The 566213-nt window shown below is 54.5% G+C and overlaps 8 protein-coding genes across 19 annotated transcripts; 4 read left to right on the top strand and 4 right to left on the bottom strand.

The window, feature by feature from the left end:
- Positions 1 to 154151: 154151 nt before the first annotated feature.
- On the bottom strand, positions 154152 to 154735 carry LOC133045609 (small proline-rich protein 2B-like). The gene is made up of 2 exons (XM_061127792.1): positions 154537 to 154735; positions 154152 to 154357 (listed from the first exon to the last, which is right to left on the bottom strand). Exons 1-2 carry the CDS (start codon positions 154733 to 154735, stop codon positions 154152 to 154154), a joined length of 405 nt encoding a protein of 134 aa, XP_060983775.1.
- A 1957-nt stretch (positions 154736 to 156692) lies between these two features.
- Positions 156693 to 179358, bottom strand: LOC133045608 (collagen alpha-1(I) chain-like). The gene is made up of 13 exons (XM_061127790.1): positions 179039 to 179358; positions 178892 to 178947; positions 178202 to 178396; positions 177674 to 177725; positions 177063 to 177186; positions 175369 to 175566; positions 175278 to 175282; positions 168635 to 169164; positions 168239 to 168345; positions 161258 to 161403; positions 160268 to 160500; positions 159456 to 159645; positions 156693 to 157173 (listed from the first exon to the last, which is right to left on the bottom strand). Exons 1-13 carry the CDS (start codon positions 179356 to 179358, stop codon positions 156693 to 156695), a joined length of 2637 nt encoding a protein of 878 aa, XP_060983773.1.
- A 9807-nt stretch (positions 179359 to 189165) lies between these two features.
- Positions 189166 to 199374, bottom strand: TPRA1 (transmembrane protein adipocyte associated 1). Of its 5 annotated transcripts, XM_061129041.1 has the most exons (12): positions 198727 to 198960; positions 195451 to 195984; positions 194458 to 194581; positions 193610 to 193742; positions 192693 to 192779; positions 192532 to 192604; positions 192332 to 192411; positions 191823 to 191933; positions 191673 to 191733; positions 191336 to 191438; positions 191162 to 191242; positions 189167 to 189811 (listed from the first exon to the last, which is right to left on the bottom strand). In XM_061129041.1, the coding sequence occupies exons 2-12, from the start codon at positions 195674 to 195676 to the stop codon at positions 189571 to 189573; spliced, it is 1320 nt and encodes a 439-aa protein (XP_060985024.1). In that variant the 5' UTR covers positions 195677 to 195984; positions 198727 to 198960; the 3' UTR covers positions 189167 to 189570. The 5 variants fall into 5 exon arrangements, with proteins under 5 accessions (XP_060985028.1, XP_060985024.1, XP_060985025.1 ...); XM_061129045.1 differs by lacking the exon at positions 195451 to 195984 and having other exon boundaries at positions 189166 to 189811; positions 198727 to 198985; XM_061129042.1 differs by lacking the exon at positions 198727 to 198960 and having other exon boundaries at positions 195451 to 196042.
- A 7747-nt stretch (positions 199375 to 207121) lies between these two features.
- MCM2 (minichromosome maintenance complex component 2) lies at positions 207122 to 222263 on the top strand. Its single transcript, XM_061129039.1, has 16 exons — positions 207122 to 207277; positions 207714 to 207946; positions 211529 to 211704; positions 211785 to 212045; positions 212184 to 212403; positions 212491 to 212698; positions 214106 to 214240; positions 214433 to 214624; positions 217402 to 217495; positions 218014 to 218264; positions 218375 to 218501; positions 218877 to 218989; positions 219731 to 219976; positions 220724 to 220906; positions 221098 to 221253; positions 221535 to 222263. The coding sequence occupies exons 1-16, from the start codon at positions 207272 to 207274 to the stop codon at positions 221643 to 221645; spliced, it is 2712 nt and encodes a 903-aa protein (XP_060985022.1). The 5' UTR covers positions 207122 to 207271; the 3' UTR covers positions 221646 to 222263.
- A 9459-nt stretch (positions 222264 to 231722) lies between these two features.
- On the top strand, positions 231723 to 294077 carry PODXL2 (podocalyxin like 2). Its single transcript, XM_061129030.1, has 8 exons — positions 231723 to 231847; positions 236709 to 236987; positions 283292 to 284010; positions 284530 to 284604; positions 290922 to 291078; positions 291287 to 291348; positions 293145 to 293324; positions 293746 to 294077. The coding sequence occupies exons 1-8, from the start codon at positions 231775 to 231777 to the stop codon at positions 293956 to 293958; spliced, it is 1758 nt and encodes a 585-aa protein (XP_060985013.1). The 5' UTR covers positions 231723 to 231774; the 3' UTR covers positions 293959 to 294077.
- On the bottom strand, positions 292068 to 533024 carry MGLL (monoglyceride lipase). Of its 6 annotated transcripts, none has more exons than XM_061129033.1 (8): positions 390840 to 391336; positions 390228 to 390372; positions 358829 to 358935; positions 324830 to 324966; positions 323696 to 323806; positions 316485 to 316574; positions 308034 to 308249; positions 292068 to 292511 (listed from the first exon to the last, which is right to left on the bottom strand). In XM_061129033.1, the coding sequence occupies exons 1-8, from the start codon at positions 390847 to 390849 to the stop codon at positions 292404 to 292406; spliced, it is 924 nt and encodes a 307-aa protein (XP_060985016.1). In that variant the 5' UTR covers positions 390850 to 391336; the 3' UTR covers positions 292068 to 292403. The 6 variants fall into 6 exon arrangements, with proteins under 6 accessions (XP_060985016.1, XP_060985018.1, XP_060985019.1 ...); XM_061129035.1 differs by lacking the exons at positions 292068 to 292511; positions 390840 to 391336 and adding exons at positions 304269 to 306333; positions 532888 to 533024; XM_061129036.1 differs by lacking the exons at positions 292068 to 292511; positions 390840 to 391336 and adding exons at positions 304269 to 306333; positions 399852 to 399953.
- On the top strand, positions 294315 to 298952 carry ABTB1 (ankyrin repeat and BTB domain containing 1). Of its 3 annotated transcripts, none has more exons than XM_061129028.1 (12): positions 294315 to 294422; positions 295367 to 295429; positions 295514 to 295569; positions 296202 to 296346; positions 296475 to 296583; positions 296651 to 296696; positions 296983 to 297078; positions 297168 to 297286; positions 297481 to 297576; positions 297652 to 297819; positions 298196 to 298396; positions 298462 to 298952. In XM_061129028.1, the coding sequence occupies exons 1-12, from the start codon at positions 294367 to 294369 to the stop codon at positions 298666 to 298668; spliced, it is 1362 nt and encodes a 453-aa protein (XP_060985011.1). In that variant the 5' UTR covers positions 294315 to 294366; the 3' UTR covers positions 298669 to 298952. The 3 variants fall into 3 exon arrangements, with proteins under 3 accessions (XP_060985011.1, XP_060985010.1, XP_060985012.1); XM_061129027.1 differs by having other exon boundaries at positions 296424 to 296583; XM_061129029.1 differs by lacking the exon at positions 294315 to 294422 and adding an exon at positions 294750 to 294864 and having other exon boundaries at positions 296424 to 296583.
- On the top strand, positions 494793 to 548734 carry KBTBD12 (kelch repeat and BTB domain containing 12). Its single transcript, XM_061129038.1, has 6 exons — positions 494793 to 494863; positions 504176 to 505357; positions 511304 to 511574; positions 514621 to 514771; positions 535329 to 535526; positions 546478 to 548734. Exons 2-6 carry the CDS (start codon positions 504288 to 504290, stop codon positions 546657 to 546659), a joined length of 1872 nt encoding a protein of 623 aa, XP_060985021.1. The 5' UTR covers positions 494793 to 494863; positions 504176 to 504287; the 3' UTR covers positions 546660 to 548734.
- Positions 548735 to 566213: the final 17479 nt, after the last annotated feature.

The following is a 566213-nucleotide window of genomic DNA, read 5'->3' as shown; positions in this document are numbered from 1 at the left end:
CCCGGGCTGAGAACCGCATGGCGGTGGGCTCCCTCGTGGACCCCAGACCCACTCTGAGAGAGGCCCGCCCCCAGAGATGCAGACGGGGTGGGCAAACCACCCAGGAAGCTGTAAGAAAAGCCGCCATCTCCGGGCAGAGGCCCCGGAGGGGGCAGCCCAGGAAAACAGACTGGAGCCCACACGTCCCATCCGGTCAGCAGAGGCCTGTGGCGGGGGCGGGGGCGGTTATCGCTTCCCCACGGGGGGCGGCCTCCGCTGCCCCTCCGTCAGCCCCAGTCCCGCTGAGAGGGGAGCCCAGACAGCCACCCCGACCGGCAGCAAGGAGGCCCCAGCCTCAGGCATCCGGAAGCCGTGTGCAAAGTCCCGACTCGCGCCACCCTGGCCTCGCTGCTCCGTCTCTGCAACTTCCTGGGAGTCTGTAATTTCAAAAGTTTTTTTAAATTATCCACCAATAAAACCAATTATCACTTCAATCCGTATCTCTCAGGGCTCCGTACCCTTGTGTACGCAGGCGAGGACATACGTCATCACGTCGTCGACACCTGGGTGACGTCCCAGGACGCGTGACGTCAGGAGACGTCACACAGTCGTGGAGAAGTTAGGATTGCAGAGCGAGGTTGGAGCCCTTTCCTTTAGAAATACAGGAAGTGGAGGCCGGAGGGCACACCCGCTGTGTCCAGCGCACTTTCAGCCGTGCAAACACACCCTGTGTTTCTGTGCAGGAAGAAGCAGCTCGCTTCCGGGCTCCGGTAACTGTCAGAGCCAGTTTCTACCTCCGTGAGCCCTCGTGGGCTCCTGAGGCCGGCGCACTGGGGCAGCTTCCTGTCAGGGGTCGTGGGGAGCCCAGGGTGCCAGCCCCTTAGCTACAGCAGGCCCCACCCCCGGCAGAAGCCAACTGTCCTCTCCCCACGCCATGCCCATCAGAAAAGCCTCCGGACCTCTCAGACGTTCCCCAGGGATGCACGTCAGTTCCATGAAACACAGCCTCCAGAGAGGACCCTCTCCCCCGCCTCCCAGAGACAGGGCTGCCCGCGGTCCTCGCCAGTGGTGGCTGATTTCCCTCCCGGGTCCCCTGGACTCCCTGCCTGCACCGCTACTTCCCTGGACGTTCCACTAGACCAACCCTTGCTACTCCCTCTGGCCTGGTCCTCTCCCCAGTTTCTCGCGACTCTGCAGCTGGGCCGGCCACGTCTTCACCATCCCTCCTGCCTTGTTCCTCCTGGCCGCCACGTCCACCTGGACGGGCCTCCCAGCAGCCCGTCCGTGCCTTTAGCTTGTCCCTGCAGCCACCGTGTTCCCTGACCCGCCCCCGCGGCCGATCCCAGACCTGTAGCTGCTCCTGCATCAGGTGGTGCCTGGACCTGCTGCCTCCCTGCCCACTGGCTCCGCCAGGTCGTGGCCACACTGACCTGCAGAGCAGTGTGGAGCCGAGAACCAAATGCACGCAGCTGGGTGGGAAGATCGTACACGGCGTGGTAGCAGACAGAGAGCAGAGTTATTAGAGCACGTGGTTTATAGAATCTAAAAACACGGGTGTGCAGGGCAGTGAGGAGGGCTGGAGAGGGGCCGCAGTGTGGGCAACGGGGTTGAAGGGCAGAGGGCAAAGAGGAAAGTGAGGACACATGACGCGTGGGGGCCCAACGTGGGTCCTTGGGAACAGGCTGGGCCCTAAGCTATAGTGAGCAACTGACATCTGAGGCCCTTTTAAAAAGTAAAAACCGAAACCTAAGTGTCTGGCCAACCACAGTTCCCTGGGCAGCACGAGGGTGTCGCCTGGTTGGGGAGGGTGGCCAGGGATTGATCAGAGCTGGAAGTGGCTGTGGTGGGCCCGGAAGGGGCCGCGGGGGCAGTGGGGGCCATGGGGTTTGGGCTGAGGGTCCCCACTGGGGGAATGGGGCAGAGAGCAGAGTTCTGGGCTGGAGCGTGGTTTGGGGGCCCAGATGGAACGCTCTGAGGCAGCTGGAGGGGGGTGCCCCATCTAGAGAAGGTGGATGAAGGGTGCCCAGGTGGAACCCCAAGTTGGGGAGAACTCCAGCCAGGGGGCAACGATGCAGGGGGCCCCCACATGCCAGCCGGCGGGGTCAGTTAGAGGGAGTTCCCGGCATGGGTATGGACACTGCAGGCTGGCCCCGCGTCTGCCCCAGAGGCAGCTGGAGGCATGAGGATTTCCTCTAGGGGCTGTTGGGGGTCTTGAGGGTCTGCATAGCTCCTTCTGGGGAGGCGGCCACCCCCCTTCTGGATGTGGCCCGCCCGCTGGCCCAGCTCCTACCTATGGAGGAGACGGAGGCTGCAGGAGAAGGAAGGGTCAGGCAGGGGGTGAGGAGCAAACCTGGGGCATCACATGAGCTGCAGCTTGGGGGCGGGGGTGTGTAGTGTGGCTTCAAGGCAAAGTCTCAGTCAGCCTGAGCCATTCCTTTCTGTTCTTGGAGCCCCCGGCCCCCTCGTTGGTTTGCAGAATGGAATCCGAGCGGATTGACGCCTGGCTCTGTAGGGACCCAGAGGCCTAAGGGATCAAAAATGAAGCAACCCCCCCAAAAAGGGATTCCTCTGCCAGAGTCAGAAAGAGTGGAGACAGGTGGAAAGAGGGGTTTCCTAGGGGTGAAGAAGGGACCCCTCCACCTTCGAGCACACCCCAGGCAGGGTGGCCCCCATTTCCCTGAGAGGCAGCTGAGGGCACCAGGCTCAGGGCCATGTGTCAGCAACACACGTCCACCCACCAAGGGAAGAGCTTGGACCAGGAGGGCTTGTCCCCAGAGGAAGGCGGAGCTGGGGTGGGGGGCTCCGGTGAGAGTAGGGGGCCACCCATCGCTCCAGGGGCAGGTGCTGAAGGGACAGCCTGCAGACGAGGACCCCCAGAGCACCGTGGGCACCAAATGGGCAGGAAGTCCCGTGGCAGCCAGCCACGCGGAGTCGTCCCTTCAGCACCCCCAGCAGGTGGATGGCGCTGAAGGCCTTAGCCCTTCCCTCCCGCGGCCACATCCCAGGTCACGGGAGCCCCTGCATCCAGGCTTGAGCACGTCGGCAGGGTGAGACACGCAGGGGCTCGTTCAGTCTGGCCGGAGCCTCCTGCGGCTGCCTCGAGAGCCTGCCGAGCCTGGGAAACCATGCAGACCATGGGCACTGCAGACGGGCGCCAGCCCAGGAGAGGCAGGCACAGGCCCCCCACCTTGGGGTGCAGCCCAGGCGCTGGGCACTGGGCACTGAGGAGCACTGGCCTGGTGGCCACCGCTGCCTCCCAGACCCCAGCTGGGACCAGAACTGGGAGCGGAGCCTGGCCTGGGTCAGAAGAGCAGAACCTAGCAGGGCTATGAGCTGAGCCAGGTTCACTGTATGCAACTGGGGGTCTTTTTGTTACACAGCATTGTTTTGTAATAGGTGACTGATACACATTCCCACATGCCTGCCTTCCTAAGAGTAGACAGATTTCAAGGGCTATGCAAGAAAAACTCAGAGAGAAAAATGCGACTTGGCCATGTTTCCTTCCAGGACGCTTCCGAGGGAGAGGGGACCTGTGCTCCTTCCTGCCCCAGTAGCATGGCAGCTCCATGAGAACAGCCTTGGTGGGACGGGGGGCGGGGCAGGGGGACTGGCAGAGGGGCTGGGAGAGCGAGCAGTCCGCTGCCCTTCGAGGTGGAGGTGACCAGGGAGTGAATGCAGTGTGGCTGGGCCCACACACCTTCAGAGACAAGGTCAGGGTGCGGAGGAGAGTTTGGATCGTGAACCAGACCCTGGTGGGGATACAGGGGTGTGAGGCTTCCATGGACACCAGAGACCATAGAGGCTGGGCACGCAAGAGCAGAGTCAGGGGGAGCACAGCTGGTGCCCCAGACGGACCCATGTGATGCTTTGCACACGAGACCCACCTGGACCTGGACACGGCTTCTGTGCCCAGAGCAAGGGGGACAACCTGCTGCACAGAGGGTGGGGGACACTGAGCACCTCGAATTACCAGAGAGAATGGTCCCCAACTAACAAGACGGGGCAGACAGAAACTGTGCCGTCTTGGGAGAAGTTCTTACTCAGTTCAGTCGCTCAGTCAAGTCCAACTCTGCCACCTCATGGAGTGCAGCACGCCAGGCCTCCCTGCCCATCACCAACTCCTGGAGTTTACCCAAACTCATGTCCATTGAGTCAGTGATGCCATCCAACCATCTCATCCTCTGACGTCCCCTTTTACTCCAGCCTTCAATCTTACTCAGCATCAGGGTCTTTTCCGATGAGTCAGTTCTTCGCATCAGGTGGCCAAAGTATTTCAGCTTCAACATCAGTCCTTCCAATGAATATTCAGGACTGATTTCCTTTAGGGTGGACTGGTTGGGTCTCCTTGCAGTCCAAGGGACTCTCAAGTCTTCCCCAACAACACAGTTCAAAAGCATCAATTCTTCAGCACTCAGCTTTCTTTATAGTCCAACTCTCACATCCGTACACGACTACTAGAAAAACCATAGCTTTGACTAGACGGACCTTTGTTGGTAAAGTAATGGCTCTGCTTTTTAATATGCTGTCTAGGTTTGTCATAACTTTTCTTCCAAGGAGCAAGCGTCTTATTAACAGTATTGAAATAATGAGAAACAACTCCATGGAGAAATGGGAAAAGAACCTTAAAAAAGTCACAGAAAGTGGGGGTAGAGACAGGATGCCAATAAATGCCCCCCAAAGATGTTCAGACCAGTAAATAGAGATTGAGTGCACAGAGTCTCAGGCTTTTCCTGCCATACCCATTCACAGACGAGTAAGTGAAAAAGTGAAAGTGAAGTCTCTCACTCGTGTCCGACTCTGTGACCCACGGACTGTAGCCTGACAGGCTCCTCTGTCCATGGGATTCTCCAGGCAAGGATACTGGAGTGGGTTGCCATGCTCTCCTCCAGGGGATCTTCCCGACTCAGGGATTGAACCGAGGTCTCCGGCATTACAGGCAGATTCTTTACCCGCTGAGCCACCAGGGAAGCCCCGAGGGGGCTTTATTTATAAAGGCAGGCAACAGGAATAGCAATCACATCAGAGGAAACGGCAGGATTTGGGGGCAGCAGGGCCACACAGCCCTGACCTGGTGGAGTAGGGAGCAGGAGTGGCCCCAGCCCACAGCAGGCAGAGCCGAGTGTTGGTCAGCTGTGGGGTTGGCGGGGTGAGGCAGGGGTGGAGTTGGCTGAAGACAGGAGGTGGGCTAAGCTTTCAAGGACTGACTAGCAGCCGATCCAGAAGGAGACAGCTCCTTACCCTGGCAGAGGGGGCTAGACATCCCTTCTCTGCCTGGAAGTGGAGGCAGGGCTTGGGGGGGAGGTGTCTGCCTTCTGCTGAGACCCCAGCCCCCCTGGGCACGCAGCATGGGCCCCGGTCCCCTTAGGGGAGTGGACATGCCTCGTACTCCCTTGGCTCAGAGGCGGGGGTTCTGGCGACTCCCCTGGATGAGGTCAGCATGTCTGAGCTGTGCTCACAGCTCTTCAGCGCCCACTCCTAGTGAGGAGACCATGACCAAGCTTGCTGGGCTTCCGGAAAAGTCCGTGGCTACACAACAGAGACTGAACCTCCAGGGTTCAGTCTGGAACTGGTTCACTCTGCTCTTGCGTGCCCAGCCTCTGTGGTCTCTGGCGTCCATGGAAGCCTCACACCCCTGTATGACCATACACAGAGACACCATTCTGGCAGCTGCTGCAAAGACAGAGAACAAAACACAAGTGAAGAGACGAAGCTTGTAGGACAAAGATGATGTAGAGAGAGACAAAGTCAGAAAAGCCATTAAAACTGTCCTCAGAGAGATAGACTTTGCCCTTGAAACATAAACAAGATCTGGCCTTTCACGGCATTTAGAGCAAAGACCTTGCAAGTTAAAGGGCTGAGATGAGAAACACAAGTGTCGGAACGTAAGGTTGCAGAAAGTCCCCCAGAGGATAGAAAAATGAGAGAGAAACTGAGAAAAGCGCTGTTAGGCATCGGTAAGAATTCAGGACTTCCCTGATGGTCCCCTGGTTGAAACTCCATGCTGTCAACCAGGGGTTGCCGGTTCCAGCCCAGGTTGGGCAAGTAAAATCCCACATGCCTCACAACCGAAGGGCAAAGCCACAAAACAGAAGCCTGTTGTAACAGACCCAATAAAGACTTCAAAAATGGCCCACGTTAAAAAAAAAAAAAAAAAGGAATTCTAGAATATAGACTAGACAGTGGGGAAGAGTTAAGCAAAGATATGATTCAGGAAAATCTCCCAGAATCTGCAGTATGTTTGTGGAGTGAACAGACCGCAGGACCAGGGACAGGGGAAATCCTACCTCCCCAGATAAAACAAAGCTGGTTTCAGAACTGCAGCAGCTTCAGACGTCACCTCCGTCTGGGAGAAGAAAAGCAACACCTCCAACATTTTAGAGGAAAGTGATTTTCCAGCTTAGAAGTCTGAGCCCAGGCAGAATATAAATTAGGAGTGAGGACACAGAAAACGTACTGTAAGATTTGCAAGATGCTGAGTTCATCTCCTGTGTGTCTTTCCTCAGAAAACTGCAAGCATATCTGCTTCGTTGAGCTTCGGATGCCTGCCTGAGAGGAGGCGGCCGGGACCCAGGTAGGTGGTTCATGGAGCTTCACTTGACTGTGCTTCCGAGATCTGCATTTTTTTTGCAAATTGAAGGCTTATGGTGCCTCTGCGTCGAGCAACTTTTCTGGTGCTGTTTTTCCAACAACCTTTGCTCCCTCTGTGTCTCTGCGCCACGTTTGGGTATTTGTTGTGGTGTTTCAAGCTTTCGTATTATCATCATGTTTGTTACAGCGGTCGGCAATCAGTGAACCTTAATGAACTTTCTAAAGGCTTAGATGATGGCTGCGTATTCTAGCAGTCAAGGATTTTTATGTTAAGCTGTGTACTTTTTTAGACATAATGCAATTTCACACTTAATAGGCTGCATAATAGCGCAAACACAAGCTTTATAAGCACTGGGAAACCAAAGAATTCATGTGACTCCGTCTATTATAGTATTTGCTTTGCTGCGGGGTTCGCGTTTCTGGGGCCGGGCAGGGAGGGCCTGATGATGCCGTGAGCCAGGATGCCCAGGAGCCGGCATGCTGGACGTTGCTGGGGTGGACGCACTTGGGAGGACCCGGAGGTGTCTGAACATGGGAGGGGTGTGGGCAGAGGCGGGGCGAAGGAGCTGAAAATGGAGGACAGCATCTGGATTTGTGAAGGGGGCTCCAGAGGGGTTGGCCAGGGTGATGCCTGCTGCTAATATCTGCCGGGAGGGGAGCGGCTCCTCTTCCCACTGCTCTGTGACGCTGGTCACTCCTGAGATCAGTTAAGACCTGAGGCTCTAGCTGGCACCATCACAGAGGCCCAGGGTCAAAAGACTGGCAGCACTGGCGGCGGGAGGAGGCACAGGGCGACTTCTGGAGAGAGTGAGAGGGACTCAGCGCCTCTGGAGGACCGCCTGGCAGCCATGGTGGCCATTAAAGGTTCCCCTGGCGTCTGCCTGCAGTGCAGGAGACCCGGGTTCAGTCCCTGGGTCGGGAAGATCCCCTGGAGAAGGGAATGGCAACCCGCTCCAGTGTTCCTGCCTGGAGAATCCCATGGACAGAGGAGCCTGGCGGGCTACCGTCCAGGGGGTCACAAAGAGTCGGGCACGACTGGGTGATTATTCATTCATTTGTTTGCCTCTGTTCACCTATGCTCCCAGAAGCGCGGAGTTTTCGGTGAAGTAGGAAAGAGTAGCTGCGTTGCTTTGCCAGGCAGAGGGGTCCGCCGTGGGCTAACGCCCTCAGGACTGTGTGTCCCCCCGACCCTGGAGGGGACAGGAAGGAGTCAGACTGCCCAGGGAGCAGGGCGTGGTCAGCTCGTCTTCTGATTGGCTGGTGGTGAGGTCATCGGGAGTCAGCATCATCAGCCTTCTGGTACCAGCCGGTCTGGGGTCTATGTGCTTGTGGGCAACGTACAGTTAACGTCTCCCACCTGGTGTGGGTTTCGGTGTCGGCAAAACAGTTCAAAGGACACGGCTCAGAATAGTATCTATGGTCCTTGAGGAGGAAATAAAGGTCCCTGACTTTGTTTAATGGCTCAACTATTATTATTTTGTCTTGCTTGATAGTTTTCCTTTCCTTATGCGTTTTCTCACTTCTCTGATTGAATTTATTTTTTGACTAAAGTTTTTCTGCAGACAAAAGGCAGGATGTGAGTGGGGTCTATTCTGGGAAGACCTCACTGGGCCCTGCCAGGCTGGGAGAAGGGGTCCGGGAGCCGGGGCCTTGTGGGCAAAGGTGAGCAGGGCCCCAGCGTGGACCACAGCCCTCCAGGCGCCCACCAAGCCAGTGGCAGAGCCCAAAGTCAGAGGGCTGAAGGGCCGGTCAGGTGCCAGGGGGCCAGAGTGAGGGAGCCCCGGCGGAGCTGGTCTGGAAGGGGGAGGTGGGGATGAGTTTGAGTGACCGAGCCATGCGCCGTGCGCGGGCCAATGGACCGGGCAGACGTGGGGACTGCAGCCAGGAGGCTGGGCAGTGTCTGCTGAAAGAAGGTGGAGGTGAGAGTGGAGGACAAAGGCATGGGGCCGGGAGGGCGACCGGCTGAGAAGCTGGCTTTGCAGGGACCGTTGAGTCATCCATGACATTCAGTTCTCTTAGCTTCCTCCATTTTCCTGAACTTGATTTGCAGCTTTCCGAGAAGCGGGTGTTAAAAAACCGTCCTTTATGACTCGGGATTTGCCAGTTTCTCCCATATTCTCGTGGCTGTCTAAAACACTTGAAATTATTTATATAGCATTTATCAGGTGCCAGACGTTGTCCTAAATACCTTCCAAATATGAACTCATCTAATCAATTCCAACAATAGGAGATTAGCTCAGAAAATTATACAGGGAGGGCTTGGAGAAAACTAATAAAAGTTTATTGATTAGCAAGGAAAATCTTCCATGATATATTACGAAATAAAAAAGGCAGGTTACAATGCAGCTTATACAAGCTGATTGCTTTTTTGGTGAGTAAAAGAAACGTATCTGTGTGTGTGAGAACGGTCTTGGAATGTGGTTCCAAACGGCGACAGATGGCCTGTGGGAGACAGAATTACAGCTCACCATGCTTTCCCCATTTCTGCTCTTACACATTTTCTGTTTTTGATAATGAGGATCTATTAATTCAGTAATTTTAAATGAAATGAGTCACTTGATAAGGGTCCTGTTACTCCCGGTATGAACTGGAGGAACTAAATGCGTGGATGGAGAAGCTCCGTTGGTTAGTGGCGGCGCCCGGCCTGAGGAGCGCAGAGAGGCTCGCACCGCCGTGTGAGTCCTGACCAAGAAGCACAGCGTAGTTTTAAAAAAAAACCTGGTAGTTTATCATCTTTCCCACATTTTTTTGTGATGAGCTTCACAGGACATGAAATTCATCATCTTAATCGTTTGAAATGTCCAGTTCAGTGACATGAGTGAGGTCGCTCAGTCGTGTCCGACTCTCCGTGATTCCGTGGACTATACAGCCCATGGAATTCTCCAGGCCAGAATGCTGGAGTGGGCAGCCTCTCCCTTCAGTGACATTAAGTACATTCAAAATGTGTAACTGCCATCATCACCATCATCTCCAGAATGCATCCGTCTGGCAAAACTGAAGCCCCGCCCCCATTAAGCGCTACCCCTCCCCCACCCCCGCCACATCACTACTTCCCGTCCCCATGGACATGTGCCCTCTGGGACCTCTTATGCGTGGACCATGCAGTCCTCGGCCCTGTGTGACTGGCTTCCTTCCCTGCGCAGCGTCCTCCAGGTTCATCTGTGCTGCCGCAGGTCAGGACGCCCCTCCTTTCAAAGGCGGAATCAGATCGCACTGCATGTGTGGGCCACACTTGGTCTACCGTCCACCCATCGAGGGATGCAAGGCGCGTCCACGTTTTACCTGGTGTGACTGCTGCTGCTGTGAGGTGGTGTGCAGATGTCTCTGTGAGACCGTCTTTCGGTTCTCTTGGGTGAATACATCGCTGGATCGTGTGGTTCTGTTTGTTGAGAAACCACCGTCCTGTCCTCCATGGAGGCTGCACCACTGCATTGACACGCCGCCAGCAGTGCGCGTGGGCTCCAATTTCACTGCCTCATCGACACTTGTTATTTTCTGTGTTTTCTTTTGTTTTATGCAGCCATCCTCATGGGTGTGAAGTCATACTTCTTTGTGGTTTTCATCTGCGTTTTCCTCATGATCAGGGATGTTGAGCATCTTTTTGTTTGCTCCATCTGCGTGTCTTTTTTGGAGAAATGCCTATTCCTGTCCTTTGCCCATTTGAAAGTATTTTTCCTTGCTGTTGAGTTTTAGGAGTCCTTTGTATGTTCTGGATGTTAACCCCCGTCAGGTATGTTTTTTGAGTATTTTTCCCCATTCCTGAGGTTACCTGTTCACTCTCTTGATTGTGTCCTTGGATGCCCAGAAGGTTTTAATTTTGACAAAGTCCAATTTATCTTTTTATTTTTGTCACCTGTGCTTTTGATGTCATGGCAAGAAATCAGTGCCAAATCCATTGGTATGACGTTTTCCTCCACATTTTCTTCTCTAAGATTTTATAGTGTTAGGTCTTACCTTCAGGTCTTTGATCCATTTAGAGTTCCTTTTCTTTTGTGGTATTAAGATCAGGGTCCAGCTTCATTCTTTTTCGCATGGACATCAGTTTCCCAGCACTGTTTGTTGGAGAGATACCCTCAGGAAGGAAGGAGACAATTCCAGAACGTGGGACAGTCTAATGAACCAGCACTCGGGTTCTGCTGCATATCACCTAGAGAGAAGGTGGCAGAGACGTCCTCAGTCCAGACACAGAACCTCCACCTGTAATGCTGGACACCGGTGCAGATCCAAACACCCAGTTATATAAGACGGTTCTGAAGTTACAGGGGAGATTTCGTTCTGGGTTAGATTCTCCCAGGGAACGATCTAACTTTTGTCAGCCAGGTAACAGCCTCATGAGCACGCCGGGAGGCTCTTAATTGGAGTGGGAGATGGATGGGTCTGGGCTGAGTTGGTGACGGTGTGATGTTTAGATGTTCTCAGGAGCAGGCGATGCCCTCATCGCAAACCAGAGCTTCTAGGGTCCAGACAGTGAAGGAAGGTATGAAGCAGGCGGGGGGTGGGGGGGAGAGATAGTGCAGACTTGAGATGGTCCCTCCTGCAAGGCCCAAACCACGGGCCTGCGATGAAAGAGAAAAACAGGTCAGAGGTTTGCAGAAGCTTCACGACAGTCTGAAAGCCAACAAGACCATGAACAGGGAACTGTGGAAACGCACACTGACCTCAAGTGAGACGCCCCCACACACCAACCATGTGGCTGAGGCTAGCATCTGACAGCTCCCGGAGCGGGCGAGGATGCCGGGGCGCTGACGTGTGGATAGGAGTGTGGCAGGAACGGGCCCCCCGGAAGGTTGCTTGGTGAGGACAGAGGACAGAGATCCCAGTGATCTGGCAGTTCCGCTCTCAGTCACACGCCTTCCGGGTCTCTGCTTCAAGCCCCAGGACTGTGGGGCCAGAGGGTAAGCAGGAAAGCAGATAATCCAGTCCTGTTAGTTTCCCGAGGCAGTGGGCAGCTAGCCTGGTTATTTTTACAGGAGTGGGATATCATTTTTCACTGATCAGTTGTCAAACACTAAACCTACGGATAATCCGCTGTGTTGGGCAGGAGTGGCCCTCCTACGTTAGCGCCTTGTGAATCTGGACGTCCACGGTGGGGGCAGCGGACCCTGGGAGCAGGGTCTGCTGGGGTCTGCACATGCCATACGTGCACCTATCCGACTCGGGCTGGCCCCCTGGAGGGGAAGCAGACCACTCATGCCGGTGCCCTGGGCTTCTGCTCGGTTCTCAGCCTGTCCTGGGCATCCGTGGGTGTCCACTCTCCCACGGGCATCTCAGAAGGATCCGCTGAGCCCCAGGGAAGGACTCCTGATGGTGAGTGTCCCCCATCCCCCACACCCCACCGCCAGGGCCGCTGTCCAGGCACTGTCTTCACGGAGCTCGGGCGTCCGATGCCTGAGCCACGTCTTTCTCAGGGTGAATCTAGGTGTTCAGGGCGTTAGTTGTGCTTATGAAGGGAATTTTTAAGTGTTCTGCATTTCTGATTGGTTATTACTGGCCTGTAGAACTGTCACTGGTTTTTATATGTTGATCTGGTACTGATGGCCGTGTGGAGGCACCAGCCTAAGGTCCTTACATAAACGAAATTAATTAACAGTGTTAAGAAGTCCGCGGAGTGCATGCTTCTAGGAGCTCTATTTCATGGCCGTGAAAAAGAGGCCACAGAAAGGTACTTTTTTGTAGACTCTCTTAGATTTTTTCATAGTGACTTTGCCTATAAATAATGATGACTTTCTCCCTCTTTCCAAACTATGCTTCTGTTCCCCTGTGTACTTGCACTGGCTGTAAAGAGGATTGCATTCCTCCAGGGAAGATGTTTGCCGCAGGTTTTGGATAAAAGTGTTGTTCATTTAGGGAAGACCAGATCTACACCTGGTTCACTAAGAATGTTTACTCTGAATTAGCTTTGGATTTCATCAAATGCTTTTTTAGCATCTACTGAGGCGAACATACAGCTTCTCTGCTCTAGTCTGTAAATGAAGTGAACAACATTAATGGCTTTTGTGATGCTAAATTATCCTTAGGTTCCTGGACTAAGCCCTACTTGGTGTTTTATTTTAATGCACTGTTGGCTTCGACTTGCTAATATTTTATTTGAGATTATTTCCATCTGTTTATGTATGAGATTGGCTGTGAGTTTTTCAGTGTCTCTGACTGTGTTTCACATCAGGTTGGTGCTTATTTTAGAGATAACTCAGCCATAAGTAATAAATAAGACCTCTCCACGGTGTCGATGACAAGAACCGTAGAGGTAGGTGCTTCTGTGTCCCCTTGGCTGTCTGTCCCTGGGCGCAGGTGGCCACCGCGGCCCCAGGCACCAGGTCCCTGGGGGAGGAGGAGGCCGTCCCCTTGAGTCGAGAAAGCGTCTGCCCTGTGGCTCCCAGAAGGCGTCTGCTGCGTCTCAGTGGCATGAGCTTGGCAGCCCCCAGCGGCAGGGACGCTGGTCACGTGAGAGTTCATCTTCCTGCCTCTCCCGGGGGTCAGGCAGGAACACAGGAGCTCGGGACATGTGTCCTTGCTCTGCCAGCAAGCTTGGGGAGGCGCCCTGCTTCCACGTCCCAGAATCAGGTGTGTGAGGGGCGCCCACAAACCCACTGCCTCCTGGTTGGTGCTCCACACGTGGGTCTTGGGTCACACGTACTAAGTTTTTCAAATCATCTTTCTCTTGGGCTGATTTTGAATATTTACATTTTCCTAGAAAGCTGTCTATTTCATTGGTCATCTAAAACGTGTGGCAGTAGTTGTACCAGATGAATTCCTATGTTCTTGGGAAATCTCCTCTGTGCCTGAAGCTCTGCTGTTTCCTGAATTTGCACCCCTCCACATCCCCTCTCACGAAGACTGGGTGACGGCCAGCTTTCTGAGTCTCTTTCAAGCTTTGGTTTTCCCAATGAAAACACCAGTGAAATTTAAAAACACAAAAATAATTTTCCCTCATATTAATTTTTTTCTCCTCTTTTAGGCTATCGCCGTTTCTTTTCTAGAGTTCATGATATAGTTCATCTATTTTTATTATGAAATCTCTCAAAACACTGAAAAGTGAAGAGGACAAGGTAACGAGTATCCATGTACTTACCACTCTAATTTGGCAAATGTAACAGACTTAGTATCATGCCACGGTTTCTTTGAAAATTTAAACATATCACACTTAAACTCTCTTTGTTCCTCTGGAATCTGTTTTCTCTCCCTCCTTTGCTGTTCTGCCATTCCATTTTCCTGTCTTTTCCTTACTGTGCTGAAGCAAAGTACACGTAACATGAAATTTGCCATCTTAACCATCTCCCAGTGTGCAGCTCTCCAGAACCCTCTGTCCTTGTGAAACTGAGGCTCTGGCCCCATTAACCCTGAGCCCCGCCCCCGCCCCCAGCCCGGCCCCTCCACCGACTTCCTGTCTTTGTGGACATGACTCCTCCAGGGACCTCACGGAAGTGGAACCACACGGTATTTGTCTTTCTCTGTGGACTTACCTCACTTACCTCCAGGTCCGTGGATAAACCACCTTTTGCTTACCCATCATCCCCCCATGGACACTTGGGTTGGTTCCGCGTTTTATCCACTGTAAGCAGCGCTGCTGTGACCCTGGGTTGCACACATATCTCGTGACCCTGCTTTCAGTTCTGTGGGTGCATCCCCAGACGTGGCATTTCTGAGCCACAGGGTTTGTTGAGTACTGTTCTCCCAGGGGCTGCCCCCTGTTACCTTCCCACCAACAGCGCACGGGGTTCCAGTTCCGTCACATCCTTGCCAACACTTGCTATTTTCTGTTGTTCCGAGAGGATCCATCCTAATGGGTGAGAGAGAAAGATACCTCGTCATGGTTTCCACGTGCATTTCCCTAAAGGTTAGTGACACTGAGCCTGTTTCCGTGTGGTTTTAACCACCCATGTGTTCTTTGGAGAAATGGCCAGTCAAGCCCATTGCGAATCTTTTCTCTCATTCTTGGGCCATCCATTTTACACTTTCACTGCACACGGACGTGTCCACGAACAGCGTGTGGAACTTTATGTCATCAGCCTGTACGTCTCGTCCTGTCGCCCGTCTGCAGTACATGGACGCTGGTACATTCCACCTGTCGTCTCTGCTGCGTGAAACTGCACAGCTGTGACGAGTGCGTTCACTTCCCTGTTGATGAGCGCCTGGGCGGCTTCCACTTCCTTCTTGGTAATTTTGGTGGTTACAGAAAGCGACCACCATTGTCCATTTGTCCTTCTGCACATGCACGAGTGGTTCTCTAGGTTGATACCCAGCAGTGGGACACCTGGGTCGTGGGGTGTGTGCACACCCTTGGCCTTGCCTGTTCATATTCTTTGCTCATGTTCTGTTCAGATCTTTGTCCTTTTCTTACTGATTCCTGCAAGGTCCTTTTATAGCTAGATATGGATTCTCCATTAGTTCTGTGCTTTGCACACATCTTCTATTTGCTTTGCTGATGGTGTCTTTTTCCATCTAAAAACTTGCATTTATTTCAATAAAATTAAGCTTATCCTTTGTGCCTTCGTCAAGAAGCTCATTCCTACACCCACACCACTAAAGGCATTTTCTTACTCTTTCCCTGATGGTAAGCACACTTCTTTTCAGATCTAGGCATGGAGTCCCTTTGGAGTTTACTCTTGTGCGTGGCAGGACACAGGGGGCTCACTGAGAGCTTTCAGTGAATAACCAGTTTAATTTCAGTGAATAACCATGTATGTCCTGGTCTGTCATTTCACCAGCAGTATGTTATGGCTTCTATGGTGTAACAGCTTTCCCATGGGGGTCAGGGCCGTTTATGCACTGTCTATTACTGTATTTTGTGGTTTTTTGAAAAACTCCTACTCTGATAACTGTCTTTAATTACTGTAGTTTCCTAATAAGCCCACGTGTTTGGTGGAGAGAAAGGCCTGGCTCACTTCTGTGGACTCTGGTGTGGACCTGGGGGCTCGTTTCAGCCACCTGCTCTCTGGCGTTTGTTGTTTCTATGGTTGGAGGCCCGTCCTTGATGTTTCCTCTTATTGCGGCTCACAAGGAGATCCAACCAGTCCATCCTAAAGGAAACCAACCCTGAATATTCATTGTAAGGACTGATGCTGAAGCTCCAGAACTTTGGTCACCTGATGTGAAGAGCTGACTCCTTGGGAAAGACCCTGGTGCTGGGGAACACTGAGGGCAGGAGAAGGGGACGACAGAGGACCAGACGGCTGGATGGCGTCACCAACTCGCTGGGCGGGAGTTTGAGCAAGCTTGGGAAATAAATGCAAGACAGAGGAGCCTGGTCGGCTACAGTTCACGGGGTCACAAAGAGACCCGACTGAGTGCCTGAGCAACAACAACACATAAAAGAAGCACCACAATACGAACCCTAATAATTGAGTGAGGTTGGTGGGTACAAGATTCACTTATGAAAATCATTAGCATTGCTCCACACCAGTTAGAAAATGTAATAAATAGACTGAATTAGGTATTATTGCACAATAGCAACAAAAAGTATATTTTCGAGGGATTGCCTTAATGGAGCACATAAGAACTCTATGGAGAAGAAACACCAAAGGCTAATGAACATGTGAGGAAAATGCCCTATTTATTAGAAAAATGCAAAATAAACTGCAGTGGATCTCTTCAGCCCGCCAGCTTGGCAAAAATTAAACAGCTGGGTATTGCCAGCACTGGTGGGCCCTCTTGGGGGAACGAGGGAGCCGTTGTTGACCAAGCAGGGACACTCCCACCTGAAGGCCCACGACCCCGGACGAGCTCTGGAGCTGAACAGTCCTTGGGCCCCCCCCGGAATAACTGGACCCCATGACCCTGGACAAGCTCCAGGGCTGTGTGAGGAGCTGAACAGTCCTTGGAAAAGGACGTGTGGAAAAGTGTGTTCGGCAGTGAGATGCCTCGTGGAAGCAGGGGGTGAAGACAGAGACAGCGGAGCCTGGGCGGCCGTGCAGGCTTCAGAAAGGATGCTACCGGAGCCTCAAGAAATTCCTGATCTTACCCCCTCCCAGACCTGCCAAATCAGAATCTGCCTCTTATTGACAATAAGACCCAGGGTTAAGGGAAAACCTTAGGGTCCCTTTCTGACTAGATTTCACCGCCTGTTGGAAGCCCCTGGGGTTGGAGCACCCTGGGGTCAGCACAGGGTGAATGCCTCAGTGGCTGGGCTGGGAGGACCCTTGGGGATCCGTATTTGCTATCGAGACACCAGGAAACTGGTTAACTACCCAGAACCCAGCCCAGAAGCGAGACTCCTGCTGCAGCTTAAGGTCTGCCGGTGGACTCCAAGCCCCCAGATATCTGCGTCTGTCCCAGGTTATAGGGCTGGAGTGCAGAGAAACCAACAGCTGAGTCCCCTGCGTCTGGACAGGGCGGGGAGGGACTGAGGTGGGGCGGCGTTTTCCTCCCCTTCTCGGGGCCTCTCTCCTGTGCTGGCGGGAGTGGACGCACTCCTGGCTATGGGCAGTTCCCCCCCGTGGGGGACATAGGTGTCCTCCCCCAAGGGCCAGTGCCCACAGGGTCCCCCACTTGAGAGATTGCCCGTCTCAGCCTCCCCCGCCGCCAGGCAGTCCTTATCAGGTTCCAGGGAGCATCCTTTCCATGTGGATCTCACTGTTCTGTGGGTGTTTTGTAAATGTTACAACCATTTCATTCAGATCCCACAACGCACAGCGCTGAGCCTGCAGGTGGAAAGGCGTGCAGTGCAGCCATCGTTTGGGGGACCCCGTGCCCTGGGCAGGCGGATCCTCCCCTCCTCCATCCCGCACCCTCTCACTGCTGCCCACAGCCCCACCCCCTCCCAGGTCAGATGTGGTGCCCCTGTCCCCTGCCCCCCACCCAGACAGGTGGGTGACCCATCCCCATCCCTCTGACCAGCCCTGGACTCTCTCCTGGCACCTCTCCTTGGCCCGGGGGGTGTTCCTGAAACAGCACTGCCCAGCCCTCAGGTGGAGGACCGTCCCTCCTCCCTCGGCTCTCAGGAGCGGGTCTGGGCAGCTCCAGCCTCCACTTACCCCCCTAATCCCACAGCCGCCCACCCATCCAGCCCCAGCCCAGCTCAGGCTCTTTCCAGGCCAGCCTGGCAGTAACCAGAGTGGTGGGAATGAGTGCCAGCAGTCACCATGTGTGCCACTGGGCCAGGCCTGATTTTGCTTTTGTCTCAAAAACAGAAATCTTCATTTGGGACTTTAGTTGTGAGACTGGTCCATGCTTTCTGGCAAACACACAGAAGCACATGAAGTAAAAAATGCGAACGCCTCGTCCTTCACAGCCTGTCTCCAGGCGAGCAGGCCAGCCTGGGAGCAAAGGCTTCCATCAGCTCTTCTGAACTGGGATAGAAGACCTGCTCACCACCCCAGGTCTTCCCAGCCAGTCCCCCACTGCTGGCCCAGCGCCCACCAGCCAAGTCCCTGGTGAGCACTGTCGGCTCAGGGCCGCAGTGGTCCCTCAGGCAGGCATGGAATTCGGGTAGCCCTGAGGGCTGGTTTGCAGCCCACCCCTGTTCTGTTCCCCTAATAGGTCTCCGTGGACCCATTTCCACCACAAATATACTCCCCCCGGGAGCCCAAATTGCCCCTCAGTTAGCAGTCGTCCTGGGTGTGGAAGCAGAGCCGCAGGGCTGAGGGAACAGACCCAAATTTGAGAGCAATTTCTAAGTCACTCTCCCGAAGGTTACGGCGATCAGGTTCCAGCCATGCACCGAGCGCAGCTTTCTTCACAGCCTCCAACCCCACCTGCCAGCTCTTTAATATGCCAGCCCGCACGGATGAAAAATAACATCACGTCCTAACATTTCTTAAAGTTCCTGTAATTACTCTTGAAGGATTCTCATGTGTTTATTGGCCTTTGAAAAGCTTTCCCTGTGACTTGCTTATCCGTGGCTTTTCTGTCTCTGTTGCTTTGTTTGCTCTGGGGTTTTGGAGCTGTTTTGCACACAGACGTTTTGAAGTTTCTTTGTCATCACATCTGTTAACCTTCAGTGGTTTCTTCCCTTCGGTGACATTGCCAGGAAAGCCTTTTCTTTTCCAAATTGTTCGTTTCTCAGTAGTTGTCCAAAGTGATCCAGCCACTCGGTTCTGCAGCGGACCCACTTTTCATAGGCACTCGGACATGAAAGGGTCCTTCTGTCTGGTGGGTCTGAGTTGGACTCCCGCCCTCCAGCCCAGGGCTGGCTGCAGCTGGCCTTCTGAAGAGCTTGGCCATGATGGTGTTTGCCCCGCCCACCACGTGTGGGGGCGTGGTCACGTTGGGGTTTGCCCCGACCATCACGAGTGGAGGGCATGACCACATCAGAGTTTACCCCGCCCACCACTTGTGGGGGCGTGGTCACGTTAGGGTTTACCCCACCCATCTTGAGTAGAGGGCATGACCATATCAGAGTTTACCCCGCCCACCATGTGTGGGGGCGTGGTCACGTTAGGGTTTGCCCCGCCCATCATGAGTGGAGGGCATGACCACATCAGAGTTTACCCCGCCCACCATGTGTGGGGGCGTGGTCACGTTAGGGTTTGCCCCGCCCATCATGAGTGGAGGGTATGATCATGTCAGCGTTTGCCCAGCCCACCACATGTGGGGGCGTGGTCACGTCAGGTTTGCCCCGCCCACCACTCGTGGGCACCCTTCCTCCCGATCCTGGTCCTTCCTCCTTGTCCTCCCTCCGGCAGGGTCCTGCCCTCCAGCACCTGCCCTCCCCGTGGCCAGGCCCCCGAGCTTGTCTCAGCCCCTCTGGTCCCGCTCCAAGCACCTGGTTCCACCGTCCTTCAGCTTGAAAGCCTCTAGCAGGGCCGCCTGCAAGGCCCATCTCCTCTCAGCCTGCTCCAGCCTGTCCCTCCAGAGGGGACCCCCCCTGACACCCCGGGCTGGAGCTGGGATAGGGGGTGGTCCTGCACACTCGCCCCACACGCTGCCAGGCTCCTAGGAAGGGTGTGTAGGTCCAGAGAGGGTGTGCAAGTCGGTGTGGACAGGGCGGGCTTCCCAGAGGCTTGCCCCGGTGGGCATCCAGTGGGCCAGTGTGCTTCTCAGCTCCAGACTGGGGCCTCTGCGAACCTAGTGGTGACAATGCTAGACCCACCGTCTTTCCATTTGACCTGAAAGGTCTGCGAGGTGGAACCTGGCGTAGTCTGGCTGTGGTGGTTCTCTGTGTCATTCGGGGCTCGCAAGTTGACAGAGCTACTCTGTGTTCAGTGGACTACTTCTTCTCTTAACACCTGTGGGCCCTGGTGACCCTCACAGGACTCTGCTGGCCTAAAGTCCACTTTGATTGATGCCAACATGACTATCGTGGGTCAGATGCTTGGGGTCAGATTTGGACCTCGAAGCTCCCAAGACTCCAGGGTCTCCTGTGTGTGGTGTGAGGTCCTGGGGTGGCGCGGGCCCCCATGTGCAGTCTTTGAGGAGCAAGGATCCTCTTCGTCCCTTCTCCCTTCCCACACGATTCCCAGCTGCCCCACCCCCGCCCCCCCACTGCAGACACCCTCCCACAACCTCTTCCTCCTTGTGGGCGCGGCGGGGGGCAGTTGTGGAACTGGGCTCCCCCCCTTCTTGGAAGGATCATGCCCCACCCTGGTGACCTCTTGTGACCTTGATTGCCCCTCCCAAGTGCAGCCACACTGGGGTCAGGGATTCCCATAAATCCAGGACGCGGACATTCAGCCCACAGTGGGGTGTGCGCTCCCTGTGTTTGGGACAGAAAGGCCCGTCGGGCACCTCTCGGCACACCAGGATCTCATGTGGCAGGTGGCCAGGTCCTCCCAGGCGCTGGGGAGAGTCTTGGCTCCTGTGTGGGGGTGTTTCGGCGCCTGTGGTGCTTGCTGGGTGCAGCCAGTGTTCAGGAGCTGGCCTGGAAGGGCAGGTGGGATGTGGCCACCTGCTGTGCTGTTGGACTTGGGTGCTCTGGTGGCCCACCTGCCTAGACTTCCACCTGGGTGGTCCTGTTCCCCCCCTCCACCCTGTAGGCCAGTGACAGCCTGCCCAGATGCAGTCACCTCAACGCCCTCACCTTCTCTGGCTCGACAGGTGCCAGGCCCTGCGTCGCCAGCCAGGACACCCAGCCCTGAGACCCGGGCCCACCCAGACGGTGGCAGGCCCAGCCCTGCTCCCACGGCAGGCTCCCAGACACAGCTATGCCTCGTGTCTGCAGGCACTTCGCCTCTCTGAGCCCCGATCTCCCTGCCACGAAAGTGGGGGGCGATTACCTTGGCCCCAGGGCTGTTTTCAACCTCTGAGTGGCCCCTGCAGAAGGCTCGGGGCTGTACTGCTCACGAGTCATTTCCAGGTGGGCTCTGATCTCTAGGGTCACCTCTCCTTGGGAAGAGGGGTCCCCAGGGGCTGGCGAGCTTCTCATTGCTGCTGAGGAAGCTGACTGACTCTGCATGGAAAACTAATGACTCCAGTTCAATTCAGTCACTCAGTTGTGCCCAACTCTGTGACCTCATGGACTGCAGCACGCCAGACTTCCATCACTAGCTCCCAGAGCCTACTTAAACTCATGTCCATATGACTCCAGCCAGGCCACTATTTTTAACCATTCCAACTCCCCAGCAGACTATGAGGCCTGGGCAGGGATCCTGCAGCCTCTGGAGAGGGGGCCTGTCGGGGTTGCCAGGCCTGGGCAACGCCTGGTTGGGGGGACCCACTCTTGATCCTCCTGGCATTTCGGGGTGGAGAGGAACCCGCAGAGCAGGGTGGTCGTGAGAGAAGAGCTGAGCTACAACCCAGCCGTGGGGCTGGACCCTCCCCCTGGATCCACCCTGGGCCTGACGCTTGCTGTTGCCTCTTACGAAGGGTCTCTCAAATTAGGGGGCTGGCAGACACACAGGCCCGCTGAGCCCTCTCTGGGGTGCGATCAGAAGCTTCCCTCCTTCAGAGGAGTTGCTGCCGCTCAGCGCCAGGGTCTTGAACCTTCTGACCCCTCCTGTGTCCCCCCATCCCCCCCACCTGTGGCCTGAATGCCACAGAGATGAGACTGGGCGGTGTGTGCGCTGGAGGGCCCAGGTGAGCACCCCGCCGGGGATGTGGCAGGGCTTGAAGGGGTCAGGGGCGCCTCTGAGGGACGAACAGGATTTCCCAGTTGGGGGCCAGGAACCTCCTGCAGCAGGGACCCCCGGGAAGGGGTAGGAAAGCGACAACCACCTGGCGGCTGGGTGGGGGTCTTTGGCCGGTGGAGGCTGCCTTTGGGTCCACAGGAAATGCAGGCACATCCACAAGGGGCCACTGATGGAGCCAAGCAGGTAGGACTGGTCATGGTGGCCACTGTAGAGGGGGTGCAAGGGGCCAGGGGCTGGAGCTGCCTTACAGACCCCTTTTCTTCCTCTGGTGACGCTCCTGCCCAGCCCAGCAGCACACCTTTCATGGCCTACCCTTGTAGGCCAGGTGGCCCTGGGGCCTCACACTGGCTGACCTGGGGCCTCATTCACACCAGCTGACCTGGGGCCTCACACCAGCTGGCCTGGGGCCTCACACCAGCTGACCTGGGGCCTCACTCACACCAGCTGACCTGGGGCCTCACACCAGCTGGCCTGGGGCCTCACTCACACCAGCTGGCCTGGGGCCTCACACCAGCTGACCTGGGGCCTCACTCACACCAGCTGGCCTGGGGCCTCATACCAGCTGACCTGGGGCCTCACTCACACCAGCTGGCCTGGGGCCTCATACCAGCTGACCTGGGGCCTCACTCACACCTGGTCACAGGGAAGGGCAGAAGAGGGTGTGGTCCTCTCTGGGGTCAGCTTCATGACAGTGGCTGGCCATGACCCCTGACCTCAGCCCCACACTGACTCTTGGCCAGCCACGTGGTCACTCAGGAACCCAGACTTATTCTGACCCCTGACCCCAGCTGCACCCTGACTTTGACCCCTGCCATATGCTGGCTTCTAGCAGACATGCTCTGACCCTTGACCCCACTTTATGTGGACCCTTTAGCCAACTACTGGGCAGGCCCTGATGGCCTGTGCTGGCCCTGACAGAACCACACCCTGGTCACTGCCTGAAATGGTGCCTCGGGTGGACCACCTCGCAAGCTCAGCGGCCTGGAGCCCTGAAGACATGGGTGTATGGAGGTGGCAGGGAGAGCAGGGCTGGGGGAGCCATCTTGGAGAAAGGAGGGATGCCCGGCTCCAGAGGCAGGTGTCCGCGGGCAGCCTCATGCGCCGCCGGGTTGCTAGGTGACCTTGGCCTGGCAGCCTCCGTCTCTGGAGCTCAATTTGCTCAAGTGTAACAACCGAAAGCTCGTGAATTCTAAAGACTCTTGGAAGAAACAAGTGCTGAGGGAGCTGCCATGCGGTCGATTGAGATAATGCGTCAGCTCGGAGCCAAGCGCATCATAAGCATTTGATAGATGTCGTTACTGACGTCGCTGTTAACAGCCCACCTGCCTGCCCACCCAGCCACCGGACGGGGGACCAGGCGAGCTGTGGGTGTAGGAGGGCGGGCCGCATAGGGACTGGACATGGCGCTCTTCTCCAGGTGCCGGGCAAGGTCCACCGGGTGGGGATGCCATCACACTTCCGGTCCCCAGTACTGGCTTCCGCCAGCCGACACCCTGGCCCTCGGCACAGACAACGCCGCCAGGAGTCGCTGGGCTCTGGACTGGCTCAGTGCACGTGGCCAGGCCACACTGGTGCCTGGGCCTGCGGTACCTTCAGTGCTGCGCCCCCTGCCTCCCAGTGCTGGCAATTAGAGGGGTAGGCGGGAGGGGCAGGGAACAAGTGCTCCCTTCCTGGCGGCCTGGCCTGGTTGTGTGGGTGAGGGGCTGGAGGTGGCCCCTGGACCCTCTCTAGGCCCCTTGGTGGGCAGGGAGGCTCATGCCATTCCTGCCTTCCCACCCCGATGTCCCGCCTGCCCCAGGGGCACCCACCCCATCCCCGCACCTCCAAGTTAGCCGGGCACCCTGCCAGCCTCAGTGGGGTCGTAAGGACCCGTCCTGGGCCAGACACCGAGTCCTGCACCTGCTGTTGTACCCGCATCTTCTGCTGGCTTCCCAAAGGGGGCAGAGCTCCTGTCCATGACATGTGAGATGATGTTACCTGTGCGCATGTCAGAGGTTGTTAGGGACCAGAACTGTGAGGTCTTGGAGAACATGTCTGAACCACAGTGCCTGGGGGGGGGGGGGGGGGGGGGCGGGATGGGCAGCGACAGGTAGGGGTGAGGGGCCTGCGAGGCCAGAGGACTGCCAGTCCCCTTGCAGTCACCCCGGGAACAGCAGGGAGAGACCATCAAAGGTAGTGGATTGATGTTTTAGAAAGATTCCTTCACCTAAAAGATTGGAAGAGGGCACAGCCCAGATAAGGAGAAGCAAGGGGCTCTGCTTGCAGTTGGATGGCATCTGAGTCAGGAGTCAGGGGGCACTTGGTGCTGAGTGAGGGGGCACTTGGTGAGTGAGCAGGGGAAGGGAGAGAAGAGGACAGAACCGAGATTACTGTTGGAGGTGGAACGTGTTGGGTGTTGGTGACTAGAGAGAGGCAGGGGGGATGTCAAGGCTCCTGGGGGGCCGCGGATGCCCTGGTGGACAGAGAATGCTGCAGGGGACGCAGCTTCCTGTCTGAGCTCAGTGAGCAGAGAGCTTCTGTGTGGCATCCCCAGGGCATCTTGACAGGTGGTGATACGGGCTCTGGGCCAGGGGAAGGCTGGGCTGAAAGGAGATGAGGAGCTTTTACTCTTGCTGAAGTTATGCACATGAGTGAGGTCCCCAGGGAAAATGCACGGATGGTGAAGAGAAGTCTATTTCTGCATTCACCTTAAAATCATACAGAAGAGCTAAAGACCTCATACAGTGAAGTAAGACAAGAAAAAAGAAATTGAAGACATGCATTGGCAAGGGAAAAGTTAAAGCAGATTTTTATTTATTTTTTGCAGATGATGTGATTTTCTATTTAGAAAAAGAAGGAATCTGGAGACAATTACTAGCAATGATAAGAGTTTAGCCACATAGCTGAATATAAGCTCCATATACACCTTGCTGGTGCCAGTGTCAACTGTTATTTCTGTACATCATCAAGAAACTAAAATGTGGCTGCCATTTTGTTGTTTTTTTAGTTACTCAGTCGTGTCCAACTCTTTGCGATGCCAAGACTGTAGCCCGCCAGGCTCCTCTGTTCATAGAATTCTCCAGGCAAGAATACTGGAGTGGGTTGCCATTTCCTTCTCCAGGGGATCTTCCCGACCCAGGGATCAGACCTGAGTCTCCTGTGTTGGCAGGTGGATGCTCTACCCCTGAACCACCTGGGAAGCCCCGTTGCTACCATTTATGTAGCAACAAAACTACAAACAGAACAAGGTAAATCTCACCATAATTGTAAAGACCTATATGCTGAAATTTGTGTAATATTCCTGCAGGATATGAAAGAAAACCTAAACAACTAAGAGAAATCCCATGTTTATAATTTGCAAAATTTAGTATCATATATAATCTCTTCACCAGTTTATCTAATGATTAGGACACCAGTCAAAACTCAGTAAGATCCTTTGTGGAACTTGTCCATTTGTTTCTGAAGAGGGAGGTATGCTTGCTCTGTGAGGCACCAAAACGTTATAAAGCTTAGTAAGGATGCTGTGTGGTGTTAGTTCAGGGGTAGGAATATGGACTAATGGAACAGATAGAATGTTCCTGAGCATATCTGTGCACATATGGAGCTCCGTGAACAACACAGGTCACATGGCACATCAGCTGGGAGGCAGGGAGTTTTCACCGTGTACCTGGACTAATTGTTTCTCCATATGGAAGAAGTTAAAATTCTCTCCAGCCAGATGGATTTAGAACTTGTGTCAAAGCAAATGTCTGAAGCAAAATTTTAAAAATCTTCAGAAGAAAATATAGGTGAAAATTTCTGATTTCGAGGTAGGATTTCTTAAGGTACAGAAACTGCTAACATAAGAGAAAAAGACTGATGTATTTTAATTGATTATTAAGATTAGAAGTTTCTATAAATCAAAAGGCAATTTAAATCAGGTTTTAAAAAAAGTCACAGTATGAGACTCTATTTGCAAAACATGACTGACAAAAAATTTGTATCAAGATTAAATAAAGAACAGCTCAAATCAGCTAGAAGGAAGAAAAAACCCGACGTGCAGAAGATAAAACAGCTGTGGCACAGAAGAGAAAGCTCCTGCAGAGGGATAAATGGCACCAGGACATGCGCACAAGCTGTTCAGTTCAGTTCAGTTCAGTCACTCAGTCGTGTCCAACTTTTTGCGACCCCATGGACTGCAGCACCCCAGGCCTCCCTGTCCATCACCAACTCCCGGAGTTCACGCAAACTCACGTCCATTGAGTTGGTGATGCCGTCCAGCCATCTCATCCTCTGTCGTCCTCTTCTCCTCCCGCCTTCAATCTTTCCCAACACAAGCCATTGCAAACTGCAAGATTGGGTTATTGGACAAATGTAAGAAGTCTGACAATACTGAGTATTAGTACACAGACTGAAGGGCGTGTAGTTTAGAACAATCACCCTGGTGTAATCTTATAAACGTGATCATTTGCATGATCTCCGACCCAACAATTCCTCTCCTTACTGTGTACCAAGACAGAAAGCTGGGCATGTCTACCAGAGACATGCACAAAAGCGTTCATACTGGAAGAGAAATTCAAGATGACCCCAAAGCCCACCTACAGGAGTCTGGGTGAATAAATGAAGCATATTCCCTTCATTTTGGTGGATGCCAGTATCGAGGGTGGTCTGTCCCACCACCCTGGGAACAGACTCAGCTTTTGGTCCCCATACCAGAGGGGATGTCCCACCGTACCAGGAATCAACTCAGCTTTTGGTCCTCATACCAGAGGGGATGTCCCACCACCCCAGGAATAGACTCAGCTTTTGGTCCTCATACCAAGGAGGATGTCACATGACAATGAAAATCAGTGATCTGCAATTGAGCTGGAAGTTGGTCAGTCATGGGCCCCCCAACTGATGCCACATGGGTCGGGGTGACCTACCCAGCAGACTTTCCTGAATCCCTGACTGGCCACATTCTGAGCAAAATAAAAGAAACAGAGATTCTAAGACTCTTAAGTTTTGGGTGTTTTGTTACACAGCACTAGAAAACCAAACTTTGCATCTTTTACTCTTCTGTACCTATGCAAGGACATCTGCTTATTTTTGCCTACTTTTGTATGCCATCCCTTCCACCAAGGTGATTTAGTACTCCTACCTCCCCAAAATTGGGAAAGGAGTACGTCAAGGCTGTATATTGTCACCCTGCTTGTGTAACTTATATGCAGAGTACATCATGCAAAGTGCCCGGCTGGATGAAGCACAAGCTGGAATCAAGATTGCCGGGAGGAATATCAATAACCTCAGATATGCAGATGACACCACCCTTATGGCAGAAAGTGAAGCAGAACTAAAGAGCCTCTTGATGAAAGTGAAAGAGGAGAGTGAAAAAGCTGGCTTAAAAGTCAACATTAAAAAAACTAAGATCATGACATCTGGTCCCATCACTTCCTGGCAAATAGATGGGGAAAACAGTGGAAACAGTGACACACTTTATTTTCTTGGGCCCCAAAATCACTGCAGATGATGACTGCAGCCGGGAAGGCTGAGAGCTTTGCGGTTAAGGGACTCATCTGTGGTGGAGCCTCGGCTGGGACCCACGCAGTCTGGCCTAGAGGTGGTGCCTCCAGCTTCTCCTCTGTGCTCGCACAGACAAGCCAGGAAGGAAGATGCCAGATGTGAGAGCAAGGCAGAAAGGAGGGGGGAACCTCGGGCTCATGGACCTCCAGCTCCAGCCAGTTCAGAGGCTCCTGTCTTGTGCCCAGCCCGGAGGGAAGGACTGAAGCTGGGGTGACTCCTGCAACCCCAGTGGGGAAAATGAATGAACTGCCCACTCCTGCTCAGAGGAAGGAAGCTTGAGCTGCCATGATTAGGGGAGAGGTGGGTATAACCCTCAAGGAAAATCCAGAGTCCTGGGCTGGCCCTGCCTTGGACCTGGAATCTGGCTTTAACATCACCTCCGGGTATGGGAACTGGAAGCTGAGAGTCTGTTCCTGGGGTGGTGGGACACCCACCCCACCCCACCCTCGATACCTGTATCAGCCAAAATAAGCCACATGAAAAGTCGCCTGAACAGTGCAGGCACCTTGTGCTCCCACAGTAAGTATAGCCCTTGCTTGAGGTCAGCTAAACACGCACGCGGACAGGTACACGGACGACGCCATCATGACCAAAACAGAGGAAACCAGGAAGGCTGGTTCCCTGGGAACTCCAGTTAACTGAAAAATCTGAAAGAAACTGTACAACAGTGTTCAACATGGGTGCCAAAGGAGATGAGAGGAAATCAAAGTGACCAGAGCTGAGAGTCTTCTGCCAGAAACTCCTCTGTCCATGAGAGTCTCCAGGCAGGAATACTGGAGTGGGTTGTCATGCCCTCCCCCAGGGCATCTTCCACTTCTTCTTCAGTGTGTTCTCAGATAGAAGACGCTCAGTGAATCTAGAAAAAGGCTTTAAAAACACATACATGTGGATGTTTCCTACGGAAAGTTCAGAACATCAGAGACAGAAAGGACGTCATCAAAGGGCCCAGAGAAGGACGGAAGTTTACTCCTGAGAACAGTTTGGGCCACAGAAGTTTCAGAACGGCAACAGCAGCCTGAAACATCAGGAAAATGTCTTCAAGGCCCTGAAAAAGGCAGTTGTCAACCAGAGATTTTACATCAGGCTTAAGTGTCAGTCAGGAGTAGAGTAACATTCCTGAGCAGAGACGGTTCAGACAAGCTGAGAGAGCCTACCACTAGCTGGTCTTTTCTGAAAATCTCCAAAGAAGCTACTTAAGGGAGAAGGAAGTTGAGCTCCAGAGGAAGGAGCAATGCGTGAAGACAGCAAACTGATTAGTGACCGTGGAGACAGACTGAAGTGAGCGTCAATGATCAACGCGAATCGTGTTACTGATGATTATTCCAGTGATGACAAAATGGCACTGGAGTACAAGGCAATAATAATATGTAAAACGGAACTGGTAGTGACCAGGGAAACTGTATCCAAAGGTCCAAATAGGGTGGAGAAAGGTAGAGATGGACTAGCGTTAGACTTTATCAGGTGTGTGTGTTATAGAGTTCATTGTATGCGTCAAACCACATGACATTGCTGATGTTTGACCAACGTGACGGCAATGTCATGTGGTTTAACCCAATACTGTAAAACTTCCGAAGGAGGGTGGGTGAAGTGGAGAAAACTTACCGCCCCAGCGGAGAGTGGGGGGACAGTGGGGTCCCTGCCTGGTGAGGACACAGGGGCGTCCAGAGGTCCCCTGTGCAGACATGAACCGGGAGGCAGCGGGAGGTCCGTGACCAGTGATGCGAGCCCCCAGCCGGGGCCCCGGGTAGCGGCTGATGCCCGTCTTCCTGCAGGTGTACTTCCGGGTCCTGGTGTGCTTCCGGGTCCTGGTGTGCTTCCGGGTCCTGGTGTGCTTCCGGGTCCTGGTGTGCTTCCGGGTCCTGGTACACCCATGACGCTCAGGTGATCGAGGCTCTTTGATGACGTGTTTGAGGGCAGGAAGGTGTAAACACGCAGGTCCTAAGTGAGGGGGCGGGGCACCTAGATTGTAGAGTCTTGATGTAGATTTATGATTGAAGTGATGTCTCCTTCCGACATAGAAACTAGAGGCCAGGGGTCTTCAAGTCTGAGGATGCACACCTCCTGCAGAAAGGCTGAATGTGGGTCTCAGAGTCCTTCACTCACTAAAAATATGTGTCCTGTTAAACTAAAGAAACTAAAAGTGCCTAAATACAGGAGAAAGGAAAAGCCTCCAGATGCCTGGATTGTGGCAAGTCTCCCAGAAGTGTAGGTGGAAGCCTCCAAAGAAGGGGGAGTGGGTGAACGCTGCGCCTTTCCGGGAAACCTCAAATTGGCACGCTTAACCTCGACAATGTCTAACCCACGAAATGGCTGAGGAAACACTTCCGAGCCTGTGGCTGGATGGCGCTCTGGCCCATGTGGGCTGTAGCCCTGGGGAGGGAGCAGGGCCTGGGGCAGGGCCCAGGGATGGCTGGACTCGGGGCCAGGAGACGCTGTTATGACAGCGAGTGAGGGCAGGATGTCGGGATGGGAAACCCTCACAGGCAGGAAAGCATCACTTGACAATACCCAAGAAGTTCCCACAGACTGATCAGAGATTGAAAACCCAGTGGAGAACTGTGCAAAAGATATATGTGGGTTGTTAACAGAGATAGAAATAAAAAAGGCCTATAAATTCGTGCGAAGATACTAAACCTTATTAGCAGTCAAGACAAATCAAATCTGAACCATAATGACATATTTTTACTCAAGAGATGAGCAAAAAGTACTCCATCCGACATTTATTGCTGGGAAGGCTGTGGGGATCGGCCCCGTCGTATCCAGCTGGTGGGAATCGATGCGGACACAACCTAATTGAGTGCAATTCCTTAATATCTATTAAGATAAAATACAGCCTTACTGCCTGACGCGGGAATCTCACTTTGAGGATTTATTGTGTAAAATTTAAAGAGCCAGTCCTGAAGACTCTAGTGCAAGTGTTCACTGCGGCGTGCTGGTGCTGGGAACGCCCTGGGAGCGGCCCATCAGAGAAGGGCGTCCCTCCCTCGCGGAGGACGGCCGGCCCCAGGGAGGGGACAGCTGGGCACGTGGTTGAAAACGGGGCTGTGCTTTCTGTAGACAAGCTTTGTGGGCTGCACAGCACACCTGGGGAAATGGGCTCAGGGAGGCCCCCGCCTAGCACATCTGCCACACCTGCCCACACCCTGTAATCACCCTGGGGGACCCGGGGAGGAAAGCATGCCCCGTTTCTGTAAAAATCAAACCCCAGATATGCCTTTAGGTACCTATATGTTCCCAGAGGCCCATGTGATGGGGGTGGGGGAAGACACTTGTTCTTTGTCTTTTTGGGTGTCTTTTTCTGGTTACGGTAAACTCGTCTGATGTTGGCAAGGTGAAAATGGAGATTTTAATAAAAGGTGTACTCCAGTAAAAGCCAGGAGAAAGGTTTATTCAAGCAGGTCATTGAATACACAAGAAAACATTTTTCACAGGAAGTATTCTCTTTGTTTTCCGTGGATGTTTTCTCTTACAAATGAATCAGGCAGTCAAAGCCTGCTTAATAAAATAGGAAATCCAATTCATCATAAACCTCTTCTCAAAGTGAGGAGATGGGAGTGATCTCAAGTTGATCAAGCAGGGCTGGGAGAAAACCCCGGGAAACCCCTGCCTAGTGGTGAAGTGTGTGAGGCACTCCCAGTGAAGCTGGGATCAGAGGCCACCACCACCTTCTCCTTCCTTGGCATTTTCAACGCATCCTGCTTTCTCTGTGTTTCTGTCACTCCCATGTCTTTTGTTTGATTCATCGGAGTCATGGGTCCATGTGTTCCTCAGTCTGTTTGGAATTTTTCATCCCAGCTCGTTCAGAGGCTGCCAACCAGCACCCCTGCTTACAGATGTCCGGGGCTCTGCTTCTTCAGCTCCACACCCCCCAGGACCCCAGGGACCAGAAAGAATCTGTCACTTTTAGCTCCTTTGAACGCTTCCATCCCCCGGGTTTCTATGTTCTGGATTATTCTGTTTTCTTTCAGGATTGTCTTTAGTGAAAGTGTTAGTCACTCAGTCGTGTCCGACTCCTTGGCACCCCATGGGCTTTAGCCCCTCTGTCTCTGAGGTTCTCCAGGCAGGAATACTGTGGTGGGTTACCGTTTCCTACTCCAGGGGATTTTCCCCACCCAGGGCTCGAACTCGCGTCTCCCACATTGAAGGCAGATTCCTTAACGGTCTGAGCCACCAGGGAAGCCCAGGTTGTCTTTATTCAGACATTATAATAATGCAGTTTACTCATCTCCCTGCTTCCCACTTCTTGCTCTCTCCCTCCCGCCCCCCCCCCCCCTTCTGTTTCTCTCCTGGCTGGAGAACGTTCTCAGCGCTTTCCCAGGAAGGGCTTTACTACTGGCCTGTGTGCTTCTGTGCTCAGGAGGCGCGGGCTTCCTTCAGGCCTGTTTCCGTCCCTCGATGCTCCCCAGCCCCTCCTGTCTGCGAGCCCCCGGGGCCAGCTTACAGTCTGGGTTCTGGGACCGGAGACTCCCAGACTCCTAGACTGTCTCCTTGGGGTTCTCCGGAGTCGCGATGCTGCTGAAGGAGCGCTGTGGTTTGGCGGTCCTGCCCTTCCTGCAGGCCTGCCCAGGCAGCAACTCCTGGAGTTTCTCAGGATGGAGCCTCGCCCCCTGTGTCACTCCCACCCCGGCTTACCATCCACCTCTGTCCTCCGAGGGGAAGCCACTGGTCACCTTCTGCAGGCCGCCAGGGCCCCAGCCATCCTGACTCTGCCCCCGCTGGCTGGGGAGCACCGCCCACAGCTTCTCCCCCTGGCGGGGGGGGGAGGGCGCAGCATCCTGGGCCTCTCTGCCGGCTCCCTCAGTCCTGCTGGTCTTTGGGAAGCAGACGTGGGCTGGCCGCCCGGCACGAAAGCATTCAGGTTCAGGGTTCAGCCCGGACACCGCAGGTGGGCACAGGGCTGGGACTGCAGTTGGCGCGGCTCAGGGGGTCTTTAGTGAGAGGGAGGCTGGTGGGAGTGGGCCTGGGCCCCAGGCATGGAGTAGAGGTAGACGCCGGCCTGCGTCTGCACCATGATCGCCGCGGAACCCGCGGGCACGAAGCCCACATAGGCGCAGTGGGCAGGCCGGACCTCTCTGAGGTCCCAGTGTCCGTAGGCGTTCAGCAGCTCCTGGTGGGTCAGCCCGCGCGCGGCCACCACCTCGGCCGCTCTGCTGGACGCGAGGGCCTGCGTCTGCCCAGCCTCCGGCTCCGGGGGCTGGCGGGGCCCTGGCTCCACACGCGGGTCCGGCCCAAGCAGGCGCACCAGCTCCCCCGGAGCGCGGGGCTCCCTTCCGGCCTGGTGGCCGCTCCCTCGGTGGCGGGTTCGGCCTCTCTGCGCGGCGCCTCCCACGAAGCCGGGGGCCTTGCATCTCAGGGGCTTCACGTAGGCCAAGGGTCTCGAGGGCTGCTCGGGGCCGCCGGGCCCCCCAGGGTCTCCGCCTCTTCCCTCAGGGTAATGCGCTGCGTGGGGCCAAGCAACTGGAGCAGAGACAGAGCAGTGAGTGGGGAAGGGAGGGGGAGGAGCGGGGTGGAATGGAGGGACTGGGGGGACAGGCGGGGGATGGGGACGGGGGGGGGGATGGGGACGGGGCGCGGGGACAAGGACGGAGATGGGGGAGGGGAGGACGGTAAGCAGGGAAGGGAGAACGAGGAGGGGACTTGGAGAGGGGCGGGGGAGCAGTCGGCTGCTGGCCGCCTGCGGGCCTCTCCAGGCTGGGCCTCCCACCCTCCTTCGGCCCTCCCGGCCCCCTGGCAGCCGGGTATTCTAACCCCCGCTGTACTGACGGGTACCTGCAGTCTAGGTTCACTAGAGAGACTCAGTCTGAATACAAATGACCTCCCCGACGGAACAAACAATTGCCTAGGGCACCGAGGCGGGCGGGGCCACCAAGGCCTCCTGGACCTGAGCCAGGCTGCCGCCTGCCCTGTGGTCCTGGGAGAACCGGAGCAGGGGAGCAGTGTCCTCACGGCAGGACTGGGGGCGCAGGGGTTGCGGCGTTGGAGAGGTGGCACTGCGTGGCTGGCTGCCTGGATGACCATCCCTCCCCCAGCAGGCCGGGTGAGGCCCGAGGCCGCGCCCCACAGGGGAGTCCAGGAGACAGGACGAGCCTGACTGTACTGAGGCACTTGTTTCATCCAGAGGGCAGCCTGGGCTGGAGCGGGATTCGGGGTCACCACCAGAGGGGTGAATTTTCCCCCGCTTCCTGGCCAGGAACACTGGGAGCTGAGGGTTGAGAGCCCGGTGCTCCACAGATTCAGCCAAGACAGACAAGGACGCCGGGGAAAGAAACTGGGGACGGGATTCCAGAGGGGGACGCGGTCCCCAGCTGATGTGGGGGCCGGTGGGGGTCCTGCGGGAACAGCTTGGAAGGGGGTGACTGATGTCATAGAGCCCTTGATTGTGTTTGAATTTAAATAATTAGGGAAGAGTTTGCTGAGTTTGCAAATAACAGCCCAAGTAGTAAATCCTGAAGAATTCAGAACAGAGGGGTTGACCCTGGTCCCCTGGATAGCTATGCTCTAAGTAACAGGTCTGGGGGTGAAGAGGCTTGCGTGTGGAAAGTGAAGGGGGAAGACAGGACACTTGGGGCCCTGGAGGGAAGTCCGGGGGGTCTAATGGGGAAGTTGGCAATGGAGGACAGGAAGAACCTGGGAACCGGCTGGACCAAGGAAGCTGAGAAGGGCTGCCCTTCTCCCTAAAAGGCATTCTGTGCTGCAAGCAAATGCCAGACATGACGCTGGGCAGGATTATAGTGGGTGTTGGGTGCCTGACATACCTTGATCGGGGGCCATCGAGTGGAAGCGTTTGGCGGGTCTCTGCTCCTCCATAGCAGTCTGCCAGAGAGGAATGGATCAACTGGAGGCTCCAAAATGCCAGGCTCCCTGCCCACCCTGCCGGGCACTGCCGCCCCCCTGCCTCGCACAGGACCTGGGGGACACAGTGTCAGGAGGCAGGGGTTTGGAGAGCCGGTTAAACTGTTTTCAAAGAGCAGCAAGTCGGTTGTCTGGACAGGGTGGGAATAGATGAGATTACCCTGGGCGGACTGAAGGAAGCTTCCTTCCCCAGAACCAAGCGGTGAGGAAGGAGGAGAGCAGAGGTGGGGGTGGGGGCTGTCTGGGGCGGGGGGAGCCTCCCAGGGCACCAGAGACCCCCCTGCCCCAGTCAGACAAGACGTGCCCTCTTCCTGGCAATGGCATCTACCTGGGCTCCCAGCTGTGACTTCAAGGCTGGCTCTGGAGTCTGGAGACACAGAACGACTTCCAAGAGACCCTCCAGTAGAGGGGCCGGGGCTGAGGTTCCAGGGGTCCACAGTTATGATGCTGGTCCAGGGCGTCGTACCTCCCAGGGCAGGCTGGTCCTCGCAGGAGCAGAGCAGGAAACCCTCTGCTCCTGCACCACGCTCTGGCACCTCTTATAGGGCTGCCAGGAGGGCTGATTGGATAGAGGGGTGGGCTGAGCGAGGCAGGCAGGGGCTTACCAGGAGCTGTTGATTGGGCTACAGTTTCCTGCCGGCCCAGGGTCACAGACCTGAGCTGCATTGGTGGGTTGATCTAATCATTACAGAAAAAGAAGAAGGGGAGTTGAGATTGGGTTAAGTGTGAGGCTGGAGAGTGATTGATAGGAGGGAGAGATTAGATTGGGTGGGCAGGGCAGGCGGTGGTCAAAGGAGGCACCTAGGGTGGGTGTTTGGCTGCAGTTGGGAGGATTAATGGACTGGAGCCAGGCTGGCAGGGAAGTGGGGAGACTGTGCACCTAGGCTAGAGGGACACAGAACCCCCAAACTATCCAGGGGTGTCCGGTCATGGAGAGCAGAGGGGCTTAGATGAGGGGTGATGGAGCCCACCCGGGTTCCGGTCTTGTTCCAAGCACAGTGGAGATGCCATGATGGGGCCGGCCTGTAGTGGACGAGCACCCTAGGCGTGAAGGGGGTGAACAGAAGGCGCCCAGCTTAAGTTGGGCAGCTGGGGGTTGCACAACCCTCTGGGGTGGATGTGGTGTCTTAGCAGATGGGTTGAGGCGGCAGGTGAGGAAGACCTCTGTGGTTAGAGAGGTTTACAGGTGAGAAGCAGAGTGGGTGGTCTGCACGTGCCCTGGGGAGGAAGCACTGGATGTGTTAAGACAGAAGCCATACCAGGACTCTGCTGTGAGCGGGGAGAGGACGAACATTGTTCCTACATGTTGGGTTGAAAGAGATTTGAGCCACCAAGTGTGAGGAACTAAGGTGGAACTCCAACTTTGGGATTGGAGATCCTAGGAGAGGCTGGTGCTGGAGACCTGTGCATGAAGCTCTCACCACGGGCGCTAGCACTCGGGGTGTGAGCTCAAGGTCAGGAGGAGACCCTGGCCAGAGGAATGGAGACTGTGTGAATGAAGACTGTAACACTTCTTCCAAAGCCACTTACAAATAATGCAGTTCCACCGAGTCCCAATGTTACGTTTGTTTCTTTTTTCTTTTTAAAATGATCAGCTTAAATTGATCAGTAAAGTTCAATTTACACTTGATAAAATGCATCCTATTTAAGCACACAGTTCAGTGGATTTTGGTAACCACATACCCTTGGGGAACCATCACCACAGCTGAGCCGTGGACCGTTTTCATCACCTTGGAAAGTGCCCTTGGGCCCTTTTGCTGTCCACCCCCTACCCCCAACCCCAGGCTGCCCGGTGAATTTCCCATCCTGGTGGTCATCTTGCCTGACCTGGGGTTCTGCAATCAGCACTCCGGCCCGGCAGCCTAGGCCCTGCTCTGACGGCCTTGGCTCCGCCCCGGCGGCCTTGGCTCCGCCCAGCAGGACCGTCAGAGCATCCTCTTGACCCCGCCTCCTGTTCTGTTGCATGACCGTCTGCTCACTGCCTGGTGGACATTTCCAGTGTTTCCTATCTGGGGATATTATGAAAAAGCTGCTGTGAACGTTCATATATGAGTCTTTATGTGGACATGTGTTTTCATTTCACCTGGGTAAATGCCTAGAAGTGGGATTTCTGGGTAAAATACCACACGTTGGCTTACCTTTGTAAGAACTGCCCTACTGGTTTCCAGAGTGGTGGTTGTCCCGTTTCAGAGTCCCTCCCCCAGCATGCGAGGGGTCGAGTGTTCCAGGTCCCTGCCGACACTTGACGTTGGCATCCTGCTGACTGTAGCTATTCTATGGTATGTCTTTTGCTTGTCTTTGTATGAATATCCAGTTGGTTTCTCTACCGTTTGTGAGATCGGAGCTGCGTTTTTTCTTTCATGAAACTGTATGAAAAGCTTTAAACTTTGTGGGGAGAATTAAGTATTATATAATTAGCTAATATAAAAAAGAACTGTAGTGCGTTGGCTCTTTCCTGCCCGTCAAGACAGTGCGGTCTTGGCAAAGGGGCAGCAGTCAGCGCTGGAAAGGCATGAGAAAGACGCATCGCGGGCGTGCACCACGCCCGGCCCCCAGGATGGCCGTGCTCAGGCGTCCGGTGCTCCCAGCAGAGCCACTCGCCGCTCCGGCGCTCTTGCTGCTCCCGTTTGACAAGCGGAGAAATGGAGACAGAACAGTGAGGCAGCTCAGCTGCCACGGGCGGGCTGGGATTTGAGCGCGACTCTACTGTTTGACCCCTTCATGGATCACAGCCTTATCGGGGCAAAGGGGCTTGTGTAAACTCAGTGAAGCTGTGACTCATGCCGTGTAGGGCCACCCAAGACGGACAGGGCACAGTGAAGAGTTCTGATGAAACATGGTCCCCTGGAGGAGGAAACGACAAACCACTGCAGTATTCTTGCCTCGAGAAGCCTGTGAATAGTATGAAAAGGCAAAAAGATATGACACCAGAAAATGAGCCCCCCAGGTTGGAAGGTGTCCAATATGCTACTGGGGAGGAGCAGAAAGTGAAAAGTGCAATTGCTCAGTCATGTCCGACTCTTTGTGACCCCACGGACTGTAGCCCACCAGGCTCCTGCATCCATGAAATTTTCCAGGCAAGAGTACTGGAGTGGGTTGCCATTTCCTTCTCCAGGGGATCTCCCTGACCCAGGGAACAAACCCTGGTCTCCTGCATTGCAGGAGAGCCACCAGCGACGCCCCTGGGAGGAGCAGAAGGCAATTATTAATAGCTTCAGAAAGAATAGAGTGGCCTGGCCAAAGCGGAAACAGTGCTGAGTTGTGGACCTGTCTGGTGGTGAAAGTAAAGTCCACTGCTGTAAACAATAGTGTTGCACACAAACCTGGAACGTTAGGTCCATGAATCAAGGTAAATTGGACATGGCCAAGCAGGAGATGGCAAGAGTGAGCACCGACATATTCGGAGTCAGTTGACTGAAATGGACTGGAATGGGCGAGTTTAACTCAGATGACCATTATATCTACTACTGTGGGCAGGAATCCCTTAGAAGAGATGGAGTAGCCCTCACAATCAGCAGAAGAATCTGAAATGCAGTACTTGGGTGCAATCTCAAAAACAACAGAGTGATCTCAGTTCATTTCCAAGGTAAACCATTCAATATCACAGTAATCCAAGTCTGTACCCCCAACCACTGATGCTGAAGAAGCTCTGTGAAGACGTACAACACCTTCTAGAACTAACAGCAAAGTACATCATTTTCATCATAGGGAATTGGAATGCAAAAGTAGGAAGTCAAGAGACACCTGGATTAACAGGCAAGTTTGGCCTTGGAGTACAAACTGAAGCAGGTCAAAGACTGAGTTTTGTCAAGAGAACATACTGATCATAGCAAACACCCTTTTCCAACAACACAAGAGATGACTCTATACATGGGCATCACCAGATGGTCAATGCTGAAATCAAACTGATTATATTCTTTGCAGCCAAATATGGAGAAGCTGTATACAGAGAGCAGAAACAAAACTGGGAGCTGACTGTGGCTCACATCATCAGCTCTTTATTGCAAAATTCAGGTTTCAATTGCAGAAAGTAGAGAAAACCACTAGGCCATTCAGGCATGACCTAAGTTAAATCCCTTATGATTGTACAGTGGAGGTAATGAATTAGAGGGATTAGATCTGGTAGACAGAGTGCCTGGGGAACTATGGGCAGAGGTTCACAACATTGTATAAGAGGCAGTGACCAAAACCACCCCCAAGAAAAAGAAACACAAGAAAGCAAAATGACTGTCTGAGGAGGCTTCACAAGTAGCCGAGGAAAGAAGAAAAGTGAAAAGCAAAGAAAAGGAAAGGTACACTGAACTGAATGCAGAGGTCCAGAGAATAGCAAGGAGGGATAAGAAGACCTTCTTAAATGAACAATGCAAAGTAGAGGAAAACAATAGAATGAGAAAGACTAGAAATCTCTTCAAGAAGATTGAAGATATCAACAGAACATTTCATGCAAGGATGGGCATGATAAAGGAAGAAATGGTATGGACCTAAGAGAAGCAGAAGAGATTAAGAAGCGGTGGCAAGAATATGCAGAAGAACTGTACACACACACAAAAATGTCTTAATGACCTGAATAACCACAAAGGTGTGGTCTCTCACCTAGAGCCAGACATCCTGGAGTCTGAAGTAAAGTGGGCCTTGGGAAGCATCACTACAAACAAAGCTAGTGGAGGTGATGGAATTCCAGCTGAGCTATTTCAAATCCTAAAAGATGATGCTGTTGAAGTGCCACACTCAATATGTCAGCAAATTTGGAAGAAGTGGAAACAGTGGCATATTTTCTTTTCTTGGGCTCCACAATCACTGCAGATGGTGACTGCCACCATGAAATTAAGAGACGCTTGCTCCTTGAAAGAAAGACTATGACAAACGTAGACAAGTGTATTAAAAAGCAGAGATACGACTTTGCAGACAAAGGTCTATGAAGTCAACGTTATGGTTTTTACAGTAGTCACATATGGATGTGAGGGTTGGACCATAAAGAAAGTCCGAAGAATGGAAGAATTGATGCTTTTGAACTGTGGTACTGGAGAAGACTCTTGAGAGTCCCTTAGACTGCAAGGAGATTGAACCAGTCAATCCTAAAGGAAATCAGTCCTGAATATTCATTAGAAGGACTGAAGCTGAATCTGAAACTCCAAAGTTTTCACCACATGATATAAAGAGCCGACTCATGGGCAAAGACCCTGATTCTGGAAAAGATGGAGGGCAGGAGTTGGGGGAGAGGACAGAGGATGAGCTGGTTGGATGGCATGGTCGAATCAATGGACATGAGTTTGAGCAAACTCCGGGAGATGGTGGAGGCCAGGAAGCCTGGCGTGCTGCAGCGCGTGGGGTCCCAGAGGCTTGGACGCGACTCAGCGACTGCAGAGCAACAGCTGCTTGAGAGCCCGAGGCCTCAGCCGCTTCCTTGTCCCTGCCTTCTCTAGAGGAGGTTCGTGGCCAGCTGCGAGCCTGTTTCTGTTCAGCTGGAGACTGTGTGTGCCGGTCTCTGGCTGCTGCTGTAACACAGGGCTGCACACTTGTGACTTAAACTAACCCAGATGCATTGTCTCTGTGCTGCTGTGAAGCTGTGCTTTGTAAGCTCACCAGCACTCTAAGATCTGCCGTCTGCCGTGCAGCGCTCTGGGTCTCTGCCTGCCTGCACTTCAGTCGGTGGAGTCACTGCCAGTTCTCAGCATCTTTGGACTCTGATGCGGTGTTGCTTCACTCCAGCGTTCCAGAATGTTCTCTAGCTCGTCGGTTGTGCGTAATGGGATAACTTTTCCTGTGATGCTCACTGTGTTGTGAACACCTCGACAGTGTGATTGATGCTCTGTAAATAAATGATGACTTAGAGGCTGGAGGAAAAAAAAGTACTGAACACAGGAGCCACTGAGCTGATGTCGAAGTGTCGCCGCCTTATGTGTCTTCTGGAGGCTCTGGGGAGAGTCGTCCCTCTGCTCTGCTGGCTCCGAGAGTCTCCTCCCCAGTCCTCAGAGCTGCAGTGATCGAAAGTACCCCCCTTCCCTGTGACTGGCAGGGCAAGGCGAGGTGAAGAGCTCCTGGAGGTCTGTGTCTTTCACAGGTCGTGGTAAACACATATTCATCTCCAGTTTTCAAAACCTACTTTCATGGAAAGGTTTTTTTTGGTCTTCTATGAATTTTCTGTACCATTTAAGGAAAATTGTGCGTTATGAAAAATCTCAAATACGTCTACTAAATGTAAATGCAGAGTGTGGTGACTCCCCAGAAAGCCGACCCCCAGATTCAGAGGTTACAGACTCAAGGCCACTCTTGCTTCGTCTCTGCCTGCTGCTCCCCTGACACTGGGCCGTTTTGAAGTAAGTCCCAGGCACCTTGCCACTCAAACCATAAATATTTCATTATGTATCTCCAAAAAGTAAGGGCTCTTTTTATAAACATAACCATGATGAGGATGTTTAAATAAAATGAAAGAAATGGAGAGGATCCAGCTAAGAGAAGGGGATTGAATATATACAGGAGAGGGATGAAATAACCAGAATCTGAGATCTGGTGAGTGTGTGTATTTGTCACTGGAGTCATCACCCGGTGGTTCCTATCTTCTCTGTAAAGCAGAAAGCGTGGCTGGAACTGAGGCAGGTGGTAGAAACTGGTATGGACTGTCTCGACGAAAACCCCTTCCTCAAACCCCAGGGGTTTAACCAGCCCATGTTTATTACCAAGTGAAGAGGCCTTCCCACCTGTCACTGGTCTGTCCACGTCTCTCCCACTCCCGTCTCGTGGGCCAGCTCCAGTCAAGCGGCTCACACCACGTGCTGGTGGTGAGGGGAGGGCCTGGGTCCTGGCTGTGGACGTGCGCGTGCGTGCAGACGCGCCTGCTCCGTAGCTTCAGTCGTGTGTGACTCTTTGAGACCCTGTGGACTGCAGTCCTCCAGACTCCTCTGTCCATGGGATTCTCCAGGCAAGAAAACAAGTGCATTGCAGTTCCCTTCTCCAGGGGATCTTCCTGACTTAGGGATCAACCCCACATCTCTTACGTCTCCTTCACTTGCAGACCGTTTCTTTACCACTAGTGCCCCCTGGAAAGCACATGCACTTTTCCACGGGAAGTTTGTCCTGGAACTTTGACCACTCACTGACACACACACACGCAGTAATGCAAAGCAAGTGCATCAGCCGTGTGAGGAGGGCGGTGGGGCGGGGTCAGCGTGAGACCCCGGCTTGGGCTCCCAGACCCCGCGTCTCCCTGCTCTGAGGCTCCAGCTCTCCATGTGCAAGCCGGGATGAGTGACAGCGTCCTTGGTACAGGATGTGTTCTGAGGATAATTTGAAACAATGAAAATAATGGATAAGATTGCTTGTAGGCAAACAAACATTAACTGTTGTTCTTATTAGCATATTCAAGCAATGTATTGTCTTTCTAAGTAACTCAAGAGTAAGACGTTAAGTGAACACCTTAGTGACACATTTAAATGCACGAAGCAGCTGTGTATGTTGGACTGTAAAGAAAGCTGAGCCCCGAGGAATTGATGCTTTTGAACTGCGGTTTTGGAGAAGACTCTTGAGAGTCCTTTGGACAGCAAGGAGATCCAACCAGTCCATCCTAAAGGAAATCAGTCCTGATTATTCATTGGAAGGACTGATGCTGAAGCTGGAACTCCTATCCTTTGGCCACGTGATTCGAAGAACTGACTCATCGGAAAAGACCCTGATGCTGGGAAAGATTGAAGACGGGAGGAGAAGGGGACTACAGAGGATGAGATGGTTGGATGGCATCCCTGACTTGATGGACTTGAGTTTGAGTAGACTCTGGGAGTTGGTGATGGTCAGGGAAGCCTGGCGTGCTGCAGTCCATGGGGTCGCAAAGAGTCAGACACGACTGAGTGAACCTAACTGAGATGAATGTGCTCCCTACATGCCATTAGCAACCTGCGACACAGCAGCTGGGGCCATGTGGGCACTGACCCCCGCCCCCCACGTACAAGGAGCACATGTGTCGGAAACGTGAGAAGCTTGAAGAGACAGCAGGGGATTCCTGTGTGTCGTTAGTGAGGAGGAGATGTCATCGATGTTGCCTGAGAAGTAAACTTCAGAGGATTCAGGGAGGGGGTCTGTGCTCCCTCTAGAATGGAGACTGGCCCTTGCACCCCTGCCTCTGGGAGCCAGACGTCAGACTTCGGTGAAAGCCCGGGATCCTGGAAGAAACTCCTTCCATAACAGGATGGGGGGGTGGCCTACAGTCAGCCTGCCCAGCAGCTGGAGAAGCAGCAATCAGCTCAGGTCTTCCAGGCTTTGGAAATCCTAGGCTTCTCACCACAGTGTGAGGTCCCAGTGATACCGAGAACAAGTTGCAGAAGTCCTGAAGACAAGTCAGCAATCTCAGAAGACCTTACCATGAATGTCATGAGGCCAGCTAGTGGGAAAAACCGAAGAGGTGCTCTAGGTCGCATTTCCGCATGAGAATTCCCCAAAGGAGAAAACTGTCCTTGGTGAAGATGAGCTCATACGTGAAAACTACAAACCAGGAGGCGGGGCTCACTCTGTCTGTACTTGGGCTCACTTCCTCCACACTCCTAGGCCACATGCCATTTCAGTCATGGGTATTTCAGTATAGACCTCTCAAAGGCACAGCCTCTCCTATCACAGAGATAACGAACTGAGTCGTAGAGTCAGTTGAGATAAAGTAGGAAGGACTAGCTTACCAGGAAATTCAAATAAAAATCAATCCGGAGTATAAAGTAAGTATGCTAAGAATTGTTGACGTCAACAAGGACTAGAAAACATAAGCAAAAACAGGGAAATAGCTTCAAGCAAACCAAGCACGTAGGTTGAAAAATGAAGCAAGCACAACTTCTAGAAATAAGCATAATTATTTGAAATGTGGAAGTGATTATGACATAGTTTAAAAGGAAAGATTTCAAGCACACTGCAGAGAGAGAGGGAAAGGGCGGACCCCGTGAGAAGTTGAGGGCCTGGAGAAGGCGCGTGAAGGACACACGTTCGTGCACCCGACGCAGCGGGGAGAGGTGTTGTCAGGAAGAATAGCTGGAGCGGTCTGGGCTGGAGGGGACACGCGGTGCTCAGGGCGGAGAATCGAAGGCGGGAAGCAGGAAGGGAATTAATTTACACCCAAATGCTATGTGAGTGAAACTGCCAAAACCAAAAGGCAAAGAGAAAAAGCATAAAGGCAACCAGACCCGAAGGAGGAAACATTATCTGAAAATGACTAATGGACCGACAAAGGCTTCTTGTCGACGCACATCAGAGACAAGGAGTCAGGTAAGGAAGTTACACCTCCAGGGCCCTGAGTGAGGACGTCAGCTTCCCACCAGCCAACCTCCAGCTGGAAGCTGAAATAAAGACGTTCTATGAAAAAAGTGTGCAGAACACTTATAGCTGAATCCAGACTCTTGCTAAAAGAAGTTCTCAAGGATGCTTCATGAAAAAAAAAAAAGCAAACTAGGAACTCCAAAGGAGGGCATGAAATGCAAGAAGGATGAATAAGTAACTGGGAAACACATGCAAAAACCTGAGTTAACCTTTAGCTCAAAAAAATAACTAAGATTATTGGGGGATGGGGTGCTTTCAAATCTGATAGGGTTAAACTAACGGGCATCCGGAGGCAGAGGGCACCGGGCTGACATTTGTGACAGCTGATGGTCCTTACGGCAGGTCCTTAAATGTGGGGCATGTTTGAGTCACCCAAGAGACACTCACACATCCTGAGCCCCAGGCTGTGATCCGCACCAACTTAATCAGAACCTCGCTCTGCAAGCAGGACCCGGGAATCTTCCGTCATCTCTCGGGTGGTGTGGAGTGCAGCCGGGTGGGAAGCCCGTGGTCTGAGTTGATGCTGGTCCTCGACCTTGGCTGTCCTTGATGTCATCTGAAGCGTTCTGAACGGCCCGGTTGGCCAGTCCCCTCCCCAGGAGTCAGGGGAGGCAGAGCGGTGGAAACGCTCATGAGAAAGACACAGGCTCCACTTCAGGGTGGGGGGTTAACCCCACCCTGGGTTAACCCCAGCACGCAGAGTCGGGGTTATGCCGTAACCGTTCCTGTCTAAGCCTGTCGCCGCCACGGGCCGTGGTGCACAGCACGCGTGCCACTGCTGTGAACTGGTTCTGTTTAACATAGCAGGCGTCACCCAAGGGCTGCTGACTAGTAATTTGGTCTGCCACCAACCAAGAAAATGACAAGGACTTGGAGAAAACCAGAAGAGCAGCTTTCAGCTGCTGGATGTGGCAAACGCAATAATTATATGTTTTCCCTTAAAAACACTTTAATATACGTTCAATACACACACACAAAGAGCACTTAAACGTTTTTCTCCCCAATTTTTCCCTGTAAACTTGGCATGTGGCGCACTATCTTCTGGCTCCAGAAAAGATGTCAAATTAGCCCGGGGCCACTGCCCCCCCAAATAGCGTCGGAGATGCCACCGACAGCGGAGGGAGGTCAGTGCATCTGTTACACAAACACCGAAGGCAGGGAGGACTGCCTGGAGCCACTGACTGAGGTCCACCCTGAGCGGGTGCTCGAGGCTGGGCACTGGGGCCCGCAGCAAACGGTGGGGGGTCTCAGAGGTAACTCCCGTCTCCCATGTCGTCTGGAATTAGACCTGGGCTGCCGGACCCCAGGCAGAGCCGGCACTCAGCCAAGCCCTGGTCTGGAACAGACTGGGTTTGGCGGATCACTGAGAAGGTGGGAAAGTCGATGGAACATGCAGCCAAAACTGGAGGGGGCGCCGGCTGCCCACTGCAGAGGGGACACAGGAGAAGCCAGAGTGGTGCTCCGCCCTAAGGTGTTAAAACACCGCATCAGTGCTGAGCGCCCACATGCCCATCAGACCACAGGAAAGAGAGAGCTAGACAGTGCAGGCATGGCAGAGCGTTGCTGGGGGAGCCTCACACACTGCCCACAGAGACGGAGCTGGCCGTCCACTCTGCGGAGCAGGCGGGGGGTCCTTTGTGGAATCGAGTGCTTGGAGCCCTGTGACTCAGTGACTGCCCTCCCGAGGCTCAGTCCTGGCAACCGTCGTGCGGGTTCCCTCATCCCAGCGTCGCCAATGGGCCTGGAATGCCGGGGACATGGGTGGGTGCGCGTGGCGGGTGTGTGCTGGGGCAGATGGCTCAGGGTGTTGGTGCAGAGTGTGGATGGACCCTGATCCACGCTGTCGGTGGAGCAGGGAAGAAGCCCAGGTCCACGTGGTGGGCATTCCCGTTCATGTAAGCTGAAAACACACACGGAAAGCAACACTGCCTCTTCTTCGGAAGTACCTGACTTTCTCAGCCCATCCACAAACACGGAGGGAAGGAGCGGGGAGTGTAGTCCAGGCTGAAGGGAGAGCCCTGGGTGGTGGGGGGAGCCCTGTGGCCTAAGGAAGGGGGCGACTCGCCCTTCCGAGGTCACGTCAGACACTAGATCAAGTGGTGCGTCTGTGTACCTGGGCGCCTGGCGCAAACACACAGATGCAGTAAGGGTTTCTCTTCCCGTCCGTCAGGGGCCACCTTCGTTGAGATTACCTATGTGTAAGCTTTCCTGGTGGCTCAGACAGTAGAGAATCTGCCTGGAATGCAGGAGACCTGGCTTCGATCCCTGGGTCAGGAGGATCCCCTGGAAAAGGGAATGGCTGCCCACCCCAGTCTTCTTGCCTGGAGAATCCCATGGACAGAGGAGCCTGGCGGGGTGCAGTCCATGGGGTCCCAAGGAGTCAGACATGACTGAGCAGCTGACACTTGTTTTTATTTATAAGCTCTCAAGTCTGTTTCTGGATCAAGCATTCCGTTTCATCAATCTGTTTTTGAATCAGAACCACGTTCTTTTAAGATTCTAGTTTCAAGTGTTTTCGTACCAGTTACAGAAATTCATCCCCTTCTTATCTTCTCCATCACGTACTTGGACAGCTTCCTCTTTCATCCATGTACCTTTGGGATCAATTTTTCATTTTGGAAAAAAAAATTCTACTGAAGATTTTTAATTGTATTAAAATTAGTCAATTGGGTAAGGAAGAGTCCATTTGTATTCTTAAATAAACTTTTAACGTTAGAACAGTTTTAGGTTTACAGAAGAATTATAAACCTTGCAGAGAACATCTCCCTGCCCTCACCCTTCACCAGTGTGTACTAACACCTTACCCTAGTTCCAGTTAATGGACTTCCGTTACCATGAATGCAGCGACACTGTCACCTCATTATTAGCTGAGTCCTGAGCTGGTTTGGATTTCCCTGGTTTTCCATGATGACCTTTCTGTGTCCCAGGATGCAGGGTTCCGTCTCATCACACATCCTCAGAGTCCTCTTGGCTGGGTCACCTCTCAGACCACCTTGTTGTTGATGACCTTGATGGCTTGGAGGAGGAGAAACCAGGGATTGTATAGAATGCCCCTCAGCTGGTTCTCTCAGGACTAGCTTGGGATTGCGTGTTTCTGTGAGGAAGACCACACAGGCAGAGTGCCGTTTTCAGCACACCCTTCAAGGGTGCCTTCCAACAACTTCACCACTGATGCTGACCTTGATCCCCTGGCCGAGGCCGTGCGTGTCCACTTCTTCCAAGGTCCAGCCAGCTTGCCCCACTCCCTCACTGACCTCTTTGTTTTTTTTTCAACTGAATATGTAACTTTGTTTTAAACTTTTCATTTTGTATCGGGGTACAGCCGATTAACAAATAAGGTTGTGCTAGTTTCAGGGGAAGGCGAAGGGACTCAGCCAGGCATGCACATGCACCCATTCTCCCCCAAACCCCCCTCGCATCCAGGCTGGCCCGTGGCACTGAGCAGAGGCCCCGTGCTGGGCGTGGGACGCTGTGGGTTGTCCGTCTCACACACAGCAGGCTCACCGCCCTCTTTGGAGAGTCGCTCAGCACAGCCACACCCAGGGCTGGGGGGTTTGCTCCACCCACCTGCGGGCTGTCCACATACGTCATCTGGAGTTCTGTGCGGGCAGCTGTCTCTGTGTGTTTACGTGGTCAGTCACAGTCAATCACTTGCTTGCATCAGGATGGATGCCTGGATGTTTACTATGTATTTGAGTCATTTTCCAATGGTGTAGGATTAATTTAGTTTTTCCAACATTTCATCTTTGGCCACTGGGCACTCTTCCTATTGGTTCCTGTGTTCTTTCACAAGTCCACCATCATGGTTCATCAGAGGCTCTGGGTTTTGAGCACCCCTTTGTCTAGGCTCAGTTCAGTCACTCAGCCCTGTCCAACTCTTTGCAACCCCATGGACTGCAGCACGCCAGGCCTCCCTGTCTATCGCCAACTCCTGGAGCTTGCTCAAACTCATGTCCTTCGAGTCGGTGATGCCATCCAACTGTCTCATCCTCTGTCATCCCCTTCTCCTCCTCCAGCTTTTGCATTTCCTGCTCAGTCCTGGAGTCAGCCGTTTCCCCAAGGAGCCCTGATTGCTTTTATTGGAGATGGTGTTAGACACCAAGATCTGGGCTTTGGGTGTGCTCGTTGCTCCTGGGGATTCATTGTTTCAGCTGATATTGGTGACAGCCCATTCAGCTGACAGAGCTAGGAAATAGGTGTGTGTGTGTGTACACACACCTGTCTGTCTGTCATCTGTCTATCAACTGTCCTCCTGTATTCCTGTCTAACCATCTATAACTGTGTCAAGCTAAACGTGAGTTTGTCCTGCCGTCTCCAGTTCTACCATGGGGGTCACCCTGTCTGCATGGCTTCTCTGCACGCTCCCGCCACCCATGTGCAAGTACTGCCTACCCGTGTGCCCTAGTGCACGGGCAGCCTCAGAACTGCCACCCTGCCATCACAGGACGCAGCTTGCCCGACTGGGGTCTGTGCTCGTGTGACGCCTCTGTGGCCGCCAGTTGTCCAGACTCTGTTCATGCCCCAAGTTACTCAGGCGGCGCTTTTTCTCCATCCCGTTCGATGAGGCTGCTCCTCACACGTGTGTGTGCTCAGCGGCTCAGTCGTGTTTCTTGCATGTGTGCACGCTTCGTTGCCCAGTCGTGTCCAACTCTTGACACATCCCATGACTGTAGCCCACCAGGCTCCTCTGACCATGAGATTTTTTCAGGCAAGAACACTGGAGTGGGTTACCGTTTCCTCCTCCAGGGGATCTTCCTGACCCAGGAATCAAACCTGTGTCTCTCGCATTGCAGGCGGATTCTTTACCCGCTGAGCCTTCAGGATACAGTTAAATTGCTTTGTTACGTTCTGCATTCCATGTTGGGATCCCTCTACCTCCTAAATGACTTTGAGATTTAAATGCATTAAGGGGGATTTCCCTTGGTGGTCCAGTGGCTAAGACTCCACGTTCCCAATGCAGGGGGCCTGGGTTCAGCCCCTTGTCAAGGAACTAGATTCCACATGCTGGAACTAAAGATTCCACACACAGGAACTAAGGTCTGGTACAGCCAAATAAATAAGAAGAAATGCAACAATAATTATAACTGTACTAAGGACACTCTCTATGCTGTAGGGTCTCACGCGGGAGTGTTTTGTGAGTTTTAACAGCGCTGTGATGTCCTGTAGCCACCATTATTCTACCATATGGAATTGTTTCACCACGCTGAAGAAGTCTGTTTCACCTTTTCAGTCAACCCCTAACTCCTGACATTCTGTCTGTACACTTGCTTTTTCCAGAACGTCATATAATGGAAATCGTGTGGTGTGTAGGTTTTTCAGATTGGCTTCTTTCATTTAGCAATGGGCGTTTAAGGTTCTTCCATGTCCCTTTGTGCCTCGATAACTCATTTTTTTTGTCTCTTAATTAATAGACTTTATTTGTAGAGTAGTTTTAGGTTTAAAGAAAAATTGAGCAGAAGCACAGGGTTCCCAAACACCCCTCCCATGCCCCCAGTCCCCGTTGTTAACATCTTGCGGGAGCTTTGTCATAACCGATGAGTGCATAGTGATGCGTTGCAATTAACTAAAGTGCAGGGTTCGCATGAGAGTTCACCCTCTTCCGCACGTTCTGTGGGTTTTAGCAAACATGTAATGTCACGCATCCAGCACCGCGGCGTCTTCCAGCCGGCCCTGCGGCCCTGAGCACCCTCTGCGCTCCACCCGCCCGTCCTGCGCCCCCAGCCCCTGGCCGCCACGTGTCTTCTGCCATCGCCATGGTTCTTCCCAGAATGTCATGTCGCTAGGATTGTTCAGCATGCAACCTTTTCAGCTGGGCTTCTTTCACGTGGAAATGTGCATTTAAGACATGCATCCATGTATTTTCATGACTTGCTAGCTGACTTCTTTTTATTGCTGAATGATATCCCGTTTTATGGAGGCACCTCAGTTCATTTACCCGTTCACATACTAAAGGACATCTTGGTGGCTTCCAAGATTGGTCAGTTGTGAATAAAGCAGCTACAAACATTCATGAGCAAGTTTATGTGAAGACACAAGTTCTTACCTACTTTGGAGGGATACTCGGGGATGGAATTGCTGGATCGTATAGTGACGACTGTGTCTAGTGAGTGAAAGTCGATCAGTCGTGTCCAACTCTTTGTGACCAGGCCAGAATACTGGAGTGGGTAGCCTTTCCCTTCTCCAGGGGATCTTCCCAACCCAGGGATTGAACCCAGGTCTCCTGCATTGCAAGTGAATTCTTTACCAGCTGAACCACAAGGGAAGCCCAAGAATACTGAAGTGGGTAGCCCATCCCTTTTCCAGACCCAGGAATTGAACCGGGGCCTCCCTCATTGCAGGCAGATTCTTTACCAGCTGAGCCACAAGGGAAGAGCAGAGGGCTGAACTGTCCTCTGAAGTGGCCGTTGCGTTTTGTGCTCGGCGCTAAGCGGGGGCTCCTGTTGCCCTGCGTCCGGGCCAGTTGTTGGTGTTGTCAGCTCTTCAGTGGGCGTGGAGTGTCCACTCCAGCTCGTTGTTGTTTAAACTTACAGTTCCGCAGTGACAAATGAGGGTGAGCATCTTTTCATACGCCTAATTGTCACAACATTTTAGAAACATGTTAGGTGTTTTCCTTAGAAACAAAGTTCTCCATTGTTTTTTTTTTCCTGCAAATTATAGTCAATTTTTAATAGCACTCTTCAAATTTTTGGTAAATGTTATTTTCAAAATTTTTAAAATATTTTCCTTTTCTCTTATGAATCTTTTGATGGTGCTCTAGTAAGTTGCTTATGTTACACAAAAAATACATTCACTTGCATAGTTATCTTATGTTTATACTGAAGCCTCTTAATTAACTCCAGTTATTTTGTGAACTCTTGGGAAATATAAGTATATAAACGTATCATTGGCAAATAATTCTGTTTCTTCACGTATAAGAATCATACCTCTTATTTATGGTTCATGTGTAATTGAAGTAACTAGGAACTGCAGGAAAATGTTCAATAAAAATGACGGAGACCCGTATCCACTTGTTATGCCTAATTTCTGTAAGACTTTGGTGTGATGGCTGCTGATAGAGTTTCTAAGGCTGGATAAAAAAAGAATTCTCCCAAATTACCCAGTTTGTCCTAGGGAATTACAGAAATCACTCAGTCAGGCATTGACGGTGAAGCTGTCAACATGTTTGTATGGAAAATGTTTACATAATGCTGTCGAGTCAAATGCAGATCCCAGGACTACACAGGGTCCACGCTGCCCTGTGATGTGCCCGCCCGGATGTCCTGAGTCCACCAGCCATGCAAGAGCAGCCCCGTCCCTCCCCCAGCCCCTGGTCACCGCCAGCCACGTTCGGGGTGAGGAGTCTCATTTTCCAGTGTGAAAGCATCCAGCCGGTCAAAACCTAAAGCTAACCCCACACCTGGCGTCAGGGTGCTCCCTTCCCACCCCTGAGCATGAGGCTTGGCCCTTGGGTTCCCCAGGGGCGCCGAGAAGGCCCCGGGTCTGCTCTCACCCCTTGCTTGCCGCCCACTCTGTGGTTCTGGGCCCTTGAGGAGGGAGGGGACCCAGACCTTGTCCGTTGCTGGTGGTGCGGTCCTGACGCTCACAGGCAGCTCTGTGGACCTTCAAGGACGCCCCACAGGCCCCCTGCTGCTCCGTCCCCTCTTGCCCTCAGCCTGTCCCCAGGGTACAACCGCGCTCCCTTTGGTGGGACACGTCTGCCCAGCAGGCAGCCTCCTGGGCGGCGTCCCTCTGAGGAGGTGCGTGACCAGCCGTGGGGACATCCGACGTCGCCCCCCTGAAGAGCCGTGCCTGTGGGCGGCGCTCTCGCGACCCTGCCCTGCCATCCCAGGAGCGTGCTGGCTGGCCTCCTGGTGCACCGGCGCCCAAGAACCACCCTCTGCTCAGCCAGGAGCTGCTGACTGTCCACGGCTGGGCAGGCGTCCGCCACGGAGGAAGACCCGGCCCCCTGCTGCACACATGCCCAGAGTTTGAGGAGACGCCTGGGGTCCCGTCTGCCCCGGCCCTCCGTGTCTGAGCATTTCCTGCACATCTTGGTTTATGCTGTTGAACCACCACCCGGCACGCCTGTGGGTGATGGGTGTGCCCAGCTTGACTGTTGTTAAACCCTGCGTGGGCGTGACATGCGCCGTCCTTGGATGAGGGAGCAGGCCTGGGAGGCAGCGGAAGCGTGGGCACCATCCCGGGGTCCAGGAGGAGACAGCGCGTGGAAGAGTGGCGGCCGGGACAGCAGTCTTGTCTGAGCCCGCGGCTCCCCCACCGGGCACCCCGCCGCAAGCCCAGCTCTTTCCCCTCCCTTGGCTTGAGGTGGAGCAGTGAGGGCAGGACCCACAGAGGCGGACGCGGCTGGACGGCCGCTCGCCCGCGCCCCGGCTCATCTGAGGTTCCCTCACTCACAGAGCCGCTGGGACCCGCTTCATCCTCCCAGCCCGCCACTGCGGTCTGCCTGCTCCGTGGACTGGGGGGCGGGGGGGGTGGTCGGGGGTGTGTGTGAGTGTCCCTCCCCTCCCTGCCCGCCCCGCCTGCGGCCCCACCTGGCACATGGACAGGGCAGATTCTCAGCCCTCCAGGCCCCCACGGCCTCCTCCAGGGACTGTGGCCTGAACACAGCAGGGAGACGTTTCCTCTCACCCAGACGAAGGCCAGGGCAGGAGTTCGGGCCAGCCCAGGGCCTTCCTTGGTGACCCACCTTCTCACCCAAGCCAAATCACATCTATCGAGATGCTGTTTTTATCTTCATTGTTGACACCAGTGAGTACATCTCCCCATAACTTTTTATACACCAAGGCTCCTGGGTCTCTGCAGACACCCTCGGTCACAGGAAGTCCTCGAGGACCCCACGGCCGAGCCCAGTCCGCCTCCAGTTTCCTCCCGCCTCCTTGCAAGGAAAGCATCGTCTCCAGGGACTTTCTCTGCTGCCCTCTTTTTTATTTCTTAAAAAAAAAAAATCAAACTTTATCTTGATTTCTAGACCCATATCTTTTATTTCCTCCAAGCGAAAACCTTCTCGAAGCTATTTCCTTGAGTGTGCGAATTGAACAAAGGTTCTTTTAAAATGTTTCCAGCGCTTTCGCGGCCTCGTTTTTCCCGTGTGTGTGGAGAACACTGAGGGTGAGATCCACCCCCCTGAAAGTTCAAGCCCGCAGTGCGGCATTGTCCCCACCTGCCCGGAGAATCCCGGCAGCCAGGGCTTTTATGTGTCCCCATACTTTCTCATGATGGTAACGCGCTCCTCGCGGATCTGCACATTTTTAAAAGAAACTGGTTTATACGAATCCCATTATGAGACGTGTCTGCTCTAAGCCGGGGTCAGGGGACTCCCCCTCCAAGCCCGCTCCTTCAGGAATGAGACCCCATGTGGAGCCGTGGGCAGCCCCTCACCCTCCAGGGACAGAAACCAAGGGAGGAGTCAGCCCAGAGGAGATGGATCCAAACCAGGCCCGGGAAGAAGCGGTTCCTGGAGCCAGCGCAGTGAGAAACTTCAGCGGAGGTTTGCGCAGCCAAGAATCTGCTCACTCTCCAAGTTTGGGGAGAGAGTGTAAAACCCAACCTGTCAAAACTTGGGAGCTACCATCGGAGGTCGTGTTTCCTTGTGCACACGTTTATCATCTTTTCTCATGGCTTCTGGTGGATCCCATCTTTCAGCCTTCGCTTGAATCTGTTTTGATTGGTCATGTCTTTTCACAGAACTCTTGCAGTTTTCCGGGGTTTCGAGTCTGTCGCCCTTCTAGCCCACCACGGCGTTTCCCACCAGGACGCCCCCCACCCCGGCAGGGCCTCCTTCGCGAGCTTTTACTGGGTCCCCGTGAGGGAGGCGGGGTTGGATCGGTCACCGGCCGCAGGCCTGACTCTCTCAGCCCTCCCCTGCTGCCCGGGGCTGGGCGGCTCAGAGCTCCAGGCTTTTGGTCCCAGCCTGGACCTTCGCGTGACGGACCCTGGACCGTGGCGTGTGCTAGGGGTCCAGCAGGAGTCACCTCGTTAGCACAACAAAGGTGCTCTGGTCACTCATGGGCTTAGACGCTTTGCTGGGAACTGGGTAAAGACCAGATGTATTATTTATTATTTTACCACAGTTTCTCATCCTGAGCAGCTCATTTATTTATCATGAACAGGCATTAATGGAGCACCCACTGAATACCAGGTGTTGTTCTAGGCATTGGGAACACACCAGTGAGCAACACCACGGGAATCCTTGCTTCCGTGGAGGTTTATGTCCTAACAGGAGATACTGAAATTTTATAGTGTTTTTTAGAAAGATCTTGAGATGGTGAAATAGGTTGGAGAGAAGCAATGCGACTGCTTTGGGTAAAGGCCTTTTAGTTAAAATACAATTTAAAATGTTCTAATTTAAAAATTATGACAGTGCGTGATAAAATGGGACAACAGTGAGTGAGAGATTCTGTCCTGTGATGAGATGGTGGGGGCGAGAGGAACGATAGGACTGCTGAGCCAAAGCCGCTGAAGAAACACCCTGACCAGTGATGTCTAGGTGTGCGAGCTGCACACTCACGCTTATTTTATTGTATTTTTTTTTCTTGGCATATAGTTGATTTGCAGTGTTGGGTAGTTTCAGGCGAACAGCACAGTGAATCAGTTACACACATACCACCCTCTCTTAGACTCTTCTCCCGTACGGGCCATTACAGAGTACTGAGTGGCGTTCCCTGCCTCCAGCAGGTCTTTATTAGTTATCTGTTTTAGGTATAGTTAGTTATTATTATTTAGGTATAGTTAGTTAGGTATAGTTAGTTATTAGTTATCTGTTTTAGGTATAGTGGTGTGTATGTGCTCATACTTATTTTGAAATGCCCTAGTTACTAAAATTACTGCAGGGAAGATAATTTTGTCATCCGTCTTTCAGTCTCTAGACTCTGTCTCCTTATCTCCTATTGGGAGGGTGAAGCTCTTCCTAAAACCAAGTTTTCCCAAATTGCATAAACAGACTGTTTGGCTAATCTTTTGTTTTTGTTTTGTTTTGCTTTGCTTTGGTCAGAGGTTTGCATTATTTTTCTGGTACACTTGAATAACTAGCTCTTGCCCAACTAAGTGTTGTCTATGCGAAGTTGACATTAAATATGAAGATGTAGAGAAGATCAATGCAGAAAGCTCCCATAAAATACTGATCATTACCTGGAGTGGGCAGATTAATGGCTGACAGCAGAGACTTCAGAATAGAGGACAGGAATATTATTAATAGAACAAGAGGCATTCTGCACAAAAAGGAGTCAGTTCTCCAGGAAGACAGGAACCATCGTACACGCACACACACCAACGGCAGAGCTTCAGAACCTGAGAACGGGATGGTGGGACTTGAAGGAGAAGCACAGACGTCTGCTCTCAGAGCTGCAGGATGAGTAAGTGGGGCCTGGAATCACTCATCGCGCCTCCTGGCTTCCTCCTGTTGTTCTGATCTCACAGCGTGTTAGTCACCGCGGCTCGGCAATGTGACTCGGTAACACACACATATCACAGTGAGAGGTGCTGGTTGCTCAGTCACATCCAGCTCTCTGTGACCCCGTGGACTGCAGCCCACCAGGCTCCTCTGTCCACGGAGTTCTCCAGGCAGGAATACTGAGTGGGCTGCCATTCCCTTCTCCGGGGGATCTTCCCGACCCAGGGATGGAACCCGGGTCTCTTACATTTCCTGCACTGGCAGGTGGGTTCTTCACCATCTGAGCTACCGAGGGAGCCCCTTGCGTGTATCCCTTTTTATATTCTTTTCCATTATGGTTTATCACAGGACATCGAGCCTGGTTCCCCATGGTGGACGATAGGCCCTTGCCTCTCCAGTCTGCGTGTATAACAGCCTAAGTCTGCTCACCCCGCCCCCACTCCACCCCCCAACCCCTTCCCCTCTGGCAGCCTCCAGCCTGTTCTCCGTGTCCGTGATTCTGTTCTGCTTCATAGAGAAGTTCACTTACATCACGCTTTAGCTGCTACATCCAAGTGATCTCGTACGGCGTTTGTCCTTCTCTCTCTGGCTTCACTTAGTGTGATAGTCTCTGGTTGCAGCCATGTTGCTATAACTGGCGTGATTTTGTTCCTTTTCATGCCTGAGTAGTATTCCACTGCGCACATCTTCTCTACCCACTGTATACCACGTCCTCTCTACCCACTCATCTGTCAGTGCGCATTTAGGCTGTGTCCGTGTCTGGCTGCTGTGAACACTGGGGTGCGTGCGTCTTGTTGAGTCACAGTTTTGTCTGGCTGTGTGTTGAGGACTGGGACTGCTGGATCATACACTAATTCTATTTTTTGCTTGTTGAGAACCCCCCACACTGTTCTCCACAGTGGCTGCACCAGTCCACATCCCCACCAACAGCACAGGAGGGTCCTTCCACCCACACCCTCTCCAGCGTCTGTCTCAGGATGATGAGCATCTTTTCATGTGCCTTTTGGCCACCTGGGTGTCTTCTTTGGAGAAACAGCTGTTTCCATCTTCTGCCTATTTGTCCACTGTGTTGTTTGTTTTTTTCTTGCTGAGTGGTGTGAGCTGTTTCTCTATTTTGGAGATTAAGCCCTCACTGGTCCCATCATTTGCAGATATTTTCTCTGTAGGTTGTCTTTTCATTTTTTTTTTTTTTTTTTAATGATTTCCTTTGCTGTGAAAAAGCTTATATTTGATTAGGCCCCATTTGCTTATATTTGCTTTTATTTCTATTGTTGTGGGAGACTGACCTAAGAAAACTGGTACAATTTGGTTTTCTTTTTTAAATTCTTCTTCTGGTGCTATTATTTCCTTCCTGCTATCTCTTAAATGCTTTCGTTTCCATTCTTCTTGTCTACTATTGCATTCTGAGTTTCAGTTCTCCTTATTTATACTGAAAGAGTCACGGCTGCAACTGTTCCTCTGAGAGCAGCTGTAGTTGTCTCTGTTTAGCTGCGCAGGGCTTCCAGATTGTTACTTTTTAAACAAGCTTTAGTTAGAAGGATACATTTTTCTTTGGTCAGGGATGTTTCTTAGAAGACTGCAGGTACTAGTCAAAGGTGATGACAGACGTTAAAGAAGGCGTTAAAGAACCTGTGAAGAAACAGCCAGGACCCCGCGTGGCAGGCTCACCGGGTCAAATGCGCAGCCTCATCTTAAATCCCTGTAAGATGTACTTCAGACGGGACAGAGTGAAGACACACACAGAGGGCTGAGAGGGTGAGCCGCGCTCCTGACGGCATGCGCGGTACAGAGGGCGCCAGGCACCAGGGCCGCTGAGCACAGGAGTGGGACGGGGGTGCCCCACACGGGCCCTGGCAGAGCTTTAATTGTATTTATGGGACAGGTGACAGGCAGTCGGGGCGCGAGGAAAGAGAAAGCTACCGGAGAAAAAGACTGGGTTTTCAGTTAACGCTGCTGGTGATGATCTGATTAGTCGCTAAGTCGTGTCTGACTCTTGTGACCCCGTGGACTGTGGCCCGCCAGGCTCCCCCATCCGTGGGATTCTCCAGGCAAGGATACCGGAGTGGGTTGCCATTTCCTTCTCCAAATGCTACTGGAGCGCTGGTGAAATCACTCTGAAAAAAAAACACAGACAGATCCTCAACTCGCACCAAAGTAAGTTACAGACGGACGGGAGGATTTCAGTGTCGGGGAAAACTAAAAAAGAAAGAGAAGTAAATAGAAATGATAATTTACCCTATGCCAGCACGGAAATAGACTTCTAAAAAGACTGTTGTTTTTATTAAAGTAACGCACATTCTATGCAAAGGCTGTAGCAGACGCCGTTAAAATAAGAATCACCCCGGGTTCCGTGAGCCGGAGATCTCCGCTCATGTTCAGTGTAAGTCTTTCCGGGGAGGACTCACGAGCACCCATGTGACGCTGCTGGGTATCCCTTTTCTTCGCCCCACGAGCAGCACCAGGGGGTCACTGGCTGCACGTCTGTCCCCTCCCAGCGTGGCCGGGCTGGGCGCTGTGTGGAACCGGGCCTGGGTCTCCACCATGCCTCACGCATGCAGTGTCTCTCATCCCAATCCGCAGGCTCTGGGGACGCTGAGCCCGCAGTGGCCGCAGCCTTGGGGCCAGGACTTCAGCTCTGCGGCCTGAGGCGGGTTAGGGTTCCGCTCTTGGGAAACAGAATCGCCCTGGAAAAGGCTGGATCAAAGTCACTGCCGTCCGAGGAGTGGGCTCGGGGTGGCATAAAGCAGAGAAACAGATAAATGAGCGTGCTCCCCTTGTGAGCCCACCTGAACACAAGACCCACAGCCCCACGTCAGCGAGAACGGCGTCCCCGGAGCGGTCAACACGGCCGCACCCCGACGGGGAATGTGGAGACGCCCGAGTGTGCTTTCAGAGATGTGCTGAAGTGTTGGGGAAAGATTAAGTAAAAGCATACATTAAACACCTGACAGATGATGTAATTCCAAGTTGTTTATAACACGTGTGTGCATGTTCACAGAAAGAAACCTGCAAGAAAAATACTCCAGAATATTGACGATGGTGAGGGCTTTGTGAATGATTTAATTTTGTTCTTTCCATGTTTCTACATGTTCAGGGATTTTTTTCCTTTTCTTTTTTTTTCACCATGAACATATATTAATTTTGGAATCAGGAGGTAAGAAGCACTGAGGCAAAAAACAAGTCCCGGACTTGAAGGAAGCCCCAGGGGGGCTGGGCCTGGCTCTGGGCTGGCATCGCACTGGCCTCCGACCTTGGGGAGCCCGTCCTAGCGAGGCGGGTGGGCAGGAGGAGCGGACGGTCCAGGAGAGACCACGGCCACCGTGATCTTACTGGTGGTCCTGAGTCGGGAAAGGCGCTCACACCCAGGTCTCGCGTGGTCAGCGTTCGTGCCAGGCCTGGACTTCCCGCTCAAGGAGCGGAGCCGGGCAGACCTCCTCACTTGGGGGCATCTCTGTGTCCGTGAGGCCCCGTCCAGCCCATCACTGCGTCTGTTCCCAGCGTGGGGGCCGGGTCTCTCCCGTGCAGCCCCAGAGGGGCGCGTGCAGGCCTCCGCCCTATGTGGCTGGGGCTGTGGGCGTGTGGGTGGGCCTGGGGACCAGCATCCCTGCCGCGGCGGGTCCCGCCTCTCCCCTGAGGCAGGCATCGCTTCCTCCGTGTCTGGGAGTCGGGGGTCTTGGGTAGTAGCTGAGGTTGCCGGTCGGGGCTCCTGCTCCTGGTGGGGGGCTGCTGCTGGACGAAGCTGTTGGCTGCATTGGCACCCTCTTGGGGCCAAGTGCGACGCAGTGTCTGATTGTCCTGTGCCCAGATGAGGGGGCCCCCTCGTTAATCCGTATTTCATAGCTGAGTAGACAACAGCAGGGGTCCAGTCGCCTGCCCAAGGCCACTTGGCTCCAAGTGCCAAGCGGATTTGTCTAACTTTAGATCCCGCCCTGGAGATGGTCCAGGCAGTTGGGCTCCTCTCCTGCCCTCAGGGGGCTCATGGAGACCTGCAGGGTGGGTTGGACAGACTCCCCTCCGCCTGCCTCACTGTCCAGGTCTGGGAAGCCTCTGGCACCACGGGAGGCCTTGTGAGAGGCTGGCTGAATGGTTCTCAACAGGTTGCCTTCCCCCGCCCCCACCGTAAGTGATGAGCCTCTTGAATTTCAGACATTGTGATCCCCCAGGAGGCCTACAGTCCTGTGGCCTTGGGGTTGGAATAATGAGCTCTCTAGCTAGCCAACAAGAGTGTATTCAGGAATCGCAGACGAACCGCAATTCCAGAGAAGCAAACTGTGGCAGACAGCAGGAGAGTCTAAGGAGACCTGGGGAAGGTGAGTGTGATGGAGGCTGCACGGGGCCGTCACCGCAGCGCGGGGCTCCCTGGCTGCAGCGCAGTCTCTCTAGTTGTGGGGGAGACTTGGGGGGGGGGCTGGCGCCAAGGCGGTTTTTCTTTACCTGCCTTGGTGGCAACTGTTGCCAGTCCGAAGGCCAGGTCCTTTCGTTCTTCCTGCTGAGCCTGTGAGCTGCGGTGGGGTGCAGCCTGGGAGGCCCCCCTTCGTGGCGCCCCAGCCCCAGTTTGACTTCAGTGGAAAGAGAGAGTGTTCCTTGCTCAGGCGTGTCCGGCTCTTTGTGACCCCATGGACTGTAGCCCGCCAGGCTCCTCTGTCCTTGGGCTTCTCCAGGCCAGAACACTGGAGTGGGTTGCCATGCCCTCCTCCAGGGGATCTTCCCGACCCAGGGATTGAACCCGGGTCTCCCTCATTGCAGATGGATTCTTTACCCTCAGAGTCACCAGGGAAGCCCTTGATGTAGGTTACATTGATTCATTTTCACATTTTCCCCTTTCGATCAAGATCTTTCTTTGAAAGCATCACTAACTAATCAAGAGTCAGGTCATCCAATTTTAGTGGGATTAGGTTTTGTCACTCGGGGCCAACAAGGACGTTTCCTCGGTGTCACGTCCCACGTTAGAGCGGAAAGTGCCTAGTGATCGTAAAGCTTGTGAGGCCACATTTGAGTAACAAGGAAGGCGGAAGGGGGAAACCTCAGGCATTTTCACTCTTAGGATCCTGTCTCGTGAAGGTTATCAACCCAGCAATCGTCTCCAAGTGTTGAGCCAACATCCTTCTATTCAAGACATCATTTCTGACGGGCTTGACAGGCAACAAGTTCCAAGTGTTTACATATTTACGCAAAGCAGGATTAAAAGTGATATGACAAGTTCGGTGTGTATGACGGTCCTAAGCCGTGACCCTAGATGGGAAGGAGGGCTGCTGACCAAACAAGTGACCCGTGTGCTCACCCCTCGATCGAGTGAGGCTAGTGCTCACTTCTGCGGGCGCGTCTCCCCGGGGCCGCGGTCGGCCTCTGCCTCCTTGCTCGGGGATGCGGGATCCTGGAGCTGCTTAGGAAATGAGTCAGTGATCACTGTGGGGCTGCTGCCTCGTGGTTATGGCATCGGCCGGCTCTCCTGGTATTTGGGGAGATTTCTGATCAAACGCTCATCGGCACTGACTCCGACTCAAGGTGGAAAGGCAAAATCAGGGTCGTGTGTTTAAGACACTTGTGAAGGTCCAGTGAGGAAGACCAGCGGGAAGCTTCAGGTTTATTGTGGACACCGACAGGGACAGTTGAATATCCCAGTAAACACCGGCCTCCCCTTGCCCGCTGTTCAAACACTCACGGGCCCACTGGGTTCCAGTCTCCACAGACAAACATAAATCTGCAGGTGCATGGGAGACTCTCGCTGTGGTCTGGTCCTTCACAGGGCCATTCACTGGGATTTCTGGACTTGCCCTTTGGAGCCGAGGGTCAGTGGCATTTGGGGAATATTAGGTCCCTCCTGTTCTGTGGACTTTGTCCCCAAAGGCTGCACCAGAGGGGTTCTTTGTCACAGCAAGCATACTTGAGGTATCACTAGATGGTCCCCATTATCACGGGCAGATCAGGGGTTCTGGTGACAAACCCAGTCCTCAGAAAGCTTTCCCCCTTTGGCAGCAGGCTGGGAAATACAGATAAGAGCATTGTCTTCCTAAGAAAAAAGGGAGGAAAGAAGGTGAAGGTTAGTGCTGGGGAGACGGGGAGAGTTAGGTCGTGGTCCCACTGTCCTGTGAGAGCCGCCTCCTTCAGCCTTCACTGCCTCGGTTCCTGGAAGGCTTGCTCTTGGTCCTGAGAAGCTCCGCTTGGTGAGAAAACCCTGTCAGGGCTGCGCTTTAGACGTGCCTGCTGTGCTCTGATGACGCTGTTGGGGCAGGCGGCTCATGCGGAAGCCCGACGGTGATGGGCACAGTGACAATGGCTGTGGAGTGCATGGAACGGCTCAGACGTGTAGCTCCTGACGGGTAGAGTGGGCCTCCGATGACTGTGAAGGTCAGGGGGTGCTCCCTGGGGAGGACAACCTTCCCCGGAGGACCCTAGCTACAGAGGGTGCAGGGGCCTGTCTGCATGGAAGGCTTTAGTACAGTAGGCCCGTGAGATGGGGCGGCTCTGTGAAGCCCACTTGCCAAGCTCAAGTGGTCCGTCAGGCGAGGAGCACCTGGGCGGGAGCGGTGTGGACAGTCCCTCTGGACTGTATTTTGGGAACATGACCCCAGCCCCGGGTCCGGTTTGTCTGATGTGGTCCGCTGAGAATTCATGACTGGGCAAAGAAGCATGGAAACCAGGACGCTTGTGTGACAGTCATGACTTGTAGAGGTTTAAAGAGCATGCCAGCCTGCCGCTCACCCTGTCCCCATGACGCGGTCACTCCTGCTGGGGGCACGAGTGTGTGGGCACGGTGTCTTTCTCTGTGACTTGCTGAGGTCTTGGAGACCCCGGTCCTGGAATCGCTGGAGTTCTCCAAGGCAGGCGCTGCCCCACGGCAGCGAGTTGAGCTGATTGCAGCTCCGGTGTCTCTAAAGAGGAGTAGAAATTCCCCCCCAGTGGGAGGACTTTGGAAGGATGAGTTGAGTGACGGAAGACCCCGGGGGCAACTTGGTTTCTCAAAACCAATGTCCTGGTCTCTTACAATGTGACTGGGAGAGCTTTGCCCAGGGGACCCCAACTGTTGAAGTTGGATATGAAGGATTTTAATGGACTTTTTCTTAGGAGAGTCATCAGGATGCAGGCTACTTGGTTTGCTGATGACTAAGTCTGGAGTGGACCTAGTTTCCCAGTCTGTTCTGGTTCCCTTAGCTGAGAGAGAAAGGGCTCAGCTCTTCAGTGGGCCCAGAGCTGAGGTCTGCCTGCCTACCCAAGAGGATCCAACATCCCTGGGAGAAAAAACTTCTAAAGACCACCTGCAGTCTGCTGCAATGGTTGGACACAGGCCCCCTGGATTTCTGAGTGCCCCCCCGTCTCGTGTCGGTCAGTTTTGGAGAAGCCCGAGGGTCACGGTGTGAGGTCATCTGGGGTTGCGGGCCTGGTCCCATAACAAGGCAGCGGTGGGTCCCATCTGCAGCTGCTCTGCTCAGCCAGCGTCCGGCATGGCCCTTGTCACCGAGCCTGAGAACTCACCAGTCTCGGTCTGAGCCCCTGGCTGGTCGGCCTGGATGCTCGTGTTAAGTCTGAGCCCCCTCTAGTCAGCCTGGATGATTGTGTTAAGTCTGAGCCCCCAGCTGGTCAGCCTGGATGACTGTTAAGTCTGAGCACCTCTGGTCAGCCTGGATGACTGTGTTAAGCTCCCCGGCAAGTCTGTGAGGACCTTCAGGGGCTCGAGGAGAATCTGTGACCGCGGCCCCCATGTCAGGGATGTGGGACCTAAGGGGCTTTGTGCTGGCCCCTCACAGGGTCTGATTCAAAGGGGCAGGTTCTGACGGCTCTGGGGGAGCGGTGGAGGGGAGAGTTTCAGGGAACAGGACATTCGGGAGAGGGTGGGGCAGGCAGGACTGCACAGAGGACGTGCCGTGGGGGAGGCCAGCCTTGGGGAGGGACGGGGTGGACAGCCTCCGTGCCTTCCTGTCCTGTTCCATTGGCTGATTGGCCTCGGTCAGTACAGAAATGGCCTTTTGTAAAGACGCCCCAAATATACCCAGAAGCCTTAAGATGCCAGTTGAAGCGGCATCGTGTTCAGCGTGTTTTAGAGCTGAGGTCTTCAGGGTGAGCTCCAAGATAACACACCTGGGGAGATCGGGGTCCCGTAGAGGCCCTGTGGGTGGGGCGGTGCAGCTCATCACTGCGTCAGAGGGAGGTGCCCTTTCTTGTTCCTGCTGGTCTGTGGGCCGTGGTGTCAGGGGGCGGGGTGTGCAAGAGACTCTCCCTTCAATGGACCCCCAGCTCGTGTGGCTGAGGGCTCCTTGCTTCATTTTCACAGCACAAACTTACCTGCTCCTTCAGTTTTTACTTTTTAAAATGCATTCATTCATTCATCCACTGGTTCACCAGGTGGTCAGACAACCCGTGAGTCTTGCTTCACGCTGGGCCTCGCGGAGGCTTGCAGTCTGGACTGGTACCCATGTTAACCAGCGTGAGTTAGCAATGGGACTTCAGGTCCAAGTCAAAAGGCAGGAGCCCGCATGCACCCCAGATGTTTTCAGAGCCTAGCTCAGCTCTCAAGCAAAACCTGAAACTTTCAGGTGGTTAATGCAGAGACAACTCAGTACACGTGTGTGAAATTGAAACTGCGCCGTCCCTGTGGGCCAGAGCTCCAGGGACAGAGCTCAGGCCTGAGATGGCAAAAGAGTCTGCAGGCTCCGTGTGGGTCTAGATCAGCTGTGTGATTCCTGGGCCCAGGGCCAGGCACCCCTGGCCCCTGTGAACAAAGATTATGAGTTGAGTTTAAAGGTCAGAACGTTCGAGTCATTTAGCTGAATTGCAAATACATTTTATGGGGAAATGTGCATTTTGCTGAGTTCCTAATAGTAAGGAAGTCAGCATTCTCTTATACGTGCACCTGATTTGGCTGTGGTTTTCTGGAGTAGTGAGGGAAGTAGGGGGTTAATTTCATCAAGGTAAATGGGTAACTTTGCATGAATGCTTTCCTTGTACAAACATTTTAACAAATGTTGCTTTTTTTCCCTAATAAACATTTTTAATCTCAGTGCTACAAGTCAACACTTTTTGAAACTATTATGACAATATTTCAATATTACAGGAAAATGGATCTTCTTAGCAAACAGATGTAGACAGGAGCCCAACTTTCTGAAGGCAAGACATAAAATAAGTATAGATTGAACTTGAATTTTATGGTAATTGGTATGCAAATATTCCCAGCGCTCTCCTAATCCATCTAACAAGATGTAACGGCCAGCTTATTGCATGTCTTCTCAAAGCATCTGTGTCAACAGATTCCCATTTTTTTTTAAGGTTCTTCATTAACTGCAAGCAAAGCCCACAGCTTCTGCTTCAGTTTCATTCCAGCCAAGGCTGAATTAGAGAACATGGGTTTAGTCACATCCTCTCGGCCAACTGGGGCCGGGACCTCACGCCCACTGGCCACACCAGCTTCTGGGGGGGGTGTGGAGCTATCCATGGTGCTGGTCACGGCTGGTCTGGGGGCCCAAGGACCCTCCCTCTGCCTTGGTCTTACCTTGGGCCCCCTTTACGCCTCAGACAACCCCGGCCCTGGCCTGAACTCCTCTCTGAAGTCCGCTAGAGTCCTTGTGCCACCGGGGGCCCCTTTGCTCGGTCCCTCCAGCCCTGCCCACTCCGCAGCCCCTCCTAAAGTTCACAGAGGCATCAGGGCTCCTCACAGCAGGTCCCCCTGCAAGGGCCATGCCCTGCCTTTTCCAGGTCCCACAGGAAGGTGTGACCGTCTTCGTATCCTGGACCAGGGCCGAGCCCGAGTCCACCTTGTCCTGCATGGCTTCTGGGTCTTGGGATTAAGTCTCACTGAGGTCTTCGAAGGCAGGACTCTCAGCCCCCACCTCCGTGTGTCCTCCTGCTCTGCTGGGCACATGGGGGCTGCAGCTGAGCCGACCATTGCACGGCCAGTGACTGGAGCTGAGGGCCGACTCTGACCGGGCATGTGGGCTGAGCGGGTGCCCACCCCGCTCCGCCTCCCTCCACGCTGCCGGAGGCTCCATCTGCAGGGCACGGATCCTGTGCTGCCCGGGTGCGTAAATTAGGGAATAATGGAACTGCAGAAGCATAAGCCCCCAATGATGAGGAATGCGTTTGTCTGCTGAGAAGCAATTTCAGCGAAAATTAACTCCATTTCAACGGAAAGAGTGAGGTTTGGCATAAGCTGGCCAATCCCATAGGACAATAAAATTACTTCGTCAAAGCTCTGCTCGCTCAAATTAACCAAGCGAGCACTCCAGGATCCTGGCTAGATACAGCGAGTAACTAGGTTTTAATGAACAAAAATAGCTTCTTGGATAAACAAGAAAAATAAACTGCAGCCTACCTCCACACATGGGGCTGGTCTCAAGGACAGCCCTCCGCCAAGGGTACAAAGGCCCTGGGTGTCCTGCGTGGCTATGGGTGCTGTCGGGGATAAGCCCCTGGACTTGTTCTGGCCGGTGATGAGCTGGCCGCACTGGCCTTGCCCTCAGGGTCTGTCCTCTTGGCCATGGCGTCTTGGACAGTGACTCTCCTCTGGGTTTGTCCTCCTGCCCATGGACTGGCCGCCTGGGAAGCAAGCAACACTGACCACTTCACTTCCTCGAGACCATCTCCTTGACCAGCCGTGTTCAAGACAAGGCCCCATCTTCCTCTTCTCTTCTGCATGGTGTCCTTGCTCGTCCGCGGCTGGTTGCCTGTGTTCTGGATGACCATTGCACTGACCGTGCCATCCAGACCGAGAACCCTGGCCAACTGTGGTCAAGCCCCCGATGTCTGGGTACCCAGGCGGTTGTGCCCAGACACATCTTGGCGCAAAATGTGCTTCTTCTCCCCTCTCCCAGTTAAATATCTCCTGCCTATATGTCTGTATTAGTCAGGACTTCAGTGGAGAATTAGAACTGGTTGTAGACAGACACAAAGATGAGAAGGGCATGGCAACCCACTCCAGTATTCTTGCCAGGAGAATCCCGTGGACAGAGGAGCCTGGCGGGCTACATCCATGGGGTCACAGAGAATCAGACATGAATGAAGCGATTTAACACGCACTCAAGCACAGATCTGAATAGAGAGAAAAGCCTTACTGCAGGAGGCTGTGGGGCGGCCATGCAAACCTGAAGCCTGTAGGGCCGGCGACGGCAAGGCAGTCGGAAACCATCTCACTCCTCAGGGAAGGCTCGGGTCCACGTGAGCGGCTTTCCCCTGAGTAGACAGGCCCGCGGGGCCGGGCCGGGCAGTCTGGGTCAGCAGATGGACGATGTTAACCACCCCCATCTCCACGGCAGCGCCCAGACGAGTGCTCGGCCAAACAGCTGGACGGCTGCTGCTCCTCCAGGGACGGAGGAGGGTCCCCCCTCGCTGTGCGGCTGGACCCAGTCAGACTCTTCTCAGGTTTTGTCTGCAGCGGCGTGAGGCGGGGCCTGGGAGCGTGGTCAGCCCGCCTCCCGCCCCCCACGTCCGCAGCACATGGCTTGACGGGCTCGGTGTGGCTGTCGGCCCTTGTCTGGGTCTCCACGTCCAGTGGACGGAGCTTTGCATCCCGACGCTCCATGGGGCTGCTGACGGGACAGCCTCTCAGCTCCTGAGCCCCAGCCCGGGAGGCCTGATGCCGTGGGGCCTGGCTGCTCGAGCCAGGTGGGAAACGGCGAGGGCAGGGGACGGGTTGGCAGAGAGGCTGCGGGGCTGGACCAGGCGGCTCCTTCGTGCCCCGAGACCCAGCTGTGCCCAGGAGAGGGCCCAGGTTCCCAGTCCCGCCCCCGGAGGAAGGCTGAAGCAGCACCCTGCCCTCCACGGAGGAGTCTGTCGCAAGCGCCCAGCACTCAAACACGTCTCCATAACAGGAAGAGATGAGCAGCACCTAGGAGACGGCCGGAGGACGAGAGCTCCGGAGAGGAAGTAGTGGGAAGACGCTGACCCTGACGCCAGTTGGCAGGAAGATGCACACAGACCAACGCGATCCTGTCTCGCTGACCCGCGGCTCGTGAAGCTGGAGGATAAAATCGGGTGCCGCTGAAGCTGAGGGTGATGGGCTGCCCTGGTCCTCCTGGACTACATGCGCCTTGGGACGTGGCATCTGCACATCCGGGGCGGTGGGGCGTAAGTGGGCCGGTCCCAGGTGCGGGGAACAGCTGCAAGCCCTAGGGACTGCTAAGGTGGTCGGTGAATGGGTCTGGGAGGCTGCCCAGCGAGCGGGCGTCTGTGCTGCCTCGGCCTTTCTGGGGACAAGCTCCTGCAGCCGCTCGGGATGAAGGCCTGACCCCCACCCAGCCCCGACCTGGGGTCAATCTCAAAGGGGCCACAGGGGCCCTCTGGTCCGGCCGGAAAGGACACCTGGGTCTGGAAACCCCGCCTGCCCCATCTCAGCCCCTGTCCACCAGGAGTCAGGGGCCACAGCCATACGTGAGACCAATGGGGCCTTGCAGCCTCCACCTGGGCACCCATCCTGGGTGGAGGAGGCCTGAGACAGCACTTGGTCCTGCGACTTAGCTGTCTGACCTGTAGCAGCTGTCTCTCCTTCTCTGGACCTCCTGCTAGGCCTGTGGGAAGCGCCTGGGGAACGTCTGCTTCCTCTATAAACACAGCTATAAAGTTTCCATTTGCCATGAGACTTTTTAAAGTAAGCGTCCATGACTTCCAGGAATCCCTGGTGTAACCCCGTAGTTCCTTTTTATAGATTCTTGCCCCTGCTTACTGTTGAAAACCTAAATTACAGAAAGGAAAGGTGAGGAAAACAGCCCAGAGGACCAAAAACCTGCAGCATCAGCGCGAACTGGAGGGTGACAGCTTTGAGGCAGCCCGAGGCCGCTAACTGCATCCTCTGCCCCCGGGCACACGCGGTCCTCCTCCGCCTGGATCCGCATGAGGGACGCGAGCGGATTCAGGGAGGCAGGCTGGGATCAGGCCATCAGGGGGCAGGGTGTCCAGCGGCTCCTGGGGGCTCATCACCAGCCTCAGCTAATTGCTGCAGCCCGTGTGGGTTCTGTCTCCGCTGTCCTGCCCCCCCTCCTTCTTTCCTGGGCCCCCCGTCTCACTCAGGAAAGCATGTGCGTCCACGCAGGGGGAGCCTGGGGCTCCTGGAGAAGCCTGGCTCACGAGGAGTGACCGAAGGTCCCTGGTGGCGGATGGCGGGGGCCTCGTTCATGGAAGACCAATGGTGCACCGTGAATGTTCAGTGGGGGCGGGGGTGGGGACGGGGCAGAGAGCAGATGCTCCCCGAGTCCCCGACGGTGGCCCATCACGGCGTGAGGAGCACCAGGGGGACGGTGGGGGGTGAGGGGATGCTCAGAGCGGTGTCCTGCAGGCCTGCCACGGGCTCACCAGTGGTCATAGTTAGGCTCCTGCAGTGGGTCCAGCCCTGGGCTGGAGAGACAGGCATGGACCCTCCTCTCCAGCCCAGGCAGGAGCAGAGCCCCCTTCCTTGAGGGTAGAAATGCCTGGGCTGGGTATCAGCACTGTGGCAGGGGCTGCAGAGAAAGGGACGTCCACACAGCGTCGTCCAGGGTGGAGGGCAGGGGGTGAGGGTCGTGCTTCCCAGGGGAGGTTAGGGGGACAGGGAGCCCTGAGTTGGGCAGGGGACAGGGAGACCCCCGGTGGGGCTGAGGGACAGGGAGCCCCAGGTGGGGCGGGGGGCCCTGGGCTCGAACTCGCTGAGCTGGAGGTGAAGAGGGTCTGCAGTTCCCAGCTCAGAGCTCAGGCCCGGGACTTGGGGCTGGCAGGCGTCTTGTTAAATTCCTTTAGTTCAAGTCCGAGAAGAGTGCAGTGGGATCAAGTGATGATTATTGACGAGCAGGGGAATTAATGGGTCATGCCCCCACGTGTGCCCGATCTCACTCTAAACAGTGACAGCCATTCCTGACTCCGACCAAAGAGAAGCCACCCATGTCGGGCACCCACCTGTGGGTCTCTTTTGATCCCCGTGACGACAGTGGGCGCACGGTGGCTGTTACAGGCTCTCTGACAGAGCGGCGCTGAGCCTGGCCCATGTTCCGTCCTTGTTAAAGAAGACGCTGCTGAGCAAATTCCAACACTGTGAGTGAAATGGAGTAAGACACCAGCCCAGAACTCAAGCCCCGGCGGGTCTGGCTAAAAACCTTGATCTGGCCCGATCCAGGGCTCTGAACCGCTTTTCCGTGAATAGGCTTCGCTTCTGTTACGGTCAGAGCGCATGCTGAGCTGTGCACACAGAGTCGTCCTTTGCTTCACAACAAGTGAGACACAGGAGATGCCCCGTCGCGGAGCCCGGGAGCGAGGCAGGTGGCCTCCCGTCTACTCATCACCTTCACCCCCCCGCGGGTGGCGGTGGGGGTGGGCAGCCTGCCGCCCTGTGCGGCCACGCCAGCCAGCGCCCCCGGGGTTGTGACGGGGGCCACCAGGCTGGAACTGGGGTGACAGTGCCAACAAGAAGCGAGGTCTCAGAATCTCCCATCCCAAAGCCTAGTGACACAAACGTGAAAACTAGTAAAACAAGGGGGGAGGAGAGGGCTTGTTAAATGGAGTTAGGTGATCGGGTCAGACTTACCAAGGCCCACCGGCCCGGATAGGGGCCCGGCAACAAAGGAAGGCAGGGCTCACTCCACCTGGTTAGACCAGCCGTCCCACCCTTGGTCCACGCAACCAGAAGCGTCCTGATGGACCAGGCGTGAGGGAGGGTGAGCCCCCCGCGAATGCAGGCCCCTGGACGGGCTCCACGCTTATCAATACAACACTATCAAGATTTCCCTGTGGCTCAGATGGTAAAGCGTCTGTCTGCGAAGTGGAAGAGCTGGGTTTGATCCCTGGGTCTGAAAGACCCCCTAGAGAAGCAAGTGCCAACCCACTCCAGTATTCTGGCCTGGAGAATCCCATGGACGGAGGAGCTTGGTGGGCTAGAGTCCGTGGGGTCGCAGAGTCAGACACGACTGAGCATCTCCATTTTATCAAGATTTAACTGGGGAGTGGGCTCGGGGAACTGGGCGGTGTGCCAGGACCACAGCCCACCCTCGGGACTCAGAGAGAATGGACGCTTCCTGAGAGGTGGCCATCGGCCCGTCCACCCCCTGGACATGGCCCCGACTCCCAACCGCAGGGGCAGCTCAGAGGCCCCAGAAAGCTGTCAGCCGCCAGACCCCCACCCTCTGGGCAGGCGTGTCCTCACAGGAGCCGGGGGGCTGGGGGGCGACTAGGGTGGTCCTGCGACACCGCCCGCCCTCCTGCTCCTTAAGGACGTGGTCACTGCCCACGATCACCTCGTCCTCTAGATTTTGCCTCCCATCCTGGGCCAGGTCTCCCTTCACCCCTTCCTTCCCTTCTCATTTCAGACTTTCTCAAATGTTGGTTCCTTTCAATTCATACCTAAATCTTTTATTTTTCTATTTCCTTCGTTTATATTTAGTGTGTACCTAACAGGAAACTTTATACCACTTCATCAGTGGAAGCAAGCCATTTTCCATGAGTACCAGAAAACACTGAAGTCAAAATAATGTCACTAAGCGCGAATTCGATTGCGCCGTCTGGCAAGCGCGCGCCCCAGCATGCTCCGCGTCTAAAAGAAGGGAGGTTAGCTTGTGTGACCAAGGGGGTCGAGGCTTCTGCTTGAAGCCATTGGAAGACTTGAGACATCGCTTGTACGGCAGTGACTTCTCCCTGCAGAATCTGGTGGTGCTGTGAGCGTGGCTCCCTTCCACGCGTCTCACGCGCCACCATGCTGGGGGACCCTCGGCGTGTCAGAGCCTCCCACACTGAGGACGGGGCGGGCCCCGTGGCCGGTTTCCTTCTCTGTCTGCGTGTGGGGGTGCAGGGCAGCCAGGCCAGCCCCCCGCGCACCCCACGGGCGGGGGCAGTGGAGGAGGCCCCAGCAAGGACGCCCAGGCTCGCCCTGCAGGTGGAGAGCAGGAGGCCCAGGGGGTCCCCCAGCACCAGGCAGGAGGACCAGCCCGAGGGGGCCAGGGACAGTCCCCCGCTGTGCGTGCTTCCCCATGCCTGTCCCGGGCACAGAGCGGACCTTTCCCCGGTTTCCTCCGGGGAATCGGGGCACGCGCACGCACCCCCAAGCACAGCCGTGTCCGGAGGCTCGCTGTCAGCGCTGCTTCCGGGCGTCATAAACAAGTGGGAGAACTCGGCTCCAGAGCGCTGTCACAGCCGCACCCGCACGTGGACAGTGATCTGCGATCCGGCGCGCGCCTGACGCTCGCCGGCCCAGATCCGGGCCGGGCCCACCTTCCTCACCCACCCGCCCAGCCCCAGCGCCTGGACAGGGAGGCCCCGCGCGCTCCATCTCTGGATGCGCCCGTCCTGGTCAACGCCCGGTCCGCGCGCATGCCCTGGGGACGGAACGCTTACGTCCTGGGCGACGTCCGGTCCACGCGCACGCCCTCGGGTCAGAACGCTGACATCTTGGTCGACGTCCGGTCCGCGCACACGCCCTGGGGACGGAACGCTTACGTCCTGATCATGTCCAGTCCCAGCGGGCACGCCCCCGGGTGAGAACACTTCCGTCCTGTTCGACGTCCGGTCCCAGCTGGGCCCGCCCGAGACATGGTCCCCGAAGCGGAAGGCGGCCCCCCTAACGTCCCCTGAACCCGAGCTCGGCTCCCACGCCCTCCCTTCCCCCGGGGCCTCCGCCGCCAGCCTGAACGCAATGAGAAACTCCATCTGGGCCCAGGAGACTCGGGGCCAGAAGACCCTCCACCTTCTCCTGGCCACTGTCCTGCCGGAGGCCTGTGTTTGGCAAGGCCCTCCGTCCTGCCATCTCCAGTGCCAGAAGGCCGGCGGCTGGGCCCCCCCAAAGCCCTCTCGGCCTGTGGGATCCCTGAAGGCCAAGTGGACTGAGCACCCCACTGGCAAACGGCCTCTGGCCGACCAGAGGTGCCTGGGGCTCCGGTCTGCCGGTCACAAGGTGACGTGGGCAGGTCTGACCTGGCCCCGGGTCCTCACCCCCTGCCTCCACGCCCCATGTGACGTGGCTTTGCGCCTCTGCCCATCAGGATGTGGGGTCCACCTCCACGCTGTCCTGGGCTGACTGGTGACGTGTTGTGGCCACAGACCGGGCAGAAACGGCACCATGCAGCTCTGAACTGGGGCCTCACCTCCGCGCCATCTTGTGGAGCCTGGACGGCTCTGTGAACAAGCTGGGGCCGCCCGTGATAGGAGCCAGGAGAGAGGTCCCAGCCTCCCAGGATGGCCTGCACCCAGCCAACCCTCTGACACACGAGCCCCTGCCCAGACCAGTGGAGCTGCCCTCAGACCGCCATGGCCCCAGAGGTGTGAGTGAGCCCCCCAAACCACATCCCCCCCACACACACCAAGATCAGCAGAGCTGCCCAGCCAGCCCCTGGCATCAGGGGATATATTGGCTGTTTCCGGCCCTGGGTTGTGGTGTGACTTGTTGCCCAGCGAGAGCTGACTGATACGCAAGGGTGAGCCTCCCTCCCCAGGGGACCCGGGAAGAAGCAACAGCCTCGGTTCAGGTGTTCTGATGACGCGCCAACCCTAGACTGACAGATAGACAGCCTGGGAACCTGGGCGAGGGTGGGCTCTGGCCCCCCGGTCCTGCAGCCTGGGTGACAGCAATGGGGGGGGGCGCTCATCAGGCCCCCAGCCCCACTCAGCCCTCCCCCTCCACCCCCCGCTCCCGGCTCAGTCCTCCCCGGCCCAGGTGCCCGGTGTCCCCCCGTCCCCCCTCCACCCCCGCTCCCGGCTCAGTCCTCCCCGGCCCAGGTGCCGGGTCTCCCCCCGTCCCCCCCACCCCCGCTCCCGGCTCAGTCCTCCCCGGCCCAGGTGCCCGGTGTCCCCCCGTCCCCCCCACCCCCACTCCCGGCTCAGTCCTCCCCGGCCCAGGTGCCCGGTGTCCCCCCGTCCCCCCCACCCCCACTCCAGGCTCAGTCCTCCCCGGCCCAGGTGCCCGGTGTCCCCCCGTCCCCCCCACCCCCACTCCCGGCTCAGTCCTCCCCGGCCCAGGTGCCCGCTCTCCCCCCGTCCCCCCACCCCCACTCCCGGCTCAGTCCTCCCCGGCCCAGGTGCCCGGTGTCCCCCCGTCCCCCCCACCCCCGCTCCCGGCTCAGTCCTCCCCGGCCCAGGTGCCCGGTGTCCCCCCGTCCCCCCCACCCCCGCTCCCGGCTCAGTCCTCCCCGGCCCAGGTGCCCGGTGTCCCCCCGTCCCCCCCACCCCCGCTCCCGGCTCAGTCCTCCCCGGCCCAGGTGCCCGCTCTCCCCCCGTCCCCCCCACCCCTACTCCCGGCTCAGTCCTCCCCGCCCCCCCAACCCCCACTCCCGGCTCAGTCCTCCCCGGCCCAGGTGCCCGGTGTCCCCCCGTCCCCCCCACCCCCACTCCCGGCTCAGTCCTCCCCGGCCCAGGTGCCCGGTGTCCCCCCGTCCCCCCCACCCCGACTCCCGGCTCAGTCCTCCCCGGCCCAGGTGCCCGGTGTCCCCCCGTCCCCCCCACCCCCGCTCCCGGCTCAGTCCTCCCCGGCCCAGGTGCCCGCTCTCCCCCCGTCCCCCCACCCCCACTCCCGGCTCAGTCCTCCCCGGCCCAGGTGCCCGGTGTCCCCCCGTCCCCCCCACCCCCGCTCCCGGCTCAGTCCTCCCCGCCCCCCCAACCCCCACTCCCGGCTCAGTCCTCCCCGGCCCAGGAGCCCGGTGTCCCCCCGTCCCCGCACAGCCCGCTGGACGAGTCTCTGCCGGCCTCTTGGCTGGTTGTCCCAAGCAGCTCACTGACCATCTCCCAGCCGCCAGGTTCCAGCAGGATGCAGCAGGTGGCTTCTACACAGAGGCCGCCAAGGGAGACCTGGTGACCTGGGGCTCCCAGGGGCGTCCCCACAGGTGCTGCCAGCAGTGATCTTGGGGGTACGTGGACAAGCATTTCACTTCTTAAAATTACATCTGCATTTTACTTTATTTTCCCTTTCCTTTGAAGATAAGTGATTTATTAGAACAGGACGCTTGTGAGGCTTACAGTTGGGTGTGTGAGGGGGTGCCTTGCCCTGAGAACTTACTGGGCTACAAACAGTTCTACAGTCAAATATTTCCCTTTTTGCCTTTTGACTCCCTTCCCCCATGTCTTCTGCCCCCACCTCCTGCCTTTGTCAACCACCAGTCTGTTCTCTGTATCTGTCAGCTTGTGGGGTGGGGGTAGTTTCATTTTTGTTTTTCTATTCCACATTAAGTGACATCATATGGCATTTCTCTCTTTGTTTGTCTGACTTAGCTCACTTGACATGTGCCTGCAAGGTCCACCCATGCTGTTTCAAGTGACAGGATTCCATTCTTTTTTATATTTGAATAATATTCCCTTGTATCTATAACCCTAGAGAAGGAAATGGCAACCCACTCTAGTACTCTTGCCTGGAGAATTCCATGGATGGAGGAGCCTGGTGGGCTACAGTCCATGGGGTCACAAACAGTCGGACACGACTGAGCGACTTCACTTCACCTCTATAAGCCACAGTTTCCTTATCCTTTCATTTGTCAGCAGACGCTTAGCTTGTTTCCGTGTCTTGGCTATTGTGAATAACGCTGCAAAGAAGATGGGGGTGTAGATATATTTTTGAGTTAGTGTTTTCATTTTCTTTGGATAAACACCCAGAAGTGGAATTGCTGGGTCAGGTAGTGGTTCTGTTGTTTAATTATTTGAGGAACCCCCATACTGTTTTCTATCCTGGCTGTTTGAGTAACATTCCCCCAACAGTGTAGGAAGACCCCCTTTTCTCCACACCCACTCCAGTATTTGTTGTTTGTGGACTTTTTAATGATGGTCATTCCAGCTGGTGTGAGGTGGTAGCTCATTATGGTTTTGGTTTTCATTTCCCTGATGATTGATGATGTGGATCATCTTTTTATGTACCTGTTGGCCATGGGTATGTCTTCTTGGAATAGAACATCTATCCAGATGCGCTGCCCATTTTTAATCCGGTTTATGGTTTTGTGCTGTTGAGTTGTAAGAGCTCTTTACAGTTTTTGATGTTAGTTCCTTATCAGATATCTGATTCGCAAACGTTTTCTCCCGTTCGGCAGGTGGTCTTTTCATTTTGTCGATGGTTTCCTTTGCTGTAAGGTGGTCTGGTATTCCCATCTCTTGAAGAATTTTCCACAGTTTGTTGTGATTCACACAGTCAAAGACTTTGGCATAGTCAATAAAGCAGAAGTAGATGTATTTCTGGAAGTCTCTTGCTTTTTCAATGATCCAACGGATGTTGGAAATTTGATCGCTGGTTCCTCTGCCTTTTCTAAATCCAGCTTGAACATCTGGAAGTTCACGGTTCATGTACTGTTGAAGCCTGGCTTGGAGAATTTTGAGCATTACTTTGCTATCGTGTGAGATGAGTGCAATTGTGCGATAGTTTGAGCATTCTTTGGCACTGCTTTTCTTTGGGACTGGAATGAAAACTCACCATTTCCAGTCCTGTGGCCACTGCTGAGTTTTCCATATTTGCTGGCATATTGAGTGCAGCACTTTCCCAGCATCATCTTTTAGGACCTGAAATATCTGAACTGGAATCCCATGATCTCCACTAGCTTTGTTCATAGTGATACTTCCTAAGGCCCACTTGGCTTCACATTCAAGGTTGTCTGGCTCTAGGTGAGTGACCACACCATCATGATTATCTGGGTCATTAAGATGTTTTCCATACAGTTCTTCTGTGTATTCTTGCCACCTCTTCTTAATATCTTCTTCTGTTAGGTTCATACCATTTTTGTCCTTTATTGTGCCCATCTTTGCATGAAATGTTCCCTTGGTGTCTCTTAATTTTCTTGAAGAGATCGCTAATCTTTCCCATTCTATTGTTTTCCTCTATTTCTTTCCTCTATTGATCCCTGAGGAAGGGTTTCTTATCTCTCCTTACTATTCTTTGGAACTCTGCATTCAAATGGGAATATCTCTCCTTTTCTCCTTTGCTTTTCGCTTCCATTCTTTTCACAGCGATTTGTAAGGCCTCCTCAGACAGCCATTTTTCCTTTTCGCATTTCTTTTCCATGGGGATGGTCTTGATTACTGCCTCCTGTACAATGTCACGAACCTCCTTCCATAGTTCATCAGGCAGTCTGTCTATCAGATCTAATCCCTTGAATCTATTTGTCACTTCCATTGTATAATCGTAAGGGATTTCATTTAGGTCATATCTGAATGGTCTAGTGGTTTTCCCTACTTTCTTCAATTTAAGTCTGAATTTGGCAATAAGGAGTTGCCAAAATGATCTGAGCCACAGTCAGCTCCCGGTCTTGTTTTTGCTGACTGTATAGAGCTTCTCCATCTTTGGCTGCAAAGAATATAATCAGTCTGATTTCGGTGTTGGCCATCTAGTGATGTCCATATGTAGAATCTTCTCTTGTGTTGTTGGATGAGGGTGTTTGCTATGAGCAGTGTGGAAAATTCTTAAAGAGATGGGAATACCAGACCACTTCACCTGCCTCCTGAGAAATCTGTATGCAGGTCAAGAAGCAACAGTTAGAACCAGACATGGAACAACAGACTGGTTCCAAATTGGGAAAGGAGTACATCAAGGCTGTATATTCTCACTCTGCTTATTTAACTTATATGCAGAGTACATCATGAGAAATGCTGGGCTGGATGAAGCACAAGCTGGAATCAGGGTTGCTGGGAGAAATATCAGTAACCTCAGATATGCAGATGACACCACCCTCATGGCAGAAAGCGAAGAAGAACTAAAGAGCCTTTTGATGAAAGTGAAAGAGGAGAGTGAAAAAGTTGGCTCAACATTCAAAAAACTAAGATCATGGCATCCAGTCCCATCACTTCCTGGCAAATAGATGGGGAAACAATGGAAACAGTGAGAGACTTTATTTTCTTGGACTCCAAAATCACTGCAGATGGTGATTTCAGCCATGAAATTAAAAGACGCTTACTCCTTGCAAGAAAAGATATGCCCAAACTAGACAGCATATTAAAAAGCAGAGACATTACTTTGCCAACAAAGGTCCATCTAGTTTAGACTATGGTTTTTCCAGTAGTCATGTATGGATGTGAGAGTTGGACCATAAAGAAAGCTGAGAGCTAAAGAATTGATGCTTTTGAACTGTGGTGTTGGAGAAGACTCTTGAGAGACCCTTGGACTGCAAGGAGATCCAATCAGTCCATCCTAAAGGGGGTCAGTCCTGAATATTCATTGAAAGTACTGATGCTGAAGCTGAAACTCCAGTACTTTGGCCACCTGATGCGAAGAGCTGACTCACTGGAAAAGACCTTGATGGGGGAAGATTGAAGGCAGGAGGAGAAGAGGATGACAGAGGATGAGATGGTCGGATGACCTCACCGACTCAATGGACGTGAGTTTGAGCAAGCTCCAGGAGTTGATGATGGACAGGAAGGCCTGGCGTGCTGTGGTCCATGGGGTCATGAAGAGTCGGACATGACCGAGTGACTGAACCGAACTTCCTTTGCTGTATCGGAGCTTTTTAGTTTGATGTTGTCCCACTTGTTTATTTCTGCTTTTGTTGCCTTCACTGTTTTGGGTGTCAGATTAAAAAAATCATCAGCCAGAGGCTTCCCCAGCAGTCTCGTGGGTAAGACTCTGCACTTTCACCGCAAGGGGCACAGGTTCAATCCCTGGTCTGGGAAATAATCTCCCACATGCGGTGCAGTGCAGATGAGAAGAGCATCACCGGGCCCAGCGTCCAGGAGCTCCCTGCCCCCATAGGAGTCCCACGGTCAGGTCTTACCTTCAGGTTTTTACCCGTTGCAGTGAGTGTGTGTGGTGTAGGAGGGGGGTCGGTCTCATTCTTTGTACGTGACTCCAGTTTTCCCAGCCCCACTTATAGAAGAGACTGACCTTTCACTTTTGGACAGGCATTTTAAATTTTAATCGTTTCATCTCCTGTTGTAAAATTGTAGTGTATTTATTTTTAGATATATGTGGCTAAACCTTATCTAGCTCAAGCAATCGATGATGTAATGTTTCCATTTAAAATAAGTGTCAGTGCAGCTGGCTGGCAAACTAGGACTTCTTAGAGGCATCCAGACCCACAGGTGCTGCTCCTTGGAGGTGATTCACGGACAGGGTGTCCCGAAAGTAGAGTCGGGGTCCAGTTTGCAGGAAGAGCGTGGAGGAGGATGGTTTCCTGGAGACGGTGTGGGGAGGGCAGCTCGTGTGCTGGGCTGGGGGCGATCGGGGGTGACGGGGGAGGTGTGTGTCCTTCTCTAGCTCAGTGAGGGGGCTCCGGGGAGCACCAGAGCATCTGAATTGGGGGAGCGTGTCTGAGAAGGGTGAAGCCAGGCGAGTTGGGTGCACGCTCGGGGCAGCGTTGAGAGCAGGAGGTCTGGGTCCTGTGGGCTGTGCCCATGCCCCGGGGAAACCCTCGGTCGGGGAGGGGGTCACGTCCCTGGGGGTGCCTCGCTGGGACTGTGAAGGGACATCCACTCGCCCAGGCTGGCAGCCACGCAGACATGGGGAGGGAGAGAGTCTGGGGAGTGTTTCCTGTGGACCAGACATGGGACGCGGGGCCACATGAGCGAAGCCCTTCATGGGGGACAGAGCCACCTTTCCCCACTGGACACCAGGCGTCAGAGCGCCCATCCACAGGCAGGGTTGGGGAGACGTCACCCACGGCAGACCTTGCGCCCCCCCACTCTGCCCCATCCGGTGGGGCGGGGGGTGTCTTCCATGGCTCCCAGCCTGGACACTGGCTGGACCGTGATCCGCCTCCGCCCCTGGGGCTGTCAGCGCAGGCCCCTTGCCCTGCACCCTGGAAGCATCCCAATGGTACAAGTGAGTCCGTCTTTATAAAACACTACGTGGCATAGTATTCAGCCCCGAGAAAGAAGGGAACCCTGCCACTTGTGACAACTTGGGTGGACCTTAAGGGCATTGTACACGCCAAGTGAAATAGGCCAGAGAAAGACAGGCCCCGTGTGACGTCACGTGTAGGAGGGCGGGCGCAGCGGGCTGGGGCAGCTGTGTGGACGCGGGTATAACTGGATGCGGGGAAATGAAGGGGATGCAGCAGGGAGCACGGCGGTGCCCCGGGGCTGGGGTGGGGGCTGGGGCTGTAGGTCTGAGGGCGCCAGCCTCCGGCGGAAGCCACACGGGTGCCAGGAGCTGCTGTCCAGGCAGCCAGTGTAGCTGACCGCCCTGCAGTGCACCCTCGGGAGGATGAGTGGCTGGGAGGGTAGACCTCGTTCCCGCAGGAAGAGTGCCGTGGTGCGGCGGGCGGGGGCCCTCCCCTCCGGTGTAGACGGCCTTCTCCCCGTGAGCTCACATGGACCACCCCGTGCCCTGACCTCCTCTTGCATTCGTCACGCTGAACCGGGCCAGCCTGAAGACCTTATTTTAACTCTCAAGAGGCCCCATCTGCAGACCATCCCCTCTGAAGTGCTTGCTGGGCTTCATCATGAACTTGGGGGGGGGGGCAGCACAGTTCAGCCCATGACACCTACCAAATAGATAAAAGCTCCTCAGACTCCAGGACGGGAGGCTAGACTAGAACCCAGATCCAGAAATTCACCACCGAAGTGCCCAGAGCGTGGTGCACACTCAAATCCCCACGCTGTCCCCCAGAGAGGCTCTCAGGGTGCTTCAGCTGAGGGTCTCTGCCCCCAGGGCTTGTCGGGGGTGCCTGTGACTCTGAGGCTGCTGTCGGGGAGATGTTCCTCCTGACTTCCCTTCCCTCCCTCATGAAAGCTGAGTGTTTCCTCTGGAGTGGGGATGGGGACTGTTGCGCTGGGCTGACTTCCCACCTTGTGGAGACAACCTGTGTCTCTTACGTCATGTCTAATTTTTATTTATTTAAACAGTTAAAGGTGAATTTTAGGAAATTCCTCAGTGGTCAACCAAATCCTGGCTCTCAGCATGAAAGCAGCAGGAAGATCATCCCAGACAAGCAGTCAGCCTTTCTGAAAATTCGGTGGGCAATACATCCAACCCAATTCAGAGTCAGGGTGGGACAGTTAAGTTAGGAAGGAGAGAAATTCTAAGGGTGAATGAGCATTCCTGAAATAGAAGATGCATCGCGGTAAAATAAATGAACAAAATGAAAATTGAATGCAAAACCCTAGATTATGCCTATAAAACCTAGGAGGAGGAAAAAAGCAGGATAGGCTAATTTCTTTCTACACAGAGAGCATTGGTGGTTATACATTTTTCCTTGAATGTCCACTTAAGAACACATGTCCATTTTAAAATAAAGGGAAACGAGCAAAATTAAATATAAGGCATATGCCTTCCCAGTCACCAGAGGGAAAGTCAAAGAGAGTAACTTAAAATGGCAAAAAGAGAGAGAGCGAAGAAACGCAGCCAGGACCCAGGAAACGACACCAGAAGCAACATTAGAGGCCACGACTATTTGACGTGAAAAGGGTACCTCTCGTTAAAAGATAATCGTCGAAAATCACATCCAAGGGTAATGCTACTTTTCAGCAAAAGCATCTAAAACAAAGTGACAGAAAGTTTAAAAATAAATGGGTGATCATGCAGTCTCTTTAGATCCAAGAAAGAAGCTGGAATCAAAGCAGGAGTCACCTCCGGCTGATTCATGTTGAGGTGAAACCAACAGGGTATTGTAAAGCAATTATCCTCCAATTAAAAAAAGATAAACAAAATGTAAAAACAATAAACTCTGGATAGACAGGTTAGAAAGTAAACGAGTCAAGTGGCTGTGGGGAGGTGGTGCGGACGCCAGGGTCAGGAGTCGGCGGCTCTCGGGGCCGAGGAGGGTCGTGTTGGAGGGGCGCCCGCAAGCTTCCCCGACGCTGGGTCTCCTGCCCCCTGGCTTCCTGCCAACCCCCAGGGGCTCACGTCCGTCCAGGTGCGTGTGAAGGGCTGCAGCAGGCACCGATCGCCTTGTGTGAGGGTCCCCACAAGGCCGGGGAAGGACCCCCTCTGCCTGGCATTCTGCCGTAAGAGGGAGCTGGTCCGTGTGCCCTGCAGCCCCGGCCGCCTGAGGTGCTCTGCCAGTGACGGTCCACCGGCGGCATCGCTCCAGCCTCTGCAGACGCTCCCAGGGCGGACACGGGCCCTGGCGTCCCTGAAGCCGGCTGCGCCCCCCAGGCCCTCCCGGTCCCTGCTTGTCCACAGAGCCCCGCGCGGCCCTGTGCCCTCCTCTGGAGGACCACCCGACCCCTGATGTTAGGCTGCGGCCCCCACAGCCTCACGCCCGCTTCCGCAGGCCAGGCTCACTCACTGCCTTGTCTGAGGATTAAATCCCTGCCCGCATCACCTGGCCCCACCCCACCTCTGGAGCCCCAGCCCTTGCTCAGCACCTGAGAGCTCACGTGTGTGAGGTCACAGGGCATCTGTGTGAGGTCACAGGGCGTCTGTGTGATGTCATAGGGTGTCTGTCTGTGTGAGGTCACAGGGTGTCTGTATGATGTCATAGGGTGTCTGTCTGTGTGAGGTCACAGGGCGTCTGTGTGAGGTCACAGGGCATCTGTGTGAGGTCACAGGGCATCTGTCTGTGTGAGGTCACAGGGCGTCTTATCTGAGGTCATAGGACATCTGTGTATGTGAGGTCACAGGGCGTGTATCTGAGGTCACAGGGCATCTGTGTGAGGTCACAGGGCATCTATCTGAGGTCACAGGGCATCTCTGTGAGGTCATAGGGCATCTGTGTGAGGTCACAGGGTGTCTGTCCTCTGACATCTTGTGTAGCGTGATGCCCTCCAGCCCCACCCACGTTGCCACAAATGTCGAGAGTTCCTTCTCTTACGGCTGAAGAATATTCGTCTGTGTACATATACCGTATTATCTTTATTGTGTTTATTTATTTATTTAATTGGCCGTGCCGGGTCTCGGTCGCGGCACGTGGGATCTTGTCCCCCGACCGGGGACGGGACCGGCCCGGCATTGGGAGTGCGGAGTCCTCATGCCTGGGGGCCCCAGGGAAGCCCCCGAGGGTGACCCCACCTCTCCGCTGCAGTGCTGGGCGCCACAGTGAACACGGGGTGAGGTGCCTTTCTTTCCCCCAGATGAAAGCCAGGCGTGGCGGCCGGGTCGCCGGCAGACCCTCTGATACTTCGAGGACGCGCCACTCACAGCTCCCTGCGGCCTCTCCAGTCCTGACATCTCTGTTGTCCCCCAGACTTTCTGAACCACACCCCGCCCTGTGTTTCCTCCTCTGCCTCCACGTCAGGGCCCCACCCGCGGGTGTGAGCAACAGGACACGGAGCACGGGGTCCAGGGAGCCAGCCACGTCCCCCCAGGACCCCCGCCCAGGACACACTCCCCCAGGACACACCCCCCAGGACACACACCCCAGGAGATACTCCCCCAGGAGACACCCCCAGGAGATACTCCCCCAGGACACACCCCCCCAGGAGATACTCCCCCAGGAGACACCCCCCAGGCCACGTCCCCCCAGGACGCCTCCCCAGGATCCCCGCCCAGGACACACTCCCCTAGGACAGACCCCCCCAGGCCACACACCCCCAGGCCATGTCCCCCCAGGATGTCCCCCCCAGGAGACCCAAGATACAGGCATTGACGGCCTCTGAAGGAAGCCACAGAGCAGGGGTGCTAGCCTCGGCAAAGCTTAGAGCCTTGTGGATAAACTGAAGTCAAACGTGGTTTCACTGTCACTCCAAATAGTCCTGGCCAAAGCTGAGGGATTTTCTCGTTGAAACCACGAGAAGGACCGAGAAAACCTGTGAGTCCTAAGAGCCGAGCATCAGCGGGATGAAGAGATCAGGGATCGGACAGATCTGCCTGGGCTCCCGGAGGGCACGGACTGGCGACAGGGGCCCCTTCCAGCCGGTGGCTCAGAGCTGCATCACTTTCCGTCCCCTTTCGCAGCCTCGGGCCCATGGGGGAGGGCAGGTGGCCCTGCTGCGGGCAGCGTCAGGGCTCCACGCGGACACGTGGGATGGAAGCGCTGCTGTGGCCCCTTCCTCCTGGGGGAGGCGAGCGTGGTGGGGGGGTGGTCCCAGAGAACACAAGCTAGCCACAGCTCACGTGCACTCTCCGGCTCAGTGGCTGAGGGCGAGGGTGGTGCTGGGGCCACAGGTGTGCCTCTAGGAGCCCTCCCTGCCCACCCAGATGCACAGTGTGGACATTTGGAGGGAGGGCTGTGTGGCTGGGGTGTAGACGGGATCGCAGCCGTGCCCCCAGAACTTCCTGCCACGATGGAAACACCTCACGTCCGCCTGTGCGTCCAGTGCAGGGGCCACGAGCCACAAGCCCCAGGACGAGCTCTCAGCTCTGCCCCACTGCAGTCAGCTGTAATTCACCGAGACCTGGACTTAGACGGTGACCTTGAGCTTCCGTGTCAGACCCAGAGCGGTGAACCTGAGCCACAGCTGAAAGGAGAGAGCAAAAAAGGGCTGGGATAGCCCCCAGGAAGTCTGTTCCCCCGCCCCGCTGAGAAGGCGCCTGGCCAGCCCCCCATCACCCCCACCCCGGCCGGGGCAGCCACCAGGGGCCTGGAGCAGACAGCCACTTACTCCTTTGTTCTGAAGAGTCCCTGCAGTTAGTAATCGAGCTGAGATGCATGCAGACTGGAAAAGGGGGGAAAACTTCATCAGTGAAAATGGTGCTATCATCGACCGGAGATGCAGAAACATTGGAAACAGGAAGTGAACTCGGGCCAAGGTGGTTAGTTCTGAAATTAGCATGTCAAGATCAATACCTTTTTTATGTAACACGTAAACAGCTAAAACTGTAATGAAGGAAAAGAACTCAGCCTCAGTGGCAACTGAAAATATGGAATGCCTAAAAAAACTGAAGGAAAGTGAAGGGCTTCCATGAAGAGAATGGTGAAGCTCGACTAAAAGACGTAAAATAAGATAGGATAATTGGAGAGTCCTACCTTTTTATTAACTAGGAAGACAAAGTTGTAAAGATGTCAGTCCTCTCTGCATCAAAATTCTAATTGAATTTTTTGACAAAAAAGCTCAATTGAATTTGACAAAAGTATTCAAAATATGAACAGATACATCAATGGAAGAGAAAAGAGAAATCCAGAAATAGAGCCATGAATATATGAGTGTTTAGCAGCTAATAAAAATGGCATGAAAAATTGAGGAAATGATGGATTGTTTAATAAATGGTACTGGTATAAATGTGTAACCATTTGGAACAAATAAAGCTGAATCTCTACTTCATTTTTTATACTAAAAAAAAAAACCTCCAAAAGCATCAAAATTCAAATGTCAGAAATGAATCCTAAAACGTAATGGAAGAAGGCGTGGGTGATGTTTGCTGGCGAGGAAAGCCTTTCTGAGAGCCAGGGTGGAGGGGCTGAGATATTCGAAATACCTTCTGAGGAAATCAGAGGTGACTGGGAACAATTCCTTGCCATCCAGAAGCAGAGGTCACTTGTCTCCAGTATGTAAAACACTCACACAGATCATTGAGGAAAAGTTACAGCACCATGGAAGAGTAGGCAAAGTGGATGAGCAGGCAGACGACCAAAGAGAAATATAAACGTTTCTCCTCCCCCTAAAGAAGACAATGCAAAGCAGGCTGATTTCACTGCACAGGAGAGAGATCAAATTAAATCAAGACTATGACACTCTATTCGCCTCCCCTTGGGAAAGTGGGGAAGACTGACATCCCACCGCTGGTGAGGGGTCGGTGGTGGCGTGCATGCGTGCCCGAGACTGCCCGGGAAGGACGCGTGGTGACAGCTGGTGGACTGGATCCTCTGGGCTGCTCACCTGGGGGGAGATTCCGGGGATGCGTCTACACACACTCACGCAGAGATGCGTGTGCAGGTGCGTCCACCACTGCCTTGTCTGGGACGGTGGGATGTGCGCGCACACACCTCCAGCGTCCAGCGTGGGGAGGGGCGGGTATCCCCCTGGCCAGGTGAGCAGCCTCTGACGTGGGACCACACGCAGCCAGGAGGGGCTGGAGATGAGCACGCTGCCCGCGGAAGCGCAGACTGACCTTGTTCCTGTGTTTGGGCTTCGGGCACACTGTGCTCCCTGCACCGTCTGCCTCACAGGCCCCTGGCTCCCGGACGCCCCGTCCCCGTCACCACCCCCAGAGTCTGACTGCACACGCAGCTGAGTGCCCCACACCTGGCCTGCTCCCCTCTGTGAGGGGCGCCCTCCTCTGGCCCTTCTCAAGTGGACTTTCCTTTGAAGCCTCCCCCTCCAGGAGCCCTTCCCTGACCCCAGCAGGCGTCCTGCCCCTCGTCCTCTCCCCAGACGCCTGTCACTCTCCTGACAACATCGCCACAAGTGTAAGGATTGTCCAGGTGATGACTGAGGACCAGGCAGAGCTCAGCCTCTGTGTGGGTCGAGCTCCCTCCCTGCCCTTCCCTGCGTTCCTACCCTTCCAGGGCGTCCCACCCACAGCAGGTGACGGGGCATGAGGGGACCTTCAGCACCTGCCTAGGGTCTGGCACGCTCTTCCCTGGTTTTAGAGATGAGACCAGTGGGCACTGTGACACGCTGCCCAGACCCCTGGCTGGGATCACTGCTGAAACAGAAAGTCCTCACCATCGGCCTTCTCAGGGTAGGGTCCCCTGCTGCAGATGCCCCTGTCCCAGTAGGAGCACCCACACAGGTGACTCAGGGCCTGGCCACCTCCCCAGTTCCGGATGCCTCTGGAGGCCCCTCCAGCGCCAGGCCTCCTAGTCTCACCAAGGCTGCCATGGCACCTGCACTCATCCTGGCATCCCCATCTGCCTGCTTCCCAGGACCCTCCTCAGCGCACGTCCTGCTCACTGAGCTCTGACATTGGATCTGATGTTGGGGGGGGCGGGTGGTCAGTGCCCAGCCCAGGTCACACATAGGGTGCAGGAATCCAGGGCTCTCAGCTCTAAGCTGGTAGGGGGGCAGGGTCCGCCCACCAGACGTTCACCCCAACGCAGATGGGCCAGTGTCGCCTGATTTGGTGCCAGGAAGCCCCTGGCCACAGCAGACAGGGCCCTCGGAGCTGGCAGGCGTGCAGGGCAGCTCCCCCCTCAACCACCACCCAGAAGGTGCGAGCAGACTTCTCACCGTCTGCCGCTGCTCATTGTCAGAGGAAACACCACATCCCAACATTTGTTTGGAGGGAATTAGCTCATCACCTCCCCGCTAATGAAGCCAGGCTGTGCAAACAGAGGGGGAGACGGCAGGTTGTCTGTCTCTCAGGCGCCGCCCAGGAGCCGGCGCCCCAGGTGTCTTGGGTGCATTTTGAGAGCCGCCTTCACCAACGAGGCTGGAAGCCTGTTGCGTGGGGGAGTCTGTCCTGGTGGCCGGGGACCCCGCCCCACCCCCCAAACTCTGGTGGTGCTGCAGGTGCGGGACAGTTACTGTTTTAATGGCAGTAGAAACACAAACACACAGTTCACTGCTTGGAAACAGGCCCCTCAGTGTTACTCCACGCGTTCACGTTGGGCAACCTCTGTGCTTCGTGCTCAGTCGTGTCCGACTCTGCGACACCCTGGACTGCAGCCCGCCAGGCTCCTCTGTCCGTGGGATTCTCCAGGCAAGAACACTGCAGTGGGTTGCCATGCCCTCCTCCAGGGGATCTTCCCGACCCAGGGGCCGAACCTCAGTCTCATGTCTCCTGCATTGGCCAGGCAGGTTCTTTACCACTAGCGCCAGCATCTAACTGCAGAATCTTTCATCACCCCAGGAGAAACCCCATGTCTGCGAGCCATCAGCCCCGATTCCCTACCCCTCCATCGCCTCATCACTTCTACTATCCATCCATCTCTGTAGCTTTGCCTGTTCCAGGCTTTTCGTATAAATGGGATCACACAGTGTGTGGTCTTTTGTGCCCGGCTCCTGTCACTCGGGCAGTGCTGTCCGGACTCACCCATATCCTGCGTGAACCTGTTCTTCGTTCCTTCTTGTGGTCAAGTAACACCCCATATGGATAGCACACACCTCGTTTATGCACCACCAGCTGACGGACACCTGTGTTGTTTCTGCTTTGGGTCTACTATGGATAACCAAGTGTGTGTGAATATGTTTTCCATTTGCTCGGGTTTATACTCAGGAATGGAACTGGTGGGCCAAATGCTAATTCTGTGTTTAACTTTTTGAGGAACCACCAAGCTGTTTTCCATAGTGGCTGCAACATCTTACAATCCAGGAGTGGATTGTAACAACATTTGCTATTTCCTTTTTTTTTTTTCTTATTATAGTTATCCTGATGGGTGTGAAGTCATGTCTCCTTGTGGTTTGGATTTCTGTTTCCTTAATAGCTAAAGATATTGAGAATCTTTCCAGGTGCTTTTTGCCCAGTTCATATCTTCTTTGGAGAAAAGTCTGTTCAAATCCTTTGGCCATTTTTAAATGAGTTATTCATCTGTCTACTGTTGGGTTCAAAGTGTTCTTTATATATCCTGCATCCTAGCCCATCTTCAAATACATGATTTGAAAGTATTTTCTCTATTTTGTGGGGTTTTTTTCCACTTTCTTGATAGTGTCCTTTGATGCACAGAAGTCCACTTCTTATGAAGTCAAATTTATCTGTTCTCCCTTGATTGTCTGTGGTTTTGTTGTGATAGCTAAGAAACCACTGCTAATCCAAGTTACTCAGAACTTCCCCTATGTTTTTTTCTAAAACTTTTATAGTTTTAGCTCTTAGATTTGGTCCTTGGTCCAACTGGAATTCAGCTTTGTATATGGTGTGAGGAAGGGGTCCAAGTTCATCCTTTCCTACCTGGAGATTCAGTTGCCCTGGCTCCACTAGCAGAAGAGACATTTCTTCTGCACTGCATAGGCTTGGCACCTGTTGAAAACCGCTGGACCAAAGCCACTTCTGGGCTCTCAGGCTAGTCCCTCCGTCTATCCACCACAGGGCCACGCAGTCTTCCTCACTGTAGCTTTGTGGTAAGCTTTGAAACCGAGATGTGGAGTCCTCCGACTTTGTTCTTTTGCAGGACTGTTCTGGCTCTTCTGTGTCCTTGGTAATTCCATACGTCCTAGGCATTTAGTCAAGTTCACACACTCAAATGCATTTGAAGTACGACAGGACTGGTAGGTTAGCAAAGCTGCCCGATTTCAAAATGGCATCTCAGCTCCTTCTTTAAATGCACAGGGCTTGCTTGCATCCTAAGCACGTGATGTTCTTCACCTCCACGTGGAAGAGGCTTTCTGTCCCTCACAGCTTCCTCCGCCATCAGGAATGGCTATGAGAGGGGCCTGGCTTCCCTCTGTGAGTCATAAGCCAGCATCTCTGCCAGGGGAGCTTCTGGGACAGAGAACAGATCATCTAATAGGAGGGCAGAGTTTCCAGCTCAGGTCTTCAGGGGGCACAGCTCTCCGGGCACACAGAGGCACCTGAGCATCCGAGAGCCAACGCCTCCCAGCACGTGGGTACTTCCCCTGCTCTGCCTTCTTGGCAGCCCTACTCTCTCTGCCCCTCACTCGTCTCCCTGCTCTGAACTGTGGGCATGATGTCTGGAGCCAGGCAGCTTGCTGGTGATGTGAGACAGGAAGACTAGGGGCAAAAGGTGACCAGGCTTCAGAAGCAGGAGTGCCTGGGATCCTGGACGGCTGCCTTCTCAAGGTTCCTGGTTCTGTGGGTTAGCCACAGGTTTATTAGGATAATTCCTGAAGTCCAAGAAAATTAAGTTTGCTGTTACTTTCAGCAAACTTATTTCTAACTCATTTCTAATACATCAAGTGATGGCAAGTAACAGGGACGTTCCACTTAAAGCTGTAAAAAGACATTTTTAAGTTTTAAAAATGCGTTGAGGACTTCATCAAAATTAAATGGTCTTGCTTCTCAAAAGACACTCTTAGGAGATTTAAAAAGCAGCCAAGGACTGGGGGAAAAAAATATTTGCCAAACACAGATCTGACAAAAGACTGATGTCCAGAATGTAAAATGAACTCTTCCACTCAGTAATAATAAGACAAACAACCCACCTAACATGGGCAGAAGATTTAAACAGATACTTCATCAAAGAAAGGATACAGATGGCAAATAAGCATGTGGAATGACACTCACTGTCATCAGACAGTGAAAGTGAAAATGCTAGTCACTTAGTCGTGTCCGGCTCTCTTGCAGCTGTAGCCCACCAGGCTCCTCTGTCCATGGGATTGTCCAGGCAAGAATACTAGAATGGGTGGCCATTTCCTTCTCCAGGAGATCATCCCAACCCAGGGATCTAACCGAGGTCTCCCGCATTGCAGGCAGTTTCTTTACCATCTGGGCCACAAGGAGAGCACTGTCATTAGTCATTAGGGAAATGCAAGTTAAAATCACAATGAACAAGTACTTCAGATCCACCGCATGGGCTACAATCCAAAGGCTCACATTAGCAAGTGTGGATGAGGACAGGACAATGGGGATGCCCACGCGTTGCCCGGGGGACACAGAACAGCACGTCCTCCCTGGGAAAGAGTCTGGCGGTTTCTTATAAATTTCCTACTCAGCAGCTTCATGCCTCGGTGACAGAAGTGAGCCCGTGTGGCCAAAGGTGTGTGCCCATATTTGCAGCAGGTTACCTATGCCCAGGTTACACTGGAAGCATGCCAGTGTCCCTCGACAGGCAAGAACCAGAGGGACCTGTGCACCAGAGTGGGACTCAGTGGGTGTTAACATGGACCACACTGAGGGTGGGTCTCAAAAGCACACTCAGTGAAAGATGCCAGACTCATAAAGCTGCCTCGTCCGAGTCCATTTCCATGAGATCCTGGGAAAGGCAGGGGCAGGGTGGGGGAAGTGAGCGGCTAGGGTGGGGCACTGAGGAGTATGGGGCGACTGCACCATTCCGTGTCTCGTGATGCTGGTTAGGCAAATATCAGTGCTTGTCAAAACTCCTGGGACCACACACTCAAAAGGGTGAATCTGACTGCATGACAATTTGACCTCAGTAAACCCGCTTTCCAACAAACACTGGAAAATAGACTGCAGCCGATGATTTTTTGATGATTCGCATTGGAACACAATACGTAAAGCCCAGACAATGGACAGTGCAGGGAACACGCTGCAGGTCTGGGTGGAGCTTGTTTAGGACGATGGTGACATCGGGCTGGGAGGAAGGGGCCAGATACAGCGCCCAGGGAGTGCGGCCTGTTCAGGCGAGCTTCTGGGAAAGGAGCACCCTGCAGAGGGCTGGGCCTGGAACACCGGGTCAGCAGCCGTGGGGCCGGGGGACCCAGACGGGGTGGGGGATGGAGGGGCCTGGGATGCTCTGGGGTGAAGGCCGCGTCGAGTACCTCGGCCGTGGAGGTTGTTGGAACTCAGGACATGTGTCACTGTGTGTAAAGGATGTCTCAGTTATGTGAAGTGTACACACCTGAGTTTTTCAGTGAGCTGAGTGAAAGAAAATTATTAGATAAATAATTGCACAGGTGGTTCCCCAATACAGCAAGAATTGTGGAGGTGGGAGCAGAATGAATACGTTTGGAGAAACACTTAGTCCTGATTATACGTGTCGCTAAAGAGGAAATACTGGCTGGGGAAGGTGCACTGGGGGGTGTTTTTCCCAGCTGATCCAGAGCCGTCAGCGTTTCTGTGCTTTGTCCTCCCAGGAGGAGAGAAAGAGGCTGACCTCCGGCCACCCGGCCCTGGGCCCGCCGGCAGAACAGAGATGCTCCGAGGAGTGTTCATCGGGACCACTGACAGGGCGTGGGCAGGTCACCCCGAGGGACGGTGGGGGCGCCCTCAGGCCAGGCCTGGGGGCAGGAGAAAGCTGATTCCAGAATCCAACAGAAGGGGCGTGTTGGGGGCGCCAGCGGGGCTGGGGCTCCCACAGGGGAAACGTGGGCGCCACCCACCTGGCATCCCACCCTGTGTTCTCCCGCGGGTGCCCCGCCCGCAGGCTGGGACGCAGGGCACAGGGTCCCCAGCGCATGTGGGGAGCCCAAGCAGGCCTTCTGGACTGGGCTCTAAAGGCAGGCTCCGATTTATCCAGGACTGCGGAGGCCGGCAGGTGAGGGGTCACGATCCTGTTACTCAGAGACCCCTAGAAATCGTGGGGAAGAGACCACGGTGCAGGCCCTGGGAGGCACCCGGGAGCCCAGGAGGTGTTGGGCACAGGCGGGAGCCGTGCTGTCCTTTCCTCAGAAAGAAGCCGCGTGTCGGGTGAGAGGGTGAGCCGGAACAGCAGGACTAGCTGTCTGGGGTGTCGTCTGGTGCTGGCCCCAGGCATCAGCGAAGGGGGCGGCATGGGTGAGGAGGGCGAGGGTGGCCCAGCATCTCCGGTGTGCAGAGTAAGTGCATGGTGGGCAGGGGGGGGGCCCCTTTATGTCTCCAAGATCCGCTCGTCCCCGGAGGGCGGTCCCCGCGAGTCAGCAAGACCAGGAGGGCAAACCAGTGAGTACAGAAGTAGGGGACCACAGTTCTGACCGGGAGTTGGGGGGACCAGCTCTTGTGGGCAGGGGTGTGGTCCTGTGGGCGGGGGCATGGTCGTGTGGGAGGGGCGTGATCCTGCGGACGGGGGCGTGGTCTATGAATGGAGGCGTGGTCCTGTGGGCGGGGCATGGCGTGACTAGGGCGTGATCTGTGGGCGGGGTCCTGGTCTTGTGGATGGGGCGTGATCGTGTGGACGGAGGCGTGGTCGGGGGCGTGGTCTGTGGATGGGGGCATGGTGGTGTGGGGGCGTGGTCCGAACGGGGCGTGATCCTGTAGGTGGGGCGGGGTCTGTGGATGGGGCAGTGATCCTGCGGATGGAGGCGTAGTCGTGTGTGGGGCAGTCTGTGACTGGGGTGATCCTGTGGATGGGGCGTGGTTGTGTAGACAGGGGTGTGGTCTGTGGGTGGGGGCGTGGTCTTGTGGATGGGGCGTGATCCTGTGGATGGGGGCGTGGTCGGGGGCGTGGTCTGTGGGTGGGGGCGTGGTCCTGTGGCCGGGACTTAACAGTGGTTGTCACCGGACTCCCCAGACCCCACAGCTCAGGCTCCCGCCCAGGACCCTGGAGCCCAGGCCCAGGTGCCAAAGGGCATCAGGAAGCGGTCAAGCTCCTCCGGTCCCCTTCCAAGGCCCCACCTCCAGGCCACACTCGGCCACACCACCCCCTCCCCGTCCCAGCGGCAGCTCCACAGAGGGCTCTGCCCCCGTCCCACGTCCCTCTGTCGTTTCCAGGCCTGACTCCCGCTCGCCCCACACAGGGGCTCCAGGGGCCCACGGGATAGTGACCCCGCTCCCACTGGTTCAGCCTGTGCCCAGTGGGAAGCAGGTCTGAGATCCCCGGCTGCAATCCGAGCTGCTGGGGGTCAGGGCGTGATGGCAGGGGAGACGCTTCCACCTGGGGGAGGAGCGACCAGATGGAGCGAGAGGAAGACCCCAGGCCCACTCCTCACTCCCACTGGCACCCTGGTGGCCACAGGCCCAGCTTGGGCAAGACGACAGGAAAAGACATATGACGGGAAAGACATGAAGACGTGCCAAGGACAGGCCTCGGGTGGCAGAGAGGAGGAGGGAGGCTGGGACGTTGCCGGGAGAAGCCACTCGTAAACACCTACTTGGGCTCTGCGTTGTGCTGGCTTCCTGCAGCCTTTGTGCAAGCAGATGGCTGGGCCGCAGCCAGAAAGCTCCCCGTGGGGAGCCCTCCGACGGTGGGGGTGGTGATGGGAGGGGTCCACGCTCCAGGGCCGCCTTGCTTGAACCGCTCCCAGCTCCCCAGCCTCGTGGCCTCCATGCCAGACGCCAGCCTGCAGCCTGGCAGCCTCGCCTCCCTGCCACTCGTTCCCCATCCACCCCGGCTCAGAGGTCAGCCGGGGAGCCTCCCCACCCCTGCCCCAACCTCAGCGCCTTGGAGTGGGGCTCAGTCTCTGGGCCGGCTTCCTGAGGTTCCCCCTTCACTGCACTGTCACTCTCTGTTGTAGCCACTGAATTCCCCAGTGTCTGCATCTGTACAGTGGGACTGATAACGGTCCCCTTCCAGAGGTCTAGAGAGAGCTGGGATGAGTGCCTGACTAGGGGAGGGGGGTTGTGGTGTGAGGTCCCTGCTGGCGGGTGGTTGGCACTGCTCTGGAAGCTGACATGTTGCCTGCCACTCACCCGTGTCCGCGGCAGCCCGAGTCTGGCTTGTGGGCAGAGTGAATGTCTGCACCACGACGACAACCCCAGAAGCAGATGGTCCAGCGCAGCCCAGGCTCTCAGGCCTCGGCCTGGCTGCCGGACAGCAGGGCTGCTGCGCTCTGGGCGCAGTGTGGCTCTGTTGGTCCCCATGGCAACCAGGTCTGGGGCGGGCAGGGGGTGCAGGGGGCGCTCCTGCAGTGACCCTGGGGCTGTCCGTCAGGTCCGAACAGCCGGAGCGTGGCCCTTTGTCCACCTCTCGCCCTGGCCCCCGCATGTGGCCGCAAAGCCTCCCCCGAGCTGCCTGTGATGCTGGAGGCTGAGCTGCCACGGGCGATGCCAGCCCAGCGCTGGCGGAGGCTCCGGGCCCTAATCACCCACCCAGAACCTGGCCATTGGCTCCCTCCAGGCACACGGTGGCCGCACCCCCTCCCCCCACCTGCCTCTTAGACCGGCACAATTAGGACCCATTATTTCTGTTGTGTGGATTGCTGAAAAATCATTTTAAACTGTCGCCCCCCCCCTTTTTTTTTCTTCATGCTTTGGAAAGGGAAAGCGCCAGAGAAGATGAAAACAGAAAAATGTACCCGCACCCCCTGCCTAGCTCCTTTTCCCCCCATCCCCCCATTTCTCCTGACCTGTTCCCTTGGCAACCATCAACTCACTCCTGCAGTATTCAAAGGGAATCTCAGAGCCGCACGTCAGGTGGGACACGGGAGTGTTTTCAGCTGCCTGAGACCCACTGAAGGACGGACAGACATACACGCAGGGAGATGGAGCCAGACAGACAGAAACAGAGAGACCAGGAAAGAGACAAAGACACTGCAGAGGCACAAGGCTCAGAGATGCCAGAGCTTCAAGCAAAGTGATGGAGGCAGACAGACACTCAGGGAGACGATGGAGACAGACAGACACACAGCGAGGGGGAAGGAGACAGGAGGGATGGAGGTGCAGGACCAGGCTTGTGGGGGGGGGGGGGGGGGCGGGGCTGGAAGGAGAGAGAAAACAGGGCGCAGACATGGGAGTTGGGGTGATGGGCTGGCGGAGGAGCAGAGGGAGGCAGCAGGAGCCCTGGGCCTACATCAGGGGCACCCCAGGGCCCTTCCAGCTCCAGCCGGGACGTCTTCTCGCCTCCGTCCCCTCCCCCTCCTCCCCCTGCTCCCTGCCCCTCCTCTCCCTCCCCTTCGTCCCCTCCCCCTCCTTCCCCCTTCCTTTCTTTCCCCCTCCTCCCTCCCCCTCCTCCCCTCCCCCTCCTCCCCTCCCCCTCCTCCTTCCGTTCCTGCTTCTCCCCAGCAGCCTCCTTGCCTCCAGGAGGCAGCTCCCTGGTTCCCGCACTGGCTACCCTTCTGGCCTTTGTTAGAGCTTTGTCGAAACCTGGCCTGGGGCATGTCCCTCACCACACTCAGCTGTCCCTCTCTGGCCCCAGTGCCGTGCTAAAACTGCGTGTGGTTTTGCTGCAGATGCCGAGAATGGAGGTCTAGGCCCCGCAGCAGACACAGGGAAGAGTGGACCAGGAGCACCCTCGAGGGGTTGGTGGACCCGTCTCTGCAGAGGCTCTGGGGAGGGTCCCGGAACCCTTGGAGCTGGGGCTGGGGTCAGATCAGGGCTAAGTCACAGCCACATGGGAGGGGCTGGGGACCTCGAGCAGCTGCCTGCCCATGCCCTTCGGCCACATAAGACCCCTCACCTCACTCAAGCCTAAGAACCCCGGTCTCTCAATAGCTGCATGAGCCTGACCACAGGAATAGAGAAGTAAAGATGCTGAGGCCAGAGGTCAGGGGGGAGAGGGCAAGGTCACCAGAGTGACCAGAGTCACGCTCAAAGGGAGCAAGACAGGCAACCTCGATCCAAACACCAGCTCTGCCGCTGTGGCACAGCTGGTAAAGAATCTGCCTGCAGCGCAGGAGACGCAGGGGATGCAGGAGGTGCAGGAGATGCAGGGGATGCAGGAGATGCAGGAGATGCAGGAGATGCAGGGGATGCGGGAGACACAGGGGATGCAGGGGGTGCAGGGGATGCAGGAGATGCGGGAGATGCAGGGGATGCAGGAGATGCGAGAGACGCAGGAGGTGCGGGGGATGCGGGGGATGCGGGAGACCTGGGTCCAACCCCTGGGTCGGGAAGATCCCCTGGAGAAGGAAATGGCACCCCACTCCAGTATTCTTGCTTGGACAATCCCATGGACCAAGGAGCCTGGCAGCCACAGCCCATGGGGTTGCAAAGAGCTGGACACGACTGCAGAGACTGATCACAGCACCTATGCTGCTGAGGTGGTCAGGCAGCTGGACCTCAGCTGTAAAATAGGTGAATCGCCGGGGTAGTTGCCTGAGACACGTCTGATTGAAAGCAGTGACACATGACAAAGATCAGGGTCACAGCTCCTCGGCAGAGTCTCAGCTGGATGCCGGGCTCTGGGTGGTTCACAAGCTCAGAGGCTGGCAGGACCAGCGGCAGGGAACATGAAGAGCAGGAGGAGCTGGGGACCCCCCCACCCTGTGGGCCCAGCACGGGGGCTCCACCAAGATTTCAGAGCAAGACAGAAATATGGGTGTCTTTATACCGATCTTTGAGTTTTACACCTTGGGAACCACCTCCATCTGTTACTGGACCAATCCAGCCTTGCTGCTCGCCGCTGGAGTGATAGATCTGAAAGATGTGCTTGGGCCAGAGCTGAGTAGGGCATCGGGGCGGGGGGCTCTGGTTTAAAAGTCAGTTACAATATAGCTTTGCTAAAGCGACAGAGAAGGGGCTTCCTGCTGAGGGTGGTTCCTGTCCAGAGCTGCTCACCCGGAGCACCCAGAGCAGAGCCTGCCTGGCCATCTGCACGCTGGGCCCCAGTGAGCTGCTGGGGAAGTGCCCGGTCCACCAATAGGGGCACCCGTGGGGGCGGCCGGCAGCCCCGAGGCTGAGCGGGGCGGCTGATCCTGCAGGTCCTGCCTTAGGGATCCTGAGGCAGCCCCACCCAATTCCCCAGGCCCCCAGCCCAGGCACAGGGCCTGGACCCAGCCTCCATGGCCCCCACCAGAGCCCGGGCCCCCCCACTGCTGGCCAGAGGACCCCTCCCCACCCCCACGCTGCGGGTGACTCTGACCCCCACACGTCTCCACACGCCCCTCCCTCTGCACAGCTCGTGCCCACGGCCGGACCCCCAGAAGCATCGTGTCTCCCCTGAGGGCAGCAGCCTGGGGCCACCCTTGAGATCAGGGTAGATGTGTCCCAGGTGCTTCTGCGTGGAAGGTGCCAGGTGCAAGCAGAGCCCACGCCCCAAGCCCCCATCCCACAGGGGCTGGGACACACCCCGGGGACAGCGATCAGGGAGGGGGAGCCGCAGGGCAGTGCCCCCACAGCTCAGGGTCCTCCCATGAGCTCAATGCTGCTGCAGGAGGAGCCCCGGGACCTCACAATCAGCCCCCCTTCTGCCTGAGCTAGTTGGCTCCCTGTCACTTGCAACCAAATATATCACCCAGAACCTCCTGACTCAGAAGTTTTGTATTTTTAACAAGTTCCCAGGTGACTCACGGGCCGAACTGTGCCCGAGAACCACTGACGTGCTTGCTGCCAATTAGGCTGCCGCGTTCAGGGCTTGGGCCTCTGCGCGCGAACCTGTCAGCTCCAATTCCAGGGCCTGCCCTTGCCAGCAGTGCACATCAGGCCCTTCACAATCCTGCAGGCCGGAGGGGGGTGGGGGTGGGGCCTGGCCTCTGCCTTCACTCCCAGAGCAGCCCAGGCAGGCAGCCCCCAGCCCAGGGAGCCCCCAGGGCCTTCTCTGGAGGTCAGAGGAGACGAGGCATGGGGGAGGGGCTGGAAGAGCAGAAGCAAGCAAGCATCCAAGACGAGCTTCCCCCCTCCTCACTCTCCAGCCTTCCCCACCCACCGACTGTCTGCCGGCCTCTGCTGGGCTTGGGGTCCACAGTGCACACAGGGATCCCCTCTCTCCACTTGGGGAGGGCTGCGTCCGTCAGGTCGCCACTAAGTGAGCAGTGACCACAGGCCTCTGAGTGGCACAGGGTCTCGGCACCACTGTCCTGGACGCGTCCTTCTCAGCTGGGCGCACGGCCACGTGGATGTGGCTGCCTCCTCTGCAGCCACAGTGGCTGCAAGACAAAGGTCCTTCCAAGTCAGGTGTGGGCAGAAGTTCGAGGCTTCCATAGAATTGTCCTGTGGTTGGAGAGGTGAGCATTTCCTTGCTCTTCTTCCCTCCTTCTCGTTGGAATGAAGGTGTGATTGCTGGAGCTAGAGCAGCCTCCTTGGTCCGGGACGGGTTTGTTGCATGTTGAGAACTATGGAGCAGGACAAGAGAAGCCTAACATGGTGGCCAACCTTTGATCTCTCTCTAGCACTAAACCCAGAGCCTGCAAACACACTGGAGATTCCCCCAGAAAAGTCCCACTGCTCCTCTTCACTGTCATCTGAACCGAGAGAATGTGAGGTTTAAGATGGGTCCCGAGTTCCATGCTGGACTCTGCCACTTGTCCCCAAAATGGCTACAAAAACCCCTGTTTTGTTCGTCTTTGTACCTCCAGATTCAAACCAGAGTCTGGCACAAAAACACCAGATTCCCTGAGACTCAGTGCCCTTCCCTGCAAAAGGTCACCAAGGAAAAGCACATTTAAAGAAAAAAATCTGTATGTATTTATTTGTGCTAAAGTGTAGATGGCTGATAGGTTTGCATTTTAAAGAGGGGTATACCTAGACTCAGGGGCTGCCCACGTGGCGCTACTGGTAAAGAACCCACCTGTTAATGCAGGAGACTTAAGAGAGGGACTTCAATTCCTGGGTCAGGAAGATGCCCTGAAGGAGGAAATGGCAATCCACTCCAGTATTCTTACCTGGAGAATCCCATGGACAGAGGAGCCCAGCGGGCTACAGTCCATGGGGTCACAAAGAGTCAAACATGACTGAAGTGACTTAGCACACACGCGCCTGGACGCAAAGGACCCTAGTGATAAGCCTGTCGTCTCAGGGCAGCAATGAGGACTAAATGAGGTCGTTTATTCCCTGAGGTAGCACATATGTAGTGAGTACCCACTGTGTGCCAGACACTCTTCTAGGCCCTGAGGATAAAGCCGCAAACATCAAAAGAAGTCCCTGTTGGTGTCACTATTTAGCGTGGAGAATAGACAATAAGCTAACAAACAAGTAAATAATAAGTCAATAAATCAACACATACATCGAGTGATGGACTCACATCCAGGACAGAAGGAATTGCTGCAAACCAATAAGAGACACACGACTCAATAGAAAACTGGGCCAGACCGGGACAGACCTTCAAACACAGGAAGTGTCATTGGCCAGGAAACCCCTGAGAAGGTGCTCAGCTTCATTAATCATCAGAGAAATGCAGATTAAAGTCCCAGTGAGCTACCGCTGCCCACCTTTTGGGACGGTCATGATGGAGAGGACGGCATGATGCCAGGTGTTGAGAATCCCAGCACCCACTGTCCTGGGGGAAGGTAGACAGGTGCGACCACCTTGGAAAATGGATTTGGGGTTTCTGTTTAAGCTGAGCCCCCACGCTGCCACTGACCAAGCGGTTCCTTTCCTCAATTTATATCCAGCTGGAAGGCATCCTTATGGCCCCAGAGCAGGAAACCATAAGACAGTTCAGGGCAGCGCTGTTTGTGAGGGTCAGTGGGGACCGCCAATGCTCATGGGGGTTAGGGCAGAGCCCCCTGCCGCCTCCCAGGCCCTGCCTTTGCTGTGGGGTGAACAGGCGGGAGATGGAGAAGCTGACCAGCCCACTGTGCAGTCCAAGCCAAGTGACTGTGGGCCCGTCTGCTTCCCGGGTTAGGAGGCACAACCCCAAAGTAGGGAGGAGATGAGTGGTTTTTTCTTGTGCCCTTTTTTTCATGGAAAAAAGAGTGTGTTTAAGAATAAGGATCCAGAGTCAGTGGCCCCCGTTCAGCAGAGCACACGCTGGGTCTCTGAATCTGCAAAGGTGGATCGGGTCTGAAAAGAGGGGAGCTGAGCCTGCCTGTCTGATGAGCTGGGTGGAGGGGGCGGGGCTGAGAGACAGGGTTGGGGAAGAGGGCTGTGGGCAGCAGGATGTGGGCAGAGGGTCTGCAGGGCGCGGATGTCTCTGGCTGGGTTATTTGCAGTGGGTACTGTGACCTCCCCCTTCCATCTTCTTAAACCTTCAGCCAGTTTTATAACACGCCCATCTGCCTGGTGTCGGGAGAAGAAATGTGTCGCACATCAGAGGCAGAGCAGAGGCAGCCCATATGGGGGAGAGAGACAGTCCAAAAGCAGATCTGCTCAGAGCAGAGTGAAGCAGGAGTGTGGGAGAGGGCACGCAGGGAGTCTGGGCAGGAACCGCTTCAGAGCACGGGGATCCAGGGACCAGAGCAGCCCCTTTCCATGACACAAGACACGCACCGGAAACTAATGTTTACTGAGAAAAAGAAGACAAAAACCCTGAATAAAGTGTTCACGGAACAGATCCGTTAGGCCAGGAAGAGAAGAAAGTGTGGACGCTAGAGGAGAGCAGAGGAATGCAAGGCTAGTTCAGTAGCACTGCTCTTGGAGCTACTCACGACATCGGTAGTCCAGCAGAGAAGCTTTGCTTACATCCTCAGGACTGAAAAGGAGTTTCACGGTATTCAACATCTGTGCCTGGTTTTTCCCAAAACAGCTTTCAGAAGACAACAAACAAAAGGAAACTCTCTCTCCTTTGACGGAGTGTCTATCAGAACCCAAAGAGCAGAGATCAGCTCTTGTGATGAGAGGCGCGGTGTTGCCTCCAGGGAGCACTCTCCCAGTCTCAGGGGTAGAGCTGTGTCCAGTCTCTTTGATACATGCTTCCACTTCCCGCTTCTGTCTCCTCATGACTTTCTGATGGACTCTGTCCACTGGTCACATCTGTGGTTCCTGGGCCCAGGAGGATTTCCATCCCAGAGCAAATGTTGAGTAAATACCGAATGAATGGACAGCAGAAACCAATCAAAGATGCCCACTATCAAATTATTATTCAGCTTTATCCTGGGATTGTAGATACAGGAACAAGACAGAAAATATACATTACCTATAAATATTGGAGAGGAAAAGATCAAACTACAAATCTTTGTGTCATAGAAATACTGCCCTAAACTTTTTAAGAAGAAAATCCAGAAAACTATTCAAGATATGATGTGAGGCAAAACTGAAACGCGATTTTCAAAGATCCTACGTAAGTTAGGATGGTACCAGCCATAGGGTCGCCTACTCAGAATGGTTTTCCTCATCCACCAGACCTTTTGAGAAGGTTCCATCTTCAGCACAGTGGCTCCAGGGCCTCCCCTGCGACCCGGACATCTTTTCATCTCCCTGCCCACTCCTGTCTCCGCCGGGGCCCGTGTGGCTGTGCTCTCCAGACAGGAAGTTCATGAGTATGGCCGCCCCACGGCCCCGTCACCCCGTGGGCACACACTCTCCCCAGAGGGAAGTGCTGGGGCCGCTTGGTACCCCAGCAGCGGGGTCACTAACGCACCAAGTCACAGGCGGTCATTTGTTTTCCAGCCAAGGGCTCAGACTGTCCCATCGACTGTGTGTGTGTGCACACATGTGCATGCCGGTGGAGAGGGCGTTCACACTTCCTGGCAGGCTCACCAGGACCATGTGGAGTGGGCAGGGGAGAATTCCCATGGCCAGAGGTGCTGTGTTCACTGAGGAGGGGGGTACGGACACCCTGAGGGGATGGCACAGCTGTGGACGCTCCGGGCACCTCCCCTGGCTGCTTGGAACACATGCTCTTGCATAAAGTCACATATGTGCATAAAGTCACAAGTGGCCAGGCAAATCCAAGTCCACTGCTGTCCCTGGAGAGAGACGTCCATCTGGGTCCTTCCTGCAGCCCCATCTTCCTGCTCCCAGTGTCCTCTCCAACCCCACCCACTGGCCACCCAGCCTGTTACAGAATTCTGCCCCCACGACTACGTCCCGGCTCTCCAGTCGGCCCCTCTGCGCGCAGGGCCCCACCCTCCCCTCTGACTGGTCAGCGCGGTCTCCTAAGCTCCTCCCTCACCTGCTCCCTGCGCCCTGTGGTGTCTGGACTCCAGGGTGCTTGCCGAGCCCCCGGGGGATGTGAGGTTTCCCTGGCAGCTTCGCTGGTCTCAATGGAAACCTGTCTCTGGACCCGACCTACCAGCTTGTAGATGCGGCTTCTGTCCACTGCATCATCCAGGGTCCCCCTTGTGGCCTGCCCTTTGACCCTACCTGCCGTCATCTGAGGGCCCTCCCCTGGCCATCAGTCACCTCCCTTCCCGATGTGTGTGTGTGTGCATTGTGGGGTGGGGTGGGAACAGGCTCCAGCCAAACACTCAGACCCAGCTCTGCAGCGGGGCACATCCCTGGTGTCCTCGGGCCCCACTCCCAGGTCCACACCTTGAGCTGAGGGGGCCCGGGACCCCTTCACCTTGGCCAGCACACACTGGGTCCTTCCTCTATCCAGCCTCCCTGCATTCTGACTCTCAGGCACTCCTGAGGTCTCTGCCTGGCCCATGACACCGTCACAGTTTCCTAGAGCTGTCCTAGGTTCAGGAGACAGAGGACCGAGAGCAAGACGGAGGAGAGACAGAGGGGGCTCCTGCCGTCACTTCCGAGGAGGTGAAGCAGGAGGCAGTGGGCGTGTAACTCGGTCTGCCATCTGCAGCGCTTTCTTTTTTATCCCTGTGTTAATAAAGGGTGTGTGCAGAAGGAGATTCAAAGGGAGACAGACCATCCGGACTGACAGAGAAGGGCTGATGCTTCCGCCCTGAGGGGACCGAGGGGCAGTCCTGGTGGCCGGCGTGGAGGGCGCGGGGCCGGATCTCAGGGGTCAGAGTGGGGGCTTGGCCACCCGTGTGCCCAGCGCCAGCCCAGCCCCAGCCCACGCTGCTCCCCGCAGAACATTTGGTGGATGAAACGCTGTTCCCTGGGTCCTTGTCCAGCAGCACAGTGGGCTGACTGGAGCGGAGGCGTGCAGTCTCGCTACGGTCCGCATCCTCTGTCTTCCTCCTCACACGCAGCCCAGGATGGACAGCGCCTCTGATGCTGTCATGGGACACATGGCGATGTTTGCACCTGACCGCTGCTCAGGTGGCCTTTGGTGAACCCCAAGAGTCTCAGGTTCAGATGAACCCTGGGGCGGGCAGTTCTCACCCCGCTGCCCTGGGCCCAGCCTGGCCTGGGAGGCGGGGAGGGGCTGGGGATGGGAGCAGACCATGCCCACCCTGGCTCCAGGGAGGAGCAGCTTCTCCTCTGACTTTCCAGGCCCACCTGCCCAACTCCTCAGAAACAGCCTGGACTTTGGAGCCAAGCCTGTGTCCGCTGCTCCCTGGGTCCCCGGCTAGACCCTTGATCTGGGCAAGTCTGAGCCAACCTGGCTGAAGGAAGGCCCTTCTGCCTCTCCACTGAGCAGGGGCCTATGCGTCTGGGGCCTGGGGCCTGGCTCTAACCCTCGATGACCTGTCACGACTCACCTTGGTGTTGATGACGCTGATGGGCACACGTCTGCTCACCCCCGGGGGGCACCAGCTCCCAGGCCCCTCTGTCCATGTGAGGGCAGTGACCAGTCCCCGTTCCCCTCCCCTCACATGCCCCTCAGCCTCCCTGAGCAGGAGGAGGGTGGACGGGGGAAGCAGGTTCCCAGCGGGGGGACCCCTGTGAGATCTGCTTTATGAGCTGAAGGCTGTTTATTAGCCTGCAGTTAACTTTCCCTTTGAGGATTAAGCAGGAGTTTCTTCCCTTGGGTTGAGGGAGAGGCAGGGGTGTTAGTCAGCCATCCTGCTTCAAGCGCAAGGTCCATTTGTAACCCGTGCGCTGAGCCGGCCCTAGGGTCTGTTGGAGGCCATCCTGGGCTGTGTCTCTGCCCTGCCTCTTGCCAGCCTGGGCCTGCCTGTCTCCGTGTCCCCATCTGTAAATTGGCCTCACTGTACCTGTGCCTCAGGTGTGTGGGGGGTGCAAACAGCGGCCTCCCTGGAAGCCTCAGCCTGAGGGCTGCAGTGGCCCCTCCCGGGGTGCTCCTGGCCTCTCCCTCCTTGCTGGGGGGGTCCCTGCTGAACTCTCAGGCCAGGAGCTGGAGCAGGTGGAGGAGGCTGGTTGGGGGCTGTCCACCGCCATCCTGTAGTGATAACGTCTCACTAAACTGTGCATCCACCTGAGAGCCTTGTGGGACAAGGCAAAGAAAAGCCAGACCACGTGGAGAGCTGACAGATGGAAGGATGTCTGACGCTGTTATATGGAGAGTCATGCGTGGGTGTGGGTGTACCTGTAGACAGAGGGTAAGTACACGTGTGGGTGTACCTGTACACAGAGGGTATGTACACATTGTGGGTGTTTATAGACAGAGGGTAAGTACATGTGTGGCTGTATCTGTAGACAGAGGGTGTGTACACGTTGTGAGTGTGGGTGTATCTGCAGACAGAGGGTATGTACATGTTGTGGGTGTATCTATAGACAGAGGGTATGTACACATTGTGGGTGTTGGTGTATGTGTAGACAGAGGGTATGTAGACACTGTGGGTGAATCTGCAGACAGAGGGTATGACACATTATGGGTGTGGGTGTATCTGCAGACAGAGGGTATGTACACGTTGTGGGTGTGGGTGTATCTGCAGACAGAGGGTATGACACGTTGTGGGTGTGGGTGTATCTACAGACAGAGGGTATGACACGTTGTGGGTGTGGGTGTATCTGTAGACAGAGGGTAAGTACATGTTGTGGGTGTGGGTGTATCTCTAGACAGAGGGTATGTACACATTGTGGGTGTGGGTGAATCTGTAGACAGAGGGTATGTACATGTTGTGAGTGTGGTTGAATCTGTAGACAGAGGATATAACACATTGTGGGTGTGGGTGTATCTGCAGACAGAGGATATGTAGATGTTGTGGGTGTATCTGTAGACAGAGGGTATGACACATTATGGGTGTGGGTGTATCTCTAGACAGAGGGTATATGCACGTTGTGAGTGCGGGTGTATCTGTAGACAGAGGGTATGTGCACGTTGTGGGTGTGGGTGTATCTGCAGACAGAGGGTATGACAAGTTGTGGGTGTGGGTGTATCTACAGACAGAGGGTATGACACGTTGTGGGTGTGGGTGTATCTGTAGACAGAGGGTTAAGTACATGTTGTGGGTGTGGGTGTATCTGCAGACAGAGGGTATGTACACATTGTGGGTGTGGGTGTATCTGTAGACAGAGGGTGTGTACACATTGTGGGTGTGGGTGTATCTGCAGACAGAGGGTATGTACACGTTGTGGGTGTGGGTGTATCTGCAGACAGAGGATATGTAGATGTTGTGGGTGTATCTGTAGACAGAGGGTATGACACATTATGGGTGTGGGTGTATCTGTAGACAGAGGGTATGACACATTTGGGTGCGGGTGTATTTGTAGACAGAGGGTATGTACACGTTGTACATGCATCAGGTGTGAAGCGTTAGGGAGACTTCCCAGCAGAGCTGAGTTACAGAGCTCCTGAGCGGAAACAGTGGAAGTGGCCCCCGGCCCCATCACTGATGAGCGGGCGGCCACAGCATGGCAGATCCACACAGTGGACTGGTGTTCAGCCGTGGGAGGAGAGGGAGCACCGACAGGCCCATGGGGCAGGGGCCCCGAGAGCAGTGTGTCGTCATGGGGCGGGCTCTCCTCTCGCAGGACACGTCCACAGGAGAGCCCGAGGCAGGGAGCAGGCTGGTGGTTTGGGGGTGGGGGCAGGGACAGGAGTGATTGCTGACAGCAGGCTTCTTTCCTGCGGTGGCAGAATGTTCTGGGATTAGTTATTGGCGATGGTTGCAGAAAGCAGGGAATTGTATGCTTTAAGGGGGGTTTATGGGCTTCCCTGGAGGCTCAGATGATGAGGAATCTGCCTGCAGTGCAGGAAACCGGGGTTCGATCCCTGAGTCAGGAAGATCCCCTGGAGGAGGAAAGGGCAACCCACTCCAGTATTCTGGAGTTGTGGGTGTATCTGCAGACAGAGGGTATGACATGTTGTGGGTGTGGGTGTATCTATAGGTAGAGGGTATGTACACGCTGTGGATGTGGCTGTATGTATAGACAGAGGGTATGTGTACGTGGGTGTGGGTGTATCTGCATGGACAGAGGAGCCTGGCGGACTACAGTCCATAAAACGGGGGTTGTCATCTGCGACCTGTGCATGCCTAGACAGGGCAGCCTGGCGGGCTACAGTCCATAAAACGGGGGTTGTCATCTGCGACCTGTGCGTGCCTAGACAGGGCAGCCTGGCGGGCTACAGTCCATGAAACGGGGGTTGTCATCTGTGACCCGTGCGTGCCTGGACAGGGCAGCCTGGCGGGCTACAGTCCATGAAACGGGGGTTGTCGTCTGTGACCCGTGCGTGCCTGGACAGGGCAGCCTGGTGGGCTACGGACCATAAAACGGGGGTTGTCATCTGTGACCCGTGCAGGCCTGGACAGGGCAGCCTGGTGGGCTACGGACCATAAAACGGAGGTTGTCATCTGTGACCCGTGCGTGCCTGGACAGGGCAGCCTGGCGGGCTACAGTCCATGAAACGGGGGTTGTCGTCTGTGACTCGTGTGTGCCTGGACAGGGCAGCCTGGCGGGCTACAGTCCATGAAACGGGGGTTGTCCTCTGTGACCCGTGCGTGCCTGGACAGGGCAGCCTGGTGGGCTACGGACCATGAAACGGGGGTTGTCGTCTGTGACCCATGCGGGCCTGGAAGCAGGGCGTCGGGGTTCCTCAGCCGTTTCCTCATCCAGCTGTGAATCTCTAGATGTGTCACTGCATTTCTCAGTGGAAGACAAGACTCCCGGACCAGCCCCCACAGGCCGCCCGGAGCCCCGCCCGTGAGGTCCAGCCACGCAGCCTGCTCCTGCCCATCTCTCCGAGACCCCGTTCCGAGGCGCCGGGGCCTGGAAAGTGTCGATGCCCGGTTGCCAGCCACAGGGCCGCCAGCCGGGCTGTCTCCAACCTCAGTCCAGGGGGCCCCACACCACCACCCCCGTCCCCGAACCCTCTTCTGTGCCACCCCGGGATCCTGCCGCCTTCCCTGGAGTGCTGTGAGATGGCCACATCTCCCCCAGTCCAGCTGAGCCCCGGAGACAGTGCCCAGGCCAAGCGCACCTCTCCCCTGGGGTCACCCCACAACCTGAGCTCCTGCCCATCCTCGGCCCGGCCCCTGGGCGTGGGCAGGCCTGTGACCTGCGTTGGCCAAGAGGACACCAGCGGGCACGGCTTCAGAAGAGGCTGGAGGGCACTTGCCCCTCCGGCTGCCCCGGGCTGGCCGTGGAGGGAAGTGGGCATCTCTTTGAGGAAGGGGGCGCAGCCCCCCTCCCTAGCCTCTCAGCAGAGGGCCAGATGTGGGAGTGAGGCTCCTGCAGATTGTCCAATTCCACCAGAGAGCAGGAGAACCATCCCGGCAACCCACAGAACGGCGAGAAATGGTGCATTTGCTGAGTTAACCCACTGAGTGTCCTTGGGGTTGGGCAGACACGCATGCTCAGTCTCAGCTGAGTCTGACTCTCTGGGACCCCCTGGACTGTAGCCCGCCAGGCACCTCTCTGTCCATGGATTCTCCAGACAAGAATCCTGGAGTGGGTTGCCCTTTCTTCCTCCAGGGGACCTTCCTGACCCTGGGATTGAACCCGCGTCTCTTGCGTTTCCTGCGTTGGCAGGAGGGTTCTTTCCCACTGCCCCGCCCGGGAATCCTGCGTGTTGGGGATGGCTTGTTATGTGGCAAAAGCTCACTGATGCACCTCCGCCCGGGGGACTGTCCCCTGGGGCAGAGCCGCTGTCAGCCCATCCGTCACCGGCTCCCAGACCCTCGGGGCTTTGAGTAATTGGCGTCGCAGCGCGCGCCAATTAAAGCCTTGACTGGCTCCTGGAGTGAGGAGCCAAGAATCCGGCTTGGTGCGCCCGCTGTGGCTTCCCTCCTCTTGGAGGCAGCTGCCTCCCGGTCCCGTGGACACAGGGGAGGAGCTCCCGGACAAAGAGGGTTAGGATGAACCAGAGACTGATTTGAACATGTCAGGAAGGCCGGGGGCACAGAGCAGGGGCCGCAGGGGACGGGAACCCTGGTCTGGGCCGGGCCCGGAAAGAGACACAGTGGATGGGCAAAGACATGGGGTACAGGGTGGGCAAGGGGGGGCACAGCCAGCGTGAAGGCCCAGGGGCGGCCAGGAGGACCAGGAGGAGGTCATCGTGTCGGGGGACAGAAGGTGGGGGGCCTGGGGGAGGCCCGAGCTGAGTGACCTCCTCAGGCCCGAGGAGGCTCCGAAGGGCTCTGGATGGGCCTGGTCCACGGGTCCACGTCCCCCCACCTGGTCCCGCCTGGCTCAGGTACTGAAGGCTTTCTCTCAGCAGCCCTGCCCTGTGGTCCCCTCGCCTCTGCTCATAGCCCGCAGGGTCATTCTAAAGAGGCGTCTGGACTCCACCCCTCCACAGCGGCTGTGCCCCTGGGACAGGGTCGCAGGGACCCCCACTCGGCTGGCTGGCTGGCATCCAGCAGCGGTCACAGCACTGCCCACAGAGATCGATGCTGGCATGCAGCCCCTGTGTGTGTCTGCGTGAGGCCGTCTCTGATGGTCGTCTTCGTGTAGCCTGGGGCTCACAGGGAGAGACCTGAGGGTCTCTGGGGATCTAGATACTCCATGAGGAGGCGGATATGGAAAGCAGGCAGCGACCCCCACAGGCCCAGAGAGGCGGTGCCCCAAGGTTCCCCAGGCTGAGTGCTAGCCGGGGGCAGAGGAAGGAATCCCAGCCCCGCCCGGGTTCATGGGTGCCCGGCCAGGGGTCCCGCCCAGACCCCGGGCCAGGATCTGGATCCAGCCCAGCGTGGGAGTGGGCGGTGGGGGAGGGGGGGAGCGGCAGGGCGGGGACAGCGGGCCTGGGTCCCTCGTCCTTGGCCAGGCCGTGAGGGCATGCCCCCAGCACGGGGTCGGTCATTTCCTGCGGGGGAGGGGGCACTCGGGGACCCAGAGCGGCAGACGGGGTTCAGGATCCTCGGGTCCTGGGTCGTCCCCTCTGATCTGCCCTTGCTGCCCGGGGCCTCAGTGTCAGCCTGCGCTCCGGGTTAGCTTCCCGTCAAGACCCCGTCACTGCCCTGCTAGGGGCAGCAGGGGGGCCGAGCAGCCCAGCCCCCTCTGCCCGGCCCCCCAGGCCTGGCCAGGTCTCCCTGGGGCCTGACCGGCCACACCTCCACGGCTGAGGATTAGTGGGTGAGGCCAACGAGACAGCAAGCGACTGACCGCTCCTGCGGGCTGGGGGCAGGGCCAGGGCAAGACGTAAGGGCCCCCAGCCCCGCACGGAGGTGCTCAGGAGGAAAGAGTGGACTCGAGACCCAGAGGCTGTGGGGCGGTGGCCGCTGTGACAGCCAGGAGCCGGCAGGGACCAGGGTCAGGGAGGGCCAGGCCCCCGGTGGGCAGAGCTGAAGGGTGGGGGAGGCAGGCCTCTGTCCTTGGGAACAGGCCGCCAGGGTGCAGGGGCAACGCCTGGAGGGTGTCCTGGGGGAGGGGCACCTGGAGGTTACCTAGAGGGGGTACATGAGGGGGTACCTGGAGGATACCCGGGGGGGGGAGCTCTCTGGCTGCCCAACCGCCTTCCTCCCCTCCCTCGCAGAGGTCTCTGGTCAGCACCAGAGACCACGTCCGGGGCCGTCACCCCTCCCCCACCACGGTCTGGGGGCGGCACCCCTCCCCCGCGATGGTCTGGGGGCGGCACCCCTCCCCCACCACGGTCTGGGGCCGTCACCCCGCCCCCGCCGTGGTCTGGGGAGGCCCCCTCTGGCTGCGCGGATCGTGCTGGGGGCGCAGAGGCTGATCCCCAGGGCCGCCGCGGACGCAGCTGCTCCAAAACCACCGGCTCAGCGGTTTCTGCGCAGACACCTCGCCTCGAGGATTTGCATCCGAGGCCCCGTTTAATCCGCGGGCACTGGAGGCGCCCGGTCCATTCATTCCGGGTCGGGGGAGCAGCCGGCTCTGGAAACCCCGCGCGGGGCCGCGCGCTGGGGCGGGGCGGGGGGAGCGTCCCCAGTCGCGCCTTCTCGAAGCCCAGCACTTTCTCTTCTGTTGTGTGCATCGATCCTGGCCCTTTGCCCAGAGGAGGGGATTATTGCGTCCATTTCATGAGGTTAAGTCCCGGGTCAGGGTCTGCGCTAGGAAGCCCCGGGGCTGAGTCCTCTGCGCCCTCACCGCCCCCCACAAGCAGCTCGGGCGGAACAGCCGGGTCGGCCAGCCACGCGCACCAGGGCTGCAGAGAGCCAGCCCTCGAGGGTGCCCGGAGGTGCTGAGACCTCCCAAGGTGGGAAATACCCTCCCCCCCCTGGGGGCGGGGGGCGGGTCTGTGATTTCTTCAAGATCAGACCCTCTGAGCGCCCCTGGGCCTGACTCCGCTGAATGCTGCTGGGGTCCTCGCACCCCTCGCACCCCTACCCCCAAGAGGTCTCCTGCCTCGCCCCCACCCCTCCCCGCCCCGGGGCTAGTCCTGAGAGGGCCCCTGGGGCGGGGGGTTGGGGGGGGTGTGGGGGGGTGTGGGGGGGTGTTACCAGCAAAGACGCTGCAGCCTCGGCCCAGCCCTGACCCACAGGCGGCTCTCCATCCCCAAGGCCTCTGCAGAGAGGATGCCCACCAGCACACGAAAGAGACACCCCCACCCCCACCCCCACACCTGCTTCTGCACCGCGAGAAGGCAGCCTCAGCTGCCGGCCACTCGCACCCCATGAAGGATGGTAAAATGATGGCTGTTATCCTCGGACATGAACTGGGGGCGAGGGGCAGGCGTGTGGTCATACAGAGCACCACCATGGACAGACAGACCTGAGGACAACATGATGTGGAGTCGACGGGCACGCCCGAGGCTGTGGGGGTGTCGTGGGCAGGACCTGGGTCCCCCCAGCCTGATGGTGTCGGGAGGCAGGCTGCTGGGACCATCCATCAGGGGCCAGAGTGTTGCCCTGGCCAGCGGGCGATGCCCGGGGAGAGGAGACCCTGGCTCGCGCCCCCACCCCTGTGAGGATGGGTGCTCCCAGCCTCCAGGCCCGTCAGAAGCACACACCCGCCCTGCAAGCCTCCCAGCCTGCGGCATTTCTGTGACATCAGGGGTGGCTCAGGGCTCAGAAGCATAGGAAAGACAGCTGGGGGTGCCTGGATCCAGCCATGCCTGACGTTTGCTCTGCACTTCTCAGCTTTATGAACCAGTCAGTTCTTTTTCCTCGCTAAAGCCAGTCTGTGTGAGCTTCTACTAAGTGCAAACAAAAAAAAAAAAAAAAAAAAGGGAAAGAGCAATTACACCTGTAATGAGATGGAAAATCTTTTCATCCCAGAATTCCTCTTGGGGACAGCGCTGTGTCTGTTTGGAAGAAATATTTTTAAAAGCCTTGATGCCTGAAGGGAAGAGTCCAGGGGACCTGGGTGTGGGAAGACAGGGGGAGAGAGGCTGGTGAGCACCCTCCGGGGTGGTCTAACCCCACCTTCCCCACCGGGGCGCGACCCCGTGAGAGGCTCACGGGAGGTGGCACCTGGTGGGGGGCGCCCTCCGCCAGACGCCCCCAGCCCAGGCCTGGGTGTGACTGGGTGATGGGGCCTCCCCTGGGTCTCCCACGTCTGGCCTGGTGCTTGTGGCCCGGCTCAGCAGGTGTGGACAGGCCGGCTGCTGGGGGTGGGGGGTCCGGGGAGCCACCCTCCAGCGCTGGCGCTGACCCCTCCATCCCTGCGATGGCGGGAGGACCAGGCGGGTGTGCACGCAGGCCTGCCCTGAGCACGCGATCATTCCCAGACGGCCCTGCCCGGCAGGTCCGCCATCACTCGATCCCTGTAGGAAATCCCTGGTGGCTCAGAGGTTAAAGTGTCTGCCCGCAATGCGGGAGACCTGGGTTAGATCCCTGAGTCAGGAAGATCCCCATGGCAACCCACTCCAGTATTCTTGCCTGGAGAATCCCATGGACGGAGGAGGCTGGTGGGCTACAGTCCACAGGGTCGTAAAGAGGTGGACACAACTGAGCGACTTCACTTTCACTTTAGACAGTGAAAGGGGTCAGAACCCCGACAGGTGAGGGTGTGGATTAGGGCTAGGGGTTGGGGTTGGGGTTGGGGGTTAGGGGTTAGGGTTAGGCCAACTCTAGTGACTTTCCAGGCAGAGCCAGGAGGCGTTGGCCTGAGTCCGGCGCCTCTGAAAGGTCTGGGCTTGCCCCCTCATGAGCACCTGTCCCCTGGACACCCCCACCAGGTCCACCCTCGCTGCCTGGGTGGCAGAAGGGCCTGGATGGCCGCGCCCTGGTCTGCAGGGCCCGGCTGGGCACCCCCACCAGTGGGCAAGGCTGCAGGAGCTCCGATGGGACCCCTCCCCTGCCTGGGGCCGGCAGGAGCCCACCTCTAGGGCCATCCCTCTGCCCACGTGCTGCTGCCCCCACCCCCAGAGCCCGCGCAGTCCAGGGTCAGGAGGAAGAAGGCGGCAGGGCGCTGGCCAGCCCCCCATCCGCACATTGGTGGCTGAGTTGCCGTGGAAGGGGGGAGCCCGTCTCTGGAAGTGAGGGGCTCAGAGGGTCCAGGGGGAGCCCCAGAGTCCCCTCGATGTCGGCGGTGGTTTGCCACAAGTGAGGGCCTGCGTGACAGGCTCGGGCTGGCCTCGCGCACGCCCGTCATTCGTTGAATGCTGTCGACCCCCCATGAGGTGCGACTTTATCCCGTTTACAGATGAGGAAACGAGGCACGAGGGAGAGAAATCACTTCCCAGGTCACACGGGTCGGGGTCATGATTCTTCCCCAGTTATCTGACGGACATCACTGCTTGACAGGTGCACACACGGCGGTTTGATTTGGACGCAGGGATGTGGTCCCCGAGCAGGTTCAGTTAGCATCCACCATCTCGTGAACAATAAAGAGAAGGCAAGCAGACTCCACACGGTGAGAACTCAGCACCGGCTCTCAACACCCTTCCTGGAGGTCCCAGTGTGGGGCCTGTCTGCGGTCAGCGTGCGGCCCATCGCCTCCCGGGCCCCTGTATCTCGTGACTGGGAGTCTGTACCTCTGACCACCTTCCTCCAGTGCCCCCCACCCAGGGCTGACCGTGCTGAGCTCCCGGCTTGTTCGTGGCTGAGGGATGGCCCTTTGTGTGTGTGTGTGTGTGTGTGTGTGTGTGTGTGTGTGTGTGTGTGTGTGCGCACACGTGTCCGTGTGAGTGTGTCTACACAGCCCCTATCTGCTCGACCCCCGCTGGACACTCAGGCTGTTTCCACGTCTGGGGGCCAGGACTGCAGCCCGTGTGGGAGGGATTGTGGAGCCAGAGACCCAGCCCTGGGGCAGGGGCGCGGGCAGGTGCAGACAGACGCAGGGGGAGCGGGCTGGGCTGTGCGGGGAGCGGAGACTGAGGTGTGAGCCAAGCGTATGACCAGGTGGCTGGGGCTGGGGGTCCAGAGGCGTGGGGGTGCAGAGAGCGGGCCGCCGACCTCTGACCACGGCGCCCCCGTGGGGCAAGGCCAACAGGCTGGGGCCAACAGGATGAGTGAAATCTGCTGACTTGGACCCCAAAATGCAATGGTGTAGGCAAAGGGTGGGGAAGCCCCAGCCTGGACAAACTCCTATGAGAAAGCTCAGGGGCTTTAACCAGCCACAAGCAGACCATGGACCCAGGCTTGAGACAGAGGTGCCTGGTGTCTTAAGTCGTATACGGGAATCAGAGGGAACAGAGAGGAAGCAGTAGATACAGGCCTGGGGTCGCACCACAAGAAGCGCGGGGACCGGAAAGGGGGAGGTGACAGAGACGGGCGGGCTGCGTCTGGACTTCAGGTGACAACTTTTGGCCCCAGGACCTTGGGTCAGCGCCCCCCTCCCCTGCTCTGGCCGTGTGTCCAGGGGGTCTGGTAGGGGCCTTCCTTGCCCCTTCCCCTTGGGCACGGGGACGTCGGAGGGTAGGGAGGGGCTGAGAGGAGAGCTGGCCCGGAGCCAGGAAACTTGTTCCCGCAGCATCAGCCGTGTAATTGGGCTAATTCTGCCGTGTTTGTGTTCTGGGCCTCTGTTTCCCTTTGTCTGTATAACTCCTGATTGGAACGCTTGCTGTTGCCTTTGTCTGGTCCTAAACCAATCCTCCGTGATGACGAACATGAATGTGTTTCTGATGGATGTTTTCCAGGGCCCTTTGTTGCCTCAATTAAGGGATAATGAACAAGAATTGTTTCTATTTGTAAAACAGCCCAGCCATTTCCCGCTTCCCAATTGGTGGGACAATGTGTCTTAATTAAGCTCAAAGACTTGTCACTTCATCTACCGTCAAGATCCCCAGGGAAGCACGGAGGAGGCTGAGGGCAGGGAAGTCCAGTGAACAGCTCCCGCGAGGCCGGGGCCGCAGGACGAGCAGGGGCGTCAGCTCGCCACTCCCAGTGCCCAGAGGAGCAGGGAGGGCGGCCGTCTGGGACTGGAACCTGGCCTTGCGCGGCGGGGCAGGACACTCCCCTTCGCTGTCCCTGGGGACAGCTGTCTGGGTCCCGGCACCCCGCTCCCCTGCCCTGTTTCGTATCCAAGCAGAGGAGCAGGGCTCCCCAGACCCGCAGGTCCCCAGACCGCCAGGCTCCAGGAAGACAGGCACGTGCAGCTGTCCAGGGCTCCTGGCTCTTCAAGACCCCGCCAGGGGCAGTGCATGAGGCCGTAGCAGGTCTTTTGGCTTTTGGTGGGTCCCCTCCACCGCGGGGTTGCCCTGGCTGCAGGGGGGGGGCTGGCACTAGTCAGGTGTGTAGTGATGGCTGGCGACCTGTCTCCATGGCTAACACAGATCCCGAGAGGCTCCTTTCCGAGATAGTTCACACTGTAATCCCAACGTTGAGCTGGTCTTTGGTGGGGGTCTTCCCTTGTGGCCCAGCTGGTAAGGAATCCGCCTGCAAAGTGGGAGACCTGGGTTCGATCCCTGGGTTGGGAAGATCCCCTGGAGAAGGGAAAGTCTACCCACTCCAGTATTCTGGCCTGGAGAATTCCATGGACTATACAGTCGCAAAGAGTCGGACACGACTGAGCGACTTTCAGTTTTTCACTTTCTCCTCGAATCCTCCCAGAGCCCCGGGAGGTGGTTGTTACGGTAACACTCTCATTCCCACTTTTAAAAGCATCTCCTTTCGTTCATCGTGTGACTGCGCCGGGTCTCCGTCACCGCGGGCGGGGTCCTGAGCTGCTCCGAGCAGACTCTTGGTTGTGGCCCGTGGGCTCTAGTTCCCTGACCAGGGGTGGAACTCAGGCCCGTGCGTTGGGAGCGTGGCGTCCTACCCACTGGACTCCAGGGAAGCTACTTGTTCCCACTCTAAAGATGCATCGCTACAGTTCAGGGGAGCCTGCCAGGGTCGTCCAGAGGTGGTGAAGGTGGGATCCTAACCCGGAGGCGCGGTCTCCAACGCAGCCCCAGCGGGTGGACCTGCCCCCTCCGTACCATTCTCATGGTTAGGCTCCCAGGGTCGTTTTTTTTTTTTTTCTTAATTTGGTTGACTAAAAAGATGCACAATGTGAGAGTTGTGAGTTAAGTTTTACATGGGACAAAATGAGGACTGCAGCCCGGGAGATAGCACCTCAGTTAGCTCTGAAAGACCACTCCGAAGAGGCAGAGGGGAAGGGTCAACTTAAAAGACTTCTGTGAGGGGGGAGTTCAGTGCAATCAGATGCGTACTTTACGGGAGGTTTTCTGCAAGTCACGAGGAGCTGATGTCAGCAGGAAGGGGTCCAGCACTGTTCTAGATATTTTGTTGTTCAGTCGCTCAGTCGTGTCCGACTCTTTGCGACCCCATGAACCGCAGCACGCCAGGCCTCCCTGTCCATCACCATCTCCCGGAGTTTACCCAAAAACTCATGTCCATCGAGTCGGTGATGCCATCCAACCGTCTCATCCTCTGTCGTCCCCTTCTCCTCCTGCCTTCAGTCTTTCCCAGCATCAGGGTCTTTTCCAATGAGTCAGCTCTTCGCATCAGGTGGGCAAAGTATTGGAGTTTCAGCTTCAGCATCAGTCCTTCCAGTGAATATTCAGAGTTGATTTCCTTTAGGATGGACTGGTTGGATCTCCTTGCAGTCCAAGGGACTCTCAAGAGTCTTCTCCAGCACTGCAGAGATGCGAAGATTGGGATCATAAAATCTGCTCCTGAAAATATCTAACTATCTGAAGACCTATTCCACCAGTTTCCCTGGAGCCCAGAGTACGTCACTGTCCACTCTGAACCCCCTCGGGGCAAGTCCAAGGTCAGCAGTAGGACAGGGCTCAGTCTCCACGGAGGCAGGTGGAAATGCCCTCGGCAAGCCCCAGTTTGTCGCTGGCAGTTGGAACGTGGTTCATTTTCCATGTTCTGTTAGTTCCAGGTGTGGAGCAAAGCGAGTCAGGTATACGTGTGCTCATGTCCGCTGTGTGGATTCTTCTCCCGTGTAGGCCGTTGCAGAGCGCTGAGTAGAGTCCCCTGTTCTTTATCTTTTTTGCACTTAGGAGCCTGTATCTGTTCATCCCAAACGCCCAGTGTATCCCTGTCTCTGGCTTTCGCCCTTGGTAAGGCAAGTTTGTTTTCTATGTCTGTGAGTGTTTCCATTTTGTAAATAAGTTCATTTGTGTCATATTTCCGTTTCCACATGTAAGTGATATCATACGTCTTCCTGACTTACTTCGCTTAGTCTGATCGTCTCTAGTTGCTTCCATATCGCTGCACGTGGCGCTATTCCACTGTTACTATGACGAGTAGAGTTGCACTGTGTATGTGTAACGCCTTCTTTACCCATTCATCTGGACACTCAGGCTGCTTCCGTGTCTTGGCTGTTGTGAATCGTGCTGCAACGGACCCCGGGTACATGTGTCTTTTTGTTAGAGTTCTCCAGATACACGCCCAGGAGTGGAGTTGCTGAGTCACATGGCAGCTCTGTTTTTTATTTTTTTGAGAGACCTCCATGCTGTTCTCCGTGTGGCTGCCCCAATTTACGTTCCAACAGCAGGGTAGGAGAGTTCCCCTTTCTCCATATCCTCCCCAGCATTTGTTTTTGTGGACGTTTTGATGGTGGCTATTCTGACCAGCGTGAGGTGGTTCCTCTTGCAGCTTTGATCTGCATTTCTGCACTAACTGATCATGATGCTTATTTACTTGGCTGCCTGGGTCTTTGTGGTGGCACACGGATTCTCTAGTTGCCACAGGTGGAGTCTGGTTCCCCGACCAGGGATCGAGCCCGGCCCCGCGTGCTGGGAGCGTGATGTCTCAGCCACTGCACCACCAGGGAAGTGCCCCCCGTCTCTGACAGTTAGCGTGTGGCGGGCCTGCTCACGTGCCTGCTGATGGACAGGGGCCCCCGGCTTGTCTCCTAGCCTCCTCTGTCCGGGCCCCACTGCCCCTGGAGGCAAGGGATCCCGGCCTTGGTCTCACGTGTCTGTCTTCCCAAAGATGCAGGTGGTTCACGGGGTCCCTGCCCCAGCCCCACACCCACGACGTCTGGGACCAAACCAGCGTCACCTGCAGCCCTTGCAGAGCAAAACCCAGCCAGGGAGGGCCCAGCGGGTGGCAGGCGCCACTCAGCACCCTGGAGAGGGCAGGGCTGGCCTGCCTGCCGTGGACAGAGGCGCATGGGGCCCCCTGAGGGAGGTGCCCCCCCCAAAGGGGAATCAGAAACTGTTACAGAATAGGAAAAAAGCACAGGCCTGGCCTGAACCCAGGAGGAAGTCGTCGGGGAAGCAGGCTGCCTGGGCCCTCCCCTCACTGCACCCCCACGGCGCCCACGAGAACCTCTCTGGTGCCTTCACACGGCCGAAGTGTGCGCGCTTCTTCAGAAAGACCCCAGCGACCAGTCTGGTTTGAAGGCAGCTCGGCACCGGCGGGAAGCCCGAGGCCTGAGCCTCAGTGTTCGCCTCCGTAAATGGACAGAGAGTGCCCTTTGCCCTCCCTTCCAGAGAGCTCCGAGTGGGCGAGACGAGAAGGAAGAGCTCCGTAAAGGCTAATCCGGGATGACGGCAGCAGGCAGTCTCGGGGACTGTCAGTGACGCAGCCTCGGAGGCACAGGCGGAGAAGGGCGTCCACCTCTGCTCATTCGCCCCAAGTCGGGGCTGATTTTACAATGCACCGACCGCCTCTCAAGGCTGCCAGAGCGTCAAGGCCACGGAGAGGCTGAGAGACGGTCCAGCCCAGGGGCCCGGGGAGCCATGAGGGGTGGGGTCCAGGGTTCACGTGCTCCTGTCGGGGCAGGGACGGGGCCTGCCCCCCACCAGGCAGCTCTATGGCGCGTGGGGGGTGTTCTGACCCCACGGCCACCTCCCGGGGCCAGGCGTGTTAGGAAGATGGGCAGGGAGGGTGACCGAGGCGTCAGGCCACCACCTCAGCCTCGACTGTCTCCAGTGGGGACTGCAGCCTCCCTCGGGAGCTCCGCAGGCTCTCTGTCCTGCTCGGGGTCTGTACGGCTTGTCTTTGGGAACAGGGCTCACGACTAAAGAACCATCTCCCAGGTGCTGCTTGAGAATGGGAAAACGTCTCTGCTACAGCCGACACCGGCTTTGGACCTGGGAAGGGGGTGTGAGCGTGGATCCCCTGTCCAGGGATGTCACCTTCCCCCAGTTTTCCACGTCCACCTGTGGAGACTGAGGCTTGGCTTTGAACCCAGTCCGTCCTTCCTGAGTCCTGAGGTCTCTCCTCCAAAGCGCAGGGCCGTCACCCTCAGGACACCGCACCCGGAAGTGTCCTCTGCACTCTCCCTGGGACTTCCCCTCCGCACTGAAGCAAAGCAACCCTCAGATCAGGAAAGCCCAGGCCCAGACTGACTCATGCAGCAGACTTTTAACTGGCGTCTGCTGTGTTTCAGACACCGTTTCAGGCACGGGGCCTGTGGCACTGAGAAGAAAAACTGCCTGCAAGTGGTAGCTCTTGGCTGCAAGGAACAGAATCCCAGCTCGTGAAGGCGTAAACAATAAGGGTACTTACTTTCCTAGTTTCCTGCATAACAGGAGTTCTGGTGGTAGGGAGGGTCCAGGACTTGTTAATTCAGTGAACCAGTGATAGAAAGGACCCTGGTTCTTTCCATCTCTCCACTCTTCCGTCATCAGTAGGGTAGGTACATGTGCTCCTCAGACAAGCTCTCCTCGTGGTCACAAAATGACTGCCAGAGTTCCAGACATCACAGCCAGTTACTGAAATGTTCAGAAGAAAACAGGAGTGTCCTCCTGCTGAGTCCTTTTAAGAACAGTAACACACCCATGCACGACTAAAATCTTCCTCAACCTGAAAAAGGGAATCTGTGAAAAACCTCCAGCCAACATCATAGAGAATGGTAAACGACCGAATGCTTTCATCCTGGATCAACAACAGAGCAAGGGTGTCCACTCTCACTGGTTTTATTCAGCATTCTCTTGGAGCTCCTAGCCAGTGCAGTAAAGCAAGAAACAGAAATAAACGGCATACAGGTTGGAAAAAAATGCAGTTGACAGAATTGTCACTGTGGAAAACCCTAAAGAATCTAAAAGGTGCTGCTAGAACTGATGACAGAGCTTCACAACTTTGTAGACACAAAACCAGTATACAAATATCATACTTTTATATGCTAGAAATGAACAATTCAAAATTGACAGCAAAAGTACCGTTTACAGTAGCTTCAAAAGTTATAAAATGCTTAATTACATATAAATCTTACCATCTGATGCAAAGAGCTGACTCACTGGAGAAGACCCTGACGCTGGGAAAGATTGAGGGCAAAAGGAGAAGGGGGCAACAGAGGACGAGATGGTTGGATGGCATCACTGACTCAATGGACATGAATGTGAACAAGCTCCGGGGGGTGGGGAAGGACAGGGAAGCCTGGTGTGCTGCACTCCATGGGGTCGCAGAGAGTCAGACACGACTGAGCAACTCAACAACAACAACAAATCTTACAAAATATGTTCAAAATCTGCATGCAAAAAACTAAAACTGTTGAAAGAAGTCAAAGCCTGAAACAATGGAAAGGCATGTACTCCTGGGTGGAAAGATTCAGTGTTGTTAAAATGTCCGTTCTGCCTTAACTGAGGTATACACAAAAGGCAGCTCCAGCCACAGTCCCGGCGGGGTTTCTGTTCAGCCCCACATCTGGTTCTAGAATTGATATGGGAAGGCAAAGAAACTACAATAGTTAAAACAATTTTTAACAAGAATGGAGTTGGAAGACTCATGCTACTTGACTTCAAGACTTGTTATAAGAAAAGGAGGGGGGTTGCTTTAGGGGAAAAAAAGACTTATTATAAGGTTACCATCATCTTGAAGTCTGGTGCTGGAGAAAGGACAGACACACAGATCAATGGATCAGAAGAGAGAGTCTGGAAATAGGCCCACACGTTTATAGTCAATTGATTTTTAACAAAGGCGCAAAGACAATTCTACGGAGAAAGGACAGTCCTCTCTGCAAATGGGGCTGGCACAGTTACACATCACACGCAAAAACAAGGCAAGGAAGCGCTGAAAACAGCTTCAATCCGTATCCTGAACCATATGAACAAAAGAACTCAAAACGGAACACAGGGCTAAGTGCAAACCTAAAACAATGACATTTCTGAAAGAAAGCCTCGAAATCTCCACGACCTTCAGTTAGGCAGAGCCTCTTTAGGTTCAATGCCAAAAATCAGTTTGTGTCATAAAAGAATGGATTTGATCAGCATTAAGAACGTCCACTCTTCAGACTCACAGGCTTAGAAAACAAACTTACGGCTGTGGGGGAAAGGATGGTTAGGGAGTTTGGGATGGACATGTACGCCCGGCTATATTCCCAGTGGATCAACATCAAGGGCCCACCGTACAACACAGGGAACTCTGCCCATGTCACGTGGCAGCCTGGATGGGAGGGGCGTTTGGGGGAGAACAGATACGTGTATGCGTATGGCTGAGTCCCTTCGCTGTTCATCTGAAACTACCACACTGTTCTTAATTGGCTATACCCTGATACAAAATAAAAAGCTTAAAATTTGAGAGGGTGCAAACACTGAAGTAAATCCTGTCTCCAATAAGAGCCTGTGTCCAGAATATGTAAAGAACTCTTGAAACTCAATAACAAGAAAAATAACAATCCGCTTTTAAAAAATGGCCACAGGACTCGAACAGACACTCCATCAAGAAAGATGGCAAGCAACCCCTGAAAAGAGGCTCAGGATCCTTTGTCTTTAAGGAAACGCAAGTTAAAGCCTCAGTGAGATAACGTGCCATGGCCCTTAGAGAGGCGGGAGCTTAACAGAACAAAACACGTAGCATCTAGGATTGTGAGGGCTGGGGCCCTCGGGAAAAGAGTTCGCGGCTTCTCAGGAGTTAGACGCACGGCTCTGTACGTGACCCCACACCCCCTGCTAGATGGTGCAAGGAGACCCACAGGAATATCATGGAAGTTTCATACCTACCCACCAAGCCCTGACACAGCCCAGACACCCTGCAACCGCAAAGTGAATGGGCAGCGTCCAAGGCGCTGTCCAGGGGCGCTCTGCCTGGCAGCCCAAGGCGCTCCTGACAGGTGGGTGCCAGGGCCAGGCTGAACCTCAGACTCCAGGGAGCAGGCTGCACGTGGAGTGGCCAGGAGGAGTGGCGGGGTGGGGTGGGTGGGCAGGGGGCCCCCTGGCGAGGGCACAGGAGGCCACGATTGTACGGCTGATGGTAGTGGTGGATCCATGGCTGATGCCCTCATCAAAACTCAGCAACTGTCCCCCAGAAAGGGTGATTTTTCTCTGTGGAAGTTACACCTCAATAAAAGACAGGGAGGAGCCACGAACGATGCCTTCTCCCTCCCTGGAAGCAGCCTCGCGTCTCCCTGATTGGGGCTAGTCTCCTGCAGCTTCTGAAGCATCCACAGCAAGAGCCGTCGGGTCGTGGGGACTGGTTTAGACCCCTCGGCGCCCCCAGGACTGATTGAGGTGGAGGGCAGACGCTCGGCTGAGCCAGCCTTGTTCGGAGGGAAGGAGGGAAGAGAGGGTTGGTCACGCTTGCTGCCTGTGGGCAGGAGAGAAGCCTTCAGGAAGGAGACAGAAAGGTGTGGCCAGGAGGGCAGAGCCCGGCTCTGAGCGCCGGGGTGGGGGGCGGGGGCAGCACTGGGAGAGCTGGGGGCGAGGGCGGCACACAGCAGGGCGCAGGGCCCGGGGCGGCTCCCCGGACGCAGCCAGAGGGGCAGGAGAGCAGAGCGGCTTCGCACCCAGGGCCTCTGCGTGCACAGATGACATGACCCTGGTCGTATTTGCAGAGGATGACAGCTGTGTGCAAAAGGGGCTGGAGGGGGACAAAATGAAACTTGTGGTGACCTGAGTCTCCTGGGTGGAAGACAACATGGAAAGAAAGATGCTGGGGACCGCAGGCTGGTCACGGTCTGGGGGGGCTGACTGGGCGTGGGCGAGGCCTGGAGGAAAGGAGGCGTCCAGACCGCGATCCTGGGGTGGAGGGCTGTCCACATAGTGATCTCTGATGGGCGAGACCAGGGCTGCACGCCAGGAGCTCTGCTGGGTGGGCGGGGGTGGTGGGGACGCTGAGATGCCACGGCCGTGTCCATCTATAAGATCGGAACCCACACTAGCTGCGGGCAGACGGTCAAAGTCCTCTCTCCACAGCGCGTCTGTGTGAACCAGCAGCCTCAGTTGTTGGTCCGGTCTCCAACGCGCCTGCCTCAGGCCAGCGGCTTTGAGACCCTCACGTGAGGGACCCTGGCAGCCTCCCGTAAGGCCCTCAGCTTCCTTCCATGGATGCAGAAACAGGTTCAGAGCGGTTCATCGTCCGCCCAAAGCCCCCCAGCAGGTGGAGTGACACCTGCCTCAGAAGGGAGCCCGGGGCTCTGAACGTGAAGTCTCAGCCCTTCCTTGCCCCTCGTTTCCCAGGTGAAAGGGCGATGTTTTCAGTCTGTAAAGGAGGCCATGTGGGTGACACAGCCCCCAGCCCCTCTCCAGATATCCAGAGGAGTGGGGGGGTGCTGCATCCTGCCAGGAGGGAGGCAGCCACCAGCCTCACCTCTGCAGCCAGTCCAGGGTCTGCAGGCGGCACATTAGCCAGGCGGTTCCCCAGGGGAACTTAGCCGGCCCCTCTGCTGCATTGAGCATAGATGAATATTTTTGAGAGAGGAGGGAAGAGAAAGCATTTTGCAACAAAGCCGGAGCGCAGCCCTGCGCCCCCGCCCTGCAGATGTGGATGGAATGAGTCTGCACCTGGAATAATTGGAGGGCCACGGTCCTCCGGGGCTGGGAGCGGGCCCAGCCATGCGGATAAATGCCCTGCACTCCGGAGGAGCTGACAGTTGTCAAGAGGCTGATCCCTACCGGGGTGAGGGCGGGGAGCGCCCAGGCCTGGGTTTGAAGGATGGGTAGAGAATAAAGACTCCCCCGGTCCGAGGGGGCCGCCTGCGCAGGCCGCCCTGCAGTCTAGACAGAGGAAACACCCCGTGCAAATGGGCCACAGGCCAGCTTGCCGCCAGGGCGGTCTGATGCCCACACCCGACTCCCAGCTCCGTGGAAACCGTGACACTCTGGGACTCCTCGGTGAACGGCCCAGGAGCCCAGGTTGACGATCAGGTCGCCCTGCAAACCTGTGCCCACCCCCTTGACCCGCGGGGAGCCGCCCTCCACCGAACCGCCTGCCCCACGCCGCCCGACACTTCCAGGCCTCACCGCCTGTCACACGGAAGACCTCTCACAGCCCACAGCGTCGCCCCAGGGTGGCCCATGGTGGGGCGCGGGGGACAGACCTGGCCTCCAGCAGTGTGGTTGTCGATAGGGCTGAGATGCTTCATGGCTGGCAGGCAGACGGGCGCTGCCCTGAGCCCTGAAGCCAGGGCCCCGGCCGCTCCTGGAGGCCTGTGCCCAGAGGCCCTTCCTGTCGGCCAATCCTGCTTCGAGTCACACAAAGAGTCAGACTTCTCCCTGGAACAGGGGTCAGACCCCCGCACGGTCTCCACCAGCCCTCAACCCCCAACAGTGGACTGGCCAGTCAGGGTGGGAGGGACTGTGGACCCTGTGCCCCCAAAACCCCTTTCTCCCACCGCCCAGCCAGGCCGCCCCCCGGCTCCCGCCTGCACTGGTCTCCCGCCCCGACTCAGACGGACGGGAACTGCCCCAAACCCGCCGTCCGCTGCCCTCCTTGTTCTCACTTCAGTTCAGTGCGGTCGCTCAGTCGTGTCCGAGTCTGCGGCCCCATGGACCGCAGCACGCCAGGCCTCCCTGTCCATCACCAACCCCCGGAGCTTGCTCAGACTCATGTCCACTGAGTCAGTGATGCCATCCAGCCATCTCGTCCTCCGTCGGCTCCTTCTCCTCCCGCCTTCCATCTTTCCCAGCATCAGGGAGGCCCCTCCTCGTCTGATCCCCTGAGACTAGCTGGGGGCGTGCAGGGCAGCCTGAGCCCTGGGTCCTGCCCAGGACGGTGGTGGGGGGGCGTTGAGAAGGGGAAGGGGAACGGCAGACCTAGAGCCTGAAGAGAGAGGGGCAGGACCAGAGCAGACAGGAGTGCTGGGCGTCAGGCCGGCCCGAAAGGCCGCTGAGGGCACGTCCCAGTCCCGCTGCCAAGGCCTGCGGCTGCCCGGACTCGGAGCCCCGCCCCCGGTGCCGGCCCTGCACTTTGAGCCCCGCCCCCGAGGCCGGCCCTGCACTTTGAGCCCCGCCCCCGGTGCCGGCCCTGCACTTTGAGCCCCGCCCCCGAGGCCGGCCCTGCACTTTGAGCCCCGCCCCCGAGGCCGGCCCTGCACTTTGAGCCCCGCCCCCGAGGCCGGCCCTGCACTTTGAGCCCCGCCCCCGGTGCCGGACCCGGACTCGGAGCCCCGCCCCCGGTGCCGGCCCTGCACTTTGAGCCCCGCCCCCGAGGCCGGCCCTGCACTTTGAGACCCGCCCCCGAGGCCGGCCCTGCACTTTGAGCCCCGCCCCCGGTGCCGGACCCGGACTCGGAGCCCCGCCCCCGGTGCCGGCCCTGCACTTTGAGCCCCGCCCCCGAGGCCGGACCCGGACTCGGAGCCCAGCTGGCTGACGGCTGTGCACCAACGGCTTCTCCCAGCAGGCCTGCCCGCCCCTCCGGTCTCCAGAGCCTGAAGCTCCCGCAGGGCTGAGGGTTCAGTCCACGTTTGCATCACAAGTCGTGGCCCTGGAGGCTGCTTCTCTAAGGCCAGCGGCTCTCAGCAGTGGGGGAAGAGCGTCAGAAATCCCCGAGGTGCTGTTCCCAAGTGCACCCTCCAGGCCGCATCCTCGGGGTCCCAGGAAGTACTGCGGTGGGGTGCGTTGGGGGAGAGTGTCAGAGTCCCCGACGAGAAGTCCCCGGGGAGCGGGAAGGGACGGCTGGCAGAAGAGCTGTGAAATCTTGAGCCCCCTGAGCAGGGCCTGCCCAGGGAGGGGTCGTCAGCGCTCCATCCTGAGTCCCACCATCCATGGGGTCTGGGCCTCAATGGCCCGACTCTGGGCTCCCCCGGCAGCTCCGCGTGCCCGGATGCAGTGCTGGCCCAGAAGGCCCAGGAGGGGTCTGCGGGGGCCCGCAGGGAGAACCCGACTTGGACGTCCAGCCCGCCCCGAGCACTGTTACCTACATGTGGGTTTGGTTTTAGAGACACGTCCGCAGGCCAGGCCTGGTCCGGAGGCTTCACACGCAAGGCACAGAGCTGTGTGGTCGTGCACAAGCTACGTGCAGCTCTGTGCCTCAGTTTCCCCATCTGTTCAGTGCGGAAACAACTTCCTACTTCAGAAGACAGACACATGTAAGCATCCGAACGAGGCCTGGCCTGCAGACGTGTCTCTAAAACCAAACCAACGTGTAGGTAACGGTGCTCAGGGTGGGCCGGATGCCCCGGGCCGGGCTCTCCCCTCTGCCCTCCCGGGCTTTCTGGGCCAGCCCCGCGTCCGGGCACAGCTGTTCGGGGCAGAGCGATGCCCTGGCTGTGTGAGCCCTGCTGGGGGTGTGGGGATGGGCGGTGGGTGGGGGAGCGTGGTGCGGGACTGCGGGACACCTGACCCTCCATCCCCCGCAGTTTCTGTGCCCCGCGGTTTCCCTCTGCTTCTTGCTCATCAACTGACGTTGAGGAAGCCTCCGTGTCTCAGCCAAGACGTAGCTCGTTAATACACATCTATACCAGTCATGATGGCTTCTTTGCACAGAGACTGCAGGTAGGTCCCTTCTCCGCACAGCTGGTCACCAGAAACAGCACGCCGTGTGAGGCAGTCACTTCGGTGACTCAGCCGACCCCCAGGTTCATTTTTCTCCTGGAGCTGCCTCTGGGTGGTCTCTCCCGGGACTGGCGCCCGAGATGCAGGTCACGAGGGCCCCTTGAGGACCAACCCTGGAACTGTGGGCCCTCATCCTGGAACAAGCACCTCAATGGCAGCTGTCAGCTCCCAGGGTCCCTGAGCCTCGGTTTCCCCATCTGCACAATGGCTTCCTCAGGCACAGTGTCCCACAATCCCTGGTCATGGGAACGTCAGACGCGGTGACCGGGCACGCTGGGAGCAGTGCCTGCGTTAGTGTTCCCTGGAGCGGACAGAGAACAGATGGAAGGAGGACAGATAGAGGACAGAGAGGGAATCCCCACCACTGACCCAGAGCCAGGTTTCCCTGACCTCCCCGGGGTGTCCGGATTGGGGCGGGGGAAGGTACCCTGAGCGGAGAGAGGCCGCGAGTCCTCACCGGGGCCCGTCTGGAGCAAAGGTTGATGGTGGTCTGAGGGGCTCTGGGGACAGGGTCCAGCCAGGCAGGGTCCGCTGGAGCCGGGGGCTGGCCTGGCTGTGCCCATGTGGACTCAGGACTGAGGATCCGGCAGAACCCACAAGCATTCAGGAATCACTGCACCCCAGGGCCCCCACTGCAGCCAGAGGGAGGCCTGGGGCTGGAACCTCAGCGACAGGGCCCCTGCAGGGGGTGGGGACCCCCCTGTACCCAGAAAGAGTCCCCAAGGGGCCCGTGCAGTGAACACCCCTCCTCCCTCGGCTGGGTTTCCTAGGAAACGGGCCAAGTGCCTCCTGCCATGACCATCCCCTCCCCCACCTCCATCTGCAGCGAGCCCTGCTTTCTCGGGGGTGGGCCACAGCTCAGCCCGAGACCCCCGCTGCCCCACTGCAGGCTAGCGCTCGGGGGCCTGGGATGCGGGGGGCCGAGGACATGAGGAATGTGGCTCCTGGGATCTCAGAATGTCCACAGCGGAGCTGTTTGAATGTGGTCACAGAGGGTTCCAGCATGGGGAGGGGGGTTGTGTGGCTCCCGCAGCCCCTCTGAGCCAGGCCCCCTGCTCTCGGCCCAGCCCGCCCTGCACCCATTTCACAGACAGGATGGGCTCCAGGCGACACCCCAGGGCTGGCAGGGAGCCTGGGGCGGCCGAGTCTGCAGGCAGGGCACACGGGGCCCCCAGCGCGGTCCTCCGTCTCCCCAGTCTCCATCCGCCCTCACCCTGCGTCTGCTTCAGAGGAGTCCCCGGGGTCCCCTAATGAGGAGGTTATGTTTCTTATAATTTCACGTGTTTGTCTTTGACTGCGCGGGGTCCTTGTGGCTGCCCAGGCCTTCCTCTAGCTGCGGATGGCGGGGCTTCTCCTTGTGGACCACGGGCGTCCCACCAGGTGAAGGATCTTCCTGACCAGGGGTCACAGCCGTGTCTCCTGAGCTGGCGGGCAGGTTCGTTCCCACTGAGCCACCAGGGAAGCCCGAGGAGGCCATTCTGTAATGGGAGCCGGAGGTGGGAAGCCAGCTTTCTCCCCCGAGGAGCCCGGTCAGCTCCCGGCCCTCGCCCCTAGTCCACACCACGAGTCCAGTTTGGAAAAGACACTTTCGGAGTATTTCAGCGAAACTGTGACTCTGAGTGTGCCCTCTGAACGTAGATTCCGGGCCCAGCGACCTGACCCTCGAGAGGGGACGGGCACCGTGAGAACCGGAGCTGGCTTCCTGTCTTCTGGCCGCTGCCCTTGGAACAAAATCCTTCCAGACACCACCCTACACACACCCGCAAGGCAACCCTGCGGAGACAGGCCTCCCGGGAGTGATGCTGGGAGTGGAGGGGGGCAGTCAGGGGGAGACAGGACTCCTGGGACAGTGATGCTGGGGGAGGGGGGACAGGCCCCTCCGGACAGTGATGCTGGGGGAGGGGGGACAGGCCCCTCCGGACAGTGATGCTGGGGGAGGGGAGACAGGACCCCAGGACAGTGATGCTGGGGGAGCGGGGACAGGACCCTGGGACAGTGATGCTGGGGGAGGGGAAATAGGACCCCGGGACAGTGATGCTGGGGGAGGGGGGACAGGCCCCTCCGGACAGTGATGCTGGGGGAGGGGGGACAGGCCTCCAGGACAGTGATGCTGGGGGAGCGGGGACAGGACCCTGGGACAGTGATGCTGGGGGAGGGGAAATAGGACCCCGGGACAGTGATGCTGGGGGAGGGGGGACAGACCCCCCTGGACAGTGATGCTGGGGGAGGGGGGACAGGCCTCCAGGACAGTGATGCTGGGGGAGGGGAGACAGGACCCCAGGACAGTGATGCTGGGGGAGCGGGGACAGGACCCTGGGACAGTGATGCTGGGGGAGGGGAAATAGGACCCCGGGACAGTGATGCTGGGGGAGGGGGGACAGGCCCCTCCGGACAGTGATGCTGGGGGAGGGGGGACAGGCCTCCAGGACAGTGATGCTGGGGGAGCGGGGACAGGACCCTGGGACAGTGATGCTGGGGGAGGGGAAATAGGACCCCGGGACAGTGATGCTGGGGGAGGGGGGACAGACCCCCCTGGACAGTGATGCTGGGGGAGGGGGGACAGGCCTCCAGGACAGTGATGCTGGGGGAGGGGAGACAGGACCCCAGGACAGTGATGCTGGGGGAGCGGGGACAGGACCCTGGACAGTGATGCTGAGGGAGGGGAAATAGGACCCCGGGACAGTGATGCTGGGGGAGGGGGGACAGACCCCCCTGGACAGTGATGCTGGGGGAGGGGGGACAGGACCCTCCAGGAGTGATGCTGTGGGAGGGGGGACAGGACCCCCCGGACAGTGATGCTGGGGGAGGGGGGACAGGACGCCCCGGACAGTGATGCTGGGGGAGGGGGGACAGGACCCCCCCGGACAGTGATGATGGGGGAGGGGGGACAGGACTCCAAGACAGTGATGCTGGGGGAGGGGAGACAGGACCCCCTGGGAGTGATGATGGGGGACAGGGAGACAGGACCCTGGGACAGTGATAATGGGGGAGGGGAGACAAGCCTCCCGGGAGTGATGCTGGGGGTGGAGGGGGACAGTCAGGGGGAGACAGGACCCTGGGACAGTGATGCTGGGGTCCTCACACTCTACCGTCAACCCTGACCACCTGTTTCCTTGGCCTGGCTGCAGGGTGTGAAGCCCTGTCTGCCCGGCTACACCCACTTTGAGCCCCGGGAACCGGGCCCCCAGCACCCCCACCGGGAGGGGTGGCCAGTGTCCCCACGTCACAGATGAGCAGTGAGACTCAGGGCCCTGGGAGTGCAGGGTCTGTCCAGGGCTGCCCACGGGGCAAGCCCGGCAGGAAGGGCGGGGGCAGACCCCACAGGAGGCCCTGGGGGTGGGGGAGGTGCTCGCTGGGGCCACAGCTTAGGGCGGGGGCTTCGGCATCTCACCTGCAGAGGCCTCGCCAGCTTGGAGGCAGGGGCTGGAAGGTGGGGCGTGGGGCAGGCAGGCCAGCCACGGCCACTCCTGAGTGCCGGCTGCCTTGGTCCTGCGGGCCCCGCGCTGGGGTGTGATGCCAGGCTGGCCGCTCTGCTGGGAGCCTGTCCCCCGAGGCCGAGCGGTGCCCTAGGCCACCTCTGTCATCACAGCGGTATAATGACACCGCTGTCGCCAGCAGGGGAGGGGAGCCGGGGGGAGCAATAACCAACAGACCCGAGTTCCCCAAATCAGCCTGTTGCCAAAAAGGGAGTAAAATTCAGGGGCCAGAGCTGACCTTCTGTTCTCATTTTCCTTGGAAACGGGAAGAAGTGCAGCTGCCCCCGCCCCCACCCCAGGTGCATCTGCAAATGACACTGGGATCTGGAATCGAGCTGAGGGGTTACGACCATGTCGGCCCGAGACCACGAATCTGCAGGCCGGCCGGCGCGGGGGCACACAGCCGGGGTGCCCAGTTAAAGCAGAGAGACCGAGAGGGGAGGCACATTGTGTTTCAAGAGCGGCAGACTTGCACTTCCGAGCATGGGAATTTAAAAACAAAACAAAAGATGTGAAGGAAAAGGAGAAAAAAAGAAATGCAGGTGAAAGGTGAGGAGCACCAGGAACCCGGCCCGCCGGTCACTCCCTCCGCACACGCTGTCCCCTCCTGGCCCGGTCTCCGTGCCAGGACACCTCCCCAAACACACAGGCCTCTTCTCAGCCTGGGAAGCCTGGCCCCCAGGACTCCGGCCAGTGAGCGTGTCCAGCACCACCCTGGACTCCGCTGGCCCTCCACGCACACGGGGCGCTCATCCTCAAGGGCTGTCAGCCCTCCCTTTAGATGTCCGGAAGCCCCCCACCCACCACAGCCCGCCCCCGCCTCGGGGCCTTGCATGGGCCTCCTCCCGGCCAGGAGCGCACCCCCAGCCCTCTGGGCCGGGGGGCCTGTGTGGCTCAGGCCTGGACAGTGCTGGCACGGGAGGTAGGGGTCTCTGGGGGTGGATGAGGGGCCCTGATGTCTCATCTTTACCGTGAGCGTCTGAACCACACCAGATGCGCCGACTGGAGACCCCTGGAGCCAACTGCAGTCCAGACGCCTGTTTGCTGGGCTTATGCTCGCTGACCTGCAGCCTGACTTCACTAGCACGGTCAGAAGCTGTTTGGGGGGTGCAGGGTGAGCCCACAGGGGAGGACCCCCAGCAGAGGTCTCCCCGCGCTTTCCTGTTTCCAGAGGACTTCCCGTAAAACCGCCGGGACCCAGGGTCTCCTGTTTTTCTTTTCTTTCTCCTTCCCTCGTCTCTGGATCAACCTTCCTTAGCTCGAGTTCCTGGTCACAGATTAAGGCAGAAGCTGCATTTCACAGGGCCTGGAGGGCTTCTGGAGCCCCTGTCCCACACGCCCCCACCCCTGCCCTAGGGCAGCTTGGGCCCTTGTCACGAGAGCTGGTCTCCGGCAGGAACCGTGCCCGCGCCCCTGGCTTCCAGCCCCAGAGTCCCGCCTGGGTCCGGGCACGCGCCCTCCCTGGGCTCCGGGATGTGTGGACGTGCAGGGTCCAGCTTCACCTGCGGAGTCCAGAGATAGGCTGGCCGAGGGGACAGGGCGGCGGCGTGGCTGGGGGACCAGCTGGCAGCATCTGGCACTTGGTGTGTCTGTGGTTATCCCCTAAAGTCGTTCACTTTACACCAGATTGTCAAATGTATCAGCCGGCGGTTTGCACCTCCCTGTGATCTGACACACCTGTATGACTGTAACACCTTTTCGGTGTTTTTTTTATGATTACAGGTGCACTTTTCTCATCAGTCTTGCTGGATTTGTCTAGTTTATCAGTTTTTTCCCAAGAATCGTTTTTCATTTTCACAGCCCAAATCTACTGGTGTTTTATTCTGTTTCATTAATTTCTGCTCCTTTACTTCATCAGTTTCTTCTGTCTGCATTCTTTATTCTGATGTTCATTTCCAGCTCATTGAGGTAAATGCTCATTTTCCTTATCTTTTCAATTTTCCTCTTTTCTAATGACCACACTGAACACCATTCATTTTCCTCTAAGTACACAGTCTTGGGTGGTATCCTGTGGGTTTTTATATGCAGTGTCTTTATTACTGTTTCGTTCTAAATAGTTGGTACTTGTTTTGATTTATTGTTTAATTCGCATTATTTAGATTTGTTTGTGAATTTCCAAGCAGATGGATTTGAGGAGGTTATCCTCCTGTTAATTTCCAGCTTTATTTGCCTTGTGTTTGGAAAATGTGTTTGGTGTGATCTTTTTAACTTTTAAAAACCTGGTTTTAAAAAGCAAAGTCGATAGAGATTTATATTCTTCCTACAAGAGAGTCAATTCATTCAGAAGTTTTTTGAATCAAACAACAAGAAAGGTGTCCCTTTGTAATTACCGTCTTTCTCCCCAACTTCATTTTCCTACTGAGAACTAATCTCTGTTAGTAGTCTGGGGCCTATTTTCCAGGCCTGTTTTTAAATTTTACATATATATTTATATATTCATCCCTAGAATTTAAGAAAAAAATTACTGTTAATTTAAAGCAGGCTTGGAAAACTCTCAGCTAACTTTTAGTTACTTTAAGTCACTTTGGCTTCCAAGTAAACGCTATTTTGTTTTAAAATAAATAGGTGCTTTTATTCCCAACAGGATATAAATTTTGATATATTATACTCCCATTATTCATTTTTGTATTGGTTTTCATTCATTTATACGACCATACTGGGTCTTATTTGTGGCCCTCGGGATTTTCACTCTTTGCTGAGGCATGCAGAATCTTCATGTGGGCCCTGTGGGATCTCAGGGCTTCCCAGGTGGAGCTAGTGGTAAAGAACCCAGCTGCCAATGCAGGAAACATCAGAGATGTGGGTTCGACCCCTGGCTCGGGAAGACCCCCTGGAGGAGGGCATGACAACGCACTCCAGTGCTCTTGCCTGGGGAGTGCCCTGGACAGAGGAGCCTGGCGGGCTGCAGTCCGTGGGGTCGCGCAGAGTCGGACACGACCAAGTGTCTGAGCGCACACACACCTTTCGTTGGGGCAGGTGGGATCTTTAATTTGCGGCTCGTGGGACCCGGCTCCCTGACCAGGGGTGGAATCTGCGCCCCTGCCGGGAGAGCTCGGGGTCCTAGCCACCGGACGACCAGGGAATCCGTCCTTGCTCATTCTCAAGAAATATTTCATCTTCATTCTGGTTTACATTTTAACTGAAAAGTTGTTTATAAAAGAAAGTCTTAAAAAGTTTCCAGTTTATAAAGAGCATGGAGGTAGATGGAAAACTTTCTTCTACTTTCTAAGAGAACCAGGCAAGGATGTAAAGACAATGTAAATTTGTAAATCCATAACACACGTTAAAAAAAAATCTCCAAAGACCGAAGTAAACTATGAGAGATTGTCGCCCAGATATTCAGAGGGAGGGAACTGACCCCACCCCAGCGCTCCCAGGAGCTGCGGTCAGGTTCTCAGGTTCGGTGGAGAAGGACTTGCTGGTGGCCACCTCTCTGCCTGTGCTGGTCCTCGGGCTCCCTCGGGGGGCCTTGTCCGCCCACCCCCACGCCAAGTTCATTTCCTCCATTTCCTGCTGCTCTGACCCAGGACGGGCTGCACTGGGTAGAAACACTCCCAAGCAGAAGTCTGCGTGTTGGGGGAGCTGTGAAACAGAACTCCCAACCTGCAAAGCAGCAGCACGCCACACGGGCTACCTGTTGAGATAAAGCAAAAAAAATATAAAATAAAATAAAATTTAAATAAAGGAGATATGATAAACAGAAAACAAAAAATAATTGGGAGCAATAGATCCTAACGTAACTGGGATTACACATAGTATAAGTTGGGTAGTGGCTCCAAACAGAAGACAGAGAGTCTTAGAGGGATTAAAAAAAAAAATCCAGTAAGATGGATTCTAGCAGCACGCGTGCATGTGTGCTGAGTCGTGTCTGACTCTTCACAACCCCATGGACTGTAGCCCGCCAGGCTTCTCTGTCCATGGGATTTTTCAGGCAAGAACACTGGAGAGGGTTGCCATTTGATCGAAAATGCATCTCCTGTGTCTCCTTTGCAGGCAGGTTCTTCACACGCTGAGCCATCAGGGAAGCCTGGATTCTACCAGAAACACACTTAAAGAGACAGAAATAAAGGGATGAAAAAAGAAACAGGCAAACGGAAAGCGAGAAAGTCAGCCTAGATTTTCAGCCTCAGAAGAGAGAAACCAGGGACCCAAGGCAAACGCCTTCTAAGGCATAAAAGAGGACATTTTATTTTGTTAAAAAAACAATAAAGGGACTTCTTGGCAGTCCAGTGGTTAAGACTCCACCTTCTAATGTGGGAGGCACAGAGTCGAGCCCTTGTCAGGGACCTAAGATCCTGCATGCTGCATGCAGTGCTGCCAAAAATTTAAAAATAAAGAACAATGAATTGAGGATATATAATACTACTAATAAGCGTATGTTCACCTGAAGGAAATTAGCCCTGAATACTCACTGGAAGGACTGATGCTGATGCTGAAGCTCCAGTACTTTGGCCACCTGATGCGAAGAGCTGACTCATTGGAAAGACCCCGATGCTGGGAGGGATTGGGGGCAGACAGAGGAGAGGGCGGCAGAGGCTGAGCTGGTTGACCAGCATCCCTGGCTCAATGGACATGAATTTGAGCAAACTCCAGGAGACAGTGAAGGACAGGGAAGCCTGGTGTGCTGCAATCCATGGGGTCTCAAAGAATCGGACATGATTATTGACTAAACAACAAAAATACACAACAACGGAAAGAGCTATGGAGAAATATGGATAACTCCAAGACTTCGTTTGAAGATTTAACACATCTCTCTCAAACATGAACAGGTCAGCCAGGCAAGCAGCACGAGCTGATAGATGTAGGAAACGTTCCACCCAACAAAGGGAAAATGTGTGACTTTTGAGCACATGTGGAACATTCACAAAATCAACCATGTATTAAAACACCAACAAAGTCTCTCTAAATTAAAAAAAAACAGTATCATATGAGCCAGCCTCTAACCAAACTGCAATAAAATAAAATCAGGAACAAAAGGCCAACTTCTAAAAATTCCCATATCTCTGAAAAGAGGAGAAAAATTGCAAATAAATAAAATATAGACCAAGAAGAGACAATAAGTACAGACATGAAAAATATTTCCAAGTAAATGGATATTGTGAACAGCTATATGTCTAACAAATTCAAAAAGTTGGACAAAACGGATAAATTCCTGGCAAAGCATAAAATGTCAGCGTCAAAGCAAGAAGAAATAGAAGACGTAATTAGATTAATAACCAATAAAGAAGTTCAGTTCAGTCGCTCAGTCGTGTCCGACTCTTTGAGACCCCATGAATCGCAGCATGCCAGGCCTCCCTGTCCATCACCAACTCCCAGAGTCCACTCAATCTCATGTCCATCGAGTCGGTGATGCCATCCAGCCGTCTCATCCTCTGTCGTCCCCTTCTCCTCCTGCCCCCAATCCCTTCCAGCATCAGGGTCTTTTCCAATGAGTCAACTCTTCACATGAGGTGGCCAAAGTATTGGAGTTTCAGCTTCAGCATCAGTCCTTCCAATGAACACCCAGGACTGATCTCCTTTAAGATGGACTGGTTAGATCTGATTAAAGAACTTAAAATATACCAAATACACACTTTCCCAAAACATCAGGCCAAATGCATTTTACAAGTGAGCTCCACCAGACTTTTCCATCAGTGGAAAAGACCCTGATGCTGGGAAAGATTGAGGGCAGGAGAAGGAAGGGGCAATAGAGAATGAGATGGGTGTTTGGCATTACTAACTCAATGGACATGAGTTTGAGCAAACTCTGGAAGATAGTGAGAGACAGGGAATCCTGACCTGCTGCAGTCCATGGGGTCGCAAAGAGTCGGACACGACCAAAGCAACTGAGCAATCACATGCGCAATGACAAGCAAAATCCCAGCAGAATTTTTCTGAAGAACTTGACAAGCATCCCTCATCCTCATGTACAAGGTACAAGAACAGCCCCCAAATTAAAAATAATGGTACTGGCAACAGCAGCAGGAATGAAACAGCACAGACATTTCTGAGACAGTTTGGTGAAGAGACGGGCATCTTGAACACAGTAAAATTGGCAATCCACTTGACAGCATGCACTGTGATAAATTTCAGGGAGATCAAAATTCTGAACCTAAAGAATCTATAAAAGCACAAGGAAAAATACGGCACAAACTTTTGAACTTGGAGGTTGGGGAGTGTCTTTCTAGGTAAAACCAAAGCCCAGGGCGCCATAAAGGAGCCCTTCTGAGCATGTATAGCAGAAAGGTCTATACGGGAAATGACACCATCAACAGATTTCAAACACGATTGTCAGCCCAGGAGACGATATTCAGAGCATTTACTGCAGGAGGAGCACTACTGTCCACAAAGATAAAGCGCCCCTAACACAATCAGCGAAACACAAACAACCCAGCGGAAACAGTGGCGAAGAAAGTAAGCAAGAAATTCACAGAGAGACGAACGCCCATAAACCAGTGAAAGAAGCTCAGCCTCACTAGTCAAGAGACACAGATTAAACAAAAAGCATAACCAGATTTTATCCATTAGATTCGTAAATATTTTAAGAGTTAATGGCCTCTGTAATTGGAAAGGCTCCTGTTCACCCTGGGGAGTATTGATCGTGTTTTGTTCAAAATTGATAATAATTATTTTTGCTATTGTTCACATGTATTACATTTAAAATTTATGATGTGGACCATTTTTTACAGTCCTTACTGATTATGTTGCGATACTACTTCTGTTTTATGCTTTGGTTTGTTGACAGAGACGCGTGGGGCATCTTTCCTCCCTGACCAGGGACTGGACCCCCACCTTCTGCATTGGAAGGTGAAGCCTGAACCCCGGGGCCGTCAGGGAGGTCGTATAATTGATTGGTTTTTGGCCATGCTGTGTCTTTGTGGCTGTGTGCGGGCTTCTTCTAGGTGTGGTGAGCAGGGGCTTCTCCTGTCTCAGGGCGCGGGCCCGGGGGCTCACACGCTCCCGTGGCTGTGACGCGGAGGCTCACTTGCTCCGTGACACGTGGTGTCTTCCTGGACCAGGGGCAGAACCCCCGTCCCCTGCTTTCCAGGTGGACACTAAGCCCCCAACAATTAACTGTTAAACAGTAACACGACGACTACTTACTTTTGCAAGTAGTAAGTATTTTATCATTTTATATAGAAAACTCAGGTCATTCAGGAGGATGTCCTGCCAGCAAGGGACACCCCCAGAGCAATCTGTCCCTGCCGGTTTTCTGAGCGTGACGTCCTGGACCCGTTCCCACAGCTCTGCACAGACGCGGCTGCACGGGGCTCTGAGTGTGTGCGTGTGTTCTCTCACCCGCCGTGGGGCTAAGCTTGACCTCGGCGGCCTTGACCCGCCGTGGCTTGAAGCAGTCTCGGTTCCCAGCCAGAGCCCGAGGTCCACGGCAGCAGGGCGCTGAATCGCAGCCAGCAGACCGTCAGGCCAGTGACCAGGACAAGGCCCTGGCCCATCAGCTGCGCAGACGTGAGTTTCCACACAGAGACAGAAAGTGGTGGAGCAAGCACAGCGTTTATCAGGAGGAAGGGTCCGTGTGGACAGACGGACGGGGCCACTCAGAGTCAGGCCCTCATGATGGCCTGAGCTGTGGGTATGGGCTTGTCTTCTGGGCCTCCTCAGCCAGGCATCTGCTCTGCCTGGCTCTGAGTCCGTGTCTGGTTCATCTCAGGGTCCTCCCGCACGTGTGGGCATCTCTCCATCAGCTGGGTCCCAGCAGAGAGGCTGTGGGTGGTGGGCAGCAGATCTTGTCTCACTGGTGAGGTCTCTGGACGGCCGGAGCCTCCCCCAGCCATGGGTCTGGGCTCAGTCCCAAGTGCACCACCGTCCCCCGCCCCGGTGTGGGGCCAGGACACAGGCGAAGGGCCCCGCAGGTGGTCAGTTTCCCCTCGTCACGGCCGGCCCGTTTCCCCAGTGTCAGAGCAGGAGGCAGAGGAGAAGGGAGGGCTGCTGTTCCCATCAGTCTCATCTCGGGAAGAGGAACTCTGTGATCAAGGGACATGCTCGGAAAATGGAAATATTTGGCCAAGCTTTCAGAGATTTAATTAAAATTAATATTATGCCTTATGGAAGCAGAAAGCTCAGCACTGCACATGTGGAAGAATCCATTTAACCAATTAGCTGAGTCAAACAAGACGGTCCAGCCTTCAACAAGGCCCCTACACTCCCTCTTGGGCCAGGGCCGAGGCTGATGCCATGGGCGTCAGACACGTGGCCCAGCCGGATGGGTGATGGGTGACATGGCGAGCTGGAGTGTCAGGAGAGACTCGGGAGTGGAGGATGGGCTTGCCACGCCTGCCCGGGTCCACCTCAGCGTGACTGCCCGGGAGTGTGGTTGGAAGATCATGGACGAAACTGCTGGCTGGCATTTTGAGGGGGCTCTGACGAGCTCCGTTCCCCTACGTCTCACTGCGGAAAGAACTCATGGAGAGGCAGTCATAGATAAGAAGTGATGTATTAGAAAGGATGCGTGTGAGCTTCTCAAGTGGGCGGACAAGAGGGTGACGCACCCCAAGAAATTAGTGGGCTACCGTTGTATAATCACAGGAAAAGTGGGGAGGGGGAAGACCACCTTCCTCCTCATTCTTGAGTAGAAGCCATGCTTCCATCACCAGCCCCTCCTCCAGGTTGGGTGGGGGGTTTTTGTCCTGACGTGGTCAAGCCAGGACGTAACAAATCATTCCAGTCTCTGTACGGTGAACACCCTTCTGTCCTAGGGGTCGTTAACTTACGGAGCTTACTGGACAGGCTGTGGGTCTCTTGCCACTAATGCTCCGTTGTTTTGGGGGCGCGTCTCCGGCTTCTGCTGCATGGTTTTGCTTCTCAGCAGGCCTGCTTGGTTTTTGTAGTCAAACCTGCTTTCCTGAGTCATCATTAACTTACAAGGATCTCCCATACTTTTTCTGCTTACAGTCTCCTTGTGGGATTAATTATTTAATCACCTGCTGTGTCCCTTTACTCTGTTCCTACCAGACTTGCTTCCACATTCGCCAGCGGTGTGACTTTGGGCAGGTTACTTAACCTCTCTGGGCTAGAAGTGTCACTTCACACAGTTGTAGAGAACGCTGGCGCTAACAGGTGTAGAGTGGCCACAGCAAACTGGTCTGCCAGAAGCTGAATCCAGCGGTTTCCTTATTTGCATTTTCCACCTGAATCTGTTCACAGTGTTTTGAAAGTTTTCTGTTCCCATTTCCCACCAGACAAAATGGCAAGAATCCCACAGTTCGGTGATTCTGTCTGTGGGCAAAGCTGTGGGGGAACAAGCATGCTGACACCTCGCTGGTGGGGTGTAGACTGACACCACCCTAATGAAAGGAAGCTGGCAGAATCCAGCAAACTTACAAATTCCATCAGGGACCAGTAATCTACTTTGAGGAGCTCGCCCTGTGGGCGTCCTTGAGACACGAGACGTCGACTTCCGCTGTTTGTGCCGTTTGTAATGGGAAGGGTGGGGAAACCCACCTCCCCACCAATGCGGGGCGGTCAGGGCTGCCAGACAGATACAGGCGTCCCACTTAAATCTGAATTTCAGATCGTGTAAGTCCACATTCGGGCAGTGTGTGTTGTGATCTCATTTGCTGCCTGTGACACCCCTCGGCAGGTTAAATCAGCATCTGTCAACCAGGGCACTGTGCGCCCTGGACAGGATAATGCCTCGGAGGGTCTTTCAGGAGCCCAGACTGATCCTAGCGGTTCTCTGCCTATGACGGTCTGAGTTCCCCAGGAAGGCACTTAGGACCCTGTGACCTGGTGGCTGGCATCTGCTCAGCCCAGTGCCGTCACTCCTGTGGAGGCTCTTGTGATTCAGAAGGCATGATCCTAGCTCGCACCGGCCTAAATAAAGGGAAAGAGAGCTATTGGCTCCTGTACCAGAAGAGCCTTGGGCTTCAGGAGCAGCTGGATCCAGGAACACTGCCAGGAACCCGTCTCTTGCTACTTCAGAGCTACGCCTGTCTCTGTGCTGGCCTGATTCCCCAGCGGGCAGCTTCAGGCTCGCCCTCCCGCGGCCTCAGCACCGCCAGCCCCGCGGGACCCTCCGGCCTGGCACACCGTGACTGAGTGGCTCTGCTGCAGCCGCGTGCCCACCTCCCAGCCGATCAGTTCAGCTGGGAGACGCTGACCTCTGACTGGGCTTCCCTGGTGGCTCAGATGGTACTGAATCTGCCCGCAATGCAGGAGATTGGGTTCGATCCCTGGATCGGGACGATCCCCTGGAGAAGGGAATGGCAACCCCCTCCAGTATTCTTGCCTGTCAGGCTACAGTCCATGGGGTGGCCAAGAGTCAGACTCGACTGAGTGACTAAGCACATTGGCTAGGACTGAGTCGTGTGCCCATACCTAGGATCGGCGTGGGCAGAGTCAGCCCCTGGGGAACCGCACAGACCGAGGAGGGAGGAGAGGTTTCTGAGAGGGGAGCTGGAGGGGGAGCAGGTGCTGAGGGAACGCCCTCCCTCCTCCCGGCCAGGCTCGGCCCAGCGCCTGCCTCCTCCAGGAAGCCCCGCTGATCACCTCCCTGCCTCCCGCCCCAGCGGCAACTGTGAGAGTTACTGACACTGAGGACGCCCCTGGCCAGGCTGCACCCCGAGTGCTTTCATGGTTTCCTCTCATTTAATCAATCAGCACCCCGGGAAGTAGACACTGTAATCCCTCATTCAGGGCTGAGAGCCAGGCCTTGACTAGACGTGCGAGGACAGCCGGGCTGCCAGGCTGCATTCCAGTGCTCCGGGCCTGGGTGCTGCAGTCCTCTCTGTAGATCGTTGGGTGGGTGGGGGTGGCGGGGAAGTGGTGCAGAAAGGGAGCTGCCTCCCGTGCTTCCTGGGGTGAGCTCCAAATGCCTCCTCCTGTCGTGGAATGCCTAAGACCACGGTCCCGGGGTCAAGCAGATGCGGGCCCCATTTCAGGGCTGTTACCCTCTGGGCCACTGAGCCAGGCTTACAAGACTCCCTCGTCTCTGAAGTGGGATAACCTAGTAGGACCAAAGCAAAGATGGAAGGAAGCAGTGCTTCAGCACTGAGCGCAAAGCCTGGCACAGAGCATAGCTTTAGAAATGTGAGCCGTGGTGATGCTGAGGATGGGGTGCAAACAGTCTGCTCCCCTGCTACCTCAGAAAAAAAGAGGGCTCCTCTCACCCCACAGAACTCACAGCCAGAGGAGGGGCTGGTCAAGGGGCCCGTGCCCCTTCCATTCTAGTTAACCCCCTGCCACCTTCTCGGGAGTCGAGGCTTCGATGTACCTGTCTCCTCACAGAACACGGTGCCCCAAGAGCGAGAGAAGCTGGTCCAGCACTGTGGTTGCCATGGAAACCATTGAATGTAAATTTCATTTTCTGCCTTGCCCAGCTAAGCTATCGATTCAGCAAGAGGGAAAGAAATTGGGAGCAGTTTCCTTCCCCAAGTAAAGCAGAAGGAAGTGTGGTCAGGTGTAGCGAAACCTCTCAGAGGAGAGGATGGAGCGAGGTCAGCTGTGCTCGCCTCCCAAGGGGCAAAGGGAGGGCTCCCTGGAGGGTCTCTGCTCCCGTGAACCTGCTGGCACAGGTAAGCCACACTCCGGTGGTCAGATCCCAGCTCTAGACCACCAGCTGTGTGAGCTGGAGCAAGGGGCTGAGCCTCTCTGATTCTTCATGTGTTAAAAAAAAGTCGAGAAAAGCTGCAACCTGGTAAGGCTAGTCCTGGGAACATGATCACCCTTTCCTGCACAACCTCCTCCAGCGCGCTCTTCTCCTTTCCAGCCTGAAGTCCCCTCCATTGTTGTCACCCATGACATTCAGCACCCACAAGAAGAATGCTGTCCCCAGAAGCTGCCGTGTGAAGTCTGAGGTCCCATGAAAGGAACTAAGCCGGAGACTTTGAGGAGAAGGGACACCGGACAGGTAAGCTTTCACGGGGCAATCCGGAGTGGAAATCTGGTCCTTGAATGTGGGCAAATGGTCCGTAGCGTGTCTAGCGCGGACACAAACAGCATGTGAGCCCGCTGCGGGGCTCGAGGCTGGCTGTGCCCTGTGCCCCCGCCCCCTCCCCCAGCACTGGCACCTGCACCCCCGCACATCTCTTAGAGGCCGACCCCTCCCCTGCCGGCTGCAGGGCAGGGAGGAGGGGGCAGCCTCCTCAAGTCCTGGGGCTGCGGACACTGCCCCCGGGTGATGGGGCTGCCTTGGCCGCGCGACTTGCCGAGATGCCCTGTCACGCGCAGTGCGGGCATCGTGGACACACTAATTGGAAAGGGAGACGAGCAGAGAGCTTTAACGAGCTACCTTGTCGTAGCTCTAACAGGCTGACGTTATTTACAGAGATTCTGCTAATGAGGTGCCTGTCAGAGGGGAGCCCGTGAGGGGGAGGGGGACGCCGGCCAGCCAGCGGCAGAGGGATGAGGACGAAGCCCGTCCGTGCCCAGCTCTCTGGGCCAAGGGATCCGGCTCCTCATCCAGGAATTGCGGGGTGCCAGTGAGGTCATGCCAGGAGCCCAGGCCAGGCCGGGCGCTTGCCTGGCCAGCCCCTCAGGGACGGCAGGTCCACCCAGCCCCACCCGATGTGGCCAGAGGCGCCTGTGTCCATGAGGAGAAGCATCAGAGCGGAGGCTGCTCCCTGCCCACTGCGCCGTGTGCCCCTGGACACTCAAGAGCCCTTAGGAGGGGCGTCCCCCAGCCCAGTTCACACACCCATTCTCTGGGTTGGGCCTGGATGGGCCGGGTCCCCCAGCCACCCCTCAGGGCCTCCTCCCTGCGGTCCACGGCCAGTGGCTGGGAGGTCTCAGCTCTGCCGCCGGCAGAGGGGGGCTCGCTCTGGGTCACCTGCACCCCCGCAGGCCACCCACCTCTGGCCGGGGACTACACTGCCAACTGTGTCACTGGGCTCAGCCTGTCAGAGGGATGATCGTCTGCAGCAGAGGATCAGCTTGTAGCCAAGATAAGGGCTCTGAGCCTCGGTCTTGGTTTTCCCACCTGCGAAATGGGATGAGTGAAACGGGCCTTTCTGGAAGACGGCGGGATCCTGAGAGAGGTCATGGCAGTGCCTTGTCAACTGGCTGTGAGGCTGACACCAGGCTCCCGGTGCCAGGGCACCTCGCTGGCTGTGCTCCCATCACCCTGGGCCTGGGCCTCCCCCTCCCCACTCTCACCACCAAGACTGGCATCTTTAATTATAACGTCTGTGAGTCTCTTGAGGAGCCGTGTGGCTCCTCCTGACAGCCACCTATTCGAAATGAAAGGCACTCGGAACTTTGTGAAGACTCAAGTCTTGGTTGGGGGGGAGAGATGCATTAATTGCTGAGTGTTGCTATTCACTCTGATGTGGTCGCAAAGAGAATCTTGACGTGTACATTCAAGAGACCAGCGTGAGGCTGGCATCAGAGCCAGGAGCTCGTCTCGGAGCAGCCAGGCCCCTCCTCTCTCCACAGAGGCAGCCCGGGATGGGGGGTGTCCCGAGAGGTTAAGTGACTTGCTGCAGGGTGCCACACCCAGGCGGCAGATCAAGGCGGCTGCCCGCGGGCCCGCGCGGCCTCCATGTGGCAGCTGGTTGACCCAGAGAGCACAGCCCTGCATTCCTTCCACGCATCCGCTCTCGGGCCATCTGGGGTGCTGTCTGCCCTGCGGGACCACAGCTCTGGCAAGTGCCACCTGCCAGGGGGCCTTGTCCTGGACAAGGGGCCTGCGGAGACCCTCCTCTGAGGCTGGAGATCCACCCCTCTGTTATCAGGACGTGGGCACAGCCCCACTGAGCCACCATCTGCAGCAGCCGGGCTGAGACGCAGGTGCCAAGTGCCGACCACAAAGACTGTGTCCAGAGCCAGAGCCCAGCGGGCAGACGGGGCGGCCCTCGGGGGCCTGGCCCTGGGTGGCCGGACGTGCCCCCAGCCTCTTGGGAGGAAAGCCACTGCAAGTGGACGGAGCGCCATACCTGAGCTCAGCTGTCAGCTCAAAGCCCGGTGAGACCCTGCCCTTGCCCGACACCCCAGTGACCTACTGACCCTCTTCGTGTCTGACCCTGTGTCTGCCAACATGAGCACCAGGCTGGGCTGTGGGCTGCGGCCCAGCGAGTGGACGTGAGTTGCAGCCCAGGGCTGCCCGCTGCGCAGAAAGGCAGCTGAACCTTGGCCGGCAAGGCTCCAGGCCGGCGCCTCCATGGACAGCCTGTGGGAAGGGCTCCTGGGCAGGGAGACCCTCTGGGAGCCAAGCTCCAGGCCAGGGCGCTTCCGACAGCCTGTCTCCTCCCCTCTCTTTGCAGAAGGCTCAGACCTGCGCCCTTCCCCCTTCTCTCTCACGGGCGGTCCTGGTAATAAGCCCCTTGCAATTCTAGCTCCCTCATCTTAGCATCGGGTCCCCCGGGGCCCCAGCAGACAGAGTGTCAACCTTTCCCCAGCTGCAGGCAGGCCTCTGGGGTGTGGCACCCTGCAGGGCCAGTGGGGAGCGGCTCCCAGTGCGTCTCAGGCCCCTCCCGCCGCCCCGCGTCACGCAGAGGACCCAGGCTGGGTCCCACTGGCGTGCCCGACCTGGCTCCTTTGGGTCCCGGGCCTCCCTCTCGCTCACTCACGGAGCAGGCAAGCTGACACCCACCGAGCAGCGGAGATGGCCCCCGCTTTCAAAAGACAGGACCCAGGAGAGTGGGATTTGAGGTCCGTTTCACTGGACTCTAGATGGTCGGAGGTGAAAAAGCCTCACACTTGGACAGTTCAGGTGGAGGGCTGTCAAAAGGCCCTTAGGCAGGGGTGTGGAGGCCGCAGCAGAGGCCGTCTTACAACCAAGCAGAGGGCGCCCGGCGTGCCCCCACCCCCAGCCCCTCACCCTGTCCCAGGCAATTCCAGGACCCGGTGGGAGGAGAGGGAGACCCAGGAAGGCCCGAAGACCGCCCAGGTAGCCAGACGGCGACTCGGGGGCTGTGATGCCCGTGATGGGGGTGGTGGGGGTTGACGCCCTCCTGCCCCACCCCACCCCTACCCCCACCACTGCTAAAGAGCCCTCAGGGACCCCTCTCTGGGGAGAGTGCAACTGGAGACACACAGGGCGTACCCCCAGAGACCCCTAGCGCCAGCCCTATTTGAGTCAGAGACCCCGACAGGACGACAGACAGGAAGCCGGCAGAGCAGGACGGAGCGGGGAGGGGAGGGCAGACGAGTTGGGGAGGCAGGGGTGCGGAGAACCGAGGACCCACCGGAGAGGCGCAGGGAGCCCAGGGGGAACAATGGGCAGCCGGGCCGGCGGGCTGGGCGAGCGTGCGCCCCCTGGGCCCCGCTCACCTGGTCACACTCACCTGGGCCCCGCTCACCTGGCTGAGCTCACCTGGCTGCGCCCACCTGGGCCGGCTCACGGGGCCGCGGTCACCGCGCCTGGCTGCTGTCCCGCGGCGGAGCGCGTTCCGGCGGGGCAGGGGCGCCCCCTGCCGCCCCCGGAGGGTCGCGCTGCAGAGCGCGCTCAGCCCCGCCCGAGGGCGGCCCGCCTCAGCCTAGACCGTCCGCTGCCAACCGGACAGTGAGGACTAGAGAGTTCAGCGGGGCGGCCGCGCCAGGACCCAGGCCAAGCCCCCCGCTCGTGGTGAAGACGCCGGGGGCCGCCCGAGGCCGCTCCGCCTCCGTGGGGCCGAGCGCAGACGCCCGGAAGGCGACCAGCGCCCGGAGGAGCCAGTCGGACAGCCGGACAGCCTGACAGCTGGAAGGACCAGAGGCCCCCAGCTCCCGGCCCGCAGCCCCTCCCGGAGGAGCCCATCCCAAGCCAAGTGTTCAGATTTTCCTAAAGAAGCCAGAAAATTAGATTTCTATGGGAACGCCCCACAGTTCAGTAGCGTTTCTAAACAGCGTGGGGGAGAGGGTTTGGCCCAGCTTGGAGTGAACTAAAATGCCCTCCTCGTATTTCAGCCATCGCCCTCTGGCCCCTCCGAGGGTATTGCCCTTAAGATTTTTCATGGCTTAAAACGTTTGTTGAGAAGGGACCTCTGTGCCCCTGTTATCATCAGAAACCTCATGCCCTGGACCGTGAGAGCCAGGCCATGGTAGAGTTCACACCGGGCCAGACACGGAAAGACTGTCCTTGCTCCGCGTCGCAGCCGCCCCCCAGAACTGCTGACCCGGGGTGGGGGCGCTGGAGTGGCTCTCTCCAGGGCCCGAGGAGTGGCCTCCGGGGGTCTGGGGACCCCACCCTGTCCATGCTGCCCACTCTCAGCTCCACCAGGGTGGGGGACCAGTGGGCGGGGCCTCCCTGAGATGCAAGTGCAGAGGCTTCAGGGCCTGGCAGACAGGAAGCGGGGGACAGTGGGGACCGTGCCTGGATGTGGCCTCCGGCAGGGACTCTGTCCTCTTATGGTGTCCTTAGGGGTCCGCTGTGCGGCATGGGAGCGGGGGGCCCCTCCTGATGGCCATGGAGGAGAAACAGGGGGTCCGTGGGGGACACAGAGGCAGGGGACGGAAGAGGGCGCCAGGAGGGAGGAGGGTCTGGGGTCCTGTGCCCCACAGACCCCGCCCACTCGGATCAAGATGGATCTCCGCCTGCCCGGTGGCCCCACGCCCACTGTGCACGCCCGCCCCCCGCCCAGCCTGCTGACCATCTCCCCTGCGGATCAGCCTGTGAGGAGAGAGCAGGTGGCCAGGGTGCTGGTGTGAAATGGGGCATCCTGCTCGGGGAGCCCAGGCAGAAACCGGGGAGGCGACCTGACTGGGTGAGGGGAGGCGGGCCCTGGAGTAGCCACTCAGAGGAATATGAGGCCACCTATAAAAAATTTAATTAACTCTCCACCAATAAGCTTAGAGAGATTGCTATACGGCATTGTCGAGTAAGAAAAGCAATTTGAAGATAAGTAGGTATAATACGATCCATTTTCATAAAACAATGACCAAACCGCACTGAGTGCATACGTATAGCTGCGTCTGTCTGAGCGGGACTTTGTTAACACAAAGGGAAGCTCGGAAGGACACGTGCTGGGCTGTTAACCTGGGTGTTCTTCCCAGGAGTCTATTGTGAGGGAAGAGGGACTAGGAAAAAAAGGACGTGGAAAATAGACCGTCTTTTGAAAGATGTATGACCACAGCCATGCGCGTCCCAGCATCACCCGTCACCGTGGCTGGCTTGGGGGAGTGGGTTTAGGCAGTTCCTGCCTGTCGTCCCGCATGGCTGCTCCTGTCTGGATGACCCTCTCTAACTGCCGATCACACACACACACACACACACACACACCCAGCCTACTCTCCACAGCCCCCCTCTGACACCTACGATTGTCCTGAGAGAGAAGGACACCCCCAGTGTGGCTCCCTGCCACCCCCGAAGCCTTGGCCCTGCCCACAGCAGTGGCCTGTGTCCCCAGCCTCTGAGTCCCCTCAACCCTGAGCCTTGCACAAGTCAGACGTTTGCTGTGTTCCAGTCATAGGTCTAAGCACTTGGCATTTATGAAAAGCATGTAATCCTCACAACAACCCTATAAAAGTGTATAATATTAATAAATTCAGTTATATTTTGTAGGTGGGAAAATAGACACGAAGAAACGGACTGTAATTTGCCTTTTAAAGTTGCACCACTAGCTGGAGGCGCGAATGGTCCCCGAGCCAGCACTCTCGAACCTCTCTGCACTGACCCCCACTCTGGGCAGTCTTAGTCTTCCCTTGGCTAAATCCTGATGACCGCTAGATCTCGGGTGAGATCTCACCTCCTCCAGGAAGCCCTCTCTGACCCCCAGGTCTGGGTAGGCCAGTCATTCCTCCACTGTAGCAGGTCTCGTCCTGCTCTGGGGCCGCAGAAGGTCCCCTGTGGCCCGTGACTCCCAACAGGCAGGGGCCTTTGTTGACTTCTGAAGACGGGTCCTGAGTGCTCGGCACAGGGAAGGCTGCATGAGGGGCTGAGTCGGTATCTAGTGGATGGAGGGATGGACGTTAGCACCTGAGCCAGGCCGGGTGTTGGTGGCCCACGTGTGCGGTGGGAGGGGAGGCCCGGCGAGGCCATTCAGCACCGTGGACAGCTCCTCGGCCCGGCCGCGCTGGGCTGGGGTCTCTGCCTCCGGGTCTCTGATCTCAGGGAGACCCTGAGATCCAGCCTGGGCAGGACTGTCCAGGCACAGAGGGTCAGCTGGCTTGCCTGAGCACACAGATCAAGGCCAGGGCACGGGGGACTCTAAGGCTGGAATAAGCCCCCCCCCCCCCAGGCAGAGCAGCGCCCCCACCCCAGGGCCCCAGCCTCAGTCACACCTCATCTCACACTCACTTCCTAACCACGCGAAGTTTTATAAAAGTAGTTGGAGAGCCTGTTGGAAACAGCACCAAATCTGTGTGTTTTCTCGAATTATTGAACTAGAAAGAAATGAAAACATCAAAATACTCTTTGTATCAGGCTTGAATGGAGCGGCTGCCTCCCTCAGCCCAGGCCTCTCCTGACGGGAATGATGAAGTGGTGGGGAGACAGCGGATTGAAAGGAAGGCGGCTCAGCGGGGAGGCTCAGATTGCCTTCCAGGACCACAGGCGAGCTGGGAACCAGGAGAGGAAACGGCGAGATTGACAGGTGAGGGGAGGGGATGGGGAGGGGAGGGGCCCCCTGGAGGCACAGAGCAGCGCTGTCCTCTGCCCGCAGTGGGGGATCCCGCCCCCACACCAGCGGAGGGGGCAGGCCAGCCAGAGCCCTCGGCCCGCGGTGGGGTGAGGACGCCAGGAGCCACGGCCCCAGGACGGGGCAGGGGTGTGAGGGAGGAGGTGCCCGGGCTCAGAGTACAACACCAGAGGGAACCCTCAGCCCTTGAGGGTCCCTGACAGCAGGGCTGGCCAGGGTCCCAGCCTTGGGACAGACTCGGCCTCAGACGGGCCGACAGGTTCGGTCACCCCTGGGTCAGGAGCGCCCCTCGGGGATGGAACCCCACGGCTGGAGTGCTCCACTCCCCAGCAGGTGCCACGGGCTGAGCACCCACCCCGGCATAGTCACCCCACACCCTCCTCTCGCCTCACCGGTCGCCTCTCTGGATACACCCCCCCCAAACCCCCGCCCCGTCCCCAGCCCTGGCCTGAACCTGCCTCCAGCTGAGCCCTAGAGGGACCCGGGGTCTGACCCCCATACCCTGGGACTCATTCTCTGCCAGGTGTTGTAGACGCCCCTCCGGGTTCTAGTGCGTTTCGTCCTGAGAGCCGCCCCGTGTCACAGGTGGGGAACGGAGGCAGGGGGCGGGCACAGAGCCTGCAAGTGGCCAGAGCCCCCTGCTCTCAACACCCTCCTGCCCCTGGTGATGTGTGAGCGTGTGACCCTGAGTGGCCAGGGGGCCCATCCCCCTGGAGGGAGGGGTTGGGAAGGGCGTCCCCTCTCCTGCAGGGAGCCCTCTAGGGCCGCGGAAAGGAGGGCACTGGGGGTCCCCAAACTCTGACAGCACCACCAGAACGCGCGGCAGCCTCGCACGAGAGCGGATTCCTCAGTCGTAATGATTGGAGGAGCTGCTGGCTCCTGACTGGAGCGTAATTACCGGGAGACCTCCGTGGAGTAATCCACCAGATAATTACACGGTGGCGGTGGGGGCGCATCGTGCTCTAGAGGAAGAGAGGCAGCGTTTAATTTCGATGGGCACACCTAATCCTGTAATTACTCAGTGCAGTCCCGGGCTCGCGCCCACCTGCCTCCCCGGGGCCGGCTTGACCTGCAGAACCACAGCCAGTAAGATCTCTTCCCAGTGTGGAATCAGAGGTGCGGGGGGCCCTCGGGGTGATGCCAGGGTGATGCTGGGGCCTCCCCGAGCAGCCGCAGGGGGTTACCCTTGGAGCCATGAGTACAACAAGAAGCAGGCCAGGTGGGAAGGAGCGCCTTCCTCCGTGTGCAAGAGGGAGGCCTCCGGGGCCCTGGAGTCCGGAGTTCCCAGCGTGCTCACACAGCGGGGGCGTCTGGGCCCCTGAGACCCGCTTTCCTTGTTCCCTGGGGGGCGGGCGCTGAGCCACATGCGTACACGTCTTATCACAAGTGGAGCTCCTAACAGACACCCCCAAGCAAAGGCCTGGAGAGCAAACCCCACAGCTCATTTCGCCCGGACAGGTGGCTGCTCCGCTCGAGCTGGGACTCGCCCCCAGGGCAGGTGACGCTGCCGGGCCCGGCCACGCATGTCTCGTCCCCCGCGGGCCAGCCTGGCCTGTCCCCGGGGCAGCTGGGCCGGGCAGGAGCCGCGGTGGATGGTATAGGCCCCCTGCGACCTGGACGGGGAGCCAGAGCTCCATCACCTGTGTGATGTCCGCTGGCCCCAGGGCGGGTCCAGCGGCCTGGGGCTGCCCCACATGCCGCGAGCAGGGTGCTGGGGGGTGAGCCGCGGGTCCTTGTCTGTAGCCCTTCCGGTGTGGCCTGCCTCCCGGAGTTACTGCGGGATTCATGGACCAGGCTTGTAGGGTTCTCTGCACGTGCACATGCTCAGGAAAGCGGAGGCTCCTTCCTGCTGCCCGACCCCCAGGCCGGCGGGCCTTCTCTCTGCGGAGGCAGACGCGGAGGAGGCGGGGCAGCCTGGATCTGGGGTGGAGTTAGGGGCAAGGCTAGCGTCTGCGCCCCTACCCAGCCTGCCTCAAGCTACCGCCGTGTGACCCGAGCAGGTCCCCCCCCAAGGCCCAGGTGTCTGCCCTGAAAAGTCAGGGTGACTGACGCCCTCCCCCGGGCAGCGCGTGGATGCCTGGAGAAACGCCCCGGCCCTGGCCACTGTCTGCTTCTTTTTCCTAGTTTATTAGTTTGTTTTTGGCTGCACTGGTTTTCTCTGGTTGCGGAGAGCGGGGGCTGCTCCCTGCTTGCCGCGCTTGGGTCTCTCATGGCGGTGGCTCCGCTTGTTGCAGCGCTCGGGCTCTGGACTGGAACACAGGCTCCGCAATTGCTCTGAGGCAGGTGTGATCTTCCTGGACGGGGATCAAACCCGTGTCCCCTGCACTGGCAGGCAGAGTCTTGACCTCTGGACCACCAGGGGAGTCCTGTTGCGGTCTTCTTAAATCCCAGCCCCAGCTGCCTGGAGAATTTGTTTAGTTCTACTTTCCTTTTTACAGGATACAAGAAAAATACTTTCATTTCCCAAATATGGCATTATTCTGTAATATGGAAATGCTTTGTTAAGCCAGGTATTTCCTCATGGAGATTCTGGTACATTCTGTGCTCCACATCCCACCTTCCCTCACCCCCTCCCCCAGCCTCCATCTCCCCCTGACCCCTCCCCCTCCCCCAGCCTCCATCTCCCCCTCCCCCATCCCCAGCCTCCATCTCCCCCTCCCCCAGCCTCCATCTCCCCCTGACCCCTCCCCCTCCCCAGCCTCCATCTCCCCCTCCCCCATCCCCAGCCTCCATCTCCCCCTCCCCCATCCCCAGCCTCCATCTCCCCCTCCCCCAGCCTCCATCTCCCCCTGGTCCCTCCCCCTCCCTCAGCCCCCATCTCCCCCCTGACCCCTCCCCCTCCCCCAGCCTCCATCTCCCCCTCCCCCATCCCCAGCCTCCATCTCCCCCTCCCCCAGCCTCCATCTCCCCCTGGTCCCCATCCCCCTCCCCTCTAGGCCCATTCCTCCTCCTCCCCTCCCAGGTCCATCTCCCCCAGACATCTTACCCTGCTCCCCCACGCCCCCCCAACCACCCATCCAGGCCCGTCTCCCCTGTGAGGGGCCATGTCTCCCGTCTCCCTGACCTGCTGTCTGTCTGCAGCCCACTGCCTGAGCCAGGTCTCTGGCATTGGGCCCCGAGGCCTGGGGTCCCTGACCCAGAGGGATGAGGGACCTGGCTGTGCTGTGCCCTCCCCCTCCTCGGGGGCCCTGCGGGGCTCAGACCCCCCAGCCTGCTCTGGCTTCCAGCCTGGGCCCCCCGCCCGCCCGCTGCAGGCAGGCCTGGCCGCTTCCCTCGGGCCACAGCCTCACATCAAACCCATGCTCATTAAGAGGCTCTGTGTGTGCCAGGGTGACATCTTTATTCGTGCGCCCGGAGACTTCAAAGCCTCCAGGAGATCTCCTCAGTGGATTAGACATGAAAAATGTCGGAGATGAGACAAGCGAGGAAGCAGACGGCCGCTCCGGGCGTTAATTAGGCAGGGGGTGGGGGCTCCAGCCGAGGTGAGGGGCGCGGGGCGGCCTTCTCAGGGCCGAGGAGTCCAGCCTGCCGCCGGCTCGCCGCGGCCGCGGTCCCGCGACACCCGGAAATCAGAATCTGCCCACCGCCGGCCAGGCCCTTGCCGGTGGGCAAGGCTGGGCCCTCCAGGAAGGCCACTCTACAGCCAGGGTCCCCCGCTGCCTGCAAATGAGGACTGATTCCCGAACACGTGGGTCTGTGAGCCCGTGGTGGGGAGGAGGAAGGGGGCTCAGGCCGCCCCAGGAGCTCCAGGTGGCCGAGGGGGCGCGAGGCTTGGGGCCTGGGGGGAGGCAGGCCGTCCTCTGCTGATGGGTCCCTGCAGGGTCCCCCCGGAGATGAAGCAGGACAGGGGGAGTGGGGGTTCTTCAGCAGGGCAATGGGGTGACTCTTAAGGCTTCCAGGATGTGTGGTGACCCCGGGGAGGAGCCAGGAGCAGTCAGGAGCCAGGGGCTGCTGTCCTGGTGGGAGACACAGACGTGAAGTGGGGGAGCCCAGAGGAGGTGGGGGAGGGGCACTTCGGGGGCGGGGCCAGCTGGGCCCCCTAGGGGAGGGCGCAGAGGAGGAGCTGGTGTGGAGCATGCTGAGCTCAGTTGGGGGAGCCCAGGAGCCTCCCGGATCTCTAGGTGAGAGGCTGAGATGGGATCCCAGAGCCCATGGGGAGCGTCCACCTGAGATGTAGGGTCAGGGCTGGGCCAGGCTCTCACCAGCGTCCTGTCCCCAGGGAGACTGTCTCAGGCCTTGGGGTCCTGGGCCTCCACTGGGGCTGGAAAGAGAGACATAAGGAGCCATGCCCGAGGGGTGGGGGTCCAGGTCTGACCCTGAGAAGCAGCGGAGCGAGGACCCGGGGAAGGACTGCCTTGGGAGCTTGACGGCCACGGGGGACCCGGGTCTGGCCCTGGAGGACCGAATTGCTCCACAGGCCGAGGTGCTCACAGACTGTCCTCCTGGCTCTGCGTGGTCCCCACCCGCAGCCTGGGGACAGTGGACACCAGGCCAGGGGGCAGGCCTCTGGCGGTCCCCACCAGTGTTCCCCAGAACGTTTCCAAGGGGAGACGTCAGGGCAGAGGGCAGCTGAGAAGGGATGTCCCTGGGCCCTTGGGCCTGCAAGACAAGAAAAGAGAAAGCCGTCTAAACACGCCTCTCCCCACCAGGTGGGGTGGGCCAGTGGAACTATTGATCGGCCCGTTTGGGGTGTCAGCTTTGATTACGTGTGTGTCGCCTGGGCGACCAGTCTTATCAAGGGGCAGCTTCAGGGTCTCCTGGCAGGGGGTGCTGTCCAAGGCCCCTGCTTGGGGGGAGGCGTGTGAGCTGTGTTGCATCTGAAAGTATCAAAGGAGAAAGAGGAGGAAGTCTGCGAGAATTACAGATGCCCCAGCTGGAAGGGCCCTGTAGCCACACGCTCCCCACCCCACCCCGCAGATGGGTGCCTAGACCCCAGATGGGGCCCTTGGGCTCCAAGCAGAGCAGGCGGGGGGCAGGGGTGGGAAAGCTCTGCAGAGACCTCTCCGACTCAAACTGAGCTGCTTCCCTTTGTTCAGGCCCGGTGCCGTCTGTAATTAGAAAATAAATTACTTTGCCTCAAAGAAGCACGCCTGGTCCCAGCAGCAGGATAAGGGGATCAGAGGCGAGGAGCCATCCACACAGCCTGACAGGTGCAGAGCCAGCGCCTATCAGCCCGTCCAGGCGGCCGAGGCCTTGACAGGGTGGAAGGGGGGGAGTCCGGGGGGGTCTGGGGAACGGCGGCTGGGCTCCCGCTGACCCTCAGAGCCTGCAGAATCCGGGAATCCTGGAGATTCTGAGCCTCCTCATCCTCTCCGCCTGTGGTTATCACCCCCAACCTGTTTGCCTTCACCCACCTGCTCCCGCCACTCACCCCCACCCCAGTTCTTTCCCCTGCCTTCCCGTCTTTGTGGAGACGTCCCTACCCCAGGGCCTCCGCCCTGGAGGTCTCTGCTCTTGGGGTCCCTGGCTGAACACCCCTTCCTCCTGCTTCCTCCAAAGCCTACGTCTTTGTCACCCGAAGACGGATGCTCAGACTTCTTCCTGTGCTGTCTCTCCTGTCCCCCCAGATATGCTCAGCCCGGGGCTCCCAACTGCAGACCTGGGGTCTCTGGGGATGGCCCCAGCCTGCCTGGAGTTTACTTCCCTGGGTCTCACCCGCTTTCAGGGCATCCCCAGCACCAGGAGGATGAAGCCGGCACAGAGGGGCTCCTTGGAGGCACCTGGGGCTGGGCAGACCTTCCCTGGGGCGAGGGGGCTCAGGGGACGATCCGGCGGGAAGATGGTCCGTGGGGAGCCCCTCCAGGCCTGCGGCAGAGACCCAAGCGCCCAGAGAGGGAGAGGCCATGGACACGCTGGTGTCCCATGTGCCCGCACACCCTCGCCCAGATGGGAAGGTCCTGGGCTTGGGGACCTGTGGATCCCCTGGCAGTTATAGCCGCCCCCCAACCCCGGGAGGGTCTGCCCTGCCCAGCGAGCTTCAGTCCCACAGGCCTGTGTAGCATCTGGGGGTTCAGACCCGGCACATGGCAGGGCTCACACGTTTCTCACCGTGGCCTTCGAGTTGCCTGCAATTGTCTTTCTGAGGGTGGGTGAGGGATCGGCCCCGACGTGACCCCCAGGTCTGGAATGTTAGAGATGCCCCCCACCTGCTGTTTGAGGGCTGAGATCACCGTGCAAAGCGGCCTACGGAAGAGGCACCTCCGAGGTCATTCGCCCCAGAGGTGACCATGTCCTGACGTCCAACAATGCAGAGGCTTTGTTCTGGCTTTGAACCTTGAGTCCTCTAGCGCGGGGATACCCAGCCTCTGGGGCCTGATGCTTGCCGATCTGAGGTGGAGCTGAGGTCACGACGGTAGAAATAAAGTGCACAGTAGATGCAACATGCTCGAGTCATCCCCAAACCTCCCTCCCCCAGTCCCGCGGAAAACCTTCCCCAAAACCTGCTCCCTGACGCCTGAGAGCCTGGGCACGGCTGCCCCAGCATGCGCCTTTCTCTCCATCAGGGCCAACGTCGTGAGCTTGGATCCGCGCCCTCAGTGGCCAGTACTCAGGCGTGGCCCGTCCAGGCTCCTGGGCATCTAAGGCATTTCTGCTGTGCATGGCCCCAGGTGTGGACCTGCCGGCTCATGGGGCAAAGGGGAGTCCACGTGGTGGGCAGCAGCTGTCAGCCACTCGGGGTGGGGTACGGGCCCATCGCTCCCACTCCCACAGCACCTGCAAGGGCGGGGGGCGCCCCATGCCCCCCTGCGGATGGCCTGCAGAGGTGCGTGGCCACTCAGCAGACCCCACCTGTTTCTCTCTGTACCTCCACGCTGACAGCACAGGGTGGTCATTTACAAGTATTTGTCGTGAAAGGCAAGAAGGGGGTAGGGAGGGAGGAGGGACACGGAGGGGCCGCCCCACAAGCTGGTCCAGGTAGCGGAGGAGCCCCGGAGGCCAGCAGATCCAGCAGGCACCAGCCAACCTCCAACGACCCTGCAGGCAATGAGCAGAACAACCTGGGCGCTCTGACGGCTCCTGCTGAGATGGACGAGCCCCTGGAGGCTTGGCAGGAGGTGGACACCTCCGAACCAGCCTCGCAGGAAGGAGAGTGTGGAGGACAGAGACACATCCAGGGACAGCCCATCTCAGGCCAGGGGACCGGCTGGGAGCTGCCTGGGGAGGTCACTTGAAGGCCCGGAAGATGCAGGGCAGGGGGCTGGCTGGCCCCTGCCCCCACTGTCTTTGGGGGCACACAAACAAGCTCTGGGGGGTGGACAGAAGGACGTGGCCGGGCCTCCAGTGCCGGGGACAGAAGATCAGAGGGGCCAGGGAGCCGGGAGGCGCCGTGGGGCCAAGGCTGGTGGGCGCGTGTCTGGGGTCTGTCGGACGAGGAGGCCGATGGTCGAGAGGACAGAGCCCTTCATCCCAACACACACCGCACAGTCGCTCGGTCATCAGCATCTGCTTGCCTCTCTCCACCTGCTGCTTCAGGCCCTCTGCACGGCGGCTCTGTGCACGGAGGTCTTAGACCCACTTCAGAGACGGGTAGACTGAAGCACAGAGAAGTCACAGGGAGCGCAGGGTGGGAGCACCCAGCAGTCCCGCCTGGACTCCCCGCTCCCGGACCCGCAAAAAAGTTCAGTGAATCCTGGTGTTTCTCCTTTTGCTAACATTTTTTTAGATTTATTAATTTTATCCCTGGCCATGCTGCATGTTTGTTGCTGCATATTTTTCTCTCATTGTGGAGATCAAGGACAGGGCTATTCATTTGTGGACACCGGCTTCTCACGGCAGTAGCTTCTCTCATTGTGGCCCGTGGACTCTGGGCACACGGGCCCTGGGTACACGGGCTCGGGCACATGGGCTCTGGCACACAGGCCCTGGCACACGGGCTCAGGCACACGGGCTCGGGAACATGGGCTCTGGGCACATGGGCCCTGGGTACACGTGCTCAGGCACACGGGCCCTGGCACACGGGCTCAGGCACACGGGCTCGGGAACATGGGCTCTGGGCACACGGGCCCTGGCACATGGGCTCTGGGCACACGGGCCCTGGCACACAGGCTCTGGGCACACGGGCTCAGGCACACAGGCTCTGGGCACACGGGCCCTGGCACATGGGCTCAAGCACACGGGCCCTGGCACACGGGCTCTGGGCACACGGGCCCTGGCACACGGGCTCTGGGCACACAGGCCCTGGGCACACGGGCTCGGGCACACAGGCTCTGGGCACACGGGCTCGGGCACACGGGACCTGGCACATGGGCCCTGGGCACACGGGCTCGGGCACACAGGCTCTGGGCACACGGGCTTGGGCACACGGGCCTGGGCACACGGGCCCCATGGTTGTGGATCCATAGTTGTGTCCCACAGGCTCAGTCGCTCTGTGGCACGTGGAATCTTCCCTAGGGATCAGACCCGTGTACCCTGCATTGACAGGTGGGTTCTTAACCACTGGGCCAACAGGAAAGTCTTCTAACATTTTTAATGTTAAAAATTAAGGGGGAAAAATCTAGTTTGGGTAGACATTTTAATTCACTGATTCTCCTTTATGAAATATGCAACGAAAAAAAATAAGCACAGAGGATGTGAACGGTGTGGTTAGAGGAGAGAATTAATGCATAAACATCCATCATTACAGCCAACAGACAGAGAACGTGCTGCTAGGCTGAGGGTCACGGAGGGTCCATAAAGCATCTTTAGAAGCTGACCTGGTAGTCAGGGTGCAAATGTCAAAAATGTCTGAACAGATCTCTTAGAGACAGAAGTCCCGACCACAGTATAATAAAACTAGAAATAAATGCTTCCTAAAAATAGAAAATTGGAGATTTAAGACTACTGTCATCGATAACATCTAGGTCAAGGAGGAAATCAAGCACACAGCAGATGCCGTAGAAAACCATGGCATCTCAGGCCTGTGAATCAGAGCCTCTGGGACCGCCCTCCCCCCAGGCTCCCCCACGACCCTCAGTGCTTCTGCTGTCAGAGACCCGCTGGGACACAGAACGCAGCAGACGCGCTTTCCACCTCGGGTCCTTAAGGAGAGAACAAGCCCCAGGGAAACAGGAGAAAGGAAATAATGAAGATAAAAGCAAATAAATAAATTACAGAACATAAAATCAGTGGCAGTAAATAAATACCAGACCTGGTTCTTTGAAAATAAACTAGTAAAAAAGAAAAACCTCTTACAAACCCAATCAAGGAAAATTCTGTTAAGTGCGGAGCCTTCCCACTTCAAATTCAGCGCTTGTTAATTCTTTAAAGGCGGTCAGATTATTAGACCAGGGAAAACACAGACTCCGCTAAGGCCACGGGGCGGGGAGGTTCCAACTGACATATGCGGGACAGATGTCTGTCTGGGATGCCGCCCGTGGTACAGGGGACATGAAGGTCCCAGCCTCCCACCAGGGACACCCAATCCCTGGGAGGCATCCTCAAAGGAGTCTAGGGGCTGTTGTCCAAGGTTCTGAGTGCTGGAGTGGGTGGGTCCCTGCGGCCCTGAGCCCATTTCACAGGTGTGAAGGGTGAGGTCATTGAGCCAAGTGATGTGGAAGCCCCCAGCACTGGCCCCTCTGTGCCCCGGGGAATGGCCTCCTAACCCACCCTCCCTGTCTCTGTTCTAAATTTCCCTAGTTCACTTTTCTGATGAATGTCTTTCCCACATTCCTTTCTTGTTTCTAAGCAAGGAAGCCAAGGTCTCAGCAGGTCCAAGTGGAGCACGCGTAGCCCCAGTTGCTGAGTGAGGGCCCCGCGCCCACGTGCCTTTCTCAGGAAGCCAGTGGGATGCTCGATTTTATCAGCACTTTGTGGACAAGGTGAGTTCACAGCGCACGTGACAAGGATCACGCAAGGTAGCCAAGTGGAGAGGGTCTTTTCTCGGCCAGATCTGTTGTAGGCTGTGTCCAGGCGTGATCCTCTGTGGATTAATCCTTCCTGGACTTGGGTGACCGTCTCCTTCAGACGTGAGGGAGGTTTCCATCTATTATCTCTTGCCATATGTTCCTGGGCCCTTTCTCTCCCTTCCTCCTCCTGACACCCCTAACGCGAGCATCAGTGCCCTTGACGTTGTCGCGAGACCATCCTCACTTCTTGTCTCCTTCCCCGCTTTCTCTGTCCCACGGCAGTGACGCCCACCTCACTGATTGTCCCTCTGGGTCCCGCGGTCTCCTGTTGGTTCCCCCAGGACTTTCTCATTTATCATGTCCTTTGTGACTTCTCGCCCTGCGCGTCTTTCTGCCCCCAGTTCCGGGTCACCCCGCAGTCACCGCTCTGAACTCCTGCGGGGGGCGGCCCGGCTTGCGTCACTCAGGTCTGCTCCTGGGGTCTGTCCTGCTCCTCATCTGGGGCGTGCTCCTCCGCCGGCTCCTCCTGTCCGTGTTGCCATTCATTTTCAGTTTCTTGACCTGGGCAAGGGGGGAGTGTCCTGGGCGTCCCCTCTCCCCGGGTGCTGACGGGGGCTCTGGCGGGCAGGTGGGGGACCCGGCCTTGCCGTGTGGATGCTGCTGGCGAGCGGGGTCTGGTCGCGCGGTGGCCGCTTCCAGAACCCTAGGGCCCCCAGCTGGTGCCGGCTCACTGGGGTCAGAGTCGGGCCCAGGGGACTCTGGGCCTCGCCCACCCACTGGCGGGGAAGCCAGGCCTGGGGTGGTGGTGCTCCCTACAGGCAGGCGGAGCTGGTCCTGGAGTGGGGGCCCACTGGTGGGGGGGTGGCTCCTGACGGTCAGGTGGGGGCCTGGGGGATCCCGAAGCTCGTGCTGGTTGCTAGCGTGCAGGGCTGGGGCCCAGCTGGTCCCAGGGAGTGGGCGTGGTGTTGGGTCTGGTCTGCTCTGGGTGGGCCGGGTCTGGGGGGTGCAGGACTGTGGTTTCCTTTGTCTCCCTCTGGTGGGCGAGGCTGGCCTAGTGGTCCCACAGCTGGACGGCGCTGCATCCTGGCCGTCTTGTGGGCAGGGCCGTGTCCACCAGGGGGGATCAGGGGGACTCAAGGCGGCCTATCTGCTGATGGCTGGGGCTGTGTGACTGAGTCTGCCAGCTCTGGGCCTGACGGGCCCGGATCTCAGCCCAGAGGCCGTGTTCACGGGGCCAGTGTGTGTCCAGGCTGGCCCCAGCCGCCCCGTCTCTGCAGGAGATGCTCTGGGGGCAGCAGGTAGGTAGGTCCGGCCCGGGCTCCTGCCCGGCTCGGCGTGCCTGAGGTTTTGTGCGGCCGTGTCAGCGGGAGCCTGTGGGTCTCTGCCTCACCGCCTTCGCAGCCAGATGCTCTGGGGGCCCCCGGGGTCACACCCCGCACAGGGAGCAGTGTGGGCTCTGAGCGCTCACTCCTGGGGGACGCTCTGCAGCGTCACCTCCCCCCAGGCTGTGGGTTGCCCGCCAGGGCGCAGAGCTGGACTGTACCATGGGTGCTCTTCCTGCGGTCTCGTCACGGGCCCTCGTGCTGGAGGAGAAGGGGCGGGAGGGGACGGCAGGCCCCAGGTCTCCGGCGCGTCCCTGGCCTGGCCGCCCGGTGAGGGTCCCTGGCTTCAGGCAGGAAGGAACTGAGGCACCGCGTGAAGGGGAAGCGCGCTCCCTGAGTGTGGGGCCCCGCAGGGCGCGGTGCTCGGGGCGTGTGAGCCATGTGACTGCATGGCCTGATGTGGTGGGCAGCGAGCCCAGCTACTCAGGGGAGGGGCTGGCATTTCCAGGACCTGGGCCACCGGCCTCTGTCCTGGCCGACGTGGGGAGACGTGTCACTGTGGGCGGGAACGAGGTTCGAGGTTGGCTCTTTGCCTTCTTGGGTCTGGTTGTCGGTTCTAGCCCGAGTCAGCCGCGTCCTGTCCATCTTGGTGGCTGGGTCATTCTCTCCCGAGTGTGTCCTGCCCCCTCCCTCTTGTCTTACTCCTTCCTGTCTTCAGCGTGGACGGTCTTTCCTGCTCGGTTCCGGTCTTCTCCGACGACAGCTCTTCTGTAGAAGGCTGTGATTTTGGTGGGCTCCCAAGAGGGGCCGAGCCAGGCTCCCCCGCCACCCTGGCCGCTCCCCTCAGTGCAAACCCAGATTCCAGGTCACACGTCATTGTGAACCGACGGTCTCGTGTATTTAACTTCTTTACGTAGCTGAGCACGTTTTAGGAGGGAATGAGATGCTGGTGTCATGTCACTTACAACTTTCAGGGGACGGGAACCCAAATCAAGTTTGTTTAGGCAAAATATGGGGCTTCCCTGGTGGCACAGATGGTAAAGAGTCTGCCTGCAGTGTGGCAGACCCGGGTTCAATCCCTGAGTCAGGAAGATCCCCTGGAGAAGGAAATGGCAAACCCACTCCAGTATTCTTGCCTGGAGAATCCCACAGACAGAGGAGCCTGGCAGGCTACAGTCCATGAGGCCACAAGGAGTCTGACACAACTGAGCAGCTTCACTTTCACTTAGGCAAAATAAATTAAGGGACTTCCTGGTGATCTAATGGCTAAGACTCTGTGCTCCTAATGCAGGGGGCCCAGGTTCGATCCCAGGTCAGGAAACCAGACCCCACATCCCACAACTAAGAGTCTGCATGCTTCAATTAAAGGTCTCATGGGCTGTGGCTGAGACCTGGTTCAGCCAAACAAAGAAATAAATACATATTAAAAAAACAAACAGACAAGCGGGCGTCTCTTGGCTGGGCCCCGGGGGTCCCAGGGCTACAGCACATCCATGACGGCCTGGCCAGCGCCCTTGGGTCTGCTTCCTGGAGAAGTGGCCAGGTCCGGGGACCGCGGGGTCCCCTCTGCCCACTCAGGGGCCAGTGCTGCTGGTGAACACACGCCATCTCCTGAGCCTGTTCTCAGGATGCAGCCGGAAGGCCTCGGGTGTTGTGCGTGAGAGAGGGAGCCCCAATGTTTGAGTCCAGGTGCCACCTGTTCAGACTTCTCTGTCCTTCCATCTTTCTCCGCTTCACACGTTCTCATCAGAAGCAAATGACAGGAGAGTGGCCAGCTACGTCTGGTTTTAAATAAGGGAATGATACAGATTTTGCTGGAAAGGCTGGGGTTTGTCTGCTTGAACCTGAGGCCCCTCCTGCTGCCTGGTGGGAGGGCGTCCCACTCGAGGGCTTCCTGCACCACTGTGCCGTCCCCGGGGTCTCAGGCGACAGGACAGGCCGTGTAGCCAGACCCTGGGGTCCCCAGCTCTTTGCACACGGCTGGTCTCTGGACGAGGGAGGGGGCACCGCAGCGGCCTGTCCCCGAGAGCCGCCGGTCGAGTGCGCGGGAGCAAGAGGAGGCTTGGCGGCGTTGACCCAGAGGCTGGGGCCTGCGCACAAACCTGCACCCCTCGTCCTGCAAACGGGTCTTGCTGTATCGCTCAGAGGTTGCCGAGGGGGCTCCCTGTGATAAACCTCATGGCCAGGGCCGCACAGGGGATGTTTAGTGAAACGTTTGCTGACCGAGCGACGGGGCGGGGGCAGGGGTCAGCGGGGCTCCGGGCTCCAGAGTTTGCAGCCTCGGTCAGAGGGCAGCAGCTGAGGTCAGAGCACAAGTGTGGGCTCCGGCCCCAAGCCAGCTGGACAGGGCTGCCTCTGTGCGATGGCCTGAATTCTTTCCTTGCAAACGGCAGAGTCTCACTCAAACTGGTTGGAGTCTTAACCACGGTGGGTCGTCTCAAACACTGGGAAACCCACTTGAGTCAAGGTGGGGGTACCCAGGACTCTCCCTGCCGTCTCTCTCCCTGGGAGCCCCCGCCCCGCCCCCTGAAGCCTCTCGTCCTCCACTGGCATGGCTGCATGCCGTCTGCTGGTCCATGATGTGAACTGCAGGGTCTGGTCTTGGGAGTCAAACGTTTTCTAGTGAATCAGGGGCATTGGCCCTTTGTTTTCGGTGAGATTTCCCGCTTTTCATGTTTCATGGTGTCTTCATAGGCATCTGCTGGTCATTACCTCTGATTCCTCCTCTCTGCACGAGGCTGCGTGTTGTGGACGAGCTGTCTCCCGCAGGGGCCATGGAGGAGAGCCAGGCTCTCGGCCAGCACAGGCTGAGTGAGCACCCGTCCACGCCCGGCGGGGTGACTGTCCCCTGGAGGTCTGGTCCCCGCGTGGCCAGGGGCTGGTTGCAGGTGTGCGGTCGTCTGTTGGGGCTGCCGCTGAGGCCGGCTCGCTGCGCTCTGCCGAGACTGAGTGCACAGGAGACAAAGGCTCCGTTCCTCGTCTGCGGAAGGGTCGGTCTTACAGCCGCAGCTGTGGCTCTCCCTCAAACACGAGTACTTTGGCAGCTGCTTCTCGCTCCTCCGGCCGTGGGCAGGCTCTCTCTTCCCTCCCGCACTCCTGCTCAGACCGTATTGCTTTTTTCTGCTTCACCTATTTTTGTGATATGATGTTTCAGCTAAATCCTCATTCTGATCAATCTGGAGTCTGATTTTCTTGCTATTTCGGAGAGCTTTCAGGGAGATGGGTCTGTTTTCAGAAGTCGCCTTTGTATTTTTACATTTTGCAACAATTTTGCTTTCAATCAATGTCATCCAATGCACGCATCATATCTGGGTATGGTGAGAAGACAGGTTCTCACCTGGGTCTTGCAGAAAACACAGATTTCAAGGGGACGTGGAGGTTATTTGTGGAGCCTGGGCAATGCCGCTTTCCCCTGGAAGCCGGCGTGGTTTCAGTGCCTGCCTGCTTCTATTTTGATGCTCTGGCAATCTGGCTTCCTAGTTGGAAAGCTCAAAGCCCAACTTTAGTTGATTTATTCAGAAGCAGAGCTTGTTGAAAGGATCCTGGGGCATCTCAGAGAATATTATAGGAAGATCTGCAGGGCTGTTTTCAGGGCTCCCCCTCCGGACACCGCTTCAGAAGCCTGCTGCAGAGCGGGGTCTGTGCCCCCAGCACCCCCAGCCCGGGCTCTGGGAGTCTGGGGTCTGGGCTGTGTGCCGTCACAGCTCTGAGCCAGGCTGGAAGGCGGGTGCTGGGGTCCCCGCTGCTTTCACGGGGCCGGCTGGCGGGCTCTGCCTCCTGGCCCGGGGGTGCCCGTTGGCTGGGACGGTGCTGGCTTCTTCCTCCTTGACCGTCACGGCTGCAGACCCCTGCACAGGGCAGGCCCCGTGCTGGGGTAGACCCGCTGTCTGGGGCGTCCCCTGCCCCCAGCCCTCAGGCCCCCCGTTTTGGCTTGGACCCCTCGGTCCCTCCCGTTCCCCCCCAGTGACCCTCCAGGGAGGAAGAGGCCAGCGCCGCCCCAACAGCCACCTCCTGCCCAGACACCAACCCCCGGGTAACCCCTCTGCCTCTTCTGCCCTTTGACGGGCGTGGAGGCCCCGCAGCACCTGGCTGGCAGCGTTCTCCCACAAAGGAAATCACATCTTCCCAGTGGGACTGCAAGAGGAGCGAGCTGACAGGCAGCAGGGAGATGGGTCAGCTGAGCACGTGCTGGCCAGAGGCTTCAGGGGTGTGGCGGAACCTCAGGGTGACTGGAGCAAGTGCTATGTCCCCTCGGGTGCTCATTCCCTGATGCTGTGTCCCCTCGGGTGCTCATCCCCTGATGCTCTGTCCCCTCGGGTGCTCATTCCCTGATGCTGTGTCCCCTCGGGTGCTCATCCCCTGATGCTCTGTCCCCTCGGGTGCTCATCCCCTGATGCTGTGTCCCCTCGGGTGCTCATCCCCTGATGCTCTGTCCCCTCGGGTGCTCATCCCCTGATGCTGTGTCCCCTCGGGTGCTCATCCCCTGATGCTGTGTCCCCTCGGGTGCTCATCCCCTGATGCTGTGTCCCCTCGGGTACTCATCCCCTGATGCTCTGTCCCCTCGGGTGCTCATCCCCTGATGCTGTGTCCCCTCGGGTGCTCATCCCCTGATGCTCTGTCCCCTCGGGTGCTCATCCCCTGATGCTGTGTCCCCTCGGGTGCTCATCCCCTGATGCTCTGTCCCCTCGGGTGCTCATCCCCTGATGCTGTGTCCCCTCGGGTGCTCATCCCCTGATGCTCTGTCCCCTCGGGTGCTCATCCGCTGATGCTGTGTCCCCTCGGGTGCTCATCCCCTGATGCTGTGTCCCCTCGGGTGCTCATCCCCTGATGCTGTGTCCCCTCGGGTGCTCATCCCCTGATGCTGTGTCCCCTCGGGTGCTCATCCCCTGATGCTCTGTCCCCTCGGGTGCTCATCCCCTGATGCTGTGTCCCCTCGGGTGCTCATCCCCTGATGCTGTGTCCCCTCGGGTGCTCATCCCCTGATGCTCTGTCCCCTCGGGTGCTCATCCCCTGATGCTGTGTCCCCTCGGGTGCTCATCCCCTGATGTGTCCCCTCGGGTGCTCATCCCCTGATGCTCTGTCCCCTCGGGTGCTCATCCCCTGATGCTGTGTCCCCTCGGGTGCTGTCTACTGATGCTGTGTCCCCTCGGGTGCTCATCCCCTGATGCTGTGTCCCCTCGGGTGCTCATCCCCTGATGCTCTGTCCCCTCGGGTGCTCATTCCCTGATGCTGTGTCCCCTCGGGTGCTCATCCCCTGATGCTGTGTCCCCTCGGGTGCTGTCTACTGATGCTGTGTCCCCTCGGGTGCTCATCCCCTGATGCTGTGTCCCCTCGGGTGCTCATCCCCTGATGCTGTGTCCCCTCGGGTGCTCATCCCCTGATGCTCTGTCCCCTCGGGTGCTCATCCCCTGATGCTGTGTCCCCTCGGGTGCTCATCCCCTGATGCTGTGTCCCCTCGGGTGCTCATCCCCTGATGCTCTGTCCCCTCGGGTGCTCATCCCCTGATGCTGTGTCCCCTCGGGTGCTCATCCCCTGATGTGTCCCCTCGGGTGCTCATCCCCTGATGCTCTGTCCCCTCGGGTGCTCATCCCCTGATGCTGTGTCCCCTCGGGTGCTGTCTACTGATGCTGTGTCCCCTCGGGTGCTCATCCCCTGATGCTGTGTCCCCTCGGGTGCTCATCCCCTGATGCTCTGTCCCCTCGGGTGCTCATTCCCTGATGCTGTGTCCCCTCGGGTGCTCATCCCCTGATGCTCTGTCCCCTCGGGTGCTCATCCCCTGATGCTCTGTCCCCTCGGGTGCTCATCCCCTGATGCTCTGTCCCCTCGGGTGCTCATCCCCTGATGCTGTGTCCCCTCGGGTGCTCATCCCCTGATGCTCTGTCCCCTCGGGTGCTCATCCGCTGATGCTGTGTCCCCTCGGGTGCTCATCCCCTGATGCTGTGTCCCCTCGGGTGCTCATCCCCTGATGCTGTGTCCCCTCGGGTGCTCATCCCCTGATGCTGTGTCCCCTCGGGTGCTCATCCCCTGATGCTCTGTCCCCTCGGGTGCTCATCCCCTGATGCTGTGTCCCCTCGGGTGCTCATCCCCTGATGCTGTGTCCCCTCGGGTGCTCATCCCCTGATGCTCTGTCCCCTCGGGTGCTCATCCCCTGATGCTGTGTCCCCTCGGGTGCTCATCCCCTGATGTGTCCCCTCGGGTGCTCATCCCCTGATGCTCTGTCCCCTCGGGTGCTCATCCCCTGATGCTGTGTCCCCTCGGGTGCTGTCTACTGATGCTGTGTCCCCTCGGGTGCTCATCCCCTGATGCTGTGTCCCCTCGGGTGCTCATCCCCTGATGCTCTGTCCCCTCGGGTGCTCATTCCCTGATGCTGTGTCCCCTCGGGTGCTCATCCCCTGATGCTGTGTCCCCTCGGGTGCTGTCTACTGATGCTGTGTCCCCTCGGGTGCTCATCCCCTGATGCTGTGTCCCCTCGGGTGCTCATCCCCTGATGCTGTGTCCCCTCGGGTGCTCATCCCCTGATGCTCTGTCCCCTCGGGTGCTCATCCCCTGATGCTGTGTCCCCTCGGGTGCTCATCCCCTGATGCTGTGTCCCCTCGGGTGCTCATCCCCTGATGCTCTGTCCCCTCGGGTGCTCATCCCCTGATGCTGTGTCCCCTCGGGTGCTCATCCCCTGATGTGTCCCCTCGGGTGCTCATCCCCTGATGCTCTGTCCCCTCGGGTGCTCATCCCCTGATGCTGTGTCCCCTCGGGTGCTGTCTACTGATGCTGTGTCCCCTCGGGTGCTCATCCGCTGATGCTGTGTCCCCTCGGGTGCTCATCCCCTGATGCTGTGTCCCCTCGGGTGCTCATCCCCTGATGCTGTGTCCCCTCGGGTGCTCATCCCCTGATGCTGTGTCCCCTCGGGTGCTCATCCCCTGATGCTGTGTCCCCTCGGGTGCTCATCCCCTGATGCTGTGTCCCCTCGGGTGCTCATCCCCTGATGCTGTGTCCCCTCGGGTGCTCATCCCCTGATGCTGTGTCCCCTCGGGTGCTCATCCCCTGATGCTCTGTCCCCTCGGGTGCTCATCCCCTGATGCTGTGTCCCCTCGGGTGCTCATCCGCTGATGCTGTGTCCCCTCGGGTGCTCATCCCCTGATGCTGTGTCCCCTCGGGTGCTCATCCGCTGATGCTGTGTCCCCTCGGGTGCTCATCCCCTGATGCTGTGTCCCCTCGGGTGCTCATCCCCTGATGCTGTGTCCCCTCGGGTGCTCATCCCCTGATGCTGTGTCCCCTCGGGTGCTCATCCCCTGATGCTGTGTCCCCTCGGGTGCTCATCCCCTGATGCTGTGTCCCCTCGGGTGCTCATCCCCTGATGCTGTGTCCCCTCGGGTGCTCATCCCCTGATGCTGTGTCCCCTCGGGTGCTCATCCCCTGATGCTGTGTCCCCTCGGGTGCTCATCCGCTGATGCTGTGTCCCCTCGGGTGCTCATCCCCTGATGCTGTGTCCCCTCGGGTGCTCATCCCCTGATGCTGTGTCCCCTCGGGTGCTCATCCCCTGATGCTGTGTCCCCTCGGGTGCTCATCCCCTGATGCTCTGTCCCCTCGGGTGCTCATCCCCTGATGCTGTGTCCCCTCGGGTGCTCATCCCCTGATGCTGTGTCCCCTCGGGTGCTCATCCCCTGATGCTCTGTCCCCTCGGGTGCTCATCCCCTGATGCTGTGTCCCCTCGGGTGCTGTCTACTGATGCTGTGTCCCCTCGGGTGCTCATCCCCTGATGCTGTGTCCCCTCGGGTGCTCATCCCCTGATGCTCTGTCCCCTCGGGTGCTCATTCCCTGATGCTGTGTCCCCTCGGGTGCTCATCCCCTGATGCTGTGTCCCCTCGGGTGCTGTCTACTGATGCTGTGTCCCCTCGGGTGCTCATCCCCTGATGCTGTGTCCCCTCGGGTGCTCATCCCCTGATGCTGTGTCCCCTCGGGTGCTCATCCCCTGATGCTCTGTCCCCTCGGGTGCTCATCCCCTGATGCTGTGTCCCCTCGGGTGCTCATCCCCTGATGCTGTGTCCCCTCGGGTGCTCATCCCCTGATGCTCTGTCCCCTCGGGTGCTCATCCCCTGATGCTGTGTCCCCTCGGGTGCTCATCCCCTGATGTGTCCCCTCGGGTGCTCATCCCCTGATGCTCTGTCCCCTCGGGTGCTCATCCCCTGATGCTGTGTCCCCTCGGGTGCTGTCTACTGATGCTGTGTCCCCTCGGGTGCTCATCCCCTGATGCTGTGTCCCCTCGGGTGCTCATCCCCTGATGCTCTGTCCCCTCGGGTGCTCATTCCCTGATGCTGTGTCCCCTCGGGTGCTCATCCCCTGATGCTCTGTCCCCTCGGGTGCTCATCCCCTGATGCTGTGTCCCCTCGGGTGCTCATCCCCTGATGCTCTGTCCCCTCGGGTGCTCATCCCCTGATGCTGTGTCCCCTCGGGTGCTCATCCCCTGATGCTGTGTCCCCTCGGGTGCTCATCCCCTGATGCTGTGTCCCCTCGGGTGCTCATCTCCTGATACTGTGTGCCCTCAGGTGCTGTCTCCTGATGTCTGTCCCCTGGTCCCTCTGGGGCAGAGCCCTGACGCCATGCTGGGGAGGTGGTGACAGCACCAATCCCCCGGGGAGAGGGGCACCCGGCCCCCAGCACCCATACGTGGGCCCCCACCTGCACCAACACCCCACTTTGCCCCCCACCCTGCCCCACCCTGCATGCTTGGGAACCCACTCTGCTTTTCTGGATAGATTCCAACTGGATGTTCAACATGAAATAAAAATCAAAGTAAGAAGAAACCTAAGATGATTCCAGTTTGGTAAGAAAATCCATCTGTCCCTGCCTAGGGAAAGCTATTGGGAGGGAATATGCATGTTCACAGTGGTTATCTCTGGCAGGAGGTGCAGGCGACTTCAGTTTCTCTTTGTTTTTGCCAGTTTCCTAGATTTTCTACAGTTTTGTAGAACATGTACTACTTTTACAATAAGGGAAAAAAACAGTAAAACAATAAATTTTTAAAAAACAAAAAGTTTAAAAGTATCAACATCTGAAAGTGGAGGCTTGCATCGCCAGTAAATTAAGGGACACTTGGTTCCTTGATGAAAGAACATTTCAGGTTTCAAAGGGGCTCACAGTTCTGTGAATAAAACAGGCATGCGATAAATATTTGCTGAGACAATTAATAAATGAGTTCTCTCCGGGGTTTCCTGAAGCACAGACTCCCCAGTGCATCTTAAATGAAACCAATTTACAGAACGTGATTGTCCCTCCCCACCACATGCGCTGCTAGAAGGAGAAGATGGGATGTGGCTGGATGCTGGGTTCCTGCTCTGCCCCAGGGGTCAGTCGTGGACCCCCCAACACCCCCCAGCTCCCGTTTCCTTATCAGAAGAGGGGGAATCACAGCCACCTGCCAGCCGGGTGCTTTCCTGCTTGTGAAAGGCCTTCAGGAAGTGTCTGCCATGGCTCAGAGTGTCACAGTTATGAGTCTTCAGAGACCCAGGGAGTAAAAATAGTTTCTTCTTTGTGAGCCGTGAACACACAGAAGATTGCACCAGCCAGAAATGCACGTCGGGGGGGTCATCACAGGCAGACCCCAGGAGCACCGCCCGGGGCAGAAAACCCGACCCCGCCTCTCCCCTCCTGCCCTGAATGCGCTCTCCTGACTTTCACGCTGACCACATCCCCTCTTTCCTGCATAGTTTTATCCTGTTACGCTGCGTCACCAGACACGGTTGTTTACTTTGCTTGTTTCTGTTTGTGTTTTTATCATTTTTATTGGAGTATAGCTGTCTACAATGTTGTCTTAGTTTCAGGTGCACAGAAAGTGGTCTGGTCACACACATACACACATTCATCCTTTTTCAGGTTTTTTTTCCCCATATAGGCTATTATAGAGTATTGAGTGGAGTTCCCTGTGCTATTCAGCAGGTCCTTATTATAACAGATGTCTATTTTCAGTGTTGCCTGTTTTTACTTTTTTAATATTATTTCCTGACGCACCAGGTCTGGGATGCGTCATGGTGGCAGGATCTTTAGTTTCGGCCTGTTCAGTCCTACTGTGGGGTCCAGTTCCCTGACCAGGGGTGGAACCCAGGCCCCTGTATTGGGAGTGCTTAGTCTTAGCCACTGGAGTAAGGGAAGACCCCATTTTTGCCTGTTTGTTCTTTTTAAAAATAGAATGGAATAATAGTTTGTCTCCTTTTTTATTTGGCATTTTTGCTCAGCATCTTTTGTGAGGTTCATCCGCACTGTTATGCACTGCTGGTTTGTTCACTGTGCTGTGGTATTTGGCTGGGTCAGTACCCCTCACTCACATCTGTTGCCCTGTTGATGGACAGGTGGGCGTTTCCAGTTGGGGCTTTGCTGGGGGGGCCGGGGACCCACTGAGGTGCAGCTCTGCCTTCACACACTTCTCTTGAGCATGAGTCTTACCCCCCACCGCCCTTCCAGCCTGGAGTTGTTGTTGTGGTTCTGTTTGGTTTTGAATTTTTATTGTAAAGTATGCATAACACCTCCCTGCCAGGCCTGGTCTCCAAGCGCTGGAGCCTCGTGGCCGGGGCAGGACGGCTGAAACCGGGGGTGCCCACCGGGACATCAGGCCATGGGGTTCGAGCTGCAGGCCACTTCCCACGTTGGTGCTGCCCTTCCAGGGGGACAAACGCTGCCTTTCCACGCACTTACCGTGCGCAGGTGCAGGTCCGCCTGCGTTGCTGGCGTTGGCTCAGTAACGCCGAGAATGGCTCTCTGACGTGCGCACCCGTGTGACCCCCGTTTCACAGGAGACGAGCCTGAGCACAGAGAAGCGGAGACACTTGCCCAAAGTCACACAGCTGGTGAGGAAGGGAGCCCGATGGGAGTCCGTCCTTGGTCGTGGTCCCTCCGTCCTGGCCGCCCAGGCCCCCTCCTGCTGGGTGTGGCTGGCAGGGGCGCGGGTGGGCGGGGCTCTGGGTGGGCGGGGCTCTGGGTGTCCCCTCCTGTCATTGGCCCTTTGCCAGCGGCCACGCCTCCCCTGCGCAGCCTAACTCCCCGTCTCATGGGGTCTCTTTGGGGCACGCGTCCAGTCGTCTGATCTCCCACAGCCAGCCCTTCCTTCCAGTCCCTTCTGGGTGAGGCAGGTTTTGTGCTCGGGGGTGGCCGGGCACGGGGGAGACTGGCTTGGCGTAGGGACTGGGGCGACATTTGAGAAGCGGCCTGAGGCCCCCAGGTGCAGGCGGCGGCAGGGGGTGGGGGTGCTGGTGATGGGAGAGCGGCCAGGTAGGAGATGCAAAGCCCCGGGGCGGGCTGTTCTTGGGTGATCGAGGCAGAACGTGGCCACCAGCGAGGGGCGAGGGCGAGGGGAGGGTGGCAGGCTGGGGCCGCGGGGTTTCAGACCCTGCAGGGCCCCGTCGGCCACTGGATGTGCTTTGGGGTTCATGCATGAGATAGAGGCGGGACCTCGAGCAGACTGCTGCCTGCGTGCCTGTCTTGGGCTCCCACCGGCTACTGTCTCCAGAGCAAGAGTGGACATGGAGGCAGCCAGGGGCTGGGCAAGGGCCCCAGAGTCGATGGTGGCGGGCACCGGGGTGGCATCAGCGGGGCCGGAGGACTCAGGCCGGATTCTGCACAGACTTTGAAGACGGGGCCGACAAGATTTGTGATTGCGGCAACAGAGCTCAAAATGCAGAAGGGAGCCTGTTTACTGACCCAAGGACGGGAGGAGGAACTGGTTTTGGGAAGAGGGTCGGGAGGGGCGTGTCCCCCAGCTTGCTTGAGCCTCGCCCCGGGTCACCGAGTGGAGATGCCAAGGTGAGTCAGGAGTCCTGGAGAGTTCAGCTGGAGGCGGGCCAGTCAGTGCAGAAGTGATATTTAAACCAGCAAACAGGGACTTCCCTGGTGGTCCTGTAGCTAAGACTCTGAGCTCCCCATGGAGGGGGCCCGAGTCCCATCCTTGGTCAGGGAACTAAGACCCAGCACAGCCAAATAAATAAATATTTTTAAAAACTAAACAGCAAATAATACGGGTAGTTGTGGAGATGCCCAGGCAGGTTAGGGCTTTCCTGGTGGCTCAGCTGGTAAAGAATCTGCCTGCAGTGCAGGAGACCTGGGTTTGATCCCTGGGTTGGGAAGATCCCCTGGAGGAGGGCATGGCAACCCACTCCAGTGTTCTTGCCTGGAGACTCCCACCGACAGAGGAGCCTGGCCAGCCACAGTCCATGTGGTTGCAAAGAGTCGGACACAACTGAGTGACTTTCACTTCACTTCACTTCCAGGCAGGCTGACTGCACGCTCATCTGTAGCAGGAGGGGGCTCCAGGCTGGTCAGGAAACAGGGAAAGGCCGTCTAAGAGGCTTGGCCCTTGACCTTCCCATGTGGGTTCTTCCCACCCGGAGTTTGGCCTGTGTCCCACATCCCCACAGTTGCCCTCAGGCGTCTCACTGCCCATGTGCCTTGCTGGGCATCCCAGGCCACCATGCTTCGGCTCCAGGGACTGGACGATTGTTGCTCGGCTTCGTGCTGAGGACCCCTACCCCTCAGTGTGACCGGGAGGGTCAATGGGGGAAACCCTGGGATGCTCTCGGAAACATCCGGAAGGAGGAGTCGCTGCCGGCGTAAAACAAGAGCACATAGGAGATAAAGAGCACAACAAAGACCGGGCTGGGCAGTGCAGAATCCCCTGGCAATGCAGGAGACTCCAGTTCAGTTCCTGGGTCGAGAAGATTCCCCTGGAGGAGGAAGTGGCAACCCACTCATTTTCTTGTTTGGAGAATCCCATGGACAGAGGAGCCTGGCGGGCTACAGTCCATGTGGTTGCAAAGAGTCGGACACGACTGAGTGACTAAACCCTCACAGGGCCCTCCACTGAAGCTCATTTTTCTCCTGCAAGCAACGTTTCTAAACCTGCACAGTTGCCTTGAAAAAAAATTTCCTTGCCCTTTCATGACTGACCCCTGGACCCACTGGGGCTGGTTTGCAGTCAGACGACCTGGGATGTGGTGGCCGGTGTCACAGTGACTTCTCCCTCCACGTGATGACATGATCTCGAGGGATGGCCATCCCCGAAGCCCACGGCCAGTGGTGGCGCCAGGACCCACCGGGGCCGCCCAATTCCCGCAGCCCTGCCCCGCGCCGGCCGTGATGCACACCCAGACTTCCACAGGTCCTCTCCCCGGCTGTGGTGGGATGCTGGGGACTCGGGGTGTTGGGGGGCTCCCTGAGCACCCTTCCCCTCAAACTCTCAGGCACCATACATGCTTCATAATTTGTTCTCTACCACTTAACATGTTACTGTGTGCGGCGTTCTGTGCCATTAAACGGTCTGCAGTGTTCCTAATGGTTACCTGGCATCTATTGTATGAATGCCGAACTGATGATTTAGTCACGTTTTTCCTCCAGATTGTGCTTGTTTCTAACTTTTTGCTTTTATAATTGCCCCTATAGGGAACACACTTGTCACTAAATCTTTATTCAGTTAATTATTACCTTGGAAGAAATTACTGGAACTCAAATTGTTGGTTCAAAAGGTATGCGCATTTTAAAGGCTTCTGATGCATTTTGCCAAATTGCCCTCCCAGAAATGTTCCGCAAACGTGCGCTCAGACCAGCAGGTTTGCAAGCCCTGTCCCCCTGCACATCCCGACTCTGAGCCTCTGTTCTTTGTTTTCTTCATCTCTTGCCAACCGCACGGCTTTTTTTGAAAAAAGCATCTTATTGTTGTTTGCATTTGCATCTCTGTGATCGCTGGCGGTGCCAGCACTTGTCACGTATTTATTAGCCACTTGTGGTTCCTCTTTGTCCGTGTCCTTTGTCCGTCTCTCGCCGAAGCGCCCATCTTCCCCTTAATGATTTATAAAAGCGCTAAGTGTACCTGCTCTCCTGATGGGGGCCCAGCTGGGCGGCCCCCTCCCTGGTTGCTATGCAGATGCGCCCGTGGCGGGACCAGTCTCCATGGCCACAGATGCCCGGGTCTCAGCGAGGAGCGGAGTGGGGGGAGCGTTGCCATGGTGATGCTACCCAAGCAGGCCTGGCACCCCTCCCGCTCGCTGCGCGGCTTTCCTGGCCGGCCCAGGCAGAGGCTTTGCGGCCGTGGGGGCAGGGGGAGGTGGGGGAGCCCCAGAGAAGTTTCCTGTGTGCACCACAAGGCAGGGCTGGTTGCAGGGGCCAAGCCGCCCAGCCTCCGGGAGTCCACTGTTTAGATTCCTTACCTCTGAACAGAGAGATGCGTGACAGAGAGGAAGCTTCCTGTAGCAAAACTCGACAAGCATGCATGCCCCACGGCCAGACAGATGGTCTGCGCTGCAACGGGTGGATGCTGTGTTAATAATACCGGGATTGCCTTGTTATCGGCACAGTTGTGGCGCACTTTTGTGTGAAGTGCCTTCTTGTTAGTAACTTGTTAACCGTGTAAAACGCAGACTACTGTTTTAAACCCTTGTGGCGTGTTTTCATGCCTTGTTGAAGCTGAGGGCTGGGGGCTGAGTCCCTGGGCATTGTCTGTGGGTATCGGTGGCAGCTGCATTGTCCAAGGTCGTGTCGTTTTCCCCCGGTCTGACCTTTACATGCTGTTTGGACTTTGACGTGTACGTCGGTCCTGTGGGCCCACGGCAGGCCTCACTTGGAGTGAGCGCTCAGGGTGCCTGGGCGAGGCGGGTATGCCGCAGGGACAAGGGCTGCACTCATCGTATTTATTAACAGATGAAGCAGAAGCTGTTCGTTGTCCCCAGTATCCATTCCCAACCCCTCTTTCATGGAAACAGAACTCTATAGACTTTCAGCTGGTACAGGGTCTCCAGAACAAAGGCTGTATTTCCCAGCATTCCTGGCAGCCAGGGGTGGCCGTGTGCATAAATGCCGCCCAGTGAAGTGTAAGCGGAAGTGACCTGCAACTCTGAATATGTGTTCTTAAAAAGGGTCATGCTTTCCCCTTCCCACTGGCTGGAATGCAGATGTGATGGAACTAGAGCAGCCGCCTTGGACTGAAAGAGTGAGCCACTGCAGGGTCATCACCTGTACCTGGAGCTGGATGCTCGCTGGCCGTGCCACGGCAAACCTCTTGCGTCCTGGCACCACCCCGCTTGTGTGTGTGGAAGGAGAATGGAATCCTAAGTGAGCCCATGTCAAACACAGTGGTGTTTTGTCTGACAGTTCTATTGTGGAGGGGGAAAAATCCCTTAAAACTGCAGAGCATGGACCTTTAGAAGTTCTCAATTCTAAATTGGTTTCCCAGGAGGCCCAGTGGTAAAGAACCCACCTGCCAATGCAGGAGACATAAGTTTGATCTCTGGGTCGGGAAAATCCCCTGGAGAAGGAAATGGTCACCCACCCCAGTATTCTTGCGGGGGAAATCCCATGGACAGAGGAGACCTACAGTCCAGGGAGCCGCAGAGTCAGACGACTTAGTGACAGCAACTCTAAGTTAACTGGTTACAAACTCGTTGTGTTCTACTCGCTTTGGGGCACAGTCTCCCTTCCCCCGTGGTGGTCAAGTCCCCCTCCCTGGGGCATCAGAGGCCACGTGGGCATGGAGGCTTTCACCAGCACCGCCCACCAAGCACGAGCACCTGCCCTGCTCTCCGGAGGAGGCCACAGGGGGCAGTGATGAGGCACCCCTCCCCGCAGGGACCACATCACTGAAGACCTGGTTGGGGGCCAGAAAGCTCACGCATCCCAGCAGTAATGAGAATGCTCCACCTGCAGCATCGGAGGAGGGCTACTGGGCAACCTGTACCCCAGCCCCCACCAGAACAGCGTCAGAGGATGCCAGCTGAGACGGAGGTTTAAATGAGGCCCAGAATCTCATACCCCGAGTCCCCCAAAGTCCAGGCTTCAGTTGCAAATCACTCTTCATACCAAGATCCAGGAAGACCTCAAGCTGAGTGAGAAACCGTGATCAAGAGAAGCCAACCACAGTGGACATCACCCTGCTCAGGCAGCTGTTATGAAACTCCTTCGGCAATGAAGACGACTGAGACAAATGGAAACGTGGAAAGTCTCTGAAAAGAAAGAGAAGCTTAAAGAAGGACCAAATGGAGATTTTGGAACTGGAAAATATAGTAACCGAAATGTAAAACTCAACAAATGGGCTCAGTGCCAAAGCGGAGGGGACAGAGGGATGATTCAGTGAACTTAAAGATGAAACAGTAAAAATTACTCAATCTGAACAAGAAAGAAAAAAATAGACTTAAAAAAAATGAGCAGGCCCTCTTTGTGACCCCATGGACTGTAGCCTACCAGGCTCCTCTGTGCATGGGATTCTCCAGGAAAGAATACTGGAATGGGTTGCCATTTCCTTCTCCAGGGGGTCTTCCCGACCCAGAGATCGAACTCATGTCTCCCGCACTGCAGGCAGATTCTTTACCTTCTGAGCCACCCTAAAGGACCTAAGAAACTTCTTTATGTTTTAAAGGAAGAGGATCTAACATTTGAGTGATCAGAATCCCAGGAAGGAAAAAAAAAAAAAAAGATGAGAGTGGGACTGGAAAAGTTTTCAGAGAAAAGCTTCTCAAATTTGGCAAAAGACCAGAATCTACAGATTTAGGAAGCTGAGAAATACCCTAAAAGGATTAACCAAAAGAAATCTATGCTGAGATATACAGCATATTAAAACTTCTGAAAGTTAAAGTCTTAAAAGCAGTAAGAGAAATGGCATCTTAGGTATAAGAGAAACAATTTGATTGACAGCAGATTTCTCATCAGAAGCCATGGAGACCAGCAGGAAATGGCACACATTTTTCAAGCACTGAAAGAAATGTCAGCCCGGAATCTTATATCCGGTGACAATATCCTTCAGGAATGAAAAAGAAATCAAGACATTCTCAGAAGAAAGAAAACTGAGAGAATTTGTCACCATCGTCATCAGACCTACCCTAAAGGAATTATTTCATAAAGTTCCCTAAACAAAAAGAAAATGTCAAAAGCAGGAATCTTGGAACTTTGAGAAAGAACACAAAGTGAACAAAAATACAGGTAAACAGAACAGACTTCACCTCCTCTTAAATCTCCCAAATTTTGTTTGACAATTGAGGCAAAAACTGTACCACTATCTGATGTGATTCCCAGTGTATGTAGAGGAAATGTTTAAGACAATTACATGATGAATGGGGCGTGGACACAGAGGGACTCATGTTGCCATACTTCACTCCAACTGATAAAAGTCAAATTGGCAAACTGTGATGCTATGTAATTATAACGTACACCTAGAACACCACTGAAATATGGAGAGATGCAATCAAAGACACTATATATAAATCAAAGTAATTTTAAGATAATTTTTATTCTGTTCGTTACTTTTGGCCGTGCTGGGTCTTTGTTGCGGCCTGGGCTTTTCCCTGGTTGTGGCAGGTGGGGACCTCTCTCTTGCTGTGGAGCGCGGGGTCTCAGGCTTCAGCAGCTGCGACTCGTGGGCTCAGTAGCTGTGGCTCCCTGGCTTAGCTGCCCCACGGCATGTGGGACCTCTCGGACCAGGGATCACACCCGTGTCTCCTGCGCTGGCAGGCGGATTCTTTACCACTGAGCCACCAAGGAAGCCCACATCTCTTAAAGGATCACGTGGCACACAAGGAGACAGGAAAAAGAAAACAGAAATTAAGAACAGAGGGAACAAAAAGACAAGAAAATTAAACAGCAGGCTTAAACCTAACATGTCAATAATTAGATTAAATCTAAACAGTCTAGTACATCGATTAAAAGAGACGGACCGCGTGGGAAAAATAGCCCGGGTATGTGCCGTCTACTAGAAACTCACACGCTCTAAGGACACAGGTGCTGAGAGTCCGAGAACGGAGGAGGCGGCCACACTGGTGCTGGCGAGCACGCGGAAGCACAGGAAGGCTCACTTGCTGCGGCAAACAGGCAGTTTCTTGCACCAGACGTTCATCGTGCACCCGGCGCTCGTGCTCCTGGGCACTCACGCCGGAGAAACGGTATCTCCCGTACACACCAAGCCCTGCAGGCGGCTGTTTGTAGCCGGTGTTTATAACAGTCAAAAACTGCGAACGACCCTGCCATCTGGTCCAGGCGACGGTCTCAGCAGCCTGTGTCCCAGCACCAGCTCGAGCGGGTCTCAAGGGCATTGCGCTGATCGAGGTCACCCACTATGGATCCCACTTACAAGAAACCCCCCGTCTTTAGGGCTGCAGCTTGTGGGGTGTTCCCCCCACCCCAGGGATGGAACCCGAACCCCCTGCAGTGGAAGCTCGGAGTCCTAACCACGGGACTGCCAGGGAATTCTTGTAGGAAAGCCTCGAAGTGAGGAAGCTGTGAGGTGACTCCTGAGTCAGCGGTGGCTGGGGCTGGGAGTGGCGGGGGAGGGAGCGGTCTCTGCGATGGGGACGGTTCTGTATCTTGACCACGTGCTGGTGACACGCATCGTCACCTGACAAGGGAGGGCAGACTGCGGGCCCGCGTCGCGGCGTGTCAGCACACAGCCTCGGTGGTCACAGGAGGTGCTGCCACGGGGGAGGCTGGGAAGGAACGCGGAGGTGGGCGGGGCCCGCTTTACATTCCTGGGGCCACTTCCTCTAAACCCACCTTTGTTCCTGCTGCTGCTGAGTCACTAAGTCCAGCCTGGCTCCTCTCGACCCCATGCACGCCAGGCTTCCCGGTCCCTCCACATCTCCCAGACTTCGCCCAGGTTCGCGTCCGTTGTCGGCAATGCCATCCAACCATGCATCCCTCTTCTCCTTTTGCCTTCCGTCTTTCCCAGCATCAGGGTCTTTCCCAATGTGTTTATTTCAGATTAAATTGCAAAACGGTTTTGTTCACTTTCCGTCCGAGTGTGTTCTCAGGGGAGCGATCAGGAGAGCCCAGAGGTTTGTGCTTGGGTTAGGGACGGTGAACAGTTCGCTCTTTCTCCGTCGTCAGCCTGTCCCGCTTCTGGGAAGGGAGCCACACCCCGGAGGCTCAGATCTGAGGGTCCTACCCCCAAACCCCCCAGCTCCTGCCCAGAGCCCCCCGCCCAGCCCGGGAGGAGCTCCCTCTCACCAACGGTGCTTGGGGCAGCACGGAGCCCCAGCATTCACCCGTATTCACCCCCCAACATGCACCCGTCATGTCCTCACGCCTCCCCCCAGCACTGAGCCTCCTGCATGGGTGGAAGCCGGGATGGGAGCAGGGTGGGCGTCCACGAATCCAGCCCTTGCCTGCCCCGGAGGAAGGGGGTGGGGTCTCTGTCCAGTGGAGACCACGCCCCCTCCCCGTCCACTCCCCTCACCCCCGCACATCTCTAGCACGCCCCGTCTCACCCACCAAGCTGATGAGACCCTCCGCTGCTGCGTGATAGGAACTGGGGGGGGGAGCAGTGGGGAGCAGGCCAGGGCCACTGGGCCCTGTGGCAGGGACCCCCTGACCATGCAGACACAAGCAGAGCCCACGAACCACCCTCACACAGCCCCGCAGGCCCTGGGGACACCCCCACACCCCAGATCCTCGCAGACAGCCCTCCAGAATCACACCCATACCTATCAAACCAAAACAATCACGTTCTCGCACACACACTCCCCGCATACAGTGCAGATGGTCACGGGGCTACCGCCACCGGCAGGTCGGCTTCGCACAGACACACCTGGGGCAGACCAGGCGCCTGGAGCCACTCACACACATGCACCTGGGGGTGGGGGTGGGAGAAGGGGGCTTCCACGCTGCCTGGCCCGGGGCTGAGGCAGAAGGCACACCCAGAGAGGTGGCCACCAGCCCTGTCCAGTCCACCCCGATCTCACATCATGTCCACCCGCAGGGCCACCCTCTGCCCGAGCGCAGGGCCTGCCCCCTGCGAACTCTCAGGAGTGGAGACCCTGGCCCAGCATCACCGCCCTCCGCCCCGCTTACAGGAGCACCGACTGGGTGCCTGGGCCCCCGCAGTGAGGAAGGCGGCCCGTGTGTCCTGCCCAGGTGAATGCTCAGTGGAGAGTGGGCATGTGCGTGTGGCAGAGGTCCCGGGACAGGGCTGGCCGGGCGCCGGGGGACCTGGGAACAGGCCAGGCCTCAGCGACCCAGGGGTGTACCTCTGTTCTAACTGCCGCGCAGCCCCGGCAGGCCTCCAGCCAGGAGCTGGTGCAAGACCCGAGGTGGCCCCTCATCTCCGGGTCAGGGTGCCTGGGCCCCGGCGTGCTGACCTGGAGCGCTGGCGGAGGTTGGGCCCACCTGGACCAGGCCATGGCTGGGTCTCCACGGCGGAAGGAGTCCCAGGACCGTGCTGGAGGGGCCAGAAGAGTGGTCAGTGAGGACCCTGACTGTGGGCAGGGACCTTCTCTCAAAGACAAAGGGGCGTCTGCAGAGGGCAGCAGTCAGCGGGATCCCCCGGGAGACCAGAGCCGAGCGTCCAGGCGATGGGCCAGGGCAGGAGAGGACAGGACAGAGGAGGACGGACAGACAGTCGGGCCTGCGTGAGCAGCGGAAAGTCAGGGGTCGGGGTGTGCCCCGCGGGACGAGCACTGCCCGACCAGCCACACGTGCTCCCCAGTTGCTCCCCAACTTGGGCTCCCAGGTGCCCCGGCCTTGGGACCCCTGGGGAGGACGGACCTCAGGGCTTCAGGGTGGTGGGCATGCCCACCCTGGGCGTGGTCAGTGGGTGGACCCTGTGGAGCCCAAGTCTTTCCCCAGACCCTACAGGCCTTTCCCCGGTCTAGCCTCAGGGGTGAACACCCCCACCTGCACCCCCCACACCCCCACCTCTGCCCAGAGCCTGGAGAGACAGTGACGTCTGTCCCGGTGCCATTTGCTGGGGGGACGGGGTGGAGGGATGTCCCCCTTCCTCAGCTGCGGGTGGAGGGTGGCCTTTGGGGGGTCCGTGGGTCTCTGCCGTCCAGCGAGAGGGTGGTGGGCCCAGGCGAGGCTGCGGGGCCGGCAGGGCAGCTCCGTGCATGTCTGGGGCAAGGTGGGGAGGCCCCGTGGCCCAGGGGGCGCTGGACACCTGGGGCCCAGGAGGGCGGGCTGGGGGCTGGGCAAACACTTGCAGAGGGAGCGGACGGGCTGCCTCTCCTTGTCCAGGCCCAGCCGTGGGGCACTGTGGGCTCCAGGCTACCGTCAAGGCCCCCCTTCCCAGCCCCAGGGGGGCAGGAGGCACACGCCTCATGGAGGCCGGAGCACAGGAGTGCGATCTGACTCCTGGAGCTCACGCGAGCCGCGGAGATAAGGCACAAAATAATTAGTGAGCAGAGTGTATAATTAAGTGCTAAATTGTGTGTTTCAGACTCGCTGAGCTGCGGGAGTGTGAGGAGGGGAAGTCGCCCCAGGCTGGCGACAGGTTCCGGGTGGGGGTGGGGCAGAGCGGGGTGGGGGGTTGTCAAGCGAGGAGGCCCCCACCCCCAGGGGCAGCAGGCAGGACTGGCTGGCCAGCTGGGTGGGCAGGGCTGGCCTCACCCGGGAAGCGGGTTTCCCGAGCGCCCGAGTCTGTGTCCAGAGACCAGCCACAGGGTCTGCCCAGACAGACGGACACACAGGCAGACGGACAAGAAAGAGAGGTTGAGATGAGCAAACCGCCGGCTTCGAGCCTCCCGGCTCCCAGACCTGGGGGAGCCCCGTTCAGAGGGGCCCTCCCCACGCGTGTCCTGCTCCAGGGGCCAGGAAGTGTACAGCCACCCCGGGGTGGGGGGGCTGGCTGGCATCCCCGAGAGGCCTTCGGAAGCAGAGTGTTCTGGGCTGGCTTCAGGCCGCGGGGGTCCAGACTCCAGCAGATGGTGCCGGAGCAGGGGTGGGCGGGCAGGGAGGACGTGGAGGCAGGGCTGCAAGGTCGCTCTCCGCACCCCGGGGTCAGCCAGGCAGATGCTGGAACCCAGGGGCGTGCCCCTGGCCCCGTGAGAGCCGGCGGTCCCCCTTGGGAGCACCATGTTTGCAGCCCGGCTTAGCCGCAGCCCGTGAGACACGCATCGTGACAGGCCCGTCCTGCACCAGGGACAGCGCTGTCCCCAAAAGCGCCGTCACAGCCGGGCATCGCGGCACAGCCTCTCCTTCCCACGCCTGGGCAAAGCGCTCCGACAGCTTGGCTGCCGTCAGGGGAGCCTGGGGGCGGGCCCCCGCTCTGCAGCAGCTCCCCACGCCCACAGGAGGGACTCAGAACGTATTCACCCCCGACGGTATCTGCTGAGCACCAGCTGCATCCCGGGCACCATCCTGTGTGGCAAAAACATAAAGCCGCGAGGTGAAGGCGGAGCGTGGCGGACGTGGTCAGGGTTGGAGTCACTGAGACTCGGGGGCAGAGACCCAGAGGAAGCAAGAGGGGGCGGATGGGGACCCCAGGGACGGGCCAGCGTCCAAGCAAGGGAGCGGCAGGTGCACGCCCCGGGCGAGGCAGGCTTGGCTCGTCCTGGGGCTGTGAGGGGCCTGGGTGTGGCCCAGTAAGCGTGAGCAGCAGCTGCCCGTCCCGAGCTGACCTGGGTCCCCTCCCCCAGGGCTCAGGCCCATGTCCGTCACAGCCAGCGTCCCAGACCCTGGCGTGGAGGCCAGCTTCCAGAGAAGACCCAGCTCCAGGCCCTCAGCTGGGGTTCCCCTGCCTGCGCGGCAGAGTCCAGACTGAGGTTGCCTTCACTCCTGGGTTCCGGAGCCCTTGCCGTGGTCAGCTATGGAGAGTGGGCAGGCGAGACAGGCTGGGTGGGGGTGCAGGGCCGCCCCCACAGTCTCCTAGGGGTGTGCACCTGGGTGGGCGGGAAACACGCGGCTCGGAATGGGGGCTACTCCAGATCTGGCGAGGGGAGCGTCCTGGGGAGGTGGGGGGGCTGTCCTGCGCGTGGGGCCGGGAGGTGCTGCACGCGCGGGGGCCTTGGGGCTGGGGGAACGCCGGCCAACCTGTATCCCAGCCCGGCCCCCCACCGGCCATCCCAGGGCCGGAGGAGGTGATGCCAGCGGCCAGGGCCTCTGCAGGTCGGCCAGCGGAGGGGGCTGGGTTCTATTTTCAGGTGACAGGAACGCCCCCTCCCCCGGGGAGGGATCCCAAGGGCGCTCGGATGGCGGGCTGTCCATTTTCCTGCTAGGCCGGCGGACCGCCCGCTCCCAACCCTGGGTCTGACTCCACGCCCACAGCCCCAGGCACTGAAGCCGGTGGGGGGGCCTGGGGGCGGGGCCACGAGGGGGGCGGGGCGGGGCCAGGCTGGGGGCCCTGGCATGGGGGGGTGTGGGCTGGGATGCGGGGGGGGGGGGGGCGGTGTGCTGGGCTGGGCTGGGATCGCGGGTGTGGGGGGCGAGCTGGGATGGCCGGTCGACGTGCCGGGCTGGGATGGCCGGTGGGGGCGGTTGGGATACAGGTGGGGAGATCTGGCTGGGATTGCGGGTGGGGGACCGCGCCGGGATACAGGTGAGGGCCGGGCTGGGATGGCCCGTGCGGGCGGCTGGGATACAGATGGGGTGCGGGGTGCCGACACAGCTGGAGCGCCGGGACCGGGGGTCGCAGCCGCTGAGGAGCGAGCGCCCAGCCGGTGCGACGCCGCCCCTGCCGGCCGCGCTGGGCATCGCGGCGCCTGCGCTGCTGGGGCCGCGGGACGGGGGACTGGGGTGGGCGCGGGCCGATGGGCTCCGGCGCGGTTTGCAAGGCGGGGCGCGAAGCGGTGGCTCTCCCTGTCACTCCGGACAGCCCCTCCGCCCCTGGGTCTCGTTCGTTCACTGCGGGACTAGCCAGGGTCGCGCAGTGGGGGTGGCGGGGCTGTCCCCGCAGGCCTGCGGGCTGCATGGCACCTGAGCAACAGTTTACTCAGGTGTCGGGGTCACGGTACCCCCTAACCCCTAACCTGCCTTAGAGTTGTCAGCTCTCAGACAGGTAAACGCCCAGAAGGTGGAGTGCAAGTGCTAAATTCTCCAGCAGTTTCTAGACGGTGTTCGTCCAAATCTGCCTTTTTTCATTCATTTCCTCTTAGCTCTGGAGCAGAACACACAGTGACCTTGAACTGCAGAGTCTGGTGGGTAAGATTCTGGATTTTGAGAAGCAAGGACCCTCCAAAGTCAAGCAGCTTTGAGCACTATTAAAACACGTCTGGACAACTAAAAATTTAAAAAGCACTTAAAAGGGGAAAAAAAAAAAGTCAAAAGATGAATGATAAACTGGGGGAAGCGTTCGCAATTCACACGACAGACCTCTAGTCCCAGGGTCAGCAGTCTCACTGTCCACATAGTGCACGCCTCCAGCTCCCAGGCCATAGGCCCCATCAGCTTTCCTGCGGGAACTGCAACAGCCACAGACAGGGAGCCTGGCTGTGCGCCCCGAGGGGATTTTGTTGATTAAAAAAATAGCAAGTCAGCAGGCCTGATTGAGCCTACAGGCCATCAGTCAGTTCAGTTCAGTCGCTCAGTCGTGTCTGACTCTTTGTGACCCCATGGACTGCAGCACGCCAGGCCCCCCTGTCCATCACCAACTCCCGAAGTTTACTCAAACTCATGTCCATCAAGTCGGTGATGTCATCCAACCATCTCATCCTCTATAGTCCCCTTCTCCTCCTGCCTTCAATCTTTCCCAGAATCAGGGTCTTTTAAGATGAGTCAGCTCTTTGCATCAGGTGGCCAAAGTATTGGAGTTTCAGCTTCAGCATCAGTCCTTCCAATGAATATTCAGGACTGATCTCCTTTAGGATGGACTGGTTGGATCTCCTTGCAGTCCAAGGGACTCTCAAGAGTCTTCTCCAACACCACAGTTCAAAGGCATCAATTCTTCGGCGCTCAGCTTTCTTTGAAGTCCAACTCTCACATCCATACATGACCAATGGGAAAACCATAGCCTTGACTAGATAGACCTTTGTTGGTAATGTCTCTGCTTTTTAATATGCTTTCTAGGTTAGTCATAGCATTTCTTCCAAGAAGCAAGCATCTTTTAATTTCATGGCTGCAGTCACCAGTGATTTTGGAGCCCAAAAAAATAAAATCAGCCTCTGTTTCCACTGTTTCCCCATCTATTTGCCATGAAGTGATGGGACCAGATGCCATAATCTTAGTTTTTTGAATGTTGAGTTTTAAGCCAACTTTTTCACTCTCCTCTTTTACTTTCATCAAGAGGTTCTTTAGTTCTTCACTTTCTGCCATAAGGGTGGTGTCATCTGCATGTCTGAGGTTACTGAGATTTCTCCCAGCAATCTTGATTCCAGCTTGTGCTTCGTCCAGCCCAGTGTTTCTCATGATGTACTCTGCATAGAAGTTAAATAAGCAGGGTGACAATATACAGCCTTGACATGCTCCTTCCCTGATTTGGAACCAGTCTGTTGTTCTAACTGTTGCTTCCTGACCTGCATACAGATTTCTCAAGAGGCAGGTCAGGTGGTCTGATATTCCCATCTCTCGAAGAATTTTCCCGTTTGTTGTGACCCACACAGTCAAAGGCTTTGGCGTGGTCAGTGAAGCAGAGGCAGATGTTTTACGTAGGAGATGTAGTAGACTACAGGCCATAGTCTGGTCTCATTTAATCAACATATGACGAGCTCCTAGAAATCGAGAAGAGGCAACCCAGTGAAAGTGGGGAGAAAACATCAACAGACGGTTTTTCAAAAAGGAAACTCAAAGGCCTTGAACCTGCGTGACGGACGCCCGTGCTCTCACGTGACCCGGGGAGCCGAGACGAAGGACCCAGAGCGGCTCTGTGCAGGGACGCACGGGAACCAGGTCCCGGCCGTGGCGTTGCGGGGAGCACCCGGCCGGCGCCCACGGATAGGACGCTGTCTGTCCAGCAGGGTCTGGCCCTGACCCCGCAGCCCACGCCGACACTGGACCTGCAGACACAGCCGGGCCCGCCAATGACGAGGTTGCCCTGGGGGAGCCGGGGTCCGTGTCTGTGACGTGCGAGCAGAACCCACCCAGGAGCCGGCATAGAGTCTCTGCCTCGGACGCCCAGGGGACCGCACAGAACCGCTAAGGCAGCAAGGGACCAGTGCCTGTCTGGAGAGTGGCGGCAGGCACGGGGGGCGGGCTTCAAATCCTGGCAGCTCTGAAGCCCTGTGAGGAGGTGTCTTCTCAGCAACGTCAAGCTTTGAGATCCATGTGTGTGGCTGCGAGGGAACGGGGGAAAGAAGCCGTACCCAGCAGAGTGCGTGTGCACACGTATGCATGCTAAGTCACGTCTGACTCTCCGACCCCGTGGACCGTAGCCCGCCAGGCTCCTCCGTCCATGGGATTCTCCAGGCGAGAATACAGAGTGGGCTGCCATGCCCCTTTCCCGGGGATCTTCCCAAGCAGGGATGGAACCCGAGGGTCCTGTGTCTCCTGCATTGGCAGGTGGGTTGTTTACCACCTGGGCCACCCCCCGAGGACGCCCCCAGACCAGCTGGGAAACCGCCTGTGCAGCACGGGAGTTCCCTCTATCAGACCCTCTCAGCGGGCTGTCCAGCTTTTGAATACCTCCCAGGACAGGAAGCTCACTACCTGGCGAGGAGGGCGTTCCCTGGCCACTTGGTTCTGTTAGAAGCGCTCCCTCACTCACAGGTGTGCCCTCCCCACCAGCTCTGTCAGGGAAGCCGCCCCTTTCAGTCCAGGTGCCTCCCGCGGGGTTTCCCTGAGCTGCAGGGGCCACAGCAGGCCAGCCGGCCTCTTCCAAGACTCCCTGCCTTGGCCGTGTTAACCTCTAATGTGGCCAGGACGGCGTGAGCCTCAGGGCCTTTGCACTTGCCCTCTGTGCTGTCGGGAAGGCTGTGTGTCCGCCTCTTCCCTCCCAGCTTTGCGGAAGGAACGTGAGCTCCTTGGCGAGGCTGACCACCTTCACTGGCCGTGTTCCCCAGTCCTTCCCTTTCCCGACCTCCTGTCTCATCCTAGGGTCATCTCATCCTGGGATCATCTCGTGTATTTCTCAGCTGTGTCCTGCGGCTCCAAAGAACCAGGTGCTTGTGGGTCCCTGTGCCTGGACAGCGGTGTGGGGCCTGCTGGCTCCATGCCCCCGGGGCTGCGGGGCTGAGTGTCATCTCCAAGTCTGTCACCAGCCTTGCTGTCTGTCCCCCACCCTCCCAGGGAAACACCAGGCTCTAAATCCCGTTGGAAACAGGCTAATTACCTAACTGCTCTGCCCTTCGGTGCAGGGTGCTATCAGAGGCGGCTCTGCAGCGGCAGGGCCAGCCTGGCAGAAAATTGAAGCTCAGCCAGAGGGGATCACAGCGGCAGAGAGCCAGGTGCCCAGCCCAGGGCCAGGCCGGGAGGGTGGCAGCTGGCGCGGGAGCACGCGTGTTGGGACGTCCCCGCCGCTGTGTGCCGCCCGGAAACCTGGGGACCCCCTTTTCCTCTGTGTTTTGCAGGAATGATGCTCAGACTCAGGTGCGGACCTGTCGGTGGGCGGCAGGAGTCTCCCTTCCCTACCCTGGTCCCTAACACCCGCCGCTCCCCAGACGAGGGCGCCTGTGTGCTGGGGGTCTAAAGACATTGTTCTGTCTTGTCTGCACTCACCATGCCGCGGGGACCTTCCTCACCGGGGCTTCCCGGGGCCCCACCCTCCTCACCAGCCTCTGCGCCCCCCTGGACACCACGGTTGCCCCGACCACCGGCCTTTAAGGCAACGTCACAACTTTGATCTTCCTTCGCACCTCGTGGTTGCCCAGGGGAGGGTGCGTGTGTGCGCAGAATTCATCATCATTTTCAAAAGCACGTTGTTTTTTGCCACCACGCAGCATCACTTACTTCCCGTGGGACCTCCAAGCCCACAGCCATCCGGACTCAGAACCCAGCCGGGTTACGCCGGACCTGCTTCCTCGCTGGCTGTGACTCGCTTTACCCAGGAGGGCACCGGGCACGCAAGACTGTTCTCAAGCTGTGTCCTTGTTTCCCTCCAGGCCTGCACACAGCAACCCCCCCCCCCCCCACCCGGCCCCATCATGGCCCAAGTGCCGCCAGCGCTGTGATCAGGAGCCATGCAGAGGGATCCCTTGAAGCAGTCTTGGCACTCACCCCGCACGCCGCGCTTCGGGCAGCTTCCCAGCAGCGGGATTTCTGGGTCAGGGGTGTGCTCTGCGTTGTGTGTGCAACCTGTGTGTCTCCGAGCCTGTGCGCGGAGGCTGGAGCAGGTCCCCCGCACACCTGCCGTGGGTGTGCACGTGCGGTGCATGCACTTTCCACCCCGAGTCAGAGCCGCCGCCTCGGCTGGGAGCTGAGAAGAGCCCCCCAGTGTCTCCCGCACCTGCGCTGACCCTCCCTGAACTCAGGGCTTAAAGCTGTGCAGGCCTCACCCGTCCCGACCCTCACCCGGCCCCAGCTGGGTCCTCTCCCCTGCCCTGGATCCTCTCGGTAACCAGGGTCAGAAACCCAGCCCGACAGGCCCAGCAACTTGGGGAGAGACCCGTGTCACTGCAGGTCCAGGACATCAGGCCCACGTGGACGCGGGGGCGGAAAGGGGTTGTCCAGAATCTCCGGCTGTCTCGTGGTTCTGACACTGGAAAGCGTGGGCCTGGAGCCTCACTGCTGGGTCAGCACCAGAGCTCCACCACTTTCCTACAGCGGGAGTTTGGCCGGGTCACCAAAACCTCTGAGCCTCAGCTTTCCCGTCTGTGAAACAGGAACAATGACAGCCCCCGCCGAGTTCAGGGTTGAGAGGATCACGGGGCCACTGGAGGGGCGGTGCCTGGCGGCGCCTGGCACGGGTGGGAGCCACGCACGTGTCTCTTCTGCAGACACCTGAGTGCGTGCAGCCAGAGCCCATCTCCTCTGGGGGCCAGGAAGGCCAGCATCTAGCAGAGGAACTGACCTCAGGGTGAGCGGGCTTGTTCCAAGCAGAGGCTCTGGCCAGCGGTGTCCCGGCCGGGACCTGCCGGCTCTTGCCCGCCACGGCTTACCTGGACAGGCGGAGGGGGTGAGGGGCAGCATCCGCGAGGCACGGAAGAAAGCATGGCGCCAAGTATTTAAAAGAAAGAAAGTGGAAGTCGCTTAGTCGTGTCTGGCTCTTTGTGACCCGATGGACTATAAAACAGTCCAAGGAATTCTCCAGGCCAGGATACTGGAGTACGTTGCCGGTTCCCTTCTCCAGGGGATCTTCCCGACCCAGGAATCAAACCCAGGTCTCCCGCATCCAGGCAGATTCTTTGAGCCAGCAGGGAAGCCCAGGTATTTAAAGACAGCTCTCCGTATTGGATGTTCAGAAAAATTCCAACTAAGACGTTTTCAAGCATGCACATGAGTCTTAATCTGGGTCAACAGACAAAGCTTTTCTCACACCAGTGTATCAGATGTCGAACCTGAGAGGGCTAAACATAGGGCCTGATGGGGATCTCATTTCCTGGACCAGGCCTTTGGGGTCTGGATGTTGTCTGCTGTCAGAGGGTGGGGCAGGGCCCAGAGGAAAGCAGGGAGGCTGCTGCCCAGCGCCCTCTGGTGTCCAGTGGGAAGTTCACAGGCCGGGCAGCCAGGCTGGATCGCTCCACAGGCTCCAATGTTACTCAGTCGCTCAGTCGTGTCTGACTCTTTGCGACCCCGTGGACTGCAGCATGCCAGGCCTCCCTGACCATCACCATCTCCCAGAGCTTGCTTAAGCTCACGTTCACTGAGTCGGTGATGCCATCCAACCTTCTCGCCAGAATAAACGTCCCCACACAATCCCTAACCCATCTGACTAAACGGCTGCAAAAAGAAAAGACTCGGTAAGCATAAACATTCCCAGCCACACTTGGTCTCCCTCCCCACATGGCTGGCAGGTGAGCGGTGGGAAGCTTGGAGTTCCACGGGCCGCAGGCTGGGGTGCCGGCGTGGGGAGGGCAATCTCACAGGCGGGCCTGCCGCCCAGCCTCCTGGGGAGAAGTCCTGCGTTACGCACCCGTTCCAGGGGTCTCGCCTGGAGAACCCCAGGGCCGGAGGAGCCCGGCGGGCTGCTGTCCACGGGATCACACAGGGTCAGACACAACTGAGCAACGGAGCACACAGCCTGAGTCATTGGGATCGTGCCCCCTTTCACAGTCAGGGCACCTGCTTCCCTCTGAATAATAAGTATAAATAACTAGCGCATGAGCGATGGATGAGGAGAAGCATTTCCTCCCAGTGGCAGCCAGCCCTCACGTGTCTGGCCCTGAACTAGATTGTTTGCCATGGGGACAGCCAGCAGAACATCCACGGGGCCTGCAGCTCAGACGGTGCGGTCCCATCCACGTGCTCTCCCGAAGTGAGTGTTTGCGTGGAGGTGGTCAAGTGGGTATCGAGCAGGAGGAAGGTCCATCTGCGGGGAACTCACAGGATGGCATCCGTGGGGCTGGCCCGGTGCCCACCCTGGCTCTCGATGCTCCAGGGACACGAGTCCTCTGTTCCCTGCATCTGCAGCTGAGGCCAGAGGGTACGGGTCCCTCGTGGCAGCGCAGTCTGACCCGCGCCGGGCTCCCTGACTCCCCCCCCCCAGCCTCGGAGACTCCCTGCTCAGGTGCTCGGTGTCCCCTCGAGTGATGGATCAGGCGGGTCCGACCACGACAGGCCCTCCGCGACCCCCCGTGGACGCGGGGCCCGGCTGTGACTGTCCTGAGATGGACTGAGAATTCCAGGAGCAGGGAGCGAGCGTCCTGGATGGGAGTTAGTCTACTAACGTGTATGTATTTGAAATTACATACTCAAAAGTTTAATTTTAATAATGCACACATGCCATCGGCCATCAGAGCTATGACGTTATTGCTGGCCGGGTCTTGAAAATTCCCCGGTGCACTTGTGTTCCCTACTACAAGAATAGCTTTGACCTCAGGGACCCCTCCAGGGGTCTCAGAAGCCTGGAGGGCGAGGAAGGACCCAGTGTGAAAGCTCTGGGTCTGTGCCCTGATTGTCCAACCACTGGGAGAACACCCCAGACCTCTTTCCCCTGGATCTGCCCCGGAGCCCCTCGTGTGCACAGGGGATCAGACAGACGCAGAGCAGGCGTCAGACACTGGTCACTGGAAAACAGAATGCAAAAGTAGACGGTGCTCTGCTTACACAACAGAGAGCCGGACGGGAGTGGGGAGACCTGGGATGAGAGCTGAGTGAGGACAGCAGGCGGGAGAAGAGCTGTGTGAACGCGCTTGTTTGAGGTAAAGCCCGTTGTCTGTGGATGCACACACGTGTGCTCTGGTGACAAACAGGAAATTCACACCAGTGGGCACGTGGTCCCAAGGGCCGGGCCAGGTCAGGAGGGAGGAGACACGGGGGCTCTCGTTGTCTCCCTGATGCTTAATCCCCACAGTTGTTATTAAAACACCGCCCAGGGGCTGTTATTAAAACTGCATCTCTAGCAGCTACTAAGGGCGGAGTCTCGCCCCTGAAGCCCTGGGCCTCACCCACAGCACCCGATGTCCTCCCTGCAGAGGCGAGGTCCCCCCACCTCCCGGTTGCCCATCCTCTTCTGCTCATTGTCGACGTTTCCAGCTTGTTGAGCCTTTTTTTTCCCCCTAGTCTTGGTGCCCAGTAGTGGAATTTTAGCTTCCGGCCTTGGAAACTCTTAAGGCTTTCTTAGTGCTGATTAAAAGGAATCTCAGCAAGATAAGGAAAGTCACATCCCGCGTCCTCCCAGCTGCGAGCACACACCTGCTCCTTGGAAGCCGAAAGCTGGTCCTGATGGGAGGTGGATGGAGACCATTCCCCGGGCGCCTGGAAGTCCTGCCAGTGTGGGGACTGGCGAGAGGCAGAAGTCTGATCCTGCTTCCCCCCAAAACCCATGGTGCCCCCCCCAGTCCTCAAGGGCCGCCCCACATGCAGAGTGAGGACCATCCTGCCCGGGGGCACGGGGGGCTCCCGGCCCCGCCAACCCTCCACGCCACCTTCGCCCTTCTCCTTTTTATTAGAAAACAGATCAGGAAAATAGACACACTTCGGTCCACCCACTGGCGCGGGCTCTGGGGTTGGGGTGGGAGATGAGGAGGCCAGTCCAGTCCCGGGCCCCAGGCTGCAGGGAGGCGGCGGCCGGCCGGCCCTGGGACACTCGGGCCCGCGTTCCTGAGCGGGGCAGGGGCAGCTGGGAGGGGGAGCGGCCCCGGCTGAACAGAGGTGAGGACAGAGGGTGGGCAGGGCCCCTCGTCCGCTCCGCTGGGGCTCTCCTCCCCCAGCCCCCCTGCAGCCAGTCCCCCGTGGTCCCGCCCCCTGGGGCAGCTGCGATAGGCATTGATGGCCTTCCAGTGCTCACTGTCCCCCGCGGTCCCGCCCCCGGGGCGGCTGCGTCAGGCGTTGATGGCCTTCCAGCGCTCACTATCCACGCTGTTGATGCTGCCGGCGTGGCAGGGCAGGGAGGCCACGTCGTCCAGGTAGGCCACCCCAGCCGAGTCAAACTGCGTGCTGGCCGCCCCGACCGCCTCCGGGCCCTCCCGCCGGGCCACCGCATAGGGCTGGGGCAGGTGCATGTCCGGCTCCTCGGTCTCGTCCACTTGGCATTTGTAGGAGAAGAGAATCTTGGGCTCCGAGCTGGTGGGGAAGAGTCAGGGGGTCCCCGTGAGTCCAGAAGGCCCTCTTTTGCTGACGGCCCCCAGTGCCCACCCCTCGAGGCGCCCTTCCTTCTTTCCCTCTGGGGTCCACTGGGACACGTGTGAGCCTCCCAGCTCCAGGAAAGTGAAGCTGGGTGCATCTGCTTTCTCACGTCAAGTGGGTGGACGGAGTCCGGCCTGGGGAACGGCGGGCCTTAACCAGCAGGTGCGTGTAGCACGAGGCAGCCGCCGCTCTGACCCCCGCCCGCCCGCTCACCACTGCCCACTGGGTGCCTGGTGGCCCACCCCCAGACCTCGGGGTGACTCTCCCGGGAGGAAGCAGCCTGACCCCAGTGAGACAGGTCGTGCATGAGGTCACGCATGTCGGGGTCCAGTCTAGGCCCCCGCCCCCTCAGACCACCCTCAGACCTGGCAGGAAGGGAAGGGGCTGGGGGCAAGACGCGCACTCCCACAGCTGAGGCTGGGATCCCTTAGTCCCACCGTCTCCAGCTTCCCGCCCCCTGACAGGCCTCCAGACACACACGCGTACAAAGGTGCGCCCACCGACGCTCAGAGGCATGCTGACCCCCCAACCCTGCTCCCTGCTCCAGGTGCCCCCAGTGGAGCACCAGCTCCTCCGGGAGCTCAGGGCTGGCGGCTGCAGCGCCAACATCATGCTTGCTGACGACGCAGTGCCGAGCACACGGGCGCGTTGGCAGGGCCGGCCTCCTCTGGAGGGAACAGGCTGTGCGTGTATATAATGTGTGTGTCTGTAGTGTGTATGTATCTACTAAGTGTGTGGACACACACGTGTGCCTGTGTGTGCATGCATGAAAGTAAAAGCGGCTCAGCTGTGTCCAGCTCTTTGCAACCCTATGGACTGTACAGTCCATGGAATTCTCCAGGCCAGAATGCTGGAGTGGGGAGCCTCTCCCTTCCCCAGGGTATCTTCCCAACCCAGGGACGGATCCCAGGTCTCCATATGTGTGCGTGCATACGTGTGTGCGCGTGACTGAGCTACATACGGGCACATGCGGGTGTGAACGTGCGTACATGCATGCATGTGTACATACATTTGTGCATGCATGCATGTGTGTACACAGGTGTGCACAGTGCATGTGCCTGGTGCATGTACACAGGTGTGCGCGCACGTGCGGGCATGCTCTCACATGCATCCCGGGCCTCCTCAGCTTCTAGAAGCCTGGGCGCCCTGAGACCGAGGCCAGGAGGCCCGGGGGTGACTGCGCGTGGGCGAGCGGCAGAGGGCGCAACCCCGCCCGGCCTCTGACCTGGACTCTGGCCCTGCGTCCCTGGCGCAGGGGAGTGGGGGCCGGGGTGAGGGGGGGCTCACCCGAAGAAGCCGCGTAGGAAGGCCACGTAGATGAGGGGCGCGAAGAAGCTGAAGTAGAGGAAGGTGGTGGCGTCCACGCAGCTGGGGGTGGTGGCGAGTCAGGATTGCGGCGGGGGGACCTGCAGCCCCGCCGGCCCCCCCGACCCTCGCCCTTCCCCCACCCCCAACACATACCAGAGCCCCTCGATGATGTCGGCGCACAGCAGCGCGCTCCCCAGCCCCTGCACCAAGTTGAGCAGCGCCAGTATGCCTGCGTACACGTAGAAGCTCCTCCGCGCTGCGGGGCGGGCGCGTGAGGCACTGCCCGGGGCCAGGGCCCAGGGCACCCGCACCCATAACCACCCCGCCGACCACCCCAACCACTGCCACCCCCACTTCCCAACACCCCGCACCTCCAACCACCCCCAACCCAAACCCCCCAACCACCCCACAAACCCCAACCACCCCTCAACCACTCCCCATCCCCAATCACCCCCCACGCCCCACCCCCGGCCCCGCCCCGGGCGCTCACACGGCAGGGAGATGCGCTCCTTCAGTTGGGTCTTGGGGAGCACGACCACCAGGGAGTAGACCTAAGGAGGCAGCGGGGCTGACCAGGGTGCCCAGCCGCTCATAAGCGCGCCCAGGCCCCGCGCGCGGCCCCAGCCCCCCGTCGGCTCACCACGAAGAAGAAACAGGAGCTGACGAGCCAGAACTGGCGGCCCCCGTGCCCGTAGATGTTGAAGTCCTCGGCCGACAGGTGGGCGTCGGGGTACAGGATCTCCAGCGTGCCCTGCAGGGGCGCGGGGACGGGCCTCAGGGGCTCCCTGCGACGCCTCCCGCAGCCCGCCCCATTAAGGCCCTCCACCCCCGGCTCCAGCCTGCTCTCTGCCACACCGTGCCCCCAGGCGGTGGTCCCCCACTAGGAGAGGGCCCTCTGGGCCGGCTCTCAGGGGGTACCCACAGAGCTGCCCGGCTGCCTGCTGAAACAGCAGGTCCAGCTTTGTTGGATCAGAATCCGAGGCACCCAGCACGCGGCTTGCAGGCGATTCCTTCGCGGCATTGAATGTCTGAGCCCCTGCACTTGACGCCCTGACGGCTCACCCCTGACGCCCCTCACCCAGGACCGGAGGCAGTGCACGCCCAGCCCCCCCCTCCCCCCCCTCCCGGTGCCCATCCCCTGCCCCTCACCTGGGTGACGGAGTAGGCCAGCGACAGCACCGTGGTGATGGCCAGCACCCGCTTGATGCTGGACTTGCTCTCCAGGTGGCCTGGAACAAACGGCCTGGTCAGGGGGCGGGGCCAGCTCCGGGGGCGGGGCCAGCTCCAGGGGGCGGGGCCAATCCCGGGGGCGGGGCCAGGGCGGGCGCAGGCCTCAGCGGCACACACACCGAAGGCCAGGCCCAGGATGACCACGCTCAGCTCGATGGCCAGCAGGAAGAAGCGCGTGATCTCCCACAGGATCTGGACACAGAGGGAGGCAGAGCGTCAGCCCCGGGGCCCGGCGCCCCCTCCTGGCGCCCAGCGCCCCCACCGACAGGCCCAGGCCCACCTTGTCAGCCACCGTGGCCGCGTCTGACGTGCTGACCGTCATGGACACCACCGCCCGGGCAATGCCCACCAGCGCCACCACAAACACCTGGGGAAGCAGAGAGAACCCAAGGTGGGGGGGCGGTCGCACGGGGGGACGACCTCTCCGGGAATCGCTTATGTGGGCTCAAGGCCATACCTTCCGACCCCTGAGCCTGGAAAACCGTGTCTGGCCTCGGGGAGGCTGTCACCGCCCGGGGCCACATGCCCGCCGCGTGCCAGGGCGGGCCAGGGGCCAGGGGCGGGAGCTCTGCATGTTCCCACTGGGTGTGTGCTCACAGCGCCGTGAGCTGGCAAGATCCTCAGCGCATCTGGTGGACAGGCACTGAGGCCCAGAGGGGCCATGCCGCTGGCCCAAGGTCACTCGGCACAGCCAGAGGTCAGAACACGCTGGGCATCCCCCACTCAGCACCCACTCCCCTTTCCCTCAAGTCACGCTTTCCTAGTTTGCTTCTTGGGGCCCCTACCCTCCTGGGTCCACGCGGTCTCGCTGAGCCGACCCCCCTCCCAGCTCCAGAGTGTCTCTTTCCCTGCAAGTCAGAAATGAAGAGAGGCTCCCAGGTGGGCCTCTCAGAGGTAACGCCAGGTCTGCAGTGCACAACCCGTGATGCTGCCCTTCCACTGCAGCTGGCGGGGGGCAGCTCAGGGGGGTCAGCACTCAACTGCTCTTGGATGCTTTTGATACCGTGTGGGGAAAACGCGTGTGAAGGTAAGGCCAGAGGCAAGCAGACATGCAGAGAGAGGGTCTTGACGGCATCAGCTAACCCCTATATCCAGCCGTACCTGAAGCTGGTTATTCTTTACAAAGACAGTTAATAATTCCGTTTTGCTTAAGCCAGGTGGAACTGAGTTTTCTGTCACCAATTGGAATGAACTCACCAGGATATAAAAGGTGATAAAGATGGGGCTGGAGGTGACTCGAATCTTGGCCCGAGCAAACGGAAGCTTCCAGAGCAGGAAGATGAAAAATAGCACATTGGGGATGAGCAGCAGGAGGTCCCAGTACCGGACCCTAGAAGATGGGCATAGCAGGCAGTTCAGTGGTGGGGCTGCATCTGCACCCCAGCATGCCTGCCTCACACACACAGCATGCACACACACCCCCCCTCACAGGGAAACCCTCTCACGGGCAGGGCCATGCCCCTCACTGCGAGGTGCCGATGTCCTCATAGAGCAGCGCGCACACACACACACACACACATGCACATGTACACACACGCATGCATGCGCGCACACACACGCACATGTACACACACCCCCCCACACACAGGGAACCCCTCTCAGGGCAGGGCCGTGCCCCTCACCGCGAGGTGCTGATGTCCTCGTAGAGCAGCGCGCGCACACACACACACACACACACACACACACACAAATACACAGGGCTGTGCCTGCCTCACACGCATGCGTGCACACACATGCACATGTACACATGCGTGCTTGCGTGCACACATGCACATGTACACATGCATGCGCACGCACATGTACCCACACACACATGTGCGTGCGCGCACACACCCCACAGGGAACCCCTCTCTCGGGCAGGGCCGTGCCCCTCACCGCGAGGTGCCGATGTCCTCGTAGAGCAGCGCACACACACACACACACACATGCACATGTACACACACGCATGCACGCGCGCACACACACACACATGTACACACACGCATGTGCGCGCACACACCCCCCCCACAGGGAACCCCTCTCTCGGGCAGGGCCGTGCCCCTCACCGCGAGGTGCCGATGTCCTCGTAGAGCAGCAGCAGGCAGCGGTGCGGCACGCTGATATTGGGCGCCAGAGGCGGAGGAGAGCTGGCCCCCATGTCCCGGGTGTCCATCCTGCCAGCAGCTGGCCCTGGGGGTGGGGAGGGGAGAGTCAGCACATGAGCAGCGCCAGAGTCTTGGGGTCCCCAACCCAGCAGGCAGGAGTGGGTGTCTGCCGGGAGCGCGGGGCCCGGCAGCGGGACGTGACAGATGCCAGCGCTGAAAATGACGACTGAACACACCGCGCTCCTGACCCGGCGCCCCGACCTCCGGCTGTCCGCGACAGCCCGGGGCAAGAGCAGCCCAAGTGCCACCATCAGCAGAACGCAGGCTCAGCGGGGTGTCCGCGTCAATGCTCGAACGCTGCTCACAAACAGGAGTGAGTCCCTGTCCCGGCCTGGCAGGCAGCATGCCGAGCGGAGGCCGGGGAGGGGCGCCCGGTGGAGGGCGGCAGGCCCATGGTGGGGTCGGTGTGCGGGTGTGCTGGCTGTAGCCATTCACCGAGCTCACGCCTGTGAGTGGGGCGCCTTTCTGGGCAGGTTACCACTTCAGCAGGTTTCCAACAGCGAGGAAGGTGAATCGTTTATGCACTGAGTGCCCAGGTCGGCCACGAGCAGCCCAGGACGCTTCCTGCGGGGGCCAGCACCCGCTGTGCAGGCCGGGGTGGGGGGTACGGGGGCAGCCCCACACATGGGGAGACTCTGGGGTGGGCAGGCCTGGACCAGGGGCTCAGAACCTTCTGTCCTTCCCTCTCACACAGGCCGCCGGCGGCTCTGGGACCAACAACCTGATGAGAAGGCCGGGAGGTGTTAAAGGGGATTAAAGGTATTAAAGCACCCGTGCTTACAAACCAAACTGCTAGAGGCACATGCTGAGAAGAAAACAGGAGGGGAACAAGATAAATGACGGGAAACACAGCAGAAACTGCTGGGGTCCCCAGCGTCCACGCCCGCTTCGTACCAGAGCCGTGGACTCTAGCTGGCACGTGACTTCCCAGAAGCAGGGCCACTTTCCCAGCTTCCCTTCGTGCTGGCTGTGGCCACGTGACCAAGTTGCGTCCAACTGGGTATGAGCAGCAAGGTGTGCCGATTTTCAGGGCACGTCCTCCTCCTTTCCCACTGCCTGGAATTGTAGGTGTGGTGGTGGGAGCAGTAGCATCCACTGTGGACCATGAGGCAGAAGTCATGGAGCAGAGGGTAACAGGGTGTCTGGGTCTCAGGCGAGCGGGTCAGCCTGCACAGACTGTTGTGCAGCAGACGCAGTGCCCGTCTGCCTCATCACCTCAGCCTCGCTCAGTAGCTAAGCCGGAGCAAAGCAGTGCTGCCACAGGCTGGGTTGTCAGACAGAATGATATTTGGACTGAGATCTAAATAACTGAAATCAGCTGGACTGGGGTATGCTGGGCAGAGCACATCCCGGGGAGGGAGCAGTGAAGGCAAAGGCAGGAGGCAGAAACAGTCTTGGCCAGTTCAAAGGGCACAGGGCACGCTGATGCTGGAAGAGAGAGGAGACAGGGTGGGGGCCAGGTCAGCCAATCTCCCTCTAAGCGCAACGGGAGGGGCGGAGGGGGGTGGGTGGAGGCGGCACCAAAGCAGGGGGATGGGGGCAGGGAGGCAGCAGCGGGGGTGGAGTGCTGGGATCTGGGAGCCCTCTGGGAGGGTCGGCCAGCGGGACTCACAGACGGACGCATGTAGGGGTGAGGGCAGAGGGCAGGAGAAGCTCATTCCAGGCTCCGACCTGAGCCTTGGGGTGCCTGCAGCGGCCCGGCCGTCTGCGGACGGTGTCCCTGGGATTGCTAACATGAGGGGGGTGTCCCCGGGATTGCTAAGGTGAGGACAGTGTCCCCACGATTGCTAAGCAGGGGCTCCGTCGTTGCAGGACCCCCTTGACGCCCTGTGCTCACGACAGGGCCCCTCACCAGTGCCAGAAGCTGAGGCCGCTGACCACGAGCCAGGGGTTTCCAGCGGGGGTGGCGTGGTCAGTGCGGGCCCCTCCGCAGGTGGCTTCAGAACTGCCTCATGTCCTGCAGGGACCCCCACACGGCCGAGGAGCCCATGGGTGGACGGCAGCCAGACAGAGTGGGCGTGCGGTTGGAGGATTTCTCCTGGCTTTGCATGGCCAGCACCCCCTTTTCCTGGGGGAAACCTCAGCACCCCCGTCTCCGTGCACAGGGTGTAGGCACGACTTCCAGCACCCCCTCCCCAGCCCCAGAGAGTGTTCACACTGGAGTCCACGTGGAACGAGAGCCGACAAAGGAACACAGAGAGACACAGACAGCGCCGGGTCCAGCCATGCCTGAAGCCAGGCTCCCCAGCCCCACCGCTGGGGAGGACCTGGCATTCTGAAATCTTTCAGATCCCCAGCTTGACCTTCTGGCTCGGCCAGGTGCTGCCTTTGTGACCTTGGGCCACTTATCTCCCTCCCTCGGTGTCATGGGACCATAGCATCCCCACCAGCAAGGTTGCTGGAAGGATCAGGCAAGAGCAGAGAAGGGAGTCTGCACAGGACCACACACACAAAGGTAACTGCCGCTTTCTTCCCAGAGAGGGAGCCGGGGGTGGGGGTGGGGGGCAGGATTTGGTTCACGGGTCCAAGCCCCACTCGCTTTGGAGTCTGGGCTGGGGAAGGCGGGTGTCCACTGTGCCTACTTCCCCCGCCCTGGCCCCACTCGCCCTGTAATAGCGGCAGAATAGGAGACCCCCGCGGCCCTGCCCGCCTCCCGGGCCCGGGGCTCCCTCCCGGCGGGGGGGTGTCCCAGGATTCGGTGTCTCCCCTGCAGGCGCAGGGCCCCCAGGGCCTGATCCAGGGTGGACTGCTGGTAACAAGCAGGCTCGGGGCGGGCAGGGGTGGGGATCACAAGACTCACAGCAGGTTGCCACGGTGTGTCAGAGCTCACAAAACAACCAAAGCCAGCACACAAGCTAAGGACAGCACACCCCTCCCTTCCCGTGCGCGCTCAGGGCCCCTGCTTTCCCCGTGCTGACCCGTGGGGCCACCACCCCGGCCTCCAGGAGCAGGCAGCCGGCCGCTGTCCTATCACAGACAGAGGAGGCTGAGGGGGACCGTCGGAGGCTCCCCCATCCCCCTCCCCCACCACAGGTGAGCTCCAGGCAGTGCCAGAGTGAGGGGTCTGCAGGAGAGAGGGGCCAGGAGGGCAGGCTGGCAGAGGGCGCGGAGAGAGGGGGTCTTCCTGGGACGCTGAGTGCCCTGGGCAGCCCCGCGCCGCTTAGGACCAGCGACGCTGTGACAGACTGTCTCTTGCACCTGGGGAGGACGCTCCTGACCTCGCTGCCGTTCCAGAGACCTCCTCCCACCCTCTAGCCCTCCCTCCGTCTGTGGCCAGCCTGTGGGCATCATGCCAATGGCGTGGGCCCTGCGTGCTGGACCTGGGCCAGAAGGGCCCTCCCTCTCTGAGCCTCAGTTCCTGGTCTCCCCGGTCTGTGCAGTGGGACTGACCATGTGTGACCCAGAGGTCCTGGATGGGAGCCCCACAGAAACACAAAACCCTGAGCAGACAGGCTGCTGTGGAGACACCACTCAGGGTGGCCGGCCCCAGCTGCTCAACAAGCTTTCAACCCTGAACCAAGACTGGGTGAGGAATGTTTCACAACCATTATCCTCCAGCCTTGGGGAAGCGGGTGGACCCTACCAGGAGCCCCCAGGAGGGAAGACAGCCCTGTGCCTTCTGGCCTGACCTCTGCAGATTCCCTGCGTGCTCTCCCTGCCCCAGACCAGGTCACACCCTTTGGGCCACCTCCTCTGAGGCGCCCTCCCTGACCACCGCTTCCATCTGAAATGGCCCTCAGCTGTGTGCCTATGGGCTGTCCAGCCCGGGCGTCTCATGACCCAGTTCTCGGGGGTTCAGCCAGTGTGGTGAGTTGGACAGATCAACGTCCAGCAGCCGAGAGAGGGCAGCCCAGCCCTTCTGGATAGTGGGAGGACCGTCCGGGAGGCCCCACGGCCCCGTCCCCACCACACAGAGAGGACAGGCCACTTCCCGCTGCCCCAGCAAGGAGACACCCCCCACCCCCGACCCTCTCGGACGCGGGACCCGGAGGTGACCACTCGCAGACACGTCTCGGCACACAGCCGGGGGCACAGGGTCCGGGAGCTCGGCCTCCCTGGGGACCCCGGGCCTGCCTCTGGGCGGGAGGCCCGCTCCCGGCGGCAGGAGCCGGGACAGGGACGCTCGGGATCGGCTCGCGCACCTGGGGCGGAGCAGGGGCTCCCCCTTACCTGGGGCCCCGGCCGCCCATCCGCCGCCGGGCGCAGACCCCGCCAAAGGCCGCGGGCCTGGGCCTCCGGCGCTCGGGCCGCGAAAGTGGCGCGGGAGGCCGGCTCCGGGAGACCGGGCGGCGGGCAGGCGGGGAAGGGAGACGCGATCGGGACACGCGATCAGCCTGACCCCGCGCGGCCCTCCCGGCAGCGGCGACCCGGAAGGGAGGTGCGTCCTCTGCGTTCCGCCAAAACTGCAAAAACAGCCACCGTCCCTGCCCGCGGCGGCGCGGGGACCCGCCCCCAGCCGGCAGCGACCAACAAGAACGGAGTTAGCCAGAAAGGGGGCGGGGCGAGTGCAGAGGACGGAGCCAATCGGGTCCCCGGGGGGCGGGGCGGCCCGCCGACCTCTTAAAGAGCCCGCGCGCGGCCCACTCGGCCGCCAGGAGTCGCGTCCGTAGCCCTTTGCGACTTGTCTGTCCACGCCAACCGCCCGCAGCGCCCCCTCCTCCAGCGTCCAGGGAGGCGCTCCGCCGCCGCCGGCCCGGTGACCTCCGGGCCCCAAGAACTAGCCCCCACCTGGGCCCGGCGCGGCCCCTTCGCACCTGCCCACGCACCCTCCGCCTCCAGGCCGCCCTGCAGGCCGCCTGTCATCCGTCCCTTTTCGCAGAGCAGACCCCGGGGCGGAGGCGTTAAGCGCTTCCCCCGAAGTCACAGGACCAGGAAGTGACAGGACCCTGGCCTGGGGCTTGGCCCGCCTTCCTTCACCGCTTACTTCCAGGGAGCCTCCTCCAGGAAGACCTCCCAGATAGCCTGTTCTTCCCCTCCTGCGTCTACGCGGGGTTCACTCCTCTGCCCCCCACCACGAGGCTCCGCCTGGCCTGGCCCCTCCTGTCTCCTTGTCCTCATCCCTCCCACCCGCTCCTCTCTGGGTTCCCTGTTTCTCTTCCTTGAATACACCAAGCTTCCTTACCTGTGGGTCTGTCACTTGACACACACTTCCACTTGACACCCTAGCCAAAGTAGCTGTCCAGTCTCTGTAACACAAAGCCCTTTCATTTCCTTCTCAGTTGTTACCCAACTGTATTCTTTTTTCCGGGGGTGTTAGGGCTTTCCTGGTGGCTCAGATGTTAAAGCGTCTGCCTGCAATGCAGGAGACCCAGGTTCAATCCCTGGGTCAGGAAGATCCCCTGGAGAAAGAAATGTCAACCCACTCCAGTATTCTTGCCTGGAGAATCCCATGGACGGAGGAGCCTGGTGGGCTACAGTCCACGGACTCGCGAAGAGTCGGACACGACTGAGCGACTTCACTTTCTTTCACTTCTTTGAGTTGAAAGACACAACCAAGGTAAAGAGCAGGACAAGGAAGGATTTATTATCTGCAGCAAGTAAGGAGAACATATGGGATCTTTCCCAAATTAATGTAAGTGCAAGTCACTCTTTGGGTTCCGATTCTTTGCGACCCCATTGGCTATACAGTCCATGGAATTCTCCAGGCCAGAATACTGGAGTGGGTTCAGTTCAGTCACTCGGTCATGTCTGACTCTGCGACCCCATGGACTGTGGCAAGCCAGGCCTCCCTGTCCATCACCAACTCCTGGAGTTTACTCAAACTCATGTGCATTGAGTCTGTGAGACCATCCAACCATCTCATCCTCTGTTGTCCCCTTCTCCTCCCGCCTTCAATCTTTCCCAGCATCAGGTATTTTCCAATGAATCAGTTCTTTGCATCAGGTGGCCAAAGTATTGGTGTTTCAGCTTCAGCATCAATCCTTCCAGTGAATATTCAGGACTGATTTCCTTTAGGATAGACTGGCTGGATCTCCTTGCAGTCCAAGGGACTCTCAAGAGTCTTCTCCAACACCACAGTTCAAAAGCATCAATTCTTTGGTGCTCAGCTTTCTTTAAGGTCCAACTTTCACGTCCATACATGACTACTGGAAAAACCATAGCTTTGACTAGACGGACCTTTGTTGGCAAAGTAATGTCTCTGCTTTTTAATATGCTGTCTAGGTTGGTCATAGCTTTTCTTCCAAGAAGCAAGCATCTTTTAATATCATGGCTGCAGTCACTATCTGCAGTGATTTTGGAGCCCAAAAAAATAAAGTCAGCCACTGTTTCCCCATCTATTTGCCATGAAGTGATGGGACCAGATGCCATGATCTTAGTTTTTTGAATGTTGAGTTTTAAGACAGCTTTTCCACTCTCCTCTTTCACTTTCATCAAGAGGCTGTTTAGTTCCTCTTCACTTTCTGCCAAAAGGGTGGTGTCATCTGCATATCTGAGGTTATTGATATTTCTCCTGGCAATCTTGATTCTAGCTTGTGCTTCATCCAGCCCAGCATTTTGCATGATGTACTCTGCATATAAGTTAAATTAGCAGGGTGATAATATATAGCCTTGATACACTCCTTTCCTGATTTGAAACCAGTCTGTTGTTCCATGTCCGGTTCTAACTGTTGCTTCTTGACCTACATACAGATTTCTCAGGAGGCAGATCAGGTGGTCTGGTATTTCCATCTCTTGAAGAATTTTCCAGTTTGTTGTGATCTACACAGTAAAAGGGTTTGACATAACCAATAAAGCAGAAGTCAATGTTTTTTCTGGAATTCTCTTGCTTTTTCGATGATCCAACTGATGTTGGCAGTTTGACCTCTGGTTACTCAGCCTTTTCTAAAAGCTTGAACATCTGGAAGTTCTTGGTTCATGTACTGTTGAAGCCCAGCTTGGAAAATTTGAGCATTACTTTGCTAGCATGTGAGATGAGTGCAATTGTGTGGTAGTTTGAGCATTCTTTGGCATTGCCCTTCTTTGGGACTGGAATGAAAACTGACCTTTTCCAGTCCTGTGGCCACTGCTGAGTTTTCCAAATTTGCTGACTTATTGACTGTAGCACTTTTATAGCATCATCTTTTAGGATTTGAAATAGCTCAACTGGAATTCCATCACCTCCACTAGCTTTGTTCATAGTGATGCTTCCTAAGGCCCACTTGACTTAGCATTCCAGGATGTCTGGCTCTAAGTGAGTGATCACACCATCATGGTTATCTGCGTCATGAAGATCTTTTTTGTACAGTTCTTCTGTGTATTCTTGCCACCTCTTCTTAATATCTTCTGCTTCTGTTAGGTCCATACCGTTTCTGTCCTTTACTGTGCCCATTTTTCATGAAATATTCCCTTGGTATCTCTAATTTTCTTGAGATCTCTAGTCTTCCCCATTCAATTGTTTTCCTCTATTTCTTGAAACTGATCACTGAGGAAGACTTTCTTATCTCTCCTTGGATAGTCCAAAGAATGTATCTTTGGATATATTCTTTGGAACTCTGCATTCAAATAGGTGTATCTTTCCTTTTCTCCTTTGCCTTTCGCTTCTCTTCTTTTCTCAGCTATTTGTAAGGCCTCCTCAGACAACCAATTTGCCTTTTTGCATTTCTTCTTCTTGGGTATAGTCTTGATCACTGCCTCCTGTACAATGTCACAAATCTCTGTCCATAGTTCTTCAGGCACTCTATCAGATCTAATCCCTTGAATCTATTTGTCACTTGCACTGTATAATCGTAAGGGACTTGATTTAGGTCATACCTGAATGGTCTAGTGGTTTCCCCTACTTTCTTCAATTTAAGTCTGAATTTGGCAATAAGGAGTTCATGATCTGAGCCACAGTCAGCTCCCCGTCTTGTTTTTGCTGACTGTATAGAGCTTCTCCATCTTTGACTGCAAAGAATATAATCAATCTGATTTTGGTATTGACCATCTGGTGATGTCCACGTGTAGAGTCTTCTCTTGTGTTATTGGAAGAGGCTGTTTGCTATGACCAGTGCATTCTCTTGGCAAAACTCTTTTAGCCTTTGCCCTGCTTCATTCTGTACTCCAAGGCCAAATTTGCCTATTACTCCAGGTGTTTCTTAACTTCCTACTTTTGCATTCCAGTCCCCTATAATGAAAAGGACATCTTTTTTGGGTGTTAGTTCTAGAAGGTTTTGTACGTCTTCATAGAACTGTTCAACTTCAGCTTCTTCAGCATTACTGGTCAGGGCATAGACTTGGATTACTGTGATATTCAACGGTTTGCCTTGGAAACAAACAGAGATCATTCTGTTATTTATGAGATTGCACCCAAGTACTGCATTTCGGACTCTTTTGTTGACCTTGAGGGCTACTCCATTTCTTCTAAGGGATTCTTGCCTAACAGTAGTAGATATAATGGTCATCTAAATTAAATTCGCCCATTCCAGCCTATCTCTTCTCCAGTGGATCTTTCTGACCCAGGAATTGAACCGTGGTCTCCTGCATTGCAGGCGGATTCTTTACCAACTGAGCTATCAGGGAAGCCCTATTTTAAGTTAAGGGTACATGCATATTCGTGAAGGGTCTTGGGCTACCCAAGCTTTAGTTAATTAAGGTCATATGCGTCAGAGACCATCTCTTAGGTTCCAGTTGGCCTGGTGATCGAGTCTTCAGGCTTGTCTTTACCATGGAAACAAAATGGGGAATATTTGCAACTGATGTATTGTCGAGCATTGTTACTTCTCTTGCCTGATAACAATTTGTCTGTGCATTCTTATGTTCCGTTAACATCATTAATTACTGAGACCTGGCCCAGGGCAAGCACGGTGGCCAGTCTTAGATCCCCAAAAGACTTAGACCAAAAATGGTTTCTCTTATGTCAAGAAAGCCATGCCCAGTTCTCTTTTTCTGGGACCCCCTGCCCTATCTGCATGCTTGCGTGTGTGTATGCTTAGTAACTCAGTTGTGTCTGACTCTTTGTGACCCTGTGGGCTGCAGTCTGCCAGGATGCTCTGTCCATGGGATTCTCCCAACAGGAATATTGGAGCGGGTTGCTATTTTCTTCTCCAGGGGATCTTCCTGACCCAGGCATCAAACCCGCGACTTCTGCACTGGCAGGTGGAATCGTTACCACTCAGCCACCTGAGAAGCCCTTATCTGCTTACATCGGCACAGTCTCTCCAACAGGACTGTGTTCACTGAGTCACTTCCTGGTTCAGCATCAGCCTCCCCTAAGTAGAATGTCCGTGTCGTGATGACAGAGCCAGGCTTATCACATTCCCTGCATGTCCAGAGGCTGACTCGGGGCCTGGTGCACGTCGTAAGCACCCACTTATCACAGTAACGCCAAGATACACACCCGTGATGCCACACATTTCCACAGCTGGGCTGGGATGAGATCAGGCTCCAGTCTTTGCCTAGTTCCTGTTCTAAACGAGGGGAAGGTGAGGAGGCCAGCACCTTGGGACCATCTGGGACCATCTGGGACTCAGTTTTTCTGCCCTTCCCAGCCTGGACCCCGGTCAACGTGCCATTTCTGCAGCAGCCCCAAGAAGCAGAGCTCCAGGAGGTGCCTGCATCCCTGAGTGGGCAGCTCTGAGAGTTTCTGCCCAGGGGTTACCTGCATCACCCCTGCTCACCTGTAACTGGCAAAACAAGTCCCAGGCCACTTCTGACCTCCAGGGGCAGGAAAGTTCTGACCCCCGTGTCAGGAAGGAGGCAAGATGCAGTACACTGACCTGCCCTCCACTCTTGTTGTTTGAGACGGGACAGTTGCAGGGTGGAGGTCGGGGATGGGTTTTGTGCTCTGAGCTGAGCGCCCCACTGGAGGTTTCTGTGGGATCTAATTTGTGGAGTACTGAGGGCATCTCCCTCACCTCCTCCCTTTGGGGCAGAGGGGCACTGGCTCAGTGCAGTGCCCCCTTGCACAGAGGACAGAGCAGGGCAGCAGGGGGCCTCCGTGAATAGGGTTTAGTAAACACAGATCTGGCCCCCAGGTGTCTCGCTTGCCCTGCATCAGGCTTGTAGGGGGTGAGCCTCTCGATGCATGGCCCACAGGAGGGCAGCTCCTGCAGAACTGGGCTCCCTGAGAGCAATGGGGACCCCAAAATAATAGACACGGTTGGTTCTGCTCAGCAGAGGGACCAGGCAGCAGAGGCCCCCAGCCAAGCCCGGCCCAGTCCCAGACCCCCAGACATTGAGTTGGTAATATGGTGGCTGTTGTGAGCTTACCTGGCTTCCCCTCGAGTTCCCTGGCTCAGAGCCATGCTGTCCCCCACCTAGTCTCCTGAGCCAGCCTCCTGCTGCCATCGTGAAAGTGAAAGTGTCAGTCGCTCAGTCATGTCCAACTCTTCTCAACCCCATGGACTGTGGCTCGCTAGGCTCCTCTGTTCACGGAAGTCTCCGGGCAAGAATACTGGAGTGGATAGCCATGCCCTCCTCCAGGGGATGTTCCAACTCCATCCTGGGTCCTCCCTTTGCTGTCCTCCACCGACTGCATGGACATAAGTTTGAGTAAACTCTGGGAGTTGGTGATGGACACGGAGGCCTGGTGTGCTGTGGTCCATGGGGTCGTGAAGAGTCGGACATGACTGAGTGACTGAACTGAACTGAACTGAACTGAACGGATCCTCAAGACCCACAGACTCTACCTCCTGAAGGCCTCTTGGATATCTGCATTTCCAGGGATCACTCCTGCCCCTCCCAGGGTCCCCTCCTGAGATGCTTGCTCACCACACAAGAGAGCAGGGCTCCAGCCCTGCCCTGGTCCCCTGCTCCCAACCAGGCTGCCTCTGCCTGGAGGGAGGATGCCGCATGGTCAGCCCTCTGTGTCCTTGGGGGTTGGTTTCAGGCTACCTGCAGACAACAAACCCTAAGCGTGCTCAGTTACTCATAAAAAATGGTGCAGTATCTGTATATCTTGCCTGCACATAACCAGTGTACATCCTCCTGTATACTGTAGTTTCAAGATTATTTACAATATCTTGCTGTTGTTGTTCAGTCGCTCAGTCGTGTCTGACTCTTTGTAACCCCCTGGACTGCAGCACACTAGGCTTCCCTGCCCTTCACCATCTCCTGAAGCTTGCTCAAACTCATGTCCATTGAGTCGGTGATGCTGTCCAACCATCTCACCCTCTGTCATCCCCTTCTTCTCCTGCCTTCAATCTTTCCCAGCATCAGGGTCTTTTCTAATGAGTTGGCTCTTTCCATCAGGTGGTCAAAGTGTTGGAGCTTCAGCTTCAGCATCAGTCCTTCCAATGAATATTCAGGACTGATTTCCTTTAGGATGGACTGGTTGGATCTCCTTGACGTCCAAGGGAATCTCAAGAGTCTTCTTCAACACCACAGTTCAAAAGCATCAAGTCTTTGGCGCTCAGCTTTTTCTTTTCAACTCTCACATCCATAAATGACTACTGAGAAAACCACAGCTTTGACTAGACAGACCTTTGTTGGCAAAGTAATGTCTCTGCTTTTTAATAAGCTGTCTAGGTTGGTCATAGCTTTTCTTCCAAGGAGTAAGTGTCTTTTAATTTCATGGCTGAAGTCACCATCTGCAGTGATTTTGGAGCCCAAGGAAATAAAGTCTGTCATTGTTTCCATTGTTTCTCCATATATTTGCCATGCAGTGATGGGACTGGATGCCACGATCTTCGTTTTTTGAATGTTGAGTTTTAAGCCAGCTTTTTCACTCTCTTTCGCTTTCATCAAGAGGCTCAGTCCATGGGGTTGTAATGAGTCGGACACGACTGAGCAACTGAACTGAACAATATCTAATACAAGGTAAATTCTATGAAAATAGATATAAATACGCTGTAAATACCATGTAAATAGTTAAGTAGCATACAGTAAAATCAAGCTTTGATTTTTAGAATTGTCTTTTTTTTCTAACCAACCAGCTGGTTGAGTCCGCAGATACAGATTCCGAACGGACTGTAACTTTTTTAACTTGCTTCCACCCTCCTGCATCCCTGGCAGCCTAAAGGATTCTCCTAAAACCCACGGGGCTCTCGACTGTCCGCAGGGAGCTCCATTTCTCTAGAAAGACTTGGTCGCCTTTCGTGAGCTGGAGTCTCCAGCGTCGTCTTGTCCCTTCCAGGACATCACAAGCGGTCTACCTGGAGCTAGGGAAGTGCTTGCAGATGCCAGGGCGCCCTGCTCTCTGCGTCTCTGCGTGGGAGGCTCTTGCTACCTAGAACGCCCCCTTGGATCTCCGCTGCCTCCAGAGGGCACTCCAACCTCGTAGCCTCCTAGCACCCCGGCCTTTTCGGCGCTTGAAGCGATCAGCCTAAACTTTCGGAGCAGCTGACAGAACGCAGTAAGACAGAGCCCCGAGCCTCCGTTGCCTCGTCTGTCAAATGGCCCCAGAGTGACCGAGTCGCGCAGCTGGCGCGGGAGGTTTGTCCTCACTGCCTCCGCAAGTTGCAGCGTCTCAGCGGGTCCCGCAGCGCGGAGCGCGGGCTGGGCGGGGCCTCGGGCGTGCTGGGCGGGGACTCAGGGCGTGCTGGGCGGGCTTCGGGCGGCCTGGGCGGGGCGTCGGGCCGCCCCCCGATAGACGGCTTTCTAGAAGAACGCGACGTCGTGAGCCTCGGGCAGCCTGGACTGGGCCGCGCGGGGCCACGCCCTTGGCCCGTCCCCCGAGCGCCGGCCGGAAAGAACGCGGTCGCCGACGCCGTGACGTCGTGCCGCGTTAGCCGCTTCCCGGGCTCGCGCGGTCACGTGGGCCACTTTTGGCGCGAAAACTGGTCGCGGCGGGCTGAGCGGAGAGAAGCGCGGCGCGGAGATGGCGGTGAGCGGGGAGCTGGGCGCGGGGCGCGGGGCCCGGGCCCGACTCCGCGCTCCGGCCGGGCGGGTCTGCCGGGCCGGCGGCCCCCCACCCCGGCGGCTCTCGGGTACCTCGGTCCGGCCGGCGCCCTCGGGCCCCCTTCCCCCTGCCGGTCTTCGTCAGCAGCCGCACCTTTGGCCCGAGTGCCGGATCCCTTCGGGGGCGGCCGCCCTCGCGTCTCGTCTCCCCTGGGAGCTGCCCCCGGGGGCCCAGATGGGTGGGAAGCCGGGCCGGGGGCCAGAGCGGGCGGTGAGCCGGCTCAGGGGACGGCAGCAGGTGCAGAGGCGCAGGCCGGCGGGGGTCCGCGGTGCAGGAGAACAGGCAGAAGCCCCGAGTCGGGGGCGACGTGCCGGGGAGCGCAGTCGGCCCTCACCCGCTCCAAGCCTGAATCCTCTCGCAGGAATCCTCCGAGTCCTTCACAGTGGCGTCCAGCCCGGGCCCGCGGCGGCGCTCCAACGATCCCCTCATCTCCAGCCCCGGGCGGAGCAGCTCCCGGCGCACGGATGCCCTGACTTCCAGCCCTGGCCGGGACCTCCCTCCCTTTGAGGATGAGTCGGAGGGACTGCTGGGCACCGAGGGGCCCCTGGAGGAGGAAGAGGACGGAGAGGAGCTTATTGGAGATGGCATGGAGAGGTATGCAGTTCAGGCCCTGCTCTCCACGGTTTACGCAGGGAGTCCCTTCGGTGTCTGGCCGCTCTGGTTTGGGGTCCTGGAGAAGCAGATACATAGGAGCCTCCTTGCCTTGGAGCACATTTTGGTCGTGTCCGGGAGACTTGTCTGTGGAGCTGCAGCGTACATCCTTGTAACTTGCTGTGTGTACCTTAGACCAGCCCCTACCTAAGGCCCAGGGAAGCCCCAGCTCCACGAGGTGTGCGCCCAGGGGGTCTCTAATCTGGGGCCACGTCGGGGATTCCAACTGGGAAGGTCAGGAAGCAGGCAGCCAAGTTTCTCTGCAACTTAAGACAAACGGGGTGGGGGTGGGTCTGATTAATCAAGGTTTAGATTCAGTTGAGCAAACAGTTACTGTGCCTCATCTGTACCAGACCCTGTGTTCACCCTTAGTAATAAATGTACAGACATGTACTCACGGTCATGGAGGCTTAATGCTATGACCGGGGAGTAGAGCTCTGAGTGAGCCAGGCTGGGCCCCATTACTGTCTGACCGTGTTCACAGCCAGGACCCGGTCTGTACGTTTGCCCCAGAATTGTCTGAACCCCCAGAACCGCACGGACATTGTGCTCTGGGGCCCTCTGGCTCTGACTCGGGGGTGCCAGCCTTCATGTGTTCAGGCCACCCCACAGTCAGTGGGGTGAGCCCTGCGGGAACGTCACCAGGACTTTCAAGAGCACTGTGGACCATCTGGGGCTTTGCTTCAGCGCTGTTGCCGCCGATGCTGAGTCCTGACAGATGGGCCTGGAGCATCTTCCTCCCGTGCTCTGTGGGGCTGTGCGGGCAGGACGCCCCTCCCTGACCCCACTACCTCTGCCCACTGCTCTCTGCTTCTCTGCCCTTCCCTTGCCAGGGCTCTGATAGAGGCTCTGAGGACTGCTTGGGCCGTTAGGTTTTGTGTTTTGTAGCTTTTTAAAATGCAGTGTTACCGAGGTATGGTTTCTATAATACACAAGCTACGTCTTACAAGAGTACAGTTCAGTGCTTCTAAGACTTCCTGAGTTGTGCAGACGTGAGCACAGTCCAGCTTTTCTATCATCCCAGGAAGATCCCTTGTATTTGGTCCACTTCATCCCATCCCCTTTCCCCACTGCTAGGCAACCAGTAGCCCACCCCTTGTTCCTTTGGTCTGCTCTCTGACCGTCTCTTAGAAGCAGGGCCTGTAAGGCACGTGTCCCGTGTGTGCAGGTATGTTGGGTGTCCTGTGGTCTTCACGGCCTACCTGTTGGATCACGCGTGGGTACGCCAGTCCTTTTCCTGGCTGAGTAATACTCTATTTTATGGACAGGCTGCATATTGTTACCCATTCATAGGTTGGAAGACATTTGGGTTCTTTGAAAGTTTTTAGCAATTATGAATAGTGCTACTGTGAGATTTTTATGTGAACGTGTGTTTAAATTTTCTTGAAATGGAATTCCACGTCCTAGGAATGGCAGGGTTGGGTCGTGTGATAACTCTAATGTTAGTTTTTTGAGGAACTGCCAAACTGTTTTCCAAAGCAGTTACATCATTTTACCTTACCACAAGTGGTGTATGCTGTTCAATTTTTGCACGTTCTTGCCAACACCTGATATTTTCTGGGTTTTGTTAATAGCCGCCTTAATATTCACGATGTGGTATCTCAGTGTGGTCTTGATTTCCTTTTCTCTGATGATCAGTGACATTGAGTATCTGTTCGTGTGCGTGTTGGCCATTGGTGTTTCTTTGGAAAATGTGTCTTTGGGTCTTTGCCCATCTTTGAATTGGTTTGCTTGACTTCTTATTACTGAGTTGTAAGAGTTTTAAAAAACTTATTCTGGATATGAGGCTTTTATCAGGTATGTGATTTGTAATTACTTTCTCCTCAACCTGTGACTTTTTAAGTTTTAAAAAATGGTTTTGTTTGAGATGCATAATTAATTTTAAATTTTGCTGAGATCAAATTTATCTAATTTTTCTATGCAGACCAATTAGAATTCCACTGAGGGCATTTCACATAACTTGAAATTCTTAACGAGTCAGTTGTTGTCATTCTTCAGTCGCTGATTCCTGTCCGACTCTTCGCGACCCCATGGACTGCAGCACGCCAGGCTTCCCTGTCCTTCAGTATCTCCTGGAGTTTGCTCAAACTCATGTCCATTGAGTCAGTGATGCCATCCAACCATCTCATCCTCTGTCGTCCCCTTGTCCTCCTTCCTTCTATATTTCCCAGCATCAGGGTCTTTTCTAATGAGTCTGCTCTTCGCATCAGGTGACCAAAGTATTGGAGTTTCAGCTTTAGCATCAGTCCTTTCAATGAACATTCAGGGTTGATTTCCTTTAGGATTGACTGGTTTGATCTCCTTGCAGTCCAAGGGACTCTGAAGAGCCTTCTCCAACACCACAGTTCAGAAGCATCAATTCTTCGGTGCTCAGCTTTCTTTGTGGTCCAACTCTCATATCCGTACATGACCACTGGAAAAACCATAGCTTTGACTAGACGGACCTTTGTCAGCAAAGTAACGTTTCTGCTTTTTCATATGCTAAGTTTGTCATAGCTTTCCTTCCAAGGAGCAAGCATCAGGCAGGTACCTTTTCCTGGAGGACACTTCAGATTTTGGAACTATTGGCCCAGAAATGAAGCTGGCTCTGGGTTTTGTTTCTGGCATCAGCATTACAGGCTTCTGTGTTTTGAGACTGTCGCTTGACAGTTTATGGCACCAAAAAAAGAAAGTTAAGAAAGGCTGTTTCCCCATCACCGCCTTCCCTGAGGGAAGGAGAATCAGGAGGACTGCAGAGGGCCAGCGTGGAGTTGGAGCCAGCTGGGCCCCTGCCGTTGTGCGGACTGTGACACCCAGCCCTGTTGGGTGATCGGTGGCAGGAGTCCCCTCACCCTTGAGCTGGGTTTTCTCCTCTTTCTGATGGAGGGTATATATGCCTCCCCAAATGCCAGGGAGCGCAGCTGCGTTAGCTCTGAGGGTAGACATTGCTCCAGCCGGTATCTGAGAGGTGGTCACATGGAAGGTCTCTCCGGGCTGGGAGGGCTGAGCCTTGGACACGCACATGTTTGGGATAGGCTCATTGGGCTGGTGTGGGTGGGCCTCCCGGGGTCCAGGGTTCTAGGCGGGGCTGCCAGAGATGGAGCAAGAGGGTTCCTGCCTGAGGGGAGCTGGGTTGGTGCTCTGGAGGCCCTTCCTGCAGGAGGCTTGGTGGGTCCTCTGATTCCTTTTCCTGTGGGTGCGCAGAGCTCCCCTTTTCCTTGTGGAAAATGCACATGACGTAAGCTTTCCCGTCTCAGGCGTCGAGTGTGAGGTCAGGGGCATCAGGTCACTCGTGTGGCGTGACCACCTCCAGCCGGTTCCCAGACCGACTTCTGCAGGACGTCCGCCTCGGGCCTGGTTCATCTCCCAAGCGCGGTGTCCTCAGCGTCTCTGTCTTTGAAGACTTCGCCCCATTGTGTGTGTGTGTGGGGGGGGGGGGGGGTGGAGTCCCTGGGGGCCCTCTCCAGGCCTCCAGAGCCCTGGGGGCCCAGATCCTGGTGCTGTTGTTGGGGGTTTGGTGCTGACACCGCCTGTCGGGCCCTGCAGGGACTACCGCGCCATCCCGGAGCTGGACGTCTATGAGGCCGAGGGGCTGGCCCTGGACGACGAGGACGTGGAGGAGCTGACGGCCAGTCAGAGGGAGGCGGCCGAGCGGGTCATGCGGCAGCGCGACCGCGAGGCGGGCCGCGGCCTGGGCCGCATGCGCCGCGGGCTCCTGTACGGTGGGTTCTCGGGAGCCTGGGCGGGGCGAGCGGGGCGGGTGGGGTCGCAGAGCCGGCCCTGAGCGCCTCCTGGCTCGCAGACAGCGACGAGGAGGAGGAGGCGCGCCCCAGCCGGAAGCGGCGGCGGGCGGAGCGCGCCACGGAGGACGGCGAGGAGGACGCGGACGTGATTGAGAGCGTGGAGAACCTGGAGGACCTCAAGGGCCACTCGGTGCGCGAGTGGGTGAGCATGGCCGGCCCGCGGCTGGAGATCCGCCACCGCTTCAAGAACTTCCTGCGCGCCCACGTGGACGGCCGCGGGCGCAACGTCTTCAAGGAGCGCATCAGCGACATGTGCAAAGGTGAGCCCGCCCGCGGGCGGGGGGATGAGCCGCGTGCTGCGGCACCTGGCAGAGCCGAGTCAGGGCTCCTCCTGCCGGGCGGCCTGCCCGGCCCCTCCTGCTCAGCCTCTCTGCCCCCTACGCCACCCCCACCCCCAGAGAACCGCGAGAGCCTGGTGGTGAACTACGAGGACCTGGCGGCCCGGGAGCACGTGCTGGCCTACTTCCTGCCCGAGGCGCCCGCCGAGCTGCTGCATATCTTCGACGAGGCGGCCCTGGAGGTGGTGCTGGCCATGTACCCCAAGTACGACCGCATCGCCAGCCGCATCCACGTGCGCATCTCCCACCTGCCGCTGGTGGAGGAGCTGCGCTCGCTCCGGTGAGCGCCCCCGACTCCCGCCATGGGTCCTCTGACGCCCCGCCCCATCCTGACGCCCCGCCCTGACGCCACCCCCGCCCCCCGCAGGCAGCTGCACCTGAACCAGCTGATCCGCACGAGCGGCGTGGTGACCAGCTGCACGGGCGTCCTGCCCCAGCTCAGCATGGTCAAGTACAACTGCAACAAGTGCGGCTTCGTGCTGGGGCCCTTCTGCCAGTCCCAGAACCAGGAGGTGAAGCCGGGATCCTGCCCCGAGTGCCAGTCAGCCGGCCCCTTTGAGGTCAACATGGAGGAGGTGAGCATGGGCCAGCACCGGGACGGGAGGCAGGGCTTGGGTGGACGCTGGCCAGCCCTTGAGGTGGTCCAGATGCTTCCGTCTGAAACTTCAGCATTTACAGCTCTCTCGCAAATGGGAAGATCTGGAGAACTGCTCCCGCTCCCCTAGAGCCCCGCCCACAGTAAGGCCCGGCCCGCGTCCTGACTTCCTGGGACCCTTCTCTCTGGCCTCGCGCAGGGTCGTAATTGCCCGAGACACCAATGTGCCATCTGCAAGGGGGCCCTGCTCGAAGGCTCTGGGCCTTAAGCGCCTGGACACATAACGCACGGCTTTGTCCATGTTTGGGGGCCATCATGACCCCTGTGTGAGGCACACACCTCTCCACTGTCTGCTGCCATGAGTGTCAGGCTGATCCCTCACTGCTCCACAAATCTGAGAAGCGCCCCAGCTGGAGTGGCCTTGGCAGGGCATGCCTGGCAGCCCGCGGCCAGAGTCAGACCTGTTCTAAGTGGAGCCTGCTGTGAGCTGGCAAGGGCGGCCGCAGGCGGGGCTCCGGGTGAGCCCCCGCCTCTCCCAGAGCCCCCGCCCCGGCCCCTCGCTGTATGGTTCCCCCGTCTCACACGTTGCACTGGGCGCCTCTTGCCCAGGAGTGGAGATGCAGGCTCTGCGTGCAGGGACAGGAGCTGGTGGAGGAGTGGTGCTCACAGTAGAGTTTCCAGAGGGCCTGCTCGGTGCCCAGGGCGGGCGTGTGCTAGTGGCTCTTCATCGCCCCGTGGGGGCAGGTGCTGTTGTCGGTCGTGTTTGGCCGATGAAGTGACAGCAGGTCGTCCGGCTAGGAGGTGGCCCACAGGGTTAGCACTCAGGCCTTTTGACCGGAGCATGTGCGTTTAGCTGCTGTCACGTGGCTCTTCTGGATGGTAGTGAGATGGGGGACGTTAGACTGCACACACAGTGCTGCCCCGTGACCCTGAGAGCAGGCTCACCTCCAGTGTGACTCTTCCCGGGCGCTGGTCTGATGCTTTTCCCGTGACCGGACTTCCCCGGGTGGCCGCACCTGCAGCGTTCACACCCCACCTCACGGGGCAGCACGGGGGAGCCTCTTCCGCCAGTGTCGCTCAGCTCAGGCCACAGAGCAGTCTGGCTGCTGTGGCCACACACGCGGGCTGAGCTGCAGGCCCAGGGTGGGCGCTGCATCTGCGGAGGGAGGCGTCCAGAGGGCGGGCGGCCGGAGCAGAGGTGGGGTGGGGCGCTGGTGCCCGCAGCTCCCTGCCCTCTCTGGTCCTGTGTCTCTTAGTCACTAGTGAGAGTAACAAGCTGCACTCCTTGCTTGGGGTCGCGGTCCAGTCGGTGACGAGAGCCGGTGCTCAGACCCCAGCCTCCGCCCCTGGGCAGGACGGGCCCTGAGACTGCGTCTGTCCCATGCAGACCGTCTACCAGAACTACCAGCGCATCCGGATTCAGGAGAGTCCCGGCAAAGTGGCGGCCGGCCGGCTGCCTCGCTCCAAGGACGCCATCCTCCTCGCGGACCTGGTGGACAGCTGCAAGCCGGGCGACGAGATCGTGAGTGCGCGGGGCTGAGGGAGCTGGTATGGACACTGGGCCCGGGCAGCGGTCAGCTCTCTGTTGCTGGCCGAGCTTCTGTTGGGGTGCAGTGGCTGGGTGCCATGCTTCCCCTGACTTTGGCTCTCTCGGACCTGGGGAGGGGTGGGGCTGGCCCCAGGTTGGCCCCCCTTACCTCTCTGCGTCCCCCAGGAGCTGACCGGCATCTACCACAACAACTACGACGGGGCTCTCAACACCGCCAATGGCTTCCCGGTCTTCGCCACCGTCATCCTGGCCAATCACGTGGCCAAGAAAGACAACAAGGTGGCCGTGGGTGAGCTGACCGACGAGGACGTGAAGATGATCACCAGCCTCTCCAAGGATCAGCAGATCGGGGAAAAGGCAGGTGGAAGGTGGGGGGGAGGTGCTGCCACAGACTCTGGGTGCCTGGGGCTTGCGCCCCGGCCACTGTGAGCCTCCGTCTTGGTTCCCGGTGTTGGAAGCCGGGCCGTTGGTTTGATTCCCATGTCCGCTGAGTCTGTGTGCCTCGACGGGGGACACGCCCCGGGGAAGAGCAGCAGGCGGCTTCCCGGAGCCCCTGTTGCGTCCGGAGGACGGGGGAATGCTCGGGCTGGACCGGCATCACGGGAGCAGGAAGAGCTCGGCGGCGGGTCGTCCCCGGTGTCACCCACCTCCCCGTGGTCTGCCTCCTGGAAGAGTGCTCCCCAGTGCAGGCTGTCGTTTGCCCTTAAATGGCAGGCATGTTTGCGGAGGCTGGGGACACGGGGTTTACTGTCTAGAAATGAAGGTGCAGGTGGTTTCTAGGCAGTGCGGGTCTGAGGGGTGCCCAGCCCCTGCCGCTGAGGATCCGCGTGTGTGCGCCCTTGTGGACAGTCTTGTGCTGTTGCAGGCTCGGCTGCAGGGTGCGTGGTTCCTGTCCTCGGGTCCCCCTCCCCTCGCCTCCCGCTTCCTGTCCACCTGTTGCCGTGGGGCCGCCCGCTGTCTCCCGGACTGCTCTCTGCCCGCAGGGCAGGGCCCTGCACCCCATCGGCACTGTTATGCATTCGTCGAGATTGGGGCCCCCCCGGGGATAGGACTCATGGGTCTGCCAACGCTCTGGGTCTGGAGAGACTCTCCGGGGCCGTGCCCGGGCCTCCAGAGGGGAGTCAGACTTGGATGTCACTCTCATGGGGCTCCTTCTTTCCTGGGTGCTGGTAACACCTTGGCCCCTCCTGCCTCCCTAAAGAAAACCAGTGCTCGAGTGATGGACGTGTTGTTCAGACTCCGATGCCGCTTTTGGGCCAGTCTCTGAGGGCGGGGACTCTGTCCCAGGCACATGTCAGCTTGCCTGCGTGTGTACCTGTCTGTGGGCAGTGGGCGTCCACATGGGGGTCTGCGGCCCTCCCAGCCCCTGCCCTGCCTGGGCCGTGGCCTCCGCCCCTCACCTCCTGCTCTGCTGATCTGCAGAGCGAGGCCGTGGCTGCCCGTCTGGATTTCGAACAGGGCGGCCCTGAGGGTGCCTCGTGCCCAGGCTTCTGGAAGTGCCTGTCTCCGCCGAGCCCAGGAGGCTGCTCCCTCCTGTCCGTCCATCCGGGCTGGCCGCTGAAGTCTCCAGGCAGAGTCCAGCGGGACCTCAGTCCTGCCTGCTCCTTGCCCGCGACGCTCACAGAGCAAGGCCTTGGGCGGACGGGGCGACCCCTCCACGTCCGCCCGTCTGAGCCCCGCGGGGGGTTAGTCAGCACTGGCCTCGTGTTGAGTTCGCCGTCGGGTGGGCGTTCTCACCAGCTGCTGGGAATGTGTCTCCAATTCTAGAGACACGTTGAAGGGATTACCCGCAGGTCCAGAAATAACCAGGCTCCCTGAACCACTCAGGCCAGAGTTTGCAGACATGGGAGCCGAGGGGTGGGGGGCAGCCCACCCAGTCGGCAGGTGGCCGGGCCACGAGGAACGTGCTTGGGTGGCCGGAGGATGAGCTCGGACGGCAGGGGTGCTGTCCCCGTGGTGGGCGGTAGGCCGGGCACGGAGGGTTCGGTGGGAGCAGAGGAGTCCGGGGTCCCGCCCTGTGCTCAGCAGTGGGCGGCTCATTCCTTCTGTGACATGGAGGTCGAGGGTAAGCGCACTAGCCCCGGGGAAGCGGGTGTCTCCCCCTCAGGTCTGGACTTGACACCGCCCGTCTCACCGGGGGCTGAAAGCATGGTCACTTCAGGTCCCCGGGGCAGCGGGGCCAGCCCCTGCCCTCGGGCTGCAGCAAGGCCCCGGGGAGCCTGCGGTCACGGCAGCGGGACGCGGGCTGCTGCCGTCGGTCCCGCGGGGGACATCACCTCACCCTGCCGTGGTGTGGTGCCCAGACAGCGCTGGCTGCGGTCTGGGCGGAGGGTCCTGGCCGGCAGTCCTGACCCCCAGGACGTGTGGGCGCGCGAGCAGCCCAGGGTGACCGTCTCATGACAGCCATGGGGCTTAGTGGGAGCCCCACTGAGTGCTCGGGAGTGAGCGATTTGCAGAGGGTGGGCTGTGTCGTGTTACCGGTGACATCGGGGGTTACGTGAGGTGCCCACGTCACAGGGCTCACACGGGGCGGGGCGGGGGTCTCGCCAGGCTGGCCGGCGTCCAGCCCTGCTCCCAGGGCTCCCACGTGGGGCTCCCGTGTGTGGGAGCGGCAGGGGAGGCGGCTCAGGTTCTGAGTCGGGTGTGGTGGTGTGACGACCCCCGGGTCCTCCGCGGGCGCGTCTGCTCCTTGAGGTCGGGGCTGGCCTGCCCTGCGCGGTGCCTCCTGGTGCTCAGTGAGTCTCTAAGAGGCTCGCTTCCCCGTCCTGCCGCCGCTGTCACACTGAAAACGTCAGCTGGTCCTGAGGGTCAACCCTTGATAGGGCCCCTGGTGATCTTCCTCCCTTGAAGAGCGTCCTGCGGGCGGCGGCCAGGCGTGGGGGTCCCCACGTGGGGGACTGGTTGACCGTTTCCTGCCTCGAGGTGTCCCCTACACCCTGTCTCTTGCTGCAGCTTTGCTGTGGGAGACCCGGGTCGTTTGTCCTGGAGTCGGGTTGGGGTGGGGGATCAAGGCCAGCGTCCTGGTCAGCTCCCCGGTTCTGTGACTCAGAAGGAGGCCCCGAGTTGGCGGGTGGGGGGCATCCATGCAGGGCTGGACCACACGGGTAACCATTCCCGTCGCCCCTCGCCCCCAGATCTTTGCCAGCATCGCTCCTTCCATCTACGGGCACGAGGATATCAAGCGAGGCCTGGCGCTGGCCCTGTTCGGAGGGGAGCCCAAGAACCCCGGTGAGCAGGGGCGTGCCGTCGTGTGGGGAAATGTGGATGTGTGTCTGTCCTGTCTGCTTCTCGAGGCCCTGTGTACCGCCTTGCCTCGGCATGGGCCTCCTGTAGGTCACGGGTCACGGGTTGGGGGTGAGGCGTGCAGGGGCAGACCCGTGTGGTCGTGCACGTGGACGGCACGTGGGCTGACACGGAGAACAGCACGGTGACTTGAGCGTGTGCCTCCTACGCACGCGGGGCTGCCTGCCCGTGAGGGGAGGCAGCACGGGCTCCTCCTCCCGAGTGGCCGTGTCCTGGGCCGCACGCGCTGTGTCCAGCTGTCCTGGCGGGAGAGCTCGTGCACGGCCTTGGGGTTCATGTCAAAGAGCATCTTGGCGCCTGCCCCCCACCCCGGGGCCCCCGCTTCTCTGGGTTCTGTGCTCAGAGGGGAGAGGCGTCCTGGGCGTCCCGCCTCTTGCGGAAGAAGCCCGTGGCGGCGGCGGTGGTGGGCTGGGGGCCGTCCTGAGCCCCCGTCACCCCCGCAGGCGGCAAGCACAAGGTGCGGGGTGACATCAACGTGCTGCTGTGCGGGGACCCCGGCACGGCCAAGTCGCAGTTCCTCAAGTACGTGGAGAAGGTGTCCAGCCGGGCCATCTTCACCACCGGCCAGGGCGCCTCGGCCGTGGGCCTCACCGCGTATGTCCAGCGCCACCCGGTCAGCCGGGAGTGGACCCTGGAGGCTGGCGCCCTGGTGCTGGCTGACCGAGGAGTGTGCCTCATTGACGAATTTGACAAGGTGGGGCCCTGGGGTGCGGAGCTGTGTGCGGGCTGCGCCCGGGTGGGGAGCCCGGGGCCTTGTCTGAGTGACCGCGGGCGCGTCAAGAGCCCCGCTGACCCTCCGCGCAGATGAACGACCAGGACAGGACCAGCATCCACGAGGCCATGGAGCAGCAGAGCATCTCCATCTCCAAGGCCGGCATCGTCACCTCCCTGCAGGCCCGCTGCACGGTCATCGCCGCTGCCAACCCCATAGGTAGGAGCGCACGCAGGGCCCCGCTGCCCAGCCATGGGATGGACCGAGCCGTGGAAGGCGCGCCTCTCTGCCGCGCTGCGTGTGGGGGCAGGGCTGGGAGGCCGGAGACGCCCCAACCATCGCTGAGCCGCGCTCGGGGTGCGGGAGGAGCCCCTGCTGTGTCCCGTCGGGCGGGGCTGGTGTCGGTCTCGGCTGGCACGTGGCTGGAGCACTGGGTGCCCCGCCGGCTTGGCGCGCTGTGGACCTGGGGCGGATGCTCTGTCTGTCGACTCCCCTCCCGCCACCGCAGCCACGCGGGTTGGAAAGCCGTGTTTGGTCAAGGAGAAGAGGGCCCTGGGAGCAGGAGCCCCAACAGCAACTGCCTCTCTGTCCCAGGCGGCCGCTATGACCCCTCACTCACCTTCTCGGAGAACGTGGACCTCACCGAGCCCATCATCTCCCGCTTCGACGTCCTGTGTGTGGTCAGGGACACGGTGGACCCCGTGCAGGTATGCGGCCTGGGGCTGTGTGCCAAGCTTGGGGGCCTCACGTGGGTGGTGGGGCGGTGGGCTCGGGAGGGCTGCTCGAAGGTCATGCGTTCTCCACGCTTGTTCGGAGTTCAGAGGTCCTCGATTTCTCTCCTTGGCCGCCCCTCCTCGTTCACCCCCCTCCCCCGGCATAGCCACGCTCCACCACTGCCTCCTGAGTCCACTTGCTTCTTGCTGCTCCGGCCCCCACCCCAGGTTCCCCCCTCTGGCCCGCGCCCTGCGGCCTTGGTGCTGGTCCCCTGGTCTCCACTCTCACGGCCACCCAGCTCCCCTGTCGGAGGCCAGCTGTCTGGGGACATGGGCGGGCCTGCCTCTCCGCGGCCTCCTCTCCCTCCTCACTAGCAAGGAGCCCGCCATCCTGCGAGGTCCCCCCCTTGCCCCTCCTCTCCTCCACACCCTCCTGCCCTCTCCCTTGGGTTTCATGCGCCCTCCCAGGTGTCGTGATCGGGGCTTTGCTGACCTCAGCGGGGGGCCGGTCCTCAGGCCTCCAGCCCACCCCGCTTTCTCTCTTCTCCCTGTAGTTTAACCCCCCCCCCCCCATCTCCTCTGCCCTCCTGGGGGTGCGCCCCACTCACTGACCACCCTCCCCCTGTCCCGGAGCTTTGGGTCCACAGTGGGCAGAGGATGCATCGTTGGAGGGCATCGTTAGGGGGTTCATGTTCTCTGCGCCGGGCTCACCCTGCTCCTCCTCCGCTGTCTCAGGATGAGATGCTGGCCCGTTTCGTGGTTGGCAGCCACGTCAGACACCACCCCAGCAACAAGGAGGACGGGGGCCCAGGGGGCGCCCCAGAGCCCGCTATGCCCAACACCTATGGCGTGGAGCCCCTGCCGCAGGAGGTCCTGAGGAAGTACATCATCTATGCTAAGGAGAAGGTCCACCCGAAGCTCAACCAGATGGACCAGGACAAGGTGGCCAAGATGTACAGTGACCTGAGGAAGGAGTCGATGGTGAGGGCCCCGCAGCCGAGCCCTGTCCATGTGGCTAGTGGGCCCAGAGCCGGGGCAGGGACGCCCGGAAGGCACGGCGCTCACGCAGCCACCCCAGTCTGTTCACATCAGCGTACTCGCTCAGGCGTGCCCCACTCTTTGTGACCCCTTGGACTGCAGCACGCCAGGCCTCCCTGTCCATCACCAACTCCCGGAGTTTACCCAAACTCACGTCCATTGAGTCAGTGATGCCATCCAGCCATCTCACCCTCTGTCCCCTTCTGCTCCCGCCTTCAGTCTTTCCCAGCATCAGGGTCTTCCAACGAATCTATTTATAGATGGAGCTTACGTGCATGCACATGCGCCTTAGTGTGGGGCTGGTGCAGGGAGAGTTTAAGGGCAGGCTGCTCCCCCACCCCCCGAGCCACACAGCCACCCCCCCTCCACCTTGTCACTGGCGTGGGCCTTTGCAGAGGGATAGGGCAGGCTTCACAGAAGCGCTCTGTCCCCCCACGCTCACGGCCTGGGGCCCCAGGTACCGGACCCAGACAAACAGCTGCCCCCCTGCGTGTGCACTGCAGATGCCCCGAGCTGGCGGTGGTAGCGGGCGTGAGCTAGCGCGCTTTGGGAGTGAGTGGAAATGCGGGCGCACCTGGCTCAAGCGGGCACCCCGCTGCAGAGTGGTCAGCCGGGCCCTCGGCTGTACCAGCATTGCCGCTCCTCCCGCCCTGGCTGCCGCGTGGCGCCCTGACGCAGTACCCCCTCCAGGCCACGGGCAGCATCCCCATCACCGTGCGGCACATTGAATCCATGATCCGCATGGCCGAGGCTCACGCGCGTATGCACCTGCGGGACTACGTCATGGAGGATGACGTGAATATGGCCATCCGCGTGATGCTTGAGAGCTTCGTGGACACGCAGAAGTTCAGCGTCATGCGCGGCATGCGGAAGGTGGGCCCTGGGCCGTGGGGGCGGGGCTTGAGCTGCGGGGGTGGGCCCTGGGCCGTGTGGGTGGAGCATGGGGGCGGGACCTCAGCTGTGGGCAGGGCATGGAGCAGGGGAGGTGGGGCTTGAGCTGCGTGGGTGGAGCACGGGGGGCGGGCTCTGAGCGCTGGTCGGAGGGTCACCTGCTGTCTCCTCAGACGTTTGCCCGCTACCTGTCGTTCCGCCGGGACAACAACGAACTGCTGCTGTTCATCCTGAAGCAGCTGGTGGCTGAGCAGGTGACGTATCAGCGCAACCGCTTTGGGGCCCAGCAGGACACGATCGAGGTGCCTGAGAAGGACTTGGTGGACAAGGTACGGGCGTGGCGGGGCGGTCGGAACGCGCGTGTCTTCCTCGTCCCGCCGAGGAGCCAGGCCAGTTCGCAGCTTGTCTGAGTTCAGGGGCATCGTCGGGCTGCGGTTTTGAGTCCCGTGCCCAGTTGCAGATTGTCTGGTGGCCGCAGGCCTGTTCGCTCCTCTTGGTGATGGGGGCGGAGCCCAGCTGGCCTCCCCCGCGAATGGGCCCTGGGAGCGCTCTGGGCTTGGGCTCTGGGAGCCCGTCCTCCGCAGGGCTCACCCGACGCCCCCTCTCGCAGGCCCGGCAGATCAACATCCACAACCTGTCCGCCTTCTACGACAGCGAGCTCTTCCGGATGCACAAGTTCACCCACGACCTGAAGCGCAAGGTGATCCTGCAGCAGTTCTAGCGTCAGGGCCTCACTCTGCCCCGGGGCCCAAAGCCAGACGGCAGGAGACTCACGGGGTGGGGCCGGGTTCTGCCTTCCCGCCGGCATCCACCCCTGGGTGTTTATTTCTCCTGCTCTGTCATCTGGGGGACTCGTTTTCCAGGCTGCGTTTTCAGCACCGATCCCCCCGCCAGCGGCCCCCCGCCTGCAGGAGGTTTGCCTCGCCTCCTTTGAGGTGCTTGTGTTCAGGACCTGGGCTGGAGGAGGACGCTGTGCTGGGGGACCGAAGCTGTGAGCGCTTCACCAGGATTGTTGGCCTCTTGGCGTGAGTTCCGGGTCTTGAAGAGTGAGTTCCCGGACTTGCAGTGTTTTTCTGAACTGTGTCCCACGGGCTTGTCTCAGCTCCCGTGAGTAGAGACAGCTTGTGGGTCAGCACAGCCCGGCGCTCTCTGACGGCCCACAGCCTTGGCTTGTGGCGATAGGGGTGGGCTGGGGTGGGTGGGGAGGGTCCTTGGAGCTGGGCAACCCCCTCCCTGTTGCCATGATGGTCTGTTCTACCTGGCTGTCTTCCCATGCTGTCATTTGTACATTCAGTTCTTTCTTTGGTTTTAGTTTTTAATAAAGTCGAGTAAGCCTAAATATTTGTGTCTGTTCAGTTTTCATGTGACAACCCAGGCTTTTCTGCACTTCCCTCTGAGGTCCTCCTCTTCTGCCTCTGGTTTTCTGCAGGTGTGGATCAGGCTGACAGAGGGGTTTGGTTTGTGGGTGCGGGTCTCTCTGGGGAGTTTGGTTGGTACTTGCTGTCTGTGTGGGGTCAGGGGACCTTGGGATAGGCTTGTCCACCTGGAAGGGCTGGTGGTGACTGGGCTTCGGAGGGAGCAGCCCCACTCGCCCCGGCACCCCTGGGCTTGGACAGCTGCCCCGGGCGATGCGCTCCTGCGGGCCTTCCTGTGTCCCACCTGGGATGGAGCACAAGTGTCTCCTTGCGTTGGATCTTCCTCTTGTCCAGGTTTCCCCTTCTGGAACTTTCCACGACGAGGACTTGGACGGATGCCCTGTGGACATCTGATGCCTCAGGCGCCTCCCACCATCCTCCAGAGCCTTGCATGCGGCTGCCAGGCCTGGGGAGCAAGTCGGATGTGGTCCCCGCCATGAAGTGAGGAAGAGTGGGGAGAAAGGGCCAGGTGGGGGGGCAGTGGGGGGACCCTCAAGGCAGGCGGGTGTGGCTGCAACGCAACAGGCAGGAGCTGCCAGGCCAGGCTTGCGGGCCGGAAGGGAAGCTTGTTCTCTGTAAGTGAATGTGCATAGATATACACACACACGTGCACGCGCATACCACCTGAGGGTGTGTCTTCCACACCAACTGATCCTCCGGGTGCCCGTGGTCACAGATGGGATGTCGGCTCTGACACTAACACAGGGGTCCTTGCAGACCCTGTGGTTACAGCTCAGACACCAGCCTGGAGCAGTGGCCCAAGCTCACCTGCACTTCAGTCCAGCTGGGCTGCAGCTCAGACATCCCCAGGCCCCCTCAGGGGTGGTAATTTGCTGTAACATCTCCTGAACCCAGAGCAAGTTCCCTTGTGAACTGATTTGTTACAAGGGCTGTATCACAGGACATGGAGGAACAGAGAAGAGTCCCGCACACCAGCAGCGTCCCTATGGGAAGAGCAGTGCACCCCTTCCCGGTGTATGTGGGGGGTCCTCGTCGCCAGCCTGGAAGTCCTCTCAGCCCCTTCAGTTGGGTTTTTGTGGGGGCCTCTTTCCGTCAGTGTGGTGATGGGATCCTTGGCACTGGTGATTGGATAGCCCGCCCCCCTCCCAGGAGGTCAGGGGCTGGGGCATGTCCAGCCCTCAGACCATCTGGCTGGTTCCCCTGGCAACCGGGCCCTGCCCTTAGGTCTCCAAAGTTCACCTCCTTAAACATAAACTCAGGAGTGGTCAAAAGAGCTCGTTAAGAATAACCGAAGACGTTCTTTTCACCTAAATTACTCCAGATCTGTTTCTGGAGCTGGGGATAAAACCCAGCTACTACAACAGAAGACTTCTATCAGTCATTTCTATCACTTAGGCAATCGCATGGGTGTTCGGAGCGCTGGCCAGGAGCCGGGGTGAAGACCAAACTATTATCCTGTCCCACTGTGACCCTGCCCTGTAAGGCCTTGAGCCTGACCTCTGTGCACAGCCCTGAGTGTCCTTAGCAGAGACTAAGCTGATCCCATGTGTTTTTGCGGGGGGGCGGGTGTCCTGTATGGCCTCGGGGAGTTGTCTGGAAGTGGGGGAGCTGAGTGGGAGCTGTGGCCGCAGCCTAGAGTCGGTGGCAGTCGGGGCCAGGGGGTGGGGACAGCGGACGTATTTGAGATGTGTGTTGCCCCTTGTGTGACTCTGGTGGTGGGAGAAAAGGAAACCCATGGATGACAACAAGGCTTCTGGCTGGAGAGGGGCTGAGGTTAGGGGAGAAGCGGGAGCTCGGTTTAGATGAGTCCCCAGGAGGACGGGGGCTTCGAGGGCAGGCGTGATCTGGGTTGCGGAGTGGAGGTTTGACCGCGATCTACAGTTGATCGACAGTGTCCCTGTGGGATTGGCGGCTGTGGGGAGCTTGAGTGTCCTTTGTGTGAACCAGCAAAGGACACGTAGGTGTGCGCAGGTGGTGGGGGACACGAGGGGAGACGAAACCTCTCGAGGGCTGAGGCCAGCGGGGGCCCAGACGGCTGCAGGAACACGGAGACGACAGGCCCGCCCCCTGTGCTGTTTCCTCGCATGTCAGGTGCCGTTACAGGAATCGCTGGTCTCTGCGCTACTAAGACAAAGGTGCTAGCACTTAAAACGACCAGACGCCAAAAACCATGAAACAGCCCAGTTTAGAAATGTTGGGAAAGCATTGTGCGTTGCAGGTTGAAATTCGGTGTTTGTGGTAACGCAGAGGTTGACAGTGACCTTGGCCAGCAGCGTCAGCGCAGCGTGAGTAGAGGCGTGTGTGTGTGGAAGGAAGTGGAAGCTGACAGGTGGAAACTTGAGAAGTCGGATTCTGAAGGGGGCATGGGGCAGCTGGTAGGCTACATGGGATCAGGGGAAGCTTTTCCTTTGATACAGTTTAGGATTGAACAATTAAAGTTTTTATTCCTGCAGTTTTGTTGTTGAGTCACTAAGTCATGTGCGACTCTGCGATCCCACGGACTGCAGCACGCCAGGCTCCTCTGTCCTTCAGTACCTCCCTGAGTTTGCTCATGTTTGTGTCCACTGAGTCAGTGATGCCATCCAACCATCTCATCCTCTGCCGCCCTCTTCTCCTGTTGCCTACAGTCCTTCCCAGCATGCGTTTATTAATGGGTTAATCCGAAATGTAGTTGTGACTGAAAAAATAAGATACCGGAAGATGTGTTATCATGCAGGTAAAACTTTTAAATATACTGATACTGCATACGTCTACATGGATATTAAAGACAAATGTAAGATGTACGCTTGTGGACACGTGTTATTTTAGGTAACAGGCGTATTGGGACACAGTTAAGTAACATTTAACATCTACAACTCAGTGGTCTTAGCACGTTCAGAATTGTAAAGCCATTGGCCAGAATCAATTTTAGGACATTTTTATTCCTCTGCAAAACTCATACCTGTTGAAATTCACTCTCCTTCCCTCTTCACCCCCACCCCCCGCCCTCGGCAACCACAGATGTACTTTCTGTCTCTAGATTTGCCTATTCTGGACATGTTACACACAAGGAATCCTGCACTAGCTGGTATTTTGTGATGGGCTTCTTTCACTTAGCCTAAGGTTTTTTAAGGTTCCTTCAGGTTGTAGCGTATGTCAGCGCTTCAGTTCTTTTTACTACTGAGTAACATTCCATTTTAGGGAAGCTCGTGACAGACAGGGAAGCCGGGGGTGCTGTGGTTCACGGGCTGTCAGAGTCGGCCACGACCTAGCACTGAGCACCACCACCACAGTCTGTCCCCTCGTCAGCCGATGAGCGCTCGCCTGTTGTGAGCGTCCCTCTAACAAGCTTCTGTGTGGGCACGCGTTTTCTCGAGGGTATGTATCCGGAAGTGGAGTTGCTGGGTCATAGGCGGCTCTGTGTTTCCTCTGTGGAAGAAGCACAAGCCTGTCTTCCGCTGCAGCTGCACCGTTTTGCCTTCCCACCAGTAGTGCGTGACGGTTCTGATTTATTTCTCCATGTTCTGCACAAAACTTTCTTTTTGACGTCAGTCATCTTCAGTGCCTGTGAAGTGGCTTCTTTTGGTTGTGCTGGGTCTTCTCTGGTTGCGAAGGGCAGGGGCTTCTCTTCTTTGCGGGGTGCGAGCTTCTCACTGTGGTGGCTTCTCTTGTTTCCGAGCACAGGCTCTGGAGTGCCGTCCCCGTCATTGTGGTGCATGGACTTAGTTGCTCCACGGCACGTGGCATCTTCCCAGATCAGGGATCAAACCCGTGTACCCTGTGTTGTCAGGGTGATTCGTAACCACTGGACCAGCAGGGAAGTCCGAAGTGGTTTCTTACTGTGATTTTGCTTTTCATCCCCCTGATGGCTGATGACATTAAGCATCTTTTCATGTGCTTGTTGTCCATTTGTATATCTTCTGTGCAGAAGTGTCTATGCACATTTATGTCCATTTTTTCATTAGGCAGTCTTTTTGAGTTATGAGTTCTTTATGGAGCCTAGACATAAGTCCTTTATCAGATTTAGGATTTCCAAGAATTTTCTCCCCATTCTGTGGGCTGTCTTCACTTCCTTGCTGGTGTCCTTTGCAATGTCCTCCTCCAGGGGATCTTCCCAACCCCAGGATCAAACCTGCATTTCTTATGCCTCCTTATGCATTAGCAGGTGGGTTCTTTACCACTAACGCCACTTGGGAGGACACACTGATGGTGTCCTTTGAAGCACAAAATGTTCTTTATTTCTTTGTCTCATATATATATATATATATATATATATATATATTTTTTTTTTTTTTTCCCCTTTTTCTTCTTCTTTTAAGGCTTGTGCTTTTGGTATCATCTCAAAAACTATTGCCTAAGCCATGGTCATGGATATATACCCCCAAGTTTTGTTCTAGTAGATCACAGTTTTCTCTCTTACATTTAGGTCTTTGATCCATTTGGAGTACACTTTGTGTATGATGTGAGGTGTGGGGGGGGGTGTCTACCTTTCTTTCATTCTTCTGTGTTTGGATACCCACCTGTCCCAGCACTGTTTGTAGAAGAGACGGTTCTCTCTCCATGGATTGCCTTGGAACCCTGTCAGGTATATGACCATAAACGTGAGGGTTTATTTCTGAACTCTCCATTTTATTACAAGGATATGTTTACTTTGTTTTACTTCCTAAGATTGTTCCAGCTAACCTGGACCCCTTGAATTTCCATATGAATTTTGGAATCAGTTTATCAGTTTCTGCAAAGAAGTCAGAAAGAACTTTGATGAGGATTGCACCGAATCCATAGATCACTTTGGGGATTACTATTTTAACAATTTCAAGTCTTTTCATCCACGAGATGGGCTGTCCATCCACTTACACAGGTTTTCTTTAATGTATTTCAGCAGTGTTGGTAGTTTTCAGAGGAGGTTTTGTACTTATTTTATAGACTTATTCCCAACTATTTAATATACTTTGATGGCCTTAAAAATGGAATTTTCTTACTTCATTGCAATTTATATGTTCCTATTTCTGCTTTGTGACCCCATGGACTTCAGCCTGCCAGACTGCTCTGTCCATGGCATTCTCCAGCAAGAATACTGGAGTGGGTTGCCATTCTTACAAGCTCAGAGGCTTAAAGTAACACAAACTTACTCTCTTAACAGTTTTGGGGGTCAGAAGTCTGAAATGGGTCTCACCGAGCTAAGATCAAGGTGTCAGCCGGCTTCTGAGTAGAAGTTCCTTTGCTTCCTCTTCCAGCTTCTAGAGGGCGCCTACGTCCCTCAGCGCCTGGCCCCTTCCGCCATTTTCCAAAGCCAGAAATGGCATCACGGAGCTCTGCTTCCACGGTCATGTTTTCTCTTGACTCTGACTCTCCTTCCTCCCTCTTTGCTTTGTGAGAAGCCTCGTGATGACCCTGGGTCCATCTCAGTGATCCAGGATCGTCTCCCATCCCACGTCCTTAAATTAATGACCCCTGCAGAGTCCCCCTTCTCCCTGTGAGGGAATGTATTTGCAGGTGCTGGAGGTCAGGGACGTTCTGGGGGCCATGATTCTGCTTATCAGACAGTGTACAGAATACACTGACTTTTATATATTGATCTTATATGCTGCTACCTTGGGGAACTCATTCATTAATTCTAATAGGTTTTTAGTGGATGAAAACTCAGGATTTTTGATGTACAAGATTACATCATCTATGAATGACAGTTTTGCTTCTTCCTTTCCACTCAGGATGCCTCTTATTTCATTTTCTTGCCTACCTGTCTGGCTAGAACCTCAGTGCTGTATGGAATTGAAGTGGCCACAGTGGACAGCCTTGTCTTGTTCCTGGTCACAGGGGAAAGCTTTCAGCCCCACCATTAAGCATGACATTAGAGTTGGGGCTTTTGTAGATATTATTATTGGATTTAGGAAGGGTCCTTTCTATTCCTAGTTTCTAGAGGGTTTTTATCATGAAAGGGTATTGAATTATGTCAAATGCTTTTTCTGCAACTATTGAAGTGATCATGTGCGTTTTGGCTGTTTTTGATATGGTGTATAACATCAATTGATTTTCAGGTGTTAAAATGACCTTGTATTCCTGAAATAAATCTCGCTGGTCATGGTATAAAACTTTTTTATACATTGCTGGATTTGGTTTGCTATTAATAGTAGTTAGAGGGGTTTTGTATCTATGTTCATGAGAAATAGTGGTCTATGATTTTTTTTTTTTTTTTAGTTCTTGTAATGTCTATATCTGATTTTGGTTTCAGGGTAATACTGGCATCATATAATGAGTTTGGAAGTGTTCCCTGCTGTTCTAATTTTTGAAAGAGTTTATTAAGTATTGGTATTTTTCTGTTAATATTTGGTGTTTATTTTTATATAGATGTATATCTCAATCAGGACTTCCCTGTAGCTCAAACTGTAAAGAATCTGCCTGTGATGCAGGACACCAGGGTTCAATCCCTGGGTCAGGAGGATCCTCTGGAGAAGGGAATGGCAATCCACTCCAGTATTCTTGCCTGGAGAATTCCATGGACAGAGAAGCCTGGTGGGCTACAGTTCATGGGGTCAAAAAGAGCTGGACCAACTGAGCAACTAAAACACACACACACACACACACACACACCTCAATCACTTCCTTTATGCCTTTTGTGTTTGGTTAATTTTGTTGTTTGGTTAATATATGACTTATATTATTTGTCAATATTTAAAGCAGCTTTTTAAATGATTAGATTTGATATTTCAGTTTAATTGGTATGTATGATGACCTGAGTTCCATCCCTGGGTTGGGAAGCTCCCCTGAAGAAGGGAAAGGCTACCTACTCCAGTATTCTGGCCTGGAGAATTCCATGGACTGTATAGTCCATGGGGTTGCAAAGAATTGGACACGACTGAGTGACTTTCACTTTCACTTTTCGTGGTGTGAAATATGGATCTAACTTTATATTTTCAAATATAATTGACATAGCACTATTTACTGAGTGACTATCTTCTTGCGAAGCTTCCTTTGTAATAAATTTTCACATATGCAGCAGTCTGTTTCTGATCCCTGTTTCATTTCATTGTTTCTGCATAATATTACAGGTTCCTGAGATAAATCTCACTGGCAGTGGTATAAACCTTTTATATGTTGCTGGATTTAGTCTGCTATTAATAGCACTTCATAGAGTGGTTTTAATTACTATTTTAATTTCTATAAGTGTTTTGATAAAAATTTCCTTGGCTCTTGAGTATTTTCTCTTCAACATAAATTTTTACATCAGTTTGTCAAATTCCACAAAATCTTCTCTACTAGGTGTTTTTATTGGCATTGCATTGAATTTATTGTTTAATCTGGTTAATTGATGTCTTTACAACATGGAGTTGTCCCATCCAGCAACAAGATACATTTCCCCCTTTCTTCTGGTGTTATATGAAGCTTCAGTATTCTCTTCACCTAGACTTTATATCTCTATTTGATTTATTCCTCGCTTTCAGTAGTTGTTGTTGTGAATGGGATCTTTTCCCCTACTGTATCTTCTAATTGTTTATTGATATATTAAAACATTACTGATTTCCATGTTATTTTATACCCAGAAATCTTGCTGAAATCTTACTAGTTTTCAATTTGTCTGTCAGTCATCATGAATTTTGTTAGGTATGGTTGCAGATCATTAGTTTTTCCAAATTTTTATCCCATTTTATTCCTTTATCATGCCTTACTGCATTGTCTCTTACAGAATATTCAGTATTTATGGGGGTAATGATTGTCCTTTTCTTGTTCCTCACTTAATGGGAATTCTTCTGATGTTTCTTCATTAAGTATGATTGCTGTAGGTTTCTAGGCGATATCCTTTATTGAATTAAGGGGGTTTTCCTTTCCTTGCTTCTAGTTTTTGTTTGTTCCTTTTATCAGGAGTAGAGGCTAAGTGTCTGCACGCCATTGGGAGGTATTGGCCCTGCTGCGAGGCATGCAGGGTCTTAGTCTCCAGTGTGTGCTCAGTTGCTCTGTTGTGTCTGACTCTTTGCGACCCCTTGGACTGTAGCCCCTCAGGCTCCTCTGTCCATGGGATTTTCCAGGCAAGCATACTGGAGTGGCTTGCCATTTCCTTCTCCAGGTGATCTATCTTCCAGACCCAGAGATCGAACCTGTGTCTTGCATCTCCTGCATTGGCAGAGGAATTCTTTACCACTGAGCCACCAGGGAAGCCCAACATATTTAGTACATTGCAGCCTTCACCTTGCTCGTATTTCTTCATGAAAGTTGCATCTGTGCTCTGTATGATTGGCTTAGGGCTTTTTAAATTGTTATTCCAACTTCATAAAGTGAATTGGGAAGTTTTCTAACTTTGCTCTGGAGTTTATTTGATATGTCTTTTTTAGGAGGAGATTTTAATTATCTTTTATTTTTTCCCCATTGTTGCTTAGCTTTTTCTACTACTTGAATCAGTCATTTGTTTTTTCCTTAAAGGTATACACTACAATTAGAGTTTAAATGTTAATAATATGTCATTTTGCTTATAATTTAAAAATCATCTTATTTGTAGTTTTGCTCTCCTTTTCATTTCTAATGGTATTTACACTTAGGTCTTCTTTTCTCGATGCTAAAAGATTTGGCAGCTTCATCTTTCTCAGGCTTTTAGCCGTCAGTTCTACTGGGGTTTTCTTATTTCAACAAATGTGTTGATTCCTCCGTGTACGTGCGTGTTAAAGCCTCTTACATCGGATACTTAATTCGCTTTCTTTCACTGTCTTCTGTGGCTATAAACTCTTGACCCGTTGGCTGCGCCCCGCGGATTTTGATATGCAGTGTTCTCAATTTATGAATAAACTATTAATAACATCATGGGACTTACACCTCCCAAGAGTTATTCAGAAAGGCGTGAGCCTGGTGCTGCTGCTAAGTCGCTTCAGTCGTGTCCGGCTCTGTGCGACCCCGCTGACGGCAGCCCGCCAGGCGCTGCGGTCCCTGGGATTCTCCAGGCAAGAATACTGGAGTGGGTTGCCATTTCTTTCTCCAATGCATCAAAGTGAAAGGGAAGTCGCTCAGTCGTGTCCGACTCTGCGCAACCCCATGGACTGCAGTCTACCAGGCTCCTCGTCCATGGTATTCTCCAGGCAACAGTACTGGAATGGGGTGCCACTGCCTTCTCCAGAGCTTGGGTCGGGCAGTGCTCAGCCCGCACGGAGTCTACCCGCGCGACCGAGGGATAACCCCCTCACAGAGCTAGAGGTCGGGCGCAGTCTCGCGAGCGCGGCCCTCAGCGCCGGGGCCACGCCCCGCGTTCGCGAGACTCGAGCGCCAGGCGGCCGCGGGCCTGTGAGGCGTGAGGTCTGAGGTGCGAGGCGCGGGCAGCGCGCTGGCTCCGCCCCCGACCTCCGCGACGTCGATTGGCCGGTGGGGGGCGGAGGGGCGGGGCGCGCACGTGGCGGGGCGGGGCTGGGCGAGTGACGGCCTCGCGAGCCAATGGGCGCGCGCGCGCCGCCGCCGCCGCCGCCGCCGCCAGTGCGGCCCTGAGGCGCCCAGGCGGCTGCGGAGCGGCGACGCGGTACCATGGGTCGGTTGCTGAGGGCCGCGGGGTCGCAGCTGCCGCCGCTGCTGCCGCTACTGCTGCTGCTGGCCGGAGGTGAGCGGGCGACGGCCGGCGCGCGCTGGGCGGCTCCGCGCCAACAAAGAGCCGCGCGGCCGCGAGCGCTCTGGGCGCTTCTGAGGGCGGGGGGCGGGGGCGCCGGGCGGGCGTGTCTCTGCGACAAAGGGCCGCGCGCCCGGGCTGCGGTGACAGGCGCGGGGGGCGGCGCGTGTGGGGCGGCGACGGCAGGTGTGGGCGCTCGGGGGAAGTGGCGCGGGGGTCCGGGCCCGCGGCGGCTGGGCGGGCGCGGGGCGTGCCGGAGGGTGTGGGCACCTGTGTGTGCGCGCGGTCGGTCCCGCCGCGGCAGGCCTGGATGCCCCCCGCGCGCGGTCAGCCTGAGGTGGTCTGAGGTCCGTCCTCGGCTGGCTTGGGCTGAGGGGGCGGAGGGCGACCTCTGCAGAGAAACCGCTGCCCTGGGCACCGTGGTGCGGAATCCCGCCGCCCCGACTCAGCCAGCGGCCGCCTTCTGCAGCGGGGCGCAGGCATGGCCAAGGACCCCGGCGGTGCGCCCCGGACGTGGCCCCCGGGCCCCCCGTCCCTGTCCGCACCACGCCTGCCAGGACCGGGCGGCACTCTTTCTTTGACAGACGCGCCAAGTGTGTGCGGTCGCGTTGGTGGTGCTGGACCATCTCTGTTTTAGCGGACAGTCCAGGGTCTGGGCCGTGTCACTGATGCTACTGGGCAGCTCCGGATGGGTGTGTGCGGAGGACTTAGGGATCTCGGACTTCAGAGGTGCTGTTTAGGGAAAGGGAACCGAGAGAAGGACGCGGGCATCAAGAGCAGACGCAGGGGAGACAAAACATGGGGATTATCGAGACCTTGCTTTTTTCAGCCCCTAAGATACAAGCCTGCTTCCTGCGCCTCCTTTCTGAATTCGTTTGGGTCAGATTTTCAGTTCTTTGAGGGCGATCCCTGGAATCCTTTTAATGCTTGTGTCTTTTTTGTTCTTTTGGTTGAGAGTGATGGAGGTAACAGAAGATTACAGGTGCTAGAGGGAAAAAAAGATCAGTGTATATCTGAAAGTTAAAATCTGGCAGATTAATTATTAAGTGCAAAAATAGTTTTACAAGGAATGGGTAGGTCTCAGCTGCTATTTTGGTGGGCAAGTTTGAAAATAAATAACATCTCGTAATTATCTACTGCCAAGCTTTTGAAAAGATCAAGGTCTTTATAAAGGGAAAATAACCATTGTACGGGAAAATAGCTTCAAGAAAATGACACTGTTCACTGCAGAAGAAATCAAAAGCCAGATTCCTCCTTTTCAAACACAGCTTTTTAGAAACATGATCAGAATCTTTTCTTAGTGGCTCGGTGGTAAAAGAATTTGTAAGGCAGGAAATGCAGGATATGTGGATTCGGTCCCTGGGTTGGAAAGATCCCCTGGAGAAGGAAATGGCAACCAACTAGAGTATTCTTGCCTGAAAAATTCTATGGACAGAGGAGCCTGGCGGGCTACAGTCCGTGGGGTCGCATAGAGTTCGACATGGCTGAAGCAACGGCACTCATGCACACACTTTTTATTCCTGTCACACTGTTGGAAAAGATAGACCAGGATGAACCCTGGTTTCTCCGCAGGTGACAGATGGAGGGGGGAGGCTGGGGGAATGAGGCACCCCTCAGTCAGGGAAATGGTTACAATAGACCTAGCAGATTCCTCAGACCACAGTGCTCTCTGCGCGGAGAGCTTCACCAACTAAAGGACTTCATCCCCAGAGGCAAGAAGTCAACAGGACAGACACAGGTTCCTGGCCATTAGGGCTGACCTGGCGGCAGGACTGAGGCCTACATGGCCATGACTCCTCTCCCCCTCACCTCCATTAGCCTCGGAGAGACAGCTGTCAGGTTGTGAAGAGGCACAGCACGTTTGATCCTCTGGTGGTTTCGTGGAGGGTAAATAAAATTCCAAGGATTCTTAACAAGAGTCCTGAAACACTGAAGTAGTGTCTCTCCCAGTAGGTAGATAAAGAGCTTCACCTCGCAGCCCTGGCAGAGACGGCTGCTCTGGTGCCCTGGGAACCTGTGCAGTTTTTGTTACTTAATTACTACAGACATTTCTCATCAATTGAGTTTGTTCTTCCTGGAGTGCCTGAGTTTTTCCAGGTTACTGTCTTGTGGTATTTGGTTCCCCAAACCTGGGGAAGCCACATCTGAAAGTAGACCTATTGTATCAGCTGGTACCTTACCTTTACCTTACCGGTAAACCGGGCATTCCATTTTCCAAAGAGCACTTTCTCCCCCAAGGGCAGAGGCTGTCTAGTATTCACCTTTGTGTCTCTACTGTGCCTGACACAGTAGGTGGCACAGAAGAGGAGCTGGGGGAGGGGTGGACTGCTTTCTTCTGAGCAGTGGAAGTCCAGTGCAGATGTTAACCTCCAGTAAGACACTGCAGCGTACCTGAAACCAACGTTACCCGGCGTCGTTTCTGATTGACAGTATTGTATATTGTGATTAACTTTGTTAAAATTAGAAAATAAGTCTTACTTCAGTAGGGTTGATAGATGACCTACTTCCAGACACAAGGTCCAGGCAGAAATGTAGATAAAGGGGCGTCTTGGTGGAAGGTAGGGGCCACTTCGCTGACTTGAGGTCTTTCGGGACAGGACTCTGAGCCACCCTGTGCTTTGGGTTTCTGGTGGGGACCCTGAGCAGGGTGCTGGGAGGACAGGGTTTCTTCCGTCCAGCTCTGTCCTTACTCCTTAGATCCTGTGAGGCGTCGGGTCATGCCGGGTGCTCTCTGTCCTTACGTGTCCTTAGGAGGAAGGACACAAGAGCAGCTTCCCGACGTTTCCTCAGGGAGCATCCACTGGACCTTCTTGCGGGGGAGAAGCCGGCTAATTACAGCGATTCTGTTACCTGATTATTTGACGTTAATCTCACTAGGCCTGTTATCTCTTCTGTAAAACAAAAGGGTATTTCTTATTTTTTAAATTTATTTATTTTTAATTGAAGGGCAGTTGCTTTACAGTATCCCTTTGGTTTCTACCAAACATCAGCATGAATCAGTCATAGGGAAAGGGTATGTCTTAATTTATTTGCTCGTTTACTCAAACACATCCTGAGTTCCTGTGATCCTTCAGAGACTGTCGAGGCCCGGTCACGACAGAGGTGAGCTCTGTGTTCGCCGCTGAGTGACGGGAGCTGTCCGGTGGTCTGTTGTTGTGATGTGTGCAGAGCCGGTGGTCATGGAGGGGGTGCAGCCTGGACCAGGGAGCTGGGGCGGCTGTTTGGAGCTGAGGCTGGAAGCAGGAGGAGGACTTAGGCGGATGGATGCAGGTGACCACGGGCGTCCCCTGCTTCTGGTTAAAGGCTGTTTGAGACTCTGATAGCGTCTGTTTCTTCCCTTTTTCCTTGAAGTCACATAGAATAACTGATCTTTGTTATTCACATCAGCCTTTTGTTTAAATGTGTTTGAAGACCCTAACCATTGTCGCTCTTAAACATTCTTTCTTCCTGGCTAAGAATGCCATGCTTCTCTGTTTTCCATAAAGGAGGCGACTGCTTCCATGAGTAGTCTGCAGTCTGCCCTTCAGAGTGCAGTCTGCACACTGCGTCGGGCTGACCTCACCTGGTGGCCCCGCGTCCGGGGGCTTCCCCATCCTGCTCTGCAGATGGGCGGCCGAGGTGCGGAGGGGGAAGGGGGGCAGATGCTGCCCCAGAGTCGCTCAGCCACAGGCCAGAGCCCCTGCCTGCCTTGTTCCACTGCAGCCGCCTGAGTCTGATTGCAAGACCTGTGTGTCCTCCCATGCAAACGTGTTACTTTGTTCCGCCCCTTCCCTGTACTCCAGGCTGCTTCCTTAGATTCAAGTGCATCTGTGGGCCTCTTGTCTGTCCTGTCTCTCTCTGGACGCGTTTTTTGTTTCTGGTAGAACTTGCTTTTGAGTCTGAAACATCTGTCTTCCTTAGTGGCCATTTGTTGGGCTTAAGGCTTACTATTGCATAAGGTGTTTGTAAGCATTAAAATTTAGATAATGCTTGTGTGCTGTGCTTAATCAGTCGTGTCCGACTCTTTGTGGCCCACCAGACTCCTCTGTCCTTGGGGATTCTCCAGGCAAGAAAGCTGGAGATAGGTTGCCGTGCCCTTCTCCAGGTGATTTTCCCAACTCAGGGACTGAACCCAGGTCTCCCTCATTGCAGGCTGATTCTTTACCATCTGAGCCAACAGGGAAGCCCAGATAACACTTACATGACTAAACATTTCCACAGACTGTTAAGTCATATCACAGTGCACTCCAAGCACAGAGCAGGAAATAGCTCCTGAAATTCCCTCTTTCTTGCATCATTGAATATTGGTCTTGGAAAAGAGAATTTGGAGGTCCTTTCACCCGCCTTCCTCATTTTTCAGATGAGGAGACTGAGGGCTGAAGACTTACAGCAAGTTAGTGATACTTCTGTAATTAGTATTGACATCATAGAACCAGCAAATAGGGGTGCTTCCTGTTTGTAGTGAATGGAAGTGAGAGAGAAGGAACAAAAAGATGCCCTTTATATTACTGTTTTTTGTTTTGTAAATTAGGATAGAGGGTCCAAGGTTCCAAACAGACCTGTCATTACCAGCCCGGGATGAATTTGACCTGTGACCACCTCACATGGTCTTAAAAACCATGTGCCGCTGAAACACAGATCAAGTTCTTCGTGCAGTTTTGGGAAGTGTTTGGCCTATGATAGGAGCCTGGGGAGCAGTGTCCATGCAGGGTCCGGGAAAGCGGGGCCCCTTCTGGCCTGCCCCCCACGCCCGCAGCCCTGGGCATCAGGAGTGTCCGCGAAGCCCCCACCATCGCCCTGGGCCCTTTGTCCTCGAAGGCGGGTCTCTACTCTGTGCCCTCTTCCCCCGTAACTCCCAGCTCTCCTGTCTGCGCAGGAGCGTCCCTGGGCGTGCGTGCAGCCGGGTCTGAGGAGCCCAGCTCAGAGGGCCTCCCCTCCACCTCCCTGCTGGACCTCCTGCTGCCCACGGGCCTGGAGCTGCTGGACTCGGAGGAGCCGAGCGAGGCCGTGGGCCTGGGCGCTGGCCTGGGAGCCCCCGGCTCGGGCTTCCCCAGCGAGGAGAGTGAAGAGTCCCGCATCCTGCAGCCGCCACAGTACTTCTGGGAGGAGGAGGACGCGCTCAACGAGTCCAGTCTGGGCCTGGGGCCCACCGCAGGTAGCGTGCCCACTCCCCGCTGTGTTTCAGAAGCTCCGTCTGGTTATACCCTGGTGTGCTGGGTCCTCAGGGCTGTGCTCAGGCCGCCTCCCTTCGGTGCTCGGCCATCTCATGTCAGCAACCGCTCGATGTAGAGCGCAGGCTCTCGGCACGGGGGCTCAGCAGCTGTGGGTGCCGGGCTCTGGCGTGTGGCCTCCGAGGCCTCCCCCTCGGCCTGCGGGGTCCTCTCAGGCCAGAGCTGGAACCCGTGTCTCCCGCGTTGGCAGGTGGATTCTGAACCGCTGGCCCATCAGGGACACTCCCGTCTCTGGAGATGTGTGCTGATGGCTGCCGGGAGGCCGGTCACCATGCCCGACGGCCCTTGCCTGGCCCATGCCCCGCCCCTTCTCCGTCCTCACCTGCTCTCAGCCTCTGCTGCCCTTCGGAACCTCAGGCTAGGTCTCTGGACTCTGAGGGCCTTGCTGGCCCAAGAGACCCCTTTCCCTTTTGTAATATTCACGGCTGTGTAGTGACCTGTGTTCTGTGCTCGTATAGTTCAGTGTAACACTGGCAGCCCGTGAGATGAAGGGTGTGAAGCCCGTTCTGAACGTGAGAAAACCGAGGCTCAGAGAGGAGGACGTGGGCCTGGAGCCACAGAGCTGTTGGAGTGGTCCGTCGTAGTTCAGGCGCCAGTCTGTCCAAGGCCTCGGTTTGGTGGGTTTCTTCCTCTTCTGTGCTGTGTGGTCTCTGTTGAAGGGTCCCTGGGGTCAGCAGACACCCTGTGCCCCGAGGTCTCTGAGCCCCACCAGGCATTCCGAACGCCCTTCCCTGGCTCTGCCCCGGGGCTGGGCCGGGCTCAGTAGCACGTGGCTGCGGCTGATGAAGAGCAACAGGGCTCCCCGGCTGGCAGCCGCTGCACTGTGCGGGGCTCTTGGCTGGTGCTGAGCACTCAGACTAGTGCCCAAGTGTGGGGCTGGGCATTACAGAATTTAGCCCTGGGTATTTTTTTAATAAATGTATTTTGGGTTTGTGTTCTCTGATTACAAAAATAATACATGAAAAATACAGAAAACATGAGAAACACGAAAACAATCCAAAGAAGAAAACCTCCCCATGATGTCATGATGAAGAGATGATAACTACTAGTAGTTTGGGCTACATGCCTTTAGTCACTTTTATATGCAACATTGGAATCATTTTTTCCACTTAAGATACTTCTTAAATTTATTTCCACATTGTTAGCTATTCTTTTATAAGCTGGTTTTCAGTGACTCCGTAGTATTTTCTCAGGTAGTGCATCGTCCTCGGCATGGAGCGGTTCCCTGTTGCTGAATGTGCAGTTTCCAGTTTGTTTTATTTTGTCTGTGACCGTGCTTGGTCTTCATTGCAGTGTGTGGCCGTCTCATTGCAGCGCCTCTTGCTGAAGAGGTACTTGTGGCACATGGGCTTAGTTCTTTGGCTTGTGGGATCATCCCAGACTGTGGATGGCACCCATGTCACATGCATGGGCAGATGGCTTATTAACCACTGGACCACCAGAGAAGCCCTAGTTTCCACTTGTGATGATGCTGCAAAAACCCATATGTATGTTTGCACTTTTCTGGTTGTTCCTTGGGATAAACTTCTAGAGTCAAATTGCTAGGTCTAAAGATGTGTCAGTCAGCATCCCAGAAACAAAGTCATGCCCACATGGAGGCATCCAAGGAGGTTGTATTTTGGTGGGTTTGTTGTTGTTGTTGGAGGACACATCCTGCCTCAGGTTTATTTGTACCAACGTCTAGGAGCACACCAGCCCCGTGCAGACAGCAGCCCAGGGGTCACATCAGTCCTCCTGTCCTCACACTGGCCTACAGCAGCCTGCAGTCTGCAGCCTGTGTGGGGGCCTGGGCGCCTTTGAGACAGCAGCAACCGTAGCTATGGTGCCTGGGCCTTGGTTTGAGCCTTGGCCTGGGACTTCGGGACCCTTGGTAATGTGGGCACCAGTACGTTGCCAGGCTTCAGGTAAGCGGGGTAGGTGAGTGTGCGCTGCTGCCCTTGGGGACCTGGTGCTCAGATTCCTTGGGCTCTTGGTGAGCCTCAGCAGGGACACTCATGGCCCGTGTCGTCTCGAGGCCTTCCCTGCTGTGCTCCTGGGCAGAGTGCGTGTTCCTCAGGAACTTGGGGTCCACCTTCTTAAGCGATTCGTGCTTCATGACCAGGGTTTCTTAATGCTGTCTCTGTGCCAAGTTGGGGACGGTTTGTGTGTGGTGTGGTTCTTGGACTTGGCCGTGTCTGCAGATGCTGAAGCGCCTGGGAGCAGAGAGACCAGGGAGGGTCATTCATAGACAGTGGGCTCACCAGGGGATCGGCACGGGCTGGCAACCCGGGGAGGCCAGGTCTCCTGCAGCAGAGTGCTCAGCGCCCACCCCGGGGACAAAGAAAGGCACAGGCGGCAGGAGCCTGTCGTGTGTGGGGAGGGATGGGGAGCAGCAGTGGGGCGACGGGGACGAGGGCGGGGGGTCGGTGCTCGGGCTCCAGCTCCTCCGGGGACCCTGTTGCCGGCTGTGCTTCCCCAGCTTGTCGAGGGGTCTGGGTGGGGCTGCTAATGGTTCACGGGGTGGGTCCCCGGCGGAGGACGGGATGGACCTGACGTGGACGTGCCTCTTCTGCAGGCTTGTGTCAGTGTGGCCAGGGCGGCCTCCAGAAAGGGCGCTCCGGTTTGCATGCCCATCGGGGGAGTGAATGCCAGGTTCTGGACCCTCCCCATCACTGAATTCTCTGACTGGGAGAGCTTTGTCGGTTTGACACACAGAACTCTAATGGCTGGTAAGTTTTTACTGTGGGGCTTCTCTGGGGGCTCAGCAGTAAAGAATCCACCTGCCAATGCAGATGCAGAGACGTGGGTTCAGTCCCTGGGTCAGGAAGATCCCCTGGAGGAGGAAATAACAACTCACTCCAGTATTTTTGCCTGGAAATTTCCTTGGACGGAGGAGCCTGGTGGAGTCCTTGAGGTCGCAGGGTTGGACACGACTGAGTGACTATAAACAACAATGGGTTGTAGCTGAAATGTGTTTAAGTTAAAACACACACACACTGAATGTATTATATAGTCTAGTTCTTTTTGATTTGAAGCACGTGCAATTAAGAGCAAACTTTGGAGTCAGGGAGAGTCCAAAGTTCCAGCCCTGTGATTTTGGGCAGGTGGCAATCTAAGCCTGTTTTCTCTGGAAGGAAATAGTATCACAGCATTGTGAGGTTTAAATGCAATAGTATATTTGAAGTGCTTAACACATGGTAATGTATTATGAGATAACATGAAAATATTAGCTATTATTATTACATTTCCATTTTTTTGAGGCTTGCTTATCACTGTACAAATCTTTATATAAAAGGGATACAAACTTAGTGTCTGACATAAATATAAAGTTTTTTCCAGTTTATTGCTTACTTTTTATTATCTTTTTATTATAGTAATACTTGACATACATAGGTGAAAATCTTTAAGCTTTGACAGTCTTCCTTTTGAAATGTTCTCATGTGTTTTGTTTAGAAAAGCCTTTGTCTCTATGAGATAGATGCAGTTTTATTTCTTCTGTTCTTTTCCAGCTTAGGTTTTGCTTGTAACTGTCTGCTGGCTGTCATCTGCTCTGGCCGAGGTGTAAGTGCAGATGGAGCTTACCCGGGTGGAGGGCTGTGGCCGCAGCAGCTGTGCTGCGCTCAGTCACATCCGACTCTCTGTGACCCCGTGGACTGTAGCCCGCCAGGCTCCTCTGTCCATGGGATTCTCCAGGCAAGAACACTGGAGTGGGCTGCCATGCCGTCTGCCAGGGGATCTTCCCGACCCAGGGATCAAACCCAGGTCTTCTGCATCGCGAGCAGATCCTTTACCAGCTGAGCTGCCCGGGAAGCCTGGCTGGGGCGGCGCTCTGGGTAGTCTGTCCTCTCCTCGTTGAGTTGCACCCCGTGTCCTCCATGGTGCTGTGAGGGGTCTTCCCTTTTGTCCAGACCCTTGGGGTTTTGGTGGGAGAAGAGCTCAGAGGGTCTGGGGAAGGAGCAGCTGTGCGCCTGGCCCGTCCTGGGGTAGCCGTAGGGTGGCGGGGCCTGACCAGCTTGGGTTGCTCTGCCCCCGCCTTCCCGCACGCACCTCCCTTCTGTTCTCTCACGTGGACTCTCTCCTCCCAGTGGCCTCCCGGGACTCAGTCACTGGCCGTCACTCAGAGTGACAGGTCCTCCCGCTGGCTGCACGCACTGTGATTCCTGGTCTGTGCTGCTCGCCCCAAACTGTGGGGAGACGCCTGCCCGCTCGGGCTCGGACCGACGAGGGCTCCGTCCCTGCCCCCCCCCCCCCGGCCCCCATCGCTCCACGTGCCCACAGCCTTGCGCTGTCCCCAGCGTAGTCTCTTCTGTGTATGGCCAAGGAGGGCTCTGAAGGAAGGGGACCGTTGGGGTCCAGGCCACACGTCCCGGCTCTGCAGGAGACGCCCTTGCTGTCTGGCCCCTCCGTCCTGCCGTCAGCCCGCTTGGTGGATGTGAGACTGAGGACGCACAGGGTGCTCAGCGCCTTCCCAGGGTCACAGCCGCTGTGTGGCAGAGCTGTGTTGAGAGTCAGTGTCCGCTCACTGACCGTGCCGGCGGCACCCTCGCCCTATCCCACCTCTCCATTCCAGCCGCCTGTGGGCTGGGTCCTGCCTTAGCCCCTGGCCGGAGAGACTGCCCTGAGAGGCTCCTGCAGGGGCTGGGGCCTGCCCCTTTCTGTGCTGGTGGTGACCTGGCCTGAGGGCTGCAATGCAGCCTGTGTCCCCGCGCTGGGCCCCTGGCTGCATGGAGGGCACACCTAATCCTAATTCTTGCCCCAGAGGGGACATCTGTGCTGGCGCAGGCCCTGAGGTCAGCCTGCCGCTGTGTTCTCATGGCGCGGGGCTACACTCTGAGACCGTGACAGGCGCAGAGTGTTCAGGCCGTGGGGCTGGTTTGTACCAGGCGGGTCCTGCCCTGAGAGCACGCCCTAGGGTGGGCCCGTGTGTGCACTCCCCTTGCCCCCTGCTCCCAACCCGGAGAGTCAGAGGCTTCCTTCCAGGGTCTCCAGGAGGGGAGAGGGCGTCATTCATGGGGTGGCTGCTGAGGTCGGGGAGACACAGAGGCCTGCAGAGGGCTTGCCAGGGTGGGGAGTCTGCCCAGAGTTCAGGGCGAGCCTCACAGACCGCTCGTGCAACAGCAGCTTCGATGGCTGGCGGCCGTGCTGCAGGCCGTCCAGCCTCAGGGCTGTTTCAGTGGTGAGGGGGTTTACCCGCGAATACAACTCTGCTAGGCAGCAAGTTGGGTGTTGTGGTGTGTTACCTCATTTAATCTTCACAGAAGCATTGAAGTATTTATTGTTATTCCCATTTGACCAGTGGACAAACTGAGGCTAGTGGAGTCTGGGTAACAGCCCAGCTAATAAGCACAAGACCCAGAATGCACACCCTGGCCGTCAGACTCCAGACCTTGGCGCTCTCTCTCCTGTTGCCTCTCAGCTCAGTGATTTTACTATAGCCTGGCAGTAATGTCTTAGGTCTTGTGTAGGACTTGGCACTGTTTTTTCACAGTGCTTGCGCCTTGCGTAGTTCGCTGCAGTTCACAACCGCTCTGCGGGTCAGCGGGGCAGTAGGTGAGGCTGAGCCTGAGAGGTTTTGAGCTTCGTCCGAGGTCCGGACCCAGTCTGTGGTCAGGGCCCCCTGAGCAGGCCTGCCCTGAGCCCTGCAATGGGGTGTGTCAAAGAGGGAACAGCGCGTGGCTGTCCTGGGGCCCGGTTCTGCACCTCCTTTCTGGTCTGTCTGCCTGGAGGAGCTGGGCCTGCTCCGGGAGTGTCTTCGGGGGCCTGATGTCCTAGCCTGGCTGGTGATGAGGGCTGTGACCTTTCTAACCTTGGCTTCAGCCTCTTCGTCCTCGAGTGAGACCGTGGGAGTGATAGATTGAACTCTTATCCAGCTCTAAAATATTATGATTCCCTGACGTTCTGGGTGAAAAGACTGGTCTCAACAAAGAAGGGAAAAAAAGTAGAACGTACATCCCTGCCCTACCAGCGAATCAAGCCCGGCTGTAGCCCGATTAGTTAGTTCACGCACTACGTTCATGACCAGGACTAGTTTCCTGGGTTACCTCCATCCCCAGACAGTCCTGCTGCCGCCCCACACTTTAGTTTTCCAGTCTCCTTAACAAAGTTCTGTGCCTGTGGCTTTAATTTTCCTAGTGAGCAAGCTAATTAGTGTTCCACAGGATTACTCAGACTGGCACGTTCTAGGAGCCCAGCTGACAGGCTTACAGGCCTGTGTGCGAGGAGTGTGTGCTGGCCTGTAACCCCAGCGCCCGGGGTCAGGACCTGCCTCGGCCCTCATGGTTAGCGTCCCTCCCTCGTCCTCACTCCTAGGTGGCTGGCTGCTGTGGTCGCTGAGCGAGGCTCCCAGCTGCTCTCGCTTAGCAAGCCCAGCGTGGGGAGAGCTCAGCTGGAGAAGACACAGGGCAGCTCCTTGGTCTGGCCTTGTCTGGGTCTTGAGCCCCCCGAAGCCAGCGTAGGGCCCCACACTCCTGGGCCAGGTAGGAGAGGGTGGGAGGGCCCCTCAAAGGAGGATCCAGGTGCCGTTGACAGAGGGGGACAGAATGATGCTCTTGACTGGGGGCGCCCCTGAGTGCTTAGCTCTCTAATCATTTTCACGTGAAATTCTCTTTTCTCTCATGGCAGCCTGGCTAGTCTCACGTCTCGTCGTGGGGGAGATGGCTCGAGGAGGTTCCCAGGTGGTGGTGGCAGGGGCTCAGCCCTGCGGGCTCTGCTTCAGGACCCACTCCTTCTCTGTGGCCGCTCCTTCCTCGCGATGCTTCAGTTACCACTGTCTGGAGTGAACTTGTGGATGCCAGGTCACCACAGCAGCTGTCTGCTGGGCCTGGAGGTGATTTCCGTGCCGCCGTCTTGGTGGGTCGTATCTGCTGTGCTGTGATTTGACCTTCCTGGCAGCTGCACACACCTCAGGCATGTTTCCTGACAGAAGCACTGCACCTAGATGCCAAAAGAAGAAAAGAAAAATGTGTCATGTTTTTGTTTTATACTAGTAATAAGTATCCTTATATGAAAATCAGAAACATGCAACAAGTTAAAAGAAAAGAACCAAGCATCCATAACCTCATTATTAACCCAGAGTTAGTGAGTGGTAACATTTTAGTGCATTTCTTACTGGACTCTCTACCTATATAGATAATAGATAAAGTATGCTTCTGTGAAAAATGGCATTTGCGGGCACAGATCTTGCTGTTTCACTTGCCCACATCTTTCCAAGGCAGCAGACACAGCTCTCCAGCCTCAGCTTTGAGACTGAGTTAGCACCTCAAGTGTGGACGGGCTGGCTGCTTCAGTCAGCCTCCTGCCCTGTGAAAGCGGCATTGTGGCGTGAGCAGAGCGTCATGAGCATCCATAATTGTTTCCTTAGATTGTGTTCCTAGAAATAATAGCCTCAGGGTGTTTGTCTTTAAGGGGTTTCGTGTGTGCTTCCCCTCCAAACTGCAGCCAGGTTTCCCTGCCATTGGTGTCAGGTGGAGTGCCTGTCCCCGCGGGCACGGCGCCAGGTGTGGCGCTGAAATGTGCTCCTGTTGGTCAGGCTGCCAGTCCACGAGATTTGTCCCCTGGGCTGATTTACGTTTCTGTGATGACTGTTGAGTCTGACCATTAAAAAGTCGTGTTTAATTATACGGAAAGCTTCTTTGCTTGCACGTCTGTTCTACACAGACCTTTTGTGAGTTTTGTGAATGTTTCTGTATTAATACTCTGTTGAATAACTCGCTTTAGTGTTGCACTCAGGGGACAGTTTTCAGTGATTTGGCATTAACCTAAAGGGACATTTAAAGTGATCTTTCAAGGCTACTGGCTCTGATGCTGGTTTTAATTCCTTGTCTTAAATAGAGGAATCAGTTCATTACTGTTTGAGCTGAGACTGGAGGTCACATGAGAGGATGGCTTACCCTGGAAGGCGGAGATAAAGTTCAGTGCAACCTTGATAAACAGGAAAGAGACCTACACAGCTAGAGTGAAGTATTAGGGGGAAAAGTATACAGCATGATCTTTTTAGGGAAAGCACCGTAGTGAGATTAAGGAGGGAAAAGGCCTGGATGCAGCTTATGTGCTGTGATAAAGTCAAACTGTGTGTGAGTCAGGAAATCTTCGTTTACATTTTGTGTTAGTTAGCCTCCAGTTAATGAATTTTGTTCAGTTTCTAAGTTTTTTTCACCAAATATTTATTTTGGTGTGCACTCTTTTTTATTTGAGCATTTTTTATTTTGGAATATGGCTGATAAGCAATGTTGTGATAGTTTCAGATGGACAGCAAAAGAGCCAGTCATACACACACATGGAGCCATTCTCCCCAAAACTTCCCTCCCATCCAGGCTGCCACATAACATTGAACAAAGTTCCCTGAACTCTACAGGAGATCCTTATTGGTTTTCCATTTTAAATACAGCAGTGAGTACCTGTCATCCCACACTACCTTAGATGTCCCTCTCCCCCACATCCTTCCTCACTGGTAACCATAAGTTTCTTCTCTAAGTTGGTGAGTGTGTTTCTGTTCTATAAATAGGTTCATTTGTATCATTTCTTTTCAGATTCTGAATGTGAGAGATACCATGGTATTGCTCTTTCTGGTACTGACTTAAGTTCACTCAGTATGACAGTCTCTGGGTCCATCCATGTTGCTGCAGACGGCATTAGTTTGTTCTTTTTGTGGCTGAGTGATATTCCATTTGTATATATGAACCACATGTTCTTCGTCCTCTCCTCTGTCGATGGACATTCAGGTGACTTCCATGTCATGGCTGTTTTTAACAATGCTGCGGTGAACGTGGGGTGTATGTGTCCTTTCAGATCACGTTCTTCTTGGATATGTTCCCAGGAGTGGGGTTGCAGGGTCGTATGGTAGCTCTGTTTTTAGTTTTTATTAAGGAATCTCCATAGTGGCTGTACCAGTTTACATTCCCACCATTGTAGGAGGGTTCTCATCTCTTCACATCCTCTCCAGCATTTCTTTGTGGATTTTCTTTTAAGAGTGTTTGAAAGCTTGTCAGAAATCACTTATCAGTTTACAAAATTCCACTTACAATTCAGTGCAATTCAAGAAAAGGTTTGAGCAACCATGTTTATCTGGTGGTTTTGGCATCCCTGTACATAGGGTGACTCACGACCTCTGAGAATCAATGAATCTTTATTATTCTTCTTTGGTACGTTTAAATTCATTTATTTGTTATGACTGCACTGGGTCTTCATTGATGCACATGTGCTGCAGCGGTTACAGCTCAGGGGCTCCCCGGTGTGGGCTCCGTAGTTGTGGCGCACAGGCTTCATGGCCCCACAGCACGTGGGGGTCTTATTTCCCAGATCAGGAATGGAGCCCGTGTCCCTTGCATTGGCAGGCATGTTCTTAACCCCTGGGTTACCAGGGAAGTCCCCTGTTTGTGGATTTTTTTATGATAATAAGTCTGACTGGTGCGAGGTGACACCTTGTTTTGAGGTTGTTGTTTTTTTTTATATTCATGTTTGTAGCAGCTTTCTTTCTTTTTTTTTTTTTTGTCATACATTGATATGAATCAGCCATAGATTTACACGTATTCCCCATCCCGATCCCCCCCTCCCACCTCCCTCTCCACCCGATTCCTCTGGGTCTTCCCAGTGCACCAGGCCCGAGCACTTGTCTCATGCATCCCACCTGGGCTGGTGATCTGTTTCACCATAGATAGTATACATGCTGTTCTTTTGAAATATCCCACCCTCACCTTCTCCCACAGAGTTCAAAAGTCTGTTCTGTATTTCTGTGTCTCTTTTTCTATTTTGCATATAGGGTTATCGTTACCATCTTTCTAAATTCCATATATATGTGTTAGTATGCTGTAATGTTCTTTATCTTTCTGGCTTACTTCACTCTGTATAATGGGCTCCAGTTTCATCCATCTCATTAGGACTGATTCAAATGAATTCTTTTTAACGGCTGAGTAATATTCCATGATGTATATGTACCACAGCTTCCTTATCCATTCATCTGCTGATGGGCATCTAGGTTGCTTCCATGTCCTGGCTATTATAAACAGTGCTGCGATGAACATTGGGGTGCACGTGTCTCTTTCAGATCTGGTTTCCTCAGTGTGTATGCCCAGAAGTGGGATTGCTGGGTCATATGGCAGTTCCATTTCCAGTTTTTTAAGAAATCTCCACACTGTTTTCCATAGTGGCTGTACTAGTTTGCATTCCCACCAACAGTGTAAGAGGGTTCCCTTTTCTCCACACCCTCTCCAGCATTTATTGCTTGCAGACTTTTGGATAGCAGCCATCCTGACTGGCGTGTAATGGTACCTCATTGTGGTTTTGATTCGCATTTCTCTAATAATGAGTGATGTTGAGCATCTTTTCATGTGTTTGTTAGCCATCTGTATGTCTTCTTTGGAGAAATGTCTGTTTAGTTCTTTGGCCCATTTTTTGATTGGGTCATTTATTTTTCTGGAATTGAGCTTCAGGAGTTGCTTGTATATTTTTGAGATTAATCCTTTGTCTGTTTCTTCATTTGCTATTATTTTCTCCCAATCTGAGGGCTGTCTTTTCACCTTACTTATAGTTTCCTTTGTAGTGCAAAAGCTTTTAAGTTTCATTAGGTCCCATTTGTTTAGCTTTGCTTTTATTTACAATATTCTGGGAGGTGGGTCATAGAGGATCTTGCTGTGATTTATGTCAGAGAGTGTTTTGCCTATGTTCTCCTCTAGGAGTTTTATAGTTTCTGGTCTTACATTTAGATCTTTAATCCATTTTGAGTTTATTTTGTGTATGGTGTTAGAAAGTGTTCTAGTTTCATTCTTCTACAAGTGGTTGACCAGTTTTCCCAGCACCACTTGTTAAAGAGGTTGTCTTTTTCCCATTGTATATCCTTGCCTCCTTTGTCAAAGATAAGGTGTCCATAGGTTCGTGGATTTATCTCTGGGCTTTCTATTCTGTTCCATTGATCTATATTTCTGTCTTTGTGCCAGTACCATACTGTCTTGATGACTGTGGCTTTGTAGTAGAGTCTGAAGTCAGGCAGGTTGATTCCTCCAGTTCCATTCTTCTTTCTCAAGATTACTTTGGCTATTCGAGGTTTTTTGTATTTCCATACAAATTGTGAAATTCTTTGGTGTAGTTCTGTGAAAAATACCGTTGGTAGCTTGATAGGGTTTGCATCGAATCTATAGATTGCTTTGGGTAGAATAGCCATTTTGACAATATTGATTCTTCCAATCCATGAACACGGTATGTTTCTCCATCTGTTTGTGTCCTCTTTGATTTCTTTCATCAGTGTTTTATAGTTTTCTATGTATAGGTCTTTTGTTTCTTTAGGTAGATATACTCCTAAGTATTTTATTCTTTTTGTTGCAATGGCGAATGGTATTGTTTCCTTAATTTCTCTTTCTGTTTTTTCATTGTTAGTATATAGGAATGCAGGGGATTTCTGTGTGTTAATTTTATATCCTGCAACTTTACTATATTCATTGATTAGCTCTAGTAATTTTCTGGAAGAGTCTTTAGGATTTTCTATGTAGAGGATCATGTCATCTGCAAACAGTGAGAGTTTCACTTCTTCTTTTCCTATCTGGATTCCTTTTACTTCTTTTTCTGCTCTGATTGCTGTGGCCAAAACTTCCAACACTATGTTGAATAGTAGTGGTGAGAGTGGGCACCCTTGTCTTGTTCCTGATTTCAGGGGAAATGCTTTCAATTTTTCACCATTGAGGGTGATGCTTGCTGTGGGTTTGTCATATATAGCTTTTATTATGTTGAGGTATGTTCCTTCTATTCCTGCTTTCTGGAGAGTTTTAATCATAAATGAGTGTTGAATTTTGTCAAAGGCTTTCTCTGCATCTATTGAGATAATCATATGGTTTTTATCTTTCAATTTGTTAATGTGGTGTATTACATTGATTGATTTGCGGATATTAAAGAATCCTTGCATTCCTGGGATAAAGCCCACTTGGTCATGGTGTATGATTTTTTTAATATGTTGTTGGATTCTGTTTGCTAGAATTTTGTTAAGGATTTTTGCATCTATGTTCATCAGTGATATTGGCCTGTAGTTTTCTTTTTTTGTGGCATCTTTGTCTGGTTTTGGAATTAGGGTGATGGTGGCCTCATAGAATGAGTTTGGAAGCTTACCTTCATCTGCAATTTTCTGGAAGAGTTTGAGTAAGATAGGTGTTAGCTCTTCTCTAAATTTTTGGTAGAATTCAGCTGTGAAGCCATCTGGTCCTGGGCTTTTGTTTGCTGGAAGATTTTTGATTACAGTTTCAATTTCCTTGCTTGTGATGGGTCTGTTAAGATCTTCTATTTCTTCCTGGTTCAGTTTTGGAAAGTTATACTTTTCTAAGAATTTGTCCATTTCATCCAAGTTGTCCATTTTATTGGCATAGAGCTGCTGGTAGTAGTCTCTTATGATCCTTTGTATTTCAGTGTTGTCTGTTGTGATCTCTCCATTTTCATTTCTAATTTTGTTAATTTGGTTCTTCTCTCTTTGTTTCTTAGTGAGTCTTGCTAATGGTTTGTCAATTTTGTTTATTTTTTCAAAAAACCAGCTTTTAGCTTTGTTGATTTTTGCTATGGTCTCTTTAGTTTCTATTGCATTTATTTCTGCTCTGATTTTTAAGATTTCTTTTCCTTCTGCTAACCCTGGGGTTCTTCATTTCTTCCTTCTCTAATTGCTTTAGGTGTAGAGTTAGGTTATTTATTTGGCTTTTTGCTTGTTTCTTGATGTAAGCCTGTAATGCTATGAACCTTCCCCTTAGCACTGCTTTTACAGTGTCCCATAGGTTTTGGGTTGTTGTGTTTTCATTTTCACTCATTTCTATACATATTTTGATTTCTTTTTTGATTTCTTCTATGATTTGTTGATTATTCAGAAGCGTGTTATTTAGCCTCCATATGTTTGAATTTTTAACAATTTTTTTCCTGTAATTGAGATCTAATCTTACTGCACTGTGGTCAGAAAAGATGACTGGAATGATTTCAATTTTTTTGAATTTTCCAAGACCAGATTTATGGCCCAGGATGTGATCTATTCTGGAGAAGGTTCCGTGTGCACTTGAGAAAAAGGTGAAGTTGATTGTTTTGGGGTGAAATGTCCTATAGATATCAATTAGGTCTAGCTGGTCCATTGTGTCATTTAAGGTTTGTGTTTCCTTGTTAATTTTCTGTTTAGTTGATCTATCCATAGTTGTGAGTGGGGTATTAAAGTCTCCCACTATTATTGTGTTACTATTAATTTCCTCTTTCATACTCATTAGTGTTTGCCGTACATATTGCGGTGCTCCTATGTTGGGTGCATATATATTTACAATTGTTATATCTTCTTCTTGGATTGATCCTTTGATCAGTATGTAGTGTCCTTCTTTGTCTCTTTTCACATCCTTTATTTGAAAGTCTATTTTATCTGATATGAGTATTGCAACTCCTGCTTTCTTTTGGTCTCCGTTTGCGTGAAATATTTTTTTCCAGCCCTTCACGTTTAGTCTGTATGTGTCTCTTGTTTTGAGGTGGGTCTTTTGTAGACAGCATATATAGGGATCTTGTTTTTGTATCCATTCAGCCAATCTTTGTCTTTTGGTTGGGGCATTCAACCCATTTACATTTAAGGTAATTATTGATAGGTGTGGTCCTGTTGCCATTTACTTTGCTGTTTTGGGTTCACGTTTATACAACCTTTCTGCATTTCCTATCTAGAGAAGATCCTTTAGCATTTGTTGAAGAGCTGGTTTGGTGGTGCTGAATTCTCTCAGCTTTTGCTTGTCTGTAAAGCTTTTGAGTTCTCCTTCATATCTGAATGAGATCCTTGCTGGGTACAGTAATCTAGGTTGTAGGTTATTCTCTTTCATTACTTTAACTGTGTCCTGCCATTCCCTTCTGGTCTGGAGGGTTTCTATTGATAGATCAGCTGTTATCCTTATGGGAATCCCTTTGTGTGTTATTTGTTGTTTCTTCCTTGCTGCTTTTAGTATTTGTTCTTTGTGTTTGATCTTTGTTAATTTGATTAATATGTGTCTTGGGGTGTTTCGCCTTGGGTTTATCCTGTTTGGGACTCTCTGGGTTTCTTGGACTTGGGTGGCTATTTCCTTCCCCATTTTAGAGAAGTTTTCAGCTATTATCTCCTCGAGTATTTTCTCATGGCCTTTCTTTTTGTCTTCTTCTTCTGGGACTCCTATGATTCGAATGTTGGGGCGTTTCACATTGTCCCAGAGGTCCCTGAGGTTGTCCTCATTTCTTTTGATCCTTTTTTCTTTTTTCCTCTCTGCTTCATTTATTTCCACAATTTTATCTTCTACCTCACTTATCCTATCTTCTGCCTCTGTTATTCTACTCTTGGTTCCCTCCAAAGGGTTTGATCTCATTCATTGCATTATTCATTTTTAATTGACTCTTTTTTATTTCTTCTAGGTCTTTATTAAACATTTCTTGCATCTTTTCAATCTTTGTCTCCAGGCTATTTATCTGTAACTCCATTTTGTTTTCAAGATTTTGGATCATTTTTATTATCATTATTATAAATTCTTTTTCAGGTAGATTCCCTATCTCCTCCTCTTTTGTTTGACTTGGTGGGCATTTTTCATGTTCCTTTACCTGTTGGGTATTTCTTTGCCTTTTCATCTTGTTTAGATTGCTGTGTCTGGAGTGGGCTTTCTGTATTCTGGAGGTCTGTGGTTCCTTTTTATTGTGGAGGATTTACCCAGTGGGTGGGGTTAGACGATTGGCTTGTCAAGGTTTCCTGGTTAGGGAAGCTTCCGTCAGTGTTCTGGTGCATGGAACTTGATTTCTTCTCTTTGGAGAGCAATGGAGTGCCCAGTAATGAGTTTTGAGATGGGTCTATGTGTTAGGTGTGACCTTGGGCAGCCTGTATGTTGACATTCAGGGCTATGTTCCTGCGTTGCTGGAGAATTTGCGTGGTATATCTTGCTCTAAAACTTATTGGCTCTTGGGTGGTGATTGGTTTCAGTGTAGGTATGGAGGCTTTTGGACAGTCACTTATTACTTAAAGTTCTATGTAGTCAGGAGTTTTCTGGTGTTCTCAGGTTTTGGGCTTAAGTCTCCTGCCTCTGGATTTCAGTTTTATTCTTCCTGTAGTCTCAGGACTTCTCCAACTATACAGCACTGATAATAAAACTTCTAGGTTAATGGTGAAAAGATTCTCCCCCGTTAGGGACACCCAGAGAGGTTCACAGAGTTACATGAAGAAGAGGAGAGGGAGGAGGGAGATAGAGATGAGCAGGAGGAGAAAAAGGGGGACTCAAGAGGAGAGAGACAGATCTACGCAGTTGTCTGTTCCCAGAGTGTTCTCCGTATCCCAGACACCCACCAAGATTCACAGAATTGGATTGGGAAGAGAAGGGGAAAGGAGGAAACAGAGATATTCTGAGGTAGAAAACAGAGAGTCAAGATTGGGAGAGAATAATCAACACATTCCTGAATAAAAATGGGAACTGAATTTCGGTTTAAAAATAGGGCTTCTCTTTTTTTTTTTTTTTTGTAAGGTTATAGTGTATTGAAAATGAAAATTAAGGAGTACTAGAGGAGTACTAGAGGACTTTAAAAGAAATAAGAGAAAAAGAAAAATAGAAAATAGAAGCGAAAAAGGAAAGAAAAAAAAACATTTTTTTCCCTAATTAAAATAATCGTAAAAATCTATGACAATGAAAGTTAAGGAGTAATGGGGGAGTAATAGGGAATTTTAAAGGAAAATAAAAGAGGAAAAAATAAAAAAGAAAAAAAAATAAATTTTTTTTTTTCTTACTTAAAAAAAAAATATATATATATATATCTAGGAATTTCTCTGGAGCTGTTGTGGTCAGTGGGGGTTCGGCTCAGTTTCAGATAGCTCCTCGATCCAGCTTACACTTCTTGATATCTACAGGCCCCTTCCGGTGTAGTCGGTGTTTTCTACAGGGATTTTAATCTGTTGCACCGGTCCCTTCTGAAGGGGTTCCCTTTGTTTATTTGGCTTCTGTTTGCTGGTCTCTTCAGAGCCTCATTTCCGCCCTGACACAGGCGGGCGGAGGTGGACTCTTATTCAGGTAGCTAGTTCCGTCGCTCTGCGGGGTGGGGCTGGCGCTGCAGGGAGGGGCTGACGCTGCTTTCTCCGTCTGCGCTGCTCAGGCTCCCGGCTGTTCTATATGGAGCGCGCCCCGCGCTGCGCGCGGTTCCAGCCCTCGGGTGTTCCACAAAAGCGCGGAGCATAAGGCTGTGCCTGCTCTCTGTGCCTTCCCCGTCAGAGCGGTCCAGGCAGCCAGGGTCTTGATGGGCGCACTCTCCCCGGGTGCGGCGCGCCCACTCCCACGGTCCCAATCTCGGTTTCCGCCGGCGCCAGTCGGGTGCGTGGGCCTTCTGCCCTCCGCGTCCCCAGCCCTAGTCCCCGGCCCGCGCCGGTCGGGGGCCTGCGCCCTGTGTCTCCCCGCGACCTTCCCCTCCCCCCTGCCTCCGGTGGGGCTGGGCCAGTCCGCAGCCTGCGAGCTCTTCTCTGGACTTTCTTGGTCTCTTTGTTCTGCGAACGGCCGGCGGTGTGTTCCGGCCGGTTAATTTTCTCTCTCTCTTTTGCTCTCCCACAGTTCAAGTTGGCACTCACAGAAGCTCCCTCCGATTGTCCTCAGGGCACTCAGGCCCGGACCCTACCCCAAGCAATGCCGCCTAAGACTCCCTTCCCCATACCGATCTCCGTCCTTAGCTCTTTTGTCTCACTTTTTATCTTTTATATTTTGTCCTACTTCCTTTCGAAGACAATGGGCTGCTTTTCTGGGCGCCTGATGACCTCAGCTAGCGATCAGAAGTTGTTTTGTGAAGTTTGCTCTGCGTTCAGTTATTCTTTTGATGAATTTGTAGGAGAGAAAGTGGTCTCCCCGTCCTACTCCTCCGCCATCTTGTGTAGCTTGTTTTGAGTTTTGATTTGATTTCTCTGACATCAGTGTTGAGCCTCTTTTCATGTGGCTCTTGACCATCTGTATGTCTTGTTTGGAGAAACGTCCATTTAGGTCTTCTAACCATTTTTTGATTTGGTGGGTTGTTTGGGTGATATTAAGCCTCCCAAGCTGTTTGTAAATTTTGGAGACTAATCCCATCAGTCATGTCATTTACAATTATTTTATCCCATTCTGTGGGTTGTCTTTTTGTTTTGTTTATGGTTTCCTCTGCTGTGCAGAAGCTTTTGAGCTTAATGAGGTCCCATTTGTTTATTTTTGTTTTTATTTCCATTATTTGGGAGCCAGATTGGAAAAGATGTTAAGATTTATGTCAGAGAGTGTTCTGCCTATGTTTTCCTCTAGGAGTTGTAGTGTCTGGTCTCACATTTAGGTCTTTAGTCCATTTTGAGCTGCTTTTTTGTGTATAATGTTAAACAATGATGTAATTTTATATTTTTACATATAGCTGTCCAGTTTTCCCAGCACTTTTTGTTGAAGAGACTGGTATAGCCTTGCCTCCTTTGTCATGCATTAACTGACCATAAATGCATGGGTTTACTTCTGGACTTTCCATTTTGTTCCATTTATCAATATTTTCTATTTTTATGCCAGTTCCATGCTAATTTTTTAAAATTTATCTTTATTGGAAGCTAATTACTTTACAAAATTGTAGTGGTTTTGCCATACTTTGACATGAAACAGCCGTGGGTGTACATGTGTCTCCCATCCTGAAACCCCCTCCCACCTCCCTCCCCATACCATCCCTCTGGGTCATCCCAGTGCACCAGCCCTGACTAACGCATGTATATGGAATTTAGAAAGATGGTAATGATAACCATATATGCGAGACAGCAAAAGAGACACAGATGTATAGAACAGTCTTTTGGACTCTGTAGGAGGAGGCGAGGGTGGGATAGTTTGAGAGAATAGCATTGAAAAATCATATGTGAAACAGATCACCAGTCCAGGGTCGATCCATGCTAGTTTTTAAAAATGTATTCTTTATTTACGTAGTTTTGGCTGCACTAGGGCTTTGTTACTGTGTGCGGGCTCTCTCTGGCTGTGGTGAGTGGGGGCTACTCTCTAATGCACCGCATGGACTTCTCATTGTGGTGGCTTCTCGTAGCGTGGGCTCTCGGCAAGCAGGCTTCCGTAGTTAGAGCACGTGGGCTCAGTAGTTGTGGCGTGTAGGCCTAGTTGCCCTGTGGAATGTGGGATAGTCACAGACCAGGGATCAAATTCATGTCCCCTGCTTTGGCAAGTGGATTCTTAACCACTGGACCACCAAGGAAGTCCCTACCATACCACTTTGATGACTATGGCTTTGTAGTATAGTCTGAAGTCAGGGACCCTAATTTCCTCCTGCTCTGTTTTTTTCCCAAGATTGCTTTGAGTCCTCAAGCTCTTTGTGTCCTATACAGATTTTAAGATTTTTGTTCTAGTTTTGTGAAAATTGACATTGGTAATTTGATAGGATTTGCATTGAATCTGTAGATTGCCTTGTGTAATATAGTCATTTTGACAATATTGATTCTTCAAATCCACAAACTGGGTATATCTTTCCATCAGTCTGTATCTTTGATTTCTTTCATCAGCATCTTACAGTTTTCAGAGTACAGGTTTTTTTATTTAGGTTTTTTTATTTATTTAGTTTAGTACAGGTAATTTATTTCTAGGTAGTTTAGTTTTTTTGATGCAGTGGCAGATAGATTGTTTCTTAAATTTCTCTTTCTGATCTGTGTTCTTAGTATACAGAAATGCAGCAGATTGCTGTGTATTTTGTAACCTGCAACTTTACAAAATCATTGATGCGCTCCAGTAGTTTTCTGGTAGCATCTTTAGGATTTTTTATGTATAGTATCGTGTCATCTACAAACAGTGACAGTTTAACTTCTTTTCCGCTTTGGATTCCTTTATTAGGTTCATACAAAAGTAATTGCACTTTTAGACTGTGACTTTTAAATTATAATAACTAGGCTCAAATCCATCTTTATTAATCAAAATAGGAACAATTACAGTCAACACATTTTTGCCAATGAGACATGTTTGTTTATTCCTGTAGCATAAAAATCTGTGCTTCAGGATTTGATGAACTCTTGGAAAGCATTTTCTGCTTCCTCCTGGTTCTAGAACAGGTGTTTTTCCCTGCACTAAGTTGTTGAGATGCTTGAAGAAGTGGTAGTCAGGTGTCGAGAGATGAGGTGGATACCGCAGATGAGGCAGAACTTCGTAGCCCAATTTGTTCAACTTCTGAGGCATTGGTTGTGTCACGGGGGATTGGGCCTTGTTGTGGAGAAGAAGTGGACCCCTTCCGCTGACCAGTGCCAGCTGCAGGCGTTGCAGTTCTCCATGCATCTCACTGGTTTGCTGAGCATACTTCTCAGATCAATGGTTTCACCAGGATTCAAAAAGCTGTCATGGGTCAGATCAGCAACAGACCACCAGGGACCATGACCTTTTTACTTTTATTTTTTTAAACTTCTTATTTTATATTGGGGTACAGTTATTTGACAGTGTTATTTTAAGGTGTACAACAAAGTGATTGAGTTATACATATACATGTTTCTATTCTTTTCAAATTCTTTCCCCAATTAAGTTCCTGTAGAATATTGAGCAGAGTTCCATGTACTATACAGTAGGTTCTTGTCAGTTATCTCTTTTATTTTTCTCATATATATATATAGATATATATATAGATATATATGTATTATTGAAGTATAGTTGACTTACAGTGTTTCAGGTGCAGATCAAGGTGATTCAGTTAAACATATACACATGTATTATTTTTGAAATTATTTTCCATTATAGGTTATTACAAGATACTGACTATAGTTCCCTGTGCTATTCAGTAAACCTTTGTTGCTTGTTGCATATCTATTTTTTTTTTTTAATTAGAAATCTAATGTTCTATGCTTCCCTGGTGGTTCTGACAGTAAAGACGCTGCCTGCAATACAGGAGATCCAGGTTCTATCCCTGGGTTGGGATAGAACTTTCTATCTATCTTATCCCTTGGAGAAGGAAATGGCAGCCCACTCCAGTATTCTTGGTGGAGAATTACATGCTAAGTCAAACAAATGGAATCTAAATGTCATAAATTTAGTTAGGCAAAATCATAAGTTTTCTAAAACATATTTTATACATATTATTTATATAGATGTATAAAAAAGCTTTTCTCCTATGCTAATTAAAGGCTTGAGAAAGAACTTCAAAAAAAAAGAAGAGATGGAGAAATTGGAAAACAAATGAAATGGAAGCACTGAATGTGAAATAGAAAAAGTGAAACAAACTAGATAAAAGATCATCATATAGTCTAGTTATTTTTAAACATAACTGCTCATTAGAAACATGTCTGGAGCTCTGGAGGAAAAAAAGCAATACTTCAGCATTTGTATTTTTCAAAAAATTTCAAGATAATTCTGATATACATCTGGATTTTAAAAAGTGATTGCAGGTTTTTCTAGTTATTTTTGGTGATACAGAGCTCTATTATTTTTCTGTTGACAAATTATGATACAGTGGTATTACGTGAATAATAATTACATAATCACAATAGTGAAAGATGTTTATCCGTTTTCACAGTCAATACAAAAAAATAAGATAATTACAGTTGCAAGCCATAATGGGAACATGATTAACTTAACAGTATAAAATAATTACATACAATTTGGCGGGGGAGGGAAGTCAAGCAGAGTGATGTGATAAGTGGAAGTGCATATGGGCAGTGTTTTCACCTTCCCAGCCAATCTGTGTCCTTTTGTTGATGTGTTTAATTCATTTACACTTAAGGCAATTATCAATATGTATGATCTTATTACTGTTTTCTTAATTGTTTTGGGTTTCTTTTCTGTAGGTCTTTTCCTTCTCTTGTGTTTCCTCCCTAGAGAAGTTCCTTTAGTATTTGTTGTAAAGTTGGTTTGGTGTTGCTGAATTCTGTTGACTTTCGCTTGTCTGGAAGGTTTTTTGATTTCTCCATTGAATCTGAAGGAGTCTTGCTGGGTTGAGTATTCTTGATTGTAGGTTTTTCCCTTTCATCACTTTAGACATATCATGCCATTTCCTTTTGACTTGTAGAGTTTCTGTTGAGAAATGAGCTGATGGCCTGATGGGAGGTCCCTTGTATGTTATTTGTCCTTTTCCCTTTGTTGCTTTTAGTTTTTTTTACTTTGTCTTTAACTTTGTCACTTTGATCACTGTGTGTCTCGGTGTGTTCCTCCTTGGGTTTATCCTGCCTGGGACTCTCTCTGCTTCCTGGACTTGGTTGACTATTTCCTTTCTCATGTTAGGCAAGTTTTCAGCTCTTATCTCTTTAAATACTTTCTCAGGTCCTTTCTCTCTCTCCATCCCCTTCTGGGACTCTATAATGCAAATGTCTGTGCATCTAGTGTTGTCCCGGAAGTCTCTTAGGCTATCTTCATTTCTTTTCTTTTTCTTCCTTCAGTATTCTGTTCTGTGGCAGTGATTTCTACCATTCTGTCCTCCAGGTTATTGATCCATTCTTCTGCCTCTGTTGATTCCTTCTAGTGTATTATTCATCTATGTTTGTTCTTCAGTTCTTGTAGGTCTGTGGTAAACATTTCTTGCATCTTCTCCATTGTTTTCCTGAGACCTTGGGTCATCTTCACTATCATTATTCTGAATTCTTTTTCTGGAAAGTTGCCTGTCTCATTTCATTAGTTGTTTTTCTTATATCTTGTGCCTTCATCTGAGACATATAACTTTCTGCTTTTTCATTGGATTAGTTTTCTGTAGTATGGTTTTTGTTTTAACCACTATGGGATTGTCCTCCTTCTTGCTTCTTCTGTCTGCTTTCTGATGGAGGAGGCTAAGAGGTTTGTTTAAGCTTCTTGATGGGACTGCCAATAGAAAAAATCGGGTCTTGTTCTGGTGGGCGGGGCCTTGCTCAGTATCTGCAGGTGGGCAGATACGGTGGGAATGAGATTTGATTTGATTGTGACTGTCGATGGTTGTTCAACAGCTAGTGGACATTTTGGTGTTCTTGCAACACCATGACCTTTTTAGGTGCAGATTTGGCTTTGGGAAGTTCTTTGGAGCTTCTTCTTGGTCTAACCACTGAGCTGGTTGTCACCGTTTGTCATATAAAATAACTTTTCATTGCATATTGCAATCCAGTCAAGAAATGGTTCATTGTTGTTACCTAGATGACACTTCAAAACGACGATCTGTAAAATTTTGGTCAGCTCATTAGACACCCACTTAATGAGCGTTTTCGCCTTTCCAGTTTGCTTCAAATGCCAAACGACCACAGAATGGTTGGGCTCTTGGGCAGTTCCTCGTGTAGTTGTAGAGGATCAGGTTCCGTGATGCTCTTGGTTGTCAGCTTTAATGGCTGGCCACTGTGCTCCTCATCCTCAAGGCTCTTGTCGCTTACAAAACTTCTTGAGGCACCACTGCACCATATGTTTTGTTAGCAGTTCTGGGCCAAATGCATTGTTGATGTTGCAGGTTGTCTACACTGTTTACCACCCGTTTTGAAATTGAATAAGAAAATCACTTGATTTTGGTTTTTGTCTAACATCATTTCCGTAGTCTAAGATAAATATAAAATAAGCAGCAAGTAATGTTATTAGCAAAAAAAAAAAAGCAAGAAATAAGCATTAAATGATGCATACCATTAGTACATTTATTTAAGAATGTATTCCATTATCAAACAGCAGAGTTCGATAATGCAAAACTGCAGTTACTTTTGCACCAACCTAATTTTTTTTCTCTAATGGCCATAGCTTGGACTTTCAAAAAACAGTGTTGCATAAAACTGGTGAGAGTGAACTTCCTTGTATTGTTCCTGATCTTAGAGGAAATGCTTTCAACCTTTCACTATTGGGTATGCTGTTAATTGTAGGTTTGTTGTATGTGGCCTTTATTATGTTGAGATATATTCCCTCTTTGCCCACTTTCTGGACTTTCTTTTTTTTTAAATCATAAATGGGTGCTAAATTTTGTCAAAACCGTTTTCAGCATTTAGTGAGATAATCAATTGTATGATTTAAAAATAAAAAAACTCGTTTGATTTTGGCTGTGCTAGGCCTTCGCTGCTTTGCAGGCTTGTCTTTCCCTGTTGGGGAGGCCGGGGGCTCCTCTAGCTGTGTTGCGCTGGTCTCTGCGCAGTAGCTTCTCTTGCGGAGACGGGCACTAGGGCCCGCAGGCTACAGCGGTGGCGGTGTGTGGGCTTCCGGAGTTGGGGCGTGTGGGCTGAGTAGCTGCAGCCCCGGGCTTGGAGCACAGGCATGATGGTCGTGGGGCATAGGCTTAGTTGTGTCACGGCATGTGGGATTTTCCCAGATCAGGGGTCGAACTTGTCTCCTGGATTGGCAGGCAGATTCTTTACCACTGAGCTACCAGGGAATCCCCGATTATATGGTTTTTATTCTTCAATTTGTTGAGGTGAGGTTATCACACTGATTGACTTGTAGATACTGAAAAATCCTTGCATCCTGGACTAAGTCCTACTTGGTCATGATATATGATCCTTTTAATGTGTGCTGAATTCAGATTTTCCGTATTTTGTTGAGGATTTGCATTTGTGTTTATTAATGATATTGGCCTGTACTTTCTTTTTTGTTCGGTGTCTTTGTCTGCTTTTAGTATCAGGGTGATGGTGGCCTCATAGAAGGAGAGTTTCCTTCCTCTGCAATTGTTTGGAGCAGTTTCAGAAGGATCGGTGTTAACTCTTCTTCATACATTTGATAGAATTTGCTTGTGAAGGGATCAGGTCCCAGACTTTTGTTTGTTAGGAGTTTTTAAATCACAGTTCAGTTTCAGTGCTTGTGATTGGTCTGTTCATATTTTCTATTTCCTTCTGGCTCAGTCTTGGGAGATTATACCTTTCTAATAATTTGTTCATTTCTTCCAGGTTGTTCATTTTATTAGCACATAGTTGCTTGTAGTAGGCACTTATGACCATTTATATTTTTGTGGTATCCATTGTAACTTCTCCTTTATCATTTCTAATTTTGTCAATTTTAGTCCTCTTCCTTTTTTTCTCAATGAATCTGGCAAAATGTTTATCATTTTTGTTTATTTTTTTCAAAGAACCATCTTTTAGTTTTATTGATCTTCACTGTTGTTTTGTCTCTATTTCATTTGTTTCTGCTCTGGTTTTTATGTTTTATTTTAATCTATGAACTTAGGTTTTGTTTGTTCTTTTCTCTAGTTGCATTAGGTGTGAGGTTAGGTTGTTTATTTGAGATTTTTCTTGTTTCCTGAGGTAAGATTGTATTGCTATAAACTTCCCTCTCAGAACTGCTTTTGCTGCATCCCATAGGTTATGGATTGTTGTATGAATTGTCTCATTTTTTTGTAGTTTTTTTCCTTATAGTTTATTCCTAATCCCATCTCCAGTTCTGACTGGAATAGATGCTTGGTATGATTTCAGTTTTCTTATAATTTACCAAGGCTTCCTTGTGGCCCAGCATGTGATCAGCCCCAGAGACTGTTTCATGTGCACTTGAGAAGAATGTGTATTCTGTTGCTTTTGGGTGGAATGCTCTGTAAATGTGTTTCGTTACTGATTTTCTGTCTGGCTGATCTGTCCACTGATGAAAACGGGATGTTAGAAGTCCCTCACAATTACTGTGTCATTGTCTATCTTTCGCTTGATGTCTGTTAGTATTTGCCTTACATATTGAGGTGTTCCTATGTGGGGTGTATGTATGTTTGTATTAGTTATATTTTCTCCTTGGATTGAACCCTTGATCATTATGTAGTGTCTCTCTCTGCCTCTTATAACAGTCTTTGTTTTAAAGTCTATTTTGTCTAATACAAGTATCGCTACTCCAGCTTTCTTATGATTTCCATTTGTCTGAAATACCTTCTCCCATCCCTTACCTTCAGACTGTAAATGTCTGTAGGTCTGAGGTGGGTCTCTAGTAGATTATATATATGTATCTATAGATATCTATCTATGTATATATGGGTTTTGTTTTTGTATTCACCCAGCCAGCCTATGTCTTTGGTTGGTACATTTAACCATTTACATTTAAGGTAATTATCCATATGTATGATCCTATTACCATTTTGTTAATTGTTTTGGGTTTATTTTTTGTAGATCTTTTCCTTCTCTTGCATTTCCTGCCTGGAGTAGTTCCTTTAGCATTTGTTGTAAAATTGGTTTAGTGGTGGTGAATTCTCTTAACTTTCTCTTGTCTGGAAAGCTTGATCTGTCCATTGAATCTTATCAAAAGTCTTGCTGGCTAGAGTATCCTTGGTTGTAGGTTCTTCTCTTTCATCACTTGAAATGTATCATGCCATTCCCTTCTTACTTGCAGAGTGTCTGTTGAGAAGTAGGCTGATAACCTTATGGGATTCCCCTTGTATGTTACTTGTTACTTTTCTCTTGTTTTTAGTATTTTTTCTTTGTCTTTAATTTTTGTCAGTTTGATTAGTATGTGTCTCAATGTGTCCCTCCTTGGGTTTATTGTGCCTAAGACTCTGTACTTCCTGGACTTGATTGACAGTTTCCTTTCCCATGTTAGGGAAGTTTTCACCTCTTACCTCTGCAGATATTTTCTTGGGTCCTTTATGTTTATCTTTTCCTTCTGGGACCCCTGTAATGTGAATCTGGATGCACTTAATGTTGTCCCAGAGGTTTCTTGGACTGTCTTCTCTCCTTTTCATTCTTTAAAAATTTTAAAAAATATTTATTTATTTATCTGGCTGTGCTGAGTCTTTGTTGTGGCGTGCAGGATCTTTCAGTTGCGGCACGTGTGATCTTTAGTTACAGCGTGTAGCATCTAGTTGCCCGACCAGGGGCTGAACCTGAGCCCCCTGCATTGGGAGCATGGAATCTTAGCCAGTGGACCACCAGGGAAGTTCTCATTCTTTTTTCTTTATTTTGTCCCATTGCAATGATTTCCTCATTCTGTCTTCCAAGTCACTTATCCATTCTTTTGCCTCAGTTATTTTTTTTTAATTTTATTTACTTTGCTACACTGCATGGCATGTGGAATCCTAATTCCCTGACCAGGGATTGAATCTATGCCCCCTGCAATGGAAGCCCGGCATCTTAACTGTTGGATCAGCAGGGAAGTCCCCACCTCAGTTATTCTGCTGTTGATTCCTTCTGGTATGTTTTTTATTTCAGTTATTGTATTCTTCATCTCTGTTTCTTATTTAGTTCTTCTTGGTCTTTGTTAAATAGTTCTTGTGTCTTCTCAGCCTTTGTCCCTGTTCTTTTTTCAAGATGGTGTATCATCTTCAGTGTCGTTATTCTGAATTTTTTCTGGAAGGTTGCCAGTCTCCACTTCATTTAGTTGTTTTCTTGGGGTTTTATCTAGTTTTTTCATTTAGGACATAATTTTCTGCCTTTTCATTTTGTGTAACTTTTGTGATTGCAGTTTTCTTTCTGCAGGCTGCAGTTCTTTTTGCTTCTGCTGTATGCCCTGTGGTTGATGAGGCTGTCTTAAGAGACTTGTGTAAGTGTCCTGATGGGAGGGACTGGGTCTTGCTCTGATGGGCAGGGCTCAGTAAAACCAGAATCTGCTTGTCTACTAATGGGTGAGGCTGTGTTCTCTCTCTGTCAGTTGTTTGGCATAAAGTGACCCAGCACTTAAGCAACAGTTAGAACTGGACATGGAACAACAGACTGGTTCCAAATAGGGAAAGGAGCACATCAAGGCTGTATATTGTCACCCTGCTTGTTTAACTTCTATGCAGAGTACATCATGAGAAACGCTGGGCTGGGTGAAGCACATGCTGGAATCAAGATTGCCTGGAGAAATATCAATAACCTCAGATACGCAGATGACACCACCCTTATGGCAGAAAGCGAAGAAAAACTGAAGAGCCTCTTGATGAAAGTGAAAGAGGAGAGTGAAAAAGCTGGCTTAAAACTCAACATTCAGAAAACTGAGATCATGGCATCTGGTCCCATCACTTCATGGCATATAGATCAGGAAACAATGGAAACAGTGACAGACTTTATCTTTTTGGGCTTCAAAATCATTGCAGATGGTGACTGCGGCCATGAAGTTAAAAGACGCTTGCTCCTTGGAAGAAAAATTATGACCAACCTAGACAGCATATTAAAAAGCAGAGACATTACTTTGCCAACAGAGGTCTGTCTAGTCAAAGCTATGGTTTTGCCAGTAGTCATGTATGGATGTGAGAATTGGACTCTAAAGAAAGCTGAGCACCGAAGAATTGATGCTTTTGAACTGTGGTTCTGGAGAAGATTCTTGAGAGACCCTTGGAGATCCAGCCAGTCCATCCTAAAGGAAATCAGTCCTGAACATTCATTGGAAGGACTGATGCTGAAGCTGAAACTCCAATACTTTGGCCACCCGATGCGAAGAGCCAACTCATTGGAAAAGACCCTGATGCTGGAAAAGATTGAAGGCGAAAGGAGAAGGGGACGACAGAGGATGAGATGGCTGGATGGCATCACTGACACGATGGACATGAGTTTGAGTAAACCCCGGGAGTTGGTGATGGACAGGGAGGCCTGGTGTGCTGCAGTCCATGGGTTCGCAAAGAGTTGGACACGCCTGAGCGACTGAACTGAACTGAATAACACACATGTAGACACCTATGAACACACAAACACAGAGGTGTCATAGTTCCTGTTCGAAAATTTCAGCCATGATCTTGACGACCCAAACCATTTTCCCACAATAGTCCTAAATCTGGGAGAGGATCATACACGGCCTTTGTCTCTTCATGCATGTGACTCAGTAATTGAGAAACATTAGCAGAATTATCTGAAATTAAACACAGTATTTGGTCTTAATGTGTTCTCTGGTCATCAGTGGTTTCCCTTTGCTTGTTAAAACTGGCCACCTGATGGGATGCGAGCACTATTAACCCTTCAGCCCAGCGCCCGCTTAGTATCAGCTGCCGAATACCAATAAGGCAGTTGCTGTCACTGCTCACGGGCAGGCTGGCCGCCCTGCTGCTGTCTGGCCCAGACCCTTAAGTCGACTTGCAGCAGGTTGATCTGTAGGTCCCTAATGCTGGGTTAACACACGAAGGGCCATAACCTCTTCTTTAGTCACAAAGAGAAAAGATAGTTTTTCTAAATTAGGCAATCCCAGAGCAAGGGGGGCCTAATAATTTTCCTTTTTGAGTTTGGAAGACTTGTTCTCCTGTATCCCCTCCAATTTAATGGTCCACTTGCTGTGTTTTGTTTTAGGAGCTCATACAGTAATTGGACATCTGGCTCATAACCAGGAATCCAAATCTAGCAATATCCAGTTATCCACAAGCAGGTCTTAAGCTGTTTTACTGTTTTTCATGACTTTAATCTTTGAATTAACACTATTTTATCAGCAGATATAAACCTCTTTCCTTGGGTAAGCACACATCCCAGATACTAAATCCTCTATTCAGAAATCTATACCTAAGCTGTAGACACCCAGTAACCATTTTTCCATAAATGAGTTAAGAGTCTTAAAAGTGTTCTCATCCTATTCCTTCTTTGAAAAACTTGTTACTGAGAGGTCCTCTGCATATTGCAGAGTAACTCCGTCCTGTTGTTCGGTTGCTCAGTCGTTTCTGACTCTTTGCGACCTCTTGGACTGCAGCACGCCAGGCTTCCTTATCCTTCACTATGTCCCAGAGTTTGCTCAAACTCATGTACATTGAGTCAATGATGCCATCCAACCATCTCATCCTCTGTTGCCCTCTTCTCCTCCTGCCCTCAATCTTTCCCAGCATCAGGCTGTTTTCCAGTGAGTTGGCTCTTTGCATCAGGTGACCAAAGTATTGGAGCTTCAGCTTCAGCATCAGTCCTTCCAGTGAATATTCAGGGTTGATTTCCTTTAGGATTGACTGGTTTGATCTCCAAGGGTGTCCAAGGGACTCTCAAGAATCTTCTCCAGCATCACAGTTCAAAAGCATCAATTCTTCTGTGCTCAACCTTCTTTATGGTCCAACTCTTACATCCATACATGACTGCTGGAAAAACCGTAACTTTGACTATATGGGCCTTTGTTGGCAAAGTGATGTCTCTGCTGCTTAATATGCTTTATAGGTTTGTCATGGCTTTTCTTCCAAGGAGTGTCTTAATTTCATGGCTGCAGTCACCATCCACAGTGATTTTGGAGCCCAAGAAAAGAAAGTCTGTCACTGTTTTTATTGTTTCCCTACCTATTTGCCATGAAGTGATTGAACTGGATGCCATGATCTTAGTTTTTTGAATGTTGAATTTTAAGCCAGCTTTTTCACTCTCATCTTTCACCTTCCTGAAGAGACTCTTTAGTTCTTCTTCACTTTCTGCCATAAGGGTGGTGTTATCTGCATATCTGAAGTTATTGATATTTCTCCCAGCAGTCTTGGTTCCAGCTTGTGCTTCATCCAGCCTGCCATTTCGCATGATGGACTCTGCATGGAAGTTAAATAAGCAGGGTGACAATATACAGCGTTGACATACTCCTTTCCCAATTTGGAACCAGTCCATTGTTCCATGTCCGGTTCTAACTGTTGCTTCTTGATCTGCATACAGATTTCTCAGGAGGCAGGTCAGTTGGACTGGTATTCCCATCTCTTTAAGAATTTTCCACAGTTTGTTGTGATCCACACAGTCAAACTTTAGCATAGTCAGTGAAGCAGAAGTAGATGTTTTCCTGGAATTTCCTTACCAATGCCCTGGTTGTTTGCAAAAGATGCATTGACCATAGTCTTTCCTCCAGTGCCCCTTTTGTCTCCACAGGATACACCAGCCTTGTGTGGGTACCGATGGGCCTTGTGGTCTGCTAGGGCCAGATTAGCCCAGAAGAGGCAGCCTCCTAGTTGGTGGTCTCTGAGGGGACAGAGCCACTGCAGTCATTTGAGCCTTTTGCATATTTCTCTGGGTGTGTTCAGCCTTTTTGGCCATATCCCTGTTACTGAAAACCGAATAGTACAGTTGGAGCAAACCGTTCATTTGAGTCCATGGACCAGCAGTTGCTTTCTGAATTTCATGCTGGTGTCTTATGAAATGCATAGCCAAAGGGGAGGAGGGATATAGGTTTGTATACTTTGTAAAAGCCTCTGCTAATCTCCTTTGGAAGACTGAAGGGTTTATTTTCATCCTGTCCCAGTTGGACCTCTTTCCCCTTTTCATAATTAACAGGTTTTACTGTGCATCTCTTCATACCCTCTGTTAAACAGTTAATTATAACCCCGTCTGTCTGTATCAATGGGATTCAGCTGGTAATTCCATTGTGGGTTTGCCTCAGGGACAGTGTCATTCCTGCCTGGTGCATTGCATGGTCCTGTTGGTCTCTATGGGCTCTGGCTGCCAGTATGACAGGCTGCTTTTCCTCGGGAGTGCAGCAATGGGATAGTAAGATCTCACTAGTCCAGTAAATTCCTTTGTAAAAGTTCAAGATCCTCAGAAAAACTTCCCAACTTGTCCTCTGCCATATTTAGGTACTGAGAAAAGTACATAGACTCTTACCGTTTCTTGATTTCCACCAGGAGCTTCTCTCAGGGGCAAAACTGTAGGGCCAGTTGGTTGGTAACTCATACACTGTGCTAGCTGACCTCAGGATGGGCCTCTGATAGGGAAGGGGCTCCTGCCTGCTTCTGGTGCTGTGGTTTGGCTGGTAGCTCTGGCTCCTCCTTGTGGAGGGTGTGGCTTTTAGGAGCCCCCTTGAGGGTAGAGCAGTTAAAATGTTTTCTGTGTCCTTACTAGAATTATCCCTCTGCATGCCTGTTTCTGCTGGAACTACACATGCTTTAAATCCCTTTTGGGTCTCATTCCCTAAATACAATGAAAGTTTGGGCATAAGGGAGCTCACCCCATTTAGATTTTCTTCTAAATTATAAATCTAACTGCAACATAGTATCATAACTCAGGGACCTATTTAGTGACCACTTTTTTGGCTTTCTAACTCATCCTGGCCAAACATGATTACATAGTCTAATCAGGTTTTTCTCTTTTTAATCCCTAGTGTCTGAATTTTTCCCAGTCTTGGAGGATATAGCCCGGAGGGGTACTGTTTGGGATTGAGGCAGCCTGACCCATTTCAGACCCAAACCTGAGAAGATGTTCCTATTTCCCATGCTATCCAAATTTCTGCTTTTAAGTCAAAACCCACTGTACAATTTGGTCAAGATTTGCACTTAGGATTTTAGATGCTATCCCTTCCAAGGTAGTCTCCCAACCAGATTAGTGACTGAAATTTGTTGCAAAGAAACAGTACAGAAGGTGTCCCCAGTGATGTTGTCAATGAGCTGGAGCTGGTTTCACTGTAAGTTGGGATTAAAGGGTGAGCACATGTAAGGGTCAGAGTGAAGGGAGTTGAAGCAATAAAAAGTACACCTTGGTGGTCACACAGGTCTTCTGAGGTTAACAGAAAAAAAAAGAAATAGAGCAGAAATGAATAAGAATGTAAGAAAAAACCTTCAGTGTCAAGGAGAAGCATATAGATTTTAACAATTCTGTCCTATTCCTGCTGCAGGATGGGCATAAGCATGTGTTGATCCTCTGGTCAAAAAGAAGCAGACATCAGCTGAGTGTCTTCCCCAGTATAACTGGCTCGAGGCATCCCATGGACCTCTTCAGGACCGAGACCTAATTTTACACCTTTTCTCTCCCCCCCCCCCATTATTTATTTATTTATTTTTTCATTGGGTTTTGTCATACATTGATATGAATCAGCCATAGATTTACACGTATTCCCCATCCCGATCCCCCCTCCCACCTCCCTCTCCACCCGATCCCTCTGGGTCTTCCCAGTGCACCAGGCCCAAGCACTTGTCTCATGCATCCCACCTGGGCTGGTGATCTGTTTCACCATAGATAATATACATGCTGTTCTTTCGAAACATCCCACCCTCACCTTCTCCCACAGAGTTCAAAAGTCTGTTCTGTACTTCTGTGTCTCTTTTTCTGTTTTGCATATAGGGTTGTCGTTACCATCTTTCTAAATTCCATATATATGTGTTAGTATGCTGTAATGTTCTTTATCTTTTTCTTACCTTACTACTGTCCCTTTGTGGTTGCCAACTGAAACCATTCACCTCAGATTGGAACTTGAACCCATGTTCTGGGACTCAGACCTGGTCAAAACCCTGCTTACTGAGGCTCAGATTCTTTGTATCTCAGCACAGAAGGAAATCAGTGAGAGGCAAACTGATAGGCAAGAAACAGATTTATTCACTTAGGATAGTTGTAACAAATGTGGGCAGGCGGGGAAGCTCTGCCCAAGGATTAAGGGGGCTACCATTTGATAGTGGAGAAGGGGAGGGGAAAAGAGCACCTTCTTCACGCAGAAGAGCAGTGACATTTCGTCCTCCTAATGGCCTGGGCGTAGTTCCTGCTTTTGTTTATTGCTTTATTGTTAAGCAAGCATTAACTTACAGTCACCTCCTAAAGTTTCCTAGGTTTTCCTCTTATCTATAGACCCCTACTCGGAGAAGGCAATGGCACCCCACTCCAGTACTCTTGCCTGGAAAATCCCATGGACGGAGGAGCCTGGTAGGCTGCAGTCCATGGGGTCGTGAAGAGTCAGACATGACTGAGCAACTTCACTTTCACTTTTCACTTTTATGCATTGGAGAAGGAAATGGCAACCCACTCCAGTGTTCTTGCCTGGAGAATCCCAGGGACGGGGTCGCACAGAGTCGGACACGACTGAAGTGACTTAGCAGCAGCAGCAGCAGCAGCCCAGACCCCTACTAGGACTTTCTATAGTCCTTCTACTAGGCTTCCTCAATGGCTCAGTGCTAAAGAGTCTGCCTGCCAATGCAGGAGACTCAGGTTCAATCCCTGGGGTTGGAAAGATCCCCTGGAGAAGGAAATGGCAACCCACTTCAGTATCCTTGCCTGGGAAATCCCATGGACAGAGGAGCCTGGCGGGCTACAGTCCATGGGGTCGCAAGTGACCAAAGAGCAACTGGGATTGCTACAACTACGTGTGTAACTCTCCCAATCTGTCCCTGTCACTGGTGTGCCAGGCCCTTGTGTGTGCCCTCCAAGGTGGAATCTCTGTTTCCGCTAGTCTGATGAAGGTCCTGCAATCAGATCCCGCTGGCCTTCAAAGTCAGATTCTCTGAGGATTCCTACTCCCGTTACTGGACCCCAGGTTGGGAAGCCCAATGTGAGGCTGTTCCCTCCAGTGGAAGGACTTCTGTGTAGACTTGTTGTCCAGTTGGTGGGTTGCCCGCCCGGTGGATGTGGGGCTTAGTTTTGCTGGGATGCCCCCGCTCCCACCCTCTCCTTGCCACTTCGCCTTTGTCTTTGCATGTGGCATGTCTTGTTTGGTGGGTTCCTTTGTCTTCCTGTGGATGGTTATTCAGCAGCTAGTTGTGGTTTCGGTGCTCTCACGAGAAGAGCTGGGCACATGTCCTGCACTCTGCTGTCTTTTGTGAGTGGTCTTAAAACTGGTGAACCCAGAGCCTTCACAAGAGGATGTAAGTGACAATGGGAAGGACTGAGAATAAGGGATAGATACTCCCCGGGTTCTCCTCTCTTAGAGGATAAAACAGAAATGGGCTTAGGTTGTAAGTGAACCATCCCAGTTGAGTTTAAGGAAATTGGGGAGGAAAAAAAAAACCAATGACACAGAAATGCCTCCTTAAGGAGGCCGAGATGTGATCTTGAAGAGGATTGCAACCCATCGTTGTAGACATATTCTAGAAACTCTCTGCTGAGTAAATTTATCCTTATGTGTACATAATTCTGCCAGGTATAGTCTGTGCAGTTTTGTATTGAAATAAGATAAATAAGAAATAAGCTTTATTGAGTCACCATTAAGATAACTTACAGCATCACAGCCGTCATGCTTTGGCCAAGGGAACCTCCCAGGTCCTTCGGCTGGCAGGGCCCAGGACTCCTTGGGGTCCCGTCACACCACACCTGAGCACACCACCCACAGCCTGGCTGTGCTTTGAGCTCAGGGGGGCGCAGAACCTGCAGGTGACTTTAGGGGGAGGGTTAGCGCCTCTGTGGTCCTGGGGTTGTGCATCCCTTGTGTCGTTCGTCATAGCCTCATATCACAGAGAGGTGGCTGTGCCGAACCCTGGGACTGGTCGCCAGAATTTAACATCTGCCTCAGAACTCTGAAACTTGACCTTGGCTATTATATGTCAGCTACTGTATGTCAGGCTGGCGAAGGAGCCCAGATTCAAAGGGGTCAGGAGCTGGCTCCTGTGGTGTCTGAAGCCCCTTCTGGCCCTGCCTGGCTGGCTGGGAACATGTTTTCAGAGACTGGCTTTGCCTACACAGGAGCCTGAGATTGGCAGCCTTACAGCTGCGACGGGTCTGGCCTCACGACACAGAGAAAGTGTCCTCCCTCCTCTGAGCTTCGTTTCTGCATCTCTTCCAGGAGGGCTATGCAGGCCTGACGTTCCCCATGGCTCAGGGGAGATGTCATTCCCAACAACTGCCACCTGGGCGCGCTGCCACTCCTCAGCACGTCAGCCAGTGCGTCAGGCAGGGACGCTGATGGGGAGCGGGACCGAATGAGTTCCCAAGTGGGCCTCTGTCTCAAGGACAGTGAGGAGACCTGGCTGGCTGAGCTCCAGGCAGCTTAGCCGTTCCTTGAACTTCCACCCTGAGACCAATCCAGAGCCTCCCCTAGGTGGCATGGGCTGTGAGGGACCCTTCCTGACTCTCCGGTACCCGAGCTGTGATGCCTCTCCAGGGCACAGGGACAAGCTTTGATGTCCTTACACGCTGTCTTGAAAGTGTCTTCTGGGCATCTCTGCTTGTTCAAATCTGTGTCCCGGTGAGGAGTATGTTGTCCTTGACAGGCTTTTGGGGTTTGTGGGACCTGACTCCAGACCCCTGAGGTAGATGGAACGGGAAGACAAAGACTGGAGTCATAAGCAGGGTGGGGCCCCGCGCTCCCTGGTCACGGGGCTGTCAGTGCACAGGTCTCAGGTCAGGTCTTCATGGCCTAGGGCGTTGTGCGGTCCTGCGATGGTGTCCAGGACACGATCCACTCTGGGAGGCTGTCATGTATGGGAGACAGAGGTGTCCAGCAGACAGGGTTGTTCCAGGAATGGCGGTGCTGCAGGAGGTGGGGCACCGGGAGATGGTGATGCTGTCGGAGACAGTGGTGCTCTGGGAAATTGTGGTGTCTTGGAAGAATGGTGTTCCAGGAAAGGTGGTGCTCCAGGGGAAATGGGGTCCAGGAGATGGTAGTGTCCGGGAAAAATAGTGTTCTGGGAGACAGTAGTGCTCCAGGCGACAGGGAGTCCAGGTAAAATGGTTGTCCAGGAGATGACGGTGCTCAGGACTGGATGTTGTTCCAGGAGATAATAATGCCGAAAACACAGTGGTGGGAAGGTGGCCGGGGCTCCAGGAAGCGGTGGTGTCCAGGAGACTGCGCTCATCCAGGAGGCAGTGCTGCTCAGGGGATGGTATTGTCCAGGAGACTCTGGTACTCCAAGAGATGGTGATGTTAGCAGAATATGGTACTCCAGGAAATGGTAGTGCTCAGGAGAGGGTGCTACTCAGGGGACAGTGGTGTTTAGGACACAGTGCTGCTGAGGAGACAGTGGAGTCAAGGAGTCTATGGTGCTCCAGGAGACAGTGGTGTCTGGGGGTCAGTGGTGCACAGGAGACAGTGGTGTCCAGCATACGGTGGTGTTCCAGGAGACGGTAGGGCCCAGAAGTGTATGGTCATCCAAGAGACCATAGTGTTCTGTTGACAGTGGTGCCCAGGAAACAGTGGTGTCCAACAGAAAGTGGTGCTCCAGCAGACAGTTATGCCCAGGAGAGAGATCGCTCCAGGAGACAGTAGTATCCAGTAGGGAATGGTGCATAGGAGACAGTGATGTCCAGGAGACTGTTTCTCTAGAAGAAAATGGTGTTGAGAAGTCTCTGGTGTTCCACGAGATGGTGGTGCTCCAGGAGACAATGGACTCAAAAGATGGTGGGGTCCAGGACACAATGGTGCTCTGTAAACACGGTTCCCAGGAGACAGTGGTGCTCCAGGAGATGGTGGGGTTCAGGAGACTGATCCTCCAGGAGAGGATAGTGTCCTAGAGACAGTGGTGCCCAGGAGACATGGTGTCTAGGAAACAGTGGTGTCCGGGAGACAGTGGTGATCAGGAGACCATGGGGTCTGGGAGACCGTGTTGTTCAGGAGATGGTGGTCTCAACAGATAGTGGTGCTCCTGGAGATGGCAATGTCCAGGCAAGTGTGGTATTCCAGGAGATGGTAGTGTCAAGGAGAGAAAGCTACATGGGAGACAGTAGTGTCCAGGAGACAGTGTTGCTCTAGAAGAAAGTGGTGTCTAGAAGACTATGGTGTTCCACAAGAGGGTGGTACTCCAGGAGTCTGTTAAGCTCAAGAAACCTTGTAGCTCCAGGAGAGAAAGGACAAAGAAGACAGTGGGGCCCAGCAGATGGGGTGCTCAGGAGACATGGTTTCCAGGAGGCAGCGGTGCTCTGGAGACCAGGAGACTGTCCTTCTCTGGGAGACAGGGTCTTCAGGAGACAAATGGTGCAGAGGAGACAGTAGGGTGTGGCATCCCGTAGTTATCCAGGATCAGTCATATCCAGGAAGCGAGTTGCTCTAGGAGACAGTTATGTCCAGGAGACTGCGGTACTGGGAAGATGGTGTTTTCAGGAGACAGCAGTGACCAAGAGATGGTGTGTCTAGATGACAGTGGTGTCCAGGAGACGATGGTGCTGAGGAGACGGTGGCATCCAGGGGACTCCCATACTCCAGGAGGTGGTGGTGTTCATAAACGATGGTGTCAAGGAGACAGTGGTGTTCAGGAGACCATCGTGTCAATAGTCTCCTATTAATGTTGCTCCTGGAAATGGGGGTGTCCAGAAGACTGTGATACTCCAGGAGACGGTGGTATTCTGAGATAGTAGTGTTCAGGAGACACTGTTGTTCTAGAAGAAAGTGTTGTGTAGAAGACTATGGTGTTCCAGGAGGCAGTTGTGTTCAGGAGACTATGGTGCTCAGAAAACATTGTTCCAGAGACAGTTGACTCAGGAGACTGTGGGGTCTAGGAGACAATGGTGTTCAGTAAACTTGAACTCAAGAGACATTGGGGTCCAAAAGACAGTGGTGCCCAGGAGACAGTGCAGTCCTGGAGACTGCTCCTTCAAGAGACAGTGGTGTTTTGGAGACAGTGGTGCCCAGGAGAAAGTGGTGTCTAGGAGCCTATGGTGCTCCAGGAGATGATTGTGCTCAGGAAACATTGCTGCTATGGGAGACACTGGACCCAATAGAGAGTGGGGTCCAGGAGACATAGGGCTGAGTAGGCATGGTACCCAGGTGACGCGATGCTCTGGAGACAGTAGTGTCCAGGAGATAATAATGTTTCAGGAGAAAGGGATGTCAGGAGACTATGGTACCTCTGTGGTGTCCAGAAGACAGTGGTGTTCAGTATGCAGTGATGGTCAAGGGATGGTGGTGTGTGGAGGACAGTGGTTCTCCAGGAAATGGTAGTGTCCAGGAGACTTTGGTGTTGAGGAGACGATGGCGTCTGGAGATTGTGATACTTCACGTGGTGGTGTCCAGGAGACAGTGGTGTTCAGTAGATGGTGATGCCAGAGAGATGGTACTCAGGAGAGATTGTTGCTCTAGTTGACAGTGGTACTTAGGAGAGGGTGAGATTCAGGAGAAAGTGGTATTCAGTCGACAGTGCTGCCCTGGAGACAGTGGTGCTCAGAAGACAGTTGTGCTGAGGAAATGATGGTGTCAAGGAGATAGTGCTTCACAGGAGACAGTGGTGTCCAGGAGACAGTGTTGCTCTAGACAAAAGTGGTGTCTAGAAAACTGTGTTGTTCCGCAAGATGGTGGTGCTCCAGGAGAATATGATCTTCAAGTAACACTGTTGCTCCAAGAGACAGCTCAAGAGACATTGGGGTCCAGAAGACAGTGGTGCTCAGTAAACATGATTCCCAGGTGACAGCGATGCTCCAGAGACAGTGGTGTGCAGGAGACAGTGAGGCTCAAGGGAAAAGTGGTGTCTGGGAAACTCTGGTGCCCCAGGAGACAATGATACTCAGGAAACACTGCCACGCTGGGAGACAGTGAACTCAGGAGATGGTGGAGACCGGGCCACAGTGGTGCTCCATAGACATGGTGCCCAGGTGACGGTAATGCTCTGGAGACTGTGGTGTTCTAGGGGAGAGTGGGCCCAGGGGACAGTGGTGTCTAGCAGACTGTGGTCTTCCACGAGATGGTGGTGCTCCAGGAATCGGTGATGTCCAGGAGAGTATGATACTCCAGGAGATGGTGGTATCCAGGAGACCACTGTATCCAGGGGCCAGTGCTATGCAGGAGACAGTGGTGTCAGTAGACATGGTGCTCTTGAAGACGGTGGTGTCCAGGAGACTATAGTACTCCTGGTGACGGTGGTGCTCAGGAGACAGTGTTGCTCTCGATGAATGTGGTGTCTAGAAGACTTGGTGTTCAAGGAGATGGTGGTGGTAAGGAGACTGTGGTTCTCCGGAAACGTTGCTGCATGAGAGAGTGCAGTCAGGAGATGGTGGGCTCCAGGAGACAGTGGTGCTCAGTAAACATGGTGCCCAGATTACAGTAATACTCAGGAGACAGTGGCGTCCTGCAGACAGCAGTGCACAGGAGACAGTGTGCTGCCTGAGACAGTGCTGCTCCAGGAAAAAGTGGTATCTAGGAGACTGTGATGCTCCAGGCAGTGGTGGTGTCCAGGAAACCATGGTGCTTACTAGACAGTGCTGCCTAGGAGACAGTGGTATTCAGGGATGGTGGTTTGGAAGAGATGGTGCTCAAGCAGACTGGTGCTCAGAAGATATTGTTACTTCAGGAGACAATGGTATTCAGGGGAGACTATGGTCCAGGAGACAGCAGTACTTAGTAGACAATGCTGTCTGGAAGATACTGGTGCTCAGGAGACATTGATGTCCAGGAGACAGTTGTGCTACAGGTGAGGGAGGTGTCCAGGAGACAGGTTGCTCTAGGAGATGGTATTGTCCAGGAGACCGTAGTACTCTAGAAGATGATGGTGCTCAGGAGACATCGGTGATCAAGAGAATGTGGCGTCTAGATAAGAGTTGTGCTCCAGGAGATGGTGGTGTCTGGGAGAGGATTTGTTCCATGGTCAGTAGTGTCCAGGTTGGTGCACAGGAGACAGTGGTGTTTAGAAGACTGTGGTACTCCAGGTGAGGGAGCTCTCGGAGACTCTTGTGCTCAGGAGACATTGTTGTTTCAGGAGACATTGGTGCTCCGGAGATGGTGGAATCCAGGAGACAGTGGCACTCGGGAGATGGTGTTGTCAAGGAGAGTGTGATTCTCCAGTAGACTGCAGTGCTTAGATGGTTTTGTTGCTCTGGGAGACAGTGGTGCTTAGGAGAAGGTTGGTTCAGGAGGTGATGGTGCTCAGTACAGTGGTGCCCAGGAGACGGTGTGCTCCACGAGACACTGGTGCTCCAGGAGACGGTGGTGCTCGCTAGACTGCTGCCCAGCAGACAGTGGTGCTCAGGAACCTTGGTTTCTAGGAGACAGTGGGTCTCCAGGAGACAGTGGTGTTCAGGAGACCGGGGTGTTGAGGAGGTGGGTGCTCAAAGTGACTGTGACGCTCAGGAGATAGTGTTGCCCTGGTAGACAGTGGCGGGCAGGAGAGGGTGGGGTCTAGGAGCCAGTGGTGCTTCAAGTGACAGTCATGTCCAGGAGAGAAGTTGCTCCAAGAGATGGTGTAGACAGGAGACAGGGATGTCCTAGAGGTCATGGTAACTTAGGAGTTGATGGTGCTCAGGAAACACTGCTGCTCCAAGGGACACCCGACCCAGGAGACAGTGCTGTCTTGGAGACAGTGGTGCTCCATGAGAAAGTGGTGTCTAGGTGACTGTTGTGCTCCAAGAGATGTTGGTGCTCCAGGAGACTATGATGCTGTGGAGTCCTGGAGACTGCTTGTAAGAGATGGTGCTGTGTGGGAAACAGGAGTGCTCAAGGAACGGTGGTGTCCAGGAGACAGTGGTGTCCGGGAGACTGTGATGGTCCAGCAGATGTTACAGCCCACTGGTCAGCGGTGCTCAGGAGATGGTGGTGTCCAGGAGTCAGTGTGCTCAGGAGACTGGTGCTCTGGGAGTCTGTCCATCCGTGAGACGTGCCTGAGGCTGAGTCCCATTCTCTCCCTCTTGCTGTTTTATTGGCTCTCTCGTCCACCTTCGTCTTTCCAGTCCTCTTCCCCTCTCACTGTTCTCTCCTTCCTCTCCTCCTGCTAGTCTGCTCCCTGCGTCCTGTCCGCTCCCCTTTTTCTCCTACTGATCCCTCCTCCTCCTTTCCTCTGTCCTCCTCTCCCCCTCCTCCTGCTAATCCTCCTCCCCGTCTTCTCTCTCCCCCATTCCTTCCCTCTGCTCTTTCTCTGTTGCCGTTTTACCCGTCTCCCTGCAGGACGCCTGCTCTGGCCTCCCTGTGCCTCTCAGTGTGCTGATCCGAGTCCCTCTGGGGGACTCCTGAGTGGAAAACATGCTCCCTTTCCTCCCCTGAGAACCATTCACCTGTCTCATGTCCCTTTTGCTCTCTTTCCTCTTGGAGTTCTGAAACTCACAGTCTAGACGGCCTGCCCTGCCCCCTGCCTTTTTTCCTCTGGTGGCTAGCCTTGTATTTACAGACAACAAGAAAAATTCCACATACTCTTCAGTTAGATCCTTCATTGTTAATATATTTCTGTGTTTGTTTTGTTATGTGTGTGTTTTATAGACATAGTGACAGAGTTCTTCTATAAGCCCTTGACAGTATGTTGCAGACAAAATTCCCATTTGACCCTTAAATACTTTGGTGTGTGTTTCTAACAAAGACATTCTCTGGTCACACCACAGTATGTTAATCAGAATCAGCAAATAGACGTTGATACAACCTGTGCCGTGCAAGCAGTGGTGTCCAGCTCTTTGCACCTCTGTGGGCTGTAGCCCACCAGGCTCCTCTGTCCACGAGATTCTCCAGGCAAGAATACTGGAGTGGGTTGCCATGCCCCCTTCGAAGGGATCTTTCCAACCCAGGAATTGAACCTGCAACTCCTGTATTGCAGGCAGATTCTTGACCTGCTGAGTCATCAGGGAAGCCTGATACAATACTATTTAACTACAAAGTGTACTCAAACTTTTCCAGTTTTCCCAGCAACATCCTTAGTAGCACAAGGAAAATAATGAACCCTTCCGGTTCACTGTCTAGTTTAGGATCACGGACTGCATTTAGTCCTCCTCTGTGTTTCGTTTCTTTTATTCTGGAACACTCAGGCCTGTCTCTCATGATTTTGATTTTGATTTTTTTTTTTTTTTTTTAAGGAGACAGGCCAGTTATTTTGTAGACCCCTTCCCAGGTTTGGTTTGTCTTGTGTTTCCCCTTAAGCAGATTCAGGGTGAGTATCTTTGGTGGGAATGTCATACTCGTCTTATCTTCCTCCGTTAATCAGACCCAATTACTCTTAGGTAAAGCTTGGTTTCTTTGCTAGTCTGCACTCACATTCTGATCCAGTGTCACTGCCCTCTTCCCTGGATCCCCCGTTTTTACTCCACCAGGGCCAGTCCCCACAGCTGCTCATGTGTCACCCCTGTCTTATCTCTGGTCTGGAGTCTGTGTCCCGGTGGGCCTCCCATCAATCCTCCTTTCTGGTGTGAGAGGCACTTCCCCGGTTCAGGTCACACGCAGTCGTCAGTACACCCGGTCCTGTGCTTCCCAGCCCTCTGTCCTGCATTCTGACCCGTCACTCAGGTGCTTACATTCTCCTCGTCCTGGGGAGCACACGTCCATGATACCCCGTTTCCCTGTGGTGATGTGAGCGGTGTGATCGTTCCTTTGACGCTGGTCATGAAAGAGCCACGACTGCGGAGTGTCTGTGCCGTCAGCGGTGCCCAGGGCCGCCGGTTGAGCCCAGACCACAGACCTGTGTGCTGCGTCCTGTCCTTGGTTGGCAGGTGAGGGAAAGGAGACGTGTGGAGGTTAAGTACCGAGTCCACGGCCATACAGGTCATACTCGGTGGAGATGGAATCACACAGTGAAAGGGCAGTGAATAATTTCGGATGCCAAGAGGTGGTAAAGGAAGAGGAAAAGAGAATTCTGCTGATGTCAAGGACAAGTGAGTGTCAGTGATTCGTCAAGTCATCGGAGAGGAGGGGCTGGAGGCTTGGTGGGAGATGTCAGTTTGGGGGCCTTTTGTGTTGAGGAAGTAGATGAAGTCTTCAGAAACAGTCAACTCACTGAGAAAGAAGTCCCAAAATGATGAGTCAGGGTTGACGGTCTGAAAGGGAGACCTTTAGGGAAAGGGGAGGAGCTGACGCGGCTTGCAGAGGAGACTGCATCGTGCTTGGGGGTCTGATCCCTCGTGGGGCTTCCTAGGTGTGGGAGGCGGTGGTGGGCCCTAGGAGCTTAGCAGGCAGGCTGCGTTGCTGTCCACTGTGCGGGCTTCGTGTTGGGTGTTGGGGACGCAGAGTGAAGAAGACCACCCTGCTTGCCATGGCAGCTTGAAACCTAGCGAATCCTGTATCTTTCTTGTTTTGGGTAGTAGAGTTGTTGTTTTTAATGCTGCTGGTTCAAGACACATTCTTCAAAACTCTCTCCAAAGCTTACTCTCCAGGCTAGAAAGAACCTTAAAAATCCTAGGTCTCGGCATCCTCTCTTGTCACAGGAAAAACTGAAGCCCAGGGCAGCCGAGGGCCCCACCGTCACTTGGACAAACATGTCAGCGTTGGGCAGTAGAGGGTGTGTCTGCTCAGGCCTCCCCTTGGGGACGCTCTGCCCAGTGGACTCTGCAGGGCCACGCCTCGCTGACCTGCCCCTGTCAGGCCTTGTCTGAGCTGCTGTTTCCAGCGCCCTTTGCCTCTGATGTCACTGCTTCTGTTAATGGCGTGGCTCCCTCCCCAGTCAGCCCCTCCCCTTGCAGTGCCGACCCTCCTGTGGGCCAACTGCCCTGCTCTGGGCCGCCTCTTGCGTCCGGCCCTCTCTCATCGTATGCACTAGCATCAGCTCCTTCTCTCCTGAACCACTGTGACAAGCCCCTGACTCTTTGCTGCTGTCTTTGATCCCCTCCTTCATCTAATTCTTGTGCTTTGCTCTCAGGGTAGAAATGCTGCTGCTGCTGCTGCTGCTAAGTCACGTCAGTCGTGTCCGACTCTGTGTGACCCCATAGACGGCAGCCCACCAGGCTCCGCCGTCCCTGGGATTCTCCAGGCAAGAACACTGGAGTGGGTTGCCATTTCTTTCTCCAATGCATGAAAGTGAAAAGTGAAAGTGAAGTCACTCAGTCATGTCTGACTCTTCTCGACCCCATGGACTGTAGCCTACCAGGCTCCTCCATCCATTGGATTTCCCAGGCAAGAATACTGGAGTGGGTTGCCATTGCCTTCTCTGGGTAGAAATGAGATCTCACAATCGGAAGCAGTTTTATGCCCAGGCACCCATCTGACATTTTGTTGTACAGATTCCTGCCAAGTAGTCAACCAGTCCATTTCAATCATGTTTTTGTGTTGCATTTTTGTTTTAAACAGGTCAGTTATAAAGTTCATACTTAGATTGAAGTAAGACAGTTCTATTCTTCTCTTTCCTTGATTTGGGGCTTCCCAGATGGTGCTAGTGGTAAAGAACTTCTTGCCAGTGCAGGAGATGTAAGAGACCTGAATTTGATCCCTGGGTCGGAAAGATCCCCTGTAGGAATGCATGGCAACCCACTCCAGTATTCTTGCCTGGAGAATTCCCATGGACAGAGGAGCCTGGCGAGCTATATTCCATAGGGTCGCAGAGTTGGACACGACTGAGGCGACTTAGCACACATGCAGCCTGGTTTTACAGAGGCAGCTGTCTTTTTGTCTCTGAGGATGTTAATGATCCCTCCTTCAAAGAGCTCCTTTGTGGACTGGATTCGCCCTTCTCTCGGAGGACAGCTGCTTTGCTGTCTCAGTCACGTCCTTCCGGATCCAGCTTTCCTCCTATGGCCTGTGAGTCCTGACTGTCCCTCAGTGTTTGTAAAGCGGGTGCTGGACGGCTCCGTCTTACGGCCGCTGCGGGTGTCCTTGCTGCGCTCTGTCCCACCAGCCGCCTCACCGGGGGCAGGTCAGCGTCCCTACCGAGTGTGCAGGGGTAGATCTTAAATTGCTGAGTCTCTGCTGCTCCAGAGAGTATAGTTAACAAAGTGGGGTGGGTGGATGGTTTTGCTTACTCATTTAAATCTTATAGTGGACTTTCAGTGATCATTCAGCTTCTAAAAAATAAAAATTTTTCTTATGAAAATAGTAATTCTTGGAGCCCTCTGGATCTTTGTTCTCATTTGAATGCTTGCTCTCTACACCTGCTGTACAGCTTCTGTCCTGAGATTTATTTCATGACATTCCTCATAGTTTCTTGATTTCCTGTGTCTTCTTTTTGGATTTCTTGGAGAACTTTTTTCCTTATGTAATTCTCTCCAAATCTGTGGATAGTAAAACCTTTAAGACTTTGTGTGTATGAAAACGTCTTTATTTTGTAATCACATTTAAATGATAGTTTGGTTGGGTATAAAATTCCCAGTTCAAAATAAGCTTCCCTCAGAATTTTGAGCACACTTTTCCTTCTTGCAGTCTAGTGCTGTTGATTAGAAGCTTGATGATAGTTTGATGATAGTCTGTTCCTTGTTTCTTTGTAGGTAGCCCGTTTGTTCTCTGAGAGCTGACATGTCCTGAGAGTGAGGCTAGGTGTGAGCCTGCCACTGTTCCCTGTTCATGTCCCTTCCAGCCTGAGGGTTCCTTCTGTGAGGCCTGGACTTGGGATGTTTCTGTCTTGTTGAAGATCGCATAAACTAGATACTACCTACACTGATTGCCTTTATCCCTTAGCTTATTTTTCCTTTTGCTTTTGCTCTGATGACTTTTCTTTGACTTTTCTTCAAGCTGTTCTATCAAAATTTCACATACATTGAAATGATTTTTAGTTTCCAAGAACTTTTCTTTTAATTAATTTATATTTTAATTGAAGGATAATTGTTTTACACAATTTTGTTCTTTTCTGTCAAACCTCAACCTGAATCAGCCGTAGGTCTACATACGTCCCCTCCCTTCTGAGCCTCCCCCCATCTCCCTCCCACCCCACCCCTCAGGCTGACACAGAGCCCCTGTGTGAGTTCCCTGAGCCTCACAGCAGATTCCCGTTGGCTCTCTAGTTTACACATGGTGATGTGAGTTTCCACGTTACTCTTTCCATACATCTCACCCTCTCCTCCCCTCTCCTCATGTCCATAGGTCTGTTCTCTATGTCTGTTTCTCCATTGCTACCCTGCAAATAAATCCAGTACCTTTTCTTTTTAAAAGACTACTTGATTTTCTTGTTACCCTGTTCTTACTTTAGGGACACAGTGTGTTTATTATATCTTTCTGAGATGCTAACGATAATTTGAAATATTATCTTCTGTTCCCTGAGTTTTGTGTTCAGTGTCCTCACTAAGCCCACAGTACTTCTCTCTCCTGATTCTAATGGTAAGAACTTCCCTCTTCCACTGCTGACTTTTCCTCTTTATTTTGGTTGAGAGGTTATCTGATTATCTGAGCTCATCTGCTTTCCATGCTACCAGAAATTTATCTGTTTTTAGACTTTTATTTTGATGGTGTAAAACAGTTCTCTCTTTTGTCAGAAATCTGGGGGGAGGAGGAGACTGAGCAGCCCAGTCACCCCCGTAGACCTTTCCCAGCCCCGGTTCTACGAACTTTGATGTTTATTATTACTTTTAGCTTCCATAAAATTTCTTTCTTTAAGTAGATAAATTAAGATTTTTAGTTGGAGTTTCAATGTGGGTGATATTTATTATTCTGAAACAAAGTGGGGCCGCCAATATCTCTTGCTACCTAGATGTAGACTCTGACATTTTGAATGAGTTTCCAAACAAACTGGCCTGTGCTTTTCACATCTTGTTGGGAAGACAGATGTCCTGGTCTCCAGGAGGCCTCCGTTCTTGGGGGCTGGCGGCGAGGAAGCGCTCCTTCCCCGCCGGCGGTGGCGCTGAGAGCGCCGGAAGGCTCCGGACACCCGGGCTCAGCTTCTGCCGTCTGCTCCCCCCGGCATCGTTCAGTTCAGAGCAGGAGCGCCGGTCAGGGACGGTGGTCATCACCTGTCCTGAGAGGGTCCTCAGACTCACCTGGAAGATGCCCACCCTATCCCATGAGGAAAGGGGTGAAGGGTTGTGGTGGGTTTTCAGGGGGGAGCGCAGATGAGGAGCCAGAGAGACGCAGAGAGCCGGCCGCCTGGGCGGGGTGCAAAGGGCTGCCGTCCCGGGTCTGTGGGCCTTATACACTGGTAGGGTCGTACCACGTCGCTCCCGTGAAGGACGCGAGGGCCAGCTTGGGGCTCGTCCCCCAGCCCTGTCCCCTCCAGTCCAGCCTGTTTCCCATGCCCTTCCCACGTGACCCACTGTCCACCGACCTTCCCACCATCCCCCCGAGGCTCTCCTGGTTGTTTTTATCATCTGCTCACCAAATCCACGGACGATGAAGCTCGGGAATGAAATCTCCCTCTCTGTCCACAGATTACGTTTTTCCGGACCTGACTGAGAAGGCGGGTCCCACGGACAACACAGGCCAGAGTCAAGAGACACCGAGTCTCCCTTCCCCGCTGCCCGGGGTGGACCTGGTGGGGCCGCCTTGGCATGTGGCCCCCGGAGAGGAGGAGGAGGAGCAGCTGCTGCCAGTGACCAGATCCCAGGAGGACATCCGAAGGCAGGCCCCCGGCTTCCCGCCGACGGGCAGCAGCTGGGCCCCGGGGCCCGCTGAGCACCGGCCCGAGGAGTCAGGGGACCAGGCGGCCTCAGGCGGGGAGGCGGGCAGCAGCATGGAGCCCAGTCTGTCCCCGTCCAGGGTCAGCCTGAGCCCAGTGACCCTAAGGGGTCAGGATGCGGCCGGCCGCAGGGCGGGGCCCACGGTGCTGCCGGCCGCAGGGCGCGGCGGCGAGTCTGAGGGCCCTCGAGAGCCCGATGCGGAGGCCGACGCTGCAGCCGCAGGCTTGGCCAGCTGGCCGGGTGCGGGGCCGTCCCCCGCCTCCTTCCCTCAGACGGCAGCTCCCCGCGGGGCTGAGGACCCCAGCAGAGACACCCTAGAGCCTGGAGCCTCCGCCTCTCTCCCGCTGGCCCCTGGAGGCACAGAGCTGACACCTTCTTCTGTGACTCTGGGGCAAGATGACCTCAGGCAGGAGCCCCAAGAAGGGTCGGCCGGGGTGGCTCCGTCCAGAAGGCCCTGGGACTCCACGCAGGTAGAGTGACTGTGTGGGGTGGGGACGGGCGGGCAGCAGATTCTGGGGGCACTGCTCACGGCCCAGCAGCGCGTCCTCTCCACACTGACCCGCGGAGGCTCGGCGCCCACCCCCCAGCCTTCACGCACCCCCACCAGTTCAGGGTCCCCCTGCTTGTCACAGCTGCTGGGGGGCGCTCCCGCTAGCCCCCCTCCGCCCCACAGCCCCCCCACGTGTGCCGTCACCCTGCCCTCCTCACCCCACGAGTCACTCTCACACACCCCCAGCCCGGCCCACCGCAGCCGCAGAAGAAAAGAGGTGGTCCTGGGCGGTCAGCCTGGGTGTCTGCCCACAGGTGCGCAGTTCGCCCTTGAGAGCACTCCAGTTCCCTCTGCCCTGGAGCCTCTGGGCCGGCGCCTCCTGTCCCCGAGACGGCAGGTTGTGAGCTTTGGCCGGGCCGGGGCCGTCAGTCCTCGACTGGCCTTGGCCTCCTCGCATCTCCAGGGTTTCCATTCAGACTCCCTCTGTGTTACTGCACAGGTGATCTGCAAAGATTGGAGCAACCTGGCCGGGAAGAGCTATGTCGTCCTGAACATGACCGAGAACCTAGACTGTGTGAGTGCCGGCGGGTGGGCGGCCGGGCCCTGTGGGGGCTGCAGGGGACGAGCTGCTCCCAGCAGCGCCCGAGAAGAGGGCTCCCTGGTTTTAAGTCCCCGGGGCCCTTTGCGCTTGCCCCCTCCGTTTGTGGTTTTGTGGATAGTGTCTTGTCTTTGCAGGTTGCTTTTCCCGTGTCGTTTTGGTCAGTTTTCCACACGCGTCCTCTCCCAGGTGTCTGCTGGCGTTAGTTTGGAGCTGTTTTCAGGGGGGCCGGTGCAGCCTGCTGGTGGGCTTCACTGAGCTTCTCTGGAGGGTGGTATGGCTGGGCCGTTTCATCTGAGAATGTCTTATGTCGGTGTCTTTAAGTCCTTCTTCCTGGGTGACTAGGATCTTGCAAAGAGGAACTTCCACCTACCTGACGGTATGGGGCTGGTCACTGGTGTTCTGGAGCAGGTGTGAGAGGGCTATTTGTCTGTCAGGACAGGCGTGCCTGACGGGAAGGTCATTCGCTGTGCTCATTTGCAGCATGAGCCTCTCCCACAGTTGGGCCTGCTGTCCTCAGGGTCAGAGACCCTGTGTTTTACCATCATGAAGATGAACTTTCAGTCTTGTGCAGGGAGAAGGGATGTTTGTCAACTCTACAGTGTTGGGCGGGGGGCAGAGGGGGGTTGCCTAGGGATGCAGTGTTTCTCAAGCAGACTCGGAGAGTTGTCTTGTTCCAGCACTGTCCTGGAGCCCCCGCCCTTCCCTCCCACCCTCCCCTCCCGTCCTCCGCTCCCGTCCTCCCCTGAAGTTCACTGGAGCTCCCATCTGCCCCTGCTGTCCTCCCCTGGAGCTCCTGCCCTCCCCTCCCACCCTCCCCTGAAGTTCACTGGAGCTCCCGTCCTCCCCTCCCGTCGTCCTCTCCCGTTGTCCCCTCCGTCCTCCCCCAGAGCTCACCAGCGCTGTGCACCCCGAGTGCTTGGGGAGTGGAAGCATCGGTGTGACTGTATCTCAGCTCTGCCCAGGCTGGCTCGGGACCTGCTCTCTGGGCTCGCTGAATTGGGAAGCCGACTGCCATCCATCCACTTCCGATGCCCAAGCGTGTGGCTTTCGTCCCCTCTGTTGTTTTGTTGTGGCTTTGTCTTTGTGGTTTCAGACCTTAAAGAACAGCCTTCATTCTTCTTTAGTGGATTTGGGGCAGGGTGGTGAAAGTACATGCACATATTTAATCTGGAAGTAACCAATGAGATACTCAGTTTTTCCCAACATCTTTATAAACGGTAGATTTTGACATCATGGGTGTGCTTTAACCCAGGGCAGTTCTTAATCTCACGCATGCTCACTCTGCTAACTGGCTAAAATGCACGATGTGAGGGCTGTGGGCCGAGTTTATTTGGTGTCTGAGCACAGGGGCCTGGGAGGCAGCCTCTCGGAGGCCCTGAGGAGCTGCTCGGAGGGGTGGACGTCGAGCCAGGATGACGTGAATTTTGGTGAAGGGGCTGCTTGCAGCCGGGGTCTTAGGGGAAGGCTGCCGCTGGCCTCAAGGATATCCCAGTCCACAACTTTAGTGCTTTGCTGCATGCAGGACAGAGCGGGAATCTGGGGCCAGCGACGTTCTTCCTCAGTATACATGTTGCCTCTCCATGGCCCAGGTATCCGGAACGCAGCTTGCTTCGTCCTGCTTTCCTCTCGGAGGGTTCTGGTATGTCAGCGACACCAGGGGCCAGTGACTAGATCCTTGTGGAACTGAGTGGCGGGCAGCCTGCTTTGTCTGCACCCCTGTTTGGCCAGTGAAAGCCTCTTTGAGTTGGCTTCTGAGTCCTTTTGACCAGTCTGTTAATGTTTAAGAGTTCCCCTGCTTTCTTTTCTCTTTTCTTTCTTTATCTGACTGCGTCAGGTCTCAGTTGCGGCCTTGTATCATGCGGGCCTATTCAAGCTGTGGAGCGCGGCCTCCAGAGTGCAAGGTCTCCGGAGCTGTGGTGCACAGGCTTAGCTGCTATGCAGTATTCAGGGTCTTCATTCCCCCGTCCAGGGCTCAACCTCTCCCCTGCACAGGAAGGTGGAATCTGCACCCCTCAACCCCCAGGGAGGCCCCTGGTGTCGTTGCTTTCCATGTAGTGGGCTGTTCCAGGCTCTTCTTGTATGTCTCCGTCCTCCGACCCAGAATTGGCATTCTCCAAGGAGCCTTCTTGCTGTTTATGGACACGTGGTGCTTAGAGACCACAATGTGGGACCTTGACACCCTGGAATTGGGGTGTGCGTACTTGGATAATGAAGTCTAAAGTTAATGTCTCTTTTTCTTCCCAAACAACACAAATTAAAATGCTTTCTGTTTTCCCTGGTTTTATCTGCTTTGTTATTCTCATTTAATGTTGGTTCAGTTCAGTCACTGTCATGCTGACTCTGCGACCCCATGGACTGTAGCACGCCAGGCCTCCCTGCCCATCACCAACTCCTGGAGCCGGCTCAGACTTGTGTCCATCAAGTCAGTGATGCCATCCAGCCATCTCATCCTCTGTCATCCCCTTCTCCTCCTATCCTCAATCTTACCCAGCACCAGGGTCTTTTCCAAGGAGTCAGTTCTTTGCATCAGGTGGCCAAAGTATTAGAGCTTCAGCTTCAACATCAGTCCTTCCAATGAATATTCAGGACTGATTTCCTTTAGGATGGACTGGTTTGATCTCCTTGCAGTCCAAGGGACTCTCAAGAGTCTTCTCCAACACCACAGTTCAAAAGCATCAATTCTTCTGTGCTCAGCTTTCTTTATAGTCCAACTCTCTCATCCATACATGACTAGTGGAAAAAACCATAACTTTGACTAGATGGACGTTTGTTGGCAAAGTAATGTCTCTGCTTTTTAATACACTGTCTAGGTTGGTCATAACTTTTCTTCTGAGGAGCAAGCATCTTTTAGTTTCATGGCTGCAGTCACCATCTGCAGTGATTTTTGGAGCCCCCCAAATAATAAAGTCTGTCACTCTTTCCACTGTTTACCCATCTATTTGCCATGAAACGATGGGACTGGATGCCATGATCTTAGTTTTCTGAATGTTGAGTTTTAAGCCAGCTTTTTCACTCTCCTCTTTCACTTTCATCAACAGACTCCTCAGTTCCTCTCTACTTTCTGCCATAAGAGTGGTGTCATCTGCATATCTGAGGTTATTGATATGTTTGATATCTACCTAATTAGTCATTATTATGGTAGGATTTTTTTTTATTGTGGTAAAATAAACCTAGTGTAAAATTTACCATCTTGATCATTTTTGAGTGTACGGTTGTGTTAAGTATGTTTACATTATTGTGGAGCAGAGCTGCAGGACTTTTCCGTCTTGCAAAACTGAAACCGTCCCTATTAACAGCTCTGTCTCCCCCCACCAGCCCCCCTTCTGTTTCTGGTTTCTGTGAACCTGGCTGCTCAGGGCCCTTCATGTTAGTGGGTCACACAGGATTTGTTTCTGCTGTGGCTTGCTTGTTTCACTGAGCATCGCGTCCTCGAGGTTTATACTGGTTGTAACAGGTGTCAGAACTGCCTTCCTTTTTAAGGCTGAGCAGTACTCCAGTGTGTGGAAGCACCACATTTGCTTATCTGTCAATTTGTTGATAGACATGTTTTTGCTGCTGTGGAGAATGCCGCTGTGGGCGTGGTGTACAAATGCCTCTTCCAGACCCGCTTTGGACTGGGTTGGTGTACACGCAGAAGTGGGTTGCAGATCACCTGGTGATGGTATTTGTAACTTTTGGAGGAGCTGCTGTATAGTTTCATGCGGCAGCCGCGCTATTTCCCGTCGCCCCAGTCACCGCAGGAGTTGGTAAGCACAGGGCCCGGGCAGCAGCTGGGGCGCTGCTGTGGCCCTTGTGGAGGGTCCCCTGCCCAGGGAGGGCTTGGCAGGGAAGATAGAGCACGCCCGCGTCTGTGCTGGGGGGCGTCCTCACGCCTCAGGCTGTAGGGACAGCCGGGGAGGGCGGCCGTCGGGTCAGGAGAGAGAGGCACAGCCTGAGGGCTACACCGCCTTCACGACTGTTCCTCAGGGAGCCTACGTGTGGACTTGTAACACCATGAATTCATCCTTCATGCTTCTGAACTTGACAGAGGTAGATTCCTCAAGCGTGGTGTTCTGCTCTGGCTTCTTGTGCTTCGGCTGCTGCTTTCGGGAGCCTGCTGTGTCCTTGCGTGCACTGCCGTGCATTCACGCTCCTTCTCTCTCTATCCCTCTGGCTGGTGGTGGGCCTTTGAGGAGCTTCCCTTCCAGGCCGCTGTGGGTCTGCTGCTCTGGAGGCTCTGAGGTCTGCACCATTGGTGGTGGGCGCTGGGCACATTCTGATGGGGGCGCCGTGGGCCACCTTGGCCGGGTGCTGTCCAGCAACTCCCGACGGTGGCCCAGCAGTTTGTTCCTCCACGGCAGCGCCTGGCGCTCTGGGGCTGTGGCTGTTAGCGTTGTTTCCAGTTTAACCATTTTGCGGGGCATGTGGGGTGCTGGCCTCACTTTGTGGTTTACTTTGCATTTGTCTGATGATCAATGCGATTGAACGACTAGTCATACATGTTTGAGCCTCTTTTCTGTGAAGTAACTCATCAGATCTTTTGCTCACTTAGCGTCCGGGCTAGCTGACTTCCTTTATTGATGTCTGTCAATCATTTATATGTCACAGATATGAAACACTCATTCTCTGTATATGGTGTGAACATCTCCTACTCTGTGGGCTGCCTTTTGATCCTCTTAATAGAACCCTCTGAGAAGTGGAAGTCCTTTTTTTTTTTTAACTTCACCATAAAATAGTCCCACTTAACCAATTTTTTTCCTTCGTGGTTAGTAGTTTTGGGTCCAGTTTAGAAATCTTTGCCCACTCCAAGGCCACACTTACTTCTGAAAGCTTTCCATGTAAAATGCACCTGAAATGGACTTTGGTGTGAGTATGACCTATGAGTCCAGATGTGGTTTTCTTTTCTGTTGGGACATCCAGTTGTCCCCGCACCTGTGGTTGAAAAAGTACTTTTAACCCTCACAAAAAGCCTGCGTTTTAGGACCAGTGCCCACATTCTCAGATGGGAAACCGAGGCTCACAGAGGAACAGTATTTAGCTAAACGTCACAGAGCTGACAAGTGACAGAACCGAGATTTGAACCCACACGTGATTCCAAAGCCAGAGCTTTGCCCTCAGTTCCCATCTACAGAATACATGGTATGAAATTAGACCAAGTCATGAGGCCTCCTCGCAGGTGACACTGTGGGTCTAGGGCTTGAGCCAGCCAGACATGTAGACCTCGAACATGTGAGGTGTGCTCAGGTGGTGTGCGACCCTCACACACGAGGGGGCCCCGTGCACACATGCACACAAGCATATGCGCATGCACACACCGATGGTCGCAGCCGTTCCGGGGCCTGGGGCTTCCCTCTGGCTCACTCAGGCATCTCCAGGCACTAGCCTCGCACAGGCGTGGAGCTGAACCAGCTCCTGGGAGGCCGCGAGTCTGGGGCTGGTGGGAGCCGCACTTGGATGTGCCGTGGCAGCAGGAAGCGCATCATCTTGCAGGCGTGACAGCCTCGCCACTTAGCTTGGGCTCCAGCAGAAAGGTTGGGGCCCTCACGGGTGGCAGCTCCAAGGCCGGGCACTCGAGAGAGGCAGGAGCCGGGGCGGTGACTGCCCGCATCCCAGAGGGGAGAGGCTGCTGGGGAGCACCGCCGGGCCTGGGGAGGGTCTCTCCAGGGGGCTCCATGGGGACAGTGACGGGCTGGGAGCCAGGAGCGAGGTCTCCTGCACATGCTGAGTTTCTGTTTGGTGCCAGCCACTTGTTTTTAAGTTATGTAATTCTCTGTGCACAAGGAGAAGGAAACCTAAGCAGGACAGGAATGTCAGGTGGGAAGGAAGTCTCCTCGCCCTCGCCCCCAGGCCAGGGCCCTAGCACTGTGGCCCCTCTGTGAGTCCTCCCTCTCCCGCTGCAGCCCGCGAGGACACAGCCGTCCCCCCTCACTCCCCGACTCTGGGCCCTGTCTCTGCAGTGACCGGCGAGGGCATGGCTGGGGCGGCCGCCTGCCCCTCTTCTCTGGCTTGTCCCAGCTCTCCATCACGTGCCGCACGTGGCCCCTCAGGCCCTGTTTGGGTGCATCTGTTCCCTGGCTCACCTGCGAGGAGCCCTGGGCAGGTCCTGTGTGTGCCCTCCTCGGGGCGAGAGGCCAGGGCAGGACTAGGTGGACTTGGGTCTTGTGCCCCCGCCGTCCCCTGTGGTCCCTGGGGCTCCCCAAGCAGCCCCTCTGGGCAGCCTCCACTGCCTTTCCCAGGTGTGAGGGGCCCAGCCTAGAAGCAGGGCTGGGGGGGTGCCGCCCCCAGTGAGTGAGACTTTTCTCTGCCCTCAGGAGGCGTTCCGGCGGCACCGGGGGCTGCAGCTTCTGGCCCTGGTGGAGGGCGTGCTGCCCCGCCACGGCCGTGGCCGCCACGGCGCCTGGCACATCTCCCTGAGCAAGCCCAGCGAGAAGGAGCAGCACCTGCTGATGGCGCTCGTGGGCGAGCAGGGTGAGCGGGCGGGGCTCAGGGCTCGGCGGGGTCCGCCAAGTGGGTCGTGGAGAGAGGGGCAGGCGGACCCAGTCGGGAGGACCACAGGCCTGTGTGCTGCGTGGGGGTGAGGGGCTGCGGGGACCCGCGGGGGGGCGCAGGTGGGGGCCTGAGGGTCAGGGGCCCAGCACCCGTGGCCACGGCTGTGCTGACGGTGCCCTCTGCGCAGGGGTGGTGCCCACGCAAGATGTGCTGTCCATGCTGGGCGACATCCGCAGGAGTCTGGAGGAGGTAAGAGCGCGGGGCGGTGGAGGCATGGCAGGGCGCGGCCCGATCCAGCCCCCAGGGGCCGTGGAGCCGCCCGCAGCCGCCCTGTGAGCCACGTGAGGCAGCAGGTGCGGACCCGAGCCACGGAGGGGAGTGAGCAGGAGAGGGCGCGGAGCGGAGGGGCCTCGGGGGTCTGGGAGGGTGGGTGGCGTTCCCTGCCTGAGCAGTGGAGAAGCACCATGTCTGCTCAAGGAGTCCTGCAGAGCCTGGCGGGCAGGGGAACACCACACGTTCCCAGAGGCATGGGAGGGTCACCACGCGCTCCTGGGGAGGGGACAGGCTGGTAGACCCCCCTCCAGATGCACCTTTACTCACCTCCCGCCTTGAGGACAGCCCGTGTCCTCCAAGCCCTGTCCACTCACTGGCATCCAGGCTCTTATCAGTCCCCTTCATGCCCACGGGCCTGCACTGTCCACGGGCGCCCTCCTTATCTCCTGCGTGCCAGGCTGGGAAGGGCGGGGCCAGGGAGGCTCCGCCGTGGTGTGGGGCTTCTTGATAAGCGCAGAGCACTGAGGGCCAGACTCGGTTCTCACTCAGGCTCAGTGCCACCCGGAGCTGTGAGCAGGGAAGAAGCCCTGTTGAGTCCTGCTGGTGCCTCTTTAGATGAGAGCAGAGAGGAGATGCCCCCACCCCAGGCACAGCCGGGCTCTGCCCCAGACATCCCATGAGACCGCTTGTCTGCACCACCTGGGGGTGGGGCTGGCTGTGAGCTGTGGGGTTCATGACAGGGTGGGCCCTCCTGCCTTTTCCCACCCCCGGATCTGGGTCTTCTGGCTTTACCAGACGCTTCTTTCAGATGGATTTGGCTGAAAGGCACATTGGGGCTTTACTGTTGTTTTAGCAAAGAGTGCTTTTTAAAATACGCATTTGTTGTATATTTGGCCCCGCTGGGTCTTAGTGGCGGTGCTTGTGATCTCTGAGGTTGATGACTCTGCAGGATCTAGAGCTGTGGCGTGACGTGGGTTTAGTTCCCTGACCAGGGGTGGAACCCGGGCCTCCTGCATTGGGAGCGCTGAGTCTCAGGCACTGGAGCACCAGGAAAGTCCCTGGGCTGGGTCTTTGGAAGTAGACAAGTGGGAAGGTTTTCGCATGTTCATTGGTGTTGAATCCAGCAGGAAAAACTGAGTCTTGATAATGTAGAAAGTGGAGAAAGCACAGGTCATTCACAGGATGACGAGCTGATTCGCGGCACCCGCGCCCCCCACCCGCCCTGGCACCTGTCATTTGGGGATGACTCCTCACCTTCTCTGCTCCCTGGGCCTGGGACGCTGACTGGAGTCTGCCCAGCCCAGGGGGTGGGGGCTGGGCCACAGCAGCCGCTTGGCCAGCTCAGTGACACTACTGACCATTCTGGGGGGCAGAGGAGGCTGGGGGGCAGCCCAGAACATGGACACCCACCCCAAGGTGGGAGCTGAGTTTCCAGAGCCTGGTGGGGCAGGTGTGCAGTGGAGAAAGTGCGGAGGCCCCCAGGTGCCCTGTCTGCGCCCACGCGGGTGGGGCAGTGTGGTCTGTGACAGCCAGTTCACGGGCGGCCTCTGGGGATTGGGCACCCCCAGGTGGGTATGGGGCCGGACGTCAACCACAGTTGGGTCAGAGCCACGGCGGGCCTGCGAGAGGAGGCTGGGGCCGTCCGGCGAGGGTGGTGGGCTCGGGCAGGGTCCTCTACCAACACAGGCACCAGGCCTGAGGCCCAGCCCCATAGGCCCCAGGGCAGCCTGGCACCCCAGGGCCCCAGCTAAGGCACCGGGCCCTCCCCCCAGATTGGCATCCAGAGTTACTCCACCACCAGCAGCTGCCAGGCGCGGGCCAGCGCGGCGCGCAGTGACTACGGGACGCTCTTCGTGGTGCTGGTGGTCATCGGCGCCCTCTGCCTGGTCATCATCGCGCTCGGCCTGCTCTACAACTGCTGGCAGCGCAGGCTGCCCAAGCTCAAACACGTGGTGAGCCAGCCCGGGAGGCGGGGCGGGCGGGGCTGCCCCGAGGGAGTGCCCGCGGGACGGGCGCCCAGGCCGTGGCCGCGTGCGGGGAGGGTGTCACTGCCGTGAATCGCCTATGCTGAGGGAGGCACTAGCCTCCCTGAGGCGCTGGAGGTGTGGGGCGTGGGCCCTGGGCCGCAGCCCCTCCCTGGGTGACAGCCCCAGGAGGAGCCCCTTCAGAAGGCGTGGGTGGTGCGAAAGGGGTCCGCTGGTGTCCGGGGGTGGGGGCCTTGGCTGCTGGGTGGGAGGCTCAAGTGGTCATCTTAAAGGGTTAGAGCTGGGGGAGCCGCGGACGAGGGCTTTGCGTCGTCAGGGTCCGCGGGTTCAGGGCCGGGGTGGGGGCACGGGGTCTGGCGCGCTCGCCCAGCGGCCCCTCCCGCTGCAGTCGCACGGCGAGGAGCTGCGCTTCGTGGAGAACGGCTGCCACGACAACCCCACGCTGGACGTGGCCAGCGACAGCCAGTCGGAGATGCAGGAGAAACAGTCCAGCCTCAACGGCGGCGGCGCCGTCAACGGCCCGGGGGGCTGGAGCGCGCTCATGGGGGGCAAGCGCGACCCCGAGGACTCGGACGTGTTCGAGGAGGACACGCACCTGTGAGGGGCTGTGCCCCGCCCGGCCCTCGGCGCAGGGCCACCCCGCTTTCCCCTGACTCAGGACGCACCTCGGCCCCGTCCCCGCCCCCGTCCGACGCCCCTTGGGGCCACCCCGGGACCCCATTAAAGCCGTCCGGAGAGCACGCCGGCCCGCTTCCCCTCGCGACTCGTTCTTGTGCTGGGTGGGGGTGAGGGAGCGGGCGGGTGGGTTGTGGGCGGGGCGGCCGCCTCCCCTCTCGCCCTCCTCCTCCCCTCGGTCTTCCCCGCCTCTCGGTCCTCCGGTCGCCAGGCGCCGCTACGGAGCGGGCGGGATGGGCGGGCGGTGCCGCGGGCGGGGCGGAGCGTGTTTATATCCGGAGGGCGGGGCGGGCGGGCGTGTTGATATCTGGCTCGGCGTCCGGGCGTCTGCGCCATGGATACCTGCGATCTGTTCTCCAGCTGCAGGAAGGGGGACGTGGGCCGAGTGCGGTGAGGACGCGTGGTCCCCGGGAGGGCGCGGGGGCGGCCCACGGAGCGCCCGCTGGGGGTTGGGGGGAGGGCACGGGCCGGCCAGGCGCGGACCCCAGCCCCCAGCCGGCTCCCGGGCTCCAAAGCAGGGCCCTTCTGGTCGAGGAATTTCTCTGAGCGGGGACGCGGGTGCTGGCGTGACTTGTCCCGGGGTTCCTGTGGGCTTAGGGTTAGAACTGTGATGCGAACCCCCGGAGGAGGAGCAGAGGGTGGAGAGAAGGGCAGGGCCCGGCGGTCAGACTCTGGGGGCGGGCCTGGGACCCCTGACGTGGCTACTCTGATGAGCCACGGACCGGTGCTGGGAACAGCTGGGGCCGGAGTCAGGCTCTGGGTGTCGGAGAGCCTGGGCGCTGCCATCGCCGTCACCGCGGCCGCTCCGGAGGGGGTGCGGCTTGCCTGGGAGGTGAGGCGCCTACTGTCTTCCTTCTCCGTCCTCCCCTGGAGCCCTCCCCGGGGCTAGTCCAGGACTTACAAGTCCTCCTGCCTCCCTGGGCTCCTCCCCAGGTCGGGTGCTGCTTGGGGTTTACTTGGTAGCCCCCAAAGCCTGGTGCTTTTCAGAACACACCGGGTCCCTCCCGCCTGGGCACGTGCCTGAGGCATCGAGCATCCTCGGTGGTCCTCCCTACCCCTTCCTCTGCCGCCCTGTCTCCCGACTCCCACCTTCTGGAGTCTGTCACTTCACTCCCACATCTCCAGGACCCTGCAGGCCTCCTGCTGGGCGGCCCCTCCCAGCGCTGTCTGCCCAGGAGCTCAGTCTCTTCAGCGCTGAGGACCCTGATGCCCAGACGCTCCCACGTCCACACCCTGTCCTGGCTCCTTGGCCTTCAGCATTTGTCTTGCTCAGTCTCTGCCTCACCTGCCCTCACCAGGGGAGGCCTCCTCTGACCCCCATCCCCCCTACCCAGGTACTTGCTGGAGCAGCGAGATGTGGAGGTGAACGTGCGGGACAAGTGGGACAGCACCCCACTGTGAGTGCCTGGCCGGGTGAACAGGTGGGGCGGGCGGGCGGGCGGGCCTGCAGGCCTGACAGTGTCCTCGCCCCCTCCCCTCAGGTACTATGCCTGCCTCTGTGGCCACGAGGAACTGGTGCTCTACCTGCTGGCCAACGGTGAGTGCAGGGTGGGTGGTGGGCGCGTTCCTGCACCCCTTCAGGGGCGCTCTCAGAACCCGTCCCCCGACTCCCATCTCCAGGGCCCAGCTCAGCATCTGCTCACAGGCCGGGAGGCCAGTCTGACTGGCATGAAGTCCCACAGGGCCTCCCAGCCGGGCCTCCCGCGAGCTGGAGAGCCTGGCCGGCTCTGCCCCCAGCCAGCCCCCGCCGGCTCCGCTGCTCTCCCTCAGGGCCCGGCCACGTGCTGTTCCCTCTGCTCGGATGGCTCTTTGCCAGGGGTTCACTTGGTTCACGTCCCTGTGCCTGGTCTGCCACGGTGCCTCCACGGCCACCCTTCACCTGCTTCGTTTTCTTCAGAGCCCCTGACCTCACTTGCTAACCTAGGTGTCCTTCTGGCCCTGGAAGCCCACCCAGTTTGCTGCGGACAGGGGACCGTTCTGTCTGTGGTGTGTCCCCAGGGCCCAGCATAGGTCAGGGCGGCCACCACAGTGTCTGTGTGCCCAGGGCTTGGTGGGGAGGGTGCTGGGGCAGGGTGGACCTGGGGCCCCGTGTGTGTCTGTGTGTGTGGGAGGGGGCAGCTGCAGCGGGCAGCCCCAGGCCCGGCTGACAGGCAGCTCTGCCGCCCTCAGGAGCCCGCTGCGAGGCCAACACCTTCGATGGTGAGCGCTGCCTCTACGGCGCGCAGAGTGACACCATCCGCCGGGCGCTGCGCGACTACAGGCAGGTGACGGCCTCCTTCCGGCGGCGGGACCTCTACTACAGCTTCCTGCTGCGGTGAGCCGGCCTGCCGGGGAGGGCTCTCCCGCTGCACGGGACCCTGGGCGCAGCGCTGAGCCCCTCGCGGCCCGCAGGCTCCTGGAGCAGGGCCTCCACAGCGACGTGGCCTTCGTGGTGCACGGCAGGTCCTTCCGGGCGCACCGTGGCATCCTGGGCGCACGCAGCACCTACTTCGCCCACATGCTCGACACCAAGTGGAAGGGCAAGAGCGTGGTGGTCCTCAGGCACCCCCTGGTGCGTCGGCGGGCGCTGGGGGAGGCTCACGTGGCCTGGCCGTCTCTGACCCTGTCTCTGCCCACAGATCAACCCCGTGGCCTTCGGGGCGCTGCTGCAGTACCTGTACACAGGTGAGCCGCGCTCGGTGGGCGGGGCTGCGGCACCAGACGCCAACTTGGGGCCACCATTTCCCTCGGGGGCTCGTCTGCTGCAGCGGGCACAGTCCAGCTGCCTCCCTGGTCAGCTCTTCCAGCCACTGTCTGAGGCCCTCTCGTCTGTCCTGGGGCCTGAGATCCTGGACGGTGGGCCTGCAGCCCAGTGGTTGGGCAGATGGGACCGCCCGCCTCCTGGGGGTTCGGGGGCAGCTGAGGGCTTCTGCAGTCCCCGAGTCTCTCCCTGCGCTGCCCCCACACCCAGGCTGCCTGGACGTCGGCGTGGAGCACGTCAGCGACTGCGAGCGCCTGGCCCGGCAGTGCCAGCTGTGGGGCCTGCTCAGCGGCCTGGAGGCCAAGCGTGAGTGGGGCCACCCCAGCCTCAGGCCCCGGCTCGGGCGGGCGCCTGTGGGACGCCCACCCCCTGAAGCAGCGCGCTCTTCCCCGCAGTGGCCTCCAAGCCAGGCGTGTGCATGAAGGTGCTGACCATTGAGCCCCCCCAGGCAGACTGCCAGCTCCGGGAGGACCTGGCTCTGCTGGCTGACTGTGCCCTGCCCTCTGAGCTCCGGGTAAGGCCCTGCCCTGGGCTGCGGTTTAAACCCAGAGCCTGGCGCTTCCCTTTTCTGAGCCGCTGTCTCGCTCTGTCTGCTCTCTTGTCTAACTCGATCCCTGGAGTAGCGTCACCTTCCAGGGTGAGCTAGGACGGCCCGGGCTGGGGCCGCTCTCCCTCCCACCTGCCCTGAGGCTGCCTCCCCCACCCCAGGGCGATCTCGGGGAGCTGCCCTTCCCCTGCGACGGCCTCAGCAGCTGCCCTGACGTCTGCTTCCGTGTGGATGGTTATGACTTCCTCTGTCACAAGGTATGCGGCTTCTCCCGCAGACGCCCGCCCCGCCCTGCTCCCGGGGCAGCCCCTCCTGAGCCCAGCCTCCCGCAGGCCTTTTTCTGCGGCCGTAGCGAGTACTTCCGGGCCCTGCTGGACGACCACTTCCAGGAGAGCGAGCAGCTGGCGGCCTCCGGCGGCCTCCCGGCCGTCAGCCTGCAGAGCGTCGCGCCCGAGGTCTTCACGCACGTGCTGTACTACGTGTACAGTAACCACACCGAGGTGCGTCCCGCCCGGGCCGGCCAGGGGTGCCCGGGGGCTGCTCGTCCCGCCAGGGCGCCGGGGACCCTGGAGGCAGCCCGCCTGCGTGCACTCACCGCCAGGAACCCCGAGAAGCAGCGGCTGAGGAGGAGGGCCTGCCTCTCCCTCCTCTGCGCTGATGCCCAGGGCAGGGGCAGCACCCAGCTGGGAGGGCGCAGTGGGGGCAGCACCCCTTGTAGGCTCCCGTCACGGCCGCTCCTGGAGGAGGGGACGCCCACGCTGGGGCCTGCCCAGCAGCAGCAGGCGTGAGCCTCAGGGCCGAGCTGGCCTGTGCCGGGAGCCCCGGGAGCCCAGTCTCTAGTCCCCAGGTACCCTCCCTCACCCTCTGTTGTTGCAGGTGCCACCGGAGTTGGCCTACGACGTGCTGATTGTGGCCGACATGTACCTGCTGCCGGGCCTGAAGCAGCTGTGTGGCCGCAGCCTGGCCCAGCTGCTGGACGAGGACAGCGTGGTGGGGGTGTGGCGTGTGGCCAAGCTGTTCGGCCTGGCGCGCCTGGAGGACCAGTGCACCAAGTACATGGCCAGGGTCATCGAGAAGGTGAGTGTGGGCCCCGGGCGGCCGGGCCTGGGCGGAGGACGGGCCCTGATCTGGCCTGTCCACAGTTGGTGCAGCAGGAGGACTTCGTGGAGGCCGTGCGGGAGGAGGCCGCAGCCGTAGCCGGCCGGCAGGAGACAGACTCCATCCCACTGGTGGACGACATCCGCTTCCACATGGGCAGCCTGGTGCAGACCCGCCACGCCATGGAGCAGGCCGCGCGGCGCCTGCGCGTGCTGGAGGAGCTGCTGGTGGCCATCGGCCTGGACTGCTGACCGCTGTGCCTGGGGCGTCCCAGTGGCCGCAGAGGCTCCCTCCACTCTGCCTGGGGGCCCTGGGAGGCTCCCCAGGGATGAGGCCTTTCTCACAGCACAAATCAGCCCCCGAGCTCTGGGGCTGGGCACCACTCAGGGCATCCTGGGGTGAGGGTCTCTGAGGGCCTCCCTCCTTCACCCCCGCCCCTCCTGGTACGTCCCCCTGGGGGAGCCAGCTTCTTTGCACAGAGCCGTCACGCGGGGGCCAGAGTGTCAGTGTGGCAATAAAGTTTGACTTCACTGTGGGAGCCTGTGTGCCAGGACGGGGTGGGGGCCTCATCGACAAGAGAGGGTGTTGGCTGGGGCCCTGAGACCTGCCTGCCAGGACTGGCCCTCTGAAGCCCGGCTCCCCTTGCTGAGGTCAGCCTGTCCCCCACCCTTGGGGGCCAGGGCAGGTTTGGAGAAGCCAGCAGCTGCCTCCCCAGGGATGAGGGGCGTCGCCCACGGTCTGGTGCTCGCTTAGTGGGCCCCGCTGTTCTTACCGCTATGGGGACTGAGGACAGAAGCCACTGTCTGTCCAATCTCAGCCAGGGGCCCAGCTCCCCATGCCTGCTTCTAAGCGAACGAATCAGTGTTCAGACATGTTACTGGGGAAAATTATCCCTGCATTCTGTCCCAAGCCTAGACCCCAGCAGTGTTCACATTTGGGGAAGTAGGCCAACCACCAAGAAAAGATGCAACGACAGAGGGGAACAGTGTCGGTAACCCGGAGTGTAGGGGCAGCTTGTGGCCCCCAGGAGATGGCCTGACGGCGGGGCAGGGGCCGCAAGTAGAGACGCTGTTCAGTCATCCCGGGGAGCCCGGAGCATAGCCACGGCCGATACTCCTGTTTGAATTGTCAGCATTTGGGTCACTAATGACATTAAAATGGTGCTTGCTTTGATCACCCGGGTTTTTGGAGCCCCTTAAGTTTTGTGCCCAAGGCCAGTTCGTCACTTGCCTCACCCCAGTTGTGGCCCTACCCCCAAAATAGTTTTCGCCCCTTCTGTAACACCCTTCCCACCTGCAGGAGTAAAAGTTTTGTTCCACCTGGAAAACTGCCTAGTTCTCAGGGCCTGGCTCCCTGCAGCAGGCTGAGGAGGGGCTGGAGATGGCAGAAAGCTGGGCGAGCCACCTCAGGGCTGGGGGCCGCCTGCCTTCCTGGAGCAGAAGTTCTGAAGGCAGCAGCAGCGCTCACCTGGGTAAAGTCTGAACCGCAGCCTCAGGTGGGGGCTGTGGAAGGAAGAAGCACCTGGAGGTCTGACCTCAGAGTCCCATTGGCGCCTCAGGGCCCTTGTCCTGACGGTGAGTGCGGGCGGCGCTGCCAGCCCCCAACGCTGGTGTGCGTCCTGAGGGGCCCTGGTTTAGAGCCTGCAAAGCCCCCTTTCCTCTCGGCCCTCCCTACAGGCCCAGAGGAGCACGCCCTGGCAGGAGCAGAGGCCGGCACCTTGGTCCACAGGCCGGAAGCCACACGCTTCAGGCAGGGCCGTGAGGGCAGGGGAGACAGGTGCGGCCTCCCCTGGCCTGCCCCCGCTCCCCCACCCCCCGTCCCCCCAGCCTGCCTGGTCTTGGCATTGCAGCTCCGGGCTGCACTTTTCACACACCATCCTGGGGGCTGCTGTGGCGACCTCAGCCCTCAGAGCCTAACCCCTCTGACGGCCCCTCTTGCCTCCCTCTCTGGGCTCACCGGGTGCTCCATTGGTTTTTCCTGCCCTGCTGCCCTTGGGCAAGCCATCTCACTCCACCCAGTTCTGGGGCAGCCCCACAGCCGCAGGGCACAGGTCATGCGATAGCCCTCGGCAGGAGCATCCGTGGGGCGGGGAAAGCCCAGGGAGACTGCCCACGACCCACAGCCCAGGGAAGCATTCTCATATGCTAAACAGGAACTAGTGGTCACACCATCTCCCAGAGTAGATAGGCCTGAAACCAGTGCAGGCTACATGGAGAAATATCGGAGGGGAAAGTAAACCAAGCAAGCAATAGGGGAACAGCTGACGCGGGTCTCCTGCTTCAGTGCCGACCGGGCTCGGGAGTGGCTCAGCCGTCCTTCAGTGCACGCCCCCCTGGGGGGGCCTCTGCCCGGCGCAAGGCCAGCTCTGGCCCCCACCAGCCTGCCCCACGGCGAGAATGGCATCAGACGTCACTTCAAGAGAGCAGCCGAGGCTGCAGAGTAGAGACAGACTGAGCCCACCTCCTCTCATGAGCATGCCAACCGTCGATGGAGAAGACCAGAGCCTCCCTGAGACGATCTACCGCTGACGACATGAAGAAGGAACCACGGCAAGACGGCGGAGCCCCCCACCCTGGGGGGAGGTGACGCTGCAGAGCGTCCCCCAGGAGTGAGCGCTCAGAGCCCACACTGCTCCCCGTGCGGGGATGTGACCCTGGGGGCCCCCAGAGCATCTGGCTGCGAAGGCGGTGAGGCAGAGACCCACAGGCTCCCGCTGACACAGCCGCACAAAACCTCACGCACGCCGAGCCGGGCAGGAGCCCGGGCCAGACCTACCTGCTGCCCTCGGAGCGGCTGGGGCCAGCCTAGACACACACTGGCCCTGTGAACATGGCCTCTGAGCTGAGATCCAAGCCCGTCAGACCCAGAGCTGGCAGACTCAGTCACACAGCCCCAGCCGTCAGCAGACAGGCCACCTTGAGACCCCCTGAGCCCCCCTGGTGGACACGGCCCTGCCCACCAGGTGGCCAGGACGCAGCGCCGTCCACCCATGGGGCTGGGCGGGCACTGGGCCTGCCCTCCAGGGAGGCTGCTAGGCCAGCCTCGCCCACCAGAGGGAGACACCCAGACAGAGAAACCAAAGTCTGAACTGGACAGCTGCATGTAAAAGAAATCAGAACGTTCTCTAACACCACACCCAGAAACACACAAACCCAGAGTGGATCCAAGACCCACAAGTGAGGCTGGGAACCACAGAACTACCAGAGGGAAGCTTAGGCAGAGCTCCTTCTGACGTGAACCACAGCAGTATCTTGGATCCATTTCCTAGAGAAATAAACAGGACTTACAAGCTTCTGCACAGAAAAGGAAACCGTAACAGGCAGACAGCCCACAGGATGGGAGGAAAGGCTTGCAAACAATATGACTGACACGGGATTAGTCTCCAAAATACACAAGCAGCTCCTATAGCTCAGTACTGAAACAACAAACAGTCCAATCAAAAAAACAGACAGGAGGTCTATATAGATATAGAAGGGGATATGTCTTCTTCCCCCAAAGAAGACATACAGACAGGCAAGAGGCACAGAAAAGCTGCTCAGCATCACTATTAGAGAAATGCAAATCAAAACTGCAGTGAGGTATCACTCGCACTCGTCAGGATGGCCATCATCAGAAAGTCTAGAAACTAAATGCTGGGGAGAGAGTGGAGGAAAGGGAACCCACCTCCACTGTTCATGGAAAGGTAAATTGGTGTAGCCACTACAGAGAGCAGTATGAAAGTTCCTTAAAAAACCAGAAGTAGAATTACCGTATGACTCAGCAGTCCCACTCCTGGGCATATATTTAGAGAAAACCATAATTTTAAATGTGCAACCCCATCTTCATAGCAGCACTACTGACAACAGCCAAGGCATCGAAAGAGGGGTCAGCAGGAGCGGATGAAGACCACAGAGAACACATGCGCTCTACAACGGAAAACTACTCAGCCAAAAAATCATGCCATTTGTAGCAACATGGATGGAGGTAGAGCTTGGCTAAATCACAAAGATACGTGTCACTGCTATGTGAAATCTTTAAAAAATGATACAAATGGACTTACAAAATACAGACTCACAGATTTAAAAAACATGGTTATCAACGGGGAATGAGGGGAGGGATAGATGCGGAGTTTGGGATTAACACATATACCTGACCACATACATAACAACCAACAAGGACCTGTGTGGTCCTGCTGGGACTGGTATGGCTCAGGACTCTAATAACCTAACAGCAAAGGAATCTGAAGAAGAAGGCGCCTGCAGATGTAACTCAGCCACTCAGCTGTACGCCTGAAACTAACACAAACTCAGCCAATCACGTGCTGTCGTCGCCTCAGTCTTGTCTGACTCTGCGACCCCACGGGCCGTAGCCCACCAGACTCCTCTGTCCAGGGGGTTCCCCAGGCAAGAATACTGGAGTGGGTAGCCACGCCCTCCTCCAGGGGTCTTCCCCTCGAACCTACCTCTCTCAGGTCTCCTGCATTGGCAGGTGGGTTCTTTACCACTAGCGCCACCCGGGAAGCCTAAACACTACCAGTTCAGTTCACTTGTTCAGTCGTGTCCGACTCTTTGTAACCCCAAGGACTACAGAGTCGGACACGACTGAGCAACTGAACTGATGAGCTTTTTGGCAAATGCTATGTTCCCATATAAATAAAAATCACAAAAAGGAAACCACAGTCTTGTACCCTGCAGACCCGGCCCACCCAGAGCAGACCAGACCCAACACCATGCCCGCTCCCCGGGACCAGCTGGGCCCCAGCCCTGCACGCTAGCAACCAGCATGAGCTTCGGGATCCCCCAGGCCCCCACCTGACCGTCAGGAGCCACCCCCCCACCAGTGGGACCCCACTCCAGGACCAGCTCCGCCTGCCTGTAGGGAGCACCACCACCCCAGGCCTGGCTTCCCCGCCAGTGGGTGGGCGAGGCCCAGAGTCCCCTGGGCCCGACTCTGACCCCAGTGAGCCGGCACCAGCTGGGGGCCCTAGGGTTCTGGAAGCGGCCACCGCGCGACCAGACCCCGCTCGCCAGCAGCATCCACACGGCAAGGCCGGGTCCCCCACCTGCCCGCCAGAGCCCCCGTCAGCACCTGGGGAGAGGGGACGCCCAGGACACTCCCCCCTCGCCCAGGTCAAGAAACTGAAAATGAATGGCAACACGGACAGGAGGAGCCGGCAGAGGAGCACGCCCCAGATGAGGAGCAGGACAGACCCCAGGAGCAGACCTGAGTGACGAAAGCCAGGCCGCCCCCCGCAGGAGTTCAGAGCGGTGACTGCGGGGTGACCCGGAACTGGGGGCAGAAAGACGCGCAGGGCGGTTGAGAATTTCAGGACAGCAGCAGCAGCGCGTTAAACCCGAGGGCCCTTGGAGGGGTGGCCTTGGGTGGGGGTGTGGGTGTCCGCCGTGAAGTGGGCCTGCACCCATGACCCCAGCACCGGGTTCCAGCCCAGACTGCGCCTCTCCCCGTCCCTTGGCAACACTGGCCCTGGACCCGGGGGCCAGACCGTTCTGATGAAGACCCAGTTCCCGCAGCTCGGTTCCAGAGGGCACAGGGCTCTGCGGGACCCCGGAAAGTGGGCCGTGGACACTCACCCAAGACAGGAGGCGGGAGGGGATGGGCCTCGGGCTGGAGCGAGACCGTCTGCGGAACACGCTTGGGAGCCGACGGGCTCGGGGGACGGGGCACAGGCGGGCATGCAGATTGCTGCCTCAGCCGCGGGGGAGCTGAGGTGGGCGGGGAAACCCCAGGTCGGGGAACCAGGGCACCTTCCTAACCTGTCAGAAGGCGGGGGCCCACAGAGCGTGGTCAGCCTGGAGGCCCCCCGTCTGCAGGGCATGCCAGAGTCGATCAGACAGACAGACAGACGACAGCGTCAGAAACTGTGGTTTATTAGCGTTAGCTGTGGTGCACGTTGGTGCACTAACTTTGCCAGATACATGGGGCCCCGCTGACAGCGGACATGTAGGGAGGTGGCTGAGCCGTGGGGGTGACAGCAAACCAGGAAACCACGTGAAGTCACTGTGGTCCTAAGGGCGGGTGTTAGCAGTCGGTGAGGGGGGGACAAGGGCCTGCGGGGGGGATTCGAGCACCAGGGCCGAGGGGACGCGGGGGTCAGCACAGGCTGACGGGTCCACACAGGCTCGGCCGCGGGTCCGAGCAGCGCGTCCACCCGCCCCTCCCTGGCCTCAGTGGTCCTCCCGCCCAGGGCCAGGCCCCTGCGGCCTTGCCACCTGTGTACACCCGGTTTCCCTGCACTGCTGAGGGACGGGAGGGCACGGCCCAGGCTCCGGGTTCAGCACGGTGGGCGACCCCAACGCAGGACTCGCTGGGCGCTGCCAGGACGGGGCCCAGACATGGCTGCCCACACCCTGACCGTGGAGGGGGAGCCCAGCCCACCCCAGTGAGGAAAACAGTCCCAGATCCGAGGAACGTCTTTCAAATACAGGTGATTCTTTGACCAGATCGCTGAAGGAGGCTGAATGTGCATCTCTGAAAGCTTTCAGAGAAAATAAGTCAACGCGGCGAAAGACTCCGAGTCAGACCACATGCCCGCCCGGCATTCGGCTTGGGAAGTGCCCGCCGTGGTACCATGCTTCCGCACGAGGCATGGCGGTGGCCGGGTGTGGGCTGATGCCTGGCGTCTCTGCGGCTCCTCGGCCCAGGAGGACAGCGGGCGGAGCCCTCCGGGCATTTTCTAAGTGTTTTTCGTCCTCCAGAGGAAAACAGGGTAATGAAGCCGCTCTCCATGGGGACCCGGCCGGTCCCCTCTCCACGAACCCACGCAGCTACTTTGCTGGGGGGCATGCTCTGGCTCAGCGTGCGGTGGGGGGCCCTGGAATGGAGGCGTTGGGCCGCCCCAGAAGAACGGGGTGCAGCGGGCAGCAGCTCCCGCCGCTGGAGCTAATCCCACCCGCCCCATGTCCGGGGGCCGCGCCTTCCCTTCCCGAGGCTCAGCGCCCCTACCACGCTCACACGGACAGCAAAAGCACCCCCTGGGCGGCGAGGTCCCCGATTACCAGCCAGAGCAGGGAGGGCCGAGGGCGGGGGGTGGGGGGCGGGCGGGGCACCAGTAAACGGCTGCTGTGGGGGGGCCCGGCCGCCCTTCTGCTGGGGCCTTGGGCGGGGCACCGCCTGGGATCGGCTTCGGCCACCGGAAGTAGCTCCGCGGCGTCACGCGGTCAAGACCCCTGCTTCCCGCCCACAGCCTCCGCGTCTGAACAGACGTCCAGCACAGCGGCCCTCGGAGCGGAGCGGCGGGTGAGCAGTCAGGGAGCAGCGGCCGCCCCACGCGCCCGGGAGGGGCGGGGCTGGGGGTCCCCTTCCCACGCCCAGGCCCCCGCCCCTGGGGCTCACAGAGCTGACGCAGGTCAGGGTGGGCCCGCGGGCACGCCAGTCAGCCCTGGGCAGTGGACGCCACCCCGCGTCCCACGGGGCACAGGCAGGGCGGTGGGAGGGCGCCCTCCAGTTATTGCTGGGGTGGAGGGGGTGGTCCTGGGATCCTGCAGGGCGGGAGAGGCGGGGCAGGGCTCCCTGTGGCCTCAGGCCTTCCAGCACGTTCTCTGGAAAGTGCCCGTGACCTCCAGTTTTTGCATAAAGTGTCCACCGTTTAAGGCAGATCCAGCGGTGGACAGCCTGACTGATGACAAGACTGTCTGAGTCAGTTGTGCTAGGGATTCCTCCAGTCTGTGGGGTGTGTGTGTGTGTGTGTGTGTGTGTGTGTGAGAGAGCATGTGTTAGCCACGTCTGAGAAGCCAGCCCCTGCCCTTCCTCTGCCCGCTTCCCGACGTGGGCCCCAAAGCCAGCCAGGGGGCTCAGGGTGGGCACCCCATTCCTGCCACCACTGTCCTTTGCGAGACCCACGTGTTTATCTCCCGGAAGACGGAGCTGGTCACCTCGGGAAGCTCTTTGTGGAGGATGTGGTAGGCACCTTCGTAAATCTGCAACCGGGAGAGACGGGCAGTCAGGACCACAGCAGGTGACGAGGCCTCTAGAGAGGACCCCTGCTCTGCGCCCAGGCCTGGTCAGCGGGCAGTCTGCAGATGGACGCCCCTCCGTGATCACAGGCCCTTTCCTTAAACACCGTACTGCCCCCCGCCACCCCACCCTGTCTGCGCTCCCCTCCCCGCGGGACCCCAGCCTTCCGACCGCATTCCGCCTGCCCATGTGGTGGTCCTGGCAGCACACAGCCCCCCTGAGCTGCAGGCTGGTGTAGCCACGGGGTAGGGGGGCTCTGGCCTCCTCCCTCCACAGCCCCCCGGATCCCTGTCCAGGCCCCAGGCTGTGGGAACGACCCGAGGGTGGATGGCTCAGAATCTACATCTCCAGCCCGACCTCCCTCCAGACTCTCCATGTGTGTAACCACCTGCCTCCGTGCCATTCCCGGCAATTTCTAACAGGCATCTTTAGATTTCTTTTGTTGACTGCAGTAAAATCATGTGACAGAAAACTGACCTCCTCAACCACCGCTGCGTGTACGGTTGGGGGTGCTCGGCGTCTTAGGAGGCTCTGCAGCGCGCTAGTTCTGACAGCTGGAACCCTGGCCCGGCTACACGCCCGCTCCATGCCCTGCTTCCTGCCCCCTGGCAACAACACGCTACTTTCTTTTTTCTGGCCAAGCTGCATGGCTTACGAGACCTTAGTTCTGCAACAGGGCCCTGGCAGAGAGCGCCCAACCCTGGGGCCGCAGCGAGGTCCCTCCGCTTGCTACTGCGATGACTGTGGCCAGCCCTGCTCGTTCCCTGGGGGGCGGTCGCACACGCCTTGTGCTCTTGTGAGCCACTCGTTTCACTGAGCACAGCCCTCCTCAAGGCGCGTCCACACACGTGGCAGCAGGAAGTTATCAGAGCCCCCCGCCCCCGCTTTCCGAGGCTGAGTAACGTTCCGCCGTCGGGATGGGACCCCACTGGGCGCATCGGTCAGCCCTCTGGACACCGGGCCCGCGTCAGTCTCAGGGCCGCCGTGAACACGGGGGTGCAGACCTCTCTGAGCCCCTGCTTTCAGTCCTCTGTCCCAGTTTCAGGCACGTCAGAATGGCACTCGCGGTCCCCAGGGCTGCCTCCCCCAGGTACCATCTCCTTCCAGACCACCCCCTGTCCCAAGGTCATCTGAGTCCCCCTCTGCCCACGGGCTGGCCAGGGCTGACCCTCGGAGCGGAGCTGGGGAGGGGACGGGTGGGCAGAGGACTCGGGGCGGAGCCGAGCTGCAACCGCGGCAGGCGCAGCACCACGGGGACCGCCTGTGTACCTGTGACTGAGCAGGCGGCCCCAGACCAGGCGTCCACGCGGCCGTGCCCACAGGGAGGCCGTCAGGGGTGGGAGCCACGCACGCACGTGTCCTGAGGCTTGTCTGCCCCGCCGACTGCCCAGAGCCACCTTCAGGCTCGGCCGCCACTCGGTGTGGACACGGCCCGTGGGTCCGCTCTCCCCCCATCCCTCCAGCCTGCCAGCTTCCTGGTCTCACGGGGAGACACTCGGGGGGCTTCCCCAGTGGAGACGACACCTTCCCGTCCTGCTGTGCCCGACACGCAGACGCTCCCCGGGGAGTGAACGACCAGCTGATGCCTCACCGGCGCCCGGTACGCGCCTCCCAAGAGCCGGGCCCCTGCCCTCCTTGGCCCGGGGCGGCGGCAGCTGCTCACCTTGAGCGTCTTGTCCTGGCTCTTGGCCGACTCCATGAGCAGGTAGGCGCCCCTGCTGTCGCAGAGGCGGTCGGCGGAGCCCTGCAGCAGCAGGAAAGGCAGCGTCAGCTTGGGCAGTGCCCGCTCCACCCGCGACACCGCGTTGAGCAGCTGGACGCCAAAGCAGACTTTGAGCCCTGCCCGGCAGACCAGGGGGTCCGCGTTGTAGATGTCCACCTGCGGGGAGAGAGGCGTCTGTCAGACCCCAGGGAGCCACCCCCCACCCCCTGCACGGCCCTGAGTGCCTCAGCTTCCTGCCAGCTGGCCCTGCGCCCTCCCGTCCACGCCCGGGGCCCCCAGAAGGGCTCAGCCTCAGTCTGCGCCCCTTCCCGTAAGCACGTCATAGGCTGGCGTTGATGATTTCACGTGGCAATACCATGGTTGGCGCGGGTCTGCGTCTGAGTCTGTCTTCCCTGACACAGGGTCGCCGGAGCGAACGGACCTGCTGAGTCACTGGGGGTTGGTCAGTGCAGGGACGGGGTCCCGGGGAGGGATTGGGCTTCATGCAGTGGCCGCCTGGCATCCTGAGAGGCCCGTCCACTGCCCTGTGACCCAAGGCCACAGCCACCCCTCTGCCGGACACACCAGGCAGCTGGGTCCACCCTCCTGAGCCATCCGCATTCCAGGACCCCCTCTGACACTGGCTCTGCCTGCAGCTCGGGATCTGAGCCAGCCCTGGGGGGCGTCCCGGCCTGCCCCGCCCTTGTCTCTCCGCTCACCTCTGAGGGGACAGCAAGGGGCCTGCTTACTGGAGCAGAGACGGGCAGGTGCCCACAGGACTTCCTTGGGCGCCCCCAGCTGCCTGGGCTGCTTGGCGTGGTCACACGGCCGTGTCTGGTCAACAGGAAGCGAGATGTGTCCAGCACCCAGGGCGGGAGCCCACCAGACCGCATCCTGCCTGAGCTGCTTGGCGCCTGCCCACCGACCAGCCTGCCAAGCCCCTCAGGGACGCACCTCTGGGTTAATTGCTCTGACAGCCTAAGTGGCTTCCTGCTCCAGGCCCCTTTCCCATGCCTGGGGCACGGAGGCTCTGTGTACATGCTGATGGGCCCTGTGTACAGGCCGACCCATCCTGTGTACACGCCGACCCAGCCCTGTGTACAGGCCAACCCATCCTGTGTACACACCGACCAGCCCTGTGTACACGCCAACCCATCATGTGTACACGCCGACTGGCCCTGTGTACACACTGACGGGTTGAGACCTGGGTGTCAGGGGAGGGCAGGTCCTGAGGCCAGCCACCACCAGGCAGGCGGAGGGGGCGGCCAGGAGGGCAGGGCAGACCCCCCACCCCCACACAGGGCAACAGGCTCAGAGGACCAACCCCCACCTCAGGTAACCAGCCCGCCCAATCCTAGCAGCCTCTGCTTTCTAAGGTCTTAAGACCTAAACCCACCAAAGGTTTGGTGCCCTGCATCCCAGGCATGAGGCGGACGGCGACCTCCCCACCAAGGCCAGGCCCGCAGCACCTCAGCAGCTGGCATCCACCCAAAACCCCAGAGAGGCCTTCATGGGGGACCGCGTTTCCGTGACCCTCTTCCAGTGATCATCAGAGTGGTCAGGCCTCGAGGGGGGCTACGAAGCAGCAACACGGGGGTCTCTGAGGGGTCAGCCCGACCCGCGCACACAGGCGTCCTGGCTGCCGTAACCCTGTGGTCCTGCAGGTGGGGATGTGGGCAGAGGCACGTGGACCCTGCCTGACCTCTCAGAAAGTGAAGGTCGCTCAGTCGTGTCCCACTCTTTGCAACCCCATGGACCATACAGTCCATGGGAATTCTCCAGGTCAGAATACTGGAGTGGGCAGCCTAGCCCTTCTCTAGCGGATCTTCCCGACCCAGGAATGGAACCAGGATCTCCTGTGTTACAGGCAGATTCTTTACCAGCTGAGCTGTCGGGGAAGCCCCGAGGCCCTGGCTGTTCTGCAGCCGCTGACCTCAGGGACTGGCCTCTCTGGGACTCAGAGATGTTCTTGCCAGAGTTGCGGGGGGCAGAGGGCAGGGAGCAGGGAACATGGGGGCAGGAGGGGTGGTGAGCAGACCTCTACGCAGGGCACCGGCTGAGCCAGGCCCCCGTGGCCGCCCCTGCACAGAGGTCCATGCCAAGACAGGCTCCCACGGCTCGAGGCTTATTTGCAAGGCACTGGTAGATCCCCAGCTGCTGGGAACAGACAAGTCTTCTGTGGGGATAAGCTGTGCATGGGGGTGAGTCACAGAGCAGGACCGGCCCACGGGGAAGTGACAGCCAGGTCCAGAGGGGCGGTGGCGGAGGCCGGGCCTGTCTGCAGCCCTGGTTACGATAAGTACACCACCTCAGGGCGGCCAAGCCTCCCAGGACGTGGGCGGGCGGCCCCGTGGCTGCGTGGGCAGGAGTCACGAAGACCACGTGAGCGGGGGCCCGACCCTCAACGCAGGCACACAGAAACGTCAGGTGGGGTGGCCATCTGGAGCAGAGCCGCCGGCAGACGTGGGCGGGAGCAGGGCCGGCCCCTCCTCAGCCCCCCGGGTGCCTGGAACTCGCCATACGGCTGGCCAGCGTGCATGTGAACCAGCCAGGAGGCGCTTGGAGGGCATCCTGGTGCAGCGACAGAGAACACAGACTGGGTTCTGGAAGGCAGACCGCCTCGGTGCAGGACTGGGGGTGCTCCTGGCGGAAGACCAGGGCGGGGCTGGGGGGCTCCTGCCGTCAGCAGTCGGAGGTCTGTGGGCCCGGGAGCTCCCCACGGCCCCTCCTGCTCGCCTCCCCCACCGGCAGCCTTGGCCAGAGAACTATGTAGAACATCCACGGCTTTTCCGAGTGGGAGGGACTCACAGCATTCTGAGGAACCCATGGTCGAGGGTGGAATGCTCAGTGTGTTGGTGGGGCTCGAGATGTGAGGGCAAACACAAAAAGGCTTCTCTGTTTCCAGGATTTTGGTGCCAGGAGCTTGGAGGGGAGCATGGTTTAGTTGCCCAGTCGTGTCTGACTCTGCGACCCCATGGACTGTAGCCCGCCAGGCTCCTCTGTCCGTGGGATTTCCCAGGCAGGAGTAGAGGGGTTGGGTTGCCATCTCCTTCTCCTCCAGGGAGCTTCCAGACCCAGGGATCGAACCTGCGTCTGCTGTACCGGCAGCTGGATTCTTCACCACGAAGCCGGACGTAGGTTCAGGATGCAGAACACATGTGAATCCATGGCTGATTCATGTCAATGTATGGCAAAAACCACTACAATATTGTAATTAGCCTCCAATTAATAAAAATAATTGGGAAAAAAACATAGGTTCAAATCCTTATGGAACAGCTGCGAGTCGAGTCCCTGGGGAAGGGACTTGCCCTCTCTGGGCCCAAGTTTCACGAGACGGACGTTCTGGAGCTGTGGCAAGATGCAGGGTGAGAAGACCCCACGCAGCAGGCTGCTGAGACCACGCTGGGGGTGTGTGTGCGTCTGCGGGTCCCAGGCTGTCAAGTTGGGGCGTCACGCCGCCCGCCCTGGCTGCCGCAGCGAACCCCAAAGATGAACCCGCCAGGGAGCCCGCGTCTGCGCCAGCCTGCAGCCGCTCCCCACGTCCCGCTTCAGCAAACCCGAGCGGCTGGCAGTGCTGGTCCTTGGGCCTCACGGCTGCCGGGCTCCAGGGGAGACGTCCCCGTGGAAGGCGAGCCTTAGGAGCCGACTCTGGGTCCGTGAGCTGTCCGCTTCCCCTGTTTCCCCTTGCCCGCCCCTCGGCGCTGCTATTTTTAAAGCTCGGCAGAATGTGGAAAGGGCAGCTCCCAGCGCCCGCCAGCAGGGGCTAATCCTCTCTGCTTCCTGCTTAATCCAGCCGGAGCCCAGGCCCTGAGTCTGCCCGGCGGGGAAACTGAGCGGTGTTTCTGGGGAGTCCCCCTGTGGACACGTGACGCTGTGTGACCGTGGACGGGGACGCGGTGATGGGCCGCAAAGGGAAGCCTGCCCGTAAGGCATTCACCCAGACACTTCCATTTGGTGTAGGGCCTTCAGGGACATGTTTGTGATTTCACAAAGGAGACAGAAGCTCTGAAATCTCCTTTCAAACCAAGAGTATTTGGAATCATCTCGTGATCTTTATCTCCTCCTTCTTTGACTGCGTACTTGCAGGTGGTGAGATAACTGGATATTTCCACTCTAAGCTCTCAAAGGGACGCGGTCCCCCCGCCTCCCCGAGCCCACGCCATCTCAGCACAGCTGCTGCAGTTGCTGCTCTTCACTCACTCAGTCGTGTCCGACTCTTTGCGACCCCAAGGACCGCAGCACACCAGGCCTCCCTGTCCACGACCAACTCTCAGAGCTTGCTCAAACTCATGTCCATTGAATCGATGATGCCATCCAAACATCTCATCCTTTTTCGTCCCTTTCTCCTCCTGCCCTCAATTGTTCCCAGCATCAGGGTCTTTTCAAATGAATCAGCTCTTCACATCAGGTGGCCAAAGTATTAGAGTTTCAGCTTCAGCATCAGTCCGTCCAATGAATACTCAGGGCTGATCTCCTTTAGGATGGACTGGTTGGATCTCCTTGCAGTCCAAGGGACTCTCAAGAGTCTTCTCTAACACCACAGTTCAATTCTTCTGTGCTCAGCTTTCTTTTCAGTCCAACTCTCACATCCATACATGACCACTGGAAAAACCATAGCTTTGACTAGATGGACCTTGGTTGGTAAAGCAATGTCTCTGCTTTTTAATATGCTGTCTAGGTTGGTCATAGCTTTTCTTTCAAGGTGCAAGTGTCTTTCAATTTCATGGCTGCGGTCACCGTCCACAGTGATTTTGGAGCCCAAGAAAATAAAGTCTGTCACTGTTTCCATTGTTTCCGCATCTATTTGCCATGAAGTGATGGAACCAGATGCCATGATCTTCGTTTTTTGAATGTTGAGTTTTAAGCCAGATTTTTCACTTTCCTCTTTCACTTTCATCAAGAGGCTCTTTAATTCCTCTTCGCTTTCTGCCAAAAGGGTGGTGTCACCTGCATATTTGAGGTTATTGGTATTTCTCCCAGTAATTCCAGCTTGTGCTTCATCCAGCCCAGCATTTCACATGATGTACTCTGCATAGAAGTTAAATAATCAGGGTGACACTATCTAGCCTTATGCACTCCTTTATCAATTTTCAACCAGTCTGCTGTCCCATGTCCAGTTCTAACTGTTGCTTCTTGACCTGCAACAGGTTTCTTGGGAAGCAGGTAAGGTGGTCTGCTATTCCCCTCTCTTGAAGGATTATCCACAGTTAATTGTGATAGACACAGTCCAAGGCTTTAGTATAGTCAATGAAGCAAAAGTGGGTGTTTTTCTGGAATTCCCTCTGTGCGTACCAGAACCCAGGAGGAAGGAGCAGTGACCCCAGAAGACAGGGAGCCAGACTTGCCTGTGGGGCTCTCTGGCAGAGGCCTGCCGCGGGGTCAGGGTCACTGCAGCAGTAGTCCTGGAGGAGCGGTGTGTTAGCAGAAGTCCTCCTGGAGGAGATCAGGGCCTGTGGACTCCAGGGCTGGGCCGCCTTGGGCCAAATGACAGGGTAGGAGCACAGCCCCACCTGTCAGCGGACAGCTGGATTAAAGACTTATTGAGCAAGGGCCCACCCATCAGAGCAAGAGCCAGAATCCCCCACAGCCAGTCCCTCCCATGGGGAAGCCTGCACAAGCCTCATCCTTCTCCATCAGGGCAGACAACGAAAACCACAGTCAAAGAAAACTAACCAAACTGATCACGCGGACCACAGCCTTGTCTAACTCAATGAAACTATGAGCCATGCCGTGTAGGGCACCCAAGACGGACGGGTCATGGTGGAGAGTTCTGACAAAACGTCCACCGGAGAAGGGAATGGCAAGCCACTTCAGCGTTCTTGCCTTGAGAAGGCCATGAACGGCATGAAAAGGCTGCTGCAGAAATCCGAGGTTTTACCGGAAACTGCACATTTGAAACCGAGTCATCCTTTGGCTGCGGCAGTTGGAGGCTCTGCCCACAGGCCTCACCTCGCAGGGATCCTGCACACGGAGCCATGGTCCCCAGGACCCCCGCCCGCCGCGCGGGCTGCGTGGACCAGGAAGTACCCGTCAGGAGCCCCACGCTCGTCAATCCCAGCTGGAAGGACGCCAAGCACGGGCTTTGGAATCTGCCCCGACTGGCTTGCAACCCTGGACAGGTTATTTACCCTCCGAGCCCCAGTTTCCTCATCTGTGAAATGGGGTTCATGTTGACCCCGCTCCTGCCAGGACTGGCTCTAATGCTGTGGTTCTCACCACACAGGTCTGCCTCTTGGAATGAACATCTTTCTTTTACTCAAATTTTCTCAACCCTGATGGGTGAAATGTGGCTCCAAGATGGGGGTTTGGGAGGTACTGCTTTTAAAATTAAATTCTAATTCAAACAGGGTGTGGACGACTGGGCGGACTGCCTCCCTCTCGAGTCCCACACAAGCCAGACTCAGCAACAAGTGGTTCTCGAGGCCGGGGAGCTGGAGCCGTGGCTTGAACATCCCTGCCTACACGTCTGGGGTGACTCCCATCCAGCTGAGTGGCTCAGAGGGCCAGGAGGCCAAATTCTGTCATGATGCCAGACCCCAGTGCTGTCCGGCAGCCAGGACTCCCCGGCTCAAAGTCCTGACAAAAGATGGGAAACCGAGTCAGGAGATGATCCGGCGTTACACTCCCGGTGTCCAGGGCGCCGCCTGTTTACGGGCCGTGAGCCTGCGGGGTCCCACCCCCGCAGAGAGAGCTCTCAGGCAGGCAACCCCAGGCAGGCCCCAGCACCTAGGGAGCCTCTGTCTGCCCTTGTGACACAGGCCGCTGTGTGGGTGAGGACGAGGGCCCATCCTCGCAGGCTGGGGACGATGTGCTGGCCCTTCACCGGAGGGGCGGGGGCATGGTGCCCTGACCAGCACCGTCACGGACTACCCTGGCCTCCACAGGAACCCGTGGACCCGGGCGCCAGCCTGCCTCGTGGACCCGGGCGCCGGCCTGACCCGTGGACCCGGGCGCCGGCCTGACCCGTGGACCCGGGCGCCGGCCTGCCTGTGGACCCGGGCGCCGGCCTGGCCCGTGGACCCGGGCGCCGGCCTGCCTGTGGACCCGGGCGCCGGCCTGGCCCGTGGACCCGGGCGCCGGCCTGACCCGTGGACCCGGGCGCCGGCCTGGCCCGTGGACCCGGGCGCCGGCCTGCCCGTGGACCCGGGCGCCGGCCTGACCCGTGGACCCGGGCGCCGGCCTGGCCCGTGGACCCGGGCGCCGGCCTGGCCCGTGGACCTGGGCGCCGGCCTGGCCGGAACCCCCTGGTGCGCCCTCCAGCCTGGCCGCACGCCCCTCCCGCCCCACAGCGAGCTGTCCTCCTCCGCTCTCAGGCCACAAGCTTGGGCAGGGTGACGCCGCCCCCTATCCGGGACAAATAATCGACTGTCCAAGGGTAAGAACCAGCCCTGGGACGCGGCACAACTTCTGAAAGAGTGACATAGCCCAAGGACACAACAGAAAACGATCAGAATCGAATGGGAGCGAGATGGCAGACGAGCCTCGACCTCAGTCCTCAGCAGACAAGGGGGACGACACATCCAGAGGCGCCGTGACACTTCCGGGGCAACAGCCGGGGGCGCGACATCCCCGCCCCTTCCCCAACAGCGGGATGAGCCTCCCGCTCATTAGCACATGGAACGACCCAGCCTGTAAATCTAACCACGCCTCGTTTCCAGGCCACACTCGCCCTCTGCGAGGCCCACACGCTGTCTGTGCTTCTGTCTGAATCTGAATAGACCCACGTCTCACCCATCACTGTCTCTCCCTGAATTCTTTCTGCGATGAGACATCAAGAACCTGAGCTTCATGAGGTCCTGAAACCAGGCACCGTGGGTTTTGGCTGGGTTTGAGTCCCAGCCACGTGGGTTCGAGCCCATCTGAAGGACGCGGTTTCAGGGCCGCTGTTGGAGGGACATGCTGCCTCTCCACTGGCTGCTCACGTAAAGCTGCTGGAAGCCAGCTTCGCCTCCACTCGGGGAAAGTCTGGGTGGGAATAATGCCAAACCAGGGGACACACAAGGTGGGGGCAGAGAGAGACGGTGGCGACTAAGACGCCGAGCCCCTGGATCCAGCTATGGCTGAAGCCGTCCGTTACATTCACCAACAAAGCCCTCTGACTGCTGAAGTCATTCTGAACTGGTTGCAGTCACTCACGAGCCAGTGACACCCGGCTGGCTCACACACGCAGCTCCCCCCAGTCAGGTGCTCCCACACGTGGGCACAGCTCGGAGAACCACCGCCCGCCCCTCCCACCAGACCCCGAAGCCAGACGGCGCCTCACGCCCCTCCACGTCCCCGCCACCGGGCAGAGACTCGGCGGAACGGCGGCAGACAGCCGCGGCGAGGCCAACGCGCGGCTCCCCCAGGCCTGGGCCGTGGCCGGCTCCCCCCACCAGCCCCAGCCGACCCCAGTTCCTCAGAAAGACTCACCTCCGTCTTATTCCTCGAGAGCACGCTGGAGTCGATCCGGCCCAGGGACATGTTCGGCAGGACGAGGTTGAGAACTTTAGCAGCAAAGACCTGGACACGAGGCGAGGCTATAGTTAGTGCCGTGGGACCCTCGCCCGGCCACCCCGCGGGCTGCCTACGGTCCACTAAGGAGAAGGACACCCCGACGGGGCCTCAGCCGGGCCTGATCCCGGGCCGGACACCCAAGGGCCCCTGCTCGTCCCGCCCAGATGGCCTCCCGGGTCTGGCTTCGGTCTGGGTGGAGGCGGCTGGGCGGGGACAGCAGGGGCCGTCTGCTTCCTTGCTGCTCCCGATGTGTGCGGCCACCTCCCCGGACCACACCGGGCGGTGATCTCGAATTCCCTGTGGGAGCAGAAGCATCCAGGCACCCGAGCTGAGGCAGGACACACCCTGATCAGAAGGCACAGCTGATTGTCTCGGGGCAGGAACCACCACCAGGCCGAGCAGACGCGGGGCGGGGAGGGGCTGCATACGGCCGGCCTGTCCCTCAGCTGCCCACGGGGTCGCCAAGGCGCCTCCACACAGTAGGCGCTTAACACAGGCTGCCCCAACATGATCCAGACTGAGGCCCAGGCCGCCCCCGCGCCCACCCCCCAGAGCTGCTGCTTATCCAAGAGACGTGTCAACCGGCTCGCACGCGTCTGCTGGGGGGGCGGGGGCCGTTTCCGTTTCCGTTTCTGCAGACGCCCAGGGAGAGAGACACTAATTCCAAGGCGAATTGTGAATCGCTGAGATCAGACTCATGCTCGGAAAGCGGGGGGCAGCGAGTCCCAGGTCTGTGCGGCCGTCACAGGGCCGACGGGGGTGCCCCTTGGGACCCAGTGAGAGCGGGGTGTCGGCACGGTCCCGGGGGCTCTCCGTCTTCTGATCTCGACACAAACGCCCTGAGGGGAGGGCTGACCCTCATTTAAGAGATGACACAGGCTCAGCGCCACCGCCCACGGCCGGCTGGACCGGGTGGACAGAGGCCTGGGTGCGGCCGCCCCCGGTTCCCGGTGACCGAGAGGCCTGAGCTCACCTGCTGTCCCCCCAGCACTGCTCCCTGAAAGCTCTCATTCCTTGGCCATCAGGAGCCTCACGACCTTGCGCACAGCTGGGCCCCAGATGGCCGGGGACCCACGGGGTGACCTCTGACCTCACGGCACCCCAGGCTCAGGCCCAGGCCTCATGCATGTGGACCAGCAGCCTCCACGTGCCGGGCGTTCGCCCAAACGGCCCCGAACACCCACAATCTAGCCTGGAGCCCCACGTCAGGCCTCCAGCCACCCGCACCCATCGAAGCGTCATGGGCTGAACAGGACCCGCAGAGCAGGGTCAGGGGTCAAGCTGGGGCTGGGTCGGCCCCAGGGATGAGTACAAGCCGTGGAGGGCTCGAATTCCAGGAGAGAAGGGACTGGCTGCTTCTGAGCAGACGGTACGGCCTGTGGGTTCCTGGATTCAGGGCTCCTCTGCGGGCCTGACCCCAGGAGCTGAGATCTGTGCTTCCAAAGGCCAGAGTGTGTGAATGAGGCAGAAACACGGAGGTAAAGTGCCCCGGGTGCAGAGAGAGGGGGCCGCCCCACGGGGGGTGGGCTTTCGGGGCGCGCCCCCCCCAGCAGTGGCCCGAGGGCATCATGCAGGAAACGTAACGTGAGGCCCAGTCTGCTGAGCCGCTCCGAGCCTTCCTGCTCTTCCTGACGACCCGCCACAGCCCCCAGGACGCGGGGGCTGCGGGCCGACTCTGCACGTGCCCCCGTCACACCTGGGCCCCCGGGAGCCGCGTGCGATGGGACCAGGCCAGCTGCCCACCCCCCCGGCACGTCTCACTGCCTCGTCCAGCACGGGCTTTTCAGTTCGGCTGCCCCTTCACTCTCACTCCCGGGACACCCGGCCGAGTCCTAGCGAGGACTGCCGCCTGGAGCTCCCGGTCTCCCCAGGAGCCCCGAGGTCTCCCCCCAAGCCCTGTTCCTCCCACCTGGCTACTGCACCCGGCTGCTCCCCCCATCGGGCCCCTCCCTTCCTGACAGTCAGCAGCACGGCTCCACGTGGGGCCGTGTCCCCGACCCCCACGGGCAGGACAGGGACAGGGCCGCACCTGGCCCGCACGCTGCCCTTTCCAGGAGCCCAGGTTGAGAGAGGCGGGCGCCACCCAGACTGAGCTCTTCTAAACCAGCGGAGTGTGTTCCGGCCGCGCTTCTAACAAGGCTCAGTTGGGCAGAGACGAATCTCTGATGGCAGTAAGGTCACAGCTTAAAAAAAAAACACCTAGGTGCCTCTTGGCCTGCTCCCCACAAAACCAGAGAAGGGGAAACGCCGTCTCAGGGGGGAGAAGCTCGGAACTGCCGCCCAGCACACGCTTTTTAAGGGTTGGCTTCTTTCTTTAGCCTTTTCATTAGGAAGAGAGAGAGAGTGGCTGACTTGTGACCAAGGAAGCTGGGGTTGAGGAGGGGCCCCGAGGTCCAAGGCGAGGAGGGAGGCGGGGGGCTGGAGAGAGCCCGCAGACCCCAGGCGGGGAGGATCAGTTTGTCCAGGTCACTGCTGATTGCTGCTGTCCTCTGCCCCAGCACCGTCCACCGAGAGAGCCCGCGGCCACCGGGAGGAGGGGTGGGGCAGCAGCTCACCCACAGAGAAGCTGGCATCCGGGATACAATGGCTCTTACTGTCAACTGCAGCACTTCTTCCAAACTTTTTGGAGGCTCCTGCGGGCGCGTGGAGAGAGCCCCGGATCCCGCTCAGGACGGGGTGACCTGGCCACGGCCCCGGGAGGAGACCCCCACCCTCATCGTGAGGCCAGCGGGCTAAAGCAGGTCCATGCAGCTGCAGAGCCCCCCTCAGGGCACCTCAGCGCTCACGGCCCAAGGACAGCCTGGGAGCTGAGACCCCAGCCCTGGAGGAGGAGGCGCTGGAGACTCGAAGCTGGGCAGGCTTGCATCTGACCTCTGGTTCGGAACCCAGAGAGCCTGTGGTCCTCAGTTTCTGTTTGGAAGGAAAGTTATGACCAACCTAGACAGCATATTAGAAGCCAGGCACATCACTTTGCCGACAAAGGTCCGTCTAGGCAAAACTATGGCTTTTCCAGTCATGTATGGATGTGAGAGTTGGACCATAAAGAAAGCTGAGCACCAAAGAATTGATGCTTTTGAACTGTGGTGTTGGAGAAGACTCCTGAGAGTCTCTTGGACTGCAAGGAGATTGAACCAGTCCATCCTAAAGGAAATCAGTCCTGAATATTCACTGGAAGGACTGATGCTGAAGCTGAAACTCCAGTACTTTGGGCACCTGATGCGAAGAGCTGACTCACTGGGAAAGATCCTGGTGCTGGGAAAGATTGAAGGCGGGAGGAGAAGGGGACAACAGAGGATGAGATGGCTGGATGGCATCACTGACTCAATGGACATGAGTTTGAGCAAGCTCTGGGAGTTGGTGATGGACAGGGAAGCCTGGCGTGCTGCAGTCCTTGGGGTCGCAGAGTCGGACACGACTGAGCGACTCAATAACAACAAAAAAGTGCGGACAACAAAGTGAAGCTTGAAGGGCTGCCGGGAGGCGTCCTGACACCCGAATCCTCCAGGGAGCACCCTAATGACCCCCAAAGGGGCCCCCCATGCGACTGGGGGGACGAGCAAACCCCGTGTCACTGAGTGGGGACTCCAGGAAGCAGGGGGAACCCCGACAATCTCAGCCTCGAAGAGGACCAGGTCCATGCCCGCGAGCAAGTGAGCGAGCAAGTGTCCCTGGCCCACCCCTGGGGCGCCCGTGGGTTAACGGCAGGCCCTCCCCTTTGAGTGCCGGGGGCCTGCACAGCGCCGTTATTGATTCCCAAGGTTCTAACGGCTCCGGGAGACCACTCTGAAGCTTCTGCAGCTGAGAGGCTTAACACGAGGAAGGTCGTACACAACTGCTCGCTTCCGCAGCAGTGCAGCGGGCTGGCCTGGGCGCAGGATGGCATAGCTGGGACAGAGCCCGGAGGATTCCTGGGGGCAGCGAGCGGGCAGTGAGTGACCCCCAGGCGGACAGCAGGAAGCCCGTGTGCCTTAGGGTGGGACCAAGGCCTCTGGTGCACGCGGCGGCCGAGTTCGGGGGGCCAGGTCTCGAGCCAGCCACGCCCCAGCTCCTGGTCTGACTGTATCTGAGCTTGATGACCGGCCCTCCCCCGGCCCCTCCCGTGTTCTTTCCAGCCCCCCTGCTCCAAGGCCTTCCGGACTCCGGGGACTAAAAGCAGAAGAGCAACACCCAGATGGGAAGCTGATCCCCTGTGGTTTCGGGGGGAAAGGACGTCCCACCACGCCCACTGGCCAAGCCACAGCGCGCGCTGACCTTGAGTGAGACCGTGGCCTCGTCTCCCGTCCGTGGCCCACGCACAGGGCGGTGACGGAGGGGAAGTCACCCGGGTGTGCCTGGCCTGGTGCCTCCAGGGGGGCGTCTAGGAGCACGGGGCCGCTCCCGCATCTCCACCCGGGGCCCGGGGGACAGCCTCCGGCCAAGGGCAGACAGGGCCACATGGAGGACCACCCCAGCCCTCACTCGGGGCAGACGTCCAGGGCGACGCCGGGTTTTCCCGGAGAAAGAACGGGTTGGCCCGCAGCCACGCCCGCGTGTCACCCTGGGGGGTCAGGGTGCCGCACCAACAGGGGGGCGCGGGGACCCCGTGTCCCTGGGGCGGCTGCGCTGACCCTGACACCTGTCCTGGGGTCCAGGCTTGCTGTGTCTATAAACTCCCACTTCCACCTGGATCTGAGCGCTGACGGGGTTCTCCCCGAATCATCCCCCGGCTGCGCATACCCCAGCCGGCTGGAAGTGGGGTGGGAACCAGCTGTGCTGGGGCCGTGGGCAGGGGGCAGCCACCCTCCACGTGCCCGCCTGCGCTCCGAGGCCCCGGTGCGGCGAGCCGCTTTGTGAAGTCTCTCCATCGGGACAATGAAACAGCGAAGAAGTCAGTGGCTCCATTGCGTCTGACTCTGTGACCCTGTGGACTGTGGCCCCAGGCGCCTCTGTCCAGGGGATTCCCCAGGCAAGAATACCCGAGTGGGCAGCTGTGCCCTTCTCCAGGGGAACTTCCCGAGCCAGGGACTGAAGCACGTCCCCTGCACAGCAGGCGGGTTCTTTACCATCTGAGTCGCCGGGGAAACCCGTGGGGAACCGGCTGCCGTGAACACACCTCTGACCTGCCCAGGAGCCGCGCTCTGGGACGGGAATCACGGACCAGAACCCAGCTCTGCGCGCTGCACCCGGCAGCCTCGAGGCCCAGGGAAGGCCCCCCGCCCCGTCCACCTCGGCCAGAAGGGGGTCTCCAGGAATCTGGGGTCCTGAAGACGGAGTCACTGGAAACCCAAGGACCAGCCAGGTTTCACTCGACCCACAGCGAGCCGCACGCACCCCGCCCCCACCCCGCCCCTGCAGGACGCTCTGTGTCCAGGCGTCACCCAGAGCCCCCCGAGTCTGAGGCTTCCTTCCGAAGCTGCCCAGGCGAGACGAGGCCAGAGAGTGGCCCCGGGCTCCCACGCGGTCAGGACTGCCCGACCCCCCAGGGCAGTGACAGGCCTCCCAGACGGGAGGGGGCGCCCCGGGCCCGGGGGCCACGGCGACTCTCGTGAATCCTGCCTAACAGCTGGGACCCGCATTCCCCTGCCCACGAGGACATCTGTCACCACCAGCTGGGAGAGGTCACGCCGCAGGCCTTGCCCGAGACTGGAGGGGGCACCGGGTGGCCTCCCGCTCGGGGCCCGGCTGCCCCCCACCCCCTGCCTCTGTGCCCTTCATCTGAAACCCCCAGGGTCCTGGGCTCCTCTCGGGGCCCTGGCGGCGGGCACGTCACTGCAGAAATCATGCACCGTCCCGTCTGGGGAGACGCCCTTGCGGGGGAGTGGACAGCCCTGGGGGGCAGGGGGTGGACCTGGGCAGCCGAGGGTCCTTTCCAAGCCCCGGGGTCCTGCGCGTAACTGCAGCCAGCGACCTCCCTGTCCCTGGGGTGAGGGCGGGAGCTGAGGGCATGATTCACGCGTGAGCCTGGCACACACCACCCAAACAAGTCACGAATGGAGCCCGCGGAGTGCCGTGGGAGCTCCGCCCGGAACCCCGGTCCTGCTCACTCGCTTATCTGACCAGGGACCGCGGACGGTCCAGCCGCATGTTACGTGATCACGACCGGGGGGGGGGGGGGGGGGGGCCGGGAGACTGACCCCCCGGAGCCTCGCCTGGGAGTCTGTGAGTGAACCCATCCTCTAGGCAGTCCCGCCTCTGCCAGGCACTGAAATCCACTGGAGTTGATTTCAACAAGTTGGAGGCGATTTCCTTAGACGGGAGTAAAACTCAGAGGAGCTAGCTGTGTCTCCTCTTGGGAGACTCGAGTAAAGAGGTGCTCTCTGGCTGAGCCCTCAGAGAGGCCCCGGTTTCTCCTTGGCTCGGTCCAGCCCCGTTTCAAATTGCTGAGACTCTGTTTCCACTGGACGCCCACCTGCAGGGCCGGGATCACGGCTGTGGCCCTGGGCTGCAGGAAACACCCCTGGTGCCGGGTCCCCAGGGGCCCACCGAGGCCTCGGGGCAGGGGCCCCTCCGCCCCGTCACGGACCACGAGGCAGGGGGTGTGCCGTGTCCTGCGAGGATGGCCCCCACCTCACTGCCCCCTCTGCTCCTCTGAGAGTCCTGAGCACTGGCTCGGGGGGTGGCAGCTGCCCCCCTGACCCCCGTGTCAGGGAGAGACTGACCAATGCTTGGGGAGACGCGGGGCTGGCCTGCCACCCTCACCGGGTCTCAAGTCTCTGAAACCTGGGCCCAGATCAGGTCAGGATCCCATATCCACGATCCGGCTGCGCCCAGGCCATGCTTCCTCAAGGGGCAAAGCCCAGCCCAACCCACTGGGAGCACCACGAGGACCATCACGGCCAGAAAAACGCCCCCAAGGAGCCACGTGGGTCAGAGTTGCATGCTCAGCTGTGGACAGCTGCGAGACCTTTCCTCCTCTGAATGTCCACCGAGAAACATGCACGGACAGGAAGCCAGTTTTTTTTTTGTTTGTTTGGGGGAAAACCACACCTGACTTGAGAACTGACTGAATTCCGGCCACAACAATGCTCACTGCATCCAAACCTCATCACGACAGTGGGAGAAGCCCCTTTGCCCCGGAGGCAAGCTGTGAGCGTATGCTCAGGGCCCGGGAGGCTTGCCAGGGCTCACGGAACAGGAGGTCCGCTTACCTTGAAAAGCGTCGCCGAGTCTGGATTGGCGACAACCAGCGGGGAGATGAGGACCATGCCGGAGAAGTGGCCCGGCCTCTCCGCAGCCGTGAGGATGGAGATCGCGCCACCCTGCGGGAAGAGGGGGCGTGTGGTGGGCGTGGGCACCGTCGTGGATCCCCCAGGCCCAGAGCCCCTACCTTGGAACAGGCGCCCTCAAATGCTGGGGGAACTGGACCCACGATTACTCTATTACACGTGTTTCCCCAGGGTTTTCCAGGCACAAGTGTTTCAGGGGATGTAAACAAGGTTCCTGCTTGGGGGCTTTAAGGGCCACAATGACACATTTCTATTTCAAGTCAAAAGCTGGCAGACCCCCAACTCATCCAGTCCGTCAGGCTTAATATGAGATTTAAAAAAAAAATCTGAGGATAATGAGAGATTGTTACACTTTTTGTGTTTTTTTTCCTGGTTTAGTTAAAGGGCCCAGGAATAGAGGTTCCAAGAAAAATACTTAGTGGACATGGGAGCTGCTGAAGGCGGGTGGCCTTGGCTATTGACGAGGGGATCTGAACCAGGGGGTGAACTCCACACGCTCACGAGGGCCAGGCCGGGCGGTGGCCGGGCGGGGAGCGGGGGGAAGATCCCCAGGGTGCAGAGTCCAGCAGCTCAAAGTCCTCTGCCGGCCCGCGTGGCTGGGCACCTAAAGGCAGGTCTGGGCTGAGTGCTGCCAGTTTGAAGAGACTCGATTTAAAGATCACAGATGATTTAAAGATTCTGAGAGGAGTCTGTGTATTTAAAAGGCAAAAACGATTAGGAATGACCTTTAAGGACTGCGTGCCTGGGGACCCCTGTCCTACTGGGAACCGCGTGACTCTGAAACCGGCAGGAAGCGCTGTGCTTCCCTGATGGCGAACTGAGGGGCCCCACCCCACAAAGGGGGAGCAGAGGTGACCCTGGGCCCTGACGGGAAGGAACGGGTGGGGCAGCCCTCCTCTGGGGCCGCCTCCGGGATGCCGACCCCAACTTGTTTCCTGAGCACAAACTTCCCGGGAGCCCCATGCCCAGCGTGTGCAGAGGGCGACCCCCCTCCATCCCCACCCGGGGGGACGCTGGGGACGGCTGGACGCAGGGGCCCCTCTGTGGTCTGCTCACCATGGAGTGGCCCAGGAGGAAGATGGGCAGCCCCGGGTGGTCCTTCTGCACGGCGTCCACATGCTGTAGCACGTCCCTGACAAAGATGTGGAAGTCGGACACCACCATCCTCTCACCCTCACTCTGCCCGTGGCCGACTGGAAGGGAAGCGGGCACAGAACCGGTCAGCAGAGGCAGTGCCCCCCGCCAAGCCTGGCGGCTTCCTCACGGAGCAACCACCACTCTCTAGGGAGGCCACCCCCCCGCCCCCCGCCAACCCTCCCAAGCGCGCTCTCGAGTGTGCAAATTCTCCACCGCCCCCAAACCCGTTTTACAGGTTACGAAATGGAAGCACAGACAGGTTAAGGAGTGTGCCCAAATCACACGGCCGGGAAGTGACTGTTCACGCAGCCAGGAGGCCTTCCCGCTGGCCACTTCCCAGGAAGAAAGCAGGACAGACACACGGAGTCCGGGTCCCACCGGAGCGGGACCCGGGAGGCCTGGGTGCCCCCAGCTCCTCCAGCCTCAGGCCGTGTGTTGGAGCGCCAGTGTGTTAGCGGGTAAAGGCCGCATCGCGTCCCCTCCCTGCCACCTTCTGGGGACGAGGAGAGGACAGACGCACACCAGCCTAGGGGCGCCAGAAACGCTCTCCGCGAGGCGGCAGCAGAACCAGGCCGTGCTGCCTCCCTCCTGGGTGTTACCCTCCGCCCGACCCGAGCTGTTCATTTCCCCGAGTCCTTTCTGAGAGTCCCTCCACGCTCCCCTCTCTGAGGGATGCCGGTCGCCATGGAAACTGGGTGATGTGAGCGTTTGCAAAGTGCAGAAGAGGAGGCACAAGGATGCACGTTGAGCACGCCTGCCCGAGGCCCCTCGGCCGCCTCTGCCTGGAGGGGCTGTGACTGAGCCCCCCAGCCCACGGACAGAAAAGGGTGGCTTGCAGTGGCTGGAAGCTGGGCCGCCCAGACCCTGATTCGGAACCCTCCATGAGGCCAGACCACAGCCCCTGTTCTCTGCTCTGTCCCCCACGTGTGTCTGCCCACCGCTGCCCAGCCCACCCGCCTCTGACCATCCAGAGAGCCCTCCCGTCACCTTCTCAGCAGCAGGCCCAGCCCCTTAAGCTCGTTTTTCCTTCTAACGGAGCTAAAACGTGCCGTCATCACGACGCTACAGCACGCATTTCCGCACACATTCCGCACCGCCGTGCGACCATCGCCGCGTCCCCCCAGAACCTTTCCATCACCCCCAAACTGAAACCGCGTGCCGCCTGCCGTGGGCTGGACCCCCGCCCCCAATTCACACACTGACACCCCACACCCACAGCGCAGGAGGGGGCTGGATTTGCAGACATGGTCTTTCAAGAGGTGATTAAGTTGCCCCCAACCAACAGCAACCCACTCCAGTATCCTTGCCTGGAAAATCCCATGGACAGAGGAACCTGGTGGGCTGCAGCCCATGGGGTCGCAGAGTCAGGCACAACTGAGCTAACAGCATCCCGTCCGCCTGGTGTCCTTGTAAGAAGAGAGTAAGACATGGACATGCAGGGGGACGGCGAGAGGGGAGGCGGGGAGGAGACAGCCGTCTGCACGCCTGGGAGAACCAGCTGGGTTGACAGCTTCATCTCGGATTCCCAGCCTCCAGAACGTTCAGGAAATAAATTCCTACCCTTAATGTTGTTCAGTCTACAGTAGTTTGCTATCCAAGCCGCCCAACGTACCCGCCAAACAATAATCCCCAGCCCACTCCCCGGACCTGAGAATATAGTTCAGCAACGATGTGGACAGAGCATCACGTTTAAAGTCCAAAGTATTGTGTGCCTGTGTCACTAATCGATACAGGATTAGATTAATTTCAAAATAAATTTGTTGTTTACAACTATAAATTTTGCTGTTTCATCTTCCAATTTAATTCTCTTCTCTGATTATGTAAACATTTACCTGGTACAAGAGTTATAAAAGTAAAAACAGATCCATTCAGTGACGTCTCACTTCTGCTCCTGTTCCCCATGGCTGATCATCTTATACTGTCTGTCTGCCCTCCAAAGCATTTCTTTTTGCAAAAATAAGAAAATATCTATCTATCCATATTTCCCCCCTTTTTTTCCTTTTACATAAAAGGTGGCATGCTACAGATCCAGCCTATTCTACGCCAGGATTTTTCAGTTTTAACAGAGTCTGGAGATGACTTCAGACGGCACGCAGACGGAGAGCTCCTCGTCTGTCTGAGGGCTCCTCATGTTCATTGCAGCCACCTCTCGCCAAAACCGCGTGTGTGACATCCATCCCTTTTCACCAAACCGCTGACCGAACCGCATCACTGGGGATGCTTCTTCCACCTTCGAGAACGCGCGCCTCCGGGGTACACGTCCGGGGCAGATGTGCTTGGCCGAAAGGTGCCCGCAGATGCCGTTTCGGCGGGTTGACATCGTCCACTCGTCCACGGGGGCGTGCGGGGTTGAATCTACCAGCCTCCCAGCAAAGCACATCACTCTGTGTTTGGATTCTCTCCCGTAAAATGGAGGAGAACGTGCCAGTCAAACATCTCATATTTTAAGGGGAACTTGTAAACTGAGAATGCCTGCCTTTGCTGTTTGTCTTTTTCTATTGAGGTTTTGCATTTCTTGATATTTAGGAGCTCTGTGTACACGAGGTGGTCATCTGTCCTTCAAGTTGATGTCGTGTTTAGCTACGGAAGATTTTTGAGAAAATGGTCCATCTTTTCTTTCTATGGCTTCTGAATTTTGGTTCTCGGTTATAAAGGCCTTCTCTGCTCCTGGGGTATCAGGAGCTCAGCACTTTCTCTGGCTCGGTTCCTTGGCGGGGGTAACACACACACAGCCTAAGGTTCACAGCAGCCCCCTGTGAGCGCGCTGCTCAGCTGGCAGGTGCATTCGCAGAGCCGGGCAGCTGGCCACCATCGTCCCCAGACGCGGCTTCTCTCTCCACGCACGCATCCTGACCCAGCTGCAGCTTGTCGGGGTATGTGGTGTGAGACACAGCTCCCTGGCTTGGGGCTTCTTTCCTTCTTAAAACCGAGGTGACGCTCACACCACCGACCAGGGGCCACTGTAAAGTGACCCAACTCGGGGGCATTTCACACATTCCCAGTGCCGTCCAACCACCTCGATCAGGTTCCAAACTGCAGACGCGCAATGACTGTCTTAGCAGCTTTCACAAAGCCGCCCGTCACCCCGGCACGGAGTGGTGGCGTCATTCACAGGAAGCTTCCTTTCCCACGTGCGTCTGGCCCGTCTCTGGGTTTCTGCCCTGTCCTGCTGGTTGGCCTAAGCACAGGCCAGCCCCGCGCTGAAGCATGGCGGCGTGCGCCCACCCCACCCGCTTCTCAGGCTGGGAGGGAGCCCCGAGACCCACCTGCAGTCCTGGCGCTCCCGGAATCTGTCCCCGCCACACAGCCGCGAGTTGCCCCCGCGCGTTGCCCCCGCGCACGCCACATGCCAGGTCTCTGTCTCAGGTGCGCTGATTAGGGGTCCCCTCTCTCCCAGCACCGCCCCTTCCCCGTGACCTGAGGACGCTGCGAGCTGGGGGCACATGGCTCTGCTGGGGGGCTGGGCTGTGAGCCAATGGCATCGTCCGCCTGGGACCTTGGCAGGAGGCTGGGCACGCACGTGCCTGCAAGCCAGGCCGCCTTCAGACCCAGGATCTCCTTTCATTGGTCTGCACGCTCCTCCAGCTCCTCGTGACGGCCTGGCCGGGGGCAGCTGCCAGCTTTACACCTGCCGAAATGAACTGCAGCCTCTCGTCCCACGACGGCCACCCATCACTGCGGCAAGTTCATCTGATGAGGCATTTCCATTCCTACCACAGGGATGGAGCGGCAGGGCTGTGTTTGCAATTAACACTCCCTTCCTCATATGTTCTAGGAGAAAGAACCTTACCACAGGCCTTGATCCAGCATATTTTTGGCTTTGTTTACCCCGATTCTGCTATGTTCTATGTTTTTGTTAAATCCTCTGTATTTTGACGCCTTACCATCTGGTTGAAGCTGACCCTGGAAGGACTGCTGCTCCCAAGGTTAGCAAATTTCTGGACACGGGAAAGAACTGACTCGTGAGCTGGGCTGTCACACGCAACCAGTCCAGAGCCCACCTCCCTGGGCCACTCACGGTCCTGTCACCCAGGCCCACGGACCTGACAACCAGAGGCAGCCCCAGACCCCTCAGCCCACTGACTGTACCCAAACCAGCCCATCCTCACCCTGCTCACCCCACCTCACCGTTCCTTCTCGAAGACACTGCAACAAAGCCTCCTGTCCACTCCCCCCCGCCTGCCCCTGCCGGCGGTCCAGCCCCGGTGCCTCACTGAGCGGCCCCGAGTGGTCCTGCTCCTGATTCTGGGGATCTTTGAGTATAATAAACTCTGCCTCCTGGAGGTCATTTCCGTGCGTCTCCTGATCAAAACCTGATCAGATTTTGACTCCACAAAACCTGATTCCAGCCCCTGTCCCCGTAGAACACAGCAGCACTGCCCCCCACGCACGGTGAGCACCCGAGCCTTCGGGGATGTTTCAGTAATCCCTGTCCCTGTCTCATGCAGAACACTTCTCCCTCCAAGTGATCTGGTGGCACCACGTGCTAAAGACCGAGGACCCGTCCAGAAAGGCGGGGCTCCCGCTAACCCTGGGACCGGGGGAAACGAGCGTCCGACTCCCCTCTTCTCAGGGAGCCTGTTCTACTTGGGACGCCTTCTCTTACAGATGGAAGAGCTGGGGAAACGCAACCTTGAGTAAGCAGAGACGGAGCATAAAAACCAGTCAGGACAAAGCCCGGTGCCGACGCGGTGGGCTGGAATCCGCACAGCCTGTTCCCAGGGTTCATTTCACTGATCCTCACCACTCTACGAATTACCTATGAATTCTCCCCCATTTTCTGGCTGAGAAAACTGACCAGCAGACAGACTGGCGGGAGCTCACCTCCCGATGAGTTAGAGGCTGGCCACGGACTTGAGCGCTGGGTTCAGACCCCAAATCTCACGCTTCTGCTGCCCTCGGGCGGGGCTGACCCGGGGATGCACAGTCCCAGAGGCCGCCTGCCACACGGTGGGGACCGGCTCGGTGCCTCTGGGTCCTCCCTTCTGCCCCCAAATCGACCTTGGACATTCCTATCGTTACCATCAGGGCGAGATGCGCCTGTAATTGAAAACACAGGCCACTGAACGCAGGCCGGCAGGGCAAGCCCGAGGGACGAGATGTCTCCACTGGGTATCAGCGCACGGGCTCCCAGCTTCACCATTCTCCCTCACAGGGGATGCACCACACACATCTCTGGTGAGGGTCTGCAGCAGGACCCCGACGGCTGACCACACGCTGCACTGGAGGGTCTGGATAAGCTGAATTCTCTCCCCACTGCTCACCTCTTCTCCTCCAGACGCTCCACGCAGATGGAATTTTCTGGATGGACCCAGGCCCTGGGAACGTCCAACCAGGAAGAGGACGGACTCCTGTCCACCCCACAAGGCTGCAGCCCTGGCTTCCTGGCCAGCCCACAGGAGGCCAGCAGGAGACAGGCACGGGCTCTTGCAGGACATATGGCTCAGCAGCGAGATAGATGGTCACTGTGGCCCCTCCGGCCTCGAGAACCGCAGGAGTGGACGGGAGGAGCCTCGTGTGGGGGTCACGGCCACACGGACCCAGAGGGGCATGCAGCCACTTGGTAGAGCGCCAGCGCAACCCAGCCTGGTGAGGGGCAGAGAGGGCACCCAACTGAGCCCCGGGTCCGAATCTAAAGGGAGTCACTGGCCCGTCTACGGCACCGGACTGCCACTTTGGAAGACAGCCTGCGTCTCACAGGTTTGAAATTCCATCCTTTGCAGCCAGTGGTTCCATCCCCAGGTGGTCATACACCCAGGAGAAAGCCCTGGGCGGCAGCGGGAGACGGGACAACACTGTTCCCCGAAGCCTACTGTCGCAGCTGGGGAATGGGCTCACTGCAGCAAAGGGGTCATTCGACAGCAGGGGGATAATGAAGACGGAAGCTCACAGGTAGCAACTGCATGCTGCTGGCAGACTGCAGCCATGAAATTAAGAGACGCTCGCTCCTTGGAAGAAAAGCTACGACCAACCTGGACAGCATGTTAAAAAGCAGAGATATCACTTTGCCAACAAAGGTCCATCTAGTCAAGGCTATGGTTTTCCAGTGGTCATGTATGGATGTGAGAGTTGGACCATAAAGAAAGCTGAGCACCGAAGAATGGATGCTTTGAACTTCCATTGGTGGTGTTGGAGAAGACTCTTACGAGTCCCTTGGACTGCAAGGACATCCAACCAGTCCATCCTGAAGGAGATCAGTCCTGGGTGTTCACTGGAAGGACTGATGCTGAAGCTGAAGCTCCAATACTTTGGCCACCTGATGCAAAGAGCTGACTCATTTGAAAAGACCCTGATGCTGGGAAAGATTGAAGGCAGGAGGAGACGGGGATGACAGAGGATGAGATTGTTGGATGGCATCACTGACTCAGTGGACATGAGTTTGAGCAAGCTCTGGGAGTTGGTGATGGACAGGGAGGCCTGATGTGCTGCAGTCCACAGGGTCGCAAAGAGTCGGACATGACTGAGCACGTGAACAGCGACATGCAGCGACATGGATGAACCTTAGAAATGAAATACAAACTGAAATGGGCAAGGAAGGTGTTTGAGTTTGGCCCGTGTAGGGGGGCCTGGGTTCAATCCCCAGTCAGGGCACTAGATCGCACATGCGGCAACCCGGATCCTGCGTGTGGCAGCTAAGACCCAGCATAGCTAAAATCAAAAAGAAAAAACATTTGCATTAAAAAAGAAACAAGCAAGGAAATGAAACACAAATTTTCAGATGCTCGTTCGGCACTGGCCACCAGTCCGTCTGTAAAACCGGGGACATCACCTCGCCACGTCATGAAGCTGGTGCAGATACGTGAACCGGGACACACGCCCGGCACGCGGTGGGTCTCCACCCACACTGGCCTCCGAGTCCTCTTCTCCACGCACAGTCTTGGGGAGAAAACCCCCAAGTTGTCTTGGTGTTCATGATCTTCCCCTCAGAGATCCTTCTGCATGTTTAATCTGTATTCCTCCTCGCCAGTATCCTCTGCATAACCATGGCTTTCTTTCTAACTGAAAATAAGTCTAACATCTAACAGACCCTTTTTTCTTCAAAGCAGTAAGCTGCTCTGCTGGGTCCGAGCGGAGGATGGAAGCTCCCACGTGGTACGTGACAGCCGTGTGGAGCTTCTGAAATCCACGGGAAAATGTGGAACCTGGGCAGCCCAAGTCCAACCTCTCCTGAAACACTAACAAATGCGTGCTTCTAAAAGCAAAAGAGGCGGCTGCCTTGGTGCCTGCACGTTCACTCGGTCATGTCCGACTCTCTGCAGCCCCGTGGACTTTAGCCCGCCAGGCTCTTCTGCCCATGGGATTCTCGAGGTAAGAATACTACAGTAGGTGGATAGCCATGCCCTCCTCCAGGGGGTCTTCCTGACTCAGGGGCTGAACCCGGATCTTCTGCATTGCAGGCAGATTCTTTACCATCTGGGCTAGCAGGGAAGCCCAGCCAAGCCCATGCAACCACAACCACTAGGCCTGTGCTATAGAGCTTGTGCTCTGTAACAGGAGAGGTCCCTGCGTGAGGAGCCCATGCACTGCAGTGAAGACCCAGCGCAGCCGAAAGCAAATAAGCAAATAAATAAAAAGCAAAGGAGGTCGGCCACGGGGAAGTGACCTGCCTTAGAAAAGAGAACAAGGACTTCCCCGGTGGTCCGGCGGCTAAGATTCCGCACTCCCAGGGCAGGGAGTTCAAGTTCCATCCCTGGTCAGGGACCTAGAACCCACGAGCTGCAACTGAGACCCGGAGCAGTGAAATCAATTTATGAGAAAGAAAAGCCCAGATCCCTCTCTCCAAGACGGGAGACGTTGGGCAGTTAATGTTTAGGAAGTGGGCCTCTCAAAGCTTTGGAGATGTCAGCAACTAACACCAGCTTCAGTCAGGACCTCCTTTCGGAAAAGGCAGGAGGTAGTCAGCGTTTCTCAACCACAGGGAGTCAACGGAAGTGACCGCAGATCGAGTGCACATGAGAAATGGCTCCTCTGCCCTGAACCGGGGCCAGCTCTGCACGCTGAGGCCGAGGCAGGGCCCGGGGGGATGCCCTCCCACATGTGGGTGCTGAACCAACGCTCCTGCGAGTTCAAACTCAGCCACGATGCCGGGAGGGGGCGGGCAGAGGCTGCGATCCAGCCTCGGGGTGCCCCCCACCCGTGTGGCCAGAGCGACGCCCGAGGCGGGGAGGCCTTGGGCAGAAGCCACCTGCCGGAGGCGGGCGTCCAGCTGGCCCTGACCGTGGGCCCGCGTGAAGGGTCAGAGACGGGCCCTCTGGGGGCCGTGCGGCTCGGTTCCCGGCAGAGGACCAAGCTCAGTCCCGGGGGGACCAGGCAGGCGGTGGTGGCGGGAACCCCTGATGCCGCGGGGGGGGGGATGACCATGGAGCGGGTGGCGGCCGCGAGGCGAGGATGTAAACGCACCAAGGTGAAAGTTACGCAGAAACCCGTGCTAGCACGCAAGTCCCAGGAGGCGGTGTTGAAAACAAGTTCTGGGGCGGCGCCGTGTGGAGTGAACAGAACCCCAGGACCCGCTGGCCTGAATTTAGAGTCTGACTTAAACAGCACAGCCCTGCGTCCTTGCTGTGGTGACAGAAGCTGCATGTGGTCACGGCGGGTTACCTGGGAAAAGCCAGGAGGTGTCAGCGGAGGCGGGTGTGGGCCCAGGGACAGCTCGGGATCGGGCGTCCTGGACCGAACCCGGTCCCCACAGGTGAGGCCTCCTGCAGGGTTCCGACCCCCCAGGGCCCCGCAGAGCGGGCGTGCCCTCCTCAGACTGTGGGCAAGATGAACCAAGACCACCCACGTCAAGTGTGCAGGCCTGGGTTGCGCACAAAGTGGACAGCAAACATTAGTTGTGGAGATGACAAAAAAAATGTTTTTTAAAGCAACAGGAACTTCCTTGGTGGCCCAGTGGCTGGGAACCTGTGTTCCTGCCGCAGGCCGCCCGGGGCTCAGTCCCTGGTCGGGGACTCACGAGGTCCCGCATGCTGCAACTAAGGCCTGGCGCAGCCAAACAAATGATTTCTAATTACTTACAACATTTTTTTAAATAAAAAAGCAATAAACCAGCCCTGCCCTCACCAAGCAGAAGTAAACACAGTGCAGGTCTGGCCTCATCTCCGTGATGGCCAAAGGGAACGGTGCCAGCTGCCCTGCGACCCCCTCCAGGACACACGCGTCCTTGGAAGAAAAGAGCTCAGGTTCTGAGGGACGCCTCCACTGTCACCCCTGATGTCCTTGAGGACACACACGACCACGCGTCTCCTCCCGAGCCCCGGGGGCCCCGTCCTGTCTGTGCTGCTATCTCAGCTGGCATGGCCTCCTGGCTCCTCTCGGCCAGCCCGCGTTCTCCCAGACAAGACAAAGCCACCCGCTCAGCAATGACTGTTCTCTGCTGGCGGAGACTGACGCAGGGACCCCCGGGGGCCTCACGGAGGGGCAGAAGGTCCTGAGGGAGGTGGCCACAAGCGTCCCCTGGCCAGGGCAGTTGGGGAGTGTGACCAGGCTCCTTGCTCAGTCAACACCCTCATCCCCCATCCAGGGCGTATGTGTCAGGATGGAGCTGGGGAGAAAGACAGTCTTGCAGCTGACAAGCGTCCTCTCAGAGGCCACTGCATGAAGAGGGCAGAAGCTGACTATTTCAACTGGACAAACACGTCCCAGTTACCTGCTAGGGTCCAGTCTTGGCTATGCTCTGCGGCTTTGGGGGGGAAGTGATTTTTCACTCAACGCCTGGAATACATGAATTAGTTCCCCCACACTGACATGTAATTTGTAACTTACACTGCATGATACACTGTCAGGGGATCGAATCAGAACTCACATTGCTCTCAATGGCAGGGCACTGAGGTCGTCGATAATCTTTGCTATTCTAAATAGTACTGAGATGAACAACTTTTCACAGATGCTTATAGAATTGTTAGGATAAATCTGCCAAATCGGGATTTCTAGATTGAAAGATACGACTATTTTGGGGTGTCCTCATTTATAGACTTGACAATGCTCTCCAACTCGAGAATTTCCGTGGTCCCCAGCCAAGCACGGAAGTGTGGATTTCATCACATCCTTGTCAGCCCAGCGAGTTACAGCTCTGTCTTTATTTCAGGAGGTATCACAAACCCACGCACTTCCCATTTTGGTACTTTGCTTCCAGGTAAAAACCCTACAGAAGGCTACTGTTTGGGGCTGGAGAACGTGCCATCAGATGTTTTTCTCTCCTTTCTCTAGGGCCACTGATTTGTCTGCCTTTGGTAGGGAGACAGCCACAGAACACATGCCTGACCCGATCGACGGTTCCTAAGATAAGCGAGGCTGAGCAAGCTGGGAGTCCTGACTGCTGGGAGGACTTCTGCGAAAGCTCGAAAGGAGACGTGACGGAAAAACTCACATCTCGGGGCCGGCAGGTTTCCCCCAGACCGTTCTGCGCCTCCTGCTTCCCGTCTCCCCCCCTTGCTCTGAGGGAAAGAGGAAGCCAGTTTCTCTATAGATGCTCCCGACTTCAGCCTGCAACGTGACCGCCTGTTCAGAATTCAGCATCACGGTTTCAAAGTCCACTTTCAGGGGATCTTCCCCAGGGATCGAACTTCCCCAGGGAAGAATCCGCCTGCCAACGCAGGAGACCCAGGTTCAATCCCTGGGTGGAAAAGATCCCCTGAAGAAGGAAATGGCCACCCACGCCAGTAGTCTTGCCTGGAGAATCCCATGGACAGAGGAGCCTGGTGGGCTACCGTCTATGGGGGTCACAAAGAGTCGGACACGACTGAGTGACTAACACTTTCTTTCAAGGCCCTTCATTTCGAACGAAGGTCTGGCTTGTTTTCTGCACTCCCGAGACGCCTGACAGCAGAAACCCCACAAGCAGCAGTGTTTCACGCTGAAGGGTAAGGACAGGAGACCAAAGACGATTTAAAAGCAGAAGAATTGCACCATTAAGCTAAGAGGTTCCGTGTTTGGTCGTCACAGCCGACACACCGCACAAATGCTAGAAACGCCCCTCTTAGTTTCAGAGCAGACAGCGTGGGACAGAGGACTGTGAGAGGCCCAGGGCAGAGGGACCGCAGGGCGCAGAGCAGGCCGGACAGAACCGGGTGCTGCCCCGCTGGCGGGCGCCCGTCCCCGGCCGGACAGGGAGTGAGCACCGTGCAATCGGGAGGTTCCGCTCCCGTCTCTCACCCTCTAGAAAGCGTGCAGACGGCAGAGAGGCCGAGACTGCAGCCTGCTGGCCTGGAACACACCTTATTTCCCTCAACAAAAGCCACTTTTTTCCTCTTCCGTTAGCGGACGGTCCAGGCTTCCATCATGGACACTTGGAGCGACGCGCTTTCACCCCCCAGTGCCCGCCGCATGAGCGCCCCTGGACAGCAGGAGAAAGGGGGTTCCCGCAGCATCCACGCGCAGGCTCGAAGGCAGGAGGACGTCGAGACAGAAATTAATTTCTCTCCTAATTGACAACAGCTTGAAAAAAGGTATAAGGATGCCAGGATTCAGCATATGGGCTATGGAAACACATCTCGGCTGGGAATTTTTTTTTTTTTGAGCTGTTACAACAACATGCTTTATAATGTAACCAGTTAAGAGGCGGTTAACGGTGTAGCATTTTAGAAATAATGCATTCTCGGGATTTCATATTTAGAAGGTTTATTTGAAAACATCCTCCTCTCCACTGCATAAATAAGAGGAAACAGCATGACAAAAAGTGTCATAACTATGGTTCTCGGCATCTAGCGAGACGGTCTCCCTTTTGCATCAGCGGTAGGATGGCTGCATGGGGCTGGGTCCTCCTGGGATCAGCCACCCCTCCTTGGGGTCATGTTCCTTTTCCATCTCACAAGCGGGCGGGGCTCTGGGTGATGCCGGTGAGCCAGAGTCACCCAGAAAGGCCAGACCTTTCCCCCAGATCTTGATGGAGGCTGAACACACACACACACAGAGAAAGAGCCTGAGGTTCACGGGCAGCAGCTGCAGGGCGGGAGAGGCGTTGGCACAGAAATTCCAGGATGCGATGAGATCAAGAGATAAACGTTTCTTTCTCGACAAAGAAACAGGATGCCCGGCCGATTCCCAGCAGCGCTGGAGGCAAACTCCACCAGGTCAGCAGTCCCAGGGCATGAAACTTCAGGAAAGGGTTTAATGTCAAAACAACAAGACTTCATAGAAGGTCCAAGGGACGGGCAATAGTTCAGACCAGGCAGGGTCCCGACCTGACCCAGTTTCACAGACACTCCATTTTTAAACACCATCTCCGTGACCTTAGGCTCGTCGTCACTCTTGTTAGACAGTGGATGAGACGGCGATTCTGACACATGTTCTCCTCGGCTCTGTGAACACTCGACCGGCAGAGTTTCTGGAGGAAGGACATGAACATCGGCGCCAGGTCTGGGTTTGAACCCAGCGGCGTCTGGCCGTGAGCTTGGCCGTGGACCCGCCTCACGGCTGTGGTCCTCATTGTCCCCTCGGTGAAAATCGCCCCAGTTCCAGCAGGTGCTGCTGGGCGATTAAACGAGGCGGTGGGTCCAAGAGGCAGTCGCGTTGTCGGCCAGCAAACATTGCTGCTCTTCTTCCGTGCCTCGTGTTTCGACCTCACAGTGGTGATTCCAGGAAAAGCAGAGCCGTCCAGGGATGCGTGGGTCCCAGCAAGGGTCTACCCTCTCCCCCACGGCACCCCTCACCTGTGCAGCTGGTGGGACCACCCGCCTGCCCCTCCCTGCCCGCTCAGCCCTGCGAGGGAGTCGGACCCCAGCCCCGCACTTCTCGCTGAGCAACCCTCAGGCTCCCTGACCGCTCGCACTCGAGCCCCGGGCCTCTTCCAGCCCAGGGGTCTGCACACCAGCCGCCGGGTCTGCACACCACCCGCGGGGTCTGCGCGCCAGCCGCCGGGTCTGCACACCACCCGCGGGGTCTGCGCGCCAGCCGCCGGGTCTGCACGCCGCCCGCTGGGTCTGCGGGCCTCGGGGGGACACGGGCCTGCCCCTGCCCTGCCTCTTCACTTTTCCCGGGAGGGGTCTGCAAACCCGAGGGCACCTGCAAACCTCGCACCCCAGGAGCGAGTGACCTCGGGGTGTGAGCGGGGCCCCAGGGCGCCTCCCTCCGACGGCCCGAGCCCACGGAAGGCCAGCAGGAGGCCGCGCCCCAGGCCCCCCTGCTCCATCCTCCCCCAGCTCCAGGCCCCACACGCGCGCTCTGGGATCTCTCCCCGCCCGGGCGCTCAGCCCTCCGGCATCCTGTGCGCCCCCAGGAGGCCCGCGCTTCTCCCTGTCCCCCCGGGGCCCCGGGACCGGCATCAGCACATGACGATGCTCTGACGGCCTCACCTGCAGGGCCGCGCCCGGAGACAGGCTGGGAGGCCGGAGCCTCGAGTCCCAGCCGCACCTCAGCGAAGCGGGGGCTGCAGGGAGCCAGAGGTTGGGGTCGCTAACGAGGGGCTCCCCCCAGGTCAACCGGCAGGCCCACAGGGACTGAGCGAGGTCTCGAGTCCAGCCCGAGCGAGAGGGGCCCTCAGGGCTTTGCCGGAGAGAAGGCCTCGGAGACAAGGGGGCCAGTACGGTGCGCTGGGCCCGGTCTAGGAATCCAGGCCCCGGCCTGCCCCCGGCCTGCTGGGCGGCCCCGAGCAGGACGCTCGCCCTCTCTGGGCCCGTGGGCGGCCCCTTCCCCAGTGCAGCCCAGGACACGGCCCCCAGTCTTCGCCCGTCAGCTTCCACTGGCCGCACTCACTCTTCACACGTGCAGAAGCAACTCGGGGAAAAGCAGAGAGGAGAGCAAAGGCCAAGGGCAGAGAGCACGCCCCGGGGCGGGGACGGGGGCAGGACCCAGGGACACGTCGGGGACAGCTGTCCACTCTGGGCTCAGTTATCTCCACACACACACACAGAGACACAGTCACATATACACAGAGACACACACGTACACAGACACACAGTCACACAGTCATATATACACAGACACACACACACACAGAATACCACACACATATACACACGAACACACACACAGTCACACAGTCATATATACACAGACACACACACGTACACACACAGTCATATATACACACACACAGAATACCACACACCTGTACACACACACTCATATATACACAGACACACATACAGAATACCACTCACACGTACACACACATACACCATGTCTACATCTAAATACACACACAATCATATATACATACACACACACAGAATACCACTCACATGTACATACAGATACAATCATATATACACACACACGTAATGCTACACACACACGTAATATAACACACACATCACGCACACACCACACACACTCAAATACCATGCATACATGTAATACCACACACATGTATACACATACAATCACACACACACACATAATACCACTCACACATACACACAGATACACACTCATACACACACACAACACACGTACACATACAACATATATGCACACATACACACACAAAACCACACACATGTACACAGAGACGCACAATCATATGCACACAGACATACACACATACCATGACACACGTACATACACATACAATCACATACACATACATTCATATATACACACATACACACGCATACACATAATACCTCATACACATACAATCATATACACACAGACACATGCACGTAATACTACACGCAAACACATGCAATAACACGCACACACCACACACACTCAAATACCACACATACATATAATACCACATACATGCACACACACAATCATATACACATATAATCACACACACATAATCACATATACGCACACAATACCATATACACACATACACATACAATCATGTATATACACAGACACACACAGGTAATACCACACACATGTAATCGCATATATGCACACAATACCATATACACACATACAATACAATCATATATACACACACATGCAATAACACGCACACGCCACACACACTCAAACACCACACACACGCCACGCACACAAGTAATACCACACACACATCCCAGTGCACACACGCACACTACCACACAGATGTAACGCCACACACAGGGACACTCCACACGCAATGCACACGTGCGTGCAGCTGAAAGAACACACCACAGAAAGGGTCTCTCTTGAGGCGATCAGATTAAGGTTAGTTTGGGTTTTTGTCCTTCTGTATGTTTCAAAATGTCTACAGTGAACTGGTATTTTGTCACTGGGGAGGGGAAAGTTGAGGCTGTGTTATCATTTTTTGAAAACTCACACTCGTCCATCAGGACAGACACACAAAGCCTGGAAATAAAGCCGGCAGCTCTGCAATCAGCCCGCAATCCTATCTGCTCCCGAGAAGCGCCTGTAATTGGAGCTGGCGCGTTCGGGCGTGAAAGCGGGGGGCGAGGTGTCGCGGGCTTGGAGACGAGGAGCCGGTGGGGGGTGAGGAGGGGATGACAGCCGGGCTGAAGGGCCCTTAATGGAGCCGCGAGGCGGCCGAGGCCTGCTCAGGGCCATCAACACAATCCCCTGAGCGCCACCGAGACAGAAAAAGCAATTACCAGAAACCGCGCCACGAGGCGCTTTTCATTTCATTCTGCCGTCTTTGCTTCTCGGAAACACACCTGTGGGCTTGCCCTGGTCCCTTCTGGGCCGGCGGGGAAACGGCTGCACCGCCCCCTCCCAGCCCCCAGAAGCAGCCCTCCGCTCCTCCTGGCGGGACCCAACCCTGCTCCGGACTGGATCCCGGCTCACGACTTACTTTGACCAAACGCAGCCCAGGTAACACCTGGCCAGGTCTGCGCCCAGGCTCCAGAGGTCTTGCAGCTTCAGAAACCCTGCTGGCCAGAGAGCAGTGGACGCCTCCCCAGCCTGACGCCTGCTGCCCAGACTCAGGGGTCACCAGCCAGACGAACGGCAGGCATTGAGTCACCATGACAGCTGAGTGGCTGACGCCGCTGTCACGCTGGCCCGGGTGGGGAACCTTGGCTCAGTCTATACCTGCCCTCAGACACGGCGGGGCCCCAGCTGGAGGCTCGTTCTCCTGAGGTGGACGTCTGGGCGTCCCAGCCCACCCCTAGGGCACGCCAGGTCCCACACCATCGCAGGCAAACAGCCCCAGATGGTACCAGGTCAGCAAGCCCTGCACCGACTCACTTCTCAAGTTATTTACTGTAAATCACAAAGCACGTGAGCAACGGTGCCAACTCGCTGGAAAAGCCTCTGATGCTGGAACGACTGAGGGCAGGAGAGAAGGGGAGACAGAGGCTGAGATGGTTGGACGGCATCACCAACTCGATGGACATGAGTCTGAGCAAGCTCCGGGAGACACTGAAGGACAGGGAGGCCTGGCGTGCTGCAGTCCATGGGGGCGCAGAGTCGGACACGACTGAACAACATCAGACAACGTGAGCAAAGCCTCATCCCTGCCATCCTGTCACTGGGGCGGGGGGACTTGCCAGGCCTTTCTCTACCGTCGCACGCAGGTCTCTACCTCCAGATAAGTCTTGTGTTTGGGTCTTTCTTTCCATAAATAGGATTCTAGTTGTTTCCCTTAACAATACGCCCTGGCAGCCTGTCCAAACCTAGAATTACAGGTCTCTCTCCTTCCTTTCAGGGGGTCTGCGTGTGCCCAGGTCTGGACCAGCCACCCCTCCAGGAGGGCGCCAAAGCTGTTCTTGCCTCTTCACTAGAGCAGGTTTGCACACCCGTCTCGGGCTCCCTCTTCCCTCCCCCCACAGCCAGAAGCCTGCAGAACACGGGACTGTCAAACAGTTTTACCTTTCTCGTCTTAATCTAAAAAGCATGCATGCTGAAGCTGCTATTTTTATCCAAGAACAAAAAAATCTCCTTCCATTTACTTGCTCTTGCACCCCTGATTGATTTTTCTGAGTCAAAGGCCTTGTATTTAAAAAAAAAAAAAGAGGTTCCCTACTCTTGCATAATAAAATAAACATCAGATTCTCACGAGCAGGAAAAGAATCAGTACAAAAATGGAAGACATGCTATTCACAGAAGTAAGTGCAAAAGGAACCCAGAGAGATCAGAAAAGACAAAAAGACACGCAAAACAGAAGCAGGAGTGTGAAGTGGCAGGGAGCCCCTCCTGAGTGGCAAGCCCAGCCCGGGGAAGGTGGACTCGCTTCCACACCCTCTTCCTGCCCCGGGGGGGGCCGGGGATCCTGGGAGTCAAGCCTGAGTCCACACGAAGGCCCGGGGCTCAAGGCTTTCCCGGCTGGAATGGATCCCTGTTTCCAGCCACATTCCCTGGACTCTCGGGCTGTGTGACCCAAGTGTGTCAGCGGCCGGGCTCAGCGCCTGCGGCTCCGTGAACGGACGTCAGACGCCGCTGGATCTGGGATCTCGCCTCGCCACTCACTCGGGAGCCTGGGCAAACACCGTCAGCTCTCCGACCACCGCCCTCCTTGCTGGAGGTGCCAACAGCAAGAAGGGCCGCGTGTGGTCCGGGGCAGGAACGTTCCTTCTGCAACAAGAGGTGGCTCTGGAGCCTCTGACAACACAGGGCGGTGAGGGGCCCGTCCCCCAGGCGTGCAGGGCTTGCCACCCCCAGCAGGGCCCCAGCACCCTGTCCTCGAGGATGGGGCAGCCTCTGGGGGCGCCCAGGGGCTGGGGTGCCGGCCCGGACCAGTCTGGACCGGCCAGCACCCGCCAGGCCCTGTCCTCCCAGGGATGGCATTCCCATCACAACCGCCTCGCAGCCTCTGGGGCTCTGCCCAGTTACGCACTTGGCACCGGCCTCCTGGGTCCGCAGGCCCCGTGCCCCACAGGCTAGAGCTCTGCTTGTGGCCATTTTGGCCGCTGGGGTAGAAGGGGGGGCATACTTGCCCCTCCCCCGCACCGCGGCTTCACCCCACTTCTCTGCGCTTCCTGGTCCTGCACTTCCCCCCGAAACTCGGCCCGGCAGTGACCTCCGACCCCGGGACCGCACACAGCCCCGCCCGGTTCCCACTGAGCTCCTGGGATCCCCTAGAAGGAGAGGCGCCCAGACTGAGGGAGACAGGCTGTGCGGTTTAGGGACAGTCCTGCTGGCACCCTCACAGCCATAAAAGGCAAGATAAGGAAGAATCAAAAAAAAAAAAGCATAAAAAAGCTCCAAACAGACACGTACCAAGATCACAAGAAACAATTCACTCCTGCCCCAGCGCCCTCAGCCATTAGGCAAGCATTCTCAAATCTCGTGCTGGGGGGAGGGAAGGCTACCCAGAAACACGGCGCACCCACCCTGGGGTCTCCGCTCTGCACGCACGTCACCCGGGCTTCCCCCGTCACCCCCAAACCCCGGCCACCCCCCAGCGACCTGGCCCGGGAGAGGAGACCGCAGCGCCCGGTCACAGCTGGCTGGCTGCACTCCCACCTTAGGGGGTCCGCCCCAGTGGGTTCACCCTGCGGCCTGGGGAGGGGCTTCCTGAGTGGTGCCTGGGAGGGGAGGGGTCCTGGGAGGGGGGTGTTGCCCTCATTCCCCAAGTCCTCCTCTGCCTTGGGGGAGACCAAAGGGAGGGACTGTGGAAAAGGAAGGGGTTTCTGGGCAGGCTTGTCTGGAGACTTTCACGCGTGAGATCTGCACTCGTGTTCACACGTCACGAGCCCTTTAAACCAGAACACCCCCGACGCCTCTCGCTTTCTGTCCCAAAGTCCACCGGAGCCGTGGGAGCGCCTGTGCAGGAGGAACGTGATGTCTGACAGGGTGCTGGGTGTTCGCGAGCATCCTCTAGCACCCCCAGCCTCTGGGGGGGGGGGGGTTGCACCACACGAGGGCCGTCAGACCCTGGTCAGACCCCAGCCATGCCCGGGGGGCTGCCCCCACATTGCTCAACCTCAGCGAGAAAAGCAGAAGGTAAAACCTGAATTCAGACAATTTCACTTCCCACAAGCCACCGTGACCCGGGCGCGGGGAAAGCCCAGAGTCAGCGGCGGGCTCATGTGAGCCGTGCTCTGCCCTCTGCGACAGGGGGATGGCCGCTGAGCAAAGCTGGGGCTGGGCGTGTGTGCAGCCCCACGCAGCGCAGGGCGCTGTCCTGGCCCCCCGCCCCGCATCTCAGCCCCCCGCCCACCCCCTTCCCCGCATCTCAGCCCCCCGACCACAGACCCCTGCCCGCCCCGCATCTCAGCCCCCCACCCACCCCCCGCCCCGCGTCTCACCACCCCCCACCCCCATCTCAGCCCCCCGCCCACCCCCTTCCCTGGATCTCAGCCCCCCGCCCACAGACCCCTTCCCGCCCCGCATCTCAGCCCCCTGCCCACCCCCTTCCCGCCCCGCATCTCAGCCCCCTGCCCACAGACCCCTTCCCGCCCTGCATCTCAGCCCCCTGCCCACAGACCCCTGCCCGCCCCGCATCTCAGCCCCCCACCCACCCCCCGCCCCGCGTCTCACCACCCCCCACCCCCATCTCAGCCCCCCGCCCACCCCCTTCCCTGGATCTCAGCCCCCCGCCCACAGACCCCTTCCCGCCCCGCATCTCAGCCCCCTGCCCACCCCCTTCCCGCCCCGCATCTCAGCCCCCTGCCCACAGACCCCTGCCCGCCCCGCATCTCAGCCCCCCGCCCACCCCCTTCCCTGGATCTCAGCCCCCCTGCCCACAGACCCCTTCCCGCCCCGCATCTCAGCCCCCTGCCCACAGACCCCTGCCCGCCCCGCATCTCAGCCCCCCGCCCACCCCCTTCCCTGGATCTCAGCCCCCCTGCCCACAGACCCCTGCCCGCCCCGCATCTCAGCCCCCTGCCCACAGACCCCTGCCCGCCCCGCATCTCAGCCCCCCGCCCACCCCCCGCCCCGCGTCTCACCACCCCCCACCCCCATCTCAGCCCCCCGGCCCACAGACCCCTGCCCACCCCTCCTCTCAGCCCCCACCCCGCATCTCAGCCCCCTGCCTACACGCAGCACACGGCGGCCAGGCGTGGGTCAGAGGACCCGTGAAGGGCAGGTGCCAACGCGAGAAGGCGGCACGGGGCGCACGTGGGTGGGAACACGGGACACGGGCTTGGTCAGGACGGCGGCCGCCAGCCGGCGCTGACTCTGTGCAGCTGGGTGCTGGCAGACTCGTGGGGCAAGTGTCACTATTTCCAGAGCAAGGCCTCCCCCGCAAGCCTCCTGTGACCCCAGACCTCCCCACGGACGCAGGGCCACCCAGCTGCATCGCTGGTACTGCCCCACTGATACAGATCGTACCCTGCCCATGAACCGACTGAGTTAATATTTACCTGATTACTTCTTTACACAGGGACTCACACCTTATATCAACGTCTCTATCAGACATTTACTTTCACTGCTGTTAATGGAAAACCGGTCCCTTCCCGGAAACAGAGAGGGGCTGGCACAGACTGCCATTCGCCTGCCCAGTATCCACTCTCTCCTTTCTGGGTAGTGACCTAATTCCTGGAGAAGGGAAAGGCCGCCCACTGCAGTACTCTGGCCTGGAGAATCTCCATGGACAGGAGAGCCTGGTGGGCCACAGTCCACGGGGTCACAAAGAGTTGGACACGACTAGTGACTAGCACTTTCACTTTTTTCCAACCCCAATTTTATTCAGGTCAGCTGTGAAACCAGCTAAAGCACTCTTATCCACAGCCTCTCTAGCAGCTTAGCAATGGGTGTGGCAACATGACTAAGTTCTGTGATGTGAAAGTCGCTCAGTCGTGTCCGACTCTTTGTGACCCCATGGACTATACAGTCCATGCAATTCTCCAGGCCAGAATGGTGCAGTGGGTAGCCTTTCCCTTCTCCGGGGGATCTTCCCAACCCAGGAATCAAACTCAGGTCTCCCGCATTGCAGGCAGATTCTTTACCAGCTGAGCCACCACGGAAGCCCCTGGCAAAGTTCTAGGCATTAAGATGTAAGAGGAAATCGATAGGTGAAATTAGAGAGAGGGAAGGCAGGCAGCAATTCCAAAATCTGAGACATAAATGTGATGTGATGGCTGGAGCTCTAGCTGCCATCATGGACCACGAGGGACACTTAAGGCTGGACGCTCGCCTCTCTGGCAGAACAGAAGCAAGCTGGTTTCCTGATGATCCAGTAGAGCCACCATCCCTGGGTGGACTGTCACGCTTGCCGAGTCGTGTCCAACTCTCTGCCACCCCGTGGACTGCAGCACACCAGGCTTCCTCGTCCTTCACTGTCTCCCAGAGTTTGCTTAGATTCATGTTCCTTGAGTCAGTGATGCCGTCCAACCATCTCATCCTCTGTTGCCAGTGATCTAGCAATGTCCCACTCCTTCAGTACTGATGCTGAAGCTCCAATACTTTGGCCAGTTGATGTGAAGAGCTGACTCCTTGGAAAAGACCCTGATGCTGAGAAAGACTGAAGGCGGGAGGAGAAGGGGGCGACAAGAGACGGTTGGATGGCATCACCGACTCGATGGACATGAGTTTGAGCAAGCTCCGGGAGATAGCGGAGGACAGGGGAGCCTGGCGCGCCGCAGTCCGTGGGGTTGTAGAGTTGGACACGACTTAGCGACAACACCAGACAAGAGGAGGAGGCCCTTCTTAGCTGTGTCACCTCCCTCACCGCTCTGTCGTGTCCCCCCGCCCTGGTGGCCGCACCGTCCCCTCCTGGCCTCTGCTCAGCTGTCACCACCTGGGTGAGGCCAGCCTCCCCAGCCCCACCGCCCACCCCAGCCAATTTCTCTCCCTCCCCGTTACACGCTCTGAAGTCACTCGTTCCCACGTGGGGTCTGACAGGGCGGAGCCAGTGTGAACCCCGAGTGGCAGTGCTGGGATGAACCAGCGAACGAATCGATGAAGCGAAGAGGGAGGGAGGCCCAGGCGTGAGGAGGCAATGGCCGAGGTCCTCTGCACACACTGACCCCCAGTCCCAGCCCCTGCCCGAGCCCCAGCCCCGAGCTGGACACAGAGCCCCGCCGCCTGTCTCAGCAGTTCTGTCGCTGGCGCAAGGAGAGCGGAGACAGCACTGACGAGTTTCTCTTCTCGCTCGCTCTTTAAAGGGGGCCTTAAAGTCGGACGCATTTTATGGGGAAGCCAGCGGTTTTACCATGACAGTAACAAGCCACCGCTAAAAGGGAAATGTGACTCTTGGAAGCGGGGCAGACGCACCAGCTGCAGGGGAAGCACCTGGGTCAGGGGTCCCGACGCTGCCATCCTGGCCCTGAGACCAGCCCACGTCTGGACCGCGTCCAAACCTGTGCCCACACGGACGTGAGACAGAGCTTCAGCGTTGTGCCCCGCACACCACGTGTCCAGTGAAGGCCAGCTGACCCCCTTTAGGTCTGGAGCTCAAGAGGGATGTCTGTGTCCACCTGGGTCACTTAAAAGTCTCAGCACAGGCCTGTCCACACGTCTCAGGGTGCCTGCTCCTGCCTGCAGACTTCAGTTCACAGGGCGCCAAACGCTTTACCAAACGCTTCTAGCTCGGGCACGAGGAGGGGGCCTGACTGGCCCCTGAGCAGCCTGGCCCTCAGCCCCTCTCAGGGACCCTGGACTGTCCCTTGACCTTGAGATGAAGCAGCGCACATGATTCCTCTCCTTTTATTTTTTTTTGGTAAAAGAGTTTTCACCGAATAAACCCTCTAAGCGATTTTTCCGATCTGGTGACATCTGCACAATAGCCAGGAAAAGAAATAATTACTATTATGGTGGCAGAATGATCCGGCCCCTCTCCAGGACTCCGGGAACTCAGGGAGGGAGGCAGAGCCGGCCCCCTCACCCCCACACTGACGGCCCCTGCACCGGCCCTGCCCAGCTGGCTTTCTGGGCTGAAGGAGGGGAGCACGGTGGAGAGGGCCGTCACGGCCTCCACGCAGAGCGGAGCGGAGGGGAGGGGAGGAGCCACCCGCTTACTGCACAGAGTCTGCGCTGGCGCGAGGATGGACGGCTTCTAGGGGACCTCTCAGGCCATCGCTCAGACGGGCCCATTGCTCAGATGGGAAGACTGAGGTTCCGGCAGGTAAACTGACTCATCACAGCCACACTGCCAGAAACACAGGCCAGGCCCTGAGACGGGCCCCTCTGCCTCCGTCCACGGGCGTCGCACAGAGCCTGGCTGGGCTCACGCCGCCACTGACAACCCCCCCGGCCCCCCGCCCCGTGGCGCTCAGGGGATGGAGATGCAGCAACGCTGTCTGAGGACTCGGGGGTGGGAGGACCGTGTTTCTGCTCCCAGGACTGACTCCGACACTGCTGGTCCTCAGGCGGAGCCTGGTGCCACTGCTGGAGGCAAGCCTCTCCCAGCAGACCCCTGGGAGGGGCGGTGGGGGGCGGACTCCCCTCGGGCGCTTCTGCCGGGCGGTGCGGAAACCCCAGGGCCCCCCGGCGTGGGGGCCGTGCTCCAAGCCGGGGTGCTCGCAAGCACGGCCGGTTGGACAAAGCCCGCTCCCCCACCCCAAAGCAGTTCTCCGGAAGTCAAGACCTTGGCAAGGGCAAGAACACGGGGGCCTGACCCAGCCCTGTCCGTCCCAGGAGGCTGTGCAGGCTTGGGCAGCCAGCGTGCAGGCACGCTGAATGTTGTCACTACCCTGCTGCAAGCAGTCAACGAGGAGTGGTCCGTGGAAAACATTACTAGCGTGGAGATGACGGATTCTCCCCCGGCAGGAAAGCCTGAGTCGACTTTCCAGTCCAAATTTGTACACATGTACATGATTCACCAGTCCGAACTTGGGCAAACCCACAGAAACCGTGGTTTTTCATCAGATGCCTCGGAATTCAGCAAACATTCGGAGACCCTGCTAGGTGCAACATTCTGGGCAGGGGTCAGGAAGCCTGGGTCGTCGGCCACTGCTGGCCTGAGTGCTTAGAGCTGGGGGGCACGTCTGAGGCTGACCACACTGAGAGAGCGGCCTGCAGTGCGGGGGCGGGGGGGGGTGGCGTCCCGAGTCAGGCGATGACCAGCCTGCCTGCTTCCTGGGACTCCCCAGGCAACGCCCTTCCTCCCCGACGCTGTGTCTCGTTTGGGGCGCTGGGTCAGTTGGCTGGCTTGGATAGGGGAGGGGCGAGAGGATGGGGGCGTCCGTCTCCAGCGGGTGGGGCCCCTGCTGCCCACCCCGTGCTTCCAGAACCGGGGCAGGAGTCCATGCAGGTCCCAGGGAAGCCGCTCCCTGGTGTGGCCGGGGCACAGACTGCACCCTGACCTTCACGCCCGGTGGCACCTTGGTCTGCGTGGGTCCGGCCCGCACTGCAGGCCTTGCTGGGCTCACTTTTTGCAGATGAGGACACAGAGGCCCCGAGAGGCGCACACAGCCCGTCCAGGGCCAAGCTCGGGCGCGGCCCCCCAGGCACCTTCGCCCCCCCAACCCCGTGCGTCCTGCAGACTCACTTCTCTGGCGCAGCCTCTGGGAGCCCAGCTCTCCGGCGTGGACTCGCCTGCCCTCCTAGACCGGGCCTCTTCCCTGAATGTCCAGGCAGGCCCTGACCACACGAGGCCCCTGGGGCTTGATCACAAGATGCTCCTGACCTGAGTCTCCCCCGAGGTCCCCAGCAGCCTCTGATTGCTCCCTCTCGCCACCCACGGGACGGCACTCAAGGGAGGCCCTGCCCGTCTGGCTGTGGGATGAAGCAAGGACCCTTCTTCCAACCGTGGAAGCAACGTGCGGAGTGAAACCAAGCGAAGGCCACAGAGCCCCCGGGCAGGGGCAGGCGCGTGCAGCTGAGCGTTTATCATTGCAGGCTGGTGACACGCACACTTGAGAATCGCCCCAGAGGCCCGCGAGGCCTCCTGGATGCCGCACGGGGGTCCTTTCCCGGGGTGCAGGGGGGTGCCAGCTGCCCCCCTCTCCTCCTCCCGCCCCAGCCCTGGAAGCATCACAGCCAGTTATTTTTAGCTCCTGGCGGCAGGCGGCCGGTCACATGCCGCTTGAGCTTGCACTTCAGAAAGGCTGCATCTCGGGGGCGGAGGCGATGCCCCTCCCCTGGGCTCCCTCCCCACCCCACCCCCCACTGCAGGACATGTGGTGCGGACCCCCCCTCGCCCACGTCCCGGGAGACGAGCTGCAATGCCGCCAACCTGGCCCCCTGAGCTTGCAAATTTCTTTCAGCAGCTCCTTTCCCGGGCCGTCTGCAGCCAGAACTATCTCTACTGTTAATTTACTAAAAGGTCAGCGGGTGGGGACGTGTGGGGGACCCAGTCCTGGGAACCTGGGGTCTTGGGGCCAACCTGCGGATCAGGATGAGACCCTGAACCCGGAAAGGGGGAGACGGATCCACTGCGGCTGCAGCTTTGTTGGGGACCCAAAGCCCAGTGGCTGCGACCCCACCTTCAGCTTCAGCTGTGAGCCTGCGGGGAGGAACTCCTGCCCGGCGGCCCTGAGCCCCACGGGCCCTCAGTGCCCTGCGGTGGCAATCACGGGCACCCTCTGCAGCCCCAGCTCACGAGGAAGGCGGCACCGTCTGCTGCTGAGACGAGGGGCTGGGGCCTGGGCCCGGGCGCTCCCTCCAGGCCCCATCTCTCGCCCCAGCCGCTCCAGGGCCCTGGTCTCACGTGCGCAGGAGGAGTCTGCCGGGTCACAAACACTGACTGGGCCGATCCACCCGGCTCGAACGTCTTCAGGAAAAGACTCAGTATTTGCAGATGGGAAAAAATAACCCACAGTAAACGTGACCAAAACCAGGTGCATGGGGCACACGACTGGGCGGCTGAAGAACAAGCCGGCTGCAGCCCGCTCCAAGGCAGACGGCGTCTGGGGGCCTCCCTGGTGGTCCAGGGGTTAAGAACCCACCTGCCAAGGCAGAGGACACGGGTTCGATCCCTGGTCCGGGAAGATCGCACGTGCCACGGGGCAACCAAGGCTGTGAACCACAGCTACTAAGGCCAGGAGCAAGAGTCTGCGCGCCACAACCGCTGAGGCCCGTGTTCCGCACCAGAGAAGCCCCCAGATGAGGAGCTGGCGGACCACGGCGAGAGAGCAGCCCCCACTCAACTACAGAAAACCCACACGCGCCACAGCAAAGAGCCCAGCCCAGCCCTTAAAAAATCAAACTGCTCAGAGGGGGACCAAGGTGTTGTAACATGAACTGCCTTGAAGGCCGGTCTTCCAGACGCCAGGTCAAATGTGACTTCCGTTATGTACACGTTATAATCAGGTCCCTGTTTTCCCAGTTCCTGGACTGTGCAGAGAGCATCCAGGGGGCTGAGAACCTCCCTCCCTGGATTACCCACTCTTCCTAACACAGCATCACCTGCAGGCAACCCAACTTTTTCCTCTTCCAAGTGACTCACCTGAACACCCCGGAGACTGCTTCTTCCAGAGACAGGCAGTGAGGTCTGTTTCCTCCTTATCAGAAAGTCTCTGGTATTTCCATCTCAGGTCATGTGAGTGGTTTTCAGTGAACACACAGTCCCTCAGGGGAAACTCCTTTTGAAAGGTAACTGGGTGGCAGGTTATCAGGCGGCTCCCGCCCTGAGACGAGGAAAGACTGGGCTTCCAGAGCATTCCGTGCGGTTGTCACAGCCCCTCCCACGGAGTCCTACTCAGGACTCAGACCGGAACATGCTTCTAACCCTCAAAAAGGCTGCCAGCTTGCGTCTCCACCTGCGTTCGTCTCCTGCTTCTATACATGAGTAGATGAGGCCACATTCCCCAGTGATCACTGTCTAAACATCTGCAGAGATGGAACCAGCAGTGGGTTAAGACAGGATTGATGCTTTCAAACTGTGGTGCTGGACGAAGACTCTTGAGAGTCCCTTGGACTGCAAGGAGATCCAACCAGTCCATCCTAAAGGAGATCAGTCCTGGGTGTTCATTGGAAGGACTGATGCTGAGGCTGAAACTCCAATACTTTGGCCACCTGATGTGAAGAACAGACTCATTGGCAAAGACCCTGAGGCTGGGAAAGATTGAAGGCGGGAGGAGAAGGGGGTGACAGAGGATGAGATGGTTGGATGGCATCACCGACTCAATGGACATGGGTTTGGGTGGACTCCGGGAGTTGGTGATGGACAGGGAGGCCTGGCGTGCTGTGGTCCATGTGGTCACAAAGAGTCAGACACGACTGAGCGGCTGAAAAGCAGCAACAAAAGGAAGCCTCCAGATCCGGATGAAGAGGCTGCTTGGTGACAGGGATACCCCGTCGAGAGTGACTCGGAGTTTGGATGAAATAAAGCGGGGAGGGTGAGCTGCCTGCGGCAGAGAAGATGCAAACTGGCCACCTGGTCTGGGAAGCTGGACCAGGAGGCTCTGTTCCTGAAGGTCACGTATGGGGTGAGGAGGGCTGGGGTCTCCGGGGCGGGGGGCAGTGTGGATGTTTACTGAGCATCCATCACGTGACCGCCAGTTACCGCCCCGAGTTCCCTCACCAGGTAGAGGCTGTGAGTCACAGGAGGCTTGCGGAGGGTTCACGCCCCGTCCCAGGTTTCCAGTCGTGTCTGTCTCCCCACGATGAACCCCCAGGGTGAGGACCGCCCCCTTTACCCCAGGGACACTTGCACCAGACCCCAGGGGACCCCGGAGGCTCCGTGGAAGGTTCCTGCCCTTTCCACAGCCCACGGCCCAGCACAGACCTCAGCGGGAGGCTTCCAGACCGCATCTGCTGCAGGAGATGCCCAGTCTGCCTCCTGCAGATATTACACATCCAGTGCCAACAATGTCGACGCTATGCCTTATTTAAAGTAAATCCTAGGAACTTCCCTGGGGATCCAGTGGCTAAGACCCCACACTCCCAATGCAGGGTTGATCCCTGCTCCGGGAATCAGATTCCACATGCCACAACTAAGAGTTCACGCGTCACAACTAAAGATCTCACACGCTGCAGACCTGGTGCGACAAAATAAATACTTCAATCAAAGTAAATAAACATTAAAATAATTAAACTCTAGAGAAGAAACACCAGCAGCGACCTGGGTGCTTCTTGGAACCTGCCCAATTGAATCTGAAAATCTGGGGGCTGGCCAGCGTCTGCGTTTCCACCGGCCTCCCAGGAGCGTCTGCCAGCGACATGAACCTCCCTTCTGTCCATCCGTCCCAAGGCCACTGGCGGCCTCCCTGCGGTTATTACCACCATCAGCTCCACTTCGCTGAGGAGCACAGAGGTTCCCTTGGGGCTCAGCAGGTAGAGAGTCTGCCTGCAATGTGGGAGACCTGGGTTTGATCCCTGGGTCGGGAAGATCCCCTGGAGAAGGGAAAGGCTACCCACTCCAGTATTCTGGCCTGGAGAATTCCATGGACTGTATAGTCCTTGGGGTCGCAAAGAGTCGGACACGACCGAGCGACTTTCACCTCAAAGAGAGGCTCACAGAGGTTTGGTTTTATGCAAGAAAGAGGCAAGTGACCAAAGAGACTCAGGGCAGAGACTTTGCATCCGAGCTGGCAGGGCAGGGACGTGGGCCGTGACTGTGGACGGAGCAGGAGGGGCCGCGAGACCCGGACGCCTCATGGAGGCGGCTGGGCCCCTCCCCCGAGAGGCCGGCAGCGGGTTCACCCCTCCGCCGGGGCTGGGCCCCGCAACTGTTTAGGCATCAATCTCACTTTCACATTTACTAAGTAAGGCAAGAAAAATGAACACATGAGTCAAACGCTGCAAACAAAACGCATGACCTTAGCTGACAGAAGCACAGAACTGATGCATCGAGGGACCATGACTCAGAACTCTCCCCGCGCGGGGGCCACACCCGCACTGCTTTCCCCTCTGAATTTCCCCAAAGCTGGGCTTCTGCTTGGGCAGGGCCCTCACTCAGGGGGCCAGGCAGAACCTCCCCCAGGACTTCCTCTTCTGAGACGCCCCCGCCCCGGTTGAGTTCTTTAAAAAGAAACGCAGACCAACTGCCTTCAACACTTTCCCTAAATATCTGCAGATAATGAATTCACTGCTGATTAGTGAGAAACGGTTCTTTTCTCCTTTGTCACTAAAGACGGGGCAGCCCGGGTCCCGCCCCCGGTGGAATCCGGGACGCACGGGGTGCAGAGTCAGGGTGCTGCCCACGGGAAAGGCCCAGAGCCTCGGGGTCCTGGAGACGGATGGGCATCCCGCCTGCAGCAGGAGGATCGGGGGCCGCCCGCCCCCGGGGCGCCCCGCTCCTGCTCCGAGGGCTTTCCAGTGAGTCACCAGGAGCAGCTGGTGGCCGGGGACGGCGTGAACACGAGCCCGGTTTCTCGGCGCTGTACCTGGAACAGCACAGAAACTCCCGCCCCGTCCTTCCACCTGCTCTGACCCCCCAGAGCCCCCCGCCAGTGCCCTCCTCTCCCCCACCGGCCGTGCCCTGGACCCCGTCGCCCGGGGTGGTCGCCCTCTGCTAAAGGTCCCTTCCTGAACCCCAAGGTCCACAGCGTCTCATCTCGGAGCCCCGAGCGTTGCAGGCCAGGGTCTCGCTCCACCTCTGCTCCTGACGCGACCCCAGGGTCCAGGCCGGGACTTCCCCTGGAAGGACGTGAGCCCATGAACCCGTGTATCTGGGTTTCACTCACACGGGCTCCCCTTCCTGAAACAGCAGTTCTCAAACCACAGCTGCTCATCAGACTCACCCAGGGGGCTCAAGGGTCCCGACACACCCGGCCACACCCAACAGGTCAGTCTCTGTGGAACAAGGGACCCTGGCAAAGACTCCCCAGTGTTTTGGGGGGACCCCAGTGTGAACCACGACTCTCAGCGACTGGTGCTGGCTCCACACCCTTGCTCTCCCCTCAAGCTCCTACTCATCCCAGAAAACCCAGCATCCTGCCGGCCCCTGGCTCTGGGAGGCTGTGTACTTGCAAGTGGCTGAGCCCACCTGGAGCACCTGAGCTGCGGGCCTCGGGGGTCCTCTGCCCCAGCCTTGGCCGCCAGAGCCCAGAGTCCTGGCCCTACCGCGGGGTCCTCCCCACCCTGCGGACAGGGACACTCGCACGCGGGCATTTGCTGACATTCACAGCGTCTCTGCTCTTATCCACTCTGGGCCATACACTCCTCCTTTCATTCCACAAACCCTGGTGATGCCTCCACACTCTGCTCAGCAAGGAGGCGGCTGTGGGACCACAGGCGGGACGACCGTCTCCACCTGCCGGGAGCTTGCTGCCGTCAGCAGAAGGGAGAGTTTCCTCCAGGGATAGTGAGAACCTGACAAGGCTGGGCTCTTCACGGGGGCTGCGTACAGCGGGCAGGGCCCGTGTCCACGTGTTCCCCCTCGCAGAGCACCTGACAACGGCCAGTGTACGATCAGGCACGTCCACCTGATCGCGAACGTTCACCGCATCAGAACGCAGTGCACTGATGACCCTGACATCCTCCTCCACGCCGGAGCTTCGGAAAGCAGACGGGGACGGGTGAGAGAGAGGTCACACGGTGAGCTGAACACGGCTCAGAAAATACACAAGGTGGAAACGGTTGAGAAAAGATCCCTTAAAAATGAGCCTGGGGTGTGGCCAGCAGAGGAGAGGGTGCTTGGAGTGTCCACGCTGTGTCCTCCCTGCTAACAGAGCCTGGTGTGCTCGGGATCAGCAAACACGCAGCGAACAAACTGGACATCCTGCCCCCCACCACTGGACGCAGTCAGCTGGTGCTGGCCCTGCATGCAGTGCGGTGGAACTCGGCGGGAGTGCTGAGACAGGTCTGCTTTCCCGGCAGGAGCCCAGCCCGGCCTCTCTACCGCTTTCTGCATCTCCTTCCTGCGAGACCGCAGGCTGGAGCTGGTACCCGTCGGCATGAAAGCCACGTGCTAAGAACAGCTGAGCAAAGCTGCAGATGCAGCCTTGGGCCCAACAGCCCGGCGGTGTCCTGAACCCACCTCGGGTTCTGCTTGTCCTGGGAGAAAAACAACCCCTTATTTTAAATAATCTACCAAGATCGGGGTCTGACGCCGGTACGTGCACCCTGTGGTTGAGGAGGGCCTCCGACCCTCACCTCTGAATCGGGGGGATGGACTCAAGTGTTACGAGGCTTGGAGATAATGCGTGACAAGGGCCCCAGCCAGAGCCTGGCACGCAGCTGGCACTTAATGAACAGCAGGGATAAAGTTCTCATTTCTGGCAGGGTCCTCTGTGTCCATGAGGTCGCCGATAAAATTCTAAGGTCAAACAAAACATTTAAGCGAGACGCTAGCTGAGCACCTGTGTCTGCAGGCCACCGGGCGTGGGGAGACGTGGCCAGACCATCCAGCCCATGTCTCCAGGTTTCCGTCTGAACAGGAAACCCCGGAGCTCAGCTGAGCAACGAGACTTAACCTAAAATCGGGTCAGCATAGGATTTGCAGAAAGCTGTGTTTCTATGGATTGTGTCACAGGAAAGAGCCTTGAAACGACCCTTGGTAGGTCTGTTCGCTTCGAGAAAGTATTGTCTATCCTTCAGCCAATCTCCCTTGGAGCCTCTGCCGCCGGAAAGGGAGCCCAAGGACCCAGCACCCCTGCTCCTGGCCTCGACGTCCCCCGTCCAGGTGCACCTGCTGCTCTGCGAGGGGGCTGGAGGGGGCCTTGCCGCTTGCAGAGTGAAGAAGAGGCGCCACCACCCTCTGCTGGCCCCGCACATGCCTGTTCTCACTCTGCCAGCGCACCGCCTGCCCATTTGGCAGATGAGAAAACTGAGGCTGGGCATGGCTGGGCATCCGAGGTCCACGGCTGGATCGCAGTCCAGGTGGCTGGGCCCGAGTGTGTCTGCGTCAGGTCGGAGCGGGGTGGGGGGGGCAGGTCCCCGGGGCAGAGGGGTGACAAACGACTATAGACCCAGGAGACAGGGAGGTGACGTCCGCCAGGCCCTGGGTTTTCTCTCCCAGGACCCGGCCGCATCAACGCTCCGACACTCTCCCCACAGAGGCCTGCTTATATCTAACAGCTAAGCGGGGAAGAACGAAGCCCCTCTCCACAAGGGTCACGCCTGGTGTGAACGGGGCAGCAGCGTGGAGAGAGAAAGCAGGCACCAGAGGCCCCTCCAGGACCCCCGCCCCTGCCTCTCCACGAGAACTTATTTCTCCGGGCACTAACCACCAGCACCCGCTTCCTCAGCCAGCACAGGACCCCCTGCACCCTGCTCCTCCCGCGGAGGGAGCCTCGGCCACTCTCAGGACCCCCTGCACCCCGCTTCTCCCGCGGAGGGAGCCTCGGCCACTCTCAGGACCCCCTGCACCCCGCTTCTCCTGCGGAGGGAGCCTCGGCCACTCTCGGCGCCAGACGAGGACGGCACGCAGCTCACGTCTTAAGTAAAAGCACCTCCATCAGGTACTTGCCAGAGAGATCTCCCATGAGTCACTGCAAGAAACCACTCAATCAAGCGAGGTGAGCACCAGCATCCGTCGCCAAGCTATATTTAGCAGTCACCAAGAGTCAGGCCCCAGTTTTAGATGTCACATGGTAACATCAAAAGGCAGGTTGTTTCTTTTTTCTCTTTACTCTTAAAAAAAAAAAAGCCTTTCCAATTGTTTTTCAACATTCCAGGATCAGACACACAAACAAGGTATGACAGAGTTGCCCACTCCTATGGGTCTGGCCAAGGGCAGCTGATAGAGGGCGGTTGACGCCAGGACAAAACCAGACTATCTTGAAATTCTTGGAGGTGTTTCGTGTTTGACACAAACACTCTTTGCTTTCAGAACGCCCCCGTGTTGTTCAGCTCCTTGTTACAAACGTTACCGGAGACAAATGTGATAGAAAGTAAGTCATTCCCACCATGGGCCTAACAATGTGGAAAGTACCAGAGTAAATAATGACAGTCCCGCCGTGAAATTCAGGCTAATCTTCCAATGTTACCTCTCAAAGGGCCTCACAGAGATCACTGGGAATGTCTGCGAAGCACAAGACCACACGGCGACCACAGTGAGCAAGGCGTGGTCAATAATCTCAGTTCTAAGGACCAGGGCCCTCGCATGCATCTGGCTGGAAAAGGGCTCTTGGTAACCAAGTCGCCATCCAAGGGACACTCAAGAGTCTTCTCCAGCACCGCAACTCAAAAGGAGATCCAACCGGTCCATCCTAAAGGAAACTGAACCTGAATATTCATTGGAAGGACTGATGCTGAAGCTGAAACTCCAATACTTTGGCCACCTGATGCGAAGAGTTAAAAGACCCTGATGCTGGGAGAGACTGAAGGCCGGAGGAGAAGGGGACGACAGAGGATGAGATGGTTGGATGGTGTCACCGACTCGATGGACATGAGTTTGAGCAAGCTCCAGGAGACAGAAAAGGACAGGGAGGCCTGGTGTGCTGTAGTCCATGGGGTCACAAAGAGTCAGACACGACTGAACCACAACAAACCAAACTGCAGTTCCTTATACACAGAACACCCAAAGCTTCCCCAGTCACCAGGAACCCCCAGGCCCGGCACTGCCCCCCACCCTCTGCAGCTCATTGTTTCCACACCGGGCAGAACAGAAGCAAGGTTTCTGCATCTGGGCCACAACGACAGGCACTGCAGAAATCACCACGTTCAGTCACGAGGACTCTTCCATCTTAACACTTGAGGCAAAGAAGGATCTTGGCTGGGGGCCATCCCAGACACGGAGGACACCGCCTGACCAGCGAAGGAGCTAGAGACAGACTCAGGCAACAGACGCTGCGCTTTGATGGTTGCTGTGAACTTCGTTACTGAGAAAGAATTAAAGACTTGGCCTGCGGACGTGCACGTGCACGGGTGTGCGTGTAGCTGTGTGTGCGTGTGAACGAGCCCTGTGTTGGGGGGTTTCTCAGGCCTGCATGGCCCTCGAGACCCTGACTGTCCCCCTGGTCTGAGTGCCCTGGACACGCCTGGAGGCCCCCGCGGGCCGTGAACCGGCTTGCACCAAGGGCAGCGTCGCCCGCCGTCCCTCGGGGGGAAACCAGGGCCCGTTTCTCACGGACAGCGCTTAACAGATGTGAGAGAGGGTGACGTGGCCTGGGGCGAGCTCGCGTACAAACGTATCCTGAGTCTGGGGCTTTTCAGTGGAGACTTCCAATCAGCCTGCATTCAGTCCCGGCCGTAACAGGAATTGTGGGCCAGACACTTGTTTTGCTTACAGAACTGCCTGTTTCTCAGTTAGAAACAGCCCGTGGAGAACGCCTTTCCCCGGTCTCAGGGCAGGAAGCAGAGCAGAGTGTCCGAGGAGGGAGCAGGGTGGGGTGAGGCAGACTGGGGGCCCCGGAGCGGGCCGGTACTCACCGTGGTCGTGGGCGAAGACCAGCAGGCCCAGCCCCACCAGCATCTGCGCCAGCTCCTCGTAACGGCCACAGTGCTCGCCGGCTCCGTGGGACACGAACACCAGTGCCCTGCGGGACGAGAGACGGCTGTTAGGGGGGTCCGGCGGGGTCCTGGGAGCTCGCGGCCGCCCAGGCTGCTGGCTGGCAGGGCCTCTGAGGCTAGCGGGCACTGTGGTCAGGGCCTCAGTGAGTGGCTGGGAGACCCCAGCCAAGCCTCCAGGCCCAGGGGAGCCGGCCCCAGAGGACAGGTGACCCCAGAGAGGAGAGCCGCGTGGACGGGGGACCCCAGACCTAAGGCTGCCGTTTGGGCCCTGAAGCCACAGCTCCCAGCCCTGCGCTGGCGGAGCTGTGGGGACACGAGGCGGCCCATCACTTGTACGCAAACACCCCTCCCCCCCCACCCAGTGTTGTGTGCCTCGCTTCATTCCACACGTGCACGTCCTCCCCACCCCAGCAGCCTCGCTGAGGACACACGGACTCTGCTTCTCTGCACCTGGCACAGTTCTGAGCTGTGCTGGGCACGCTGCAAATGGGGTTGGAATGGGAATGAAGGAAGGAAGGAGGAAGGTGTGAGGCTCCAAATTAAACAGGGCAGCCTGCACCCAAGACCCGTGCAGAGGAAGCCATGGGACTGGCGGCAGAGCCTGGCTGGGCGCCCAGTCCCCCCAGAAGCCTGTGACATGATGAGCCCATCGGGGGACACAGACAGGGCCCCAGAGTCACCCAGTGCGGGGAGGGGGTCACAGGAGGGCGCTCAGATGCTGGACTATGCAACTAGACTCCCCTCCAGGCAAGGCGGGGACTGCCAGGAGCCAGAAAGAGGAGGGGAAGGGGGAAAGAGGGAGGGTGGGAAGGGAGGGGGGAGGGGATGGGGAGGAGGGAGATGGGGAAAGGGGGAGGGTGGGAAAGGAGAGGGAGGGTGGGAAGCGGGGGGAGAAGGGTGAGGCAGAGAAGGGGGAGTGTGGGAAGGGAGGGGGAGGGGATGGGGAGGAGGGGGAGGGTGGGAAGGGAGGGGGAGGGGATGGGGAGGAGGGGGAGGGGATGGGGACAGGGTGGGGAGGAGGGGGAGGGGAATGGTGAGATGAAGGGGGAGGGGCAGGGGGATGAGGGAAGGAAGCAGGCACAGCAGCTGCCAGCTCGCTGAGCATTTCCTATGTGCCGGTCCCTCCCTTAAGCCCAAACGCAGGATTTCTGATCCTTGTTATCACGCTACACTTGACCTCCTTCACAGCCGAGACTGAAAACCAGAGAAGTCACACAGCAAGTGGGTAAAATGCAGATCAGAGCATAGCCGCCCTCCCTCTCCCGGATCTCACTGGGCCTCCCGGGGCTTAGAGGACAAGTCACCTTCTCCCTATCTCTCCAGACCTCGCTTAGAGGACAAGTCACCTTCTCCCTATCTCTCCAGACCTCCAGCACCTCCCTGCTCCCCGCCCATCCTCACAAGGGGCTTCCAGTCTCCTCAGCAGCACCCAGCTCATCCTGGCTCAGGGCCTTTGGTCCCACCTCCCCGCAGCACTCTCTCCCAGATCTCCCCTGGATGCTCCTCACGCTTGGGCCTCACGGCAGACCTCCCCACAATGGCCTCCCCGCCTTGGGCCTTTCTGACCTGCCCCGGGCCCTCACCTCACGTCACGGTTTGCACCGGGCCCTCTGGGCACACCTTAGTTCACCACTGCTTTGCTATTCACTTGCGGGCTCAGTTCCCGGCTCTCTCCTCCCCTTGGAGGTCAGCCCGAGAAGCCAGGAGCCTTGCCCACCATGCGGCCAGCAGAACCCAGAGCTGTGCCAGCCTAGCGGTGCCCTGCAGCAGCCAGCATGTGTGCGTGTGGTGGGTGAACCAGCTCCTGTGTTCTCCCTGCAGCTCCCGTCTGCCAGGATGTGGCGGGGCAGAGCGACCACGTGCGTCATGCTCTGAGCAGCGCAGAAGCAGCAGTACTGACCTCATTTGACTTTGTCATCTGTCCTCCCAGCCCTTCTCCTAAAATGCAGGAGACACTTTCATACTCTCTTTACTGCAGCACACAACGTCCAGCCCCCTCCGCTTGATCGGACATCGGTCTGGGCCGATTCACCTGACCCTGGCCCTCAGGGTCGGCGGATGGGATTGTCTCAGCTCCCCTGGTGTGTGCTGGAAACTCCAAACAGCCGTCACCTCCAGCTGCACCAGGGGCTGCGCTCCCAGAAGGAGCAGCTGAAGCACTTTCCAGTCCTTGGGGAGCGCGGCAGCGGCTGGATTAATTCAGCCCACAGTTAATGCAGGTGGACAAGCCGGGTCACGCAACAGCCAGCCTCTCCCTATGGTCGGGGCCTGCGGGGCGCACAGTGACCTCAGGGGCTCATTTCACATCCCTGGGAGCAGCGCTCAGCATCGCTGCCGGGAACGGCCTGCTAAGAGGGCCCACCCCGGAGCCGGCAGTGTGGAAAACACTGCTCTGAGGCCAGAGGTCTCATCCGGCGTTCTCCACCCCGGGAGTCACCTGGGGAGCTTTCCACCATGCCTGGCCGCATCCCAGCCTGGACGCACCTCTGGTTAACGGGTCTGGGTCGTGGAGGGCCCAGAGGTCCCACCGGGTGGCCAAGGTGGAGAGGTACCTCCATCGGGAGCGATGCTGCTCAGAAGCCGTGTGGGATCCCAGGGGTAGGAGGGCTGCCCTTCGGGCGTGGAGACTTGCAGCCACTGTGAGCCACTCGACTCCCAGGGGGACGTGCTGGGGAAACCACAGGCTCCTCTGGACTGAAGAGGCTTCTGGGGCGTGCTGTCGCTGCCCTTCCAGAAACAAGCAGACCCATGCGTGAAGCACAGACCCTCCAGCTCTCTCCCCACAGGTGGGCAGACCTGCAGGCTCACCTCCCCCGGCCCAGGCCGGGCTTCTCCACAGACTCGTGCTCTGCACTGGCCTTGTCTGAATCCGAGCTGCTGCTGCCGTGCTTGTGGGGAGTGTCTTGGTTCCTGGATCCAGCTCATGCCTGAACCCCAATCCTGAGGCATCAGCCCCCCCCTAGGGCTCCCACATTCACTGCTTCCTGGACCCAGGCCACAGAGCCCTCTGCTATTTCCGCTGCATCACAATGAAGCTGCTGCCGCCCCGCGGTCACATCCTCATCCCCTCGCTCCCCGGCTGAAGGCTCCCCTTCTCAGTGCTCAGTTACATGGACGGTGGGGTGCTGCTAAGCATTTAATAACCACGGTGGATGGACCTGATTTGTACTGTCTGCCAATTTCCATGGTGTAAATGCTCTCAACACAACAGATTTTAAGTTATCAACATGACACCAGGGGAGAGGGCGTGGGGGAGGGGTGCACACAGTCGGCTCCCGAGAGCTGGTCAAGCGGACACATGTTCCTGACCCTGCCGGGCCATGTCCTGGGTCTCAGGCTTCTTCTGACTGCTTCGGGGGTAGGGTCTTAAGCGCACGTCGCCATCCGAATGACCCGCCCACGGTCCGCTCTGTTCCTCCTCCCCCCACTGGAAGGTCCCTCCAGGGCAGAAGCCTCGTGGGTCTGTGGGTCTCCTCTCTGAGGATGCGCTCAGCTGAGTTAGATGCCGGCGCACAGCAGGAGCCCGGGAAGGACAGACTACATGACCCCCCTCCCCAGCCCCGTGCCTGGATCCCTCCACCCACCGCAACCCCCAGGCTCCGACCTTCGGCCCAGGCTGTGGCTCCTCTTCGCCCACCCGCCCGTCAGGGCACCCCCTCCCTGGGCAGCCCCTCCCGTCTCCCCACACCTGCCGTGGCGGAGCCTCTGCTCGCCGGTCCGTCGGAGGACCACATCTGAGGCCCGGCCGTCCCCCGGCTCCCAGGCCCCCACCCTGTTCCCACACACACACATGCAGCCGTTCCCGGCCTGAGTGTGCACCCTGTGTCCTCTGGGAAAAGGGCACACCGCCCTGGCCCCCTGGAACATTCTCCCCGGCCTGCTGCCCGCCCGCAGCCCTACTGGGCGAGGGTTTCACAAGACACCATTTCAGCTCTGGGAACAGGACCCAAGAGGCCAGTAAGCAAACACCAGCGATGCCGGGAAGCTGAGGACAGAGAGCAAAGGTGAGGCCAGGACAACCCGCAGAGTTCGCATCACACGCACGACACCTGGGCAAGGCCCCTGGGCACTCCCAGGGTGGCGGGCACGGCAGTCCTTCCTCTGGGATCATCCAGAAACACCGACACGAGGGAGGGAGAGGGACGCCCAGCGCCGCCCCGCCCTCAAGGAGCCCGAGACAGTCCCCAGCAGAGAACGCGGCCTTCAGCGCGGGTTAGGAGAAGCGCCAGGAACAGAGGGGGGACCATGGGGCGGGACTGCAGGGAGCAGATGGGAAGGCAGGCAGAGAACAAGAGTCTCACCATGGGGAGGAGAGCTGTCCTATGCGGGGCCCTGCCCACCCCAGGCCAGGAGGAGGGGGGACCAGTCCTGAGAGGTGGGGGGTCCACGCAGAGGAGGGACCAGCCAGGCAGTGACCTGGTCTGACCTCCTGCAGTCCCAGGGCCTGCTATAACAGAGCGGGAGGCAGAGGACAGGGTCTGCCCAGGAGCCCCAGTGGCCAGACCCTCAGCAGGAGCCCAGGAGAGCCACACGCTCCCTCCTCCCCCGCCCGCACGCTCCCAGGGCACACGCTCCCTCCTCCCTGGCCCGCAGGCTCCCAGGAGGAACGGCTGCCGCCGAAAACCCAGCAGGGCTGCTCACACAGACAAGGCACGGAGCAGGCTGCAGGAGGGGCTGGCAGGTCTGTTTCCTGGAGCTTCTTCACCGGCTGCAGCCGGCTGGGAGCCGGTCGTTCCAGGAGAAGGTGACTGTCGGAGGGGGAGGCCCGGCTCCAGAGCAGATGGCCGGCCTGGCACGCAGCCCCAGGGAGGTGGGGCAGCTCCCGGGGAAGCATATGCCGCCCTCGACACGCACACTCAGAGTCACAAGCTGCCTCTGCGCCCAGGTCTGACGGAGCAGGACTCCCCTCCACCCGACAGACCGCTTCTCTTCAGTCTTGTTTATTCGTGGTCTAGGGGACAGACCTCTCTGGGTCCCGGTTTGCTCACCTGTAAAATGGGTCAGTCCTAAAACCACCGAGCGCAGAGGCATCATGAGGTAAACAGGGAGACAGGTGTGGAGCGGGGCTCGAGGTCTTGCCTGGCCCTGTCCCGGGTGACCCTGCTTTTTCGGCGGCACAGGGGGGTCCATGTGCAGCCTCCACCACCCCCTTGAATGTGGGCCTCGGTTTCTCCACCTGTGAAATGGGCCACTGTGTCCCCTCCACAGGGTTTGGGGATGACACGAGAGAACTGACGTGCAAACCGTCGCGGGCGGTCTGCGGCTCCTGCCACCTGCTCTGCTGACCGTCACACACTGGACAGCGAGCCCCTCCTGGGCCCACACTGCCCAGGGACCCCTGGAAGGGTGGCCTGTCTGCTGCCGAGACACAGACCAGGGCTGGGGGGCAGGGCGCTCACCCCCACGTCACCAGCAGGCCACTGGCCTCGGCCAGGACCCACTCCCACCTCTGTCTGCACCCCTCGGGGGAGGCACGAGGCCGGCAGGAGAACCAGGGGGCAGACCTGAGACGCTCGCTGAGGCGCAGCCAAAGAAGACAACGCCCCTTCCCCGCTCACCCTTCCCTAGCCACCCCCGACTCATCACAGGAAATCTGAGCGCTGGTGTCATCAGGAAAAAGTCAGAAAGACCAAGGATGACACGTTTGGTGGGAGGGGCCACCAGGAGCAGCTCGGGGTGTGGGGGGTCCGCTGACCCAGAAGGCGGCAGCTGTCACGGATGCCAGCCCCAACAACCCCTGTAGGGTCCTCCGGTGCGGGGGGCAGGGGGGCCCGCCTGCCTCCTGGGGGGCTGCGCTTATTTCCAAGGCGTCCCCCTCAGGAGACCAGCTGGTCACAGCATCATCTGCATCCACCCCGCTCCTAACTTGCAGAATTGCACGACTTGAAAAAAACCTACCCCCTCCCCGGCGCGTCCGTCATCAGACCCGAAAGTGGGATCACGAGGGTGGCTGGGGCCCCCTCCGGTAAGGAAGGCGGAGCGCGCCCGGCCCGGCAGGACACAAACCCAGCACCTGGCCACCTCCCAGAGCCGGGGACCAGCGCGTCCCTCCCTGGCGGGGCTCCCGCGGCACCAGCAGTGTGCGACGGGGACGGGAATAGAACAGAGCTGGTGAGGGGTCTAAAAATCTCAGAGGGAGCTCGAAATAGACCTCTCATTTGTAAAACAGACCGATAACTGCCCATCTCCTGGGCCTCGTGAGGCCTGATTGAGAGAATTTATGGAAAATAACCCAGAGGGACGCTGGGGGCAGTGAGCCGTTACATAACAGCCAGCGCTGGCAGCTGGTACTCGCTGCGACCCAGATCCCGGCCCAAGCATACCGGGCGCCAGCCTGCCGGGCGCTCACAGTGGCCCGGAGGCGGGCATGGCCAGCATGGGCCCGGAGGGGTTGACCCGTGCTCCCGGGGTCGCCCAGCTGAAGGTCGTGAACCCTGCGCTCTGGGCCACGTGGTAAGGGGGAGACGCCCCGCGTGGCCATGCCCTGGGGGGCGGTCAGGCGGCGTCCCGGAGGCCCTCGCCCCAGGCAGTAGCTGGAGCCTGCGGTCCCCACGGAGGTCGGCTGTGAGTCCACCATCCTGAAATCAACACCCGAGTGTCTCCACTCTGCAGTGGGTCACGGACTCTCCAACACAAACTCGGCTGGCGGTGGGGGGTGTTGATCCCATGAATGACCCAGGGTGCTGCTCCACATTCCTCCCGAGGAGGGCCACCCCCAGGGGACGCCTGGCCGGCCTGCCCCCTTCCTGCACGACGCGGCTCTCAGAGCCTGGCCGCCACCTCCCACTCCAGGTCCCACTGCCCACCTGCCCCGGGGCCCCCCGTGGGGACGAAGACATGGCCTCCTGCTCCACTGGGGCCCAGCGGGGCAAGGTCCTGGTCCTCCCGGCCGCCCACTCTTCCCTCCACCGCTGGACTGGCCGGCTCCCCCAGACTGGCCGCTGAGGGCGTGGCTGCCGGGGCCCCCGGAGGCCTCTCCCGCCTCTCTCAGCGAGGCGCACGTCCCCCACCCAATACTGAGAGGTGCCCCAAAACAGAGGACGGCCAAGTGGAGACCACTGAGCTCCCCCACAGCCTGTGTTCTGCGCCGCAGCCTTCACTCCCGTGGCGTCTGCAAGGGCAGATCCATTCCAAGTTCATCCCCGAAGACAGCCGCCCGGCCCGCCCACCTGGTTCACACCCTGCAGCCCCCACGGTGACCGCGTCCCAGCTCACGTCCACGCCGATCACCCCACATGGCGGCAGGCGGCCACATCCCCGAGCTGCCCCGGCCGGCAGACGTGGACAGGCTCTGATCTGCTGAGCGAGGGTGCCTTGTCCTGCTCAATAAGCTCCTTGGCCACCGCCCCCAGGACACCCTGCGGCCACTCAGCCCACGTCTGAACCCCGAGGCCCGGACCGTCTGCCTCCCTTGCACGGAAATTCTGCAAGCGGCTCCCGTTGCTGATGCTTCATCCCCATGGGAGGGAGGAAGGTCCCTGATGTTTCTCAGGCATCGTGCCCGGGGCCGCACGTGGGTCCAAGCCCACGCCTGTCTCTCTATGGAGACCGACAACCATGGATCTGGCTTTAAGGCACTTGAATGAAATCAACCCATTCATTCGCCTTGATAACACATGACAGCCCACAAACATCTTAAGACTTGATGGGAAGGGGCACAGAAAAAAACTTAAGAGTTGCCAAAAAAGGGGTAAGCTTTAAAAACCGGTTCTCCCCAGGTTCAGACCCCACCTCCGGTATCTGAGGAAGTCACTCCCGGACTCAGGTAGGCAGGCATAAAAGAGGAAGACCCATCCGGCCAGCCTCACGGGGGCATCGTGAGGAGTAAGCGACCGTGTTCTCCAAGTGCCCGGCCCACGGTGTGTGGCTTCCTGTCCCCAGGAAGCCTGCGTCAGGGCTGGGTAGATCAAGTCAGCTGAGAACACGCCAAGGTGCGTGTGCTGGGCAGATGGCTGCACTCAGCCAAACGGTTACGAGCCCAAGCACCGCCTCGCCTTTGGGTCTGTGTATCTGGGTTTTTACACATGCAAGCAGGCCCCCCTCCGTGCCAGAAATGGACTTTCACCCGGGAGCGCTGCGGCCGGTCGGCAGCCCACCCAAATCTGCAGGGATTCCCTGCGTGCCCCCTGGCTCCAGCAGGCTGACCACAGGGGCTCCCACCGCAGAAGCAAGGGAGTCGGAGCGGAAGCAGGTGCCCAGCAGGACGACGGCCACCCTGCCCCTCGGCTGCTCCGAGGGTCTGGCCCGGCCCCTCTTGAGTCTCTGCCTGCAACCTGTGTGTCCACCGGAAGCAGAAGGCCTGGCCTGGCAGACTTGCACAACCTGGACGGTTTCAAAAGCCCACTGAGCTAACTCTTCACAAGCCAACAGCACTGAGATATCAGAAAAACCAGGGCTGTGTGTGCAGGTTATGACATAAGCACGAAGTGAGTGAAGTGTCAGTCGCTCAGTCGTGTCCGACTCTTTGTGACCCCATGGACTGCAGCCCTCCAGGCTCCTCTGTCCGTGGGATTCTCCAGGCCAGAGTACTAGAGTGGGTTGCCATGCCCTTCTCCAGGGGATCTTCCCGACCCAAGGATCAAACCCAGGTCTCCCACACTGCAGGCGGATTCTTTACCCTCTGAGCCACCAGGGAAGCCAAACACAAATATAATTCTATCTAAAAAATTGGAAGACTGGCATGCTTTGAGAGCCTGAGTGCTGGGCTCTACACTGGAAAAGCTCTGAATCTCAGGGACCCGTTTCAGATGTCAGTTTGTTCCCTCCTCGTAAGGGCCTGTTCTTACTTTACAGGACATTCCATAGATAAGTCTTCTCAAATCCTGTTGAAATTATTGGAAAGTTTCTAAAGTTCTTGCAGCAAAACTATCTCCTAATAAGATGTTTTCTTGAATCCTCAGAACTCTGTCCTTCGGTGGGGCTGCTAAAACTCTTTTGAACTTCTGGTGATTTTCATCTTCTGCTCATCCTTTTTGAAGGTCAAGATGTGTCTAGTTTGAGGAACTGAGAGGTGACTGAGGGATCTGCCCAGATCCTACAGTCCTGATGAAGCAGGAGGCACAGAACTGCCCCCAGGGAATCACCGGGACTCCTGGGGGAACAGTAATTAAGGGTCCTGGTGAATTTAAGAAGTGACAAAGCAGGTCACCAAACCTCCACAGGTATAACCTGAAAGCCGTACATGCCCACTCATCATCCATGAGAGTCTGAAAAAGGAATATGGCTCATTTTGGAAAATGGAAAAACACAGACAGGCACCAAGAAAAATAAAACCCACGTGTAATCCCTCCACCCAGGGCCCCCGGCAGGGACATGGTATTTCCTCCCATGTTTTCCCTCTCCGTATACATTAAATTCAGTTTGTTGTTACTTACACTTTAACCATGAACTTATAACTATAGCTTACAACTGTAATTATGCTTTATAACTGCAACCACGCCTAATGTTTCGTCTGAGGTCCTTCTTTGGATTCGCTGACCTCTTTCCAGGAAGAGTTTCCCACGGGAGGGGCGGGCCAGCACCGCCTACGTCACCGCTGCTGTGGGTGAGTGGACAGGACACCTGAGCAGACCCCCTGCACGGCGCCCACACCGGGAGGTGGTCCGGAAACGCTGCGGGGGACACAGACACGCCTGCTGCAGGCAGAGCAGACGTCACCAGCCCAGGAGGCCTGACCCTTCCCAGCCCCACACTCGGGACTCACGCTGCGTTCACACTGGGCGGCGGTTAGGAAAGGCTAGTTCTGATCCGCTCCCATCCCCCTGCTCCCCCCAGGACAAGGTCAGCTCCACGTGGAGCGTCGCGGCTCGGGCACTCAGGGGACCGCCGCTGGCCCTTCTCCAGCGAGCACCAAGGGGCCACCACGCGCGGCCTCACGCCCTCCAGACATCCAGCAGGTGGGCGACTCGGACGTGGCGGGGACAGGGCAGCTCCAGTCGAGCCCAGGCCTCCTTGACTCCATCAAGGGCCATCAAAGGGAAGCTGTCACACAGCCCTCAAGGCGGCCACTCACAGAGGCCAGTGGGGCCCCGGCGGGAGGGGTCACGGGACGCCTGGTCTACCAGCCCTGAGCCCCACGCAGCACAGCCTCCCTGTGCAAGGATGATGCAAGCCATCAACAAGGAAACCACAGGCCACAGCGGAGGTGTGTTTCTACACCGACGCGCAAAGCAGTTCCGCAGCAACCACCTGCAGAGAGGCCAGACCGGCCGGCGCCCCGCACTCCTGGGTCTCTGCCAGCTTCTCTTGGCTGGCCCCCCGCCACCCCCACCCACGCGGCCATCCCTGGAAGGCTGGGCCACAGAGCAGAGCCGAGGCTTTTCCCCAGCCCACGGCCGTGAAGTCTGCAGGCAAAGAAAAGCGTCCCCAGAGCACAGGACTGCCCCAGCCCACAGCGGGACTGCCCCCTGGCCTTCCGAGCCTCGGGCTGGTCTGGCTCAGCTCACGGCCACTCTCTGAGCCGGACGCCCTCTGAGAGCAGAACCAGGGCAGAAAGAATGAGACCTGCACCACCCTTTCCACTGTGACTGTCTTCACTCCTTACTCATATGCCTAAGATCGCATACATTCTGAATGCCACTGATACCCTAAAATATGCCAGTCTGGAAAACAAAGTAAAACTGACAACAATACAAAATGAAAATCGTTATGCACGTCTTGGCAGATAGAAGGGAAAAATGGAAACGGGGACAGGCTTTATTTTCTCGGGCTCCAAAATCACTGCAGATAGTGACTGTAGCCATGAAATTAAAAGATGCTTGCCCCTTGGAAGAACAGCTATGACCAACCTAGACAGCAGATTAAAAAGCAGAAGCATTACTTTGCTGACAAAGGTCTGTCTAGTCAAAGCTATGGTTTTTCCAGTAGTCGTGTATGGATGTTAGAGTTGGGACCATAATGAAGGCTGAGCACGTACGAATTGACGCTTTTGAACTGAGGTGTTGGAGAAGACTCTTGAGAGTCCCTTGGACTGCAAGGAGATCCAACCAGTCCATCCTAAAGGAGATCGATCAGTCCTGAATATTCATTGGAAGGACTGATGCTGAAGCCGAAGCTCCGATACTGTGGGCACCTCATGTGAAGAACTGACTCACTGGAAAAGACCCTGATGCTGGGGAAGGTTGAAGGCAGGAGGAGAAGGGGACGACAGAGGATGAGATGGTTGGATGGCATCACCGACTCAACGGACATGAGTTTGAGCAAGCTCTGGGGGACAGGAAAGGACAGGGAGGCCGGGTGTGCCACAGCCCATGGGGTCAAAAAGAGCGGGACACGACTGAACGACCACATACGCCCAGGAGAGCCTCCCGAGAGCTCCCAGCCTCGATCCCAGCCGATCCCAGCCTCAGCGTGGGTCGTTCCACGGTCGGCGTGGCCAGGTTAGCGCAGCCCTATGGCCGCTCGCTGTGAAGTGCGCTGGGCAGGTGAGCAGTCACGGTGCGGCGGGCACACGGACGGAGCGCCGCAGGCCGGGGCATGTGCCTCCGACCCCCGGGGGCACCGGCTGCCCTCACTCCTGCGATCACCGCGGCTCCTTCTCTTCGTCATTTAACCACGTGTGCACTGGGTAAACGCCAGTCTGTTCCAAGTACGTCCGAATTCGTATCAAACAGACACATCCTCGCGGTTTTTCTGCATCTTGTTTCTTTGGCTTTGGAGCTGTGGGGCTTCAGCCTCCTGGATGAGCGTGGCAGTGTTCACCGACACAGCACAGAGGCCCCTGTGGACAGACGTCTGGACTGGCCCCACTGGGGACGCGGCGTTGTCGTGTGAGGCTCCTGGCACTCACGGGCAAGGGTGTCCCTGCTGGTGACACTCACCGCCCGGCGGGGGAGGACCGTCAGCCCCAGCGGGCGGGACTGGCTCACCTTCTCGCTGACGGTGCTCAGCCCTGCTCTGCCCACGTGGCAACAACAGCCTTCAGATCTGCCAGCTGAACAGCTGGGGCAGGGAACGTCACTGTGGCCTTTATTCCCATCTCCCTGATCATCAGTAGGGTGGCCGCCTCGTCCACCACAAGCTTTCCAGGCCACGCTCGTGTACCACGACTGCACTCACCTCCCGTCTATCCAGGGGGATCCCACCCCTCCAGCGGTGCCCTGGCCACACAGAACCCCAGCCAGCATCAGTCACACTTCCTCCTGGGCCCCCGTCTCCAAGCATGGTTGTGTGACAGCCCCTGGTCACCCTGGGCTGGAAAAACCTGCTTCTTTGTTTTTCAGGCACTTAAGTGACACCTCCCAGTCTCCATCACCCAGAACCTCGCCCAGCAGACACCAGGCTGCTCAGTGGGTTGATGGGTTCATGGGGTTTGCAGGAAAACTTCTTCTCCCGGCAGACAGCACTCTGGTTTTGGGTGGGACGTGAGGATGTGCGTTAGAAGACAGGCAGGGCCCTGAGCCTCCAGCCGCGTCGCCGGCAGCCCCGGGTCCACCACTGTGGCCCTGCCTGCAGCTTCCGGACACAGCCTGGGGCCCACTCCCCGGAAGGCCGCGCCGCTCACGTGCATCCCCTGCAGCTGTCTGCTGCCGCCCCCAGCCCCCGCTCCCCCGGACCCGAGGATCGCAACAGCCTCCCCGCTCCACACCCCGCCCCCAGGCCTCCCACTCCAATCTGTGCAGCTTCCCATCCTGCCGACGCCAAGAGTCGTCCCCGCGACACTCGGGCAGCTGACTCGCTCTCAGCCCCGCACCTCCCTCCTGGGCCCCCTTCCTCCCTGCCAGGCCGTCCTGCCCGCGCTCTGCATCCCTGTCTGTCCTGAGGCTCTGCGTTCAGGCTCCCCAAGAGCGATCCGGCCACGGAGGTCTCGGGAGGGTGCAGGTGGTCAGGGCGGCAGAGACCACGGATGACCCAGCTGAGCCGGGGAGCAGGGAGGCAGCTCGGGGTCACAGGTAACAAGGCTCAGGACGAGGGTCAGCAGAGTTCCCACGAGGGGCGGGGCAGGCGGGGCCAGCTCGGACACCGTCCAACACACAGGACTAACCGTCAGGGTCCAAGGGCCCGAAGTGGCCGGAGGGACGGGAGACACAGCTGGGAGCATCCACCACCCCAAACCGGACCTGTTATCCCAGCGGGGCCTGCCCGGGAGCCCTGTAACATAAAGACGACTAAACGGACCCTGAAAGCGCGGATGTTACACACACACCATCAGAAGAGGCGGAGGTAGAACCCAGCGACCTCGAACCTCTGTCCTGCCCCTCCCACCGGGATCCGGGGGCCCAGCTCCGGCTCCTGGCTCCAGCGCCGCCCACAGTGAACCCACCCTCCGTGCAGTTCCCGCCTCACGCGCTGCCTCAGGCAGCTGGGCAGACGGACGGGAGCGGCGAGCACGAGAAACTGTGGCCTGGCCCCCTGGGCTCATCCCCGTTTGGCAGCCAGCGGCTCCTCTCCCGGCCACGTCACCGGGCTTCTTGGCAGCCCCCAGACAGGTTAACACTTGCTGCTAAATGAACAAGTGATCGCAGCAAAGTGACGGGCAGACAGCGCTTCCCTCACTCGGCCCCAGGCTCCGCCCCCGCCCCCGGGAGCTTCCGGACACACGGCCGCCAGGCGGAGGCCACAGAGCCCGCGGCCCGCAGCGAGGCGCGACCCACGACCGCGGGCACGGACACCACCGCGTGTGCGGTCTCCACGACACCCGCCTCGCACCGGCTCCTCCTCCTTCCCACGCCCTGGAGCCTGGACACCAAGGACCCGGCTGTGGTCGCCGGACCACCCCTCGGGGTGGAGGGCAACAAGGCGGAAGGGGCTGGGCCCCCGCCTGGCCGTGCGGACCCCTGGACGGGTGATGGAGACAGACCCAGACATACGTCTCATGTGAGCGCCACGCTGTGGGGTTTCTCGGTCACAAAGCCCAGGCTGAACCGTAACGAACGCGGACCCTCACGGACAGGCCCGTCACACAGCCAGGGGCCAGAGGGTGTGAGTGCAGACCCATCTCTGTGGCTCCTAAACTGCGCCCCTGGGCCAGCTGCTGAATCCCGTTTCCCTTCCTGGGAAGCGGGGACCACACTGGGCCAGCATGAGGATGACATAGAGCGCGCCCCACAAAGCTGGCGGTGGAGGGCCCTCCTGCCGCACGGCCCAGCCAGGCCCCTCGGTCGTCCTTTGCAGCAGGAAGCAGATGCTGTGTGGCCCGCCTCTGTCTTTCTGCCACAACTGCTGTTTCTGCCCCCAAGTCCTCTCTAACGCAAGCTCCTAACAAGCAGGGCGGCAAGACCGCAGCGCTAAGTTCAGATGCTGCAAGGCTCCAGCAAGTTTCTAAGAGCACCCGCTTTCTTAAAAAAGAAAAACACTGCTTATCCTATCATGTCTATTTATCTGGCCTTCCCAGGTGGCTCAGTGGTAAAGAATCCACCTGCTGAAGGCTAAGGTTCCCTCCCTGGGTTGGGAAGTTCCCCTGGAGGAGGGCATGGCAGCCCACTCCAGTGTTCTTGCCTGGAGAATCCCATGGACAGAGGAGGCTGTGGGCTACAGTCCATGGGGTTGCAAAGAGTCGGACAGGACTGAGCACTCATGCGTGCCTCTGTCTATCCATCCAGCCATCATCCGTCTACGTGCAGACAGACACAGACATAGACAGACGTGCTTCTCCCGGGAGGCTGCTCTGACCCCGCCGGTCACACACACACCCGTCACAGGGCCGCCTGCCAGAGCCCAGTGCTCACCCTTCTCTCGGCCACTAGTTCCTGCAGCGACAGACGCTGACTGCGTTTGGGGTCTGGCTCAGGCTCTGAGGACGCACCTGAGTTAGACAAAGTCCCTACCCTGGTGGAGCTTCGCCTCCCCGGCCGGAGCCAGAATAATCAGTAAGTGAGTGCATGCCAGGTCGTGTGAAGCGCCGTGGAGAGAACAGTCAGGGCTGGGGGCCAAGTGCTGCTGTGAACACCAACCCCAACCCCGCAGCGTGGAATTGCTTCCTGCAGCCCCAGGCGCTCTAGACACAGGTTGAGGATAGGGTCAGATATTCTCCAAAGAAGACACACGGATGGGCAACAGGCACGTGAAAAGATGGTCTACACCACTAGTCATCAGGGAAACGCACATCAGAGCTCCCATGAGGTACCACCTCATGCAGAGCGGCCATCATCAAGGGTCTACAAAGAACAAATGCTGGAGAGGGTGCGGAGAGCAGGGAACCCTCCTACACTCCTGCTGGGAATGTCAACGGGTGCAGCCACTATGGAGAACGTGTGGATGTTCCTAAAAAGTTTAAAAATAAAGCTATCACAGGATCCAGCAATTCCACTTCTGAGAATACATCCAAAGGAAATGAAAACACTATGTTCACGAGATATCCGCACCACCCCCCATGTTCAGAGCAGCATTGTTTACGGTCACCAAGTTACAGGAACAACCTCTGTCCACCAACAGATAAACAGATCAAGACGAGGTGTGTACATGCAGTGGAACAGAACTCAGCCATAAGAATTTACAATTTGCAACAACGCGGATGGACCCTGAGGGCATTATGCTGAGTGGAGTAAGTCAGAGAGAGAAAGCAATACCTGACCTTACTGGTATGTGGAATCTAAAAACAAGAGGAGAGCAAAACAAAAGACACTCTTAGAACAAAGTATCAGATTTGTGATTACCAAGGATGGGGGTGGGAGGGGGGAAGGAGGAGGGCGAGAGGTATTAACACAAACTTCTGGTTATAAGTCAAGTCCTGGGACGCGACGTCCAGCATAGCGTGTAGTGACCACTGCTGGACGCTGTGCAGGAAAGCTGTGAAGAGTGCAGATCCCATCAGAAGCGGGAAAAAGTCCCACCCCCTTTTATTTTTGCATCTGTATGAGATATGAGCTTCTGTGATATTCATTTCAGAGGCCCTGGGATTTCAGTAAGTTGCACACCTTCTTAAGCTCAGACAGCGTTGCACATCAACAACATCGCAGCAAAACTGGGAAGCAGCAGCAACAACAACGGAAGGAGTTTGTCAGGGGACTTCCCGGGTGGTCCAGCGCTTGAGCCTGCTGTGCATTTCAGGGGACGCAGGTTTGATCCCCAGCTGGGGACCTAACATCCCACACGCGGCGGAGTGACTAAGCCCAAACGCCACAGCTAGAGAGACCGCCCGACGCAGCAAAGAGCCGGTGTGTGGCAGCCAGACAAATAAATGCTTTTTAGAAGAGTTTGTCGGACAGGGTATCACTAACTCGGGTACGTGCCTCACTGCTGCCAATAAAATGCAAAGAAAGAAAGTGAAGCCATTCAGTCGCGTCTGGCTCTTTGCAACCCCTTGGACTGTAGCCTGCCAGGCTCCTCCGTCCATTGGATGCTCCAGGCAAGAATACTGGAGTGGGTTGCCATTTCCTTCTCCATGGCATCTTCCTGACCCAGGGATCGACCCCGGGTCTCCCGCGTTGCAGGCAGACGCTTTACTGTCTGAGCCACCAGGGAAGACCCAAAATGCAAACAGCACCAGACACGGGCCGCCAGAGGCACGGAGCAGCTGGCAGGCCTCGTGCTCAAAGTGTGGCAAGCAGAGAGGGTCTGGAGGCCCGGGCCAGGCTCGACCAGACCCCCAGGATCTGCCGGACATGGAGAACACACGAGAGCTCCAGGGACGAGAGGCGCAGACCTGCCTCCCACAAACCAAGCTGGAAACGCTTGCGGAAATTATCACTCCTCCAACGTCAGACAGCTCCTTCCCAAAAAGAATTTCCTACGCCTTTGGGGTGTGGCCTCGGGGAGTTGTCTATGTTCCATGGCAAAGCAGTGCGTACTGTAAGCGGCCAGGAGAACACGGCCACCGCCCGCCCACCACCCTGAAAAGGTCCTCACGCCAAAGGGCTCCTCGGGGGGCTGGCGTCCAGATCAATGTTTGGAACCGGCCTCTCACTCGGCTCAGACCTCTGGGTCCTGCCCCAGCCACCCCGTCCCTGCAAGGGAGCGAACGGTCCCAGCTCCTCTGTCCCTCCCATTTGCAGAGCCAGGGGACTGGCCCTCCACCTGCACAGCTGTTTCCAATTCCTCAGAGTCCGCGAGTGTTACCAAGGACCGCCTGGGGGGGAATCAGTCATCCAAGCTCCCTACTTTCCCTTCATTTCTCAATGTCTTACCATGAACATGCTCACGCAAAAACAGCAAATTTTATTTACAACAAAATTCAACGACCCACGGTGAGCAAGCAGGGGAGAGACTGGAGGCTGAAGGGCAGATGGCTGCAGCTGGAGAGATGCTAGGGGGAGAAGGGGAGGGTGCACAGGGACCCCCGCCCCGGAGGTGACCCCCCGCCCTGCTGGAAGGACAGAGAACCGGGTGGCCAGCGCACACCGTGAGAAGGCCTGAGCGTTCTCCAGGAGGAACCCCTCCTGAGACCCGAAGGGGCGCCTGAAGTTGTTCGTGGGCGTCGGGGAGACACTTGGATTCTTCTTGACGGCTCTGCGAGGAAGCATGGTTCTGACAGCGGCGTGTGACTTTGGACCTGGATGATGCTGGCGGGAGGAGACAGCAGGGGGCCTACGGTCTGACAAGTGGCTCCCAACCTTCCTGTAGGAATGTGCTCGGGCCCATCTTATGTAACAGTCTTTTTCTTTTTTTTTTTTTTCCTGGAAGGAGAACAGCATGAACTTTCCAAGTCTGCAGATGGCTCCAAGTCCTTCTGGGTGGTGAAATGCCAAGCGGATGGCAATAAACAATCGGGAATTTATTGAGAATGCAGGAGAGGCAGGAGGAGCAGAGACGAGCCTGGGGACAGGCTTACTGCTCTGGGGGACAGAGCTCGGGCCTCGGAGCTTGCTGAGACCCTGCCAGGCAGCTGCACGCAGGCGAGCATCGTCAGAGCCACCGCTGCAGCTGGACGCGGGTGGGGGAGGGGCCAGGCACCGTGGGCTCGCTCCACCCGGGCCCCTGGTCGCAGCCCCTTGCCAAGCCTCAGGCTCCCCATCCATCAGGTGGGGCTACAGGGCACCTGTGCACACAGCCGGGCGCTACGGACAGCTCTGTATGTGTTTACAAGGCAGAGCTGGGTGCTGCCGAGAGAGCACCGCCTTTAGAGCAAAGAGACGCGGGTTCGGATCCCGGCCCCGCGTTCATTAGCACGTGGTTCTCTGGGGCCAGTTTCCACGTCAGTGAAACAGCAAGCATGACGTCAGCCCCATGTGATGGTGTGAGATTCGTGGAGGTGAAGCCCAGGAGGAATCCAGCGAGGTGTCCGACTTGAGCGTGGGCCTTTCCGAAGACAGTGCAAGGCTTGAGACCATGCATTCCGTTTTTATAGTCGTATTTCTAATCTCTTCCATGACCACACTTTTAATATGACTGAGATCACCGCTCTATACGCTACCCTTCTACCATCATATCCTACGTAACTCTGTGTCGTTAGGTTTTTTTGGTAAACATCATTAAAAATGTTTGCCCAACACCTCTTAATTGGAGAAGGAAATGGCAACCCACTCCAGTGTTCTTGCCTGGAGAATCCCAGGGACGGCGGAGCCTGGTGGGATGCCGTCGATGGGGTCACACAGAGTCGGACGCGACTGACACGACTTAGCAGCAGCAGCACCTCTTAACTCATTTTCTTAGGTATTTGTGGTTTTTTGGTAAGGGCTTTCATGGGATATAATTCACAGATTATATAATCTGCTCTGTTAAAGTGTACAATTCAGTGGTTCTTCGCGTATTTAGTATAACCAACCTCATAATCAGTTTTAGAGCACTTCCATCACCCTGAAAAGAAACCCCTACTCTTAGCTCTCACCCTCAACTGTCTCAACCTCCACCCCAGCTCACGGCAACCATGAATACACCTTCTTTCTCCAAAGACTGGCCTACGCTGGACACTTCATGAAAATGGGATCATATTAACATGTCATCTTTTGTGACTTGCTTCTCTCAGCATAATTGTTTCAGGTTCATCCGTGTACCAGTATTTCCTCCCTTTTTGTGGCCAAATATTCCACTGGATGGACATGCCACATTTTATTTATCCATTCACCAGTTATGGACATCTGGCTTGTTCCCACATTTTGACTATTAGGAATAACACTGTCATGAATATTTGTGTACAAGTGTGTGGACATGTTTTCAATGTTTTAAAAAATTGAAGTATAATTCATTTACACTGTTTCAAGTGTATGGCAAAGTGACTCAGTGATACTTATTCTTTTTCAGGTTCTTCTCCATGAGGGGTGATTAGAAGACGTTGACTATAGTTCCTTATGCCACAACATAGGTCCCTGTTTATCTATTTTAAATATACTAGCATATATCTGTTAGTCCCCAGTTGTTTTCGATACATACCAAGGGACGGAACTGCCGTGTCATACGCTAACAGTGCTTAACCTCTGAGTAGCTGTAAGCCTGCTTTCCAAAGCGGCTCCACCATTTTAAATTCCCTCAGCAGGCCCTGAGAGTCCAGACTTCTCCACATCCCCACCAATACACGTCATCACCTGTCGTTATCCCACAGCTGTCCGAGCGGCTGGGAAGTGGTACCTCACCGTGGCTTTGATTTGTCATCATCTCCCCGATGACAACTAACGCTGAGCATCTTTTCTTATGCTCATTAGCCATCAGTAAATCTTGTTTGGGGAAATGTTATTTAAGTCTCTTGCCCATTTTTTTCAGGGAGGCTATCTTTCTATCATTGAATTACAAGCATTCTTTTCATATCCCAGATACAATTCCCTTATCACATAGATGTTTTGCAAGTATTTTCTCCCATTCTGTGAACTGTCTTTTTGTTTTCTTCAAACTATACTTTAAAGCACAAAAGTTTTTCACTCTGATGAAGTCCAATGTATCATTTTCTTTCTTTTGTTGCTTGTCGTTTTGGGGTCATATGTAAGAAACCATGGTCAAATCCAAGGTAGTGAAGATTTACTCCTATGTTTTCTTCTAAGAGTTTTATAGCTGTGGCTTTTATAGTTAGGTCTTTTAGTTTACTTTTGTACATGGTGTGAGGAAAAGGTCCATCTTCATTTTTTTGCATGTAGATATCCGACTGTTCCAGGGCCTCCGAGGTGGCACTGGTGGAGAAGAAGCCGCCTGCCAATGCAGGAGGCATAAGAGACCCGCGTTCGATCCCTGGGTCGGGAAGATCCCCTGGAGGAGGAACTGGCTGCCCACTCCAGTGTTCTTGCTGGAGAACCCCTGGACAGAGGAGCCTGGCGGGCTACAGTCCACGGGGTCGCAAAGAGTCAGACGCGACCAAGTGACTGAGCACACAGACACGCATCTAATTGCTCCAGCCCCTTTTGCTGAAAGACTCTTATTTTAATAGTCTTTTAATAACAGGCTATGATTTGCAGCTCCTGCTGCAAATAACACTGGGAAAAGGGAACATTCACACCTGATTAAAACCAACCCCGAGGGACGAAAGTTAGTCAGGAAGGTGGAGGAATGGGTACAGGGCAGGGACTGGGTCTGCAGGGCACGGACAGTTTACCGGGCACTGCCCACTCACGTCTGAACCTGCCTCAGGCCAGTCGGCCAGTGCGGTTTGCTGACACCAGGTGATCTCAAGACACAAGACGCCAAGGCAAAGGCTAAACCCACAGCGACCTCAGACAGGCAGGGGCGTCCACGATGAAACCACAGAGACGCAGGAGCGTGGAAAGTCAGGAGGCTCGTCCAGTCACGGAGCATTTGCCCCGTCGGCGGGAAGGCGGCGGAGAGGCCACGCGGACACACGACGAGGACATGGCAACCACGGGCCAGCAGCTCTCACCAGACGCCGCCCGCCGGCTCCTGGACGCAGACCTTCAGCCCTCGGGACTGCGGGAAAGGAGATCTCTCTTGTTTAAGCCAGCAGACCTGTGGCGCTTTGTGGCAGACTAACACGACGGCCATTCAAACTCCAGCTCCCGGACCAGCCATTCCAAACACATCTCCAGCCACGCACTGCAGGCTTCAGACAGAAGAAGGCTTCTGTTGTTTTCAGAACATACTCCATGCCCGTGTGAAAGTGGTTCCTCCGGTCACCTTCCACACCTTCAAGGGGCGGTTTAGAGTCACCTGAACTTCTCGCTGAACACCTGCTCCCACCTACGCAGAATGCATGGCCCTCAGAAGCAAACCGCCACGGTGCTTGGCGCTGTCCCCCTGGCACATGAGGGCAGCGGTCTTCAAAGGCAGAGGGGGTGCTGAACCATCTCGGGGTCTCCAAACCAGAATGAGGCCCAGCACGCACAAGACACTCAGAAAGAGCTCATGCGATTAGGGGTCTGAGGCCAAGAGGACCCCAAGTCTTCAGGCCGCTCGGAGGACCCCCATCGCTTTCTACCGTGGGGTGCTGAGTCTACGCCTGCAGCTCGGCTAACACCTGCTGAATCATCCGCACATTAAGAGGAAGCTGACCCCGACCCCAGATTCTGGCGCCCACGCCGACTTCTGCAGTAACACTGAAGACCCCCCTGCCGTCCCGCAGCTCCCACTCACGGGTGTGTCTGCAAACTTTACTTCAAAGTTAAAATGGCTAAAACCCAGCCACCTAGTATTCCAGGGGACTGACTGGCTGTAGGGAATATTCTCTTCTGAGCTGTTACTAACTCCCTTCACTGATGCTTCTGCATTTTAGGTGCCCTGATTCCTGCACAAAGAGTTAGCCCCTCTGGTCTACACTCGGTGGAAATGCTGTTCCTTTCCTAGAAAACTGCACTGGCAGGGACTTTTGAGAATCAACCCGCCCAACTGCCTTACCCTATAAATACAGGAAGTTCGCTCATTCATTCAACAAACATGCTCGGATCTCTTGGTTTGTGCTAGACGTGAAACTCTACCAGCGGTCAGAGCTGAGGAAGACAGAAAGACATGAAGCGTGAGCTCTGCCTTGGAGACGCTCAGAGGCTGTCGCCAGCATGAGCTGCAAACTGCCCGAGTTATATAACATCGCAGACTCTAGGGACCTGCTGGAAAGCCTACCTGCTGGCATCTTATCTAGAGTCACTCAGAGGCAGAAACAAAACTCCAACCCTGGTGTCCCAGCTATCAGCACCAAAGTCCCTTCCCAGCGACGGAGTCAAAACGGCCACGAACATCCTCCCCCGACCGTGCTCCGTGGACGGGCCTCTGGGCTGACCCACTCTGCCTGTGGAACGCTTGCAAACTTGACCCAAGCAAAGACTTGGAAAGCGTGTTGTTGCTCTCTCATTGCCCTTGAAACACTGCCACCCTGGTGCCCCGGGGGACGTGCGGAAGATCAGACCAAAAGCCTGCCAGGCCAGACACTTCAGGCCAGCAGGCCCCGGCCGGCTGCCTGCCCTGCGGGGGAAGCAGCTGACCAGAGACGCACAGAGATGCCTGTGGACCCCAGCACGGGCCACCAATCAGAGACCTCCTGATGCCCTGAGCACGCTGCCCTTACAGACGCAAAGCCCAGCCCAAGTACCAGCACCTCCATGCACCCCGGCACGCCATTGGGGCCTGGGAAGAAAACACGCGCCAAGCACTGAGGCCGCTGCAGATGGGGCTGAGAACCAGATGGGTCTGGGCGCGCTGACCCCCAGGCCCCCTCCCTAAGGATCGCGTGGTCCTCCAGGGGTCAAGGGTCACACCTCGAACACGGGCACAGAGGTTTTCAAGTGACATTAAACGAAGCATTGAGTTTGCTAACTGCATGTTATTTCAGAAAGAACTGCACCACCAACACCATCCCTGTGACTTTGTAAACTGAGCACCCATAAAGTGGATGTTTTTGGGGCGACTGAAATCTCACAGAAATGGCTCTAACTGCTAAGTAACTGGCCCGGAGCCTGGGGAAAGCACACAGCCTGCGTCACGGGGAGGGAGGTCAAGACGGAGGTCAGGAAGGTCATCAGTCACACTCAGGGTGCCTGTGACTGATGCTGGCGGGGAGGGTGGAGTGAGCTTGGTGGATGACAGACAAGCCCACAGTGGTCCCCAGAGCCCATCAGGAGAATGGTGGGGGAGCCCAAGACAACCCACACACTCACATCTCGTAACTAGTGCCAGGCATTGACCCCGCAGATGCCCAGCGTCTGATTCTATGACCACCCAGGGGAAAGGGGCCCCTGTTCAACCACGAGAAGACGGACTCTCGGGTCCAGGGGCAGCCTCCAGCCCCACCCCGACCGTGTAGACCCAGGCTGGTTCTGAGTCTACTTCCAAGGCCTGCCATTTGGTCTACCACTGCCAAGGTCCACCACTGTCCACAGCACCATCCTGCCGTGCGTCCCCAAGACACCAGTCTCCCCTGAAAGATGTCTCGGCATGACGGACCGAACAGCATGAACATAGCAAAGCACCTAGAACACCTAAAGCCTTGTTTCCCAAGCAGAGGCCCCTCATCTCTGATCCGGCCATGTGGATGGCCCGGGGCAATCCGCAGGCCAGCCTGACCCGAGCCCCCAGCTCCCTGACCCGGGTTCTCCCCCCTGCATCCCTTCTTCCCTCCTCCCCACTCCACGTGGAGCACTCCCACCCTACATCCTCTTCGGCTTCCCTTTCTCGAGGCCTCCTGAGCTCCCTGGGCCCCACCCCACCCCGGGTCCTACGTCAGTCTCCTGCACCTTCCCGAGGTCGGGCTGCCCTGGTCCTCAGCCTCCCTGGGCTTTGCAGAGGTGCCCACACGCTTCACACCACTGAAAACAGGACCACCCAGATGGAGACATGGAGGGGCGGGCCCCCGGGGGAAGCGGGGAGCAGTGAGGCCCTCCGAGAGCCCAGCCCCGGGTGGGATGTCTGCTTGAATGCCTCCTGGGAAAGCTGCCTCACGGTCTAAACCCACAGTGGGGAGGTGCGGAGTGGAAGGATGCCAGCCCTGGGGATGCCCCTGCGGCTCCACGCCCCACCCCCTCAGGGCCGTGCTCACCCTCTGAGGCCATCTACCCCCCTGCAGGGGATGTGGCTGGCAGTGAGCACTGGGGTCCCGGGCCACCCCCGCCCTGAGGGGCTGGGGAGTGGGTGACCCACTGCGCCTTCCGAGAAAGGACGCACGTTCACATGCCATGAGACTCCGAGGTCCACAGAGCCCACCCCCTAAAGCCTCCACCACCCCCAGGAAGCCCTGACGGCTGGGGAGAGCTGCCGCCTCCGAGGGCTCAGCCCCGCCAGCCACAGGCTCAGACACCTGGGCCCCTGGGGGACGCACGGTTCTGAGCTCCCGCCAAGGGCGGCCCAGATCTCAGCACCACGGACACGCGTGCACACAGGGGGCCCGAGGGCAGGGCTGAGAAGCACTCTGAGAGCTCGGAGACCCAGGCCCTCCTCCGGTCAGCCCCCCGAGACCTGCTCTCTGGGGGCGGCGCCCCGCGACCCCGGACTCGGGAGCCCTGAAGGGCGCAGGGGGTCCGTTCTCTGTGTCCATCCTGCCTGTGGAGCCTTCCAAGGACTCTGCTCAAGGAAAGGAAGGCCCAGTTCCCCTTCACCCTAACGTCCCCTGAGGATGCAATCCCCGAGCCCTCTCTCTTTCCTTCTGCTCTGCCCCTCCTGTCCACCCTCCTGCCCTCTTCCTTCCCAACACTGACAGAGCGGCAAGGCCACAGTAAGCGCTCCTCTGAACCTTTTTGCAGAAGGAAAGGCAGCCAACCAGTCCATCCTAAAGGAAATAAGTCCTGGGTGGTCACTGGAAGGACTGACGCTGAAGCTGAAACGCCAATCCTTTGGCCACCTGATGCAAAGAACTGACTCATTGAAAAAGACCCTGATGCTGGGAAAGATTGGAGGCAGGAGGAGAAGGGGACGACAGAGGATGAGATGGTCGGATGGAATCACCGACTCAACGGGAGTGAGTTTGAGCAAGCTTCAGGAGTTGGTGATGGACAGGGAAGCCTGGCATGCTGTGGTCCATGGGGTCGCAAAGAGTCGGACACAACTGAGCGACTGAACTGAACTGAATCCGCCTCCCCACCTCCACCCCAGCGAGCAGGCCCATGTGAAACAAAAGTACCACCCCCAGCAGAAGACTTGGCTGACCCTAAATGTGGGACAAGGGTCACGCTGTAATCTCAGCTGCAGAGTCACACACGAAGGGCCGTTGGCAGGAGAACCCCGTTTGGTTGGCACTTGGGGACAAAGTGCGCCCGGATGGGCATCTCTACCTAAAAGGTGCTGAGCAACGCATAACGGTGGACAATGGCCGCCTTTCAGGGAGCGGCTTATTTTGCAATTTTTTTTTCTTCAACTCCACTGCAAAACAAAGCCCGACTTGTATCCACAGAACATTCTTATAGCAACTGGAAAAAATTATGCCTTAACGAAGCTGTTGGAAAAATCAACTGCAAAAATACTGCAAGAATAGCAGTGGCCTTTCCTCTTGCCATCAAAAAGATCTTTGCTATTCGAAGAGTCTTTAAAAAAAAAGCCCAGAAGAGATGCCCTATTTAAAAAGCAGGCAGTTTGCTGCAACAAAGGCGGAAACACCAGGAGGAGGACGGACGGCTCCATCCACGAGGAAGGAACTTTGGGAAATTCTTAAAATAGGCAAGAGAAAGCTGAGGTAGGACTGGAAGGCAGTGATGGGATTAAAAATCATATCGCTGCCATACAACACAGAGTGAGGACCACGGTCTCCGCGTTTGGGTGGAAATTTCAGGAACCCACTCAGAGAAGTCTAAGGCCCTTTCTGATTCTTGTGGTGGGGAGCCGAAGGGGACAGGATTCCTCTCTTGCCTTCAGGAAACTGACTGCCTCCCATGTCAGTATCTCACTGGGGAGGTCTGCCGGCCGCCCCTGCCCACGCTGCTTCCCTCTCTGATTTCCCTACTGGCTTCTCAGGAATGCTCCAGAGGGAGATCCCACAGCCCGGTGGTCCACAGGTCCTCGCCATCAGAGAGCAGCCCCGGCACCTCTGGAGGGGAGTGAACTGAAGGTGTGCTATGCAGGGGGCCCCACGTTCCCCATGCACCCGGGGAGGCCCCGGGAACCCTCCATCACCACCCTGCAAGCTCTGCCCCCAGCACCTCAAGGGGCTGACTCAGCCCCTCACCTGCACCCTGCATCTCCTCCCGCCAGCTGAGCTCAAGCCACAAGCCCAACTGCATGGCTTCTGGGCCTAAAGCCGGTCCAGGGCTGCCCACCCATCGAGGCACAAACTCAAGCCCATAGCCTAGCTGGCAGGACCCCAGGGCCTGGCCTCTCCCCTGTCTCCAGCTTCCTGTGGTTCCCGGCCCTGCACATGCCTCTCACGGGAGCAATACTGCTCAAGGGTGCTGGCTGGAAGGGTGAATGGGAGGTGACACCGAGCCTGTGCTCTGCCCACCAAACCTCCCACCTGAGGGGCCGTGTCTACCCCGTGCAACCCTTTTTCTAACTTGCACCATGCCTGGCAGTTGTCCTGTCTCTAGGTTGGTGCTGTTTAGTCGCTCAGTCGTGTCTGATTCTTTGCAACTCCATGGACTGCAGCCCGCCAGGCTCCTCTGTCCATGGGATTCTCCAGGCAAAAACACTGGAATGGGTTGCCATTCCCTTCTCCAAGGGATCTTCCCAACCCAGAGACAGAACCCATGTCTCTGGCATTGCAGGCGGATTCTTGACCACTGAGCCATCAGGGAACCACCCCTTCCCGGGTCTCTAGGTTCCTCCCCGTCACGTGGGGAGAATGATGGATCAGATCGTCTCTTCCTCACCCACCTCTTCCTCAAACGCAGAGATCCTCACCACCGTCTCCCCACCCTGGTACCAGCTCCCAGGCATCAGTAAACCAGTGTCTCCTGACTGGCCTGCTGGGCAGGAGCGTGACCACAGCTGAGTGGGAAGAGTGGACACACCCAGAACTAGGTCCCCAGGGCCACTTTCAGGGATGAGTAAGGGATGGGACCTAAGGGGTGGGACTCCCTCAACTGCAAGGAGATCCAAGCAGTCCATCCTATGGGAAATCAGCCCTGAGTGTTCACTGGAAAGACTGATGCCGAAGCTGAAGCTCTAATACCTGGGCCGTGAAGAACTGACTCACTGGAAAAGACCCTGATGCTGGGAAAGACAGAAGGCGGGAGGAGAAGGAGACGACAGGGGATGCAATGGTTGCATGGCATCACCGACTCGATGGACAGGAGTTTGAGTAAACTCCAGGAGCTGGTGATGGACACGGAGGCCTGGCATGCTGCGGTCCATGGGGTCACAAAGAGTCAGACACAACTGAGCGACTGACTGCAACAAGGGGTGGGATGTGGTTGGCCCTGGGAACATGCCAACCAAAGGCAGTGATGTGGTCACGCCTCCTCACGCAGGTGGTAGGAGCTTGGGGGGAGGGCCACTAGGGACCGGGAGCAGCAGGGGCCCCAGGGAGGCAGACCCCAGAGACACACAGAGCCCCGGGGAGCGCTGCCCAGAGCACGGTGCCCGCACCCTACACGGGGGGCACACAACCCGGTGAGCAAGCCGGAGGCAGAGCGGAGGACAGAGAGACGAGCTGATCCAGGGGAACGGGCTCTCAGGGGGCAGTGGGTTCCGGCCAGATGGCGGAGGCTCCGCACTCCATGGTCTGCACCCGGCTCCATCTTCAGAGCCCCAGCTGCCAGACCCAAGGGGCTGGTGGCTGATGGGAGGACGGTATGAGGGCGGCAGGGAGGGAGGGTGTCCTCCAGCATTTAAATATATCCCAGCTCCCAGAAAGCGCTGCTTCTTCTTCAGGTAAATTTGCATAGGTGGGAGGAAGCGTCTTGAGACGGCTCTGGCCGCAACTCCCGAGGCGGACGCCGAGGGCCTCGTGGAGACGCGGTCAATGTGACCCAGGGCAGAGCAGGGCACATCAGAGGGAGGAGGCGGAGGCCTCGGCCTCTCGACTCCAGGAATGGCCGAGGCTCCGAGCCCACGGGGAGGTTCCAGAAAGGATGCCCTATCACCCTCCTTCGGAGGAAGGCCAGCTCCCTAGAGGAGGCAGGAAAGCAGAAGGGGCTTCAGGGTCCCGGCCTGGCGGGGGGGGTCCCTGCAGAGGACTCGGATCTGGAACTTTTTCAAGGGGGAGTCACCCGGGTGTCTGCACCAGGCCCCCGGCCAGCAGAGGAACGGAGCTCTATGAAGCGGCCCCCTGGGAGCCCCAACTGTCGCGACAACGAAGCGACAGGAATAGACTCTGGTTGCTCCGCAGTGTTGGGGTGGGGCCTCCCCAGAGACAGAGCGCGGGCTGGGCAAGAGGAAGCCCCCTGCTTGGAGGAGGGACGCAGGGCATCCAGGCCTTTATCTCACAAAGGTCTGCTTCAGACTGCCCGGTCAGCCCCAGGCAGACAGACGTGTCCACGCCGGGCCCTGAACACCCAGGAGGCCTGCAGCCCTCCTCATCTGGCGGAACCAAGGGAGGGCTTCCTCGGAGCCAAGCCATCCAACCAGGCGCTGCGTGCATCAGACCCTCGGGGCCCCGACGCTGCTGACCTGTCAGCCATCCTTGGGGGCCAGGACGGCTGAGGAACGTTCAGAAGGTGATTCAAAGCTGCCCTTTAGGCATACTGAGGGGTAACCTGAACCCAATGGTGTGAAGTACCAGCCCATGGCCCGGGAGCCATGAAAGAGCAGCTCACGTCCCACCCGGCCGGTTCCGCGACCCCGAGAACACCGTCAGGGGTCGAGACCTGCTGCAGAATCAGTATTTTAAAATTCCAAAGTTCCCAGGCTCGATCAGGCAGCCAGCCTCCAGGGGCATAAGAAGATTCGGGGTTTCAGAACAGATCACATTTTAACCTACTGCCAGCGAACAATCAGTAAGAACAATGATTCTGTTGGCTTCCCAAGCGGCTCAGTGGTTAACAATCCTGTCAATGCAGGAGGCGTGGGTTTGATCCCTGGGTGTGGAGGATCTCCTGGAGGAGGAAATGGCAACCCACTCCAGTGTTCTTGCCTGGAGAAACCCATGGGCAGAGGAGCCCGGAGGACTACCGTCCACGGGGACACGACTGAGCACGATCACAGTGAAAGATCCTATCACTCCTTTCCGTAAGGAGTGAGTTCATCCTAACAAAAACAAGAATTTATCAGGAAGACAGTCCTTGGACAGAAGTCTTGTGCTCAGGGGAACCAGAGGAATGTGGACAAAATGCAGCTGGACCAGCTTTTGAAGAGGGTTCACAAGGACAGCACCTACCTCGCGGGTTGATTGGTTAGATAAAACGAGATCACATCTAAGAGACCCGTCCAGAGTCCAGAGCACGCCCGAGACCCACTTCACGGGAGACCATTCCACTGCATCCTAAGGACAGTCAGTATCCACTGTCACCATAAAGCTCTGCCACCTGACGAACACAAACCTGCCTCCGCGCGACCAAGGGTGGGCTTTCAGCCCCAGGCTCATGATGACTAGGACCCTCTATCAGGCACCATCTACAAGGCGGGGGCCTCTGAGGTCCCGAGGGCCTCCGTGGGAAACATTTTTTAAAGGAGCAGAGACCAGGGACAGTTGGGGGTATTTCCCCCGAGGATCGGCCCACAGAAGACTCTGAGCTACCCGGGGGTGAGAGCCTGGAGGGTGCTCCCTGGAGGGTGCTCCCTGGAGGGTGCTCCCTGGAGGGCGCTCCCTGGAGGGTGCTCCCCGGAGGGTGCTCCCTGGAGGCTGCTCCCTGGAGGGGCGGGCTGAGCCCAGCGGGCCCCTCTGCTCCCGCAGGCAACAGGCCTGTCGCCCACCCGCAGGAGGGCAGGGCGGTCGGTCTGACAGAGTGGCTGGGCCCAGGCGCGGAGATGCAGCCCCACCAGCGGGCACAGACTCTGCCCCGAGGCCCCCCCCGGCCCACCCCCACTCGGCCTGGCCTGATCCCTCCAGGACCCCGGATGCAGCAGCGTCTGTCACCACAGGGGCTTCCAGGACCTCCCGAGGGGTCAGGACTGATGGGGATGGGTTTTAAAGGTCCTCCGACCCACGGTGGGGGGCCTGCCGGCTCCATCAAGGGAGCTTATGAACCTGCATCATCTGAGGGGGTGGAGACGAGCAGGCAGGGGGGGGTGGGGGAGCCTCTCTAACAAAGCCCGGAACCCCCGTGCGGCCCCCACCCACCCCATTCTCTTCCCAGCAGGAGATAAACACTGACCCCAAGAGATTTAAACACAGCTGGTGGAGCCGGGGGAGTGGGGAGCGGGGGGGGGGGTGCCATCTCTAACTGGAGCAAAAGCGAGGAAGCGGGCCCTGGGCCACTGGGGTGGAGACTGTGAGACCAGCGCAGCTCCAGGACGGGCAGCCCCACCCCGTCAGAAGCCTGCAGGCTGTGTCCCACTGACCTCCACTGAGGACAGCCTCCCCACCCGTGAAGGACGCCCCCGAAGTCTGAGGCTCACCATCGCCAAGTGCATACTGAGCAAATGAACGCGCCCTCCACCCCAGGGCGGTTAGAAACTAAAGCCACAGTGGGCCGCGGCAAGCCAGACGGGAGGGCTGAGGACGTGTGACGACCCCACCCGCACCCCCCTCCAGCTCTCTCCTCCAGGGATCTTTAAGAAAGACAAGGCCAGACCCCAGGACTACTAACAGCCCACTAACAGTCAGTTTATCCGGCTGCCCTGAGGCTGTGATTCTAAAACCAGGTCTTCACAGTTCACATCTCTGCTTTTTTGTTGTTACTTTTCTTGTCTTGAATGTGCAGCTACCTGGATTACACACACCTTGCTAAAACGGTAGAAATTTTATACCCATGCTCAGGGTGGGTAACGACTGAAACAGTGAGGGAGACATAATCCTACAACCCACCCCACACCTCACACCCCACATGGGCCTCCGGGGACCAGAGGCCTGTTGGAACAGGTAACACGTCCGCGGAACAGGAGACGTCCGCTGGTCGCTAGGCCAGCTGGCAACCCCAAATCGTTTCCTTCCCTGAACAACACAAACAAGCACGGTTTTCCCCGTTTTATCCGCGCGGAGGGAAGTAGCAGACCAGCTGTCTTATTGTGTGTCGTCCCAACGCCCGTTCCTAACAGCAAGACATAATCCTTGATGGGAAATGTACCAAGTAACTGAGCTGGCAAGAAATCAGAAGGAGACAGGCAGACCCCCTTCCTTCTCTGATACACGAATGACACCCTCTGAGGCTCACAGTCAAACCGGACAGACAACAAAAGTTACTATACATACACATCATTTTGATTTTATCTGATCAGGTGGTTTTTGGTCACTGTTGGGTTGGATTTTAAAGGCATGCCTGCACAACAGGAAATCAACTCCAGCACAAAAAATAAAGTCCTGTGAAAACCGCCATACGGTAGAACTCACATCCTACTTGTCATATTGGAAATAGAACTCCTGCTTCTTAATTTTAAAAAAGATGAAGCATAAGCCCTCAGCTCTGTTAGCCTGCTGGGCTCGATGTTAAAGCGGCACGTGAAGTAGGTCACGGGGAAAGTGGCCTCTCAGGAGCTGCGTAGGAAGGCGGAGGGGGCAGGACCCCCCGACGCCCCTGGGGACCAACCTCAGCATCACTGGGGGCGGGGGCAGACTGACCTGGGCGCGCCCGAGGGTTTCCAGTACCGGCAGAAGAGGTACTGTCCGTCAGCGTTGACCAGGTGAGGGAGGTCCTGGTAGGGAACGTTCTGTGGGGTCAGCCGGGGGGAACGTTCCTCTGGCATTCTGAAAGGATCTTCAGGTGCTGGGAAGGAAAAAGGGAACGGTGCTCGGTCAGAGAGAAGGTAAAACAGAGACGTCGGGAGGGAAACCTTGATCGGTCACTCACATTTTTTTAAAGCAGTTAAAAAAAAAAAAGAAAAACCCTTCCATTTCAAAAATTTTACAGATACATATATTTCTTAAGACTGAAAACCCCATTTGTTCTTAAGAAAAATGCTCACTTTATCTTTTAAGTGCCTCCTTACAGCTTTCTCCCCCCCCCTTCCCATCTGTGTTTATTTTAAATCATTTCAGGAAACTTCATCTTAAAGACTATTTTAGCTGTAATCAAGTGGAAATGATAGTCAGCTCTGTGGGCATAAAGACCCAGCTGCAAAACACCCTTCCATGCTAAAACCCCCAAGGAAGTTTCACAGGGGCGCGGTCATGGGGTGGATGACGCTCTGGTTAATTCCTCCTGCCCGAAATTCTAAAGGTGCCGCCACAAACCTGTCTGCATCACGACCGGGCTTCTGCGATCCACCAGCGCTCAACCCGGAGCGTCAGGGCCAGGCCAGCCGGGGCAGCCCCTTCATCTTGGCGGGGGGCGCCCCCCACGTTCCCCCCCCCCACCCCCAGCTTCCCAGCTAGCGCCGGGCCCCAGATCCTGCCTGGCTTTACGAGCGCGGAGCCCAGGGCTGCCCCCCTTCTGCGAGCGGAGCCACCCAGCGCTAGCCCCCCATTACTCTTCGTAAAGAAACGCCTGCGGCAGGGAGAAGTGTCCCCGGGAGGCCGGCTCCCGCTGCCCTGGCCGCCAGGGCACCAGCTCCGCGCGCCCAGATCCCCACCCTCGGACACGCACGAGCGCGGGTCCCCCAGGAAAGTCAGCCAGGCTCCCACAAAAAACTTTGCCGCCTGCCCGCGTCCGCCGGGGCCGGGAGCGCAACCCCGCCGGCAGGGCTGCCCGCGGGGGACGGACACGCGGACACGGAGTTGACGGCGGCGACAAGTTGGTTCGGGGCCGCCGCCAGGGAGCGGGGCGCACGCGCCGGGCACACGCAGACACGCGCGCGCTCGTGCACACGCGCACAGGGGCGCGGGAGCCCACGCCGAGCGCGGGGACGCGGGGACCGCGGGACGCGGGGCGGCCGCACCCGGGGGACAGGCACGGCTCGGGCGGGGACGCAGGCAGTTACCGGGCCACGAGCGCCGAGTCCTCGTCTACGGCCGGGACCGGAGAGCTGCGCGCCGCCGCTCCGGAGACAGGGCGCGGCGTCCGCGCCGCCACTTATCCCGGCTCCCTCCCGGCGGGGGCGGCCAGGGGTGGGCCGCGGGGGGCGGCGCCGGGCCCACGTGTGCCGCCGGCCTGCCCGCCGCGCGCTCCTCCCCGCCGGCCGCGCCCCGGGGTGGCGCCCGGGGACTGGCGCCCCGAACCAGCCGCGCTGCGGGAGGACACGCCACACCCACGCGCGCGCACACCACGCGCGCACACACCCACGCGCGCACACCCGCCGCACACACACGCTTGCAGGAGCGACACAGGCACCCGGGCACCCCCCACCCAGAATCACACACGTGGACACCACTCACACCCTCAGTACACGCAGATATACAGTCCCAGATAACACGCAGAGAAAGGAGCACAGAGGCACTCGGACACAGACACACGTAAAACGCTGGGGCAGTGGGGGCACGTGTGCAGTTTCCAGGAGGTGGGGGCCAGGCCGACAAGGGCAGGCCTGGCCCCAGAGGCCCTCCCTGGGGGACACGTGAAACCTCAGGGTCAGGTGCAGGCCAGGGAAGGTCTGAACACCCTTGGGTGCAGGTGTTCACGAGGCTGGTGGGGGTCGGGTGGGGGCAGCTGGACCAGAGCCTAGACCCCCCAGGGCCCAGCACCAGCTCCGGCGCTCACCCTGGGCCTTGTCTCCTCACTGGCAGCCCAGGACAGGACCTCTGCCCCCAGGACGGACAGGTGTCCCCTGCTCACTGTGACCTCCCTGGCGTCCTTCCCTCGGTCACAAACAAGTTGACACCACAGCAGTGTTGAAAAGAGCCACTGTCCTCCAGAGTCACACGGCCCGTGTGTGGGGTGGCCCCGGCCGCTTAAGGCCTACGAGCTAACTTACAGCAAACAACAGCTGGGGTGTGAGCCCTGCCTCGTGGCAGGTCACAGGCTCTGACCTCTGACCTCTGACCGGCGGGGCTGGCCAAGCGACAGACCCCAGGCAAGGCCAGCCCTGGAGGTGGCCGTGTCCAAGCAGGGAGCCGGGGCTGGCACACGGCTGGCACCTGGACTGGAATTCACTCCAGAGCCAGTTTAGGGTCCGAGGGACGTTGTGGGGGACCCCAAAGCACACCAAGCCCCCTTTAATATGAAGTCAAGTGAAAGTCACTCAGTTGTGTCCAACTCTGACCCCATGGACTGTAGCCCACCAGACTCCTCTGCCATGGAATTCTCCAGGCCAGAGCACTGGAGTGGGGGCAGCCTTTCCCTTCTCCAGGGGATCTTCCTGACCTGGGGATTGAACCGGGGTCTCCTGCATCACAGGCAGATTCTTTACCAGCTGAGCTACCAGGCAAGCCCCTTTTATATAGCTGTTTCAAAGTTTGCCAGCTCCAGCATTTCGGGACTTTACATACACAGTGTGGAAGTCTGGGGAACAGTGTTCACAGAATTCCAGCGGAAGGGGGGTTCAGAGCTTGGAGGGGCTTCAAGGGTGGCCCAGTGGAAAAGAGTCCACCTTCCTGAGCTAGGAAGGTCCCACATCTAAGCCGCCAAGCCCATGCCCCACAGCTACTGGGCCACAACTTCTGAGGCTGTGTCGCAACTACTGAAGCCCTCGAGCCCATGAGCCCTGCAGCAAGAGAAGCCGCTGCAATGAGAAGCCGGCTCACCACAGCCGGAGAAAGCCCATGCAGCAACAAAGGCCCGGAACGGCCAAAAAAAATAAAAACGCTCTGTTCTACACTAGTTTCTCCTAGTTTGCTTACCAACATAAATGGGGGTGTGGGGGGTGGTCAGGGGGGTGGGGCTCTGGGGGATGGGTGAGATTGTGCTGTTCTGTATCAGCTTTTTTAATTAAACTTTTTATTCTGAGAAGGTTGTAGAGTCATTCAACTATATAAACGTAGATTCGATTCAGAAATAATAGATAGAGATGGTGCCTACCCTTTGTTCCAGTGATAAAGTGTTGCAAAACTCTAGGGCGACAGCCAAGCTGGGTGTGGATGTTGACAAACCACATAACCTTCCAACCCCACAAAGATCCCTATGGTTACACCCTCTTCTCTCCTGTCCAGATCCCTCCATAACCCCTGGCAGCCAGTTTAAGACGTTCTCCAACTGTAAAATTTTGTGATCTCAAGAAGTTCTATCAGTTGAATTGCACAGTGTGTGACCTCTTAGGATTCACTTTTCTTTGCATTTCCAGGTTGTCGTGTAGGATCCGACGGTAGGGACATACCACATTGCTTAGCAGGTGAACGACATCTGGGTTGTTTCGGTGTCTGGCTACTACGAATGAAACTTCTGTAAATATTCATGCATGAATGTAAATCTTTATTTCTCTGGGATAAGTGCCCAGGGCCCTATGGAAGTTGCATGTTGGGTGTTGAAAGCGATTGCTCCGAAACGTGTTTCAGAGCAGAAATGGTTGCCGCATTTCTTATTCCCACCGGAAGCTTGCTGAGAGATTCGGTCTCCCAGCACCCTCCATCTCCATCTATTTTGTGTTTCTGTTTTGCTGTTGTTAGATGTGTAGCAGTATCTCACTATGGTTTCAATTTGCATTTGTCTGATGGCTCATGGTGGGCTTCCCAGGTGGATCAGTGGTAAGGAATCCACCTGCCAAAGCAGGAGACGCGGGTTCAACCCCTGGGTTGGGAAGATCCCCTGGAGGAAGGCATAGCAACCCACTCCAGTATTCTTGCCTGGAGAATCCCGTGGACAGAGGAGCCTGGTGAGCTACAGTCCACAGGGTTGCAAGGTGTCGGACGTGAATTAGTGACTAAACGACAACGAATGTCTCGCGTTGCTGACTATCTCTTATATAGTTATTTGTCATCTATATATCCAGTTTATGGAAATGCTTCTTCATGGCTTTTGACTGTTTTCTAATTGGACTTTTTGTTTTTGTTTTTGAGTCCTGAGAGTTCTTTATATATTTTAGATACTAATCCTTTGTTGGATATGTGATCTGCAAATATTTTCACTTAGGGCTTGTCTTTTCATCCCGTCAGCACGGTCTTTTACAAAGTAAAAGTTTTTCATTTTTATAAGATGCAATTTGTAAGTGTTTTGTTTCATGGTCCTTTGCCTCATACCACATCTGAAGATTTTCTCCTGTTTCTCCCCTTATATTTCACATTTCAGGCTCTCACCGAGTCTGGGCTAACTGTTGTGTCAGGTGTGAGATTGAGATCAGAGTGTTTTTGGTTTTTTTCTGTTGTCCAACTGCCCCAGCACAGTTTGCAGAGTAGGCTGCCTCTCCCACAAGCCTTGGATTGTTTTGTGTCCCTGTCGAGGTTCAGTTTGCCAAACCTGTTAGATCTATTTCTGAATTCTCTATTCCGGCCCATGGGTCTGTGTCTGTTTCTTTACCAGCACCCCTAGTCCTCAATATTGTGTCTGTCTCATAAGTCTTAAAGTCGATTCCGCCCACCTTATGTTTATTTATAATTTTTTAAGCTAAAGATAAGTTCCTTTACCTTTCGATGTAAATTTTTGAATAATCTTGTCTATATCTGTAAAAAAATCTTGGCAGGATTTTGATGGGAGCTGTGTTAAACGTGTATATCAGTTTCCTGATGACTGACATTTCGGGATGCTGACTCTTTGAGTCCACAAACACGGCGCGCCGCTCCCTGTCTGTAGGTCTTTCACTTCTCTCAGCGTTGTGTGGTTCTCAGGATGTGAGTTTTGTACATGTTTTGTCAAATTTACACCTTTCTTTTTCCAAATAATTGTAAGTGTATTAAAATTAGAATTAAATGTATTTTAAATTTTGGTTTCTGCGTGTTCACTTCCAGCGATTGGAAATACAACTGGTTTTTGAATGTTGATGTTGTATCCTTTGGCCTTGCTGAGCTCACTTATTAGATTCAGGAGGTGTTTGCTGCTGTTTGTTCTTGTAGCTTCCTTGGGATTTTCCATGTAGACTGTCATTACATTTTAAGTGAGTTTCTTACAGGCAACAGAGTTGAGTCGTGTAAAAATAAATCATTCTGGGAACTTCCCTGTTATTGTTGTTTAGTCAGTCGTGTCCGACTCTGCAGCCCCACGGACCGCAGCACCCCAGGCCTCCCTGTCCCCCACCGTCTCCGGGAGCTCGCTCAAACTCATGTGCACTGAGTCAGCAATGCCATCCAACCATCTCATCCTCTGTCGTCCCCTTCTCCTCCCGCCTTCAATCTTTCCCAGCATCAGGGTCTTTTCCAATGAGTGGGCTCTTTGTATCAGGTGGCCAGAGTACTGGAGCTTCATCATCAGTTCCCCAAATGAATATTCAGGGTTGATATCCTTTAGGATTGACTGGTTTGATCTCCTTGCAGTTCAAGGGATTCTCAAGGATCTTCTCCAACACCACAGTTTGAAAGAATCAATTCTTCGGCGCCCAGCCTTCTTTATGGTCCAACTCTCATGACTATCAGAAAAGCTAAAGCTTTGACTATATGGACCTTTGTCAGCAAAGTAATGTCTCTGCTCTTTAATACCCTGGCTAGGTTTGTCATAAGTTTTCTTCCAAGGAGCAAGCGTCTTTTAATTTCATGACTGCAGTCACTGTCCTCAGTGATTTTGGAGCTCAAGAAAATAAAGTCTGTCACTGTTTCATTGATGGTCCAGAGGTTAAGAATCTGCACTTCCAATGTAGGTGGTGCCCGTTCAATCCCTGGTGAGGGAATTAAGATCCCACATGCCACATGGCCAGCAAAAAAAAAAATCTGCTAATCTCTATTTTCTAATTTGTATATTTAGAACATTTACTGTAATGATTGTTAAGTTGGGCTTACTGAGTGAAAGTTGCTCAGTCGTGTCCGACTCTTTGCGACCCCGTGGACTATACAGTCCGTGGGGTTCTCCAGGCCAGAACACTGGAGTGGGTAGCCATTCCCTTCTCCAGGGGATCTTCCCAACCCAGGGATCGAACCCAGGTCTCCCGGATTGCAGGCGGATTCTTTACCAGCTGAGCCTCCAGGGAAGCCGTAGTTGGGCTTAAGTCCACCATTTTACTTCTTTTCTGTCATCTCTGTTGTTCATTTTTCTGTCTTTTTTGTGCCCTCCTATGGGTTACTGGAACAGGGTCTTTTTATAATTCTATTTTTATTTGTCTATACTGTGTTTGAGTGTCTCTGTGCAAACTTTCAGTGGTTGTTTCAAGAGTGGATATATATGTGTATACATACAAACATACATGTACACACACACAGATCGTGGGTTACTGATGTCTTTTACCAGGTTTAGTGAAATATAAAAACCTAATATCTCCTTATATCCATTCACTCTCCCCCATTTATACTATGATTGTCAAATATTTCCTCTACATACATTGAGAACCACATCAGATTGTTATAATTTTTGCTTTGTTCATCAGATATAATTTAGAAAACTCAAGAGGAAAAGTAAAACCTATTTTATTTTCTCATATTTTTGCTCACCATAGTCTTTATTCCTTCCTGGTAGTCCAAGGATCATTTTTTTATCACTTTGTTTCTGTTTAGAGAACTTCCTTTAGCCATTCTTTGAGGATAGGTCTTCTGAGGGAAAAAAATTCTATTAACATCCCTTCATTTGAGAATGTCTTGCTGCTCCTTCATTCCTGAAGGGTATGTTTGCTGGGTGTCGGATTCTGGTTCACAGTCCTTTTCTTTCAGCACTTGAAACCGGTTTTCCACTCTCCTATGTCCTCGTAGACTCTGAGGAGATATCCACTGTTGTTTGAGTTGTGTTTCTCTTACACGCAACGCATCCTTTCTCTCACTGCTTGCAGGACTTCTGTCTTTAGTTCTCTGAGGTTTGGTGAAAAAGTGTCTTAGCCTGGATTTCTTCAAGTACGTATCATCTGAAGTTTGTTCAGCTTCTTGGATTTGTACCTTTATGTCTCTTGTCGAATCCAGTGCATTTTCAGCCTTTATTTTTTTCAGCCCCAACATTTTTTCTCCTCTCTCTTTGGGACCCCGATGACATGAATCTTGTTGTTTAGTCACTAAGTCGTGTCTGACTCTTTTGCAACTCTACGGAGTGTGTCCTGCCAGGCTCCTCTGTCCATGGGCTTTTCCAGGCAAGAATATTGGAGTGGGCTGCCATAGGGGATCTCCCCGACCCAGGGATCGAACCAGCATCGCCTGTATTAGCAGGTGGATTCTCCACCACCGAGCCACCTGGGAAGCCCTATGAATGTTAGATTCCTCATTATAGTTCCCTAGGTCCCAGAGCAGTTCCAGAGTCTGCTCACTCTTTTCCAGTCTATTTTCTCTCTTGTTGTCCAGACTGGATAATTTCTAGTGTGCTGTCTCCCACTTCACTGATTCTTTTCCTCTATCACCTCCATTCTGCCTTTGAACCCATCTCTTGGACTTTTAATTTCATGTGATACAAGTATCTGCCCATTGGCCAGCCCCTTTGCCACACCTGCCTCCAGAAGAGCCAGTCCGAAGGTTTCTGGCCTGTTTTACTGAACTGGAAGAGAAAGGAGGGAGGGCAGGTTTTGATGGTGGGGTAACGATTCTAGCCACTTAAGAGTTCTCTGGGACGTCCAAGGAGAGGCCTGGTGGGCAGCGGCAGGTGCAGAATGAGTCGCAGGCGTCTGGAAGCAACTGCGTACATGAGAATGGACCACATTGTCCAGGAAACGTGGGCCAGAGGGAAAGGTGGGCCAGGGGGAAACGTGGGCCAGGGGGAGACGTGGGCCAGAGGGAGACGTGGGCCAGGGGGAGACGTGGGCCGCAGGGAGACGTGCGCCACGGGGAGACGTGGGCCAGGGGAGACGTGGGCCAGAGGGAGACGTGGGCCAGAGGGAGACGTGGGCTGGGGGGAGACGTGGGCCGGGGGGAGACGTGGGCCAGGGGAGACGTGGGCCAGAGGGAGACGTGGGCTGGGGGGAGACATGGGCCGGGGGGAGACGTGGGCCAGGGGGAAATGTGGTGGGGGTGGGGGGACCGTGTGCAAAGATGATGGAGACAGAGGAGGACCTGGGTCATCTCAAGGGAATCCAAAGGTACTGTGAGAAGAAAGGGCCAACAGAGTCTAACACCACCTTCCAGGAGTCGACCAAGAGGCCTGAGGCGTGACCAACAGACCTGACAACAAGGAGGTCACGTGTGACCCTGGAGAGAATGCGGGTCACGGGCAATCAGGGCAGAAGACAGCCTGAGCTGAGCTAGGAAGTGAGTGCAACATAAGTGAGGTGGCAGGTGGAGAAAAGTGTCCGGATGTTTTCAGTGAACTGGAGGCAGTGCAGCAGGGGTGAAGTCGATGGATTTGGGGCCTGACAGCCTGGACTCGGAGCTGAGTGGTGCCGACCTCAGCGACATGACTTGGGGCAGGTGGTTCACGGGGCTGAGTGGGGCAGAGAGTGACGGCCGAGGGCTCAGTACGGCACCTCCCGCTCTTACATCTCACCATTTCTAAGTTAAGGCACACGTGTTCACGTGTGAAAAATGCCAACACGCGCTTCCCTGGTGGCTTGGGGTAGAGTCTGCCTGCCGGTGCAGGAGACCCGGGCTCGATCCCTGATCCGGGAAGACCTCACATGCCGTGGAACTAAGCCTGTACACCACAACCTCTGTGCCCGTGTGCCACAACCAGAGAAGCCCCAACAGGAGAGGCCTTCACACCACAGCCAGAGAGGAGCCCGCGCAGCCACGAAGACCCAGCACAACCAAAAATGATAAATAAAGCTATTTAAAAAATGCTGAGAACCAAAGAGTTGTCAGGGAAGGGCAAGCCTCCTCCCCACCATTGCCCCCAGAGGTAACCGCCCTGCAGGCTCCTATGTGACCTTCCAGACACACCCCCGAGGTCTGAGGAGGGCGGAAAAGGCTGGAAACATCTGCGGAGGAAGGCAGGAAGTAGGCAGGGGCGCCAAAGCGGACTGAGAGTAACTGAATTTCTAGGGGCTCCTTTAAGAGGCAGGACCAACTGCCGGGTGCAGTTGCCCAGGACAGCCCGAGAAACGTCCTCGGTGGGTGTGAGGGTTTGCGGCACCAACAGCCCGGCGGAGGGCCGCTTGGTCCCCACGCCATCTGCGCTGTGACTGCAGCTCTTCCGAGGACACGCCGAGCCCTGCTCCCCCGCCCTGGATTGCACCGGCTCCACAAGCCGCTCTGCCCAATCGAATGTGGTGGAAATAGCGCTGCGCCCACTGTGCCCGTTCCAAGGGGCCAGGCACCCTTCTCCTCCCTCTCGCTTCCGCTGCTCCGACCAGCTCAACCAGCTCGGGCGGCTCCAGGAGGAAGGGTCACAGAGCAGGGGGGCGAGGCGTGCGGAGGAGGCTGCCAGGTCATCGGCACCCGTGCCCTGCTGACCTGCGGCTGCCCACGTGCCTGGGGGTGCCCGGCCGGGACGGTCCGGAGTCGCGAGCTGAATGAATGGCAGCTGCTTTAAGCCGTGAGTTCTGGAGCGACATCAGTCCTGTAATACAACTGGTTCCCCATTATCTCCGCCTCTTCCTGTCTCACGGGTTCTTTCTCTTTCAACACAGCGGAGCCTGGAACGTGGGTTCAATGGTTCCAAGTCTAAACCTCTTTTATTTTTTCTCTATTTAAAGTTTTTTCCCTAATAGATACGTATTTTATGAAGCATGGTTGACTTACAGTGTTTTAGGTACACAGTAAGGTGACATTTATTATTTTTGAGGTTATTTTCCATTATAGGTTATTACAAGACATTGACTACAGTTCCTTGGTCTATAAACCTCTGTTGCTTGTTTGTATCTATTTCTTTAATTTAGAAATTTAGCATTCTACTCATACTAAGTCAAACAAGTAGAATCAAAATGTCATACATTTTTTAGTTAGGCAAAAATTCTTAAGTTTTTTATAATATATATATTATACGTACTATTTATGTACATGCATACAAATGGTTTTCTACTATGCTTGACAAAAGCTTGAGCAAGAACATTAAAAAAAAAGAGATGGAGAAATTAGAAAACAAATTATAGGACCACTGAATATAAAATAGAAAAAGCGAAACAAACTAGATAAAAGTAAAAAATGATCATATAGTCCAGATGTTTTTAAACATGGCTGGCCATTAGAAACAGATCTGGAGCTCTGGAGGGAAAAAAAGCAATACCTGAAAAATTTGCATTTTTCAAAAAATTCCAAGATAATTCTGATATGCACCTGGATTTTAAAAAGTGATTACAGGTTTATCTATTAAATTGGAGCTTTGATGATGTAGATTTCAGTTGATCAATCATGATACAAGGGTATTAAGTGAGTAACAGCTACAAAATCACAATAGTAAAAGATGTTTATCAGTTTTCACAATCAAAAGCCAGACAAAAAAATAGAAGATAATTATAGTTGCAAACCATAATGGGAACATGATAAACCTAACAATATAAAATAATTACACACAATTTGGGGGTCAAGCAGAATGATGTGGTAAGTTGGGGTGCATACACGCATGTGTTTTCATCCGCCAGTCCATGTTTTTGGTTGGTAAATTTAATCCATTTACACTTAAGGCAATTATCAATATGTATGATCTTATTACTGTTTTCTTAATTGTTTTGGGTTTCTTTTCTGTAGGTCTTTTCCTTCTCTTGTGTTTCCTGCCTAGAGAAATTCCTTTAGTATTTGTTGTGAAGCTGGTTTGGTGTTGCTGAATTCTGTTGACTTTCGCTTGTCTGGAAGGTTTTTTGATTTCTCCATCGAATCTGAAGGAGTCTTGCTAGGTTGAGTATTCTTGATTGTAGGTTTTTCCCTTTCATCACTTTAGACATATCATGCCATTTCCTTTTGACCTGTAGAGTTTCTGTTGAGAAATGAGCTGATGGCCTGATGGGAGGTCCCTTGTATGTTATTTGTCCTTTTCCCTTTGTTGCTTTTAGTTTTTTTTACTTTAACTTTGTCACTTTGATCACTGTGTGTCTCGGTGTGTTCCTCCTCGGGTTTATCCTGCCTGGGACTCTCTCTGCCTCCTGGACTTGGCTGACTATTTCCTTTCCCATGTTAGGCAAGTTTTCAGCTCTTACGTCTCAGGTCCTTTCTCTCTTCTCCTTCTGAGACCCCTATGTGAATACTGGTGCATTTAATGTTGTCCCAGAGGTCTTTCTTAGTCTTAGGACGCCTTCATTTCTTTTCATTCTTTTTTCCATATTCCATTCTGTAGCAGGGATTTCCACCATTCTGTCCTCCAGGTCATTTATCTGTTCTTTGGCCTCAGTTATTTTGCTGCTGATTCCTTCTAGTGTATTATTCATCTCTGTTTGTTTGTTCTGTAGTTCTCCTAAGTTTTTGGTACACATTTCTTGCATCTTCTCCATTGTTTTCCCCAGATCCCTCGCTATCGCTATTCTGAATTCTTTTTCTGGAAGGTGGCTTATCTCCACTTCACTTAGTCGTTCTGGGGGGTTTTACCTTGTCCCTTCACCTGGTACATGACTGTCTGCTTTTTCATCGTAATGAACTCTCTCTAACGTGGTTTTTGTTTTAGCCACTGTGGGATTGTGCTTCTTCTTGCTTCTTCTGTCTGCCCTCTGATGGAGGAGGCCAAGAGGCTAAAAGCTTCCTGATGGGAAAAAACCGGGTCTTACTCTGGTGGGCAGGGCCTTGCTCAGTAAAGCTTTAACCCAATTATCTGCTGATGGGTGGGGCCGCAGTCACTGCCTGTTAGCTGTTTGACCTAGCCCTAGGGCCCACCGTCTCTATGGCAGGGTTACTGGTGACCTCCAGAGGACTTACACCAAGGAGGGTCTTCCAGGACTGATGCTGCCGGCGTCCTGCCCCTTTGGGGACTCCCTGCCGACCCGCGCCGCCACAGGGATTTGATTTGATCGCACCCATCCTACTGTCCTGCAGCATCTTGCACGTGGGGCATCTGCTTTCGGTGGGTTCCAGCATTCTCTTGTCGATGGTTGTTCAACAGCTAGTTGCAGCTTTGGTGCTCTCACAGGAGGAGATGAGAGCATGTCCTTCCACTCCACCACCTTGAACTGGAAGCCTAAACCTCTTTTAAAATCACTGAGAATGTGGATGGAGGGAGGGAAAAGGTAACATTTTCTACCGTATATGCTATCTATGAAAAACATTTACAAATGACAGAACAGGTTCATGGGATATAACTAAAATGGCTACATTAGTTACCCAATGCAGTAACTAAAAATGTTGTTAACTATTCCTGCTCTTGCTATGACAGGGGATGTTGGTTCTGTTGTTCTGTCTTATGGAAACGTGTTTTAAAATTTCCTCACATCATTTCTGCCTTGACTGCCTTTCTTTATTTTTCCCATAGTCTGAAGTTCCTTCCTCATAAATTCTTTGTTCATAGGAGACGTGAGGCCATGAACGCTCACTGTTGTTGATAAAGTAAGTAAGTCTTAGCCGCTCAGTCGTGCCCAACTCTGAGACCCCGTGGACTGCAGCCCACCAGGCTCCTCTGTCCATGGGATTTTCCAGGCAAGGATACTGGAGTGGGTTGCCATTTCCTTCTCCAGGGGATCTTCCCAACCCAGGGGCCGAACTCGGGTCTCCCGCACTGCAGGAGGATTCTTTACTGACTGAGCTACAAGGGAAGCCCTGAGAAAGCGCTGCCGCGTGTTAAAAGTACGTCCAAGTCGTGAGTCGCGTGTGGGCACAGAAGGGCTGCTGAGGTGCCTCAGCCTCCGCAACCCTTCACGAGGACTCTGCTGTCGACGTCGCTGGAGGTCGTTACACCAGCAGGGCAGAGTGATGGTCAGGCGCACCTCTGCCTTTTGTTGACCACTAGAGTCACGAAGTGGGATTTAAATCCCTTTAGTGTGGTTCCCCCAGAAGTTGCATCAACTGGGATCAAGACAGGGAAGTGAATTAACAGGTGCAATATCACAGCCGAGGCAACTGGCCCGCTCCGCACGTGCACGCGGGGGAGGCAGAGGCAGACCCTGGGCCCCTCTGTCCGTGCCCCTCGTCCTCTCCTCTCTTGCAGCCTGGCGCGGCCAGAGGGTCCTGGGGAGGACGGATGAGTGTTCACAGACAGACCCAGCACCGCTCAGCTCACGGTGGGAAAGCCCCTTCGGCTCTTCATCTTCCTGAGGAAAACGGTCAGGCCTTCACGCGTCTGGACCTCTCTCCATCGTCACCCACCTTCCTTTCTGATAAAGGCAGCCACATGTCTGGAAGCTAACCCCTTGGCTGTGTCTTCATCCATTTCATTTGCAGTGTTCCCGCGACTCTGGGGCGAGTGTTCACAAGATTCCCTTGTGGCTCAGATGGTAAAGAATCCGCCTGCAGAGCGGGAGACCTGGGTTCGATCCCTGGGCCGGGATGATCCCCTCGGGAAGGGCATAGTAACCCACTCCAGCATTCTTGCCTGGAGAATTCCATGGATGGAGGAGACTGGTGGGCTACAGTCCACAGGGCCCCAAGGAGCTGGATATGACCGAGCGACCAAGCACAGCACACAGTTCATTTTCTGTTTAGAGAAGCCTTGAAAATAAATGGTGTTTAGGACACAGGTCACTGTCAAGGAAGACACTCAATACAGAGCACGTGGTCCACAGACACGGAGAAGGTGCAGGGTCCGTGGTGTGGCCGCAGCTCAACCAGGGATACCCACGGAGGATCCCGGCGGGGGGCCCTGGCTCCAGCCTGCCGACAGCACAGCCTGGTTCTGGTCCCCTCCACGCCAGCCTGCAGGTCCAGGTAACCGTGGGCCCAGACGGTCTCCAAGGTCATCCTCAGAAAGTCATTCTGTGGAGGGCTCTTTTTGCTGTGTATTCAAGAACCAGGGCAGGCCTACTGGGAAAGGCCATTAGGTACAATCCAATCCACCAAGTTGAGCACACAGGTTCCCACCCACACGCCGCCCCCCTTCAAATGCATCTGGCAGGTCCAGGATGTCAGCAATTAGTAACTGGGCCCAATCGCGGTAATGAGATTTGCACTCAGCGGTGAAGGAGAACGCTCCCACGGACTAATCTGGTTAATGGAGCAGTTAAAGATGTGCGCACTGAAAAATATTCCATCAGGGCCACTCAGCGCAAGTGAAACGGACTCTGCCAGCCAGGAACTGTGGTGGGTCACACAAGTATATCTTTATTTTAAAAAAAAAAATCTTTTTTTCAACTTCTCTTGAAATAGATGCCGCTGCCCTAGAGCTGAACTTGGACTCTGAAGGCAAATGAAGTCTCCGTCGTGTTCAGGCTGGGAAAACCCAGTAACGGTTGAGTAACTGCAGAAAGTGCTGCGTCTGTATGCCATTTCCAGGCGGTCTGCAGGGCGTGGGGGGTGGAGGGGTCACGGCACACAGCTCTTCTAAGCCATAGCACTTTTTCTCCGGGTCAGTTTTTAACTGGCTGGTTTTGATCAGAGAGGCTTGTGAAGGGCACAGACGCTGGGGTCTGAGTCAGCTCTGGGACGCAGGCTCTGTCTTCTTGAGCAAGCTGCTTGACCTCTGTATGTTCCAGCTTCCTCGCCAGTAACAGGGAGGTGATGACACAGGGCTGCATAGAAGGACTGTGAAGGTTACATGAACTGACACGTTCGAGTGCTGGCCCGTTAACGCTAGACATATGGTAAACGCTTCATGTGTGAGACATGGTATTACTATTACTTATAAAACAATTTCCCTTGGGGGCTCAGCTGGTAAAGAATCTGCCCGCAATGCGGGAGACCTGGGTTCAATCCCGGGTTGGGAAGATCCCCTGGAGAAGGGAAAGGCTGCCCACCCCAGTGTTCTGGCCTGGAGAATCCTGTGGACTATACAGAGTGACTTTCACTCATAAAACACCATCAACTCGCCTCTCCAAATCCCTTTGTGTTTCTGTAGTGGGTTTTTTTGTTTGTTTGTTTGTTTTGTTTTTAGCTGCTCCGGGTCTTAGTTGCAGGATTTTTAGTTGTGGCATGCGAGCTCCTCGTTATGGTATGTGAGCTCTAGGCCCCCAACCGGGAATTGAACCAGGGCCCCCCGCATGGGAACACTGTGTCTTAGCCACTGGACCACCAGGCAAACCCCCCACGTTGCCTTCGTAAATACCACATGACTGAGAACCTGTGTCCTGTGAAACCGTGCAGCCATAAGCATTTTTTTTTTTTTACACAGTATTATTATTATTTTTTTTACTGTTTATATATTTTTTTTTTTTACTGTTTATATATATATATTTTTTATTAGTTGGAGGCCAATCACTTCACAACATTTCAGTGGGTTTTGTCATACATTGATATGAATCAGTCATGGATTTACATGTATTGTTAAGTGTACACTTCCCTATTGCTGCTCAGTCGCTCAGGCGTGGCCAACTCTGCAAGCCCATGGACTGCAGCACACCAGGCCTCCCCATCCATCACTATCTCCCAGAGCTTGCTCAAATTCATGTCCATCTAGTCAGTGATGCCACCCAACCATCTCATCCTCTGTCATCCCATTTTCCTGCCCTCAACCTTTCCCAGCAACAGGGTCTTTTCCAGTGAGTCAGCTCTTTGCATCAGGTGGCCAAAGTATTGGAGCTTTGGCTTCAGCAGCAGTCTTTCCAATGAATATTCACAGTTGATTTCCTTTAGGATTGACTGGCTTTATTTCCTTGCTGTCCAAGGGACTCTCAAGAGTCTTCTCCAATACCACAGTTCAAAAGCATCTATTCTTCGGTGCTCAGCCTTCTTTATGGTCCGACTCTCACATCCATACATGACCACTGGGAAAACCGTAGCTCTGACTAGACGGACTTTTGTTGACAAAGTGGCCTGCTGCGGGGTCAGGGCGGCAGCTCTAGGAGGCACGGCACGCTGGCACAAGTCCTTATGGAGGTCACCATTACCCCACCACAGTTTGGCCTCAGGCCAAACTACATGAAGGAGCGTAGCCCCACCCATCAGCAGAAAATTGGATTAAGGATTCACTGAGCAAGACCCTGCCCACCAGAGCAAGACCCAGTTTTCCCCAAGGCCAGTCCCTCCCATCAGGAAGCCTGCACAAGCCTCTTATCCTCATCTATCAGAGGGCAGCCAGAACGAAAATCACAGTCACAGAAAGCTAACCAAACTGATCACGTGGGTCCCAGCTTTGTGTAACTTAATGAAACCATGAGCCACACGGAGCAGGGCACCCAAGACGGACGGGTCATGATGGAGAGTTCTGGCAAAATGCGGTCCACTTTAGAAGGGAATGGCAAACCACTTCAGCATCCTTGCCTTGAGACTATATCCCTGTATATCAAGCAAAAGCCTCCGTTTTGTACCTGAAATAACAGACCAGAGAGGTGAGGTAACTCGTCCAAGGCTGCACAGCAAGTTGGCCATAAGGTATGAATCCAGACCCTTGTTCCGGCCCTGGCTTTTGCACCTTGGAAACCACTGACGTCATCTGATTTCACCCCCAGGGGCCTCTCAGCGTCAGGGTTCCTCACACACAGGCTGCCGCAGGCACGCGGCGGACTTGCCCCTCGCTTGCTTCAAATCCACAAGCGGTCTCTGTGGACGAGTGTTTTCTCTGATAACGTTTGATCGCCAGGCAATACTTTTTCTTTCCTAAGCAACAACTGTATTTCCTTTTAAGGAATTCTCCAGCACTGGGTGAATTCTTTGGGCAACTGTCAATCAAAGCATGTGCCTCCCTCCAGCCAGGGGCTGGCCCAGGGCCCAAGGAAGGCGGCCGGACCCTCCCTGACCCTTGCAGAGTGATGCAGGGGTAGGCACTTGCAGAGCTCACTCACAGCATAGCTTGCGGGCATGCAGTGTGTGTGTGCGTGTGTGTGCGTGTGTGTGTGTGTGTGCGTGTGTGTGTGTGTGCGCGCGCGGCAGGGCAGCGGGCATGCAGTGTGTGTGTGTGTGTGTGTGAAGGCAGTGTGTGTGTGTGAAGGCAGTGTGTGTGTGTGCGTGTGTGTGTGTGTGAAGGCAGTGTGCGCGCGTGTGTGTGCGCGCGTGTGTGTGTGTGCGTGCGTGTGTGTGCGGCAGGGCAGCGGGCATGCAGTGTGTGTGTGTGTGTGTGTGTGTGTGTGTGTGAAGGCAGTGTGTGTGCGTGTGTGTGTGTGTGAAGGCAGTGTGTGTGTGTGTGAAGGCAGTGTGCGCGTGTGTGTGTGCACGTGTGTGTGCGTGTGTGTGTGTGTGAAGGCAGTGTGCGCGTGTGTGCGTGTGTGTGTGTGTGAAGGCAGTGTGCGCGCGCGTGTGTGCACGTGTGTGCGCGCGTGTGTGTGAGTGTGTGTGTGTGCGGCAGGGCAGCGGGCATGCAGTGTGTGTGTGTGTGTGTGTGAAGGCAGTGTGTGTGTGTGTGTGTGAAGGCAGTGTGCACGTGTGTGTGCGCGTGTGTGTGTGCGTGTGTGTGTGTGCGGCAGGGCAGCGGGCATGCAGTGTGTGTGTGTGTGTGCGTGTGTGTGTGTGTGTGTGAAGGCAGTGTGCGCGCGTGTGTGTGCACGTGTGTGCGCGTGTGTGTGTGTGCGGCAGGGCAGCGGGCATGCAGTGTGTGTGTGTGTGTGTGTGTGTGAAGGCAGTGTGTGTGTGTGTGTGTGCGGCAGGGCAGCAGGCATGCAGTGTGTGTGTGCGTGTGTGTGTGTGCGTGTGTGTGCGCATGTGTGTGCACGTGTGTGTGTGAAGGCAGTGTGTGTGTGTGTGTGTGTGTGTGTGCGGCAGGGCAGCAGGCATGCAGTGTGTGTGTGCGTGTGTGTGTGTGTGTGTGTGTGTGTGTGCGTGCACAGCAGGGCAGCAGGCATGCAGTGTGTGTGTGTGCATGTGTGTGTGTGCGTGTGTGTGTGTGCGCGCGTGTGCACGGCAGGGCAGCAGGCAGAGCGTGTCCCTGCAGCAGGAAGCCGGGTGCGCATCCTGGACCCTGATCTGCTGTTTCCAAGCCTTGCCTTCCAGGCTCTGGTGCGCCCCAGGAGCGACCCAACAGGCCTCCAAGCCACGCCCCTTTGGCTCAAGTCAGCCAGCTTTGATTCCCATTGTTTGTGATCAAAAAAGCTTGACAGAGACGACTCAGCCTGCAACCCGTCTTAACCTGCTGACGACCTAACCTGCTGACTTAACCGCTTGGTGTATCTCTGGACAGGCAGAAGGATGGCTGGCCCCGTGGAGATGGGAGGAGGGGTGTGCTCTAGAGGAGGAGCCTGGGGAGGAGGGGAGGGGGGCTGAGAGCGGTTCAACTGAGCCAGCTCTTCAGCCCAGCACAGAGCTGGCTGGCAGCGGGAGACTGGGAACAAGGAGTTACATCAGGGCAAGAGTTCTGTGGGTTTAGTCCCCAAGAGTGGGCCAAGGTGGGCAGCGTGCTGCGGCCGGCAAACTGGAGACGGACAAAGTGAGAAGCCGGGGCAGAATAGTTCCAGGGCGCGATCCTCCCCCTGGAAAGTCCACCAGGGCCACAGCTAAGCAGTCCTGTTTTGGGGCCCCTAGGAGGGAAACCAACGCCGTTTTAAGGGCAGTCTTGACGATCGGAAGTTGGTATTCACTGTTTTCTTTCATTCCACTTGCATTTGTGAGTGGACACTGTGCCCAGTGCTGGGGTATGGTGCTAAACACCGCCACCCTCCCCTCACGTGATTAAGAGCCAAAGACAGGCAGGCAGACAGACAGACAAGGAAGCCCATGATCACAGCCAGGGCAGTGCGCACCTGGGGATGGGGTACAGAGGACAAGGGGCAGTCGCCCCCCCCCCACCCCGCCGTCTGCCAAGGTTGGCTCCGGAGTCCTGTAGATACCAAAATGCACAGACGTTCAAGTCCCACATAAAAAAGGCATGACAGTTGCAAAGCATGCATTTTCCCACGTACTTTCAATCATCTCCAGGTTACTTATAACACCAAATAGAATGCAAGTGCTATGTAAATAGTTGTAAATGATGCATAGTTATAAATATAATATAAACACTATGTAAATGGCTGTAAGTACAATGTAAATGTTATGTAAATGGCAATGAAAACATTGCAAATGCTATGTAAATAGTTGCCAGTGTGCAGCATATTCAAGTTTTACTTTTGGAACTTCCTGGAACTAAAAACATATATGTGTCCAATCTGTGGCTGGCTGAATCTGCAGAAGCAAAACCCTGTAGATAAGGAGGGCCAACTTCAGTGGTTCCTATGAGCAATCACATGAGGGAAGCATGTCTTCAACAGTTGGAGGAAGATGCGTGAAGACCCCAGGAGAGTTCCTGTTAATAGTATATGATCTGCTGTTTATCTTTCCTTTAACTCATCTCCCCCTCCAGCTCTCACATGGATGGAAGGAGCGTGGCTGGGTCAAGGTGGGCTTTGCTCTGCTCCCCAAGGCCTGACAGTGGCACCCAGGCCCCAAGGGGCATGCCCAGAACCCCTAGTTCCTGGCCACCAAAACATGGTCCAAGGACCAGCCGCATCCTCTCCTGGGAGCCTGTTAGAAACGTAGAATGCCAGGCCCACAGAACTGCAGTCTTCATTCTAAGAAGGTTCACAGGGGCCGCACAAGCAGGTGGACCCTTAAGAAGCACCAGTCTAGTAAAACCCTTAGGTGAGGCCCTGAGACATTCAACTAAGAGCAGGTTATCTGGAAGGACTGGGTCAGGAAAGCACCCACAGCAGTCACGGCAGTGTGTGACCAGCGTCCTTGCTACCTACGGGGGCCGTGCAAAAGGGTGATGGATGGGGCAAGGTTTGGTCCAGACAAGTGCCTGAGGGCTAGATGTAGCGGAGAGCTGCCTGCTCAGACGCATATATCTGGTTCCATTTAAATTCCAGATGAGGAGCGGGGCGGGCTTCCCTGGTGCCTCAGTGGTAAAGGACCCGCCTGCCAATGCAGGAGGCAGGGGTTTGATCCCCAGTCCAGGAAGATCTCGCACGCCCACGGGCAACTAAACCCACATGCCGCAATTACTGAGCCCGTGTTCTGGAGCCGGGGAAGCACAACTGTTAGGGGAAGCATCCCGGCTGACACCGCCCACCCTGGCCAGGCACCGCAGTGACCATTTGTATGAGTCATTTTACAACAGGAGGTCCTGTAAGGAACAGGGTACTAATAAGCCACCACCAACTGGAAGAGTTCAGGAAAGGTCAAAAGGAGAGAGTACATGTCTGGCCACCTCCCAGAATCCTTCTCTCCAGCATCCATCTTGGCTGAACAAGGCGTGCACCACCAGGAAGGACTCTGAGTCAGAATGATTGGCTAAGGACAACGCGGAAACTAGTCCCATCACCATAAACCCCAAGACTGCGAGCCACATGGCAGAGTGGTCCTCCTGGGTTCCCTCACCCTCCTGCTCTCCACCCGGGCGCCCTTCCCAATATAATCCCTTGCTTAGTCAGCACACGTGTCTCCTCTGACAGTTCTTTTCCGAGTGTTAGACAAGAGCCCGGTTTCAGGGCCTGGAAGGGGCCCCCCTTCCTGAAACACAGCTACGGAGCCTGGCTGCCTAGAGCCTGCACTCCAGGGCGAGAGGCGCCTCCACTGTGAAACGGCCACGCACCGCAGCTGGGGAGTGGCCCCCACCGTTCCCAACTGGAGGAGCCCACATGCAGCGACACAGACCCAGTACAGCCAAAAATGAAAACGCATAATAAAATTGTAAAAAAATTTCTGATGGGGGTTTCCCTGGCGGTCCAGGGGTTAGGACTGCATGGGGCACAGGTTCCGTCCCTGGTTGGGGAACTAAGATCCTGCAAGTTGCATGGCACATTCAAATGAATGTAACATTTTCAGACAAACAGTGAATCAATTTTCAGTATGACTGTGTCCCACGTAATATTTGGGACACGGTTATGGTACAGTGTTACTCATCGCCGACCTGAAACTCACATGGAACTGGCAGGCTGTGTTTCTATTTGCGTAAATCTGACAACTCTAGGCTACCAGGATCCAGTGGTTAACTCTCAGCTTTTAAAAAGGCCTTGAAACTATTAATGTAAGGTATGGTTCGGGCCAAGGCAGAAAAGGAAAGACGACCTCAACGGAAGTAGGTTACCTTTATTCAAGCAAGGAGGGGCGACTGTCGGCCTAACGACCAGGCTGAGCACCAAGAGGGGTCAGGGAGGCTCCATATTTATAGGGAGGTTTGTGGAAGCAATAAGGGAAACGTTAATCAGGCGGGATGTTTTGGGTATTCTTTAGTTGAGATGGCATTTGTAGTTGGGCAGGGGGTGATAAGTCTTCTGGGCAGGTGTTGTGGGTGGAAGGTTTCTGGACAGGCGGTGATAAGTCTCAGATAGATGCAATCAGCCTGGAGCATCAGGGCGGGACCCAAAGTTCTGTTTTGTTTTCTCCGAAGTTAGATGATTCAGCAAGGGCCTTTGAGATTGTTGTTTTTCTTTTCTAGACCCAATGACTCCTTCAATTAATACAAAGGATTCATTAAGAACCATCAAAAGAGCAGAATGAGAGGCTTAAATTAAGGGACATGAGTACAATTAATTGTAATATCTTTAACCCAGAAATGAATGTCGTCAAATCACCAATTTCTCCCCACAAAAGAGCAAGAACTAGAGGTGGCAGTGAAAAGTCAAAGTGTTAGTCACTCAGGTCTGTCTGACGCTTTGTGACCCCATGGACTGTAGCCCGCCAGGCTTCTCTGTCCATGGGATTCTCCAGGCCAGCATACTGGAGTGGGTTGCCATTCTCTTCTCCAGGGGATCTTCTCAACACAGGGATGGAAATTGGGTATCCCACATTGCAGGCAGATTCTTTACCATTTGAGCCAGAGAGGTGGCAGAGGGTTTAGTAAATAGTGTTGGAAAAATAAAGAGGAATTTTAATACCTCACAATTTTATAGACCCAAAGGTAAAAGACAGGCTTTAAAAGATGCTGCAGAATGTCTTTGTTACCGAGGTGGAGAGAAGACACCTTAAATTTAAAAAGCCACAAATCAGGGGGCTTCTCTTTGGCTCAGTGACAAAGACTCTGCCTGCCAACACAGGGGACATGGTTTTGATCCCTGGTCTGGGAAGACCCAACATGCCGTGGGCCAACTCAGCCCACACGCCACAGCTACCTAGTCAGGGCTCTAGAGCCTGGAAGCTGCAACCACTGAAGCCCGCAAGCCTAGAGCCTGCTCTGCACAAGAAGGGATGCCCCGCGACGAGAGGCCCGCACGCCTCACCCAAGAGGAGCCCCAGCTACTCACAGCTGGAGAGATGCCCGAGCAGAAACGAAGACCCAGCTCAGGCAGATAAACAGATGAAAGTAAACACACACACACGTGCACAGACCACAAGACGGAAAAAGGAAAAAACAAAACAGAACAGGAATTTGATTACGTCAAAATTCAGGATTTCCTTTCAACAAAGGATGCCAAGGATAAACAGGGAAAGACAAGGAAAAGGTGGGGCTGTTTACCAAAGACAAATCAGGGGCTCCTCTACCAAAGGCACAAGGAGCTCCTGAAAATCAACAAGAAAAAGTCAACTGACCCCAAAGGGAAAAAAATGGGCAGAGAATATAGATGGGGAATTTACAACAGAAAGTGTACTGAAGAGATACTCAGCAATCAGAGAAACACACCATCAAACAGTACTGACACTCCGCTCTGTACAAGCCCGTGAGAGCCTGCGGGGGCGACGCGGGAAGGCTGCGGTCAGAGGGGCTGTGGAGAGCTGTCCCCGGCCGGGGGAGTGGACGGCCTTGCAGGCCTGGCCAGCACCTCCTGTCCCGTTCTCACACAGCTCCAGAGGGGACAGCACAGTCCTTTGGGGGCAGCCGTCCATGCACCCCGAATGGCCATTGCTGGGGCAGTGTGGACGCACCCTGAAACGTCATCTGGATTGCAAAGCAATGACCAGACACCCCCAAAGGAACCGGTGCGCCTGCTGAGCGCCTCGTGCCCAAAGCGGAAGACAGAGCAAACCCGTCACGCACTCCCATCCATGTGCAATCGCAAACACCAGCAGCCCGGACACGGAGCAGTCACGAGCCGCAAACAGGAGGGCAAAGGTGCATCTGCTCGGAAGGAGGACAGGGACAGGGATGTGGAGATGCGGAAAATGGTAAGCGAGAAAAACAACTGAAATAAAGAGCAAGGAATCAGATAAAGAAGAGACATGTAATTGAAAGAGGACAGAACCACGCGTGCCAAATAGCCTGACATGAGGGGGAGTCCCAGCCCCCCTGGCTCGGGAAGGTCAGAAGCAAACATGTAAATGAGGGACAACGGGGCGTCTGCAAGCACCGTCCTTGCCCCTTTGGGGCTCACTCCACGGTCTCTGCGTGAGCCCGGGTCACCAGGACATTTCCGTCTGCGGGCTGCAGGCGGACGCCCTGCTCCCGGGGGGAGAGGGGGCGCTATCCTCGGCTTCCTGGGGAAATGCCGTCCCTTGCAGGGGGTAAACCCACTGCTGAGCCGGCCCCACGGTCTGACTCACCCATCTGAGCTGCTCACACGCTGGGTCTTGACCAGATGGCCCCCAGGACACCCCCCTCTGACCTCCTCCACAACCCTGGATGGGGAGGGAGTGTCAACCCCTCCACTCGATGACACTCCTTCGGTGGCTCTCGGGAACTTCACAGGTGGAAAACAGTGTTTTTTGTGGGTTTTTTTTTTTACTGTAAGACAGGCTTGAAAATTAGCACATAGTGCCATTGCTTAGCCAAAGAAGACTTGGTGAGATTGTATCTGCTTTGTTCATGTAATTCTAATTATGAATCAATAATGTGGACTAGAATTTTATTATAACCACTAGTCTGCAATAAAGCAAAGGAACAAAAGTTAAAATCAGCACACAGAAATCAATGGCCTTAAAAATATACCTCAGAAGACATCAGGAAGACAAAACCCCTTGTGTGATAAAAAACAAAGAGGATATTTGGGGGTAAACTTAATAATAAGTATGCAAAACCTACATTAAACACCTTTGAAAGACACAGTAAATATTTGGAAACAAATGCAAAGACATTCTTGCCTCTTAGAATGACATCATCACACAGCTGCCAGTTTTCCTTAAATCAATTTATGAAGTTTAAACGATCCCAGTAAAAATAGCAACAAGCTTCCTTGTGAAGTTAGATTATTAACAACTTATCAACCAGAGATGTGTTAATGTATCTCCTGTTACCTGAATGTTATGGACTGGAGTGTTTCAAAACGCGCTTACGTAACAAATCACCAGTCACAGGCATTAGTTTCTGCAAAAAACCCCTAGTCAATAATACGCTAATACGAAAGCTCTTGGGAAGATCCCCTGAAGAAGGAAATGGCAACCCACTCCAGTATTCTTGCCTGGAAAATCCCATGGACGGAGGGGCCTGGTAGGCTACAGTCCATGGGGTCGCAAAGAGTAGGACACAGCTGAGCAACTTCACTTCACTTCAAAGCTCTTAAGCTTAAAAAAGCAAGAATTGAATTTAATATCTGAGAGGCAAAAAGGCTTGGCCAGACACTGAAGCCACATTTTCAGGCAGCACGGTACTGGCATGGAAACGCCGGAAAGTCCAAAAATAGCCCCAGGCAGAGAGAGGAATTTGGCATTTGATAAAGGTGGCATCGCAAGTCACTGGGGCAAGATGGACTTGGTAATAAACAAGAGATTAGTTATCTGGGGAAAAAACAGCATTAGGTCTACAGTTCACACCTTACATAAGAACAAATTCCAAATGGGTCAGGGATCCAGGTGTTAAAAAAGAGAGCCACCGGAAAACTAGGATCAGATCCTGAGGTCCCCAGAGGCTGAGATTTCAACTCCTCGGCATGGGAACTGAAGGCAGAGGGTCCCCGTGAGAACATGTGTGTGTGCCGGGCTTTCGGACCACCGGGTTCGCCCACCGCGCAGCTGGGAGGCATGGGGGGTCTTACAGACACGGTACCCGCCAAACACTTCCCAGACACCCCTGCACCTGAAGCAGGCCATGAGGACCAAGGTCAAACTGTCGGAGATAACATGTGGCTTTCTGTCTAAGTGAAAAAAAATGCCCCTGAACTTGTTCGGAAATTAGCCGTCATCACCGCAGCCCCCACGGGGTGCTGAGCTGGAGAAACACGGCCACGTCAGACCTGGGAACTTGCGGTCTGGGTAGGAAGTGGGCCCCCAGTCAGGCCAGGCTATTATGGGAGTAGTAGCATTTAGAACTTCTCTAACGGCGTCCAAAGGAGCCGTTTTCACAAAGCCAGCAGTCCCACACCTGTTGTAATAGGAACAGGGGAGCACATGGCCCAGTGATATCTTAAATCACTCTCTGAGAGCGACAAGCTTGACTTGACTGACTCCCCGAGGGTGGATTATAGCTGGCCTCCAACCCCAGAGAAGGAGCCTCTGGGCCTGGAGAGGAGGGGCTGGGAAAGGGGAGGGTATCTATACATACCAGGGGGCAGGGGGCTCTGGAGGGGGCTTCCCAGGTGGCACTAGTGGTGAAGAACCTGCCTGCCAATGCAGGAGACATGAGAGACGCAGGTTTGATCCCCAGGTTGGGAAGATCCCCTGGAGGAGGGCATAGCACCCCACTCCTGTACCCTTGCCTGGAGAATCCCATGTCCAGAGGAGCCTGGCGGGCTGCAGTCCCTGGGGTCGCAAGGAGTTGGACAGGACTGAAGTGACGGCAGGCCGTAAGGAGAGCGAACGGTCAGCCTCGTGGGGACGCACGGTCCAGCCCCCAGGACCTCTGACGCCGCTGCGTGTTCAGAGCGTGGGGCTCGACATAACCCCCAGGATGGAGCAGGGCTGGCTCCTTCCATTCAGGGGAAGGAAACCCCCTCCAAACGTCTGGTCCTAGAGAAAGGCTGTCGTGCACCCATAACCCTTCAAAAGCATGGCCATGAGACACGTGGAATACATGCATTCAAAGGGCGCGCCAGTGACTTGTGACACCTGCAGGGGCAAAATGCCTTCCCACAGGGGCGCTGGCACCTGACCCCCTCGGACCCCAGAGGCGGTGTCCCCCCGTCCAGGCACAGAGGAGTCACGGCAGTCGCCATACGTACACCAGGGACGCTGACAGCAAGACACGCTAACGGCTGCATTTAAGGGTTGACATCCCGGGCAGCATCCTTTGACACGGCAGAGGAAGCAGGAGCATGATTCACCTCCTGCAGAGGCAAGCTCCTCGCCTGGCCCGTGAGGCTCTGCAGTGCCCGGCCCCAGCCCCGACAGCTCGGAGTCCACCCCCCCATGCTCACATCCCGCACCTTGAACACGCCCCGCCTGCCCGCCTCAGGGCCGCTGCTGCACCAGACACCCCATGTGCAGCCTCAGGAGGGCTGACCCTCGCCCCCCTCCCGGTTCTGCCCGGGGGTCAGCTCCAGACAGCAACCCCCACCAAGCAGCCCCTCTCCCCTCTCGCCTGGCTTCTTTCAGTTTCCCTCAAGACTCCCTCGATATTCTGAGCCCTTCCTAATGGCTCATGAGACTCAATACCGAAGTTACGTTGTTTATAAATGAACTCAGTACACGTTATATCTGTTTCTTCACTGGTTTATTGTCACTGATGCTACTGTCCAGCATGGCAGCCACGAGCCCCGCTTGGGGTACAGTCAGCCTGAACCGAGGAGTCCTGCGAGTGTCAACCCTCAGTACTCGTTGGAAGGACTGATGCTGAAGCTCCAAGACTTTGGCCACTACGTGCAAAGCACTGACTCGTTGGCAAAGGCCCTGATGCTGGGGAAGTTTGAAGACAAGAGGAGAAGGGGACGACAGAGGATGAGATGGTTGGATGGCATCACCGACTCGATGGACGTGAATCTGAGCAAACTCCGGGAGACAGTGAAGGACAGGGAGGCCTGGTGTGCTGCAGTCTCTGGGGTCACAGAGAGTTGGACACGACTGAGGGGCTAAACAACGGAGGTCAATGCACTGGATTTTGCAGACTGAGCATCAAGAGAAGGCAAAGGCTCTCACTAGTCATTTTCATGTTGATTACACGCTGAAACAATACCGTGCGGATTCACTCAAGATACTGAGTCACCCACAATGCAGTACTGAAATTAATTTCATTCACTTCTTTTAATGACACTTTGCCGATGTGTCTACGAGACATTTTAACTTCCACACGTGGTTTGCATTTGTGATTTTGGCCACGTTTCCGTGTAGGATGAACACCCCAGGAGAGCATGGACTCTGTCTTGTCCTGGCGTCTAGCAGGGCTCCTGGCACACAGGTCAGGCAGGGCAGCCAGCGGTGAGCCGGACCCTGCGGTCACTGCGTCCGACCCCTCTGCCCTCAGCATCTCTCACAATCCCTGACCCCCGACGTCACACAGGACGCAGACACCCTCCACGTCCGCTTAACTGAGCTCCGTCCTGACCCCCGACATCACACAGGACAGAACACCCTCCACGTCCGCTTAACTGAGCTCCGTCCTGATTTGCTCCCTTCTCGGTTAGGTCTTAAAAGGTGTTTTTAAAACACCACCTTCTGAAAAGAGCCTTCATTCTTTTCCAGAAGAGCTACTGCATTTTGAAGAGCCCGTCTTATGGATAAATTAATCTAATTACCCTGAAAGAACACCTGGAAGAAAGGGAAAGCAAAACAGACAAATGCATCACCCTCGGGAGATGTGTGGGGGAGCAGCTTTGAGAACTGGTGGTCAGGGAGGTGCGGATGCCCGAGCAGGAAAGGCGTGCCCTCAGCAGTGAGGCCAGGAGGGGAGAAGCACTGAGGACCAGCCTCCCTGGCCCCGGGCAGGTGGATCCTGCTCGGGGCAGCTGCTCAGGCAGCAAAGACATCTATGCAAGGAGAGACACGACCTACTTAAGCCACACCGCAGAATCACTGAGCACTTCCTAAGCACCAGCACGGGGACACCGCCAGAATAAGACTCACAGGGGCTCTCGCTGGAGCCTGTATTCTGTGTGACGGGGACAGAAAATGAACAAATTAGCATATGTAAATATATGTGTATTCTCTACGCTTCATTACTGCACACTCAGAGAACAGAAGCCGTGCTCTCAATGCGATTTCAAAATCCCACGATGTAATGCATACAGTTGGGCAGTAGCATCGTTTCAGAGGAATTCCAGTTGAGCTATTTCAAATCCTAAAAGATGCTGCTGCTAAAGTGCTGCACTCAATGTATCAGCAAATCTGGAAAACTCAGCAGTGGCCACAGGACTGGCAAAGGTCAGTTTTCACTCCAATCCCAAAGAAGGGCAATGCCAAAGAATGTTCAGACTACCGCACAATTGCACTCATTTCACATGCTAGCGAAGTAATGCTCAAAACTGTCCAAGCCAGGCTTCAATAGTACATGAGCCAAGAACTTCCAGATGTACAAACTGGATTTAGAAAAGGCAGAAGAACCAGAGATTAAATTGACGACATCCATTGGATCATAGAAAAATCAAGAGAATTCCAGAAAAACGTCCACTTCCGCTTCATTGACTATGCCAAAGCTTTTGACTGTGTGGATCACAACAAACGGTAGAAAATTCTTAAAAACATGGGAACACCAGACCACCTTACCTGTCCTCTGAGAAATCTGTCTGCAGGTCAAGAAGCAACAGTTAAAACTGGACATGGAACAACAGACTGGTTCCACATTGGGAAAGGAGTACATCAAGGCTGCATATTGTCAGCCTGCTTATTTAACTTATACGCAGAGTACATCATGCAAATTGCCAGACAAGCTGGAATCAAGATTGCTGTGAGAAATATCAATAACATCAGATATGCAGATAACACCACCCTTATGGAAGAAAGCAAAGAAGAAGTATAGAGCCTCTTGATGAAAGTGAAAGAGAAGAGTGAAAAAGCTGGCCTAAAATTCAACATTCAAAAAACTAAGGTCATGGGATCTAGTTCCATCACTTCATGGCAAATAGATGGAGAAACAATGGAAACAATGACAGACTTTATTTTCTTGAACTCAAAAATCACTGCAGATGGTGATTGCAGCCATGAAATGAAAAGATGCTTGCTCCTTGGAAGAAAAGCTATGACCAACCTAGACAGCATATTAAAAACCAGTGACATTACTTTGTCAACAATGATCTGTCTAGTCAAAGCTATGTTTTTCCAGTGGTCATGTTATGGATGTAAGAGTTGGATCATAAAGAAAAGCTGAATGCCAAAGAATTGATGCTTTTGAGCTGTGGTGTTGGAAAGACTCTTGAGAGTCCCTTGGACTACAAGGAGATCCAACCAGTCCATCCTAAAGGAGATCAGTCCTGGGTGTTCATTGGAAGGACTGATGCTGAAGATGAAACTCCAATACTTTGGCCACCTGATTCGAAGAACTGACTCACTGGAATAGACCCTGAGGCTGGGAAAGATTGAAGGCAGGAGGAGAAGGGGACGTCAGAGGATGAGATGGTTGGATGGCATCACCAACTCCATGGAGATGAGTTTGAGTGGACTCTGGGAGATGGTGATGGACAGGGAAGCCTGGCGTGCTGCAGTCCATGGGGTCACCAAGAGTCGGGCACGAATGAGCGACTGAACTGAACTGAACTGATTGTTTCAGAGTATAATTTTAAGTAATGCAAACAGCCAACTCATTGGAAAAGACCCTGGTGCTAGGAAAGATTGAAGGCAGGAGGAGAAGAGGGCAGCAGAAGATGAGATGGTTGGATGGCATCACTGACTCAATGAACATGAACTTGGGCAAACTCCAAGAGATGGTGAGGGCCAGGGAGACCAGGCGTGCTGCAGTCCATGGGTTCACGAACCGTTGTAAATGACTTGGGAACTGAACAAGAGCAAATCATTTTATGACTTCACAAACTAAGGATATTTAAGACAAATCTCTGCAGAAATAAAAGCCAGGCAGGATTTCAGAACACTGTGGAAGGAGAATTTATCACTGGCTGAGTGTCACTCAGAGAGGACAGCTCCAAGGCTGCCACACATGGGGCACATTGAAGCCTAGAAAACGCTAAAGCTACATTTCTAGAGAGGGAAAGCTCGTTTTAACACCAGTGTTAGCGTCAGTACACAAGTAGCCCCAGATGCACCTGCAGACTTGTCAGGGTGGCTGTGACATTCGGCGCAGGATGAAAGGCCGACCACGACACCCGCTGGCACGGAGCTCGCTCGCCTGAAAAAACCCTGAACTCTACTGCGTTCAGGGCAGCAGAAAGCTCTGAGCCACCCCAGCACCTTCTGGAATCTGCAAGCGCTGCAGCCCAGAAAGCCCAGCTCTGAGCTGAAAGGAGGCAGGGTGCTGATTTAACATTCTGCAGCTACCCCAGCCCCAGGGCGGGGAGCCTGTCTGCAGAGTCGCTCAGCAAAGAGGCCTGATGAATCTGGGATGTCGGCTTTCAGGCAGCGTGTGTTCGGGCCCCGGTTTATGAATTATGTACTGAAGCTCAATGAATCTCTATAGGAGGGATGGGTGTGCTATTCACAAGCGATGTCTTAGTCAGAAAGGAAACAAGCCTTTTAAGATGAGGATTTATGGGCCTATATGTAATTACCTCATCTGAGTTCATTCATCCTTTCACCAAAGATCTTGAAGTGCCTCTTGCAAATATGGTTTTGGGGACACAAAAATGAATAAAATATGGCCCCTGACTTCAAGAAAACCACAGTCTAGGTTCAAGAGATCCACGTGTGAGCAGATAATTAGGGTTCCACGAGGTGAGTGCAACAGAGGTTTGAACACTTCCCCATGGGCTTGAAGAAGAGGGATGATGGCCCGTGCCTGGAGGGAGACAGGGCCTGGGGGCTCGCGTGGAGCATCGTAGGGTGAGGAGGAGTGTGCCAGGTGGATGAGAGCTGAGGGAGCAGCATGAACACAAAGCAGAAGCAAAAGCCTGCGTGCGGAAGCCTGAGGGTCCTCAGAGGCCTGCCGTGCTCGGAGCAAGGAAGGCGGGTGAGGGGCAGCTGACTGCGGCCTGGGGGTCAGTTTGGACGTGGGTTCAGCTGTCGTCATAAAAATGTCCCTAAAGAATAGTGGCTTTAAAAATAATTTTTTTTTTAATAGGACTTTCTGGCAGTCCAGTGGTTAAGAATCCGCCTGCCAATGCAGGGGACACGGGTTCAATCCCTGGTCTGGGAAGAGTCCACGTGTGGAGAGACTTAGCCTGTGCCCGGCAGATCCTGAAGCCCATGGGCCCTAGAGACCACACTCCAGAAGAAACGGAGCCGCCACCCCGAGAAGCCCTCGCGCCCCAGCTAGACAGGAGCCCCTGCTCACCACAACCAGAGACAGCCCGAGCACAGCAGCGAAGACCCAGGACTGCTGAAGATAAATAAAGACACACATTTTAAAATCAAATAAAGAATTTGTTCTAGGAAAGTCTGAGGGACTGTCACACAGGGAGTTGACTGAAGGTATTGTGGTCCAGAAGAACACTGGAGAAACACAAGATCAGCAGAATAAAGTATGTGCTTGAGTTAGTAGAACATCGTTCAAATATTGTAACAAACATGCCATTTCTAGTGTGAGATGTTCTGAAGAGCACAAACAGTGTCAGCTAATGGGAACTCTTTGAACTACCCTCCCAAAGTTTCTGTGAGTCGAAGTCTTTCTAACGTGAAAACTTAATGAAATCAATCAACCGGGCAAAATTTCTCTCTGGCATAGGAAGATGAGCACGAGACGCCCAGGGCGGGCAGAGCGTCTTCTCCGTCAGAGGCCCAGGTTCCTTCCGACCTGGCGCCTGCCACGCAGGGTCTGGCCCTCGTCCACACGGCCCAGCAAGGCTCACCCGCATGGGTGGACAGCAAGCAGATCAAACCAGTCCATCCATCACGTGCACCCCGTCTTCCCCAAGGCTGAAATGACAGCTCCAGGCAGGCCCTATCCACCCCCACCGCTCGGATGGCCACAGCACATCCTAAGTTCACCCGTATCGCTTTTATATACTCACACTCTACATTCTGGCTGGAAGGGGGAAGGAGACAAACCACTTCCCTCTTGGGGCAGCTTGGAAACTGCACTGGGCGCTCACATGGAGAACCCCATGGAAGCCAGGGAAACGCGTCCTTGCTCTGGGCGGCCGCGGGCCAGGGTAATTGTGGGACACCCTGTTTCCAGGGGAACCAAGGGGGGAATGGAGCCTGCCAGGGCCCCATCAGCAGGTTCTGCTTTGCAAGCGGTACCAGCGATCTCTGCAGTAAGCTGCCCAGAGAAACAGATGCAACAGCCTTGCATTTTCTGCTTGATTTATTCTGACACACTGGCTCAATCGTGATCTTTCAAGTCCTCAAAACTAGAACTGTCAGGATGTGAGCAGTAATTCAACAAGAGAGAGTAAAGAATGAGTCTTGACCCACACACGTGTGCTGAGGAGGCATGAATTCAGACACTGTTTCCGAGCACACTCTGAACCACGGGTGAGCATCACGGCCCGGCTTTACAGGAACGAGTCAAGAGCACAAGTCCCCATCCTAGGGACACAGGGCAGGGAAGTGAGGCGGAAGTCAGCTTTCACGTCTTGGGTCAGAATCCCATTGTATCACTCGAGGTGCTGCTTGGGACAAATCATGCACCTTTCTTGGCCTCAACCACCTCATCTGCAGAATGGGGTCAATGACGACTCTCTTTGGCCAAACTGAATGAGGTATTATACGACCCTCAGAGGCAGCTCAGTGAACAACTACTTCCTTCTAACTCAGGGCATCATCTGTGTGCAGAGCGGGGGATAGACAGGAAACCCTGTGAGCTCCTGTGTCTTGGTCTTCTGAAATAAAAGGCTGGCTCGAGAGTTAGTGATTTGCAAATGAGAAGATGTAGAAATAAAGGATAAAGCTATGACAAACTTAAACAGGGGATTAAAAAGCAGAGACATCACTTCGCCAACAAAGGTCTGTCAAAGCTATGTTTTTTCAAGTATGGATATGGGAGTTGGACCATAAAGAAAGCTGAGTATTGAAGAATTAATACTTTTGCACTGTGGTGTTGGAGAAGACTCTTGAGAGTTCCTTGGACAGCAAGGAGATCAAACCAGTCCATCCTAAAGGAAGTCAAGCCTGAATATTCTTTGGAAGGACTGATGCTGAAGCTGAGGCTATAATAATTTGGCCACCTGATTCAGAGAGCCGACTCATTGGAAAGGACCCTGATGCTGGGAAAGATTGAAGGCGGGAGGAGAAGCAGACAGCGGAGGATGAGATGGTTGGATGGCATCACTGACTCAATGGACGTGAGTTTGAGCAAACTCTGGGAGACCATGGAGGACAGAGGAGCCTGGTGTGCTGCAACCCACAGGGCCGCAAAGAGTCAGACACAACTTAGCGACTTAACGACAACAATAAAGAAAAACAGCTGTTGGGCTGAGAGACTGGTAAGAGTTTAGACCATAATTCCGCCATACAGCAGAATCATCAAACTCCTGGTTCCCTAAAAGACACAGACAAAGCCCCGGCCCATGTTCCTAAGCTGGGTTTCAGGGAGCAGCACCCCCTCCAGATGAAAGCCGCTGATGGCAAGTATGCAGACCCCAGACGTTGAAATCAGAAAGTTAAGATGCTCAGAATTTCACCATGATGACAGCCAATCCAAGAACTGTCCACACGCTGACCACACCCTGCTCCTTGAACCCCATCAAACTCCTCGCCACCCCTCCAGGTGGGACCCACAGTCCTGAGGGCATGAGCCCACTGCGGCCCCCTGCGCCTGGCAAGGCAATAAAGCTCCTCTTTGCTATTTCACCCAAACTCTGTCTCTGCGCTTCTATGCGGCACTGATGCACAGAGGCCGCATTGTGGCACCGGAAACCACACCCCAAGAAAGGATTTAAAACCTGGTTTCTTATAGAGTCAAGGACACGTTTCCAGTGATGCGTTAGCCCGGTGACCAATCCTAACAGACACAACAGAGGGACAGGGTGACATCACGTCCTTCTGCGGCGCTCGGGGGACAGCGTCATCGCCTCTACCACGTTCCTTCCAAAAACACGCCATCTGAGGCTCATCACAAAGAAATGCAGACAAACCTAGATCGAGGAGTATTTGAGAAAGCAGATGGCCAGTACGCAAAAGTATCAGTGTTACAGAGCATATAGCAGTGTGAGCACTAAGGAGAGGGGATTATTCCTGCTTGAAGGAGGTGGAGAAGTAAAACGAATGAACACAAACGTCTGAATAAATCTTAATAAATAAGTCACAAAACCCCGTAAAAGATACTGTTGGAGCAATTGGGGAAAATTGAACATAAACTACATAATAAGTAATAATGTGTCTCAGTGTAAAATTCGTTGACCAAGAGACTGTTGTGTTGGTTAAGTAGGGGAATGCCCTTTCTCTTAGGAAATAAATGTATATTTATTTAGAGATGTAGTATCATGGTGACTGAAATCTACTTTCAAATGACTTTTAAAATGTGAGTGTGGGTCTGTAAGTATATGTGGAGAAAGACAGAAAATGTAAGACAAAACCTGGCAAAATGTTAGCAGCCAGCGAGCTGGGACAGGCTGTATAATTTTTCACTCTGCTATTCTTTTAACGTTGTGGGTGGCTTTAAAAATTTTCAAGTAAAATTTGGAGAAGAAAAATAAGATGCTGTGAAGGAAACAAATCTGAATCATATAAAAAAAAGAGAAATTCTGATTCTACTGACCTATTGCTTCTACCAGGGACAACATAAAAAATAATAAATATTTACATTTGAAAAAAAAAAGCAAGTTGTGTCAGTCCATTAGGGCCACCACAACAGAGTAACTACAGGCCAGGTGGCTGAGAAGCAACAGAAACATTTCTCTCATTTCTGGAGGCTGCGAGGCTGAGGTCATGAGGGGGAGCGCCCTTTTCTGGGTTGCAGACTCTAACACCCTGTGCTGTGAGAGGTGAAAAGAGCACGGACTGGCCTCTGGGGTCTCCCCTGGGGCACTGACCCCATCCACGGGGCCCCACCTTCATCAGCTAATCACCTCCTAGAGGCCCCACCTCCTAGTACCGTCGCCCCAGCAGTTAGGTTCTAACACACAGATCTGGGGAGACACAAGCATTCAGTCCCTAACACTCGGGTCCCTGGCGCAGGGCAGGCCCAGCGCGGTCAGCAGACAGTGGGCAAATTCGGATGGACTGGAGGGCTTCTCCCCACCCTCCAGGGCTTCATCAGGTTGCCACTGATAACCGCACATGAAACCATGTCACCAGCTGGGGCAGGAAAGGGGATGACTGTCTTGTAAAATATATTCATACAGACATGAATTCCACACAAGATCAAAACCCATCAAGCGGCAGCTGATGCATTAAGCCTGAGGACAGAAGCTCATTAACAAGTCAGGGATTCTGGCTGCGGGGGGGTGGGGTAGAACCGAGGAATGCCAAGGCGTCTGGGGATGTTTGGAATCCCTCCCCCCATTTTCCCAGGCGTTTGTAGAAATGGTTTGCTCTCAAGCAGCGGGAAGGTGGAGCAACTCAATTTCATCAGAGCAGGACTTGCCGTCTCGGTGGTTCAGAGCCACGGCTGAAAGGGGACTGCCTCGCCCAGCAGCAGGGAACGTGGCCTGGAGGACCTGGAAGGGGACCGGGTTACGGACATGCGCCAGGACAAACGAGCTTACGAGATGAAGGAGACTCACGGACTAGAGACTGGACGTAGGTTGGTGGGGCCTGGGCTGGGGGAAGGGAGAGTTGGGGAGCCTGGGATGGACGTGTGCACTCGGCTGCATTTAAAACGGACAGCCTGCAAGGACCTGCTGTATAGTACACGGATCTCTGCTCGTGTCACGTGGCGGCCGGGACGGGAAGGGAGCTGGGGGGTGGGGGGCGTGGGTACATGTGCATGCATGGCTGAGTCCCTTCGTTGTTCACCTGAAACTACCACAACATCGTTAACTGGTTATATCCCAACACAAAATAGGGCCTCCCTGCTGGCTCAGAGTTTAAAGCATCTGCCTGCAATGCGGGACACCTGGGTTCGATCCCTGGGTCAGGAAGATCCCCTGGAGAAGGAAATGTCAACCCACTCCAGTATTCCTGCCTGGAGAATCCCATGGATGGGGGAGCTTGATGGGCTACAGTCCATGGGATCGCAAAGAGTCGGACACGACTGAGCAACTTCACTTTCACTTTCAACACAAAATAAAGTTTAAAAAAAAGAATGTGTATTAGGAGAAAACAGGCATTTTCTGGAGTGCAGTAGGTATCCAATAAACTTTACATTATAAAGAGTTTAGAAACTCCCAGAATGGAACACACATCTTAAGGCACTGTGGGGGCACAGTTTGCCCAGTTAACTTGGAGAATCCCCGGACACACAGCTGGCTCCCAAGCCAGGAGGACCCCGTCATACATATTCATTGCGTTGGGATCACCTTTGTCCTCTTTGCTCTCCTATCTCCAGCCTATCTCTGGCATGGACACTGCGTGTTCCTGTTTTCAAATAGCAGATTCAACATAAAAAACGAATGGAACACTGATCTCACAGAGGAAGAGAGGGAGCATGAGTTACTTCAGATCTGTTCATTCTTGTTTTTTTGTTAAATTTCTGTTGATTTATGTGATGACTTGGGGTTTCTACTTTTGTTGAAAATTTAAAACCGTGAAATCAAGTGTGAATGCAGGATGGATCCCCCTCTTGAAAATTAGTGTAATTAAGATTGTAATCCATTGCCTGTCCCTTTCCAGACATGTGCGTACATCTGCGTGTCTTTATTCACTCACATGATTGTATGTACAAAGCTCAATGAAAGAGGACCAATCTGTCTCCTCTAGACGTTCTCCTTCTTCATTATTATTATTTCATGATTATTACTGTAAAGAATTTTGTTGTCTAAGAGACAAGACGTTTAACAAAGTGGCCTCTTGTGGGGCCAAATATGTTAGGTGTGCCAGGTGGACATAGCAGAGTGAGCCCACACATCTCTTTCGCCCCCAAAACCCTTTCAGATAAACACAAGGGTTGCTTTAAAGACATAATCTGCCCTCAGAGGTGGCGGCAGGGGAGGGGAGTGCACGGCGGGGTCTGCAGCTGGGGCACCAACCAGACTCGCCCCGCAGAGCCCTGAGCACGCAGGCTGAGAGGCACCAGGTGCCTCTAGATCTTGGGGCGCCTTGATGGCCCCATCCCACTCTGCCCCACCGGTGACTGCCCCTCTGCCAGCCTAGCGGAAGGTGAGAGATTTATTCAGGCGCATGTGAAAGTGGGTCTCTGAACTGGGGGACTCGAGGCACAGTTGAGGTCAGTGTTGTGACACTGAAAAAGCAAGAAGATATGTGTGTTCTGGGTGGTGAAAACCTCAGACCTCTCCCCAACTCAGTCTCCAGAAGTCTTCCCCTTGAGGCAGGAGACTGGAGGATTTTTCCAGATGGAATTTGAGGAATCGCATCAGGACATCCCAACTAAACGTGCCGGCCACACCACCCTGCACCAAAGTTCAAACTCGCACCCTCGGTTTCCGGTCGACTTTCAGTGTCCCATTCTTGAATATTAAGAGACCAAGGGTCAGCAGACATCAGAGGAAAGGTTCTGACCAGAAGGATGGGGACCAACATGAAGATGGGCCAAGATGGAAGCAGAAGAGCAACTTGGAGAAAACAGGGATTTTGCAAGAGAAGAAAGCTTAGAAAAGATTATTAATATCCTCAAAATGATGACTTTGCGATCATGAAACAGACAGGCTACAATAAAAATTAGCATTCAGAGAACAAAAAAATGATTTTGGTAGTTAAGATCATGACAGTGGAAATGGGAAGCTCAGTAGAAGGTTTAGAAGATGAAAGTAAGATAGAAATTTGACAATAAGATAAACAGTTGGAAAATAAAGGAGAAAAATTAAGAAAATTTAAGGTCTGGTCCATGAAGTTCAGGATTCAAGTAAGAAGAGTTTCAGAGAAAAAAGAATCAAATAAAGGGTGGGTGGGGACAGATAGGGGAGGCGGTCTAAAAACCTCCCCAGAAGATGGGTTGCCCTGTTGCAAAGACCCACCAACTGCTCACCAGGACACAGAATCACGAACCCTCAAGACACTGGAGACAGAAAAGACCCACAAGTTTTCAGAGACCGAGAAGAAAAGACCAAGCGTCAGATGGGTAGGCTGGCCTTGCATTCGTTTCTCATCACTACTGTAAACAATAACCACACATTTAACAGCTAACAACAGCACACATTCAGCATTTGTGATCAGAAATCCCACATGGATCTTATAGGGCTGAAGTCAAGGTGTGGGCTCAGCTGTCTCTTTTTTGGAGACTCTGACGGGACAGTCTGTTTCTCTGCCTTTTCCGCTTCTGGGGCTCACCACGCTCTTTGACTTGTGGCCCCTCTAGCTGCAAAGCCAGGATTTTCAGGTCTCTCTTTTCCCCTCCCCCTGCCAACCACCGCCCAACTCCACTTGCATTCTCACGGCTCCTGCAAGTCTGACGCTGCTGCCTCCCTTTTATAAGGACCCCTGTGATTCCGTTAGCCCACAGGGAGAGCCCCCTATTCCAACACCCTTAATACAGTCCCACCCTTTGGTCACGTGAAGCAGCGCGTTCACAGGCTCCAGGATTACAACTGTGCATCTCTAGGGGCAGAGGCATTATTCGATGCCCCCGCCGGCACTGGACGTCTAAAGAGCAGCCCTGGAACGCAGCTGGCAGCCAGCACCCCACTCCATTTGGCGCAGAAATCACTCTCTGCCTGGAAGCTTTCTTTCCTCCACCAAACTATCAATCAAGTGGGAGGAGTAAAATGAAGACATTTGCCAAAGTAAACTCTCAAAAGATTCACGTCCCACACATCCTCTCTCAAGAAACTCCTGGAGGATGTTCTCAAACAAATGACTCAACCAAGAACGAGAAGGCGGTGGGCTTACAGGAAGGTGTAGGTGCAGGAGGGGAAAGAAACGGTATTGGCGAAAGTGTTGAGACACACTGCAGGACAGGGCGGGGCCGTCCTGATTCGTGGGGTTCAGAAAGGCCCAGAAATGCTCCCTGGGGAAGCTGAACCGACTCTGTCTGATGCGTGTGACCTTACTGTGCGTATGTACGGATAATGGGTAAACAGTAGGTGACTGAGTTAACTGTAAATTCATGGAAAGCCAGGCATGAATATAAAAACAATGATTTTCTCCAAGGAAAACAAAAGTTGTGCAGGAAAAGAAAACTGAATCATTGACTACTACTTTGGCAGTTTCATAGATGCAAACAGTATTTCCTAGCCCTGAAAATGTGACTATTAATCATCTTTTTTGCCAAAACCAACCTAAAACAACCATGGGGGCGGTGAGCTTGGGGAAGCAGGGCTAGCCTCAAGTTTGAGGGAAGATCAGAGATATGGAGAAAAACTGAAACAACAGGAAAGAGTAATATGAGAATGCTACTTAGGGGCCTGGAGGCGCAAGCCAAAATAGCCAACCAGAAGAGGTAATTGTCGCTGTGGTGGAGTCGCTCAGTCGTGTCCGACTCTCTGCAGCCCCGTGGACTGTAGCCCTCCAGGCTCCTCTGTCCATGGAATTCTCCAGGCAAGAGTACTGGAGTGGGTTTCCATTTCCTTCTCCAGGGGATCTTTCTAACCCAGGTCGAGCCCGGGTCTCCTGCATTGCAGGCGGACTCTTTATTATCTGAGCCACAAGGGAAGCCCTGAGCTATGGCTGTAGAAAAATGGCTGTTATGGCTACAGAAAAATGCATACACGCTTAATGTTACTGATGTTTATAAAGGGTTCAAGAGCTAGGTGGTAAATAGCTGCAATATGTGTCTATAACAGAGAAACACTCATGTTGCAACTCTAAGTTAGAGGGCAAGAGAAGAGAGCAGACCCATAAAATGAATCCCGCTACATAAATATTCATGGAAAACGACTGAAGGAGCTCCTCTAGGATGCTAACAGCGGGGGTTCCTGGCAGGGAAATCGTGGATAATTATTTCCTCCTTTCTAGTTTTTTAATACTTCCCAATGTTCTGTTATAAGCATGTATCACTTTTATAATTGAAAAAATAAGCACTCTTCAAAAAAAGAAAAAACTCTAAGTGTAAGCGCCAAGTGCAGTGCAGGGTTCACGTCAGTGAGTTGCCAAGTTTTCCTCCCAGCAGAGGCAGCTTGAGAAACAGTCAAACACAGAGCTATTCCTGGTGAACTTGGGTTCTCAGGAAAGCGGGCCCCGGGGGGAAGGTGAGAGGGCATCGTCTGACGGCACGGAGCGGCCACTCGTGCCCAGACCAGGGCTCTTGGGGTCCTGGAAATGCCCGCCACCCCGGTGCATGGCTGGCATGTGATGAGGAGCTGCCGTTTCCCATACAGACCAGATTTCTGATCCACATACTCCTCACCTCCTGTATAATAATACGATGTTATAATACCCCATGGACAGCAAGGAGATCAAGCCAGTCCATCGTAAAGGAAATCAGTCCTGAATATTCATCGGAAGGACTGGTGCTGAAGCTGAAACTCCGGTACTTTGGCCACCTGATGTGAAGAACTGACTCCTTGGAAAAGATCCTGATGCTGGGAAAGATTGAGGGCAGGAGGAGAAGGGGACGACAGAGGATGAGATGGTCAGATGGCATCACTGACTCGATGGACATGAGTTTGAGCAAGCCCCGGGAGTTGGTGATGGACAGGGAGGCCTGGCGTGCTGCAGTCCACGGGCTCACAAAGAGTCGGACACGACTGAGCGACTGAACACCACCACCCCCTCATGTGCGATGTTCCAGCAGGCTGATAAGACGCTATATCAGTGTGTATTCACCCAGCTCAGGGGACTTGCAGGCCCCTGAAATGAAGCTCTCACTGGGCAGGCCCTTCCCCAGACTCCTGTACCTGTGACCCGTCAGTCCCTGTCCGGCTGGCAGGGAGCCCCTGCCCCCCCTCGCCCAGATGCCATGGGAGACTCAAGTATGCCAGAGCAGGACACGTGGGCTCCTGAAACTCATGACCAATGAGACACAGCAGAGACGAGACAGGGGGTGCAGGGGAGGATGGGGCCTGAAAGGCGCCTCGTCAGGGGAGATGGCTGCAGCGTAAAGAGGGGGGTGACAGCTGAGCTGTGACTTGGAGCACGTGGAGGACTTGTTCACAGGGAGACGAGGAGACAGCGCGAAACTCTCCAGCCCGTCCCCACAAAGGCGGCAGGGACACCCCCATAACAGGTCCCGGTGAAGCCCGTTCCCACAAAGGCAGCAGGGACACCCCCATAATAGGTCCCCGGTGAAGCCCGTCCCCACAAAGGCAGGAGGGACACCCCCATAATAGGTCCCCGGTGAAGCCCGTCCCCACAAAGGCGGCAGGGACACCCCCGTAACAGTTCCCGGTGAAGCCCGTCCCCACAAAGGCAGCAGGGACACTCCCGTAACAGTTCTCGGTGAAGCCCGTCCCCACAAAGGCAGCAGGGACACTCCCGTAACAGTTCTCGGTGAAGCAGGACAGGATGAGCTGGAAGGGACAGGAAGAGACGTTAGACACACACAGGGTTTCGAGATTTAACTTAGAAACAGCCATTTGCACCGCAGCGAGAGGTGCTCTAAAGACCAAAGAAGTGCAAGGAAATCCTGGGGCGTTTTCAATAATCACGTACGTGAGTACTGACCGTGTAATTCTGAAACACACACACAGAGTAAATAAGAAGTAGGCAACACATATCACTAGGAACCGAGCTTGTCGCTGTTATTGCTGAAAAAGTATAAAATCTAACAATTTAAGGAAAACTCTATAAGCCTTCATTTGAATGAAAAATACCAATATACCTTAGCACACGCTTCAAAAGAGTAAAGTATTTCCCAGCAATGTCCGGAAACAGCAATGGACCCAGGAGTTACGAGCATCCCCAGCACCCAGGTTGTGGTTTTTAAAGTGTCTTTGCTGCTAAGAGGCCACCAAGCGTCCACGGAGTACAGTTAATTCCAGGTATGGGGCAGGAAATACAGGAGATAAGCCTGAAACACCTGTCCTTCCTCGGGTCACATCAAAAGGACTCAAGAGGAAACCGAAAGGGGCTCAGACAAGTCAAAAAGGAGGCAATTTGATCATCAGAAAGAGCAACTGCGGGGAATTGGAGCTCATCACCCACAGGTTCAAAGTGAAACTAAAATTAAAAATCTCCTCTGTCATCTCTGGAGGATGTTTAGAAACTAATTATTATTCTGAAACCTGGTAAATATGAAGGAAAAAATCAGACATCTAAGGAACTCTGCCCTAGAATAATCATACAATCAAAGAAAGAAAAATCTGCTTTTGGGAAAAAAAAATCCAGCAAATGAAAAGGACAGAATCAGAACTTTGCCATTTTGCTTCCTCGTCACACAATGGATCTGGGCAAAGATCATTGCTGCTCCTGGACCCAGAAGGCCACCGGCCAGTGGTGGACAGGATGGACCAGGCTGCCCATCCGAGTCCTCTTGATCAAAACACTGGCTGACCAGACATGAAGGTGATGAAAGAACATGGTGGACTCAGCAAAGCACGTGATCTGGGAAACTCTGCAAGACCAGAAAGCTGACTTCCTCACTAAAGAAACTCCAAGAAAAAGATGAAAAAGGCAGAGGGAGAATCCATAAATTAAGAGATTTAAGGACCCATCAACCAAATGCAACATGGGAATCTGGATTGTGAGTCACATGAACTAGCCGTGAAAAGCACTTATGTCAATGAGGGGAACGGGAAGGTGGAGAGCTGACGATGTTGATGGATCAAATGACTGATGCCCAAGACTCACTTTAAAAAAATTACTGCACCACCTCACTTGGTCAGAACGGCCACCATGAAAAAGTCTCCAAGTGTCAAGTGCTGGACAGGGGTGGAGAAAAAGGGAACCCTCCTACACTGTTGGTGGGAATGTAAACTGGTGCAGCCACTGTGGAGAACAGTGTGGTTCCTCAAAAACTAAAAATAGAACTACCATGTGACTGAGCAACCTCACCCCTAACCTATATAACCCCTGGGCATATATCCAGAGAAAAATATGGTTCAACAAGATGCACAGAGCCAATGTTCATTACAGCACTAGTTACAATATCCGAGACATGGAAGCAACCTAAATGTCCATCGATAGAGGAATCGATAAAGACATGATACATTTATACAATGGAATACTACTCAGCCGTGAAAAAGAACTCAGTAATGCCATTTTCAGCAACGTGGATGGACCCAGAGATTATTATACTAAGTAAGACAGAGGAAGGACCCTGATCCTGGGAGGGATTGGGGGCAGGAGGAGAAGGGGACGACAGAGGATGAGATGGCTGGATGGCATCACCGACTCGATGGACATGAGTTTGAGTAAACTCCGGGAGTTGGTGATGGACAGGGAGGCCTGGCGTGCTGCGATTCGTGGGGTCGCAAAGAGTCTGACACGACTGAGCGACTGAACTGAACTGAACTGAAGACAGAGAAAGACAAAGACCATGAGATGTCACGCGTCTGTGGAATCTAAACTATGGCACAGATGAGCCTGACAGTGGAGCAGAGACACGCTCACAGACACAGATCAGACTCGCGGTCGCCGAGGGATGGAGGGAAGGACCGGAAAGGTGTGATAGCAGATGCAAAGTACTGTATGTGGGATGCGTAAACAACAAGGACCTATGCACAGCACAGGGGACTGTATCCAGTCTCCCGGGATAAACCGTAATGGAGAGGAACATTCTAGAAGAATGTATATACGTGTATAACTGAGTCACTTTGCTACATAGCAGAGACTGGCACAGCACTGTAAATCAACCATCCTTCAATTAAAACAATTGCTGCAAAATGGAGGAGGTACAGGTAAAACAAAATAGACCATTAATTAATAATTCATGAAGCCAGTCATTATTTATTCTCTGTTCTTTTATATATGTTCAAAATCTCCCCAAACAGAAGTTTCTAAAACGTTTGAAGGTGTTCTAGTCACAGCTATTCACACAGCCTATAAAGATGGCATGTTTCTGGAAATCTGCCTTGGGTGACTTAAGAAGCAACTTTAGAGCAAAGATGAAGTCAGCGGTGCATGTGAAAAGTTTGAAAAGAACTGTTTTCATAAAATGAGAGAGTAGGAAAATAGAAGCATTTCAAATTAATATATTGTACAATATGTAATTTTAAGTGTGCAACTGAAGTCATAAATAGTATAATTAGCCCACTGATTATTTACTCCATATTCCTGCCTGAAGGTCTGCATATTCAAAGTAGCAAAAATGAAGCTCCTTATTTTTATCCTTTCATTGGGAAAAGAGAAGATTGCCTAACATCTAGGCTGTCTAGATCCCCTGGAGAAGAAAATGGCAACCCACTCCAGTATTCTTGCCTGGAGACTCCCATGGACGGAGGAGCCTGGCGGGCTATAGTCCACAGGGTCCCAAAGAGTCGGAAACGACTGAGCGACTAATGCTTTCACCTTTCACTTGGAAAAAGTATCTGACAGCTCTGAGACAGACTGGAATCTGGGCCACTTCGCTACAACTCTTGCACTCAGACAAAGGTCTCTCCCAGCAGCAAAATACAAAGAAACCATATGGGGCTAAACACAACTGCGTGCATACACAGTTAGGGAGAATTCTGGGGAGAAGATCCCGAGAAGTCCCCACTGCCACTTCTGAAGACCCAGAAGCAAAAGTAGGATGTTGGGGTGCTTCTCTGAAGCTCAGTGGTAAAGAATCCACCTGCCAATTAATGCAAGGGACACAGGTTCGATCCCTGGTCCGGGAAGATCCCACATGCCACAGAGCAACCAAGCCCGTGGGCCACAACTACTGAAGCCCAAGTGCCTGACCCCGTGCGCCACGAATGAGAAGCCACTGCAATGAGAAGCCAGCACTCCACCCCGAGAGAGCAGCCCCCACTGGCCGTTACTGAGAAAAGCGCACACAGCAGTAAGACCCAGCATAGCCAAAAGTAAGGGATAAAGAAGTTAGTAAAATAATTTAAAACACAAAAGCTGGGCACTGCGCATGCCCCCTGCACACAAAACACCGGAGTGGTGGGCAGACAACTGAAGCCACCCCTCCGGCCTGACCCCCGGACACTCCCCTATCCTCAGCCCATATGAGGAGCGAGCTTGCCCCCGTCTCAGGAAGCTGGCAGGCAAGGGAACCTGGTTGGTTGCTCCCACTCCTGCCAATGGAGTAGGGGCACCAGTGAAGCCTCTCCTGGGTTTCTTGTCTGGCCTCTGGTCAATTCCCACTGACTGGGGAAGGCCAAGAACCCTGGTCAGTATCAGATCCTTACAAAATGAAACATGCACTTCACCTACGACCTGGAAATATCACGCCTGAGTCTTTGCTCAAGAGAAACGAAAACATGTCCACACAATGACTTGTGCAAGAATGCTCACAGAATCTCCATCCCTACTTGCCCCAAACTGGAAACAACCCGCGTCTCTGAGCCAGCGGCTGGATACACACACCTGGGCTGCCCCTTGTGCAAGGCGGTACTGCGTGGGGACAGCAAGGAATGGACTGCCAACGCGCACAAGGGTGTGGGCGACTCATGCGTGACGGTCAGAGAAGAAAGCCTTCAACAAACACGGTGAGTCCATCTACAAGCTGTTCCAGGGCAGGCAAGACTAAACCGCAGCGGGGAAATCAGAGCACTGCTTGCCTCTGGACTGTGAGGAGAGGGCAGGGAATCTCTGGGTGACGGTATCTTTTTCTCTACAGAGGTATCAGTTCAGTGCAGTTCAGTCGCTCAGTCGTGTCCGACTCTTCATGACCCCATGGACTGTGGCATGCCAGGCCTCCCTGTCCATCACCAACTCCCAGACTTTACACAAACTCATGTCCATCGAGTCGGTGATGCCATCCAGCCGTCTCATCCTCTGTTGTCCCCTTTTCCTCCTGCCTTCAATCTTTCCCAGCATCAGGGTCTTTTCCAATGAGTCAGCTCTTCACATCAGGTGGCCAAAGTATTGGAGTTTCAGCGTCAACATCAGTCCTTCCAATGAACACCCAGGACTGATCGCCTTTAGGATGGACTGGTTGGATCTCCTTGCAGTCCAAGGGACTCTCAAGAGTCTTCTCCAACACCACAGTTCAAAAGCATCAATTCTTTGGCCCTTGGCTTTCTTTATAGTCCCACTCTCACGTACATACGTGACTACTGGAAGAACCATACCCTTGACTAGATAGACCTTTGTTGGCAAAGTAATGTCTCTGCTTTTTAATATGCTGTCTAGGTTGGTCATCACTATAGAGGTATAACTGACATAAAACGGTGTGTTAATTTCAGGTGTACACCATGATGACCGGATATTTGTATATCCTGTGAAATGATCACCATAATAAGACTAGTTAATACGTGTCATCATCCAGCTACAGAAGTTTCTTCTTGTGATGAGAACTCTCAAGATCTACTCTCAACAACTTCCAGACACACAGTGCAGGGACTTCCCTGGTGTCCAGTGGTTAAACATCTGCCTTGCAGTACAGGGGACACGGGTTCCATCCCTGGTCAGTGAACTAAGAACCCACGTGCTATGGAGCAAGTAAGCCCTTGCATCCGAACTAGAGATTCTGTGGACCGCAGTGGTCCCACACGATGCAACAAAGATCCTCAGCGCTGCAGCTAAGAGCTGGTACAGCCACATACATAGATAAATATTTTAAACATATATATACACAATACAGAATTATTAACTACGTTACCATGCTGTACCTTCCGTTCCCAGGACTTATTTGTTTTATAACTGAAAGGTTGTACCTCATGACTCTCTAGGTGAGGGTATCTTAAAAAGGGTCTGGGTTACATAGGTTCAGGTCCTTGTCAGAAATGACACATCATGAGCCTGAAATTAGGACATGTCATTATAAGTAAATGTTGTTGTTGATGTTTAGTTGCTAAGTTGTGTCTGATTCTTTGCAATCCCACGGACTGTAAGCCATCAGGTTCCTCTGTCCGTGGTATTTCCCAAGCAAGAATACTAGAGCAGGTTGCCATTTCCTTCTCCAGGGGATCTTCCCCACCCAAGGATCAAACCTGTGTCTCCTGCATTGCAGGCGGATTCTTTACCTCTGAGCCACCAGGAAAACCCAAATAAATGTTACCTCCACAGAAAAAACTAAGTGAACATGGAACTCTACTTAACGATATTCATGCTGAAGCGTTTAGGGTTGAAGCCCGGATGTCTGTGACCCACTTTGAAAGACATCCTTATAAACTGGACTTGGTTACAGAAATGGGAAGATAGACAGATGGGTGAGAAGCAAGCGTCCAGCAGTATTACAGGATCCAGGTGACAGGTAATTAGGAGTTGGCTGTAACAGTCATCTTTTCTGTAAACCTCTTCATAACGACACATTGAGGAAAGGTCTGCCGATGAAACCCGCAGAGGTGTGGGCAGGAATTCCCAGGAACTCACCCTGGGTCCTGCTGCCCCAGTTCCTGGCCAGGTGTTCATGGCTCGGGCCCTCCCACTGCACCCAGTCAGACAAGCTTCCCTCCACCCCCGGGTCACGCTGCCCCCGTGCAGCCTGGGGCGTCTCTTCCCGAAGCCACCTGCCCAGGCCACGGCGCCTGGCAGCCCTTGGTGACACCCACAGTCTCATTAAGCCCTCTCTCCTGTGAAGACACCTCTCTCTGGGAACATCTATTTATTCAAGTCACAGCAAAGTTGAGACGTACGTTAAGAGGCATCGCTGACACTGGATGCCAGATGGTGGGGTGCGGAGGACATTAAGAAAGGGTCCTTAGGGATGCCGTAGGGGCCAGGTGGGAGGTTCTGGTGGGGGGGTGGGGAGAGGATGGAGAACAGAGCTTGGATCCTGATCTCATCTCCTATAGCTGCTAAGAGGTTTGAGTTCTGTTCTCAAAGCTACAGAGCTCTCTAAGCCCTCCTGAAAAGCTGGGTATAAGTCCTATCACATTTCAAACATTTTACCAAAATGCCTAAAGATTTTGAAATTTAAAAAACGATGCGTGAAAGATCTAAAACAGGCAAAGCAACAGTCAGAAAGTAGATGAGAAAGTGCCGAGAGCTGGGGTGGGCAGGGGAAGCGATGGCCAATGGGTACGAGGTTTCTTACAAGGTGATACAAATGTTCTGAAATACATAGATGGTGGCAATGAGTGCACAGTTCTGCGAATACCCTAAAACCATTGGACTGTATACTTTACACAGGTGGACTATACGGCATTCGAATTACATCTCAATAAGGCTATTACTAAAAAAACCTTCAATATAAATTTTGGTCAATTTATGAAGTAAAAGATAGGGAAAGATAGATCCAACTGAATGTGGAGTTCCAGAGACCAGCAAGGAGAGATAAGAAAGCCTTCTTAAATGAACAATGCAAAGAAGTAGAGGAAAACAACAGAACAGGAAAGACTAGAGATCCTTTCAGGGAAACTGGAGCTATCAAGGGAACATTTCAAGCAAGGATGCTCATGACAGAGAATAGAAACAGTATGGACCTAACAGAAGCAGAAGAGATTAAGAAGAGATAGCAGGAATACACGGAACAACTGTACAAAAAAGATCTCAATGACCTGAATAACCATGATGGTGTGGTCACTCACCTAGAGCCAGACTTCCTGGAGTGTGATGTCAAGGGCGTTAGGAAGTATTACTAGGAGCAAAGTTGGTGGAGGTGATGGAATTCTAGCTGAGCCATTTAAAATCCTGAAAGATGATGCTGTTAAAGTGCTGCACTCAACGTGTCAGCAAATTTGGACAACTCAGCAGTGGCAACAGGACTGGAAAAGGTCAGTTTTCATTCCAATCCCAAAGAAGGGCCATGCCAAAGAATGCTCAAACTACTGCACAATTGTGTTCATTTCACATGCTAGCAAGGCAAAGCTCAAAATCCTTCAAACCAGGGTTCAGTAGTACATGAACCAAGAACTTCCAGACGTGCAACATGGGTTTACAGAAGGCAGAGGAACCAGAGATCAAATTGTCAACATTTATTGGATCGTAGAGAAATCAAGGGGATTCCAGAAAAACATCTACTTCTGCCTCACTGACTACACTAATGCCTTTCACTGTGTGGATCACAGTCACAAACTGGGAAATTCTTAAAGAGGTGGGAATACCAGACAACCTGGCCTGTCTCCTGAGAAACGTGTATTCAGGTCAAGAAGCAACAGTTAGAACCAGACATGGAACAACTAACTGGTTCAAAATTGGGAAAGGAGTACGTCAAGGCTGTATATTGTCACTCTGCTTATTTAACTTCTATGCAGAGTACATCATGAGAAATGCCGGGCTGGATGAATCACAGGCTGGAATCAAGATTGCCGGGAGAAATAGCAACAACCTCAGATATGAAGATGATACCACTCTAATGGCAGAAAGTGAAGAGGAACTAAAGAGCTTCTTGATGAGTGTGAAAGAGGGGAGTGAAAAGCTGTCTTAAAACTCAGCATTCAGAAAACTAAGATCATGGCATCCGATCCCATCACTTCATGGCAAATAGAAGAGGAAAAGGTGGAAATGGACAGATTTTATTTTCTTGGCTCCAAAATGATTATGAACAGTGATTGCAGCCATGAAATTAAAAGACGCTTGCTCCTTGGAAGGAAAGCTCTGACCAACCTAGACAGCATATTAAAAAGCAGAGACATCACTTTGCTGACAAAGGCCCTTATAGTCAAAGCCTTGGTTTTTCCAGTAGTCATGTATAGTTGTGAGAGCTGGATCTTAATGCTGAGCACTGGAGAATTAATGCTTTTGAACTGTGGTGTTGGAGAAGACTCTTGAGAGTCCCTTGGACTGCAAGGAGATCCAACCAGACAATCCTAAAGGAAATCAGTCCTGAATATTCACTGGAAGGACTGATGCTGAAGCTCTAATACTTTGGCCACCTGATGCGAAGAGCCAGCTCATGGGAAAAGGCCGTAAAGCTGGGAAAGACTGTGGGCAGGAGGAGAAGGGACAACGGAGGATGAGATGCTTGGATAGCATTCTGGACTCAGTGCCCTTGACTTTGAGCAAACTCTGGGAGATAGTGGAGGACAGAGGAGCCTGGTGTGCTGCCGTCCACGGGGCCTCCAGGAGTCAGACACGGCTCAGCGACTGAACAACAGCAGCAGGGAAGTACAGTAACCGTGATTCAAAAAATTTATATGGGAGAGTTTTGGGAGATGAAAATTATTTTATATTGAAAATCATTTTTTACTTTTTTAAAATTTAAGATTTGCAAATGTATGCTATACTTGCTTTAAAAGGAAGCATACTAATTGCAAAACCCACCCCGTTTACAGACAGTTCCCAAGCAGTGGAGGGTTTAGGTCAGGAGATGGTGTGGTCCAAAGCCAGAAAACAACTAGGGGGTAACAGCTGTACCAGTAGTGAGTTTGAGACTCAAATCAAGACCCCTTACCCTCCAATGGTCTTTATTTCATCAGTGAGCAAGTACACATATGTATGCGGCTGTAACTCGTAGCTAAATCAATTCGATCTCAGTGTAATGATATAATAGTTTAACACAGAACCACAACCTAACACGCTAGGAAGCTGTAGGGATCTCTTGGTCCAAGCCCCCCTCACTTCATCGTGAAAGCCAACAAAACCAAACCATGCTAAGTGAGTTGGAGTCACACAGCGTTTAATAGTAGAAAGCAAGGCCGAGACTACGAACAGAGCTAGAGGAAGTGATGGAATTCCAGCTGAGCTATTTCAAATCCTAAAAGACGATGCTGTTAAAGTGCTGCACTCAACGTGTCAGCAAATTTGGAAAGCTCAGCAGCGGCCACGGGACTGGGAAAGGGCAGTTTTCATTCCAATCCCAGAGAAAGGCAATCCCAAAGAATGCTCAAACTACCATACAATTGTGCTCATTTCACATGCTAACAAGGTTGTGCTCAAAAGCCTTCATGCTAGGCTTCAGCAGTTCATGAACCGAGAACAACAAAGGCTGAGACTCGGAGCTTCGTTCTACACATACACTCTCATCCACTGTCATACACCCTTCACCACTGTCTCTCTTTTTTCTTAATCCATAGTATTTTACTCTTCTTGAGAGAAGGTATAAATAAGAATTAAAGTTACAGTGTTAAGTATTTCTATTATTTTAAAGGTTTTTAAGGAAAAATGTTTGAGGAAAAATAACTCAAAGTGGTTAAAACTCAAGGTCTACGGGATGATTCTGTCATGTACATTTCATGTGGGTCTCTGCAGACAGAAACTTCCTAGGGGTTTATGGAGTTTGAAAATATAACCTATTTCATTAATGAGTATCAAAATATCCTTCCAAAAAGGCAAGTTCCACCAAACGAGAAAAGAAAATCTTTCAAACAGGATGGTCTGTCTGAATGTTGACCAAGCACCAAAGAGCGGACATTCGAGGCTCTGCTCCAAAGACTGAGTCTGTGTTAATCACATCCCCTAACAACCCCAAGAGGGTCCCTGCTCTGGCGAAGATCTCGGGCTGGTTGCTGAACCCACAAAGCAATCCGCTCGAGATGGCTTGATGTTAATTCCACAGGGAACTGTGTTGCTTCAGGCAAGCCTGTCCTTTTCGGTCTTCTGACTTAATCCTTTTTTCTCTCCTTATGGGATGGAAGCGTTTGTCCCTAACAGTGGGGCTCTAGCTGGGTTTTTCCAGTGGGAGGTGCTCATGGACCCACATGCTAAAGCTGCTCCCAGACTACATGTGGACAGATGGGGTGGGGCAGCATCTCCCTTCACCCGCTGCTGTCTGGGCACCAACAGCTCACCCCTTGTGACCCTCCTAAGGCACCCCTCCCTGCCTTCGTTGAAAACTGGTCTCCTTTCTTAAAGTCCCTCTCTCAAAATATACAGGTCAACTTTTTCGTCAAGTGCTGACTGATTCTGCCATCTTACTTAAATATGTAACATTTCCCTGCCTTCTCAAATGAATTTAATGACATGTGTATCCTTGATGTCCAAAGCTCATCACGGGGCTGTGACGGTGAGGTCCTTGGGGCCCATTTAAAGGGCGCATGCCCCCGCCAGCCCTGCTTCACAGGATCACTTTGTAATGATGGGAGGGGGAAGAACTGTTTGTGAGCTGTCAGCAGAGATTCCCTTATGGCTTACATGCTAAAGAATCCGCCTGCAATGCAGGAGACCCAGGTTCAATCCCTGGGTCGAGAAGATCCTCTGGAGAAGGGAATGGCACCCACTCCAGTATGCTTGCCTGGAGAATGCCATGGTGGGTTACAGTCCACGGGGTCCCAAAGAGCCGGACATGACCGAGTGACTAAACAACCACGCCCACCACCATCAAGTACCACAAAGACCAAAGGAATTTGAAGCAGGCAAGTGACCCCAAAAGCATCAGAGATGATTCAGGACACCAAAGAAAAAATAAACACCTTAAACATTTTAGTTTCCTTTAAACTAAGTATTTTAGTTTATGTAAGATTAATGTATTAATTAATTAAAATAAATTAATGCATTTATTTAGCTGTGCTGGCTCTTAGTTGTGGCATGTGGGATCTAGTTCCCTGACCAGGGATTGAACCTGGGTCCCTGTGCCTTGAGAGCGCGAGTTTTAGCCTCTGGACCACCAAGTGACCCAGTGAAGTTGCTCAGTCGTGTCCGACTCTGTGACCCCATGGACTGTAGCCCACCAGGCTCCTCCATCCATGGAATTCTCCAAGCAAGAATACTGGAGTGGGTTGACATTCTCCAGGGGATCTTCCTGACCCAGAGATCGAACCCAGGCCTCCCGCATTGGAGGCAGACGCTTTACCGTCTGAGCCACCAGGGGACCACCAAAGAAGTCCCTAAATTAATTTTTAAATTAATGTTAAATTTTAATTCAGTTTTAATTTTTTATTTAAAAAATCTGTACTAGCACAATTCACAGATCAAAGGAAGACAGAGACACCGCATTCAGAAGCTTCATTCCCACTTTGCCCCCAGCTTCATTCCTCCCCACCCGCCAGGTGACCACGTTTGATGGTTTCTTGTGAAACTGCAAGCAGGTATGAAGAAATCTCTGGATTTCCCTTCCTGGCTTGCGCGAAGCATGGCGGGCTGTGTGTGTGAGTTCACCTGGGTGCTGTAACGGGGAGCCGCACGCTGGGACGGTTCTGGAGGCTGGAGGTTTGACCTCAGGGTACCAGCAGAGTCGTCTCTGTCTGCGCCGCCCCTCGGCCGGCAGACAGCCCAGCCGCCCCGCGCGTCTGGCCGCGTCCACGTGGCCGCCCTCTCTAAGGGCGCCAGTCATCCTGGGTTAGGGCCCCCGAGTGACCTCACTGCCGCTTGGCTACCTCTTTGTAAATTTTTTATTACTCTATACTTGGCTGCATCAACATGCAAATTTGGAGGGAGACAAAATTTAACCCATAACACTGTAATACTTCTCTTCTTTCTTTTTATTTTTCCACTTAGTCACATGACCCTGGAGATCTTCATATATCGATAGAGAGAATTTTCTTGTTAGACATCATTTTTTTGTAGATACCAAATTCCCATATAAACATGAGTCAGTTTATGGACTATATCCATTTCCGGTGAAATAGTACCTATTTTTCTTTCAGTAATACCCTGTTTTAATTTCTCTACAGAAATTAATTAATATTATTAATTAAATGAATAAAAATGTTCTCTGTTGAAAAATTAACATTTCAATATTTGATCGGTCAAGTCAGCTCTCTTCACCACTGCCTTTTCCAAGTTATATTGTCCATTTCTGTAATTCTTTTAAAAAATTATTATTTTCTTTAAATTAAAAGCAAAAAACTAAAAATTAAATAAGAAATATAGAAAATCTTATAAAAGGAAGTCTAAATAAACTACCCAAAATGCTACCAAGCAGGAAAGAAAATAGTGTTAAATATGGGATGAATATCATTTCAAACATATGTCTAAAACTGTGTACAAATCAAAGGATTTTGTTGAATTTTTAACCATGAGAGAAGAATGAAAACTTGTGTGAAACTGAAAAAATCATTGAACTTCAGAAAAGAGGGGCTTTTAAAAGTAAGATGTCCCTAAAATATTTCTCTGAGGTTATAAAACAATTAGAAACTAGAATTTATTATATGCTTGTATCTACATGTTTCAGTTTCAGATGAAAGCTGTGGATTCCTTGCTATGCAGGAGATTTGTATTCTTAAACTTCTTCCTCCACTAACACTTTGTTACTTATATTTTCATTTTTATTTTGTCAAGTGTTATAACACATTTAGTTCAACAAACATTTCTCCAGTTGCATAGTTTTAATCTGTGTTTACATGAATTTAACACATAATATTAACCATTTCTTTTTACTGCATAAAAATTTTTATAACATTTTCATTTCATCATTGGTTCTATTTCTTGTCATTCTGTTTTTTTTTACAAGAAGTGCCATACACAATATTTCTTGCGTCCTTTCATGCTGGTGTGTGACTTCCTGTTTCCTTTCTTGGCTGGTGACAAGTATCTAGGGCCCCACTTTCTTCCCCCCAAACGTTACTAATATTGCCCCCACCCCACAATGTTTGGTGGTGGTGGTTTAGTCACTAAGTTGTGTCCAACTTTTGCAACCCGTGGACAGTAGCCCGCCAGGCTCCTCTGTCCATGGGATTCTCCAGGCCAGAACCCTGGAGTGGGCTGCTATTCCCCTCTCCAGGGGATCTTCTCAGCCCAGGAATTGGACCCAGGCTTCCTGTGCTGCAGGCAGAGTCTTTACCAGCTGAGCTACGAGGGAAGCCCCCCGCCACCACGATTGCTGGTCACGAATGCTGCTGACCTCCTCCCTGATAAATGACTTGTTAATCCACCTACGTGCTAGAAGGAGTGCGTGTTCAGTATTAACTTTCAATAATTTAACAAGGTCTATGGTATTTACTCAAATGCACCCCCTCAGTTCCGGTAGGAAAATCCACCCTGGAGAAAAGCCTTACGAGTGCAGTGAATGTGGGAAATCTCTTACTGCTGGCTCTGGCCTTCAGTATCAATAGAGAATTCACGGTGGAGAAAGGCCTTAGGAGTGCAGTGACTGCAAGAAATCTTTTATTAATAAATCTAGTCTTTTTGATCATCAGAGAATTCACACTGGAGCAAGGCCCTTTGAGCGCAGTGAATGTGGGAAATCTTTTAATAGCAGCTCAGGTCTCTTTGGTCATCAGAGAGCTCACACTGGAGATAGGGCCTGATGAGTGCAGCTAGGGAGGCCAGGGCTGGGGTTGGTGGAGTCTGGGGTGGTAACAGCATGGAGGACACAGGGCAGGCATCAGGCAGCCGATGGGCCATTTCCAGGGAGGGATCTGAGGCACAGGGAGGGTGCGTCTTCTTATTATCACCTCCTAGCAATGGACAGGTATTTGGGATTCAGGGTCAGGTTGCCTATTTCAGGGCAAGGGGAGTCTGGTCACTGTAATCCTCTTTCCCTTCCTACCCAGCTTTGGGAACTCAAAGGGCACCTAGCCCACCCTCTGTCCCTGCCCTCCCCTCCCCTCCTCAAGAGCCCTGCTCATACACTGCACCCCACGCTCAGCGGTCACAACTATCCACTGGGAAGCAACATTGATGGCTTTCCTGTGAACGACCCCATTGTCCACCTGGTAATGCTCTGTCACCTCCATGCCAAGCACTGCACGGGGTTTAGGGCAGCCAAGAGTGGAGAAGAGACTTGCATGATCCTGTATGATATCACTTAGGTGCAACTGACAAGCAATACGAATGAATGCACATACAGAATAGAAACAAACTCAGATTTAGGGGCTTCACTGGTGGCTCGCTGCTGAAGAACCAGCCAATGCAGATGTGGGTACGATCTTGGGTCAGGAAGATCCTCTGGAGCAGGAAATGGCAACCTACTCCAGTGTTCTTGCCTGGAGAATCCCATGGACAGAGGAGCCTGGCAGGCTACAGTTCATGGGGTCACAAAAAGTTGGACATGACTTAGCAACTACAGAGGAGGTATTGATTGTTCTGTATAAATTTCCCCTGAAACACTATGTGTTCCTTTGAGCCAGAGATTTAACGGCTTCTTCATTACAGGGTTCCTTGACTCTATCACATTCATGAACATTCTTTCTGTTCAGGGTCTTGGGTTCTGTTTTTGAGCTCCTCTGGTTATCCTTGTGTTGGTTCATTCAGTCATCCCTTCAAATCCATCACCTTCACTGCTGCAGCCTCTTTGTATTTTCCTTCTGAAATTACTGTGTTATCTCAAACTCCATGTTCTATATCAGGAATTTGACTTCTTGCTCTTTGCAAATAATGTATTAGATCTGTGATAGGGCTGGAGTCTCGTTTTTCATCTCTTTTATTGCCTTGGCCTTGAGCTAGGTTTTACTGAGTTCATATCCTGTCTAGTTGCTCCATATCATGACACCTGGACGTATTCTGCTGTTCCTTAGACTACGGCTTCCGGCAGACCAGGTTCTTTGATACTTCTATGCAGTATTTTGCGCATTTTGGTTGTTATAAACTCGCATAGCTGTGTGTCACTTCTTTCATCTTGCACATTCTTATGATGGTACCCATCTGCCCAGAACTTCTATTTGTTCTGCTATTGTGTGGATAAGTTCTCCTTGATATTCTTCCCAAGACTCAGTTTATGTTACATTTTGTGTGACTTGAGGGCACATGGTGTGGTGGGGTCAGTGTAGAGTCACCTGGAGTTGTTAGCAGCCCTTGTCAGGGCACCGGCTGTCTCCTGAGCATTCATCTGGGGTCTGGTGTCTGGGACACCCTCCTCCCTCCTGGGGGCTTTGAGCCGCTTCTCTGAGACAGTGGCCTCTCTGTAACCTGGGGGTGATACACAAGACTGCCGCTTGTAAGGTTTCCATTCTCTCCTCCCCAAGGCCTCCTAGCTACCACTCCAACCATTTTTCTTCCAATTGGAAGATGTTTGTGAAATTTTCTACACTTCTTTCTGTGGGAGGAGGTGAAGTGGAGGATATTCATCAGTTTCAAGCACCTCTGGGGGGATCTCAGTAAAACATCTTACTGAACCGTTTGACACGTCAGAAGTTGGACCTCAGAATCAAACATAGATTGATGAGAAGGACCCCACAGTGGGGAGCTGGGGACTGCAGCCAGCTAAGAACAAGATGACAAAGTACTAAAACTGGAAAGGAGATATACAGCCTAGGATATATGGATATATGGCCAGATACTGGATACAAAATGTTAAAAAAAATGACCAATAAAAGGTCCAACGGAGTCTATTTATCATTTGATGTGCTATGTTGTGATAGTGAACTACTTACTCTAAGGCTTCAAAACTCCAGTCAAATAGGCTTGACGCACAATCTTGAATCAGTGGTACTTAGAAGAATGACAATATTCTGCTGGCGTTATGAAAGTGAAAGTCACTCAGTCGTGTCCAGGGGATCTTCCTGACCCAGGAATTGAACCGGGGTCTCCTGCACTGTAGGCAGATTCGTTACCAGCTGAGCTACCAGGGAAGCTGTGGTGTTATGTGGAGTATCCAAGAAGAAGAAACCAGCAGTGAAACAAAGGCAGCAAGTCCAGAACACAGATCAGAAAATCAGTGGAAGCAGAGTCTTAAAGGCAGGAATGATCAAGAGAATTAGTCCCCCTAATAAACCATGAAAATGTCGGCTGGGGAAAGCAGGTCTCCAGTTTTCTCACCAGCCACGAAGATGGGGTGACATTCACCGGCATACAGTGTCAGCTGTCCTGACACAGAGCTACAAACACTCAATAACAAAAGTTATAGGTTTCCCTTGAAACAGTTTGCATCACACCTGTGTTTTCTTAGTCTTGATATGTGGAATTGTTATTATCGGGGCTTGCTAAATTATTCATGTGGAATCTACATCAGAAGATGTCTAAAGACCTTTCATATGTAAATATTAGATAAAACCATTATTTATTGGGGATTTTTGCATTTTTTAATTGAAGCAAAATTTACATACAGTGAACTGCACAGATCTTAGAATGCAATTCAATACACATCAAAAAATATCCCCACCCACGTAGCCAACATTCAAGATACAGAACCTCTCCAGAACGCCCAGAAAATTCCCTTTTACCCACTTCTGCTCATCTCTCCCATTCCAAGCAACTCCTGCTCTGAATTTTATCATAGGTTGTTTTGCCTGGTTTAGAACTTCCTGTAAAAGGAATCACACAGCGTAGGCTCTTTTGTATCTGGCCCCTTTGGCTCATCATTTTCTTGCTGTTGTATGCATCACTAGTTTGTGCCTTTTCATTACTGATCAGCATTCTACTGTATGGATACGTTGCAAGAAGTTTATTCTCTTGTTGCTAGACATTTATACTATTTCCAGTTTTCAACCATTTTTTTCTGTGTCTTCTTGTGAACAAATATTTTTGTTTCATTTGGGTAAAACTCAGAGATGGAATTTCCGGCAGGTGTGTACTCAGCTTCATAGGAAAACACCAGTTTTCCAAAGTGGCCGTACCACCGAACACTCCTGCAAGTAATGGAGGAGTGGTCTAGTTGTTCCTCATCTCTGCAACCCTTGACCCGGTCATCACATTAGCCATTCTCTTGGTAAACAACAGGCCCTCATTTTGGTTTTAAACGGCATTTCTCGGATGACGACGATGTGAGCATCTCTTCACGTGCTTGTTGGCTATTTGAATTCTTCTTTTTGAAGTATCTGCCAGCAACATTTGATGAAATATCAACTGACTGTGTACAAGTCTATTTCTGGATTCCCTGTTCTCTTCCAATGACCCACTGGTCCGTGCTATGGCCGTAGAATGCTATCTTTTGATCTCTTTAGCTCTATGGTAAGCTATGAAATCATCCTGCATGAGTCCTCAGCTTTGCTGAGTTTTTTCAAGATTGTTTTGACTCCTCTATAATCTCTGAGCTTCATATAAGCTTAAGAATTTATCAATTTTTGCCAAGGGTCTGCTGCACTTTTGATTAGAATCACATTAAATCTGTAGATTAACTAGGGGGAGATTTTACATTTTAGCTAAATCAAGTCTTCCTGTTTATAAGTTAGGTATATTTCTCCATTTAGATCTTTAATTTCTCCTTGCAATGTTTTATATGCAAATGCATTTCACATACATATAACATGTAAATGCTCTTATGCAAACAGTCAAGGAAACTATGATTACATGATTTTTAAAAAGTCTGATGAACTGAAGAAAGACCTCTCAGCGAGCGGGAAAAGCACACAGTAAACAGTGTGTGGACAGGAGCAACTGGACACTCAGGAGCTTCCAGTCCCGTAAAATCGGGGATTTGACTGTTAGGCACAGTAGCAAGTCTTCCAGAGTTTCCCAGGTGGTACAGCGGTGAAGAACCCGCCTGCCAACGCAGCAGACTCGAGAGACCTGGGTTTGATCCCTCGGTTGGGAAGATCCCCGGAGGAGGCAACAGCAACCCACTCCAGGCTTCCTGCCTGGAGAATCCCATGGACAGAGGAACCTGGTGGGCTACAGTCCACGGGGTCGCAAAGAGTCGGACACGACTGAACACACACGCATCACACAGCAACTTTCGGTGGAAAATAAACTGATACTGGGAACAAGGTCTTAGTCTGACTGCCGTCCTGTGTAAAGCATGCTGTCCAAGCCCAGATTCCATGACTTGTTCGGACACTCACCGCCCCCTACTCGGGAGTGTCTCCTGTTTGTCCATCAGAGGGGCGCCCTTGCCCCCAACTGGCCACTATTTCCTGGAGACGGGTGCTGCTCACCTCCTCGCTGGACCACTGTAGTAATATCCTAACTGGTCTTTGCGCACCCAGGTCTTCAGCTGCCAATTCAACCCACATGCTGGACTCCAAAATTACTTTTAAAAGCATACACCTGTGTGTATAATATATATTTGTTATTTCTGCTAAACAAAATGTTTCTTACACATGGCTTTTCTTTCAAATGGTATGGCAGAATACATTCTCCATATATTCCATGGTAGTTTTGTTAAGTTAGAGGTTATTAATTTCCCAGTAAATAAAAGAATATGCTTTGACTAGTTTGCTTGAGACATCTGAATCACCATTTATTTTTCTCAGCTACAAAATTATCGAATTTGAAAGGATATGAAATTAAAATATGGCAGGAAGACAGAATACACCTCCTGCCTCTGTGAAGAACATTAACTTCCCACCAAACCAAGCCTCTAGACTGCAGAAGAAGCCAACAGCAAATTGAGTCTCTTGATGGATGATCTGAGTCAAATCTTCCTGCCTGTGACATAAATCATGATTTAAAATGTGATTACCAACGATGTAAATAAAATCCACACTTCCTGGAAGCTATGTTGGCAAAGACGAATAGTTGGCCATCATGTCAACGACCCCAAGAGAAGACTCCAGTGTGATTTGCCAAGTATAAATCAGCAAGAGGAAGTCTGTCCTGGATAGAAGTACAGCTCTGTGCCTCCAAGGGGTTCATCCACTTTACTTCCAAGCCGTTCTACAAACCTGACATAATTATGTCAAGGGAAAAAAATGCAAAACAAAAGACGTGGTGTGCTGCCTCGTCTCTGCTTGCCAAATTGGAAGGGAGAAAGCGAGCCATTGTGCGGCTCCACCGTCCGGCGCGTTCAGCAGTTCCAACGGACAGAACAGCATCCGTCACGCTCTGCATTGCAATTGCTCCTTGCCGCTCTCTCCCAGCTCATCATAATATCATTACGTTCCACTTTTTCCCCAGCCAGGGGCATCTATTTTCTCTCATTCAGGACAACAGCTGCAGGGCCCGGCCTTGATGCCTCCTCAAAACAGTGAGATGTGTTTGCTTGTTGTTTCAGGCTTGGCAATCCCCATTTTCACACTCCTGCTTGACAGATTTTCTTGCTGCCAAAAAAACAAATGCATTCAGCCCTGAAACTTCCATGGGGCTGAGCAAAGGAGCTCCCAGGGTACTCAGCACTCATCTGTACTGTAATTTACCCCCGAGCCAAGTTGTTCTGGGAATGTTTTGAGGAGACGCACTGCTTTCATTCTTTTTATAGCTTCATAATTGCCCAAGGAGGGCTGCCTTTGTGTCCAACCCATCGGAACATTTTTATTCCTCTTTCTATTTGTGTCTACTCATGTATACACGCGTCAACGTTTTCTGGGCCAAAATCTTGTCAATAAAAATGCTCTGCTTCATGGTGAACATTCTGAGATCTCGTGTGAATGGTGAGACCAGCTAATGGCTTTTCTGAGCACTACTCAGGGACAGGCCACTTTCTCAGGGCTTGTGGTAAAAAAACGGCTAATCTCGTCTTCACGCCGGTCACGAGGTGGTACCACTAGGATTCTCCCTTTTCCGAAGAGGATGAGGAGGTCAGAGGGTTTGAGAAGGCTGCCACCACAGACATGGCGGGGCTGGAGTTAGTCCAGGCCGCCTGAGCCCAGGCCCCTGCCTTGCCCTCCTGCCTCCCACGGGGGTCACCACCAGCTCCAGGACCCAGGGGGTTCAGATCCTCCTTCCAGCCCTGCCAGGAGGCAGCGTGGGCTCCTGGCTCACAAAGCAGATGATGGACGTTAAAAGCCTGACACACAGTTGGGACTGGCTGCATCTGACACCCTGGGGCCCTTGTTGAAATTTCTCTTCCTAACTATACAGATTTTTAGACTGCCATGGTCTTGATCAAAGACCATATGTGCATCTGAGCATCAGCAGTTGTTCATCCCCGAGGTTGAAGTGGAACAGGAAGTGCAGAGGTTTGCAAGCTGCCAGTCAACGGAGGCCACATAAGAAGCCTGGCCACGCTGGAGAGACACTCGTGGAAAGATGACAGACGGAGATGGAGATTCCCACGGGCCCGGCTGTTCAACCATCCACATGCCAGACATGTGACAAGTGAGACTTTCTGACAGCCCAGCCAGTCACCCACTGCCTACGACCTCACCAGACCCCAGACGAGGACTGCCCGGCTGACTCAGTCAAACCCCAGACTCACGGGCACAGTGGGTGGGGGCTCCTTATCAGACTGCTGCCTTGGGGTGGTCTGTCAGCACATGAAACATCAGAGAACAGCGGGGGGGACGTCCTGGTGGCTCACGTCTGCACCAGATGTCTGCAGGCGGACCCACCGTCGCAACGATCTCACTGCATCTCCAGCGGATGCTGCCACCTGTCGGACTTGCGCCCCTTGGATTGGGTCTCACTTGAGGACTGACGTGATTATTGAAGTTTTACCTGCCGCTTGGGGCCTGAGCAAGTCTATCCCCAAACAACAGCCACGTGGAACCAACTGAGAGGTGGACAACGGAGAATCACTTTCTTGGCCAGGCAACGGGCAGCACAACACGTGTGTGAGGGTGAGTCGTGGGCCGTGGGCAGTGGCTTCCGCAGGGACGTGGGCCCGTCTCCTGGTGCCAGCCTGGGGACCTGGAGGGAAGCAGGGACCACACAGGACCCATGTCCCCATCAAGGTCACCAAGGTCTCGTGGGAGCAGAACCCGTCTCTCGCTTCTCATATGCCCATGGTTTTCTCTTCTGTTCTCCTCGATAATTAACGAGGTCTTTTAGAAAACTCCAGCCTACTTTTGGATATGCTGCAAGAAATCATAGCTGGGTGCAGCTTTGAAAGGGGAGTGCTGGGTGTCTGCTCCCGTGTACACCACAGCACTGGTCACAGGAGCCAAAGCGTAGAAATGAGTTTGCATCCACAGACCCCTGGAAACGAGATGTAGTCTGTAGTGCAGACTGCGTGTGTATCCAAACTGGCCTCAAAGTAACAGAACTCTGACCCCTACGATGGCGTGGATGAATGCAGAAGACACTGTGCTTAGTTCGGTAAGCCAGAGGCCAGAGGATAAATGCTGTAGGATTCCACTCACGCGGATGACTCAGAATAGGCGACTTCACGGACAGGAAGTAGCATAGAGATTAGGCGGTAGGGGAGGGGAGTCAGTGTCTGATGGAACGAGATGCCGTCTGGGAAGATGAGAAGGTTCTGGAAATGATGGAGGTGATGACTAGGCAACGTTGTGAACGTATGTAATGCCACTGAATTGGAGACTTTAAAATGGTTAAAAGGGCAATTTCTATGTTATGTGTATTTAGCGCGGTAAAAAGAGAGAGAAATACACTGTCCCACGTAACAAGAGGAGGAATTTTACAGGGGACAGAAAGAGGGCCATGTGGCCCAGTCCCCATTTTCCACACATAGTTCTCCAACCGCTGCTGAAACCAGACGTCTTGGTCTCAGGTAAAGAATCCATTCCTAATTGTGATAAAAGAGCAATGAGAAAAACGGCAACAGACGCGTCAGGAGCACTCACTGACATGACTCACTGGTCCGAGCACAGGTATTAACACATTCAGTCGCAGCCACAACGTTATGAAGAAGGCCCTGATTTTCAGTCGTGTGCGCGCACATCTATATGGGCACACACCAAAGAGGAACAGGCAGCAGAGAGGTTAGGCGCGTGCCTGGAGTCACAGAGCCGGTGGGGGCGGGGTGGGTCACTGCGCGCCCAGCCGCTGGTCCTGCGTGGGGGCCCCTGTGCCTGGGAGCCTCCCACAAATGGGGCGCCGTCCAAGCGGCTGCTGGCACAGGCAGCTGGTACCCCACGGAAGCCAGGGCCCCGGGGGGCTCACACCAGAGACCAGCAGAGTCAGGCTCAGCAAAATGAGCAGACGGCACGAGGCGGTGACCCGACTCAATCGGAAACAGATGGTAAAACCTCAGAACCTGTTCATTTTTAGTTTTGCTACAATTCACAAGAAAAGACACGCTGACCATTTACCAGTAGCTTAAAGCAGAGACCCTCTCTAGGCACTGCTCCCTGCAGGCACCTGACTTCCGCTGGGACCCTCTACTGGGGAGGACACGGTGGGCTCCAAGCACCCCTCCCCGCCCTGCCTCGCAGGCCTGGCCTCTTGAAGAAGCCTGCCTCCAGCTTCATCCTGGTCCCCCAGGGGCCGCTGCCCCCAGGAGGTGGCCAGGCTCGCCCTGTGCCCGAGCCAGTCGGAGCCTGGCATTCCCAGGTTGCAGCAAGGGGGCAGGAAGGGCCACGCGGCTGGCCAGTCTCCTCGCCGCCCCTCCCCCACGGGGTGCAGGGCCGGAGCCAGACCCCCAGCACAGGGGGCGGTGGTCGCTGTGGGCCCGGGGGAAGAGGTCCGGGACGAGACGTCCGCTCGTCCTCTGAATGCTGGTGGGAACCGGCGCGTGCAGCGAGGACCGCAGTGACACGGAGGAGGAGCACGCGGGGCCCCCACTCCAGGGGCTGCTGCTGCCGCAAGTCGCCTCCGTCGTGCCCGGCGCTGTGCGACCCCACAGATGGCAGCCCACCAGGCTCCCCCGTCGCTGGGATGCTCCAGGCAAGAACACTGGAGTGGGGTGCCATGCCCGCCTCCAGGGGATCTTCCCAGCCCAGGGATCGAACCCACCTTCTCCTATGTCTCCTGCATTGGCGGGTGAATCCTTTACCACTAGCCCTCGCGCCACCTGGGAACACACACACAAAGCTTAATGCACGAAATGAAGCTTCTTCTTGACATGTCACCATAAGTACACACAAATTCAGGCTTTGAGGTTTTACATACAGCGTGTAAAGAAAATTCTCAGAAAGTTAATGCAAACACTTGAGACTGGAACAATTGATTATAGGTATCATGGTATGGAACTAACAGAAGCAGAAGATATTAAGAAGAGGTGGCAAGAATAAACAGAAGAACTGTACATAAAAGTTCTCAATGACCCAGATAACCTTGATGGTGTGGTCACTCACCTAGAGCCAGACATCCTGGAGTGTGAACTCAAGTGGGCCTTTGGAAGCATCACAATAAACAAAGCTAGTGGAGGTGATGGAATTCCAGCTGAGCTATTTCAACTCCTGAAAGACGATGTTGTTAAAGTGCTGCACTCAATATGCGAGCAAATATGGAAAACTCAGCAGTGGCCACAAGACTGGAAAAGGTCAGTTTTCATTCCAATCCCAAAGAAGGGCAATGCCAAAGAATGCTCAAACTACCACACAATTGTACTCATTGCTCATGCTAGCAAAATAATCCTCAAAATTCTCCAAGCCAGGCTTCAACAGTACATGAACCATGAACTTCCAGATGTTCAAGCTGGATTTAGAAAAGGCAGAGGAACCAGAGATCAAACTGCCAACATCCATTGAATCACAGAAAAAACAAGAGAATTCCAGAAAAACTTCTGCTTCATTGACTACACTAATGCCTTGACTGTGTGGATCATAACAAACTGTGGAAAATTCTGAAAGAGATGGGAATACCAGACCACCTGACCTGCCTCCTGAGAAGTCTGTATGCAGGTCAGGAAGCAACAGTTAGAACTGGACATGGAACAACAGACTGGTTCCAAATAGGAAAAGGAGTATGTCAAGGCTGTATATTGTCACCCTGCTTATTTAACTTCTGTGCAGAGTACATCATGAGAAACGCTGGGCTGGAGGAAACACAGGCTGGAATCAAGATTGCCGGGAGAAATATCAATAACCTCAGATACTCAGATGACACCACTCTTAAGGCACAAAGTGAAGAGGAATTAAAGAGCCTCTTAATGAAAGTGAAAGAGGAGAGTGAAAAAGCTGGCTTAAAACTCAACATTCAAAAAGCAAGATCATGGCATCCAGTCCCATCACTTCATGGCAAATAGATGGGGAAACAGTGGAAACAGTGGCTGACTTTGTTTTCTTGGACTCCAAAATCACTGTAGATGGTGACTGCAGCCATGAAATTAAAAGATACTTGCTCCTTGAAGAAAAGCTATGACCAACCTAGACAGCATATTAAAAAGCAGAGATATTACTTTGCCAACAAAGGTCTGTCCAGTCAAGGCTATGATTTTTCCAATGGTCATGTATGGATGTGAGAGTTGGACTATAAAGAAAGCTGAGGCCCAAAGAATTGATGCTTTTGAACTGTGGTGTTGGAGAAGATTCTTGAGAGTCTCTTGGACTGCAAGGAGATCCAGCCAGGCCATCCTAAAGGAAACCAATCCTGAATATTCATTGGAAGGACTGATGCTGGGGCTTCAATACTTTGGCCACCAGATGTGAAGAACTGACTCACTAGAAAAGACCCCAACGCTAGGAAAGATTGAGGGCAGGAGGAGAAGGGGATGACAGGAGATGAGATAGTTGGATGGTATCACCGACTGGATGGACACGAGTTTGAGCAAGCTCCATGAGTTGGTGATGGACAGGGAGGCCTGTCATGCTGCAGTCCATGAGGTCACAAAGAGTCAGACATGACTGAGCAACTGAACTGAACTGATCCTTAATGAGCATGGACTTCCCTTAAAGTTGATTCCTAGCCCTTTGGGAGTCAGAACCGCCCTTCTTCTCCTGGACTGCCCATCAGAACCACCACTCTCCTCCTGGACCCAGGAGACTCTTTCTTCTGCCTCCAGGGAAGGAGTCCTCTGCACAGATCTTTTGCAATCAGGCCCTATGACCCTAAATTGGAGCGAGAAGGAGGGACTCTGGGGAAAGGTCCTAGGGATTGCAAGAGCCCAGTTTCCCAAGAAGTTGGAACCAGAACGATTTACTAGATGTGCTAAGTCTCAGGTCAACGGCTTTAAGTCCTGGATCGTAAATAAAACAGCTACTCTTTGGTAAGAGTCCAGAGCTTCTGAAGGAAAAACAGTTCAGGATAGAAACTACTCCCAAGAGGAGCCAAAATATCAAGCAAGATGTTCTGACAACATCTCAGGCCTTGAAAAGGAAAGCAATGAATTCCCTCTCCTAACAGGAGGGCACCTGGAGCATTGGGAACTGAGCATTTTAGTGAAATTGAGACAAGACCCACTGTCTAGTGTGACATATTAATTACAATTTATGATTACACATGAACTCTAGCCCATGTCCCAGATAATTTCTCTCTTCTACGAGAGCGATGTCTTTACTAATAATGAGCTTCTTTGAGGTAACTTTGTGTTGGAATCCCTTCATTTTGTGCCAGGAAAACGAAGGTACAGAGGGTTGCCTGGTTCATGCATGCATGCGTGCTAAGTCACTGCAGTCCTGTCTGACTCTGCGACCCCACGGACCATAGCCCCCCGGGCGCCTCTGTCCATAGGATTCCCCAGGCAAGAATACTGGAGTGGGCAGCCATGCCGTCCTCCAGGGGATATTCCCGACCCTGGGACTGAACCCGCATCTCTTACGTCTCCTGCATCGGCGTGTGGTTTCTTCACCATTAACGCCAGCTGAGCAACCTTAAAATGAGAAGCCATAGCTCCCAGCCTGGTAACCTGCACAGCGGCCCATGCTGTGTAACTTAGCACGTTTCCTCCTGTGTCTCCATGTTCCAGAGCTGGCTGCTGGGAGCGACATGTGCTGAAGACGTCCGAGTTGCATTAAATGAAAACACTTACAAGCAGAGGACAAGTGCACTCATAAGTGCTTTGGGGATCGCCATCTCAGCCGGTCCATTCTGAGCAATCTCTGGGCTTCTACTGGAAACACAGGACAAAGAGCAATCCCTCTCTCCCCTGCTGGGCATGAATAAGGGGCCAGGGGGTCTCAGCAGCAGACAAACAAGACAGAAGGAGACCCCCTCCAAAGCAGAGCAGAAAGGGGGAGAGAAGGCGGGTCTTGGTGAGAGTCCCGAGCTCCCCAGCCAGGCCTCACACAAAGCAAGCCCCACCTCCAGGTTCTCCAGCCACCGGAGGGGACTTAACTCCCTGCCTTTCATGCTCCAGGAGGAGCCCGCCCGAGTCCCAGCACTGATAGAGCTCACACCGCGGGCCCGTCCGGACGGATGCGGAAGAACTGTTGCACGTTCCTGGTGATTCCTCGGCTATGCAAGCTGCGGGGGCCCATAGGACTTTTCCTTTCTACTTCTCAGCCTTCCGCACGGCGTGAACTGAGTAAATGAATGCCCCTGCCAGGGCAGCAGATGCAAGAGGCAGGTTTGATCCCAGGTTGGGAAGATCTCCTGGAGAAGGAAATGGCAACCCACTCCAGTATTCTTGCCTGGAGAAGTCCACGGACAGAGAAGCCTGGCGGGCTCCAGTCCCTGGGGTTGCAGAGTGGGACCTGACTGAGTGCACACCTAAATGAATGGAAAAAATACTTCCAAGGAAAATTCAGGCTTGAGAGTCAGGCCCCCTATGATCACTATGACAGTAATGAGTGAGGCTTATCAGGGAAAGTGGCCTCCTTTCTGAGGTCAAGTTGGGCCTTTCCTACATGTTTAGGATGACACTGTATGAAGGTTATTTAAGGAATACTCATAAGTCATAATCTAAAGTCACAAATTATAATATATTTGTGGACAATATACCACATGCAATACATTCTGTGGACAGAGACACAGAATGAATGGCAATTACACAGATGATTGAAACCTCATTGAATTCAGAGAAAGGCTTCGATGGCTAATTTCAAACTACAGTGAGGTTCTCAAAGTTTTAGACTTGACTCTCAGCTATGACACTCATGAAAATATCTAACTAGATCAATGAAACATGGATAAGAAAAACGATAGCATGATATTCAAATTTCCACAGAATGCTGAACTATGAAAAATAATTCATATTTTACCCAAATAGATTCTAAGAAAGACTTCAGGAAGTTGGTAGACTAGTCAAAGAGAAGATAGAATTCAGTTGGAATAAAGTTCTGAATTTACACAGGAAAAAAAACGACTGAAAAAATCCATGGGACAGTGGGAGACTTTTCACTACAGCAGCACAAATTTTGTCTTTTCACGTGAACGGGCAGCTCCCCCGCCCCTGAGCAGCACGTGTGGGATTCCCAGCTCAGGGGCTCCCACTCACACGTGAACCAGAGCCGCCTGCCAGGTCTGGCTCTGAGATTTCAGCACGAAACATCCTTCAAAACCTCGGGCGTCCTCAGCCACGCCGCACAGAGAAGAACCAGCCGCGCCACTTTCAGTCCTGTGCGGTCTTTGCCTCCCGTGTTTTGCAACTCTAGCTTTGGTGTACAGACACGCTCAGGATTGCTCTTTCTTCTTGATGAGTTACGTAAAGTCCTTGTCTGGCTCTGGTAATCTCTCATGGTTGTTCTGAGGTCTGCTTTATCTGGTATCAGCACAGACACTCTTGCTTTCTTTTGATTAATATTTGCGTGGTATGCTTTTCTAGGCTTTAGATACTTTTAACCTATATACATCCTTATATTCAAGGTGAAGTTCTTATATGCAATATATAGTTGGGTGTGTATTTATCTACTTTGTCCGCCTCTGTTAATTTCTGTGTTTAGACCATCTCCATTTGGGAAAATTTTGGCACATCGTGGATTAAGTCTGGAACTGGGCAGAGAAATGTTTTCTGTTGGTTTCCTCTGCATTTTTATCTTCTTTTCCCTGACTTACTGATGTTTTCCAGAATTCCATTTAAATGTATCAATACAATTTTTTTTTTTTTTTGACCATACCACAGGGCCTACGGGATCTGAGTTCCCCAACCAGGGACTGAACTCAGGCCCTCAGCAGCGAGAGCACCAATCCTACCCAACGGACTGCCAAGGAGTTCCCTACCTAGACTATTTTAAGTGCGTCACTTTGCATCAGTTTTTTGCTGGTTGTATTAAATTATACACATAAGCTATCACAGTCTATAGTGTTGACACTTGACTTGTTCGAGTGAGCTGTAGAAACCCAGCCTTGCTTATATTCCCCGTTTGTGACCGTTTTGCATATTGTATACACTCTGCAAAACTGGAGAATCACATCAAACACGGTTTTAATTTTTCTTGCAGTCATCAGACGTAATTTGGGCAACTAAAAAGGAGAAGAGGAGAGGATGGGAGTGAGGCTCAAGAGGAAGGGGTCTGTGCGCACACGGCTGACTCCCGCTGTGTCTACAGCAGAAACCAACACAGACTGTAAAGCAATTATACTCCAGTTAAAACAAATGAATAAAATGGGGAAAAAAAGGTGAAAGGAAAGGAGAAGGAAAATCTACGGCATCCACCCTTATTTTGGCCCTTCTTTCGTTTTCTCCTCCCTCCTGATATTCCCCAGTTTCCTTCTTTTATCCTTTCCTTTTCAAGAAGTCTCTCTAGTCTCTCTAGTTATTTTTTCAGTTGGCAACATACATATTCTCTTAGTTTTCCTTCATCTGAAAATATCTTAATTTCCCTGAAAGATGTTTGTTGGATATAGAATTCAGTATTGATGGGTTTTTTTTTTCTTTTTCAATCATCATGGTTTTTTGAGAAATTCACTTTCAGATTATTTTTCCCACATAGATAAGGTGTCATTTATCTCTCATTGCTTTCAAGATTTTTAATTTTTAGTTTCCAGGGCTTTATTTCAGACACACACAAACCACGCATCTTGGCATGGATTTCTTTGGGTTTATTCTGTTTGGGGTTTCCTCAGCTTCTTGAATCTGTAGGTTGATGTATTTTGCCAAATTAGGAAATTTTTGAGCCATTTTTCTTTGAATACTTCTTAAGGCCCAACTTCTTCCTCCTTTCCTTCTGGAACGTCAAAGATCCAACTGTTAGATCTTTTAGGATTATCTTCTGGGTGTCCCAGAGTCCTGTACATTTTTTCAGTCCATTCTCTCTACTTTCCAGACTGGGTAACTCCTCTCCCTGTAGCTCCAAGTGTACAGACTCTTCTGTCCCCTCCTTTCCTATTTGGCCCGTTCACTGGTTTTTGTTATTATATTTTGCAGCTCTGAGTTTTTCACTGGCTCTGTGTGCCTTCTACACGCTGCTGAGACTGTCTATGCGCTCACTTGCTTCAAGCACATTTTCAACTGCTTACTGAAGCATTTTTTATGGCGGCTGACTTGAACCCATTGCAGATGATTGCAATATTTGTATTATTTTGGTCCTCCTGTCTGTTGATTGTCCTTGGTCATTCAAGTTGATATTTTCCTGGTTCTTGGAATGATTCATGACTTTTTATTGTGTCCTGGACAGTTTGCATGTTATGTAATGAGCGTCTGGATCTTATTTCGCTCTTCTGTTTGCAGGAAGCCTCCCCTGCTGCTGGTGAGGGATTGAGGATGTAACCTTCTGATAGCAAGTGCCACACTCAGCCTCTGCTGACCCCGCCAGTGTGGGGGAAGACCTCGTCACTGCTGAGCAGGGGGAGGGGTTAGGCTCCCAACTAGACCGCCACGGGGGGCTTCCCAGTGGCTCTGTGGCAGAAGCTGTCTGCAATGCAGGCAACGTGGGTTCAGCTTCTGGGTCAGGAGAAGAATCCTGGATCTGGAAATGGCAACCCACTCCAGTATTCTTGCCTGGAGAATTCCATGGACAGAGAAGCCTGGTGGGCTACAGTCCATAGGGTCCCAGAGAGTCAGACACAACTGAGCACTCACTCACTCACTCAGACCCCCACGGATCCTCCCTGGCCAGGGAGAGAGGGACACCCTAGTAGTGATGGTTGTGTGGCTCCTCTTAATGCTGCGGGGAGAGGGGCTTATTACCGCTGGGTGTAGGTCCTGGCTCCCCACTCAGCCTTCTCTGATGCCCCCCAGTTGGGAAGGATGTCATCTCATAACAGCTGAGCCAGAGTAGAAGCCCAGGCTCCCCAGTGAGCCTTGTTATGGGGTAGAAGTGGGACCATGCTTTCTCTAGGGTGTTTGGCGGTAGAATGGTTATTACCTGAGAGTTTTCTGTCTAGCTAAGCTGTGCTTTTCTTGGTCGTCCACCTAAAGAGGATTTTATCAAGGTTTAGTTTTGGACGGGTGTCTGTTCTCATTGGTGTCTCCAGGTTCTCATCTTCTCCAGCACTGTTTCCAGGGCATATAAGGCAGAAGGAAAACCCAGAGAACTCACTGCCGTGTCGCTCCCCAGGCCCCAGGGTCCCTGGATGGTCTGCTTTCCCCTCTCCACCTTTCAGACTCTTCTCATCTTTGTTTTATAAACAACATTCAGGGTTTTTAGTTATACTTATCAGGAGGAATAGAGAGAAGTGTAACTATTCCACCTTGTCCACATCCACTGTTCATTTCCTCACTTAAAAAAAAAGTCATTTTATCATTTATATGTATCTCCCTAAACCTTATGTCATATAATTTTCCTGTTGTTGCAGAGTTATTATATTGTGACTTGCCTTTCCAACTCAATATTATGATTCTAAGATTCATCCACGCTGCTGCATTTGGCAATGGTCCCCTCATTTCCACTGCTGTGTAATATTCCATCCTGAATAGAATGCAATTTACTATGCATTTCCTGTTGATGGACATTTGGGTTACTTATGGGTTTTTTGTTGTTGTGAACAATGCCACCATGTACTTTCTTCTACAAGGTTTCTGCTGCACAGAGGCAAGGATGTCTCAGGAGTGGAATTGCTGTGAATGATGAAATTCAATGTTTTTCACATCAGTTCAGTTCAGTTCAGTCGCTCAGTCATGTCCGGCTCTTTGTGACCCCATGGACTACAGCATGCCAGGCTTCCCTGTCCATCAGCAACTCGTGAAGCTTACTCAAACCCATGTCCATCAAGTCGGTGATGCCATCCAACCCTCTCATCCCCTGTCATCCCCTTCTCCTCCCACCTTCAATCTTTCCCAGCATCAGGGTCTTTTCTAATGAGTCAGCTCTCCCCATCAGGTGGCCAAAGCATTGGAATTTCAGCTTCAGCATCAGTCCTTCCAATGAATATTCAGGACTAGTTTCCTTTAGGATGGACTGGTTGGATCTCCTTGCAGTCCAAGGGACTCTCAAGAGTCTTCTCCAACACCACAGTTCAGAAGCATCAATTCTTTGGTGCTCAGCTTTCTTTATGGTCCAACTCTCACATCCATACATGACTACTGGAAAAACCATAGCCTTGACTAGACAGACCTTTGTTGGCAAAGTAACGTCTCTACTTTTTAATATGCTGTCTGGGTTGGTCATTTGTAAAGAAAATGTCATCTAAAGCTCTCCCCTGGCCATTAAGTATCACTTTCTTGGACGCTGTCGTCTCCTCTAGAGCCCTTTCATCTCTCTGCTCTGTCTTCCACGGCATCAACTATTTCCTAAGGCAAACCACTTTCCCCCAGGGCCCCAAGGCGATGGCCAAAACCTTCCCAGGGCTAAACGGCCTTCCTCACTCTGATCCAGAAGAAAAGAGGGAGGTTCAGCTCCAGCACCCCCAGGAGAACTGTGGACGTCACTAACACTTAACCTCAGTAACTCACCACATGGACGGACCTGGGACAATGCCAGGGAAGAACAAAGCTGCAGTGAGGTCGCGCCCGGCGGACAGTCACCTGGACCCACGCGCCAGTCGGGGGAGCGTCCAGTCTGGCCACACCAGCCCAGTCGCTCAAATTCACCTGCAGTCAGTACTCACAGCCTTAGAAAACAAACTTACGGCTGCCGGGGCAAGGGATGGTTGGGGAGTTTGGGAAGGTCATGCACACTCTGCTGTATTCAAAATGGGTAACCAACAAGGCCCTACCATACCGCACAGGGAACGCTGCTCGAGGTTATGTGCCTGCCTGGAAGGGAGGGGAGTTTGGGGGAGAATGGAAACATGTGTATGTCTGGTTGTTCACCTGAAACCACTACAATATTGTTAACTGGCTGTGTCCCAATACAAAATAAAATAAAAAGTTTAAAGTCTGAAAAAAAAAAATCTGCAGACAGGGTTGATAGGGACAAAGTATGTAATTAAATAGTTAATCCCACTAGCAGATTGTAAGCAGAAATAACATAGGAGACCCCTGTAAGTTACTGATTACTGGAAAAATCAGGCTTGTTAAACCACAAAACCAAGCAGGCCGCTTAGAAACAAAATCACACGACAGAAACACGAAACTTGCCCCCAAACAATAACACGATCATGGCCTGAGACTCACATCCTGCCCAGGGAGCTCAATAAGTTCATGATCCCTAGGACACGCCCTCTGAACACATCAAAGAAACAGTAATTTATGGAAAGGTCACGTTTCCAAGGAAAGACCCTCATTGTAATGAGATCTGAAATAATATTTCCATTGTGCCGTGATAGTCCCGGCTTGACCACGTAGGGACTAGAAAACTCCACCGCCCGAGCCGGAGGAGGAGCTGATGACAGTAACGTGACTTTCTTCCGAAAATGGAGAAGAGAGTGGGCTCCTCCCCCTCCCACTTTCCCTCTGATCATGAAGCCGTAGCCACGAGGTTCTTGGGTGGCATCCCCCTGCCCGCCTGCTTGTGAGCCTCGAGTGCACCTGTGTGTGCGGTCGCTCCGTCGTGTCCGGCTCTTTGCAACCTCATGGACGGTAGCCCACCAGGCCCCTCTCTCCATGGGATTGCCCAGGCAAGAACACTGGAGGGGGGTTGCCATTTGCTTCTCCAGGGGATCTTCCAGACCCAGGGATCGAACCTGCATTGGCAGGTGGACTCTTTACCATTATGCAGTGGGCCAGGTGTCAAAATCTGGCCCACGTCCGACACTCAAGGGATGACCGAAGTCAGACAGTACCATGCAGGGAGTTTTAGCACAAGCCAGATAAACTGGAAGGTCCTTCAGCAAGGGAAGCAAGGATGAGCGTTTTACTGAATCACTGCAATGAGAGAGGAGCATGGGCCCCATGAAGAAGAACTCTGCCTTTTCTCTGAGTTGCAATTACTGGATCCACCGAGGCTGCTGGTTGAAGATGCCCGTTCCTGAGGGTGGTGACCATGGGGTGTGTCCCTTCTTGCATCCCCTCTTCCTTTCTCATCTCAAAGCACACTCCATCTCTCGGCACAAGACTGCCCAGGACAGAAAACTAATTTTCCTATCTCTCAGACAGAAAGATACAGCTGCATATCAAAATGGGTGCCTATATTTTGGCAACCAGATGTAAATGGAGGTGTCACTCTATAGCCTCCAGGAAGATATCTCATACATGACTCACGTTTGCCCTTTGCCTTTTTTTCCCTTCCTCCTGGCTGGAAAGCAGACATAATGGCTGGAGCCCCAGCAGTCATCCTAGACCATGGGGTGATCTTGCAAATGGAAGCCTATCACAGCTGAACAAGATAAAATGTAACAGGGCCCTTGGTGCGGAATATTCTACAAGCTCGACACTGCCCACATTCAAACTTCTTGCACATGAAACAAATTTCTATCTTACATAAACCACTGCTACTTCTGTTGCTTAATCAAACCTCATCCCAATACAACAGGTGTTTACTGAGCCTACATGTCTTGGTGGGGCCAAGGAAGCGGCGTTTAAGCTGCATGCTGCTGGCCTGAGCGAACCGCCATAATCAATACTGACCTTCCACTCCCTCATTTGTTACAAAAATATTGGACGATGACCCAGCAATCCCACTACTGGGCATTTACTCTGAGAAAACTGTAATTCAAAAGGACACATGGACCCTCGGTGTCCATTGCAGCGCTATTCACAACAGCCAGGACTTGGAAGCAACCTAGATGTCCATCAACAGATGAAGGTATAAAGAAGATGTGGTACACACACACACAGGAATACTACTCAGCCATAAAAAATGAATGAAACTGACTCACGTGCAGAGGCGCAGATGAACCTAGGGTCTGTCATACAGAGGGAAGTAAAGTCAGAAAGAAGAAAACCAGTACTGCTTATTTATGCATACATTTGGAATCTAGAAGACTGGTGCCAATGAACCCATTTTCAGGGCAGCAATAGAGATGCAGGCGTAGAGAGCAGGCGTGTGGACCCAGCTCGGGGAGGAGAGAGGGGGACGAACTGCGAGAGGAGCAGTGACCTGTGTAAACCACCACGTGTAAAAATAGCCAGCTAGTGGGAAGCTGCCGATAGCACAGGAAGTGCAGCTCGATGCCCTGTGATGACCCAGAGGCAGGGGACGGGGATGGGGTGGGGGAGACCCGAGCGGGAGGGAATTATGCACAAGAGCAGCTGACCACTCGTGACAGCAGGAACTAACACAACTCTGCCAAACAATCACACGCCAATGAAAACAACGCCCTGGATGAGCACCTCTGATACCCCGGCAGGGCTCAGGGTCTGGATGTCAGACTGAACGAAACCCACACACGTCTCAGCCCTCAGGAGGTGATTCACCTCTAATTACCCTGACCCTCAGCTTGCCAGACAACTCTGGATCCCTCCTCCAGTTTTCTCAGGGGTTTTGAGACCAGAAACAGGGTGTCACTCCCTGGGAAGGTGTAGACCCCATTGGAGATTACTGACATACACACCAGTCTCTGAGGAATTCGATTCCTGCAGGCCGACCCAGGTGACCGTGAGCGCCTTGATGAACATGCATTCACAGAACCTTCAGAGCTGAAGGGCAGCCCCACCAGGGCGTCGGAGCATCTCCACCACACCCTGACCTCGATCCAGCCTCAGCAGAAACGACGAGGAACACTCAAACTGCAGGGGAAATTGACCAGTACTGGGAGCCTGCCTTACAAAGCACGTTTATTGATGCTTCTGGTAAATGCTCACATTACTTTCTTTTCTTGTGATTTGAACAGGTCTCTTATTTTTCAGTTTTTTAAAACTTTTTACTTTGTATTGGGATATAGCTGATGAACAATGTTGTGACAGTTTAAGGTGAACAGAAAATGGGTGCAGCTGTGTGTAAATTCATATTATGTGTTATGTTATGTGGTGTATATTGTTATAGATTATATGTTATATTATGTAGTGTATATTGTTATAGATTATATGTTACTGTATATAATTGTATATTTTATTATATATTATATAACATCTATTATAAACATATTGTATATATCATAATTATATAATATATACATATATTATATAAATATAGCATACAAATATATTGTAATTAAAAAAATATTTATAAACACATTGTAATTATGATATATTATATATAACTATACATATTATATATATATAATATAATGTGAAACAGATCACCAGTCCAGGTTGGATGCATGAGACAAGTGTTCGGGGCTGGTGCACTGGGATGACCCAGAGGGATGGGATGGGGAGGGAGGCGGGAGGGGGGATCAGGATGGGGAACACATGTAAATCCACGGCTGATTCATGTCAGTGTGTGGCAAAAACCACTACAATACTGTAAAGTAATTAGCCTCCAACTATTAAAAATAAATGGAAAATATATATATAATAATTAATTATATATATTATATAAATAATTAATATATATTAATATAATAGTATATAATATCATATGTTATATTTAACACACAATGATTATATTAATATAACAATATATTATATAATAATATATAATATATTATTTTATATATTATATAATATACATTTATTATACATTATTATTTATATATTATTTTATTGCATGTTAAATATATTTTAAATATACATTTAAATAAGTTATATAAATTATATAAATATATACATAATTTATATAATATGTAAAATATATTCATATAATATATAATTTGATAAATTTAATATAACATCATATAAATTTATATTATAAATTTCATGTTATATATTTATATTATATTATATATAAATATTATATCTATTTATATTATTATATTTACATTATACTTATATATATTTATATTATATATTATATTTATTATATAATATAATATATTTTTATAATATATAAAATATGATGTTATATTTTATATATTACATCATATAGAAATAATATATAATCATATTATATATAAATAACATATATTACTTTATATATACAACTATATATATATAAATATATATAAACACACGCATATATCCCCAGGGATCGACCCCAGCTCTCCTGCACTCCAGGCAGATTCTTCACTGTCTCAGCTACCAGGGAAGCCCACATGTATCCATTCTCACCTAAGCCTGCCTCCCATCCAGGCTGCCGCATAACACTAACCAGAGTTTCCTGTGCTACACAGTAGGTCCTTGTTGGTTTCCGTTTTAAATACGGCAGTGTGTACATGTCCATCCCAACGACCCCCCGAACAATCCCTTCCCCCTCCTTCGCCCCAGCAACGGTAAGGTCGCTGGCTAAGTCTGGGAGTCAGCTTCTTCAGATCTTCACTTCCACGGCCTCGGTTCAGTACTGAGCTGAATGCGGCCACAGTAAGAACGGGGGGCGGTCTCAGAAGACGCAGGGCTAACAGCTTCCTTCCGGAGTAAGGGCAGTAGGTCTTCCATAGCTCTGATCAGCTGCCAGCGCCTGTCCTAGGAGATTTCAGGGCATTTGCCTCATAACAGCTCCAAGAGACGGGAACTACTGTCTGCATGTCGCCGATAAAGAGACTAGATCATACAGTTTGCCAAAGATTATACAGTTTGTAGCCCCTGGCCTTTTTCTACCTCTTTCGAAATGACTTATACTGCAGGTCAAGAAGAAATCCTGTGTTAACAGTTGGCCTTTAATTTTTAGACTCTATTCTGTAGCATGCTTTTGTGAAAAAATGCAAGAGGAAATCAAAAAGTGCCTAGAGATAAATGAAAACACAATTCAAGACCTTTCAGATGTAGCAAAAGCAGTTCTAAGAGGGAAGTTTTTAGCAATACAAACTTACTTCAGGAAACAAGAAAAACTTCAAATAAACAATCTAAACTTACACCTAAAGCAGCTAGAGAAAGCAGAACAAAACTCAAAGTTAGTAGAAGGAAAGAGATGATAAAGATGAGAGCAGAAATAAGTGAAGTAGAGACGAAGAAAATGATAGAAAAGATCAATGAAACTAAACGCTGGTTCTCTGAAATGACAACCAAATTGATAAACCTTTAGCCAGACTCATCAAGGAAAAAAAAGAGAAATGGCTCAAATAATAAAATTAGAAATCAAAAAGGGAATTTACAAGGGACAGCACAGAAATACAGAGGATAAGAGACCACTAAAAGCAACTACATGCCGACAAAATGGACAACCTGGAAGAAAGGGACAGACTCTTAAAGGTACCATCTTCCCAGACTGAACCAGGAAGAAACAGAAAATATGAACAGACCAGTTACAAGTACTGAAATTAAAGCTATGATTTAAGAACCTCCAACAAACAAAAGTCCAGGGCCAGATGGCCTCACAGGTGAATTCTATCAAACATTAGAGAACAGTTAACACCTATCCTTCTGAAACTCTTCAAAGGTTGCAGAGGAAGGGAAACTCCCAAATTCATTCTTTCAGACCACCATCACCCTGATATAAAAACCATACAAAGATACCACAAAAAAGAAAATTACAGGCCAGTATATCACCAATGAACACAGATGCAAAAATCCTCAACAAAATACTAACAATTCATATTCAACGTACAGTAAAAGGATCGTACACCAGGATTGAGTGGGATTTATCCCAGGCAGGCAAGGATTTTTCCATATACGTACATCAACCAATGTGATGTGACATACCACATCAACAAGTGGAAGAATAAGAACTGTACGATTCTCTCAATAGATGCAGAAAAAACTTTTGACAAAACTCAATACCCATCTATGATAAAATCTCCAGAAATTTGGCATAGGGGAACCTACTTCAACATAATAAATGCCATATATGACAAACCCACAGCAAATATCATCCTCAATTAGAAAACTGGACAGCTACATGTAAAAAAAAAATGAAAGCAGAACTTTTATTTGGTTTGGCCGTGCCACGAGCCTTGTACGGTCTTAGTTCCCTAATCAGGCATTGATCTGTGCTCCCTGCAACGGGAGTGTGGTGTCCTGAACGCCGGACTGCTGTCAATTCCCAAAATTAGAACATTCTTTACCACCATACACAGAAATGAACTCAAAATGGATTAGAGGCCTAAATATAAGACGGACAGTATAAAACTCTTGGAAGAAAACATAGGCAGAACACTCTTTTACATAAATCATAGCAACATTTTTTTGGATGCATTCCCTTGTGACTCAGCTGGTAAAGAATCTGCCGGCAATGAGGGAGACCTGGGTTCAATCCTTGGGTTGGGAAGATTCCCCTGGAGAAGGGAAAGAGAATTCCATGGACTGTATAGTCCATGGGGCCGCAGAGTCAGCCACGACTGAGCGACTTTGACTTCACCTCTAGAGTAATGAAAATAAAAACAAAAGTAAACAAATGGGGCCTAATTAAACTGAAAAGCTTTTGGAAGCAAAGGAAACCATAAATTAAAAGATAGCCCCACAAAATGGGAGAAATTATTCGCAAAGTAACCAACAAGGGATTGATTTCCAAAATATAAAACAGCTCAAGCAGCTCAGTATCAAAAACAAAGAAAACCCACAAACCACCCAATCAAAAATGGGCGGAAGATCTAAATAGATATTTCTCCAAAGAAAACATGCAGATGGCCAAAAAGCACATGAAAAGATGCTCAACTTTACTAATTACCAGAGAAATTAAAATTAAATTAATTGCAAATTAAATTTGCAATTTTAATTTGCATTGCAAATTAAAACTGCAGTGAGGTATTACATCACACTGGTCAGAATGCCATCATTAAAAACTCTAGAAGCGATAAATGCTAGAGAGGATCTGGAGAAAAGGGAACCCTCCTAGACTGTTGGTGGGAATAGAAATTGATTTAGCCACTATGGAGAACAGTATGCAGTTTCCTCAAAAAAAAGAAAAAAACTAACTAAAAATAGAGCTACCATACAATCCAGCAATCCCACTCCTGGACATATATTCAGAGAAAACCATAGTTCAGAAAAGATACACGCACGCCAATGTTCACTGCAGCACTTGTTACAGTATCCAAGACATGGACGCACCCGAAATGTCCACCAACAGAGGAACAGAGAAGGAAGACGTGGTGTGTGCACTCACACACACACACAATGGAACACTGCTCTGCCATAAACAAGAAAGAAATCACGCCATTTGCAGCGACTTGGATGGACCTAGAGATTATCATACCAAGTGAAGTCAGTCAGACAGAGACAAATATATGTCATCACTTATATGTGGAATCTAAAAATATGATACAAGGAGTGCATTTGAGTCAGTGCTAATGAGGTGGATCAACCTACAGCCTATTATACACAGTGAAGTAAGTCAGAAAGAGAAAAACAAATACCGTATCTTAACCCACATACATGGAATCCAGAAGGATGGCAGGCAGCAGGCAGCCTGCCTGCAGGCAGCAATGGAGACGTGGACACAGAGAACAGACTTATGGACACGGAAGGGGTGGGTGAGGAGGAGAGGGTGGGGCAGACGGAGAGAGCAACGTGGAAACTCACATGACACCATGTGGACACTAGACAGCCGGGGGAATCCGCTGTGGGGCTCAGGGAAGTCAAACGGGGTGGGAGGTGGGAGGGAGGCTCAAGAGGGCGCGGACATACGTTACCGACGGCCGATCCAGGTGGATGGATGGCGGAAAACAACACGGCATTGCAATCATCCTTCGATTAAAAATAAAAATTAAAAAAATATTTTTTTTGAAAAGATGATACAGATGAGCTTATTTACAAAACAGAAAGAGACTCACAGACTTAGAGAATAAAGTTGTGGCGACCAAAGGGGGAAGGTGGCGGGGAGGAATAAATTAGGAGGTTGGGATTAACATCACACACTGTGATAAATGAAATGGTCAGTCAACAAGGACCTATGACATAACACAGGGAACGCTACTCAATATTCTATAATAACCTATATGGGAGAAAAATCGGAGAAAGAGAAGATATATGCGTGTGTGTAACCGAACAGTCTTATCCACCTGAAACTAACACAACATTGCAAATCAATTACGAAAGAAAGAGTGAGTCCCTCAGTCCTGTCTGACCCCTTGCAACTCCGTGGACTTTAGACCGGCAGACTCCTCCGTCTATGGGATTCTCCAGGCAAGCACTGGAGTGGGTTGTCATGCCCTTCCCCAGGGGATCTTCCTGACTCAGGGATCAAACCCAGGTCTCCCGAATTGCAGGCAGAGTCTTTATCATCTGAGCCACTAGAGAAGCCCAAATCAACTATGCTCCAACGTAAAATAAAAAATAAAGGCAATTACAAGCAAAACAATTTTCTTATTTTTTAATTAAAACATTAAAGAAAAAAAGCAAAGTGCATGAAATCGAGGCTCTCTTTTGGGGACTGAGCTAACTGGGATCCAGTCACTTGTTTCCTGTTTCTATATCCCTTTCAGAGTCTGGGCTAGGCCTCTAGCAACATGAGTTTTCAAGAGAACTTAGGAAAACAGGATCCCAGTCATCTAAATGGTCTGAGGCAGCCCTCCTTCTGGGGATCTGGCCTGTTTTATGTTTTAAAATTATGGACATCCTCCCAACCATCCACCCACCCACAGGCCTTTAACTAAGTCAGCCAAACAAACTAAAAGTAATCCAGGATTACAAGGGCCATTATGGGGAACTTTTAATCTTCCCAGAGTTGCTTTTCTCAACATTAAATTGAAGGACTCGAAAATTAAATAACATGAATGGGGTATTTTTCTTCACTGGTATCTGGAGGCTTCCAAATGCGCACAAAACTCTAAAATGGCCTCTTTGCAAGATTCTGTTACTAAATTGGCCCAAGTAACTGAAAAACTAGAAGAGAGGGCTTCCCTGGTGGCTTCGTGGTAAAGAACCTGCCTGCCAGGGCAGGAGACACGGCTCGATCCCTGGTCCGGGAAGATCCCACGTGCCGCGGAGCGACAAAGCCCGAGGGACACAAGGACTGTGCCCTGGAGCCGGGAGCCACAGCCCCTGAAGTCTGCACACCCTGGGCCCACGCGCCACAGCTGAGAGCAGCCCCCACTCACTGCCACTAGAGCAATGAAGACCCAGCACAGCCAAGAATAAATGCACACGTGTGCAAAATTATTAAAAAAACTAGAAAAGAGCAAAGCGGCGTCTGAACCCCCACGCTCCTTGTGTCCCCTTCCCCCGACCCCTCTGTCCCGGGCACCACCCCGTGTGTCTTCCTCCCGCCCCAAACTCCGCCAGGCAGCCACCAGCCCACCCCGACACCAACTCCCTGTCCCCCTCCGCCCTGCACCCACCCTAGGAGAGTTCTTCACAAACCCCCCGACTCCAACCCATCCCCTTGAGCCCACCCTCGCTCCCTGCCCTTCTGAATCCATTAGAACCTGCCATTTTAAGGTTAAACCATCTGAATTTCCAAATAAACCTCCGATTCTTCATATTTGCAGTAAGACTGCATTGCAAACTGTTGTTAGTTTGTCTTCTCTAAGGTTTTAAGGTCACGTTTACTGAAGTAGAATTTAGATTCAGTAAAACTCTCTGTGAAGTCTGACAAACGCGATCACCACCACAATCTCAGGTCAAACAGCTCTGCGGTTCAGTTCAGTCCAGTCACTCAGTCGTGTCCGATTCTTTGCGACCCCACGGACCACACCACGCCAGGCCTCTCTGTCCATCACCATCTCCTGGAGCTTACTCAAACTCATGTGCATCGAGTCGGTGATGCCATCCAACCATCTCATCCTCTGTCGTCCCCTTCTCCTCCCACCTTCAATCTTTCCCAGCATCAGGGTCTTTTCCAGTGAGTCAGTTCTTCGCATCAGGGGGCCAAAGTATTGGAGCTTCAGCTTCAGCATCAGTGCTTCCAATGAATATGTAGGACTGATTTCCTCTGTAGCCCCCCTACCTAAAACCCTATGCAACAAACTCCCCACTGATCCTTAGGAATTCACTGATGTGTTTTCTGTCAAAGGGGACAAAGCTAATCACCAAAATGATCTATTATAGAAAAAAATTGTGAGCATCACAACTGAAGTTTTTCAAAGGATTCTTGGAAACACACAGTCTTTAGAATAGTCAAAAGAACGGGATTTAAAAATAACCTTTTTAAAGTAAAGCAGCTGACAAAGTTGTCTTAAAGATAGTTGTACAATAGCTAGTCTAGTTACTGTGTCGAGCTTCAGGCTGGGGTGGTTGGCAGAAAAACTATTTTAAATAATGGAATTGAATTCTACAGAAATTCTCTAAGGGGCAGATATATGCTCTTACAATAAGCAGCACCTTCTCAAAAGCTCACCCCTGCCGCCGCCATGAAAAGGACAAAGAAAGCAAAGGCCTCTGTTCTGTGCATGTCAGGTGTCCCATGTTCAACCCCACTTTATCTCCCTGAGAAGCTTCTTTCAAGCATCGCCCTGAAGTCTGTCAGCCTCTTGAGCTGGACCGAGCTGTGGCCAAAAGTGCAAGCCGTGGCTCAGGATTTTCCAAAAGCACCGGAAGACCCCCCCCCCCCCCACAGACATGCTGATGAATTTAAGGGGGTCATTCAGACCCCCTCGCTGGGCTTTTCAGATTTGTATTGGTTGATTCACGTGCTTGTGGGTGAAAGTCAGGCTCAGCGATGGGCCGAGAGCCTGTGCTCCACAAGAGAGAAGCTACCACAATGAGAAGCCCACTCACCGCAACCAGAGAGGGCTCACACACAGCACCCAAGCCCCAGCACAGCCTAAAACAAATTAAAAAATAAATACATAAATATAGCAGTGTGTACAAACATAAAACAGATTTTTAAAATAAAAAATAGTAAAAATAACCATGTGGAGCACTCTTTGCACAGTGAAATGAAAACTAATATTAACATCACACCTACAACCTACAAATCCAAAAGGACTCTGTCCAGCCCTGCTGGAAGGGCCCCACCCGGTGCCGTTGACTAACTTCTGTGCCGTCCCCTCCAGGGAGGGGACTCCCGGATCCAGGAGCTGCAGCCACAGAAGGCGCTGAGCCTCACAGGGACCTGCTCGCCGCCCAGCAGCCTGAAGACAGAGCCCCGAGACCTGGAGCAGAGGGCGTCAGAGGCCAACACCTTTCCCAAGACGTCAGACGAGGCCTGAAGACCGTGCTGCCCACACTGCCTCTCACCTACATCCTCCTCGCCTCCACAGAGAGACGAGTTCCCTTCCACATGGCCCAACCCCTTGCAAAAACCTGACTGCTAGATTAGCCGTCAGAAACCTCAGTCTGTCCAGGACACCAATGGCCCTCTGGTTCACCCTGTAAGTGACCTCACAGGAGTTTCAGACACTGTGGGGAGTCCAGGTTACCCCACAGGTCTATTTTATACAGCCAGGGAGCTAAGCCCACCTAGACTCATTACTTGCTTCAATTTGACCCTGCCCTGAGATGGGAAAACAAGATCTTGACTATCTGACAAAAGTCAGGTAAGTATTGCTCAGCCTCTGTGCCAGAATTCCACAGACAGGATCACTTGTGGGAGGGCTGGGGTATGTCCCCGGTTAGCCTTCATAGGCGGGAGTGTGGGGGCGCCCCTCGCGCCTGGAAAACTTCCTGCCTTGCCCGCTGGAGAACGCAGAGCACCGCGCCCTGCCGCGTCCTCTGCTCCGGGCAAAACTGAACAGACGCCTCGCAGCGCACTGCCTGGTCGTGCGGAAGGGGCTCGCGTGACTCAGTGCGGCTGTGAGCCATGCCTCTTTGGAAGAACTGATGCTGAAGCTGAAACTCCAATGCTTGGCCACCTGATGCGAAGAACTGACTCACTGAAAAAGACCCCGATGCCGGGAAAGATTGAGGGCAGGAGGAGAAGGGGACGGCAGAGGATGAGATGGCTGGATGGCATCACTGACTCAATGGACATGAACTTGGGCAAACTCCGGGAAATGGTGAGGGACAGGGAAGCCTGGCATGCCTCAGCCCACGGGGTTGTGAAGAGTCGGACACGACTGAGCGACTGAACTGAGCTGAACTGAATTTGTTTGACAGCCTCGGGTCTTTGCTGCAGCATGCAAGACCTTTGCTGCTGTCCGCGGGCTTCTCTCTAGTAGTGGCACATGAACTCAGCTGTCCCACAGCTTGTGGGGTCTTAGTTCCCCAACCAGGGATCAAACTCACAACCCCCGCACTGGAAGGTGAATTCTTAACCCTGGACCACCAGGGAGGTGCCTCTTCTATTGGATTTTAGTTCTAACTCTTCATGTTACACTGTCGTATCCACTGTAGAAATTAAAGCATGCATCCTTAATTCATCACACTCCACCTCAGATATTTTAATTATATCTATGATATAAATCGTACCACATTCTTACTATTTGTCTTTAAATGGTCAGTAATTTTCCAATGTGTTTTTTAGACTCGTCTTTTATATTTATATGCCCATTTATTTTTCCAGTGGTTCTGATTCCTTCTTGAATAAATGGACTTCTAACTGGGGTCTTTTCTCTTCATCCTGGAGAACTTCGGTAATTCTTACAGTGCAGCCCTTCTGGCAAGAATTTATTTTAGCTTTTATTTTTGGAAAATGTCTTTATTTCACCTTCACTTTTGAAAGGCATTTGGCTGGATTTAAAATTCTACGTCTTCTTTCTTTTAACACTCTTCAGATGCCATTCCCTTGCCGTGTCCTCTACCAGTTCTGGTGGAAAGCCATCATTCTTCTATTGTTCCCCCATACAAATGTCACTTTACTGCTCCTCTGAATGCAGTTTCTTGATTTTTCTGCCTGCTCTCAAGACTCCTCTCCCATGTTCGGCTTCCATCACTTCCACTGTAACGTGCTCAGATGTGCCTTCTTGGCCTTTGTGATTTCTCAGAGTGCCCTGGCCTCTTGGGATCCCTGGGCTCACATGTTTCATCAGTTTCCGGGAAGACTTGCCCATTATTTCTTCAAATGTTTCTCTCTTCTCCTTCTGGAAGTTCAACTGCACGCACATTAGATAATCTGATACAGTCATACGGGTCCTCAGTCTTCTGTTCCCATGGCATGATAGCTGTTCTTCATGAGGGTATTCAGGATACGTGAACTAGGCCTTTTGGGGTTTTAACTGAATGCCCAGAACAGATGTTCCCCAAGGTCTCTGGGATTCCTCAGCACTGTGTGACCTCTGAAATCTCTGTTCCCTGGGAGCTGCGGTCTACTGGGCCTTGCGGTACCTTGCCCGACATGTGTCCAGTTGAGGGTCTGGCCAGGTACCTGGCAGGGAGCCTTCTCTGGCACTAAGGAATCCCCCTCCCGTCTGGTACCAACCCACGGATCGCAGCCGGCTCCGCAGCCACATTCTCCGCTCTGTGTCCTCTGCCCAGGAAGCCGGTCGTCTTCATTGGACTGGACTGGACTTCCCTGGGCTGTGTTTGCACACCACCCACTCCAGCAAGAAGCCAAGAGAAACACGGAGGTCATCCTGGGGGCACCGCTTGGCCCGAGGGTCATGGCCCCAAACTACATTGCTGGGACTTCCCTGGTGGCCCAGGGGTTAAGACTCCGTGCTCCCAACACAGGGGGCCTGGGTTCAATCCCTGGTCAGGGAACTAAGACCCCACGTGCTGCAGCTGAGAGCCTGTGTGCCACCCCAAAGAGCCCACGTCGCGACGAAGGCTCGGCACAGCCGGATACATAAAAAAAAGCGAAGCACCACGTGCCGCCCGCTTCCCGCTGGTCCTGCCCTGAGCACAGGTCCTGGCCTCCCCGTCTTTCCCCAGCCAGTGACAGTCAGGCCCATTCAGGCTGACATTTCATCCAACGCCCCTTCTCCTTTCATTCTGAGCCCTTCCCAAGATTTGAATTACAGGATGGCCTCTGTTTGGAGGAAAGCGATATTCAGTGAAAAGTCTCCAGAAGGTCTCAAAATACGAACATTATATAACACGACAACAAAAGCAGGACAAAGTCTTCTGGAGGAATGCGTCCTGCTGAAGGCCTAACGCAGCACGAGAAGCTAGAAACCTCGGAGAGCTGTTGGCTTGCATTGCATTTTAACAACGCAGAAAACCCTCTGGACAACTGCGCCCTGGTGGAGGAATGGCAATAACAAATCGCAATTCAAAGCAACTCCACAGTTCATAACAGAAAAGCAGAAAGCACAGAGGTTTCAGCTGGAGACTGAGAACGTGTGTGCGTGTGTGTGTGTACGTGAGTGTGTGTGCATGTGTGTGTGTGCGTGCATGTGTGTGCGTTTGTGTGTGTGCGTGTGTGTGCATGTGTGTGAGTGTGCGTGCGTGCACGTGTATGCATGTGTGTGCGCATGCATGTGTGTGCATGTACGTGTGTGTGTGTGTGTGTGTGTGTGTGTGTGTGTGTAATATTCCCAATCTACAGCTCAAGTTAAGGTTGGGATTGAAGGTTTACCACAAAGAATCTATAAAATGGAAAGCAGTGAACATTTCACAGCTTTAACAATTCGCTGTGTGTGATGCTGGGGTTTCCCAGGTGGCTCAGTGGCTCATTGGCTCCACTTGCCAACGCAGGAGACCTGGGTTCGATCCCTGGGTTGGGAAGATCCCCTGGAGGAGGGCATGGCAACACACTCCAGTATTCTTGCCTGGAGAATCCCATGGACAGAGGAGCCTGGAGGGCTACAGTCCATGAGGTCACAAAGAGTCGGACACAACTGAGAGTCAGGCGTGCAAATGCAATCTTGGACCCACTCTAGGTGCTTCCAGATATTTTGAATAAATGTGTATAACACAAATCTTTAAGCAGCACGTTTCCCTTCAAGCACCACACACAGACTCTTCCCCAGTTCCCTTGTTGACCTGAGTTCTTATCCAGCCACTGTGCTGACTGTTTTCACAAATCTTGTTTAACTTGGAAAATGCATCTCTAAGAAGCATTTTATCTTCACATCTGGCTTTGGGGACCATCAGCTTACCAAGTCCACTCACGCCTGCCAATGTTTCCACAAGCTTTATTTCAGAAATTTGGTAATCTTTGGCTTTGAAACACATGTATAGAAGATTTTTAACATAAGAAGCCCTGCCCGCATTGTTATTTTTAAATAAATGTATGCAACTGTTAAATTTTGTGCTTCTGGGGTTTTTGTTTTCCACAGCTGCCTGGGCAGACTCCCAGACAGGAAATAAGGTCAGTGAAACAGCTGCAATCATGAAAAAGGGACCAGCAGCCATGAGAGAGAAACTAAGAGAAGGCTTGCTGCTGCACTGGTGTGATGGTGAGGCAGAAGTAGCTCCGTGTAAGATGTGAGTGTGAGATTTCCATGCAATGCTATTTTTTTAAATGTGTTTTATGTGGACCATTTTTAAAGTCTTTGTTACAATCATGTTTCTGTGTAATGTTTTAGTTTTTTCCCCTGAGGCATCTGGGATCTTAGCCCCCCTACCAGGGATTGGACCCCCACCCCCTGCACTGGGAGGAGAAATCTTAACAGCTGGACCACCAGGGAAGTCCCCAGCGATCCTTAAAGGCTCAGAAAATCACAAATATGTTGGCAACGCTTCATGGATATGTGTACACATGCAAAACGAATCATGTGTAATGTAACATTTATCTGAAAACATGCTAAGTTTTGAGGCTAATGAACACTCAGGTGGTGGAGTGGAAGAAAGTGAACACTTTTCTTCTTGGAAAGCAGCCAAAGTGTTAGTTGCTCCGTCATGCCTGACTCTGTGCGACCCCATGGGCAGCAGCCCACCAGGCTCCTCCGTCCATGGGATTCTCCAGATAAGAACACTGGAGAGGGTTGCCATGTCCTTCTCCAGGGGATCTTCCCAACCCAGGGATCGAACCCGGGTCTCCTGCATTGAAGGCAGATTCTTTACCCTCTGAGCCACCAGGGAAGCCCTAATTTTGTTCTAATCTCAACCCTGCTCCTACCTAGTTGTGTAACCGTAAGTGAATCATTGAAACAGCCCTCTGAGCTCCCAGCGCAGGGCCCGGTTTCCAACCCTGGTCAGGGATCCAGGTACCACACGCCCCAACTAAGACCTGGCGCAGCCAAAAAGAAAAAAAAATTAAAAAGAAAAAAGAAATAACACGACTTGTCTTAGTTTCTTTGTTGGAAACCAACTGATTTCTCAGATTTCTGTTATTTTATCCACCCCCACCCCTAGAAGTCTGTAATTCTCTGGGAACTTGATGTATTCCTTTCATATAATTACATTCTTTCAGCTGAGTGCTGTAGACAGCAATGAAAGACGGGTTGGGAGGAAACACTCTTCCCGCGTCAAGGCTTATGTTTAGGGCATACAAAGTGGGAGGCCAACGTCTGGCTCAGGGTCCCGGGTGCAGCCCGTCGAATCTACCAGTTTAACCTTATAGTCGGATGCTCTGAGGTTAGTCATATGCTGACCTAATTTATAGATGACTTTATCTCATGCTTAAACATTCCTATGCGGACCCTCACATGGGCAAGTATTGGCATTGCTCAGTCATTCAGTCGTGTCCTAGTCTTTGCAACCCCATGGACGGCAGCCCGCCAGGCTCCTCTGTCCATGGGATTTTCCAGGCAAGAGTGGGTTGCCATTTCTTCCTCCAGGGGAACTTCCTGACCCAGGGATCAAACCCACGTCTCCTGTATTGGCAGGTGGGTTCTTTACCCCTGAGCCACGAGGGAAGCCTGGCATACTTTTCATTTAGAACTGTATAATCTTCATGTATAACAGCTACACAACAGGCTAGTGACAGACACCGTGCGCATTCATGTTTATCTTTTCATTCTTAAATATTCTTAAATGTGGACGGCACGATTTCTCAGCACTGAAGACAAGGCAACCCCCGCGCTGTTCTGTGTCCCGCTGCCTGGCATCGCTGTTGAACAAAGCGCCTCCAAATGTGGTGGCTTTCAACAGCAAACAGTCTTCATTCGTCCCCGCTGAGCAGAATGAGGGGCCAGCTTGCCCGAATCATCTAGTTCCGAGGTTGGCAGCGGGCTTGGTCCCTAGAGGCCCACTGGCGGGTCTGGTGGTAAACATGAGTCAGCAAGGCTCCAGCCTTGCCCGATCACCCAGCTGGCCGGCCTGGGCTCGTCCAGGTGCAGGCAGAAGGGTGCTTGGCAGCAAGAGAAGGCAAGCCCAGCACAGGGCACCTTCCCTGTCTCTGTCCGCATCACGTGACTGTGCCCCCCGACCAAAGGGGCACCCGGCCAAGCCCACAGTCCGCGCGGGACAAGGGCCGCCGTGCAAAGCCTACCCCGCGCTCCGTTCCATTTTCGCTTTGGCCTAACGTCTCTTGCAGACGTGTTCAATACCCCATCCCGTTCTGACGGTTCTTCTGTCATTTCGCAGTTGGGTGGAGTTTATTCTCCAGAGCATGGGGTGGGGGGACGAGCCTTCTTCTGACCTGACCAGCGTGTGCTGGCTGCAGCTCTGACCTCCAGCTGTTCAGAAGACAGGCCCTGAGTCTGAGGACGAGGAGGATGCGGCCAGAACACCCAGGCCGGGGCTCCACTCACTCACCTGGCCTGCTGTGTCTAACGAAGAGTGGGCTGCCAGGGGCTTCCCTGGGGGTCCAGTGGCTGAGACTCTGCGCTCCCACTGCAGGGGGCCCTGGTTCAATCCCGGGTCAGGAAACTAGACCCTGCAGGCCACAACTAAAGGTCCCACACACTGCAGATAAGACCTGGCATGGCCAAAGAAAAACGAACAAAAACCAAAAGTCAGCCGCCAGCCTCCAGTCTCTCTGGATGAGAACAGAACTCTCGCACCCAGGTGCGTCCAGGTGCAAGGGCAGAATCTCCACCTCCTGACGGGAGCCAGCCTCACCGCCCCGCGTCTCCTGCAGAGGTGGACTGCAGCATCGCTCCAACTTGTCCCGGGCTACCCAGGCACAGCGGGAGCCGTCCATGCGCTTTGCTGAGTGCCGTCCACCTGTAATAGTATTTCCTAGCCTCTGACGTGCTTCAGCGGACGAGATGATAGTGGAGGAGATGCCAGCAGAGGCTTGGAAGTGCTCACGTGGTTGGACTGCCGACTCTGCCTCTGAACGGGGAACACTCCTGGCCAGGCTGTTGGTCCAGAGAAGCCAAGGGGCCTGCGAACAGAGCCGCCCTTAAGGGGGGCCCTCAGCTCAGCCCGCCAGGCCAGGAGGGCCACCCCGCCACGCTGGGCATGGCCTTAAGCTGCTGAGTTGTGAGGCGGTTTGTTGCACAGCAGTGTCGTAGTCATGAAAAACGGAGTTTGTGAGTGTCGGTGACCCTGGCAACACCCTCAAGGGCCCCAGTGAAAAGACGACCTACTTTCTGGCTTGGAACACGCCCCTCTCAGCCCAGGCTGGAGCCTCCGGGGTCACGGCTGACACAGGGTTCCGCCCGGGAGCAGCCAGGAGCCCCAGAAGGCGGCGGGCTTCCTTTATTCCCTCCACTCTCTGTCTCTATCACTCCCAGACTCTAATAAAACACCCCCACTTGGCACAGTGCTAAAGACACAGGAGTCCTTTCATACTTATTGTTTGAATAAATTAATCAGCGAATGCATTGCAAGGCCATTTTCTGAAAGTGTCACATGCGTTAGAAGGTCCACCATTGATGGTATCTAACGCAGCTAAGTATATCCCTGACATTATGGAAAAGAAACAAAGCTATAATTTTCGGGGTCGACACTGACACAAGCTGTAAGGGAGGCTAGACTGGGCCACTCAGTGCCCTCCGGCCCTTCTGAAGTCCGTGCTAAGAGAAAGCTGCCACCCCCAAGGACTGTAGCCCGCCAGGCTCCTCTGTCCATGGGATTCTCCGGGCAAGAATACTGGAGTGGGTAGCCCTGCCCTCCTCCAGGGGATCTTCCCGACCCAGGGATCGAACCTGCATCTCCAGCACTGACAGGGATTCTTTACCACTGAGCCACCTGGAAAGCCCAAAAGAACTCCGCTCCCGCAGTAACACACTCGCTGACTCACTCAGCTCCGCTCCCGCACTAACACACTCGCTGACTCACTCGGCAGGGTTGACGCTGCCTGCTTCACTGTGGCACTCCTCGGGATTTTTAAGATGCTAACTAACGCAGCACATTGGAATGCTCTGGGCCAACTTGGCCCCAGGATGCTGAGAATCTCTTGTGCTCAGGGCATTGGTATGATTGACACCAGCCCAGAGAACAGCTGGAGAATTTCTGCTCATTTTCAGTGACCTCCCCAGTAATGAATCATCCTGTCAATTACATTTAAATTCCACCTTCCTGGCCCTGAACTGACCACTCTGGCAGCTGGGGCCCTTTTTACGGCCGCGGCACACAGGAAGGAAAAGGATGGGGAAGAAATGGGTAAGAAGCCACGAAACAGGTCAGAAATAATGACAGTGAAAACTTTGGCTCACTTCTTGAGCCAAACAAATCTCACAGGCCTATGAGCAAGCAGTCCACGGTTATCTGCTATCCACCCCGTGACACTGGGTCTTGGACTCTGACCAGCGGCTGGAGCCACACAAACGAGGAAAGCTCTGAAGGGCTCGGGGGACTCGGGGCTTTGGCACAGGCAAAGGTTACAAGGTGCCCTTTCACTCCCGCTGGCGACAGGCTGCGTCCTGTTTCACGGCCTGCTTGCTGTGGCACGCAGACTGGGTTCAGCAGAGCCCAGCACACCCGTCCCCAAGGAGCCGCGGAGAGTTCCCCGCGAACCAGAGGGGGCCACGGAGCCAATGGTGGTAAATCACAGCCCCCCCAAGCTATTACACGTGAACGCCAGCGAGTAAATGACACCCAGACAGGTCCCTGTTGTTCTCAACTGTGCTCTGCTTAGAGTCGTTTTAAAACAAACACAAAGAAAAAACAAGAATGAAAAACACCTGTAGCCCACTTGGTCCTCCAGAGATCACTGGAATAGCAGACGTGAGCTTGGACCCAGGCGGGTTAGATGCTAAGCTTGCATGTATGGAAAAAGTCAGACAGTCCAAACACACAGAAAACATCTTGTATGTTTATGAGTGCTCAGTTGTGTCCGACTCTCTGCGGCCCCAGGGACTGCAGCCCGCCAGGCTCCTCTGTCCATGGAATTCTCCAGGCAAGAACACTGGAGTGGGTTGCCATTTCCTACTCCAATGGATCTTCCCGACCGGGGCTTGAACCAGCATCTCTTGCATCTCCCGCATTGGCAGGTGGATTCTTCACCACTGAGCCAGCTGGGAAGCACGTCTCCTCCAAGGAGCGTGACATCACCTGTGCCTGCAGTGCCGGCCCCCAGTGACAACACCCAGGCATCTTTCACCAAAAGAAAAGTAAGCCTGCCAAGTGACACACCAGGTAACTCACCCAGCTGGAAAGGCACGTCTGGGTCTTAGACAGAATACTCAGGATTGCAAGATTACTTGGTTTTCCCAAAACAGCATGCTGGGGCCTTTTGCAATTCTAAATAAAATTACAAAAAGATTATCTTGGAAACTTGACAAAATGACTCTAAAATTGAAGTAAAATAGATATATAAGGGTAGTCAAGAGATATTGAAAAACAAGAGAAACTTATCCCAACATGAGTTTGACAAGCGAGAGCAGTCCTCGGTGAGATCGCTTAAACTATAACTTACTTTTATTGCCCAATAAACCATCTCCTGTAGCCTGCCTTGACTACCTGCTCACCCTCCAAGGTTCATGTAGCTTAGACAAGGCATGGCAAGACTCCCAAGAGATAACAGCTTGAACATACGGGTCACTACAGCAATGATTGCTTCAGTGGTTTCTCAGGAACAGGGAACTAGTCTTTCCTAGTTCAAATGGGTCAAGATCACAGACCACTCAACTGGGTCTGTGCGAGTGTCCAACAGATGATGTTCTGACATCAGAGAGACCAAAACTCCACCCTCGGATCATGCTGACACTGCTGCTTTCTGAACCGCTTCCCATGGAGAAGCCCGCAACCCTGATAGACCTGCAGGGGCCACGGATGACCTCCCCATTCCCTGCCTCTCCCACCGCCCCCTGCACTTCCGATCACCCTAGACTCTCCACTCAAAAGTATCCTGAACGCCTCGTCTTCAGGGACTCATGTCTGAGACTGGTTCTCCCGTCTTCTCACTTGCTGCCTTCCAAATAATCCCTTTCTCCGCGGCAAAACTCAGCATCTTGGCATTTGACTTGCTGCCTCTCGAGCCAACAAAAAACCAGGTTCTGTAACAAGTTAAAGAGTGTTACGAGGACTTCCTTGGTGGTCCAGTGGCTAGGACTCCACACTCCCAATGCAGGGGCCTGGGTTCAATCCCTGGTCAGGGAACGAGACCCACATGCCACGCTGAGTTCACGTACTGCAAGGAAGAGTTCACATGATGCAACGAAGATCAAAAATCATGTACGACTCAACCAAGACCCGGCTCAGCCAGATACACGGGGGGGGGATGGGGCGAGAGAGAGGAAGGAGGGACATTACATAGTCGCATGAGTTAAAGCAGAATGTTACTGAGACAGGGTAAACAGATAGCCTGGTGGGAAAAGAGAGAGGGTAGAAATGCACAGAAGTAAATAAGGAGAGGTGGTGCGGGAAAAAGTCAGAATCTCCAAGCAGACACTGCAGAGGGAGTGTTCAGTGCAGGACTGGGACAACCAGCTCAACACTCAGAAGAAAACAAAATAAACACGGATGCCACATCACTAGTTGCAGCAAAACAAATCCCCAGCAGGTTAACATTGAAAGGTTTTTAAAACAGACAAACTGATAAGCACACAAGAAACACTGATGCAATTTTAAATAATCTTGCGACAGAAAAACACTGCTAACCACGTTGCAAAGCCCAGTGAAGAACAAAAAGCTCTTTTTAAAAAAGTCCATATCAAAAAAAATAAAAATAAAAAAGTCCACATCACTGAAAGACATGAGGACAGGGAGGGGGGTGTTTGTGATGCATATTTGTAACGTACTTTTCCTACAGGAAAAGTAATTTAACAGCATTTATATCTCAAACCTCAAGTAAACCAATAATAAAGCAAACTTATAAAAGGAAAACAAGTTGAACAGGAAAAAAGAAAGGACTACAAACGGGCAACAGGAAATGATGTTCGATTTTGCTAACGACCCCAGCAAATAAAAACAGGATAGTATTTCCTGCCTAACAAAATCGCACAGATGAGTGTGTCTGTCTCCAAGCGCACACGACCTTGGGTTCTAGGACAAGGCTTGCCCAAAGGGTGCCGTGGTTGTTATCTGTTTGGCATAACTTGGTTTAGTTGACTACGGTCACATACAAATTTTCCATAAACAACATTTTCAAAAGAGAAAAAGGTCAGGAATGAGCAGGTAAGAAAAGCCGGGCCACACTGCGGACGAGGCAAGGGGACTGGGAGCCCGGAAACTGGCCCAGTGACCGGGGGCGGCGGGCGTGATCAGGGCGCCTCTCAAACAGCGGCGGGAGACCCGCTGCCGAGCAGGGGAGGGCGGGATCGCTCCTCTCACCACGGCCGGTGATTGCGTTACATTTCCTGACTTTCACAGTCCCAGTGTGGATGGTAAATAAAGCCCTGTCCTTCGGATCACATGAGCAAGTGTTTAGGGGCAAAGGATATCTGGAATTTCCTCCCAAATATTCAGAAAAGAATTAAATCACATGTGAAATATAAAATATACGTATATTTATTTATAGATGCCTGTGTGCTAAGTCGCTCAGTGTCTGACTCTGTGACCCCGTGGACTGTAGCCCGCCAGGCTCCTCTGTCCATGGGTTCTCCTGGCAAGAATACTGGAGTGGGTTGTCATGCCCTCCCCCAGGGGATTCTCCCGACCTAGAGATTGAACCCAAGTCTCCTGCAGCTCCTGTATTGCAGGTGGATTCTTCACCACTGAGTCACGGGAAAAGCCCCAAGTTGTATACATATAAATATATAATTGTATTTATTTTGGGCTTCCCTGGTGGCTCAGTGATAAAGAACATGTCTGAGTGTGTGTGTGTGTAAATCTTGACAGAGAGAAAGTAAATAGGACAAAAAATTAATAACTGGTGAACCTAGGTGAAAGGTAAACGAGAATTCAATGCAGTATTCTTGTGACTATTCTGCATGCTTGAAGCTCTTTCAAAATAAAAGGAAGAACAGAAACAGTCCCCCAAGTAGAAAGCCAATGGATGAGAGCGCCCAGCCCTGCTGAGGATTCAGACCTGATAAAACTCCTGACAACTCACAGAAAGTGGGCTATCGTCAGTACAGACTGTCATCTTCAAGAGACCCTGGCCGAACCGCTGGAATGTGTTTCCCAGCTGGACGTATGACAAGTGCTTTTTAAGGGTGGTGAGGCTCTCTAGTGGTCAACTTGAGCTTCCCTCTCCAAGTAAATAAATAAACGCAAAGTAGATCAAACCAGTTTCATTTGCTTTACTAGAATAAATTACAGAAAGGGTCTGAAGTATTGATCCTGTCAAACTGTAGTGCTGGAGAAGACTCTTGAGAGGCCTCTTAGACTGCAAGGAGATCAAACCAATCAGTCCTAAAGGAAATCAACCCTGACTATTCATTGGAAGGACTGAGGCTGAAGTTAAAGCTACAATACTTGGGCTACCTGATGCGAAGAGCCAACTCATTGGAAAAGACCCTGATTTGGGGAAAGACTGAAGGCAGGAGAAGAAGGGGCAACAGAGGACAAGATGGTTGGATGGTGTCACCAACTCAATGGACATGAGTTGGAACAGCTCTGGGAGATGGTGAAGGACAGGGAAGCCTGGCGTGCTGCAGTCCATGGGGTCTCAAGGAATCGGACATGACTTAGTGAGTGATCAGCAACAAGCTTCATTTTCTTTTCTAAAGTAAATTAGAGAAATGGTCCTCAGCCCAGTGTATCTTGATTTTGGCAAAGTTTTGGAGGAAGCTGTGCACGACATAGAGGCTTCCCAGTGGTAAAGAATCCGCCTGCCGAAGCAGGAGACGCAGGAGACGCAGGTTCAATTCCTGGAGGAGGGTATGGCAACCCACTCCAGTATTTTTACCTGGAGAATGCCATAGACAGAGGAGCCTGGCAGGCTACAGTCCACAGGGATCACCAAGAGTCTGACAGGACGGAGGGACTAACTGCCTCTTATACTAAAAGCGGAGGGAATGAAGTCCTGGTTCCAGTCCTTTCGGAGGGAAATGTGTTCATGCCACCCTTCCTGCAGCCATTCACCAGTCAGTCAGCTGGTGAGGATGTTTTCTAAGCTAAACTACGTAATTTTAGCCTAATGCTCATTTCCTGGCCAGGCAGGGCTCCCAGAGACAGGCCATGATGCATCATGTAAGCGTCTAGGCAGCATCCCTTCAGCGATTACCTTTTAGCCAAAGCAATAGAAAACAAAGGTCAGCAGAAACAGACCCGACTGGGAGTGATATTAGTCCTTCCCCGTTGCAGACGCTGTCTTCATACTCACTCGGTGCCTCCCTGTGCGTCTGTCTCCTCACTCCTCCTCCTCAAAAGGATGCCAGTCATGCTGGATGGGAGCCCACCCTAATGATCTCACCCTAACCAGATTACCCCTGCACTGACCCTATCTCAGCGCTTGATGAGGCAGCTGGCATAGCCGTCGTGGGCTGGGGGCGGGGTGTCCAAGGCCAGCTCCCTCAGACGTCCACGTGCCCCCCGGTCACTCACCACCAGCCGGCCTGAGGCTCAGTGCTCTCCTGTGGGCGTGAGCCTTAGATGGGGAAACAGGCAAGGGCTTCGTGCAAATGGCAAGCCAGCACAGCCCCCTGACCTCAGGCGCCACCAGGCAAATCCCACGACTTTTTTTGATTAAACTTTTAACACTGTGTGAGACTGTCGCCGATTAACAATGTTATAATAGCTTCAGGCAGACAGCAAACAGACTCAGCCGTACATGCATCCATTCTCTCCCATAACTGTTCATTCTGATAAAACTTCAAACTGACAGGAAAGTTCTAATAGAAGTAAAAGAACTCTCATAGACCCATTACCAGATTCACTGTGTTTACTTTGTCATGACACACCCTCTTCATTTACCCTATTAGAATATATAATACTGTTTTGCATATTGTAAACAAGACCCAGCCCATGAGCAGGGGCTAGCGGGGTGGAGACAGGGTCTGCTGGCAAGATCCGACATCACTTCTTCTCAGTCGTCTGTATCACTTTCGGAGGGGATTCAGTTCAGCTCAGTTCAGTCGCTCAGTCGTGTCCGACTCTTTGCGACCCCATGGACTGCAGCACACGAGGCCTCCCTATCCATCACCAACTCCTGGAGCTTACTCAAACTCAAGTTCATAGAGTCGGTGATGCCATCCAACCATCTCATCCTCTGTCATCCCCTTCTCCTCCTGCCTTCAATCTTTCCCAGCATCAGGGTCTTTTCCAATGAGTCAGTTCTTCACATCAGGTGGCCAAAGTATCGGGGTTTCAGCTTCAGCATCAGTCCTTCCAATGAGTATTCAGGACTGATCTCCTTTAGGATGGACTGGTTGGATCTCCTTACTGTCCAAGGGACTCTCAAGAGTCTTCTCCAACACCACAGTTCAAAAACATCAATTCTTTGGGGTTCAGCTTCTTTATAGTCCAACTCTCGCATCCATACATGACCACTGGAAAAACATAGCTTTAACTAGACAGACCTTTGTAGGCAAAGTAATGTCTCTCCTTTTTAATATGCTGTCTAGGTTGGTCATTACTCATTTACAGATTCAACTGTGTGCTAATTTAGTAAATACACTTAGGAGGTTTCCACCCACTTCCAGAGAAGTGGAGCCATGCAGTCCTTGAAGAGGTTCTCCACGGCCTCCTTCTAGAGCGTGTCTTCGCAGACCCCCAGCTACCCCTCAATCAGCAGAAGGGCCTCACACTTACTTTCCAGGAAGAGTCAATTTCTCTGCACCCGGCAAAGATGGCCGGGCTCCTGTCTCCACATTGGTTTCTGTTACTTCCCGCTTCTCCAGCCTTGATCCTGCGGTCCCCTCTCCCCTCTAACGTGAGGAACCTCTCCTTTGCAAGGGTGTCTTGACTTGTGCCTTCATGCAGACATAAAGCTTCTATCCTAACACATCCTCATTTACCCTGAGGTCTCCTTCCTCCCATCAGCATTTCCTAAGTGTGTCTCACAGGGACCACAGTCACATCACAGGCCCAGGGCCGCAAAGTCAAGTGCGGTTAGGAAATGCCTTGTCTCTTTCTTGCAGGAGTCATCAGAGCCTTTAATTCTCAAAAAATAAAATGGGTCTGAAATGCAGCACTCCCCACGCTGTCCTAACACAGCTTCAGAACTCCATCTTCTGGAACATCTCAAGGGACTAATGTCAGCTTTCAGGAGTGCTGGTCAGCACACAGTGTCTCTGCGTCCAGCTGGTCTGGGACGGACACGGCCGTCTGTCCAGCCAGTGCTCTTCCCTTCCTCCTGGTCACAGGGCTGGACTCAGTTTCCCAGCCTCCCTCTCAGCGAGGTGTGACCACGTGGCCTCCATCTTCCCAGCGGGAGATGTGCCCTTCCCGGCCCCGAACCCCCAAACCTTCTGTGTGCTGGTTCCCACACACTGTCCCTCTGGCTGGAGACGGACCCCCAGCGGACTCGACCCAGCACCACCGCCACAGGGCGGGTGTCTGAACAGCTGACGGGCGGAGGAGCCCTGGACGATGCCCACGCCTGCCGGGCCGCCGCAGAAACGGGAGGCGCACGGGCCTGTCCGTGCAGAGCCCTGGGAGGCTGCGGCCGGCTCTCACCGCCGCCCAGCCCCCATGCTGCCCATCCTCATCTTCCCGTTATCCGGCCTCCGCCCCCCACCTGCCACGAGAGGACCACGGCGCGCGCGTGATGTTTCAGCCAGGTCCTGGGGTCTGATCTGGGTTCTTAGTTCTTCCCATAACCCAACCCTCCTCCCAGAACTTCCTCCTTGCTGGCGTCTGTAGCCGAATTCCATTTCAATCACTTCGATTCTCGGAATATTCTTCTGTTCCTCCATCTCCACCCCCCACCTTGGGTGTGTCCCCGTCCCCGGCTTCTCTCTCTGACGCGGCTTCATCTCTGATCTCCTGGTGTCTTCCATCTCATCCAAGAAAACAGAGGCAGAAAGGAGAGCTTAGCGGTTACCTGTCACCTCACCAGGGTATGTTCTTCCAGGAAACAAGCTGGCTTTAGCCACAGCTGTTTATTAGCCTCTAGTTGTGCCTGGCACAGAACAGATGCTCCATGAACATCATTCATGTTTCTTTATTTGTGTATTTATTTTTATTTATGGTGCCCAGGGTCTCTGTTGCTTCCCGGGGCTTCCTCTAGCAGCAGCAAGCGGGAGTTTCTCTTCGCTGCGGTGGCCTCTCTTGCTGCGGAGCCCAGGCTCTGCGCCTGCGGGCTTCAGCAGCTGTAGCCCTGGGCTTAGTTGCTCCGCAAGCGGGATCTTCCCTGACCAGTGACTGAACTCGCGTCCTCTGCACTGGCAGGCGGGTCCCTGTTTTCTGCATCAGCAGGGAAGTCCAGTGTCTGTTAAATGACTAGACAAACGTTGACCGTATGGACTCTACCCTGCCGGTCTCCTCTTTTTTTTTTTTTTGGTCTCCTCTGTCCTTGGGACTCTTCAGGCAGGAATACTTAAGTGGGTTGCCATTCCCCGCTCGAGGGGATCTTCCTGCCCCAGGGATCACAGCTGCGCCCCTTAAGTCTCCTGCATTGGCAGGCAGATTCTCTACCACTAGCGCCCCCTGGGAAGCTCAACTAGACAAAGGGACAGAGGCATTACTTTTCCAGTGTCAAAGCCCAGTTACCCCCAGTGATGGGGAAGGACAAAATCCAGAGTTCAGCTGGGAGTTTAGAGAGGAATCGCGATCTCGGGGTGTCACTGGGGAGTCAGGGCGCTGCCCGACACCCCCTTCTCGTGCAATGTGGAGTGAGGGTCTCTGCCGCCAGCGGGCACCAGCAGGTGGAAGGAAAGGGCTGGGGCAGCAGGATGGAAGAATGTTCCAGGAGCGGGGCCACATGAGCGGTGGGGGAGGGCACAGACAGGAAAGCAAACGCCCTGCTCTCTGCAGAAGCCAACTGTTTCTGAGGGAACTCCACGTGCGGGCCTCCTCGAAGCTGAGGGTCCGCACGTGCCAGCCACTGCTGTGCCCTGGGGACACACGGCTGAGAGCGGCCACTCTGCCCGGAGAAGCCCACCGCCCAGCAGCATGTCTGGCCCAAACCACAGGCCTGTGGTCACGCGCTAAACGCAACCTGCCAACAGCAGAGCAGGAGAGCCCTGGGCACAGAGGGCGTGTCAGTCACCCTGCCGGAGACGTGTACTGGGACAGACACACCGAGGCGCCGATGCCTGGGCTCCTCTCGGGAGAAAGTCCCCTAACTAAGGGCGTCCGTTCACTTGGCAACTGGTACCGAGCTCTGACTCTGCCAGGCTCTGGGCCACAGGGGTGGGTAGAAACAGACACAGCCCTGCCCTCGCTTCCCCGGGGAGAAGTGCCATCAGCCTCACAATCACGCCAACAAATGCACAACCTAAATCCGAAACCAAGGCTAAGATGGAGCGGTGCCAGGCTTTCCTGGAGGAGAAATAAACCGTGAGTGCACTTACAGATCTATGGAGAACGGGGAGGGCAGAGACTGCGGGCTGGACCAGAGTGTAAATAACAGAGCTGCCGGCCGCCCAAGGAGAGACCAGACTGCCCGGGTCCACCCTCGGGGGCGAGGTCTGACCACGTGACCAAGCCATGGCCAACAGTGTCTGGGGTGTGATTCCTGAGTGCATCCCTAAAAAAGGGACTTCTCTCCCCTCCCCTTTTTCCCCTTCCTCTCGCGCTGGAGGTGGTGGTGAGTCGTCTTGGAGCCCATGGACCACGGCGACGCTCCAGGGAAGCTGGAAGCAAGGGGTCCCAGGGCACTGACGCTGGAGCTGCCTTCGGAGCCCGGGAACTCTTCCCCAGGTAGGCGTGTGAAAGAGAAACGGACTTCTCCCTTCTCAGGGAACTATCACTGGAGTGCTTTGTGGGAGCAACTAAACTCATTCATCTTTTTTTTTTTTATTTTTTTAGAATGAGCCTTATTTACTTGTCTGGCTCAACTCTTGGTTGCAGCACACAGAATCCTCATTGCATCAAGCAAGATTTTTCTTCGTGCTACACAAACTCTAGTTGTGGCATGCAGACTCAATAACTGTGTGGGCTTAGTTGTCCCTCGGTGTGTGGTAAAGAACCCGCCGGCCAATGCAGGAGACACAAGAGATGCGGATTCGATGCCTGGGTTAGGAAGATCCCCTGCAGGAGGGCATAGCAACCCACTCCAGTGTTCTTGCCTAGAGGAGCCTGACGAGCTACAGTCCATGTGGTTGCACAGAGTCAGACACAACTGAAGCGACTTAATACGCATGTGGGATTTCAGTTCCCTGACCAGGGATTGAACCCATGTCTCAAGATTCTTAACCACGAGAGCGCCCAGCAAGTCCCCCAACTAATACTTCTTAATGCACACATCTGGAAGATACTAATGGTCACTTAGCTTTCTTTTGCTGAAGAATTGATGCTTTTGAAGTGTGGTGTTGAAGACTCTTGAGAGTCCCTTGGACTGCAAGGAGATCCAACCAGTCCATCCTAAAGGAGATCAGTCCTGGGTGTTCATTGGAAGGACTGATGCTGAAGCTGAAACTCCAATACTTTGGCCACCTCATGGGAAGAGCTGACTCAGTTGAAAAGACCCTGATGCTGGGAGGGACTGGGGACAGGAGGAGAAGGGGCTGATAGAGGATGAGATGGCTGGATGGCATCACCGACTCAATGGGCATGAGTTTGAGTAAACTCCAGGAGTTGGTGATGGACAGGGAGGCCTGATGTCCTGCGATTCATGGGGTTGCAGAGACATGACTGAGTGACTGAACTGAACTGGACAGTCTCTTAATAATCCCACAGACAGTAACAATTAGTCAGGCCTGTTGAGAAATGAGTTGGACTCTGCCTCAAGAGAGATTTGATTATTCATGTACTCAGGATCTGAGGAACTCATTGCTGGGGAAATGAAATCATCTTGGGATGTGGAGAGAAGTTTGGCTTCTAGAAGGTTCATGACCTTTCCAAACCCCCTCACACCTATTAGATTAAGCTGTGTGCAGCCCTGGCTGCCCCCAGGCCGGGCTGTCTAAGGGGCTTGTCCCAGGAGCGGGAAGGCAAAGCTTAGCAGACAGACAGCACCTCCCTTCTCCACACTTCCCCGTGACAGGTTGTTACAGCAGGAGAGCCTCCGAAAGAAATGTGGTCCTGCCTCTGGCTTAGGACCTGACACGGTCCGTATTATCAGTGAGAGGTGACCGTGGCCCAGTTCCAAGACCTGTGGGGAGAGCAGTCTGCACTTTTTTTTAATGTTTAATTAATTGATTAATTTTAATTGGAGGATAGTTACAACATTGTGATGGTTTTTGCCATACATCAACATGAATCAGCCACAGACATATATGGGTCCACCCCCATCCCATCCTCAACCCCCCTCACTTCCCTCCCCACCCCACCCCCTAGGTGGTCCCAGACACCCACTCTGGCAGCCTTGCTTCATGCTGCTTCGAGATCACATGAAACATCTGGTCATCTGTCATCTGGTCATCTGTTTTACCTATGGTCCTGTACACGTTTCAATGCTATTCTCTCAAATCCTCCCACCTTCTCCTTTAAGGACACCTGCCTCCTCAGGAGAAAACCGCTCGGGGAGCAGGGTGGCTATCACAGCACCTTCAAGCATCAGCTCTCTAATAACGTGGGTGAGAGCCGGATGCGTGAGCGGCCAGTCTGCTGTCCCTGGGGTGTCCCCGGGGCTTCCCGGGTGGCTCAGACGGTGAAGAATCTGCCTGCGATGCAGGAGACTGCAGGTTCGATCCCTGGGTCGGGTAGATCCCCTGGAGGAGGGCATGGCGACCCCACTCCAGTGTTCTCGCCTGGAAAAATCCCATAGACAGAGGAGCCTGGCAGGCTTCCCTCAAGGGGGTCGCAGAGTTGGACACGACTGAGCGACTGAACAGCACCAGCTGATGTCACCCGAGAGTCTGAGCCGCTCACAGGACGTCAGGGGGCCTCCGGAGCGGAGTGGAGCTAGGACGCCAGGTGAGACCTGCTTCCTGCCTCTCCCCAGCTCTGCCCCATCGCCCCCATCAGAGCCCACTCCCTGACCATGTGCTCTCCGCAGGGCCAGCATGCCGAGGCGGACAGGACAGAGCCCGTGGCCTGTGCGGAGGTGTTGGCACCTGGCTACAGTGTGGTTCCAGAGTGAGCACCGTGCGACCCCGGGGAACCGCAGGGCTCCCAGCGCTTCAGGCCGGAACAGCCACAAAGGACAGACGACTGCGCGAGGACGGCTGGGACCTCCCTGCTCACCACGAGGCTCGGGCACGAGGCCCCCGCGCGCGTGCGACACGCGTGTACGCACACACATGCACGCAAGTGCACACGCAGGCGCGCGGTGCCTCGTTCGGAGGGCGAACACCTGTCCGCGCGGAGCTGCCAGCTCGGTTCCCTGCCCGCCGGCCAGCGCGCCCTCCCCGCGCCGTCTATTTATATGCGCCCCGGCTCAGCCCGTATTGGTCAGGCGCCTGGCCGGTCAGGCGCCATCGCGGCGGCCCCAGCGGAGCGAGTGCGGCCGCGCCTTCAGCCGGGCAGCCCCGTGAGTAGCGGCGACCCTCCTCGGGGCGGGGGGACCACCCGCGCGTCCCGGGGCCCTCCGGCTCCTGCGCCTCTGCCGCGAGCGCAGTCCTGCGCTGGGACCCGCCCGGTCCTGGGGCGCCCTCGCTGGCCCCGTGAGCGCTGGGGCGGGGGCGCCTGTGCCTGCCCGTCCCGGGGGTCCTCCTGGAACCCGAGGACAGTGCCCGGCACGGCACACGGTCCAGAGTCTTCACTGCAGATTGAAGATTCTAACCGCCCTGCGTCTCCCTCCCGCCCCGACGCCCGACGCCCGGGGGAACTCTTGAGGAGCTCTATGCCAGCTAAAAGCTCCGGGGAGAATGCGAAGAGGCCGCGAAGGGAGGAGCAAAGACGACCCGTCTTATGCAGCTTATCTCCCTCCTGGGCGGCCTTGGCGCCCCGGTGTGGTTTATTACCATGCAGTAAATCCAGGGTTGTCAGTACGCCTGGGAGAGGCGGTGCACTCAGGCCGGCCCAGATCCATTTCTGCCAGGCTCTGAACAGGATGGTGATGCTGAAAGGCAATAGGGTTGGGGACTAGTTGGGAAGCCAGGGGTCACCAAGGTAACGGCTGTAGGGGTGAGAAAACAACAACCCGGAGGAGTTAGACAGGAGGGCGGAGGCCGCCGGGAGGAGGGGCGGGGGATGGGGGGGCATGTCCCCTCTGAGAGGTGGGGTTACCCAAGGCCTGCTGGTGGTCCTCGACATGGAAATTAAGAACCCTCTGCTGCCCTGTCTTCCTTTTTTTTTTTTTTTTTCTTCAATGGATGCTGGAATATGTCAGCTTTGCATGTTGACAAGTTACCAAAAAAAGTCTGTGAGCTGCCAATTTGCTATCTCTGCTTCAGGCCCCTAAAAACAGGGGCCAGGGCCGAATTCCCGAGCACACGGTGCCTGGGGACCGATCTTGAGGGCCAGAGACCTGGATGTCAGAATGTGTCAAGCTGCAGGCAAGGAAATCGAGGTAATGATTCTGCAGCATTTATCTGCCTCGGAAAAGGGGATAGCAACTTAAAGAATCAAGCGCCACTTTTATACGTAGAAAGAAAACATCTTCAAGATACTGGTTAATAACATGCATAAAAGCTATGAATGTGTAATTTAGGGCTAAGCAAAGCATTCATTTAATTGCACAAACCTTGTTGAGCAACTCTCCTGTGCCAGGCAGTGTCACAGACAGATGTTAGAAACACAAAGGAGGGACTTCCGAGGTGGTCTGGTAGCTATGAGTTTGCCCTCCCAATGTAGGGGGCCCAGGTTTGATCTCTGGACAGGGAACTAGGTCCCACATGCCGCAGCTAAGACCCAGCACAGCCAGATAAGTAAATAATGTTTTTTAAGAAAGAATACAAGAGGATTAAGATCGGAGTCCCGTGGTCACTGTGCTCCCCGGTGAGAAGTGAGGGGGGTGGACACAGAAATAAATTGTGGTAACAACAGTACTTTTGAACTATGGTGTTGGAGAAGACTCTTGAGAGTCCCTTGGACTGCAAGGAGATCCAACCAGTCCATCCTAAAGGAGATCAGTCCTGGGTGTTCATTGGAAGGACTGATGCTGAAGCTGAAACTCCAATACTCTGGCCACCTGATAAGAACTGACTCATTGGAAAAGACCCTGATGCTGGGAAAGACTGAAGGCGGGAGGAGAAGGGGACGACAAAGGATGAGATGGTTGGATGGCATCACTGACTCGATGGACATGGGTTTGGGTGGACTCCGGGAATTGGTGATGGACAGGGAGGCCTGGCGTGCTGTGGTCCATGGGGTCGCAAAGAGTCAGACACGACTGAGCGATTGAACCACAGCGAAGTCACTGCTATGCTCAAGGTAAGAAGCAAGGAAGGGCCTTGAAGGCTTCACCGAGAGGGTGATGTCTGGGCTGAATTTTGAAGAGCCAGTCCCAGTTTTTGAGGTGGAAGCGGTGAAGGGTGCTGCAGACAGAGAACGACATGTGAGGCTGGCCGCCCGGGACGCCAGGGTTCACCGTCACGGAGCCGGCTAACACAGGGAGGCGCAGTCAGCCGCTGAGACGGGCAGGGCTGGGAGGGCCGCGGAGAGGCCTTCTGATGCCTGGATGGCGCTGGTGAAAACAGGCTCAAGATAACTTCTGTGACTGTGGGGAGACTGATTCATGCACAGAGTCACCAGCTCCCAGAAGGGCTGTGTGGTAACTCTGGAACTCAGGCATCACTTTCTGAGGTCGTGTTGACCTTCCTCGGCTTGCCAACCAAAATCTGTTCAAAGGGGTTTTATGCTGGAATTTGGGACCCTAACCACGTAATTTCTTAGGTCTTCAGTCTTTCTCATCAGTAAAATTCAAGGCTTTGCTGTTGACCAACTCTATCATTTCAGATTATAACCTCCTCACATACTGAACATGTCTATGGGGAAAAAATATATACACTAATTCAGGAATCCAGTAACTTCTTTTCCCTCCAAAGCAGATGTAGGAAGACATTGTTCCTGCCTTCCTCTCAAGGCAGTTCTCATTCAGACTGGAGAAGCAGGGTGTAAGCTTTTGGATTTTCCAGTGACTCGTAAGTTAGGTTGCCTTCACCGTGACAGTAGATTCATAATGTATCTATATATCCTGTCTGTCTCTCTCTATATATATATACACACACTAATGTGGTTTACAGTGTAGGTTCAATTTTCAAAGTTGGTAAGTTTCTCTAATGTTAATACAAATTTTAATTTTAAACTTAGTTTATGCAATATTTAAGACATGCAAAAAGGCATAAGGAATAATAATAAAATGCGTCGGGTGCCCCCCATGCAACTGATGAAATTAAATGTGGATTATTCAGTCAAAGCTCCTTGCAGCCTTCTCCAACTGTGTCCCCTTCCTTCCATGTCTTCTGAAGGCAGCTGCTGTCCTGAAGGTGGTGTTTATAGTTACCTTTCATTTCTTTATATTCCACTACAGTTGTATGTATCCCCTTAAAGAATATGCAATTCTTCTAACTTCTTTATTTTCTGGTCGCACCGTGTGGCATGCGGGATCTTATTTCCCCGACCAGGGATTGAACCTATGCCCTCTGCACTGGGAACACAGTTCCAACCACTGGACAGCCAGGGAAGCCCCATGACTTCTCATTTTAATATAATGTCAAACTTATAGGACAGTTCTAATAATAGTACAAAAAACTCCCTAAAGCCCTTTACCACACTCACCAAATGTTTATATTTACATTGTCATAATACACACTCTATGTTTACTCTATTAGAGTATATAATTTTGTTTTGCATATTTTAAACAAGACGTCAGTGGCACGCAGCCCCTGTTCTTCACGGTCTTTTTCACACACTAAGGTTTGTGAAATTCATCCATGTTGCTACATGTAGCTCTAGTTCATTCTTTTCTTAAGCTTCTACAAGCTCTTTTTAAATACTGTACAATATTCTCTTGAGTGAGTATGCTATAGTCTATCTGTTCTCCCGTTATTAGCTATTTAGGCTCTTTCCAAAGTTTTGCTAATTCGAACAGTGCTGCTATGAATTTAAACTACTTTTAACTTCAGCAAAATATAGAGGCATGGTCACGTATGAATCATGATACAGAGAGGGTTGGATGGCATCACCGACTCAATGGACATGAGTCTGAGTAAACTCCGGGAGTTGGTGATGGACAGGCAGGCCTGGCGTGCTGCAGTCCATGGGGTTGCAAAGAGTCGGACTTGACTGAGCGACTGATCTGAACTGAACTGAGCAACTTTAAAGGTATTAGAAAGATTATAAAACTAAACATCGTAAAAGCACAACACTGGCAGTTTAAATTAACATTTTTTATGTCCCGTTAAACTTTATAGCAATCCACTTCTTAAAACGAAGTATTCTGGACGTGGGTGAAACTGCATGTTGGATTTGCAGAGTAATTAGGCTTTATTCTTGTGACATATTTATCTTTGCTACTCATTTTTTCCCATTGTTATGGGCACTATTAATATGAGTGCACCAATTGAGTCTTCTATAAATTAGAGCAGAGAATAACTTCCCATTGATATCGCTGAGAACATTTGTACAGTTTTATTTTGCTGATGAAAGGAGAATGCCCTCTGTGCGCCCCCCCACCCCCAGGAAAAGTTGCTGTCAGTTCCTTTACTTGTGAGCCGAGTGTGTGCCACGAGCAGTTTGTCTAGGAGCCCAAACATTTTTATTGTTCAAAAATTATTTGCCCAGGTGTATTCAGCTTCACCAGGCAAATTACATATTGGAGATGCATGGCCTTATTTCATTCTCCCAACTATTCTTATATAATTCTTGACACTAATCTCAGGTCAGGAATCAGAAAGAGGCTAAGAAACTTGCTCGTGTTGTAAATGGCACAGCAAGGTCGCAGAGCCCAGGTCTCAGGAACCCAAGAGAAAGCCCATGTTCCTCACCTCTGAGCCACACTGCTACCCCACCATGAGCACCTGGACCCAAAGGACTGATCCAACTGTGACTACTTTATTTATATACAGCGCCCCCATTTTACTGATGCAGAAACCAGCATGCAGAAAGGTTCCGTCGTTCCAGGATGACAGCAAGTAAATGGCTCAGCTCAGACCCAGGATTGTGGTGTGTGTGTGTGAGTCGCTCAGTCGTGTCCAACACTTTGCGACCCCATGGACTGAAACCCGCCAGGCTTCTCTGCCCATGGGATTCTCCAGGCAAGAATACTGGAGTGGGTTGCCATTCCCTTCTCTAGGGGTTCTTCCCAACCCAAGGATCAAACCCAGGTCTCCCGCATGGCGGGCACAGTCTTTACCGTCTGAGTCACCCGGGGGGCCCAGACCTGGGACCGCCTCACTTTAAAGCCCCGTCTGCAACACCAGTGTCTTCTACACAGCTTATACATACAAGAGACAATGCTGGGAATGCTTATTGAAGTGTTTAACTGCCCAAGAGTTTTCCAGGGTCTCCACCAGGAAAGTCATTTGGTCTGTAAATCCATAGCAATTAGAGTAGCTTTCAGAAGTTGTATAAAAGGGGGTTAAAAGGAACAGATACTTAAATATATATGCCCATCTGAAAAAGTCATAAATGCTTCTTCTGATTGTGAAAAGTATTATTTGCTGTTGTTGTTGAAGCCAGTGTTTGGGGCAGAGAAACTGTATCCAAACATTTATTTAGAAAATTGATTTATCTTCAGGAATCTCGGGGAGACAACCAGATGATCTTTTAAAAATAGGAATCTGACCCTTCCCCGTCTCAAAACTGTCCAGCTGGATTGAAGCAGAGATTTGGAGGCGGGGCGCCCTGCAGGGTCTGGACGGCGGGTTTCCTTCTGACCGTGGGCAGGCTTGTTGTCCTGCGGTCTGTTTTGTATAGCCCACGAGCTCAGAATGAATTTCATCATCTTAAATGGCTTTTTAAAACCAAAGGAAGAATAACATTTCATGATGTGAAAATGCACGAAATGCAAGTTTCAGTGTCTGTGAGACATTTTTTTTGGCACAGAGCAATGCTCATCTGTTACATACTGTCTATAGCTACCCCTGCACTGCAGTGGCCACCCTGAACTCAGACAGAAACCCCACGAAGCTGAGACTCCCTCTCTGGCTCTAGCCGGGTGCTTTCGTTACAGGGCTGACCAAGGGGGCAGGCTCTGGAGTCTGGGTTCAAGACTCAGTTCCTCTGCTTAGAAGATGTGGTCGCTGAATGTGAACAGGTAAATTCAGAAGAGCTGACTTAGTGATTTCCACCTTCTATCAAGGAGAAATGAGCAACACTGGAAATTTCTACAGTTCTTTTGCTCCACAGTGCAGTAACAGAGAACGTAAGGATATAGCAAGAGTGAAACTGTAAAATATGTATTTGCAATTCCTTATGCAATGTCGTTTCATGTTCACGCATATGCCACTTGTACTAGTGAGGCCTCCTGAGTGCTCACAACAGCACCCACCAACACAAGCTTGCTCAGACATCAGAGGGAGTGGGATCTCCCTCTGAACTGAAGCATACAGATATGAGGCATGTCTCAAGCGTCGCCGCCCTGAAATCGCAGCCTCCTTTCCTGTCCTGGCTCCGTCCTCCTGCCGGCTGTGGGCTCATGGTGCAGAGGGCCAACCCCTGATCTGTGCAGCACGCGGACGCCCCCCGAGCACTGCACCAGAAGCTGAGCGTCACTGCAGTCGGGCCAGTCTCAGGGTCCCGCCGGCCCCTGAAGCAGGCTCAGGGCGGGGGCCGTTGGGGGGAGTCCCACCCACTCCGCCCCGAGGGAGGCAGGCTGGGGGCTGAGAGAACTCTGGCTCTGTGAGTACAGAGCTGCACGTAAGACGTCACCTGTGACATGCTTATCAAGAAAACCGGCCCAGGGACTTCCCTGGTGGTCCAGTGCTAAGATTCAGCGGTCCCAGTGCAGGCGGCCCCGGTTCTACCCCCAGGCAACGAACTGGATCCCACATACCGCAACTAAGGGTCCACACGCCACCTGAAGATCGCAGTGCCCACATTCCGCAGCGGCACAGCCAAATGCATAAATAAATAAGATAGAGGTTTAAAGACAGAAGACCCATCCACCATGGACCAAGGATTCCATTTTTAATATTTGAAACGAATGCCACTTCTGTTTTTATGAAACTAGTCCTAAGCTAAAAGGTTCAACAAGGGTGGCTTGGTTCCTGCCTGAAAGATACAAAATCCTAGGCTGCAGTCATAACGCTTGGGTCCCCAGTGCCTCGTTTCCCTCAGGCATCATCAGGATAAGCTCTTTAGGAACCAGCAAGGCTGAACGGCCTGCATTATGTTAGATCCTGAAAGCCCACCGGGAAGCTTGCTCTTGGCTTTCTAGCACTGTGGGGGTAGGTGCCTTTTGAAAGAGTCTTATGTATCAGTAAATGGAATGGAAATCTTCAAACATTTATTTCCTTGTAAGACCAGTTTTACAGTTTTTAAGTTGAGGCGACAGCTGTCATGTAAATCTGACTGATGTGTTTATGTATGAAGAGGCCTGCATAATATGGTTCGGACCGCTTGTAATGTGTTGCAGGAGAGCTCAGACAAATAATGACTGCCTAATTACCCGTAATTGGATTCTCTTTGTAAAAATCTACAACAAAGCAAAAAAGCAAAGGTTCACTTTTAGCCTGAAAACTCTTACACAGGAAGTTTAACTTCTTACTGAAATATACCTGAGCCGTTGTTCTGTTCTTATTGCTGTTTAGTCGCTAAGTCATAGCCGACTCCTTGCGACCCCATGGGCTGTAACCCGCCAGCTCCTCTGTCCGTGGGATTTCCCAGGCGAGAAGACTGGAGTGGGTTGCCATTTTCTCCTCCAGGGGGTCTTCCTGACCCAGGGATCGAACCTGTGTCTCCTGCATAGGCAGGGAGGCTCTTTACCACCGAGCCGTCAGGGAAGCCAGCTGAGCCGTCACTGCCAGAAAATCCACCGCCGAGGAGGGCTGTAGTCTCATTTCGAGTGTACGGATTCTGGGCCTGGCTAGTCACTATGATTCCACACCCTTGAGCACAGTCATTTTTTAGGTCTTATAGTTGCTATTATATCATTAAACATTCCTTTCATGCTTAACCCTTGTTTCCTGAAGTGAACTTTAATTCAACACCGAAAACATGCCATGTCTCATTGAGACATATGAGATTTCTAATGCTTTACCAGATTACAGAAATTTAGAAAGCTTATAACCTTACAGCTGACAGATTCTGCTTTCACGGTGTTGAAATCATCACCTCCCTTTCTTTCTCAGCTCCTCTGCTGACTTGTCTGCCATCGATGTTAATTCTTGCTGTGTACAACTTCAGCCATGTTACGCCTGGACGGGATGACAGAGACTTGAGATCCACTCTTCCCATCAAGGGCTTCCGACTCTAGGAATGTCCTTCTTTAGAGCAAAATGGCTAATTAGCTTCCTTGAAACATCCTGTTTCTGTTCCCCTGGGGAAGGTGAAGCTGAGACAAGCTTAGAGAGATTTTTAATTAGACTTGTGCCTTTTCAGGCAAGAAGTAATTCCGCCTCCACCTCTACCCTGGGAGATAGGGGAGAGCCAAGGGAGGGTCAGAGAGAGGGGCTGACTCCTGTGGGTTCTGTAAGTTTAGGACGATTTCATTGTAAGATTCAAGGGCTCTGAGTTCTCACATCAATGGACACTTGATTGTGCTTTGCTTTCCCAAGCGCCATTTTGAAGTATTTACTCCACAGCAAACTCTGAACAGAATTTTAGTGGACTGTTTTTCCAGCCAGCCTACAAGGCCCCTTGTGATTTTGCAGACTGGCTGTGATCACATCTGGGTGCGTTTTGGGGGACGGCGCGTGTAACCTCTGGGGTGGTGGGGTTGCATCTCTGCAGAGAGACTGTCTCCTGATGACCCCGGTCCTCCACTTGCGGGTCAGCTGAATTTGGTAACAGGAAGTAGACACACAAAAGGTGCCCATCTTAACTCCCCGCTGGCCCGGTGGTTGAGAGTCTGCCTGCCAACGTGGGGGACACAGGTTCGATCCCCAGTCTGGGAAGATTCCGCACGCCTCGGGGCAACAAAGCCCAAGTGCCACAGTTCCCGAAGCCCATACACCCGAGAGCAGGGGGCCCCTGGACTGGGAAGCCTGCACCCGCAGCTGGGGAGCAGCCCCACCCCGCAGCTGGAGAAGGCCGCCCAGCAACCAAGACCCAGCGCGCCACAGACAAACAAGTAAAATCAATTTTTAAAAAGGGGGCCATCCATTCTCTCTTCATTCACCTTGGCAGGGAGGTCTTTCCAGCCCTCCTAGAAAAATCTCTGCCATAAGTTAGAGAAGTATTGTTCGTGGTTAATAATTTATTAGTTTTTTTTTTTTTTTACTATCAATGCCATTATTTTAGATACTACAGTAGTTGTCTTTTGTTGTTTTTTTTTTGCTGTTGTTTAGTCACTAAGTTGTGTCTGGCTCTTTGCGACCCTGTGGACTGTAGCCAACCCGGCTCCTCTGTCTATGGGATTCTCCAGGCAAGAATACTGGAGTGATTGCCATTTCCTTCTCCAGGGGATCTTCCTGAACCAGGGACTGAACCCGAGTCTCCTGCTTGGCAAGTGGGTTCTTCACTGCTGGGCCATCAGGGAAGCCCCCGAGTGGTTGTCTTAATATAAAAAGTCTCTGCTTGGAATGAATGTTTACTTATAAATGGCAACCCACTCCAGTATTTTTGCCTAGAGAATCCCATGGACAGAGGAGCCTGGTGGGCTACAGTCCGTGGGGTTGCAAAAAGTCAGACGTGACTGAGCCACTAATGCTATACCACCTCTTAGAACTAATGCTGCATGTTTGAATTTCAGAGAATCTTTTTCTTAGAAGAAACCTGCCTCTTTTCTTCCCCTCAGGAATGTTTCATGACATCTCTGTTGCTTGGTGAGTAATCAGACATGAAAACAGGCCCTCAAGAATCAAGCTACGTTTAAGGAAGACTTACTTAGAGACGTTGGAGAGGACACCATGGAGTGCAAATCTGAGGGGAAAGAAAAATACCAACACAGCTTGAACTTACTGAATAAAATCAAGAACATGAAAGATTTAGCGGAGATGATCGATGTTGTAATCGTCGCGGAAGGGGAGAAGTTCCCTTGCCACAGACTGGTCCTGGCTGCCTTTAGTCCTTATTTCAAAGCCATGTTTACCTGTGGGCTCCTCGAGTGCACCCAGAGAGAGGTGGTGCTCTACGACATCACGGCGGAAAGCGTGGCGGTGATACTACATTACATGTACCACGCGGCTTTGGAGATCAGTAACGCCAACGTGCAGACTGTGGCCATGGCCGCCTACTTCATGCAGATGGAGGAGGTCTTCCAGGTGTGTCAGAAGTACATGATGGCCCACATGGATGCCTCGAACTGTGTCGGCATCTATTATTTTGCAAAGCAGATTGGCGCTGAAGACTTAGCTGATCAGTCGAGGAAATATTTGTATCAGCACTTTGCTGAGGTGAGCTTACACGAAGAGATCCTAGAAGTGGAGGTGCACCAGCTCCTGACGCTTATTCAGTCGGATGACCTGAACGTGTCCAGAGAGGAGAGCATTCTGGACCTTGTTCTGAGATGGGTCAATCATCGCCCAGACCAACGCACGGGGCATCTCGTGGAGCTCTTGAAGCAGGTTAGGTTGCAACTGGTCAGCCCTTCCTTTCTGAGACAAGCCCTGCGGAGGAACACAGTGCTCCTGTGCGATGCAAACTGCATCGACCTCATTCAGAACGCGTTCAAAGCCATCAAGACGCCCCAGCCGCACGTCCTGAATCTTCGTTACGGCATGGAGACCACCAGTCTCCTGCTGTGCATTGGCACCAATGCTTCAGGGATCAGGTCAAGACATAGGAACTATGGGGACGCCAGCTTTTGCTATGACCCTGCATCACGGAAGACCTATTTCATCTCGTCTCCCAAGTACGGGGAAGGTTTGGGCACCGTGTGTGCTGGTGTCGTCATGGAAGACAACGCTATCATCTTGGCTGGGGAAGCCAGCGCCTCTAAACTCTCCAGACAAAAGAGCAAGAATGTTGAAATCTACAGGTTTGTATCTAGCGATGTGCTTGTAAGTTTGTTTCCATTATCTGGCTTTGACACCGGCAGCAGAAGTTATTGCTGAGAGAGCATGTTTTAAATCACAGGTGTTCTGAATTACCCCCACGATCATGTATTTTACATAGAGGTAAAATTCATAATGAAAGCATCCGCATTATTTTCCCTCTCTGTTTCATTGTTAAGAATCCACCTGTGATGTGGGAGACCTGGGTTCAATCCCTGGGTTGGGAAGATCCCCTGGAGAAGGGAAAGGCTCCCCACTCCATTATTCTGGCCTGGAGAATTCCAGGGACTGTATGGTGCATGGGGTCCCAAAGAGTTGGACATGACTGAGTGACTTTCACTTCACTTTCATTGTTAAGAAGGTATAGATGAAGTTGCATGAGTTAGATGTGTATATTTTACAATTCCTCTGTATATTTTCATTCAGTTTTCACTGTTTATCCATATGCTATAATCGCTTTGCTTTTGAAGAGTTGCATATAACTTTTAACAAGAAGAACAGTGACTCCTTTGAGCTGACACTTTCTAGTTCACAATTCAGAGAAATAAGTAATTTTTTTCTTGACCAAAATATACTACGTATCTGTCAGTTTTCATTCTGTGCCCTGAATGAGCGGGTCTGTCCTAAACCTCTTGGAGAAGGAAATGGCAACCCACTCCAGTGTTCTTGCCTAGAGAATCCCATGGGCAGAGGAGCCTGAGGAGCTACAGTTCATGGGGTCACAAAGAGTCAGACACAACTGAGCGACTAACACCCACCTAAATCTCTAATAGTGTAGAACATTGGCAGCCAAAGAATGCTTCAACCTAGAGCTGTAGGAGGAGAGGGGTGTCTGCTTAGCAGTCACATCTGTCTAGGTCTTGTATGTGAAAACAGCAGGAATTCAGCCCTGAAATGGACCTGGGTGAATAACTCTGCACGTAGATCCTCAAGCTCTCCTCACACACCATCCCCTCTCGGGGCCCTCGAGCCGGACTTTCTCAGACTTTTCACTTGGGAAGTGCTTCTCAACAGCAGAGTGGGGACAGAGAGAGGAGGAGATGTCTCTCTTTAGCTGTCATCTCCTCGCATCGCTGGACCGATTCAGGCTCCAGCGGGCACCCCTCACCTCCTCACGTTGAAGGCATGTCGCTTCTGCCCAGCAGTGGGGGTGGGCATGGAAACCCTAGACAGCGACTGCCCCTCTAGTCTCTGCCCGCAGCGACAGAGCCGTCCCTGAGCGGGGGCGGGTTCAGACCCCAGGTCCCTGGGGGAAAGGGGGCCTGGGTCTCCTGGGGGGAGTCCTCTGGGCCCCTGATGCTGGCTTCCTGTTGCTCTTCCCCTTGGAGCCTCAGGTTCTTTTGGTCTCTGCTTTCTTCCTCAAAGAGGTGCAATTCTGCCATCAGAGTTCATTCTTCACAATCTCCAGTCCTCTCAAAGTCTGTGTTTTGATCCTTAAATGTCTCGCCTCGTAACTGTCTTTGAAACCCCACTCTCTTTTTTTTTTTTTTTTCATTTATTTTTATTAGTTGGAGGCTAATTACTTTACAATATTGTAGTGGTTTTTGCCATACATTGACATGAATCAGCCATGGATTTACATGTGTTCCCCATCCCAATCCCCCCTCCCGCCTCCCTCCCCATCCCATCCCTCTGGGTCTTCCCAGTGCACCAGCCCTGAGCACTTGTCTCATGCATCCAACCTGGGTTAGTGGTCTGTTTCACCCTTGATAGTATACTTGTTTCAATGCTGTTCTCTCAGAACATCCCACCCTCGCCTTCTCCCACAGAGCCCAAAAGTCGGTTCTGTACATCTGTGTCTCTTTTTCTGTTTTGCATATAGGGTTATCGTTACCATCTTTCTAAATTCCATATATATGTGTTAGTATGCTGTAATGTTCTTTATCTTTCTGGCTTACTTCACTCTGTATAATGGGCTCCAGTTTCATCCATCTCATTAGGACTGGTTCAAATGAATTCTTTTTAATGGCTGAGTAATATTCCATGGTGTATATGTACCACAGCTTCCTTATCCATTCATCTGCTGATGGGCATCTAGGTTGCTTCCATGTTCTGGCTATTATAAACAGTGCTGCAATGAACATTGGGGTACACGTGTCTCTTTCAGATCTGGTTTCCTCGGTGTGCATGCCCAGCAATGGGATTGCTGGGTCACATGGCAGTTCTATTTCCAGTTTTTTAAGAAATCTCCACACTGTTTTCCATAGTGGCTGTACTAGTTTGCATTCCCACCAACAGTGTAAGAGGGTTCCCTCTTCTCCACACCCTCTCCAGCATTTATTGCTTGCAGACTTTTGGATAGCAGCCATCCTGATTGGCGTGTAATGGTACCTCATTGAGGTTTTGATTTGCATTTCTCTGGTAATGAGTGATGTTGAGCATCTTTTCATGTATTTGTTAGCCATCTGTATGTCTTCTTTGGAGAAATGTCTCTTTAGTTCTTTGGCCCATTTTTTGATTGGGTCATTTATTTTTCTGGAATTGAGCTGCAGGATTTGCTTGTATATTTTTGAGATTAATCCTTTGTCTGTTGCTTTGTTTGCTATTATTTTCTCCCATTCTGAGTGCTGTCTTTTCACCTTGCTTTTAGTTTCCTTTGTTGTGCAAAAGCTTTTAAGTTTCATTAGGTCCCATTTGTTTATTTTTGCTTTTATTTCCAATATTCTGGGAGGTGGGTCATAGAGGATCCTGCTGTGATTTATGTCGGAGAGTGTTTTGCCTATGTTCTCCTCTAGGAGTTTTATAGTTTCTGGTCTTACATTTAGATCTTTAATCCATTTTGAGTTTATTTTGTGTATGGTGTTAGAAAGTGTTCTAGTTTCATTCTTCTACAAGTGGTTGACCAGTTTTCCCAGCACCACTTGTTAAAGAGGTTGTCTTTTTTCCATTGTATATCCTTGCCTCCTTTGTTGAAGATAAGGTGTCCACAGGTATGTGGATTTATCTCTGGGTTTTCTATTCTGTTCCATTGATCTATATTTCTGTCTTTGTGCCAGTACCATACTGTCTTGATGACTGTGGCTTTGTAGTAGAGCCTGAAGTCAGGCAGCAAAACCCCACTTTCTGTTTGTCTAACTACGCACCCTGCATCCCCTTTCTTCTCTGTCTTGAACTCACCCTGTTTCACGTCACCCACAGGCTCTCCCACGCTGGGCAGAATTGAAGTCTCAGTTTCCCTCCTCACTTCCCCCAGTGATGAAACTGTCCGCAAGGCGAATAAAGAGATAATCAGAAGCGTTTGCTGTTAGTGTTGCTCAGTTGCTACATCGTATCTTCTTGTGACCCCATGGATGGCAGCACAACAGGCTCCCCTGTTCTTCACTATCTCCCAGAGCTTGCTCAAACTCATGTCCGTTGAGTCAGTGATGCCATCCAACCATCTCATCCTCTGTCATACCCTTCTCCTTTGCCCTCAATCTCTGCCAGCATCAGGGTCTTTTCCAATGAGTCAGTTCTTCGCATCAGGTGGCCAAAGTACTGGAGCTTCAGCTTCAGCATCAGTCCTTCCAATGAATACTCAGGACTGATTTCCTTTAGGATGGACTGGTTGGATCTCCTTAAAGTCCAAGGGACTCTCAAGAGTCTTCTCCAACACCACAGGTTCAAAAGCATCAATTCTTCAGCACTCAGCTTTCTTTATAGTCCACTCTCACATCCATACATGACTACTTGAAAAACCATAGCTTTGACTAGATGGACCTTTGTTGGCAAAGTAATGTCTGTGCTTTTTAATATGCTAAGTTGGTTATAACTTGTCTTCCAAGGAGCAAGCATCTTTTAATTTCATGGCTGCAGTCACCATCTGCAGTGACTTTGGAGCCCCCAAAAATAAAGTCAGCCACTGTTTCCATTGTTTCCCCATCTATTTGCCATGAAGTGATGGGACCAGATGCCATGATCTTAGAACCATACTGGAAAAACCACAGCTTTGACTAGATGGACCTTTGTTGGCAAAGTAACTGTCTCTGCTTTTTAATACACTGCCTAGGTTTGTCATTGTTTTTCTTCCAAAGAGCAAATGTCTTTTAATTTCATGACTGCAGTCACTATTCACAGTGATTTTGGAGCTCAAGAAAATAAAGTCTGTCATGGTTTCCATTGTTTCCCCATCTATTTGCCACGAAATGATGGGACCAGATGCCATGATCTTAGTTTTTTGAGTGTTGAGTTTTAAGCCAGCTTTTTCACTCTCTCACTTTCATCACGAGGCTCTTTAATTCCTCTTCACTTTCTACCATAAGGGTGGAGTCATCTGCATATCTGAGGTTATTGATATTTCTCCTGCAATCTTGATTCCAGCTTGTGCTTCCAGCCTGGCACTTTGCATGATGTACTCTGCATTTAAGTTAAATAAGCAGGGTGACAATATACAGCCTTGATGTACTCCTTTCCCGATTTTGAAACAGTCCAGTTCAAACTGTTGTTCCATGTCCAGTTCTAACTGTTGCTTCCTGACGTGCATACGGGTTTCTCAGGAGGCAGGTCAGGTGGTTTGGTATTCTCATCTCACCAAGGGAACATTTCACGCCAACATAGGCACAATAGAGGACAGAAATGGTGCGGGCCTCACAGAGGCTTGTGACAGGAGCGAGCGGTCTCTGTTTACATCTCTGCTTCTCACGCTGTTTATCTTTGCAGGATGCCCTGTCTGCCTGTCCTGTGTAGGTCACAGACTTCCATGCAGATATCCTGCCTCTTGACTTAAAAGAGGAAGTAGATTACTCACACTGCACAGGTTGTTTCTTTTTTAAACACACACCTTCCCATCTCTTTCATCTCGCACGCTTTGGCAGACAAGCCGCTGAGGACGTGTCGTCTTTGGACTCAGCCTCTGAAAAAGTGCCGCGTGGTTTCCCCACTGTCATCTTCTTTGTGACACATCCGAAACAGTAAGCTCTACAGCTTCATCTGGGCGTTTTACCTCCTCGTTCTTAATTCAAAATGCTAAATCAATTACCAAGTCGCCCAGCAAACATGTACTTCCCAAGCTTCATGGGATATATTTTTGTTCTTGGCCTCTTAAACCATGTCTCAGAAAACTCAGCTTTTGAAGGTTTGTTTTTTTTTTAACGTGGACTATTTTTAAGGTCTTTATTGAATTGGGTATAATGTTGTTTCTGTTCTATGTTTTGGCGTTTTGGAGTAAGGCGTGTGTGGTCTTAGCTCCCCCACCAGGGATGGAACCCCCACGCCCTGCATTGGAAGGTTAAATCTTAACCACTGGCCCACCAGGGAGGCCCCCCAGACCCCAAAACCCATTTTCCGTCCTACTGACACATTCACCGTCTATTTCAGGAGCCCCCGCCTGTAGACACCCGATCCTCCCTTCTCTAAAATCCCCTACAGTTCAAAGCAGTGGTGAAAATATTGTCTGTGATGTTAGGAACTCTGGTTTCCTGCCTAAAATCACTGAGAAGACGGCTGTCTTGAGGTTTGATAAATGTCAGCGTTCAGTTTGTGACCAGCCAGACAAACTTGAAGGAAAAGAGCAATCTTTTGATTGAAAAGAACAATCTTCTGACTTCCCTGTCCAACCTGAAGTAAAACGTCGTCCTGGGGAAGAATGTAAGAGTTGGTCTAGAACAGCCGGGAAAATGCCTGTAATATGTTCAACTGTCAAATGTTTGACGCAAAATAAGTAACCTATGCTTAGAAGCCGTACTCTGTAAAGAACACACATAATTTTTTTCATCTGTTTCCTAACAGAACTGCTTTTTTTCTTATTTTCCATATTTTTCCTGGGGTTTTTCAGGCATGACTTAGCAATCAAACAACAACAATACGTATCACTATATTATATTGATGTTTCTTTCCTCTCCAATTAGAAGAACCAAATCCTGCTGCTTTGGGTTGGAAAAGAAGCTTGTGTTTCTTTGGCAGGTTGTTTCCATGTTAAATCTAATCCTGGTTCTCTCTCTGTTAATTCACAGGTACCACGACAGAGGAAACCAGTTTTGGGAAAAGTTATGCACTGCAGAATTTCGAGAGCTGTACGCTCTGGGCGCTGTCCGCAACGACCTCTATGTGATAGGAGGACAGATGAAAGTTAAAAACCAGTATCTTATCACAAACTGTGTTGACAAGTACTCTGTGGAGCGGGACACCTGGAAAAGGGTGTCTCCACTTCCTCTGCAGCTGGCCTGTCATGCGGTGGTAACAGTGAACCATAAGCTCTACGTGATTGGAGGCTGGACCCCTCAGGTTCGGAGAGCTCCTGTGTGCCTACTTGGCATGGCTGTGCTGAGCCTGGCCGCTCTGTTGAAAAACGCTGCAGTTGTTGAATACTAAAAGAGGGTGGCCCACGTCTTTGGTAACATGCTTTTTTTGTTATAGAATATCAGACAAGATTTTATAGTGTGAAAGCTTTGCTGTTGTTTAGTCACTAAGTCGTGTCCGACTCTTTGTGACCCTGTGGACCGTAGCCCGCCAGGCTCCTCCGTCCATGGGATTCCCAGGCGAGAATACTGGAGTGGGTTGCCATTTCCTCCTCCGGGGGGTCTTCCTGGATCAGGGTTCGAATCCTGTCTCCTGCATTAGCAGGCGGGTTCTTTACCAGTGAGCCACTTGGGAAGCCTGATAAAGCAGCTTAGGGGAATGAATGTTAAAGTGCATTATTCTAGACCTGACTTCACTCAGTACTTGTGTTGTGTTCCTCAAAACCCGCCCATCCTTGCAGACGATGAAGGAGGCCTGTGCTGAGGGCTTATGTGTGGGAAGCATCTCAGCTCAAGGCAGGAAGCCGGACCCCCACCCCAGTTCTGTCTGCGCTACAGCTGTGTGACCGGGGGCGTGTAACTCTTAGGTCTTTTTATATAAAACTTCTCACTCTAAGTGGGAAATTGAAATACGTATGTGTGATGTCACAGCCGTTTTCACAAGAGGATACTGTGATTTTAAGCCCCTCTGTCTCTGCTGGGCATCAGCAGAGGGAGAGACCAGAGGCCAGACTGAAGTCCGGCGAGGCAGGGCTGCAGGATGGAGGAGCCCGTGGGCCGGGACCACGGTGGCCCCTTCTCTGCTCTTTGGCGGCCCTGCCAGCGCCTGGGGCTGTCACAGAAGTCTCACCCAGCTGCCTTCTGCCCGGCCATCCAGTGTTTGTAAAAAGATTAATCTCACTAGCTCATTGTCTGTCCCCACGCTGTCCTTGTTGTTCAGTCGCTAAGTCGTGTCTGAGTCTTTGCAACCCGAAGGACTGCAGCTTGCCAGGCTTCCCTGTCCTTCACTGTCTCCCAGAGTTTGCTCAAACTCTTGGCCGTTGAGTTGGTGATGTCATCCAACTATCTCATCCTCTGCCAGCTTCTTCTCCTCCTGCCCTCAATCTTTCCCAGCATCAGGGTCTTTTCCAATGACTAGGCTCTTTGCATCAGGTGGCCAAAGGACTGGAGCTTCACACAACATATACTAGTTTTATTTTTGCCTGTATGAGTTCTCCTTTCTCCAGGTTTCTTTCGTGATACATCAGTTGTCTGATACCTCTTTTTGTAAGCATTTCATGAGTTCCATTTTGCCTTTTAGGATGTATCATACTTGTTTTTAAAATTTTAAACTTCACATTTAATACATGTTTTAAGTTCATGCTATGCATCGAAAAGTAACTTAGATTTAATCACAGCTAGTAGCTGAAGCCTGAGAGATTATTTGTAATTAAGCTTTTTCAGAGCTATTCATTACGTAGTTAATTTTGCATGAATGTGCTCCAAAGAAAAGCTTTCCTTCCATTTTTTTAACACTAAAGTAGAGATTAAATACTTAAATTATAAGGAAAAGTAAAACAGTAAAGTCAGTATTTCCTAATTTATAATGTCTTTGAACATGTGACTATTTCCTAGATAATGAAAGCCTTTGCTAATCTGTACAGAATACAATACATTAAATTGCAAGATAGCCTGTGATTGCAGTATAGTGATTATAACCCTGAGCCAAAACTAATTGCATGACTTTATCATAAGCAAGGAAATTATTTCTGTGTTGAATACCTGCATGAAAACAAAAAGCAACAGACACTTAGTCATCTTTAGCTTGACGTCTTAGAAGTTCCTAACACGTTACAGACAGAAAATATTACTTTACCTGAAGTTTGTTAATGTTGTTGTTGCTGGAAATTTAGGAGTAGGGAAAGCCACAGCTTCTAATGTCTCTACTCATTTTATATATATATATTTATACATATATATATATTTATACATATATATATATTTATACATATATATATCTGGAGAAGGAAATGGCAACCCACTCCAGTACTCTTGCCTGGAAAATCCCATGGACGGAGGAGCCTGGTAGGCTACAGTCCATGGGGTTGCTATGAATCGGACACGACTGAGCGACTTCACTTCACATATATATATATATGTGTATATATATATATATATATACACACACACACACACACATACACACATTTATTATATATATATATTTATATACATTTATTACATATATATAATAAATGGGGCTTCCCTGGTGGCTCAGTGGTAAAGAATCTACCTGCCAATGCAGGACACATGGGTTTGATCCCTGATCCAGGAAGATCCTCTGGAGGAGGAAATGGCAACCCACTGCAATACTCTTTCCTAGAAAATCCCATGGGCAGAGGAGTTTGGCAGGCTACAGTCCATGGGATCTCAAAGAGTTGGACGTGACTCGGCAACTGAATAACAAATGTAAAATAAATACATAAAAATAACTGCAAATAATTTCTATTAATCCATGTGTCTTTAAAAATTAAATTCAAACCACTCCTATACTATGGGATAAAAATACTCTCATTACTAAAACACTCAATTGTTTTTGTAGCTTTGCTCTATTTGGATTATAAAAATGTTATAAAGAAAAATGCCTTATAAATTATTAAAGTTAGTTTCTCACAAGTATTATTTAATCAACCACTATAAAGTTTGGTAAAATAAAACTACACTTTAAATACTGTTCAATAAACCTTGGCTTCATTTTTTAAGGCTTTGCAATGCTTCATTTAAAAAAAAACACTGTATTGTCTTCCTGCTAAAATCACAGATTCTTTGCTAAAACCAACACCTTACCCCCATTAGCACAGAATATAAATCCCTCCTCTATTGACAGTGTACTTATAATCCCAAGCCTTGGGATTTGGAGTGTCTGTGAATATAAGTCACTGTAGTTAACCTCTATTTATCTTGTTGGCTGTCTGCTTTGATTAATTGCACTCATGTGCTCACAAAGATCTCTAAATGGGCTGTTATTATATTGGCTGTCATATTTCATATAGATGGATCTTCCTGACGAAGAACCTGATCGATTGAGCAACAAGCTGTTGAGATACGACCCTAGCCAAGACCAATGGACGGAACGGGCGCCCATGAAGTATTCAAAGTACCGGTTCAGCACAGCCGTGGTCAACAGTGAGATTTATGTTTTGGGTAAGGAGAAGCTAAATGACTCCTTTTATTTTTCTCAGCAGTTTGCCTCCATGAAAATGAAATATTCTTCCTTCTCGCATCCCAGTTCAACTACACACACCATTAGCCCCCGATTTTCTTTTATTTTCTAGAGCACAGTCAGATAAGATTACATGAAAGTCCACTAATGTGTTGAAAGCAAGTTTACTTTTATCGAATTTTTAAGTCATCTGGAATCCAAGAACAGTAGGGATACATCCTAATATACCCACCAGGTAAAATGCTGTGAAAAGGCAATGAGCCTTTGGCCACCTTACATGGATCAAAACATAGGCTTTTACAACCAACTGGTTCTCTGCACTAATTAAAGAGACTCATGTGCTCTTTAGAGGGTAAAAAAAAAAAAATGCCACCGGTTATGCCAGTCCTCTTCACTTTGCTTCACTCACCAGAATTCTACTAAGGTGTTATCAGATGATGTTTTTATCTGAATGCACTTGCCCCTTACCTTTGAAATGAGTGTGTGTGGTCTTACACTGGCCAGTAGGGGTTGGTGAGAGGCTGGTTCTTTCCGACTGAGGCGGGTCCAAAGACTCCAGGGCATCCTTGGTGCCTCCGTGTCCATCCCAGTCCTCGCCTAAGCTGCTTCCCTCCTCCTAATTCACCCTCCGCCAGCCTGCCGTCCCCCTCCCGTGGGCATGGGAAGACAAGGGCTGAGATAGGCTGAGTGCACTGGTAAAATGATTCCGATTCTTTATTTCAACCCCTTCTGCAATGCTGGCCAACTGGCAAAAATAATGGGTACAGAGAAATGGCAAAAAAAAAAAAAAAGAAAAAGAAATATGGCTGAAAGCAAACCACGTCTTTGAGTAGTTTTTTTTTTTTTAAGCTAAATGGAAGCCATTATCTCTTGGCTGTGTGCACAGCATGAAACAAAATAATTAATGCATTGCAACATTAATAGTTGTGTGATTTTAAGAACAAGAACATTATGCCACATGATTTATGACTGCCTCAGTTAGGAGACTCACTTGAGATTATAATTGAGTTTTTCCTCTGGGTATACATTTGTTGCTTTGGTTGTAACTATCTGCAGTGCCATCTCCAGTAGTGATAACATCTAAACTAGGATCAATCTCCTGGGATTGATGTATATGGAACTCAAGGCGCAAAGGGCCGATCTACTAATTATATTAAAGTTGGAGGCAGTGGAAAGTGGGATAAAAGTGATTGTTGGTGGAAGCACAATGAGATTCCCAGCCCCTCCCCAATGTGAAAACACAACTAGACTAAATGTGAAGTAAAACCACAGTGTCATTTTTGTAAATTGTATGGAAAGGACCAGATGGTCAATACAGAAATCAAATTGATTATATTCTTTGCAGCTAAAGATGGAGAAATTATATACAATCAGCAAAAACAAGACGTGGAGCTGACTGTGGCTCAGATCATGAGCTCCTTATTGCAAAATTCAGACTTAAACTGAAGAAAGTAGGAAAAACCACTAGGCAATTCAAGTAGGACCTAAATCAAATCCCTTATGATTATACAGTGAAAGTGATGAATAGATTCAAGGGATTAGATCTGATAGAGTGCCTGAAGAACTATGGACAGAGGTTCCTAACATTGTACAGGAGGCGGAGACCAAAACCATCCCAAAGAAAAAGAAATGCAAGAAGGCAAAATGGTTATCTGAGGAGTTTTTAGAAACAGCTGAGAAAAGAAGAGAAGCAAAAGGCAAAGGAGGAAGAAAAAGATATACCCAACTGAATGCAGAGTTCCAAAGAATAGCTAGGAGAGATAAGAAAGCCTTCTTAAGTGAACAATGCAAAGAAATAGAGGAAAATAGTAGAAAGGGAAAGACTAGCGATCTCTTCAAGAAAATTAGAGATATCAAGGGAACATTTCATGCAAAGATAGGCTCGATAAAGGACAGAAATGATATGGACCTAACAGAAGCAGAAGATATAAAGAAGTGGTGCTACACAGAAGAACTGTACAAAAAAGATCTTCACGACCCAGATAATCACAATGGTGTGATCACTCACCTAGAGCCAGACATCCTGGAATGTGAAGTCAAGTGGGCCTAGGAAGCATGACTACAAACAAAGCTAGTGGAGGTGATGGAATTCCAGTTGAGCTATTTCAAATCCTAAAAGGTGATGCAATATGCCAGCAAATTTGGAAAACTCAGCAGTGGCCACAGGACTGGAAAAGGTCAGTTTTCATTCCAATCCCAAAGAAAGGCAATGCCAAAGAATATTCAAACTACTGCACAATTGTGCTCATTTCACATGCTAGCAAGGTAATCCTTAACATCCTTCACCCAGGCTTCAACAGTACATGAACCAAGAACTTCCAGATGTACAAGCAGGATTTAGAAAAGGCAGAGGAACCAGAGATCAAATTGCCAACATCCATTAGATCATAGAAAAAGCAAGGGAATTCCAGAAAAACATCTATTTATGCTTCATTGACTATGCTAAAGCCTTTGACCATGTGAATCACAACAAACTGTGGAAAATTCTTAAAGAGATGGAAATACCAGACCACTTTACCTGCCTCCTGAGAAACCTGTATGCAACAGTTAGAAAAAAAGCAACATTTAGAACCAGACATGGAACAACAGACTTGTTCAAAATTGGGAAAGGAGTACATCTTCTGTATATTGTCACCCTGCTTATTTAATTTCTATGCAGAGTACATCATGTGAAATGCCAGGCCAGATGAATCACAAGCTGGAATCAAGATTGCTGGGAGAAACATCAACAATCTCAGATATGCAGATGATACCACTCTAACAGCAGAAAGAGAAGAGGAACTAAAGAGCCGTTTGATGAAGGTGAAAGAAGAGAGTGAAAAAGCTGGCTTAAAACTCAACATTTAAAAAACTTAAGATCATAGCATCCAGTCCCATCACTTCATAGCAAATAGATGAGGGAAAAAACAGAAACAGTGACAGATTTTATTTTCTTGTCCAAAATCACTGTGGACAGTGACTGCAGCCATGAAATTAAAAGACGTTTGCTCCTTGGAAAAATGCTATGACAAACCCAGACAGTGTATAACAAAGCAGAGATATCACCTTGCCAACAAAGGTCCATCTAGTCAAAGCTATGGTTTTTCCAGTAATCACGTATGGATGTGAGAGTTGGACCATAAAGAAGGCTGAGCACCAAAGGATTTGATGCTTTTGAGCTGTGTCGCTGAAGAAGACTCTTGAGAGTTCCTAGGACAACAAGGAGATCAAAACAGTCAATCCTAAAAGAAATCAACCTTGAATATTCAGTGGAAGGATGGATGCTGAAGCTCCAATTCTTTGGCCACCTGAGGCAAACAGCCGATTCATTGGAAAAGACCCTGGTGCTGGGAAAGATTGAGGGTGGGAAGAGAGAGGGACGACAGAGGATGAGATGCTTGGATGGCATCTCCGACTCAATGGACATGAGTTTGAGCAAGCTCCAGGAGATAGTGAAGGACAGGGAAGCCTGATGTGCTGCAGTCCATGGGGTCACTAAGAGTCAGACATGACTTAGCAACTGAACACATGCTCCTTAGTTCAAGGATTGTCCATGGACCAGATGCTTCTGGAGGTCATCTGGAGAACCTCAGTTTAAGATCCCTAATGGGTGTTTGTCCAGTTCTGTTTACTTTCTGAAAATCTTTGAAAATGTTCGTTTAAATTAGATGAACATCTAACATTAGATCTAAATCAGCAATCTTCCATTTCAGTGTATTTTTTCTGAGACTCGTTTTTCAGATTAGAGTCCATTTACAAAAAGAATTGTTGTTTGCTGTTCAGTCGCTAAGTCGTGTCTGACTCTGCAGTTCCATGGACTATAGCACACCTGGTTCCTCTGTCCATGGTATTAACCCAGCAAGAATATTGGAGTGGGTTGTCATTTCCTTCTCCAGGGGATCTTCCTGACCCAAGGATCAAACCTAGGTCTCTTGTGTTGGCAGGCAAATTCTTTACCACTGAGCCACCAGTGTATAGTACAAAAAAAGAGGACAACGTTTTCTGTACCTTAACTCTTGGGTGCATCCAAGAAAACTGAACGTTTCCCAGAGTCTATGTTTAAAGTCTCCTACTGATTCACCTTTATGGGTGTTTGCATTTTGAATCTTTGTATTATTGTTACTTGTCCAGCACCACTTAGATGATCACATGGACAAGGTCTTTGTCTGCAAAAGGTTTATCATCTTATTTACAGGATAAAACTACCTTTAAGTGAGTAGACAATTCAGCTTTGCAGTCTGAGTTCACAGTAGTGCAGAAACTTTTCCTGGCGTTGGAAATTGAGAGTCTGTATAGCTACATTTTCCAGATAACTGATGCCAGCATCTTTACCATTTTACCTGTTTGGCTGTGTCGGGCCTTAGTTGTGTCATTTGGGATCTTTCCTTGAGGCGCGCGGACTCTAATTGTGGCTCACGGGCTCAGCATTTACAACGCATGGGCTTGGATGTCCCACGACAGGTGGGATCTTAGTTCCACCACCAGGGATGGAACCTGCATTCCCCTGCAATGCATGGTGCATTCTTTTTGTTTTTCAGAGTTTTTCAAAATTATTTTCTTTCATGTGTTTCATAGTATTTATGTAAGTTTTCCATTTCATTTTTCAGATGATATTTATGCAAAATTTGGTAAGATTCTCTGAGAAATCTTTGTTCCTTTCTTTTTAAAAATTAACTAATTTTAATTTGAGGATAACTACTTTACAACATTGTGGTGGTTTTTGCCATCCATCAACACGAATCATTCACAGGTGCACGTGTGTCCACTGGATCACCAGGGAAGTCCCAATGCCAGCACCTTTAAGTGTGAAATTTTGGCAACATTTCTAACTAGAAAAAAAAAAAATGTTTTTAAGTTATCACATTCTTCTCTATGTCATGAGAAATTACTTTGAGAGAAAGTAATAATCACTGAAGAATTACTAGATGCCAGGTGCTGTTTCCATGTACGGTCTCAGTTGTCACAGTAGCCTAGAAGAGAAGGTCTTCGTTTACTTTTATCACCCAAACAGTGTGATTAAATCCGGGATTCGGACCCAAATCTATCCCATTTCAAAGCTAAAATAACTCTTAAAAGTGACTTGGCCATCATGAGCAGCAAAATCGCGCTCCCTGCGTGTGCGCGCTGTTCCGCGGTTACAAAGGACGGCTTCTGCTGGCTGCGCATCTCGCTGGTCCTTCCTTTCCCTTCGCTGCTGTTACGGTTTCTTCACTTCCCACTGCTGTCACGGCCCGTCCATACAAGGCGTGCAAACGACTCACCTGCAGGTTGCCCGTGTCGGCCGTTGTGCAGATGCACAGACTGTACCGATACGTTCACTGGGGCCAGTAGGCCACGTGTCTTTAGTACAGACTCCAGGTTTTGCAGAGTAAAGCTCCAATGCCCGTCACGGGCCCGCTGCTGCGTCTGTTCGGGGTTTGCACCTGTGTTCTGGCCTCTGTCACATGAGGGCGACTGTTACAGAGCTGGAGCCACGGGGACTGGAAAACCTCAAAGCTAACTGCCGCAGGGAGAGAGGCAGTCACAAGGGGCAATCTGGGCTCTCTGATCAACGGCCCTCACCTTCACCTCATTATGTTTGTATAAGTCTTCTGAGTTATTCCCGTCTGTACAAAGACTCCCCAAGTGTCTTCTTTGCTGAAACAAAGTTCCTCCTGCAGACAGACCTGACCCTGTAAGTTATGAACACCCTATGACTTACCTGGTGGCTCAGATGGTAAAGCGTCTGCCTATAATGCGGGAGACCCGGGTTCCATCCCTGGGTTGGGAAGATCCCCTGGAGAAGGGAATGGCTACCCACTCCAGTATTCTTGCCTGGAGAATCCCATGGACGGAGGAGCCTGGCGGGCTGCAGTCCATGGGGTCGCAAAGAGTCAAACACGAGTGAGTGACCCCACTTCATGATTTCCAGCAAGTTGGTTCACTTCTCCGAGTCTGTATTCTTCATTCATAAAACGAGGCACTTAAGGGAGATGAACACTGCTGTGTGTTCAGGTTCCCGATAAACAGCAGAGATGGTGATTATTATCAGTTGAAATAAGGGGGGAGGGGTGGGGGGGGCTCCCTCGGCGGTCCACTGGTTAAGGCTTCTCACTTCCCATGCAGGGGGCGTGGGTCTGGTCCCTGGTCAGGGAACTAACATCCATGTGCCTCACAGCGCAACCAAAAACAAACAAAACAAAACAACAGCAAAATACGTGTGTGGTCAGTGCATTAGTCGCCCAGTTGTGTCTGACTCTTTGTGGCCCCTTGGGCTGTAGCCCACCAGGCTCCTCTGTCCATGGGATTCTCCAGGCAAGAATCCTGGAGCCGGTTGCTATTTCCTTCTCCAGGGAACCTTCCCCACTCAGGGATCGAACCCAGGTCTCCTGCATTGCAGGCGGGTTCTTTACTCTCTGAGCCACCAATTGAAAACTGTGTTTTAAAAAAAGTGGCAGGGGGTGCCCTTACACTGTAGTGTCCTAACATGGCCCCAAATTCTTTCCTACCTTCAGAAGCGTGAGGTATTCCAGCTTCTGCCCCGGCAGTTCTCCATGCTGGGCTGGCGGCCCACGGAGGGGGCATCCTTGTGCTGGGGTCACCCGTTCCCAGGCCTTTGGAGTCAAAGGACCCCCTCTTTCTACTCTCTTCCCGCCCTCCCTTCACGGACACGGACACGGACACGCGCTCTCTTCCCGCCCTCCCCTCGCGGACACGCGCTCTCTTCACATCCTCCCCTCACGGACACGCGCGCTCCTCCCGCCCTCCCCTCACGGACACGCGCTCTCCCGTCCTCCCGTCACGGACACGCGCTCTCCTCCCGCCCTCCCCTCACGGACACGCGCTCTCTTCACGTCCTCCCCTCACGGACACGCGCTCTCCTCCCGCCCTCCACTCACGGACACGCGCTCTCTTCACGTCCTCCCCTCACAGACACGCGCTCTCCTCCCGCCCTCCACTCACGGACACGCGCTCTCTTCACGTCCTCCCCTCACGGACTCGCGCTCTCCTCCCGCCCTCCACTCACGGACACGCGCTCTCTTCACGTCCTCCCCTCACGGACACGCGCTCTCCTCCCGCCCTCCACTCACGGACACGCGCTCTCTTCACGTCCTCCCCTCACGGACTCGCGCTCTCCTCCCGCCCTCCACTCACGGACACGCGCTCTCTTCACGTCCTCCCCTCACGGACACACGCTCTCCTCCCGTCCTCCACTCACGGACACGCGCTCTCTTCACGTCCTCCCCTCACGGACTCGCGCGCTCCTCCCGCCCTCCACTCACGGACACGCGCTCTCTTCACGTCCTCCCCTCACGGACACGCGCTCTCCTCCCGCCCTCCACTCACGGACACGCGCTCTCTTCACGTCCTCCCCTCACGGACACGCGCTCTCTTCCCGCCCTCCACTCACGGACACGCGCTGTCTTCACGTCCTCCCCTCACGGACACGCGCTCTCTTCACATCCTCCCCTCGCGGACACGCGCTCTCCTCCTGTCCTCCCCTCACGGACACGCGCTCTCTTCCCGCCCTCCACTCACGGACACGCGCTGTCTTCACGTCCTCCCCTCACGGACTCGCGCTCTCCTCCCGTCCTCCACTCACGGACACGCGCTCTCTTCACGTCCTCCCCTCACGGACACACGCTCTCCTCCCGCCCTCCGGTCACGGACACGCGCGCTCCTCCCGCCCTCCCCTCACGGACACGCGCGCTCCTCCCGTCCTCCCCTCACGGACACGCGCTCTCCTCTTGTCCTCCCCTCACGGACACGCGCGCTCCTCCCGCCCTCCCCTCGCGGACACGCGCTCTCCTCCTGTCCTCCCCTCACGGACACGCGCGCTCCTCCCGCCCTCCACTCACGGACACGCGCTCTCTTCACGTCCTCCCCTCACGGACACACGCTCTCCTCCCGCCCTCCGGTCACGGACACGCGCGCTCCTCCCGCCCTCCCCTCACGGACACGCGCGCTCCTCCCGTCCTCCCCTCACGGACACGCGCTCTCCTCTTGTCCTCCCCTCACGGACACGCGCGCTCCTCCCGCCCTCCCCTCGCGGACACGCGCTCTCCTCCTGTCCTCCCCTCACGGACACGCGCGCTCCTCCCGCCCTCCACTCACGGACACGCGCTCTCTTCACGTCCTCCCCTCACGGACTCGCGCTCTCCTCCCGCCCTCCCCTCACGGACACGCGCTCTCTTCACATCCTCCCCTCACGGACTCGCACACTGGCCTGGTGTCCATTCACACAGCCTGCCCCTGCGTGGGGGGAATACTGGCCAGGACGTATTCCTCCTGTAGGAGCTAAAGCTGCACACGTCAGATTGCTGGGTGCTTTCTCTGGCTAAAACTGCCGCTGGAGGTTTGATTTGCGTTGTAAAGATTTAAGTTCTGCACTAAATGTTTACTGTGAAAATGCCTGTAGTGGAAAACCACATCATCATAGACACCATGAATAATTTGAATTTAGATGAAAATGACTCCAGAAGTTACGACGGACTAGCAAAGACTGCATTAGTAAGCTATTGGGTGGTTGTTCCTGGGAAACTGTACATTTCCTTCTTAACATACAAATACAGGCACTTCCCTGGTGGTCCAGTGGCTAAGACTCTGCACCTCCAATGCGGGGGGTCTGGGTTCAATCCCTGGTCAGGGAACTAGATCCCGCATGCTGCAAGTAAGACCTGGCATAGCCAAATAAATAAATGTTCAAAAATAAAATAAAAATTCAGGAAAGCATCTGTCTCAGTTGTTGCTAAAGGGATTCCAAGGTTCATGCAGCTACCTGTGTATTTTACCATCTTCCCTACACGGTAACTGGCTCTTCTGATGGGTGACTTTCTGGAACACTTAAAATAATTTAAATAGTCTCCATGGAGCCTTGTGAGTAAAGTCTGTGCGTGCTCAGTGGTGTCTGACTCTGCGACCCCAGGGACTCTAGCCCATCAGGCTCCTCTGTCCCTGGGATTCTCCAGGCAAGAGTATTGAAGTGGGTTGCCTTTTCCTCCTCCAGGGGAATCTTCCTGACCCAGGGATCAAACCTGAATCTCCCTCATTGCAGGCAGATTCTTTACCACTGAGCCAATGATGCCCTTATTAAAAAACTCCCGGTATTTAAAACGAGCTGATTTCCACACTGATTTTTTCCTGAGAGCTCCTTCAGGCAGCCCGTTCTCAGGAAGAGCAGGGCAGAGGGGCTGTGTCTTAACAGAACCCTTTGAAATCCTCTGAGAGGAGACCCGTGGAAGGGTGCTGCTTGAGGCCATGCATTCTAAGATGCTTTATTATTTTTTTTTAAGAAAACTCTTTTGTCATTTGTACTGTGAGAGCTCATTATAAGACACAATTAAGCTACTTTAATCCAAAATATGGCTTAATCCTCTAAAAAAAAAGTTGTGAGTGTGCACTGTCATTTCAGAAGCAAGCATACTGTATTCAAAAGTGAAATTGTAATCCTCCAAAAAAGTTATCAGTCCAATAATTTTAGGTTAAGATATCCTATTGCTAGGAGAAAATGTTCTTAATTCCTTGTTTTCAAGGCTTTCTATCCTACTTTTATGAAGAATAAAGTAGGAAAGAAATTACATGAAGACTCCTTTGTAAAGTTTTTTTTTTTTTTTAATGTGGACCACTTTTAAAGTCTTTGCTGAATGTGACACAATACTGCCTCTGTTTTATGTTCTGATTTTTTGGCTGCGAGGCATGTCGGATCTTAGCCCCCCATTGCTGTTCAGTCACTATGTCCGACCCTGTGACCCCATGGACTGCAGCACGCCAGGCTTCCCTGTCCTTCACCATCTCCCTTAGCTGGCTCAAACTCATGTCCTTTGAGTTGATGATGCCATCCAACCACCTCATCCTCTGTTGTCCCCTTCTTCTCCTGCCCTCAATCTTTCCCAGCATCAGGATCTTTTCCAATGAGTCGGTTCTTCCCATCAGGTGGCCAAAGTATTGAAGCTTCAGCTTCAGTCTTTCCAGTGAACACCCAGGACTGATCTCCTTTAGGATGGACTGGTTGGATCTCCTTGCAGTCCAAGGGACTCTCAAGCGTCTTCTCCAACACCACAGTTCAAAAGCATCAATTCTTCGGCACTCAGCCTTCTTTATGGTCCAACTCTCACATCCATACATGAGTACTGGAAAAACCACAGCTTTGACTAGACGAACCTTTGTCAGCAGAATAACGTCTCTGCTTTTTAATATGCTGTCTAGGTTGGTCATGGCTTTTCTTCCGAGGAGCAAGTGTCTTTTAATTTCATGGCTGCAGTCACCATCTGCAGTGATTTTTGAGGCCAAGAAAATAAAATCTGTCACTGTTTCCACTTTTTACCCGTATACTTCCATGAAGTGGTGGGACCGGATGCCATGGTCTTAGTTCCCCGACCAGGGCACCCCCTGCATTGGAAGGTGAAGTCTTAACTCCTGGACTGCCAGAGAAGTCCTCTGTACACTCTTATTAGTAAAGTTTTGAGAAAAATAAAACCTCCTGGGCTCCACCTCATTAAACCCAACTCATGATGCTTTGTTATAAATTACTGATGGAATGCGGTACCAGAGGTTTTCTTTCTCTGAAAAAAATTTTTGTGAAATTCAGATTTCGTAGTATCAGTTACACCTTTGAATGCAGTATTCTTTCTTCTGAAATGACAGTGCACACTCATAAATATACTTGGGGTTTTCCTCAAGTGTTTTTAAAAAGCCAAATTGGATTCCAAAGTTCCTTTAACTTGATGGGTCAGGCGAAGTCAAATATAGAAAGTGAGCCACGAGATCTATTTGTGGAAAATGCTGAGACCTGTCCCGGGCCGGCCCTGGCAGCCACTCGGCCGTGTCCCTGCCTGCCCCGCCGCGGGCCCTGGGGGTCACCCCTGAACAAGCCTCCCTTCTGCGGCTGGGTTTCCTCTCTTCCCTCTGCTTTTGAGCCTCTGCGTCTAGACCAGCGCACCCTCAGGGTCTGCCGCCCCTCGAGGGGGTTTGTGTGAATCGGGGGCGCTGCTCTCAGCGGAACTCTGGCCAGGCTCCCCGGACACCCAGGGGCAGAGACCTGCCCTGCTCATCTGTCCATGTCCGTTCTGACAGCCGGCCTGGCTGTTCACGTGACCGGCGCTTGCAAACATCAGTTGATGGAACTGACCTTTCTCTCCTACTCCTCCATCAGGGCAAAAAGCCTCAAACAGCATCAGAGTTCCAGGTGTTGTAGGGAATTTTGCAAAGCACAGATTTTTCACTTCCCTGTCCAGGGAGCCAGCTAATACCACGTGGCCATGGGGTCATTTTCACGGGGTGATGGCACCCCTTGAGGGGGGTAGTTACACAGAAGGTTCCAGTTGCTGCAGTAAATGCGTGTCAGTGAGCAGTCCAAGGTGAATTACATTATGAGAGGGCCAAGGTTCATCATCGTGCTGATTTTGCCTTTTTATGTCTTTTGATAAAATTTGAAGCAGTATTTTTTTTTGTTTGTTTTCCAAAGTAAGCTTAAAAAATTTTTTTTAATTAATTAATTTATTTATTTATTTATTTTTGCTGCAGCAATCGGCATGTGAAATCTTAGCTTCTGCACCAGGGTTTGAACCTGTGCCCCCTGCATTGGAAGCACAGAGTCTTAACCACTAGACCACCAGGGAAGTCCCCTTGAAGCAGTTTTTTTAAAAGATAAGCATGTCTCAAGTCACCCAGGCTATTCATTAAAATGGCAGAATCCTGGCCCCGACCTGTGGCGAATTCTGGGCTATCAGGTCTGAAGTGGAGCCTGGGGTCTGCTCTGTGGGAAACGTCAGGCGACTCTGGTACGAATGCTTGCAGGACTGCATGCGGCAAAGCTCAGGTGCTGGGTGAGGAAGGGAAGAGGGGACGCCGTGATCACGGAGGGTGTTTTTTAATATGCTCACAGCATTGACTAAGCCTCTGGTGCATGAGCCGCCCCGGCTGGTTTTTAGGAGAGACCAGAGGTGAAGGGGACAGGGGTCCCCCCGGACAGCACGTGTCCCAGGAACACAGGCCGGGCACTGCTCAGAGCTCCCTGTGTCTGCAGGCCCTCAGGGCGGGCTGGGAGTGCTCTGATCTCGTCCCAAGAGTCTTCTGGGCCTAGAGATAGCTTCTTAGGCTTCTTAAGCTCCTGCTGGACAAGGAAAGAAGGTGCTTTTTCAACGGCCACAGAAGTTCACTGGGGCGTCCCAGTGCCCGCTTTATTCTGAGAGCAGACTTGAGTTTGGAGACACAGCAGCTGAAGTGGCCTTGAACCAGAAAGAATGGCTTGCCGTGTTTTTGTGGTCAGTACCCATGAGAGGTCTTTCCAGGGAACCCTGTGAAGGGTTTTCCCCTTGATTACCTGGCCCCCTCACTGGGGAACCTAGGATCAAGGGCTCCCAGAGGCCAGAGTCTGCCTGGGGTTCTCACTGGCGAGCTGCAGTCCCGGGGCTGCAGAGAGTCCACATGACTGAGCCTCCCAGCTTAGCGCTCATCACTCCCATCACTGACATCGTAAGACCACAGAGTCGGCGGGCCCACATCTCAGCGTGGCGACTGGTGGGGACTTGTGCTCTGTCGGATCGATATGTAATGGTAATGCTGTATTATAATGGTTTCATATTTGCCTTCCATTTCCCAAGACTGAGCTTTATGTACAAAAAAAACATAAAACACACACACAAACAACGAGCTTAAACTTGTTCTCTAGCACCTTTTAGAGACATGAAGTAAATACCCAAAATACACATACGGATTGCTTAAAAATAACTGGAGGGCCTTCCCTGGTGGCCCAGAGGTGAAGAGTCTGCCTGCCCATGCAGGAGACAGCTCTGATCCCCGGCCTGGGAAGACCCCACAGGTCTGGGAGCAACTAAGCTTGGGAGCCAGAACTACTGAAGCTCACACACCCAGGAGCCTGTGCTTCGCAACAAGAGAAGACACCGCAGTGAGAAATCACACCTAGAGAAAAACCTGCCCTGCAACTAAGACCAGCACAGCCAGAAATAAACACATAACTAAGACCAGCACAGCCAAAAATAAATACATAAAATTATATATATATAAAACATTAGCTAGAAGTTCACAGCGATTTTGATGCTGAAAGCAGAGAATTTCAGAAGCTGCTACGCTGTGAAAGCCCGGGGTGGACAGGGATGAGACCGTTACCGAGAACAAATGAGAAATGTCTGGCGGACGCTGTCCGGGTCTCTGACTATGCTTGCAGAGGAGCTAAGGATGCAGCCAAAACCTTGAGCAAGTGCACTTTCTACGCTTTGCTTTCATGAAAAGAGGTAAATTGCTCAAAGCCACACCCAAAGCAAGAATTCGTTCAGCAAAGCAGATCTAGGTGTGTTTTCACGTGGCCTGGTGTCCAGACCGTCTGTGTCTGTAGCGTGTTGTGGAAACAGTGTATAGTTACTTCTCAGTCCTTAAGAAGACCTTGACTCTGGTCTCCTCAATTCACTAAGCAGGGATAACGTAATATATGTTTTAAAAGAGCGTGAAGAGCTGAAATGGAAAAATTTTAATGCTTTAAAGAAGAAGATATCTATTTTAAAATCCTGTCATTTTTGAGTACAATGTATTATCTTCGACTAGTTTATCCTGATTCATGTATGTGATCATTTTTTAGATACTCTCTTCCTTTCCCCTTTCTTGAGTAGATATAGAAATGAGCACAAATTATCACTTTCTACAAATCATTTTATTTACACACAAGGTCAATATGCCAGATTTGTTAAGACTTTTTTTTTTTTTTTTTTTTTTGCTGTTCTGTGAGCTTGTGGGATCGTAGTTCACTGACCAGGGATCAAACCTGGGCCCCAGCTATGAGAGCGCTAGAGTCCTAACCACTGGGCCCCCAGGGAATCCCCGAGATCTTTTCTCTACAGTAAGTATTCACCACACACTATCAAGCCCCCTTTAGAAGAACCTCAGGGAGCAGAATGGTGCATACTTTGCCTTCACACATTACATCTTGTGTCTACGTTTGCAACCTGTGGAGTACATCTGACTAATGCGTCTTTGCTTGGTTGCCAGACAGAATTATTAGTATAAACTCAGCCTGTGTCCTGTTAAGTTATGTCCAGCCTAAGTTACGGGGGGTCAGTGACTTTTCAGGCAGGCAGACCTGGGGGCAAAGATGAGCCCAACAGCAGACAGCAACAAGGTCCACACCTGCGCTGGGAGTCCTATATCCTTAAGCAGATCGTGTCTACAGTCTGACAGGGAGTGAGTGTTCAGCTGTTTGCACTTAGGGCTTGACCAGTTCTAGAAAGCTAGTCATCACTTTGTGTTTTGACAGAAGAGTGGAAGAAGAAAACGGTACCCGCGACGTGGGTGAGGGGCTGGACCACACACACACTCAGCAAAGCTTCGTTTCTTGACTGTCTGCCCCAGCGAGGAGCGTGGGTGCACGGATGTGAACGAGGCATCCTTCTGCTGTCCAGTGGCCTGCAGCCTAGGAAGACACACAGGAGCAGCGTCCTTATAGGAACCTTGATCTCCGTTCAGACAGCAGCAGGCACCTGAAGGAGGGGATGGCCGCTTGCAGAGACACAATGCCTTTCTTCGGGGTGATGGCTGAGCTGAGCCTTGAAGTAGGGATTTGTCCTCCTGGGGAGGAGAGACCCGTCTAGGCGGAGACCAGCCTCCACAGCGGCCTAGGGGGGAACCACCTCAGTGTTCGGGGCCCAGGCTGAGCCAGCCTGGAGCACAGGGTGCCGGAAACAGGGCGGCCAGGAAGACAGGCAGGGAGGGGAGGACTGGGCAGAGGTGTGGCTGAAAGCCAGGCACGCCTTCGGAAGACGGACAGACCCGAGACGTCTGGGGGCTCCTGTCTGAGGGTGGCGAGGTGGCGGGAGGGCTGTTCCAAGGTTCTGATCTCTGCAGGCGCTCCTTCAACCCCCTGCGGGCTCGGCACTGGACCTGCTAGGACCTGCAGGACGAGCCGGGGAGGACGGCCAGGGAAGAAAGGAGGCAGAGATGGGTCAGAGTCTGGAGGAACAGAGAGGTGAGGTGCGCTGAAGTCCACGGAGGCCCAGGACTGGGCCTGAGGGAAGCCCAGCGATTGTCTGGAATCAGCCACAGACAAGACTACAGCTTCTTTGATGCCTGGGACTTGGAGCCAGAACTTCTGTCAACCGCCTGTATTCCCACTTGGCAATTGTCAGACATTTCACGCCCTTGAGTTTCCCTCCAAAATCAAGCAGAGTCAAGTGCTAACCAAGGGAACTTGGTTTTCCCTTTCAGCTTTTTTTATTTTTCCCGGTCATCTGTTTTGAAAAGCACGCAGAATGGAGGCCCGTGGTTGTTTTCTTTGCAAGGAAAGCTGGTGACGGACGGGCAGGGGTCAGCGGGTGAACAGGACGCCGCACAGACGGAGCGACACCGCCCGGGTGGTGAGCGGGACGCTCCTGGGCGCGGCCGGGGAGTTTGTGAAGGCAGCTGACCCTGCCTCTCACCCTGTGCTGGGGGGCTTTTTTTTTTTTTCTGAAAATGCCCATTAGAGCCCTGCGTTAACTAACAGGGGATGAGAAGTGAGGTCGTGTCTGCGAGGGGCTCAAGGCTTCACATCTGGAACTCCTAAATGAGAGCAGAACAAAAGCAGAGCTCTTCCCTGGCGGCTCAGTGGCAAAGAATCCATCTGCCAGTGTCGGGGGGGGAGGGGGGGTGCGGACACAGGATTGATTCCTGACCCGGGAAGATGCCATGAGCCACGGGGCAACTAAGCCCCCAGGCCACAGCTATTGAAGCCCGAACGCCCTAGAGCTGTGCCCTGAGCCAAGAGACGCCACCACGATGAGAAGCCCGTGGACACCACTGGAGAAAAGCCCTGCACGGCACAGCCATAAATAAATAAATACGATTAAAAAGGGAGAGCAGACGGCCTGGGCGGAGTGACACCGCCCCGGGCACTGTAGTCTCAGGGAGGGACCGCGCCCCACGCTGACTCAGAGCAGCCCCTCCGCCCCGACCTGGGGCGGCCTCACTCCTGGACGGCCCCACCCCCCCAACAGGATCCTCCGGCCTGTCTCCCGTGGGGCCACGTGACAGCTCCCACCCCCGAAACGCTTGGCCTGGTGCACCGTGCCAGGGAGCCTGCCTCCCTGCCTGGAGGTTCAGCTTATCGCTCAGCCCTTCGGCCTCCCATCGCCTCCATCCAACCTCGGAGGAAGCAAGATTCGCCCCTTCAGTCAGTAAGCCCTTAATCACAGACACGCAGATAGTTAAGTTGAGAGCAAGCAAACCGAAGACTTCAGTAGCTCCTATGAACGCTGGCTTACTAACACAGCGTCTGGGACACGGAGGAGGAGGGATGACCATCCCCCCAGACCAGCTACGTGCTGGCCGCTTGCTCACACGGGTGCGTGGGAAGAAATCAAACTCCTATCCTGCTGGTGATACTTGGGTTTGCAACACATGTCTGCTCCTCCTCACCACTCTTCTCCTTCACCTATAAGTTAATCTTTGCAACGCTTTACGAAACTGAAATTATTATCCAAAACTTACAGATGAGAAAAATGGAGACTTAGAGAAATTATATTGCCCAAAGCAGTCCTGGTGGCTTGGGCAGTAAACAATCTGTCTGCCATGGGGGAGACCTGGGTTCCGTCCCTGGGTGGGGAAGATCCCCTGGAGGAGGGCATGATAACCCACTCCAGGATTCTTGCCTGGAGAATCCCACGGACAGAGGAGCCTGGCGGGCTACGGTCCACGGGGGTCGCAAAGAGTAAGACACGACTGAGCAACCAAGGCTTTCACTTTCATTTGCTGTTTTCAAAAGCCCAGATTTTTTCCAAGGCCCATGGGAGCCAGCAGCAGTGAATGTATTTATTAAAGCTTGCCAAGGGACTTCCTTGGAGGCCTGGAGGCTAAGACTCCTAGCTCCCAATGCAGGAGACATGGGTTCAATGCTTGATCCGGGAACATGGTCTCACATGCTACACCTGAGACCTAAAACAACCAAATAAATAAATACTTTTTTAAAAAGAAAAAGAAAGAGCTTGTTCAGCCACGGAAGCAACTCTGGGAGCTTGTCAGAAGTGCTCCAGAAGCACCCCTCCTCTGGGGCCGAGCCCCAAGCGGGGCAGAATAAGCCTCCTGATGGCAGCCTGCAGGGCAGGGACACAGGAGCCACCCCCGCGCCGCGGTCCAGGCCTCTCGGACAGCAGGTCCTAGCGGAAGTCAGGGGAGGACCACGCCCTGCCGTCCCCAGCCCCCAGCCCAGGCTCTGTGTGGGGGGACATTGCAGCTCCGAACAGGGAAAGACCAACAGGCCAAACACACGAGGGGCAGGTCTTCATCTTGGTAGAAATAAAGGAGGGGAGAGAGGCACCCTCTTCTGTAACCGACCCCCTCCCAGCCCACCCCAGCCCAGAAGAACTAAGGTTGGTACACTGCGCCGGAAGTCCGCTGACGTAGGACTCGCAAAGAGAGCTTCTGTGCGCCTGTTTCTGACCTCAGGAAGTCAGGCTCTGGTGGCACAGAAGTGAGAGATCCGGGGCGGCTCACTGACATTCTAAAGACGCTCTGATACCATTGCAGGGTCAAAAGGCTTCTCTCCTAGTGCCGGCGCCGACTTATTAATAAAGACCACGCTTTCGTGGGATGGTTTATCTAACCAGCCTCCACTTTCAGGTTAAGCTCGTTAAGTCGCTGGCACTAGAGGGCCACCGAGAGCATGCTTGGTGGTGGAATTACATCGATTACATCCAGGGGAGACGGGGGGGGGGGGGGGGGGGGGGGGGGTGCGTTCGGGGGCCGACGGTCAGAAACAAAGGCAGAGCCCGCGTCGCCCGAGTGGAACCTGTCAACTCTCTGCCAGCCGAGCAGAAGGCACAGCTACGTAAAAGGGCTGAGCGGCACCATTAAAGGCACTTAACGACAGGGGGAGGAAAGTGACAAGCGACTAATTATCCCAGCGACCTCCAGCATAACCCCCGTGCTTCTTGCACGTGATGCTGGGGGAGCTCCCCCTGATGGGCTTTATGTGACCTTCTGATCACATCCAGGGCGCGGGCTGCTGGCTGTGCCAGGCTGATGGCCAGCGGCTTGCATGCCCTTTGCGCGCCTCCACTGACCAGTCATCCCCAGTGCTCGTATTAACAACAGAAGCCAGCCCGCTCACCACTCTCCCCATCTCAGGGAGCAGGGAGCTAAGTGGTCTCATTCTTACCTGATGGGTGGTTCCAGGGTCAGCGGCTATGGACAAAGCCTCTTCCTTAAGGCCGTCCTGCCCCTCAGACAGAGACTCCCCAGTCTGTTGGACGAAGCAGCCTCTGGCCACCCCAGCGCCAGGGGGGAAGTGGGTCTGCGAGCGTCAGACAGCGCAGTTGACTGAGGCCAGCGTGGCCCCTCCTTGGAAGCGCAGCCACTCAGACTTGGCACGGTAATGGGCTAAATTATTTATCCAGGTGGAGAAGAGAGAAAGCGCTAAGAGCTTCCTGTGTTTACAGCCTTCATCCCTGGATGTGTCCTGAGACAGGAAACGGGCTGGGCTCCATCAGCAAAAGGGGGGAAGAAAAGGCTTCCTCCCACACTCTCCTCCATCGCCTCTATTCCGGGTGGGCCCAACCCGGGTGAGAACCGCCATTCCCTCAGGCCTCTCCCGTTCACTCAGGGCCGAGCATCACGCATGTAACACGAGGGCAGCTGTGAGAGCTGGCCCATAAGCAAGGCTGAGCGCCCGAGAACTGATGCTTTCACACTGTGGCGCTGGAGAAGACTCTTGAGAGTCCCTTGGACTGCGAGGAGATCCAACCAGTCCATCCTAAAGGAGATCAGTCCTGGGTGTTCATTGGAAGGACTGATGCTGAAGCTGAAACTCCAATACTTTGGCCACCTGATGCGAAGAGTTGACTCATTGGAAAAGACCCTGATGCTGGGAGGGATTGGGGGCAGGAGGAGAAGGGGACGACAGAGGGTGAGATGGTTGGATGGCATCACCAACTCGATGGACACGAGTTGGAGTGAACTCCAGGAGTTGGTGATGGACAGGGAGGCCTGGCGTGCTGCGGTTCATGGGGTCACAGAGAGTCGGACACGACTGAGTGACTGAACTGCAACAGAGGAAGGAAGACTGAGAACCGCCTGGCGGCGGATGGAAGGGTCACCGGCAGCACACGGATGGGCGCAGGGTTAAACGACAGAAGGAACGCCACGAGGCGTCCTGGTATTAGTCCCTAAGAGACACGACACGCTGGGCAAAGCCTGTGAGAGCCAAGGGGTCTCAACGCTGGCCTCGCTGTTGCTGTGAACACCAGAGCCGAGCCCCACCCACACCCCGCTGCCGTGACCCTTCCCCGACCCTCCGGGGTAGCCGAGGCTGGCACCGTCCCGACTCTGACGGGCCATGCAGAGCAGGTTGTCCGATCGGGTCTGCGTGCAGTGAGGTCACCGATGAGACGACTGCCTTCCCCTCCGGGGGCTTCACCTGCTTCCCCAGAGCCACACTTCAGACAAGGAGAGACAGCCCCGACGTTTACAGCCTTTCATGGTGGGGCAAGCTCCTGTTTCTTATTACGGTGGACTGGAAGTCCTTATGCCATCACTGCCCTGGTGGAGGGCGGGACTTAGAGCCATAATTGAGAACACGGTGTTTCTGTTAACCTGCTGTAGTCTCTGGACTTCTGAGCGTAAGCGTGTCTCCTCTAAGGTGCCTGTCACGACGTCTGCTCTCTGTTTCTCTGTCCATGTGGCTTTCCGCCCCGTTAACTTCCTAACGGCAGGAAACACGCCTCACTCTTTTCTCCGCTCATCATGAGCATGCTGCCCGCTGTGTAACAGGCCGTCAGAGAGCGCCTGCTGAATGAACGGCATCGCTGAAAACGGAAGACTCGCAGGCATTTGGGTTTGGGGCCTCCCTTTGAACCCTAAAGCTAAAATTTACCAAAGGCTGGCCCGCCCTCAGGGGGCAAGATTCCTGCCCCTGGAGAAGAGAGGGAGCAGGGACCCGGTGGTTAGGACTCTGCCCTCGCTTGCACCGGGGACAGGTTTGACGCTTCATCAGGGAGGTAAGATCCCGCAAGCTAGTAGTCAGTGCCGCCAGAAATAAGTAAAACCAGGAGGCGAGGGGGAAATAGGCTGGCGACAATGGGAGGGGAAAGGACATTTGCTCGAGAGCCGGGTCCCTGGAATCCTAACGACCACAGGACGGCGGGCGGACGGCGGAACTGGGTCACCCTCACACTCAGACCGCAAAGTCCTCCTCTCAAGGGAGGCCCCTGAGCCAGCCAGTGTGCTTGCATTACCATAGGTAAAGTAGGTAGCCAACGGGAGTTTGCTCTATGGCTCGGGAAACGCAGGGGCTCTGTAACGGCCTGGAGGGGTGAGATGGTGAGGGAGACGGGGAGGAGGTTCAAAAGGGAGGGGACGGGCGTATACGGGTGGCTGATTCAGCTTGAGCTTTGACAGAAAACAGCAAAATTATGCGAAGCAATTATCCTTCAATTAAAAAAACTAATAATTAATTTAAAAAAAGAAAGGAAGCACCCCAGGAGAAGCACCAGTTGCACGAGAACGCCCAGGCCGTGAGCCTGGGGTGCGGGCCGGGCGGGCCAGGGCATGCCCGAGGGGACGCCCCACCCCAGTCACTCTGTCGTGTGTCCCCCTCCGCAGGTGGGATCGGCTGCGTCGGCCGGGACAAGGGCCAGGTCCGGAAGTGCCTGGACGCGGTGGAGATCTACAACCCAGACGGGGACTTCTGGAGAGAGGGGCCCCCCATGCCCACGCCCCTGCTCTCTCTGCGTTCCAACTCCACCAGCGCGGGCGCCGTGGATGGGAAGCTCTATGTCTGCGGGGGCTTCCACGGAGCAGGTACCCACTGGGCTGGAAATGCCGCCACACCGCCCTTAACCGACCCAACCGACAATCCCTGGGGGGGTGGGCTGAAAGGCTGCTGCAGAGTGGTGAAAGACGCTGGAATTTTTGGCCTCCGGAGGAGGGAAATTCAATCCAGGGCCAGTGACACAGCTTGATCGCTCAGAGCTTTTGTGTGATAGTTTTATTAAAGTATAAAAGAGATAGAGAAAGCTTCTGACGCAGACATCAGACAGGGGCAGAAAGAGTGCCCCCCTGCTAGTCTTTGGCCAGATAGATGTTATATAGCTACCAGCAGGCTGCTAATTAGAGAAAGGTGATGTCTCAAAACTCAGAGAGAGGCACCAGGCCCCTCCCCCACAACATGCATTTTGAGATAAGCTTGGTACCAGGTGAGTCAGCCCGGGCCATCAAATGATTGACATGAAATCTTGAAGAAAAGCAGATTCCCAAGCAAACATACAGTTTCATTAACATAGATTAGGAGAACAATGTATGAATGAAACATACTGGTTTGTCAAGTCGGTTCTGAGTCTTAGGCAGAATTGACTTGAAGACAGTCTAGGGTAAACGCATAGCATGTTAACATAGCTTAAGACAAACACATCCATAAGAAAACCACATCAGCTAGCTCAAGGTTTGAGCAAAGTTAAGTTCAGGTGGAGCCAGGTGTCGTTATGGCAACACAGAATGTTAAGAGAAACCTCTTGTTAAATTTGTATAGAGAAGGGGAAAAAATCTTAACCCTTATAGTTTGTTTCCTCCTGCCGCTTAAGAGAGAGAGAAAAAATGTCTGACACTTGCAGCCTATTCCTCCGTTTGGAGACTCCTGGCCTTCCTGCCTCTTACCCTCTCAGGAGACTGACTCAAAGTCGGTGACCTCGAGCGACCTGCCAACCTCTGACCCTGGGTCTTCACACCCTCGGAGTGGGGGCTGCTCCCTCCTCGGTGGGTGGCAGGGATGTGTCTGGCACACGGCGGACACGCGATGAGTAGGAGTTGAACACGAGGAGAGGAGGAATGGGGGGGAGGCTGATGCCCGACCGTAGAACTTACACACGTGAGGAGCGCACGAGGACAGGAGTAACTGGGGTGCTGGGCGCCAGCCTCGCCTTTATCGGTCTTTATAAAAATCCTGTCCTCCAAAAACTGCTATTCCTGCACTGCTGCCACTCGAGATGGGTTGCTTGAAAGCAGTTCTAAGAGAATACGTGATCCATGCATTCATCACCAAACTCAGGTTCCATAAATCTAACTGCTTCCGTTGTTGCCATCTGCGGTATGGATTTATAATTTTTAATGCAACAGGGAGAATCTTAAATATGCATAAATCTAATAAGCGGCTGTCTCCAAAGTTTGATTAGTTGCCCTGGTAACTAAGGTGGAAAGCACTTACACTAAAAATGACCAGATGTTTCATTCTAACCTCCCTAATGGACGCTCGAGGCCAGGACCGGTCCAGGAAAAACACGCCTCAGGAGCACTTACAACTTTGGATGCATGCCAGATAAAAATGGCACAGCCCCTGAAGAAAGCCAAGGCCGGGATACGCCTGCCTTCGTGTTGAAAGCACATAAATATGTTTAAGTTAAAGAATAAAGTTTTCATTAGGAACTAAGAGGCTTTGGAGCTATGTGAACCTGATACAATGAGTGTGCCTTATTAGGCTCTTGATTCAGACAAATCTTCTGCAGAAAGATATTTTTTCAGATACTCTGGGGAATTTGAACGTGGACTGGAGTGTTAGATGGACTGGGATATTAATAGCATCTAGTGCAAGATGGTGTTGAGGAGCTGGTAGTTTTGTTCGGTCGTGATAATGACTGTGTTGTAGGGGCTTTCCTGGTGGTTCAGACAGTAAAGAGTCTGCCCACAGTGCGGGAGACCCAAGTTCGGTCCCCAGGAGGAGGGCGTGGCAACCCACTCCAGTACTCTTGCCTGGGAAATTCCACGAACAGAGAAGCCTGGTGGGATATAGTCCAGGGGTTGGCAAAGAGTTGGACACAACCAAGGGACTAACACTTTCACTTTTTTCACTGTCATTTTACATAAGAGAGGAAGAAAAAGGAAAAACGTTATGAATGATTAGAGACTGTGTAGAAGTTTTTAGAGGTGAAAGTGATATGCTGTCTGAAATTTGTGTTTCTCTGCCCTAGCAAATACTTTTTTTAATTGAATGGGGGCTGGGTGCTGGGGGCGGCAAGAATAGATTTCACAGCCTTGGTGAAGTGCTGGTCGTGATTACAGCTGGGTAACGGCTCCAGGGGCTTTACTTACTACTTTTTTGTTTTCATTTTGGCCACGTGGATTGTGGGATCTCAGTTCCCCCACCAGGAGTCAAACCTGGGCCCCTGGTGGTGAGAGCACTGAACTCTAACCACTGGACTGCCAAAAGCCCTTATTTACTAGTTTTTGTATGCTTGAAAGTCCCCGTAATAAGAAGCCTCAATTTTCCTCTATTTGTTCTTCATAGAATTTTCCAAAATGTATTTGTAATGGCTCTAATGGCTTTTATTAGTACACTCTGGTCACCTGATGCGAAGAGCTGACTCCTTGGAAAAGACCCTGATGCTGGGAAAGATTGAGGGCAGGAGAAGGGGACGACAGAGGATGAGATGGGTGGATGGCATCACCGGCTCAATGGACATGAGTTTGACCAAGCTCTGGGAGATGGTGATGGACAGGGAAGCCTGGCGTGCTGCAGTCCATGGGGTCGCAGAGTCAGACAAGACTTATCGGCTGAACAACAAAATCTCTTTTATATTAAACATCAGACACTCACATAAAGGTGGCATGTGTCACAGCAGCAAGAACCCTGGCCGGGCAAGGAGCCTCTTGTCGGGATCCTCACTGGAGCCACGAGTGTAAGGAGGCCTGGCAGGGGCAGAGAGAGCCAGGCGCCCCATCCCCGCCCCCCCAACCCGGCTCCAGGGCTCCCTCCAGCAGTGAGCTCAGCGCTAACCGGGCAACAGGAAGAGGAAGAGGAAACCACAGAAGCCCTGCTGGTCACGGCCCTACCCTCTGTCCTCTGGCTGCGGGCTTTCTCTGCACCGGAAGAGATGGGCAGACAAGGCGCAGGGCAGCCTGGGGACCTCCGGAGCAGTGGCTGGTAACCAGTGTCTAAGGATCCAGAAGATACACTGCTTCATCTCGTTCCTTGTCTTATCTTCCTTTGTATCATATTGAGTTAGAGAATTGATATCCTGTTTTTCAAGACTGTCTGAGCCAACCTCTTCTCCTGGAACAGTAATGGACTAATAATGCTTCCAGCCAGAGGGAAATGGATTTACCATACAAGCTCTCAAAGTCCATTTTAATTATTTGCTTCGAAGACAGTAGACTGTCCGAGACTGGCTGAGTGAGTTGTCACAGGGGTTTATGGAAAACACAACAAGTGCATTAATACAGTAGCATGCTCATGATGAACTGGGGATCTCAGGATCGGACCTGAAAACAAGCACTGAATTTTCTCTTCTTATGCAACACAAGCCTACACGTCCCACTTATTTACTCAGAAAACCACAGTCAAGAAATTTCTCTGGCTTCTCTGGTGGCTCAGTGGTACAGAACCCGCCTGCCTTGCCGGAGACACAGACAGAGAAGAGTGGCGGGCTGCAGTCTATGGGCTCGCAGGGGTCAGACGTGACTGAGCAGCTGGGCTCAGCTCGATGGATACCAAAGCACATAATAAATACAGCGATACGGTTTTGGATAAAATGGTAGGTGGAACACCTCTGTTTTCTCCCAGACTCCCTGAAAAGGACAGTACAAGGAATGGACACAGTCAGACAAGGAGGAGGGGACAGCGGACAGCGGCGACACAGTGCGGGAAGCACAGAGGGTGGGTGAGTGGCCGCCCCGATGAGAGCTCAGAGCTCACTTGGCAGCAGGAGGAAGCGCAGACCACAGACTCCGGGAGGGACCAGCGGCTGCAGGAGGGGAGAGGGGTGACGCTGAACACACGGGGACAGAGGCAGGAAGGGGACCCCAACTCCTGCCCTCCCACACCGAGAGAAAGCCCCTCCTGCACCCCAGCAAAGACAGAAGCTGAGGACGGGGCAGGGGGATGGGGGAGGTGATCGGTGATAAAAACAGGGAGCTTAAGAGAACAGCTACATCCCGAACCTCGAGAGCATCAGCTTTCTTCCTTCTCTGGCTCCCAGACGTGGGCCATACCCTCTAGGCAGGAGACTGGACGATTCTCCCCTGGGGATCGGCCAGCACCCCCCGCCCCAGAAAGGAAAAGCAAACTCACCCCCTAAAGAACCTCACAGAAAAGGCTTCTGTGGTGTCCCTCTGTTAGAGATGAGCAAACAGCTGGGAATGATCAGACCTCTGTGGAAAGTGTGTACATAACAGGGAGAAATCAAAACACAGAGACGAAGAAACAGGCTGGAGGAGACAGGCTATGCCAGGAGGGGACGCGTCCTTGGAGAGAAGGGAGAGAACGTGCGTCGGTGCCAAAGGGTTCCGGGAGGTTAAGAACACAATTGGAAAGAAATCCAGAGCAGAAAACCTGGGGTGCAAGGTGGAAGGGACACCTCAGCAACGAGAGACAGAGAGAGTACGTCTGCGACGCTCAGCATGTGAATAACAGGCGTTTCAGTAAAAAAAAACAAAAGGAAGAGAAACAGCGATTGGATGAAACACCCCTGCCGTGAATGAGGAGAGTTTCCTCGAACTGAAGTCCCCCCTGAAAGGAATCGGCCATCCCAGCAGAGCGGGAGAAAACGGAGGTGAAGTGAAGCACGTCCCCGCGACGTCGCGGGACGCCGGGGACGCAGGAGGGTCCTGAGAGGCCCGGAGAGAAAGGGCTTGCCTCGGAGAAAGGGTTGGGAATCAGAGGAGCCACGCTTAGGAAACAGGACGCTGGGAGCCAGAAGAAAGGGGGGCCAGTGCCTTCAAACGCCTATCGGACAGTCGCCTCCCTGCGCCGCCGCCGTTCCTGCCAAACCACCAGATGGGCGCGTTTTCAGACGTGAGACACGCTGTGTCTCCCAAAACCTGTCTCCCCCGTCCCCTTTCGTTGGGTTTTCCTTCACCAAAAACAGCGTCCAAGCCAAGTAAGAGTAGGAAGTGGGGGTCCGGTGGCTAAGACTCCGAGTGCCCAGTGCAGGGGGCCCAGGTCCGATCCCTTGTCCGGGAACTAGACCCTGCAAGCTGCAGTGGAGACTGAGGATCCTACGGGCCACACACAGCTAAGACCCAGCGCAGCCAAACCAATACATAGAAATAAATATTTTTTTAAAGAAGCGTAGCTGGGGGCCAGGAGATGGTTAAACACTGCGGGGGCAGCCAGTCGCGCGTACTGGCCGTTATAAGAGCTCCCGGGCGCTGAGCTTGGGGCTCCCCTCCTCCAGAGTCGCCCGCCGACTGCTCAGGTGCCACGGGCGCGCTCCGTGCTGCCGTGGGGCTGGGGGCTCCAGTTACTGGCAGCTTTAAAATGCGGGCGCACGGGGTCCTTCCTCCAGACCCAGGAGTTTCAGGCCATCTGCCGGTATCCGTGGAGCTGCAGCAAGCTCGCCGGCAGAGTCTCAGACTCTTCACAGTTCTTGCCCGGAGTCCTGGGACTCACCAGGGTAAAAGACAGACTCACAACCCCTGTCGTCCACCTCCAGCACAGACTGAGGAAGCCAAGGTTACATTTCAGAAGGATCAGCGCTCATGACACCAACGCTTCACAAACTCACAGGATACAGGAGAGGAGGGAGCGTTTCCAGCTCTTCTGATGAGGCCAGTATCTCCCTGATACCAAAACTGGACAGACATTGCAAGAAAACTACAGGCCAGTATCCCTGAATGAATACGGATGCCAAAATTCTCAGTAAAAGACCGGCAAGCTGAGTGCAGCTGTGTAGGAAAGTTATTTATGCGCCACAACCAAGCAGGGTTCATCCCAGGCCCGAAAAGTTGGTTCACAAGATTAATCAATGTGACATACTATCAGTATATCTGCAGAATAAAGGACAAAATCAGGTTGATCATCTCAATAGATGCAGAAAAAATAATTTGACAAAATCCAACACCTTCCGTGGTATAAACACCCAAAACAGGGGGACAGAAGTGGACTTGCACAACCCAATAAAGGGCATCTATGAAAACCCACGGGTAGCATCAGACTTACTGCTAGACTAACAGCTCCCCCCCAAGATCAGTAACAAGACAAGATGCCCCCCGCCCGCCCCCGTCACTTCTAGTCAACATTGTACTAATCAGGGCAGTCAGGAAAGAAAAATAATAATAAAAGGCATCCAGATTGGCGAGGAATAGGTAACTGCCTAGGACATGACATTTTATTTGGAAAACCTGAAGGGACCCACCAGAAAAGCTCCGAGAGGGACTTCGCCTGCGCTCCCTCGCTTGGGACTCACCTCGTGGAGCCGGAGACGCGGGTCCAGTCCCTGGTCGTCGGGGAACTAAGATCCCACACGCAACGGGGCAACTTGAGCCCGCACGCCACCACTAGGCAGAAGCCAGCCTGCCGCAGAGAGGGTCTGGGCGCTGCAGCTGAGAACAGATGCGGGAAAACAGATAAACGTCCACAGAAGGAAAACACCACCAGAGCTAACACAAGCTCATCAAGGCTGCAGGGCGCCAGACGGACACACAGAAGGCAGCTGTGTCTCTGCTCGCTCACCGCGACTTCTCCAAAACTAACGTGGAGAGAGCAGCCCCAGGACGGCCCTGGGGCCGGCGGCTCAGGCCCTGCGCTGCCAGAGCAGGGGGCCTGGGCTCGGGTCCCGGTCAGGGAGCTCAGTCCCACATGCCGCAACTAAAGGTCCCGAGTGCTGCAACTAAGCACGGCCAAATAATTACTAAATAAATGGATTTTCAAAAAGAAAAAATTCCATTTATAGTAGTATCAGAAATACTAAGGGCCTTCTCTAGTGGCTCAGACGGTAGCGAATCTGCCTGCAGTACAGGAGACGAGGGTTTGATCCCTGGGTTGGGACGATACCCCGGAGAGGTGAATGGCCACCCACTCCAGTATTCTTGCCTGGAAAGTCCCATGGACAGATGAGCCTGGCGGGCTTCAGTCCCGGGGGTTGCAGAATAACACACACACACACACACACACAATGACCCCAAAACCGCAGGACTGGTACAGTGAAAACTGCACGTCATTAAAGACATTGAAAACCCAAATAAACAGTAAGACATGGCACAGAAAAATTAACAAACTGATCCTAAAGTTTATTTGGAGATGCAAGAGACCCAGAACACTCAAAACAATCTTGTAAAAGAACAAAGTTAGAAGATTCATACTTCCTAATTTCAAAACCTCCTTCACAGATATAATAATCAATGACTGTAGTAGGGACACCATGATAGACATGGAGATCAATGGAATATATTTGAGAGTCCAGAAATGATACCTTATTTAATGGTCAGTTGATTTTCAATGACAGTGCAAGACAATTCAATGGGGAAAGGACCCCCTTTTCAGCAAATGGTGCAGGAATAATTGGATATCCACGTGCAATACTTGGATATGCATTCACGTGCAAATGAGTGAAGTTTGGACCTCACACAGGCACAAAAATGAACTCAAAATGGATCAAAAACGTAATCCCAAGAGGTAAAACTATACACTTTCAGAAGAAAACATAGGTGTAAATCTTTGTGATCCTGACTTAGGCAATGGTTTCTTATATAAACTTAAAGCCCAACTAAGAAAAACACAGATAACGTTGTACATCAAATTTTAACTTCCGTGCTCCAAAGGGCAATGTCAAGAGAGTGAAAGTACAGCCCACAGGATGGGAGAAAACATCACACATCTAATAAGAAACTCGAATCTTGTGTCTATTAAAAGAAGTCTTACAACTTAATAATACAAAGAAAACTATTGGTAACACTCTTTAAAAAACTGCCGAAGGACCTGACTGGACACACATCCAATGAATATAAAGAAATGGCCAAGGGGTCACATGACCAGCCACTAGGGAAATGCAAATCAAAACCAGAGTGAGACAGTCCTTTACGCCCACGAGGGTGACTGTGAGGAAAGGAACAGACAATAGCAAGTGCTGACAGGACTGGAGAAGCTGGGCCCTCATCCACGGCTGGTGGGAATGTAGAGCGGAGCGGCTGCCGCGGAATCTGAAACCTGAGGTTTCTGGAGTCACATCGTGTGTGCGCGTTACTCATTGCAACACCATGGACAGCAGCAGTTCCCCTCCGAAGCACATACACCAGAGAAATGAAAATATCTGTCCACACAGAAGCAGTGCAGGAGTGTTCAGAGCAGCGGTATTTCTAACGGAAAAAGTAGGAACAATCCAAGCATCTGTCAACTAATGAACGGATAAATAAAACACGGTCCACCCGTGCAATGGAACGGTACGTGTCGATAAAGGAATGAGGGCTGACACAGGTTACAGCATAAACGAACCTTGAAAACGTTGTGCTCGGGGAAAGATGGCAGTCACAGAAGACCCCAAATGAGTCCATTCATACAAAATGTCCAGAAAAGGCAAGTGTGTGGAGATGGGGTGTCAGGGGAGGGGCAAGTGTGAACAGGAACTTAGCGCTGATGGGGACAGGGTTGCTTTCTGGGGATGACGAGAGTGTTCTCAAGCCAGATGGTGGTGGTGGTTGAAACAGTTCTGTGAATATACGAAAAACCACTGAATTGTTCACTTAAAAAAAGACCACAGCAATGTGAGAGTTGGACTATAAAGAAGGCTGAGCGCCAAGAAATCGATGCTTTTGAGCTGCAGTGTTGGAGAAGACTCTTGAGAGTCCCTTGGACTGCAAGGGGATCCAACAAGTCCCTCCTAAAGCAGATCAGTCCTGGGTGTTCATTGGAAGGACTGATGCTGAAGCTGAAACTCCAATCCTTTGGCCACCTCATGCGAAGAGCTGACTCATTGGAAAAGACCCTGATGCTGGGAAAGATTGAGGGCAGGAGGAGAAGGGGACAACAGAGGATGAGATGGTTGGATGGCATCACCGACTCAATGGACATGGATTTGTGTGGACTCTGGGAGTTGGTGATGGACAGGGAGGCCTGGCGTGCTGCAGTTCATGGGGTCGCAAAGAGTCGGACATGACTGAGCAAGTGAACTGAACTGAACTGAATGTTTAAGAGCTAGAGAAAAATAAGAGATAACATATGAGGAAAAATTATTAGAATGACTGTAGGTTTCTCCAACCAAAGAGACCGGAAGCCAATGGAGCGGAATCTAAGCACAGAAGACGCACACGAATGCACACAGCCAGCCATCTGAACTACAAATCCAACACAAACACCCTCCAGAATTGAGGGCAAAATGACCACCACACTGTCTCAGGCGGAGGAAAGCTAAGAGAATGCACTGCCAGCAGACCTGCTTTAAAGAGGGAGAGAGAGAAGGAAACTTTTCTAGACAAAGGGCAACGGTATCGCTGAGACGATGTCCTGGAGGAGAAGGAGAAACAGGAAAATGGTGAAGACCCGGCTAAAGGTGATGGACGAGGTTTCCCGCTCTCCAGTTCTCTCGCACGTGGACGGCAGCCGACAGGAAGGAAAACGAGCGTTGTCTGATCGTGTCCTCAGAGTGGTCAGTGTCACACCGAGAGGCCGTCTCCTGAGGCGACAATTAAGTGGAAAGGGGTCGGTAGGCTGAGGGTCTAGATGCAGAGAGGGGAGCTCCCGCCTCCACCTACGGGATGAGGCATAAATGCAAACAGTCTGTTCAAAGGTGCTGCAATCCTTAGAACAGCTACTGAAAAATAGCTGTACAGAGGAGTATGCTTAATAAAAAAAAATTAGAAAAAAAAGCATGCTTAAAAGCTCAAGATAAATTAAACTGGGATATTTAAAATACTCAAGCAGTCCAGGGACTTCCCTGGTGGTCCAGTGGCTGATAATCTGCTTTCCAGTGCAGGGGACTCGGGTTGGATCCCTGATCGGGGAACCAAGATCCCATATGCCTCAGAGCAGCTAAGTCCGTGAGCTGCAACTACTGAGCCCACTTGTCTAGAGTCTGTGGTCCAAAAGAGGGTGACTAGACAAGCCCCTGTACCGCAACAAAGACCCAGGGAAGCAAAAAAGAGAGAGGGAGAGAGAAAGAAAAATCCAAGTGATTCAAAAACAGGAAGGGGACAGAGCAGAGCAGAAGTCCGCACTCAGCGGCTCGGAAAGGTCCCCGGAGGAAGAGACAGCAGCCAGGGCTCTTGCCTGGAGAATCCGTGGACAGAGGAGCCTGGCGGGCTACAGTTGCTGGGGTCACAAAGGGCCGGCCGTGACTGCACACAAGGGTGAACCTGGGGGGCGTTGTGCTAAGCGGGACAGTCCAGACCGAAAAGTCATCCCCGAGTGGTCTCACTGAGACACGGACTCCAAAATAACCAAACTCACAGAGGCAGACAGTGGAGATGGGAGTGCTGGGGACTCGGCAGGCGGTGGGGAGGGGCAGGAGACGGGCAGATGCTGGTCGGAAGGTCCAGACCTCCAGCTCCAAGGTGAGGGCGTTCTGGGACCTAAGGCCTGGCCGGGAACTGCAGCTGACGGTACTGGGAGCCCCTGGCGGTCCAGTGGTCAGGACTGGGCGCTTTCCCAGCTGCGGCCCAGGTTCAATCTCTGGTCAGGGAACTAAGATCCTACAAGCCGTTTGGCCAGGAAAAGAAGAAAGAAAACAACACTGTACTGTGTACCTGAGATTTGCTAAGTGTTCTCAACACACACAGAGGTACCAGTGGGGTGAGGGGTGTGTGAATAGCTTGACTGTGGGGCCATTCCACAGTGTGGGTACAACTCAGTCGTGCATGTCTGAATAACGCCTGAATGTGAGGTCTCACACGGCCTTGCTTAGTTCCTTAAATGTCAGGAGCGCTGCGTCTTCCGCAGTGCGATGTTCATGCTTGGTAGCTGACTTTTGGTGCATGCTGCCTTCCAGAGGAAGCTGTGTAACGGCGGCAACGACCTCTGCGTTCAGTGCCGTCCTTCTCTGTTCCTTTTCAGATCGCCACGAGGTTATCTGCAAGGAGATCCTGGAGCTGGACCCCTGGGAGAACCAGTGGAACGTCATAGCCATCGACGTCCTCATGCACGACAGCTATGACGTCTGCCTGGTGGCCAGGATGAACCCCCGCGACCTCATCCCCCCGCCATCGGATCTGGTGGAGGAGGGCGGGGGTCGCTGAGGCCAGCGCCGCCCAGGGGCCTCCCGTGGTGTCTGCGGAGGCGGCACTGGGCGTGGGGGGGTCCACACGTGCATCCGTCACCTGGGACCCTTGCGTGTGCATGCTAGTGGCCCCCAAGCAGAGCAGCACGTGCTGGGCACTGCAGGGGATGTAGGGTATGCAGACAGAGGGGACACCGCCTTTGCAATGTCTTCCCCGAAGTCAGAGAATAAGGACGGAGCTGCCCACTTCAGTCACAGTTGAGCAGCATCGGGAAACAGCCTTCTCCCAAAATATAATTTAGGAATGTTGTTTGAACAGCCCTTGGACACCCGTCTATTTCACTCATCATCTCTGCTTCTGGAAGCGCACTGCATCCGAAGAGTGCATTCTGCTCACTGTCCTTCACCAATTTCCCAAGGGCTTCACATGCACAAGACTCTTACTTAAGCAGGAATAGCCAGTGGATCCCCTCTAACTTCCCCAGGGGAGGCCAGCATAGACAGAGACAGCTTTGGAGCAGGGCTGCGTGACTGTGTGGTTGGTGTTCAGTCGCTCAGTCGTGTCCGACTCTTTTCGACCCCATGGACTGCGGCACGCCAGGCCTCCCTGTCCATCACCAACTCCCAAAGCTTGCTCAGACTTATGTCCATCGAGTCAGTGATGCCATCCAACTATCTCATCCTCTGTCGTCCCCTTCTCCTCCTGCCTTCAATCTTTCCCAGCATCAGGGTCTTTTCCAAGGAGTCACTTCTTCACATCAGGTGGCCAAATTATTGGAGCTTCAGCTTCAGTATCAGTCCTTCCAATGAATATTCAGGGTTGATTTCCTTTGTATTGACTGGTTGGATCTCCGTGCAGTCTGAGGGACTCTCAAGAGTCTTCTCCAATATTACAGTTCAAAAGCATCAGTTCTTTGGTGCTCAGCCTTCTTTATGGTCCAACTCTCACATCCATACATGACTTCTGGGAAAACCATAGCTCTGACTAGATGGACCTTTGTTGGTAAAGTGATGTCTCTGCTTTTTATTACACTGCCTAGATTTATCACAACCTTTCTTCCCAGGAGCAAGCGTCTTTTAATGTCATGGCCGCGGTCACGGTATGCAGTGATTTTGGAGCCCAGGACTGGGCGGCCTGCGCCCCATGTCCCCACATTCCAGCTGCTGACCCAGGTAGGAGGGGCCGGTCCGTGGAAGCCGGAGCTAGCTGGAGACTTGCTTCTGTCACCATGAAAGGCCGTCAGACCCCGGGTGGGTTGTCCTGTGTGGGCCAGACTCTCAGAGGGCGAGGTCATACCCGTCTCCTTGCAGGTGTACCCCAGGCGGCCACGGCGGCTCCCAGCACACATGTGGTCTTTGGGTGTCCAACCTGGCGATGCCCCTGCTCCACCCACGTGACCAGGGTGGAAGCTGCCAGGTTCCCCTGGATTGGGGGGGTGGGGTGCCCTGTGGACAGGTCGCACACTTTTCTAGAGGTGCCGGTTTGGCATCCAGGCTCTGGTCCCAGCTCTGCCTCTCAGCACGCTGTGTGGTCCTGGCAGCATTACCTTCCTGAAGCCTTGTTCTCCTCCTGGCAGGAAGGGAAGGAAATGAGGGAGAAAGCGCTGAGCACAGCGCCTGCGAGCTGCATCACAGGCTACACTCTGTGGCTGCTGCTACTTTCATTATCATCGTCGTCAGCATCCCCCAAAGCAGGGTGCCCAGAACACCCCCCTTGGAGGGGAACTTGGGGCTCCAGGGAGGGATGGGCATCAGCTTTGAGATGATCTGAAGCCCCGGCCCCAGGCCCCCTGCCCCTCCAGGTCCAGGAGGGGGGCTGATATCCCAGCCCTGGTGCAGCTCCTCTGGCCCTTATTTGTAACTCTGCCCTCCGGCTGTTTGCTCAAACTCATGTCCATTGACAGTCGGTGATGCCATCCAACCATCTCACCCTCTCCTCCCACCTTCAATCTTTCCCAGCATCAGGGTCTTTTCCAAGGAGTCAGCTCTTCGCATCAGGTGGCCAAAGGATTGGAGCTTCAGCTTCAGCATCAGTCCTTCCAGTGAACATTCACAGTCGATTTCCTTTAGGATGGACTGGTTGGATCTAGACGTGACTTTGAGCTCTGGGAGACAGTGGAGGACGGGGGAGCCTGGCACACTGCGGTCCACGGGGTCGCAGAGAGTGGGACCCGACTTAGAGACTGAGCAAGCTCCTCTTGTTGGACAGAGTTAGCGATCCGGCCTCAAATGCTTCCCTGTCGGCCCTGTTCTCACCTGAGTTGAAGGCTGTCCCAGTGTGTGTTGGGGGGGAAGTGGGGGGACTCATAAAACCTGGACGGTTGCTGGTTCTCTTCCGTGTGAGACAGGATGGTCTGGGGCTGAGCAGGGGGCACAGGGTGGGGCTGGGGGAGTGATCTGGGCGCTGAAGCATCGTCGTTCTCCCTGACTGACTTTATAGCGAGCAACCGCTTTACAATGAATCATTAAATAAGATCTCACTGATAAAATGTTGCTCCCACTTTGTTTCTCCTACTGCGATTTAGGGCAGCTTTCATTTGAGGGGGGGCGGTGCTAGGACTCCCCAGGCGGGAATCAGAATCAGGGAGGACCGTCTTCCGGGACATGAGGAGACAGGCCCAGGGGCCAGGACATGGGGGTGGCCAAGGACAGGAGGTGGTCGCGTCCCCAGGACAGCCGAAGCCCCAGAGGAGATGGGCCCAATCACAGAAGACCCCCAGCGAGCAGAGGGAGAGACAGGCGCTCTCCGCGCTGAGGCCCCAGAGCTGCAGAGACTGCGGGTACCTGAGATGAGCGGCTGCTGCGGCCAGTGCCCCAAGGCGGGGCGGGGGGCGCAGCCTGGACCCCCGGAGTCTGGGGTCGAGGTCGCGGGGACAGTGAGAGACAGGCCCCCTCGCCTGCGGGGCGACCTCCAGTTGGCTCTAACAAGGGCCCGGGGACTCAAAGGAGGAGGCTGGCACTACCCGCGAGGCGTCGTGCGGTGACTCGCTTCCTGGAGCAAAGTGACCCTAACTGCAGGGGCAGTGGGTGGCGGACAGAAGGGGCAGCCTGTGCCCAGGCCCCGCTCGGGAAGGGCGTGGCGGGCGGGGTGAGGGCAGGGGGCCACCCTGGCCGGGCTGGGCGGGCCGACTCCGCGGGCTGTCCGGCCGTTCCCTCCTGGGGTGCCCGCCGGCCCCGCGCCCTCCGGCGCTGGGCGGGCGGGTCCCGGAGCCTCGAGCGGCGGGGACGAGCGGTCCGTGGAGCAGCTGCTCCCCCTGTTGGCGGCACCGGGCAGCGTTCCCACAGCGAGGCCGCAGCCGGAGCCGGGACGCCAGGCAGGACTCGCCCCCTCTCGGAGGGCCGCGGGGCCGCCTACTGGGGACACCGCCTGGACGGCTGGGCCCAGGAGCAGCTCGGACCCCCAGGGAGACAGCCCGCACCGGGGATGAGCAAAAAAAAAACAAAACAAAACAAAAACCTGGGAGGACAGGGAAAGGGATGAGCAGGCTTCACAGAAAGGGAGTCTGGAGGGGCCAGGAAGCCAGGAACAAGAGCTCATCCGCTTGGATTCGGGGAGCAGCAAGTCCACCCGGGAGGAGCGGCCACTTCACGCCGTGCGGGCCAGAGCGCGGGCTGGCCCCCCGTGGTGGACGTGCCGGCGGGGCCGAGCAGCCCCCGTGGGGAGCGGCGCGGTGTCACCGGGTCGCCCCCACCCCCGGAGGCAGAGCCCAGTGGCCTGGGCTCACGCTGACAGCAGGGTTTCTGCGATGTGACCCGTCTGGAAGTGACCCAGCGCCCAGGGGCGACAGGAGAATGCACAAGTGTCCAGGCGCGGTCCTGCTTGCAAACCCCACAGAAGTGAAGCGGATCAGAGCAGGCACGCTGGAGAAGGAAATGGCAACCCACTCCAGTGTTCTTGCCTGGAAAATTCCATGGACGGAGGAGCCTGGCGAGGAGCCATGGAGTCAGAAAGAGTCAGTCACAATTGAGTGACTGAGCACCAAGACCTGTTGTCCAGTGTCCTGAATTTTGGGGCCATTCTAAGGGTTTCTTCCTCTGTAACACTGTTTTCATTTATTAGCACTTCCTTTTCCAGGAGGAGAAGGGAAAGGTGGGCATAAGGGGATTGTGAGGTGAAAGAAAAACAGTGTTGACAAATAAACCACAAATTAAGGAGAGACAATGAGAAATGGCTCAAGGGAGAAACAAGTTAGAAAATTCACCCACCTCCTTCCCCAGTTTTAGCCATAAACAGCCCATTTCCCCTTCCTGCCTTTTCTTTTTCTAACAGCACCTTGCTATTTTGCTATGGTTGTTTCTCAAAAGTGGATTAACTTTTTGAAAGCTAAAAGTAATACATGTACCTGGCAGGGAAAATGTAACATTTTTAATAGGATGTTCAGCAGAAAAGTAAGGTTCTCCTCATAGCAGATTTCTAGTTTACTCCCCAAGGGCAACTATGACTTCTAAATTCTTTTGTAAGCTTTCAGAGCTGTTCTGCACATAAGCAAACATCCTCTCTGTTTCTACCTTAAAAAAAAAAAAAAAGAGCAGGCACGCGTCTTCGAGGTGGAGGGGGGGACCTCAGAAATACAGCGCTCAGTGCAGACAGGCAGCAAACCAGAAATTGCGCACAACACCATGTGGTCGGCTGGAAACACACACAAGAGTGCCCTAAGTGACTCAGAGACAGGGCCTCGTGAAACAGAGTAACAGCAGTCTGGGGGAGGACTCGGTGACCTGGCTGGCGGCCGGGAGGGAGGGATACACGACGCGGGGGGGCGGCTCTGCGGGCTCAGCGCCCTCCGAGCGTCCCCGGGCCTCAGTGACTCTGATCCACGCCATGTGCAACAGGGGGTAGTATCTGTCCTGCGTGTTTCAGTTCAGTCGCTCAGTCGTGCATGACTCTCTGCGACCCCATGGGCTGCAGGACGCCAGGCCTCCCTGTCCATCACCAACGCCCGGAACGTGCTCAAACTCATGTCCATTGAGTCCGTGATGCCATCCAACCATCTCGTCCTCTGTCGTCCCCTTCTCCTCCTGCCTTCAATCTTTCCCAGCATCGGGTTTCCATGGCATCTTTTACCCATTTCTCTATACTTCCTTTTACTTTTACCACACATTTTGTAATAATTTGGTTACAGCATTTCTCGAACCTTGTTTGGAGTGAGCCCCACACAGCGAGAGCTCCCTGGACTGACCCGGCCTGGCGCCCACTGGTCAGCGTGTGGCCTTGGTCACTCAACTTGCTGCTTTTGTTCATGTTGGTGTCGGACAGACGCTCAGACCGACCCTGTCGAGAGATGTGAGGGAGTCAGTCCTCCAGGGAGTCGTCCGGGGGCTGCGATGAGCCAGGCAGGGGGCAAGGTGGACACCGGGACTTCGAGGCTGGGCAGACGCCCTGGCTCCGAGGGTGGGGGCAGGGCGGCGAGTCGGGGAGCTGACCCGAGCCCCCGCCACGTGGGCCCCTCCCAGGGCCGCCAGCGACGACAGGTGCACCCCACACAGAGGCTGCTTTTCAGCCACCTTACCCCCTCCCGTCCGTGTCCAGGACAGGCCCCCACGGGGCACACGCAACTTTCCTTTCGTCCAACCCGAGCTCACTTCCCTTTACACCTGAAAGACCAGCCTTTCTCGGACAATCGGGCAGAGGAGGCTGGAACCTGAGGAAGCACTCGGTGGGCAGGGTCCCACACTTCAGGGTTTACAGCAGTAATAAGCAAGCTTTCTACATCAAGAGCTGAATGGCTAGATGGTCTGAGTTACAGTCTTAGCTGGTTTCTGGTGGGGGGGGGTGGTGTTTTCCACATCCTTTAAAAGTGCAAGTCTGTCACTGAGGCCTCTAGGGTTACAGAAATCGCTCGGGGGTGGGCAACCTAGGGACCTGGGCCCCAGCCCAGAGGCTCTGCGTCGGGAAGTCCAGGAGAAGGCCTGAGACTGGATCTTCCAGGGCAGCCACCTCCCTCTACCCCAGCCCCTGCCCTCCAGCTCACCCCACCCCTACCCAGACCCTCCTGTGGGGAGAGGGGGTCCCCCCGGCCCCTCCCGTCCATCCCCTAGGACCCCAGGAAGGCCCGCCAGGCCCGAGCCACCCAGTGCAGGCCTGGCGTCCCCTGCAGACCTGGTCCCTGCGCCCCTGGCCTGGCCGGCCTGGCCTACAGCCGGCAGACGGACGGGACGTGTGGCCGAGGCTCTTTTAGCCAAAGCCCAGCGCTGCTGGGACCTGAAGCTGGCCTCCCCCTCCCGGCTGCCCACCACCCACCTGCAGTCCCCTTTCCTCCTCCCACCCTCGTCCTGCAGGTTTTATTCCGTTCCTACACCTCAGCCAAGCAAGGAGAGGGCCGAGTCCCCGATCAGCCTGCTGCGTGTCTTTCCATCACCCCAGCTTGGGGAGGGAGGCCACAGGGACATGCAAACGGCCCCCAGGACGGCCAGCAGGGGGCACAGCTGAGCGGGGGCGGGATGGAGGAGTTCAGGGTCCAGAGACGGAAGACATGCTAGGCTGCGGCAGCCCTTAAACTGTATGCCCAGCTTCCAGAAACACCTTCTGCCAAGCCCAGGCCGGTGGGCGTCAAAAGGGAGAATTTCCAGCAAAGAAAACAAACCAAGCCTCTGCTGAGGAGTCGAGTGATCATCAGCAGAAGAAATGGGCCAGCGCAGCTTTGTAGCGGTTTTATTGAGATTTAATTTGCACATCACAATGCTCACCCACTGAAAATACACAGTGATTCAGTGTATTCAGAGCTGTGCAACCATCACAACCACCAAGTGTAGGACACTTTTTATCACCCTGAAATGAAATCCCAAGGAGAGAAGGAAATAACAGGGAGGAGACACTTGGGACTATGACGTTAGGATGAACAGACCTCACTGCTAACCGCAGATCTCCTCTCCTGTGTCCTCTGATACAAACAGGAGCTGAAATTGGCCTACTTATGCTTGTTAGAAAAAGAGACCCCCCCCCACACACACACACACACTTTCCAGGCACCCCTTCACTTCCTCCATCCCCACCCCCCACCCCCCACCCCCGGGAAACACTAGCCTGACTTCTGTCTCCACGGCGGCCTGTTCTGGACGCTCGGCACAAGCATGGTCCCCTGGGACTGTCTCCTTTCGCTGAGCACCATGTTTTCAGGGCTCAGCCACGTTGTAGGAAGAGTCAGCACCTCACTTCTTTCTGCTACCGCCGTAAGAAGGGATCCCTTTTATCTTTATTCAGTCACACCAAGGCATGTGCAACTTCCCCGACCAGGACAAACCCAAGCCCTCTGGAGTGGAGGCCCAGAGTCTGAACCACTGGGCTGCCAGGGAATTTCCTATTTATCTACTCCCAATTGGCTGGGCTGCCACCTCTTTTTAACTCATGTGAATAGTGGGGCTATGAACATTCCTGGGCAAGTTTCTGTTTGAACATCTGTTTTCAATTCTTTAGGGCTTATATTTAAGCGTGGAGTTCCTGGGTCAGCGGGTGAAGAATATACCTGCAATGCAGAACACACAGGAGCTGCGGGTTCAATCCCTGGGTCAGGAAGATTCCCCTGGAGGAGGGCATGGCAGTCCACTCCAGTATTCTTGCCTGGGGAAACCACGGACACAGGAGCCTGGCAGGCTATAGTCCACAAGGAGCTGGGCACGACTGAGTGACTGAGCATGCGGGACAGCTCATAGGAACAACGTTTAACCGTTAAGCCGTAAGTCACTCATTTAATTCTGACATTTAATCATTAGTCATCTAGTCATTGAGGAACAGTCAGACGTGTTTTCCAAAGTGTTGACAGTGTCTTAAATTTTGCCCAGGAGTGTACCTGTAGGCAACCCTACATCTGGGGAAATGACCAGGAGGCCTGGACAGGACACTGAGTAGGTTGGTCATAGCTTTCCTTCCAAGGAGCGTCTTTTAATTTCGTGGCTGCAGTCACCACCTGCAGTGATTTTGGAGCCCAGAAAAATAAAGTCTCTCACTGTTTCCTCATCTATTTTCCATGAAGTGATGGGACCAGATGTCATGATGTTAGTTTTCTGAATGTTGAGTTTTACAGCAACTTTTTCACTCTCCTCGTTCACTTTATGAAGAGGATCTTTAGTTCCTCTTCACTTTCTGCCATAAGGGTGGTGGCATCTGCATGTCTGAGCTTATTGATATTTCTCCCAGCAATCTTGATTCCAGCTTGTGTTTCACCCAGCCCGGCATTTCGCATAATGTACTCTGCATATAAGTTAAACAAGTAGGGTGACAATATACAGCCTTGATGTACTTTTTTTCTGATTTGGAGCCAGTCTGTTGTTCCATGTCCAGTTCTAACTGTTGCTTCTTGACCTGCATACAGATTTCTCAGGAGGCAGGTGAGGTGGTCTGGTATTCCCATCTCTTTAAGAATTTTCCAGTTTGTTATGATCCACACAGTCAATAAAGCAAAAGTAGATGTTTTTCTGGAACTCTCTTGCTTTTGATAATAAAGGATCTCTAGCCAGAACTTCTCAAAATTCAGTAAGAAAATCCAAACAATCCACTGTTTTAATAGTCAAAATTTTTGGAAAAGATAGTCAACCAAAAAAAAAACAAAAAACATCTACCGATGGCAAAATGCATGAAAAGAGGCTAGAATGAGTCACTAGGAAAATACAATTTTAAACCACAATAAGAACTTAGAGCTTGTTATATAGAGTGAAGGGCTTCCCTGTGGCTCAGATGGTAAAGAATCTTCCTGCAATGTGGAAGACCTGGTTTTGATCCCTGGGTTGGGAAGATCCCCTGGAGAAGGAACTGGCATCCCACTCCAGCATTCTTGCCTGGAGAATCCCACGGACAGAGGAGCCTGGTGGGCGACAGTCTACGGGGTCGTAGAGTCTGACACGACTGAGTGACTCACACACACACAGGGTGAAGTACGTCAGAAAGAGAAAAACACAGACTATACAGTAACACATGTGCGTGGAATCTAGGAAAACGGTGCCGACACCCCATCTGCAGGGCAGGAACCGACACACAGATGCAGAGAACGGGCTTGAGGACACGGGTGGGGACGTAGGAGGAACTGAGCGAGCAGCACAGACACAGACACCGTCGTGTGTGAAACAGCCAGCGGGGAGGCGCTGGGCAGCACGGGGCTCACCTCGGCGCTCTGACGACCTGGTGGGCGGCAGGCCGGTCCAGGAGGCAGGGGCCACGGACACGTGTGGCTGACGCACGCTGTCCTACTGCAGAAGCCAGCACAGCACCGTGAGGCAACATCCTCCGTGCGAGACACACACAGGAAGATGCCGCACGAGAAAGACTGAAATTTTATTAAAAACCTGCCCCGAGCGGCTGCTGGTGAGGCTGCAGAGCACCTGGAATTCTCGGATGCAGCTGGTGCGTCTGCAAAGCTACGAGGAGGCAAGCTCGGCACAGACAGGCCCCAACAACGCGGTGAACCGGGCGTCGGCCGAGCCGGAGGACCCAGCCGCAGAGCCGACACGGTCCCGTTCGTATGGAGGCGTGGAGAAGATAAAACCGCGGGGACAGAAAGCCCCTCTGTGGTCGGCAGGAGCCGGGACTGGGGGCTGGCGGGGGCGCTGACCAGAGAGGCACACTGGACCTAACTCTTGTTGGCTTCACTACGGTGGTGGCTGAGGGACTGCACCCGTTCGTCACACGCTGCGCGGCCGTCCGGGAAGAAAGGCGGAATTTGGGGGGCTCCGCTGGTGGCTCAGCGGGAAAAGAACCCACCAGCCAGAGCAGCGGACCCCACGGGCCGCGGAGCAGCCGAGCCCTGGGCCACGACTGCGGAGCCTGTGCTCCCGGGCCCGGGGCCAAGACAAGCGCAGCCACAGTGACAGGCCCGGCGGCGACCGCAGTAGCCCCTGCCCGCTGCAGCGAGAGGAAGCGCGCACAGCCGCACGGACGCCTCTCACAGACACGGAAGGCCCCACGCTGCGTGCCTCCGTGCACGCGGAGCTCCAGAATGTGCAGAGGTCTGGACAAGAGGCTGGGACGGCACGTGCCTGGGGGAGCCTGTGGAGGCACCGAGCTCCCTGTCTCGGGCCTGGACGTGGGGCCCCAGGTATAGTTGCGTGTGAACGCTTTTCCTGCTGCGTATCCTACTTAGGCTCAGCGATGCAGGCCCCGGCCTCCCCTGTGTGAGGAGGGACTGGATTCCAGCCTGTGAGAGCTACGTGGAAGGTGTGTGTGCACAGCCCCTGGAGAGGGTCTCTACAGGGAGGAGCGTGACTTTCCCTTCCTCCGACCTGCTGGCTGGCTGGAAGGCAGGTGCAAGGCTGGTGCCTGAGCAGCTCTGCTGGATGATGAGGTGGCGCAGGCAACGGGCAGTGACAGGAGGGGCCTGGGCCTCTGAGGCCACGGAGCCTGCCGGCCGCCCTGACACAGCCGCCTCCAGACTCCTGGCCGCCAACAGAGAAACCAAGTGTCCGAGCTGCTGTTATTTGGGGTTTTCTGGAATAAGCAGCCAGACCTACTCATAAGTGGTACAGACACCGGGGAGGACGCGTGAGCTCTAGAAGCCTGTGGCGGGTGGGCTGGATGGGGCCACTCGGGAGTGCGGGAGGGCAGTCACTGGGCGATGGGTCCTGGCAGTGGACGCTGGGCCAGAAGGCGCTGCGGAGGTCAGCGGTGGATGCGGACGTGAGGACCACAACAGAGCAACGAGGGGGGCTCGGATTTCCAGGAATTGGGAAAATGAGGACTCAACAAACACGGCAGGAAGCGAGACGCAGAGCAGGTTTGTGAAGCCAGAGGGTGACCTTGATTTTCCTTTCCATCAACTCCTGAGCCGATGGACGCCTGAGGAAGCACCCGGCGTGCTGAGTGCGTCACACACCTCCCCTCCCTGAGTGCTCAGCGCTGGACACCGCTCAGGGGAGCACGACTCGGGCTAGGCTACCTGCCCTTGGTTCCGGGGTCCGTCAGAGACCTGGGCTTGAGGCTGCGCCTTCTGAGTCCAGAGCCTGAGCTCAGAATCCCGACGACGGGGCTCCTCCAACACCCTGGGCTGAGCACCGAGACCCCGGTGGGTCTCGAAGGTGGAAGGTGAGCCCCACCCCACGGGCCTGGACCTACCCACTGGGAGCCGCCGGCACTCAGGGACCCTTTCTCGCTGCGGGGTGCCCGGCATCAGGCTCCCTTGGGTCAAAGTCGCTCCTGCACAAGAACGCACGCGCCCCCTTTGGTCTTCAGCACTTCCCTGGGTGGCCCCCACCTCCTCCTGGGAGCAAACTGGGTTCGGAGAGGAGACAGGCAAGGCAGAGCAGCTGACCCGGCCCCCGACCCGACCCCCGGAGCCCGGCCACTCAGGACGGAGAAGCGGCACGGGACGCTGTGCTGCCCCAGCCCTCCAGCTCCCGGGGCCCGACTCCCTCAGCAGACGCACCCCGAAGCCCCCAGCACCCGTTGCTTGAAGCTTCTCGGAGCCCAGGGGCAGGGCAGCACCCAGACTGGAGGCTGAGCCAGCCCTCATCTCGGGGCACCTCTCCCCTGGAACCCAGCCCCACTGGGAGGCCGGTGGAGCCCCGACGCCCCCTCCCAAGACGCCGGCCCAGTGCCCCCAAAGAAGGTGCCGGGAGCAGCCCCTGCACTCGGGGGACAGCGGAGGGTCAGGGGCTCCCTGGGCCACAGCCTGCTGCCGTCACCCAACCCCTGGGAAATACCAGTAGGACCTGGTAATTAAAAAGCTCCAACTTTTTTCTCTCCTTCATGCTTAGCCCAGTTTCACCTGGCAGCAGGAAGTCGCATGCAGGGCCGACGCACCTGTCCCCTCAGAGGAGGTCCTGGTGTCCACCGACCGCGCCGTGTGATGCCGGGGTGCAGACCCCGTGCCGTGGGCCCCCCCTCTCGCAATAACGGCCGGCCAGGGAACGCGGGCTCCGAGGGCTCCGGCTCACGCTGTCCCTTCTTAAGGCAAAGGCTTCCTTTGCTTCTGAACTGACTCACTCTCATCCTGTGGGCTCCAACCACCCAGGGCAGGAGGACCCTGGCCGGAGACCAACTCGGAAGGGTCGGGAACACTGGCGGGCTTCGGGGGGCTGGAACGCGTGGGGAGCGACGTCGCCCAGGTAAGGAGGACACCCGCCTGCAGGAACCCACAGGCGCCAGGCAGGGGGAGGCGTGGGACAGGCTGGGAATATTCCAGGTGGCATGGCCGGTCCTGCAGGCCAGGTCAGCCTGCATCCCGAGAGGTCCGCACACAGCCCTCTTCCATTCCAGCTGAGAACACCGGCTTTTCGTGTTTAAAATTATCACCTGCTTCAGAGTCAAACCAGGTGCAGCTCGTCTTCAAGAAACATAGCAACACACGCCCAGGACTGGGAAAATGTTTGCAGCTGCTGACCCACCCAGAAACTCCCACTCAAGGGATTCTATCCCAAAGAAATAATAAGAGGGTAGGTAGGCAACATTTTGGTCATGAAGAGATTCATCCCAGTGTGATTTGTAACAGGAAAAAAAAAAAAACAGTGAAGACTCTAAACCCCTAACTTCAGGGAAATTGCTATGTAACACCGTGGCTGTAACACCACTATGTAATTCCCTGGAGGCACCTCCCAAGAGTAGAATATTTAAATATGGTTTATGGGGGAAAAATGTTAGTAATACAAGGAAAATAGTACACAGTAACATTGAAAATACTTATCTAAATATCAAAACTTTTGAAAATCAAACATGATTTAAGATGTAAAAGCATTACATAAAAAGACCTGTGGTCACGATTACATTACAAACAGGTGCGGAACAAAGAGCTAAGAAACTGACCTTCTTTCCAGACGGGAGATTTTCCATCACTTGTTTGTGCATTTACGCATCTCCTAACACCTCTAATGCCCTGAGTTACTTTATAATCAGAACAGGGGCATCATGTTTGCTGAGACCCCGTCTTCCTACCAGCAAGAAGACACTGCTCTGCTCACCTCCACCCCGTCACCGTCTCCTCCCTCCTCCCTGGTGAGACCCAGAGCCTGGCTGGACCCGACGTCCCCCTCACCCTGCGCCCAGTGACTGCCGCGGGGGAGAAGACGCCTCAGAACCACAAGCCCGAGCAGGCTTGCGAGGGCCCTGCTGCCCTCCTGGGTGGGGCCAGCCCGAGACGCCGGGCCTCTCAGAAAGCCTGAAAGCCTGGGCTGACGTCCCTCGCTGGCACCAGGCTGGGGTGAGTCAGGCTGAACCCTGATTCACTCTGCCCCAGCACCCCACACTGCACACCCAAGATCGCTTCACTCGTTCACAAGGCCCCAGGATTCACCTGCACTCGTGAGCCCACGTGAGAGTTGACACTTGTACGTTAGGACGCTTATTTTTCCTGCTTTATGAAAGAAGGCAATGCAGTCGGGAAGAATGAGGTTTGCGAGCAGAAACACACAACGGTGAGAAACGGTGGCGCTTGGCACCTGGTTTTAGGTGTCGTGAGGCCCAGCTGCAACAACGGCAACACCCGCCCTGCAGGTCAGTTGCTCAACCAAGTCTTGGATTTCATGAGCTTATAGGCAGTTTCCTCTCTTGCACTGGCCCTGAACTTGCCACTTAACCTGCCACCCTCAAACCCTCCTGATGATATTAACTGCTGTCTTACTCAGCGTTCATCGATTGTTCTGTTGTTCATGCCGGAGGAAATGGGACAGGCTCCGTCTTGAAAGCAGGGCTCCATCTTGGGCCAGACTGTGGACTCTGAGCTCTATGCCCAGTATCTCTGGAAATGATACACCAACCGGAAAACCAGGCCCCGGGAAGGAAGAGCCCCAGGGCTCGTACCTAGACCCTCTGCCGAAAAGAATACCCTCATTATCTGTGTGATCAAGTAGAATCATACATTCTATTACGCTTATTGGGGTAGGACCACAGGTCTATTGATAACTGTCCACTGTTAACCACCTAGGCTTAAGGCATCTGAATCAGGGGTTAACTTTGATTGTATCTTTCTTTTCCTTTGTTCAGACTAGTTTCAGGGAATTTGGGGAGGTGGGTTTGGGCACGTACACACAGTATGTAAGGTTTTCACAAAAACTGTTCAGGGCCCTTGGCTAAGAGCAGACTCTGCCTTGGGCCCACAGGTGTAATAAACTGCACTCCACTGTCTGCATCGTCCTTCTGAGTGAGTTTGTTTCCCGGAACGCGTGGCTACAACAGTGTCCACCCTCTGGCTTTCTTGCCCATCCAAGCTGAACCCCTAGGAGACAGATACAAGTTGGTCCCATAGTTCCTCAAAACAGTTCTGGAAGTATGAGTCATCCCTGTGCATATATTTCATTTATCCAACATGGAAGAACAGTTTCTAGTAAGTTTATTATTATTTTTTTTCCTAGTAAGTTTATTTCCAGCACAATAGTATTTGTGTCATGTTATTAAAAAAAAACAAAAAAACCATAAACTTATGTATGTGACTAGACTGCAGTAAAGTGTAACGAGGGACCTGTTAGTAATGATTTGCTTCTACGTAAATGAGACTGAAATTGTTTACTTTAAATGTGGTTTCTGAGAGGGGATGCAGGTGTCACAGAGACGGTCAAGAAGGTAACTACACACAACCCAAGGGGCTGTCTGCAACATGATGCCCACCAGTAACAGACATCCTAGCAGGACGCTGCGCAGGCCAGTTCATCCCGTGACCAGTGACACGCCGTGGGATAACAGGAACCTGACCGCACATAAAATACACCTTACGGCCCTCAGGAGAGACCAAGGCAGCAGACCGAGCCCTTCTTCGGTCTCACTGCCCTCAGGACCAGCCACCACCATGCACCGCCTCTGCTTGCTCTCCTTTGCCTCCAGATCATCTCAACTGACCTGCCGGTAAGGCTGGATTCTCCCTCCTGCCTAGTGAAGTCTGTTAAGCTCTTAAGTGACTTTTTTCCACTTCAGTTATATTTTTACTCCCAATTTCTATTTTTTTATTTATATTCTCTATTTGGTAAGACAGTGTTCTCACGTGCACGCGTGTGTAGTTGCTCAGTAGCCTTTGACTCTTTGGACTGTAGCTTGCCACGCACCTCTGTCCGTGGGATTTCCCAGGCAAAAACTGAATTGCCATTTCCCTCTCAAGGGGAATCTTCCCAACCCATGGATCGAACCCTCACCTCCTGCGTGGGCAGGCAGATTCTTTACCACTGAGCCACCAGGGAAATGTTTAAGTCTCTAGACCTGACTTAACTCTGTCCATATTTACAACAGCTGACTTAGTCTTGGTCTAAGCCCAACGTCTGGGTATCCTTAGGGATGGCTTCTGTGGACGGCTCGTTTCCTGTGTGTACACCGTATTTTCTTTTCATTTCTTTCTTACCATGTTGCATATATCGTTGACAGCATGGTATTCTAAGCAACATAAAGTACCGACTCTGGAGGTCAGACTCGCTCCCCTCCCCAAGGCTGGCCTCAGTTTCCGTTGCTGTCTGTTGATTTACCTGAACTGACTCTGCAAAGCAATGTGTGGGCACTGACGTCTCTGTGGAGACGCTCAGTGGTCAGCTAGTGATCAGACAAGGCCCCCAGAGTGTGCCAAGGGCCCGGCCCTGGGCAGCTCTGCTCAGCCCTCACGCCTGCTGTGGGGCCTCGAGGTCCCAGAAACAGCACAGCGCCTCCCAGGTCTCCCTACAGCCAGGGCCTTCCAGAAGAGCCGATGCTTTAGGGCTTCTCAAAGGCCCCTGGACCCCTGGTTGCCCATTCCCCTCCTTCTCCTTTAAACTTCTGGCTTAAGCATTATTCACTCCCTCAGGCAGGCAGTTGTGATGTTAAACCACTGCTGGGGAAAAGGTTTTTTGCATTGGATTAACTCTGACCTCCAATTCAGTTCAAATAAAAACAGCTTTGCACTTGGGGTCTTCCAGAGAACCTCCAAGCAACTCAAACAGTCTGAGACTCAGATATTCTTTTTTTTTTTCTTTTTTACAACTAAGTCACAAAAATCACTTCTGAAGTACCTTTTAACCAGCAGGCTTAATTTACTATTGTGTTCAGCCTCAATCCGTGTAGCTTCACAAAGCAGTTAGCCAAATCTCAAGATTCAACCAAAAAGTTCATCACTCATCTTCCCACCAAAACCCTTTTTATATTATTGATTAGACAATCCAAAAGTTTTTCTCCTGAAATTGATACTTCATTTTGTTTCAGTGTACCTACTTTTTATCCACATCTGTTTCAAAGTTTCCTTTGCTTGTCATGCAAACGTAAGCCTATGTTTGGAAACCCATGGACAAGAGGAGCCTGGTAGGCTACAGTCCATAGGGGTCGCAGAGTGTCTCTCCAAAATTCACGTTAAAGCCTTAACCCTCGCCCTCAATATGATGGTTTCAGGAGGTGGGGCCTTCGGGAGGTAATCAGGGCTGGGTGAGGTGGGAAGGGCGGACGTCGTCCGGACCACAGACCTTCTTTTTGGTCATTTCTTCTCATACTGTAAGACTCATCTTGAGAACTTGCTGCAACGCCACTTCCTCAGCCCCTTCTACACTGATTCCGAGTCGGACGTTGGGCCTGGGAACCTGCATTTCTAACAAGCTCTTAGGTAACACCAGCGCTTCTCCTCTGAGGCTCTCACTGTTTAGCTGGTGTTTGGCCCCAGAGTAGCAGCCAGTGTGCCGTGTGTTTTCTTGGGAGTCTCCGACCTTGCCCTGGGAGGGCATTCCAACATGCAAGCTGAGACATTAGCACTCATCCCTTCTGCGGGGCCGTAACTCAGCAGGGGAGCCAGGGTCTTGGACAGCAGCTGCACGGACAGGTGTCCTCCCAGCCGGCTGCCTCCGCCTCTCCCCCCGCAGGCGTCCTGTGCGGCTGAGCTGTCCTCCATCACCCACTACAGTGCCCAACAGTCCCGACATGCTGCTTTCAGGAAACAGAACTGTCGGAGGAATGGCCACCAAGAGCTCCACTGTTTCAGACACAGGGCTGGGGCTGACGTAACTGCTGCAGCTTCTTCACCCCTTGGCAGTAACGGATTCTAGCCATTTGCAAAATTTTAAACAAATACACATCTTGGGCTTCCCAGGTGGCACGGTGGTAAACAACCCACCTGACAAAGCAGGAGAATGAAGGAGACACGGGTTTAATCCCTGGGCCAGGAAGATCCCCTGGAGAAGGGAATGGCAACCCAGCCAAGTATTCTTGCCTGGGAAATCCCATGGACAGATGAGCCTGGCGGACTGCAGTCCATGGGGTCCCAAAGAGTGGGACACGACCGAGCACACACACGCTCGGAGTCACAAGAGAGCCTGCTTTCTCTGCTCCGCTCTCCCCCAGGAGAAGCTGGCAGTCTGCAACCCACAAGCGTGCTCTCATAGGACCCCCACGGTGCTGGCTCCCCGCCCCCCCACCCCGATCTCAGACGCCCAGCCTCCAGAACTGTGAGAAATACAAGTCTTTTATTTAGAAGTCACCCAGCCAGTGGTGTTCCGTTAACAGAAGCCTGACAGACTACAGCAATTCACATATGTTCAGTCATTCCATAGTCCGTTAAAACAATGGCAGCTCTAATAGTTAAGCTATTTTCTCATAAAACTGAAATATTGATATTCCCATTTAAAACATCTCTCATTAAAGGCCGACAGGCTTAAAACCTCTGCACTTCAGCTTCTATCAGAGAGAACACACAGCTTATTTCCAAATTGCTGCCGCTGCTCCTGCACGTCAAACTGTCCATCAAGGTTCAATTTTATTAATTTATCCGCAGCTCTTTCTGATATTTGCATGACACGTGGTAAGAAATACAATTTGTTGAGAAAAATACAAGAATTACTTTAGATCTTGTATTGCTTTATACAAAATTAAGTTCTATCACAATTTTTTTCACCTGAACCACATGTTTTAACAGCATCCGGATGAAATGTACATATTTAGCACTTTGATCTTTTAACACATAACTTTTGAGCTACTATTTGTAGCCAAAACTTGTCATTAGCACTAACTCAAATTCCTGGTTGAAAAAAAATCAAGTCATTTTTTATTCCAGGACTACAGGTTTTACGTATTGAGTTGGCCAAAATGTTCATTTGGGCTTTCTGTAACATCTCATGGAAAAACGCCAATGAACATTTTGGCCAACCCAACAATATGTATTTAACAAGAGTTTTCCTTTGTGCAGATTATTGCACAGTATCAAAACAAGTTCCAGGCTGGGACTCACTATCATAATTCCTTCTTAGTTCTGCAGACTAACAAGACTCAGACTTATTATATTTAAAAATATTAAAAATTATCCAGATTTTGTCATGCCTTCACTTTAGATAGTTGTTCTTAATATTTATAATACAATCTTAAGCATATAAGCATAAAAACACTGCACACTTGCTATAATTGAAAAGAATTACACTGGGCAGACAAAATTTTAAGTCAGTGATTCTCCTAAAGCAATCTGCATTCTGTTAACACAAACAACTTAGCCATAGTCCCTTCAGTGGCACAGACCAAACTGTGCCACGAATGTTCCTCAGATGTGGTTACAACAGCAGATTCACATTCCCCGGTACTAATGTCCTAAAACTGTCAGCATGAACCACTGAGTTTATATGAAAATTTATATCAGCTAATTGTAACAGTACAATTGTACAGGAGCAGTGATCAAAACCATCCCCAAGAAAAAGAAATGCAAAAAGGCAAAATGGCTGTCTGAGAAGGCTTTACAAATAGCTGAGAAAAGAAGAGACACCAAAGGCAAAGGAGAAAAGGAAAGGTATACCCATCTGAAAGCAGAGTTCCAAAGAACAGCAAGGAGAGATAAAAGAGCCTTCCTAAGTGAACAATGCAAAGAAACAGAGGAAAACAATAGAATGGAAAAGACTAGAGAAGTCTTCAAGAAAATCAGAAATACCAAGGGAACTTTTCAGGCAAAGATGGGCACTATAAAGGACAGAAATAGTATGGACCTAACAGAAGCAGAAGATATTAAGAAAAGATGGCAAGAATACACAGAAAAACTATATAGAAAAGATCTTAATGACCCAGATAACCACGACAGTATCAGCACTCACCTACAGCCAGACATCCCGGAGTGCAAAGCGAAGTGGGCCTTAGGGAGCATCACTACGAATAAAGCTAGTGGAGATGAGGGAATCCCACCTGATCTATTTCAAATCCTAAAAGATGATGCTGTTAAAAGCGTTGCACTTATTATGGCAGCAAATTTGGAAAACTAAACAATGGCCACAGGACTGGAAAAAGTCAGTTTTCATTCCAACCTCAAAGAAGAGCAATGCCAAAGAATGTTCAAACTACCACACAACTGCACTCACTTCACATGCTAGCAAAGTAATGCTCAAAATTCTTCAAGCTCGGCTTCAACAGTACATGAAAGGAGAACTTCCAGATGTACCAGCTGGGTTTAGAAAAGGCAGAGGAACAGAGATCAAATTGCCAACATCCACTGGCTCATAGAAAAAAGAAAAGAGAATTCCAGAAAAACATCTACTTCCGCTTCACTGACTATGCTAAAGCCATTGACTGTGTGGATCACAACATACTGTGGAAAATTCTTAAAGGGATGGGAATACCAGACCACCTTACCTGCCTCCTGTGAAACCTTTATGCAGGTCAAGAAGCAACAGTTAGAACTGGGCATGGAACAGCACACTGGTTCCAAACTGGGAAAGGAGTATATTGTCTGTATGTTATCACCCTGCTTATTTA

The sequence above is a fragment of the Dama dama genome, chromosome 24 (genome assembly GCF_033118175.1).
Source record: "Dama dama isolate Ldn47 chromosome 24, ASM3311817v1, whole genome shotgun sequence".
NCBI lineage: Eukaryota > Metazoa > Chordata > Mammalia > Artiodactyla > Cervidae > Dama > Dama dama.
This window is presented reverse-complemented; position numbering and strand designations above follow the sequence as displayed.

Excerpts from the sequence above, each read along its gene's own strand:
- LOC133045609 (XM_061127792.1), bottom strand. The coding sequence starts at position 154,735 with ATGGGGCCCGTGTGCCCAGGCCCGTGTGCCCAAGCCCGTGTGCCCAGA. Across the intron at positions 154,358-154,536 it reads CCCGTGTGCCCAGAGCCCGT|GGCCCGTGTGCCTGAGCACG; the intron begins GTGCCAGGGCCC and ends CCCGTGTGCCAG.
- MGLL (XM_061129032.1), bottom strand. Across the intron at positions 358,936-390,227 it reads AAACCCTCGGGCGCGCCCAG|GGCACTGGTGTTCGTGTCCC; the intron begins GTCAGTCTGCCC and ends CTCGTCCCGCAG. Across the intron at positions 308,250-316,484 it reads TCTCGAGGAATAAGACGGAG|GTGGACATCTACAACGCGGA; the intron begins GTGAGTCTTTCT and ends CTCTCCCCGCAG.
- ABTB1 (XM_061129027.1), top strand. The coding sequence starts at position 294,367 with ATGGATACCTGCGATCTGTTCTCCAGCTGCAGGAAGGGGGACGTGGGC. Across the intron at positions 295,570-296,201 it reads GCTCTACCTGCTGGCCAACG|GAGCCCGCTGCGAGGCCAAC; the intron begins GTGAGTGCAGGG and ends TGCCGCCCTCAG. Across the intron at positions 296,347-296,423 it reads TACTACAGCTTCCTGCTGCG|GCTCCTGGAGCAGGGCCTCC; the intron begins GTGAGCCGGCCT and ends CGCGGCCCGCAG.
- KBTBD12 (XM_061129038.1), top strand. The coding sequence starts at position 504,288 with ATGGAGTGCAAATCTGAGGGGAAAGAAAAATACCAACACAGCTTGAAC. Across the intron at positions 505,358-511,303 it reads AAGAATGTTGAAATCTACAG|GTACCACGACAGAGGAAACC; the intron begins GTTTGTATCTAG and ends GTTAATTCACAG. Across the intron at positions 535,527-546,477 it reads CGGGGGCTTCCACGGAGCAG|ATCGCCACGAGGTTATCTGC; the intron begins GTACCCACTGGG and ends GTTCCTTTTCAG.
- TPRA1 (XM_061129041.1), bottom strand. The coding sequence starts at position 195,676 with ATGACTTCTGCCTCATGGTCCACAGTGGATGCTACTGCTCCCACCACC. Across the intron at positions 191,934-192,331 it reads TGGCCTACTCCGTCACCCAG|GGCACGCTGGAGATCCTGTA; the intron begins GTGAGGGGCAGG and ends GCGCCCCTGCAG. Across the intron at positions 189,812-191,161 it reads TTCCTACGCGGCTTCTTCGG|CTCGGAGCCCAAGATTCTCT; the intron begins GTGAGCCCCCCC and ends CTTCCCCACCAG.
- LOC133045608 (XM_061127790.1), bottom strand. The coding sequence starts at position 179,358 with ATGGTGCTCCCAAGGGGGACCGCCGGCTCTCACGGGGCCAGGGGCACG. Across the intron at positions 178,397-178,891 it reads TCGGGAAACCCGCTTCCCGG|ACATGCACGGAGCTGCCCTG; the intron begins GTGAGGCCAGCC and ends ACCTTGCCCCAG. Across the intron at positions 177,187-177,673 it reads CCAGCCATGGCCTGGTCCAG|CCCCGGGCCAGGCAGCGTGG; the intron begins GTGGGCCCAACC and ends CTTCTGCCTCAG.
- MCM2 (XM_061129039.1), top strand. Across the intron at positions 207,947-211,528 it reads ATTGGAGATGGCATGGAGAG|GGACTACCGCGCCATCCCGG; the intron begins GTATGCAGTTCA and ends CGGGCCCTGCAG. Across the intron at positions 212,404-212,490 it reads GAGGAGCTGCGCTCGCTCCG|GCAGCTGCACCTGAACCAGC; the intron begins GTGAGCGCCCCC and ends CGCCCCCCGCAG.
- PODXL2 (XM_061129030.1), top strand. The coding sequence starts at position 231,775 with ATGGGTCGGTTGCTGAGGGCCGCGGGGTCGCAGCTGCCGCCGCTGCTG. Across the intron at positions 231,848-236,708 it reads ACTGCTGCTGCTGGCCGGAG|GAGCGTCCCTGGGCGTGCGT; the intron begins GTGAGCGGGCGA and ends CTGTCTGCGCAG. Across the intron at positions 291,349-293,144 it reads TCCGCAGGAGTCTGGAGGAG|ATTGGCATCCAGAGTTACTC; the intron begins GTAAGAGCGCGG and ends CCCTCCCCCCAG.